Raw genomic sequence first — 525,060 nt, 5'->3', positions numbered from 1 at the left:
GAAGGTTCAACTGCACTTCCAGCACTCGAGACTTCACTTATTGCGCCTCTTGTCTGTCGCCATATGCAGCTTTCTTGTATCGGTTCAATAAGCTCTGTGCATGGAGGAATCTCTATGTTCAACCGTATGCTAATTTTACCTGTTAAATGAAAAAGTAGTAGCTGAATCAAACCGGATATCTAGATTGTCGGATCCGAACAATGTTATAACCATCTTCATGCTGCAGCTAATTCGGACTGGGGTGATGAACTTCTAACATCAAGACTAGCATAAGAGAATGAGCAAAATATTAGGGTCTGACTAGCAAACCGCACCTGGCAATAACCGGAGTTCCTGAGTATGACTGAGATGTGCTTCCTGAACTCCATTAGCTCTGGTTATAATTAAGCAAAAATAACACGACATCAATTAGTAAGTTTCAGAACACGTGAAGTCTTGTTAATGGATAAGATAATGAATAAAGAAATCACTAACAGATTGAAAACTCTCTCCAGCGGAATGAACAACCAATAGGGTAACCCAAGTATCCCAATGTTTGAGAACTGAATGCTAGAGCATGCTCCAGATTCTCTATTTAGCTTCAACACCTGCTGACAAGCTTAATGTACAAGACAAAAATGTGTTAGTTGATGCATAAAGATGTAAATAAAGTTGTATATATGGCGTTTACCTATATCTGTCATGACAATGTTGTCTCCAAGGTTAGTAAAAGAAGAAAAAAGGGAAGCACTTGGCTGCTCCTTGCATGAGGCGATAGCCTCAGTTTGCTGTTGCAACCAATTAGAAGGCATATGTTTCAACACTGATAGCTTCTCTGTGATTGGTTGTCCGCAGATCTCCACTATCTTCGAAAACCCTTAAATTTTTGATAAAGGATCTGTTAGATACAATGAGTCAAGAAGCCAAAATAAAATAAAAGAAAAAGATGCCAATTCTTGTATCTAACCTTCCACGACTTCTTCGATCTCTCCTGAAGCTAAATTTATTATCCATAACTTCGTAAAGCTGAAAGATATGAGAAAACTCTTTGGGCACGAGCGTAAAAGGGTGGCAAAAGAAAGAAAGAGAGAGAGACCGAGCTATCACAACTAATACTATAAAGAAGCAATCTTCTGCAACTAGTCTTTTTACCTTTTGTTACTGACTAATAGATTCTCATCATCACGCTTCAGTATATGCCATGGAAACAACAGAGAGCGAGCATCAAATTCTTCTGATTTGGCATCAGCATCAACTGTTGTCTCATCATCTTTTCCAAGACCCATTTTCTCCATTATCCAAGACCACAAGCCACCACTTTTCTTAATAACCTTTGGATATACTGTTTCCAAGACCCGGCTATCTATATTTGCTCTTCTAATTGCGTGGTTCTTAACTCAAAGAATGGGGGAAAAGAAAGGAAAGAAAGAGGAAAAACAATCTTAGCATGAAAACATTCAATGGCACAATCAGTTATCATAATTCATACCCGTGTATATATATTTCTAGGAGTCATACCTCAGAATCTACAATGTAAAGGCAATCCTCCTCTTCGTCATAAAGGGTCCCTGTAGGACGTAACATCTTTGCAGATTCAAATTCTCCATCCTCAAAACCTGGGAAACAACCAATCTGAAATAAAAACATTGTCTTGAAGTTTAGTTTTGTTAAACAAGGAGCTTTAAATGCAGTTTCTCTCTACTATTGCCCTTCTAAGGAAATTGAGCAAAGAAACTCTATAAAGATAACAATTCCGCAAATCTGACTCAGTTCACTTACACTATCTAAAATCTTCCCACTGTCATCGAATATAATTACACGATGGTGGTTGGTATCAGAAAGAAACAGACGGTCTCCAACCTCGTCTGAAGAGATACAACCTGTCACAGAAAATGTCCGTGAACAAAATATTAGAGAGTAGCGTTAAAGATAAAAATGAAAATTCCTGATAAAACTCAAAACGACCCAAAAAGGGAAAGAAATTCAAGATATACCTGGAAAGTAAAGTAACAAATCTTGAAAAAAAGAAGAGTAATGTGACTCCTTGATAGCTTCAGCTTGTTTTGACCAAGTGTTCGTGAAAAGTCTGACAGACTTGGATTTCTCAATATCTTGAGCGAGACTGTCAAGAGCTGCAGCATAGTGCAAGAAGAAGAAACCAGAATATGTATTAAGCACACAAATCACGAGAATGTTCACAAGCTAAGAGCACCATAATGAACATTTTTCTTTTCTCTTAAGGTGAACATGGAACCATAAGTATGACATTGTAGAGAATATTTGTAGTGAATACGATAATAAAGTAGCTATACCTTTAGCTACAGAAGCAATATCGAGATCCTTCTCTTCGTAGATTAAAGGGTTCTTAAAATCTTTAAACAGGATGTAACGTACTTCCCCACTTGTCTGATACAACTAAAAAAAAACAACACACCTTCAATTGAAACTGAGGTATTTGCATATAACTTGAGAGGAACGATATACAAAGATGTAATCTACAGCGAAAAATATACCTTGGGAAATTCTTTTTCAGAAAGTAGTACAGGAAAAGTGAGGTATTCCTTCACAATCAACCCAGCTAAAGCAGTTCGATCATCAGTGATACGAGCTTGATCACTGAAGTGGATACCCATGAAACAGACACCAGGGGACCTTAAAAGACCACAAATAAAACCAAATACTTAGCTATAATTCCCATTAAGTTGCCATGAAGTGCTTTTTGGTTGAAAGCATTCTTAAACCTCTGTTGAAGCAACTTTAGTTTCTCAAAGAAACCACTGGGATCACTTGCTTCGTTTAGCAAATTTCCAGCAAGAACAACATAAGCTCCTTTATCCTTGAAAAGTTGTTTGTTCCCAATGTCTCGATTCAACCAATGATGAGAAGGACCTAAAGAGTTCAATTTACAAACTTTGTTTTACAACACAAATAAATGTTTCAAGACAATCAAACTCATATATGAGAATCAGAGCTACCTTCAAGTTGATCAAGTGAAGCTTTAATAAAAGAGAGCAAATCAACAAGTGGAGAAGAAGGAGAAGAAGAAGAAGAAGAAGGTCGAGATACTCGTCGTACTGATGCAAATCTGAAAGAGACTGTCCATTACAAATTAGAAACTCAGAACTAAGAACCCTAAACTCAACATTTATAAATCCAATTACCCGCGAGAAAGACATTGGCTGAGCAATGTCTTGGACCCAATGTTCATATCTCTATCGAGTAAAGGAGCTAAACAAATGGCTGGAGTAGTAGTAATGGGTCGCTGACATCGCCCGTAAACACTGTCTGGTGAACAAACGATGGTTAAAAAACATTAAAATAGCGAAAACCCAGAAAGCTAGAATCGAAGAAGACGATCGAATTTCTCGAAACCTGAGAGAATCCGTGAAGAAAGCCATGAAAATTTCTTCAAATGGAAGCTTCTGTTAGCCATTTCTGAATCGTAAGCTTCACTTGTCTATCCTAAGCTCAACGAATTTCAGTAAAAGTCAGGTTTTTTTTGAAGGGTTTAACCGCTACCACCGGAACCCGGCGGGATCTTAAAGCCAAAAAAAAAAAAAAAAAATTAGACTTTCAGGCGACCGGTCGAAGTCAAGGTTATGACTTTGGACAAGGAAACTCAACTATATTATTGGTTTATACAAAATATTGTAAACGTCGAAAACACGTTGGGGTGGTGGCGCAGTTGGCTAGCGCGTCGGTCTCATAGCTATCAGAGTAATCCGGATGTCGAGAGTTCGAGCCTTTCTCACCCCAATTGCATTAATTTTTTTTAAGTTAACTCGACCGGGTCGGGTCATGGATCCAAAATCCATCTCATGGCAAAACCCTAATTTGTCGCCGATATCTCCTTCTTCATAAACCCTTTTCTTCTTAACCTAATTTGTTTTTTTTCATTTTGCTTCGCTCTCATCCCGAAGGCGACAAAGATGGTGAAACGAAGTAAAAGTAAGATAGATCCTTCATTCATATTTGTCATAGTCTATGAATTGAATTGAATCAATTACTCAGTTCAGGATTTTTATTGGGTCTTTATTGATTTTTTTTTGGTTTTTGTTGCAGAGAGTAAGAGTAAGAGGGTGACCTTGAAGCAGAAGCATAAGGTTCTGAGGAAGGTGAAGGAGCACCACAAGAAGAAGGCAAAGGATGCTAAAAAGCTAGGGCTTAACCGTAAGCCAAGAGTAGAGAAGGACCCAGGTATCCCCAATGACTGGCCTTTCAAGGAACAAGAGCTCAAGGCCCTTGAAGTTCGACGTGCCCGTGCTCTCGAAGAGTTGGAGCAGAAAAAAGTCGCCCGCAAAGAAAGGGTATCCTTATTCATCTTACTTTCAATTTGTTTGCTTATTGATGTCTTGATAATTAGTAATAGCACAAAAACCATATCACTTCAAATTCAATTGTTAAAGACATTGCCTTTGTGTTTCTGGGTTTTAATTGATTGATCAAAGTAGTATTTTCCATGTCTTGCTGTTTGATTTGCTCGTGTTATGATCTGGTGTTTGTGTTCTGATCTCTCTTAATGATATCTGTGTAGGCCAAAAAGAGGAAACTTGGTTTGGTTGATGATGAGGATGAGGACACCAAGACTGAAGAAGAGACCAGAGAGGAGCCAACTAGAGTTGTCAATGTTCGAGGTGATTTGGTGCTTTGATTTGGATATCTTCTCTACACGTTTTTGTGATTTTCTTTCGTTCTTTACATTCATTAATGTCTATCTGTTGTTTAACAGATAACTCGGAGAGGGCTTTCTACAAGGAGCTTGTTAAAGTCATTGAATTGTCTGATGTCATTTTGGAGGTTCTTGATGCCCGTGATCCCCTTGGCACTAGATGTACTGATATGGAGAGGATGGTTATGCAAGCTGGTCCCAATAAGCATCTTGTCTTGCTGTTGAACAAGATTGGTAAGTTCCTTTATTAGTCTTTTGCTCTTGGACATAAAAAGTTGTTTATTTCCTCTTGGTCTTGCCTTTACTTATTGTAACCGAATCTCCTTTGTCTAGATCTTGTTCCCCGTGAGGCTGCTGAGAAATGGCTTAAGTACCTTAGGGAAGAATTTCCTGCTGTTGCCTTCAAATGTAGCACCCAGGAACAGAGATCAAACTTGGGTTGGAAATCCTCTAAGGCATCAAAACCAAGCAATATGTTGCAGACTAGTGATTGTCTTGGAGCAGACACTCTTATCAAACTGTTGAAAAACTACTCTAGAAGTCATGAGGTTGGTTTTTCATTATTTTCACTTTAATCACCCTACCCTTAGCATGAAGTTCTATTGTTCAGTTTCAATTGAATCCTTCCTTTGCTGTTCTTTCGCAGTTGAAAAAATCTATCACAGTTGGTATTATTGGACTGCCTAATGTCGGGAAGAGTAGTCTTATTAACAGTTTGAAGAGAGCTCATGTTGTCAATGTCGGTGCCACACCCGGACTGACTAGGTCTCTGCAAGAGGTTCACTTGGACAAAAACGTGAAGTTGTTGGATTGTCCTGGAGTTGTGATGCTCAAATCTGCAGGAAATGATGCTTCTATAGCCCTCCGCAACTGTAAAAGAATCGAGAAGTTGGATGTCCCAGTTAGTCCAGGTAATTGGAAATAAGCTATAGATAGACTCACACATCGCTTTGTCTTCTAAAAGTTATAAACCACAGTACCTAACCTGGAAATCTTTTGCTTTGTGGAAAATTTAGTTAAGGAAATTCTCAAGCTTTGTCCAACACAAATGCTGGTGACTCTCTACAAAATCCCGAGCTTCGAGGCAGTCGATGATTTTCTCTACAAGGTCGCCACCGTTAGGGGTAAACTTAAAAAGGGTGGTCTTGTGGATATTGAAGCTGCTGCGAGAATTGTTTTGCATGACTGGAATGAAGGTGCGGTTACATCTTTTTTAGTTCATTATAATTTAGAAGCATAAAGAGTATTTTAAAACCAGTTTCTAACTCATCAATATCTCAAATATGAATGGTTGTGCAGGTAAAATCCCATACTATACAGTGCCGCCAAAGAGGGACCAAGGTGGACACGCTGAGTCAAAGATTGTGAACGAGCTGGCCAAGGAATTCAACATCGATGAGGTTTACAGTGGTGAATCGTCTTTCATCGGGAGTTTGAAGACGGTTAACGAGTTCAACCCTGTTGAAGTTCCTTCAAATGGTCCTCTCAATTTTGATGAAACTATGATCGAGGTTGGTAAAATTCTCCATTTGCTTGTAAATGATTCAATCTGGTTTAATCTTGGTTTATGCATCTCAAAACAAAACAAAAAACACACAGGATGAGTCTAAGACTCAGATGGAAGAAGAGCTTGACCATGAGAGTGTTGACCATGAGAGTGATGATGAGTCTATGGGAGGGGATGAGGAGGAAGAGGCAGGAAAGGCGAAGGAGAAATCTGAGGCGGGCAGGCAGAACGTGAAGCTATACTCAGCAGAAAACATGTTGAATACAAAAATGCAGAAAGCAGAGAAGAAGAGGAGGAAGAAAGCAAAGAAAGCAGCTGGTGATGAGGATCTGATGGAGGGAGATTATGATTTCAAAGTGGATTATAAGAAGATTAAAGATTCCGCCATGAAAGAAGCCCAGATCGAGGTTAAAATTCCAATGGCTGGACTTTTACCTGAAGAATGAGTGATTGGAAACCTGTTTTTCATTTGTGTATTTTTGCGTTTATGATTTGGTCGGTTAAAACTTTTGATATAGTATATGTTGTGCTTCATGGACTAGTAGCAGTGCCACTGAAGCAATTTTGATTTCTACAATTAACTTATCTTTTTTACTCTCCAATTCTTCTTAAGTTCTTCAGGTAAGTTATTCTTCTTTAAAACCCCTTAAAACAGATAACAAACGAATGACGAAAACACCGTCAATATTATAAGAGAAGAGTTGTTGCTCTTTTCTTTTGAGCCCGAGAAGGATAGTCTCACACTCGGTCAAGAACTTCTGGTGGTCTGTCCTCTCTCTCTCTCTCTCTCTCTCTCTCTCTTTCCAGTTCAGTTTTCCTGTACATCAATTTGAGTATGATGAAGAATTTTGTTTTAGGTTCTTGAGGCTTCAAGCTGGTCATGTTTATTATCTGTTGGACCATCTATTCTCTGAAATTGAGTGGAGCCACCATGAAACCCTCAGGGTATGTTTCATTAATTTTCCAAACTTGCTGCTCTTTTAAAATGTTGTCCTTCTTATTTTTTATCACATGTAAGTGTATTAATGTTCAGGAAATCTAAGATCAAATTAAATTCCAAGTTGCAAGTGTGAAAGCAGATTAAACATGTGTTGACTATAGAATGAGCTAAAGAAGTTGACTTTGTTGAGGATAACTAATCAAGATGTTTATGTGGCAGGCCGGTGAGGTGGGAATTGATACTTTTATTTGCTCAAATTCAACAAGTTCACAAAAAGATACTAAATCTGAGGGAATCAAAACTTGGCTTTGCTCATATTCAACTTCACAGCAAGATACTAATCTTGACGGGAAAAAGTGACTGAGGGCTAAGCTGCAGAGAGGATGGCTTCGGCTACTATTGATTTTGGGATTGGGCGGATTCTTAGCGTCCTGGAAAACGAGACCTTGTTGTTGTCAGGAGTCTATGGTGAGATTGAGAAGATGAAGAAGGAATTGCTGATCATGGAGTCCTTTCTTGAGGACACCCAACACGCTAGAAATGGATCAACAACAACAACAACCCAACTATTCCAAACTTTTGTGGCAAACATGAGAGATTTGTCTTACCAAGTCGAAGACATTATAGACGAGTTTGCTTATCACATCCATGGTTATCGTAGCTGCAACAATCTTTGGCGTGCGTTTCATTTCCCCAGGTACATGTGGGCTAGGCACTCTATAGCTCAGAAGCTGGGAATGGTGAATGTCATGATTCAATCCATTTCTGATTCCATGAGAAGGTACTATCGTTCTGAAAACTATCAAGGACAAGTAGCTTCCTCTGTTGATGATGGTGGTGCAAAGTTAGTGAATAACATTAGCGAGTCATCTCTTTTCTTCAGTGAAAATAGTCTTGTTGGGATTGATGCAGCCAAGGGAAAACTCATTGGATGGCTTCTTACTCCAGAACCTCAGCGAATAGTTACCTCGGTGGTTGGAATGGGGGGTTCAGGGAAAACCACACTCGCAGCGAACATCTTTAAGTCCCAAAGTGTCCGGAAACATTTTGAGTCTAACGCTTGGGTAACAATCTCGAAATCTTATGTTATTGAAGATGTGTTTAGGAACATGATCAAGGAGTTTTACAAAGAAGCACAAACACAGATTCCAGCTGAATTATACTCCTTAAGCTACAGAGAGTTGGTGGAAAAACTTGTGGAGTATTTGCAGTCAAAGAGGTACATTGTTGTGCTTGATGATGTATGGACCACCGGTCTATGGAGGGAGATAAGTATCGCTCTACCAGATGGTATTTGTGGAAGTCGTGTTATGATAACCACTCGGAGCATGAACGTGGCTTCTTTCTCATATGGCATTGGGAGCCAAAAGCACGAGATTGAGCTCTTGAAAGAAGACGAAGCTTGGGTGCTTTTCTGCAACAGAGCGTTTTCAGGAAGTCTTGAGCAATGCAGAGAGCGAAATCTGGAGCCGATAGCACGGAAATTACTCGAGAGATGTCAAGGCTTGCCATTAGCTATTGCTTCTTTGGGGAGCATGATGTCAACAAAGAAGTTGGAATCAGAATGGAAGAAGGTATACAGTTCTTTGAATTGGGAACTGAACAACAATCTTGAACTCAAGGTTGTTCGGAGCATTTTGTTGCTTAGCTTCAACGATTTGCCGTACCCGCTTAAACGTTGTTTTTTATACTGTTCTCTTTTCCCTGTGAACTATGGAATGAAAAGAAAGAGGCTCGTTCGGATGTGGATGGCACAAAGGTTTGTGGAACCAATCAGAGGAGTGAAAGCAGAGGAAGTGGCTGATGGTTACCTCAATGAGCTTGTTTACAGAAACATGCTTCAAGTTATCTTGTGGAATCCTTTTGGACGACCCAAGGCATTCAAGATGCATGATGTGATAAGGGAGATTGCTCTGTCTATATCCAAAACTGAGAGGTTTTCTGATGTATATAATGGTGACAATGATGATGATCATCATCATGATGATGGAGAAACAACCGATACTCGCCATTTATGCATTCAGAGAGAGATGAGACCAGGTAGTATACGTACAACAAACCTTCACTCTCTTTTGGTTTGCTCTTCTGCCAAACACAATATTAAGTTACCTCTACGTCTGAACTTTTTGAGAGCCTTAGACCTTGAACACTCTGCCATCAGCAAGCTGCCAGATTGTTTAGTAACTTTGTTCAACTTAAAGTACTTGAATTTGTCGAAAACTCAGGTGAAGACACTGCCAAAAAACTTCCATAAACTCATCAATTTGGAGACATTGAACACAAAGCACTCCAAGATTGAGGAACTTCCTCCAGGGATGTCAAAGTTGCAGAAATTGCGTCATTTGATTACTTTTCGCCGCAATGATGGACATGATTCCAATTGGAACTATGTTTTAGGTACAAGGGTTTCTCCTAAAATCTGGCAGTTGAAGGACTTGCAAGTCATGGACTGCTTCAACGCAGAAACTGAGCTTATCAAAAACCTGGGGAACATGACTCAACTCACAAGAATAAGTCTTGTCATGGTTAGAAGAGAACATGGAGGTGACTTATGCAACTCGCTGAATAAGATTAAAAGACTTCGATTCTTATCTCTAACTTCGGTTCATGAAGAGGAGCCATTAGAGATAGATGACCTGATAGCAACCGCAAGCATTGAGAAGTTGTTTCTTGCTGGGAAACTGGAGAGAGTTCCAAGCTGGTTCAACACTCTTCAAAACCTTAACTATTTGGGTTTGCGTGGATCTCAGTTGCAAGGAGACACCATTCTCTCTATCCAAACGCTTCCTAAATTGGTATGGCTTTCATTATACAATGCATACATGGGGCCAAGGTTGTGTTTTGCACAAGGGTTTCAGAGTCTGAAGATTCTAGATATAGTACAGATGCAACATCTGACAGAAGTAGTTGTAGAAGGTGGTGCAATGTTTGGTCTTCAAAAGCTTTATGTCAGAGCTTGCAGAGAGTTAGAGGCAGTACCTAAAGGGATTGAGAATCTAAAAGATCTTCAAGAACTGCATTTGACTCAAGTTTCTGATCAGTTAGTACAAGGCATTAGCGGAGAAGGGAGTGTGGACCGGTCAAGGGTTAAACACATACCTGCGATTAAACATTTTTTCAGAACTGATAAAGGCACTTTCTATGTGAGCCTCTCATCTTGATGAGTGACCAAGGCAAGCTTCATCATACAAGATATTACTTTGTTAATACTCTATTGTTGACATTGTTCTTTTTATGTTTCGGCTTCAAGCTATAAATCGTTGATATTGAAGTGGTTCATTCACATTTCACAATCCCAAAAATTTACGAGCTTTACTATTTGAAATAACCAGAGATTTGCCCCTTAATTAATTAACCTACATCTCAAAAAATACAAGTCCAAAACTGACTGAAAGTTTTGAAATTTTGAGAAAAATAAGTAAAAAATAAAATAAATAAATAAAAAAGCAATCTTGTTCTGGCAAAAAAAAAAAAGCAATCTTGTTATCAACGGTCCGCGGCGGTTAAGATGGAGGGATCTATGGATATCTGACCGTTCGTGTAAGTTACGCGCGTAAAAGACCCCCGAAAATAGGATCCGGATCCGAAAAAAGCTGACCGACCCGTTTTAAAGCGGTTTGTTTTGTTTTTCTTTTTAATTTTCCAAATTCCAAAAAGAACCCTCGTTTTTTTTTGGGCCAAGTCAAAAAGGAAAAAAAAAAAGAAAAGCTCATCAAGGCTCTTTGGTGTCTCTTCGTATTTTACAAAAATCTCGGGCCTTTTTCCCTATGCGCTTTCTCCTCTTCGCTCTTTCTTCTTCTTGAAAACTCACAAATCCTTCTCCTAGGGTTTATACTTTACTTAAGGGTTTCTCTCTCCCAAACTCTCTCCAGAGCGCTTGTTCACTTGTCTCTCTAAAAAACTAGGGTTTTCGATCTTTTCAATCTTCTGGTACAATGGATAGATACAAGAGAGTCGATAAACCCAAGCCTGAGTCTCCGATTAACGAGAATGAGATCCGTATCACCAGTCAAGGCCTTATCCGAAACTACATCAGTTACGCCACCAGCCTTCTTCAGGTTCTCCCTCTCTCTCTCTCTTTCTCTCTAGTTTCATCCCAACTCATTCGCTTATATCGTAATTCACCTCTGGAATGTGTAATTTTTCATTTAGGTTACTGCTCTGTTGTAAGGTTTAGGTTACGAATGTTCTTGCTTATAAAGATTTTGTTTTTCCTTTTGCGATATGATAAGTTTCATTTTTTTTGTGTGTGTGTAATTGTCGTATTCTTGTGCTTTCAGGAGAAGGGTGTGAAAGATATTGTGTTGAAGGCAATGGGGCAAGCAATTAGCAAGACTGTGGCCATCTCTGAGATACTTAAAGTGAGTACGCTTTTTGATAAACTTGGGAAGATATAACTCATCTAAATGTGCGTTTCTTTGTTTTATATATAAAAGTTGCTAAGATGTTGTGTAATCTATGCTGCAGAATAAAATTCCAGGTTTGCATCAAGATATTGCAATCAGTTCTATGAGTATCACTGATGTCTGGGAGCCTATAGAGGAGGGTCTTGTTCCGTGAGTGTCTTGCTTTACTCTGTTCCTTTCTTTTTTGTTCTTTTTGGGTGGCTTTTAAGTGTATTCCTCTATATGATGCAGGGTTGAGTTGACGCGCCATGTTTCCATGATTTCAATCACATTGTCTCTGAGTGAGCTGAATAAGGATTCTCCTGGGTGAGTTTTTCTTTTCTTTCTAGGAACTGTGGAAATTTTGATTTATACACTTCCTTTGCTTTTTAATAATTTGTTCATCTCAGACTCATATTATTATTGATTTTTACATCACATGGTATCCTTGGTTCTTAAGATATAGCTACAATATTGTGTTCAGGTATCAAGCTCCAGCACAGACAGATCAATCTAAGCCTCAATATCAGCCACAGCAAGGAAGACAAGCCCGCGTACCATACAATGCTTATGGTGAAGGTGATGCCTGAAACTTTCTTGAAAACTTTAAGCTGTTAACGTTGTTAGGTTATATCATAATACTGACTTTTGAAAATTTGGAATGTAGATTCGTATGGTCGAGGGAGAGGTCGTGGCAGAGGAAGAGGCAGGGGAAGAGGTGGATATGGAAATGGAAATCAGCTAGAGAGTTATCAAGGAAATTACCAAGGGAACTATCAAGAAGATTATCAAGGTGTATTGCTATGTCATTGAAGAAACTGAACTCATTCAGTTTCCTTTATTGATTTTTTCTGAAGATTATCAAGGAATCTTTTGGTTATGTGTCTGTGAATCTGATATTGATTTTTCAGTGACATTATTAAATTTTATAAGACTAATAATTAACATGTGTTACTGTTTGTTTAGTTTGTAACTGACTCGTGCTTTGTGGTGGTACAATTAGAAAATGAAGGCGCGTATTCAAACAGGGGCAGAGGCCGTGGACGTGGTGGACGGAGTGGACGGAGTTATGGCTCTCGTGGTAAGTCAGAACATTTTGAATTAGCAAAACCAAGCGAACTTGCAAGGTTTAGGGTGATATGAGGCTATACTCTAGATCAACATTGATTAGTGAATTTGTTTGTCACATTGCTTTATCTCCGTCTTTGTAAGTGTTATTCTCTTTTGGTTTCAATCTTTACTCTCTGTTTGTAATTAGCACCACTTTCTATGTGTTAGGCGCTGGATATCAGGGTGGCAGAGGTGGGTATGATGGTGGTAGAGATGACGGATATGGTGGAAGAAGGGACGATGGATATGGTGGGAGGAGAGATGACGGATATGGTGGAGGAAGGGACGATGGATATGGTGCAGGGAGAGACGATGGATACGGTGGACGCAGAAATGATGGGTATGGGGGTAGGAGAGGCGGATTTCGAGGCGGCCGTGCTGGAGGTAGAGATGATAGCTACGTTGGAGGCAGAGATGAAGGATATGGGGGAGGCCGTGGCCGAGGTGATGGGTACGGTGGAGTGAGAGGTGATGGGTACGGTGGAAGCCGAGGTGATAGGTACGGTGGAGGAAGAGGTGATGGGTATGGTGGAGGCCGAGGTGATGGGTATGAAGGTCGTGGTGACAGATATGGAGGAGATCGTGCAGATGGTTATGAGGGAGCGCAAGGTGGATACCGTGGACGAAGAGGTGGATATGGTCGTGGGCGTGGAAGTGGAAGTATGGGTAATGGTGGCCGTTCAAGGGGTGGTGCTAGTAACCAAAACGAAGCCTAAGCTGTTTGATTTCCCATTTTCGAAGCTATGTGGGTAATATGCTGCTTATTTTTCCGTTACCTAAAAGACCCTTAAAATTCGTAGCACAATCTACCGACCACTCCCAAGGGTTTTGATATTTGCTTTAGGTTACTATGGTTGTTAAATGAGAAAAATGTCGTTAAAATCACGAACTTTCAAATTGTGGTCATTTTAATCACGAACTCTAGATAAGACCATTAAAAACATGAACTTCTGTTGACTTACTGTAAAATATTGATAATCTTAACAATCTTAGTGAGTCATTCAAATAGGACTATTAGACAAGCCAGGAAAAAGCCTTTGCTCGATATGCTTGAGGACATAAGACGACAGTGCATGGTCAGAAATGCAAAGAGGTTCATCATAGCTGATAGGTTGAAGACACGATTCACAAAAAGAGCTCATGCTGAGATTGAAAAAGCAATTGTTGGAGCCCAATATGGCCAGAGATATATGGCCAGAAACAACATACATGAGAGATGGAACAATGGTGTAGGTTATAGTGTTGATATGGATGCAAGAACTTGTGGATGCAGGAAGTGGCAAATGGTTGGAATCCCATGTTCTCATGCGGCATGTGTGATAATAGGGAAAAAAGAGAAGGTTGAGGATTATGTCAACGACTACTACACAAAGAAAATGTGGCGAGAGACATACCTTGATGGTATTAGGCCTGTGCAAGGGATGCCATTGTGGCCTAGATTGAACCGGTTGCCTGTATTGCCACCACCATAGAGAAGAGGAAATCCCGGAAGGCCTTATAACCATGATAGGAGGAAAGGAAGAAATGAATCTTTGTCTTCCTCAAATACCAAGAAGATGTCAAGAGAAAAAAGAATAATGACATGCTCTAAATGTCATCAAGAAGGCCACAACAAGGGCAGTTGCAAAAATCCAACTACCGTTAGTGTACCAAAGAGACCAAGAGGAAGACCACGAAAATATCAGGTTTAGCCTAGCTTACAAGTTTTAGCATAGCTTACAAGTAAGTTAGCATAGCTTACAAGTTTTTTTTTGTACATACATTTGAATTAGGTACCACAAGGAGGAGCTCATGAAGGACAACAAGGATCTCAACCTCATCAAATACCGGTTGGATCTCAATCTTCTCAAGTACCTCAATCTTCTCAAGTACCACAAGGATCAAGAGCACACGTCTTAAGAGCACAACCGCAAGGACCACAAGGAGAAGGATCACAACCGCAAGGACCACAAGGAGAAGGATCACAACCGCAAGGACCACAAGGAGAAGGATCACAACCGCAAGGACCACAAGGAGAAGGATCACAAAGTCAAGGATCACACCCGCAAGGACCACAACCGCAAGGATCACAAGGAGAAGGATCACAAGGGCAAGGACTTGGTAGATTTGGATCATGGTTTGAATGTTCCAACTAGTTTTTTGTTTTGTTTTCTCACAAGGGCAAGAACCAAAGTAGAACCTATCTATGTTGTCAAGGATTTGTTTTGTTTTGTTGTCAAGTTTTTTGGTTTGTTGTCAAAACAAGTTCTATTGATGAATTGGTACTTGCAACAAAGTCTTCCATTGTCAAACTACCATTACAAAGTCACATTACAACAAACTCAAAACAGAATACAAAAGACTCTAGTAACCAAGAACAAATTTTGGGTTTTTGGTTTTAAGAAGAAGGATCACAATGACAATGACACTAAAAGTAAGACACACCAAGCACAATGAGCTCATCAACTTCCATTTCTTAGTGTCTCTTTTGATCAACATTCCATCTTCCTTCAGTTCTTCAATCCTTTCCTTCAAATCTTCAATCTCTCTGCCAATGATAGAAAATTTTGGTAAAGCATCTACAACCTCTTCGTATACACCTTCTTCAACCCATTTAAACAAATGGTCCTGAAAAAACAAAAACATGAATCAAAACTCGATAACACACAAAAGCAAAACAATTCTATTACATACATCTCCTATGTTTGGACAACGAAAGAAAGGTCTTCCTGGGTTTGCTTGCGTGTTCGATGTGTAGAAAACAACATCTTTGCCGCAATGACACTTCGAGGGAACACCATGGCATCCGCCGACTTTCTTCTCACCACTTGATTGTCCAGAATTGCAACTCATATCTGTTGGGGAATGAGATAAAAGTTTTGGATTGAGATAAGAATCGAAAAATCAGATTGGGGAGAAGAGAATTAGGGATTGTGATTTCAAATGGGATCGATTTGGGAATTTTGATATGTTTTCTCTCGGGTTCAAATGGTGTCGTTTTGACATTAACGGGAAAGTATTAACGACCTGTTAACGCCGGCTGATTGCTCCGTTTAGGGAGTTAACGACATGTCGTTTTCGTCTTGGTCAACAAAAATATGGTGATTAAAACGGTAAGTCAACAGAAGTTCATGTTTTTAATGGCCTTACCTAGAGTTCGTGATTAAAATGGCCACAATTTGAAAGTTCGTGATTTTAACGACATTTTTCTCGTTGTTAAATGATGTGGTTCAGTAAAAACGCCTCGTTGGTAATTTCCATATTAAAGCCCAAGGGAGAGTTTAAGGAAGGGGTTTCTTTTTGTTTTGGTTCTCTTTACCTTCTTTTTCTGCACAAATTTAGCCTTAAGTGCAAAATCAGCTTCCTGTAATTAACTATGGTTACTTTTTCTAGTAATTTGTCCAAATCTCTCCATAACGTGTTATTGTATATTTTAAGTTTTTAACTATTGTGGAGGATATCTAAATGCTTTCTAAATGGAGAAAAGATTTAGTGCAGATGTGCAAATTGGATATAGAGTAAAAGAACAAAAAAGACAGCCAAACTTGGCTGCACTCCTCTTGGTTGCATATATAATAACTCTATTTTAATCCTTTGTTTGAAAGAAAAGTTGATTAGGTTTAGATGAACTAAAATATTAGGATGACTTGATCTAAAGATTTGCCAGTATAAACGAAAATATCCATTGATCTTGTTCACATAATCGTTATGAAAAATTGTGATACATATATGAACAAGATGGTGGTTTTTAAATGCTAACCAAAAAACTATTAAAAAAAGCTAAAAAAAAAATGATGCTGCCCAGGATCGAACTGGAGACCTTTTGCGTGTAAAGCAAACGTGATAACCACTACACCACAGCACCTATTGATAGACAACTTGAAGTTTGATAATCAAATTATTTTACAATTAAATCCATAACAACTGTTAACCGGTTAACCCCATTAATAAGCCATTCATAAAGGAAATAGTATTAAACTGGTAATGGTAAGAACATTAAAGAAAAAAGGCAAACATTAATTAAGGGTATCCTTTATATAAAGTTCAGATATTTTCTTAAGTCAAAATTTGGAAGTATCTTAATTGCAAAATTTCTTAAATAAGAAAAAAAAATCAAATAAATAAACATATTCAGAGGGACAGAAGAGAAAGCGACAAGGACGTAAAAATACGAAATGACAGACAGAAGAGAAGATTCGCTGTCGAAGCATAAATACGACAGCGTTTTGCAAGAATATCTTTTAGTTTTCCGGACAGAAGAGAAATATTTTTTCGATATATTCATTGACGAAACTATCCATCACTCGGACAGTTTAATTACCAAGTCCCCCCCGCGCCTGAACCGGGGCGAACCCATCACGTAGCCACTGTGACGCACTTCGTTCGAACGTGCCCATACATAATCTTTGAACCTTTTCTCTTTTTATTTAAAAAAAAAAAAAAAAAAAATCGGAGAATTACAAGAAAAGCAAGAAAAGAATCGTATTATTAATTTATTTTTCGCTGGGATTCGAAACACGCATACGCAAAATTCGACGAGATACAACAGAGAAGAAAGATTTAGTCCGTATTTAAAAAACGAAGGAGGATCCAGATCGTTGCTGCTGGCCGCGAGAGATAAAGAGAGAGAGTGAATCACGATGCCGGAGATTTCGCCGGCTGAGCTCTCCAAGGTTTCTTCTTCTTCTTCATCATCTTCTTCCTCAAGTTCCGACCGAGCTTCGGCTAAAATCGAGGAGATTGAAGGCGGCGGCGTCGTCATTGTCTCTGAAGAACTTGAGACCAATCCAAAAACTGTTGTTGCCTCCATTGCTGATAACACCGTTGCTGCTGAATCTTCTTCAGGTTTCGTTTTTCTCCCTTGCGATATCAAATTGGTTTAATTTGTTCATTTCTTTTTTTTTCTTTGTCTGGGATTGGATCCGTTTCGTAATTGGGTTTTGTTCTTTCTTTAGGTGGTGGTAATAAAAGCTTTTCTCGAGTATGGACAATGCCAGTGGAAGGTTCATCGAGTAGTGAAAGGGCTGAATCATCAACATCAACAACAACAACAACAACAAAGCAACCGTATAGGTTAGATAAATCAAAGACTGAGAGGCAACAAAGAGTTACTCACATTCTTGCTGAGGATGCTGCTAAGATCTTCGATGACAAAATCTCTGCTGGGAAGAAGGTTACACTACACAACATCATCATCATCTATTTTTGGTTTCTTTCTTTTTCAATAAAAAACAATCTTGTCCTTTGGTTCTATTTTTAGCTATCTGTTACATGTGAAATCTCTTTGACTTTGTTGATTCCTACTTTTCTGGGCAATGTTATTAGTTGTCCTCACTTTTTAAAAATGTCGTCTTTTTTCTTGCAGCTTAAATTGCTGAACCGTATAGCTACTGTGAAACATGATGGGACTGTTGAGTTTGAAGTTCCGGCTAATGCTATCCCTCAACCTATTGTTGTTGACCGTGAAGAATCCAAAAACGGTGTTTGTGGTGATGAGTCTATTGACGGGGTTGATCTTCAGTATATTCCTCCTATGCAAATCGTGATGCTGATTGTTGGAACTCGCGGTGATGTTCAACCTTTTGTTGCAATAGCCAAACGGCTTCAGGTTGGCTTATTTCTTCCTTTTTACACTATTATTATAGTTCCTTGAATAGTTCTGAATCTAAATTGTTTGGTAGAAAGTAATGAACTGTTTTGGTTATGTAGGACTATGGGCATCGAGTTAGACTTGCCACTCATGCTAATTTTAAAGAGTTTGTTTTGACTGCTGGACTTGAGTTCTATCCTCTAGGTGGAGATCCAAAAGTGCTAGCCGGTTGTAAGTATCTTACAAACATTTTCTTTCTTTCTTCATCCTTTTAAGTTAAACTGATTCTAAGTTTCAAAGTTATCAGCAATTCACCAGTTGCCTTGCTATGTTTTCATACAGATATGGTTAAGAACAAGGGGTTTTTGCCATCAGGCCCTTCAGAGATTCCAATTCAAAGAAACCAGATGAAAGACATCATATATTCTCTACTTCCAGCATGTAAAGAACCTGATCCTGATTCTGGGATTTCCTTTAAAGCTGATGCAATTATTGCCAATCCCCCAGCATATGGTTAGTTTTCTTCAGTTTCTGGATGATTAGCTACTACTTTATCATAGTTTGGTGTGTCCACACTATTGATGACATAATCGTTTGCAGACTTAGATCTTTCCTGCAAATACATGCAATGATGCTATAGTTTGAGATGCATAGTTTTTTCTGGCTTTCCAACTTATTATAGATTCATTTCTAATGGCGCGACTAACTTGGAAATCGACGTTTCAGGACATACCCATGTGGCAGAAGCACTGAAGATACCGATTCACGTATTTTTCACCATGCCATGGACGTAAGTCTTGTAGTGGCGACAGATTATGGCTGAATGAGTCTTATTTTATACACATTCTTATTCTTATTCTTCTTTTTGTTCTGAATCATTCACTATCTTTTTGCTATTAAATAATGATGCAGACCTACAAGTGAATTTCCACACCCATTGTCACGTGTCAAACAACCAGCAGGATACAGAGTGAGACTCGTTTATTGACATATCATCTGATTGTTGTTTGTTTTAAACTCGACTTCTTTGTTCATAATCGACATCATGCATTTTCAGCTTTCGTATCAAATTGTTGACTCGTTGATCTGGCTTGGGATAAGAGATATGGTAAATGACCTGAGGAAAAAGAAATTGAAACTACGGCCTGTTACATATCTAAGTGGAACACAAGGATCTGGATCTAATATCCCACATGGATATATGTGGAGTCCTCACCTTGTCCCAAAGCCAAAAGGTACTATGACTAATTAGCTTACTGATGAAATAGTGATGTTTTTACTTTTAGATCTTTACTCTCCTCTCTGTCTTTCTTTTTTCTCAGACTGGGGGCCTCAAATTGATGTTGTGGGATTTTGCTTTCTTGATCTTGCATCCAACTATGAACCTCCTGCAGAGCTTGTGGAATGGCTAGAAGCTGGTGACAAGCCCATATATATCGGCTTTGGTAGTCTGGTGAGTCTTTTATTTACTAAATTGTGTTTCTCTAGGATTCTCTAAGAAACTGAAAATGATAGCCATATTCTGAGATTTTGAAAATAATGCATCTCCCATTTTTAATTGTGGTAAAAGCCTGTGCAAGAACCAGAGAAAATGACAGAAATCATTGTGGAAGCACTTCAAAGAACTAAACAGAGAGGAATCATCAACAAAGGCTGGGGTGGACTTGGAAACTGTAGGTTCTTCAATCTGTATTACCTTTTCATTATTGGATTTTTGCATGTTTGGTATATGGTACTATAACATGTGCGTGGTGTGGTTTTCATGTAGTGAAAGAACCAAAGGACTTCGTTTACTTGTTGGATAATGTCCCACATGACTGGTTATTCCCGAGATGCAAGGCTGTGGTATGTCTAATAATCTGGAAATCTCGTAGTTTAGCCTTGATTATCTTGTTGCTTTATTTGGTTCTGGAAAATTTGTCACACATTTTGCTTATCTGGATTAGTAGTTTATGAGTCTCATCTTTAAGACTGAAATTGTTGCTCATCTGCTTTCAGGTTCATCATGGTGGTGCTGGAACTACGGCTGCTGGTCTTAAAGCTTCGGTAAGTTTAATATGAGTGGAAGTTGAAGTCTTGAGATAGGATTTAAGTTGTTAATATGAAAGTGTTTTGCTTTTTCCTTGAATACAGTGCCCAACTACAATCGTGCCATTCTTTGGAGACCAGCCTTTTTGGGGAGAACGAGTGCATGCTAGAGGTGTAGGTCCTGCACCAATCCCAGTTGATGAATTCTCACTTCATAAGCTTGAAGGTGCCATAAACTTCATGCTCGAGGATAAGGTAAATAGTATTTTTAGTTTTGGTTCGATTGCAGTCTAAGCATTCCGGCTTGGTTGATATGACCATTTCTAGTTATGGACCATGGCATGGTTTTATTACAATGAAACTGAGCATCTAAGTGGGATCAGGTGAAGAGCAGTGCAGAGACGCTAGCAAAAGCGATGAAGGACGAGGATGGTGTGGCTGGAGCCGTGAAAGCTTTCTTTAAACATCTTCCGAGTACGAAACAGAATGTTCCAGATCCGGTCCCTGAACCTGCTGGATTTCTCTCTTTTAGAAGATGCTTTGGCTGTTCGTAACTTTCTCCCCCTCCAGAATCTCCTCTTTTCTCCTTTGTATTGTTTATCTTCTTTATGTCCTGTTTTCTTCTTCGGTTTTGGCTTAGGAAAAGTTAACGTTTGTGAAGTGCTTTGGAATTTGATGTTTTAGGTGAATGCATATAATTTAAAATTGTTTTAAGCAGCCAAAAAAAGATATATAATTCGAATTTCTGAAGATAAGGGAGATGATAGTGGACATTGTGGGATCAAGTATTAATACAATGACATATTTTGTTTCAGTGTCTTGACTTGAGCTGCAACTTCTACGGAATGGTGTACAGAAACAACAAATCTCTATTATTATTTCTATTAAATTGTGTTTGTTTGTTACCTTTTTTGGTCATTAATTGATCAATGTAAGAACATGCTTGATTGCGGTACGGTGTTGCTACGGCAGATGAATGAATTTTTCAAACGTGATGAGCTATTTTTTTGTTGTTTTTCTTGTTTATCTCTTCTTTTGTCATTTGCATTGTTTGTTTTTACGTTATACTCGTAACTTCGTAAGCTCCATCCATGGCCTATGAAAGTGAATGTTTGGCCATTAAACGTTGTTGCCGACAATCATCAAGTGGGAGCCTACATTAACTACCGAATGTGTAATAAGCAGATACATGGTTTTTTTGTAATTAACTTTAGTTGCCTTACCAAAAAAGTTATTGTCTGCTTATCAAAACGATGATTAGGTGATTATTGCATAATTATAACATTATTAGCGGTTAAAAAAAATGAATGATCAACTTTTGTAATGAACATAAGGTATAATGGTCACATGGGGAAAGTCAATTGTGGCGAATTAAGGAAATAAAAATGATCCGGAACCAATATGAGAAGCCTACAAGTTTCAATTAGCTGTCTATAAACTTTATATTAAAATTTTATTATTCTTTTTATTGTCTTTTACAAAACATTATTATCCAATGACTCGCGAGTTGCGAAGAAAAAAAAGAGAGGTATGACGAATAACAATCACATGACATGATACCGTTGTTGGCCAGACTCATTATTGTTATCACTGTACGATTTTATATACAAGTACACATGCACATGTGTTTTCATTTGCTAAAAGTAACCCCAAAAAAACTAAAAATAAATGCTTTCGAAATCTAAGCCTCATATGTGTTTGAAAGCTTATTAGTTATGAATACATATACACGACTATGGTCATGAGTCAGCATTAATAATCTTCGGACTGAACTAGGAGGATCAACTCAAATTAATTGGAAATAGAACAAATATTTTGAGAATGGGTTTTTGGATTTATACCGGAGGTTGAATTGACTCGGTTAACCCACTAGATTGAATCTGTCGGTCGAGTTTATGGCATGAAAGGACGACGTATGACTCGCGAGTTGTGACAACAGTCAAATAGTTTTTGTATCCTAATTTATCAATGTTCAATTTTTTTGTTTAAAAATTGTATACTGAATAAATATAAAAATAATCGTTTAACTTTTATTTATTTATTTATTTAACTGTAAAACCAATGATTACGATTTCACAGCTATATTTGCTAATTAATCTCGGGGAGATGATGAATGAAGCTCACATTTCACATAATTTTTTTATAGTTAAAATCTTACATAATGGTTGAATAATTTAATCATCGTCTAGATTAGCAATCACAACCCAGATTCATGACTCTGCGGAATTAAAATATTGAAAATCCTATAGTATATGGTATTTTTAGTCGTATTACTTTTGAAGTTTCTCTTTATTTATTCTTTTTTTTTTCTATGAAATTAGGCCAATAAGATAATGGGAATGGGTCACTCAATCTTCTTCTTATATTAACTTCTCTCTCCCGTAGCCTTTCTTCTACTCTTCTTCTCCTATTCCTCTTCCTTTCTTTCATTTCGAGAAAAGCCTCTGCCTTAGACAGATACAACTAGAAAGAACCAGAGCAAGAATAATATAGCCATATAACAATGGCTCATGTCACAGAACTTATTCTCTTTAAATTTGCTTCTGCATTACTTCTAGCAACTCTCTTTATCGGCGTTAATTCATCCAGGTAACCAACCACTTAGTATCATCATCATGATTGTCATATTATTTTGTACATTCCTTAAGTAGACTTGTAATGTCCTGGAATGTTACAAGACGTATGACATCATCCATCAAATATATTCTAGCTCAATGTAGGTTGATTTATACGTGTTCTTTCTTGTTCACCAAGAGCAATCTCGTTGTCAAAAAAAAAAAAAAAAGAGCAATCTCAATTCAAAAGAATATAAAAAAATCATTGTGTAGATGAATTTAATATAAGGTCATAAATGAGACAATAATTGTTGGATTGTATACTATATGTTTTGCCAGGTCGAATGAAACATGGCATGAACATGCAGTTGAGAACCCAGAGGAAGTAGCTGCCATGGTGGACATGTGAGTTTCTCCATAAAACAAAGTTTATTCCACCAATATTCATGTTTTGAAAAAACTTTACTAATAATAATCAACAATGATATCATCATGTCTTTTATTAACAATGATGAACTATATAATATGTATTTTTTTCATCTATAGTAAACTCAATTATCAAAAAACAAAAATAAAACTATTACATCCAGGGGTACATATATATAGCATCTCGTGATGGTTTTCTTATTTTCTGAATACAATCGTTAAACTTTTTAATATGCCCTCTTGATATTTCTTTTAACCGAGGGGAAAAAAAACACAGGTAGTAGCATTTATGAGAAAACAGAGCAGCAGCCTCACATGATCATGAAGTTCTCTCTTTGAAACAGTTTTGACAAATCACTTTCATCATCTCTAGTCAAAAATGGGTCCAAACCAAAGCCACATTCCTCTGACACTATTCCCCTATTTTTTATAATAAATTTTTAAATATATTCTTAGATAATATTCATACATACTCTTTCACCCATCATATATAAGTATATAACATCAGTTTTTCTTAAGATAATTCAGTAACAGTATTATATTTTTAGTTTATATTAATACCAAAATGATGGATTAATCACATAAAGCTCAAACCAACAGAAAAGAAAGAAATTTAACCCCAAAAAATAAAATAAAAATAAGAAGAAGTCCGGATTTGTCACAATTTTCTAGCTTTGTTTTTCCACTTAAACTACACATCTAGAAAAGGAAATTAAAAAACAGTTGTACCAGATATACATATTTATGTCATTCGATAATTTATATTAACTGTCGTGAGTGAGGACATACTTTATGCTTATTCTCCTACTCTAGCTCACATGTAAAAGTAGTAATCGGTAGCTTCTTCTTCTTCATTAAAAGCAATAATGCATTTAGATCATACAAACCAAACGATATACCATTATTATTAATTGGTCCAGTCTCGAGAACATGTGTTATGTTTCCAGCACTAATCGTTTCTTTTCAAAACAATGATTTTGACAGAGCAGATGCACATGCTCATCATGCCCACATGCATTGACACGTACACTTCATAGTTCATAACATGTTTCTTTCTTTTTCTCTTTTTTTTTTTTTTTTTTTTTCTAACAAACAATTTGGATTTTTCTTTCTAGTCGATGATACATAACAGTATAACACATTATCATGTCTCTTGACTTTGCAAGTTTAGTTAGTGGTACTAAAAAAGTCTTTCCAAATTGTATCTTACTTAGAGTTTACTTGTTATAAAAGTAAATCAGATTTACTAATTTATTTACTGATTAAGTAAAAAGTTTTACTAAATTTGGGTAAAACGTTTTTGTTAACCGATGAACATAGGAGCATACGAAACAGCACAGAGCGGAGACGATTAGGTTACTTCTCCTGCTCCACCGGCAACCCAATCGACGATTGCTGGCGTTGCGACCGTAAATGGCAGCTCCGTCGCAAACGTTTAGCCGATTGCTCAATCGGATTCGGCCGCAACGCAATCGGAGGCCGAGACGGTCGTTACTACGTCGTAACCAACCCTAACGACGACAACCCGGTTAACCCCATACCAGGAACACTCCGTCACGCCGTAATCCAAGAAGAACCACTCTGGATCATCTTCAAACGCGACATGGTCATAACCTTAAAACAAGAGCTGATCATGAACAGCTTCAAAACCATCGATGGCCGTGGTGTCAATGTCCACATCGCTAATGGCGCTTGTCTCACGATTCAGTACGTTACGAACATTATCGTACACGGGATTCATATACATGACTGTAAACCTACGGGTAACGCTATGGTTAGAAGCTCTCCGTCGCATTACGGGTGGAGATCGATGGCTGATGGTGACGCTATCTCGATTTTTGGGTCGAGTCATATTTGGATTGATCACAATTCGCTTTCTAATTGTGCTGATGGGCTTGTTGATGCTGTTATGAGCTCCACCGCTATTACTGTCTCTAACAATTTCTTTACCCATCACAATGAGGTATATAACACTTTGGCTCTGTTCATGGAATTGGGAATTGTGGTTTTAGCAGAAATTGATTAGAGAATGTGTTTTACTAGGTTATGTTGTTGGGACACAGTGATTCATACACAAGAGATAAGGTGATGCAAGTCACAATTGCTTATAACCATTTTGGTGAGGGTTTAATCCAGAGGATGCCAAGGTAACTAACTTACTTGAAGAAGATGTTTTTAACGTTTTTTATTAGAGTACCTGCCAGTTTTGTTGATTGTAAGAAACTTTTTGGTGTTTGTAGGTGTAGGCATGGTTATTTTCATGTAGTTAACAATGACTATACGCATTGGGAAATGTATGCAATTGGTGGTAGTGCCAGTCCCACCATCAACAGTCAGGGAAATCGATTTCTTGCTCCTACTAACCCATTTGCTAAGGAGGTATGTTTCTTTTGACTATCACCTGATTCAAAGGATGGATCTTTATTGTGTGTTTGGACATTGGTTCTGTCACGATTGTGTAGCAATGAAAACACAAACTGTGACATTGAGTTTTGCTAATACGATGATTGATAATATGGCAGGTTACTAAGAGAGAGTACACAGGACAATCGAAATGGAAGCACTGGAATTGGAGATCAGAAGGAGATCTTTTCTTAAACGGAGCGTTTTTCACACGTTCTGGAGCTGGAGCTGGAGCTAACTATGCTAGAGCTTCGAGTTTATCAGCCAAATCATCCTCACTTGTAGGCACAATGACCTCTTACTCGGGTGCTCTTAACTGCAGAGCTGGTCGTCGATGTTAATTAATCAAGAAATCAGAGAAGGAAAAAAAAAAAAAACCTTTTTTTGGTTGTGCAGAAGTCGACAAGTTTACTCATCAGGCAACTCTGCTTTTTCTCACTTTATTTTTTTCACTCTTGGGGTTGTTGCGATATACACTTCCTATTGGATGTGGAGGCCTAATTAAAATGGCTTCAACTGTAATATAATTGTTGTATGATTATTATTTTCACCTCCATTGATATAAAAGTTGTTTCTTAAGTCTCTATCTTCTTGCTTTTAGTCGTTATCTTGCTTTTAGTGGCTTTAAAGCATAAATGTACTTGGCCAGTCGCTTCAAAAGGAATCAATAGTAATGTCGTGTGAATAGGTTGAAAAATATGAGGGAAGTGAATGTGGTGGGGAAACGTGGAACATTACAAGGAAACAAAGGAGAGACAAGAAGCACATGAGATTGCAAAGATGCAAGTGTGCTTTAAAGAAGAAAGGTCTGTTTTCTTTTGAGTCATGTGATGTTTGGCCAACGATCATGTCATTTGATTATATATCCTCTATTACAACCCGATTTGAACTAATTTGATTTGTCTTTACTTACTACTCAAGAGTTACGACATTATTCACCAACGGCCAATTCAATGTCTGCTCTCGAAGTATCCAAAACTTACATGGCTTTTTGATTCAGGGTGCGGTTCTAGAATATTGGAGCATATTTATTAATAACATAATATATTTTTACTTTGGTATTTTGGTCATTTTCAAAACATTTAGATTTAGGTATGCAATGTTAAGTTATTGAGTTAACTAGTTAGGTGCAACAACATATAAAAGGATCGTCCTCCCTCCAGCCAACACATTGGCCAAGTTCGTATCCTTTGTTAATGCAAGCCGCCATACAGTTCCCAATCAGTTCACATGGTCCAACACATTCTTTTTGGGCTTCTACCTTATCTATATTTCTCTCAAAACCGGGAAAAATGAATAAAGGAACTGAAATATGATAACACAATATTTGATATTTCTCATAATTAGTTATTGATATAGACAAAAGGAGATGTGCGGCCCAACCTGGAACCAGAAAGAGGAAGATTACTGAAGTAATCACGAGCAAGCTCATGAATCCAATCTTGCAGTTCATTTTCATTGTATTATCACTTTGCTTTGTCTCAAAATCTGTTTTATTGATATTCAGACTCGAGTGAAATATTATATACTGTACCATGGTTTTCGTTTTCATTAATATAGTAGCACATTTCAAATATTTTGTTACCATATTTTTCCGTTGACTGTATTAGTTAACTTACTTACTTTATTGCCAACTAGGTTATCTCATCAGTCAAAGAAACAAAGAATCAAACACCCAAACACCTGGAATATAATAATATATGAACACATAAATTAAAATGATATTAATTTTTTAGAAGATGAGAGAACCAATTGTTTACTGACTATAAACAATTGAATATTGTGCAATATTTTTGAATTATTTTATAATAAAAGTTTGAGATACACTATAAAAGTTTGAGAGATTTTCAAAGATTAGGAAAAACAAATTAACAAGATCTTAAAAGTCTTTCATGTGTACTTTCTATGATTATTAAAAGTCATTAACACCCTCTTATTTTTAGAGGAATGTGCTTATTTGTTAATTGTAATTATATCCCATTTAATTTGTTTGTGCATATATATATCTGCTCTCAAAGTATCCAAAACTTACATGGCTTTATGATTAACGGTGCGGTTCTAGAATATCGGAGCATATTATTAATAACAGCATATTTTCACTTCGGGATTTTGATCATTTTCAAAACATTTAGATTTAGGTATGCAATGTTAAGTTATTGAGTTAACTAGTTAGGTGCAACAACATTTGAAAGGATCGTCATCCTTCCAGGCAACACATTGGCCAACTTTGTATCCTTTCTTAATGCAAGCCGCCATACAGTTCCGAACCTGTTTACATGGTCCAGGTCCAACACATTCTTTTTGGGCTTCTACCTTATCTATATTTCACTCAAAACCAGGAAAAAATAAATAAATAAAACTGAAATATTTTTTTTTTGTTAATTAGGAAGAGTTCGGGCCTGGACCTTAATCTCTTCCATGGCTCGGGACCAGCCTTTGTTAATACCTTATGACATGGCGTAAAACATCCCTCCCACCAGGAATCGAATTAGGGAGCACAAAGATCCAACTCCTGCATTTAAACCACTAGCCCACTGCACCGATGGTAATAAAACTGAAATATGATAACACAATATTTCATATTTCTCATAATTAGCTATTGATATAGACAAAATGAGATGTACGGCCTAACCTGAAACCAGAAAGAGGAAGATTACTGAAGTAATCACGAGCAAGCTCATGAATCCAATCTTGCTGTTCATTTTCATTGTGTTATTACTTTGCTTTGTCTCAAAATCTGTTTTATTGATATTCAGACTCGAGTGAAAATATTTATACCTTGGTTTTCGTTTTCATTAATAGTAGCATATTTCAAATATATTGTTGTTACATATCTTTTCGTTGACTGTATTAGTTATTGCCCATGTAAGGAGATTTTGATTTTCTCAATCTTTTTCCATGCAAGGCGTACGTTACTCAAACATTGGACGACATTTAAGTAGTATCGTAGACTTTGTAGTAAGTACATCCTTATGCAGACTTCTTACTTCAATTTACTTTCAAGTTTCAACCATAGTTTCAGTAGAAGATTATCTTGTAAGAGATATTCCTTGATACACAAGATCATATGATATCTCTAGTTTAGGAATGTATAGTAATGGCTTGACCTAGAGGTTCCCTCACCTCTTCTGTATATAAACACCCATTGTATTATTGTAAAGATATATCAAATAAACATTCCTCTACATATCTAACTCCAAAACAACCTAATTTTCATTCTCTATCATTTTCTCGCGCCTGGCCGACTCCTCACAACCAAATATCTATAAAACTTCGTTGAAGCTGTGATCAAAACGTTGACTTCCATCATACTAATTGACTGTCCAATTGATGATATATAACCGATTCTGACTTCATTCTTTACATTTTTTTTTGTTTGTTTGTCAGCAAAATTACTTTTGTGTTTCTTAGTTTCGGAGACCAAATCAAACGGATCAAAAGTGTCAACAACTCACACATTTGTCGATGATATAATAACCTGAACAATATATTAAATGTATAGAAACTCATAGAAAACAAGTTTATGTGGATCTTCGACGATGTATATTTTCTTTGAAAGAAAATAAAAACTCTATTAAGATGAATTAAAGGATGCTTCGACATTAAATTGACTAATAGAAAATGTGGTCCATATAAAATAAATGCACATCGTACGTAGTAAAAATAATGTTATAATGTGTTTTGTAAGTTGTAACTACATAATTTAGATATATGGATGACATGTGGTGTAGAACAGTAGAAGTGTATGTGATGACCGATGACTATGTTCTTAAACTTTTTTTTACGTCAAATGGGATTGTGATATGTGTATACATTATGATACATTATAACTAATTGTTAATGTAATAATATGTTTTTTTTTCCATTATTTGAGTAAACCGAGGTTATCAGAACTCGCACGCTTTTGTTATATAGTACTATTACTAATCAAGTATTTTTTGCTGATGATTTTAAATGCATCTAGTACATACGAAACATGCAACAACAATTATCAGGTTTTTTCCAGCCAACGCATTCTCCAATTTTGTATCCCATCTTGATGCGAGAGTTTCCACAGGCAGAACTGCTTGTACATGATCCAATGCACTTTTGGGGTTGAGCTTCAACTTTTCCTACTTTTTCATCCAATATCAAAGAAAATAAGACTTAAGTTACAGTAAAACATTATTAATATTTCTCATAGTTTGCTTAAAAACAGACATGAAATGAAAGAACCAACCTGAAACCAAGAGAAATAGGAAGACTATTGAAATAATCACCATGAAGCTCATGATATTAGAGCACACATTGAAGGCCCAATTAGTGTCATAAGAAGCAGCCCATTAGCCCATGAATCCAATCTTGCAATTCATTTTCGTTGTTGCCAGTATATCACGTTTGCTTTGGACATGTTCGTATGCGAGCTCTTTTTATAATACCTTTGCCACTCAAACAAAATCTGATGTGAATTAGTTTTCACGAACGAAGACATTTAAATAAATTTTTCTCGATCCAAGGATATTAATTATGCGTACAACTTTGAAATCTGACTTATATTCTCTCTATCTCATTGTATAAGAGTTTTTGGCAAAAGAAACACAGAGTTTAAGAAACAAAAGATTTTTTTATCATTTAACAAACTTCAACTAACAGAAAAAATACTACAGAATTTAAGTAGTAAAAAATTATTAAATAATACATAGAAACTTGGAATCTATACTAGTATTGTTTTTAATATTAGTTACTAAAATTTTCAAAATTAATTATATGTAACATTTAAAAAATAAGAAAATTTTTCTATCTTATTCAAACATAAATATATGCTTCTCTTTCATTTTTATTTAAATTTATATTTATTAATCTTGAATTATTCTATAATATATTTAGTTAATAAAAATTGTGATTTTTTCCTACATATGATGTAATACAAATTTTTAAAAACGGACATATATTACTCAATAGATGAATAAAATATACGGATACAATATCCCACATCGCCTAAAAAATTGGGCAATGGTTCAGAATCATACTATAAAAGAGTCCAAAATATTCAGAATACAAATGAGTAGAAAGCTTGATTTGTCAGACATTCAAAATAAAAATAAAAAATATTTGGTTTATTCCAGTTCTTAAAATGTTAAAAATATTAATAATATTTAAACGTTTATGAAGTTTCAAATATTATAAATATCTAAACTTTATAAGAAGTTTAACTATTATAAATATTTCAACTTTTTAAAAAGTTATAAGACTTTTAAAATATTAATAATATATTTAAACTTTTACGAAACTACAAATATGAGAAATAGACAACCATTTTAAAAATTCTAAGTATTATAATATTTAAATTTTATAAGAAGCATCAATCTTATAAAATGTAAATGGTTATAATCTTAATAAATAACAAATCAACCCAATCTAATATTTATAATACAAAACAATAAATATTAAAAATTAAGATGTTATAGTGCGAGTTAAATATCTCGGTACGGGTTATATAGCTGGACGGTGATAATTATCAAAATTTAAAATATCATTAATTTGGTGTTACACTGGTAAAACATCATTTCATTATTTTGTTAATAATTTCTATATCAGAGAATAGACATATCTAATTATATTGATTAAATAATTATCATGTAAAAATTAATTTATATTACGGTATTATATAGTTTAAACCATAAAATTAACAATTATTATATAATTATAATATATTTAACCAACAAATACAACTTATAATTGAAATGTTTTAGTTATAAATAATTTGTTCTGCGGTGTATTGCAGGTCCTAATCTAGTTTTTTTATAACATGGAACAAAAGAAGCTTCAGAAGGAAGAGTTCCGTCTACACTAACACAATCTTTAACCCAAAAAAAAAACACACACACAACACAATAACACAAATTCACGTGATTCATCAACAATTTATTGACTATATATGTTCATGCAACAAAAAGAAACCCATTTTATTGTCAGAGGCATAATTTTTGGAATATAAAGGGAAGAAAAATGAAAATGTTATAGTGGCGGACCTATGTAGAAGGTAGGGGGTCAATTGACCCCCCTAAAATATTAAAATAGTTGTGTTTGCATGTAAAACCAATGATGTATTACACAAATAGGATTTTGTTTACATTTAAACAGTTTAAAGAAAAAAGTTGACCCTCCTAAATTTTGTTCCTGGGTCCGCCACTTATAATGTGTTCTAAGTTCTAACTATTTTAGATAAACTCTCAGACGGTGTAAGAGTTTGTGTTATAACTAGGGAGTAGGGACTTTGTTCTTAATTCTTTTTGTCAAATGGATCGGGTCAGTATACACTATAAATAATTGTTAGTGAAATGCAAATATTTTGTTTCTTCTTTTTTTTTTTCAGTATTTGAATAAAGCAAAGTTATCAAGTATATCAACAACTCACTCACTTGTTATATAGTATTATTAATAATCATAGATATTTTTTGTTGATAATTTTCAGTACATAAAGAGATACGAAACATTTAATTGTTGCATCAACATTCATTGGGAAATCTCGAGACAACGAATTCGCCAGTTTTGTATCTCTTCTTGCTGCAAGCGAACGAACAGTCGAAGAGTATTTCACATGTTCCATTGCATTGGGCTTTTTGGCTTCAACTATCCCCTGCTTTTCACCAAATACCATTTTTTATATATATAAAAAAACTACTATTAATATTTCTCATAGTTTGCTATAAAAACAGATACAAAGAGACTAACCTGAAACCAAAAGAAATAGGATGACTATTGAAGTAATCACCACACAGCTCATGAATCCAATCTTACAATTCATTTTCGTTGTTGCTAATATATCACTTTTACTTTTGTATACGTTTTTTTTTTTATGTTTTTCGAATTAAGTATTACTTAAATACAAAATTCTCTCTCTTTTTTTTTATTGTTTAAATAAATCAAAGTTGTCAAAACTCACACATTCGAGTTTGTTATATAATATCTATTAATTATATAAATTTATTAATTTTTGTTGATGTATTTTAAATACATATAGATACGAAACATTTAATGGTTGCAACAACATATATCGGGGTTTTTCGAGCCGACACATTGGCCAGTTACATATCCCATCTTGATGCAAGCGGCCGAACAGTCAAAAAGCATTTTACATAATCCAATGCAGTTTTGGGGTTCAGCTTCAACGTTTCCTACATTTTCGCCCAATACCAATGTTAAAGAAAATAGACTTGAGTTACGATAACACCTTACTAATATTTCTCATAGCGTGCTATTAAAACAGACACGATCGAAAGAGTCTAACCTGAAACCAAGAGAAATAGGATGACTATTGAAGTAATCACCAGGGAGCTCATGAATCCAATTTTGCAATTCATTTTTGTTGTTGCCAATATATATCACGTTTGCTTTTAGATCTGTTCTTATGAGCTCTTTATATAAGGTTTTTGCCACTCAAACAAAATCTGATGTGAATTAGTTTTCCCCAACTAAGACTTTTAAATGGTTTTTGCCAATCCAAGGATATTTATGTTTTTCTCTAATTATATATAGATAGTACAAATTTAAAATCTGAATTTTATTAATTTTTTTATTAATTAAATGGCATATTTCAAAAACTTAATTTCAAATCTAAAGAGATTTTGATTCCATCAAATCCTTTTACATGTAAAATGGTTTTATTTTTGTTTTGGTAATTTTCACTGTTTTAGAGTCTTGTGTTTACAGGCAAGAGGTTTATTTGGATCGTAAGTTTTTTTTTTCCCCCTTAATTGTGTCTTGTTGAAGTTAGAGAAGTTCTAACTTTGCGTCCCACTTCGTTTCGTTTGGTTCGGTTAGGAAAGTACAAAAGTATCAAGCGGCGACAAAGAAAGAGCCTTCAATTCATCATCTGGACTAAATTATAATAAATCTCTTTAGTTTGGTTCAGTCAGACTTTATGCCGCAAGCCATGTGTGTGTTTTCACGCTTCTTTGGCATTCTTCTGTAGCTGAATGCAAAGGACAAAGGAGAAAGAGGAGTTATTTGAATCAGAGAGAATGCATTTCTGCTTTTTAAGATGATTCTTTATTCGAGTCTGAGTTTGGTAGTTACGTAGATACGTATGATGATGATCTTTGAAATTGAAGTGGAGCATTCAAAAGGGGGAAAAAATAACAACAACACAGAAAAAATAGCTCAGTCTGAGTTGTATGAATCCATTTTCCTATAAATCAGTCTGAGCTTTTTTTTTTTTATGTTAAGGCTAATTAGGGAAAGTTTTGATGTTGTGCAGTTGATGAGGAAGTTCAAGTTCCGACCTGATTTTTAAGGTTACACAACTCTTATGGGTTCTTTCTCAGCAGTTGATCGTTCTGATATGATGTTGACACTCGTTCAGCAAATATGCAGGAGTTAGGATAAGATATGAACCAACCCCGCTCATCTGTTCTGTTTACAACATTGTTTTGGGGAGGGCCGAGTTGATTCTGCTCTATCTTTGCTTGATGATCAGCTCTCTTGATGCCGACATTGGTATAATGGTATGTATGGATAGATAACGTTAGTATAAAGTGGGCAAGGTTGATATGGCATGGAAATTTTCCCATAAGATTGAAGCGAATGGTTTAAAGTCACTGATACTGTTACACCACTATCAGATTGGATGAAACACTGTAGGGATGTTTGAGCATTTCGAGACGTGTGAGAGTCTCTGCCCACAAATGTTTCAACCTACAATATATTGAGCTGGTGGACTTTAGACTCTGTTTTTTGAGCTACGTTTATTTCAATAAAACTGTTTAATTTCCTTTGAGATTTTTTAGATAGCGAATGCTACAATATAAGCATCATTTATGACCATGGTGTATTGTGTCATCTGCTACGGTCCATGAAGATCATATATTTCATGGAAGTGAGATAAGTCACGAGACAGTAATGGAAACAACTACTACGATAGGGGTTTTAGGATATGACTGAATAGCTCTCTTACCAGACAACTACTACGGACAGGGGTTTTTTTTAAAGGATGATGACAGAAATAGTTTCTCTTACAAAACAACTACTACGGACGTACGTGCTGAGTGTCTGTCACAAAGACAAACAATTAGGAAAGCTGGTCATCATCATAACAGCAACTTCACCGACAGCTTCGATCTTGGTAATGATTTCAGTAGCTTCCTCCTTTGTGACACCTTGTTTGATGAGGGAGTTGGGGACGTTTTCTAGACAAACTAGCGATGGTGCCAGACCCAACTCGGTCAATGATTTGAGCACTTTTTCATCACATTTGGCCCATGCAACTGCTCCAAGCACTTGCCACCTTTTCTCTGGGTCAAACTTGACCAACTTCACAGCAAACTTGTTCTCCGGTGTCTTTTTCCGGGAGAGGAGGAGGCACTAGTTTTAAAAAAAAAAATTAAGAAACGGTGAGCTATCAGAAGAAACGGCATACTGTTTTTAGCATTTTTTCATTATACTTGTAATTAAAATTTTTTTTTTGGCTAAAACTGGCTAAAAAAATACTCACAATTGGAGATAGAATGATTTATCCACAAAAAAAAAAAAAAAAAAAAAAAAAATAGCTAGAATCCATTAAATCAGCATAAAAATCTGCAAAATCATATATGAAAATTTGCGTATATGATTTTGCTGATTTAATGGATTCTAGCTATTTTTTTTTTTTTTTTTTTTTTTTTGCGGATAAGTCATTCCATCTTCAATTGTGAATATTTTCTTAGCCAGTATTGACAACAATGGAAGAGGGTTTTGTTCACTTGGCATTTGTTTCCAACCTGTGAAGAATGCTATGATGCGAGACTACTTAAATATGAAGAAGCATATGACCGACATTATAGTGACAGAGGTTAGTGAGATTTCACCAGTTGTCTCATTTTTGGAAGTGAATGATGTGATCCTCGAAGTTGATGGGGTGGCAGTAGAAGACAATGGGAAAGGTATATATATATATCTAATGGATTTAAATTAGTTGACTTTGAATTTTTGGTTGTTTCAATATGTTTCTCAATTTTTTTTGTTCTGTTTTGCACTCTACACTTTTATATGAGAACCTTGGATAAATTTGAATGGCTTTATTGCTTTGAAGAAACACACTGAACGAGTATCTATCAAAGTTGGGAGAGATGGAGAAGTTAACAACAACATGCCATTGACGCTTGTAAGTGTTGATGTAAGCTTGAAATAGCTTGAGGAGCAAGCTTAGTATATTTAGGAGATATCTAAATATACATATCTAAAGATTTAGGAGGAATCTAAATTATGTAATATTTCCTAAAGGTTGTTAGGCTAAATATTTACTTGGTCTCTATAAAAGCTAATGTCGAGTTGTGGCATTAGACGTGAGAGAGAATAGAGATTTGAGAGAAGAGAGCTTAAGTTTTGAGTTATTTTATTAAGCAAATAAAGTGAGTTTTACTTTTATTCTTCTTGAAATTCTTAAAGCTTGATTCAATATTTGGTATCAGAGCTAGTATTGAATCAAACACAATCTCGAGAGAAACTTTTCTTGTTAAGAAAGAACCATGGGTGACATCGTTCTTGCCAAGCCGAAAGAAGGTAATTCTTCTAGCATCTAGTGTCTGATGTTGAATGCTGTAAATTATACAGTATGGGCGATGCGTATGAAGGTATTACTCAAGGTGAACAAAGTTTGGGAGTCTATCGAACCTGGATCAGACAACGGAGACCACAACGATTTGGCTAGAGCTCTTCTGTTCCAGTCTATACCAAAAGCTTTAATCTTACAGGTCGGAAACTTAGATACCTCTAAGGCTGTCTGGGATGCTATCAAAGCACGACATGTTGGAGCTGAGCGGGTGAAGGAAGCAAGGTTACAAACTTTGATGGCAGAGTTTGACAGAATGAAGATGAAAGATAGGGATACTATTGATGATTTCGTAGGTCGTCTCTCGGAACTATCCACAAAATCCGCAAGCCTAGGAGAAATCATTGAAGAACCAAAACTTGTTAAGAAATTTCTTAAAAGTTTGCCACGGAGGAGGTATATTCATATTATTGCATCACTGGAACAAGTTCTTGACCTAAACACAATGAGCTTTGAAGACATCGTTGGAAGGTTAAAAACTTATGAGGAGCGTACTCGTGAGGAAGAAGAAGATCAAACCACTGATCACGCCAAACTCATGTATGCAAATATGGATACACAGTCCTATCAAGGGAACAATGGTCCGGGACGTGGAAGAGGACAAGGTGGTCGGTTCTATGGCCGTGGAAGGGGACGTGGACGGTTCGGTAATCCACAGTTTGGTGGGTACAAACAAGAACGAGATAAGTCAAGGATTGTATGCTATCGGTGCGACAAGGTGGGACATTACGCTTCAAATTGTCCCGACAGGTTGCTTAAACTTCAAGAAACACAAGAAGTTGAAGGTGATGACACACAAAAGGCTGAAGAATTGATGATGCATGAGGTGGTGTATCTCAATGAAAGGAAAGTGAAGCCAAGCGAGCTTGATGCACATTTTGAAAACATATGGTATTTGGACAACGGGGCTAGCAATCACATGTCGGGCAACAACAAGTATTTTTCGAAGATTGATGATACAATCATAGGAAAAGTCCGGTTCAGACATGACTCACACATCGACATCAAAGGCAAATGATCTATACTGTTTGTAACTAGAGATGGAGAGAAGAAGGTGTTAGCCAATGTCTACTTTATACCAGGACTGAAAAGTAATATAATCAGGCTTGGGCAGGCTATCGAGTCCGGATGTGACATGAGGATGAGAGAGGACTACTTAACCTTGCATGATCAAGATGGCAGACTTCTGGTCAAAGCAAGTAGATCGAGAAACAGGCACGATAAGGTGGTTATGGACGTAGAACCCGCTAAGTGTCTGCAAGTTGCAACGGTGAGTGAGTCAACTAAATGGCATGCAAGATTGGGGCACATCGGCATTGAAACAATGAGAACAATGGTGAAGAAAGAATTGGTTGTAGGAATGCCGTGTATTATAATTGAAAGGGAAACTTGTGCTTCATATTTACTTGGTAAACAAGTAAGAAAAGTCTTTCCCCAAGCTACCTCGTTTCACGCTGCATGAACACTGGAACTTATACATGGAGACCTGTGTGGACCCATATCTCCATCTACATTGGCAAGGAATAGGTATATCTTTGTGTTGATTGATGATTTCTCCCGTTACATGTGGACTATACTGTTAAAAGACAAGAGCAAAGCCTTCGACAAATTCAAGAAATTCAAACTGCAAGTGGAGAAAGAGACTGGTGCCATGATCAAGACATTCAGGACAGATAGGGGAGGTGAATTCATGTCACATGAATTCAATTTGTTTTGTGAAACCACTGGAATTGAGATACATTTGACTACACCATACTCTCCTCAACAGAACGGAGTCGTAGAGAGGAGGAATAAAACTCTAATGGAGATGACTAGGAGCATGTTAAAACATATGAATGTACCCAATTACTTGTGGGGTGAGGCGGTAAGACATGCTACATATCTCTTAATCAGAGTTGCAACAAGGGTTATGATCGAGAAGACTCTGTACGAGGTCTACAAGGGACGAAAACCAAACATCCAGCACCTTCGTGTCTTTGGGTGTATTGGGTTCGCGAAAACAGAGACACCATTTCTCAAGAAGCTGGACGATCGTTCAAGACCGTTAGTTCACCTCGGTACGGAGCCTAGGTCGAAGGCCTATCGATTATTAAACCCAACCACTCGAAGAATTGTGGTTAGTAGGGATGTGATCTTCGATGAATTAAAAGGTTGGGAATGGAGCACTGTAGGTGGTGAAGAAACTGAAAAACAAGGAATGTTAAGATTCAGGTTTGGGGAGTTTGGAAACAATGGTCTTCAAGGAGAAGAAGTTGCAGTCGAAGAAAGAAATTCAGAAGCAGAACATGATACAGAGGAGAAAGATGAGAGTGACGTTGATGAAGATGAAATCACGGCTGATATTCCCAGGCTCGAAATAGAGGATGACTCTATACTAGAATAGAGTCAACCGACGTTGAGGAGATCGCAGCGATAAGTCGTAAAGCCCAAGTATCTTGACGATTATGTTTTGATGGCTGAATTGGAGAGTGGGCAACTGTTGCAAGTAGTGAATGAAGAACCATGGGATTATGATGAAGCCAAGCAGCTTAAAACATGGAGAGAAGCATGTGAAGAAGAAATTTCTTCTATTGAAAGAAACAAAACTTGGGACTTAGTTGATCTTCCTTCTGGAGTTAAGCCAATTGGCTTGAAGTGGGTGTTTAAGCTGAAAAGAAACTCAGATGGAAGCATTAATAAACACAAAGCAAGACTGGTGGCTAGAGGTTATGTGCAGAGACACGGTGTTGACTTCGATGAGGTATTTGCTCCGGTAGCAAGGATTGAGACGGTTCGATTCATCATTGCACGGATGGGAGGTTCACCATCTTGACGTCAAAACCGCGTTTCTTCACGGTGAGCTAAAGGAAGTAGTATACATAACTCAGCCGGAAGGATTTATAGTCGAGGAAGGAGAGGATAAAGTGTATAAATTGAATAAAGTACTCTACGGGTTAAGGCAAGCACCAAGGGCTTGGAATCAGAAGCTAAACGAGATTCTTAAGGAGCTTAAGTTCATAAGGTGCTTGAAGGAACCATCACTGTATCGTAAACAAGAACAAGGTCACCTCCTTCTTGTCGCAGTCTACGTGGATGACCTTTTGGTCACAGGTTCGAACTTAAGAATGATACTCGACTTCAAGAGAGGAATGGCTTCAAAGTTTGAAATGAGTGACTTGGGAAAGTTGACTTACTACCTTGGAATCGAAGTTGCTCAGTTTAGCGGTGGCATTGTGCTCAAACAAGAAAAATATGCGGAGAAGATTCTTGAGGAAGCTGGAATGAGTAAATGCAATCCGGTTCACATACCAATGGACCCGGGGTTGAAGCTGTCTAAAGCACCAAAAGAAGAGTGTATCGATGGACAAGAGTATAGAAAGAACATTGGATGCTTAAGGTATTTACTCCATACACGACCTGATCTTTCTTATTCCGTCGGTGTGCTAAGAAGGTATATGCACGAACCAAAGGTATCGCATGGTGCAACATTAAAGCAAGTTCTTCGATACTTGCTTGGGACACTCTCCTATGGTCTCGTGTTTAATCACATGGATAAGAGTGGACTGGTTGGCTACAGTGATAGTAGTCACAACGTGGATGAGGATGACAGTAAGGGTACAACCGGTCATATATTTTATCTCGATGGGTGTCCTATCACGTGGTGTACGCAGAAACAAGAGACGGTGGCTTTATCCTTGTGCGAGGCAGAATTCATGGCAGCCACGGAGGCTGCAAAACAGGCGATTTGTTGCAAGACCTTCTTGGAGAGTCTACTGGAGTGACAAGTGAAAAGGTAACACTTCGTGTTGATAACAAGTCTGCCATTGCACTTATTAAGAACCCGGTGTTTCACGGTCGGAGTAAGCATATACATACTAGGTACCACTTCATCCGTGAATGTGTTGAGTGTGAGCAGATAGAGGTTGAGCATGTTCCTGGGAGTGTGCAAAATGCTGACATTTTAACAAAGGAACTTGCAAGGATCAAATTTAAGGAAATGAGAAGTCTTATTGGAGTTCAAGATGTGAAGGGAGATCACTTCAAGCTTAGAAGGGACAATGTTGATGTAAGCTTAATAGCTTGAGGAGCAAGCTTAGTATATTTAGGAGATATCTAAATATACATATTTAAAGATTTAGGAGGAATCTAAATTATGTAATATTTCCTAAAGGTTGTTAGGCTAAATATTTACTTGGTCTCTATAAAAGCTAATGTCGAGTTGTGGCATTAGACGTGAGAGAGAAAAGAGATTTGAGAGAAGATAGCTTAAGTTTTGAATGATTTTCTTGAGCAAATAAAGTGAGTTTTACTTTTATTCTTGTTGAAATTCTTAAAGCTTGATTCAATAGTAAGTTCTTTCATTAATTAATACTTAAACAACTGGGTCAATTGTTTGTGACTGATTTGTTGAAGAGATCAAAAAAAGTTTGAAAGTTCTCATTGTTTTTTTTTTGTTAGATTGATGATTGGTGTACAATTACAACCGATTATCCTTCTCCAAGTTATTATATATTTGCAGTATTAGTTTTCACAGAATGTATCGAAGGTGGGAGTGTGACAAATATTTTTCCTCTTTCTTAATTTCTAGATTCAGTTTTTCAGTTATTTTTCCTCTTTCTTGATTTCTGTTTCCGTTTATGTCTTCCTCTTTCTTAATTTATGTTTCCGTGTGTGTTTCCTTGAGCATGAGACTTAGAGTAATCCTGTTGGTGTAGGTGTTGGAGGATGATGTTAACAGGATATATACTTCATTCGATGATTTGCGCTAATGGAGAGACAGTGAACAGTCTCCAACAATTGTGTGAGCTAATAGTATCTTCACATGAATATGTGAGGATAGATTTAGAAGACAACATGGTGGTTATAATCAGCTTAAGCTCTCATAAAGAGTCACATGATCAGCTCTTGAAGTCTCACTGGGTGATCTTTGCAATGTCTGAAAACATTGAATACACCCTTATTTGCTTTGGAGAAGATCAAGAATTATCGGACTAGCTCTATCTCTTCTAGTTTTATTGTGTTTAATTCTAGACAGACTCCTTCTCTCACTTTTATTTTTGTTTAATTCTTGTATGAGACATTTTATTTTGTTTAATTCTTGTATGAGACCTTTTATTGTGTTTAGTTCTTGTATGAGACGCATTAGACTTATCTTGTATGAGTAATTTGTATACTCTATCATACAAGTAGTATTCCATTTTCTTCTTCTTTTACGAAATTACCAGCTAGGAGAAACTGACTGAGTGATGTGTTAAGTACTAACTATTATCGTGTTTATAATGAAGTGGTTTGTGTGATACTGTTTAGATGAGATTTAGGGATTCAGAAGGGGGTGAATTGATCTGCCAATAGCATCTGAGTATTTATAATGAAGTATGTCTATAAGAGAATGAAAACTCCAAAAGTTTGGTTAAAGTTGAGTTTTTTTTTTTTAACGGGCCACCAATACAACAAATAAATCAAAATTTTGTTTAAAGTTGAGTTGTTTAAAGCCAAAATCATCGAATGAAGTAATCTTGGCTTTTCTCCATTTGAATGATTTTACCCAAAAGCCAAACTCAACTTTTGGGTAAAGCTATTCTCCAAAAGTTACAGTTCTGATTTTTTTTTTTTTTTTTTTTTTTTTTTAAATTTAAAAAACGAGAGATGAACAACAAAAAAATGTAATCTTTAATCTACTTTTTTCCCAAAATTCTAGTTTTTTTTCAAATCCAGAGATGAACCCAGAAAATAAATTTTAGCTACAAATATAGTGAGAAAAAGAGCGGAAATTAAAGTGTGTGACAAGAAGTATGACGAATGATGATGGAGACCTTTGGAGTGCTTAGATATGAATTAAGTTAATAGTAAATAAATTTTAAATGGGAGAGTTTTTTTTTAAAAGCAAAATTACTGAGCATCTCCAATGGTTGGATCCATTTTTTGGGATCTAGCAATATTTGTAACTGAAAAAAATGAAAAAGTTAAAAGTTAGACATTGGAGCAAGTTTATTAGTTTTGACATAGTCCAATGGAAGGATCTAAAAATTCAAATTTTAAAAAACTTGTGTAAACATAAAAGTGAGAATGCTTAACACACAAGGCAAAGATGTTTATCACAAAACTTCAGCTGATAAAGATGTGTTGATATGTATACCATGGTTACAATGTCATGAAGCCTAGATTCAATAACTACTATGCTAGGTGATTTTTTCCTTGGGACATTGGGACAGAAAGGAATTACCTTGAGCCAACGTCCCCAAGCCCATGTAGCCAGACAATAGTTGCTAGGTGCTTCCCTTCGGGCTTAACCACATGAGTTTTCCCAAACTCAACTGCTCTTCTAAAATTTCTTTCTGAGATGGTGTTGCAATTAAGAATTGTCTTTAATATTTTTCCATTCAAGCTCACTCAAAAACGAAACAATAAGTAAAAAAGAATATACTAACCTGAACCAACTGCAGCACCGGAGACACTCATACTGGAGGACAAGCAATGTCGTGAACAAGCACTACGCAATTAAAGAAAAAAAAAACACAATAAGAAGGCAAGGGACTAACATTGTAAGACAGATACATACGTCTGATGAACTCTCAAAGCCGAGAAAAAAAGTAGAATGACACAGTTACCTCTAAGAGTTTCCCATCTGTCTGAAATTGCTCATATATGGATCAATTGGTTGTTGTAAACAAGAAAAATAACCAATTAACCACTGATATATGAACTAACTACATAGAGAGAAGCACATGGACTTTAACGGCAAAGAAAATAATCTGATTCTTTTTCATAAAACGTTCCGCAAGACATTGATTAGTGAGAAAATTAGCTAGCCATCAAACAACAATCGAAAGTATAACCACAAAGATTTGGGTAAATTTTGTTTAAAGCCAAAATAAACATAGGATTTGTGTTTAACACTTCCTTACCAATTTGTGAATTTAGGCAGTTGTCATTTCAATTCTTTTTACCCAACGTAAACTTTAGATCATTTAAAGCTTTAAAAATGGTTGACATCTCTGTTGAAAATCTTACAAATAAAATAACCCTTTAATTACAAATAAACATAACATTTAGACTAAATGTTGATGCACCAAATATGCCCATATTGCTTGCAGCGGTCTAAAAGTAAATATATTTTCGGCCCCCTTTTCTACAAAAGTTCCTTTAGTCAAGTTGGTTACGTTTAGTCTTGAGTAAGGAATAGGTGCACGGTTCGAAAATCTAACATGCTGCTGTTATATATTTTTACTTTTCTTTTTAAGCTCATTAATTTTGTAGGCCCAATATTTTTTTGTTGCTTGCGGCCCATATATTTATTGCGCCGGCTATGCTCATGATCGTAAGTCGTAACGTCGATTAACTGAAGGAAGTAATGTATTCGGTTTCGGGATTCTACGAAGGTAACAAAGCTTTGTTGTTTTTAAGATTGTTGGTTACTAAAGCTGACACAGTTCTATAAAATATATAAAGTTACCTAATCAACTTTTTAATTAATTAGTCATCGTATGGAAAACGATTGTGAGTTATGCTTTTTTATATAACAAGTTATTTTTTGGTCATGCAACAAATTTAAGTACCTGAGATTTAGAAACAAGTTAAATATCCAATCAAAATTGTCAACAACTCAATAACTTGAATTTGCAAAAAGGAATATACAGCAAATATGCTCCGCATGTTGATTAACAAGGATGCCATGCTTGATTCATCACTAGCTCTTCTTACGTGACTAAATTAGCCATCTTGCATCACATTACAACAACAAAAAGAAGTACCATTACCCTTGCTTACCCAGCTGCTCATCATGATGACTTGAACGGCTCCATAACTTGACACAGAGATTGCAGTAAGGAGAAGGAGCAGACAGATGAAAGAGTTACTTTATGTTGTGGATTCGTAAGCGCTTGGGACATCATGAACTGGGTGACCCTTCTGATTTCGCTCAATTATCCTCTGTGCCAACCTTACTTGCTTCCCCACCACAAAGATGAAAGCCTTTCCTTCTCCTCTAGCCCCTCTTGCTGTTCTTCCTACACGTCTCACGTATTCACTGGGGTCACGCGGGAAGTCAAAGAGCACCACATGATCAACACCAGAGAAATCTATCCCACGGGAGGCTCTGCCATTGATTCGGAAAGAAAAAAGGAGAAAGAAAAAAAGGTTAAAATAATGTTCAGGCAATATAGCATCATAGAAGTGATACTAGTAACCCAAAAATGAAGTACCTATCCGTGCAAACCAGAAACAGTGAATTTTCTTCCGGCTGAGATAAGGTGAATTCTTCCATGTTTGTAAGCCTTGACCCTTGTGCAAGTGCTGCATGAAAAGGTAGGACATGCAACTGCCTTTCCTTTCTATCAACCCGCTTAAATATATTCTCAACTTTCCTACATGTCTCAATCTGCAAATAATAGGGTAGAATTTTCTACATGAGACTGAGACGTCCAAATAGACTCAAGTAGTAGCGAACAGCGGTAGGTGGGGCACTATGGCACCTTATTGCAGAAAATGATAGTTTTGGGAACAGGGTTTTCCTCCACAATCTGAAGAAGAGCAGTTTTCTTGTTCTGAAAAGCAGTCTCAGGAGTTTTCTCTGCATTATCATCTCCACTGCAGTCAACAAGAATCTGCATGGAGCAACTCAACATTGGGTAGGTACGATCAAAAGAAGATAATTCAGCAATCAAGTATATATTTCCCAATCACTAATTTTTTATACCAACCTCTTCGAGAGCATTACTAACACGGTGCACACGAGGTCCCATTACAACTTCACAATCTGGGAAAACTTCAACAAGTTTGTTATATATCTCAAGCGGCAAGGTTGCTGTAACAAACAGATACTGTGCAGTAACAGGCGAAGAGTTTATTAGACTTTGCAGGGCTGCCTCAAACTCATCGTCGCCAAAGAGTATATCCACTTCATCCAAGATGGCACTGCAAGACACGTTACCAAGATTGTACCCCATCAACTTCCGTACATAAGTTAATGTTCATCTTGTTAAATTTGATCTTTATTCAAAAGAGCATGGAAATTTTGCTTTGTTGAAAGATTTAAAGTACCATCTTAAATTTGATAACCCCAAAATTCCTTCTTTCATTAGGTACGTGAAACGCCCTGGTGTTGCAATCAAAACGTCAACACCTTGCTCTAAGTTTTCTAGCTGGGTTCGTTGTCTGAAGCCACCCGTCACTACCATGGAACGGAAAGGGACCCCAGACTTTGATATTGATCTACAGTTAGCAAGAACCTGTCAAGTATTTCATATGTATCAACCAATTGTCTTCAGCTAAAACCATTCACATAATTAAGCAATGAATCAACCTAACCTGAGAAGCCAACTCTGCAGTTGGTACCAGAACAATAACACGAGGACACCCAGGGGAGGATTTGCTAATTCCTTGAAGTTCTTCTTCTCTGAGACGCTGAATAACAGGGATAAGATATGAGAGTGTCTTGCCTGATCCACTTTGTTCAGCTATGATACAACTCTTTCCATCAATAACTGGTGCAAAAGCCAGAGCCTGCATCATGGTAAACAAGAATGGTAAAACAATAACAGTTAAGAAAATTGTATACATACACATGCACCTAGATCATTTATTAAGAAGGAAAATAAAGTCTGAACCTGAATGTGTGCCGGGCGATCAAAATTCTGTTCCTTTAAGGCCTTCATCATATCTTGACTACATCCAATTTCAGCAAAAGTTTTCCGGCTAAAAAAGCCAGTCTCCCTAGTAGCATTGGTTTTATTCCTTTGCTCTCTCCAATCGTCCATATCTCTTGCATATACAACAGAACGCCTATCACCCCAACCCCGAGAGTTACCAGCAGAGCCTTTTGAATACGATCCTCCTCTCTCGTTATTACTGAACCTTTGAGGATTATAAACCTCATCATAAGCTTTATCACGTCCCTGGAATGTATCCAAGTCTTTGGCAACAAAACGCTTATCCTCCCTACCCCTAGAGTTAACAGCAGAGTCTCTTGAATATGAACTCCGTGATCCTGCTCTCTCATTGTCAGTATACTTTCGAGGGTTTGAAACCTCATCAATAGCTCTATCACGTCCTTCAAATGGATCTAAATCTCTTGCAACCGAAAGCCTATCTCCCTTACCCCTGGAGTTAGCATCATAACCTTTTGAATATGAACTCCGTGACCCTTCTCTCTCAATATCTTCATCATCTCCTCCTAATCTATCAAAATCCTTTCTTGACTCTCTAGATTCCCTCACTTTGCTGAATCTTTGAACCTCTTTTTTCTCAAAAGATTTGCCTGATCTAGGAATAGCCTTCATAGCAAGCTTCTTCCTCATCAAATCAAGAATTGAAGATGAACCAACAAAACCTTCATCCTCGTTAAAATCCCCATCATCAGAGGCGTCATCCTCATCTTCGTCCTCCTCACTATGACTCATATGCTGCTTTTTCTGCGTTACCTTTCCAACAAGAGCTTTTACTTTTTGAGCCTTTAGCCTTCCGAAACTAGCAGTTACACCTCTCGAACGCGAACCGTTTCTTCTCCCAGATTCTACAATTCCATATCAAATCACCAAAATCATCAATCACAAAAACCACAATTCGAGGAGGAAGACAAAAGAATCAAACCAAATATGATATTATTACCTGAGGGAATCGAATCGGAAGAAGGCGGAGGAGGATGAGAGAAGCCATTATCCTTATCCGCCGCAGTGATGATAACGAATCCGTCGTCGGTGGAATCGTCGTAAGAGCTCGAAGTTTCCAACGGCCGCCGAGTGAAACCACCACTAGATACCACTCCTCCGCCTCCGCGGTTACGAAACAATCGCACAATCTCACTCCGATTACAGATATTATTATTATTCCTCGCCGGAAAATTAAAACACGGTGGTGGAGCTCTCGCCAACATCTCTCCCTCTCCCTCTTACCACCAAGTATCTCGTCTCTTCTTCCTTTGGTCTCTCCTCCTCTATAACACTTCTTCTAAAGCTAAGCAGAGAGTAGAGTGGGAAAATAAAATAAACGGTAAAGGTGTAGAGAAGATTCGAGATAAGGCCATATGAGAGAGACGACATTACCCAAACCCAAAAGAAAAAGAAAAAAAATGAAAAAAAAGTCAAACTAAATATTTGACTTATATTTCAATTAGGAAACTAAATTTACCTAATCTCTCTCTCATTATAAATACCACACTACTAAACTCCTCTTTAACAACGATTGCAGCTTCTGTTTTCTCTGCTGTGTTAGAGATCGCTTCATTCATTCATCATGTCTCAAACAAATCAGCCTAATAAGATCTTTGTTGGGAATTTAACATGGAGAACAACATCAGAGGATTTGAAAACACACTTCGAACAATTCGGAGAAGTGATTGATGCTAACGTTGTTTGTGAAACTTATCCTGTACGATCCAAAGGCTATGGTTTTGTAAGTACCTTCTTTTTTCCCTAATTCTGTTTCATAATGATGAACAATTTATTTTACAATTTGCATGCTTCTTGTGAATTACATTCTCATGTTTGGTTTGATATATCTTTTAAAAGTATATTTGTTGTTGTGAGCCTTGGGACTATGCTCACGTTTGTTTGTATGTATAATACGATTTTTTCTTCTAATTTATTGTGATAGATATCCTTTGAACAAAGACGTACGTGTTCTCTGTAGGTTAAAATTTGTAAAACGTTTGTATATATGATATTTAATGCTAGAGATATCATTAGGGTTTTTTTTGCTAATATCCAATCACTTTTTTTTTAAACACTTCGTTTATATTTCTCATAAGAATTTCGTTTATATTGGAGTATATATTCTCATGTTTTTTCTGTACTTCTATATATTCAATGCTTTTGATGTTTTCTAATCTCAAAAATTTTACACTATTTATAAAAATTTGTTTTGTTTTTTGGGGATTTGAAAATTTAGGTTACTTTTAAAGAGACAGAGTCTGCTGTTAGAGCTCTAGAAAATCCGACCCCGGTCATTGATGAGAGAACAACCAATTGCAATTTGGCTACTCGTGGTGGTGCAAAGAAAAACATGAACCTTCCTAACCAAAATGGTTTATTCTATTTTTAATTCGAGTTTTTTTTTTTCTGTAGCGAAAATTTCTCAAATAAATTTGTGTTTTCCATATTTTTAAAATTTTCAGGATCGTTAAATCAGGTGAGACCACCACATCAATATCAGCAACCACCTCCATTTTGTCTTCCCCCTGTCTGGTAAGTTCGATATAAGTTTGTTTAAAACTGAATATTGTTTTCATCTAATTTCTTTGGATTTATCTTTTTTAATATGTACAGGCCGGATACGGTTAGAGGATGCTATCTCTACTCGTTTCACAATCCATACACGTATAGTCCATATTATAATTTTTACCCAACACCAACACCAACACGAACAGACATGGTTAGAACTTATATTTCCATATAGTATATATTGTGTTTTTGATTAACTCTTTTCAAATTTTACTAATGGTGTATCTGCGGATTTGTTGCTCATATGGTTTACCATTCATGACGCAGTGGCATCAGCCAAACCCACGACATGCCGTCACTTTTTCAAATCAGAGATCATCGTTTCGATGTGTTGAAGTTAACAATGAAACTGATGGAGAAGCTGTATCTCAAAGATCATCGGTTCGGATTGAAAGTGTTAGCGAAACTGATCAGAAAATTATCGCGGATGCTGCGCACCATGACAATGAAGAGGCGGTTACAAAACCAGATGTTGATCAACAAACGGTAGAAAGCATGTGTGAACAAAGACATGACACCAAACAAGACGAAGATGTAACAATAGAGCTTGACAACGGAATTGAGGTTACACACCAAGACGAGAGAGTCGTTGAATATGTAGTTGAAGAAACTCCATAATTAAACGATGTTGGTCATGTAAACAATGGTGAAAAGAGACACGAGAAACAAACCACATTTGCATTACCATCAAACTTTTTTTTCTTCTTCTATTAATTAACTACTGTTATTTAGTACGATACTTTTTTATTATCCAATATTTACTCTAGACTCTAGTTAGTACATAATTAATAGCATTATGGAGGGGTTATATACGCATGCACATATATATTAAGGTATGGAACCTAACTAGTTATGTAGTAGTTTCTCGTCTTTTTTTTTGGTAAGTTAGTAGTTTCTCGTCTTTTGTATTCGGTATATATGCTGAGTTAACAAATTTGATATATATTTTCCGTGGGTAGTTCCCTTTTCTAGAGATAGAATGATGGGCACACATTAAAAGTAGGAGTTTTATGTACGTTGAGATGTACTTTGGGATTTGGTTCTTGCTCCTTTGCTTGACCTTACGGACCATCTTAGGTACTATTAATCTAAGCCAGCGCAATATATACTTTTGGCGAGGAATCGAATGTAGCTATATAAATTGGAATATAGCAAAGTTACTTATTACTCTAGATTGTACGTATCGTCTAATCATATGATTTTCTTTTTCATCAAGAGAATTTAAGGTCATGTGAAGTACAAACTTTATTTTGATAACAGCAAATATTATATTTTCTCATCATATAAACAAAGAGAAGGGTAAAATATTTAAAGTAAAAGCCGTAGGACATGTTCCCAAAAGGTTTAAAAACAAAAAAAAAAAAAAAATCCAAAGGCGAGAAACTTGGGAGAAGGTAAGAATTTTAGAAAGGGTAAGAAAGTGACTAAGCCTATATATAGAAATAGAATGGTGGATACTTAACCACCAAGGAGTGCTTTCAAGCTGGCTTAAAGTTGGTGGTACAAAATACTACTAGAAAAAGGAGCTAGACACACCGCACATGGATTATTAGTAAACACAAATATCTTCTTTCTTCTTCTCGATTATAAGCATATCGAGCTCTGACTGATTCTTTCGTTGCTTTTGTATCGATTCGTGCCTAGCTACAAAAGCTTCTTCTTTCTACGTACCATATATTCGTTTTCCTTTTCCAAAAGTTTTGTATTATAAAGAAGTGAGTTTTGATTTCGATTATATGGTGCATATCGTCTTATAATAAGAACGGCTGATTATTTGGCCAACTTATACCTCTTCAACTTTGTCTAGTGAAGTCACAAATTATCCAAAAATCATAGTAAATAAATGTAATTAAATAGTGAATTTTGTTAACAAAAGGGAGTATATTATCAGATTATATTGGTTTTATTAAAAATCATCCCGTAGATCTATTCCCTATCGAAGTTTAACCTCGAGAACAAATTTTCTTGGTTTCCAAGATAACCTTTTTTTAGAAAAGATGGTCCTATCTAAAATATATAACTTTCGGTTTAAGACTAGTGTTGACCAATCGGATACATACTAATTTCTCTCACCGATACTTGTACATGCATTACAATCAATCTTCTCATTAACAGCTTTATGTAAACTCTATGTGAATTATTTACTATATTGTTTTCCAAGGGGGAAGCTTTGTTTTCTTTTTAGTTTGAGGAGACTAATTATATAGTCATCATATTCATTCATTCATTCTAAGACGGTTATATTTGTTTTAGTTGTGATAGGTGAGCGGTAAAATCACTTAGACACGGGTAAAGTGGAAAATTACGCATTTAAAGTTATCTTAAGACGGCCAACCGGTTGGATACTTTAGTTCCACCAAAACATAGCAAAAGTGTAAATATGCATTGTATGCAATGATATAACGTATTGTATATAGATAAAAACACATAAGCAAACTGGACAGACTTAACCAAATGATGATTATGTTTATTAAAATCACATAGAAAACATATACACTAGCTAGACAAAAACAGAAAGAACAAAAGAAAGAAACAAATTTTCTTTCAGACTACAAATTAACGTTGCGGAGCTGGTGAAGGCTGAAAAGGTGAGAGAAGAATCAGTCGCGAGTCTCGTGGAACCTTTTGATAAAATCAGTGGATCTCCGGTTAATAGCTGGTTCGACGAGGTACCAATTATAGAAGTTGGCTTCACTATCTTCACCATACATCTCGTCATCCGTTCCTGCCTGGTTTGATCTCTGTCTGCGTCGCCACCACGCCTTGAAGCTGCCAAAGAAGCTAAAGAAGAAACGCCACGAACCTCCCATTATGATCCTTTAGGGAGAGAGAGATAGAGAGAGAGGGATGTATTTTGCGTGTATATATGTATCTAAAGCTAGATAAGCATGTGAAGGAAGGTGAGTCTGATGGTTTAGGGTTCAAAACTCAAGGTCCCTTTATATATAAGGCTGGGACAAGTTGGAATCCTAGAGGAACCATGCACGAAACACCCCACCAATCAATTAAAAAGAACTTTTCACTTCTTAACATTTTTATATTCACATAGAATATATAAACACTACAGAACGTATCAAGAGATTATTTGTCGCTAGCTGCAGTTATTTTAATCATTACATAGGCAGTAGTAATTATCGTGAAAAAAAAGCAAACTTTGAATTTAAAGCTTTTGTAATTGCCACGGAAAATATAGCACATTTCAATCGTTCCACATTGATAAATCAATATTATGTACATTTTTTTGGGGTCCTAAGATGGATTCACATTCAGATTACTAAAATTACATAACTTCCAAAGTCCCATAATACTATATATATAGAGTTTACAAAAAACTTTGAATGAAAAAGAAATAGAATATATCTAAATCCGCATTTTGAAGATTGGCCACTCATTTTTTAGTGCAGGACACCCATGGAAATAAAAAAAGGTGTTTATTTATTTTTCATTTTTTTTGTTTTTCATTGTTTATTATCGAGGTTAAGATGAATTTTCAAACTCCCTTAGTAAATTATCTGTTCTATTTTATTTTACTAGTATCAATATATCTAGTTAAGTTCATCTTGGTGCAACGTTGTTGTTTGACAAAATCGTTTGCGTTTGCGTTTTTTTTGTCACACCAATTTAGCAGATCAACAACAGTAGTCACGTAAATGCTCCGTCACTTGGGGTCCAAATAAAAACGGTAGGCACTCCTCTATATGAAAATAAAAAACGGCAAGGTGTGTATTGGACTAATCCAGAGTAAGACTGTGTTGTTTGGTCATCTCGAGGTCAGCTGGTTGTAGAAATCGAGCGACGGCGGCAGAGACGACGGCGATGAACAGACTAAGATGGGTCGCAGAGGGAGACATCTGGGACCTCGATATGTCAACTCCGGTGACACTCGAGGCCACCGCACGAGCTGTTTCAGACGATCCTCTTCCTCTAGGTGTCTCCAGAGGCACTCATCTCTCTCGCTCAAAGCAAGTTGAGTTCTTTCACCGATTCATGGCCGCACCTCTCATCCCTTCCTTCTCCTCTATCCGTTCCAACACCGGAGATGGAGGCGGCGATGGTGGTTTCTCTCTTCAAAGAGTCCTCACTCTTCCTTTCTCCAATAACTGGTATACATACTTAAAACCAATTTCAAAACCCTAACTTTATCCTGATAGTTTCCACGATGATTGATTTGCTTTTTTGAAATTCCAAGGTTTGTGTCTCTTCTGGGTCAATTCAATGTTCAGAGATTCGTATCGGAGGTTAAAAAGAATGAAGCTTTTGGTCGAAGGGCTTCGTCTACAGCAGCTTCTCGTTTAAACGCAATTGGCAAGCATTTAAAGGACAAGTCTTTGTATGCATTGGGTTTTTGCTCTGAGTTGTTGTTAACACCAGATGATACTTTGCTTCTTAGCTATGATACTTACAAAGGTGATCTTAAGAAGACTCCTAGGGCTAAGGCTATCTTCAATCACAAGGCAATTTCTTTCTTGCCTTCTTTTTTATTTGTTTGATGCTATTGATCTTTCTCAATTTTGGTTGATATGTGATTTATTTGTTGATTTTGGAATATGGAGATTTTGGTCTGGTAGGTCAGTCATATTATCCTACAGAGCTACGGAACTAGACTTGTGATTTCCATTGTTCTGATTCACTTCTCCTTCGTGGGTTTCAGTTTCCTCTTCACAATCTGACAGCAGAGGCGTTTTGGCCTGGACTATTTGTGGATAAACATGGTGAATATTGGGATGTGCCACTCTCAATGGCTATAGATTTAGCTTCTCTTCCTGCTGAGTCTGGTCTAAGTTACCATTTATGTTTACACCATAACAGTGGATCACCCAAGAAGTTTAATTCTGATACAATGGAAGTGCCTCCACCGTCTCTGCTTCCTGGATTGTCTCTAAAATCTGCAGTCTCCTATAGGTCAAACATGGATCTCTGGAGGGGTACCACCCCAAAGCTCGAAACTTGCAAGCCCTTTGACATCTTCCTTAGTAGTCCTCATGTTGCAGTATCTGGGATTATCGGTAAGTATAAGTTTATTCGACTCACTTCAGAAGTATTTTTAATTTCAAGACTGGAAGTTTTGTGTTTTCTCTAATACGTTTTTGTGCTACTCTGGTCATCTGAATTCTGCAACTATAATATTTGATGTGACAAAACCAGTGATGCAAAAAGTTAATTTGTAGGATCTTTTGGTTTCTTACGGCTATTGAATAGCTAATTTGTTATCCTCTGATTGAAAGTTTTATGTTTGAGTGAGCACTCTGCTTAGGAAGCACTGGTCTTTTTGATAATCTATTTGGTGTTAATAATAAGTTTCATTAATAATCCCACAGGCTCTGTGATGACCGCTGCATATGGTGAAAATTCAATCAGATCGAAATTTGAGAATGATTCTGAGGGTGTTGGAGGGTTCTCTCTTCATATTCCATCTGTAAATTCCGGATTCATGGCTGATGCCTTAGGGCGAGCATCACTCACAGCTCAATATGGAAGCTTCCAGAAGAACTTCTTTGATCTCACCCGTTTCCATGCTAGATTAGACTTTCCGCATGGTTTGAGGTTTCTTACCGGTGCCACTAGCGTCGCACAAGATCTTTTAAATTCTCGGCAGCCTAGTTTAGAAGCATTTCAGAAAATCTGCCCTGAAGTATTAGTTTCGTTACAGCAACAGGTAAAAGAAAGTATATTCTGCTCTGACCAAATAGTCTACCAGACAAAAAGAAATTCTTAAATTCATAGTTTCAGCTACTTGATTCGTAATAGTATTCTACGGATTTGGTTGCAGATTGTTGGACCGTTTAGTTTCAGAGTGGAGTCTGGAATTCAGATTGATCTGAAGAATGGAGCTAACCCCGTGACTGTAGATAAGACAGTATTTGCTATGGAATATGCTATTCAAGTGCTTGCTTCTGCCAAGGCTGTTGCTTGGTTCTCCCCACAACAGAAAGAAATCATGGTTGAGCTTCGTTTCTTTGAGACATAGTATCAGGACTTTCCACTCAAAATGTCTAGCTTGATCCTATGAAGATTGTAGTCGTCTTGCAGAGAAGTAAATAGACAATGTTTGATTTTTTTCAGTTTCTTTATGTTAAACAGAAGAATGATTTAATAGAAGGGAAGTTTACATCTTGTTATAGTGTGATGTCTACCAAAACTAGTTACAGGACAATCCAGTGGAAGCTTTAAATGGTCTTCCTTATACTTGATAGACACAAGACAAAGACCATGAGGCCGTGCAGGCAAAGTAGTATACTTTGCAAGCTCCCTTCTGTCTTTGGTTTCCAAAATCATTGGGACAATATCTGAATTCAATGCTTCTTTTCCAATCTGAATCAGCAAAGCTACCTGCAAATGTGGAAAGGACTCAGCAGACTAAAAACATTACTTCGCCGTGTCAAGCATCGTTAAAGAGAACACAGAACTAACCATGTTTCTCACTTGTCTGTACAAAAAGCCTGAACCTTCAACTTCAAGCTGTAGAAGAGATCCCTAAACACCCAAACATAGCAAAGGTTATAGCATATGACCCTTTTCGTAACTTTTTCAAGAATAAAGAAATTTTACCATTTGACTGATATCAAAGCGGGATATAGTTTTCAAAGGATCAGGCATTCCATCTTCCCGTGTAGCGTTAGCAAATGCAGAGAAATCATGCTTTCCAACAAAAAGTTTAGCAGCTTCCCGCATTTTAGAAGCATTCAGTTTATAAGCACAATGGAATGCCCAATGACGCTGGAACGGGTCCATGAAAGTGTCGTTGTATATCTGATAGCGGTAAATCTTGCTAGAGGCAGAAAAGCGAGCGTGAAACTCAGGAACCGCTGCACTCATCTCTCTGACACGGATATCTTTAGGGAGAAGACCGTTTAAAGCAGCGTGGATGCTATCCAAACTAGTATAATTATAAGGAGTGACAAAATGAGCTACCTGAAGAAGAAAAAAACAAGATTGGCCAAAGAGTTTGTGGTCAGATCAAAATTTCTTAAAGAGTTCAGAAAGAGAGATTTGGGATATAAGCCGAACCTGACCCCAAGCGTGAACACCAGCATCGGTCCTGCCTGCTCCAACAAGATGCAGCTCTTTCCTTTCGAGCTTTGTTATATGAATCAAGGCTTTCTCTAACATTGATTGGATCGTTGGTGGTGACTCCTGATACTGCCAACCTGAAGCCAACACACCATTCAATTCGATGTAAGGAAACAAGAATGATAGAAAGGGTCCAAGGTAGGAGCAAAATCCAAAACTTAAAGACTACAAAGTTGGAGAAATCTTGAGGTACGCTTTCAAATATACAAGAAAGATAACGGACATCAAGAGCCATAAGAAACGTTATCGGACATCAATGACGGAAGTGTCACAAACAATTTCTTCTTCCACTCTTTGTCACGCAGATTCAAAGTGAAATTTCAAGAAAGTAACACTTTTTATCTTTAACAGAATCTTCTAGAGTCTATGATGCAACTCTAGTATAGGTAAAAAATATACTCCTTGAGGATTAGGACTGTGCACTTTTGAATTGCTACGAACTAATACACAACGAACCTGCAAAGTTGGTGCCATCGTAGGCTATCACAAGGCGCCATTTAAAACCACCAGAATCACTAACTTTAACCAAATTGTTTAAGCTCGTCATCTGAAAACACACAAATTCAGATTAAATCATGAAATAAGACTTTCTTGGCATTTCGAAAGCCAGCAGAGAAGTCGCAACTCGGAGAAAGAGATTGTATCTGTGGAGCTTACGGAGACATTCTGAGGAGACGAGAGAGACCCATTAGTAAAGAGTGAAGGAGGAAGCGCTGGTGTAGCGCAACTCATCCTCTTCTTCTTCTTCTTCTTTTTCTTCTTCTTTTTCTTCTTCTTCTTCCTCTGCTTGTCCTCTGTGTGAGTCGTGTAATCCGATGATTCTGAATTTCTGATTAGGACAAGGCCAGTAAAACGGTGCGTATGGCGATTATTTAGATCAGACCGGACCAAAATAATACCAAAGCATGTCTATGACACAGTTCTATAAAATATTAAAACCTACCAAATCAGTTTTCTTCAATTATTGTGAATTATGCTTTTTTATATAACAAAGTTATTAGGAGATATCCCGATCAATATTTTTCCAAAATTTATAATATAATAATAAATTATTGTTATATATAATTTCAAATATTATATTGTTTGAGAATTGAGACAATATTTAATTTTATGTTATAATTGTTTGGTAAATTTACATATATATTTTTAAATACTAAATATTTTAGAATATTATAATATTTTAATGTGTTTGATGTATATTACCATTTTATATTTTTTGTTTGTTGTATTTGCATCATTATTTTGTGAAATATTTTAAAGTAGAATTATTATATTTTAATTCTGAGCAAATAAAATTATTAATTTATCAACCACATAAATTTAGATTTACCAATCCAGCGATGTGGAACATTAAAACACACGTTTTTTTATCTATAGATTGAGTAATATATCTTAATTTAAAAAAATTCAAATCACAATCTACATATTTATTTATCATATGTATTATATGATAATTCAAAATAATTTGTAAATAAAATTAAGAAAAGATGATAGGAAATTCATAATTTAAAATCTTAACAAAATCTTTCAAATATAGTTATTAAAATAATAATTTAGATACTTATATATAAATTCTTACTTTTTAAAATTCTGTTTGGTTTACAAATTTTTAAAATTAATTAGTAATTTTCGTACATAATTAATTAGAAAGATAATTTTTTTTGGAGATATGTTAGTTACCAAATCACAATTAATGTTTTTCTTACATTTGATATTCTTCCATACTTGACTGCAATTTTACAAAACAATTCTTTTTTTTGCAGGTTGTTTACTTCTGCATCTGAAATTGTTTGTTCAATTGTCATAGAAGCTATATATATCTTCTCCGCCTTTACAGAAAAAGAGTTGGGGCAAAGATACAAAAAGTAGACTAATAAATATTAGTTTAGTCAATATAATTTAGTCATCGAAGTAATAAAAATTTAGTCGATATAATTTTTTTTTTGTATGGAAGCATATTAATAGTTAGATGACCAAGTGCCTTTTCTTTAATTAAAAATTTAAAACATAATAACACATGTCAACACAAACTCCAATGGAAACATTCTAAATTTATGAATATTTTGACCAAATTTCTAGTCTAATTTTCTTTTGTGGAAAACTCTATTCAAATCTTATGGAATGTCTTATATAATTTTATAAGTAGATTTACCGTCTTTATGATATTTTCCATGCATACACAAAACTCTATTCAAATCTTATAAAATCTTATATAATTTTATAAGTAGATTTACTGTCTTTATGATATTTTGCTTGTTACAAAGAACTGATTTTGTTGGACTCTTATGTGTATGCATTTATACACATATTGTAAATTTTGCTTGTTACAAAGAACTGATTTTGTTGGACTCTTATGTGTATGCATTTATACACATATTGTATACACATAAGAGTCCAACAAAATCAGTTCTTTGTAACAAGCAAAATATCATAAAGACTGGAAATCTACTTATAAAATTATGTTAAATTTTGTATGAATTGTTAAAATACTTCATCTACCAGAAGATCTTAATTCTACCATTGTTTTATATAGGTTTGTTTGTTCGTGAGATTGAAGAATATTCAAAAATAAGTTGCTGCATCCTCAAACAAGTTATGGCAACCAAGAAGTTTTCATGTCTTATGTTACTTTCATTGATGATGTTTGCTTTCTTCATCATGTTGCCCGTGATTTCAGGTAACATATATATTTGTTAAACAAGATTTACTCAAATGCAGAAATTTTCTTTAATAATTCGATAAATAATTCTCTAAACATTCATGAACTTTTCACCACTTGAGGCATTCGTACTGAAAATTTGCATGCTAAATATTAAACTGATCATTACTGTTTTACTAACAATTTTGTTAATGATTTTTTTTTTATGAATAAATTAGGACAAAGTCACAAACAATGTTTTGATAGGGCATATCCATGTCACGAGGATTCATGCAGAAAGAGCTGCATCATGCAAGGTTATAAATTAGGAGGTTGTCAAAAACTTGCTTTTCAAATTGCTTGTTGTTGCTGGTAGCAAACCGGTTTAGAATCTCATGTATTTCTCAATGATATGAATGATAATAAATAAATAAAAAAGTAAACAAATATTTCCAAGTATGATCGATCTCCAATTTAAGCACTGTAATTACAATACCGAAACTGCTAAAAAAGTCTCTATCGAGTTTCTCACGCATCGCATGCAGTGCACTGTCCCAAACTCAACAACATGTTTTAGTTTTGCAAACTGAGTTTCCCGATGGATGGGCCCAATCGTTAAATTATCCACCAAGTACAAAGATTACGCTAATTGTTAAGTTATTTTCTAAGACGTTCTAAAACGCAGCGTTTTGACTTTTGATGTCACCATTTTTTCTCTTTTGGGCCGTACGTGAAAGTTTCAAACTCTCTCTATCTCTGACACTCTGTAGAAGAAGAAAAAGCTCGGCAATTTCAATGTTTTCTCAGAACAGAGAACCCAATTCTTGAGCTTTCTGTTTTAGGTACTCTAATGGCTACTTTATAATCCTATGATTTTAAGCTGGTTCCATTCGTTAGTAGGGTTTGTTTTTATTTTCCCCTTCTGATCGTCGTTTCTGATATCAGAATTGTGATCTATATTATTCAATTTCGGATTCGTTTTTGGAAATTAGGGTTCCTAACTTATGTATACGATTCGATTTCTTATTGTGCCCACCATGGCGTCGGCTGAATTTGATTAAAATTGTGTACATTTGAAAGTTCGTGTTTTTATGCAAAGAGGTGTGTAATGTAGAGTCTGGTTTTGGTTTTTTATAGGTTTGATTGCTCATGGCCACCAACAAAGTCATAGCTATATGTCAGTCAGGTGGTGAGTTTGTGACTATTAAAGATGGATCGTTATCGTATTCTGGTGGCGATGCTTTTGCGATAGATATTGATCAGAACACTTCAATGAGTGATTTCAAGTCAGAGTTGGCTGAAAATTTTGGGTTTGGTTTGGAGACAATGACTCTAAAGTATTTTCTCCCTGGAAACAAGAAGACCCTTATTACCATCTCTAAGGATAAAGATTTCAAACGCATGGTCACCTTTTCTGCTGATGCAGGGACTGTCGAGATCTTCGTCATTCCTGAGGAAGCTGCTGCCAAAAATCTATCCACCATGCCAGCCAGTAGGTAGATGTTTTATTTTGCTTTGTTTTACTTCCTTTGTAATGGTCCCTTTGTTCTAGAACTTGTGTTGGTCCATTGAGCTGGTCGTAGTTAGAGAATTGTATGGTTGTGTCTAAGTTGTTTGTAGCTAATGAAATAATTTAATGAAACACAATTGGTATCATGCCTGAATTAGATAAAAGAAAGTAGCTAATGTGTGAATTTCTTTTACAGGTCAAGTAGGACAACAGCATCAGAAGGGGTGGTACCTGCAGTTTGTGCTGCAGGAGATGTTGTCGAGGAAGATATGACAGAAGATTTTCAAATTGAAATGGATATGCCTGATGATAGTCCTTTGCCGTGCAATTTTGTTTTCGTTGATCAGAAACATAACACAGCGATACAGCAGTGGGAAAACGTTATCACGGGTGTTGATCAACGGTTTAATACCTTTATTGAATTCAGAGATGCATTGCACAAGTACTCAGTCGCCCATGGTTTTGGTTACAGATACAAGAAAAATGACAGCCATCGAGTTTCTGTTAAATGCAAAGCTCAAGGTTGTCCATGGCGTATCACTGCAGCGAGGCTATCAACCACTCAGTTGATATGCATCAAGAAAATGAACCCGAGGCACACGTGTGAGAGAGCAGTCATCAAACCTGGTTACCGTGCAACTAGAGGATGGGTAAGAACCATCTTGAAAGAGAAGTTGAAAGCCTTCCCAGACTACAAGCCCAAGGATATTGCTGAGGACATAAAGAAAGAGTATGGTATTCAATTGAATTACTCACAGGCATGGAGAGCAAAAGAGATTGCCCGAGAGCAGCTCCAAGGTTCTTATAAAGAGTCGTATAGTCAACTACCCTTAATCTGTGAGAAGATCAAGGAGACAAATCCTGGCAGTATTGCCACTTTCATGACAAAAGAAGATTCGAGCTTCCATCGTCTTTTCATATCGTTCTATGCTTCAATATCTGGGTATAAACAAGGTTCCCGCCCTCTTCTTTTCCTTGACAACGCTATCTTAAACTCAAAATACCAAGGGGTTATGCTCGTTGCAACAGCTTGCGATGCTGAAGATGGCATATTTCCAGTAGCCTTTGCTATTGTGGATTCAGAGACAGAAGACAACTGGCTTTGGTTTTTGGAACAACTCAAATCTGCTTTGTCTGAGTCGCGAAGAATCACATTTGTTGCAGATATCCAGAATGGTCTGAAGAATGCAATAGCGCAGGTCTTTGAAGATGCACACCACGCATATTGTCTACGCCAGCTCGCTGAAAAACTAAATGTGGACTTGAAGGGTCAGTTTTCTAATGAAGCAAGACGGTATATGCTCAACGATTTCTACTCTGTGGCATATGCAACAACACTAGAGGGTTACTACAGTGCCTTGGAGAATATAAAAAGTATATCTCCTGATGCTTACAACTGGGTTATAGAAAATGAACCGCACCATTGGGCAAATGCGCTGTTCCAAGGAGAGAGATATAACCAGATGTACTCAACCTTTGGGCTAGACTTCTACAGCTGGGTATCTGAAGCACATGAGTTTCCCATTACCCAAATGATTGATGAATTCCGAGCAAAGATGATGCAATCTATTTATACCCATCAGGTTGAATCACGGGAATGGGTCACAGCTCTAACACCATCTAACGAGGAGAAGTTACAGAAAGAAATAGAAGTTGCGCAATCACTTCAAGTTTCACCACCAGAAGGTAGCTTATTCCAGGTTCACGGAGGAGAATCTTCTTCAGTCAACATAGTTGATATCAACCAGTGTGATTGTGACTGCAAGACCTGGCGGCTAACTGGGTTACCTTGTAGCCATGCGCTTGCTGTGATTCAATGCATAGGGAAAAACCCGTATGAGTATTGCTCTACATACTTAACAGTAGAGAGTCACAGGTTAATATACGCAGAGTCGATTCAACCTGTGCCGAACATGGACAGGATGATGCTGGACGAGGCTCCCGAGGGGTTAGTTAGCGTGACTCCTCCACCAACAAGGAGAACACCGGGGAGACCGAAAATGAAGAAGGTTGAGCCGTTGGACATGATAAAACGTCAGCTACAGTGTAGCAAGTGCAAGGGACTAGGTCATAACAAAAAAACCTGCAAAGCTACTTAGTTAGGATATGTATTGGTTAGTTTTTTTTTAAAGTAGATGATTTTGGATATCTCTTCTTTTTTGTAATGAAGAATAAAAAATCTCGTTCGTTTTCAAACCAATGCGAGATTTTTTATTTTCGCAGCAGAACTCGTTGATCCCATGACACTCAACTTTTTGATCTATGAAATTGCTAACTAGAAACGATTTTTTAAAGAAAATAGGAAATGAAAACGTTTTAGAAACATATGTATATATACAAAAAAATAAAACACCATATTAAAATATATCAAAAAGAATATTTGAAACAACAAAAATTCAAAACATAAATATTAAATAATTGAATTAAAACACTAAAAATATTATATATTTCTATGTATAATTAATTTTTATATTTTAAATATTTATTTATTAAGTTTTTAAACTTAAAAAATTCCGTTAGTATTTCCAAAATGGAAACGGAATTTCCAACGTGTTTTCAAACAATTTTTTTTAAAAACTTATGTTTTTATTATTTATTTCCGTATTTTCATGGATTTCTATTTATTTCCATTATGTCTATTTTCACAGATTCGTGTTTCTAAAAAAATCAATGTCAAAAAGAGTTTTCGTGCAACATATATTGCTAATATCACTCACATTCGATATTAGTCCCATGTCAGGAGGCTTTGGTTACATGGCTTAAAAGTAGACATTTATAGTCGTAGTAAATTACGAAACTACCACCGTTTCATTAATCCTTTTGGCGGCTTTATCTCTCTCTCAGAGAGCTCTCTCTCTCAGGCAGAAAAACCCTAAAATTCTTAAAAGCTTCGTTTACACATACAACAGAAGAGGAGACTGTATCTATCTGTACATTCTTCGTAGCGTGTTTTGTAATAATGGAGGTCTCTTCAGTGAAAAAGCTTGAGCAGATGGAGTTCTCTTTAGAATCGGTCACTGATCTCTCCTCTTCTTCCGTTTCGTCGTCCTCTCCAGCTGTAGCTACGTTTTCCTGCGTTGATGGAGTCACGGAGCTCCGATTTCTGCAATCGGATTCGACCCATTGCTTCAATTTTGATCTCGCTTCTGCTCAGGTGAATGTCGATTCACATTCTTATGTTACTGTTCCCCTGGTTCTTCATCGGTTTAGATTTTTTTGAACGGTTTCTTTGGAAGAAACATAACTCTGTTGTTATTTTCTAGAAATTACTTCGTTCCACATTGTTGCTTCACCATTTTGTCTGGGGTTCATACTAATATTACAATTGAAGCAAATATTTTAAACTCTGAAAAAATTGAATTTTGGTAAAGTTCGTTTGGCTTATGTTTTATAATCTTATTGGGGTCTTGTTACGTCTGAGAAGGCATGCGTTGATTGTATTTCATCTTTGTTTATGTTTTTTTCTTCCTCAGTTATTCAAGTTGGGGCCAGTCCATTTCATCTGTGTATCTGATAGTTCGAGTTCATCAGAGGAGGTACGTTTGTTTGACTACTTTTGAGATAAATTTCTATTGTTATTCTTGAAATTGAATATCTTGTTTCGCCTTGTTGATATATCCTTATGTGCCCATCAATAATGTGTTACAAGATGTTTGGTTTATTTTTCTTCATGATTCATGAAATAAGTTTTCTTTTGGAAACAGAAATCATTTTCCCAAGGAGTCAATATAAAATTTATAACTGAGAAGGATAGCAAGGATTTTTGTGAATCTTTTGAAGAGTGGACAAAGGATGCTGTTGTTCAAGGTGAGCCTTTGTATCATTTAGAGATGTATTAGCATGTATGCGTTATGTTCGCTTTTACGAAAGATTCTGAAACCCATTTTAGACTAGTTATACCAGAATTTAAGTTTGTTCTGGCTACTTGTGCATTCACTATCCACTCTTCACTACCATTTTGCCGATTTCAAAATCTATGCATAATATTTGTGCAGTCTCCTTTACTGTCTACTCATTTTTTTTTCGTTTCTAGGATCATCCTTGCAAAATGGAACAGTTTCAGCTAAGAAAAGCAAGTTTGACAATAAGATAGAGGCTTCCTCGGCAAAAATGTATTTCCATTATTATGGACAACTTCTACATCAGCAAAATATGCTTCAAGATTATGTGAGGACAGGTAAAACATCTGGCCTCAATGTGTTGTTTGTTTCAGAACTGTTTCAGTTTTCTTTTCACCGTTTCTTTGCCCTGGAATAGCTCTTTATGAACCTTATGCATGTCTTCAGGTACATATTACGCTGCAGTCATGGAGAATCGTTCAGATTTTGCTGGTCGTATTGTGGTCGATGTGGGTGCTGGGAGTGGCATTTTGTCAATGTTTGCTGCCCAGGTAATATTTAGGCTAAAGGTTACAGAATTAAGAATTTGGTATGCTCGAACAAGAATAGGTTGATAGACAGGGAGAATTTTATCTGTAAAGCTAGAAAATGAATAAAGACTAAAGGGGAGTTGTTTACTGAGAAGTCCTCGCTCTCTTTTACAATTACATCTCTGATTCCAACCTACCCTTGCCTTAATCCACCGAGTAGAATTGATGATCCCTAAATGCAATAGACAGAAATACCAAAGTAAATGTGAACTATCTTCTACTTATATACCTTGGTGACGGCGGCTGTCATAGCTATCAGGTGGTTATGGTACTTGTGCATTTTTTCTTCTGTCTTCTTGATGCATATTTTTTTTTTTTGCTTAATTAGGCTGGTGCCAAGCATGTGTATGCGGTTGAAGCATCAGAAATGGCTGAGTATGCACGTAAACTGATTGCTGGAAACCCACTATTCGCTGAACGGATCACAGTAAGACTCCTAATTCAGTTTTGATCATCATATATATTTGTGATAGATGCATTTTTCTGATGATGTTGAAACTGGCACAAGTGTAGGTCATTAAGGGTAAAGTTGAGGATATCGAGTTGCCTGAGAAAGCAGATATTTTGATATCTGAACCGATGGGTATGTGTCTCAGAGACAGACTTTTAAATGTGTATTTTTCCTAAAAAATTGGAAACTTAGAATCTTTAGACCAGCAAAAACTTTGTTCAGAGAAAAGATCACTAGTGATTGAAAGTTCCTTTAATCATTTAAATGACATGTCTTATGTTCTGAACCAGGCACCTTATTGGTCAACGAGAGAATGTTAGAATCATATGTAATTGCTAGGGATCGTTTTATGTCTCCCAAGGGCAAAATGTTTCCCACTGTCGGAAGGTAAAGTAACCTTTGATAGCCTTTACTTCTTTTATTTCTTACTATGTCGTCACTCTCATGTAATTTTATCTCTGTAGGATTCACATGGCACCATTTTCCGATGAATTCTTATTTATTGAGATGGCAAATAAGGTACGGAATGCCACTGGTTATACTAAGAATTGTTTCCCACAAAACTTGCTAGCTTAGTTTGATTTTGGTTTTCAGTCTCAATCATTCAATAATACACATTCCTTTTCTATGCAGGCTATGTTTTGGCAACAGCAGAACTATTATGGAGTTGATCTGACACCTCTATATGGATCAGCACACCAAGGTTATTTTTCTCAGGTATATCTATTATCACCCAAGCATTTTTGTAATATGTATTTATACCACTAACGTATTTGTTTATTCTCATCATAACCAGTATTAATGAATCATATCTATTGATTTCACAGCCCGTGGTTGATGCATTTGATCCGAGAGTATTAGTGGCTCCTCCGATGTTTCACATGGTAGATTTCACCCAAATGAAGGTACTTAGGCTACTTAAGACTGTTCCTCAGTGTTCCACTCTATGTCACGAAATTTGATCTTTCATGGTGCACGTGAATGACTTTCAATCTCATTTTTACCCCTGAATTCATTTTCACAGGAAGAAGATTTTTACGAGATTGATATCCCATTGAAGTTCACGGCTTCCATGTGCACCAGATTGCATGGACTTGCCTGCTGGTTCGACGTTCTATTCGACGGGAGGTAACTTTGCTTCTTATTTTTCTTCATTCTTATTTTTCATGTTTGTCTTTGCAGTTGAAGAATATTTTATTTCAAACTCGTTCTTTTACTATATTTTCAACAGCACGGTCCAAAGATGGCTCACAACTGCTCCTGGTGCACCTACAACACATTGGTACCAAATTAGATGTGTACTCTCGCAGCCTATTTACGTAATGGCAGGTCAAGAGATCACTGGTAGACTTCATTTGATAGCCCACAGTGCTCAGAGTTACACCATAGATCTAACTTTATCAGGTCCGATTTACTTCTTCTTGCGTTTTCCTCATTCGAAAGCACCATCATCCAACTTTCAACTTCTTTCCAGAACTGATAACAATAGTATTGTGTTTTCTTAACAGCTAAAATGTGGGGTCCCGGTGCAAGTCAAGGCGGAATTCTCCAATCATCAACATGCAAATTCGATCTGAAAGAACCATATTATAGAATGTCTCAGCCACAAGCATACCCTGTTGCACAAGAACCACCTCTACAACCACAACCGGAGCTAAGTACACAGGTAAAAATGCATTCAGCAAATAGAATAGGTATGCTTGCTTTTTGTTTCTATATGTGTATTGATATATATGCATTTACTGTTAGCAGGATATACAAACACAAAACGATGAATTAGAAGAAGAGTTACTGCAACAACCGCCACAGAATCCGAGTACCCAGCTCTAGAAGCTAATATGAATTGAAGGTGAGAGATGATGATATCATTCTTTAGATCTCAGTCATATTTGAACTTGGAATTTTGTTTGTAACGTCGAAAAGGTAAAAAAAAAATGTTCTTGGTGTGGTTCTATCTAGATGATGAGCATGGAAAGATCCTTTGTGTGTGTGTGTTTTTTTTCACATTCGACTTATCAATTATTTAAGTTCAAGTTGTCTTTAAATACTCGCATGATCTTTATACTCTAATAACATCCACACGCAGCGTAAACAAATGAAACAAGAATCAAGTTCTTTGATCAAAAAAATCATAATATTCATTGTATATCGAGTTCAGGTTGATGAAATAATAATTTTAATTACCCCAAGCAAGAATCGGAAGAGAATTCAATGGAAGTAAAAAAAGTGAGCGAAAGATGAATTTGAAGGAGGTTTTTATCTCATCTCCGGAAAAATCCGCAGATCTACAGAAGTAGCACAATATAATTTTAAAAGAAAAAGGATTTCACAACCTTAACAAAAGGGATAAAAACATAGCAACACAGGCATTTTCTTACGAAATTCACTTCTAGTCAGTCTTCTTAAGATTTCTGCTTCTTACACTACACAAGGAGCTGGCTCTTACTTATGTCGGAGAAAATACAACCTTTGTTATAAAGAAGAGCTCATACCAAAGTGACTTATAGACCGAGCAATAGTCTCCAATCAAATCCTTAAAAAGATGGCAATTATAACAATCTGAATGTGTAGGCTCGACATCAGGAAGAATGCAGAAGATGCATCTGGATGGGAGGTACCATGAAGATTTTGGTGGTTCTCAAGAACTGAATCAAACGACGAAGGGAAACAGAAGTAATTATTTGGGGTTTAACTGATATAAGCATGTTTCAAGTGAGGAACTTGATGGAAATTGATGGTGTAACGGTAAGTAAGAGTCCTTTTCTATCTTCTAAGGTAGCGGTAGTTGAAGATGTGTTTTCCTGCCTCTTTACTTATCCAGATGGAATCTAATATTTATACTCTTCTTCTAAGGCCATGTGCAGCAATAGGCCCGGTGCAGCAATAGTGTAATTGATACTTATACTTTGTTTTTAGTATTAGAAACCAAATAAAAAAATTAATTGAATTATTTAATAATCATTTATGGTGTTTTATAATTAAAAACATATTTGGATCCAAAATAAAAATATATTTCATTCATTTAGTCTTATAATAGTCACCTTTTTCAATTTCAAAACTTAAATAAAATTGAAATAAAAATCATTCATAAGGTATTAAAACTTAAATTCAAACCAGGTAATCTTGTTGTAATAAATCAAATAAGAAAACTACTTATTTTAACAATATTAATTTAAAAACATCAACTTCTTATTACTTAATTTATGTAAATATAAAATTAATATTATTTAATATTCTCAACCACAAAAAATATTTCTACAACAAAAATACTTAGAACCAAAGCCAATACATATCAATATCATTAGAATTATTGAAAATATTCATAATTCACTTTTATTAAGAATTATTATAATATCTGAAAAGATATTAATGATTTTTCATTTCACTTTTATTAAGTTTTGCAATAGAAAATATATTTTATATATGTTAGAAAATATTAATGATTTTTCGTTTCACTTTTATTAAGTCTTATAATAGTTAATTTTTTCTATTGAAATTAAAAACACCAACTTATTATTTTATTTATTTAAATACATTTTTTTGACAACTTAAATACAATTTTTTATTATTTAATAAAAGCAATATATTTGATTGTAAACAACAAAAATACACAATATTTATTTTTAATATATAGAAGCTAAGATAGAAGATCCAAAAAAATGATTTTGCAAAACAATATATTTGACTGTAAAAAAATTGACTATTAATATTAATTTAGCTTCAAAATTAAAATTACTAATTATACGAATGAATACACTAAAGATATAAACAAAATATTTAATTATATATTATAGAATATGTCTTAATTTAAAAAACTATAAACTATTTCATATAGCAATTTAAATTTTTTGGTTTTAAAAGTATACCAAAAAAGAAAATTGAAATATTTTTTGGTCAATATTGATCAATGCTGGAGTCACTCAACCGATATATCAAAATTGTATGTTTATAATGTTAACCACATGACGTTATATAGTTCATGCATATAAAAAAAATTGAGAATACAATATTATACTTGACATTGGAATGTGTGACCATGCATTCTCGCATACTCCATCTAACTAACAATCTTTTTTCCGCCGTAAAATCACTTAGACACGGCTAAAGTGGCTAATTACGCATTTAAAATCAAGACGACCAACCGGTTTGATACTTTAGTTCTACCAAACATAGTGAAAGTGTAAATATGAATTGTATGCAATGATAACGTATTGTATATATATAGATAAAAGCACATAAGCAAACTGGACAGACTTAACCAAATGATGATTATGTTTATTAAAATCACATAGAAAACATATACACTAGCTAGACAAAAACAGAAAGAACAAAAGAAAGAAACAAATTTTCTTTCAGACTACAAATTAACGTTGCGGAGCTGGTGAAGGCTGAAAAGGTGAGAGAAGAATCAGTCGCGAGTCTCGTGGAACCTTTTGGTAAAATCAGTGGATCTCCGGTTAATAGCTGGTTCGACGAGGTACCAATTATAGAAGTTGGCTTCACTATCTTCACCATACATCTCTTCATCCGTTCCTGCCTGGTTTGATCTCTGTCTGCGTCGCCACCACGCCTTGAAGCTGCCGAAGAAGCTAAAGAAGAAACGCCACGAACCTCCCATTATGATTCTTTAGCTAGGGAGAGATAGAGAGAGATAATTAAGAGAGAGATAGAGAGAGGGATGTATTTTGCGTGTATATATCTAAAGATACATAAGCATGTGAAGGAAGAAGAGTCTGATGGTTTAGGGTTCAAAACTCAAGGTCCCGATCAATTCTCCGGATCCACCGTGCGTGTCAGCCGTGTTTGGTGGTCCTTTATATATAAGGCTGGGACAAGTTGGAATCCTAGAGGAACCATGCAGGAAATTAAACACCCCACCAACCAAATAAAAAAAATAACTTTTCACTTTCTTAAATTTTTTATATTCACATAGAATATATAAACACTACAGAACGTATCAAGAGATTATTTGTCGCTAGCTGCAGTTATTTTAATCATTACATAGGCACTAGTAATATCGTGAAAAAGCAAACTTTGAATTTAAAGCTTTTGTAGCAAGTTAATTGCCACGGAAAAAATCTAGCACATATAGCACATTTCATCGTTCCACATTGATAAATGATACTATGTACGTTGTAATATATGTTAGTTGCAGGATTATGTACATTTAAATGGGGTCCTAAAATGGATTGATCACAATTAGATTACTAAAATTACATAACTTCCAAAGTCCCCATAAAAACTATACCGAGTAAACAAAAAACTTTGAATGAAAAAGAAATAGAATATATACAAATCCGCTTTAGAAGATTGGCCACTCATTCTTTTAGTGCAGGACACCCATGTAAATAAAAGGTGTTTATTTAGATTATTATACACAAATTGAACTAGTTTTTTATTAGGGTTTATTTTCAAGTTTTTGTTTTTCATTGTTTATTATCGAGTTTAAGATGAATTTTCAAACTCCCTTTATAATTTTCTGTTCTAATTTATTTTACACGTATCAATCAATTTATCTAGTTTTGTTCATCTTGGACCAACGTTGTTTGTGACAAATTCGTTTGCGTTTGCGTTTTTTTTTTTTTGTCACACCAATTAAGCAGATCAACAGTCGCTGTCACGTAAATGCTCCGCGATAGACACTTGGGGTCCAAATAAAAACGGGATTGTTTGGGTTAATGTAAATCTTTAACTGTTTGCTGTGTGAATCTATTACAAATATTACCTTCAAGTTTTAATATTTATTCATATGTCAAGGGGATTAATTATGTAAATCTTAGAAAGAAAGAAAAAAATTACTTTTGTCAAAAAATGTTAATAACATAAGAGATTAGTTTTTAGACAGAAGAGTGAAACCCTAGTTTTCAGTGCAATGACGCCGAATCTGAGATCTAGGTAAGAGATCGATCGAGAAATATGATTATTATTATGTTTACTATCTCCCCCACCCCCGCTTGTTTTTTTCTTCTTGTTTCGATCAATTGACGAAAAGTTAACAGGGCTGGAGATCGATTCGCTCTCGCGGGACTTTGTCTTCATCATCGTTTGGTAGTATTAACGGTAAAGTTATCTCGGGTCTATATAATTCGATCGGTTCGTTTTGGTTGTGTTTTGTATTTGGAGAGGTAACTAAAACAAAAATCTCTGATTTGTGATTGGTAGAGTTTAAGAGCGGGGGCAGGACGGTTTTATTATGGCTCACCATTAATCGTAGTGGTTTAGTAAAACGAGGTCTTTACCTGATGGGGGGATATTTGTTTGATATGGATCCAGAGAGAGCGAGAGAGAATTTTCTCTTACCTGAATTGAATTTGTTTAAACTTTCTTGTTTAATTGTGTGTGACTGTGTGTGTGTGTGTGTGGTGTTAAGGTGTGGTGGTAACAAAACATCCCCTCCAGGATCTTTTAGGAGAAGATGAGATAGAAGATTATTTACGAAAGGTAAAAACAAAAATCAAGAAGCTCCTTGATGACACACTGTGACTACTGCGTTTATTTCATTTGCATTATCTTTGTTGTTGTTGTTGTTTTTTCAGTGGAGTGTGCCAGAGAGTAGATTTGAGGAATCCGATGGGGGCCGTCCGTAGCTGTAATTGGAATTTTTCTAATAATCTGTAAGCTTTGTATTTCGTGGACCAGTCAGACGTCATATAAATTATGGAGTTGCCTTTCGAATTTATGTATGTGTGTGTGTGTTATTTGATGTACACATGATATCTGATTTGTGGCACGAGTTAAGAGAATCAGCTTATGTAAACATATAAGCTGATTAACATATACTACTAATTAGCTAGCTAGGACGAGTTGCAGTAATTTTCAAAATTAAAACGTTGAGTGAGCTGCATGCGTGCGTTATGGTGGAGATTCACGTGATCCTTCATGCTTATGCACATGTATCATGTATCGTCGTTCGAGATCCAATATTGTGGCTTTGAACGGTGAAAACAAATAACATTCCTCGCTTCGGGAAGTTAAAAAGGAACCACGACTTTGTAGCGTACGATGCAGTAAGTTTTACTTACGCGTCTTTTTCTGCTTATTAAGTTATTATCATATCATATGGAGTGTCTGAAAGAACCATATTATAGAATGTCTCAGCCACAAGCATACCCTGTTGCACAAGAACTACCTCTACAACCACAGTCGGAGCTAAGTACACAGGTAAAATTGCATTCAGCAAATAGAATAGGTATGGATGCTTTTTTGTTTTAACGTGTATTGATATATATGCATTTACTGTTAGCAGGATATACAAACACAAAACGATGAATTAGAAGAAGAGTTACTGCAACAACCGCCACAGAATCCGAGTACCCAGCTGTAGAAGCTAATAAGTGAAATGAAGGTGAGCGATGATGATATCATCTTTAGATACCAGTCGTATAACTTGGAATTTTTGTTTGTAACGTCGAGAAGGTAAAGAAAAATGTTCTTGGTGTCTTGGGAGTTTTGGTGTGTTTTGGACCTTTGTATGTGTGTTTTTTTTTTCACATTTAACTTACCAATTATTTAAGCTAAAGGTGTCTTTAATATCTACTCACATGATCTTTTATACTCTAATAACATCCACACGCAATGTACCAAATGAAACAAGAATCAAGTTCTTTGATTAAAAAAAATCATAATATTCATTGTATATCGAGTTCAGGTTGATTAAAGTAGACGTAGACTAAGCTAATGAAAGTAAAAAAGTGAGCCAAAAATGAGTTGGAAGGAGGTTTATATCTCATCTCCAGAAAAAGCCGCAGATCTACAGAAGTAGCACAACATAATTTTAAAAGAAACAGGTCATATAAGATCAAACTGGTGCTCTGTTATAATGCAATGTAAGACAGAGCAGCACAGACATTTTCTTATGAAATTCACTTATATAGTCACAATCTTCTTAAGATTTCTGCTTCTTACACTACACAAGGAGCTGACTCTTACGTCAGAGAATATACAACCTTTGTGATAAATAAGAGCTCATCCACTGAAGTCGACTTGTAGACCAAGCAATAGTCTCTAATCAAATCCTGCAAAAATGGCAATGATAACAATCTGAAAGTGCAGGCACGACACCCATCTTTCTCGATCTGTGAACACTCACAGATATTAAACAATCATTGTCACCGCCAGAAACTTGGTATTCAGAATGCTCACTTCAATCAGACAAAATCCAAAACGTCTTTGGTTGGTTTTCCTATGCAAGAAACGAGATTCTCGATAACTATCTACCAAGACCGTGCAGCATGCCGTGCCTTTCCTGTTTCCCTCAAAACAGCGCCAACAATAGCTGCTTGCTCAAGACAATCATTTTTATGCAAAGTATCCAAAAGAACAACACAGGTTTTAGTATGGATGTGTAATCCTTTTCGACGTGCTTCCTCAAAAAGAGAAAAAGCTTCCATTGCCCTGTTCCCGTTACTCAGACCTTCTATCATGGCATTATAACAAGCAGAGTCTGGAACACCACCATTTGCCTTAAACCGATCAAAAAGCGCCCCAGCCTCTGCAATATTCCCAGCCTTTGCAAGTCCCGATATCATGGTGGTGTAAGAAATAGTGCTAGGTTTCATCCCCTGTTTCTGCATATCTTGCCAAAAGACAAAGGCTTTATTGAACTTCCTGACCTTACAAAGACCATTTATTAGGATACCGTAAGTAACTTGGTTTGGCGTGCATTTCAATTCTTTCATCGACTGAAAACAGACAAGGGCTTCATTGATTTCCTCAGCCTTGACCAATGCATCAAGCAATGAGTTCCATGTATAAACATTAGGAGTTAATCCTTTCTGCATAAGCTCTTCCAGGATAAGGTAAGCTTCATCAATCCTACCAACTTTCCCAAACCCATCAATAAGACTACTGTAGATTACCACGTTTAGTTCTATTCTCTTTGATTTTGCTTCCTCAAAGAGCATATAAGCTTCATCAAGCCGATCTATTTTTGCAAGCCCGTCAATGACCGAACCATACGTAACGACAGTTGGCTCAAAACCTTTTGTCTTCATTTCCTCCAACAGCTGATAAGCTTTGTTAACTTTTCCGCACTTGCAGAAACCGTCAATGACAATATTGTAAGCACGTGTGTCCAAGACACAGCCTTGCTCTTTCATGGAATAAAACAACTCATATGTTTCATTTGCAAACCCTGCTTTTATTAGTCCATGAATTAAAATCGAGTAGCTTCGAGCATCTGGGACAAACCGATGGGCTTTTATTTCTTTAAACATCGCCCTTCCCTTTTCTGGTTCTCCAGCTTTGAACATACAATCCATATACGTATTCAGAAGCTGCAAGTCAGGAGAACAATTTTGATAAATCATCTCCTTATATATCTTGTGTCCATCTTCTTTTCTACCGTGGTTGAAGAAGTTCCTTATCAGGGATGTGTAAACAATAGAGTTAGTACGACAATCAGAATCCAACATCTTCTCATAGATTTTGTAAGCGTCATCAACTCTTCCGACCTTCCCTAAGCCATCTATGAGGGAGCAGAATGTAATCTCATCTGGCGTACAAACCGTATAATCCATCTCCTCAAATATAGCACATGCTTCATCAAGCTTTTGGGACTTACAGAGCCGATCAACCATTATGTTCACAGTCCTAACATTAGGAAATAGACCAGCCTTCTGCATAGAATCACGTAGCTCAAAAGCATAGTCAAGTTTACCAGCTCTACACAGCATGTCAATGAGAATATTATAGGTTGAAAGATTTGGAGCAGCATCTTTTTTCATCTCCTCAAACACTCTCAAAGCTTCGTCCACTTTTCCCATATTCCTTAAGCATGTAAGAATGCAATTATATGCGATCACACTCGGTATAGATCCCTTTGCCCTCTGTCTCTCTAGAAGACTGTATGCTTCATCAAATTTTCCAGCCGAACCATAACCCATAATCATAGTGTTGTAAGCATAAGTGCAAGGTACCCGTCTATTCTTCTCTAAATGCTCAAACATCTCCACAGCTTCATCCAATCTGTTTGCCTTGCACAGAACTCCTATCATGCTAGTATAAGTGACTTCATCAGGCTTTAAACCATTCGCTTCAATCTCGTGAAAAAATTTCCATGCCATATCAACCTTGCCCACTTTACCAAAGCTATCTATGCATACATTATAAAGAACGATATCGGCATCAAGAGAGCTGCTCTTCATCTCATCGAGCAAAGATAGAGCAGAATCAACTCGACCCTCTTTGGCAAATCCCCGAATCAATGTCGTAAAGAGATGAACAGTAGGCTCATATCCTAACTCCTGCATCTGCTGAAAGAGAGTCAACATCATATCAGAATGATTAATCGCTGAGAAAGCACCTATAAGAGTTGTATAAGCTGAAAAAGCAGGTCGGAACTTGAACTTCCTCATCATCTGCACAACATCAAAACCTTCCCTAAGCTTATTCACCTTAACGCAGCTCAAAACCATCTCAATACAAGTGTTAACAGAAGGACCAAATCCTGCAACACTCATTTCTCCAAGAATCTGTTCCAAAGCATCAAAATTTCTGCAACGAGCCATCAACAAAAGCAAGGAGTTGTATGATTCAGGACAATGAGGCAGCTCGGTTCTCCTCTCATACCAACGGAAATACTCAATCGCCCGGTTAACATCTTTCAGCCTCCGTAAAACCCCAATGACAAATTCTGGTTGTGGTTTAAAGCTTAGAGCAGATAGAGCATTCTCAGCTGAAGGTCCCCATGGACCAGTCTCCAAAACATTGCAAATATTATCAACAGTTTGCCTATTACCCTCAAATGTATACGGTTTCTCATGATTCTCGCCATTATCAGACAAAGATGATAATTGCTTACAAACTCTGACAACAACACGAGAGGATTTTGTATCGGTGTGAAGTATAATACCTACAGAGACAAACATAACACAAATCAGGAACAATCTCATATGAGATTCATCAGTTTCTAAAGCAACAGTACTGTAAAGAAGCCACAACAATTCAGCTCAGGTACTGAAATGCACAAAAGCATATTTACCTGGTCTTAGTAGCATCCGCATCTGCATCTTCCTGACTTCCGAGTTTCAAACAACCGACTAATCTCAAAATCCAACACGATCGAAGAAGATACCAATTAAAAGAAATAAAAATCAAAGCTTTTATGTTTAACGAAACTCCCTGAAGTGAAAAAAAGCCCAGCTTTCAGGAGAAGAGAGTAGAGAGGGTTTAACTTTAACGAGATGAAATAAAACAAAACAAAACAAAACATAGGTTTAGCCGAATCGGAGGAACAAGACCCAGAAACCTCCCTATCATCTAGAGGGTTTTAGAAAAAGTCAACAAATTTGAGTTTGTCCTTTCTCTTCCAAAACAAAACCTCCCGGGTCAATTCAGGCCGGGTCTACCCTATTTTGTCCGGGTCGTCATCGGGAGCGTTGCGAGTCGGAAACGTCAGTGTGTATTCAAACTTTGCTTGCTCCCGAGTTATTTTATCGAAATCAATTAACCCTAAATTTGGGATTTTTTTGTTTTCGACCTTTCAGTTTTGTGGGATTGGTTTTAAATTCGTGTGTAGGGTTATGGTTACTTCTATATCAGAACAGTAATGAGTAACCACAAACGCAGCGGTGGTGGTTTAAACCCTTGTGAAAACTCCACTTTCTTCAGTTTATTACGTTCATCAAGAGTCATGGCTCCTGGAAATTACCGTTACCCAGAAGTGAAATCTCCGTTGCGGAGACAAATTCATGGGCCTTCGCGGATTCTGAAGAGCGGTCGAGATCGTAGCACACGGCAGGTTTCTGGTAATGGGTTTGGAGCTGCTTTTCTCACAAGGAACTATGACTTGTTTAAAAGAAATGGACTTGATTTGCCTTTGCCTTATAGAACGGATAGAGAAGTGATTGATGTTGACGATGAGTGTAGAGATGTGGAAATGATATCTAGTGATAATAGTATGGAGAGTGTGGAAAACGTGGCTATGGAGGTGGATGAGAAGGCAGAGATGGGGAACGGATTTGTTAATCTGAAAAATAGGAGCTTTATGGTGGATGATGGTTCTCAAGCTAATAGTTCATTTGTTTTGAATCTCCCTGTGACTGATGTTACGAGTTATGAAGCAGACAGAAAGGCTGTTGAGAGTGCTGAGCACCGGATTTCTAAACTGAAAGCCAGAGGCTATGGTGATTCTCTGAAAGAGAGAGGCCGTGCTTTACTGCGAAGCTTGTTTCCTTTTTCTTTTTCGTTTTGGAAACAAGATGAAGAACCAGTAGACGTTTGGCTATTTTCCCTTTTGTCTTTATAGATGTGGCTAAAGTTTAAGCTTTTATGCTTCATTGTACTTTGATTGTTATTTCAGGATGTACGGCGTGAAGCATTTCTGCCTCTTTCTAGAGAGGAGGAAACAGTGGTCAAGCGTGCATTCTCGGCTTATGACTCGTATGATTTTCATTTTTGGTCTCTTATTTACTTGCTCTAAGAATACAGATTTGTTTTTGTTATGTAATGCTATGAACGTCTCTCACTGCAGGACCATCTTGGTTGCACATGAGAACTCGAATATTGACATTACAGGGAAGATCCTGAGGTGCCTTAAACCAGGTGAATGGTTGAACGATGAGGTTAGTCAACGCATTTAAATCTCACGTGATTTCTTCTTAGAGATTGGATATAATATATTTTGTCCTGTTAGAACCTCTGTGATTTGGTAAAATCTTGGACTTTGTTCTGTGCAGGTCATTAATCTTTATATGGTATTGCTGAAAGAAAGGGAAGCTAGAGAACCAAAGAAGTTTCTAAAATGTCATTTTTTCAATACATTTTTCTTCACTAAGGTTATACCCATTTCTTCTATATGAAGTTGAGATTTTAGCCCCTATAATATGCTCATGAATTTTGACAAGAAGATATAACCTTAAATCACACCTCAGTTAGTTAATTCGGGGACTGGATACAACTACGGCGCAGTCAGGAGATGGACTTCAATGAAGAGGTTGGGCTACTATCTCAAAGACTGTGACAAGGTAAACTTGTTGTGTGCTTCTTCTGCTATCACTCTCTATATTACACTCCTTGTTGAGATACCCAAACTCTATATTCATCATACCATCTGTCTAAGAGACCTTGTTTGTTGTCAGATATTTATCCCTATCCATATGAACATCCATTGGACTTTGGCTGTAATAAATATAAAGGACCGGAAATTCCAGTATCTTGACTCATTCAAAGGAAGGGAGCCTAAAATCCTCGATGCACTGGTAATGTTATTTAAGTAAGGAAACAATTTTTGTTTTTGTGTTGTAACATATATATCCTGATACTGTAGTTTTTCACTTGTCAGGCTAGATATTTTGTGGATGAAGTTAATGACAAGAGTAAAGTAGACCTTGATGTAAGTGGATGGAGACAAGAATTTGTCCAGGACCTTCCAATGCAGAGAAATGGGTATCGTCTTCCTTATAAAGATGTCAGCTACATCTAAGCTCATACATCCATATATGTAGTACATTCGTTAACTTTGACTCTGCATTTTTTGTAGATACGATTGTGGAATGTTTATGCTGAAATACATAGACTTCTACAGCAGAGGTCTGGATCTTTGTTTCACTCAGGTAAAATCGCAGAAAGTTACTAAACCTGCCATAACTATAGTAGTATAGTAGGTCATGAGTGTCATATTGAAAGACTTATTAAGAGTGCTTAAAATAGAAAGTGTTTGTGTGATTTGGACAGGAACAAATGCCATATTTCCGGGATAGGACAGCGAAGGAGATTCTGCAACTGAAAGCTGAGTGATGTGAGCAAAATAAGGAAACTCTTGAAAGAGAATAGTTTTGAGAAAGGTCTTCTTCTTCTTCATGTAGATAGTGTTGAGAAGTTAGATGATGCACTTGTGTGTGTTTGATAATTTGATGTACGTATTATATAGAAAAGGGTAACACAGAGTGGTTATATGATGGTGAGGGCTTGATAGTGAAAATCGAATTATTATTTAAAGATTCTATTTTTCACTATCATATACTCTTGATTTTTGAATTTCGATATGTTATATTTGTACTATAAAAAAGAAAGAAAGTTGTTTTTTCCGTTAGTAGTGGTAACATGAAGGGTACGAATAAAAAGGGATACGAAAATATTATTCTATAGGAATTGCAAATGAGAAATCACAAAAATGTCTGAAAAACTATTCTCTCAGTTCTCTCTCACGTGGTCGTCATGTGGCGACCGAGTCCGAAACTCCAATTTGTCCCCCCTCAATCAAAATATAATACTCCTCATATTCATATATCTCACAATTTTGTTGCTACAATAAAAACTTGTCTATTTGTATTTTGTTATCACGCTTGACCTCATAAATTGGCGTACTAGTTTTGAAGTTTCGGGATTGATTAATAAACATAACCACATTATATGTCACGTACGTTGGCATTTGGCAATTTATACGTAAAAAGAATACAAAGTTACAAACCTCTCAGTGCACTACTACAGTACTACTCATTCATCAGCAATGTCACGTGACTCTCACGTGCATATACCTACATTACAGGAAAACTGCGGCTGTGTAGTTTTTTTGACTTCAACCGTCAGACAAAATAAAAACATAATCGAATAAAGAAATTAAAAAACAATACTAGATCTGGAAAAACGACGTCGCATCAGTCATCGGAGTCATCGTTTCCGCCGAAGATGGAGAAGCGGTTGTAGAGTAAGAACAAGATCAGTACGAGGAACAAAGCAACACCGACGGGAGATCCACTAACACGGTGAATCGACTCAGGTTCTCCGGTGGAGAAAATGGCCGATACGAAAGAACCACGTTCCGACGAGAGAAACTGGATGACGAGGAGAAGGACGATGGGAAGCAAGAGAAGTCCCACCGGACTTAAAAGCTCTGCGATCGCATCTGTAATGGCTTCACCACCGTCTCCGATGAAGAACGGAACGAGTACAACCAATGCTACAACGACGGCGAGTATGATTCCGTGTGGCGCAGATCCACCACCTCCTCCTCCTACAACGCCTTGTCGATCTTGATACATTGTTAATAACTAGTCACTGAGTTTGTTTTTGAATCGACGCAGAGTGAGTTTTGTTTTTTTTTGCTTTTTCTCTCTTCTCTTTTTTCCTTTCGGGGTTATAGATTTGTAAAATTTGGTTTGTTTGTTGTTTGCTTTAAAAAAAATATATATATCAAACTTTAAAGGCATAGTAAGAGAAGTGGCAAATTGGTTTTGAGTTTACCTCAAAATTGGTCACATAAGAATGGCTAAAGCCCAACCCAATAAGCGAATAACACATCAATGGTCTCAATAAGAGACTATTTGTTGGTACAGTGTATTGATTAAGTTGTTGCTACTTTGCACCAAAAAAAAAAAATAATAATTAAGTTGTTTCTACATATTTTGTTGTTGTGTGTACATGAACAATTGAACATCACGATCCACTGATAACTTTACCAAGAATATATATATGCGAAAACAATGATCATAATTGAAAAGAAAAAAAATTGATCATATATATTGTAACTCTCACATATTAATTGGTATTCGGTTCGAAGTTGAACAATGTTAACTTAATTAATCGAATCTTAACCAATTATGAATGTCAACAGAACATAAAAAACCCGAATTTAAACAAGATCCAATCCATATATGTATATGAGATATAACTTTCATCAATCACAATTCACACCAACACAAAGTACATAAGAGTTAAGAACCAATTTGGATAAGGGTCCAAAAATTCCTTGTTAGGAAAAGAAATGCTAGCAGTAGCTGTTTTGATGCGAGAAATAACATATTCCTTTGACCGCACATCACCACTAAGAAGATCCAATATTATAGAAGAATGTTTTAAAGCTTTGATATAACCACTTGTAACCTAATCTCGGGTGAGGCATTCATTCTTTAAAAAATCTACATTTCTCAATAAATGTAAAGTAAAGGGTATCGCCATGCTTTCTTGATCTGTGATTTCTGTCTGCTTAACCCTTATTTAATTAATAATAAACAATTGATCAACACGATGATGTAAATTCTAGTGATTGAGTTTTATGTTTTAATCGATTTGTTTTTTGCTTTTTCTCTCTTCTCTTTTATTTTTGGAGTTATAGAAGGATTTGTATAATTTGGTTTGTTTAGCTGTTTGCTTTTTTTTTAATAATAATTATTATAATGGTAATGAGGGACGCGTTTGTCTTTTGAAAAAAAGTTTAAAGCATTTCTCATACATTTTTATTATTATTTTAACAATTTTTAACTAAATTTCATCGAAATTCCTACATTATTTACATGTAATATTTTTTTTAAAAGCAGTTTTTTACAATATGTTGTTATGAAAAAAAAATGATCATATATATTGTAACTCTCACATATTAATTGGTATTGCGTTCGAAGTTGAACAATGTAAACTTAATTAATCGAATCTTAACCAACTCTGAATGTCAACCGAACATAACAAACCCGAATTTAATCAAGAGCCAATCCCATTTGTATATGGGATATAGCTTTCATGAATCAAAATTCACACCAACACAAAGGACATAAGAGTTAAGAACCAATATGTTGGATTGCTGAGGGAAAAGAGCTCTTTGACCTTATTTTTAAATTTTATTTGTCCTCTTTATATATTTTCCAAAGCTCATAATTTCTTGGTTCTCCGTGACAGAAAATTCTCAAACTCTTCCTTCTTTTTCTTGGGGTCCAATCTTTTTTATTAGTATTTTCGTAGAACCTCAAAGCAAAATAACCTAACCATCTTACATAAGTTCCAAACCTTACGGCTTACGCCGGTGTAAGTTGTGAAAGTTGATTAGTAGTCCACGTCCCACCTAGTGTATAAGTTTAAAATCATTGATGGACATTAATGTTCATAATTAACGTGGTTGAGCTGAGATATCTAAACTTAATTACTTTCATCAACCGTCCTCTTCCACTACTCACACAAATCGTAGCCCTCCTTTTACTAATTCTTTCGTAATGCTGTTTTTCAACATGTATAAAATAGTATTCTATTAAAACCTTTCATATATGGCTTACTTTAACGTGATAATTAATTGAAATAGTCATTTTACACATGTATAGTATAACTTAATGAGACGAAGGCTGGGAAGTGAAATACTATAAATTACGTATATGAATCATATGGTTAATAAAAGTTAGGATCTTTTATCTTGCGTTTTCCTCAAACACACGCAACACACTTGACTTTTGTTTGTAAGTGTCCTTTCGACAGCAAAAGATTACAAAGTAGGACCAATCATTTTCTTTTTTCTCTAGAGTTTGGCTGGTTCCTTCACGAGACTACATTTTTGTTACACATCCTCTCTCTCTTTAATCTCCAACTTTGCTTCCTCTCTCATCTTATCCCATAAAACCATCGTAACTTGTGTGCAACAGAGTATGTGACAATGGCTAACCTTTCATCTTCCCAATCGAGTTTTATCTCATGTAATGAGAATTCTTCTCTTGATTCGATTGTAGTTTCGATCAACGACTACATCTTTAGCCTCATATCAGACCTCGAAGCATGGATGTCGCTTAAGCATAAATGCATCACATGGCTGAGCATTGAAGAAGATGATACTCTCTTTGAATTCTCTTCCGAACACTCTGCTCTCTCGAATCTCTATTGGGGAATCGATAGCATCGAAGCTTCTATACAACAGCCCGAATGCTCAGAAGAGAAGACGTCTCGTCTGAAAAACTCAGAGAGAATGCTTCAAATGCCTGCGTTGCTTGACGAACAAGGGACCACCACTTCAGGTGTTCCAAACACAGTCTTGGTTGCTTTCTCTTACTTCTACCTCTCTATTGTAAGCTATCTCCAAGGTGATTCCTTGCAGACCACATTGCATTTTCTCCAGTCGGTTTTGGTCTCGCCGGAGATTGTAAGAACAGGCATTGCCCCTGAACTCTGCGAGAGCATCTTCTTCACTCCTGGTGTGTACAAGTCAGATGAAGAGATCAGAGAGATTGCAAGGAAGTATAAATACAGAGCAACTTATTACCAGGTTATGTACTATGGAGAAACTCATCAGCCACCAAGTGAATGTACAGAGAAACCGCTTCCAAGGCAGAAGAGATATGGGTAAGAAGGATTCAATTCTTATCATCAAAATAGATTACTTCTGTTTGTCTTTATGTCTATTTGCTTCATATCCTAACCCTCTACACATGAACAGGCAAGAAATATTTGCGGCTAATACACATTCAGTTGCAGAGAAGCTAGAGTTGTCAGAAACCTGTGAGGTAAGTTTACTAATGACAAAGACATGCTTTTGGAGATTATCAGTGATATTTAATCATTAAAATTGGGTAAAAGAGTAACAATTACCTTCTTTCACTTCTTGGTCTCCATCTTGAAGAAGTTACTGCAGTACCAGAATCACCTCCACAGTAATGATTTGCAAGAGGATGAATTTAATGAAATCTTCAAGAAAATCAAAGCATCAAGGAAGATTGAAAAATCTGCAAACAACTTCCAAGGTTCTCCATGTTTGGATTGGAACCTGCAGGAAGATTACAATCCAGAGCTTGGAAGAAGTACAAGAGTCAGGTCCCTTAATGAATTCTTGAACGAGTCTCACCTAGATACGTCAAGTTCAAAATGCGATAATAGAGAAGACATTGGCACGGTGAACTTCTCTAAACCAAACACTTTCATTGCTTTAAATTTCAGAGAATGAAAAATTAACATCTTCCAAATATATGTATTGTGAATCAGGACACATTAGCCAACATCTTCTGTGTTTCCCAACAACAAGCTCACAAGGAAGCATATAATGAGGACACATTAGTCAAAAGATCCCACAGTTTGATCGGTAAGTTTAACCGTTCCATCATTGATATTCAGGCTCAACAATCAAATACAACTTGGAATAACCACTTAGAAGATGCGTCTTCTCTGAGGCAACTAGAGTTGGAAGAAATTTCAATATTTGGACACAAAGGGTCCATAACTTTTGAAGGGATGAGGAGAAATTTGCAAAACAAAAAACGAGGAAATGGACTTGAGACGCATTCTAGAAGAGCTCCGACAATGGATTTATGGAAGAACCTTCAGAGCTTGATAAAGGAAGTGTTAGGGAATGCAGATGAGAAATATGTCTCAGAGGTTACAATGATTTATCAAATGCTGAACAGGAAAGAAGGATTCAAGTACAGCATGCTAAAAGATGTCATTCTGGATCAGCTGTTTATGGCTATTTCTAGTTCCGAGGAGAAAACTGTGATAAAGGCATCGATGACTGCTCTAACCAAGATCATATCAGTCAATAGGACAGCTCTTGAGGAGGTCAAGAGGAAGGGTTTAAATTTAAGTCACTTAGCAAATGCCCTGAAGCAAAATGTGCAAGAAGCGGCTATTCTCATCTACCTGATAAAGCCATCTCCAACAGAAATAAAGAGTCTTGAGCTTTTACCAGCTCTTGTAGATGTTGTTGCATCCACTTCTTCTTATTCTTCTTGTTACACATTTAGACCTTCACCTCCTCTTTTGACGCCGCCTGCTGCATCATTGATGATAATTAAAGTTCTTGTTACTGCTTTTGATCATGCCACAAACACAATGCACTTGGCTGCAATCAGCTCACCTTCTGTTCTTTGTGGACTTCTTGATGTTGCTAAGAGTGGAAGCTCAGGGGAATTCATCTCCTTGGCTACTATTTTAGTAAAATGCATGCAGTTTGATGGACTTAACAGGAAGTATATCTATCAGCATACTCGAGTGGCTCCTTTTGCGCATCTCCTGCAGAGCCAAGACAGAGAAGAAATTTTCACTGCTCTTCAATTTCTTCAAGAGGTCCTGAAGATACCAAGGTATACATATCTCAACAAATACAATTCTCTTTTTATCTACCAGTCACACTTTTCCATATGACATACTTGTAATTTCAGGTCGTCAGCAATTAAGATTCTGCAACAGATGAAAAAGGAAGGAAGTTTTGACATTAAGGATACATTATTGCAGTGTATTAAACAATTGCAGGGTGATCACAAACTCTTCGCAGCAGATATATTGCTTCAGTTGAATGCACTGGTTAGTACTGAATGTTAAAAAAAAAACTTATGTTGTTGATTCCATCTCTAGGTAAATAATTATATTCTCTACAGGATTCCCCACCTGAGAATAAAAAGTACAGAAATGAAGCTACCAGAGCTCTGCTTGATGCAGTTACATATAGTGAAGTTCCAAATATGCAGCTGTTATCAACATTCATTCTTTCGAATATCGGTGGAACTTATTCATGGACGGGAGAACAGTATACTGCTGCTTGGTTAATGAAAAGAGGAGGTCTAACTTCTATGTCACACATGAATATGATAAGAAACATCAACTGGTCAGATGATTGCTTACAGGAAATTTTTTTAACTTTATCATTCTAATAGAATAGCCAAGCCAAAAAGAGTGACTTATGGAAAGGTTTATTACTTTTTCAGGATCCAGGAATAGATGGATGGTGTTGTAAAATAGCAAGAAGGATTATTGATACAGGCAAAGCCACGTTTTGTGGTTTACAAGAAGGGTTAAAGAGTAAAAACAGGAGTGTTTCGAAGGCATGTCTTATAGCCATTACATGGCTCAGTATAGAGATTTCAAAAGGTCCAAATAGTTTGAAGTACTCAGCATGTGAAGTCTTACTTGATGAGATATCACAGTTTCTACACCCTGGTTTGGAGCTTGAAGAAAGACTTCTTGCTTGTATATGCATCTACAATTTTAGCTCTGGCAAAGGTGAATTTCTTAACTGTAAAGTGAAATAATGGTTCATATGAAAACTAAAGCATGTAACTGTAAGTTTTATACTAAAGTGTAGTTGTCACACAGGAATCCACAAACTAGTAAATTTCTCGGAAGGAGTTAGAGAGTCTTTGAGACGTCTTTCACAAGTGACTTGGATGGCAGACGAATTGCATAAAGCAACATATTATTTATTCAGCAAAACTGTAAGTTTTTCTTCACCTGCATATATATCATTACAATCTCTACCAACCACAAGTTAAACCAACCCTGTTAACAGAATCATAGTCAGTCTTAGGTCACACATGAACTCATAATTCAAAATTTCGATATTGATATATAGGACCAGCGCATATCTTGTGTTCATACACAAACCATAGAAATACATCAATCTGGCAGTGGAGCTGTAACAGCTCTCATCTACCATAAAGGCTTGCTCTTTAGTGGATACTCAGATGGTTCAATCAGGGTATGTATTTATACTTTCAATAGTATTGAATAGGAAGAAAAATGTTTAAAAGAAACCTTATCCTTGAGCATACAAACTTATATATCAGGTGTGGAATGTGAATAAGAAAGTAGCTACGCTATTATGGGACATCAAGGAGCACAAAAGCACCGTAACATGCTTTTCACTCTCTGAATCAGGAGAGAGTGTCTTAAGTGGATCTGCAGATAAAACCATCAGGGTATGATAATCATTCAACTCTTTCAGGAAACATCACTAGGATCAGGAGAAAACTAAATTTTCTGAAAGTGTATATCCTTGTTATTTATATAGGTATGGCAGATAGCTAAAGGAAAACTGGAATGTGCTGAAGTCATAAAAACAAAAGATTCAATAAGGAGATTGGAAGCATACGGAAATATGATAATTGTCATAACCAAAGGGCACAAGATAAAGGTAGATGTCTCTCAGAGGCTATTTACATTAGTAATATCATATAATAATCTCCAACTCTAAAAAATAAAAACTCAGAGGCTACTAATCTTCTACAGCTGCTTGATTCATCAAGAATATCTCAAAGTATCTTCAAAGGTAAAGGTATGAAGAGTATGGTAGCATCCCAAGGAAAGATTTATATAGGATGTATAGATACAAGCATACAGGTATGTGTGTGGTTGTCTTTCACCCAAACAATAGTGAATTATAAAGACACACAGAGTAACATAGCTGTTTCAGGAATTAATCCTAACAAATAAACGGGAGAAAGAAATTAAAGCACCGACGAGGAGCTGGAGACTTCAAAACAAGCCTATCAATTCAGTGGTTGTGTACAAAGATATGTTATATAGCTCAAGCACACATGTTGAGATGTCTAATATAAAGGTAAAACCAAAAAACTACATTTAACAGTTTTCACAATGTGATAGACTAAAGCGAGTGACGTAAACAAAAAATGGTTTACAGGATTTGAGAAGGAATTATGATCCCCAAATGTCAATACCAGCAGAAAAGGGGTCTAATATAGTAGCAATGGGTGTTGTTGAAGACTTTATCTACCTGAATCGAAGTTCATCCGCAAACACTCTTCAGGTAATTCTTTTTTTTTTTTTTTTTTTTTTTTGCAAAATTAAAACATTTCCTAGACCAAGACCTAATCAAATGGGCAGAGAGATAGGCCTATACTTGCTTATTTTCCTACATTGTTATCATCACTATTCTATCTAATATATTAAGTAAAATCATATGGTTTATGAAAACAAGATTTGGTTGAGAAGGACACAACAGAAAGTGGGAAGATTATCAGCAGGAAGCAAGATAACAAGCCTCCTTACTGCTAATGATATTGTTTTTTGCGGTACAGAAGCTGGATTTATTAAGGTGAATAATACACACAAGCTATAAACCATTTTAATTGTATATAACCACTTAGAAGATCGAGACTAATATCTTAGGACAAAACAGGGATGGATTCCGTTATAAAGAGCAGTGAGGACGAGTATCTGAGGTAACCATTACAATTTGAACAATCAGCTCAAAGTTATGATATGATACATGAAGAAGTAAATATACACAGCTTAAACTAGAGTGAAGTGAAGCTGCCCTATGTGATACTTGTACATGTGTTACATAGCATTATATGTAAGATTTAGTTGAGTAGTCCATTCACTTCTGTGTAGATAGTGATTTTGTAAAGAAGATCATGCTTTCTGACCAAAAAAAAAAGATCATGCTTTAACAAGGACGGAGTACTAAAAAGACATTATTAGTAACACGAAAGACAATAATTACTGTGGGATGGAATCAGACTAATAAGGAGTAAAAGTTAGACTCAGAGATCTTAAGAGGTCCTACATTCTGATATAAAGATGCTTAATAAAAAAAAAATTATCACAGCGAAAATTTGATAGTATTCACATGGTCACGTCTGAAGAATCTATTTACGCAGATTTTTGGAATATGCATGAGAAGTCCAAAACTTGGTCCCCACGAAGAAAATAAAATTCATATTTTTGTTGTAATATGATGAATAGAGTTAAGTCAGAAGGCAGCCTTTTTTTTTGCCTTCTGTCTCTTTGCAGAATTGTTAGTCTTTATTTCATCTCTTGGACCCGCTTTTGATGTCCTTGTCCCGACCATCTCTTCCACACATTATATATCATCTGATTATCAATCTCAATTTATTATTGTATCTTAAACAGTTATGAATATATGATATGAATATACTGATATATCATATAGATTCATAACAGATTTGTTATGTCTTGATCGACTTGACGTTTCAATGTTTTTTTCTTCCCTCTTATATTTATGTGAAACAAATACATAACCTATGGTTTTGTCGGACAGCAACCTCACTCAATATGTTGGCCTTGCATAAATGTAATAAGAGATTAGCTGGTTGGTGACGATGAATTGATGATCATGATGATAGTTTTTTAGAGAGATATTGTTGACTTCTTGTTGTTGCATGTCTTTACTCAAAGTTTGTGGGGCTCAAACACACAAAGAAGATAAAACTAATGAGACTATTAGCATCATAATGCATGTGCAAAGGCATGTGCCTTTTGATTCCTCTCATTTAACAACTTCAAACTCCTTAAACCTGTTGACTGCTTTTTTTCAAGTGGGCTTTGAAACTATTATAATAGTAGTATAATTAACAAATCTGGTTTACCATCACAGTGACACCACAAGACAAATAGTCTTGGGAGAATTAGACAATGTGTATTTTACTATTTTATATATAATCATAGAAGAATAAGACAAAGCAGCAAGTATCCTAAGCTCATTCTTCCGAAAGGTTTCAAGCTTTATGATGATGACCAGACTATAACCAAGATGCCAAACATAGAAATGAACAAGAGAGTAGTATGACATTACATTACTCATTGAAATCAAAAGATTCAAACAAATGTCCAAAGAACAAAAGAACAGCCTAACTAAAAGCACATGAATGAAATATGAAAATCTCTAGAATTAAAGATTAGAAATACTTAGTAATGCATTTCTCTCTCTCTTTAGCTTTTCAAAGCCAACAATGAAGGAATTGAGTCCAAATTAGGAGATGTGTTCTTGTTGTCAGCTGAAGACTCTGTAATAGTACGACCTCTATGATTAGTAGTAGCCTTGGCTCTCATTGGACTAGCAAAAGCCCATCCCCAGCTTCTGTTCCCTATCTTATGATTGTGATGATCAACCGTCGATGAAGATGTTGTTGATGATGAAGAAGATGATGATGTCATGATCATAAACCCACCAAAGATGCCACCACATTTGACCATTTCACTCATGGCATCCGCTGCTTCACCACCTCCATTACTAATAACCTTGGTGGCTTCTCTCTGAGACTCAATCCTTCTCAAGGCACAATCACCAAACCCATTAGAGATCCTCTCAAAGAAATCACCAGAGAAGCTTCTACTTCCACAGCCAACAGATCTAGATCTCAACACTTTCCTCCCAAAAGACGAACCACCACCACCATTACCAATACCATTCGTTGGCGTTTCTGGAACCACTTTAGCAGGAGTTTCATCTTCTTCTTCAGCTATCACATCAATGCCTCCACCACCACCGACCCTCTTAGACGACTCTGTTCCTGTCTCTGTTCTCTGGTTCCTCCTTGAATGGCTAAAGTTATCGACTTTTTTGGTGGTGGTGCTGATCTGATGTTTCGAAGAGTAGAGATGAAGAAAAGACCAAAACCCACTTCGTTTCCTTTGCCCGAAACTCTCACCGTAAGCAGCAGCCGTGGATTTGCTTCTCTTGTAGATCAGATTAGCTGAAGAAGACGAAGAGGAAGAAAAAGAAGAGGAAGAAGAAGCTGCGAGCATACTCTTCTTCTTCTTCGCAAGCAGAAACGGGAGATTGTTGTTGTTTGTGGAGTCTCTTCCGTTACTTCCGGATGAGAGACACAGAGCGAGAGATGTAGTGGAAGGACTGAAGGATTTAGGAGGAGAAGAAGAAGAAGAGAGGCTGTTGGATTTTGGAACAGGGAAAAAGGAAGTAACGAGCTTACCAAGCTTTTCCTGGAGACAGAGTGCACAGATACCACCTGGGTTCTTTGTGTAAGGATGTGTTACACATTGCATACTTTCTCCCATGTCTTGATCTTTGAGCTCCACCATTGCAATAAAGAAACAAGAAGAAGAAATATAAGAATCAAGATCGTGATGTTTCTCTCTTGTTTCCTCTGTTTCTGTGTGTGGTTCACGGTATCTATCTTAATGAAGAAGGACGAATCTAGATTTTAGCTTCTTTTGAGAGAGGGGTGACTTGTTGTGAGTTGAGTGAGATGAAAAGGGTTGAGTGAGGAGAGAGAGAGAGGTGTGTGTGTGGGAGAGTTTGTAGTAGGGAAGTAGAAAGAGAAAGGCGTTGTTGATTTCCCCAAGTGCACGTGGGAGTTCTGACCTGTACTCTCTCTCGACCTCTCTCTCTCTCTCTCTTTATTTCTTTGCTTTGTTTATTGTTTTACATCTTTGTTAACTTGTTTTGTGTTTCCAATTCACTAATCTCTCTTTCTTTTTTGGGGTCCAATGGTCCATTATCAACCCCCGATGTCCACGTGTCTTTCTAACCATTGTTTAGCCTTTATGGAAACACTTAACTACATGGGTTTAAGTGACCGTTCTACAAAGATTACCACTTTGATTATTTAGTAGGGTTAGCTTTCTATTTGATTATCATATCAATGGTGTTATAATTTCACTACTACTGCAATGGTGTTTTGTTAAATCGATGTAACGGAAAATAAAAGCTGTATGACCATGTTGGTCGTCGATTTTCCTCATTATTGATTGAGGTTTTTATAATAAAATACTACTAGTAGTTGGGGTTAACATCAATAAACATTAATTGTTCACAAACAAAAAAAACAAATACAATTACTATTGCAAATACCCTAGTTGTTTCCCATGTTAGTCATTTTTATAAATAATCCGGTCCCATGTTAGTGTATTAAATATCACTTATCCTTTGGCTTTGTTAATTATGAAAATTCACCGTCTTCCTTCTTATAGGGCCAACCATGCAAACAAAATCATTTATTTACTATCAACAAACTTATTTCTCCTTTTTTTCAACTTCTAAAAATTAGTATAAATTATACTACCGAGTGAGTTCTATTTTATGTGAATGTGAAAGCGTTTTATCATTTGTGTTGATTATGGATGGATAGTTCCTTTTCTTAACGGCAAATCAATTTTATTATATTATTACTGGCAAATCAATTTTATTATATTATTGAACGGTAAAATAATATATTATATATCCATTTAAATACAACTATTATATCAAATAAAAGAAATTGAATCAATTTTGATGAAGAAGTGGAAGTAACCCACTTCATATATTAGTTAAGGGCTAACATCTTATAGATGAAACTCTCATATGCTTTTTGCATCACTTTGATTAACCATAAACACTGATATGTTGCTTGAAGTGGATATTGATCATGTTTTCTGGGATGTCATATCTTTCTCTGCCGGTTAGTTTTACACGTCACCTTACCTTTCATCGATGTGTTGTTCCTATATAGACTTGACTTTCCAGGATCCCATATTCACCGACCAAAACACCAATATATTCCTTGAATTTTGTGCTTTATATATTATTCACAAGAATATTGAAAATATTGGTCATCATGGAGAGTTGACAAACTCTTCACGGATATCACGGGCTTGACTTGATTAAATCTAGCAAAAGAAATCACATTTACTCGCCAAGCAATAATCAGCTCCACTATCGGAGAAAAACGCCAGAAACGATTTCGTTTCAGATCACCATAATTAAAGACTCTAATCGAAGTTGGTTGCGTTTGACTAATTGTTGACGTCGTTGGAAACAAATTCAGTCTTGATTGACTCTGAATCTGATCAACCCAATTCGTTGGTACAATCACCAACACAACCATCACCACGAGAAAGAGAAAAAAAAACTGCAATTAGCCATCGTAGAACACATAAACCTATAATCAAATCAATCGATGTAACCATCTCTGGGAAAGGTGTTTCTGATTTCGGATCTGGCAACAGTTTTGAAAAAAATTGGTAACCGTTTGTCTCAGTTGGGAAAACGATCACAAACGTCGTTGCCATCCTGAAGAAGAAATTTAATCGGCAAATCCAATGTAATCCCATACTAGTTATTAGTAAAAGAAAAAATAATTAAAAAACTGGACAGGAACCACCGGCAAACGCCGGCGGTCCGGAAAAACAAGAAGAAAAAGTGGTTTTGTTTGTTCGCTGGGATTTCGCCTCGGGGGAGAAGGGAGAGATGGATGGATAGTTCCTAATACAGTAAGGCTTCTATAAATTAATAATGTCGAAACCATGAAATTTTATTAATTTATAGAGGTTTTAATTTATCGAAATTAATTTTTTTATTTTATCAAGAGATTTTTAATTTTCATAATTTTAAAAAATTTATATTTCAAAATAAGATACTTTTGTTATCATTCATTTATTTAAAGAATTTTCTTAATTTATAATTTTGACTATCATAATTGGTAAGTTTAGAGTTTAGATAAAAATGATAAATATTAGAAGTTTAGAGTTTAGAAGAAATTGTTACTATTATCATTCATGGCAATGATAAAGTCGAAGAAGATATTGCGGTAATTTAAGAACTAATTATATGTAAAGAAGCAACTATCGCATATAGGACACTAAACAATTTTTGGATGCGATTTGAGAAGACGACAATGAAAAAGATTAGAGATAAGTTCCAACAAGAATGCAAATTATGCAAACAATAATAGAGTTATATTTCACTAGATTTTCTTAAATATATATATATATATATATATATTATTTGATTATTAATTTATGATATTAATAAGACCATATTTTTACATAGGTTTTCCAAAAAAAATATTATCTTATTAATTTATCGAAATGTGTCATTTTTTACACTGACCCAACTTAAAACCGAAAAATTTTATTAATTAATAACGAGTATTAATTTATAGAAGTTTTACTCTCGTGAGTCGTGATACTGGTTATTAGTACTTGTATAAGATTGTGATGTGGAAGCTACTCATCAAAAATCTGGTAAAAGGTCCATAACCTATTAACCTTTAGTAAGCAAAACTTAGCAACTGAATCACACTATTCGTAAACTCCACCTTTTGGCACGATATAGATAATAGATTAGATAATTCATTATATATCCATTTATCAAGGGTCTATTTATAGATATGAAAACCCGATCCTTGAGAATGTACATATGAACAATCTACCAACATGTATGACCAAATCGATAAACCAAAATTTTTTTTAACGGATTTTCAAGTAGAAAAAAAGAGTTGATATTGATATACGGAGATGTGACGTACCGATAAGGAGAGAGCCGTAGAGAAAAACAAAAAGTGGTCCAAAATTTGAGTATTCGTGTCTTTTCTAAACTTGAATACATGTCTTTGTCTTGTGTCTTATCTTTCTCCAATTTTGTCATAGTGTCATGATTTTAATTATTACGAATTGCTTCTTTGTTATCCTCGCAAGTTCACTAACTTATTTTAACAGTATCATATGACATTTATCAATAATAAATCATAGAACTTTAACAAAATGTATCTGACCAAGCACAACCATAAGTAAATCTTATTTGCTTCTCCAACTTAATCCCTAACTTTCTCCCAGATTCATCGATCTGAGATGAGACTTTATTTTAAAGGCGGCTTCTGTGGCCACAATATCCCAACTTTTCCGGCTAAGTAAATGTGCACATAAAGAAAACACAGAGTAGATGCAGTAATGCAGAAGCGGCTCCGTTGAAACGCTGACCTTACAACCGCGATCTCGCTTGCTCCACGGGAGCGCTCTGCAACACAAATGAAATTGTAACAAATAAGAATGAGGAGCTAAATTGGACAAGATTACATAAATAGTCTTGTCACTATGTCGACTTAATTAAGGAATGGTCATGTAATATAAACCAAGCTGATATAGATTGTGTTTAAAACAACTGCTCCTCCATAGACAAGCGCACAACACTGAAAAACACGAGCCAAACAAAAAGAAAGGAAGAAGAGCAAAGAAATACTCACCAGAGGAGCTCCTTTAGATCCCCTTTCAGCCAAAAAAGCACAAGGCTTGAAGAAATCACCATAAGTCTTCGACCACTCATCTAGCCTCGAGTAAATGTATTTCGATCCTATGGAATCAGCCCAGAACATGATTCCTCCTCTGTTCCACAAGAGATTAAGATTTGAAACCAAAATAGGCAAAAGAGAATTTGATAAGGATATCAGAGCTGCAACATGTATTTGATGAAAACACTGACCTGTAAGGTGGAAAGCCCATTCCCATTATGGCAGCAATGTCAAGGTCTGCTGCTTTGACTGCAATACCTTCAGCAAAAACCCTGCACGCCTCATTTACTACTGGGAAAAACGTCATTTCAATTATTTCCTTCTCCGACAGTTTCACCAACTGCATTACACAACAACCAGTCAGAGTGAGAAAAAAGAACAGCAAGATCCTCTCAAAACTCAAAAGACGAACTTTACTTGATTTTTGGACAGAGAGATACCTTAGGGTCAACATTTGCTCCAGATATGCTCCTTGCCTTTTCGATATATTTCTTTAACTCAGGATCAGGTTTAGCCTTGCGCTTATCGTCATACAGATAGAAACCTTTACGAGTGGCTTCACCTGAATTCAACAGGAAATAACACATAATTTAGAAGAAATGTTGAATCGATAAACATTAGCTAGCTCTCGTTTCAGACATACCAGCTCTCTTGTCCTCTTGCATAAGTGGGATAATCATTGATTTGTATGTCCGTTCTGGGAAGTTCTCAATGAATTGTGTTGCAGTTGCAATCGCCACACCAAATCCAACCAGGTCACACAATCTGCTCGTTCAGATAAGTAACAAAAGTATAGTTAAAATATGGTGCATGTGAATGACATGGAGCTTTTCATTGCGATATATACCTGAAGGGACCCATTGGCATCCCAAACTTGCTGACTGCACTGTCGATGAGATATGGATCTGCTCCACGCTCAACCAGGAACATAGCTGCCTGTGTGTAAGGGAAGAACATTCTATTCACTGCAAACCCTGTGCAGTTTCCCACCACGACTGGTGTTTTCTTAATCTTCTTCCCAACATCTAACAGGTCAACAATTACTTGGGCAGAGGTATGATTGGTCCGAACTATTTCAAGTAGTGGCATGACATGTGCTGGACTGCATGAGGAAGAATACACATGTGTAGAATGAGCAAAACCACTCTGGGCATAAAATTTTCCCTGAAATTCATCTAAACTCCAAAGGACATGTAGTCACCTGAAAAAATGAGCTCCAACAATTCTATCCTGAGACTTAGTCCGCTCCCCAATTTTGTTCAAGTCAATGGTAGATGTGTTGCTAGCGAGGATACAATGCTGAGGACAGTACTTTTCCAGATCAGCAAAAATTTGTTGCTTCAAAGATATGTTTTCAATAACAGCCTGTTCAAGAAACAAAAAAAGACATCATAAAAAATCAACTCACTTACATCATATAACCCAATAAAATCAACTTCAGCTTGGATTTGTTCATTATTACCTCAATGACCATGTCCACATCCCTAAAGCTCTCATAATCAAGAGAACCCTTAAGGAGAGACATGGTTTTCTCAAACTTTTCCTTAGACATGCTTCCTTTCCTTACACGACTCTGGAGATTAGCTGATCAAATTATGAAATTCGTCAGATCAAGCTATTCTAGTTCATTGAATAGCAATACAATAATCCATTCCCACCTTTAACTCTGCCAATTCCCGCCTCCAGGAACTTCTCATTCACCTCCTTGAGAATCACTGGATAGTTACTTAAGATCAATGCGGTGGCAATTCCAGACCCCATTAACCCGCCTCCAATTATGGCTACCTTCTTTATCTTCCGAGGCATCAACCCACGATCAGTAACTCCAGGAACCTGCCCATACGATAGATTGGAAGATATCAGAAAGAGGGATAGCTTTCATGCTATTAGTTAACATCTTTTAAAGAAGACAAATAGACGCATAGTGGTACCTATGTCCAAATTACATGACTGCATAAACACTAACCTTTACAGTTCCTCTCTGAGAAAAGAATACGTGGATCAAGCCTTTGGTGGTATCAAGGCTGATCACTTGAGAGCCGACTTCAGCCTCCTGTACGTAACAATGTGGTGAAAACTCGTACGGGTCAATAGTCTGGGGGAGAAAAGGTCAAATAGAACATGTAACAGAGCGATTGAAAGATAGATAATATACCTTTTCTAAACCAACCCTTGGACCAGAAACAATACCCATTTCAAGAGCGTCAAGGCACATTAAGGGATGTTTCATATTCGGGGCTTGCTTGCGTGTCTGTCCTCTGGCAAACTTCAGTATCTCCCTTGCCTCTCCAAGAGGAGGTAACTTGTCAGTCTTTAAAAGACTAGTAATCCATGGTTTTCTCCTCTCAACTATGTCAAGGGCCCAACGACGAGCAGTGGTTAATAACTCGGCAGATGGAACCACAGCATCAATAAGACCCAACGAGTGACCTTCCTCAGCTCTAACTGGCTTAGATGTCTACATGTTTCAAGAAAAGAAATGTCGTTACATTTTAACTAAAGCAGACTAACACTATTATAGAAATTAAGGCACCTACATACCAAAATCATTTCAAGGGCTTTTGTGAGACCAACAAGACGCGGAAGACGCTGCGTTCCTGTGTCAATTCAAAGGACCATAATTAGGAAAAACAAAAACGAACGTGACTTGATTCATTTTATAAAAACATATGATTCACGTTCGTCTGATAAGAGGCAGATTTTATGACTCCTATCTCATAAAAACTCGTACACCGCTGAAAGGCAAACATTAAGGACTTGACAATAAAAAAATTTGAATATCTACCTCCAAACCCAGGAATAACACCGAGTTGCAGCTCGGGCAAACCTAACTGTGCACCAGGAGTTGAAATCCTTGCATGGCAAGCCTACAAATAAAATCATACAACTGCATCACCACCCATTCTCAATAAGAAAAAAGATCACCATTTTCAACATTCTCGAGATGATAATCCAGGAAGGTAGTGGATAGCATAGAAACTCGTACCATTGAAAGTTCTAACCCTCCTCCCAAGGCAAGCCCATCAATGGCAGCAACAGAAGGCTTCCTTGCAGCTAAATCAAAAAGAAATAAACCGATCCCTCAGCAAACAACATAATCAGAAACCCCACAACATCAAAATCAATTAAGTAGGTACATAGACAGATAATAACCTTCAAGCAAGTCGGTGATGATGTCGATGGATATGAATCCAACCTTTGGCTCTTTCACTGCGCAAAAAAACAGAAGCAAACATTACCTACTACATCAATACATAAAAAGCAAGTAAAAATCACCAAAGATATAGCAAACAAGAGAGTGTGTAACATACTAGTCCCCTTCTGAATTTCACTAAAACCAGATATATCAAAGCCACCAGAGAATTTCCCCTTTGCACCTGTACCATATGTATCAGATCATCTCCAAAATTTGCATAATAAAATTCACATTTTAAGCGTGGAAGAAGAGGCATGATCTCGAAAAACATACCCGTAATAACAATAGCTTTAACATCATTCCTGCTCAAAGCCTCCTCGTAGTTACTTTTGAGGTTGTATAGCACTGTAAATTAAGCAGACACACATAATCAGATCATTTAAGTTCGATCCGGAAGCTGAATTGCAATTTCGGAGATCAATCGAAACAATATAAAACAAAATTGACCTAGAAGAAATCTGATGATGAGATATCAAAATCAAATTAAAATTCAAGGAGTAAATCAGAGAGGAGTACCGTCGAAAGAGAGAGAATTGACAGGAGGATTGATGAGTGTGATGACGGCAACGCCATCGCCACCAACTTCCATCACCGTCTTCCCCTTGGTTCGTGAATCCATTCTTCTTCGGGCTTCGTTTGAGAGAGATTGCGAGTCAAAAAAATAAAAATAAGAACTCCGGAATTAAATGAAAAGAGAGAAGACGTGAGAAATCAGATTTATAAATTCGCTAAGAGATGACGTCTGTCTGATTAATAATAGTACCAGTGGCACACTCCTCAACGTAACGGTTCTTTGATAATGTTTTCGATAAGTGATTTTTTTTTTCTTTTTCCTTATTCACTTATTATAGTATAAGATTAATCACGAATTAAGAACAAGAGATACAGTATTTGTTATGTTCAAATCTGCGGATTCTTTACTAAATATGTGTGTGTGTGTGTTTCTTTTTTTGTCATAGTCCTGTGACAAACCTAACTTGGCGGATCTTAATTGTGTACCACGGACTTGTAATTAAACGACCGTGTATAGATTTTACAGCTTTAAATAAAAATTTCATTCGAAATAATATCACATCAAAACAAGCTTTTGCTTTGTTATTGTTTTGTCTAAACTTTTTTCTTTTGGATTATCTTCTTATATCTGAATGAAAGCGTTAAAAAAAGTGTTGTACTTTATTTTTTTGCTATTTTTTATTAAAATTTTCTTTTCTTTTTTTGGGATCTTTCTGATATATTCGATCATGCTAAATCTATTTATTATATAAGCTTGCGCCATCATGTGTAAGCTTCACAAACAAAAAATGTAATTAAAAGCTTTAGAGAATACTTCAAACCAGTGGCGGATTCAGGAGAGTTTTGAACCTGGAGTACATATTATTAATATATCTAAAATTTAATACATAAATATACTATATGCAGGAAGAAGGTAAAAAAAACGGTAAATGATGGCATCGAACACGCCACCTGCGGTTTAAACAAACAATATTTATTACCAACTGATCCAACAGATAGTAATTGTACATGTTTACTAAATAATAAAAAATAATCAGTGTGGGGCACGTGCCCCACCTACTTATACTGTAGATCCGCCACTGCTTCAAACCATATTGTACCTTATATTAATATTTACTTCCCATGTATTGCAAAAAACAATCCATGACTAGTAGAGAGACTAGATAGAGAGGTACTGGATCAGCTTTCACACAGTTAACCATAACATTAGCAAAACTTCTCGACTTTAAGACTTGACTATAAAAATGATGGATTTGGTCGGCGAGTATAATATTTTTCCAAGGTCGAAACTCGAAGACAAGTTAAAGAAAGTAGGGTTGGCAAAACTCAAAAGAGAAAAAAAAAAAAAAAAAAACGTGAGTTTTTCGGTTGGTTGGTAGCTCTAGCTCACTTCTTTCAGAGATCTTGGGATGAATTTTGATTAGCCTCACATTGGAATCTCTATAGTAACTTGTTTGGTCATTCTTCTTATCACTTTCTTAAAGTGATGATGATTGATATGTACATGAGGATACGCGTGTACCGTTGATCCTCTTTGAGTAATTGCTGATGTGGCACAGATAAACCAATCCGATACTTTGTGTTTTTCTTTTTCTTTTTTTCTTTTGCACTAATTTAATGCCCAATAGTAGTAGGGCAATACTGTAAATAATAGACCAGTACTTTTTAGTCTTAATCCGATTTTCAAACAGAGAAACAGAAACACCGTACGTAACATTTTATCTTTTCAAGTTCTTCTTAGAGACAATCTCTCATCAGTTCGTTCATCTGTCTTTTTCTATCTCTCCCTTCTTTTTTTTTTTTTTACCAAAGAAAGACCAACCGTTAACAACGATGATCGCGCGAAGGATCTGGCGGAGCCATCGGTTTCTCCGCCCATTCAGCTCGTCTTCTGTTTGCGCTCCGCCGTTTCGGGTTCCGGAGTTTCATTCTCAGTCGTCTTCTTCTCCGGCGTCGCGTCCATTCCTTGTTCACCCTCTCACTGTAAGTTTCTTCTTTACACCAATTTTCTTATTCTTGAGGCATGATTGTTCTTCTGGCTTCACTCTGACATTAGCTAAAGTATAAATTAATAGGGACTTAAAGTTGGAAACTTTGAGAAAAAAACTCGTTTGCTAAGAATGTTTGGAATTATTATGGTAATTTTTTGGATCAATAAAAAATCAAAAACAAGCTTTTGTTATGTTTTTCGTAGTTGATGAAATGGTGTGGAGGAAGTAGAAGCTGGTATTCGAACGAAGCCATGGCCATAGATTCGAATGTAGGGCTAATTGATGTGCCACTAGCACAAACTGGGGAAGGTATTGCTGAATGTGAGCTTCTCAAGTGGTTTGTGAAAGAGGTCTCTCTTGGTTTCTCCGCTCAATCTTTCATTCTTTTTTTTTTGTTTTTTTTCTGTTTTTATATTGTTCTGTTTCGTTCTAAACAAGCGTTATGACGCAACCATTTTGGTGTTTTGCTTTTTGCAGGGAGATCCGATCGAAGAGTTTCAGCCACTCTGTGAAGTTCAGAGCGATAAAGCAACAATAGAGATAACTAGTCGTTTTAAGGGGAAAGTGGCTCTCATTTCACATTCTCCAGGTGACATTATTAAGGTTAGAGCTTCACAGCATGAAAAAGAAATGGATACTTGTTCTTTCTTTCTGGAATGTTTATAGGTTCGTAGAGTTGATGGCCTTAGAGACTAAGATTAAGTATGTCACACTCATTCTAACTTTGAACCTAAGTGATGGTGGATTATCTGCTAAACGACTTTGACATGTTAATCTTTTATATGTTTTTAAAGCTTCCGAAAGAGCAGATATCAGATGTTTTACTATCATCACAAGTACTTATATGTGCAAAAAATCTATTGATGCAAGGTTGGAGAGACTCTGGTTAGGCTGGCGGTTGAAGACGCGCAGGATGCTCTTCTAGTAACCGCTGATAGTCCAGAAATTGTAATTCCGGGAGGTTCAAAGCAGAAAACAGACAATGTTGTTGGTTCTCTCTCAACGCCTGCTGTTCGTAACCTTGCAAAAGACCTTGGTATAGATATCAATGTTATAACTGGAACTGGTAAAGATGGAAGGGTTTTGAAAGAGGATGTTCTTAGATTTGGTGACCAGAAAGGATTCGTAACAGATTCAGTTTCTTCTGAGCATACTATTGTAGGAGGAGACTCGGGTTCCACTATAGCCAGTAACTTTGAAGATAAAACAGTTCCTCTAAGGTACGCCTACGATCATGCTAAATCAACTCATCCTGTGTCTATATTAACCTTTGAAGTTTTCTTTTATTCTCAGGGGATTCAACCGAGCAATGGTCAAGACAATGACTATGGCTACAAGTGTACCGCATTTTCATTTCGTTGAAGAAATAAACTGCGACGCACTTGTGGAGCTTAAGCAATTCTTCAAAGAGAACAATACAGATTCCACCATCAAACACACTTTTCTTCCTACTTTAATCAAGTCACTGTCAATGGCTCTAGCCAAATATCCCTTAGTGAATAGTTGCTTCAACGCAGAATCTCTCGAGATCATTCTCAAAGGTATAGGAACTTCTTATTTGGCGTTTTGATTTATTGAGTTTGATATCCTTGGATTATAGATAAAGATATATTATTGGTTTATTGCAGGATCACATAACATTGGAGTTGCAATGGCCACTGAACATGGCCTTGTCGTTCCTAATATAAAGAATGTTCAGTCATTATCTCTGCTAGAGATAACCAAAGAGCTGTCACGGTTACAACATTTGGCGACAAACAACAAACTTAACCCCGAGGATATAACTGGTGGAACCGTAACTCTGAGTAACATTGGAGCAATCGGTGGGAAATTCGGATCCCCTCTTCTAAACTTACCGGAAGTTGCAATCATCGCTCTTGGAAGAATCGAGAAAGTTCCAAAATTCTCAGAAGAAGGAACTGTTTATCCTGCATCAATAATGATGGTAAAGGCTTTTTTTTTTATCTTGTTCACCATTTCTCAGTTACAAGAGCTGTTTTTAATAACCAAAGTCTCTGGTTATGATTCAGGTTAACATTGCTGCGGATCATAGAGTACTAGATGGAGCAACAGTAGCTCGGTTTTGCTGCCAGTGGAAAGAGTACATAGAGAAACCAGAGTTGCTGATGCTTCAAATGAGATAAAGAAGGAAAGAGAGGTTCATGTTTATCTGTGAATCATTATGAATGACACAATTGTATGAATCTTCATCTTCGAATATGATCATGACCTGTGTGCTGTGACCTGTAAACTAAACAAAAATAATAAAAAGTCATATCCTAAATACCTCCACAGCGATCAACACACTAGCTAGCTTAATTGATAAAAAAAAAGTCTTCAAGGAACAGTTTGTAAATAATGAAAATGTATCTATATCTAATAAGGAGGCGCGTTAAGGATCAATGTTCGAATCAGTGTAATAAAACAGTTCGCTTTCCAAAGCTTTTAATTACTTTTTAAAAGGAGTCGTACAAGACAAAAGAATATCCACCCTTACCGGCTCCAGTCACTTTCCACCATCACGATTTGAAAATTACAAAGCATACAAACAAGTAGGCAATAAATCTATATAATCCATACATTGATTCACGTGAGAGAGATGATTTTTTAAAAAAATAGATAAAAGATGAAACTTTGCAGCTTTCACCAGTTTGTAAAACAAAAGATATTAAAAGCAAAAAGTAACAACTTTTTTACGTGACCAAGTAAATGGGGGAAGAGCAGATAGAAATCCTCTGTGGCTGCTCCATGTTAAGCTCTCGTAAATTCATATATGGGATCGCCCTCGCCGGCGTTAATGTTCCCGCTATAGGTCCTGACGAATGTCTGTTTGTCGTCGTCGTCGTACGGTACGGTGTGCTCGACCTGCTCAGACTCTCCGTTGCGTAAATCGGACCAGACATCGACCCGGTTACGCTGCGAAAATTCCTAGCTCTACTACTACTACTACTACGGTCTTCGTTCAAGGTGGAGATTGGCGATTTCCGCCATTTGAAGAAAGGGAGAGCTTTTTTCCACCAGCATCGTTTCTTCCTCTTGTTGATGTGCATTGTGGATCGGGTCGGGTCATCTTTCGAAATGGGTTTTTGGATCTTGAATTGAAGACCGTTTATGGAAGACTTTGCCGACGTTTCTCTCTCATGCTTCCTCGCTTCTTCCATAACCTTTTCAACCAAAACCATTTAAAAAAAAAAACAGAATCTTTAACAGAGCAAATGTATTCAGAAACAGAGTCGAACGCTAATGAAAAGTAAAGAAAAAAAAGCTTTCGATTTGATTTTATTAGTTCAGAAACGAAACAAAACCCATAGTAAAAAGGTAAAAATATACCTGAAAGTAGTGGAGTTGAGGATCGAAACCATAGTCGCTGAAATGTTGAGAATCGGGGATGGAGAATATTGGGGAAATGTTTGACATTTTTTCTCTTCCTAACTAAAACGTTGGAGTGCTCCGAAGCTTTGAGGGTGCTCTTTAATTAATGGCGGAGAAATGGATGAAAGAGTTTGTGAAGAAGGGATGGATAGAAAGAGATGGCCGTTGGGAGAGAGTGTGGGGTTCACTCAAATTCAATGCAACGAGAGAGTCGTCTATTGTGTCATTTTCCAAACAAGCCTTTACTTTCTTCTTCTTTCCTTTGTAGTATTTTTCTAATTTTACTTTTAGTTCATAAAAGGCCATACATGTTATTAAATCTCCTCTTTTTCATTTCCTTTTTTAGTTAGTACAATATCATTATTTTTCCTTTCATTTCATTGTCAATTTCTTTTTTTTTTCTATCCTTTGATTTTTTAAAACGATGATTTACATTTCATTTTCATAGTAAAAGAAAAGTCAATTATATCATTTTCTAGTACCAAACTAAAATTAAAAAAAACCAATACTAATTTAATACTACTAAGTACTGATCACAATGCTTAAAAAAATAAGTACTCCATATATTTTTCTCCATATGATAATAACTTAATAAGCAGAAAAAGACGCGTAAGTAAAACTTACTGCATCGTACGCTACAAAGTCGTGGTTCCTTTTTAACTTCCCGAAGCGAGGAATGTTATTTGTTTTCACCGTTCAAAGCCACAATATTGGATCTCGAACGACGATACATGATACATGTGCATAAGCATGAAGGATCACGTGAATCTCCAAAATAACGCACGCATGCAGCTCACTCAACGTTTTAATTTTGAAAATCACTGCAACTCGTCCTAGCTAAGCTAATTAGTATATTTAAGATGTCTTAAACATATCGAGGTTGAGATGCTAAACTCACGATGAGACGAGGCAATAAGATAGCGAAAATTAATCATTCTTCAAACAGTATACTTATATTTATAATACAATTAAATTTGAATTTGAAAAAAGAATTGAACCACTTGTGTAATGGCAAGTGTCACTAAAGAGTCTCTTAAGAGTATAAATCTCTCAAATGAGAAACCCATTTAACAAAAATATAGAGACCTATTTGAGAGATTCTTGGTGGAGTTGATCTTCTTTACACATTGGAATCTCCTACATGTTGGGGGTATAGGGAACTTGTGTTGGTGGGATCCAAGTATTGCCACCTAAGAATCTGTCGCCGGTGTATAAAAGAGCATCTTGGGGAGTTAGTTTCCTAATCCCGGGCCATTTAACTCTTTGGGCCTGATTGGATCCAGGCCCAGTATTCAAATGCTCGGCGTAGTATAGCGTCTTGAGCGCAAAATCACCACTCCAAGCAAGCCATCCCGCCGGGTCGATGACGTCGTCGATCATCGTCTTCATGACGATCGTCCTCGAGAACTGCTTCCACGGCCTTCCTAGGTAAGACTTGCTCACCGATTTCCCCGGAATATACGCCGGATCCCCAGTTATGTGGCAGTTATGGAGCACCAACCCGGTCGATTCACGGACGTCGGTTCGTCCCTGAGCGGTGACCATACACGATTGACCTAACTTAGGTTTTCGTACTACGATTTTACAGTTCTGGAGGATGCATTTGGCGTCTCCGAAGATGAAATCGACGGTTCCGGAGACTGTGCAGTCACGGAAGAAGTGCCTGTGAGAGTGAACGTATAAGGTGTCTTGGTGCCCGTCGAATTGACAGCTGTGGAACACGGCGTAATCAGCCGACACTCTTAACGCCACCGCTTGTCCTCCTTCTGGTCCAGCTGTGTTCTCTACTCCGATGTTCTTCATTGTGAAGTGGTCGCCTTCGATTGCTGCGAAATTTTGGTAAATCCTAATTAGAATTTAGAATCCCTATTTTGAGAGACAGTGGTGGAGAATTGAGACTTACTGAGTGGTGCTGTTAGGAAGGTCTTGACCTTTCCGATACCGTAATTGAGATTACCGGTGATAACCGTCTTGGTTTGTCCATCGCCGATGAAAGTGACGTATGGCATTTTCCTGGTGACCATAATTTTCTCCTTGTAGATGCCTTGTTTGATGTGGATGACGAATGGCACTGTGTTTCCTTTAGGCACAGCATTTAGAGCATCTGCTATAGTCTTGAACTGTCCACTTCCGTCTTGAGCCACCACGGCATTAGCCTTCACTGGTCCTGGTGCTGCCATGAGCCGTCGTGCCTCTCGTCCAACCCATGTTGGGATACCATCTTCTGTTGTCAGAAGCTTTCTCGCGTAGTTTGCAAAACCTCCGGTTGAACCTGTTATCAAGAATCACATTAGTTGATTATGATTGATATTGTTGTGATATCTTTTGTGAATTGATTGAAAGGTACCTGTGGCGTTGGAGTTCGGGAGAAGGGTGGACATGCTAGTAACCATGGCAAGGCTATTGCTACTAAGCTCTTTTGTTGTTTTGAAGATGTGTCGCATTTCTTGCATAAGATCGGACTTAATTTCCTCAAAGGAGTCCATACATGTTTGCTGGAATGCGATGGAGCCACTTAGCCAAACCCGTAGATCCTCAACAAAGGCATCAATCTTATCAACCGAGAATCCATGATCCATACACTTCTTCAAGTCCTCGATAGCATCAACCATCACCTTCTCACACAGCTCGAAAGCACCCTTTGCTTCTGGGTCTTTGCTAGCCTTTGCTTTAACGTCTTCTGAGGCTTTTTTAAGGCCTTCGTTGATGGACTTGATAGTGACGTCGAAGCCGAGTTTTATGAGGTCGATAGGCTCAGTGGATTTGGGAGAAGCGCTCATTAAGCTGTTAACACAAGTTTCTTTAAAGTCAGTTGGTTCACATACTGCTTGAACTGCTTTGGTGGTTTTCTTGATCTGATTTTCATCGGCTTTTGGTGAGTGCTTAGACGTTACAACGGCTACTGAGACAACCATGATGACTAACAAACCGGAAACACTACCGGCGATAATGCATTTCTTTTTCTTATCACCATCAAAACCCATTTTTTCTGTTTCCTGTAATTATACGTCCAAAAAGGAATTTGCTGTAGTTTTCAAGTTTTTTTTTTCTTACTTTTCTAATATGTTTTTTCTAGACGTGTTAAAAATGGAGCAGATGGGGCCTGTCTCTGTGGCTATATAAGGCCCCTTCTAGCTCTGAGTTTTTTTGTGTGTTTTTAGGGGGAAGGGGAGGTTTTAGTGTTTGGAATATGCTTAGAACAAATGGATTGAAAGATCGATGGGGGATAATATAGAGAAGAGTTGTAATGCTATTCCTGGGGTCCCAGGAAAAGACATGAGGCTATGTTACATTTTCTGTCTTTAGTAATATTGTCTTGTCTAAAAATTAAAATTTCCCGCTTTTATGATAGCCTATGAATAGTATGGTCTTGGAGTCATGAATTTGTTGGCTGAAGTGATATATGTTAAAGATAAATCTTGAAGATTTTTTAGAAAATCTGTGATTCGATTGATTTCTTACTAATTGGAGAATTGACTTAGAGGTCAAAAGTACAAGTAACAGTAACGACGCATGAGAAGAATCTCATAAGGGTTAAGTACTTAAGTTCCTTTTGCTGTGGAATGTCACAATGCAAATCATCATTTTAAGTATAAACAATATGTTCCTATCAAAAAAAAAAAAAGTATAAACAATATGAAACAGATGAGAAGATCTTCTATAAACTTATTCAGATTTAATAAAAAGGCCTAATAACTCACACAAAGCTTATTCAGCTTAAGCTTTATTATATGATGTACGCAAAATAAGACTCATCTGATTCTTATTCTGAAAACCAATTCGCAGATCTGTAAAAACTTTAAAGCTTTGAAGCTCTCTGTAGTTCTAACTTGCCAATGGTCCCAAGATGAACCTCATCAGGTCCATCAGCAATCCTCAGTGTTCTAGCAGTAGCCCACAGATGTGCTAAAACTGTATCCGAGGATACTCCAGCTGCTCCATGAACTTGTATTGCCGTGTCCAATACCTTCAATGCCATGTTTGGAGCTGCAACCTGAGTACCAAAATGATTTTGCTTCTTAACGATCTACTTTGGTCGATTTCTGACAGAAACAAAAAAATTGCAAAGATTATTACGGTTTTTACCTTGGCCATTGCGAGAATTCCTCTAGCTTTTTTGTTTCCAAACTTATCGAGATGATCAGCAGCTTCAAGAACCAACAATCGAGTTCCTTCCAGCTCTACCCTCAACTGTATCATACAATCACTCATATAAGAAGAACTCATAAAGAAGCATTTGGGTGATTAAAATACACAGTGTCGTTTACCTTTGCAAGATCAGAGACAAAAGAACCATGCTGTGCAATGAACTTCCCAAAAGTTTTCCTACTAAGAGCTCTCTGGGCCATTAGCTCCATCCCACGCTCTGCTGCACCTATCAGTCTCATGCAATGGTGCAATCTTCCAGGGCCTAACCTACCCTGATATAACAAACAAAGCAAGCGAACCGATAAATACAATCAATACTCTCTCTGATACTGTAAGCACTGAATCTGTGTATCAATTGTAGTATTACCTGAGCAATCTCGAATCCACGGCCTTCTCCCAGGAGAATGTTCTTTGCCGGGACAACCACATTTTCAAAAGAAATCTCAGCATGTCCGTGAGGCGCGTCATCAAAACCAAACACTGTGAGAGGCCTCTTCACACGTATACCTGGAGTTCGCATGTCCACTAATATCATAGACTGCTGCTTATGTTTTGGGGCGTTGAAATCAGTTTTGCCCTGTACATCACAGATATAATCTCTTTGACTAACTAGCAGATGGAACAAATATATAAATAGATAGATGGATACATAAATTTTAGAGAGACAAGGAACAAGGAAAGAAAACTTACCATGAGAATAAGGACTCTGCACCTGGGATCCATGGCTCCACTTGTCCACCATTTTGTGCCATTAATGACGTATGAATCACCTTGTCTGTATCAACAACAGAAATAGCTATGAGGACTAATGTGGATTCAGCCTCAGTTTTTAGAAATCACCGGTAGAGAAATTGAAGATGACATAGTATTCATACTCTTTCGTTTTTTTAGTGAAAATTCGAATGAAAGTAGATTCCAACATGAAGAGAATTGAAGAAATTCCCCTACCTTCGAATAGAGCACTCAATATTGGTTGCATCAGAAGATGCAACTTGTGGCTCAGTCATAGCAAATCCAGAACGAATTTTTCCCTCAAGTAACGGAATAAGCCATTCAGAAATTTGTTCTTTGTTTCCATACCGCAGTATCACCTACAAGATAGTACAGATTATATAGATACAAGTAACAAGCAATGAGACAACACCTGGACCCGTAAACAAAATTAGTCTTTTATACCTCCATGTTTCCAGTATCTGGTGCACCACAGTTAAACACCTGTGGAGCCCAAACAGAACGACCCATGATCTCACAAAGGTAACCATACTCCAGGTTCGTGAGGCCCTCACCAAACAATTGATCAAAAGACCTGCCCGAGAGATTATGTTTATTCTCGGTAGCTGCCAGTTCTCTTCTAGCTCTAGCAGCACTATCTACCTGCAAGAACCAAGAATCCATGAGTACAGTCTCACTCAGAATAAAAGCAATAAAAGATAAGTACAGAAAAGATGCATACAGGAACAAATAAGTTCCATAGGCCTTCTCTCTTTGCCATTTCCTTTAGCTTTTCCTCCTCGGGGTGAATGGTCCATCTCTTATCTGATTGGGCAAGTTTGGAGAACTCGTTTTCCATTGGGTAAATGTGAGTTTCCATAAACTTGATCAACTTATGCCTTAACTCCAATACTTTTCTGTTAGGGATGAATCTCCCACTTCCATCTACAAGGCTTTCATATGACGGGGACATGTCTCTTTGAACTGCATCACAAACGAGGAAAGTAGAGTGGCGATCAAATTACAGTTTATCCTATATAAGAAATGTAAACAGTTATCCTTAACAAACTTGAATTTCGAAGAGGTCAATCACCAGATGGAGGGTGTTCTGGAAGAACATTGTCACGTGCAATATAACCCAAGGCAGACTCTATAAGCTCATTAGCTTGAGTTCCTGTATTTCGAGCTCGTTCACCGGCAGAAGCATTCCCCTGCATGATCAGCACAATGTCAATGGCTCTACAACTGCATAGCACAAAATCTTAGAATAGAAAAATATTCCCAGGCTATTAATACCATTAACCATCTGTTGTACACCCCCGTGTAAATTGAAGCAGCCCGAAACATAGAGAACGCTACGTAGAACTTCCAGTTTGCAGCAGGCCATGGTTTTCCCTAAAGTTCATTTGCCAATATATCACAACAATCAAAATTTGTAAAATATTGGCAATTTATAAGGAACACCGACTTGTTACCTTTTCAAGGCTACACAGGACTTACCGATGCAGAACAGTACTCTAAGAGAAATTCTGGCAGTGAAAGCATTCCTTCCGGTAGTCCAGCAGTTTCAAGACCTTCACTAACGTGCTCGTTATCAAGCTGAACATTCACAATGTAATGCTGCCAACACCATGAACTGTATATCAGAGCAGGACGCAAAGAAAACTGCTTTGTGAGGACAATATAACAAACAAGAATAGCTTATTACCATACAGCTGTATGCAACATCACACATTTGGTTCCCAAGCGTGGACAATTCCCAGTCAATTATTCCAATAACTCGATCCTGCAGCTTAAGGAATTTTCAGCAGAGTCTCCGAGACTAACCAAAGAACAGAAAAAAGGAGCTTGAAAGTATTCAGACCTCAGAAGGATGAAACACGAGATTGTCAATGCGGAAGTCTCCGTGAACAAGGCCTGATGTTGCACCTGTTGAATCTTCCGCGGGGATGCTTTTGCGTAACCAATCAACAAGCTCAAACATCTTTGTATTCCTTTCTGGTTTACCTTCACTTGTTGAAGCCAAATATTGTTTGAACCACCTATCTATCTGAAAGAGAGATATCCAAAAGAAAAACTTAAGCAAGAGCATATAAAGCATTAAGAGAAAAACAAACTAGTGAGTAATGATGACGAAATTCACCAGCCCCAGATTAAAAAGAACAAACCTGTCTTTTGCAGTAATTGCCTCGCCGACCATAGTTCTCAAGACCAATGGCATCCACATCAGCAGAGTGAAGAGATGCTAAGGCTTTGGCAGTTGCACGATAGAGCGCACTTCTCCTTTCAGGTGCTACATTCTAAGTCAAAATCAATGACACACAACTAACGTCTTCATATCACGATGACTCACATCTCAAGCTAGAAAATCAAACAGCCGCATTCACATAACAAAATATCTTACCGGCAACTTGGGGTCTATGAAGATACGTCCTTCCATAAACTCCATAATGTAAAAGGCAGTCCCAATCACAGTAGGGTCAGTGCATAAGCAGAAGACTTTAGGGACAGGAACCTGTGTATGTTCACCTAAAGCCCGAAGCACCTACAAATCCCACCATCAAAAGTAAGTATTAAGCGAAAAAGCATCTACCTTTATTCCTGCATACCGTAATCTACAAATTATAAGCAGCATCACGAGCAGTTACAATGATTCAGAAACAGTTTAAAAACGGTACTACAAAAAGAAAAAATTCCCATCTTCTTCAAAAAATCGAGTAGATTGACATGATTGGGGGAATTTATAGAGTTGAAGAATTGAAACCTGAAACTCCCTTTCAACAGCATGAGCAGATTGAAGGAGCTTCCCAGGAGGCTTCTTCCTCAAAACGTATCGTTTCAAGGAACTCTCTGAGCCAACCTCAATCAGAAACGTCGGATTCGACTGCCCATGTCCGAACTGTTCACAAAAAAAAAAAGACAAAAATTCAGATAAAGTTTGTTTCTTTCTTACCGGAGAAACCCACAAAAGATCGACGGCGATTTGGACAGTTTTTTTACCTGTGAGACTTTGAATTGGAATGGGTTGGTCGGAAAACCGGAGACGTTGTCGGCGGCGAAACGAAACAAAGCATCGTGATCGAACAGATGAGCTGATTGGACACGTGTCACAAGATCGCCCGTACTGCTTCCCATGTTTCCTTCTTCACTCCTCTATCCTCAGAGTTGTGCAACAATACCCAAATCCAAGAGATTATGATTATTCATGCACAAGAAGAATTAGCTCTCTCTCTCTCTCTCTCTCTCTCTCTCTCTCTCGCTAACACAAAACAATTCCATTTACGGAAAGTCTCATCCTTTGGATATTTTTTTTTAGAAATTTTTTTACCTATTTAATATTATTTATCTACTTTTTCTGATTTTAGGAGATATCTAAGACTAATGGGTACTCTCTAAAAAATCATTTATTCGTCTATTAACGAAAGAATTGATTCTCCGGGAAGGAATTGCGTAACCCATTAAGCAACGGTACGTGGCATGTTTTGGTACGTTAATACATAAATATAAAAGATTTTTTTTATTATTATTATTTTCTTCCTTCTTTCTTTCCCGATATTCTCTCTCTGCTCTCTCGATCTAAAAAGGCGAATCGATGGTCTAAAAAAATCAATCGATTCGACTGGAGGATTGATGGCCACCGGAGGATAAGATTCTCATCAAAACCGAACCAAAGCCCTCGTCTTCGTCTTCACCGCAGCAACCCACGACGGAGACGAAACAAGTCGACGGAGATGATTCCGACGGATTCGAGACTGCCAGCGAACGTGAAATCAGCTATGAAGATGGTACTAAAAACGACGCCGTCACTAGTCAGGAGGAGAAACCACAGCACTAGGAGAAGAAGAAAGAATATGTTGAATCGATTAATTTTTATCTCTCTCTCTCTCTCTCTCTTTTATCTCTTCGCGACATCTCTCTCTTTTATCTCTTGACGGGAATCCATAGAAATCAATCGATCACCCTGAATCGATTAATTTTTCCAGCTTAAGATTAGAGGGTTTGTTCCTACTTGTGAAATATTCTCTAGGATTTGTTTATCTCTTTCAATTGCATCTCTAGTTGTAGGTCTAGTTCTTTGGATATTTTTCCCTTTTCCCCTGTCAAGAAACATTCGTTGAGTTGGTTTTCTAGACAGCTAATAGGTTGTTATTGATTGATCATTCATTAATTTCTTGATTTTGCAGGAGCAGGGAGATTCAGATCACCAGGATCAGGAGTAGGATTAGTTGCTCCTTCTCCTCAGTAGCAATCAAGCACAAGCTCAAGCTTAAGCTCAACATCTCAAGACATCGAACAGAGTGTTAAGCTCAACATCTTGTTTTTGACTAGGCTCCTCATACAACTACTGACCAAGGTAATTTTACAGTTTCTTCTACAAATCGTTTCTAACTTTGATAAATATAGTAGACATAGACTGCCGATCTCTTTTTATAACTGAATATGGTTTTGGTGTAGATGTTTTTTTCTCCTCCATTGTTGATGACTCTGTTACGTTTGTATTGTATAGGATTCTCTTGCTCTTTCTCATATCTTTAGTTTATAGTACTTGTTTTGTGGTCTGTAATTGGTTGCATCTCCTGTTTTATACCTGATGGTTTTTATTCTGCCAGAGCTTGTGGAACATTCTACCAGGTTCCTTTTTTTCATGGTTCTTATTAATATGTTGGTGTGATACAGAACATACAACAAGCTATTTTGGATTCAGTGGAATCCCATGAAGAAAAAAAACATCAACGGTCTTGTATAAGAGTTGCAGATTCTGTGTTATGGCATGCTGCTTCAAGTACTCTTTGTAAATTTAAAATTCAATGTTACAACAATGTTTAAGTGAATCATTGTTAATCTTTTCATATCCACAATTGTGAATCATTGAAACATTGTTTAAGGATGAGTGTGGACAACTTCTTGAAACATTGTTTAAGTGAGCTTTTTTTGTTCTGCAATATAGGTTCCTTGTAGATATTTCACCATTTTGAGTTTTCTTCTATATCAATTGAATTTTTATTGTAGATGTTCCTTTTAAATGTTTTCTCATTTTAGATTAGAAAATTACACAAATTAAAAAAATTATTATTTAAAAGATTGAACAACCTTCTTTGAGTTCTCTAGTAAAGATATGATTTTGCAAAAATACTCTTAGAATTGCTTTATTTAAATTAATATTAATTATATGATTAATTAATTTGTGAGTAACTTAGGAGAGGTATTCCACTAATGATGCTCTAATTCTATATTTGTCTTATTTCTCGATTTGTTTATTTGATTTCGATAATCATCGTTGTTAACTTGTTACATTATGTTATCGTGATTTATATGCAGCTAAAAAACCAAAAAAAACAAGGATACAGTTAGCCAACTCAAATTAAAAAGTTTAGATTAGGTGATTTGACTTAGGAAGTCATATTCACACTAAGAAAGCTTATACAAAATGAATACGTTTTATTCATCTACAAAAAGACATCTGAGAAAGAAAAAAAACCACTTGCGAGGTTGATGAACAACAATTTTGGTCAAGCTATAATTGGAAACTTCGAAAGGGCTTGATACAGTTGACATTTTAAAATTCTAAAAGCCCATTATTAAAAACATACAATAAAAGCCCACTTAGCCCATATAGTTCTCTCGAACTCGAAGCATTTGGAAAAGACTGAAGAGAAAAAGAAAGATACAACAGAAACCGAAACCCTCACCGGCGATGGCTCTTACACGGCGCTCATTAGCGACACTCCTAAACAAAACCCTCTCTTCCTCTCCTTCTTCTTCTTTCTCTACGCTCTCTTCTCTTTCTCGATTCGCTTTGCCTCTGCTTGAAAAGGTTTCATCATCCCGAACCGGACTAGGCCCGTGTTACATCTCGACCCGACTCAAGACATCCGGGTCCGGATACTCTCCGCTGAACGATCCTTCGCCGAATTGGAGCAACCGTCCGCCTAAGGAGACGATTCTTCTCGATGGTTGCGATTACGAGCACTGGCTCATCGTCATGGAGTTCACTGATCCTAAACCCACTGAAGAAGAGATGATCAGTTCTTATGTCAAAACCTTAACTTCCGTCCTTGGCAGGCAAGTTCTCTCTTCCTTTTCAATTTTTTGCTTCAATTCTTCCCAATTCGTTTGATCATTTGATGATGAATTTGCGTTTTTGTGGGTTATGGTTTTACAGCGAGGAAGAGGCAAAGAAGAAGATCTACTCTGTTTGCACTTCGACCTACACTGGCTTTGGTGCTTTGATCTCTGAAGAGCTTTCTTGCAAAGTCAAAGGTATCATTTTTTCAATAAGGGGTTTAAGCTTTCCTTGATCTGAGATCGCAATTCTGGTAGAATACTTACTTATGTTATGCTGTGAAATGTAAAAGGGTATCTATATTTTGGTTTTTGCTCTGTTCAATTGGTTTCGCTGCTAGGACTAGGAGGGAACTTCTCTTTGATCATTTGATATCTCGGTTATTGTCTGTTCTAGTACGATCATGAGAACATATTTACTATACAAGTCAGAAATCTGATCCAGAGTTGTGATTCATTAGGACTGCCTGGTGTTCTTTGGGTGCTGCCTGATTCATACCTCGATGTACCAAACAAAGACTATGGAGGTAATGTAACGTTTTTTGGATTTCTTCTGAATACTTGGGATATGAGATATGATTCTTACTGAAACCATCCTGGCTTTGACTCTGATGTCCAGGTGACTTGTACATTGAAGGAAAGGTCATACCCAGACCACAGTATAGGTTCACAGAACAGCGCCAGACTAGGAACCGGTCTAGGCCAAGGTATGATAGGCGCCGTGAGACAATGCAAGTGGAGAGGAGAGAGCCATCCATGGGTCATCATCAAGCTCCAGCAACTCCCGGAGAGTTCAACAAGCCTAGTGCTTAATATAATAAAACCTTGTTGACATGAACAAACTATGCGTCTGTTATGGAGTTTATTAGGGTTATGGTATTATTACATGCCAGCTTTGTAAGAGATTTTTCAATTTATCCATAGAAGCTATCAATCAAATCATCATTCTTGTCTCTAATGAATGACTAAACCAAACTCAAAGGTGAATTGAAATTAAAAATATATGTACAATGTATATAATAAATAATATATACACACAAGAGAGATCATCTGATATAGTTGGAACTGAGATTAAGAATCTTAAACCAAGCAGGAATCACACGAATTTGTCAGCACACAGGGGATAATGTGATGTTCAACTTCTCCCTTTCACCGTCGGTCACGATCCTCACTATCCTCTTGAAGGCGAAGTGAACACAATTAGACAACGCGATCCAGCAAATCACTTCGTACACGAACTCCATTGCCGGATCCGACCAAGACGGAAACGAAGACTCGTCCCAATTCTCCCCTCCGAAACCACCACCACCGCCGCCGCCGTAGTTCCATCCCTTTCCGCCACCATCGTTTCCTCCGCCTCCAAATCCGAATGGACCGTCGTTACCACCGAAATCACCATCTAACAGAAAACGATTAAAATCTCCCCCGTCGTCTCCATCACCGCCAAACGAAACTCGCCTCGTCCGTCGCTTTTTACGGATCCGTCGGATGGTCTTGTAAGAGCTAGATCTGACTGGTGGAGGAGCGATTGCATCAACGGGAAAGATAATCGCCGTTGACTGAACGATTCCACCACCGGGAGATTGATGATCTACGGCGGAATCGGCGAAAGAGAGGTGATTAGCTAAATCCAACCTTTGAAGGAGAGATTTGCCAAACGCGATACCTTGCTTAGCCGTATAAACAGTGAGTGTATCGGCGACTAAAGAGAACTCCATGATGAATACACGACGAGGATCTCCCAAATCCACGAATAACGGATTATTGCAACCTTGCCGGCAAATTCGGGCAATGACGGAGATATATACGGGGACCTGATTCGGATCCGATGGAGGCGGATAAATCCGACACGTAATCGATTTGCGCGTTGAATAGAGAAGCCACGTGTCTTGGTGTATTCGCACGTGAGTAGCACGCAATAAGGGGTCCGGTCCTGTCCATTAAAACGTGAAAGCCCAAAGCTGTGGGTTTATGGGATTCTACAATAAATATGCGGGGTTCTATTCATGAATATAAGGAAGTATGGGTCAAAGCAGCAATAACCGTGGGAGCATGAAGATGTTCATCTTATTCATATCTCAAGGGAATTTTTCTACCTAGATGATTCGAATCAAAGTAGATTTAAATTTATATGTGAGTTTTTTACACCATTCTCGATGACATCTTTTGCATGTCTAATGTTCTTACAAGTTTGTTCGTTATGCCTTCTCTAAAAAAAACACATAATATGAATATTGGTATATGGTCTAGTTATACTTCTTTAAGTTTAGGATATTTTTATCTGATCACGAAGGTCTATGCCGCAGCATGTGGCTAAAGAACGCAATATGTCTCCTTTGAAACGAATCGAATTGGTGGGGACTGGGCAGATAACTCGAAGCACCTAATTAAGATAGCTAAGACCACACCATCTACTTAGTTTTATCATCTATATATCATCGAAGTTAATTTTCAATGTCTACTTTATTCGACTTAACTCATGTTTTTAGTTACGATACAATCTGAACACTGATTATATTTTTTTTTTAAAAATCAATAATAGCTAGTTTAAGTAAAAAAAAAAAAAGTTCAGGAAGTAATTGGCCATTTTTTACTAATAATCAAGACGTTAGCATCCACCATGTGATTATTACTTTCGGGTGACCAATTACAACAGCTATGTTTGACTTAATACTGATTTTGAGCAGTGATGAATTAGGTTTGGAATATATTACTGAAATTTGTTTGGCTTCATTACAACAAGTCAACCAAGTTAAAGAAAAAACCTATAGTTTAACTATTAATTTCCTTGATTCAAAACGCTAAGTATTTTTTCAGCTTTTTCTTTTTGTTTTTCTTATAGATAAAACGTGTTTGTAACATTAGGTACATACTTGGCTTATGTCCAAAGCCACTTTCATATAGTACTGTTTTTGTTGTCTCAAGTTATAGTCAAACATCAAAACACCAGAAAACAAATCACGAAATCCCATCGGAATCCAATTTTCAAAGCAAAGCCAGAGATATACTACTAGCTAATATAGTACTACTATATTCAGATTAACATCTTTTTGTGTATCTAGACATATACAGTATATATAAATATATTTTGAAACGAAAGGAGTATTAGACTTCCAAGGTTTTTGATTCAACCCATACGAAAATATTGTGCAAGGCAACCAATATAAAATTCTCTCAGCTTCAATATGTTTCATGTAAACTGTGAGAAGATAAGAGGAGTTGGGTTAGTCGCTTTATCTACTTTGATTGTATTCACCTTTGTCATTTGATTTCAAATAAAAGCATAAAAGTGTATGTTCACTTCTCTTCTATGTATGTATCACAAGTTTCGTGTTCAACTATTAAATTCTCTACATTTAACAGCTATCTAACGTCGTAACTGATTTATGAAGTACTTTTTTTTACTATGAATTGAATTCATTCATATTAGAAAACTTCACCTAACCACTCATTATGTACATGGAAATCTACTACCCACAACATGCAACCCTCTTAAATATTCTTAAAGAAAGCAATCTAATCTATAACGAATGGAACCACAATATATGATATCATTAACAACATGCAACATGATTTAACATATGAAAGTTATATTCGTTTACCTAAATATAGATGTTAACAGTTTTGTAAATAGTACATTTACCAAAACCTAGATAGCTGTGTAATTACCGTTATATTTATTTTGTTTAACAACTTCAAAGTAATCGACAATTATGTCGGTAAAATTTAATGATACATCCGTTTAATAATTCAATTTACAAATTACAACAATTGAATTCTAGTAAGAAAGAAATTTGTTTACATAATTCTGTTTAAGTAGGATTTTATTATATACAGTACAATCTTTGCAGTAATTAAAAGCGAGCTAAAACGTGGCTAAAGCCTAAACGACTGATCCCACCTTTTAGTTTTACTCGTTCTTTGTTTTTATTTTTTTCAATAAATTTTGTTTAACTTGATTTTTAGTTTTTTACCAGTAAACTAAATAATTCGAAGGAGAAAAGATTTATCGTAGAAGGATTAATTTACGTTTCTCTCTCTCTCTGATCTCTTCCAATTTAAAATGTCAATCCCGCAAAGTCTGCCTGCCTTCTCTTAACGTCTTCTCTCTCTCTCTCTCTCTATTCTACTCACTCCTTCCATAATTTTTTGTTCCCTTCACCTCTCCATTTTCTTGGAAAAGGTTCTTGAAACTATTTGTAGCATAAATGGGTAAGATCCGACCCGGAATGGATCCAAAATCGGCATTGGTCTCAGATATTCTATCCCTATCGAGATCACCAATCTCCTGCATTCACATCAATCGCATCTCCGGTTCGTGTTTCATCGACTGGTATCTCATTCTCGGTGTATGTTATTTCCTTTTTTTTTCTCAATTTATTTTAAATAGATTGGACGAGCTTTTTGGTTGCGTTTAAGTCAAGTAAAAAAAAAAAAAGAAACAAAGAACATTGGATTGATCTTGATTTTTAAAAAAAACAGATCCAAGAAGATGCAGAGGTCAAGGTCATACGTAAACGATATCACAAATTAGGTCCGATTCTGTTTCAGTTTCATTATCGATTATGATTTTGATTTCATTGTTGCATTTGAATTAGTTTTAAGCTATGCTATCTTTTCAGCTTTGAAGGTTCATCCTGATAAAAACAATCACCCAAAAGCAGATATTGCTTTTAAGCTCATCCACGAGGTCAGCTATCTTGTTTGTTAATTTTATCCCAATTATATATATAACAAAAATCCTAGCAATCTTCTTGACATGTAGTCATGTAGTATATATTTTTATCATTTTCTCATGAGAGACAAATAATAATACATTAATATTAATAAAAAAAAAAATGTGTATTTGTGTGGATATACTTAACTAGAGAGCATGAGCATTATCAGGTATATGCTTACTTTACTAATGTTGTGGCTTCGACGCATGTAGGCTTACTTATGTCTTTCAGACGAAACAAAAAGAAGATGCTTCAACACGGACCGACGAAAGAACATTTGTCTAAAATGCAGCAGCCGAGTCTCGCACAAAACCAAAGAGAACCGCAACGATTCTAAACCGAACCGGTTCTGTCAAACCCTCAGGGACATTAGGGACAAGTTCAGGGAAGAGAACAAGGTGATAGAGAGATGTCTTAAAACCAATAGTTCAAGATTCAGGGGGAACATAACCGAGGAAATCCCTGTTTATGGTAGTATACCAAACCGAAACCGGTTAAATAAAGAGTCGCCTGTTTTTAATCCATCAGATTACAGGTTATGGGGTTATCCACATGTGAGAAATCGGGTGTTGGACAACAACTTGTCGGATTGGGGCATGTTTATGAGAAGCAGATCCACTTGTGTTCACTCATCGTGATAATGTAGCTTTCTTTCTATTCTTTTATTATACATTTTTAGCTCAAATAAGTGAGAAAATATCTATTGAATTTGGTAGCTTCATTGTATTCTTTCATTATTCAAATCTTTCGACTACAAAATCATATCTTCTTGTTCTTGTTTTCTTTATTAAATCACATCAATACAAATTATACAATGATAAGTTAGCCAAAGTTGAAAGACACGGAACCTTAGTTGATTTCATTCGAATGATAGGATCTATGGGAAGACACACTCAATCAATCCACGCAAAACAAAATTTATAATGTGTTTCTTTATTTTTGGTATATTGAACTGGTTACCATCGCAATGGCTGATCTGAGGTTCGGTATTTCATTGAAAACTAGTCTTTCTTAGTTTATGTAGCCGAATGGACAGCCATGCCCATAATGTATCTCATTCGATTGTTGGTTACAAAAAAAATTGACACCCTTTTAGTTAAAGTATTATTATCTCTAATAATGTTCTTCTCGGTCAATTAAACAAACCAACGGCTCATTAAATCAGGATTGTTAGTGGATCAGTCAATGAGTTTAGGCCAAACTTGGCGTTAATAATAAGTAGGACTTGTAAAATTGTATGAAAAAAGAGTACAAATTTTAGCTTACCATAGATGAAAACAAACCACCAAACATAGAGCAAGTGAGCAACATACACACCATTACCATAGATTTTCTCTTCGTTCTTACTTGTTTGATAGTGTCAAAACGCAAAATTAAACTGCCGATTTATCATCAAAGGGATATATGGGTCGGTCATATTGGGCCCTAGCCCGTTTTCTTACTAATTGGATCCTTGAATCGTACATGTCACACAAATTATTTTTCTGTTTATGAAAAACAGAGTTGGAATAATAATACCATCAGCTGTGTTAATTAATTTTGATTTAGACGACACAAAAAAAAAAAGTGCCAGGCTGGCAAACTGGAGTGGGCCCCGTTTCCGCGCTGTCAGTCCACATGCTCCTTTCTCATTCCCCCCTACAATTTACAGTCTTGTTTATTATCACCATTTTCTTCTATTCCCTTTGTGGTATTTCACAAGTCGAATGTTTTATATTATTCCTCCTACTCAAAATTATTATTTTCATTGTATCTGATTCTGAGCTTTTTTCTTTTTATTCCGATGGTATTGTTAGAGTCAGAAACATTTTTTTTTTTGACATCCACATGTTATAAAAGTCTCAAATTCAGCCAAAAAAATGATCATTGATTAAATAGCATGAAGAAAAAAAAAACACATGCATTGTCTAAAACAAAACTACAATAATATTTTTATTTTGTTGGCTTGAAACAGCCATATGTCTCTCTCGACTCTCGCTATTTGCTTGAGAAGATTTGTCGGCGATAATAATAAGAGAAATACGTTACCAGATCCCTTAATCAATGTCTATAAGACAAATTTCGATATTAATTGCTTAAATTGATTATACCCATATTAATTAATTAATGATTACATACCATTTTTTCTTCTAATCTCTTTCCTTTTTCTCTATATTTTGTGTCCATTTTTTCTTATTTTATTTTCCTTTATTTGCATTAACAAAATCATTTTATAAGGCTGTCATTTCTGCGTCAATCTTCTTCCTTCCTTATTTATATATCTGTAAATTGATAAAAAATTTCGTCTTTTTCTGTCAATCATACCGTTTTGTTTGTCTCAGAATAATAATAATTAAGAAGAAAAAAAAAAAGCTTCTCTGTTTCTGTGTGGTCTGCTTACGCACAAAGAAGAGAGAACCCCTTCTCCTTCTTCTTCTTCGTCTTCTTCTTCTTCTACTTCTGATTCTTCTCTCTCTCTTTGTGTCTGATTACATTTGGCGCAAAAAAGTTCTTCACTTTATAGCTTTTTCTCTTTTTATTTGTTCCGACAGCTTCGCTACAAATAAAGATGTCAGTAAGTGCTTTCTCTCTTTTCTTTGTGTTGCCCCTATCTCGGATTGGTCGATTTTTAAAACCAAACTCTTCATCCTTTCTTTTAAGGATTAGCTTCTGTTTCTGAGTTACACAGAGCTCAAAATTGTAACTCTCATCTCAATTTAAGCTTGTGACAGGTCATATTTTGGAGACTTTAAACACACAGATTTTTGTCTCCTTCCTGTTTTGTAACAGGTGGCAATAATCTTGATACTGGCATTAACCAGTCTGATTCCGGTTAACGCAAAAGTTGACGGCGCCGGGAAAATATGCGACGAACTTAGCCGAAGATCATTGAGCACGAGACCACACAGTGTTTCCATTACAGATTTTGGTGCGGTGGGAGATGGCAGAACGCTCAACACTCTCGCGTTTCAAAACGCCGTTTTCTACCTGATGTCTTTCGCTGACAAAGGTGGCGCCCAGCTTTATGTTCCCCCGGGAAGATGGCTCACCGGTAGTTTCAGCCTCACCAGCCATCTCACCCTCTTTCTCGAAAACGGCGCCGTTATAGTTGCCTCTCAGGTGCTTCTTTTTTTTTAAAGCTGTTCTGAAAACCCAATTCTACTTTACTTGTTGCATGTGATGAATTTTTGTTACTCCAAAATAAGGATCCTTCGCATTGGGAAGTTGTTGATCCGTTACCTTCGTATGGACGGGGACTTGATTTGCCCGGGAAGCGATACAAGAGTTTGATCAACGCTAACATGCTACATGATGTTGTTGTGACAGGTAACACAAAACAATGCTTCAAATCTTTCATCTCATTTTTCCAATTCTTGTTAAATATACTTCAAATCTTGATGTGGCTACTCTTTTGTTTTTTTCCCCATGGTTAGGTGATAATGGAACCATAGATGGACAAGGCTTGGTTTGGTGGGATCGGTTTACTTCTCATTCCTTAAAGTATAACCGACCTCACCTCATCGAGTTTATTTTATCCGAAAATGTAATTGTCTCGAATCTTACATTCTTGAATGCTCCAGCTCATACAATCCACTCAATCTACTCTAGGTAAGATCTCATAGGCCTAAGCTTTTTTGTTTTTTTTTGGAATGATAAAGTCTTGGTTCTAACTTCTATCCTTATGTCTGCAGTCATGTATATATTCATAAGATATTGGCTCATTCTTCCCCTGAATCTCCTTATACAATCGGCATTGTACCAGGTTAGTTGGCTCTGTTTTCTATACACTAAAACCTTTTTTTATTGTGTATGGAATAGAAAATGAAATGTCTTCTGTTTTGCTATGTTTCTCAGATTCCTCTGATAATGTATGCATTCAAAACTCTACCATTAACGTGGGGTATGACGCCATATCCCTTAAAAGCGGTTGGGATGAATATGGAATCGCCTGTTCCCGTCCCACTGAGAATGTTCATATAAGAAATGTTTACCTCCGAGGAGCTTCTGGTTCGTCTATCTCCTTTGGCAGTGAGATGTCCGGTGGAATATCCGATGTCGTGGTCGATAACGCCTTTTTGCACAACTCATTAACCGGCATTGCCTTTAGAACCACGAAAGGCAGAGGTGGTTACATCAAAGAGATTGATATTTCAAACATCGATATGTCGAGAATAGGTACTGCCATTGTGGCTAATGGTAGCTTTGGATCTCATCCGGATGATAAATACGACGCAAATGCTCTCCCACTTGTGAGTCACATAAGATTAAACAAGATTTCTGGAGTAAACATCGGCGTTGCGGGGAAATTGGTTGGGATCAAAGAGTCTCCATTTACCTCAGTGGCTTTGTGGAATGTCTCTTTGTCTATGAACTCAGGTTGTAGTGTTTCTTGGCAATGTTCCTATGTTTACGGGTCCTCAGAGTCCGTCATTCCTGAACCGTGTCCCGAGCTGAAGAGAGATGATGATGATGATGCTTACGGTAGAGCTGCAGTCTAATTTTATGAAAGCGACTGCAAAAACAGAAAAAAAAGCAAGAAGTACTTTTCTTGAGATTCTTTTCTAGGATTCATTTCATATTTTTGTGAAGTTAGCTAGGTCAGATTCTTTCCGCAAGATAAAACCACATTTGTCTTAGATCATACATTTTTCTTTTGGTTATTCGGGTTTACTATTTTTATTCTATGTTGTTTGCATATTGTGAGATAAGAATTCTGTACAGGTTCATTTCTTCATTTATCTCTCAATAGCATCTGAAAATTTCAAAAAAAGACTTCTTCTTCCTCTCCTCTTCTTTCGTCTGGAGCTAACTATGAGCTAGCCTGTCTATGGTCTACGTACCCGAATAAATCTTATGTAGTAGTAGACCATGTTCCATACCCGAATAAATCTTATATAGTATTAGTCTAGATGATGATAATACTAAAGATAGCAGATAGATATTTAAAAAGTTTGAATATTTTCGAAAATATTATTTTTATTTCGATGATGTTTTAAAATATTGGGGGCCCAAGGCCATTTCGTAGATTTGTAACCCCTTTAAAATCGAAATTCACCTAAGTAACCCTAGAACCCTCTCTGTCTTGTCTGTCATTTGATCATCAACATCAACCTAGAGACGGTGAAGCTAGCCGGAGGTAAATCATACTCATACATACACGCTCTTCTTTTTTTCTCATATATCATTCTTCGCTTTCAGATCTTTCTTTTTATCACATCACTTATCTGTGATTCTCGGATCCTATTTGAGTGATTTTGGAGCTTATATAATAAGAAAGAGAGTATTTAGACTTAGTTTTTGAATCTCTGCTTTTGCTTGATACCGAAGTTATTCATCATTTTTCTTAATAAATTCTTGCGAGATTTTGTTATTCTAGATATCGTTTTTAATTTCTGGCTCTATATTTAGGAGTCACTAGTCACAGTCCGCCATGAGCTGGTATTTGAAAGGTGGTCGTTTCCTACCTAAACCTCCAGTGACTGGGCCTCGAGTTCCACCTAAAACTACACAGAATTGGCCTGTCGTTCATTTGGTGGCAAGAGATCCGTTTGGTAGGCCGAGGCCGAGGCCCTTCGTCATGGATTTGATTAAGGCTATGAAAAGACTGCATCCTGATGAAAAGGTAAAATATGGTTATATCTTCAGTCAGCTGCTGGGCCTTCCAAAACCTCCTCCTCTCCCGGAAATAGACACCGGGGACAAGTTTGCTGTGAAGTTGGTCGAGTTTGACCCAGAGAAAAGGATGCATGTGGTTGGAGCAGTTGCACGGGCCAAATTTAGTAATGTAAAAGTGCTCTAATCATTGTCCGATCAGTTGGGTGTGGCACCATCGCTTTTTTTGTGTGCAAAACGTCCCCAACTTCCTCATCAAACAAGGTGTCACAAAGGAGGAAGCTACTGAAATCATTACCAGTATCGAAGCTGCCGGTGGAGTCGCTGTTATGGAGCCGTGTTCAAGTCATCCTGATGATGAGCAGCTTTCCTAATTGTTTGTCTTTGTGACTGACTACAGTACGTACGTCCGTAGTAGTTGTTTTGTAAGACAAACTATTCTGTTATCATCCTTAAAAAAGAAACCCTGTCCGTAGTAGTAGTCTTTCGAATAAGGGAAGTACTTTATTCCGCTTATGCACATAAAGGTTCCAAGGTATAAACGACAATAATATATGGATGCAACTCTCCATCCCCTTTAACTTACAAGATTTCGCATCATACATTATGGCCACTCTTAACAAATTTCAACCTCAGATTCCTTATGCCTCATGCATCAACCGCAACAAGGCGAAGGGACTTAACGGAAAATTAGAAATCGTCTCCAAGCATGGTTGACAACAACATACCCCGCACAAACTCGCTCTTTTTCGCCTTCTCTTGATCTTCACCTGAAAGTGGAGCTTCTTGAATGTCTCTGCGCAAACGAAAGCCAAAAGACCAAATGAGAAAAAAGAATCTCTATGTAAAAAAGCTTTCTTGGCACCAGAGGATCACAATATATACCTTTTGAGAGATTCTCTATATGAGACTTTTGTAGCTGAGTTTTCTTCAGTCACAACAGGTGTAGCAGCTTTGTTTGCAGACTCATTGAGTGAAGGAGGACTAAACATAAAGGATGACAGCAGCGGATCAGAATCGATATTGGTTGAAGAAGTGAAACTCGAAGAACCACCAAGAAGAGACTGTAAGTTTGCTTCCCGTAGTTCCTTTTTCAAGGCGAGATAGGTAGAGCTATATCCTCCTCTTCGCAACCTTCTCTTTCGCTGAACGTAAAAACCTCTCATCAAGGAAATAAACAAATCCACTCTAAGTTCTACCAAATGATTATTATATGTACTATAGAGAACCAAGAAGCTATAAACAGATTTAAGCATCAGATATTGAAATTTGAAAAGGATATCTTAAAAAAATTGGCATGCTGCGTCGTAATATGGCCAACGATATTCAATCCCACCCTCTTAGTGCATACAGGACAGACCTGGGGAGGAAAACAAAGAAGACATTTTTTCAAGTCCACGTTTTTAAAGAGCAAACAGAGAAGTAGCTTCAATCTGGATGATCATAAAAAGATCACTAGTTTTTACCGACCGAATAAACGAAATATTCCAAAGATTTGGAATTCACAAGGCTGCTAAATGGAATACACAGTGCTCATCTGATAAGAAGAAACAAACAACACAGGTAGCCAGAGAACAAACATTTCATCATCACACGAAGAGCACAACCAACATCTTCAAGTTTTCAAGCAAGCATTGATTTTTTTTCTAAATAAAAACCAACGCTTTGGTAGAATCTAACAATTTAATCAGGATTTCCTAAAGCTAGCTAGAGAAGGTATGAATCATTTGAATTACCCCGTTCTTGGCTTCAACGGGATGTTCTTCGTCAATGTGACAACAAAGCCCAACAATGTCAAAATCCTCTGCGCAGAAAGGGCATATAAACTCAGCTTTCAAATCGTCTTCTCCTTCAAGATCCTCGTACCCTCCTCCTCCTCCTCCTCCTCCTCCTCCTAGATACAAATCTGCCACCAAAACTCCAAAGATCAAATCTTATGACAAAATCTTAAAAAACAAAAACACGAGATTCCCAATTAAATAAGTAGCGCGAACCTGATCGGGATTGACACCGTCTCAAAGAAGAGAAGAAAACAGAGGGACAATTGATCCATGAATTGGAAGAATCCATATCTTCTGATCGTTACAGAGAATTATACCAAAAGAAAAATAGAAATAATAATACAAAAGATTAAAAGGAGAGAAATTTGAATGTGGATTATCAACGAAACCCTAGAAGCACGGGAGAGAGAGAGAGAGAGAGAGAGAGAGGGAGAGAGAGAGAGAGAGAAAGAGAGAAGAAGAAGAAGAAATGGAAGGAGATGGAGAGAGAGTGGGGGGGGGGGGGGGGTAAGAAGCGAGAGACTTTGTTAATTTGTTTCACCGAACTACAACTTCGGAGTCGGAGATGATGACACATGAAAGACAAATGCTTTGTATTGTAATCTTTTGTTTTTACCTGTTATACCCTTCAGTTTTATGTTTATTTATAGTTTTTGTCCTTTTTATTACACAAGTCGTTCACTTCACGCGGTTTGGTTTCGATTGGACCAAACAAAGGAAAGGGGTTATGTTGTAATGCTTCACACGTGTAGCCTTTGGTCTACCGCAAAGTCCCTGCCTGAGAAATTAAACTGCCCACCTTTATTAATTATTAATACCCTACTAATTAATTTTAGGAATCTAATAAACTGCTTTAATTATTTCCTCAATTTAAAACTTTACCACAAATACCCATCTAGTATATCATTATATAACCATCCTTGTAAAAGTTGTGGAGGATCTGCTGTGACGAGTTTTGTCGGCGATTCCAAGGCTTTTTGTTACTTTCGACTTTCAACTTTCAACTTTCAATTACTACTAGTTGTTAGTGAATACTGAATCAGAATACTAGTACTGAATAGTGACTGTAGCCAAAATGATCAATTGCTCATAATAAGACTTTCTTTAAATTTATTGCTTCCAAATCTTAAGCATAAGTTAATTAAAAAGTTAGAATGGTGTATAAATGGGCTGTGAGTTATTTATTGCAAATTAGTGAAATTTTTTTGTCTTTTATATCTCACAGATAAGCTTTATGTCTAACTGTTTGGTTGAAAATGGTTTGATTTGATTGAAGGAGTTATAATTAGTTTAAGAAAATTGTAATATTGTAACAGGTGATTCACATACGAATTATTCTTTTCTCATAATTAAAAAAAAAAAAAAAAAAAAAAACTCGACAGCGACATGAGTCATCTCAAAATTTTAATTAAAAAAGGTATTGGAAAAATAGCTGCATGTGAGGGAAGAGGGGAATAAAGTGGTGGTGTGAAATTAATACGATCTTTTATCAACAAACAAGGAAGAATCCAATTAATGTTTGGCAACCAACAAATATAGAGAGCTTTCTTTTCTCTTTTTTTTTTCTTGCGATTTTGTTTGATCCTCTCTTTCATTTTCATAGTGCAAGCTTATTTCACTTCACCATTCACGTTAGGTACATAAACGTAAACAATCAACAGACAACATTTTCCCTTTTTGTCTCTATCACCTATGCAAATTTCGAAGATTTTTGTGACAATACAACACAACTGGTGTGATTGGGAGTGTGGATGAAAAGAAAAGAAGAGAATTATAAACTGTTCTAATATTTCGAATGAATTTGCTAAAATGTTTTAAAGTGAAACCCATTTTCGAAGAGCTGTGTTTTTTACTTTTCATGTATGAATGAAATTGACTTACATACGAATAATGAAACAAATCATATGTCGGCCTTGTTTGATAGGGTAATAAGACATGGTTTGAAAACACCGTCTGAAAATAATAACGCCGACGAATGTGTCCCCCTTTGCTTGAAACGCCGACGCTAGCGACATTAGTTAGAAGATAAGTGTAACCCAAAGTTGTTTAGGACCTAAAAAAAAGGTGGAGAAATTGTTGTTAACGCTGATTACAACGATGTTAAGGCATAAATGTTTTGTACTTTTGTTGTTGAAAGAACATAGGCTTTAATTTTCAGGTATTATCATGATTACTCTAACAATTAAATAGAGTTGTATGAAGATTTGATTTCATTAGCTCTTGGCCCTCTTAGGTTACTGCTTTTGTATAAGATACATAACTCAACGAAATAGCACCAAAACATTCGGCTTTCCCATAGCCACGTGTTTTCATTCTACTCACCAATCATTAAGTGCCACGTATAAAATATTCCTCGCCTAACAATAAACAATTGTATTTGAAGATTTTTGTTTTACTTAAAATCCGAAAATCGTATATCCATTTTTCACGAAGAGCCGGAATAGATTTAAACTAATAACATTTTTTACTTACCTAATAACCATGATGTAAAGGTATATATGAAAATTTAAACTTCATTTCATAGATTTAACTAGAAGCCACAGAATCTTTACTTGAGTTATGTATACTTATACAAAAGAAGTAAAGATTTTATAGACGTGCATATCTTTTCACCATGTCCAAACCAGGTCTAGATAAAATTTATAAAGGTTATTGTAAAAGTCAAAGACTCCAAATTACTAGTTTATTTATATGTTAAAAAAGAAGAAGGATGATCTCAAAACTTTCGGTTGAGAAATTAGAATTGATATGTACTTACAATACATGTTACCATTTGGCATTTACCGAGTATTTCAGTGCTTTTATTACACAAATCTTTGGTTATAGATGTCAAACGTATCTGCTCCGCGTTACATTCTCCAAAATTACGCTGTTTTATTTCTTCCGTGTTATTTATCTTTCTCTCTAGTCTCTTTTAAATTAATTTATGTCCTAGATAATTAATTATTTCATGTAATCAAATTTTCAGAAGGAGAGAAATATATATTATAAAGAAGAAATTTACAGAGATTTAAACTACCCAAATCAACATTTTTGAGATACTGTCAGTGTACGAATATATCTATGAAATATAAAATTTATGAAAACGATATATGGCAAATGCGCATAACTTTTGATACTAATAATAAAATCTTTTAATACTACTATGAACAATTATTTTTCGATTTGATGAATTTTTAAAATAACATATATTAAATTCGTTAATAAAAAGAGGAATTCACTCTTATTCTGAGCCTCTGAATGTGTGTTTCTTCTTCCCTCTCTCTCTCTCTCTCTCTCTTTCTCTCGTTTCCTTTCATCTTCTCTCTTCCTTATCACTTGATCTTCCATAGCTCATATTTGTCAGACTACAAAAACTTCTGACAATGGAAGCAAATAGATTCTCTACTCTGTCAGCTCTTCTTGTACTGTTAGTGTCACTGCCTCTCTCTGTGACTTCAAAAGACCAAACTGTTTCTTGCACAATGTGTTCCTCTTGCGACAATCCTTGCAATCCTGTCCCATCTTCTTCTTATCCTCCTCCACCTCCGTCTTCAAGCTCCGGTGGCGGTGGTTCTTATTATTACTCACCTCCTCCTCCTTCCAGCTCAGGTGGTGCTAAGTACCCGCCTCCTTACGGCGGCGACGGTGGACAAGGTTACTATTATTCGCCTCCTTACTACGGAAATTACGGGACGCCGCCACCGCCGAATCCGATCGTTCCTTACTTCCCGTTTTACTATCACACACCTCCTCAGGGTCAGCAGGGGTATTTAGATTCTGGATCGGATCGTTTACAGGGTTCTCTTCTCTTTGCTCTGTTCGTTGTCTTGCTCTGCTTTGTGTGACCGACTCATCTTGATTTACCTACCTGGATAAATGTACCAAGAACTGAATTATCTTTTACTTTTTTAACTTATCTTTTTTACATTTTTGTTGACAATTTGTATTTAATATATATATTTTTAATCAATGAAGAACATTTTATACGTTACTCTTTGTAAACTATCTTCAGATTATATATATTAGTATATGTATATCTAAGTAATTGTGGCACAACTTGAGCTTCAGTTACTGTGTCTGTGTGCATGAAGTACAAGGTAAGTAGTAGTTCACTTGCACTATTTTGTCGGTTCGATTATCTGTTAATAAACGAACTATGCGAGAATTATATGATTCATATTCTGTTAAATACATCCACGTAATTTTGCATTGGCGCAAAATTAATCAATTAGTACTGTTAGTTTTTTTGTGTGACATTTGATGTGATTGTCGTTAGCTGAACATCGCCTCATAAATTAGACGGTCAGTTTTGCTCGAAGACAACTTTTATCCTTTCCTCTTAAATGAAGTAAGTTAAATATGAAAACTTACATATAACGATAAGAGGAAATTATTTGCTGAGGACAAAGATCAAGTGAGTAGTAACCACCAACAGCTCAAGTTTCGGCCATGAGTTACTCATTGGCCATGTGATCGTATCTTCTTCTTCCTTTAATTTTTGTTCCATCTTTTTCTTTTCAATATTTAGATTGCCTACCTTTTTTAAAACTTTCTTAAAGGAAATGTGAAAATATTAGCTGGCTAGCACGTGCGAGTAGTAATGGGTTTGTTGTGGTCCCTCGCTCCCCACCAAGCCGATCTAACACAAATTCGGTATAATCCGGTACAATGTTCTGACGTCTGACCTGGTTCTTCTTCTTTATTGCATTATTGGAATACTGAATTTTAGTTGACTACTGGATTATCAATCAATCTATCCAATCCACGTCTGTCAGTATCTACTATCTGAGTCTCTTTTGCGTGTGTTTTGTTTTCTTTAAATCTTCACGAGTGTCCCATTTTACTCGTAAGGAACAAATTCAAAAGCCTAACCAGAGAGTTAACCGAGATTAAATCGCTTTACCGAACCGGTCAATTGTATCTATTGGGCTAGGCTGCCCTTTTAAGTTTTGGGCTTTGCTTTATAGTAACTTTGTAGTTTTTCTTTTTTAATCTGTAAGATTATGGATCCTCTGATAGTCGTCTGATGGGGGGAAATTGATGTGATCAAATTATTGGTAGAATCTTTTTTGTTGTAGGCATTTTTTAATTTACTTTTGATGATAAAGAACATCTATTTTAGATTCTGTAGTTTTCAAGAGGGAAAGGGGATAAAGCGAAGAAAATAATTAACTTTGAATTGATTCGACTATTTGAGGAACATGGTATCCGTTTATCCAATGGTGTATTTATCTATTATGTTACTGTTTTGGAAAAACAAATGATTAAAGTAGAGACTAAAAGTTGTTTTATGCCCTTATGAGTTGACAAAATAAAAGTTATTTTCAATTTATGTAAGTAAGTTGGTTCCAGGACTTTTTAGATAGGAAAATCTAGGTAAAGTTGTCGGAACCAATTCAACCTCAAGATTCGTCGATTAAGGTAGTAGATGACGAAGCTATCTGATCTGTAACAATTTAACAAAAACGTTGGGCCGGTCAGCCCAATTTCATATATAGATACATTTGTAAATATACTTTTTTTTTTGGGTGAAATGCGAATAGGATGGGATGAATGAGTCAAACCCTTTGACCAGTCACGTGACACCTATGAAAAATGTAATATGATTCGAAATCGTCTGCTTCACATCCAACTAAGGTTACTATAGCCTATAGGCCAACATACCGTGTACTGTATGCTACATTTATTGCAAATGTAGAGATCACCCCATAACATTCGCATTGAGTTCAAGCTCTTTGTTGTTGTTGTTGGTCCCGCTTTGAGAGATCTTTTTGTTAATATTAGAATAACTTACAAAGCAATCTTTAGATATCCATATATCCCTTTTACTTTCGAAATGATTGGAAACAACAAACACCATCAAGCAACAAAATTTAAACTCTAAGAGTATTATATTCTTCTGCAGTACTCATATGGGTCTTTGGTGCCCAAAGAAGGTTTGTTTGTTTTTTTTTGAACTTACATGATCATTCTTATAAGTAAGGTTTTATTAAAAACAACAAAAATTGAATTAAGGGAGGGAAAGTACATAGGAAAGTTTGGTTCTTTTTCACTTGAAAAGAAGCGGCAAATTGGAACATCACAAATTTAGCTAAAAAATTTTCAAAAAAAAAAAAAAGACACAAATCTAATGTGCTTGACAGATAGGCAGTCTCCTCTTCATTCTTGTCCTAATAAAGACAAAAGCTTCCAATAAAATAATTGTCCCAAGTAAGAAAATTATCTTATCTTTGACCTTTCATTCTTCTCCAAGAGATTGATCACAATTCACACAGATACAAACCAGTGATACAAAATTTTGAAAATTTAAAAGTTAATTCAACAACGCAAAAACACGAACAAAAATTACACAATTAACAACATATCCTACAAAAATTCATCATTATTAATAAAGGGTGAAAAATAATTCGGTTTTAAGCATAAACGGAAGAAGCATAGGAGAGAGCCATGAGTAACACAGCGGCTTGCTCATCTTCGCCGAGTTTTTTCCCAGCCGTTGTTGATCTCTGCATCATCACTTCTCTCCCCAATTCCATCAACCTCTGTTTCAACGAGTCACCCAACTTTGGATTCTTCTTCTTCTTGATCTTCGTCTTCATCTTATCTTCTGATCTGTTTGAGATCACTGTTCTTCTTTTCTTCCTGTTTCTGATCCCGCATGCGTTACAAAGCGACTACACAAAAATCAATCGAGAGAGATCAGATCAGATCAGATCGGATCGAAATTTCGAATTGGGTTTTAAAGCTTCAAGATCGGGAAGAGAGAATAAAAAAACCTTGGGACCGGCGGGACCGCTTCGCCAAAGAGGGGTTTTGTTAGTACCACAAATAGCACAACTCTTCTTCTCGTTGCTGCTGATACCTCCTCCATTACTGTTGCTGCTGATACCTCCTCCATTACTGTTGCTGCTGCTACTACTGTGTTCTTCGATCGAATCTACTGATGTTCTTCCCATCGCTTCTTCTGATTCGAAAACCTAAACAAAACACATAAAGTAAACCGTTTAATCGGATCACTAATAGAGAGAACAGAGATCAAAAAGCAAGAAGAGGGAATCAGATCACTCACTTTAACGGTTGGATCTAGCATTACCAAAAACTTCGTCTCCAATATCTGGATCGTGATCTGGTTGTCAATTCGAGAAGATATGAATTTCAAACAGAGAGATCAGAGTATGAAGAAGAAGAGATAAAGAGTTGAGAAGAAGATCAAAGAGACGAGAGTGGATCAGGATACCCTAAAAAATTTGAATCTTGAAAGTAGAAACAGAGAGAGAGAGAGAAAGAGAGAGAGTGAGTGAGTGTCAGAGGAGAAACAGAGATTATTAATATATATATATATATATATTTTTACTTTTATTTTGGGTTCAAAGAAACGAACGAACCAACAGCAGATAGAGAGATACCGCACAAAACTAAACCAATTATAAGTGGAAATTTCGACCGGCTAAGCTAAACCCTAGTTTCAATTGTAATGTGTTAAATGACGAAATTACCCCTGATTTCTTTACTCTAGGATCATTTTAGTGCCGCCCGCCAAGTATTCCCTCGATCCTGATTGAAAAAAAACTTTCGCATAATTTGGGCGCCATTTCGAGTGGCGTGGTGCCTTTTTTTTTTTATAATAATAATGGTGTTTATAATTAAGAATTGGGAAAAGTCTTTAATGACGCCACCCGTGATTTAGATAGAGATGTGCGTCAAAATTTCTAACTGATCAGATCAACGGCTCATAACTAACATTGCATACATGTAAAATGTCTTTAAAAGATAACCTCAGATGACATTTTTTCTCTCAAATGCAAAATATAACCCAGTACCAATCCTAAATTACGGCGAATTCTATTCAATCCTAAAAGCAACAAGACAAAAGACTTTCACATCTCGTTGTCAATGATATCGCGCATCATCTGTAATGGAATTAGTCCTTCTGTCCTTATTGCATCTTTGCTTGGGTCAGGACTGATGAACAATAATGTTGGTAACCCCCGAACCTGCCATCACAAAGATTTTTTTTTTGGTTATTGTAAATGAGTTGCATTGTTAATGCTGCAAGGAGATCTGAACCTGCAAGTTACAGTTTGTTTACCTGCATGTCGCGTGCAAACTCGTACTCGTCATCTGTATCGACTTTCACAATTACTGCATTGCTCTCGTACTCTACTGCGAGCTGTTTCACAAAGAGCATAACTATTTAAACACGAGTGTAATGAGATTGAAACAGAGTAAAAGCGGGTAGATAAAGCTAATCAAGAAGTAGTAGATGCTCACAATTCAAAACAAGTCTTTTGAAAATGTAGGATGGGTGAAACAGTTATTAAGATTGGAACCGGTAAACTCATATACATAATTCATCAAAGAACTAAACCCATAGAAGAGACTTGATTAATGAAAAGGGTTTTTCAACTCTGGTCCATTGCCAAACCAAGACCATAAACAAATACATTTTTATAGCTCCTGTTTAAACATTGAGCTCTCAACAAACGGTAAGGTTTGTTGCTGAGCTAGCAAAGCTACAATTCACAGCTCAACTCCTAGGCTAGTTACAATAGTTCTACACTAGACTTTGTAATACGACCTTATCATAACAAGAACCAGTAACAAGAACCATTGTGTGTAAATATATATAAGCATTCTAGAGTCTATACATGAAGCAAATGAAATGGAGAATGTATAAAATAATGAGTGATGAGAATCTATGGTACCATTTCTAGTTCCTGGGCCATCAAGATACAAGGTCCACACCATGTCGCATAAAAATCTACAATCAAGGGCACCTCCCTGTCTCCTTTCACCAGTTCTTGAAGTTCTTGAGCTGAGAATTTCTTCTGCCAAAACCATAGGCAAAGGAAAAAAAAAAACATCTAGCGATCAGTAAAGCTCCCACTTGATGGTCTCAAGAGTTATCCATAAGATTCAAATAAAAGGAATCTCAATCCTGAAGCATTTGATAAAAGCTACCATATATCCAAATTCTTATATTGACTACATGAATGCTCAGCTTCTGGGCAAGATGAAATTTTGCGTCCAACCAATTCAATTTCCCAGAAAGACGAAGAAAAGAGAAGTCGTAAAACGAAAACAAACATGAAAAATTACGAAATGGAGAGATGGGAGCGAGAGAGAAATTGGCTGTACCACAAGATAATCTTCTCTAACAAACTTTCCGCGAGGAGGAGGACAGAGAAGCTTCCGCGGGCGCGTCAACGGAGAGATGGGAAAGTTCCCGGCGGTGGAGGAGGAGAACGGCGAGGCTACCGGTGGGATTTCTCTCCGGAGAAAGAGAGACGACGGAGCATGAATGGAGGATAGAACCGGCGACAACGGGATGTTGAGGTGTGGAAGAGTTCTGGATTGAACAAGAGCCATTTTCGATGACTGCAATAATGATTTCAGTTTTTTCGCCTTTTGAGGGGTTTTAGACGATAAGGCAATTGAACAACAGTGTTTTACTTTTTTCGTACTTGGACAATAGTGAACTAGTTCTTGTCTTTGTACACTTTTTAAGGCTCAGGTAAAGTCAATTTTATTTTACTCAATGCAGTTTTTCATGTCTTAATTCTATATTTTAAATATTCTGCAATAAAAACGATTAACTTATTCACTGCAAGATTCGAGTCTTTTAGCTCGAAGATAAACCCTTCCTTCTGTATATCAAAGACACCAAAAGCGCTATTTGTTTTCCACAAATTTTAGACCAAATGGTTTGTGGTTTCATATTTTACCGACATACAAATTGTTGTGAACACAAAACAAAAAAATCAAAGACTCCAGTGTAAAATGTATAACCCTCCAAAATTTAAAAACAACACAAAAGTAGACTCACGACCGGTGTGTGTATACCGGTATCTTCCAAAAAAAAAAAAAAAAAGCTCTGGGGACTGGACAATGAAACCAAACACTTTCTGAGACTCTGTACTTTTAAACCGACCACCCGGAATAGCCGTCCGAGACCAGACAACCCCGGTAATGAAACTAGACTCTGACTGACTCTGACTTTTCATCATTCTCAAGCTGCACTCTTCCAGTTCTATTCCTGTGGGTTTGTGTTTCATATCTGAACATCAGAATTTGCAGGTTTTCAAGTTAGAAAGTTGAAGGGTTTTTTCTTCTTACCTTCAGCTGAAGTTAAATCCCCCGGATGGGACCGGAGCTTGGTTGCCTCCAAACTGGAACCCAGCCTGAGAACCATCAACACCTGGAGGTTGTGGTGTCTCCTCATCTTCGTCTTCAAGCCAGTATGCCTCCAGAATTTTGACTGCCTTCTCGTAGATCTCCTGGTTGTCATGGCTCTGAAGGTTCTCGATCTTTTCTAACCCTTCTGCATCATCAATCAGCTGAGCGTAATAGTTCATGTCCCCTGTGTTACCCAAGTTCTTCTCTGCCTCTCCAACCTTCAAAATGTTTTCCAATCCTTCAAGGCAGACAGTTATGATTCTAGGATCTGGGCATACCAGGAGATCGCATAATGGTTTTATGCATCCTTGCTCCACCAGGTATCTGTATAACCAACGGGAACAAAAAATTGATATATAGACCCAACGTAATTCATAACGCGAAGTAACTAGAAGTTAAGAAGAAGGTAAAGAATACAGTGACATACTTGATTTGATCATGAGATCCACCTGAAGTTGCATTTGAAATTGCCCATGCAGCTTCTTTCTTAATGTCAAATTCAGCATTTTGAAGTAGATTGACCAAAGGGGTAATCAGATTAGCTTCAACTACTGTCTGCAACCATTGGAAAACAAAAAGATTTTAAACACAACTAGTAATGTTAAAAAGGTTCTGGATGGAAAACTGTAGAACACACATGATGAAAAAGTAGCAACTGCGCACCTGGATCTGGTCTTTGTTGCCTGCTGTGATGTTTGAAATCGTCCAGCAAGCTTCCTTCTTTATGCTTTTCTTATAGTTTTGAGTTAGAAGGTTGGCAAGACAAGGTAGAGCACCGCTATTGATCACCCACTGGAGAAGAAGTTCATTGGATTTCCCAAGTAAAAACGATTGTAAGATGTTTTTCAGATGTATAAAAGTCGGCTTAGATAGATTACGGAAAAAACAAATTTAAACCAAGAATTAATTGCAACAAAAACATATGACACAAGCAACATATAACAGAAACGGCATTGCATATCTAATAATATGTACAGAGTGGCACAGAGGGAGGGTCAAGTGATAAGCATTCAACCCTCCCATTGTCTTGATGAAAGGTTGGCTATGAGAGAAGAACAAGCGGGTAGCACGCAATTGCCCAACACTATATCGTATATATATACCAGTCTTTGATTAGATGTATGCATGGTATATATCACTACAAAATGTTTCTGTTACCATATCAATTATAAAAGTTCTAGTCGTACTTTGAACCAATTCGGTAATTCCTAAAGGCCAAGGGTTCTCATAATTAATTGATGTGCTTATAACCAAAGCTATCCTTCACCAAAAGCAAAAGGTATACTATCATATATAATTCAGAGAAGTACTGTGAGAACTTCAGTAGACAGGATTTTGATATCATACCTGCGTTTGTTGATCATCTCCAGTGACTATATTCCCGACGGTGCGAAGTGCAGGAATTAGCACAGATGGAGAAGGATGGCTGAAATATCAAGAGCAAGGTGTCAAGTTAATTATCAACACATGTATGATGGGGACAGAAAATAAAGAGAGTTAAAGAAGTTTACTGACAGGAGATGTTCAACAAGTCTTGGGACAACACCGGCCTCGATAACAGTCTGGATTTTGTCATTGGTCCCATCAGAGAGGTATGAGAGTGCCCAACAGGCATCTGTCAAGACTTCTTCATCGTTCGAATGAACTAGTCGTTGAAGGGCTGGAAGAGTGGGTTTCACCTGTTAATCATGCTTCATATGTTAAAAAGAATACTAAACATAAACAATGAAGAAACAAGCCTGGACGGAAAAAAAGTTAGAAGACCTGGTCAAAGTGAGGCTGAGGCTTGCCACGACAGAAGTTTGACAAGGTCCAGGTGGCATTTCGAAGCATGGACAATTTGGCATGCTCATTAAGCTGATTGAGCAGCGGCATTAGTGCCCCGTAACTAAGAACAAGATCACGGCACTGTGGTGAATCACCAGCAACGTTACCCAACGCCCATACAGCCTGCAAGTTAGCACGCAATCTCATGATCAATATCTTACAAATTGCATAATTTCCCATGATTCAGTAATCATCAGAAGTCCCATACTAAATGATAAAAACATTCGAAGTTCCATACCTGCTCACGGACATCATCGCTAGGGGAAGCAAGAAGCTGGACAAAGATTGGAACAGCATCGTGATCGATTACAACCTTTGTGTGATCCGAGGTTCCAGATGCAATGTTTGTTAAAGCCCAAGCTGCCTCAAACTAAAAACGATCAAAGCAAATCAGAATTCAGGAAACAAGATTCCAACGAAGATTGAATCAAGTAAAAGAGGCAAGACTGTTCTTCTTCACCTGAATCGCAGGATACTCTTCTTTCTTAAGAAACTCAACAAACCGAGGAACAACACCAGCACCTATCACTTCCTCAATTGGAGGACTCCTCTCTATGCAAAAACACAACACAGACAGAGAGAGAGAGACAAAACAGTTAAAAAGAATACGTAATATCAAAACGCATAATAAAGAGAGAATTAAGAATACAAAATAAGTACCGATAGAGAGAAGCTTCCTGAACTGAGTAGTGGACTCAAGCTGCAAGGCAGGATCATCGGACCAAATCCCAGCAACCATATCCGGCAAACTCTCCAACTACAATGGATTTTTTCAAGCCAATCATCAACCCTAACAACAACAAGTATCCAGAATCCAAGAAACCCTAAAACCCTAAAACCCTAAAAAAAAAACTTTTGACTCTAGGAACAATCGAACCAATCCAAGAAAAAACCCCAGTATTTGTACCTTCTTAGAGGCGGCATGAGGAGCGGAGGAAGCTAGAGAGAAATCCTGAAGAGCTTGCATACCTTCACGTCTCTTCTTCATCAAACTCTCCTCACGCTTGCTTTTACGGATCTCAACCATGTTGTCTTCTCTCCTCCGTCTTCCTTCCTCAGCATCCACCGCAACTTTGTACCGGTTCCGGCGAACCTCCGTCCTAGCGTTGGGTCTCAGCGACATGATTGATGACTCTTAAAAGGCAGGTCGACTAGGAAAAATCTGATAACGGGATACTACTTAACAAGATCGATGAATACAGACACACGCTCACAGTGGTTTTGTGTAGATATATATGCGGAGGAGAGCAAATTACAACAAAAATTAAAAACCCTAAAAAATTGATTTGGGAGTGAAAAAGTGAAGAAAGAGTTAAGAAAAAAAAGAGGCAGCGAGAGAGACAGAGAGGGACCATTTGTTCCCAATTTATAAATGCTAAAAAGGAAAAGAATATTCACTTATTTACAATTTTGCCACTCTTTATTTATGCCTATTATCTATCTGTATTTCTGTAATAATATTAAGGTTATTTACATAATTAATCCTAGATTTTGGCTGAGGAAAAATGGCTGAGATGCAATACAGATCAAATAAATGTAAACAGCCAAATAAATTTAAGAAATACTGAGTATTGGATTAATGGATTTAATGTGTTTTTTTTTTTTTTCCAATTTACAACAATTACCAGTAAAACCAAGCTTTTTTTATACACCAGTTCACGTTTCTATAGTCCATGTCTCCATGACTTTTGGGTTAGTTATATGGGCTTTTATGATTAATAACGAGACAGATTTATAGGCCCATATATGATTTATGAGGGCACCTTGGTCATTAACATTTGACTATAAATCCAACCAAATTAGGGTTTTGTTGCAGAGGCCGTATTTGTATCGCTGTAAGCAAACCCTAGACGAGCAGATCTCTCTCTCTCTCTCTCTCTCTCTCTCGCCTCACTAAGGTTAGCTTCTATCTTATATCCTTACGATCTGTGTTTTTATTTTCTGTCAGTTGTTTCGTTTCGTGATTGAATTGAATAGTTGTGCTGTGACCTTGTCTCAGAAATGGCCAAGTCGAAGAATCACACGGCGCATAACCAGTCGGCGAAAGCCCATAAGAATGGAATCAAGAAGCCAAGGAGACACCGTCACACCCCTACCAGAGGAGTAAGTCTCTTATTACTGCATCGTAACTTGAAATGATTTCAGATTCCAGTTTTAGTTTCAGAGTTTGATTTGCGCCCTCTCTTTTGTCTGAAATGTGTTTTTAGATGGACCCTAAGTTCCTGAGGAACCAGAGGTACGCAAGGAAGCACAACATCAAGGGAGGCGAGAATGCTAGCGCTGAGGAATAAGCTTCTTTGTTTTTTTAATATTATCTGTGAGACATTTCTAAGTTTTTATGAATTTTGAGACTTTTTCTTAGACAAAGGAACCAATTCACTTTCCCCTTTTGAATATGTTTACGCTATGTTGGTTAAGTTTGTGTACTCTCTCTTATCCTGGCCTTATTTTTGATTTCATCAGTGTTTTCTATTCATCTGCGATTTTATGCCCAATTCTTTAGTTGTTACGTTTGTTCGTATGTTCTGCTTAGTATGTTTGTGAAATCTGGAGTCCTGATGCCGAATTTGATCTACGATCTACATTTGTTGCTACTGTTAGTAGATAGTGAGTTTAATTTGTTTGTGTACTTCGTATGTTCTTCATAAACACCATATGGTTTCATTTTCCCGGTAGAGTTTAAATTTATGCAGTTTTGTTTGTGTAACACCCAGATCATTTTGCCCTTTTGAATATGTTAAGCCTTGTTTGTGTTAGTTTTGCCATTAGAGTGATGACCATCTGCACTTTTTTGTTAGATATGTCTTTTTTTTACTTCTAGGTGTATTTGTCTTGATGGGTCTTTATCGTTCAGTTAAATGGAGATAGTTAATCTTTATTTATTCGTCTATGAAAAATTGCGTATCAATTTACATTCTCATTATCGAGTCTTGGCGTAAACGTCAACATTTTGTCTAAAATCTTAAATCTTGTTCAAAACGCCTATATAATAAGCTCATGTGGAGGTTTCTATTACTTGTCTCTCTATATTTGTGATAGTCGATGAATTTTATATCAAGGTCAAGCCACATGTTATTAGATATTTGGTATTTCCTTCACAAACGTATCCCGTACACGTTAGAGAATTATCTATCTCAAGGAAATTATCTATCAAAAATGGTTTTTTTCAGCTTAAATCTTCTAGTCCGAAAAGGTGAGTTGGAACAATAATTGTGTTAAAAATAACCACTGATGTGAGTTGAAATCTCTTCAGTTAAAATGTACGCACTGAACTGAAACCAACCTTCAATTCGCAGCATTTGTTACAAACGTTAGGACGTTATCTTATGGTCATTTAGCGATCCCTGTATTTTGGGATAGTTTTATGGGCTTTATACAATTTAAAACAGGCCATATTGTAAGGCCGATATATTATTTATTAGGGCACTTTGGTGAATTTTAAAACCCATCACTAGGGTTTTGTAATCCTTTTCGCGGAAAGCAACTCTGTCTCCTCTCGCTCTCTCACCCTTTGCTCAGGTTAGCTTCTTATATCCGGCCGATCTCTGGAGCTAATAAATTGACTTGTGTTCTCTTTTCTGTTGTTTCGTTCGTTACTGATTAGTATCGTGGGCTTGTGACAGAGATGGCCAAGTCGAAGAATCACACGGCGCACAATCAGTCTGCCAAGGCGCATAAGAACGGAATCAAGAAGCCAAGGAGGCACCGTCACACCCCCCACCAGAGGAGTAAGTCTCCGATTGCATTTTCAGTCTAATTATTGATCCAGATTCTGATTTTAGTTTCTGGGTTTGATTTGCTTCTTCTTTTTGTTTTTGTTTTTTATGTGTGTGTGAAATGTTATAGATGGATCCAAAGTTCCTGAGGAACCAGAGGTATGCGAGGAAGCACAACGTCAAGAGCGGCGAGAATGCTAGCGTTGAAGAATAGATCTTTTGATCGTCTTCTGATTGACATTCAGCGGAGTTTTCTATTACTCCGCTGAATGTGTTTATCTTCCTAAGTACTCTATCCTTAACAATTGTAAGGTTTCCACTATTATTATTAATGAAAACCGGTATCTAAAAAAAAAAAAAAAAAAAAAAAAAAAGATATTTTGAGGTTCTTATGAAATTTATGACTTTTTTCTTCTTAAGACAAAGGAACCAATGTAATATCAGAGATTGTTCATTTCAGATTCTCTTATCTTGCGAGTTACTTGATTTTGTTACAATTATTTCACTTGTTCGTTTATGTTCATGTAGACCTAGAATCTGAAAATTGAACTCGATTTAGGTTTGTCTAGCTATGTGACTTGGAATAGTTTTATTCAGCAATGCCTGTTGTTACATTTTTAGGTTCTGATTTCGCGAAATTTGTGTACTGGTTCTAGTCTTATCATATGAAAATAACCCTTGTTAAAAAGTCTTTGTTTGTCAACTCCCCTGTTGATAATACGTCAAAAGATTAATTCTTAATTTGGTACATTGATTGGAAAATATGTGTAGACGCCAAACCATAGTGTCTCAAATTGGTCAATTTAGCAAATTGTAAGATTAAATAATTTTTTTTTTGTGTGTTTTTTATAATATAAAAACAAATGAATAAAGTAGCGATGATGATGACGAAAGAACCCTTAGTTTAAGGCAAAGCAGCAGCAACACGAAGGATGATGATATAAGTATAACAAAGCTAGTGTGTCCAGGTTTCGATTCCTTTGTCTCGGCCTTTTTTAGTTCGCACTTCGGATAGATCTACCAACAACCTAAAGCCACGTGGTTATTTCTTTGACCACATAAGCCTATGCACCTTCAGAGCTTCCACTAATCTCACGCGGCATAACTATCAAAGCCGCACCTGGCGTTTTCTGATTGGATATAACGTGCTTTTTACACAGACAAAACATCTCAGCTCGTCATTTTTTTCTACGTCACAGGCTGTCATTTTTAAAGAGAGCGACCCAACTCGCGGCAAGGAAGCGCGTGGAGGACGCTGTATGGCTTTTTAGTGAATACAAATGGTTTCTGAGGGTATACATGGAATTTGGTTTCATAACTTATGAAGAAGAATTATATTATTATTTTCTGCTGCTTTAATTTTTTTTTTCTTTTTTTTTGCCTCTTTTCTTTCTTCTCTCTTCTTTCGCGTTTCGAAGGTTGGGGAAAGCTTTCGCAGAAGAAAAAAAAAAAAAAAAAAAAGCTAGAGAGAGAGAGAGAGAGAGAATGTCAATGTTTTTTTTATGCTTCGTATGGTAATTAGGGTTTGTTTTTTTTGTTCTTGGGTTTGATTTCGTCCCCCTGGAGAACTGAATCTCCCGCCTATATCGACGGCGTCTAATTTCATTTCCTTTTTTTTTCTCTCGTTGCTCCAAAACCCTAACTTTACTACCGTCGGTCATTATTCACACTTTCTCGGCTCGATTTGGTGTTGGAGGTCGTTAAATCAGTGATGGGCGCCCCCGAAAAGTCTCAATCTAATACCAATTCGATGCAGGTGTGTTCTCGAGCTCTCTCCCTTTCGTTTACTTTATTTGGCTCACTTGATTCGAGCTGGGCTTGTCTTGATTAGTATAATTTCCTGTAGAGCTTATGTATTTATATTAAAGCACTCATGCGTCGGGGTTGTGTATTTATTGAAGAAAATTAGCAAATTACTGTCGAATTCAGTAAGTGTATCGGTTTGTAGAGCACACAGACTATGAGATTTGTAATTGGTTCCTTAATTCGAGCTGGGGTTGTATCAATTAGTTTAATTTCACTTGCCCTCGTTATGTTAAGGCACTTCCTAATTAGCTGTAATGTTTGTTGAAGAAATTCATCTTTACCCAGCAAATTACTGTCCAATTCAATAGGTATCTTGGTTATGAGATTTTTCATTTGATTTAGAATCTAAGGTTATTTTAATTGCTTTTTGGAGGTATATATTCACCCTGTTAGGTAGTGTAACGTATTTCATTAGTTTCTGGAGGTTCATCCTCTTTAGAACAGTGTAACGTACCTGATAAATTTGGAGTAGCTATCCCGCCTTGTGGTATACTTTACTTCTTGAGATAAAACTGATCTTGATGGTTGATACATCGAAAAAAACATTAGAAAGTCGCCGTTATTTGATAACTTTTGTAAAATTGTGAGGAAGGGTTTGTTTGCTGTGAATTGGGAACAGCCGTCTGACTCTTGTATTCGTTGTTCAGAGAGTGAAGGTCTATCATTTGAATGAAGATGGTAAATGGGACGATCGTGGAACTGGGCATGTAAGCATCGACTATGTGGAGGTCTGTTGTGATTCTAATTGACTTGCTGAATTCCACTTATTATGTAAATTAACTTATAGAATTTCGTAGCTAAATGGAAGTGCTATATGATGCAGCGATCTGAAGAACTTAGTCTATGTGTAATTGATGAGGAAGATAACGAGACGTTACTTGTGCATCCCATCAACCCTGACGATATTTACAGGAAGCAAGAAGGTAGCCTTTTTGTGTCATGGTTAAATTGCTGTAATATCTTTTGGATTTTCTATATTCTTGGATAAGTGGTATTTGTTTCAATTTACAGACACAATAATCTCATGGAGAGATCCAGAACGCTCAACAGAACTGGCTTTAAGCTTTCAAGAGACTGCGGGGTGCTCTTATGTGTGGTGAGTTAAAAAAGTATTTCTTATTCTCTTCTTCTTCTCATCCTCATTTTTTACATATAACAATACTCTTGACTGCAAATTTTGTGTTTGTATTATTCAGGGATCAAATCTGCACTATGCAACGAAATTTGCATTTCAGCTCTTTGAACAGTAAGAATTTTCTTTTGGAGGATTTTATTACTTTAGAATATCCTTGTTAATCGTAATTAGCCTCTTTTATCGAGTATAATTAACATATGCTTATTCTATATTTTCTGTTGCTTATTCTATATTTTCTGTTGTGTTACGTAAGTGGAGTTTGGAGTCTGTGAGTTTTTTTAATTGTAGTAATGCAAGGGCTTTAGCTAGGTTTGTTGATTGTGGGCATTTGGATATCAGAATATTTGATCGTAAAGATTTGTTAGCAACAGGCATGGTGATTAAAGCTTTTCTTACTAACCATAATATTTCCCTCATATCTAATATGCTAAATCTATTCAACTGTATCCTAGTTTGATCCGATGTTTGAATTTCAATTTGACGATAAAAGTTACTTGAGGATTTTACCGATTATGTAATCATCTTTTATTGAACAGGTGAAACATTTCACAGCCTGAATAGTGAGTTGAGGGAGCTTCCTGCTGTAGAACTTACTACTCTTCCCTTAATACTGAAGGTTGTAAGATTCTACTGCCCCTATGCTTTAGTTATATTGTATTTCTTTTAGATTGTTTACCCCTTCTTTACCTGTCTCATGTGTGGTGACAAGTGCAAAATATTTGTGAAGGCATCATCGTAAAATTTCTCCTCGGAAATGTTTTGCGGTGCCTTTTTACTGTCTGAAGAATTGATATTATTATTTGACAAATCTACTTCTATTCATTTGTGACACCCAGAACTAGAATTATTTTTCTCACTGTTAGATATATTCTTTCAAAGTGCAAGAATGTGCTATATCTGTCGAAGTTTCCTTGTTTACTGATAATGTCCATTATTACTCTGAATTTGTTTCCTGGTTTTTATTTTCTCAGAAACTTTGTAATATCTTTCCATCTTCCTTGCAGATTGTTACAGAGAGTGGCATTACGGATCAGATGCGGCTAACTGAACTTATTTTGAAGGATGTAAGTTATGAGCATTATTTTCCTTTCCAGTTCAGTTTAGTGTGATGCTATCTTTATTGATAAATTTTGAGCCCTTTTTTCTTTTACTTTCATCTTTAAGGTAATCAAAGTTTTCTTTCTCACCTCGTAACTTTATATACTGTTATTATTATAGTTTATTATGTCTTAGAGAAGTAGATTCTGGAAACCTCCTTAATCTTACCTTTAATCCCTTGGCGCAGCATGATTTTTTCCGGAATCTGATGGGTGTATTTAAAATATGTGAGGACTTGGAAAATGTTGATGGCCTTCACATGATATTCAACATTGTCAAGGGAATCAGTTAGTATTCTTAAACAGATTATTATCATTTCTTACATCCACTTATCTTAGAATTATCTTGTGACTCATTTCTTATATCTTTTATATGCAGTTTTGCTGAACAGTTCTCAAATCTTGGAGAAAATATTTGGAGATGAACTGATTATGGAGATTATCGGATGCCTTGAATGTAAGATTGATATCTCTGGTCGAATTTAGATGATTTATATATTTTAAAAAATAATGATAGGCATTACCTTCAGAATATAGCGGTTTGATATCTATTGCATAAGCCTTTAGACGTTATTGGATTCTGTTGCGACTCCTATTAGGACTTTCTTGCCCATAAAATGCTGAGGACTCTACTTATGGTTTCATATCCTACGTCGTACATGGACACCAAAAGCTTAGGTTTCTTTGATTATTAGGTGGATAGTATCTTGTTGGATCAAATAGCCATGTTCTTAAGGGTTACCATCAGCGACTTATATAATAGCCAATTTGATGTTTTTCTTATATTCGCTGTCTCCCATTATGAAGCAATAAATGACGCTGCATTGTTGTCCCCATACAGATGACCCCGGTGTTCCTCACTCCCAGCATCACCGGAATTTCTTGAAGGAGCATGTAGTCTTTAAGGAGGTAACTCAAACGTCATTTATGCTATTGATTTAATGTAGTTAAGAGAAAGTTATCATAGACTGTACTTAGGGAATATTAGAGACATTTTCCTTTCACGAGAACAGAAAATACTTGCTAGAAATATTAGAGACGCTTGCTTTTTTTTTTTGGTAAGAAAAAACATGCTCAATTGCTCATTATGGATATTTTGGGATCAACTCCCTTTGGCTTTTAGAAATGAGATCGATATAGAATAACAGGATATTTGGAATTTTTCTGGAATTCTTTATTATACTCCTTTATATTTGCAGGCTATACCAATTAAGGATCCGTTAGTCTTGTCAAAGATACACCAAACGTACAGAATTGGTTACTTGAAGGTTGGATCCCATAATTTTTTTTAAAACCTTTTCGCCCTTTTTCTGTTGTCGTAGGTTTCTCACCTTCTGTCACCTGTTGCAGGATGTTGTTCTGGCTAGAGTACTAGATGATGCTATAGTTGCAAACTTGAATTCAGTAATCCATGCGAACAATGCCATTGTAAGCTGTCCATATAAATGCCAACAAATATGTTATGGAAAGTCATATTCCATATTCTTTCTTTTACTAAAGTGTCTCTTCTTTAGGTTGTTTCATTGCTCAAGGACGATAGCACTTTTATTCAAGAGTTATTTGCAAGGTTTAGGTCACCTACTACGTCTGTGGAATCCAAGAAAAATTTGGTATTGCCCGGCCTTAAGAGGCATATGTTATTTTATTTTTAGCCACATTGGTTTTGTATTCGTTAAGGACAATCATAAAGTTTACTTTAGTTGACTTATTTTGGGAGTAAGAGATTTATTGGGATCCCTTTCTCTATCCCTCGATATTGAGATGATCTACATGTAGCAACAGATGGAAACGATATGTCTCCTTTAGCAAAATATGGCTGTTCCGTTGAGTTAGTCAGACTAATGTGTTTTCATTCTCTTTAAATAGGTATATTTCTTGCATGAATTTTGTAGTTTAAGCAAGAGCCTTCAAGTGGTGCAGCAGTTGCGACTTTTTAGGTATGTACTCACCAGAAACTCAATGTAATCAGTGTTGAACAGTGGTGACTTCAGAACGTATGTAGCAGTTATTAAATTATTGTTACTGCTCTTGCTTTGTTGAGAAAGTCGTCTTTAATGATCTGTTTATCAATTGGCTTACTTTTCAATGGTTTTTCAGGGACCTTATTACTGAAGGAATTTTTCATGTCATAGAAGAAGTCTTGCGGATTCCCGACAAAAAACTTGTGTTGACTGGGTATACAATTTTTACTGACTAATTAGACATGAGAACTCTTCGTGGTCACTCTCTAGTTTCTTATTCCTTTAAGAATTGTTGTGGATGCAGGACAGATATCCTGATTCTTTTCTTGAATCAAGACCCCAACCTTTTACGTTCATATGTTGTTCGGACAGAAGGAAACCCCCTCCTCGGTCTCCTGGTAATTTTCTGTAATATTTAATAGCCTTTGGATTGTTTCTTCAGTTGCAAGGATCTTACCTGTTTTCTTTCTTTATAAAACTGGAATAATAATTGGCTCCCTTGTTTGGGTAATAGGTCAAGGGAATGATGGAAGACTTTGGTGATAGGATGCATTGCCAATTTCTAGAAATTATCCGAACCTTACTGGATGCAAATGCATTGTCTGGCGGAGCTCAGGTGCATATTAATTCTCCCGCTGTTTTTGGTGTGTACAGTTTTTGAAATCGTTCATTGTTGAGCTTCCTAAGAAAATTTTCTAAGATTTTTACTAACTTCCCACTTAAACTGGTTTTTTTTTGCATGTCTGTGAATAAGCAGAGAACACTATATTCAAGTGTATTATTTTATAATGGTGGTGTTACTTATACTTTGTATTTGATGTTCATCAATATATCAGCTAGAGTGTTTAAGGCCATGCTATGTTGTGTTACCTTATCCATTTTTCTCCGTCAATCTGGTAGATTGAATTCCTGATTTCTATTGCATTTTTTTAGCAGAGAGCGAATATCATGGATATTTTTTACGAAAAGCATCTACCTGAGTTAGTGGATGTCGTTTCTGCCTCGTGTCCTGAGAAGTCGGGCAACACATCTGAAGGTGCATCCAGACGGATTTTCACAAAGCCTGAAGTCCTATTGAACATATGTGAATTGCTGTGCTTTTGTATCATGCAAGATGCATCCAGAACAAAGTAATTCATTATGATCCTTATTTTAATGATTCTATATTCCCTTGTCATGGTGCCATTCATTTTTATATCTGCTGTGCAATTTCTTCATGTCTACAGATGCAGTTTTCTCCAAAATAATGTGACTGAAAAGGTTTTGCATCTCACACGGAGAAAGGAAAAATTCCTAGTGGTTGCTGCTATACGATTTGTCCGTACTCTCCTATCTGTCCATGTGAGTAGATTGTTTGAACCTGAGACAACATATATTGGTACCCGAATTATTTCCTGAATGCTTCCTGTAGCTGTTTGTGGAAGCATATTGGTATAGCTAATTATGCTTTTGTTGAAATAGTTAGATAAACTTATCCTACTTGCAAGTGATAGGTATCCTGGAGTAGGCTTTGTGTAATTGATTAATCAGCTTGTGACAAATAACCTTTGATTCTTTGCATGACTACAAAATAGCTCATCATGAATTTTTTTGAAATGCTCTGTAATTACTGAAATATATTTCTATTTCAGGATGATTATGTCCAGAACTATGTTGTTAAAAACAACATGCTGAAACCGATCATAGATGTCTTCATTGCCAATGGAAACCGGTACAATCTGCTGAACTCTGCAGTCTTGGATCTGCTTGAGCATATACGCAAGGTTTTTTTTTTCTATCTTTCTCCCCTTTTACCTATCTTGTAGTCTGCTAATTGTATTTAATTTCATTGACTTTTGTGTGTGTGTAGGGAAATGCAACTCTGTTGCTCAAATACATAGTCGATACATTCTGGGATCAGTTGGCCCCATTTCAGTCCTTGACCTCCATTCAGGCTTTCAAGGTCAAGTATGAACAGGTACCGCTTCTTGGTCTTTATTTATACGTAATACTTGGGAAACATTTTTCTGTATCGTTTTGTAACAATACGTCCTCAGTGTTTAGAAAGTGCCGGACCAAAAAGCACTGCTGATGCGGTTGATCCAAGAAGACGAGTTGACGAGCGTGCGTTGGATAAAGAAGAGGAAGATTATTTCAATGAAGACAGGTTTGCCCCTCATTGTTAAAACAATGACTATTTATTGATTCCTCTTCACCTTTAGTCACACATTTTAATATTGACAGTGATGAAGAAGATATAGCCTCTGCTTCTAATACACAGAAGGAAAAACCTGCTTCTAATACAGAGAAAGAACAACCTAAGCCTCACCTTTCCAATGGAGTGGCTGCAAGCCCTACTTCGTCAAGGTATAGTTCCACAAAGGAGATTCATGAAACCTTTATATTTATGCAACATCTATTGTTTAATTGCCTGCTGTTGCTATTAATGCTACAGTCCAAGGTCGGGAGGCTTGGTCGATTATGAGGACGATGAAGATGATGAAGACTATAAACCTCCTCCACGGAAACAGCCAGAAGTCTCTGAGGATGAGGAAGGCGAGCTTCTTAGGCTGAAACGCAAATCCGCTTGTGTAGAAAGAGAACAAGAGCCGTCCAAGAAACCGCGGCTGGGTAAAAGTTCAAAAAGGGAAAATGTATTTGCTGTGCTATGTTCGACGCTGAGCCATGCAGTTCTTACGGGTAAGAAAAGTTCAGGCAGCACTAGATCTGCAGCCCGGTCCATAGTAGCTAAGGGAGCCGAGGATTCGAGAAGTAGTGAAGAGAATAATAGCAGCAGTTCAGATGATGAAAATCAGAAGGATGATGGAGTTTCTAGTTCAGAACACGGAACATCAGACAACGGGAAGCTAAATGGGGAAGAGTCTCTTGTAGTAGCTTCAAAATCATCACCTGAAATGGCTGTAAATGGATCCTGAGAATTAAACACTCTGGACTCTATAGTTCAGGCTGGGGATGGAAGGCACTCTCGTGGGTGCAAATAAAACCTCCAGAGTTAAGACTGAGAAGGAGACATGAGAACCGTAAAAGAAAGCTTCGGGCAACCACCGGAGGAAGAAATGTATAGTGAACGCCATTTGAGAGGTAACAGGTTCTTCGTCCTTAGTGTTTGCAGCCGTTTTTTTTTTTAAATTCATCTTTGAAAAAACTTAGCAGTCTCTGGTCTGGTCAATTGCCTATTGTATAAGACATGGTCTATCAGCAACTAACTCTTCTTAATTCAAAGTTCCTAATGGTTTCCTTCTTTAAATCTCTTTGGTTTTTCTGGAAGTTTGTCTCTCGTCGCTGTGTGTTAGGTGGTAGATCAGGCAAAGTGTGTTATAGTTTTCTTTTTTTAACAGTTAGATGTTACACATGAGATATAAGATTTTGATATTTTTGTATTCAGTTTTTGGATTTTGTTTTATATCATGAAGAGGTTCTTTAGGCTACAAGTTCTTAATATGAAATAAATCCCACACAACTACCATACTTAAAAAAGTCATTCACTTCCAACATGCTTGACATAATTCAAGTCCTTATACCAAATTGTATAGTCTTTAACAACTAAAGAGAAGGCTAATCAAGAACGCGAGTACCAATAAATTTGTATAGTCTGCTTTCTCCATGGGTAAAGCTGTAGGGGTATTGTATTGTAAGAGAGGATACAACACTCGATTCTTGGTGGCTCCAAGAAGTCCACCAAGTTGGCAATTTCTCTTCATTCCGAACTACCGGTTTCGTTTCTTCCTCTCTACATATGCAAAGCTCAAAGAAAACGACCAAATAATTCTGAAATTAGATAACATATTTTGGATGGTTATCTAATTTATAATTCTACACTAGTCAACAAATGTGGCTGTAGTTTAGTGGTAAGAATTCCACGTTGTGGCCGTGGAGACCTGGGCTCGAATCCCAGCAGCCACACATTTTTCCTATTTTTCTTTTTTTAATTTTTTTTTTCCAGTATGAAACTTCATTTATATCCATTTCGATTTTTACTGTAAACCTAACTAAGTGAAATACAATTCTGGATGAAAAGAAACTGTTTTTCTAACACAACTTATATCGACTTTGAGTTTTTAATTGTCTTTTTACATTTTTAATTTTACCAAGACTTTGTTCAATAAGTATATTAGAACTTAGAAGAAAAAAAAATGAATACCAAGACTTTGTTCAATAAGTATATTAGAACTTAGAAGAAATTAAAGGTCACTTCGATTTTTATGGGCTCAGCAACCAAAAATTTCCCTCGACGAAGAGTTGAGCAAAGGAGGCGAAAAAGTTTGGTTCATGTTAAGAAACAATTACTACCTGTTATATATATAACTTCTAACAAAAACATGTTCAGCAAATTAGCAATGAATCAGTGGTTGTTCTATCTTCTCTTGAATGGCCTTGTAACATCCGAGACTGCATAATGGTAGCTTCGTCTTTGAATCCCTGTACTTGTACTCTTTCTCGCAATTTGGTCCCACACATTTCTCACGCGGAGGAGGATAACTGAAGACGGATCCATCAAAACTCTTAGTTAATAATACCTCACAACGCTACATATATGATGTATATATCCTCCTTAAATGTTTTGCTTACCTGTACGTGATCGGCTTGAAGATATCCGGAAGACCAATGTCTTCAGAAAATGTCATTGTTGTTCCACTTGGACCAATAACCAATCTGATAGTGTTTGATGCAAGTGTGTTTGATCTTGCAGCTTTCTCCTGTGAAGAGGAAAAAATAAAGTCAGAACAGACATAGATACAGAGAGCGAGAGAGTTTATATAAGATGTGTCATTTGCAATAGGAAGAACCTGAGCTCGTTCTTCCTGTTGTTTTTTCATCTTCTCCTCTTTTTTCTTTCTCCCAGAATCTTGCCCCAGTATTTTCCTGATAGCTTCAGCCTGGTGAAGAGACAACGAAGAGGCAGTTAGACTGTAGTTCAGCTTGTTTTGGCATTATAAAGTAACCGGATAAAATGTATTTAACTTTACCTCGGCTTCTTGGGCAGCCTTCTCGGACTGCATTCGCCGTCTCTGTGCAGCTTCGGCCTTCTTGGACTGTTGCTCCACCTCAGAAAGCTTCTGTTTTTGTCCTGGAATTGTTCACGGTCTACAGATTTCAGTATTTACAGCAACCGATTTGTTCTAAGAAAAGGTAAAAAATGAGCAACTCACTTTTAGATGAGGGACAAGGTGATCCATCAGGGAATTCAAGAGGTCCCGACCCGATGACAGAATATGGATCTTTTCCTGATTGGAGAGCCCGAGTACGTGTTGTTGTAGGAATTTGTCTACTTGCTCCTGCCGGAAGCGAGTCAACCATTCCCATTCTTGGCTTTTTCCTTCCGGATACAGCAAGTTTGTCAGATGAGAATTGTTCTGTGTCTTCCATGCCATGACCATTATTGCTGTGTAGCCTTCTGCCTCCTTCAATCTCTTTACCTTCATGAGGGTCCCTAACCCTTTTAGACTTTAACTTCTCGAGGTATCTGATTTCCTCATCTCCATCATCATCACTGTCTGGTTCTGGATCCAAAACGCGTATCTTAAGACCACGCTTGCTCTTCTCGGACATGGATGCACCACCATTCACAGTCTCAGACGTATATCCTCTAGATTGATGATGAATCTCCTTTAAAAAAAGTGTTTTCTGACCATGTCTGCGCTCTGGTACATTGCCATTAACCTTATTCTGTAATGGCTTTTGTCGGTCATCCTGCATTACTCATGGATATCAGAAAGAAAACAAGTTTCACAACAACTAAATGCATGATGAAGAACAAAATCAAAACCAAAGTATCGGTTACAAACACCCACCTCAGAGTTGGTTTGGATCGTTCGTGTTACACCACCAAGCTTAAGCTTCAGTTTTAGTGGGTTCTCACTCACAACAGAACCACAGAGACTAGTGGCGTTCCTAAAACTTGAGTTAGCTTGTTTAGTAAGAGCAGTGTCTGACTGTGTTGAAGGAGGCAAAAAGGTGAAACTATGCAAGCACCCTTTGATATAGCGTGGTCGACGAGGCAAAGAGCTTCTCCTTCTCCTGCCGGAGAAACCAGCTAAAGTAGTAGAAGCAGAAACTTGAGAGCCCTCCATAATCATCAAATATTTTCAGGACAAACCATACACAAGAATTAACTGCAGTATAGAATACAAAGAACACCAGTTAAATAATAATAATACACAAAACTACATAACATCTGCAAGAGAAAAGCTTCAAAATTGAAACTACAGAAATATATATATATGCTTTCTCAAATTTGAAATTAGACAAAATCATTCTCAAATTGACACAAAAACAGTGAAACCAGAGAAGCCAAAACCACCACTAAGCGTCTTCTCAGAAATCAAACAAGTCAAGTAGAGTGATATCAACAACAAGACGAGAAACGATAAATACAGTAAACACCTTCTTCTCAATTAAGTGAATTCGTTAAGAAAATCCCCAAAATTCAAACGAGAATCTCACACAGACACCAATAAATATCGAGGGAAAGAAGCAGTCGGCGGGAAAAAGAGAAGAAAGAGACACGGGAAGACGAAGGAGAGAAAAACCCTAGCATTAGTATTAGATAATGGAGTCCCTTGAGAAGAAGAGGAAGAAGAAGAAGTGGGATTGGCTTTAACTGAAGGGTAAATGTGGAAGAGATGTCCCCAAATCTTTATCTCCTCCATTTTTTCTGATTTTCTCTCCTCTCTTTTTTTTTTTTTTCCTTTTTTTTCTTTTTCCTTTTTTTCTTTTTTTTTCATGCCGTCCCGTTTAAATAACGCCGCCGGCGAAACGCTCATCCTTTCTTTGTCGGAGTTAATGAGTGAAGACGAGACGACGATCGACTATTCTGCTTTTGGGTTGGGCCTTTAATATTCAGGCCCAATCTTTTCTAAACCAATCCACTTCTATGCATTATCAGCCTTCGGCTATGGCAAATTAATTTATTGTTCAGTTTCTTCTACTTTTTAGTCTTTTCTAGTTTCAGCCTGTACCGAACCCTACCTAGTAACAAGGAAAAATATAATGTAGCTAACAAACAATATATTATTGTTGGATTCACATATTAAAAATACGATCTTTGGACTAAAAATTCCATATATTATATATTTATATATGCCAAAAGGTAAAAAAAGAAGAGAAATATTGACTCGTCCTTCACTACATCTCCATTCTCTCCCTCCGTCAATCTCACAATGATGATTATCGCCAAAGATATAAATATACTGACATTTATTCTCTGGCTTGATGCAGGGAATGTTCTGTCCACTTTGATCTCCCTCTCACATATGTAATAATCCTTTTTCTTCTTTCTCTTGTTTTTCCCCCTTTTTCACATTCGTGTTGTCATGTATGTATGTTTGTGTTTATATATATGTACTTTATTATACTTTTTGAATTATTGGTTTCTCTACAGTTTGTCACCAACATAATCTCTACATTATTGGCGAGGGTTAATTTATAATGCGTGTTATCTGTCGTCTTTTAGTACGTGGTTCCTAGCTAGGATCATGATTTCCGATTTATATATAAGTATAATTGTTTTCAGATTTAGATAAGCATTTATCGATCGTAGTCAAGAGTGATCTTAGGCATTTTCATATATATATATATATATATATATATATATATATATCTACAGGCCAAAGTTTATACATATATACCAGAAGAAATCAGTGAAGGGATATCAACTCGATCATCCGTTAATGATGCTGATTAAATGTGGTTTGTGGGTTTTGTATGGTCTCCCTTTTGTTCACAAGGACACTATTCTCGTCTTCAATAGTAATGGTGTCGCCGGGCAGCCATTGAGAACAAAATTGAAAGAAACGAAAAAAATGAAAAGCAAGAGGAGGATGAAAGAAGAAGGAAGGAGAAATCAAAAGCTATCTAGCTCTGATACTATGAAAGATAATCTGTTCCGTTTTAGCTATTCATTGATTTACAAAGGCTTTAAATAGCGGAGGATGTTACAGAGTTGCTCCACATATTGTGGGATCGTATAAAATATATTTACGAGATTATATAAGTAGTTGTAACAAGAGTCTCCTATATTCTATCAAAAAATATTAATGTTCCAGTAACTAATCCATATCACAAACAAAATAATGAAACTTTTTGTAGAAAAATCCATGTCAATATATAAACCATGCATGTCTTGCATATATAGATTATATGTGCTTATTGCATTTCAAACCTTGTCAGAATACAAGTCATGTTCATACTTCCCTGAGATTCGAAATGTACTTATAGGCACACTTTAAATTTCTCTTATACCCTTAACATGTCGTCTCACAATTTATGTATCCTAGGACAATGTCTACAACCCTAACGTCTGACGATGGTTGCAACCGTTCCCATCCCAGAGTGGGTTCCCGTTAGGGTTTTCTATATATTCCTATGAGGTTTGTCTCTTAATATGTTGCTAATCAAGATGGAAGATACGAAACCCTATGATGAGGTCACAACAATTGGCCGTGCAATATATTATGTTTTGGGAGTGTCTTCTCCAGTTGGTCTTGCCTACTCCAATATATATTGGTGCTATTTGGCCGTCCAAGAGAAAGATCGTTCATTGAGATCTCAAAATCCAAATACGTAGCACTGTAAGAGAAATTTTATAAATTTTATAAATTTTGTAAAAGTTGACATGGAATATATACAAAATTTCTCTTATAACCTTAACATGTCGTCTTACAATTTATGTATCCTAGGACAATGTCTACAACCCTAACGTCTCGGGCTCCATCCAGCGAAATATGACATATGACATGGCTATATAGATTCCTTAGATGGTCATAATTATATCACTTTTTTAAGTTGTGGCCTCTTAACTTTTTCCCTATATTATATGGCATGTATATATTTGTAAAATACAAACACGTTTGAAAATATGGAGTGTTGGTAGATTAAAAAGTAATTTTTAAAAAATTTTGTCAACAAAATAGCGAAAATGTTTGGGTTAATTATAGGGACATCACAAATTAACCCACTCCTTCACAAAATAATAAAAATTTCTGAGCTTTATTAATATCCTTTTTTGGTAGAAAGAGATTCAGTAATATCTGCATACATCACTGAAAAAAATAGCGACATCGTTTTATGAAAGTCAACAACGTTCGATGGAGATAGAAACGTTCGATGGTAACAGCATTAAATCTTTGGGAAATCGCTGCCATAATATTCGCTGAAAGCTCAAACCAGTCTATAGGTGCTTCCTCTACAATCTACTCCTCCATCGTCTACCATTACCGCAACTTCTTCTACTCCTGCAGGCTCTCGAAGTATGATATTCGAAGAGCCACAATATTCGAAGGAATCGTATAACAATCCATCACTGTGTTGTCCACCATTAGTGCTTCTGCTGCTACTCCATTTATGCGGGTGTCCTGCATCCATTTCTTAATAGTAATATAAACCCTTACATATAATAAAGTAGTATGATCCAAACACCAAACTTCAAACACTAACGCATAGTTGGCGTATGCAGAAAGATGCATGGACTATTAATTGGAAAGCGCAAAACAACGTTTCAACACCACTGTTTATCTGTTCCACGAACACACAGAAAAAAAAATTAATAGAATCAACGTTATAAATAATGGAAATTAATTTAATACATTAAGTTTTCAAGCGAAAAATAAAAAAAGACTTACAAAGACGTAGATATCAATTTTGTAGATCAAAGAATATGCACTCCAAATTCCAGCGTTAACGAAACTAACTAACGACAGCCAAAATGGCATGTACGTAAAGTTCTTATTCTTCAACATTTTGTTCAATTGTTTATTGCACCAGCATAAAAATTAAAACTAATTAATCAAAACCAGAGTAATATAATAAATAGTTTAATAATCCATATCACAAGAAAGAGAGAGCTTTACCTGGGACAAGTGAAGATAGAGCCAAATGTTGAAAACGTCGCAAACAACACCCACGAAAATATGCTTGTAAGGTGAACTCCAAAATGCCAAAATAGTCATCGAATAGACAGTTGACACGAATGCAATAACAAAAATAAGAGATATCAAATCATGACCCTTCTGCACATCAAGATAGCCGTATCCTCAAAATCAATATACAATATTTAGACATATATATATAAGCATTATAAAAAAAAAGATGGAGGGACAGCTACGTACACGTGATTCGTCGTTACAATTGATCCAAAAGACAACGACATAGATAACTTCGATAACGAAACCGACGCCATTACTAGTGGAGACGAGAATACTATTACTGTCATTGTGAACAAAAGGGATACCATACAAAACCCACAAACTACATTTAGCCAGCATCAGCAACTGACGATTAACTTTATATCCCTCCACTGATTTCTTCTTGTATATTTGTATAAACCTTGGCCTGTACGTAGTACATATAGGAAAATTGCTTTTAACTCTTACACACATATATACATACACAAACCGTTGTGTAAAAAAAAAAAGAACAAGATAAAGAACTACGTATATGAGAGGGAGACCACAGTGGACAAAACATTTCCTGCATCAAGCCAGAGAAAAACTGTTAGTAAAATATGTATATAGCTAATAGCTATATTAAAATTGTGCTAATTAAATCAGTTACTCGCTCTCTTTATTTATATTTACATATATATATATATATATACACCCATAGACATAGGTAAAACGAACCGACCGACATAAATTAGGATAAGCATCTCGACCATAACGACGATTTAGTTCCATGATCACTACAACAACTACACTGATGCATGGAACCAGTACCAAATTACACTACACACGTGACACGGCTATAGATATGCGCACAAAGATAAACAACATATCGATTGCACGTAAAAGAGGGAGGGAGGGAGGGAGAGTGGACGCAGATCGTACCAATAACTCCGATGATTATACGAATATCTTTTGCATTAACCATTGCGAAAATAGATGAAGCAGACGAAGTGTAATAGAGAGGCTAATTCAACAATGTGTTTTTTTTTTCCTTTTGCGTGTGTGTGTATATGAGGGAAAAAAAGAGATTTAGTCAAGGAGTCAATATCTTTTTGGATTAATTTTCCGTGGCATATTTGTAAATCCTTTTTTTTTTGTTACCATATTTTGCTCACCGGTCACCACCACTCCTTATAAATAGATTAGAGTAGGTATAGTTATACAGGTCCTGCGTGATGTGTGGGGATGCAAAAATCAACAAATTGTTATTAAAATAAAAATTAGATATACTAGAATCTTTTTTTATTTGGTTTCCTTTTTTTTAATCTGAGCAAGGCCGGTAGAATCAGATTATCTAAACCAATCCACTTGCTAAATGTAGTTTGTGGGTTTTCTTCTAAGTTCTAATATACTTATTGAACAAAGTCTTGGTAAAATTAAAAATGTAAAAAGACAATTAAAAACTCAAAGTTGATACAAGTTGTGTTAGAAAAACAGTTTCTTTTCATCCAGAATTGTATTTCACTTAGTTAGGTTTACAGTAAAAATCGAAATGGATATAAATGAAGTTTAAAAAAAATTAAAAAAAAAATAAAAAAAGGAAAAATGTGTGGCTGTACAGCCACATTTGTTGACTAGTGTAGAATTATAAATTAGATAACCATCCAAAATATGTTATCTAATTTCAGAATTATTTGGTCGTTTTCTTTGAGCTTTGCATATGTAGAGAGGAAGAAACGAAACCGGTAGCTCGGAATGAAGAGAAATTGCCAACTTGGTGGACTTCTTGGAGCCACCAAGAATCGAGTGTTGTATCCTCTCTTACGATACCCCTACAGCTTTACCCATGGAGAAAGCAGACTATACAAATTTATTGGTACTCGCGTTCTTGATTAGCCTTCTCTTTAGTTGTTAAAGACTATACAATTTGGTATAAGGACTTGAATTATGTCAAGCATGTTGGAAGTGAATGACTTTTTAAGTATGGTAGTTGTGTGGGATTTATTTCATATTAAGAACTTGTAGCCTAAAGAACCTCTTCATGATATAAAACAAAATCCAAAAACTGAATACAAAAATATCAAAATCTTATATCTCATGTGTAACATCTAACTGTTAAAAAAAGAAAACTATAACACACTTTGCCTGATCTACCACCTAACGCACAGCGACGAGAGACAAACTTCCAGAAAAACCAAAGAGATTTAAAGAAGGAAACCATTAGGAACTTTGAATTAAGAAGAGTTAGTTGCTGATAGACCATGTCTTATACAATAGGCAATTGACCAGACCAGAGACTGCTAAGTTTTTTCAAAGATGAATTTTTTAAAAAAAACGGCTGCAAACACTAAGGACGAAGAACCTGTTACCTCTCAAATGGCGTTCACTATACATTTCTTCCTCCGGTGGTTGCCCGAAGCTTTCTTTTACGGTTCTCATGTCTCCTTCTCAGTCTTAACTCTGGAGGTTTTATTTGCACCCACGAGAGTGCCTTCCATGTCTATAGGTGCTTCCTCTACAATTAGCACATCTGCTACTCCTCCATCGTCTACCATTACCGCAACTTCTTCTACTCCTGCAGGCTCTCGAAGTATGATATTCGAAGAGCCACAATATTCGAAGGAATCGTATAACAATCCATCACTGTGTTGTCCACCATTAGTGCTTCTGCTGCTACTCCTCCATCGTTTACCATTGCCTCTGCTGCTACTCCTTCATCGTTTACCACTGCCTCTTCTGCTGCTCCATCGTTTACCATTGCCTCTGCTGCTACTCCTCCATCGTTTACCATTGCCACTTCTGCTGCTCCTCCATCGTTTATCATTGCCTCTGCTGCTACTCCTCCATCGTTTACCATTGCCTCTGCTGCTACTACTCCATCGTTTACCATTGCCTCTTCAGTTATCTCAGCAACAGCATTTTGGGGGACAGGTCTGAGCGGTATTTCAGTCATTTTGAAAAGACTGAGGACAAAAATTATCAAATAAAACCCAAACCAAAACCCAGCCTTTTCCCACCCTCTAAAACCATCTAGCATATGTTTCTTTATGCAGAGTTTGACCCATAACATCACAGTCACAGCCATAATCGCATCAGCTACTCCAAAGATATCCTTCAACTTTTTTTTTTATGCACCTTTAAAAAGAGAGGTAGAGTTATGTACCAGTTTGGTAACTGAGACGACGACCAAGTATATCGAGAGAAGTAACCCAATCCCAACAAAACCTAATGCACTTGCCTTCTCCTCGATGTCACTAGAGATATAAACAAACCAAGTAATGACGGCGATGCTTCCCACAGCATTGAGGAAACTGTTAAAAACCCTGTATTTCGCCACCCACTCTTTAAGCCATATTCTTGCATTGTCGTAGCCATCTACAAACCAAACTGTAGCTCCGCGGAGGAGTAGCAAGCTACAAATGACCATCGCAGTTACCAACGAGATGCTCCAGTGTCCAATCTTTACGGCGCACAAGAAAGCCAAGCCGAAACAGATGCTTGCGAGTGAAACAAGTGCCTCCGGGTGGAAGAACAGGAATCTGATCCCATATTCCACGTTTACCAAAAGTCCTTCGGGAAAAGCCTGTAAGCACGGAGGAAGAGTAGCTTCACATTCTTCTGTAACTCCGCCAACAACAACAGCAACATCTCCTTCTGTACCTCCGCCCACAACAACAGCTACACCTCCTTCACCAGCATGAACAGCTCTTAGCGGTATACTCGTCATTTTGAATAAATCCAGGACAAAAGAGATCACATAAAATCCAACCCATAGACCAGTTATTGCCCCCCGCCCCCACTCAGACCTTTAAGGGTTTCGTGGCGTTTCGTGATCCAAACCATAAAATTCACAGCCATTACTCCATCGGCGAATCCGAATATATCGTTAGTGCCGAATAACTTGGACACTACGGCGGTAAACAAGTACATCAAGAGAAGTAACCCAATCATAAAGAAACCGAGATTCTTCTTCTCCTCCTCGATCTCATTAGAGAGAAAAACAAACCCAGTAATAACGGCGATGCTTCCCAAAGCTTTGATGCAGTTGTTCGTAACCCTATAGTTCGTCACCCACGCGTTAACCCAATTTCTTGCATAGTCGTAGCCGGCTACAAACCAAATTGCAGTTCCGAAGAGGATAAGCAAGCCACAAATCATCAGCGGCGCTATCATCAATATAGTCCAATGTGCGATCTTTGCGGTGCAAAAGAAAGCAAGACAAAGGCAGATGATTCCGACTATGAGATGTACCTCTGGGTGGAAGAACGCGAATTTGATACAGTACTCAATGTTTACTAAAAGTCCCTCGGGAAACTGATGAAAGATCGGAGGAAGATCAGATTCACCTTCTTCAGCTACTCCGCCAACAACAGCAAAACCTCCTCCACCGGCAACATTAGGAGCATCGATCATCTCAGCATTATCCATTTTTCTTGGTAAACAGTTAGGCTAACGACATGTGTGTTTAAGAACAGATACAGAGAGCGAGAGCGAGAGGTAGGAGAAGACAGAGGAAAGAGAGCGAGAGGTTAGGGACGAGAGAGGAAAGAGAGAGAGAGAGAGAGAGAGAGAGAGAGAGAGAGAGAGAGAGGAGTGAGGGAAGAGCGTTTTTTTTGTTTTCTTTGGCTTTTCTTTGGTGGTGTGTAGATTAAAAATATCTGATTGAAATATATATCTAACTAACTGTCTAATTTAATTAATGAGTAGAATTTACATATATGGCCTAGGTTATGACTACAAATAAATAAGATAATCAAAAAGTTAAACCATACATATTCTTTTTCAAAAGAAAAAGGACTTGATACAAATTTTGGACGGTATCGACTGTATTCATTTTGTACCATGCACACGTACAATGTTATTTTAAAAAATGACAAATTTGATAATATTGTTATGATTGTTCTATCTGTTTTTAAGCTATTATAATAATATGTCTGATCCCCAAAAAGTAAAATATACGGTACGTGACAGGATCACGTCAATAGAACGGTCAAGTCTTGGATTATAGTATAAAAACTTCGTTGCCAATTGAGCAATTCCCTCATTGCCTATTAGTTTATTTTATTTACATGGTATTAAAATCCTGGTTCGTATTTATCGACAATAAAGTATAAGCATTAAGCATCCCTTCATTTGGTAGTTTCAAACCGGTTATCGAATAGAGCGGACCGATGGACATGAAAAGCTTGTAATTCAGTAACCGGTTCAGATTGGTTCGGACGGACAAATATTTGCAGTTTACACCAATTTCAATCAGATATTTTTAATTGGTATTTAATTAAAAATATCTGATTGAAATACCAATTTTTAATTCACATTTTCACTTGTTGAACTCTAGAAAACTTGACATAATCTATTCTTTCATTTCAAACAACAATTATCCATATATATATATGTATATATGTATCTCAATTAGTTAGGAAATAAAATGAAAATAAAGCCTAGTTGGTTAAGTAATGTAAGAAATTAATATGTAAGTTGTCAGAACTTTGGTTAATGAATAGTTGAAATTGAGCCAAAAAAAAAAAATGAAAATGAAGCAAAGTTAGTCATTGGATATATATGATGAATAATAATTTGATGCATGGATTGGTGACAGATTATTTATACCCAATCATCATGGACCTGTACCGAACCTACCCAGTAAGAAGGAGTGGGTGACTGGTGCAACAAAAAAAGTCACTATCTTCTTTTTTTTGAAAAATAAACTTTGTGGGCTTAATTGATGTTTTCATGAGTCACAGTGTCACACTATCTCTACACATACATTTACTTATATATAAATAAAATAAATAAATATATAGCACTCTAATTTGTTTCACAAGAAATAGAGATCCACGTATGACAATACAACAGCGAGGGGTAAACGTTACAACATGAGCTTAAAAAAGCTTTCACGTTCTTCCTTCTTTAAACTTGGAATTTTAGATATATGAAAACGACGTAGTACCACGTTAGAAACCAGTCCAAGCCCCAAATTTTAAAGAAAACAAACACTTTACATTCTCTAGCGATTCAAAACGCCGTCGTATCTTATCACTTGATCAACGTAGAGATAGCGAGACAGTTACTAACCATCTTCGTAAGCTTGCCGCCCACGTCAGTCAACGGGTTAGGCTCTCCCGCTTCTTCGAAGCCGTCGTTGCACGTGCTGTAGTCCGTCATCGCCGCGCTCAAGTTAGTGTTAACGGTGGCAAAGTCACGTGACTTAACGGCGTTAGTCGCGTCTTCCAAATTCGCAAGGGCGTCGTCGTACAGTTCCTTGCAATCATCCGCGGCTACTTTTTCTACGATGGCCATCGCCGCTCTGGTCGCGTTGACCGAAGCTTGGATCGCGAGAACGAGGACGGAGGACACGTCTGGTTTCAGCTGAGCGGTTAACAGAGGACTAACGGAGGATTCGCATAACGGAGGGAAGTCGGTTTTGCCGCAGATGGTTTTGATCTCCGGAGACAACAATGGCGTATTCAAAATGTTTTTGGCCAAACTCAAAACGTCGATTCCAGATAGTGCAGATGGAGAAGTAGAAGAAGAAGTCTCGAGATCATCTTCCTCAGACGGTGGATTCGAGTCCTCTGGTGACGCCGCGGGGGAGTCGATGTCTGACTCCGCCGGAGTGGGAGCTTCAGGTGACGCTGCGGGGGAGTCGATGATGTCTGACTCCGTCGGAGTGGGAGATTGAGGTGATGCGGCGGGAGAGTCTATATCTGCCTCAGCCGGGGTGGGAGCTTCAGGTGATGCTGCGGGATAGTCTTCTATATCTGTCTCATCAGCCGGAGAATAAGCCGGACTAGTGATCGGATTCATAACTTCGGGTCCCGGAGCTGGTGCAGGAGATGGAGATTCTGATTCGGAGGAAGGTGGAAACACATGGAGTAGAGATCTCGAGCCGACGTATTTGGATTCTACGGGGGTTATAAAGATCGTGGCCAAAGTAGAAACCGTGACGATCACGATGATGCGAAGAAAGGTTTTATTCGACTCCATTTTTTTTTTCTTTTTTTCTCTTCCGTTGAGAAAGAAGAAGAAAAAAAGAAAAAAAAAAGTTTAGGTTTATGAAAGATAAAAAGGGAACAAATAGATGAAAAAATGGAAAAAAAATAGTATGGGGATTGGATGAACGTAAATGGCGGCGATTCAATTTTCCAAATTGTAACATTCGTGTTTTCTTAAAACAGGGGTACTTACTAATTAAAATGTGAAGTTTTTTGCGATAAAGTAGGTCAACACGTCAACTTAACCTTTTAACGTATCTTGTATTTAAAAATTTAAACCTTTTTATTCCTTTATTCAATCCAAAATCTAAATTCTAAAAGTATGGCTTTAAAAAACATAGCTATTACCATTTCAAATTTTCTTCCTTTAATCACTAGTTGTAGACCTTTTTTGGAAAAACAATTGAACACGTTAGTTTGAGATTTTTTACTCTAAAAATTTTATAATGTATGAAAACAGTGTTTTATCGGACTTATTTGAATAGTACCGTTTAATCGAAAATCAGCTTAGTTGGACTTCAAGTCATCAGATACATTTGAAATTTGAAACTAATAAGAATTCTACAATATACAACAACTTCCTTTTTTTTGTAAAGTTGGAATACACGCGCCCTTTATTTTTTTGGCTTTGTTATACTAAAAATGGACAATAAAAAGTACTAGTACTTTAACTAAGGTAAAAAGAAAAAAAACTTTGAGATTAATTACCATAGTAATAATTAGATAGGAAGCAACGTAGAAGGTCACTCTGTTGTACTCAACACTCTGCTCTGCTGCAGACGGTAGCTTGTCTTCAATGAACGGTATCTGGTGGGTTAAAGAGTAGACAATCTGAGTGTAGATCTAGAGCAGGGGATAATCATCCATGGAGTATGACCAACAAGGACTCTTTTGCTTTTTTTGTTTGGTTCATAGACTAGAAGTCGATCAAGACATATGTTATTATCTTTAGCAATGTTTATGTTTTATTTAATTTAGACAGTAATTAGAGGAAACCAAATTCTGTGAGAGTAGAGACATGTTGTATAGTGTCTTACTTTTGAAGAGATTAATGGATTTCTTGGTGACGTACGTCTTAAGCACTTTTCTGTTTCGTCTTTGTTTTACCTTAAAAACCATCACCATTTCAAATGTATCTTCCTTTTCCCTTAAGAGTTCTTAGAGAAATGTAGTGTTAAGAGAAATTGTTATATGGTAATAACTTTTAAATATCTAAACTTATGAAGAAATGAAAGGGAAAAACGTTAATTTTGTTAGTTTACAAGCTAGTCCGACATTATGAATGAATTTCATATAATATTGTTAAAGTTTTGATTAGGAATTTTTGTCTTGTAGTTCTAAAGTACGAAAAATCGGCACATTTAAAAATAAATTTACTTTACTAGTACTAAAGAGTAAAGACAAAATGGGCTTTGGTGGATTTAAAAAAAATAAATTTAAAATATTATTAAAAAAGAGTTGGAAACGTTATTCGCAATTGTGGATTTTACTATTTTAAAAAGAGTAAAATCAAGAACCACCACACACTGTTGTTGTTTATTTTTTTACCTTCTTATTAATACTGAAAACGGATCTTTTACTCTCTGGCCCTTGGTAAGAAGTTTGACTTTACCGTGGTAATTAAATAATAGATGGGAGGGAGGCAACGTCGAAACATCACTCTTCTGTACGTAGAGTCGTAGACTGTAACGCTGTAGCTGTCAACAAAAAAAGCAACAGAGGAATCAAACACATCTATTCTTAATTAAAAAAACATTAATTAATGTTTATGTATATTAAACAATACTATGCCATTTGCCGCTTTAAGGAAGTTGAGAAGAAGAGACTAGAAAGAGAGAGAGAGAACCAAAAAAAAAAAAAGAGGTTTTGCATTTTCCAAAGATGGACGTTTCGCCGGCGATATGCGACCAAAATGTCCCGGCGGAAAACACGGAGGAGAACGAGGAAGATGAAGATTTGTGCCGGATTTTTCGATCACCGGAGGAACCAGGAAACCCATTGAGGTATCCGTGTTTATGTCGTGGGTCTATCAAGTATGTCCACCAAGATTGTCTTCGTCTTTGGTTGAATCGTCGCGGACACAAGAAATGCGAGGTTATTTGCTTACTTTACCCTTTTCCAACAACTTTGTTTCTATCAAGGGTTTTGAGGTTTTGACATTAATTGCTGGGTTTTAAGGGTTTTAGCGATTTCTCTCTATTTTTTTTGTTTTGTGGGTCTGAAGAAGAAATCTCTGGTGCAAGGTTTTGACTTGGCTGATTTTAGGGTTTAACATTAATGTCGAGTTTGTGGTTTTTAATTTCTACTCTCTGTTGTAGGAAGAATCTTGCAACACATATATGTCTAAAATCCCCTCTCTGTTTCCACCCTCAGGTTTGTGGGCGTAGCTACTCATTTGTTCCGGTTTATTCAGAGAATGCTCCGGAGAGGCTTCCCTTTAACGAATTTGTGACTGGAGTGTTATTGAGAGCTGTACGTTACTTGAAATTGATTGTTCCTTGGATTCTTGTGATTCTCTTCAACACCTACTGCTACTCCTTGCATCCTTTGGGCCGAGAATCTGCTGCTGAGTTCCAGAATGGTTTTTGGATGTCTCCCAAGTCGGCTTCTTTGTGTGCTGGTCTGCTGTACAACCTTATGATCGTGTGTTTTATGACCACTGTCACTCTTCTTAGGATGGAGGTAGGAGATCTCAATCTCATGAGATTTCCTGATGGGGTTCACGCTGAGAATCTTCTTCACCTACTAGTACTACAAGGACCTATTGGTGAAGTTGTCAAAATCTTAGGGAAATATATGAAGATCCTTTGTGATTGGTATTTTGTGAAATTCATCCGTCTCTTCGGCCAACCTCATGGATTACTACTATTTGTTCCTCAAAATGTGCCACTTCATGAATTTGGGGTTATCCGGAGGCTCCTTTTCTTTATGGATGATGATGCCTTTGCTGTAAGTTCCCAATTTGATTTTATCTTTCTACTTCATCAATTCTCTTAACTAGCTTAATAAACATAATAAAGAATGTTGAGTTACAAGTTCTGTTTGTATCCCCTATAGGGTCTTGCCATCAGCGTCTATGTGCCTATCCTCTTTGTTCTTCTGCCGTTTTCGATTGGATGGATTGTAATAGCAACTGTTGGAGGCAGCTACTTACCTGGAAACTCGCCTGTTACTCTTGGTTACATAATCATGCTGTCAACTTCCTTTCCAGCCATAGTCAGGTGGTTTTCCCTCGGATTTCACTTCAGAACAGTGATATTGCCATGTCTCTTGTGGGTTTTCTCAGTAGAAGCCTGCAAAAAGCTGTTTTTCATTAAGGATTGCTTCGTCTTGTACTTTAAAATTGGTGTTCTGCCTTGGGTACTTGGATGTTGGCTTGAAATCTGCACCTCCCCTTTGTTTGGAACCACAATGTCCCAGAGGTTTGAGATTCTTTCACAATTCCCAGCCATGATGATCATACGCTGGTGGTCAGGAATCTTCTGTTTGATGATAGCTTTCAGTTACATAGAACTTATCCAGGAGGTAATAGATTTCAATTGTGTTTGATACCAACAGAGCCTTACTCTTATATCATATATTCCCTCATTCTCTTCTTCTTTTGGCAGATCATTCATAAACGAGCCTATTGGTATCTCCTAGATGTCACAGATCCAGACTACAAGATCACCAAACTGAATCTTGAATACACTTTCTTTGTGTTTGCGTCTCATGGGGTATTGTTGGTGATTTTGTTTCACTTGCCAATGAAAGCAATTACACTTATCAGCCCATCATTTTTCCCTCTTGAGTTATGGTAAGTTTTCTGCGTTTGTTTCCCTCTCAACCTTTTACCTTTATATCATTTCTAATTTCTTGTACATTGAACCAAACACAGGGTCACCGACGAAATGCCTTTTGTTGGTGTATACGTAGTTTATTTCAATCTACTACCATCCGTCTCCCATTGGTTAATCGAACTAGTTAAACCAGTTTTCCGACTCATAATTCACAACTGGCTTATCACTGTTAGTTCTTGGCTTCAGCTAAGTGATTTCTTGATGGTAGTGCCTCCACCAAGAAGGGAGTTCAATGATAATTCATGGGTTTTATTGTATTCCATAGCTGAGGGCTCTGTGGTCATTTCGCATAATTCTCAGAATGCTGAAGAAGATATTAAAGACCAAAGAGATGACAGGTAATTAACTGATATAACAAACTTTTAATAATTTATAGAATTGTTCTGATAAGTTGCAGTTTTAGGTTTCTGCCGAGGATTGCACTGATGTTGGTGCTAGCTGCTTTGAGCCTGTTCCTCTTTAGTACAGCCTTCATGGCTTTGCCAATTTTGTTGGGGAGAGTATTCTTTGACTCTATCTCATTCATCAGGATAAGATTTGGAATCAAACATGACGGTGTGTCGTAGTTTCTTCATCTTGTTTCTTATATATAGACCTTTCTATCTTCTTCCCCCTCTTCTTTACCTTCTTCTAACCTTTTCAGTCTCTCTTTGGAACTCTCGTGATTGTAGATTTATGTGCTTTTTGGATTGGATGTCATATTCTGCGAAGAATCTATATCAGCACTTGCTTTGTATCTGATCATATTCAGAAGGGAAGAACGAATTTGCTTCTCGGATATATCTTGATACGGACAAGAAATGGCCTGTTATTCTCCATCTGGGTAAGAAAAAACTTCCATTTCCACCAAAACCTCTTGGGAAGTATATATGACTTCTAAAACCTTTTGCAAACTCTGATGAACAGATCTCTTTCATACCGGGATTGCTTGGTCTACTTATCGATCTTATGATCATCATCCCATCACGAGTGCCACTAAATGAATCAGCGGTTTACTTCTTGATCCAAGATTAGTTAATTGGGGTAGTGGTGCTTCACATATGGACCTTTCTGGTAAGAAAATCATTAAACGATGATTTAAACAAGGACGGATCGATGTTTTTTTCTACTGCAGAGCAACTTAATAGATTTGCTTTTTCTTCCTTTATCTCATAGACAATGTTCACACCAGTCAGCTGTTTTGCGACTAAGGCATGGCGGGGGAAGTTTGAGAGAATCAGAACCGTGGGAATCAATAGACTTCCTTCAATGTGGCTGCTTAGAGATGTAATTGGTTCCATCATAAACACACTTCTAACTACGCTCTCCATCCCTTACCTGCTTGCCAAGGCTCTGTTCCCATTGCTTGGATATCCCCAAATCATCAACTCAGCTGTCGAACGGTTTATTTGGCCGGCGTTATTAGCTCTGATCACGGTCTGGTTAATGGCGAAGCTAACACGTGATGTCGTTATCTACCTTCACCGATTGGTCTTCAATGAACGGTATCTGGTAGGTGAAAGAGTGGGCAATCTGACTGAAGAAGATGTAGAGCAAGGGAGATAATCATCCATGGAGGAGTATGACCAACAAGGACTCTTTTTGCTTTTTGTTCATAGACAAGTCAATATGCATGTTATTATAATCTTTAGGTTTCTCACTTTGACAGTAATTAGAGGAAACCAAATTTTGAGAGTAGACATGTTGTATAGTTTCTTTTTTTTTGAACAAGATATATATGGAATTCTTGTTGACGTACGTCTTTAACATTTCAATTTTCCTTCCTTTTAAATATGCGTTCTATTTTGTTGCTCTCAAAGTTATTTTTAGAGAAAAGTAGTATTAAGAGAAACTGTTATATATGGTAATCACTTAATATCTATACAGATGGAGAAATGAAATAAGAAAAGAAGTTAGTTTGTTAATGGCAAAAGACTCACTTTATAATAAAAACGTACTTTTTACTCTGGTAAAAGTGTGACTTGACCGTGGTAATTAATAGATAGAATAGAACTATTCCTGAAGCAACGTACAAACTCATCCTGTACGGGGTACTGTAACACTGTAGGCTGTAGCTGTCACAAAAGCAACAGATGAATCAATAAAACACTTACAAAAAAAAAAAATTATTAGTATAATATACTCGTTTTAAGGTTTGTTACCACTACTATGCCATTTGCCGCTTTAGGAAGTTGAGAGAGCAAAAGAGGTTTTTGCATTTCCAAAGATGGACGTTTCGCCGGCGATATGCGATCAAAATGTTCCGGCGGAAGACACGGAGGAGAACGAGGAAGATGAAGAATTGTGCCGGATTTGTCGATCACCGGAGGAGCCTGGTAACCCATTGAGGTATCCGTGTTTGTGTCGTGGGTCTATCAAGTATGTTCATTAAGATTGTCTTCTTCTTTGGCTGAATCGTCGCGGATACAAGAAATGCGAGGTTTTTGCTTACTTTACCCTTTTCCAAGAACTTTGTTTTTAGGTTTTGAGGTTTTAAGTTTTTTACCGATTTCTCTCTATTTCTGTGGGTTTAATGAAGAATCTCTGATGCAAGATGTTAACTTGGGCTGATTTTAGGGTTTAATTAACGTTTATGTCAAAGTTGTGTGGTTCTTGAATTTGTTACTCTCTGTTTCCACCCTCAGGTTTGTGGGCGTAGCTACTCTTTTGTTCCGGTTTATTCCGAGAATGCTCCGGAGAGGCTTCCCTTTAACGAATTTGTGATTGGATTGTTATTGAGAGCTGTACGTTACTTGAAATTGATTGTTCCTTGGATTCTGGTGATCCTCTTCAACACTTACTGCAGTTCTTTACATCCTTTGGGACGAGCATTTGCTGCTGACTTCCAGAATGGTTTTTGGATGTCTCCCAACTCGGCTTCTTTGTGTGTTGGTCTGCTATACAGCCTTATGATCGTGTGTTTCATGACCATTGTCACTATTCTGAGGATGGAAGTAGGAGATCTAAATCTCATGGGATTTCCTGATGGGGTTCACGCTGAGAATTTTAACCTACTACTACTACAACTACAAGGGGTTATTGGTGAAGTTGTGAAGGTCTTATTCAAATATACGAAGATCCTTTGTGATTGGTATTTTTATAAACTTTTCTATATCTTGGGGCAACCTGGTCGACCAGTACGTTTTCCTCCAAATGCGCCACTTCAAGAATTTGGGGTTATCCGGAGGCTGCTTTTCTTTATGGATGATGATGCCTTTGCTGTAAGTTTCCAGTTTTACGCTTGTTTATCAATTCTCTTCGTTCCTGCATCTTAATAACTATAGTAAAGAATGTTGAGTAACAACTAACAAGTCCTGTTTGTTCCCTATAGGGTCTTGCCATCAGCGTATATGTGTCTATCCTCTTTGTTCTTATACCATTTTTGATTGGATGGACTGTATTAGCAACTGTTGGAGGCAGCTATCTATTCGGAAACTCTCCTGTTATTCTTGGAAGCATAATGATGCTGTCAGTTTCCTATGCTTACTTTGGATTCCTCTTCACTCTTCGTCATTACTCATTTCCAGCCATAGTCAGGTGGTTTTCACTGGGGTTTCACTTCATAACAGTGATATTGCCATGTCTCTTGTGGGGTTTCTCAGTAAAAGCCTGCAAAAACTTGTTTCTCGTTAAGGATGCTCTCGTCTTGTGCTTCAAAATTTGTGTTCTGCCTTGGATGATTGGATGGTGGCTCGAAATCTGCACCTCCCCATTGTTTGGAACCACAATTTCCCGAAGATTTGAGATTCTTTCACACTTCACACTGATCCTTCGTTGGTGGTCAGGGTTCTGTTGCTTGGTAATTGCAGACTCTTACAGGGAACTCATCCAGAAGGTAATAGTTTAAATTTCTGTTTCACTATCATCCCAACGGATCTTGTTCTTTTATTAGAATTATATTTTCCTTATTTTTTCTTCTTCTTTACAGATCATTCATAAACGAGCCTTTTGGTATCTCCTAGATGTCACAGATCCAGAGTACAAGATCACCAAATTGAATTTTGGTTACACTTTCTTTGTGCTGGCTTCTCATGGGGTATTGTTGGTGATTTTGGCTCACTTACCAATTAAAGCAATCACTCGTATCAGCCCATCATTTTTCCCTCTTGATTTATGGTAAGCTTGGTGCGTTTGCTTCCCTCTGGTCCTTACCTTATATCGTTTTTAATTTCTTGTATCTTGACCAAAACGCAGGGTTACCCAAGAAAAGCCATTTTTTGGTGCATACTCAATTTATATCAACCTAATAAGATACGGTATCGAATGGTTAATCGATCAAAATAAACCAGCTATCCAAATCGTAATTCACAACTGGATTACAACTGTTAGTTCTTGGCTTCAGCTGAGAGATTTCTTGCTCGTAAATCCCCGAGGAGAGGGCTTTCACCGTGCTGATCAGAATGTGAGACCAATGATGGAACCAAGAAGGCCATATGATATTAATGGAATGTTTCTATTGTATTCCATAGCTGAAGGCTCAGTGGTCATTATGCATGAATATCAGAATACTGAAGATGAGGATCACGACCAAAGAGATGACAGGTAAAGGTAGTTAATAGAAATACACAATATTTTCATAAAGTCATAGAACTGTTGTGACAAGTTGCACTTTCAGGTTTCTTCCGAGGATTGCATTGATGTTGGTGCTAGCCGCTTTGAGTTTGTTCCTCATGAGCACAGCCTTCATGGCTTTGCCTATTTTGGCGGGAAGAATTTTCTCTCACTCTATTTCTTTCATCATGCTAAGATTTGGAGTCAAACATGACGGTTTGTTGTTGTTTTTTCTTAGACCTTTTTTCTTCTATATGCTTCTAATCTTTTTAAGTCTCTAATTGAAAATCTCGTGATTATTGTAGATTTTTGTGCTTTTTGGATTGGATGTTTTATCCTGCGAAGAATCTATATCAGCACTTGCTTTGTATCTGATCATATTCAGAAGGGAAGAACGGATTTGCTTCTCAAGTATATCTTGATACGGACAAGAAATGGCCTGTTTTTCACCATCTGGGTAAGAAAAGAACTTCCATTTCCACCAAAACCTCTTGGGAAGTATGACTTCTAGAACCTTTTGCAAATTCTGATGAACAGATCACTGTCATACCGGGATTGCTTGGTCTACTTATCGATCTTATGATCATCATCCCATCACGAGTGCCACTAAATGAATCAGCGGTTTATTTCTTGATCCAAGATTGGTTAATTGGGGTAGTGGTGCTTCACATATGGACCTTTCTGGTAAGAAAATCATGAAACGATGATTTAAACAAGGCCTGAGCTTTTTTTCTACTGCAGAGCAACTAATGTATTTGCTTTTTGTTCCTTTATCTCATAGACAATGTTCACACCAGTCAGCTATTTTACGACTAAGGCATGGCGGGGGAAGTTTGAGAGAATCAGAACCGTGGGGATCAATAGACTTCCTTCAATGTGGCTGCTTCGAGATGTGATTGGTTCCATCGTAAACACACTCCTAACTACACTCTCCATCCCTTACCTGCTTGCCAAGGCTCTGTTCCCGTTGCTTGGATATCCCCAAAGCATCAACTCAGCTGTTGAACGATTTATTTGGCCGGCGTTATTAGCTCTGATCACGGTCTGGTTAATGGCGAAGCTAACACGTCATGTTATTATCTACCTTCACCAGATGGTCTTCAATGAACGATATCTGGTAGGTGAAAGAGTGGACAATCTGACTGAAGAAGATGTAGAGCAAAGGATAATCATCTATGGAGTATGACCAACAAGGACTCTTTTTGCTTTCTGTTCATAGACAAGTCGATATGCATGTTATTATTATCTTTAGGTTTCTCACTTTTACAGTAATTAGAGGAAACCAAATTTTGAGAGTAGAGACATGTTGTATAGTGTCTTTCTTTTGACGATAACTAGGTAGCAACCCGCACATAGTGCGGTATAAAATAATTATTTAATATTTTTACTGTAATTTTTATTTACAAAATCTATTATATTTATGGGTAATTGAAATATTTAAAATTCGATTGTGTAGTATATATGTATAAAAAAATTTGTATAATAATTAAAATTTAACTCGTGAGAGTTATTATAATATCAATCTTATATTATTATATCATATGAACAAAGGGTTTTTAAAATTCATTTTAGGATTTTATGAAAATATAATTAAAGGATATAATTAAGTAAAAAGGATAATATAAAAATTTAATTTTGGGTGTTAATTGTATTTTTGGAAAAATACAATGGTAAATAAATGTAAATAATTTTAAAAGCTGATGACAAAAAAAAAAGAGTGTCCTGACACCTCTCATATTATAATGGTGACACCTCGTGACACCTTAGCTTTTTTGCCAAAATGTTCCTTTATTGATATATAGGGGATATGGAATTCTTGTTGACAGTTTTCTACGCTTTGGAGCCTTCGATTTTAGTTTAATTTGAAACAATATGAACCACTCGGTTCAAATTTTTGGTTTAAACACTTTAACTCGGTTTAACAAACGCAATTACGCACCACATATATTATATATGTCGCGTGTTGATTAATTATTTCGTTCATGTTCTTGGCGTGTAGCTTTCAACGTGGACGCTCGTTTTTATAAGGGTAACGCAGTACTTTTAAAATTAATCTTAATTCTACTTGAAATTACCCTTAAAGTTTCCAAAAATTACCACCCGTACCATTCTCACAGTTCCAGTGGACTCGAAAACCAGAAATGAGAAAACAAACAAAAAAGGCGATTCAAAGCAGAGAATATTAAAAAAAATCCATCATCTGCTCTTCGTTGATTCCTATTTCCATTTTTCCGATTTGACGGAGACGCCGAGATTTATCCTTCTTCGACGTTGTCGCCTCGGTGGAATCGCAAAGCCCTAGCGGAGGAATCTTTGAACATTTAAAAAAATGCCGTTCTGGTGGCCACTGATCGTTCTCGCCTTCGCTTACGCGATCTGCAAGTTCCTTCTTATGCTCATTCCTCCCAATGTTCCTTCCATTGACGTTGACGCATCCGATGGTATCTTTCCTTCTCTGTCTGTACCACCTCCTCCTTTCCTCTAATGGCTTTTTTGCTCGGTTGTTTTCAGTACTGCGTGGATGTTTGATTTATTGGTTTTTAATATGAAATTTTGGAAACAGTGTTGGCTCATGGGAAAGAGACGGAGGAGAATAGCTTCATCTATGTGAGTTCTTCTATCCTCGTTGTTGTTGTTATAAGATTTAAGCTGTTGGTCGTATATATATTCTCCTATTGTTTTGGTTTAGGACTTAGGTATCAGTCATTCATCTCAGTACTATGAAAATTAACTCATGATTTCCATATTTGTCCACTGTAGTTGATTTATCATGATAGCCAATTAATTGTTAAATCAGTTGTTCTTGTGTATTAGCATACTGAATCATAAGTTCTCTTTGACATTGGCTTTAGATTCCTCCGAGAGGAAGGAGCCAACAGTCAGACAAAAAAGTTCAATGCTATGAACCTGCCACAATGAAATATCTGGGATATTTCCCTGCTCTGTCCCCCGCTGAGGTTAGTAACTGCTGTCCCTTCTGTGAAGAACTTATGTTATCTTTAAATCTCAATCGAATGGATCTCTCTAGGCGATTCACCTTATCCTGACATGTGATTTACATTTTTGTGTGTTTCAGGTGAAGGAGCGAGTAGCACTATCAAGGAAGGCTCAAAAAACTTGGGCTCAAAGTAGCTTCAAGCTTAGAAGGCAGTTTCTGCGGATTCTTTTGAAGTACATTATTGAACACCAAGAGCTTATATGCGAGTAAGGATTTGTTTCTGTGTTACTGAGTGGTTTGATATACAGCTTTTTGCTTTCTCTCGGTACTTTTTATCAAATGATGCTAATATATCACCCGTTATTTAGAGTCTCTTCACGTGATACTGGAAAGACTATGGTAGATGCGTCTCTGGGAGAAATAATGACTACTTGTGAGAAAATTACTTGGCTTCTTTCTGAGGGCGAACGATGGTTAAAGCCTGAATCTCGGTAATTCAATCATAGCATGTTTAAATATCAGTATGAATCGTAGTTCTTCCTTGATTCTTGCACAGAGATGATTTCAAGTCAAATTTAATTTGTCTGCAGGTCTTCAGGAAGAGCGATGCTTCATAAAATATCAAGAGTAGAGTTCCATCCCCTTGGTGTCATTGGAGCTATAGTCCCATGGAATTATCCCTTCCACAATATTTTCAATCCTATGCTGGCTGCAGTCTTCTCTGGGAATGGTATTGTTATTAAGGTAAACTGCTAAGTCTTTTTTTCTATTTTTATAGCTCGCTGACCCTTTTGATTATAGATTTGCCAAGGCAATGCCATTCATATGTATTCCATATTTGAATAAGTTAGCATGTTACTGTTTATATGATGTTAACATCGTGAGCAATGCAACCACTGAGAGGAAGTTGATTAGAATTCTTCAAAGCATATATCTTTCTTTAGATTTTGTATATGTTTCTGATAGTTAAAACACCTTTTCTGCAGGTTTCAGAACACGCTAGCTGGTCAGGATGCTTTTACTTCCGCATTATCCAGGCAGCTTTAGCTGCTGTTGGAGCACCTGAAAATCTAGTCGATGTGATAACAGGGTCTGTGTATTTTACTTATGGAATTCTCCTTAGCATGCATGTTGGTATTAAGTTGATTTCATCAATTAACACATTCTTTGCAGGTTTTCGGAAACCGGAGAAGCACTTGTCTCGTCTGTCGATAAAATGATATTTGTTGGATCCACAGCTGTTGGCAAGATGGTATAGTCTTCAGACTTGGTTCTTCATTCTAATCAGTTTATTACGAGTTGTACTTATGCAATATGTTGCAGATAATGAGAAATGCTGCCGAGACATTGACACCTGTCACTCTCGAGCTTGGTGGTAAAGATGCATTTATCATATGTGAAGACGCAGATGTCTCACATGTAAGTGTTCTTTCTGTGTCATGGTACTCTCTTCTGTGCTTTTATGGTTTATTATTGGAAAAAGGAGGGTGTCCCCTTGATAAAACTAATGCTTCTGTTGTACAATATAGGTTGCACAAGTGGCTGTTAGGGGCACTCTTCAGTCAAGCGGGCAAAACTGTGCCGGTGCTGAAAGATTCTATGTTCACAAAGAAATTTACAGTGCATTCATTAGCCAAGTAACCAAGATTGTGAAGTCAGTTTCTGCTGTAAGTGCTCTGTGATTAAATAAACGGTATAACAATTTGCGTGCCATTTAGTTTGATCCTTATTATAAACAGAAATTCAGGCGGTTTCTGATACTTGTTTGTCTTGTGATTTGTTTGTCATCTTGACTCCAGCCTCTTTATTAGAAATGTCGTAATGGGTTTTGTTTTCACCACCCTCGAATCCTATTCCTATGTTTCCTACTAGTATATGTAAGCCACATAGGAGGTTAACTGGCATTGTGATATGTGATGCTGTGGACGTTTGAGTTAACCAAAAATCTATTACTTCCGGCCACATTAGTCTTCTCTTTCTCAAATTTTCTCCTATGTTCTTATTGAAATCCTTCTTTTACATCAGGGTCCTCCTCTAACTGGGAGGTATGACATGGGTGCTATATGTTTGCAAGAGCACTCTGAGCACCTACAGAGCCTTGTAAATGACGCCTTAGACAAAGGAGCAGAAATTGCAGTCCGTGGCAGCTTTGGTCATCTAGGCGAAGATGCAGTCGAACAATATTTTCCTCCAACTGTTCTCATCAATGTAAACCACAACATGAAAATAATGAAAGAAGAGGTATGTGACCTTACCTTCATTGGTTCGTCTTGCTTCTGTTGCTGCATGTTGGTGCATCACACAATGCACACTCTGAGTTCTTAAGATATTTATTAATGTGTGAGAATCAGGCCTTTGGACCAATAATGCCGATCATGCAATTCAGCACCGATGAAGAGGCAGTAAAGCTGGCGAATGATTCACGTTATGCACTTGGCTGTGCTGTTTTCTCTGGAAGCAAAAGTCGTGCCAAACTAATCGCTTCTCAGATTCAGTGCGGTGTTGCTGCTATCAATGACTTTGCATCAAACTACATGTGCCAGGTACTCATCACTGGCTTTAGCCTAGGATTTTACCTCTGGAAAAGAGAAAAAAAGGTTAACCATCATTTCCATGATTAAGCGTAAGACTTTCTCTTTTGGTTTTGCAGTCGCTCCCGTTTGGAGGTGTAAAAGATAGTGGGTTTGGAAGGTTTGCTGGTATAGAAGGTCTAAGAGCATGCTGCCTCGTGAAATCCGTGGTTGAAGATAGATTTTGGCCACTCATCAAAACCAAGATTCCAAAACCTATTCAGGCAAGTTTTTTTTTTAACAAACACTGAAAATCTAATCTGATTATCTTAATTATTTGTTAACATTTCTCTGTGATGGTCATATCACAGTACCCGGTAGCAGAAAACGCGTTTGAATTCCAGGAGGCACTAGTGGAAACACTTTACGGACTCAACATTTGGGACCGGCTAAGATCCCTAATTGATGTCCTCAAGTTCCTTACGGATCAGAGCTCTAACGTCAGCAGAACTAGAAAGAGCCACTGAAGACCAATGACGAACAACTTGGTGTCCACATAAAACATTTTTACTCTTTACATGCGTCACCTGAGTTGCTGATATTGCAAGCTAATTTTTTGGTTATTACTTATTATTAGTGGTGAGCCTTTTGGGTTTTACATACAAGCCTCAGAAAGACTCGGTTTGGCTGGGAAGGGCGATTTGTGACTTTGTGACTTGTGAAATATTTGAAATGCACTTTTGCTTATAATAGGAAACTGTCATTTTGGTTTCTTCAAATCCTCCATTCATTACTTTAATTTTAATGTATACCTGCAATTGTAAATTAATTGAATATAAATTAATATATGAGTTGTAATGCTGTCAAAATAATAATATATATGAGTTGTAAATGAAATATTATTATTTTAAAATTTCTCTTTGTTTATAATTAATTATATCTAGAGCTATTACTATTTTTAAATTCTTTAATATCACACATATTTAATATAATAATATAATAATACATAAATGTTAATAATTTATGAAAAAGTTATGTAAGATTTAGTTTTGTCAAACTACTTTAGTTTTGTTTGGGTGAAAGTAATCTATTTTGGCACAAAAAGAAATTTCTTTTGTTAACTTGATAACTTTCTCTTGGGTAATTCAAACTACCAATTAATATAAGAGGTCCAATAGTACAACAGTACTAATAATAGTTAAATGTCTATGGATATGGATTGAATACATAGAAACTATTCAATGCTCTTAGAAGGCAATGCAAGATTTTAAAATGGAGTTACTAAAAATGAATTTATGCAAAAACAAAAATTTACTAAAACTACACATATATGATGATGAGGTCCAATGACAACTTTCTCCACATTCATTACAATAAATACATAAAGAAATAAATGAGAACAAAAAAAATCAATCTTCTTCTTATTTACACATAAACATAGATTACAACCACATCATAACATTTCACTAAAAAAAAAAAATGGGTAGGAGAAAGATTAAGATGGAGCAAGTGCAAGACACAAACACAAAGCAAGTAACCTTCTCGAAACGTAGACTTGGTTTGTTCAAGAAGGCGAGCGAGCTTGCGACTCTGTGCAACGCCGAGATTGGTATTGTTGTCTTTTCTCCAGGAAACAAACCTTATTCCTTCGGGAAACCGAATTTTGATTTGATTGCAGAACGGTTCAAGAGTGAATTCGAAGAATCAGATAGCTTTGAAACATCGGGCTACAGTAGTAGAGGCAGCAGAGCTAGGCAAGATAAGAAGATATGTAAACGCCTCAACTCCATCATCGAAGAAGCTGAAGCTGAGAAGAAACATGGGGAAGATCTTCACATGTGGCTTGAATCTGCTGAAGAAGATAGGTTTAATAAGCCCATTGAGGAGTTTACTCTTGAGGAGCTCAAGGAATTTGAAGCTAAGATGAAGAAAGTGCAAGTGGGCATCCAAATTAACCGTGATAATATGCAGGCTTCGTCTTCTTTATTGGTTCTCTCTAGTGATGTTAGCATGCAGTTATGCAAGTGAGGAATCAAAAATAACAAGACCGGTTTGGAGCTTTCATTTTGTCTTAGTTATCTATTTTATATGATAGAAATGTAACAAAGGTGTTTGCTACAAGATCATTGATTGAATCTTCTTCTTGATGATCGATGGGTTGTGAGTTTGTAATTTTTGGTTTCTTGCAGAATATATGATTATTTTTTTTAATCTATTAAAAACAATAGATTATTTCCAAAAATTCCTATTTCTTAAAAATTGCTAATGAGAGTAGAAGACTTGTTTTCTTTTCTTTATACAGATTTTGTCTATACTTTGAATATTTCTTTTTAACAAAATTAAAAAAAAAAAGTACACCAACAATTTAAGTATTTCCACTCATATACACAAAAGTTATTTTGGATGCTTATATATGAACTAATTTGTTTGTTTATTATTATAAACAAGATTTTATATTGTATTTCTTTAACAGCCACGATTTGAGAACCTTTTAAGAATTGTTTAAAAAATTAAAAAGAATATTTTAAGAGTTTTCTAAAAGTTTTTGAAGAACTTTGTAGCGTTATAAGAAGAAATAATGTATTTTATTAAAGAAAAATAAAAGAGCGAGAGAGTTAGATAAGTATAGTTTTAAAGTTTGTATATCACAACGAAAGATAAAATCTACTTATGTAATTTTTAGGCATCTAAATTTGTGTTGTTGTAATGCATATATAAGGAGAGAAGCATATCAAACAAAGATTCTATTTCCTCGAGAAAGATCAAATAAAATTACAAAAACAAGAAGAAACTGTAAAATAGGAAAGAAAAGAGAAACCTCAAAAAGAGGGTTTATACAAACAGTGAGTATGAAGAAAAAGATTTGGCGTGGGCCTCATTTACAGAGGAAGGAAGGAATAGAGATTTTCATTTCATTTTCATATCTCTCGTTTCAGTACAACGCCAGTGATCCCTATTGGCGATTTCGGTTGGTAATGCTCATCCGTATCCACTTCTTCGATCTCCTGTAATGATATAACTGAATCGTTAATACATGAATAAAACTGAAAAGAGAGTGTGGTTCGTTCGGTTGGATCAAACCTGTACTACATCCTCTCCCTTAAGGACTCTTCCGAACACTATAAGCTGATCATTCAGATCCGGGATTGGCGCCGTTGTGATAAGAAGCTCAAAATCCTTGTTGTTCCCTTTGGTTTTTGGTGTCCCCAACATAAATGCCTCATGTTTTGGGCTGAATAACAAGAGAACATACAGGTAGGTTTTAGACTTTAAATCAACGAGAGATGATGAATGTACAATGAAAATCCAAAAAGCAGAGCACAAGCAAAGATACCCTGTGTGAAGGCGACCACGAAGTTTTCCTTTAGCTGTCCATTCTTCTACAGGTATAGAGCTCGGCGAGTGACCAGCTTGTACCAAGTAGTTTTTTATAACCCGATGAAACGGCATTCCCTTGAAGTGATCTTTTTGACTGCAAAAACAATACTCAACGAATAAGTTGTACTATCATATTAAGCTGTAATAGCGTCAAATAGTGATTCAGCCTTTTTCTCTTTTATGAGGTTCCATATTCTAAACTCCAAGAAGGGGTACAACAGGAGCCAAGGGTTAAAAATCAATCAACGAAGAAACTGGCGTTACTAAAATCGTATCAAGCTACAAGTAATACTCCTACTTAAGAAAAAAGTCATGGCCTGGCTTAATCAAATCCCTAAACTTTTCGTTATCTATCTATCTAGCTTAAAATGATAACAAATGAATTTCTGATACTAACCATAGATCTAGAAACTTGTCCACAACTTCAGGGGAACCTTCTTTGAAGAGTTCAACAGTTATAAGTCCTTTTGATGTGTTTATATCCTACAATGAGATCAGAAATTATAGAAGCAAGTTACATCAACAATTCTACTTTCAAATACTGATGAAACAGATCATATAATAAGACAATGATGAGATAGATATATCAACTTACAGCATAACCAGGAAGGTCATAACTCTTATGCTCCGATGCAGCATTTGTGTCCTGAAGCACAAAGCAAAGCCAGATCACATATGTAACATATCAACAACTCTAAAACCTAAGCGCTCGGAAGTTCACCAAAATTGACAAAAAAAAAAAGAAAACTAATAAAAAAAGTACCTCAAATGGCTGACTCTGAGTTTCATGTTCAATTGTGTTTCTTGACCTGGTGGGGAGATAAACCAATAATATCAACTTTTCTAGCTATAAGCAGCATATAGTAAAAAAAGAGACATCACAGCAGAAGTAATGAAAAGCAGTAGTAAAAAAATTCAGAGATGGAAATTGGAAACAAACCTTTGGGACCAATGTCGATAAGTTGTGACCAAGGAGAGTATGACTACAGCGACTACAAGATTACACACGATAATAGTGGAAATACTAATACGACTAGGAGTCTTCTTCTTCTTGCTTTGATTTAAAAGAGCTTGAGGTTTTATCCTCGCCATTGCACCCCCCCTACTTATGTTCCAAGCTAACGACTTGTGTGTCTACAAACCATAAATTAGCGGTAAGTAACAAGCAATCTCAATGGGAAAAAAAAAAAAAAAAACTCCAGATTCGTATCTATCTAGTTTACAATTCAAGTTCAAAAACTGCGTAATGATCTAACTCAGAGAAACCCTAATACTCTACGTATTGACACGATTTCAGAAGCTAGCAAATTTGTATTAAAGGAATCAACGCTTTTGTTTCTCCTCTCGTCTTAACCAGTAACTTCCAGATCCAGTACTTTCACAGTTCTAAATCAAAATCGAAATAAATTTTTAACAAATAATATTCTGAGCAGCTTGTCATGTTCTAATCAGATAATAATAAAACGGATCTTTCTATAGAGAGACTTCGAAAGTTTAAAAAAAAAAAAAAAAAAAATCAAATGAATTGGAAGGAGGACCTGTCCTTGATTGGGTTCGAAATTGGAAAATAGAAAAAAACGCACCTGGGGAAGTTAGATGAAAGAAGAGCTCTACGCGAGAGAGAGAGAGAGAGAGAGAGAGAGAGAGAGAGAGGAGGAATCGTGACTGTAAAATAGGTCCTCTCGTTTCGTTCGTCGATGGAAACTGGTTTGAATTCTCTTCTCCTCCTCCTCTCTTGTCTTTTTTATTTTTGTTTTTGTTTTTGGCAGAGACGCTTCAGATCAGCCGCGTCTTATCCGACGGCTACGAAAATTATTCCCAAATATATTAAAAAAACAAAACAAAACAAAACAAAAGTCGAAAATTTGAAGTTCGGTTCGGTCTGGTTTATTCTCTTACCTGCTGGTTATGTTCTAGTGGTTATCATACGCTCTAATTGTCTTCGGTTTACAATATGAATGCATTTGTCAAAAGTCAAATCAAATCTTCTAGTTAAAACCTACTTTATAATAGTCAAAATCCAAAAAAAGATCATCACACAGCCAAATTGTTCGGTTTTGTGACTTTTGTTAGATCAGCAGCCACTTCTAGTTGATACATAACCTACCATCAATTAACCGCTCTACTGTGTTAACCTATCAACTTTTTTAACTTGCTGCTGCACACCATCGCCTCTTTCTAGCCGGTCTTTGTTGATTAGTAGTAACAACAACATCGGTTTTAGCTCTCGGTTCGGTTTGAGATTCGAATGTGGCTTCTAACGTCTTCGCCATTTTGGTATCCTTGAACCTCTCTCTCCGTTTCTCCATCTTCTTCAGACTCGCTTGTATCCTTTCGTTGTCTATTTCAACAACTTTCGCGTTCGTCTCTCCTTCTATGATCTCGCCTTCTTCTTTATCATTATTTGTATTTCCAACTCGCACAGCTTTCTCTTCACTTCTGCACATTAACTTTCCTGATTTCTGACCATCTTGTTGTTGTTGTTCTATTGTGTCTTGGCCATTGGAGAATCGTCTTTTTGATTGGTTAGAGAGCTGAAACACACACACACACAAACACAAATTATTAGATGAGAAGGGTCATGTATGAGTGAAATTATAACTGGAAGGAGACTAAAAAATTGATTTAATCTGGAAAACTGAAAGGCGCTTATACTAGCTAAATCTAGGTTTAAAAGCATATAGATTCCATCTTTACCTTTCCTTGCCTACCAGCTACTACGTCAACCGAATCCTGACGTTTGATGAAAGCTTGCCCATCTCCTCCCCTCAGCCTTTTGGATCTGTGATGTCTTTCATCTCTTTCATCAATTTCATGAATATGGCTCTTCTTGTATCCAGACCTTTGTTTGATAGCCATTCGATTATGTGTTGGTATTCCTATGTTGTGGAGTAATATCTCATCAGTATATGATGGATGCTCACAATGACTAACTTCTGTCACTGAACATCGAGTGTCATCTGCCAACTTATATCTCCCTCTATCAGGACCAACCCAATCATCAGCATACTTTAGTCTATCTTTTACGCTCACATTATCCCTACGACCACGACTCTGCGTCCAACCATCTCTCGGTGCAGCCTTATGATACTGGTCATTCTGGCTGTCATATGCATCAACTGTTCTGAAGTCCCTGGTATCATCTCTCCAGAAATTACCTTTTCCTTCATTTGTGTACCAAGAATCTCTCAAAGATAAAGACGGTGAGGGCCAAGCATCTCGGGTTCTGCACTTATAACCATCTTCCTCTGAAACAAATCTATCAAGATGCCAATCATGAGTGTAATAGTGTCTTTTCTCTATTTCAGATAGTTCCTCATGTCTTTTATACCCTTGAAATTCTCTCCTTTCCACTTCAGCCAAATAACGCATCTCCCTGTCAAAGGAAAGTCTACTTTCTGCCCTGTGACATCCATCTTCATATCTATGACGATGCACATTATAATCGTAATCACCCCTTCTTCTGCAGTGAAGATCATTCTCGCGATTCTGTTCGAGGTTATGGATTGCATATGGAGAAGAGTACTCTGACCGGTACCTATAGTCCATGTCAGTAATTGGTAAACAGTCCTCATAATAACGTTCTCTTAGCCAATCATACCCGTTTCTTTGTTTGTTGTTCTCATAGGCTCGGACAGGACTTCTTTCATGACCATATTTTCTTTCACAATGATGCCAACCATATCGATCATCCTCTTCATTAAAACTTGATCTAGAGTTTCTCTGATTAAGATCCAAGGATGAATGTGAGGTATACTCTTTACGACGCGCCTCACAGTTGTAACTATTAGAATGACCAAAAGCTCGACCCAGTGATGATTCTTTGTTGTTGCTGCGCCAACCAAACCTCTGCTCTCTATGCCGAGCATGATACACAGATGGATACGATCTAACATGACGTTTTTCTCTATTTGAGTAATGAAAGCCTTTACCTTCAGTCTCATCCATTTCTAATGTAATACGTGGTCCATCCTGCCGGTTTTTGTTTGAATCACGATACAAACTTTCATGTCGAGGACGAACATTTCTGCCACAACTTGGATCTGGTGTAGGCGATGCATCCTTCACAATTCTGTGTTTTCTTCTCCCATGTACAGCATAGCCAGCTCTCCCACAGTGCTTTTCGCTTGAGTCTTCGTGAGATCTTTCGTGTCTGAAATGCATTGTCCCATTCCTTTCCTTTCTTTCGATACTAATTGATTCATGTTCTGCAAGTCTAGCTTGTCGTGGTGGGGTACTGACTTCACGTTGGTCATCAGTAGCACTGTCTTTCAATGACTCTGTTTCGTAATCATCAGATTCCTCATTATTACGAACAGAACAGGAAGATGTAGGGCTCAAACGAATGCGATCTCCAAGAGATGATTCCCTCTCCACTGAGGATGGATCCGCCTCATCAGAACTGCAAAAACTCTCTTCTTTCTCATCCTCAATCATTTCCTTATCAGAAGGTGTTGTTACTTCCTTACTGCAGCAATTTTCTGTTGGAGGAGATTGCTCACCATCGAAGCTTCCAGTGTTTTCATCTTGAGACCCCTCAAAAGCTTTATCTTTTAGAGAATCATCGACTGAATTCAAATCCTTCCCATTATTCGAATGTGAATCCTCACACCTTGATTTTTCAGGTGTCTCCTCAACATCATTAGTAACTGGGATCTGGTTTCATACATTTAATCAGCAATAGAAGATGAAAAAAAGCAAAGAAAATAACAAACCAAGTTTTAATCAATCTCTGACCTGTATCACTACATCAGGGTCTGAATCACGTCGACGACGCAAATCCACAGAAGGTATTCGCTCAAGAGTTCCACCTCCAACCTCAATTGCTCTTCCCTTCAGTTAAATAGGAAAAAGTAACTCATTAAGTTGAAACCAAAATACGCCCTTGCCACAATGATAGGAAAACAAGAACGAAAACATGTTTAACTCACCAAGGGTTTACAGTAATCTTTCCAGCTTTGCTCGTTAAGCCCAAAATTAAAGAAGTCACTGATATCCATACCATGATTCCTCCATGGCTTAGTCTCCAACAGATCCAAATTAACATCAAAAGGTGTCCTGAGCATAAGAGAAAACACACATCAGAATACACATATCATGTATCTACAAACACATTAACCATTGTTCATTCCAAATCACATTAAATAAACCAAAACACACACACACATTGATTATATCTAAAAACAACAGATTCACCCAATCAGATGTTATGATTATCACCAATGTGACTAACCTGGACCAATTGTTAGAGAAACTATATCCATACTGAGACATTCCTAAAGAAGGATCGGTACAAGCTGAAGCGTATCCAGTCCACCGTCTCTGAAAGGAGCAAGCTTTGGAAGGTTCGACGGCACCAACACAAGCATCAGCTTTAGAATCGTCGTCGTCTTGCAGGACTATTTTCAAATCATCGTCACTATCACTGTCACTATACTCAGACTCTTCTTCATTCGCCTCGCTCAGATTCACAGCACAAGCGTCGTCGTCGTCACACGGACTCGAATCCTCAGCCACCACAGTCAATTTCTTGGTTTCACCTTCCGAATCAGGCTTTAGTGACCCATCGAAACCCATATCCTTGCCGGAATCCGTCGCACACTCCGATTCTTCAGACGATTTTACGAAGCCTGCATCGCCGCCGGCGAAAGCATCACTCCCCTTCTTCTTCCCCAGATGAACCTTGTCATCAACGTACAACTCACCAAAATCGTCATCAGTAGAATCCATTTAGAACAAAAAAAAAAACTCGATGAACAATCCAAAATTACTGGTTTGTTGCTATCTATCTACTCCATAACGCGAGAGGAGAGTTCTCTCTTAAGTCTTAACACTTGAGTGAGTTGAGTTGCATAAACCCCAAACAGATTTGGGAGTGACAGATAACGCCTTAAACCCTAACACGATTAAATTCTTAATTTATTGTAATTTATTTTATTTTCCTATAATATTAAATTATACAACATAAATAATAATTATTTTTATGCGTGTGATTGTGGTCACACGAAGACTACTTCAATGCACCCATCAGTGCTTCAACATTTGAACCACTAGACTACAGACTACTCTGACTTTTGATGCCCATAAAATTCTATATAAAACTGCTGCTTGAAGCCCTTATTATTCTATTTCTCAACAATAATTAATTTTAACAGTAATTTTAAGTATTTTATTTTAATTATTTTTCAATAAATAAGTAAAATTTAATATCAATTGCAGATTATTATATCATTTTATTATAATGATAATAATACCACCAATGGTAAAAATTACAAACTAAAACCTATAAATCCAAAATCTAAAGCAAATATATGATTGAAAAGATAAACAGTAAACACAAATAACAACTAATAATGCTTAGTCGGAGGCTTTATGTCATGGAGGTGATGGTTTTGTATGTTTGATTGGCTTTATGACTGTACACGTTTTGTTCTTCATGACGTATACTAGGTAAAAAAAAACTTAAGAGTTTAATAAGCACACGAATAAAAGTGAGTCCATATTTAACCATATTCTGTTTTATATATTATCGTCAAAATTTCGAGCTAAGAAGGGATAAAAAGACATTTTCTAAGATAATCAATCAGTTTATGAGAATTTCTTCCTTATTAATCTAGGATTTAACCTCTTTACTACTACTCTTAATAAGAATCAGAGTTATTAAATTCCCAGCAAACCAGTCTCACGTGGGTTACAACTTTAGATTGAAAGTGATCTAAAACTTGCATCATTGTTATCCAAACTGTGTAGGTTGCTCCAGTGCACGCCCAGCAATTAGGAGTGCCCTAAGCAAAAAAATTAAAAATGTGTCATTTTAAAGCTTTTTACATACTCTTTTAAAGCCTTTTACATATGAACCATTATACATATCCAACAAAAAAGGCCTTTTATTTCTAAACAAAAAAGCCTTCAAAATTTGATGCCCGAATCTTTGGCTTCAGTGGCTTCCCCTGTGGGCCGGGCCTGGGTTGCTCCTGAGGAACTGCTACCTCTTCCTAGCCACCCTATCAAATAAGTTTTTGGAGATCTCTGATCCTAAGAGATACATTGTGGTTTTCCTTTAAGGGTTCGAGAAGACGGTGGTATCTTGCATCGTGATGGTTCCCCAATGGTGATCTCATCAAGACTAGATTATGTATGGTTTGAAGCCAATTGGCATGATACGTACACAAAGTCCTGAAATAGAAACCTTGACGCCATGGTATGTCATCTTCCACTGCTCCCAGAGCTGGTGTAAAAATCACAAAAATTGTTGTAGTCCATATTCAATTTTCAGAAAATAAGTCTTAATTACATAGAAATTTTTTTGCAAAATTTTTTAGCCTTAAAATACACTACTTTTTATACTAATTAAATATGGTCCCAGTGCAAATGCACACCTTGCACCACCCTATCGCCGGCCCTGCCCACAATCTCGATGAGCAGTCCGTAGTCACCACTGACTGTGAGAAACTCTCAACTCCGAAGATGCTGAGCAATTTTTACAAGAGAACTATATATTCAGTTCACATTGACCAAAGCCCACATGAGGTTTGTGTTTTGTGTTGGTTTAGTTAAAGTCCAAGAGAAGATGAGGTTGTGCTAACTAAACTCTACTAAGTCCAAGTGTTGTGCAAGAAGAGTAAATAAGGGAATTGGAGTTTCAATGTGTAGGGTGGCTACTTGTCTTGTGTAAGAGAGTAGTTAGTAGGAGTATGGTCTCGAAGCATGGGTGCAAGACTGCAAGTGTGTGTGTGTGTGTTTCAATTAGAAGTAGTATATGTATGTGTGTGCTGTCTTGTAAGAAAATTATCCGAGTTAATTAAAAATGTAGTCTTACAAAGAAAACCGTTTCTTGCTCTTTCACTCTTGAACAAGCAAACTGGAACAGAGATTAAGACAAAGAGTGAAACAGAGGTAATGAGGGAACTATATAACCTCTTAAGTGTCAAAGAGAGGTTAGAAGAGCAAATGTCAACATCATTGCAACGTCACCCCAACTCGTCATTGCCAAAGACATATCAATGAACAATTCTTTGGTGTCATTTTTAATGTTTATGCATGATTGAAAATCTAACCCTGCTCATGAATGATGAGAGGTCTAGAAGATGGAGGCTGAGAGAAACCACTTAGGTGTGCCATAGTTGCAGCTCTACTCCATTTCCCGCGAGTAGCTTCTGACAAAAAAAACTCTTCCATATCAAACTTGGAAAGGTGGTCGTTAGAGAACGACGGCAAAGACGAAGAAGAGCCGTGAGAAGAAAACGGCAAAGAAAAAAAGACAGAGAAGGAGACGGCAGAGAAGCCGTGAGAAAGAAGAAGAAGAGAGAGGTGCGGACCTGAAGCATCTTTGAGGTGGTCATGAAGGACACAATAGTCCTTCCACCCTTTGCATACACCTTGCAAAATGTGAAACATCAAATTAGTCTACTAATCACAATCCAAAAGAGCAAATTAGCACCTTGAGCCATACTTTTACTAGGTCGCTTAGGATAGTGCTTTTCAATGTTAATGTGGCTGAGATACCGTAAAGTTTGGCGAGCTTTTCATCTTGGTCTCCAAACCTCGCAGCAACCAATTGAAAGAATCATCACATTATGATGCCGAGTCACATCGGACAGAGTGAGGAAAGGTAAACAAAGAATAAACATTCTAACCAGCCAGATCAATGTTCAGGGGATTGTCTAAGCATGCAAAGTTGCTAAACTAACATGCTTTGTCCGTTTGTCGCTTCACCGGAAGGTTTTCAAGAAGAATCAATTCCATGTCCTACTTCAAACCCAACCGCAAGCATCTGATGATCAGCTTCATAAACGTACCAAAGACTCAACTAATGATTTGGATATAAATAACACTAAAATCATATTAAAAGTTATATATATATATATATGTATGATTATATATAAAAAATGATTATATATAAAAAAAATGCTTATATAAAAGTTACACGAGATCCTACAGTAGTACTTAGTATATGATTATATATAAAAAACTGCTTATACTTACGAAAAAAAAATGCTAATACTAATCAAAAACAAAATTAAATTTCTAATATTTGCTGTTATCTTAAACTAATACTATAGTTATATACTAGTATAGTTCTTTTTCTGTCATAAGTATTTTGTATATTTTCTTATTTAGTCACATAATTTGTGTTTTTTTTGTTTGTTTGTTTGTTTCTGTTGTGTAATTCCATAGAAGAAAGACATGTTGATTGTTGATGCATTGACAACAAAAAAGAAAAGAAGAAAATACAAAGTATGGATCGGAGATCAGGAGCTGTGAGCTAACTAACACGAGCCACGTGAGTGTCTCTGTCTCTCTCTGGTGGTGGGTAGCTGAGCTGATCTTATTTGTTTCCCTCCCCCCATTACTTACTCTCTCTCTCTCTCTTTCCATTTATTGGTTGTCTCCTCTGAGCCATTTTACCTTCCTAACATCAATCTACTCTCCTCCACCTAACACTTAACATTGCTCTCTTCTGACTCCCTTCTCTCGACTCAGCAGGTTCGTTCGTCTTCTGATTTCTCTTAACTTTTCCAATTCTAATTGAGTTCAGATCCGTGTTCCGATCTGTGTTTTTCTGTTAATCTCTCTATCAGAAAAAAAAAAAAAAAGTATCGATCCGGATTGGGTTTTGGGGTTTAGAAGGCTAAGTTAAGTAAGTGATGATTCGATAGTGGAGACTAGTTTTTGTGTTTATACGAGGCTGAGTCTGAGAGATCTAAAGCGATATTGGGAGTTCTGTAAATATAATAGCAGTGGTTGAGATTTATGCACTAGTGGGTCCTTTGTTCCGATCCCTAAAAGCGTAATCTTTTTTTTTTAATCCGAAAGAAACAATTGGAACTTTTTCCAAAAAAAGCTTCTTCTTTGATTTGTTTCTCGATCATATGAATCAATTTTTTAGTTTTATCATCATGGAAAGGGAGAAACTTTTGCTTGGTGTGTGACCGTTGGATTGGGTTTTTTTTTTTCAGTTTTTACATCTTCATCTTGGTTTGGAATGTAATATTTTTTTTTATTCACAGCTTCAAATTTTCACCTTTTTCTTTCTTTCTGATTTTTCAGTTCCTTACGAGCCAATAACATGGCCACGGGACAGCTGTTTTCACGCAACACACAAGCCCTGTTCTACAATTACAAGCAGCTTCCCATTCAGCGGATGCTTGATTTTGATTTCCTCTGCGGTGAGTGTATCTCGGTTTTGTCTCTGTTTCTCCTTGTCGTCTTCATCAGTTTTTTTCTCTCTCTCTCTGGATTTACTTGACTTGACTGTTAAATTTGGTTTCTTTACTCGTTTTCCAGGGCGAGAAACTCCTTCTGTTGCTGGTATCATTAACCCAGGCTCTGAGGGATTCCAAAAGCTATTTTTTGGTCAGGAGGAAATAGCCATCCCTGTCCACGCAGCGTAAGTTAAAATACCATCTTAGATAGAGAAAGAGAAAGACATGATTCAGACAGTTTTAACTTAGTTGTCTGTTTCTTGCAGCATTGAGGCAGCATGCGCTGCGCATCCCACAGCTGATGTATTCATCAACTTTGCATCGTTTAGAAGGTTCGTTTAATGTTTCACTCCTGTCTCTCTTTGTGATTCTTTTGTAATGTATTTTTTCATTCGCTTGTATTAGTGCTGCTGCTTCATCCATGGCTGCTTTGAAGCAGCCAACTATTAAAGTTGTGGCCATAATAGCAGAAGGTGTTCCGGAGTCTGACACTAAGCAGTTGATTGCTTATGCTCGTGCTAACAATAAGGTGATTTATAAGACTGAACTGTCTCATTTCGAAACACATTACGTATCAATCTTTTTTTATTGATGCAAACTTTCTGAGTTAATCTTCTCATCAATTGGTCGTTAAAGGTTATTATTGGACCAGCTACTGTTGGAGGCGTTCAAGCTGGTGCCTTTAAAATTGGTGACACTGCTGGAACAATTGACAATATCATCCAATGCAAGTTGTACAGGCCTGGATCTGTTGGCTTTGTCTCGAAATCTGTATGTCCTGTTCTTCTTTTGTATTCTGCCTAAGTTCGTTATTTGAAGTCTGCCTAAGCTCGTTATTATCCTCTTTTGTATCCTCCTCTGAGAAATTATTTGTCATTCTCCCTTTTCTACAGGGCGGCATGTCTAATGAAATGTACAATACCATTGCCCGTGTGACAGATGGGATTTATGAAGGTAACTTTCTATATTATGTTCAGAATCTACTACTCAATGTCTCCTCATTCCTATCATTCTGAAGAATCTTAAGCTGAAATTCGCTTCGTGATGGCCACAGGCATTGCTATTGGTGGGGATGTGTTTCCTGGCTCTACATTATCTGACCATATCTTGCGATTTAATAACATCCCACAGGTATATTAATCTCGACTTAAATTTTCTTGCCCCACTGGATATCCTCAAGCCTAATCATTTTAACTAGTGTTAAACTATGAGAAAAGCTATGCTTTAACTCCAAATTTTTGTTTTCATTTTTAAATATTGCAGATTAAGATGGTGGTTGTACTTGGAGAGCTTGGAGGACGAGATGAATATTCTCTAGTTGAGGCCTTGAAACAGGGGAAAGTGACCAAACCAGTGGTTGCTTGGGTCAGCGGGACTTGTGCACGTCTCTTCAAGTCCGAAGTACAATTTGGTCATGCAGTAAGTGTCACCCAGAAACTGACTTAAAGAACTTTGGACACTAATGTTCCTCTGCTAGCGATATAAATCATCCTTTGATCTTATATGAATCAGGGTGCCAAAAGTGGTGGAGAGATGGAATCTGCACAAGCCAAGAATCAAGCACTGAAAGACGCTGGAGCTACTGTACCCACTTCATTTGAAGCCCTAGAATCTGCAATCAAGGAAACTTTTGACAAATTGGTCAGTCTCCAATCAAATTTGGTCTTAGCTTGCATTTGTGTTGTTGTGATCTTACGTTCCTTTCTTCTGTTCCTCCTAGGTTGAAGAAGGAAAGGTCTCTCCTATTAAGGAAGTCACTCCTCCACAAATCCCAGAAGATCTCAGCTCTGCAATTAAGAGTGGGAAAGTCCGGGCTCCTACTCACATCATCTCCACCATATCTGATGACAGAGGTAATAATTCTATTGAAACCAGACCAGATTATCATGAATAAAACAACAAAATTGTTGTAAACAAAATTCTTTTTGCATTGAATTTGCAGGGGAAGAACCATGCTATGCTGGTGTGCCAATGTCATCCATCATTGAACAGGGTTATGGTGTGGGAGATGTCATTTCTCTCCTATGGTTCAAACGTAGCCTTCCCCGTTACTGTACCAAATTTATTGAGGTTGCTCATCTTTCCATGTACTGACACAGATATTTAACACTGTTAGCTACTGAGAATGAATATGCTTTCTAACACTCTGAACTTTGATCAGATATGCATAATGTTGTGCGCTGACCATGGTCCATGCGTCTCCGGCGCTCACAACACCATCGTCACAGCAAGAGCAGGAAAAGACCTTGTCTCAAGTCTTGTCTCAGGTAAATTAACATCCCAATTCGTCGACTCTTTTAGGTGAAGTTTGCTATACAATAATAATCTATGCTTATAATAAGTGATAATCCCTCCAACACACAGGTCTATTAACAATTGGTCCTAGATTTGGTGGTGCAATTGATGACGCAGCACGATACTTCAAGGACGCTTGTGACAGGGTAAAACTCCTTATCTCCTTCGGTCTAACTGCCTCATGTATTTCTTGAGACGTGGATATAATTTGTACGAAAACATTTTGCCTTTTCCAGAGTCTCACACCATATGAATTTGTGGAAGGCATGAAGAAGAAAGGAATCCGGGTCCCTGGGATTGGTCACAGGTAAGAACAAGCCATTACAGAAAGGTTTCATTTTGTTGAAATAAACAATTGAAGCCTAATCTTTCTTTTCAGAAGCAGCAGAAACAGAGCATTTTCTTATTGGATTTTTTACTTACATCTTAATGGGATTGTTATAGGATAAAGAGCAGAGACAACAGAGGCAAAAGAGTGGAGCTGCTTCAGAAATTTGCACGGTCTAACTTCCCTGCAGTGAAGTACATGGAATATGCAGTCCAAGTAGAGACATACACACTCTCCAAAGCCAACAACCTCGTACTCAACGTTGACGGAGCCATTGGATCTCTCTTCTTGGACCTTCTCGCTGGAAGTGGGATGTTCACTAAGCAAGAGATTGACGAAATCGTCCAGATTGGTTATCTGAACGGCCTCTTCGTCCTTGCTCGATCCATCGGTTTAATCGGGTAAATATCCTAACCGGACACATCTATCCATCTATATCTTGTTCTTGAAGTGACTTAATATTGATCTGGATTTCTGTGAAAAAAAATGGTTGCAGGCACACATTTGATCAGAAGAGACTGAAGCAGCCACTGTACCGACACCCGTGGGAAGATGTCTTGTACACCAAGTAATCGTATCATTAATTACTTTCTTGTCATCGTCATATTGTTATTCTCTCCCATTCAGTTAGGCTTTGTGTTTTTATATTTGTTTGGACAATTATCTGTTGTGATTTCTCTCAATGCTTTTAATAATAAAAGAAAGTTATATTTGTCTATGAATCTATGATGACTTAATGAGAATGTGTATTTTATTTCAATTTTATAAGAACCAATGATATGATCCGACGTATCAATTGATTATATTTTTGGATTCTTCTACAGTCTAGATAGAGTTTGCGAGATGAAGCTGTTTCTTTCGACCAGAGGTTTTTGAGTCTATCTTTAGTGTTGTAAAGAAACTAGTAGTAATACGAATCAGTAAAATCCAAATTACAAAACGAGTTGAAAACTATGACACACTATACCAAAGTTTCTTAACAACACTAAAGATATACTCGAAAACTTTCTTTCGTCACGAATTGGTGCGTTTTTGAGTATATATGTCATATTTCATTTTCTATTTTATTGAACGAAGAAGAAGAAACATATCTGCCACACAAAAAGGCACGGATTAAGAGGTAACATACAGTATAAAACTTCTATATTATAGAAGGAGGAGAGAATGTGCATGGACTAGAGTTGGACAGTTGGTTAACAGCAGTATCTTTCTTACGTATTATAGATTTTATTTTGAGTTATTGTATATTTTTGTCAGCCTAGGCCTAACCAATATATAGAAATTAGCGGTTTCCATTATTCTTGACTCTAGAGAGAAAGAAAGTGTGAATCTTTTGATTAGAATATCGACCATGGTTAAGCTTCTCCAAGGTAAACTTGACAAGGAGCTGTTGAAGAAGATGCTAGAGATAGAGCAAAGTCAGGAGCATCTAATGCAGGAGATGTCTAGGCTTAAGGTTTCTTCTACGGCGGAGATTAAGCAGCCATCACATCCAGCCTTGAGGAATAGCTGTGCCTCCTCGTTGCGCAAGGAGATCCTTTGCAAGGATTCGATGATATGGAGACCATCTGCCGGGAAGAAGTTCACGGAAAAACAGTATCTGAACATTTTGCAGTCCATGGGACAATCTGTTCATGCCTTCGATCTTAATATGCGAATTATCTTTTGGTGAGTAATAAAAAAAACATATTGTAAATGATATTCATGGATAGTGTTACATTGTTCCATTACATGTTTTGTTCCCCAGGAATGCCATGGCAGAAAAGCTTTATGGGTACTCTGCTGCAGAAGCAGTTGGGCAGAACCCAATTAACGTTATGGTAGATGATCGGGATGCTGTCTTTGCTATGAATGTTGCTCAGCTTTGTTCTAATGGAGAGAGCTGGACTGGCAAGTTTCCTGTCAAGAGAAAATCAGGGGAGAAATTTTCAGCAGTCACTACCTGTTCCCCCTTCTATGCTGACGACGGTTCTCTTATTGGGATCGTTTCTATCACAAGTGACATTGCACCCTATCTGAACCCGAGAATCTCTTTCGCTAAATTAAAGCCGCAAGAAGTTGAACCGAGCTCTAGCCCTGTTGGTTTTGCATCTAAACTTGGTTTGGAATCCAAAAGAGCTGTTGTGTCAAAACTTGGCCTTGATTCTGCTCAGCCTATACAAGTTGCTATAGCATCAAAGATATCAGATTTGGTTTGTTCATTAATTGTTGGTTTCATATTCTCACTTTTTTAACGTTGCTGTTGCATGTTTTGACCTGTGCTATAAAAATTGCAGGCATCCAAGGTGAGGAACAAGGTCAGGTCGAAAACGCCAGCAGGTGATAGTAGTGTTACACTGCCTGAGGGTGGCAGTGGGGACAGTCTTCATTCGAATCACGGTTGTGTCAATGCTACTCTCTCTGACCACAAGGACGATGCAGCATTAACGAGTACCAGCTCACCAAAGGGGGATTTTATCCAATCTCCTTTTGGTGTATTCACATGTAAGGATGAGAAGATTACTTTGAAACCCTTCAGAAATTCCAGTGATGAGAGTTATGGAAAGCCTGCAATCCACAAGGTTCTCACCTCAAAAGCGGAAGAATGGATGGTAAAGAAAGGTTTGTCATGGTCATGGAAAGGGTATAAGCACGGAGGCTCAAAAGGAGAGCCTACTCATTCTGTATGGCCTTGGGTACAGAATGAACAAGAGAAAGAGAAGTCTCACCAAAGTAATAAGCCTACCAATGATGAGGCTTCTAGTATGTGGTCTTGTTCTATAATTGCAAACAATACAAGCAGCGCTAGTAGCTGCGGAAGTACCAGAAGCAGTGTTATGAACAAGGTTGATACTGATAGCGAAGGCTTGGACTATGAAGTTTTATGGGATGATTTGACAATGGGAGAAAAAATTGGACAAGGTTATTTACTCTCTTAGACAGATTACCTCGTTTGGCCGGCCAAATCTGTTCTTTTAGCATCATAAATTATACTAAGTTTATGTAATTTCCAGTCTCAGGTCTGCTAACATGCTTTTGTAATATTTCATTTTACAGGCTCATGTGGAACTGTCTATCACGGTCTCTGGTTTGGATCTGTACGTTTTATGTTTCCTGTGATATTGTAGGATATGCATTTGTTGATTTATTCACGCTTCAATGATGACAAATAAAAAATTGCAAGTTCAGAGATCTGTCTTATTCAGAGTTGTTAATGCCTCTACAGGATGTAGCTATAAAAGTTTTCTCCAAACAAGAATATTCAGAAGAGGTCATACAATCTTTTAGACAAGAGGTACTAATTTTGATCTTTTATCCATAATGATTTCTCTGAGTGTAGTTTTGGCAAAAGAGTTGACATTTTTATTGGTATTGCTCGTTTTGAACTGTGAAGGTATCGTTGATGAAAAGGCTTAGACATCCTAAGGTTCTGCTTTTTATGGGAGCTGTTACTTCACCTCAGCGTCTCTGTATAGTGTCAGAGTTCCTTCCACGGTTCGGTCTCATGCACTTTGATTACTACTCTCACTTTCTTTGTGTTTTTTTAGGCCTTCGAGCCATAGCTCTTATCCTTGTCCCTAATCCTCCGAGGAAACAATTTGCAGTAGAAGTATCTTCCATCTACTGCAGAGAAGTTCGTTAAAACTGGATTGGAGGCGGCGTATCCGTTTGGCCTTGGACATTGTGAGTATTAGTTAACATTCTGATCATTCACAATTTCACATTGAAAAGCTTCCAAGTATGAGCTTCTCTATTTATTACCTCTTAGTATTTGTCTTGTGATACTTCATTTCCACTATGTTTGACTCAGTCACGGTACATCTCATACAACATACTCCATTATTATTTACACAGGCTCGCGGTATGAACTATCTTCACCGCTGTAGTCCACCCATTATCCATCGTGATCTGAAATCTTCAAATCTGCTGGTAGACAGGGACTGGACCGTTAAGGTAAGATATGCACTTGGTTTCCTCTAATCCAGATGGATAATAACTTTCCATCTACATAATAGCTTTTAAAATGAAAATGATCAGCTTTAGATAAATAAATGAACTGGGAAAGTGAGTCTCATATCTTCAAAATGGAACTAGAAAAGTTGTCAACTTACCAGGACACCTCTACAGGTAGCTAACTTTGGTCTTTCACGTATCAAGCATGAAACATATTTAACCACCAAGTCCGGGAAGGGAACGGTATATATTCTAGATCCTTATTGATTCAGATCCTCTTTATTTAGTCAACAGCTCAAAATGATCTTGATTGGCATTTCACTTGTTATGCAGCCTCAATGGATGGCACCAGAAGTTCTCCGAAATGAATCTTCTGATGAGAAGTATATTCTCGTGTTATGTTTGGTTAAGTTCCCTTGTATACTTGTTTTTCCAGCCTCAAGTGCTAACTAGCTCTTCTAATTCCTTTGTACAGGTCTGATATTTACAGCTTTGGAGTAGTACTATGGGAGCTTGCCACAGAGAAGATCCCATGGGAAAATCTCAACTCCATGCAGGTATCGTTTTTGAGCGATAGAACGATGAAAGAAAGTGTCTCCAAGTGACAATTTGTCCTAAAAAAATTCTATTTGGGAAAATTATATTTAGAAACATGTTTTGATCTATATATTTAATGATTAAAGATACAAGCAGGGTGAGTTGTGCTGGTTGTGTATATAATCTAGTTATACCTTGAAACAATGTTATTTGCAACACAGCTTATGAATTTGATGTCTTATATCCATTGCACTTACTATTCTGCTTGTCTAAATTCTTTCCATTCAGTATCATATTGCACTGATCCTCTTGTATAATGTGCACACACACTCTTCCTTTGAAATATATGTAGGTGATCAAAGCTGTGGGGTTCATGAACCAGAGGCTGGATATTCCAAAGGACATTGATCCTCGTTGGGTCTCATTAATGGAGAGCTGTTGGCACATGTATATAAGGAACACATATATACCTTTACTTATTACGGTTCTCAATTGATCTAGATGTTTCTATATATTTGACTAATGCTGACATTAACTTTGTGTGACTATTTTGGTTTGTCCCACACTGCAGTAATACAAAGCTGAGACCCACATTCCAAGAACTGATGGAGCAACTAAGAGACCTACAAAGAAAGTATACAATGGAATTCCAAGCAACTCCTGCTGCGCTACCTGCTGGCAACTCTCTTCTCAAGGACAACTAAACAGGCAAAAGTTGACACTTTCTCTTATCCCTATGGTTCAAATGGGTCTTCCCCGTTACTGTACCAAATTCATTGAGGTTGCTCATCTTTCCATCATCGTCTGACACAAATGTTGACAACTATTAGCTAGTGAGGTTGACGACTCTGTTTTCTGACACTGGAGCTGTGATCAGATATGCATAATTAATGCTTAGTGCTGACCAAGGCCCATGCGTCTCCGGCTCTCATCACTAAACCATTGTAACAGCAAGAGCAGGAAAAAGACTGAATCTCGTGTCTTGTCTCAGACTCTCGGGTGAGTTTGTCATCTCAAAAAGTCGCCATATATACCTTCCAACAACAGGTGAGTGAGCATGACCTGTGCTTTATAGCTGATAACCTTTCCAACAAATTTGGTTGGATTTTACTTTTGTAAGTCAATAAAATGTTACATTAGAAATCTATCATCGCATCTAAACTTCTAAGAATAATAACTTAATTAAGTGTGAAGTTTCTTTTTTGTGATGAGTATGTATGTATCTTATATTTCAGTTCAGAATAATAATGATTTGATAAGTTCCTTTAAATCCTTGATGTATCTTATATTTCAGTTTAGTATTTGTATGTATCATCCAAATACTAAACGAAGCCACCTTTAGCAATAGCAACAAGTTAGCACTAGGCCACCAGCATATATTATATAGAAAGAACATATGAATAATCCGATGGACCCATCCCCGAGTCGATCACTCTATTCAGTATTCACTAACACTAACTACTACTGTATCTGTAAATATGGCAGTATGTACATAACTTTAGATTCATGTAACATGGTTTGGCGACTACGTTTTATAGGGGGTAACATAATAAACAAACAAAATAGAAGGATGTAGAATACAGTAGTATTAGTAGTTGTTTCTGGACGGTCAACTTTTCTTAAAATTTCATTCCCGAGAGAGAGAAACATTGTTGTATCTTTGTTAGGGAGCGAGAGAGGGAGACAGTGTCATCATCATCATTCATCAAGGCACCAGTGACATAGCACCGTATTTGTTCATAATTACAATATTATAATTCCTACTTAAAAATATCTCACAAAATAGTAATACACATACAACAAACAATATAAAACTATATATACATCAAACAAATTAAAATACTCTAATCTTCTAAAATACTAATTGGTATAATGGGATTATCATATGATTACTTGGGTATAATCCGAAAAGAATATGAAATAATAAATGCTTTAAAACTATATACATACAATTATTTCACCATATCCAAAATAAAACTCTAATAATATGTACTAAACCAAATTTACACTAATAATCATACTATACCAACAAAGTTATGATTATCAATATACTAATATACATCAAATATTAATTTGCCAATAGTTGCGGGGACTTATGTTTTTCTAATTTTTTGAATTTTATTGCTAATATGTTGTAGACAATTTGTGGGTTCGAATTGAACTTCAATTCATTTATATGACTATCCATTTAATTATACTCTCAAATAATATATAATTCTTAAAATAAATAAATTTAATTACAAAGCCGTGTATACTATACATATAATTTGTTTTTTCTTGCCATCACTCTATTTGTTTATCTATACATACAAAATATGCATGTCAAATTCAAAAAGATGTATGTAGTTTTACCAAATAATTGTAATATTAAAAGTAAATATTATCTCAAACAAAATAAACACTTGATCAAATTTTGTAAGATATTTGATCAAACATGTATGCAAATATCTAAAAACACATATGTACACAAACCCTAGCACATCTAAAACACACACATGAACACTACAAATTAAACACTAGTACTAGCTAGTAATTAAGACTAATCTATGATGTACTATATTTGTGCAACATTATAATGTATTTTTTGTCGATTAAACCCTCAGCCATGGTGTTTTGAGTGAATGTGACAATCATTACTCAATCATTAGTCTTAATATATAGTTCCTTAATATATATAGTCAATCATTACTCTTAATATATAGTACCTTCTGTGTTTTTTAATCTTGGTTCCTCAAACCGTGTGGTTCCTTATGTAGTAAATGAGCAGCTTAAAGAGTTGAAGATGAGGGAACAGATGAGGGATAAGAGGGAAAAGGATTCCAGCATCAGGAACTGGAGTGTTGGTGTGATGTCGACACTGTGTACACTTATCAATTACGTCGATGCTTACTTAGGAAGCTAGCGGCACGGGTAAATGACTTTTGACTATTATTATGATAATTATAGTCCTAAGTTCTCTGCAACTAACTCTCAATCAAAATCCATGATGTAATCTAATAACCAAACTCGATTTAATTGTGCTCGTATTTTCCAATTAAATTATCTAGACTTAGTTTAATGATTAAATCAAACAGAAATCTAACAATTTAATGTTAAATACAAAGACATAGCGCTACACCAACTCCACCGATCAATATTAATTCACGAATACATGAGTTTAGTTTTAATAAACGAGCCCAATTCACACCATTACACAGCACCACAATGACTCACGTGAACATGATAACTTTACCACTTTAATATCCGGTTTAATAACCAAACAACAACAGCATCACGATTCACTTCCCATCACAAAACCTATAGCGCTATGGTTTTGTGGACTTTAATTACAATAGGCATTCCTGGTTGTTCCAGTTCTTCTTCACGATAAACACTAATTAAGCACCACAGACCATTTCAGAATTCAGTTTAATAAACAACTCCAATCAACTTCCCGTTCCCACAGAGACAAGCTTCGGTTTAATAGACAAAACAACACAACTACGACACGAGTTAAGTGTAGCAATACCTTGACGACAACACTGGTTCTCGGCTCTAGTGGTTACACAACAGCTAGAACGGCTAGGTGGACGACTCCGCAACACAGATCCGCTGTTGTGGTCACTTCCTCATGATTCAGAAATCAAAACCAAAAACAAAGCAAACCGGTCTAAGACAACGTCAGAAACTTCACGTGCAAGCTACAAATGAAACTTAGGGTTTCCTTACCCTTAACGACATCCCCGATGGACCAAAACTGCTCCGGTGACAGCTGCGGTCATCCGGTGACTCATGGTTGCAAGCTGCAACCTCCAGTGGCTACTCACGGTGGCGGTGGTGTCGAACGGCACCGATCTCGCTTCTCACGTTCTCGGATTCCTTCAAGCACAACACCACGAAGGAACGACAACAACGACGGTGGACTCCATCACGGAACGACAACTACAACACCATATCAATACTGATCCATGATGAGATTTGCTTTGCTCGAGCTTTCTTTCATTCGTCCAAAAGGTAGACGGCGATATGGCCAACATACGCACATTGCTAATTGCTAAACATAAACCCTTGTCGTTTAGCAAGATGTTGGGTCCTACTGGGCTGCTCTTAGCCCAACATCAAAATCGGGATGTTACAAAGTGTCTCCAAATGACAATAGGTCCTAAAACATCTTACATATTTGGGAAAATTATATTTAGAAACATATGTTTTGATCTATATCCATAATGATTAAAAGGTCCAAGTGACTAAGTGAGCTGTGCTGGTTATATAATCTAGCCATACTTGAAACAATGTTTTTTGTGACACAGCCTATGAACTTGATGTCTTATATCCATTGCACTGACTATTCTGCTTGTCTAAATTTTACATTTGATCAGTCTCATATTGCATTGATCCTCTTGTATATGCACATACACTCTTCCTTTGACATATATGTAGGTGAGCAGAGCTGTGGGGTTCATAAACCAGAGGCTGGATATTCCAAAGGACATTGATCCTCGTTGGATCTCATTAATTGAGAGCTGTTGGCACATGCAAATTTATTAGCATTTTATTAGATCATTGTAACAGCAAGAGCAGGAAAAATATCTCGTCTCGAGTCTTGTTTCAGACTCTCGGGTCAGGTGAGTTTGTCATCTCAAAAAGTCGCCATATATATATTCCAACAACAGGTGAGCAGGACCTGTGCTTTATAGGCTTATATAGCTGATAACCTTTCCAACAAATTTGGTTGGCTTTTACTTTTGTGAGTCAATAAAAATGTTACATTAGAAATTTATCATCGCATCTAAACTTTTAAGAATAATAAGTGTGAAGTTCTTTAACTTTGCGGTGAGTCTGTATCTATATCTTTATTTCAGTTCAGAATAAATCATGATTTGATAAGTTCCTTTAAATCCTATATAATTCGATATGAAACCAAAAAGACATGAATTGGTATATCATTCAAATACTAAACGAAGCCACCTTAGCAATAGCAGCAAGTTAGCGGCCAGCATATACTATATGGAAAGAACATATGATCAGAGAGAGATAGAAGAAAAAAATAAAGTATGGTTTTGAATATAAAAAAGAGGTGAGTTAGTTAGACTGATATTTCAGCCGACGTACACGAGCTTTTTTTTTGTTGTAGCTAGCGATTACAATATTGTAATTGAAGCGGTGGAGCGAGGACTTCGAACTAATTTTTCTAAATCAATACTATGATCTTGATTGGTGACCCATTTTTAAAATTTTAAAAATGTCTAAAGTTTTGATAGCCAATTTTTTGTCAGACTTTTTTAGTTTTTAATTTTTTTTTAAATTTTAAAAATTACCTTTTTTTTCTTTTTTTTCTTTCTCTTTTTTTAAACGTCAAAACCCAAACTTTAAAATTAAATAATTTTTAAAACATTCTTTTTTTTCACCCTTTTATATTTAAAAACTATCTAAAAGTATATATAAAATTTTATATATTTTATTTTTATAAATTAATTATTCTCATTTTTTTCTCTTTCTTTTAAGATCTATTTTAATAATAATTTTTTTTTTTTCATCATCATCACTAATAATACTACAAAAGTGTTTATGAAATACATCATTAATAAAAAAATAACTATTCAAACAATGCATTGATTAGTGGTTAATGGATGTTTACTGCTCATATAACTACTCAATAGAAAAATAAAACATTCAAAACAATTAAAAGACACTATTGATATTTGCATTATTTAAAATTTAATAAGTTAATAAATTGATGTCTACAATTTCAATTATTTATTTTTTATATTCTTATAGTTGTTTGTTTTTAATTAGTTTTCAAACAAAATTTCATATTTGATTGATTTATATTTTTAAAAATTTTAATTTATCATTAATAAAATTTATTTTGTCATTAAAATCTTATTAAATTAATTTCTTACATAATATATATTTATTATTAATACTTATAATAATAATAAAAATAACAGCTATAACTTTAAAAGTTGTTGGTAAACAATCAGATTTTAACAGTTTACAGTTTTAAAAGTTTCTACAGTTAAAACATCAACATCCAAATTCTCTACAGCTAAAATTTTAAAATCAAAGTTCTTACGGCCATAAGTAACAGCCGTTACCAATCAAAGATCTATATGATATAATCCGACGACGGACGGACCCATGCCCGAGTCGATCACTCTATTCACTAACACTAACTACTACTGTATCTGTAAATATGGCCGTATGTACATAAATTTAGATCCATGTAACATGGTTTGAAGACTACGTTTTATAGGTGGGGGTAGGGTAATAAAGAAACAAAATATAGAAGGATGTAGAATACAGTAGTATCTTTCTTATGTGTACAGTAGCTAGTACACTAGCTAGTAGTTGTTTCTGGACGGTCAACTTTTCTTAAGATTTCATTCCCGAGAGAAAGAAACATTGCTGTATCTTTGTTAGGGAGCGAGAGAGAGAGACAGTGTCGTCATCATTCATCACTCTCCATAGTCAAATCAAATCCCTATTTTTGAGTTTTGACCACCATGGTTTAAGCACACTTCAATGTCCGATTTCAATTCGCGCGATTCCCAGATTCAATTCTGATTTCGGAGGGTAGAGTTTTGATTCCGGTGGTCTGGTGCAGTTGGGTTTCCGTTTTCTGACCGCAATAATGGAGACTCCACCTATGGAAGAGCTGCTGAAGAAGATGCTAGAGCTAGAGCAAAGTCAGGACCATCTTAAGCATGAGATGTCGAGGCTCACGGGGCTTAAGCAGCCATCGCATCTGATGTTGCAGGGTCAGCCGTCGCGGAAGGAGAAACGACGTATCCAGGGTTCGATGAGTTCGAGAGCTGGAGTTGGTGGTGGCAAAGAACCATTGGCAGGGAAGTTCACCAATGAACAGTATCTAAATATTTTGCAGTCCATGGCTCAATCTGTTCATGTCTTAGATCTAGATACGCGTATTATCTTTTGGTGAGTAGTTTATGGCTTCCTCCTATTTTGTTTGATGCCCTGAACTTCGGAATTGTATAGTCAGTCAGTTAGCAGCTATGATTCAACCTAATTAACCCTTTGTTTGTTGATAAGGTGGTGATATGGTTTCATGGATAGACTCTTTGCATTATATGTTGTATTGTTCATTTGTACTAGTGCTCAGATTGCTATTTCCATGGCATGATTGTTCCAGGAATGCCACGTCGGAAAAGCTTTATGGGTACTCTGCTGCAGAAGTAGTTGGGAAGAACCCACTTCATGTTATTGTAGATGATCATGATGCTGCCTTTGCGATGAATGTTGCTCAACGTTGTGTCAATGGGGAGAGCTGGACCGGCGAGTTTCCTGTCAAGAGCAAATCAGGGGAGATCTTTTCGGCTGTCACTACGTGTTCACCCTTCTATGATGATAACGGCTCTATTATTGGGATCATTTCTATAACAAGTGACATAGCACCGTATTTGAACTCGAGAATCTCTTTGGCTAAACTGAAGGCACAAGAAGAAGAAACAAGTTCTATCCCTCCAAGGAATAGTTTTGCCTCTAAACTTGGTTTGGACTCCAAAGGAGCTGTTATATCGAAACTTGGTCTTCACTCCAAGTTGCTATAGCATCGAAGATATCAAATTTGGTTAGTTCAATTCTAGGTTGCATATCCTGACCTTTTTATCTTGCTGTTGCATATTTTTGACTAGTGTAAAAATTGCAGGCATCCAAGGTGAGCAACAAGGTCAGGTCGAAAATGCAAGCAGGTGATACCAGTGCCACACTCTCTGAGGGTGGCACTGGGGATAGTCATCATTCAGATCATGGTGTCTTTGGTGCTACTCTCTCTGACCACAGAGATGGTGCTAGCACACCGAGAGGGGGTTTTATCCAGTCTCCTTTTGGTGTATTCACATGTGATGATAAAAAGTTTCCTTCAAAACCCTTGAAAGATTCCAGTGTTGAGAGTAATGGAAAGCATGCAATCCATAAGGTTCTCACCGCAAAAGCTGAAGAATGGATGGTAAAGAAAGGCTTGTCACTGCCATGGAAAGGGAATGCGCAGGAAGGTTCAAAACGAAAGCCTACTCATTTTGTATGGCCTTGGGTACAAGATGAAGAAGAAAAAGATAGGTATCTCCAGATTAATCCCTCTGCTGGTGTTAAGCCTACTGATGACGAGGCTTTTTGTATGTGGTCTTCCTCTATAAATGCGAACAGCACAAGCAGTGTTAGTAGTTGCGGAGGTACCAGCAGGAGTGTTATGGATAAGATTAATTCAGATAGTGATTGCTTAGAATATGAAATTTTATGGGATGATTTGACAATTGGGGAACAAATTGGACAAGGTAGTTTATGTCATAAACGGATTATCATGTTTGCTAGACATATCCATTCTTTATAACATCTACATTTTACTAATTTATGTGATGTTCTGTCTCTGTTCTGCTAATATGCTTCAATAATTTTCCATTGTACAGGTTCATGTGGAACTGTCTATCATGGACTCTGGTTTGGATTTGTACGTTTTCGCTCCTGGTGATATTGTAGAATCTGCATTTGTTGATTTATTCACACTTCCATGGTAAAAAGAAAATTGTAAGTTCAGAAATCCGTCTTATTGAGAGTTGCTAATGTCACCGCAGGATGTAGCTGTGAAAGTGTTCTCCAAACAAGAATATTCAGAAGAGGTCATAAAATCTTTTAGACAAGAGGTACTGGTTTTGATCTTTTGTCCATCATCAATTCTCTGAATGTAGTTTTGCGGCTTTTGCCGAAAGAAATATGACATTTTAATTGTTTTTTAGTAGAACCAACATCCAAAAATTCCAAGTTATATACATTGGTCCTGTTTTGCTTTGAAGGTATCGTTGATGAAAAGACTTAGACATCCTAACGTTCTGCTGTTTATGGGAGCTGTGACTTCACCTCAGCGTCTCTGTATAGTGTCAGAGTTTGTTTCACGGTTCGGTCTCTACCTTTACATTCTTTGTGTTTTTGGGCGTTTAAGCCATAGCTCCTTTAATTACAATTTGCAGGGGAAGTCTCTTCCGTCTACTACAGAAGAGTATATCAAAACTTGATTGGAGGCGACGTATCAATATGGCCTTGGATATTGTGAGTATTAGTTATACATTAATTAGACATCTTATTTTTCTATTTCTGTGATCATTGACACGAAAAAATCGATTTTCTAAGTATGACCTGCTCCATTTGATTTTTTTTTTTTTTTTTTTTTTTGTATTTTTGCTGTAAACATTCTTCTATTTGACTTAGTCACCGTACATCTCATACAGCGTATTAAATGATTCTTCGCACAGGCTCGTGGTATGAATTATCTTCACTGTTGTAGTCCACCTATCATACATCGTGATCTGAAGTCGTCAAATCTGCTGGTAGACAGGAATTGGACCGTTAAGGTAACATGTTTATCTTGCAAGAAGTTTGGTTTCCCGTAACCAAGACGAAGAATGAACTTCCATCTTCAAATTGATGATCCCCAAACCAGAAAGGTCGTCAACTTACAATGACATCTCTAACAGGTAGCTGACTTTGGTCTCTCCCGTATCAAGCATCAGACATACCTGACCAGCAAGTCCGGAAAGGGAACGGTACTTAACATGGACCCTTTTCGATTTGAATCCTTTATAGTCAGCCTCCCTCAATGATCATGTTTGGCTTTGTACCTGTTTTGCAGCCTCAATGGATGGCACCGGAAGTTTTTCGAAATGAGTCTGCTGATGAGAAGTATATTCTTGTATTCTGTTGGGTCAATTCGCTTGATTACTTATTTTTCTAGACTCAATCGCTAACTAGCTCTTCTAATTTCTTGAGACAGGTCTGACATTTACAGCTTTGGAGTAGTACTATGGGAGCTTGCCACAGAGAAGATCCCATGGGAAAATCTCAACTCGATGCAGGTATTGTTTTTGAGCGATAGAATGCTGAAAAGAAAGTGTCTTTAGCTAACATATTTGGGCAGAACTTATTTTAAAATAACATGTTTTGCTCTATCAATGGAGCTGAAAAATAACTAGAATCTTTAAGCCAAAACATATAGTCTAGCCATACTCAAAACCAAAGAATTTCAACATCTCTACGAGTTTGATGTCCTATATCAATCGCACGACTATTCTGCTTACGAAGAGATGCATATTTGAATTATCTGCAGGTGATTGGAGCTGTGGGCTTCATGAACCAGAGGCTGGAAATTCCAAAGGACATTAATCCTGCTTGGATCTCATTAGTCGAGAGCTGTTGGCACAGGTAACTAAAATATTGAACATCGCCTTAGCCTTGCTAGAAGTATATGTTTCTCCTTGATTTATAAATTTCGCAGCTAATGGAGACATTAATTTGTGTTTCTATTTTTGTTTGTCTCACGCTGCAGCGATACGAAGCTGAGACCCACATTCCAAGAACTGATGGAAAAACTAAGGGACCTGCAAAGAAAGTATGCTATACAATCCCAAGTGACTCGTGCAGGGTTACTTGACAACCCTCTCCTCAAGAACAACTAAACAAAACAAAAGTTGACCCCTTCTCTCTTATGCCTTTTTGTTCCTTGACACACTGCTGTGGTGGTCTGCCGATGTCTTTTTCATCATTGAACAAAAGAGTGGAGCTGCTTCAGACAATTTTGCGCGGTCTAATTTCCCTACAGTGAAGTACATGAATATGCAGTCCAAGTAGAGACAGTCACCACACTCTCTAAAGCCAACAGCCTCGTACTCAACGTTGATGGAGCCATTATATCTCTCTTCTTGGACCTTCTAGCTGGAAAGTGGGATGTTCACTAAGCAAGAGATTGACAAAATTATCCCAGATTGGTTATCTCGGTAGACTCTTCGTGCTGGGCTCCTTGCTCGATCGGGTAACTATCCTAACCGGACACATCCATCATTTCATCTATTCTGTTCAAGTCACTTTAATTGATTTGGAATTCTGTGAATAAAATGGTTGCAGGCACACATGTGATCAGAAGAGACTGAAGAAGCCACCCATGGGAGGATGTCTTCTATACCAAGTCATTATTCACCTCACCTCACTTCACTTCTTGTCATCATCATTCATCCATATTAGTTTTAGGTATTCCCTCCCCTCCAATTAGGCCTTGCTTAATCTGAGAGTCTTTTGTTGTGATGTCCCAAATAAGTTTGGTTATATTACTCTCAAGTCCCGAGTTTTAGTTACAACTTACAAACGCATCGAACTTTGGATATCTTATAAAAGAAAAATTATTTATGATGAGAATGTATCTTTGTTTCAAGTCAAATTAAGGTGAAGACAACAATTTTGCTTATCTTAGAAAGAAAATAAATAAAAAATCGTTTATCTCGCAATGTCGGTAGTCAAGTTTCTTAGGGATTCTTCTGCATGTGATATTGAGTGGAGTTAAGCTCTTTTCTTCTACGATAAGTTTTTGAATCTTTTAGCTTTTACAAAAAAATAAAAATAATAATAATAATATATTGGATCGGTCATATCCAAATACTAAAACGTAAACTATGCCACCTTGGTCCTTGGCAAGTTAGCATTAATAAATGAAGAAAGACATCAAAAAAAAAAGGAAATGACAAAAAATAGTAAGTATATATGATTTCAATCTGTGAAGGTGAGTTAGTTGCTGATATTTTGGCCGACGTACAAGATATAGCAATTCCAATATTGGAGTTGAAGCGGTGGGGCGACGACGACGAGTTCATATTTATTTTTGTTATTTTTGAAATCGAAACTTTTTCCCTTCGAGAAAAAAAAAGAAAAGAAAAATGAAACACGTAAGAAATTAATGTACAAGTGATTGTATTTATGTTTGTGGATTATATAGTTGTCAACACTCTCTACACAATTTGCATCTTTCTTACGTATCATGATTTTTTTTTTTTTTTTGTCTACATAACCAACAAATTGTCGACTAGAACCGGCCAACCTCCTTTTTCTCGTTCTAAAGTTTAGGTCAAAACTTTCAATTCATTAATTTAAAAATGCATTTCTAAGATTTAGATAAGATTTTCTAGATCATAGTTTAACTGGCTATTATTTATATAAACAATCTACCGCAAAGATAATACGGTAGTGTGAGTTAAAAAAAAAAATACAGAGAAACAGCTTCACTTAAATTGTAGTATAAGTTAGGTGCCAAAACAAACATGTGATCTAGTGCTTAATTCGTTTGTTTCTTTTAATTACTCCACTTGCTTAGTACTAATTAATAAAAACTAGGTTGTCTAATTGCAAAAGCAAACAAATAAAGTCGTCCACATCAACAACACAAGCTTTCTTATTATGTGTACGTTTAAGAAGATTTACTCCCACAATAAAATCTAAGCTTATATTGCAAATCAGTGATACATATGCATGACACTCTTTATATACAATGAATACATAGGACTCCCAATAAACTGGGAACAAATCAATTCTTCTGTATCTATCTTCTTGGTTCATTCATAAAAACAATTTACAGCAAATATCACTCTTATTAGAAGAGTACATATATAGAACAATAAAAACCAAAATTACAAAATAATCAGAATCTTGATTTTCTCTCCAAAAAAATATAATTCAAAATCTACCCAAAATAAATGTAAGAAAAGAATAAACCGCCAAAAAAAAATCAAATAATATATAATTAAGTGGAAAGTGAAGATAAAGAAAAAAAGAAAAAAGAAAAAATAAAAAACCAAGAAGAAGCAAAGACAAGCGGAGAAAAAAGGTTTCCATTATTGTTGACCGCTTGAGAAAACGTTTCTCTCGCCTCTCCCATTCCAAAGAGACTTTTGTTCTTTGGTTAGGGAGCCAGCTGAGATTGTCATCATCATCTCTCCTTTCAGTGTCCTTTAGTCAAAATCAAAATCCCTATTTCGTTTCATCATGGATTAAGCAACTAAATCACCTTCTTCACAAAGCTCCGATTCAACTCGAACAACCGATCCCCGATTCAAACTCGTTTTAGCTCTTTCAGATTTTGATCGGGAGCGCAAATGGAGAATCCACCTGCGGAGGAGCTGCTGAAGAAGATACTAGAGCTAGAAGAGAGTCAGGAGCATCTAAAGCAAGAGATGTCTAGGCTTAAGGTTTCTACTGAGCTTAGGCATCGATCGCATTCGGTGTCTCCGGCTAGGAGGAACATCGGAGATGTAGTAGCTCCTTCGTGGAGGAGAAACGGTTCCGCCTCGTTTCGTAACGCTTCGCCGTTGCGGAAGGAGAGCCGTATCCAGAGTTCGATGAGATTGAGGTCTGAAGTTGGTGGCGGTGGACCATCGGCTGGTAAATTCACTGATAAACAGTATTTGAATATACTACAGTCCATGGCACAAGCTGTTCATGCTTTTGATCTTAATATGCGAATTATCTTCTGGTGAGTAGCTTCCGTCTTGTGAAATGCAGTTTATGGAATATAGAGAATGTCTAGTCAGATATTTCAGATGTTAGATCCTAATTAGGGAGTTAGGTTTGAGTTGCATTGTTCCGTTACTGTTTATTACTTCAGATTCCAATTCTCGGTGACATGACTGTTCCAGGAATGCCATGGCGGAAAAGGTATATGGGTACTCTGCAGCAGAAGCACTTGGGGAGAATCCAATTAATGTTATTGCTGATGATCGTGACGCTGCCTTTGCAATGAATATTGCTCGACGTTGTGCCAGTGGAGAGAGCTGGACCGGCGAGTTTCCTGTCAAGAGCAAATCAGGGGAGAGATTTTCAGCTGTCACTACATGTTCTGCATTCTGTGATGATGACGGTGCTCTTATGGGGATCATTTGTATCACAAGTAACACCATGCCGTATCTGAACCCGAGAATCTCATTAGCTAAATTAAAGGCGCCGGAAGGTGAAACGAGCGTTAACCCTGTAAGGAATAGTTTTGCCTCTAAGCTTGGTTTAAACTCCAGAGGAGCTGTTGTATCAAAACTTGGCCTTGACTCCGATCAGCCTATACAAGTCGCCATAGCATCGACGATATCAGATCTGGTAAGTTCAATTGTAGGGTTGCATATTCTCACCTTTTTATTTTGCTCTTACACATTTTGACTAATGTTAAAATTGCAGGCATCCAGGGTGAGCAACAAGGTCAGGTCGAAAATGCGGTCAGGCGATAATAGTGCCACACTCTCCGAGGGTGGCAGTGGGGATAGTCATTATTCAGACCATGGTGTTTTCGGTGCTTCTCTCGCTGACCATAGGGACGATGCAGCGTCAAGTGGTGCCAGCACACCAAGAGGGGATTTTATCCAGTCTCCTTTTGGTGTATTCACATGTAACGATGAGAAGCTTTCTTCGAAGCCCTTCAAAGATTCCAGTGACGAGAGTGATGGAAAGCCTGCAATCCATAAGGTTCTCTCCTCAAAAGCTGAAGAGTGGATGGTAAAGAAAGGTTTGTCATGGCCATGGAAAGGGAATGAGCAGGAAGGTTCAAAAGGAAGACCTACTCATTCTGTATGGCCTTGGGTAAAGAATGAACAAGAGAAAGAGAAGTCTCTCCAGATTCATCCTTTTGCTGGTGTCGAGTCTGAAAGCCCTCCCTTTGAAAGTAAGCCTATCAATAATGAGGCTTCTAGTTTGTGGTCGTCTTCTATAAATGCGAACAGTACAAGCAGCGCTAGTAGCTGCGGAAGTACCAAAAGCAGTGTCATGAACAAGGTTGATACTGATAGCGAAAGCTTGGAATATGAAATTTTATGGGATGATTTGACAATTGTAGAACAAATCGGACAAGGTTACTTATTTTCTCAAACAGATTATCTCGTTTGCCAGACACATTCGTTCATTTTAAAACTGAATACTTTTTTTGTCATTCTAACATGCAGTAATTTCCATTTTACAGGTTCATGTGGAACTGTTTATCACGGTCTCTGGTTTGGATCGGTACGTTTTTTGGCTTCTTTGTGATATTGTAGAATATGTATTTGTTAATACGGGTCCATGGGAACAAAAAGGCATTCTCAAGTTCAAAAATCTGTTTTATTGACAGCTGCTAATGTCCCGCAGGATGTAGCTGTAAAAGTATTCTCCAAACAAGAATATTCAGAAGAGGTCATAGAATCTTTCAAACAAGAGGTGTCATTTTTAATCCCTTCTCCACAGTGATTGCTCTGAGTATAGTTTTGGAAAAAAGACCGTTGACATTTATATTGGTTTCTAACTCTTGTCTTTCATTTCTTAGTAGTCAGATTGCTTCTTCAACTACAACAATTATCTTTACAAAATATTCACTTGCAAACTGCATCACACTGAAGAATGAATCATTTCTGAGAATAATTACTTCCATATTCTAAATTATTTATGTTGGTCTTGTCTTATTGTAAAGGTATTGTTGATGAAAAGACTCAGACACCCTAATGTCCTGCTGTTTATGGGAGCTGTGACTTCACCTCAGCGCCTCTGTATAGTGTCCGAGTTCCTTCCACGGTTCGGTCTCATTTCTTATTATTCTTTCACTTTCATTCTACTTTTTTCGGCCCTCAAGCCATACTCTGATCTATGCCCCTAATCTTTTGAATTACTATTTGCAGTGGAAGTCTCTTCCGTCTATTACAGAGGAGCACGTCAAAACTGGATTGGAGACGGCGTATCCATATGGCCTTAGACATTGTGAGTGTTAGTTACCCGTTCATTTGACGTGTGATCCTTCTTTTTATTATTTGTCTTGTGATCCTTCTTTCCCCCATATTTGGCTTAGTCACCGTTCATCTCACCGAACATATTACATAATTCTTCACACAGGCTCGCGGTATGAATTATCTTCACCATTGTAGTCCACCCATTATCCATCGTGATCTGAAGTCATCAAATCTGCTGGTAGACAGGAACTGGACTGTTAAAGTAAGATACTCATCTTGAGATACATTTACGTTCCTGTATTCCATCATGATTATATAGCTTTCTCAAAGAAAACTAAGCTTTAGAAAGAAAAAAGGGGGAAAAAAATCATTCTACGTAAAATGAACTGGTAAAGTGAGACTCAGATTATCCAAATAGAACTAGAAACATCTTCAACTTACAGCGACATATTTGACAGGTAGCTGACTTTGGTCTCTCTCGTATCAAGCATGAAACATACTTAACCAGCAAGTCTGGGAAAGGAACGGTACTTAACATTCTCCTTGTTTCAGATCTTCATTTATATTCGATCTCTCACAATGATCGTAATTGAATTCTTCCTGGTTATGCAGCCTCAATGGATGGCACCAGAAGTTCTTCGAAATGAGTCTGCTGATGAGAAGTATACTTCTGTATTCTCTTTAATTAAGTTGCCTTGATTAATTGATATTTTTAGCCTTCATCGGTGACTATCTCTAATTCATTGTTACAGGTCTGATATCTACAGCTTTGGAGTAGTACTATGGGAGCTTGCCACTGAGAAGATCCCATGGGAAACTCTCAACTCGATGCAGGTATCGTTTTTGATAAATAGAGAAATAAAAAGATGTCTCCAACTGACAATCTGGCCTAGAGATCAGAGATTCAAATTTTCTACTTATGACCTACATTTTCTGGGCTGTCAGTTATGCTTAAGAAATTTAACAAGAATCTTTATGTCAAAAGATTGGTTTAAGGGTAGATCTGTGATAATCATAGGAAGCATTGTACTCGCCTTAAAATATACTGATACAAGTGAAATGTTATTTTATATATTGTTTAGATACTTAAAAGGTATATATTACAACATCTCTACGAATTTGATGTCCTAACTCCCTTTCACGACCTGCTTGCTGAAAATTTTCGTTTTTAGTCTCACTGCATTTCCTCTTGTTACACATACACAAATCAAGTATGGAGAGACACTTATTTGAAATATGTGCAGGTGATCGGAGCTGTGGGGTTCATGAACCAGAGGCTGGAAATCCCCAAAGACATTGATCCTCGTTGGATCTCACTAATGGAGAGCTGTTGGCACAGGTACTTTAACATAGGGAACATGCATTAATCTCTGTGTAGCCTTTAGTTATTATGGTTCTCGTTGATTTAAGTGTTCTACATATTTCACAGCGAATGCTGACATTGATTTGTGTCTATTTTGGTCTGTCCCACATGGCAGCGATACAAAGCTGAGACCTACATTCCAAGAGCTGATGGAGAAACTAAGAGACCTACAAAGAAAGTATACTATACAGTTCCAAGCGACTCGTGCTGCATTATCTGACAACTCTCCTCTAAAGGACAGCTAAACAGAAGAAAAGTTTTTGCATTTTTGTTCCTCAACGCACTGCTTCAAGACTCTAAAGACGTTCATGAAAACAGAGAAAGATAGAGAATTGGTCTAATTTTGAGCAGTAACAGTAGCATGGTGTAATGGCAACGTGGAGGAGACTGTGTGAAGAGACAGCCACTGGAATTCTGAGACTTGTGTTGTGTGATGTATTGGGGTCATTACACAAACTACAAAAAAAAACGTATGGCTCAGGTTAGTTACTGTAATTTCGGTGGTTGGCTTCTGCTCTCTATTTCCATTGTGAAAGCTTAAAGGAAGTGCGTGAAAGGAATATGATGTGAGGTTGATTGCAAAAATACCACGCGCTAGTTGGTTAGATGGGCAAGAGATTGCACTTGCATATGTTACTAAGATTATATGCATACTAAATGTTAATGCGTTGAAGAGTGACAGATTTGATGATATTTTGTACAGTGAGAGAAAACAAAAGGGATTTAGAACACCAGTTATGAGTGAGTGAATGTGGTGACACCAATGGGGGGATTTGTTTGGGAGTAGACATTGGGGGATTTTTTTATGTAGTTGTATCTATTGGAATTAGGCCAAAGTATGCAAACTCACGTGGAAAGGTTGTCAAATTAGAACTTGGAAGTTTGTTAATCAACAAATATCAGGTGTGAATATCTTCGGTTGGAACTTGCAAGTTCTCGTTGTGTATCCTCCAATATAAGAATGAATCAGACTAATTTTAATCTTTTGCTAGCAACTATTTCAGTTTTGTTTTCTTTTGCTTTGAAAGTAGTACTAATGTTCCATGATAATCCCCACATGCTTTTTACAGCTCCAAGACCAAGTAAATCCGGAACAACTTTCTTAAAAGTTCTTGATAATAAGATAGAAACACAAAACATCACCCCAGAATTAATTGTATCTGTATTCAGGGCATCTTAAGAGAGATTGATTCAGTAATAGACAACTTCAACTCAATTAAATATTTGGAGACTTGGATCTCTCAACCTCTCTCACACAAACAAAAAAACCTTGGAAGTAAGAAAAAGAAAGAAAGATGGCCCATCATAGAGGATATCGAGAAAGCAATTCCCTAGTCGCAGCAACTGCATCCCCTTTGTGCTCCCTTAGGGTTCTTTCCACCACATTTTTTTCCAGCTGCTCATTTACAAATGAGACAAACTTCTGAGCTTTGTGCACACAGGCATAAGTATACATGTTTAAGCTTGTGATGGATAAAAGGAAAAAAAAGCTAACCTCTAGTTCGTTCATAATAATCTCAACATCTTCAGGATTGATCTTCACAGAAGCCAGTTCTTTCTCCCTGCAGTAATTTTCCAGCAAACTGTCAATCTAATAAAACGAAAAAAGTCTAATCCTATCTTTTCCGAAACTCATCCGTAAATCACATGACTGCCAGCCACTTGTTTCGTTTGACCATTCTGATTTCTCAGTCTCACTGTATTCTCTTGTAAAAGCGGTTACAGCACAACTGATATATATGCTACCTTCATGTGACTAATGTCATGAAACAAACAGATCCTCTAAAATTCACTCTATTAGTCTACTAAATAAGATAGCCTTCAAGTGTACAAGTAAAGAAACAAACAGAATCTCTAAAATTCACTCTCTTGGTGTACTAAGCCCCAAAAAAAGCAGATAAAACACCACCAATTTCTACAGACACATTAGCTAAAGTCTCAACTACAAGTGTAATGCAGTATCAACTTAGTTTGACTTATGTTATAGCTTCCTTAATCAATCTCCTTTCCCAGAATTTAGAACACAAGAAAGCTAAGGGTTTTTTTACCTCAATCTCTTAGCATTCAGATCAGCTTCCCTAGAAGCAGCAATCGAAGCCATAGCCTGAAAACACAACACCAACCTTTCAATTTACTAACTGAGCTCAAATATTTTTCAGATTTTCCCAATTTATTCCCAAATCAAAACTACTAATCTGCGAAAGAAAAAAAAGAGAAACAAACCGATTGAACACGAGACGAATCGAGCTGGCGATCCTCGACACGATCGGTAAGCTTGTCGAAAGCTTTGCTTTGTTGCTGCAAGTCCTTTGAATCAATCGCTATCTCCGCACCAGCTTCATCTGTTCCCTCCATTGCTTCTAACTCTTCTCTCTCCTCTTTGAGTTTCGGTGAATGATATCTCCGGCAACAGAGAGATTTTGAGGTTCGAAAAGTGTTCAATCTTCAACGTTAGAAACCCTAATAAAGGAAGGCAGCTTAATAAAGCTATCCGGTCAAAATACCAAACCGAGCCGAATTCAAGTTTCAAACCGTTTTATTTCAATTTTAATTTAGTTAACTATCCTAAACCGAACCCAAAACAAACTGAAACAACTCTGATTCGGTAAATAATGCCATTAAACCTCAATTGAACCAAAAATCGGACGGTTTAGTTGGTTGAGAACTATCTATATTGGGCTTTGCATCAAAGTGTCATCGGCCCTTATAAGCCCATGGAAGAGAAGCATACTACAAAAATATCTTCTTGTTTGATATTTTCTAGTTCACTATTTCACATTTACGAAAACATTGACGAGCTCCAAATTTGAAAACATTGGAGAGAGAGAGATGAAGGATATTCAAATCCCCAGGAAAAACTTCGCGCGCTCATCCGATCTCGGAGCTAAGAGAGTCAAGGATCCTGAGATGAAGAATCGCAAGGTAAATTTACTCGGATCAATCCTTGAAATCGCCATTGTTTCTTCTTCTTCCTTCCACCGTACTACTGAGTTTTCCAATCAATTTTTGCTTCTCTGAACTGAAGGTTGCGGAGAAGAGACAGAGCGCTACCTTCTCCGACGTTTCTTTTGAAAGCACGAAAGATTTAATCGAATCTACTCCGATCTCTCAGATTTCTAGTGTGATCTCTGATTCCGAGGCTGAGGTAAGCTTCTCTCCGCCGCGTTTTAAACTAGGTTTCGTTTCCGCCGATGTTTTCTTATCTGTTATTTTGCAAACGCCCAGATCTGTTCATATTCGGATGTTTGTTTTTGGAAATTGAATCGATTGGGTCTGTGATTGATAACGAGTAGGAAGAATTAAACCTTAATCGTAGCGATTCTGTGTTTGGGTGCTCTCTGATGATGCTCGAATTATGATGTTCTCTTCAGAGTGTTATCCAAGGATCGAACCTAGACTTCTCGTCAACGCCAGAGATTTGTCTTCCGACTGATGATTCTCCAGTTTCAACCATTACTAGTGTGGAGGCTCGTATTGACACTTCTTCTACTGATCGGATCCATTCGATTGTGGACTTGTCTGTTTCTGTGCAATCCTTGCGTGCAGAGATCAACGAGCTTAAAAAACTGATCTGCTCAGTTAACACTTCTGAAGAAAGTAGCTGGGTCGATGGAATTGTTACTGTGAAATTCCGCATTGTGCTTTTGAGTTTCATCCTTTGGGCTATCTTAGCTGCGTTTGTGGTCTTCTTCAGCTCAGGAGAGAACGTTGATTACTATGGACCACTTCCAACATGAAGGTAACTCACTTTAGGTTTCTTACCTTTTTTACATTGATTCTGGTTTCCTTTTCATTAGATGATTACAGTCATAATATTGCATAGGATTGGGGTTGTATAGTGATTTGCCTTCAACAACACATCTATCCTGATTGTCATTTTTAGTTGCATCTCTGCTTATGAAGTCCCCAACTGTTTAATTTCAAATTTTCAAGTGAGCTACTAGGCATCTGTAGAGCTTCATCGCTATAACATATTTCAAGTTTTGGGATGTGTCTACCAAAGGAATGAACAGTTTTAACATTTTTTGTCGGTTTTTAGAATTTACAGATCTGTTTGTATTGCTGAATATATACATTCTCTAGCAAAAGTAGTACAGTATCTCAGTGAAGTCCTATGCGGTAGAAATGCCTCCTACTTCTCTCTCTGACTTTTTTTTGTTGAGTGTTAAACTTCCTCAGTCTTTTGATTGAAAGTTGAAAATTTAGCACATGAGAGGCCCAATTAGGTAGTCTCACTAGATCCATTGGTAGGTTGAGAGTGAGGCTGCAAGTAGGCCTCATAAGCTGCTAGTTAGTCTCATTCCTAACCGATGAATGATCCCTAACACGTTATTGGCACATCAACTGATATGACACTTGATAGTCTCATCTATGGTGACTTGTGTTATCCAAATGCAAAGTCTTCTCTGCATCACAAATTTAATGCATAGGCTTCTGTAGCATTTACGTTGCTAGGTTCTAATATACCTTGATGTTTCCATTCTTAGCTCTGTTTGATACAATGCGATGCAACCCCACCTAATTTCTTCGCTTCTTATATTTCGTTTCATGTGCTTCTCAAATCAATAGGTTATAGATCTTACCAAGACATGTGCTAGTCTTTGTTTGCATTCTTATGCAAGTTGTTCTTTACTTTTTAGCTTTTTAGTATAATAAGCCAGACAACCCTGTGGAAAGTCCAGCATGTGAAGCTTTTTTATGTAATTACTTGATTTGATCTTTTAGAAATATTAGGATAAACTCTTCTGAGGTGTTAAGTTAGGTCTATTCTCCATTATGGATAATGATACAAAGATTAGGATTTGGGAACTATTCCTGTAATTTAAAACTGAATGACAGAATAATCCAGACTGGTGTTTGGCTTTTCTACTGGAGATTATAGTAGTAGGCCACTTAACACAGGAAAAAAATATACTAATATATGACATGTGTTAAAGAAAAGCAGCTCTTGTCGATGAAGTAAAGTTTCTCTGTTTCTGTGTGATTAAAAAAAAATCCGGCTTAGTGATTTGAATTAGTGGGATACTAGAAACCAATTATTGGAGTTTTTTTTTCATGATAATAGTCTGTGTCTTGACATTGATTAGTGAATAGTGACCATATTTTGTGTTTTTTAAGCAATGGTCTGTATCATTTTTCTTGCTTGCTTTTGTGGCGTTTGTATAGTTAAGTCTAGGGAATTTTTTTTTGTGAGAACGGAGTATTGCTTTCAAATTCGAATTCCCACTAAACATATTTCACGTTTATGATGAAAAGCTGGTATTAAACCTAGGCATCTAGGCAAATCATGGGTTGGAAATTCAGCTTTTAGATTCGCAACAAAGGTTGTCATTGGTCAAGTAACTGTCACGTTTTCTCAGTGTTGTTGGTAAAACAATGATAGCAACTTAAGAGTTAGGCTTCGAAATGCTTATAATTTAGTGTACGTAATCTTTACAATAATCATATATGTGCTGTTTAAACAGGTTTGGCTGATATATAACTGGGAACCGGGGACCTAAAACTCAACACTACTTCAGAAGCGCGAAGCATGTAAAAGTTGGAATAGATCATATGAAAAACCAAAAAAAAAACGTACACAGGTTAGTATTTCATGTTTGGCTCAGAACAGCGTTTAGTTGATATTAAATTTACCAAAAGACTATTAATCATTTCATATTAGCAATTCAAAGTAGACCGTTGAAAAAACAATGATTGAGCATCATCCGTTATCCCATCAGTGCTTCTCTTTTTCTTCTTTTTAAAAATAGTCCTTCTCCTTCCATTGTCTGTCGTTCACGTAGTTTCTTTGGTGTCTAGAATTAGGGAGGCAATCTCTGTACCACCTTCATCATACTTTATACTTAATTTTCCTTTCTTATCAACTTTTCTATCGATATATATATATATATAAACATATGAGAAAAAAGAGGAAAAAAAAAGACACAACTACATCCTACATAGAACATCTATAACATAAACATAAATTAAACAAGTTTTTACATTTTAAAAATAGAATTCCAAAACTCCTTTTCATTTATTATTTACTTTTACGTTTTTATCGAGTATTATTCTGTATGATTGTTTTGTTACTATAATATCCGCACATGCTGCAATTATTTCTTTTAACGAGTATGGATAAGCTTCATGATTATTTCCAAATTCAATTTTATATAGAACCCTAGGTAATAGGGTTCCGGATTTCAAATAGAATTCAATTAGGTCCACGTTTAATGGATGGCCTGTTGATCCGTCTAATGTTGGATAAGCTGAGGATCCTCACATAATCCCAAATCAGTAGTACAAGTTTTCTTTATTGATTCACAAATGAATTGAAATCCTTACACATCTAAAATTTTAAGTATGGATTACGCTAATTTTGCATAATTATTTATTAGTCAACAAGTATAATTTGTGAATACGTATATTTTTGTTGCCGATTGTTTTCGAAGTAGAGCCAAGAGAATTACACGCAGATACGACGAATAATGGTTTCTTTGACTCAGTTCAGATAATTCATTAGGTTGCTTTTGTGTTTTGACCAACAAAAGAAATGTAGAATTATCCGAGGAAAAGAATCATGTGTTTATAAATGTAGCTGGATTCTAAAGTATTAATTGAGAAAATTGAAGTATCCAAGTCGAAAATACATTCTTAAAAGTCGAAAGATCGAAACAGATAAACTATTTTTTATTGTAAGTGGCACTTTAGTGGATAACTGGATATATAATACAGTATGTTGTTTCTTTATCATACTAATTTGTCATGTGCAATCATTGTAACTTATAACTTTCTAAAGGTACAGAGAATATGCCACATTACTTATACAATAATTAACCGGCCCTTAGGTCAAATGAATATTAAGCATCCACTCTGTTTTAACGTGTGTGATTGGTAACCAAAAACAAAGCGGTACAGCTTTGATTTTTTACCAATCACGAAAACTTTACTAAACACTTTATTAAAAACTTTACTTTCAGCTTTTTTGTACCGTTTTCATATACAACTATTTTTTACAGTTTTGCACTATTCCGTAAAAGCTTACAGCTCCAGCTTACAGCTCCAGCTTACAGCTTTGGATACGTTACCAATCAGACCCAACATCTTTTCCACCCTCGCATTCTACGCATGAAACATCTTTATACAGTAATTTATGCTATTGTGGTACTTTTGTCTAACAGAAATAATGTTTAGTTAATCTCTAATTTATTGAACTATATAACATAAATGATATCCAAAAATCAAACTAACAGTACAATATTCTAGAAAAAGAAGTTGGTCTTAGCTATACATTTCTATTTTGGCTTTGAATGGTTGGTTGGTACGCTCCAGACCGGACTAAAGTTGGACTAATCCGCATTTTTTCTACCATTCACACACTTGTTTGATAAACTCCATACCAATGTCGGATCAAGTGCAGACCAATAAAATACATGTTAGTATGGAGTGAACAGTAAATCCATACTGAAATATAACTATCTATTCACATTTTTCTAGTCTGCTTCAAAAATGCTTCATACTCTAGTATGAAACTGAGCATTCCAAATTACTAGTACGCATTGTTTAGTATGGAGTGTATGACCAACCATTCAAAGCTTTTATACTAACCAAATGAAGAAGTTCAAAAGCTCTTTTTTCCAGCAGGATATATGTATCAGTGAAACCTTGGGCATCACGTTACGTCTTCAAGAATCAAGTCACACGATATGGAAAAATATGATTACGATACGCTAATAACTGTAATTGATTGTAATTAATGTGTAGAGATTTTCTCTGTAGTACATAAGGGATGATTATGCATTCCACATTAATATAGAGAAACATTCTTTCGATCGTGTCTCCTCTTTATGGTATCAAAGCACGAAATTTGATTTCTTTCCTTTGCTAAGAAACCAAACGAACCCGACCGATGACGAACAACGAAGGTATTATTCCTCCGATGAACCCGAACCCGACCACGACAGCTGCGACAACAACGACCACGACGGAGGTGCGACGAACCATCTCTCCTTACGACTTGACGGCGGCCGATAATCCAGGGGCTGTAATCTCACATCCATTGCTCACAGGTGCAAACTACGATGAGTGGGCTTGTGGGATGAAGACAGCTCTATGCTCTCGAAAAAAGTTTGGTTTCCTTAACGGGACCATTGCACGACCAGCGGAAGGTTCACCAGATTTGGAGGATTGGTGGACCATTCAGGCGCTTCTAGTGTCGTGGATCAAGATGTCTATTGATCCGACACTCCGTTCTAATATCACTCACCGAGATGTGGCCAAGGATCTATGGGATCATTTGAACAAGAGGTTCTCTGTCACCAATGGACCTCGAATTCAGCAAATCAAGGCTGATATTGCATGCTGCAAACAGAGAGGTCTCCCGATTGAGACTTACTTTGGGAAGCTGACTCGCATTTGGGATAGTATGGCTAGCTATCGTCCATTAAGGCTGTGCAAATGTGGGAAATGCGAGTGTGATCTTGGAACTCTTCGAGAAGAGGATAAAGTCCACCAATTCTTGTTTGGACTTGATGACACGTTGTATCGGACCGTGAGATCAAGCTTAGTCTTGCGAGTTCCCATTCAACCAATGGAGGAAGTTTACAACATTGTTCGTCAGGAAGAAGACTTGGTGAAAAACGGCACTACAAACATGGAAGAATCTAGTGGTGCGACTGCATTTGCGATTCAAACAACACCACCTTACCGAAGAGAAAAAAAAGACAAGCCGGTGGTGTGCAAACATTGTAACCGTGTTGGCCATTCCAGTGATAGTTGTTACGGTGTTATCGGTTATCCAAAGTGGTGGGGAGAGAGACCGAGATCTCGCACTTCAACAGGACGTGGTCGAGGCTGTGGTGTATCCAATGGAGGCGCTGGACGTGGACGTGGAGTCTCATTTGCTAATGCGGTTCACGTTGCGGCACCTTCAAACTCCGCGAGTGCCCACTATGTTGTGACGGACAATGATCGTGATGCTGTGAAGGTGAGCGACTCTCAGTGGCGAGCAATTAAGAGTCTTCTCAATGCTGGTGTTCTCAACGAACTGAAGAAGTTAAGCGGTATGTCTTCTATTCCTTTTTGGATCATGGATACAGGTGCTTCTCATCATTTAACTGGGAGATTAGATCTGTTAACGGATGTTAAAGACATGTTGCCTGTGGGAATTATATTAGCTGATGGTAGAGAACGAGTATCTATCAAAGAAGGGTCTATACGACTTGGGCCGAATCTGATCTTGCGATCTGTTTACTATGTTAAAGGGTTTCAATCTGATTTGATCTCTCTTGCTCAGTTAATGGATGAGAATCGGTGTGTAGTACAGTTGGCTGATCATTTCCTTGTTGTTTAGGATCGTACTACGAGGACGGTGACGGGAGTTGGTAGACGTATGGGAGGGACCTTCCACTTTAGGAGTATGGAGTTTGCTGCATCGGTAGTGATTAGAGATGAGAAGTCTTTTGAGCTTTGGCACAATAGGATGGGTCATCCTGCAGCTAAAGTAGTTGGTCTACTTCCTGTAGTTTCTAATGTCATTCCTTCTGCAATTTCGAATAAAGCGTGTGATGTATGTCTCCGCGCTAAACAAACAAGAAGAAGTTTTCCAATTAGTGAGAATAAAACAACAAGGATTTTCGATTTGGTTCATTGTGATTTATGGGGTCCTTATAAGACTCCAACTTATTCCGGAGCCCGTTATTTTTTAACCATTGTTGATGATTATTCACGTGGTGTGTGGATTCACTTGTTGAATGAAAAATCAGAGGCTCCTACGCATCTCAAACAGTTCATTGCAATGACTACACGACAATTTGACAAGCTTGTTCGAATGATCATGAGTGATAATGGATCTGAGTTTCTTTGCTTGGGAGAGTTCTTTAAGCAACAAGGCATCCTACACAAAACGTCTTGTGTCGGGACACCTCAACAAAACGGGAGGGTTGAGAGGAAGCACCGTCACATTCTGAATATCACTAGAGCTTTACGATTTCAAGCAAATTTGCCAATCGAATTTTGGGGAGAATGCGTTTTAACGGCTGGTTATTTAATCAATCGCACACCAAGTTCAGTTTTACAGGGAGTCACACCATATGAACGAATCTATAACTCCAAGCCTTCTTATGAGCATTTGCGTGTCTTCGGCAGCCTGTGTTATGCTCATGACCAATCCCACAAAGGAGACAAATTTGCGGCTCGTAGTCGCCGGAGTGTGTTCATGGGGTATCCTTATGGGAAGAAAGGTTGGCGTCTATATGATCTCGCAAAACAAGAATTTTTTGTTTCCCAAGATGTCATCTTCTGTGAAACTGAATTTCCATATCGCTCCCTCACGACGGTTGCAGACGACGACGAAGAAGTGTTTCCTTTGTCGAGTTTATTTCACGAAGAAGAAGAAGACTTATTGGGTCTGTCTCATAGTTCACTCAATTCAGACATTGATAATGGGCCTACACCAAGCCCAGTTCCACATGTTTCTTCACGAGGCCCATTTCTTACTGAACCTGCAATTGCCCCCGATGAACGTGTAACACCGCAACCCGCAACTACGGGTCTTCACGATGACTCCACTGCACAGTCGAACCACCTCCTAGAGCACCTCGTCCGCCGGTGGTTCCGGTTCCCACACCGGTTGTGTCAGATCCGGTCGTTGCTCCTACATTGGGTCGTGGGCAACGCCAGAAAACCCAATCTGTCAAATTAAAGGATTTTGTGGTAAATACCACTTCGAAGGCGACAACTTCTCAAAGTTCATCCACGTCTGAGTATCCAATTGCTAATTACGTCAATTGTGAGCGGTTTTCTCCTCAACATCAGGCATATTTGGCAAAGATAACTTCAGGTGTGGAACCTAAATCGTTTAAAGAGGCCATGGAAGATGAACGTTGGAACAATGCTATGTCTAGCGAAATTGATGCTCAAGAACGGAATCATTCATGGGATGTGGGTGATTTACCACCAGGAAAAAAAGCAATTGGCTGTAAATGGGTGTATAAACTCAAATATCGATCTGATGGGACCTTAGAGAGACACAAAGCGCGACTTGTTGCTCTTGGCAATAAACAAACAGAGGGTGAGGATTATGGCGAGACGTTTGCGCCAGTGGCAAAGATGGGTATTGTTCGACTATTTTTGGACACTGCAATGAAACGAAACTGGGAGGTCCATCAGATGGATGTGTACAACGCTTTTCTTCATGGGGACCTCGAAGAAGAGATTTATATGAAACTCCCTCCTGGCTTCAAAGCTTATGACCCAAAGAAGGTATGTCGTCTTCGCAAGTCCATATACGGTTTAAAGTAGAGTCCTCGGTGCTGGTTTGAGAAACTATCAACGGCTTTGAAAAAATTTGGTTTCGAACAGAGCTTGTCAGATTACTCGCTGTTTACAATGGATAAAGACGGTGAACAACTTCATGTTTTAGTCTACGTTGACGATCTTATCATCACCGGCAGCACCATGACAGTGATGCAAGCCTTCAAAGACTACTTATCTACATGTTTCCACATGAAGGATTTAGGACCCTTGAAGTATTTTCTGGGCATTGAAGTGGCACGCAGTCCCTCTGGGATGTACCTTTGTCAGCGAAAATATGCCCTTGATATCATCTCGGATTTATGCTTACTTGGTGCTAAACCGGTGGCATTTCCTCTTGAGTCGAATAACAAGCTAGCATTGTCGGCCTCACCTTATCTACCACATCCAGCAAAGTATCGACGGTTGATCGGCCGTTTAATCTACTTAGCTGTCACGCGACCAGACTTGGCATATTGTGTTCATTTCCTTGCTCAGTTCATGCAGAAGCCAAGGGAAGATCATTGGGAGGCTGCTCTCCGAGTCGTTAAGTATCTGAAAACCAATCCTGGCCAAGGTATTTTGCTGCGTGCAGCTGGTTCTTTTCAGTTCACAGGTAGGTGTGATAGTGACTACTCCGGCTGTCCGTTAACAAGACGTTCCATCACTGGTTATTTCATTCAACTGGGTGGCTCTCCGATATCATGGAAAACGAAGAAACAAAAGACAGTCAGTCGATCCTCGGCAGAGGCCGAATATAGGGCAATGGCACACATTACTCAAGAGTTGATATGGCTGAAGCGAATTCTATTGTCTCTTGGAGTTAAGCATGACGGCTCCATGCTTGTTCGTTGTGATAGCGAAGCAGCTATTCACATCGCCACAAACCCCGTCTTCCATGAACGGACTAAACACGTCGAAGTGGATTGCCATTTTGTTCGGAATGAAGTCTTAACCAAGAACATCCGCCTTCTTCATGTTGGTACTGGGTCGCAGCTTGCAGACATACTTACAAAACCATTGGGCACTCAAGACTACGCTCAGTTCTGTGTCAAGCTGGGCATACAAGATTTGCATGCTCCAACTTGAGGGAGGGTATCAGTGAAACCTTGGGCATCACGTTACGTCTTCAAGAATCAAGTCACACGATATGGAAATATATGATTACGATACGCTAATAACTGTAATTGATTGTAATTAATGTGTAGGAGATTTTCTCTGTAGTACATAAGGGATGATTATGCATTCCACAATAATATAGAGAAACATTCTTTTGATCGTGTCTCCTCTTTCATATGGACCAAATGCCACTCCCACACACCCACCCAACAAAGTGACAAACTCATTAATCTAATAGACTAATACTTACTTAAACATCCACACAATATAATGAAGATTTATTAATACATGTTGATACATACACATACAAAACTCTTTTTTCTTTTAATAAAATAAACGAGTTAATTTTAGTGATCTTTACATGGGAAAAAAAAATGATAAAGCCTTAAAGAGAGGGAGTGCCACTACCCTACATCGCACATGCATTTCGTTTGGTATTTTGCTTTATGTGTAAAGTTGTTGTATTTAAACAAAATTTCAACAATATTTACGAAATGATTGCACTGAATACAAAATCCAAAGTTTTAGTTTTCGGCCCCTCTCTTTTCCCTTGTCAGTCCACTAAACGACCACTAGAAGTCATAAATGGGTTTCTCCAATAGTAACGTGACATGTCATCATTCATCCCATTTGAATCTACCTCTCTCCTCCATTACACCACCAACGTATCGGCCTTTATATGACTACTAGCTATATGAGTTTATGACGCATACGATACAAGTTTGTTTTTCTTAAACAATTTTAGATATGAACCAAGCATATTTTAACTCCTACCAGGAAGGCAAGAAGAAACTACTAACTAAGATTGAACCCTAAACGTGATGGGAAACTATCGTTAAAGATACCCCTATTACTAATACTACCCACAGTCCCACATTATGATCTTTGTAAGTATATATGTATTTCCATAAACATCGCTTTTTACGTCACAACTCACAATATTGTCCTGCCTCTTAATAATTCCATAACCAGTCTTCTACTCTTCTGCGAGCCAGTTAATTATAACATATTATTTCCATTAGGCTTCTGTTGAAAATTAAATTATATTTTTCTTGGTTGCTTTCACGAATTCTTTATCATGCACTACAAGTCTACAACAATAATAATTCCCCGAGTGAACAAAACAAATGCAAATAGACAATACGACGCCGTCCAACTAAAAACTGCTACATTCGAAAAACGACGCCGTTTATTAACTGCTACGTCTTCCCGATACCTCTCTGTCCCTTTTATTTTTATATATATCTTCGTCTACTTCCCTTCCAATATTCTCTCTACAAATTCATAATTTTATCCTCCTCAGACTCTGTAGCTTTGTGAATACGAGAAGAAAGACTGAGGAGAGATCAAAACCTATTCGTCTGGTTATGGCGTCTCTGATCTCGGATAATGAACCGCCGACGAGTACTACTACAGATCTCGTTCGGAGGAAGAAGAAGAAGAAGAAGAGATCCTCTGATTCCTCCGCCGCATCGTCTCGCACAACCGCAGCTTCCGTCTCCGGTGAGAGCCACACGCGATGGAGATCCGAGAAGCAGCAACGGATCTACTCAGCCAAGCTGATCCAAGCGCTGCAACAAGTCCGCCTCAACTCTTCCGCCGCGGCGACATCGTCTCCCACGGCTCAGAAACGAGGCAGAGCCGTCCGTGAAGCCGCGGACCGAGCTCTCGCCGTTTCCGCTCGCGGAAGAACGCTATGGAGCAGAGCGATCTTAGCTAATCGGATCAAACTGAAATTTCGTAAACAGAAACGTCCGAGAGCGCCGACGACGGCGATCCCGGCCATGATGAGCACCAACAACAACAGATGGAGGAAACGAAGAGTCTCGGCGGTGGTGACATTGAATAAGAAGAGTATACCGGCTGTAAACAGGAAAGTTCGAGTTCTAGGCCGGTTAGTTCCGGGTTGTGGAAAAGAATCAGTACCGGTGATTCTAGAAGAAGCAACGGATTACATTCAGGCTCTGGAGATGCAAGTCAGAGCCATGAACTCTTTAGCTGAGCTTCTCTCCAGCTACGGTTCAGGCTCAGCACCTCCTCCGCCGATTTGATGAAGGTTAAATTCGTCATTTTCCCAATATTCATCCCTTTCCTCTTGTCTCTCTCTGTACAACCAAAACTTTCATATAAATAGAAGATTCGGTTTGAGTATATATCATCTGTCCCAACTGTTGATTTCTTCTCCGCTGTAACTATAAGGTTAGTAGTGGTTTTGAACTGATTAAATAGATTAATTATCCCAATTTCACGATCCTCAGCTCATATAATAATACAGTAGTATATGATTCATCAAGTCTTTTAGTCGTTACCATTAAGCTTCAGAATCGTAGTGGATTGAAATTGACGTCTACGTATATTGCAGTTAGTGGGGAAAATGGGTCTTTTAAATTTTAAATAAACTAATATGGAAACTTTGATGTGCTTTTAATATGGCATCTTTACTAGTTAACTACCATATATATGAAATTTAACCCCAAACAGTAAAGTGTAAAGAAAATAATTTCCCATTGATGAAATGGGTTAGACACTTGTAGTTTTTGATTATGGTAAGCATGTGTTGATGCAATAATTAGAGAATGAAATCATACAATCAAATGCATTGAATTCAATCATGAGATGATATATCTGTCTCACTCAATCATCCACTCCCTTTCTCATATTTGACACTTTTAGGTTGTTTGTCTTCTTTTCCCTTTTTTCTTTGTTTTTTTTTATAACTTATTTCACACGAAACAAAAAAAAAAAAGGAAAATCTTTACTAATTCTTCGGTTCTTCCCTGCCAATATAATAAATAAGTTGTTTCGAACACTAATCTGCAATTCTGGATGTACGTTCTTAAGTATTCGTCACCAAACAAAAATTTTACGAACCTATATGGACTAACCATGATTGATTCATTAGCTTCGTATGGTAGGGATATGACCCCAAAAAGAAAAGGGGAAAAAAAAACTAAAAAAGAGAGAGTGACCCTAGATTAGTTATTACGAATAATTGTTGTTGTCTATATTTTACAATTTTTGAGGATGAACACTGGAGTATGACTAAGCGACAACAAGAGAGAAGTGACAAAAGCAAAATTATTTGAATTAAATATGGAGAGAAGTGACCTTATAAAAGGTATGAGGAGGCACATGGGAGTGGCCATGCGTTGTCCTCTTCTTTCTCTTCAAGCCTCCTCCTCTATTAACTTGCATTGTTTAACTCTTTTGTGACAAACCACTACTAGAATAAAAGATCGCAGTACTATTGTTGAGAGGTTTGGGTTCAAAATTGGAGACGTTAAGAGGGAGCCCTAATTAGGAACCTTTATGAGACAAGAAAACGAAACGGGCAGGTTCCGCATGCAAACAAAAGACAAGACTCACACTCTTGATCTCTTGCCGTGATAAACCTCGTGTCATGGCGAGCCCAAACTACGTACGATCAAGGAGCCTCAATATTCCCCACAAACAATCTTTATATTTGTATTTTATCCATAGCAGACACTCTACTATGTTTCTCCTAGTCTTCACGGGGGAAAATTCCACGACAAAAGGAAGACTTGAATATATATATCTCCATATACCATTTTGCGCAACTTGGCCATCACGAGAAAAGGAGATCATTCCATATCTATATGTTGCCGCTTTTGTGTCCTTTAGACGCGGCTTTTGCTAGATATTTGATCCCTTCCCCTTCTTCATCACTACTTGTTTGGTAAAAGCTAGCACTTCATATATAATTCCTTCACGAGACAATGCTTCTGCGTTAGAAAACTCATCAATGCTTTTAGACGAGGCTGAGATTGAACAGGTTTTTTGAGTGAAGAAGAAGCCACTCGTGTTGCAAAATCACTTTCTTCCGGGAGAGACTCCATTTGAGGAATACTATTTTGCAAAATCTTGTTGCAAAAATTTCGATTTCATTTTTTAATAGTTTGATTATATACTAAATTTGTATCATAACCGCCAATTTTTTATTTCATGTTTTTATTGTGTATGTATAACTCACACACGTCAAAAATTAAATTCGAGTTAAGTACGCTCGACACTATCTATCTAGTGTTAATTACAAAATTAATTTTTGAGTCAAAAACATCATTTTATTTGGAATATATAATATCGTCAACGAATCAATAGGACAAAAGATATCCAAACGTGTTCCGGAATCCAGAATTATCTAAAGGTTATGGATAAGTAAGATATTCACAAAATATTTCATTTGTATATCTATCAAATAATTCCGGAAACAGATCTAATCTAAGAATGAAGAATAGTAACAAGAAATAAATAAGATCGGTGGCAATCCAATCCCTAATAATTATGCGCAAGCCAAGGAACACGCTTCGTGACAACTGTGAAAACCTCGTCATAATAAGATAAGATAAAGATAAACAGCGAGGTTGAGAGTGACGACGACAAGTGATCGATCGATCGAGCCAAAGAAACAAGAAAAAAAAATGGCGAAACAAGAAGACGTATCGGTGGTCCCGATCTTCACATCCCTTGAGCCTGTCTACGGCGATGGATCTCTGCTCCAAGACGCTACACAACGATTCGATGTTTTGATGGCTAGTTTCAACCAAACCTTCGGTGCTTCTCCCCAACTCTTCGCTCGCTCTCCTGGTATGAATCATTTTCCTGAACAATTTTGGAGAGATTCGTTGACTTATGATTAATTTGGTTTCTAGCTAATTAATTATCGTAGAGTTGGAGGATGAGATCAGAGATTGCGAAATTGATGGTGAAAGGTGTTTTTTTAAAAAAAAAAAATTATTTGTGTGTGTGTGTGTGTGTAGGAAGAGTGAATTTGATAGGAGAGCACATAGACTATGAAGGATACTCTGTGTTACCAATGGCTATTCGTCAGGATACAATTATGGCAATTCGGATATCTGAAGATCAAAAGCAGCAGCTTCGGATTGCAAATGTTAATGATAAGTACTCTATGTGTACTTATCCTGCTGATCCTGACCAGGTTCTTCCTCTTTTATTACATTACAGCTGTAATGTCGAATTTGCTGTAAAAATTATGTCTGTTTTTTCACACTATAGAGATGAGATCTTGGACTGTTAGAATACCACTGCCTTTCTTATCATATATGCTAAATTTTGCAGGAAATTGACTTGAAGAATCACAAATGGGGCCATTACTTCATTTGCGCGTAAGGGGTTTCGTTTTGGTGCTCTAGTGTCCCATTAGCAACTGAGATATCTCACCTTTTTTTTTTTTTTGAGGTTTCTTATGATTTTTTTTTCGATTCTTACAGGTACAAAGGTTTCCATGAGTATGCAAAGTCAAAAGGTGTGAATCTTGGTTCACCAGTTGGACTTGATGTGCTTGTTGATGGAATTGTTCCTACAGGTATAGTTTCCCAATTAATGAGATTGCATCATGATACTTACGGAACAGGAAAGTTTTATTTGAAACTTTAACTTGATTGTCTTGATGTAGGTTCTGGGTTGTCAAGCTCTGCTGCATTCGTTTGCTCAGCAACTATTGCTATTATGGCTGTCTTTGGGCAAAACTTTGAAAAGGTACCTTACTCAATCGTGCTCTATGCATGGCTTTTCACACATCTCTTTTTGATTATTGAAATCTCCAAGTCCTCTCTTCCTTTCAGAAAGAACTTGCACAGCTTACATGTGACTGTGAACGACATATTGGAACACAGTCTGGTGGGATGGACCAGGTCAGAAATTTTCTCGAATAATCCATGATTTGTTTACCTTCTCTGACTCTGATTGATCAATTTTTAATCATTTCCACAGGCAATATCTATCATGGCTAAAACTGGATTTGCTGAGCTTATTGACTTCAACCCAGTCCGGGTAACTGATGTGAAACTCCCTGATGGAGGGAGTTTTGTAATTGCTCATTCTCTTGCAGAGTCGAAGAAGGCCGTCACGGCTGCTACGAATTACAATAACAGGGTCGTTGAATGTCGACTTGCTTCTGTAAGTCATAGTGTATAACTTTTCTGCTGCAATATCTTTGACTTTGTTTGGTAATATGATTCTCTCTACCATGTGGCTTTGTAGATCATTCTTGGTGTTAAGCTCGGAATGGAACCAAAAGAAGCCATATCAAAAGTTAAGACTCTCTCTGATGTGGAGGGATTATGTGTGTCATTTGCTGGTGATCGTGGGTCATCTGATCCTCTTCTTGCTGTTAAGGTACTCATCAATCAGTCTCTGCCAAAACAGACGGCTTGATGTTAATATATCTCTAAATCTATTTAGTTGATATCTAAAAAGATATTTGGAGTTTTATGCGTTCTTTTCTATGCTGTAGGAATATCTAAAAGAAGAACCATACACGGCTGAGGAGATTGAGAAAGTCCTGGAAGAGGAATTACCATCAATCTTGAATAATGATCCAACATCTTTGGCTGTACTCAATGCTGCCACACATTTCAAATTGCATCAGGTAAAGTATAAATGTACAAACCCTGTGGAATATTGTTTTCATTTTTGTCCCTGAGTCATAACAATAATGGTATGATTACGATCATCAACAGAGAGCTGCACACGTTTATTCAGAAGCCCGGAGGGTTCATGGTTTCAAGGACACAGTCTATTCAAGCTTAAGGTGAGACCGTTTTTTCCCATGAAACTTCTGATTAAATATCTTCACCGGAACCTTAATACTTTGAAACATAAACTGCGTGCAGTGACGAAGAGAAGTTAAAGAAACTCGGTGATCTCATGAATGAAAGCCATCACAGCTGCAGTGTCCTGTACGAGTGCAGGTGCATAAACTCAAAGATCAAATGTTCAGAGTGAAACCAGTGAATGTGTGAAAGAGGATTTTGATTTTGAGTTTCATGAAATCGTGCAGTTGCCCCGAGCTAGAAGAACTGGTTGAAGTTTGCAGGGAGAATGGAGCACTTGGAGCAAGACTGACTGGAGCTGGATGGGGAGGTTGCGCAGTGGCATTGGTTAAGGAATCTGGTGTTACTCAATTCATCGCCGCAGTCAAGGTAATAAATAAATAGCTTCCTTATGGTTTTAGGACAGTAATGTTATTGTCATGTTTTTGGGAGTAAAAGAATGGAATTGTGGTATTCCATTTACAGGAGAAATACTACACGAAGAGAGTAGAGAAAGGAGTTGTGAAGGAAGAAGATATGGAGCTTTACCTATTTGCCTCCAAGCCTTCAAGTGGTGCTGCCATCTTCAACCTCTAAACACATATCTCCCTCTCTTATTAATTTTATTCAATCTGAATTGTTTGCAATTGTACCACTTCCCAACTTCACTTCGTATACATATTTTTTTAATAATATGTTCCGTCTGAAATCAATTGACAACCTTTTTTCTTTCACAATTGTTTACACGTTATTTTAGTAATTTATCAAATAATGCAATATATAATCACTTGACTCAAGTGATATATACGGTGAGACTAAAGGCATGTTATACTGAATCTGTTGACGGGAAGTTGCACGTGATACCTTGCACTAGGAGATGTGTGGCTGCTTACAGTTCCAAGGAAACTAGATGGGAACAGGTTGATCCGGTGATGGGTGCTTTTATGTGTAAAAATGCTTATTGCTAGATCGATAATGTTTTGTACTCTGCTTTCACCGGATGGCTCAGATGGTATGACACTCAGGTACTTGGAGAAGCTTCATGGGTTTGCCACGACGTTTCTTCCATCATGGTTGTTCTCAGATAAGATTGGCTAATTGTCGTGGAAAGATAGCTGCGCTTGAAAGACGCAGTAGTTGTGAAATTTGGGGGATCGTTTAGTGGCTTGATCATGTGCTTACAGTCCCTATAGATTCTCATTTAGTCAAAGCTCTTGCTGTTACTGTTTGATGAATATGAACATCTTTCTTCTTTTTTTGGTAAAGTTGTTGTCTTTTGAGGATGTCTGTGTACTTTTGGTATCTGCAACTGTGTTGTTGTCTCTTGTTTCACTTCTAATCATGTCATGTCAAAGGAAACTAACTGAGAAACTATGTCAGGAGACATTTTACAAAATTAGAAAGTGAAAAGTCAAACTAGTTTCTTCCTGCAAACATTACATCTCTACTCACAGGCACACACACTTATCGGCCAAAAGCTCAAAATTAAAGACAGAAATAAAAAGAGTGTAAAGACAACCATCATTACTAACACAACCTAACATTGAACCTCCATACCCTCAGCCTCTTTGTTATCCATCTTCTTATACCCAACCACATAGCTGGGCATATGCTTTGAGTAAACCGGTACATTCTTGCAATGCTGCTTATCTTCCGGGATTCTGATTCTCCAACAAGTCCTTGTCACCTTGCTTCTGTTGTTGCTAGCACAATCTCCATTCAAAGGCAGCTGGGATGCTTTCACAACCGATAAATGGATTCTACCACCTGGTACCTGGAAGCTTCCACTGTTAAGATTCGTCAGAAAGGTTTTCTCCACATATTCAATGTCTGAAACATTTATGGTTCTGAGCTGTAAATGTAATCCCCAGTAAAACACAATGTTTGGCTGCTTCGCATAGGTTTCGACATTCTCTGTTGGGTTTGGGTCGCAAATGCCATAGACTCCCTCTATCTGCATTAAAGATCATATGTGGCATAAAGCAAAGGCCATACTGTAAGACAGACCCACAGAACAGGCAGAGTGTTTTGTAAGATGTCATACTGAAAGAGTTGAACCAAAGATGGAAGTGCGTACCTTGAGCATAAGACAACGGAAACGTGACTTAACCCAACCAACCCAATTACTGAGATCTTCCTGATTAGCAGCTGAGAGGTGTATCTTGATGAACCACGTGTATGTGTTTACATATGGATAGGGCTCAAACAAATTCTTCCAACTGAAGTTAAGCTTTGAGTAATCCTGAAATTTGTCATCGTAAGTGTGTGAGATAGACCAAAAAACATCATAAAAGGACTCGGACTACCACATAAAACCTCAGGGAAGATCCAAAGACTTAAAAAACCATAGCCAAACAGGATATAACCCTACAGAGAAACCACTACTTGGTTAGGTGGAACGGTGAGAAAGTAAGACTTTAACCTTTGTCAAATGATGCCCTCGTAGAAACTCTGCCATTGTCTTGTAAAATGTGCTTCTTGTTATGTTGGAGTTGCAGAATTGATGTGGACCGCAGGGCAATTGGATGGGCATTAAGCCTGGAGGAGACCCAGTAGGTAGATAAGCATCCTCTAGCAGCACCACCGGTGTAGGCCATGGCCAATGAGCAAATATGTTGAAGAAATTTGCCAGAAGGGAACTTAGTGTAGCGTTCGGTTCATATCCACAAACAAATGCAGCAAGAACAGCCAGATGAACTCCCCCTAGGAATCCATTCAACTGAAACAAGTTAAAAACAAACTCAATTAAACAAGTTATGAGCAATGGTTGATATTAATTTATATCACACTTACGTTACCGTATACACCTCGCCTTTTTGCCCATAATTTGACACACCGCAGCAATGATTGGAATAGCTAAAATAAGAAGAAGATTACTCAATAAAATAGAAGTTAGACATGGTCTATATATCAGTAACGCTGGAGGAATCAATTAAGAATCACTCTGTTACCTCTAAGGAAGGCACTAATCGAAGTATGCATTTATTTGCGCGAACTCCAGACAAGCTTTTCCAACTTGTCTCATCAATATCCCTCAAGAAGAAAGGATTAAGCACATCTACATTCTGAAGTGCTCGCAAATTTTGAATAAGATTTATATTAAAAAGCCATCTAGTGTGTAAGTAAAGCAACAGGGACTTAGAAAGTTGTGAGAACCAACATGTGGAATGGTTAATACTCTAAGCTTAGCATATGGAAGATCAACCAAGATCCCATCAAACTTAAAGCGGATCAGAGGAACTTTTGCATCTTTAACACAAAGAAGCTCGGAAACTTCTAATCTAGTTTTCAACATATCACGCAAACCGATGAAAAAATCCTCCTGTGTACCAATAAGAGAGAACAATCTCAAATTTACGGAAACAAAAAAAAATTAAGAATCATTCAACAAAGGATGCCAAACTCACAGCCAAAGAGGCAAAGAAAGGACCAATGCAGAGAGCGTCAATGTCTGATTCAGAACCATAAACCTGGCCGATGTCAAGAAAGACAATAGCAGTTAGCTAACGTAGTTACATATGATAAGTTCTAAAGGTTGAATTCATTACAGAGTACTCGTTACTAAAACAAGGGATTGGGAGAAAGAATAATAGAAAGATAAAAAAAAATCACCCCAAGACCGTAAGAGCCGTAAGCAAGAATGGTGGCGTTGGTGGCGTCAACATGATGTTGAGAAAGACGGCGTTCCCAGGCTACATTCTTAAGCCATCTCTCCACTATCTGTTCATTGAACTCAGAGACATCAATCAATCACTGTTCAACTCAAGAAACAAAACAAAAAAAACAAAGACTTAATTAAAAAAAAAATCGAATGTACCGTACCCCTCGTAGCTTACTAATAACAACTCTACGTTTCTCCTCGTCTTTATAAGACGGAATGATTCCTTCGTTAGCCATAAGCTACACCACACAAGAGAAAGATAAAAGGCAAAGATGACCAGACAGAACCCAATGAATTGAATATATGATGATCACTTTGACACGAAATAGGCAAAAACCCTAGTAATTTTTTTACCTGACGAAGCGAAATCGAGCGTTCATCTTCTAATTCAGACATAGAAGGAGGAAAACCTAGGGACAAAAGAGACCAGAGCCGTTACGTGAGAAAGAAGAAAGGGTTTATCGGAGAAAAGGCGAAATCAGCGTTTAGTATAGAAAAAAAAAAATCAAATAAAACGCGAGGACGGTGACGAAAGGGCGGCAGTGACGACTTGGACAATTTTTTTGCGGTTTGCAATTTACACAAACGAAAAAAACTCAGAAAGAGAGAAGAAGATTATGCCGGGAAAAAACTAACCTATATTTCTCCCACCTCCCTTGATCATTTTCCAGGAATGTCAGATTTTCTTGCCTTGTTTCCCGAGAAAATCTTGGGAGAAAAAAAGAAATCACGAAGAAGCAAAATTTGGTGAATACGAAGATCTCTTTGTTTTGAACTTTGTTATATATGAAACGAAACGACTAAAAGAATTGCCTAATTCCAGCGTTACTATATAGTTTCAGTCCCATCAACTTCTTGACACGTGGTATATATGTTTTAATTCTTTTATATTCTGTATATTTTTAAAACTATAACTTCTGGTTTACAATGTCGCTAGTAATACAACAAAACACCACACGAAAATAGAGTCATATTTTCCTGCGTTTCAAAATTGCGGTTTGTTTGATAAATAAATATAGTTTATGCTTCACAGAGAACGTTTCTGGTCTTTAGATCGAACAGATTCTTCAGAAAATCCGCTGTGTTTGGAGGTATCTTTGCCGGTCGTGGTGCCATGAAGTTGACAATCTTCTCATTAACATTATACCTGTTTCGTTTTTTCACACACAAATGATTCAAAAAGATAGAAAAAAAGACTTGAAAACTACTGTATGTGTGTTGTATTTATTATTATACCTGATCTTTCTGCTCTTAGAGGCATGCCGATCCACACGTTTCCTTTTCTTCGTCTGAAACTTCTTCATTGCATAGTAAGCCGCTTCTGCCATTGGAAAATAGAGCTTTTCAGTATATACCATAGACTGTCTTTACGGGAAACCAGAAACTACAAATCAAGTTCCAAGTTGTTGGATATAACAATCTAATCATTCCGACACCGAGATGAATACCTGAGGAAGCTGGATCGATGGTCTCAATGAACTCCTTCAGTAACTGCTGATAGAATTCAACATCTTCTATAAGTTCAGGGTCTCCTTCAAGTTGTCTTTCCTGAACAAGAAAGAGAGTAACACATGTTAGACAATTGGCCTAATAAAGATAATCAATAAGACTGATACAATTGACTTGGTTAGAGAAAATTGTAACTCTACCTCTTCTTGATTTGGTTCCATGGCTTCCCCAGGGACCTGTGGATGGAAATTTCAAGATTAGAACTTACTGAAGAGAAGCTGATCTTGGATGCTTTTCTTATCAACGAAATAAAACTTACAGTGCCAAATACAGCAACAGTAGATCTTGACTGTTGCATTTGTTTGATCATTCTACTTGGATCCCTCATGTATGAAGCCACCTGTTCACTAACATTCTGTTTTTTTTTTATATATATATAGAAAAAATGGTCAAGTTAGATTCCTGGTTAAAGGCGTGGAGCTGGTTAAAGGTTTATGGGGTTTGTTGTCTATACCTGGTTAAAGGCGTGGAGCTTTCCTTTAATAGCAGCTGCACCGCTTGTGACTTGTGTTCTTCTCTGCCATTTGTCCACAGCTTTGTTTCGGAATACAGACATTCTACATGGCAAAGACCAGTTTTGTGTTAGCAATGAAAATTTAAATCATAATCAGTTCAGACTGATTTCCGAATGAAGTCAATCAAGTTTTTTACTAAATTGAAATCTTTTGCTTGTGACAGGACAAGAGCTTTTAAGTTGTACAGTTAGGCTTGAATACCTTTTCTGTAACTCAGCTATTTGTTGCCATTCATCACTATCTTCTGTATCTGATTTATTGGATTCTGCACTAGCTGTTCCTGACCAGATAGAAAAACAGCGATATTATAAATTGACCCTTGCTTATACTGAAAATAATTATGTTTTCTGTATTATAAAATAAGGCATACTACTATTCACTTGTTGTAGATCAACCGAGGGGTTCTTCTCAAGCAAAGCCTGCAAAAATAATTATTTTGGATAAAAAGAGTAAACCAAAGGTGGCGGAGAGACAAAACACATTAATTAAGTGACAGTATACAGTTACTACTGAATCTCAAGCCTAGGCATACATACCTCTAGCAACTCCAAGAGGGAGTCTAATGTCTTCTTAGATGAAGTAACTAGATCTGTATATGCTGTCGAGACATTCTCATCATCTTCCGAACAAAACGACGATTTCACAGGCTCCTGAAGAGGAGGATTAGCTTATGTCATAAGCATGAAGGAAACAAACAACCATAAATAGAAGAAGAAGAAGAGACTATAGCGTACCTGTGGCAATCTGTTTGAACTAATAAATGGTTTCTGAAGTAAGAATCTGAACTCCAGAGTTTTATCCCAAAGAGCCTTCACATAGAAATGAAATTGAATTGTCTCTTAAACAGGAATTCGCTATAGATTAACTATAGAGAATACATGTGCAACTGCATGCATTTGATTTCTTCTAGTAGACTAATTCACAAACTGTAGAAAAAAATGTCATACCTTCTGGTTCTTCACGGCTTGACCTTTAACAGCATCCTCGCCCTTATCACGCTTCAGATTCCTCAATATATCCCTGTACCAAAAGGAACCAAGTTATTCAACAAAGATGATTCTTTTTTTTGGCCTCATTTTAGTATCTGACATAAATCCAATTGCTTGAATAAATTTGAAGCTACTTCGCCAACACTACTCTTTGATAAGACTATCTCTCTACCACTTCTAGAAACAAATTAGAAGAATTCACTAATGACAGTCTTGAGAAAATATTACCAAGTTCAAAAATGGAATTTTACCTACTGTGCTTGTGAACGAAGCTCCTTGAACTCTTTCGCAAGCTCTTCCATCTCAGCATCTTCATTGTCTGTCATCATCGCCGCTCTCACTTTCTATATCAATTCCATCTTCAAATTCCTCGCTTTCTCCTTCGTCATCATCCTCACTATCATCCTCTATCTCATCAGATAATTCATAATCGCTTTTGACCTGTGTAAATAAATAGAATCCCCAAACAATAAATTCACCTACACAGCCATCTAAAAATAACATAAACCAGACGAAAGCAAGCAACAACAAACTATTATACCTTAACGTTTTCTTCTTGGTCGCTTATGTCTTCCGACTCACTGTCATCACAAAGTCTTGCTCTTTTAGAGCTCTTTGATGATCCCCCAGCCATTTTTTTCAAACACTCTTTAAATAACGAAAAACTAAAATTAACTGAGGGAGGAGAAACTGTTAAAGTGATATCTTCGAGACTGGGATTGAGAAGGAACTCTTCTGATAAAACGAAATTAGGGTTTTTGATGTTTTGGGTCTTGGCCTCTTGGGCCCTATGGCATATGTTATATGTTCTCGGCCTGTTAACTTGCAATTTTCTCCTTAGTTTTTTAGTTTTAATCACCGGTTTATTCTTTAACCAAAATATAATTAAATTAACCGGTTAATTTACCTTTTAAAACAACATAACATAAGCCAAGTCACCAGTGTATTCGAGTATCGGTTCGGCGGCTTCAGATCGAATAACTTTTCTCGATGGTCATTTTCTTCTATCGTCTTCAACTTTTTGTCGTCGGTCAATGAAAACAAACCACAGTACTGTCTTCTTCAATGTTAAGTTCCTATCTTCGTTACTAACGTAGCAAAATGATTGAAAGACTCTTCAAGCAATTGTGCAAGAACTAGCTAACTTTTATATAAGCTACATTTTGATCATCAAATAATGTATAACCAAATAAAGTGTCTTTAAAACAGACTAATAGATTTAATAGACTTAGTATACACACTATCTGTTAGAGACTACTACGTACGGCCTACGGGTGAGACTAATTAGAAATTCACAAAGTCAATATAATATACATGGATCCTAAAAATTCAATTAATACTATATGAATATGGACAGAGTACCTAAGCTACAATCTAATGTCGGTGAATATTATTAAAGTTTCAATTTTCTTACTCGAAAATGATTGCAATGTTAATAAACTTCTTGTTACGGCATGTAACTAAATAAAGTCTGCCTAATTAAAGAAACGCGTCTTTGACAAACAATATGAATACAGACGTCGACATACATTATAGCACAGCCTCGTCATTATTATAAATGTTTGATACGAACACAAATAATTGCTTATACGAAGAAAAAGAAAAAAATATGTATATGACCATGACTCCTGTTAGGTTATTAGACGTTGGTTCATACGATACACTTCACCATTGAGGATGGTGATCCGAAATCAATCATTCACTAGTCTTTTTAGTACTAATATTTAGAGTACAATGATGAGATAAGGTTTGAAAGTTGAAACATTACATGTCTCACAAAAATGTGAGAAATAATAAAAAAAACGTATATAAATCTCAGCATCACCACTCAAAATTACATCCAAAAATATATATGTCCTTCTTGATTATTGGAATCTATACGTACTGTAATCGATAAAAATTGAGAATCAAAATGTATGATCCAGCGAGTGTAAAACAAAATATGTCTCTTTATTTTTATCCCTGAACTTGTCTCGTTCTAAAGTTCTAACTAATAGCTAGGACACAAATCTAATAAAACGTGTAGTATTGGTTGTTAAAATCCTCACTACACAAATTATATTTTTGTAACCATGCAAGCATTCCCTTTCTATCGATGGCCCCTTGATTTCGATAGAAGAGCATAAAATCCCAAAACCGTATTTTTCATAAGTAATATATTCTTTTTTTTCTTCTTCATTCTAATTTATAATTAAATTTGTCGGTTAGTAATTTTTTTTGTTCTGGAGGAGAATCAAAAAAATTGATTAAAATGTATAGAGAGAGAGAGAGAGCTTAAAAGCTTACTAAACCGTTCAAAAACACACAGTTCGTTCACTCGTTCCTATCTGTGAGTTGTTGTTACTACTTTTCTTATAATTAGGATTCAGCTCTATCTATCTCTATACTCATACTTGATTCTTTGGTTCATCATTGCTTTTGTCTTTCTATTTGTTCGATTTATCAGGCGAGATCTACCAGATCTGGTTCTGGAGCGAAGCTAAATTGCTCGCAAATTTATTACAGTTTCTTTGGAATCCGACGAATTAATCCCGTTTTGATCGTTGTTGCTTCTCTGATCGGGAATGACGATTTCAAGCCCTGTTACACCTGGGCTAGTACGTCTTTATTAGCTATTTTTGTTGTTGTTGTTCTCAGCTTTTTTTTCTTCATTTGTTTGATTATTAGATCTCGCTTGATCTAAGGTTCTTCTTCTGAGTTTGTTTTGGTAGTGAAGTGATACTGAGAGTGATTTGTTTGGGAAATTGCAGATGTCGGTAGTGCTTGGGATTGTGCCGGTGATCGTCGCTTGGCTATACTCCGAGTATCTCCACTATGCCAAACACTCCGTCTCCGCCAAAGCGTATGTTGATACAAACGTTTCTTTTTTTGAAGTGATTAATGAACTTTTTGCTTTGAGTTTTGTATTTTGATATTTTGTCTGTGTGTTGTTAGTAGGCACTCTGATGTCAATTTGGTGGAAATTGCTAAAGACTTTGTTAAAGAAGATGACAAAGCTCTTTTGATTGAAGATGGAGGTGGTCTTCAGTCTACTTCTCCTAGAGCCAAGGCCCTTTCCACACATTCTCCTCTCATCAGGTTCCTTTTCTTCTTCAGTCTTTTTTTTTTTTTTTTTTTTCTTATGCTTAATTATATGCTGGGTTCTATGCAGATTTGTGCTATTGGATGAGTCCTTCTTGGTTGAGAACAGACTGACGTTAAGAGCAATGTGAGTACTGGGTTCCATTTGCTACAGTAATGCTTTGTATGTTTGACAGGTCCATTATCTTCAAGACTCCCATTTTATATCTGAATTATCTTGTTTTCTATGCAGAATTGAGTTTGCGGCACTTATGGTGTACTTTTACATATGTGACCGCACGGATATCTTCAATTCGTCAAAGAAGGTGATGATTATTTCTTGCTTAGTAGATTCTGGAGTAGTTACAGAGTCTTTACATTGTTCAGCAACATCCTATATACACTTGTTTATTATCATTAAGCTTGGTCTAAAATGTTACATGGAAAGAAAAGACTCCACAAGATTCTGAATTTGATGTGACAAAAAAAAAAAGGATAGTAAATTTGATATTTCATGATGAATTTCCTGCTTGTGTCGCTTCATTCGTACATTCTGACTAGCTTTCATTGTTTATCTTTTGACACAGAGTTACAACCGGGATCTTTTTCTGTTCATATACTTCCTTCTCATCATCGTTTCAGCGTTAACTTCATTCACTATTCATAATGATAAATCGGCATTCAACGGAAAATCCATCATGTACTTGAATAGGCATCAAACCGAGGAGTGGAAAGGGTGGATGCAGGTTTGTCGTTTAACTTTTATGTTAGTTACTTGCCCTCCGATTTTGTTCATGTCTGTTACTGCATCTGCTGGGAATATTTGTAGAAAAGTATCTAGTGTTCATTTTTTGGATCTGCCAGTTCATTTGCTGTTGCCTCATCATTGTTTTTTTTTCTTTTTCTGGTGTTGTAGGTCCTCTTTTTGATGTACCACTACTTTGCTGCTGCAGAGTACTATAATGCAATCCGTGTCTTCATTGCGTGCTACGTATGGATGACTGGATTTGGGAATTTTTCTTATTATTATATTCGCAAGGACTTTAGCCTTCCAAGGTTTGCACAGGTAGCTATTTTCTCCCTTTTTTTTGTTTCTTATTTCAAGCTGTCAGCTTCTTTATATTCTAACATACTCTTGTTCTACAGATGATGTGGCGACTAAATTTCCTGGTCATATTCTCCTGCATCGTCCTCAACAACAGTTATATGCTATACTACATCTGCCCAATGCACACTCTGTTTACTCTGATGGTCTATGGAGCACTTGGTATTATGAACAAGTATAATGAGATGGGCTCAGTCATAGCTGCCAAATTTTTTACCTGCTTCGTTGTTGTCATCATCGTTTGGGAAATTCCTGGCGTTTTTGAATGGATTTGGAGTCCATTTACACTCCTAATGGGTTAGTGACATCCTAAAACTTTGTTTACCACTATAAACAATGTGCTCATGAGACGGCTGTTTTCTAAAAAAATACTTGAAAACAACAATTCCAGGTTACAATGATCCCGCAAAACCACAGCTTCCCCTCTTGCATGAGTGGCATTTCCGCTCTGGCCTTGATCGGTACATATGGATAATCGGGATGCTATATGCATACTACCACCCAACTGTAAGTTCCTAATACTAGAATTTCACATCAACTCTGTTCAGAAATGGGTAGTTTAGTGATAAAGACTTGCCAATTTTCGTCCTTCATTTCCATGATTATGTATCTTCTAGATTGAAAGTTGGATGGATAAACTGGAGGAAGCTGAGATTAAGTTCAGGATGGCTATCAAAACAACTGTGGCACTTATAGCAATAACGGTATAACAAGTCATCATTTCACTTTCTTCTAGGTGAAAGAGCCTTACGTACTGTTCTTCCAGCTAATCTGTCATTGTTATTATGAAACTTTTAGGTGGGATATTTTTGGTACGAGTACATTTACAAGCTGGACAAGCTAACTTACAACAAATATCATCCTTACACCTCTTGGATTCCTATAACGTATTCCACTTTACTTGCAAATCTCTATACATCAGATTCATCCAAGAACCAGTCCTAACATGTATATTTTGTTTTGCTTTTCTTTCAGTGTTTATATCTGTCTCCGGAACATCACTCAGTCTTTCCGCGGCTACAGTTTGACCCTCTTGGCGTAAGAAAAAATATTTCAGTCAATAGTGATATTCGTCCTCTTGTTACGATTTTTCCAAAATAAATCTGTTCATGAACTTTCAGGTGGCTTGGGAAGATAACACTGGAGACATATATCTCCCAGTTTCATATATGGCTCAGGTATGTCACACTTTTTCTTGTCGCAGTTCTCAACTGTAGAGTAAGTCGGAAATTGATGGTTGAGGATAGATACAAAGCTATTAATATGTTCTTGACCCATTGAACTATGAAATAATATAATTCACCCACAGATCTGGAGTTCCTGATGGTCAACCCAAATTGTTACTCTCTCTTATCCCGGATTACCCATTGTTGAACTTCATGCTCACAACTTCGATTTACGTCGCTGTAAGCAAACCCGCAAACCCTGCTATAACAGATAGAAACAATTTGAAAGCCAGACAGATACAAAAAAACTGATTGGCGATTTGCTGCTTTGTTTCAGATCTCTTATAGGCTCTTTGAGCTTACCAACACTTTGAAAACAGCCTTCATACCAACCAAGGACGACAAACGCCTTGTCTACAACACAATCGCAGCACTCGTAATCTGCACTTGTCTCTACTTTTTCTCATTTGTTCTTATCACAATTCCCCAAAAACTGGCAAGTCAAAAAAATTCTCTTACTTTTCAGTTCATTTATATGTTAGTGCATACACAAAGCAAGCAAAATGCGATTCTCTCATATTCGATTGTAACTTCTCACGTTTTGTTATTTCATTGGAAACAACAGGTGTGAAGGCAATTCTGAACCGGACTGGATTATTTGAATGGATTCATAGGACTTGTTGAACTACGCGATGTGGTAGATACATGAAGATAGAAGTCAAGAGGTAGATGCATACAATGTTGCTGTAGTGTCACCTTTCTGTATATTTATTTATGAATACGGTGTTCTTTCTTTCTTGTTTATTTATGTTTGTGTTGACGATGATGTAATTGTAAAGACTTATTGTTATTGTTTACCCCAAGTTAAGGAAATCCATGGGAGTAATTAGGCTAGGAGTAATATTATAGCAACCAGATCTTTGACGGCCAACTTGAGGGGTATAAAGATAAAGGATAAATATCTATGATTGTAATCTATATATTGTTTATGATCATCGCATATCCCCTACGTTTAGGATCTCTCTTGTATAAATACTACTATTGCTCTATTAATACAACATAACACATTCTTCTATTCATAGCAACTTGCAAGAATCTGAATGGTTAATAGATTATGTATACGGTAAAGATGACTAATAATAAAAATTATTCGTCGCTGCTCAAACCAACTCTTGCAGTTTCTGGAACATGTAAGAGTTCTGCCGCTGTAAAAGTTTGCGACTGATTAAACAGTCTTTTACTATTGTTAGATATATATAGATATAACATATATATATATATATATATTATAAATATACATACACACGTAACAAATATATATTTTTTGTTCATTTTTTTTTCCACCTTTCGATGCCTAGTGTACTAAATTTGATATTTTTATTTTTGATGTGAAAAAATGATGTGGAGCATAGAAATTAGAATGTATAACATTTCTGAAAACTAAGGTTGAGAGATATCGATATATGCGGGTGGTGTAGGTCTTCAAACTTGGTTGAAAATACAGTAAAACCTATAAATTAATAATGTTGGGCTATGACATTTTATTAATTTATAGTGATATTAATGAATAATAATTATTTTCTAGTATAAATTAATAATTATTAAATTATAAATATATATTTTAATTTTTTAAAAATTATAAATTGAGACAATTTTAATTGGTTATTTGTATTTGCTTTTGTGGAATATAATTAAAAGTATATGTGTATCAAAAAGAAAAATTGTTAGATAAAGATTGCGAAGATTTCTCTTTGTGATTAACAAAATCTTCTAACAATTATAAATTATACACATATACAAATATGTGTGTTAAATTGACTTTGAACAAGCTTGAAGAACTTCATCAGCAGATTCTTCTTCATCAGCTAATTTATTAAGTTAAATTGTTTATATTAATAACAAAAAATGTGTGGGTTGTACTCGGATCAATGATATGCTTGAAGTACTAATGGGTTTCGTCGTTGATTAGGCCATTTGGGCTTTTCCTTATATTTTGATATTTGACCCAAATCCAGAAGTTGTTTACTTTGCCTTAGCGAAAGCTTTTATCCGATCACCGAACTCTTCTCCGGTGTCATCAGCTTAAAACTGTAGATTTTTGATACCCTAATCGGTTCGAGCCACACACACCATGAGTGACCTCCCTCCTTACCCGCCGCTTGATCCTTCTAACTACGATCTCATTGTCGTCGGAACCGGAGTTTCTGAGTCCGTCTCCGCCGCCGCTGCTTCCTCCTCCGGTAGTTCTGTTCTCCACCTCGACCCTAACCCCTTCTACGGCTCTCACTTCGCCGCTCTTTCTCTTCCCGATCTCACTTCTTTCCTTCACTCAAACTCCGTCTCTCCTCCGCCGTCATCTCCTCCAATTCCGCCGTCAAACAGTCATGAACTCATCTCAGTGGATCTTGTCCACCGATCCTTGTACTCCTCCGTCGAGATTTCGAGCTTCGATTCGGAGATCCTCGAAGAACACTCCAGGAGATTTAACGTTGACTTGTGTGGTCCTAGGGTTGTCTTCTGCGCCGATGAATCGATTAATCTCATGTTGAAATCAGGAGCTAACAATTACGTTGAGTTCAAGAGTATCGAAGCGAGCTTCGTCGGGGATTCGAGCGGTGAGCTACGGAACGTGCCGGATTCGAGAGCTGCGATTTTCAAGAGCAAGAGCTTGACTCTGTTGGAGAAGAATCTGCTGATGAAGTTCTTCAAGCTTGTTCAAAGTCAATTGGCCAAAAGCGATGATGATACAACAACAGTGAAGATATCGGAGGAAGACATGGAGAGTCCATTTGTGGACTTCTTGACAAAGATGCGTTTGCCACCCAACATCAAATCGTATAGACTCCTTCTCCATCACTTCCTCGTTTCTCAAAATATTGTATTTGAATTTGTTGATGGTAAGGTTTTTGTTTACTCTGTTTAGGATTATCTTGTATGCCATTGCGATGCTAGATTATGATCAGGACAATATGGAAACGTGTAGACATTTACTCAAGACCAAAGAGGGTATAGATCGATTGGCTCTGTACATCAAATCTATGGGCAGGTCAGGTCATTCATCGTTTTTGTCTTTCTTGGCTCTTTTAAAATTTGTGATCATCTTTCTCATTTGGTTTTATCTGTTTATCATTCTCTGGACCTTAGGTTTTCGAATGCACTTGGAGCGTTGATATACCCAATTTATGGACAAGGAGAACTTCCTCAAGCCTTTTGTCGTCGGGCTGCTGTTAAAGGATGTGTCTATGTACGTTTGGAACAATTTTCTGCATTGTGTATATTGTGTTGCTGCTGTGGTATTTGTTACTTATCTGGCCATTCAATGTACTCGCAGGTTCTCCGGATGCCTATTACTGCTCTGCTTTTAGACAAGGCAAGTGAGTTGACAGTTGTAGCATAAGATAAGTTTAGTTGGTTTTGTTGAGTAAAGGTTTCTTACTTGCTTATGTTATACTTTTTCTTTTCAGGAAACTGGGGGTTACAAAGGGGTTAGATTAGCTTCTGGTCAAGAGATATTCAGCCAAAAATTGATTCTGGATCCATGTATTAATGTTGGATTGGAGTCGCTGTCGTCATTGACAGATCAGCAAAATGAAACTCTCAGGGTTCTTGTCCCAAAGGCGATGATCAATAAGGAGAAAATTGCAAGAGGAATATGCGTCATTAGAGGTTCTGTGAAATCTGATGTATCAAACGCTCTTATCGTATATCCACCTAAATGTAAGATATTTTTTAAAGATCCACTTGTTAGTTGTTGCAGTTGCACATATATCGTTTTGAGGGTTCTAACACTAATAGGTTTTTCCTCTTAGCTTTGTTTCCTGAACAGCTAACTGCAATTCGGGTTCTGCAGCTTGGTAGTGGTTTAGCAGTTTGTCCTGCTGACATGTAAGTTGTGGTTCATTCTAAGATGCTCCTTTCTCATTTTGGTTCTGTTTCTTTCCATTTGCTTCTCTTGAACTGTTCTCTAAGTCATATGTTTGCTGCTGCAGGCATGTGTTGTATTTTTCCACTCTCTGCAAGAACGATGACCAAGGGATAAAAGCGCTGTTATCAGCCATGGGTAATCTCATCAGATTGCCTGTTCCTGAGAGCGATTCTGTTGTGGAGAATGTTACTTGTGAGGCAAAACCACTTCTACTCTGGAGAGCACTGTACGTGCAAGAGCTAGTCAAGGTGGGAAATGTGATTGGGAATCTATCTCTTCATTTCTGACATTGGTTAAAGGTCATTTCACTAAATTTTGATTTGGATCAGGGTGAATTTGGAGGTGTCATCAGTTCCATGCCTAGTCCAGATGAAAATTTGAACTACAAAGAGACAGTGGAATCAGCCGTGAAGGTTAGTAAAGGCTCCACACGAAAACACTGCTTTATTAAGTATGGTTTGGATAATGTTATGTATAAACAAGATATCATCTTTGGATTTTGGTAGCTATATGAACAAATCATGGGGAGTGAAGAGTTATTTAAAGAAGAGACCTCACTGGAAAACACAACGGAGGAAAACGAGGGTGGTGTTGAAATAGATGAAAATTGAAACCATTTTGGTTTTAAAACTTGTAATACACATTGTGACATTGATTTGTTTTTGTTATAACATATATATAATATAGTTCAGCGAGGCAAGTGTTTTTTTTTTTTTTTCGCAGTTTCTTTATCTTTTTCATCTGAAATATATCAGATTAGGCGAGTAAACAACTTAACTTTATAGAGAGATACAACGTAGCCCCAAACTTGATCGCTAAAGAAAGAGATAAAAATCTCAACCATGACGAAAAGTAATAAGGTGGGCGTCACGTGTTGCAGGAGAATTGAAAAATCCATAACCATTCGCACCAACGGCGCGTTGAGGGCGTGAGACTAAAACCCGTGGGTTATAACCCTCCGATTTGGGGCTTTTTGGCATAAATGGGAAATAAAGAGGATCGCAGCGCGTGGCTTAATATAGCGACACGATTTCACGTTTTAATTTATTCGCAGGAGATAATAAGAAGCCGACTGACTCGAACACTGAAACATGGATCAACTTCCCCACAGATTGTGATCCAAAAAATTTGTGATCTTGATTCATATTATAAAGGAGAAAAAAGTTATTCATTAACCTTCTGCTAAAATATTAAAGTTTTGTGCTATAGAATAATTAAAATTTTAACACGAATGACAACAGAAACCGATACATATATTCTCAAAGTCATATTACAAAGGATCTCAAAACTGTATCATAAACCCAAAAAGTTCAGAAAGTTGTACTTTCCATATCTAGTTATTTACCAACACAGAAAAAAGAAAAGGAATCAAAACTGAGAATCAAAGGTTTTCTTAGTATTCTTAAGTGTTTCAGAGGTATTGCGTTAGACTTTCACCGCTCATCTCTTCCATCTGTTTGATAATATCTTGAGCCAAAGATTTAACAGATAGCTCGGCGTCTTCGAGTAGCTCACCTAAGAATGGAATGGTTTCAGCCAGCAACACAAGATACTCTTCCTTCAAATTATCCAGCATCTGTTTCACACTTCTCAAACTCAATATCCTTGACCGTAGATTCTCACTCCTCGTTTGCATTAGCACCTGACCAGATATGATTTTAAGTCAGTTGAAAAATTCAAGTGTTGTGAACAATAAGTCAAAGTAGCTGAGACATGCTTTCTCGAGATAATGTTATTACCTCGTGGTTCAGCGGTTTCCAGAGGAGGTCGGAGCCCGAGGCTACTGCCATTTGACCGATGCATGAAACCAATAATTCATCAACCTCTTCCACAGATGGTACATGTGGATGCTCCTTTAAAGAAGATGGAGGTTCAACAACTAGCTGTGATACAATAGGCTTCAGTAGCACCTGTGGAGGGAAGACAATTTGAATCCAAATCAATACTCCAAGAGACAGGGAGATATGTTTGATCCAAGAAAAGTAATATTTATACATAATAATGACCTGGAAGTTATTTGCATCTAGAAACTTCAAGCTGCCGGTATCATGCAGAAAACAATTCTTCAAGGAAGAAAGCACCAATGCCCTAAGATGCCAGCTTTTTGGTGGTATAGCGTCAGAGGTTTCCTGAATTTTGGCTTTCTTTTTCTTCCTTGTTGAAACAGAAGCTTCAGCACTGGTCTCGGTGAGATGTGACACAATACCATCAAGCACGTATTTGAAATATGGTACAAAGATGGACCTGCATTCCAAAGTAAGAGAGCTTTGAAGTTAATTTCCCAATTATCTAGAAGTATAAGCAAAAGATACCACCGTATTTGACATATGTTTACTCACCTGTGACTCTCACATAGTCGATTCACCAGACCATAGAAAGATATAGCCCGGTCGATGCTCTTGTTTTCACTCCCTGATCCGTCTATAATATCTGACTCAGCCCAATCAATACTCCTAATAAAGAGAGGTCTGAACTCAGACTCAGTTAGCTTCTTTGTGAGAGCAACCATTGCGTTCGTTACACTTCTCTCAGCATCATCAATGTTCTGAATTGCTGCTGGCTTTAGACGTCGAATATCGAGGGCAACTAAGCATTGATCAAAAATCTTTTCATGGCTGCTAACGACAGATGATCTGTCCATTTTCACAACTAGATTTTCTAACATATCAAAAGCAATCACCAAGCTTGCATTCCCAGAACTAACAGCCTCATCGTATATTCGTAGAAGTGGTTGCAGAGTGAGACGAACCTGGAAGAAAGGGTTACTATTAATTAAGATCACTACAAATAAGGAAAAGAATTAGCTTCATATATGTATGTGAAGAACTTACAGGTATTTTATCGGTAAGGAGCCTCCTAATGGCATTGGCTTTGGACTTGAGATTCTTGTCGAAGTCAGAAACATATTCAGGATGGAGCACCATGACTTTCAAAATATCTCCAAGATGAGGATTTAGGAAACCTCCAAGTTTATCAATCACTGCTTCCAAGGTGACTAGAACAGACAGCATGAGCAACTGTTCTTCAGCTGTTGCGTTTCCAACACCCTTGGATGCCGATGATACTTCACGCGATTGTTTAACCAAATTCTTCATTATGCGTGGAAGTTCAACGAGCGCCTTTGGTCCAAGAACATTGATCAGTGCACCAGCTGTGCGAAGACAGCTTGACGAGACTACCAAATTCTTTGAACTGATGCCTTCTGCAACAGAAGCAAGGCATTTGCTGAAGACTGGATGACCTGACGGAAACCTGCCAGCCAAAACTTCCAGTGCAGAAATGGCAGCTCGTTTAGCTGGAACACCCGACTCATCATCTGTCTCATCAATCTGATGGACAATCTCCTCACACATCTTCCCGAAAGAATCAACAGCTACCTCATCCAAGTTCAACCACGGATTTTTTCCTTTTTGATTGGGGAGCCTCCTCTTGTGTTTCAGTTTAGAAGAAGAGGTGTCCTTAGCTCTATCACTTATAAGTCCAAGTACCTGCATTCACGAATAATAGCAACATTTGCATCAAAGAAAGTCATTAAGCCAACTATCAAAATCCCGATAAAGAATAAGGTAACTTCAAAGGATCTGTGCATTCTCAAGGGAATTCATAAGACAATGCTACATCCAGGCAAACAAAACAACGAATCTTTGGTAGATATATGTTATTACAGCCACACAATAGATATATGTGTACTCATTACAGCCACACAATTACTATGAAAACTTCTCTGTATTAAATGGCAATATCATATACCTTTTTCGTCCCATTACGATCAGACTGCTGCTGAAGCAAGCTAGTAACAACTCTGAAATATATAGACAGATCCATCGCTCCCGTCACAGTCATTAAGACATCATGTATACGCATTCTGATTTCATTTCTAACTGCAGAAGTCACATCTTTTTCCTTTTTGGCATCAATAGCTTGCAGGAGAGATATACAACCCTTCATAAGCTCCTGTAGTTCTTGCTGAAAAATTTAACAAAAAGTACTTACTAAAAATGGACATATAAGAAAGCACACAAACAGAGAACAAGGTAACAAAAGATCTCTATATATTGAATATGCCAGAAAAAACATGCGTAGAGATAGACGCGGAGGTTTAGTAACAAGCTGAATGAAAAAGAAACGACGGAAGAGTCTTTTTACCTGGATTCGTGGTTCAAGTGACACTGCAAATGCAAATTCTGGGTCTTGCAACTTCTGGAATATAAATTCTAAGACAAGCCGCGTCTGTAAGAGACATTGTTTACTGTCTTTGCTGGTAGTTTGAAGAAGTGTGACCAGGGATGAGAGCCATGTCGAAGAAGAATATTGTTCACATATTTCCACAGCAAAAGCATACTCCCATTCTCTCTTAACAACGGAAGCAAAACTTTCCGAAGCCTTGGCATTACCAAGCCAAGCTGGGTCTTTCCTTGAAATCAAAGACTGGAATAAGAGGACAAGCAAAGAAGGCAAGCCATTTCGTTCACCGACAACTCTGCAGCAATAAAAGGATTGACATTCAGTATTTTCAGATAAAAAACGCAAAATCCTATTTATAAATATGTTTACAATGAAAACATTACCCCAGCAAGTATGCTACAATTTGACGCCTTCTATGCTCAACAATATCAGGCAACACTTTCACAAAAATCTGAAAAATAAAATTCAAATTAAGAAATATTAATTGCCAATTGATTATACATCAAATTCAAAATAAGAAATATTAATTGCCAATTGATTTTACATTTGAAGTACACTATTAAGGGAAAAAATACCTTCAGCAACTGCTCCTCACTCTTAGTCTTAGACAGCCAAAATGGAATGACCACTGATATAAACCCCTCAAAGATAGACTTCGAGTGACTGTCAATCTACAAATCAAAATAACAAACCAGCAGTTAGGGAATCATGACAAAAATACTGGGGAATGCCAAGAAAGATCCAGAGATCTGAAGAGTCTTAAGGAAAAAATGAAATATTGCACAAGACTAAGAAGATGTAGACTAACAAACCTGTGTCACAGTGGATTCCCCAACAAGTGTAAGTATGCTGATAATATGGTCCAAAACTCTATCAGGGACAAATTTAACAATTGCAGTGAATAGGGAAAAGATATAATTCCGTGTGACTCCATCATTTGATGAATGAGCCAACTCAATCAGCATTTTGACGTTGATTTCATTTGCTATTTCAGCCTGCCATCAGAAGAGAATTAAGAGAAGAAAACAGGCAATAATATTGTTAATCACCTACTAAAATGTTAACATACCTTCAAAGTACTCATATTCACAGAATCAAATATATCTTTCAGGATTAAGAGCACTGTCTGTTGGATGGAAGAAATAGATGTAGGAGTTGTTTCACGAACATCCTGTGGAGGTTGGACTGAGGTTTCCTCAACAGAAGGAGCAATTTTTACCCATTCTTTAGACATAGATCTTTCTAGGAGCTTAAACAAGGGCCCTACGAGGGTTTCCCTAAGCACAAAAACAAAACAAAAAGAAAATTTCAGTTGGGCAATAAAAAAGTCTCAGATCACCAAAATTAACAATGGAATGCAAATATAAGCATATTGATTTTCAAGAGACCTGTAAGCTAGATCTTTCTTTAGAACCAGTATGTCAAGTAACGCGGCAATGAAAGAGATAGCCTTTTCCCCACTTAGAAATTCCCCGCCATTTACGTCTTCTTCTGGACATGACTTTGAACTTTTCTTCTGTTTCTTCTTCTTGCTCAAAGAACCAATAACAAGTGTATCCTGCTGAGTGATATGATCAAGCGCATGGACCACAGTTGAAGAAGGAATCTGCAGTAACATGGAAATACCACGTAATTAGGGCAAAATACAACAGGCAGAAACTCTTTTGAGTAAAAATGATCAGTTCTTCCATTATTTTTTTTAAAAAATGAACATACCTTCAGGCGTAAGATAGCTTCTTTGGCACCATTTTGTATACTGCCATTTGTGCTTCGAAATATCGACACCAGTTTATGGAAGAAACGAATCTGATCCAGAAAAGAAAAACAAGTTGAAAACTATCCTGATAAGCTGATATATATGACGAGTACCCAGCTATTAAAGAACATTGCATTTATATTACACTATGCCATTAAGACTGACCTGAACTTCAGTCTTCAGTGCACCATAAAATTGATTATTTAGCTTCTCCAAAATGGTAAGACAAGGAGAAATAACAGCAGGATGTTCTGATGCCATACAATCCATCTGCAAAAGCAAGCATCTGTCACCGAAACGAAAAGGTCTCCAAGCTAACAAGGAAAATATCAGATAATGAACTATTCTTACTTTCAATACGCTCAGTATATGATCATCAAGAGACTGCCCTTTACATGATGCTGAACGGATCATGGAGCACTGACACCGGGAGAGAAAAGCAAAAGGGAAATTTAATTAAACTGTTGTGCAATGCAGTATGTACAGTTTCCTCTGGCAAAAATGGAGAAAAGTGAATTTACCTCCAGAAGAAGGCACAATAAATCGACCTCGGTGTTTGATATTGGCTGGGAAGTTTTGTCCAGTTTGATGTAGTATTGACTACGCTTATCTAGAAGTTGAGACAATAACTTAACATTTTCTTCATGCAGAAGCATGCTGCCCAGATTTTTTAGTAATGAAAGGACTCTCAGCTGTATAAGAAAAAAAGTAAGTTTTTAATACTCATAAATAATTGCCCAAACCATTAGGATTCCTGGCCTTCAAATGGAAAGGGAACATAAATAGATAAAAGAACGGTAGAGGAAACACACCTTCCCATAAGCGGGTAGTTCTAGCGAAGACAATAAAATGAGCGAAAGAATGTTTTCTTTTGTGGACTGATCAAACCTGAAGTTGAAAATAAGGAAGAGATGACAGAATATGAGAAGCCAAATGGATCGATAGAACTCCAAAAAAAAGCCAACAACATGTATACAATTGTTTCTTCAGTCAGATGTAAGTTTTTATCGCAATTAGGTATTACTGTTATCTAACATGTTCTTTTGCACTTTTTATCATGGTGGAAACAATAAAAAGTAGTACCCCAGTGTCACTAGACAACTATTCTTAAGTAAAAGAAAAGTTTACTACTATTAGTTTTAGTACGAGATACCCAGCTGACTACCTTTTTTGAAGGTCAACTGGCACTAGAAGGTCATTAGGGTTTGAGCTGAGCAATGATGTCAAGTATGATGGGAGAAACTTATTGTCCGACAATATAAGCCTCCTTTGTTGCACGATCATTCCCACAAGTTCATCAAAAGAACTACTATAGATTGCAGCACTCCCTGGTTGTCAATTTCAGAAAGGTAATTTAAATAATGTTATGATAAAACATGACACTTCATACCAAACTAAGATTACCATTTTTTTTGCTCGAGTCGACACGACACCGAAGGCTAAAGAGCGCCTCAATACAATTCATGGCAGCTACTTTAAGGTCCTACAAGTGAAAGTACGAAGATCAAAACTGGTTTTAAGAAAAGAAGAGAGACCAAAACATAATACCATTAAAAAAAATTTAAGTGTCACCTGATTATCACTGGACAACGGAACCAAAAGTACAGGAAAGCTTGACAAAATTTGAGTCAACCATTCATTATTCCCGCTAGAGCAAAGATACAAAAAGCACTTGAGACTTTCAATTTGGACCACTGGAGGAACATCTGCAAGAAGAAAAAAGTAGCATAAGAAAACAGAAAACATACACAGTTGCCAGATACCAGATTCCATGAGCCATTAACGGCACAAAACAGACGAGAAATTAAGAAATCGAGAATGCTAGGAAAACAAAAAAAAATCATCTGAAGAAATGAGAAAGCTCAAGTGTTTATAACACCAGTGAACAACTAACAGAAATATAAATTTCCATGCAAACCTTCTCGTGAGATCAGTGGGGATAGAAACAAAACGGGACAGACTTTAGCTTCTCTAACACGGTAACGAAGGTGTTCCTTAAAGACATGCCGTGACCGAGTTGTTGCAAAAAAGAAAAACAAGTCCTCAAGTCCGCTACACAACCTTTTGCTAAAAACCTAAATGAAGGAGAAGTAGCACACATACAGTTGTGAGCATTGCTATTGACTGGGTGCAAGAATTTCAATATAACCATGTATTAACCTGATCATTTTGAGCATCACCTACCGAAGCAACATGGGCGGGTTCAAGTTTAATAAATGACTCGCTCAACTTCCAAAACAAACAGATCATGAGCTTCGAATTCAGAGCAGTAAAATCAGAGGTATCAAGAAGTTGGTATAGGAGTTCTTGGCAGTTGCTTTTCGACAGCTGCAAGTAATGCACAAATACATCAAAAATTAACAAGATTAAAAGTGTCAACCATAAAAATCTACATCAGCCTGTAGAAAACTATACCTCTTTCAAAGAAACATCAACTTCGACCTCAAGTTCTTCCCACTCAGTCTTCAAAACAGGAAAGCAAAGTTCGAAAAGATCCAAAAATTGGCTTGTGTCTAAATCATAGGAAAACACAGCCATCAATATCACATCATGATTACTTATCATATGAGACAAATGTTTTTTTCTGACGGTGCTTAGATATAGAAAGAACTTGATTATCAGCATGTATAGTAATTAACACATCAGTTATAGACAGATCTTTACCAGATGAAGAATTTATCTTCTGCAGCGAATGCATCAACAACATATAGAACAGTGTCTTTGACAAGGTGAAATCTTGGCAACTGACAGTAAGCCACGGAATATAATCACCAGGGTGCAGCATAAATGCTTCCACCAGCATGTTAATAATATCCATGTTCAATGCGGACACACTTTCACGGATCAGTAGTCCCTTCTGATATGAGATAAAAATTAATAACTTATTAAGAGCATTCAAAAAAACTCAGAAAGAAATATACCAAATATGTGAAGACAAGAAAAGATTTAAAAAGTAATGGCGAACCTGCAACTTGTTACGTTCCTGTTCTGTCAATTTCATATTGCTGCATGTTCCCAAAACTTCAGAGAGCTTAAAGTTGCACGCACTCTCAATAAGCTCAATCCTACGCTCATCAGGATCCAAGGAAAGTGCTTCCCCCAAATTGTTGATAATATCCATGCTAATCGAGGATAAGGTTGTAGACATGATATCTTGGATCTTTTTCTGCAACAAAGAGTTTCTTAGATGACATGATAATAATAATCAACAAAAAGATTAGTGATTCCGACTAGGGGTATGAAGGAAAACAGAATCGTAAACTCAAATTTACCATTCCATCATCAGCAGCAAGATTCTTGAAAAGTGGCCAGTTAACATCCTTTCCCAATTTTAGCACATGAATATTTAAATTCCACGTCTATAAAAAGACATGATTACAACAATTAGCAAAAGTAATAAAAGAATATCGTCATAGCTGTATGGAATGAAGAGTACAAGAATAAACCTTCGGTTGAATTAAGAGAAAAGGTAACATTGCAGAGGTAACTTTCTCAGTAGAGTCTGCTTGATTACAGAAGCTTGAGACAGCAATTTTAAGAGACAAAGAAACAACATCAACAGCCAATTCAACATTATGTGATACTCCTGCAACAAGAATGGAGGATTTTAGATAAATTGATTGAACAAAAAAAAGAAAAAAAAAACATTACATCAGATATTAAAGAAACTGGACGAGAACAGTGTACAGAGTTTTCCTTCAGGTAATGATCCATCCAGTAATTTATAATATGCATAACATTAAAGAAAAGTGGCCATAATAAGAAAAGCAACACGACTATGGCCTCAGCAGTTCAAGAGCCTATAAATAAAACAGTGTATCAGCTGTGGACAGGGAAGAAATTCAATTCACAAAGACAGTACAGCCTAAAACATGTCTGACTGATTTTAGCACACTAGAATATCCGGATTTCGTCCGCATAATGTCTCATTTGATCAAAGTATTACTGCTAACAGAAAAGATATATTAGATAATACACTAAAGATCAACACTCTTTATTTATATGCTAAGAAGGCTCTAAACAACAACACTGAACCAAGTTATGGAAAGAACAGAGTATCTTCAATCACCTGATAGGAGAATGCCAACACATCGTTTCACCACATGTAGCAAAGCATCTAGAAGACCAGAAGAGGTTATTATATTTGGCAACTTATCAAAAGACAGGGCAGCCTGAACAACAGCCAGATCATCATCCCAAAGCTGACGCAGTATAGCATCCTGAATTGTGACAAGATTCTATGGGGAGTAGAAAAAAAGTTGAAGAATAGTCAGATGACAAGAAGTGCAAGTACAGAGTCAGAAAATGCTTGTAATGAGTACCCCATACATACCTCTGCTTTAGAGCTATCATCCTTGAGAACACCATTCAGACTAGAAAGCGCGGCACAACGTACAGCAGCCTATGGTACATATTAAGCCATCAGTCGTGCGCAAAAAAGGAGATAGAAATTTTCTTCACATAATAAAGATTAGAGTTTATATTACCCTGGGATGGTGGAGCCGGAACCACAATTTTGAATCCACGAATGGGTGGGACATGTCAGAATTTCCATCCAGCATGCAAGACAACATCTCTAGCTTTAAATCGTCTTTCTTCGACTGACCTTCAGTACCCTGCAACAAATACTCGATGACTCAGAGGACCATATAACAAACAAAAAGAAGATAAGTAATCGAGAGTTGGACCACAGACCTCTAGAAATTTAGGAACAGTTGCGCGTAGTTCAGCAGGATACTTCTTGCTTACAACAAGCAGAATTTTCTTGGCCCAGCCCCCTGCGATTAGATCACAAGAATAGTTGTTATATAAAGAGGAATCTGAAGAAGAATCATCAAAACTGAAAATCCAAAACCAAAGGTCTGGGTAGTTGACATTTCACGCACCATGTGTAGAAGATGTAACATCACTATTCTTCTGGTATTGTGTCATACACAATGAGAAAACCTTGGAGATCAAATGTTCAACCAAATTGTTTATTGGAACAGTCTCAATTATTGAAGCTAAAGCTTCACAGCATTGATCATCAGACGAACTGCAGAGCAGATGAAAGTAAGTCAACACATGAACTAAAAAAATATATCCATCCGCTTTGAAATGATAAGAAGTGTCAGATATACACCTGAAAAGAAGCAAAGAATCCAATAGCACTGCCATGAATCTTTTGATGTTAAACTCTTTGGACAAGCCCAAAAGAATACCAGAAATATCTCTGCACAAAATTGAAGCCGTCAATGGAAAAATGCTGACAATGGATATGATTAAAATAGCTTAAGATGGAACATGGTTCATATTCAACTACCTTATTTCCTTCAAAAGATCCAAAGCTTTCCTTGGGATCAAGTCCACGGACTGCAGCTGTAGTTGATGAAGAAACACAATTAGTTCAAAAAGACTAACACCAACCAGTTGTGAGCGGAACTCTCAGTGAGAAATAGAAAATTTGGTTCACCTCATAATTAAATGTTTATATATTCGTAGTATTGAAAGTTAAAATGCAAGAGGTTCATGATAACAGAAAGTTATTGCACCTGAACAAAATTGATCAAGGCCATAAATGGCAATCGAAGGGACTGTGGGTCAGAAGATTCTTTAGCATGTTCACGAGCAATGTCGATTATGGCCCTCATAAAGCGCTTGATAAGGTTAGTATTTAGTACGGCTCTGTTAGCCAACATGCCAACAACCATTAACGCTCCAGCCTAGAACCATTTAAATATGTCACAAAAGTCACATTAACTGAATAACAAAATCAATTAGAGAACAATAATTGGTATAAATCCACTTTACAAACCTGTTGATCTAAGCATCCTTTCACACCGGATTGAAGACCAGAGTCCACAAATGGCAAAATACTCTTTACAATATCTCCATCAACAGTTGGAACTGAACCAAGCACCCCAACAACAACCGCTGTGGAGAAACTAACCACAGGTTTTGAAGGCTGATACTTTTTAGTACGAGATGCCTACAATGTAACCAAGAAATAAGATGTTCAGTTTAATATAGCCAATCAAAAACTAGTTTGTGAACGAGAGATATATTTGCAGCTACTTACATAGTCACACAAGGCCTCCAAAACTTGCGAATCACGTATACATTGCTGAACAATAACCGATCTAGGAGGTGGAGCACCTGAATTTTTAACACCATCCAGAAATTTCCACTTGGTATTTCTGTAATGCAAGTGAGAACCAAGGTTTATAAATCGGCTTGATAAATATTGTGACTTCACTTGAAAATCGGAAGTGAAAGATCCATACTCACCCAGTAGAAAGCAGTTGAACAATGCGGACAAACGCATGTGTGTCGTGGTAGGGCAAAGCGCATAGAACAACATCTTCTACGTTGTATAGATCAATCCTGCAAAAAATAGAGCAAATTAGGACAACCTGAGGAACGAACAAAAGGCAAATATAACATAGCCAATAGTAGTGATAAGTAAACACATACTTGTATCTTCGAATCAGATACTCAAGGGTCTCCAAGGAAGCACGAAACTGAAGATAGCCTGAGAGTAAACGTAGATACGAACTGATTGATGCATCAATCCGAGCATTTTCTTCTTTGCTCAGCAACTCCCTATCGATTTCTCTACTTTTATGACTAAACAAGTCATTCATGTAATTCTTAAACCTCTCATCTTTGTTTCCAAGTACTTCTAGACCTGAATTAACAACAAACACACGAAATTACGATTAGAATCTAATCCATCATTGAGCTTGTAACACTGGAATTACATATGACAAGAAAGAGAACAATTAAGAAAAATAGAACAGACCTTTGAGTCCGAGCTCGAATATGGACTCGATATCGAAATCAGCTGCTTCTTTAGGACTGAAGAGAATCGAAGGGCGTGTGAAAGGTCTCTTCGAAGGCTCTGTCTGGGTTTTTATCACTGATTTGAGAGCCTGTAACTGCGACTCCATTGTAGAACTCATTCTCGCTATTGGGGAAAGATTGTTTCTTCTGATGAAAAATCGAAGAATAAGTTTCGAGGGAGAGAGAGGGCGCGGCGTAGCAGAAGAACACCAAAAACAAAAACACACAAAAAAAAAAAGACGCGGCGGTGAAGAGGAAGAAGAAGCGGGTTTAGGGTTTAACGATCCTCATGTTTTTTAATCGGACAAATAGTTATAGCCTTATAGGATAAAAATAAAATTAAAAGGAAACCCTTGAGTTTTAATGGATTTGCGTAAGCATGACCTAATTTTTGATTTTTACGTTTAAAACCCCAAACTTGTAAAATTTGGTTAAAACCCATCTCTAGTCTGCAGCTATTGTCATGAAACGGTACGTTTGGTTAAACAGAGAATCCTTTGAATCCAACAAAGTAACTGAAAACAAGTAGAGTGGAAGAACTCTCTCCATTCTATACCGACTTACCGAGAAAAGGATATTTAAGAAACTGTATTTGATAAAAATTTAAAATTTTTACTTCAGGTTTTATTACTTGTTACATTCCATTTGTAACACACTCATCACTTCCAATGGAAGTTTTATCCAAGAATTTCAATTAAAATGGAATTGAAAAAACATGTTAAAAGCTCACTACAAAACACAGAACTACAAGAAAATTTAACACTTGACCTCTCTCACTAGGAGTTATACAATTAACGACACCGACCAACTTCATAATTGTTATATAAACAAAACAGTGCTACTGCTTATAAACAACTTAGTTTTCTTATCTTCTTAATCAACAGCTGTAACTGAAGTCAGTCAACTTATTCTCATCTTTAAGTACGACTCCACTTTCCGTTTCTCCACACTTGGCAAGGCCTTAGATCATTGTAAGCAAACTCCAATCTCTCATTATTCGTCTTGAAGTAGACACCGTATCTCGTGTGGTTGTAATTTATCGTATAGACTCGACCAGACCACCATCCTTCATTGTACCAAGCATCCACCTCTTCATACAATTCATATCGATATGCCTTTGGAATCAGCGGAGGAGGAATAGGTCTTAAATCTGAACCTCTTGCTTCTTCCTTCAACAACTCTCCTTCATCATCTGTTTTCAGTGTTTGATACTCCACCGTGTATCTGTTGTTCCCCAAGTAACTTATGACCTTCGCAGAGAACCATGAGCCTTCGTAACCTTGTTCATCGCTTCTAACTTCCACCATCATTCCAATTTTAAACACCATCTCTGCTCTCTCACAGGTTTTGAGCTTCTTGAATGGAGGTCTGTTACATTCTCCCTGCACATAACAAGGTATACACAAACTGTAAGTATGACGGCATAAACATTTAGATCTTAAACCAATAACAAGATCAGTCAATACCTTGGCTTTGGAAGGATTACTCCATGCTCCATTGATCCAATCTTTGTGGGGCCTTAAGTTGAAATTTAGGACTGTCGGTTCTTCCCCTCTTGAGTTGATAAAAACAGAATACTTGGAACCTCCTCCGAGAACATTGGAAACACGACCAATCCACCACCGTTTGTTGAACCAAACATCAACTTCATCCCCTGGTTCATAGCACAAAACAGGCGAAACGTCTGGAGGAGGAACTGGTCTCATGTTCTGTGCTTCTACAACATCTCTCAATGGGAGCGACTCACCGTCATCTCTACTAAATTTCAAGTGCTCAACAATGTACTTATCGTCACCTAATGAACAAAGTATACGTGCACAATACCAAGAACCCTTGTAAACTTCTTCTTCACTTCTGACTTCCACAAGAGCTCCCTTCTCATATAGATTGTCTCTTGTCTTGATTTTTATCTTCAGTTTAATACGCTGGGGAGTCGATTCCATAACATTGCTCTGAAAAAAAAAAAAAAAAAAAAAAAAGCATTGTGAGTATATTGAGCTAAAACCCCAACAAATCTTATTACAGTAAAACCTCTATAAATTAATAATCACTATAAATTAATAAATTTTGCTGGTCCCAAGTCGGGCCAGTGTAAAAATTAACAATATTCGATAAGATAATAAGATAATAATTTTTTTGAAATCTCAATGTAAAATATGGTCCCAATAATATCATAAATTAATAATCATGTAAATTTATATATATATATATACTGATATAATAGTGTATGTTTCTCCTAAAACTCATTTCTATAGAATATTTGTAATGTTGTATTTTCAAACTATTATGATATCTCTAAAATATTTTATAACATGTCGTACAAATAATTAAATTTTAAAGTTTTAATTTTTAGATATGCATCATTTACAATTTGATAATTAGACAGATTATTAAAATATGAGAATTAATATTATTATTATTCATAAATTTGAATTTATGTATGTCATGTGTATAAGTCAATTTGTTTATAGTATTTGTAATTTATTGTCAATAATGCTTTATAAATATTACAAGTTCAATTCCTAAACCATAAAATTTATAACATCTGAAAGTTTAATCTTATTTTGCTATAATTGTTCCAATTCGTAATTTAAAAAAAATAAACAATTAAAAATATATCTATAAATTAGTATCACTATAAATTAATAAAATGTCTTGGTCCCAACATTATTAATTTATAGAGGTTTACTGTAATTAACGTATTAGTCATCACCTCAGTCCTAAATTTGATTCTAAATCTGCGTCATACTTGAAACCCTAATAAATTCAATTCAAAAGCAGATAAATTTTTACCTGTTGAGAAAGAGAGGGAACCCACGAACCATCTTGCCACTCACCGTGGAGCCTCAAATCGAGCTGACCAACCTCTATCTCTGGACGATTTCCCCCTTTAAACTCCACAATGTACCTTGAATCACCAAGTACGGTCGTGACATTGCCTCTAACCCAGCAACCTTCGGTGTCTCTGAAGACGTCAACCTCATCTTCAGCTTTGAACCGTCGATTTAGCTCACGCGGCGGAGATGGGCGAAGGCGCGTGGGAATAACGTACTCCTTCATACGTACGGAACCTCCAACCATTAGGGCTTCGTGCTCCACCAAAACGTGATTCTTTCTCACCGAAGGCGCGCTGACCACAGTCGCCGGGAAGTACGCCGTCGCGCCGGAAACGAGTCGTTCCACCTCAACTCGGTCGCCGCCGCGCCAGAATCCATCGCTCGTCATCATCAGTAATCAATTTTTGATGCAAACGAACGAGAGAATTACTGAATGAAGATGAAGTTTCTAGAGACCTTGCTTTTACAGAGAAGCAAATCAGAGAAGAGAATAGAAGAGAACAGAGTGACTGAGGGCAGCGATAGAGAAAGAGACCGTGGCAACACGAACACGCTTATTTTATGGGGAGTCTGGCTGGTCAAGATTGGTCAACGGAAAAAAAAAAGGAAAACTCCAAAACAACACCTCGTTTCTAATTTATGTAATACAACGTCCTGCTGTTTTTTTATTTACTTTAGACACAACGCGGAGAGGAGGTGTTTGTGTGTGTTTTTCCTCACGTGTCAAAAGTAGAAACCGTTGAATTGATCTCTGTGACTAGCGTGGAGTTCAAGTCTTCGAGTAAAACATTCACGGACAGTTAAAATTAAAATGGGCCGGCCTAGCCCACACCATCCTATAGTTATTAACAAGGAAAGTCGTGCAGTTTCCCTCTTTCTGTAACTGAATACTTGCCGTTTTTATCCCGAGTAAGGAATGAGGCTAAGCATAATAACCGGACAGTCTTGCTAATCATTGGTCGAACCGACGCGTAGGTGAAAACAGCGCCTCATCCGTAGGCAAACGTTTGAACATCGTGCCGTTTTGCCTTTATTTAAACATTAACAACAAGATGGTGAATCGTCTCTAATTGCGCCAAAGGTTTGGCAAATCGTACAGGGAAACGAGTTTTTTTTACACTCGGGTTTTACCTACTCTCTTTCTCTAGTCAAAGGGTGAGGCTAAAGCGGGATGTAGAATGAGCCCAGCATCTTCAGTGTGCTTGATCTTCACTTTTCTTATCCTCTTTTTCATGATAAGTGGCCATATGAGAAGGGTTCGAGCCACGCGACTCAACGGGTCTTGAAGACCATCCACTTGGTAGTGACCAAACCGCCAATCACGGTCAACAATAGGTCTCCACTGAGGCTTGTCGAGACCATCTTATAAACAAACACAGCCTCGGAAATAAGATTATACAGTAAAAGTTGGAAAAACTGATAAACGTAAGGTGGATGCTGTAACCAACCTGCGTACATAAGACCATGATTATCAACGGCTCGATAGAATGGCCGTAGTTTTCCTGCTTTGGCAGCTTTCTGGAGTTCGTTCCATGCAAGAGACCGGTCTTTACGAGTGACTTTTCCGCTTTTAACTATCTGGAGGGCAGGAAAGGAAAGAGAAAACACAAAAGCCATTTAAGAAGAACAGCAATCCGGTGATCTCAAGTGTAGTGGAAACCACAAGGGATTATAATGATATACCTTGGAAAAGAGATGGTATGACGACCGAAGGGTTCGAGCAAGATTATGGGATCGGTCAACCGCAACAAGTCCAAATTTTGGACCATATCCATCAGCCCATTCCCAGTTGTCGGAAATAGTCCAGAATATGTAACCAAGCACAGGGACACCCTGTCGTGAAAGCCACAAACACAGTGAGAGATATGCCAATATCTAGGGTTGTTATGGCGGACCCAAAGCGTGACCCATTTTGAGTCTAAGCCCGTCACGTGCGAGCCAGGTACCCACTATTTTTCGTAATGGTTGCCAGGCTGGCCTGTGAGCCGAGCCGAAATCATGGTAGGATTTTAAAGCTTAGATAAGCTCATAACAGGTCAGGCTCAAAATGGGCGGGGCCAGCCAGTCACAACAACACTACCAAATATCAATATTTAGAAGTTAATCACGTTTGGATGATTCAGCGTGTTTCAGGGACAAAAACCTTAAGCATTGCAGCATAAAGGGCAAGGAGATGCTCGATCAGGTAAGGTCGTCGAATCACATCTGTCTCATCAGACACGCCATTTTCTGTGATGATGAAAGGAACTTTCAGATGTTTGTATCTCTCGTGGAACATCAACAACACGCGGTAGAGACCATCAGGATATACCCCTCTTCCAGATTCACTGTATTCATCAGTCTCTACAAGCTTTAGTCCAGCACCACACACTGCTTCCTGATTTCTCGGGGTCAGATTCCAACATACTTATTCGAGAGAAAGCAATATTATTGATCCAAATTTGAGACCTAAAAGCAATTTGAACTCTTAGCTCTCTTACCTGTCCGTAATAGTTGATGCCTATGAAATCCAACTTCTCACAAATGCTATCGATATATGGAAACATAGTGAGCGAATTTGTAATAGTAACGGCCCCGATATCAAAGAGTCCATATGGTCGCATAAAGGAGACATGGTGTGCAACCCCTACCAAAGGGTTTTTCAAAGAACTGCAAAATAAGAGTTGGAAGCTATTAAGATGTGCTAGTGAGAGAAATTTCTATGGTATTTTTTTAAGAAAAAAGGAGGAAAACTAACAATTTCCCGTGGATGTAGTCATAGGCCTTTGAGTGAGCAACAGCCATCCAGTGTAAGGCTCGATGAAATACACCCATAGGAAGAGTAGATGTAGCTATCTCCAGAAAATCAGGGTTATTACCGGGCCAAGATCCACACATGTAGGTAAGCATGGTGAAGACATGTGGTTCATTAAATGTCACCCAAGAGTCTACCAAATCGTACATGGAATCCACTACAAGCCTGGAATGTTATAGAAAGATGATTAAGACCTACATAATTTCCATAAATAAAGTTCATTTAAAGAGACAGACACCTGGTAAATTCCATAAAGTAGTCAACTGTCTTCTCTATTTTCCAGCCACCATAATCAGCAGCCCAAGGTGGCAATGAATGATGAAACAAGGTTAGCATCACCTTCATTCCATTCGAACGAACTCTACCAAGTATCCATTTGTAGTGTTCAAGGGCCTCATAGTTAACCTACAAAGCATAAAAGGTGAGGTGCGTTCTCTACAAGAAGCATATCCAGAGACAAGGTTTATGTATGCTAGACTCACTGCTTCCTTAATTCCTTTGGTAGGCTCTACTGGCATGATCCTAGACCAATCGATTCCCATTCTAAAGACAGTAACGCCAGTATCTTTGGCTAGCTTCACTTCTTTGTCAGGATCTGACCAAAATTTAAGCCTTTCCTCCCTGAAACAAAATTTGAGAAAAAAATCCAGAATTGAGCTATCAAAACTAATGTTTACTAATACACATGCATTTAACTATCTTGGTGAAACTAATGTTAGAAATCTCACGCATGGGGAGCATTATGCCACGCAGCAACATTTTTAACGGGTGGCTTATCAGCTGCAGACTTATCTTCTTTCCCATGTGTGTTCTTCGCCAACCCTTTGGTTATAGCTCCCACAGCAAGCTTAACTTTCTTCCTCTTAGCTTTTTTATCAGTGACCTCTGCATCTGCTTCTGAACATGGTGTTTCTTTTGCAAACTGGAGCCAAGCATCATCAAGATCGTCCTCAGCATGAGCAGGAGCAGTAGCCAACCCAAAGAAGAATTTGCCTTCCTTGTGTTCTGAAAACATACAAACATGTTAAAAAAGCAATTCCATCACAAAAATCTGATTTCAATTTCTACATAAAACTGATAAAAACGTAGAGGAGAGATTAATTCTGAATCCAAAAAAATCGTTTAACCAAAAGGAAGAACACATTTCAAGAGCTGCTTCGCTTCTTACCAATGGAATTGAAATCGGCGAGAACTTCTTTAGATTCGTCGATTGGAGAGCGAAACTTAGAGAGGCTCTGGCGACGGAAACGAGAGTAGGAGTATGCGTTGGCTCCGACGGTGATAGTGGCCAAAAGACCGGCGACCTTTATGAGCAATGCGACTAATTCCATAATCGTCGCCCCCCCCCCCCCCCCCCCCCCCCGATGGTGAAATTGACGACCGGGACTTTTTATGGTTCGTACCGGCGCGTAGAAAGATAAAAAAACAAAACGGGTTTATGAAAAAGGAGAGCCCATTAAAGGCCCATTGAAACGGCGTGACGTGAAAGTGGTTGGTTGTGGTGGTGATCACTTTGCTGCTCGCTCTACCTTATCGTTTCGTGTGGGTGGCTTAGCTCCACAGTCCGTGTACGTCTCTTTGTATCTCTCTACTCGTATTGTCAGGTCTTTCCACTTTAAACCTTATCTTTTCACTTAAGTAGTCTCATATAATAACATGATCAATTGCTAAGTCCTAATTTATTGAAAGCTATATATAGTCAGTCTCCAATTGGATATTTGGATTAAGGATTAATACCTTCCAAGTTCCAACTTGACATGTGATGATAACTTGTGGTTGTAAATTGTTTACTTGTGATTGTTGTCCGAAGTCGGATGGATTTTGTCTCTGAGTGGTATGTGTATTATGGTGAGTGATCCACTTGGAGTTTCTTATCTTCTTCCTCAGCCACGCAAAATGTACAATGGCTTTTTTCTCTAGTCTCACTCTTTTGACAGTAAAGGAAACAAACTCTACAGTACTAGTTTCCTTTTTTTCTTCAATTTTTACATTTTCGGCTGACAGATAAAAACTGTTGATTCGCCCTAATTAGAAAAAGGTCTTTTCTTCCTACTAGCTGGAAAATTTAGGTTTTGGTTTTGTAAATATCACATAATGTTAGTAAAATAAAATAATGATCATCAAATATGGCCTTCTGTTCTTGTGCTTATTAATCACCCACCTTTTATGTTACTTATGTATATGTTTCACGCATGACGAAAGTAAGCCTGAAGCCCTTACTTTTTCCTTGCCATTAGCCCATTACATTTACTAGATTTCCGTACTACTTGAAGCAAATTGGTTTCATGCAGAAGGACCTAGCACCTTGACATCATGGGACGTCATCTTCCACTGCTCGCACCATTTCGATGAACATTCCGTGATTGCCAGAACGCTAACTGATATAACTTTAATGTGATTTTAGTGTTATATATATATCCAAATCATTAAAATTAATTAGCGAAATAGGAATCCGGGTAACAAAAACATATATTCCTTTACTTATACATGTTTCAATCAAGTGTATATATAATTATATTTAGGTATATATATAACCCTTGTTACTTCTTCCTGAGTCGTACATAATTAATTTATAATTATATTTACATCAGTAAATATATAAGCGTGTCTAACTTATGAACGTACTAGCGTAGTTTGTTTATGAGTTCTGATCACATGTTGAAAACTTGAAATATGGAGCTTTCAAGACAAAAGAGTCAAGTTAGGTTTCAGGAAACAATGATCTTGGAGGTGTGAAACGCGAACACTTGTTCTTCCGTCCCCTGCTTTTACTCAGGCCACAGACACAGGTCTCCAGCAGCTGATAGTCCTCTTCCCAGAACAAGAGTGATGCTTTCTCAGGTTGTTCTATGAGTTTTTTAGAAGCCAAGAAGCCAGCAATGGTCCAGGTCTGATACAGCCTTGATTGTTTCCCCACGAATCTCCCGCTTTTCGTGTCATAATACTCAGGCCACTCATCTTCCTTGAGCCTTTTCTCTGCAACAGCAACTGCTTTCTTCGCCAGTTCTAGCTTACCCATCTTGATACAAGCCAATGTAAACTACAAAAATCCATGCATTCTTAGAGTTTCTTCAATCTGAAAACACAGCTAAATGATGCATGTTTGCTTGTTTGTTTGTACCTGCCAGAGGAGGGTTGGCCAGGATCCGCCATTGTGATATGACCAAGGCCTGGAATGACAAATATGAAACCAAAGATCAGTAAAATTCCCAAAGAACAAAAACGAAATAGAATTTTGAAGGTACTCACGTGTTCTTTGGATCAGAGCCTGTGATTATTCGCCATTCTTCTTTCTCTAAAGCCGGAAAACAGATCTTGAGAGGCATGTTAGCAACAAGATCATCCCACTTCTCTTCAATTAATGTCATGACTCCTTCATTCTGTTCCTGACTTCCCAAAGATGAAATAACGGCCCAAAGGTTTCCAAGTGTGAAGAATCTGAAATCCATGTGGGCAGGCTGGAGATTTCCTATGAAGTAACCACCTTTATCAGGAATCCAGTCGACAAGCCAAGTAGGGATCTGATCTGGATATATGTTGAACTTGTTGGTTGCATCTGCTGAATACTCCTCAGTGTTGTAACGATATATCTCGTTGATTTTCTTGATATCGACCCAATAGTACTCTCTAATATGGAATGATAAAGCACTTAGGCGATTGTTGACAGCAGCAACTAAGTTCTTGGTTCCATCATTCACAATAAGCATCTCTCGAGCACAACGGAGAGCAGAGTAGAATAATGCCTGGGAATGAAAAAATGATAGACTGTTAATTATCAGTTATTAAAAGCTCCATTTCCATCAATCATATATGATCAGTCAGTCACTTTACTTGGATTTCAAGTGGATGCCCATGAATGCCCATTCTTCGATCAATCATACATGAGCCGTCAGTGACAAGAAGAGTCGGGAACATGTCAAAACCGTCGGCTAGACATAGCTTAAGTATCAACTTGATCCCTGTTTGAACATCAATTCTCTCTTGCAAAGTGTAGTCACCAGTGAGCTTTCCATAAGCTCTCAACAATATAATCCACCACAAACCTATAGCAGATTTAAGAAAGATTACAATCATTGCACTAATATCAAAGATTCACAACTTTAAAAAGAAAAGAAAAAAGATTTAGTTGCTGGACTGTCTAGTGTTTGTTTCTCCATGATAAGCAAAAAATGTCAAAAGCATAGGAGTTACCAGAGTCAACAGGGCTAACACGTCCAATAGCAGATCCACCAAAATCTGGATCTAAAAAGTCCTCAAATGAACCATCATTTCCCTCAAGTGGCGCAGATTTCACTTTAAAACTCGCCGGCATTAGCCCTGGGCCAGGGCTGTGACAGTCCACTGTTTTCTCCCAGCTCTACAACAACCAAAGAACACAAAGCTCAACTAATAAACTTCGGTGTAGATTCATATATCAAATGCCTTATAATTACATTCACAAGAACTGAAGTCAACCGAATAAAAGGCAAAACACCTTTCTAGGAACCAGAAACTGTGTAGCAGGCAAGGAAATGCAAATCTTTAGACCAAAGCTAATTCATCAAAGCCGTATTTAATAGAAAAGAATCTTAAGAAGACGATTTAACACTAATTTAATCAAATAAGGTTTCAAATGTATGGGAGATCTGAACAAATAAAAACATTTTTTCTAAGAGTGCAATCAAACAGGCAGAAACTTGGTGGCGTCTTAATATCACAGTATCATTAAAAAAACGCAATAAGACATTTCGGGACTAAACAAATTTAAACATAAGAAGACATACCTGAAACTGCAACGTTGGATCTTGCCTTTCTCCATTAGGCAAGATAAATCAGTAAACAAACTAGATACATTTCCCATTTTCAAAATCCGCTAAACTTCCCTAGAATGACAAATCAAATTCCATTGGCAAATAATGAGCGTGCATGCAACCAAGAAAAAGTAAGACTATTTTGAAAGAATCAAGCCAAACATCACTGCTCCAAAAACCGAACATTTACATAGCAAACGGAGCGTGTATTAAAGACCAACCAACTGAAACAGATTCCAATCTCTTAAATCGTTGATTTATAGACAGTCTAAAACCGGTTGTATTGGAAAGAATGCAGAAGCAATCAGATGATAGCTCAAGAGCAAACATTTCAATCAAAAAAAGTTCAGGAAAATGTTACCTGCAACTGCAATGTATGAAGGAGAAAGTTTCTTACAATCTCCCCTTCTCCATCAAGCAAGAAAGCATACGCCGAAGGAACAAAATCTCGAATAAACACCTGATCATAGTTCAAAGTCTGCTTATCCCCTGGATCATTAGCCGCTACAGTCCCCACCGGGAAACCGCAGTAATTCACCACGGCACCGCGAAGCAGCTTCCACGCCTCCTTCTCAACCTCAGTCTGACTCGAACCACGTTCTGTCTCCCTTCTTACGCCCACATTTCCAAAATTAGCATCTTTTCCTCCTCCATTACCACTTTCCTTATTAAATATCTCTTCAGATTTCTCCACATCCTTGAAAACCAGTGGCTTCACAAACATACGCTCGAAGCTCTTATCATTTACATGAGAATCTAAAGACGAACTCGAATGGTTCCTAAAATCTGAAGCTACACGGGGAATTAATAATACACCCCTGCGGCAGCCTCTTCCTCTACTACTACTACTACTACCTCTAGCTTTTAAAACTCTAGATCCTCCTCCCAAAATAATGGAATCGGAATCAGAAAAAGCATTCCGACGGCAATGAATACCAGATCTAATACTTCTGGAACCAATCTTTGTACAGTGTAGCTTCGACGAATTGATCAATCTGCCCGAGTTCGGTGGAGAAAACCCGAAAAGCGAAGAACTTTTAAAACTAATCAGAAATCTACAACAGGGTTTCATCGCTGAGACACAGATACAGCTCCTACTGTTCATTCTCTCCAATTACAGCTTCTTGATCGACGAAACACAAAAGAACCCGATCGTAGGAATTGGAGAATGTCTGAACTAATTTGAGTTAAAATAAAAATAAACAAATACTTAGATCGGATATACTTACAGGGGAAGAGAAGACGATCAAAGAATGAGGAATGAATACAAGATATTTGTTGTCCGAATGGTTTGGTGAAGATGATCAAATCTGAGTCCGTTTCTAAAAAAGGTTGCTGCTTTAAAAAAAAAGCTCTGTGGACAAAATTGTAAAACTACATGAACATGTTGACGCGCGTGCACTTTATGTGTTTTTTAGTATTCAGTTATCTTTTAAAATTACGAAAATAAGCTTATTTTACGTGTCTCGTTTGCTAGCTAAGTTATCTGTATTTTTATCTTCTGGATAGGGGTATAAACGACATTTGACAATATTGTTCTCTGTATCTGTTTGGATCAGATGGGCCGGTGGTAGAGCCCACATGGATTCTTCGTTGAATAAAAAAATGTGGAGAAATACATGACGATAACCTTATTGTCCCCTTGCCGCGGTTCTATTTACGGAACTACCCTTATAAGCCAAAACCGGTGCATTACGTGGCGTAATTTTATTAGTCAGATATAAAATGAAAAGTATTTTGTTGTCTGAGATATTTATTTTTAATGCAAGCGCGTCGCCGCGGTCAGTTTCGGTTTGCAATTTGTCTGTGGCGTTCAAGCAAATGAATCTTTGCTATTTTTTGTCACGATTGACATAAACGTCACCCACAGGCTATGGTTTAGCGCGTGTTATATAAACGCATTAAAAGGATTCAGGCCTCTTAGCCCATTGGACCAAAATATCTGTGGCCCATTTATGCTTTCATTAGTAGAAGCTTAATGAATTAGCAGTTGTTTGTCAAACAATTAAATGGGTTCTTCTGATGCTTTTTCCATGTACTAATTTCTCTATATTATAAAGTGAAAAGTGTATAGACTTAAATAAGCCCACATATCGGCTTATAAAAATTATCAGACAATCTCCACTTCCACCCTTACAGCCCATACTACAGAAATGTTTCTTCTTTTCTTTTTTCTTTTTTTGAAATGACTAATATCGATAAATCTAAGTAAATCCTCTTTTCCAAGTTGATAATTCAAATGCATTCATCCGAAAGTGGGGAGTTTAGACTTCTACAAGATCAATATTGCTATCATACTTTTTTTGGAAAGTTCAATTCGGACAAGCAAATTTAGTAATATGTATAATCAGTGTATACATAAAAAAAATATTACTTTTTATACTTTGTTTTGGACTTATCTGTATATTACTTGGTGGAAGCAAGAAAAATGGAGAAGTTAAATTTGCAAAATTGTTAGAATATCTATGTTAGTGTTCATATTAGATGCCTAACCACGAGGATTGAAGCATGTGGGTTTAATACTAAACGTTTGCTTTTGAATAACCTAGAAAGGGATAGGATCATGTCATTATATAACGTGCTTTTCAGTTTATCTTCTTGATCTATTTTTTAGCTTATACGGTCTTATCCACATAGTGGTTTAGATATCTTCACGGTTGTTCAAAAAAAAAAGATATGTTCACAAACTCGCAACTAATACTATGTAAATGAAAGTTTAATTATCTATAAAATTATATATACGTACTCATGTAGTCTGGAAACATAGATTAATCTTAATCTACAAGAAAGTTTAAATATGTATGTTACATCCTTGAATTTACATACACGTCCTAACGGCTAACACCATGGATCTTCTCAATACTTACGCTATAAGCATAAGGCATCACAGTAATTATAATTAAATCTCACAACACTAAAATCCGTACATATTTAATACTCCCTCCGTTTCAAAATATAGGATGTTTTAGTGAAAACACGCATATTAAGAAATAGTTATTTTTAAAAAGTTTAACCAATTATAAACAAGTCTGCATAATATAAAATATAAATTTAATGTAAAAGTTGCATAGAAATTTGTAAACATCATATATTATGAAATAAAAATACTTCTCTAAACATTCTATATTATGAAACGGAGAGAGTAATAACTAACAGAATATTGAAATTACTTAAAATTTTGATATTTAAACGAAAATGTTTGATATGAATCAACATTTTTATTAAGAAACTAAAGATAACCACAAAAGACAGACAAACAAACAAAACAAACAAGTGGTTGCTAAGGTATGGCAAATTTCAAGGCAGGTATCTATCTACTTACGACCGGACAGACAAAACATAAACCTCTTGTCCAAAGGTACCACGGAAACCGAAAAATCAATATCTTTCCTAGATTAGCAATAATATGAAGTTTCAATTAAACCGAATATTCATGTGTGATGTGTCGTATCAATTACACGATTTGGGTATTCGTTAATTTGATTAATATTTGGGGTTGCGTTTCGATTCAGTGTTATGGATTCTCTGATAAAGCATTAATTTTTTTTTTCAGTGTTATCACGTGATTAGCATGGTTTTTTCGCAAGTGCTTATAGACTTTTGTGGCATTAAAATGCTTTGTTTCTATAAAAAGAAAAAAAGAAACGAACAGATCAAAGTTAAAGCAATTGATTAATAAGACTAAAGTTTATAGTATGGTTTATTATTATTTCTTAAATAATGTCATAAAACTTAACTTTTACGAATAACTTTGATCTTTCAATAAATTGTGATTACATGCATGGAATATTGGAATGAACCATTAATTAATTGCTTCCTTTAAATTATAATAATATCTCATTTTTGGCATAAAACTAAAGTTACCGATTTCCTAAATATGACTATATAATAATAAGAAACTATCTAATAGTAGTATATTTTCTTTTCTCTTGGGGTTAAAATGTACAACTTATCTCCATAACAATTTATTGTTTCTTCCCCATAACGATCGGAACAAATGATCCCCATACACAAAAACTACATCGAAATTAATATTCATTTATATTCATGCATGCATGCATGTATGTATATTTAAATCATTAATTAACCCACAATAGATAGATATTGCTTTTCCACACTATCTATATTCTGATTCTGGATGCGTTAGTATATAAAAATTGAATGAATCAAGAAATATTAAGCCCCGTAAGATTTTACATTTGTATCCTATTCATTCGTATATTATTGTCATATATACTTCAAAATACCATTAGCATATTCTTCTATGTAGAAATTAAAGACGAAAAAGAAAGTGAAATTTTTTCCAAATACAATGTACTTCGCAGTTTTCGGATTAAGATATGGTATTGTTAATGTATATATGCAAAAGGAAAAGGTTTGGACCCAAAGGAAAGACACGTTGACGCCGACGTGTAAGTCTCTGGAGGCGTTGACCTTGACCATTCAAATGACTATATTGGTCTCTTCCTCTTCTTCCCCAAGAATGGAATATTATCCACCTCATCGAATCATCGGATGCCATGTGGCGCACGCTTAGTCCCATCCCATGTATCTGAATCTGTTTTCTGTTTTTCTATCTGTTCTGTCTTTTCCGAATAAACGTTGATTGATACCGCAAGTTTGATTTTTGAAGAGTTTTTTTTTTAATGTAAGAAATTACATTTCTACGTGAGAATAGAGAAGAAATTCATCTTACACCGTCAATGATTATTATTATTTTTTGAGTTGCATATATTTTACATAATATTGCTGAGTTTAATGTTCTGTATTTACGAGTAAATTATCATAAAGTTCGCAACAGCGACCAGAGAAAAAAAGTCAGCCACTAGTTCAAGAGGCTTTCGATGAATAGGTTTTTCCATCCAATCTTAATCTATCCATATATACATAGATCATAACTATGCGCATTTATACGTACATGCATTGCATCGTCTAATTCAAGTTTAATAACCCATTAGCTAGTAGAAACACTTATATATTGGATATTTGGATTTTTAAAATATTTTTAATATATATTGAAATGAAAAACTCCTCTCACTTTCAATGAAACACTCTTAACATGTACCTGAATCTGATTAGATTGAGTCTCGTTTTTGGCATATATAAGTACGAATTTTGAATTTAAACCAACTGAATGTAATAAACATTTATAAGTTGATTATTTATTTACACTAGATATATGTTGAAAAAGGAAAAAGTTCACATGACCTAAACTTTATCAAGGACGGATCGAACTTGATTTTTCGAAGTTTTGAGAGAGAGAAAAAAAAAACTGACGTGTTTGAGAAAAAAGAAAGAAAGAAAAAAACTGACGTAAACATTTCGTTGCCAAATGTAAAGTGGTAGTCTAATTAGCATTTAGTAAAATCAACAAGTGCTTCTCCGTAAAACTACTTGCTTTTAGATGAGGTAACGGATCAGAAAATTCTTGGTAGGATCAATGTATATATTGTCAATCTTGGACTGAATTTGAATTAAGTTCCAAATCAAAGATATTGCTGAGGAAAGAGTTGTTCAGATTTTGGGACCACTCTCGGTCTTGAGATGGCTTTTAGGCGTCGGCTGCTTGCTTGCTGGCCACACTGCCTATGAATGATCTTTTCATTTTTCTCAACCGCCGCCATCTCTTTAAGTCTTCCCTCACATTCACTATTTAAGCACGTGCCTTTTTATCTTCTCTGTCACGTGCCAATCCCATTAGATGTGCGGGCATATATATATATCTTATGTTATATATGCAAAGCTTGGAGGAGGCTCTACTCGATGAGAAAAAACGAGGAAATTAAGCAGTATTATTGCTTAAATGATCAAGTTGGGGTATACTGAAAGAAAACGACTTCCGCTACAGTTTTCTTGACGGCTTTTCAATTATGTATGGATTGCGAAAAGAAAAATAACAGACAAATAAAGCTTTGTATCCAATTAAAAAAACATGTATACATATATATATATATATATATATATACTGCAATAATAGATACCCAAGCTTAAAAGCCATATATGTATAACAAAATCCATAATTATTTTTATAACTATACACAACTAAAACTAATTAGGTATCATGCGTGGCTTATAACTGATAGCTAAACTAGCTAGCCTTTTTCTTTTCTTTTTATATGCTCCAATAACATTCCAACATTTTATCTTCGGAAAGTAATCTTCTCATTTTTTTATGATTCAGGCTCTAAAACTAGACCATGCCACTCATATTGGGATCCTGGTGTTATTTTTTTTCTAAACTGTAAGAGTTTCTTTTTAACAGAACTGGGTGAGAACAGAGAAGGGGAGGTTGTACATAGAAAAACATAGTGTTGCTGACGTGGTGCCGAGTACACGGTTTTGTCTAGATAATGGTGTAACGGTCCGTACAATAATGCGTTATCAATAATTAACTAAGGTTTTTGGACATATTAAGTGGTGGGTTATCATCACTTAACATATATTTTATCGAACAATTAACTTTTCAATGAATAAACCCCTTAATGGCCACCTTAAACTCAAAGCCAAGATTAAAACCAACCAAATTTTGCCACGTGGCTTTCGAATATGACAATCATTTTTTTTTATGTCTTCTTTTGAACCCAAAGAAAGGCTTTCACACTCACACACACACACTAGTTCATTTTATTTTCCATATACATGCTCTATAGACATAGTTCCTAAAAAGTGGTATTTCTTGGGTTATCCGTTTTCTATAGTACCAAAGTCATTATTTATATATCTTTTAAAAAATATTTTATGATGTCTTTGTTTTGTTTGTTTGTGTCATATCTTGGGTTAAATATTAAACATGGTGGAACCAATTGTGAGCTTCGTCGTTAGAATATTAATAATAAAACGAATAACGTTAAATATTATGCTTCCATTGAGGAAATCACTCAATCTATAGTGTGAAAACAGGATCAAATTATTTATGTCTATTGTATATACTATCTCCCACCGACGAATGAGTTATATTTTTTCTTATCATTAAATCATATATTATTTTCATATGAATTATCCACAAAATATCATTACAGTCCCCAATAAACGAAACAAAACCCAAACCAAAACCAATCAAATTTAGCGCTTTGTTAAAACGCCATGATATATATGATTAAGCTTGGAATAAAAAAGCTGATCTCATATATCCTAATATAATACTATCGTGAACACATTCTTTGTCTTTTAATTATTCCCCTTACAACAATTCCTTTCACACGTATACTTTAGTGTATAATTAATTAACTTAAAACGATTTCTAATCATTTCTTCTATATTCATCAGAAGCAGAGCCGGCCTAAAGGCCAAGCTCATGAAGCATGTGATTGTGGCCTTGTTTTTAACAGTTAAATTTCGGCCTTTTCGTCAGAAAATATATGTAGTGTAGTGGTATTAGTCTTTGCTTAGTGTGTGTATGCTAACCTAGGTTCGACTCACGATGGTAACAATTTTTTTTTGTTCTTATCTTTAAATAATAATTTGCTTATCTTTTGTTCTTTTCAATATTTACAACAGCTCTTTTTTTTGTCAAAACAAAACAGCTTTTTTTTTTTTGATTGAGGCCCTTAAAATCTTAGAGCCGGCTCTGATCAGAAGCTACCATTATTGTTGAGCTGTTGTTGCTGCTGCTGTAGGAACCAGAAGTCTTCATCACTTTCTCCAATGTTCCATAAACTGTCTGAAGAGGAAGCAGCGCCATTAATGTTTTCGAACCAGTTGAGGTTACTTTGCTCTTGCATAGCCGTTAGATCTTCGTCCAACAATCCACTGTAATCGAAATAATTCTCCGGTAATAACTGTGGACCCACCATATTCTGATCCGGATAATAACTATTCCCCATTTGACCCGAGTAGTATTCCGGGTTCGGGTTTGGAGCGCTGTAGTACTCCGTCAAGTCTGATACCGGAGAGACTGCCACGCTGGAATTTTCCGGCGTGATGTAATCGTTGTTGCTTATTACACCAAACTGTTGTCCCATGTTGTTGTTGTTGTAGTCATAATTCATGAATTGATTGTTAGAGGTTGTCATGCAAGATGACGTGCCGGCTGATCCCGTGGTGTTGGTGGTTGTGGTGGTGGCTGCGGCTGTTGCTGTGGCTGAGGCCGAGGCGGATTGGATCCTCTCGACTAGCCGAGGCATCCATAAGTACTTCATTGTGTCTTTGAATTGTTGGCTGTTCACATCACATTTCAGCTGTTTTGCATGTTTTTGCACCCGTGTTCTCCAGTAGTTTTTGATCTCGTTGTCCGTTCTTCCCGGTAAGTATTGTGCGATTTTTGACCATCTATTCATCAACATAACAAAGATTAAATTAACGGTTCTAAACAAATCATAGTGATAATCAAATTCTTATTTTCTGGTCGTCAATGACATTATTATTAATGCTTTGGATATCTCAGTATCATATATGTATATGTGGTGTCTTTTATCCATCAACATCGACATGATTTGATATTTCCCCCTATTATAGTTCTGATGCAAAATTATATGTTTTAAAAAAAAAAAGATTCAATCCATTTATATAAAATTCATCAACTAGTATAAAGAAACAATTGTATAATATTATTTGGAAGAAGATTTTATATTAATAGAGGATATATATTCTGATTTATTCTTTTGTGAAACATACCTATTGCCCCAACGGGAATGAAGTTCGAGGATCAAGAGTTGTTCTTCGAGTGTAATGTTTCCACGGCGGACATCAGGGCGAAGATAGTTTAACCACCGCAGTCTACAGCTTTTACCGGTGCGTTGGAGTCCTGTTTCATTGGTAAAAGTACATATGATGATTAATTTACCGGTCGGTCATCTCTACGTATAGTATGATGATTTTATACGGAAGAAACTCATTATAATAATTGTTTCATTTTCGGTAAAGTTATATCTATAAATTCCCCCGCAACGAATGAACCGTATATATTATGATGCAAATTGTCCTAAAGGGTCTTTTTCTTCAGCAAGCTTTCTCCCATTGAGTTAGTGCTCTTCCCTTATAGATGATGATCATTAATTCGCATTAGTTCTTCTTTTATTTTCACCCATTGAATAACCAAAATTGGATATTTTATTCAAATTTGAGATGGTTAATAATTGAATCCATTACTAGAATATCTCTCACTCACATCATGGATACTTTATTTATTCGTATGAAAATTATTTTTAGAAATACGAAGAAGACGAGAAAGAGAAAACATGAGAGGTTTGCACTTTTTGATTCATACCTATGAAGGGTCTTTTCATCTATGCATATATAGGGAAAAAAACCATTTTCGGATTATTATTTTTTCTAAAAACGATCTTTAAAATAGTAAAGGTTGGGCGATTTAAAAGAAAAAAACACAATCACACATGGTGATTGAAACATGAAAAGGATTGAACAAAAAGCAATAAATCTATTATATTATGCGACTTGTTCTTTGTCTCTTTATGCTTAAAAAGATGCTCATGGAAGTGGAACATACATATATACAACTATATCTGTATATGAAAGAAAAAAAATATCATACCTGCGCAACGAGAAAGAGAGTTCCATCGACCTTCTCCATTAGTAGCAATGTAATTAATGAGCTTAAAATCTTCTTCAGCGGTCCAGGGACCTCTCTTGAGGTCCATTTCGTCTTCCATGTTGTTGTTGTTGTTGTTGTTGTTGTTGTTGTTCTTTGAGCTTCTTCCTTTGTCATCCATAGATACACACAGAAGAGACCCACAAGAGAGATTATTCAGCAAAAAGATTGAGTCTTTCTACTTTTTTTTCTTTGTGGTTTTGCGAAGAGAGAGAGAATTGTTTTTTTTTTTTTTTGGTGTTATGTGTAGATAGAGAAAGGATGAGTTTTGAATGCACAAGAAAAAGAGAAGTTGTGGGTTTTATAGAAGAAAAAAAGATGATAGTTTTCAATTTTTCTTTTCATTTTTTAAATTATTTGGAACATGTGCGAAGAAGGGAATAGACAGCCGTAATATAGGAACTATATGTTTATTGATTATAATTTTTTATAACTTTGTACTCCTTAATTCTGTTTCTAAGCTTCTTTTTCCTTAAGATTTCATTTCTTTAACTTTTAAAATTCGTGAAGGATAATCGAATGCGGGTAGTCCACTTGGCTGAAAATTATTCTCTTTAATTGTGGGAGGTAAGTCTTTGTATTCAAATTTTATTACGTCCTCAAACCCATAATAATTTTTTAACCATTGAACCACTATGGATTGATTAATTCACATCTTTCAAATAATACATTGAGTCCTTTTTTTTTAACTAAACTTAAAAGTAAATTTTATTTTTATTTGCATGCATGTTTACGACTAAGCCAACAAATAAGGCTAAAAATTTATAGTTATTTCATTTTTTTTTAACAAAGAAAATAAACATGTTATTTTATTCTGTCATGTCATGTTGATAAAATAAAACTCAATAAAAACCTTAATCTAAGATCTACATACCCGTAAAGGCCAAAAGAGTTTTTAATTTCCTCTTGTTACTTGGTTTGGTGAAAAAATACCCTATCGTCTTTAGTTTTTCTTTTTGTCGTCATCGTCTTTAGTTAATACCATCTATATCAAAATAAAAGAGTACTACTAGTTAAACGTACATCAAATAAGAGACATTGCAAAATTAAATTAAAATCTATACATTATTAATAGTCTAAACAGTAGTATTAAAAGCGGATGAAGTGTTAATAGTACTAGAAGTCTATAAGTAGAAAAAGATGCCGTCCAGATAAAAGATCAGTTAAAAGGAATAATTAGCAAAGAGTTAATTATCACTTAGCACTTAAAATTAAGCACTGAGTTTTAAAAGTTGACCCGCTGACTTTCCACTCCGTGCGTAAAAATAACTCTGTTTCCGTTTTCTAATTTCTATTGAATTTTTTGTTGTCAAATAATCAATATGTTTATTTCCTTTTATGGATTTCTAATTTATTCAAACAAGTTGTAAAAAAATATATGTATATATTCCCCTTTTCCTTTGTTAGTTTCTCCACTTCCCCCTTATTTCTTCCAGTTCTTATTTGACCATAAAAAGTCCGAATTCATTTTACACAAGAACCACGCACTCTACAGCCCCGAAATTTATATAATTGTTTTCAAAATAGTTCAACTGACCCATGTAGGTTTAGATTTCATTGTGTTACTACTTACTTGTATATGTTTTTTGAAGATAATTAGAGTTCGAAAGATTATGTATGCGAGGTGAAGAGATTTTCACCAGAGATCTTTTTTTCCAGTGAAGGTTCTTAAGAGGTAACCAATATTATTTGAAACTGAAGTAACCTATTATATATAATTTGATATATCGTGCGTGTATTATCTTAATTTGGCTAAGTTGTGTATGTATCAGAAGACAAAAGTGGAAATGTCTACGTATCACACGTCCTTTCGATAATGTCTTTTTTTTTTTGGTTAAAATTTTTCTTTTCTTTTCAAAGTTTGTAAATATCAAAAGGACAAGTTGATATGGTTAACTTAGATATAATAGTGAACTTTGGTATAATCTCACTTTAAGTAGTTGAAACTTGAAAGCTCTCAAGCCTTCATCCACGATTCATTTTGATGAGTACTACTCGAATTTCTGACATGTATGTATATATGCATTACGTTTACATATATGTACATATACCTCCGCATGCCCACAGGATTTAGAATATACCCTAGATAATATCTCTAAGCTAATATCACTGTATCATAGATTATACGTCATGCAATCATGCATCTTTATATGCACTATGCAGCATATATTGACATGAATGTTATGATAAATTTATATTTACAACGGTGTTGTTTTTAGGCGTTGTTTTTCTTACTAATTATTATTTTTTAATCGTTTCGCTTTTTTGTCAAATTGTGGTATTAATTATCTATTTGATCGTATCAATGGCTAACGAAACCAATATGTTTGAATAACTCTTTCTATAATATACTGTAGCATGACTTATTCCAACAAACGTATAACGTAATACACAAATTATGAGATTAATCGACATTATCTAAATATAGGACCACTCTCTAATAAACCCCACGCTCAAAGCAACTACACTAATTGATGTAGTTAATTAAACATCATTTACTACGCTTTTGTGTGCACCATAATGTAAACTTAACCTACTACTAAACGACGCCGAACTAATTAATATATGCATCAACTTGTCAACTAGGTAATATATCAACTGGTTTTGCTTATCAAGCTAAATGTTGAAAAAGACATAACAAGCGGTTTATATATCAGATCCTGCTTACTATGGATTTGAAATGTACGGTGATATATACTGAAACCCACTTAAACTGTAAGTTATGGTGTTTATTTTCTTATTTAGAAGTGTAAAATCTTTGAAACCCTGTGTATCTTTCTATTAAGACGAATAAAGTCATTCAGATGCACAAAAATCTAGAATTGTACAATCTTCTTTTAAGCCACAGACCACAGTAATTTGATATATATGTACAAAACTACTATGTCACAAACCTTGAAAGTTAGTTTGCATTTTGGTATAGATTTCCCGGTCATCTAATATATACTATATACTTGGTATCCAAATCTTTCCAAGTTTCTTCAATTTACTGGTCACTCAGTCATAATATAGTTTGTAATGGTTTTATAGTTTGAAATCACCCTTTTTCAAAGGCAACTCTATTCGAACTCTAATCGATCCAGCTTAATCGAATTTATCTAGTTTGGATTGGCTCAACCGTAATCTAATATTTTCTGGTCGCTTAGATAATGTGTTAGTAAATTCTGATTCTCCATTGCCCCAAAATACAAATAAGAATACATATGTGCGCATACGACTTTTAACTTGACAAAAAAAGATAAATTTTTGGTGGCACGGACATCACGTGTTCCACTATAAAGTAAAATATGTAAAAACAATTTGTTTTAGCTCCACACATGTCTTTCTTTTAGGAAACCACCTCTTATATTAAAAATTCGTCTACAAAACCAAATAATTAGTATATATATATATATATATATATATATATATATATATATATATATATATATAACCCATAAAAATGTTATTCCAGAGACAAATGATTAAAGATCCGTCCAAAATATTTTACTGTATTTTGATTTTTAGTTTGATATTAATATGCTTAAAAATAGCTTCTTCTTTTTCGATCAAACCCTATATATTAAGTTATCGGAGATGATTCTTTTCGAGAGAGAGCCAGTTAGGTACCGACGAACTTACATGGGAAAAACAGAAAGCTCGTACTCTTGCACATTTCACAAGTTTATCGGCACGGATATTATCCTCTCGGGAAATATATCTAATACTAAAATTAGCAAATCTATGTCTGAAATGAATAAAATCCTTCAATTCTGATGAAAAGGTCGGCCAATCCTCGATATTAGACGTCATCCTTAGGAAGTCTGAACAATCCGCAGCAAAAAGAGCTTTGTCCAAGTCCAACGCTAATAAGCACTCTATAGCCCAAATAAGGGTATCTAACTCTGCATGTAATGGGGATAAGCTTCTGCGCGATTCTTTTAGCCCCATGTGCAGGATTCTATCACCAATAGACGCAATCCAGCCATACCCAACGCAATCCAGCCATACCCACTCCTATCCACCTCTGTATGCCAAGATCCATCTATAAAGCATACAAGAGATTCTTGAGGAATTGGGCTTGAAGGTATGCATGCTTCGGCTACCGCTGGTGCTAAGTCTCTGTTATGTGCTCTTCTCCAAACTTCTTCCTCTTGGATAGCTTTCTCCAGTGTATCTTGCGGAGACTCAGAGATATTTTCAAACACTTTCTTATTTCTTGCCTTCCAAATGTACCACATCATCCACGGGAACGTCCTCAAGTTTTGATCAGTTGCACCAGAGTCTCTGCCACGCCCATATAGAAAATCGAGGTTGCTATATAGGGAAGGCGAAAGGAACACCATAGGATGGGAAGAGATTGTCGATAAAGCCCATACTTGACGTGCTGGGAGGCATTCAAATAGCATATGGTTTATAGTTTCCTCCTCCGCTGCACATCTAGGACAATCTTTATCTCTACCAATATGGCGATAATGCAGGCGTTGATATGTTGCCAAGCACCCAGTCATATATTGCCACACGAAATGCTTAAGCTTCCGTGATGTTTTTAACTTCCATGCTTGGCTTAAAAATAACTTCTTTCTTGATGAAGTATGATAATTAATGGTTGGTTGTGACTTGTGAACGCAATTGTAAAATGTTTTTGACTCGATATGTATACGGTAGTAGTTACATGCAAATAATGCATGCATCATTCTTTAGATAACTGATGTTTTTAGACCGGTCCTAGTATTTCTTAAAAAGTTAAAACCCTATGTGAATATTAACAACAAAAACAAAATCAACGTGAAAACTCCCATCGATCTATATACTATTACGTTAATAATTCAGTAGCATAGACAGAACTCTAGACGGATTTGGAAAAGTTATCGGTCCCCATTTTGGGGTAAGTCGAAACGGGAAACTGTAAAGAACTTTTAGAAAGTCCAAATAATACTATTTTTATAAAGAAAGAATCGTAGCCAATACATTGAGCATACATATCTGACACGTCGCCACTTACATACATCTGATATTAATCTTTTTCTTCCAAAACTTGTAAGTTTTGAACTCTTATTATGATTGGTTGGTCGATATCATAATCTGATTAATAAAATATAATTTTTTTAGAAAGAGGTAATAAAGTGTACTTGGTTTTCATAAGTTATGTGATTAGGCCAAATTGTGAAACAATAAACAATGTGCCAAAGAATATTTGTGGGCATCATTAGTAGGCACAAATCCAAAGGAACCAGCTAGAACCACACACCCACACGCTCGCATACATCCATGTATTCATGTATACAGGTATTTGTCTTATATATAAATATTACGCTTTTTATTTTAATAAATTTTGGCCGCAATAAACAACTTATATATATGGTCAAGAATGTCGCAAACAAGTCCAAGAAATTGAATCTTAGTAAGGAAAATGCTTTTTCTTTAAGATTTAAGTATTTGCCGAAGTAGTGTGAACAGATAAAACTGCAAATTTTGAAAAAGAGTGAAAGGCTAATCTTTTTTTTTAATCTAGAAAGTGATATAATTCATATTATCTGTAACAAAACTTTAACATCTCTTGGCAGCTAAGATTTATCATTTTTTATAACACCAGCAGAGCTAATCATATAGTCTCAAAACAGTTTTACTACATTTTTATTACAATCTCTAACAGTATGATGACACGTACACAACATCTTTAACAAAAAAAATAAAGACACGTAGAAAACATTCAAATTAACTAACGTTAACCACCCCCCCCCCTCCAATCATATTTTTATCGTCCGATGAAATTATCTGATTACACTTTCTATTTAACGTGTATTTTACTCTTTCGTTTTAGTGTAGAGGTCAGATTAACATATTTTATCAAATATCTTAATGCCGAGTTAAATAATACTGTATAATGAAACCACATAGTAACGTAATCAGAAGAGCACGAATCTCGCATTCTCAGTTGATTAAGTTAATAACTTTAGTGTATATAACTTAATGTCTTAGTTTACACAAAAGTCCAAAACACACGGACCAACCATCAAAGTTTTTACTAAATCTTAATAAAATAGACTTATTGGTCAGTCCACAATTCCAAATCTTGAATATTCTCTTACGTGTGTTGGTTAATACGAGGGCATCTGTTTTCAGGACCACTTTCGCATATAATTAACACATATCACACCACAACTTTTTTTAATCTTATTTAAAGTAACATACAAAGAGAATGAAGATGGGTTATAAGATAAGATTAATCTGAATAAGATTACACCTACATTTGCATATGAAATTGACGACAGCGATCGATGGTGAGATTGTTCCAGAAATATGTATAGAGATACATATTAAAATATCATGAAGTGTACGTCGTTAGTTTGTTTTTGCTTATGCATCTAAAAGAGTTTACGTCCTACTCCGACCTAAGCTCGGCTAATCCAAACGGCGGGTTACTAGAGAAACTAGTATTGTAGCTGCCCGCGCGCTTTGGTTCCGAATTAAGTGTGGAAATTAATATATATATATATATATATATATTCTCATCATTTTTTTTAGCAACTATATTCTCTTGTATCATGTATTTTTTGTTAATCTGGTGTTTATGGAATACGTGCTGTAGATTTTTCTATAAATGTAGATATTTATATCAGTAATAGAATATTTTTTCTTTTTCTTTATAATAGTAATAGTTATGATTATTAGCTGAGATTTATGAAAGTTATATTTGAAAAAGACAGGCGAATGTAGTTTGAAGTCTAGATTCAATGGCCCTTTACACATACAAAGTCCTCCCTGAACAATGACAGCCCTTTTGAGTTTCCATCATTTTTTATTTTTATTTTGTATATTTTTGAAGACATTATTCTTTCAAATAAAATGAACTTCGAAGTTGATATGACTTAACATTCAGAACGCTTATGCTTGGTATTAACTATTAGCCATTGTTATCCCATTGTATATGAGAGTGGATATCATCAAACCCTTTGTGCGTTTGTTTGCTTTTAGAGGTGTGTACTTCCCTTTCTGTGAGATTTTTTGTAACCCTAGATGAGTTTTATTCTCTTAATTAATATTAAATTTGGCGAGAAAATAAAATAAGATTTAAAGGCATGTTTGTATGTTCGTATTATATATTTGTCCATATTTTTCCATTGAATATATATCTATACATATATGGTTCATCATAATATATATATATATTTTTGTTTTTTCTCACTCGCGTAAATACTAAAATTGCCTTTCTCATATGTCACACACTGTATACTTTTTTTGGTCGACATGTTTCTTCGTACATTTTTTCCAAGATGACTCACAAAGTGTACTATAGCTACATAGTAGATTGGTTGAATCAATTGACATTCTTTATATACACCATAACAAATGAATGTGTACAGTAGAGCACCATAATGTATTATTTACTGTAAGATACGTACGTACGATAGTTAAATTACATAGGTTTGTTACTGACGCAAGTGGTCGTAGACTCATAGTTGTTCATACATGACTTCTTTCCATTGCAAGATATTTGATACTTGTTGCCTTAATTGATCTTTTAATTAACCTATATAACTCTATTTCTACTTGAATTGTTTCTGTATCATGATTCATGAGTGTACATCACGTACGTGGACTGCTCGTGTATCATGTGTAAAACAAAGATTCGAACTTCAGATACTATGAGGTTGAAGGAACTACATCTCCTAGAAACCAGTTTAATTAGTTTCCTGTGGATGATAATTTGAAAAAGAAAGAAAAGGAGGTGAAATTTTCCCGCTAGTCACGCTTCTGATCATCGGGGTATGACTCAATTGGATTAAGGGCCGCAAAATTAGAAGTTTAATTAACGAAACTATAATTTTTTTTTTGGAATAAACAATTTTGTGTTGAAAATATGGTAGAATGTAGGGGAAGTAAAATTCCATTATCAATTGATTTGAAGTGGACTAACTAAACGACCCATATTGACAATTATATTACTTATTTTGAACAACTACGTACTTCTCATTTGTTAACATTTCATTATTGTTATTTAAAATACACCACCATCTACGGTTTCACATTTTCGATAGATTTTCTAGTTCGGGAGCTCGACATTTAATTCCACTTCAATGTATAGCTGTAAGAGGCACGTAGAGTACCAGTTTTCAATCTATTAATAGTTTTGGGGTTGACAAAAAAGAAAAGAAAAAGAAAGTTTTAAGGATTAAAGGTTTATATACCGGCGAAATGAAATCAAATTAAACCAATAATTCGATCAAAACGTTTATATTATACGCTTAAATGAATTAATAGTGGTGTCGTGTCATACGTGAAAGTAGAAAACAAAAAAGAATTGTCTGTATCATCAGTCTAAATTTACAAAAGAGCTTCACAATAATTATAGGAACGATGACTGTTAATGAATAATAATATGAGGGTGAAAATTTTGTATTCGTAGTAATCTACATAGTCAATCGGTTAGAAGCTTCTAATCCTAATTAATTTAAGTTTACTTTCATATAATTAATTATGTGAATTTATATATATTGACGCACGTTTAGTAAAATTTAACGAGAAGATGGAATGTTAATGTAGATGTGAAAGCAATTATCCGAAGTTATATATTTAATGAAAGAAAACAAAGCTAAATAGGGAACATAAAGTAATATTTAGGATTTTAAGTAGCTTCAAAATTAGTATTATAAGCAATTTGGTTTCCTCCGAAGTGGAGAACACAAGTGCTTGTTGATAATTAGTATTACTTTTCTCTCGTCTTTTCTCTCTATGCTTCGCAAAAGAAACATGTTGTTTGTTTAAAGACAAACATTTCTGTCGTTAAACCCAATTTTGTTTTCATTTAGAATGCTTTAATAATACTTTTGCTTTTTTTCTTTCTCACATATATTTTCCCCCATTCAAAAAGCTATATCTTAGTTAATTAAACATTATATATATAAAAAATCTATATGCGCAAGATGGCTTTTAAAACAATGATGATGATCAATACCATATGTGATTTGTTCTCTCTAGAGGATGTACTATATAATAAACTATCAAGTAGTAAATAACAATTAGCATTTTGACCAAATTGCGGTATATAAATATTGTATAACTACTTTGAATTTTAGGATCAGAAAATTCCTTAAGTAAAGAAATTGAAAAGAAGTTGTAAATCCAAATAATTTCCTTGTTACGCACCCATTTGTATATTGCTGAACTTCCCATACTCTTATTAGTTACTACATATATAAGAGAGCTAGCTAATAAACAATATACACACATGTGGGACATAACCGAGGCTCGACAGTATTCATCTCGGATTGAACCTACTAGGAATATTATTTTTATGTCTAATATCAATATCGTATCTTAGAAATAGTTTGATAAATTTTGACCTGTGTAACTCGATTTGATATATATTGAATATTATTAATCAGTTTGACGTACGTGTCCCCGGTCAATTAGTCAAAGAGGTATACGAGTTAAAATCACAACCCACTCGTGCGTTTTGTAGTCTCTTCTCTCCCCTTGGTTGACAAGTCAACAACGGAAGCGTTAATCCAAAGCCCATAAAAATAAACGTACTTTACATTATTTAATTGTCACAAGTAAGTGGTTAGTCTAGCTAAATCCCTTTTAATCCTCTTTCACGATGATTATAATAAGGTATGGTTGAATAGAAGTTTTCTACAAGTTTCTAGGTCTTCGTTACATGGTTATTAATTTACTATTGTTTGGTGTGAAGTCAAATATTTCATTTCATTGTTTAACATAAAATGTACGATTTCCATCAAGTAGTTATAGAGCCAACAAGTTATTTGTCAAACAAGAGTTTTAGCGTAGAAATATAAAAAAACTTCAGTCAGAACCCACTTTTATTTTTAAAATACGGATCATGAAAGATATTTGAAATGAGATGGTAACATTTCGTAGTCAAAGTCGAAAGCAAATTTACTTAAATGAGTAACTTGTGTCCTAAGCAAGTAAATAATCGTATAGATGAGTTCATTAATTGTTAAAAATATACAACTATAAATACCAAACTAGTGTAGTTTAGCGGGGTTATTTTTTAAGTCCGAATTTTTTGTTATAGAACATTCTTGGATTCGTTAATGTGGATTTCAGATGATATATTAATTTCAGTTTCGTCCAACAAAACCTCGTACCGAGGAGAAAAAAAAACGATAGAAAATGGAGTGAACAAGTCAAAGATAAACAAGCATGCAGAAGCAGACGTAACAAAATATGAATAAAATAGATCAAGGTCAATGATATATTAAAAACATCGTCGTTTCAAACAATTGAGATTCGGGGAAGTCGGTAAGATAATGAAGTCAAACACAAACTCTTTTGTTGTGTTGTTCCAAAAGAAACAAAACATTTGTTTGAAACTTCAAATTGGGACTCCTCGGCAGTCTACATCTTAGGCATGCTTATGAGTTTGGCCCAAGACTTTGTTGCCCTAGCTACAAAACTGTGAATTACATGGGATAAAGAACTAATTATATTTTCCTGTATTAATGTAACAGAAGTAATACTTTATTACAACATAAAATTTACAAATTCTGATTTATAATAAATAAAAAACAAAAATATCAAGTCTAAACACTAAACTATAAAAAACTTGTTGTATGAATTATTATAAGTTGGAAGTGTATCGATTAAGTGTATCCTTAAACTCCCTACTTTCTAGTCTCTAAAATCTTTCACCCAAACTGCTAAACCCAAAAAGCTTTGTTCGACTTTGTACTTGCATTTAAATTTGAGAAAGGAGAAAACCCTTTTATCATTAGAAAAAGAAAAAAAAATTAGTGAAAGGAGGATAGGAATATTGGGCCTTTAGGGCCTTATAATAAAAGAACGGGTCGGGAGCCTTTTGGGAATATCTACTTACTTCTTTTCAAAAAGAGACAAAGAAACCGTGTAGTTTTTTATGATAAAGGACGACGACACATTATTATATATATCTATCGAACGACATGTTGTTTTGGATCTCAGCCTTTAGCCATCATCCATGTCCCATGTGGACTTGTGGATAGGGTAGAGATCCTTTTTTAAAAAGTCTTTGATATTTATATTTCAATATTTGTTTGATTTACATCCTTTTCTCAATCAATAAGTATTACTAGATTATAACCCGCGGTATACCGCGGAACAAATTTTTATATATTGTATTTTGATTTAAATTTTCATTTATCTAATTTTTCAATTTTGAATTTTTTCTATATTGTATTTTGATTTAAATTTTCATTATCTAATTTTAAAAATTTGAAATAATTCTTATTATAAAAGCACTAATTTTTGATTAGGACGGGTAATCACAACCCGTCATGTATTATAACTCTAAATTTTTTTTATTATCAACAGATCTAGCTCAAATAAACTAAAATTTGATTCGCCGTAATCACATGTACTCGTAGTAATAATCAAAGATCGATAATCAAATTTCCTGCTAATCACATGTGCTTGTAGTATTGCCTCACAGTATACTGCAGTTTCTAGATCTTTGTTCCTATAATATTATATAACCCGTCATACTTTTATATTGGACTAATTTTAGAAGCACTATCGACATAACTTATATTTATAGAGTAATATATGTCCGTTTATTAAAATTTGAGTCACAATATATGCAGAAAAATTTAGATTTTTAATGATTTCATGTATTATATGATGATTCAAAAAAATTTAAAATAAAAGAAAACTAAGATGAAAGAAGAATCAAATTTAAATTTTAAACAAATATTGCCTTTAATTGTTTTTCTATAATTTTAAATAGAATCATGAGTTAAATATATTAGTGAATATTTAAGGTAACAAGTTAATGACTTTAACAATAAATGATGGTATGCCTATAAATAAATCCAACTCTAGGATTTATTTCATAAAATTGCTGCTAGATTTACTGAGACTATTTATAAATTAAAAAAAAAGAACTTTGTACCAAAAATAAGTAAATACTAAAAAAAAAAAAGAGAGATTTGTTCCAAAAAGAGCCAGTACGCACTACCACACAATCACTTCAAATAGTAAAAATCGTAACCCATGAAAATTAGCGGCCAAAACAAAACAAAAAATAACAAAAAAACATAAAACCATATTAGTATTAAGCATCTCTAATTAAAACACGATTATAATCTCGGCCTTTGCTGATTCCCAAAGCCAAAAAAGCCAATCCTCTCGTCTCTGTTTCTCTGGATGTCCAACCATCTTCTTCGCAGTTTCCGTCAAGTCTGATGATAGATAACGTTGCCGTTGGAGAGCGACGATAAGGGTTCCAACGCTTATGGCAGTTAAGAAAGCCAGCGAAATGTTTCCCAAGAATTTGATCGAGGATTTACACAAATGGGGTTGCATGAAGCAAACGGGTGTGAGCCTCAGGTATATGATGGAGTTTGGTTCCAAACCTACTGAGAGGAATCTTCTCATCTCCGCTCAGTTTCTCCATAAGGAGCTTCCGATTCGTGTCGCCAGGCGAGCGCTCGAACTCCAGACGCTTCCTTATGGCCTCTCTGATAAACCTGCCGTTTTGAAGGTGCGCGAATTCTGGGTTTCTGATTTTTGAATTTTAATGATTTCTGACTTGAATTGAATTGTGGTGGTTGCTTCTTATTAGATTGTTTTTGATGAAATTGGATTATTGTAGATTTAATGAAAAAAAGTAGATGTTAGATTCTGTGGTTGATTATTTTTAAAAACCAAGGGATTTTAAAAGCTAATGCTACAGTGAATTTTTGAATTCGTAGAGAACATTGTTTGTTTGTGTGCAAATCTTTGGAATTGAAACCAGATTTGGCTAATTTTGTTGATGTTTGTGTTAAATTTTGCTGTTGTTTTTGTAGGTACGGGATTGGTATCTGGAATCATTCAGGGATATGAGAGCCTTTCCTGAGATTAAGGATTCGAATGATGAGAAAGAATTCACTCAGATGATTAAGGCTGTTAAAGTAAGGCACAACAATGTGGTTCCCATGATGGCTTTAGGTGTTAATCAGCTTAAGAAAGGAATGAATTCCGGAACTCTTGATGAGATTCATCAGTTTCTTGATCGTTTCTACTTGTCTCGTATTGGGATCCGTATGCTTATTGGTAAGACTTGCTTTTTTTTTTTTTTTTTTTTTTTTTTGAAAGGTTTTTGTTTTCTGTTGTTGTTGTGCTGATACTTGTTGAGGTTTTTAATGGAATTCTCAGGGCAGCATGTTGAGTTGCATAATCCAAATCCACCGCTTCATACGGTGGGTTACATACACACTAAGATGTCTCCTATGGAGGTAGCCAGGAATGCTAGTGAAGATGCTCGCTCAATTTGTTTCCGAGAGTATGGTTCTGCACCTGAGATAAACATATATGGGGATCCCAGTTTCACCTTTCCGTGAGTTCAAGTTTTACCCTTCTCTTTGTTTTTAAGATTTATTCCATATAAGCTTTTGTTCTCACCTAGCAAACAATGCATCCTTTTTATAGGTATGTTCCAACGCACTTGCATCTTATGATGTATGAGCTAGTCAAGAACTCTCTACGTGCTGTTCAAGAGAGATTTGTTGACTCCGATAGAGTTGCACCACCTATCCGCATTATAGTTGCTGATGGAATCGAAGATGTTACAATAAAGGTCGTTATCCTGTGCTTTCTCTCCTTTCTGTTAAGCGTTTCCATGTTTATGTTGCACTGGTTTAAAACCAACTATTGTTGTGGGTTAATCTAATAGGTGTCAGATGAAGGTGGAGGTATACCGAGAAGCGGTCTTCCCAAAATATTCACATATCTTTACAGTACCGCAAGAAACCCGCTTGTGGAGGAATTGGAACTAGGACCAGCTGATGTTCCAGTGACTATGGCTGGTTATGGTTACGGTTTGCCGATTAGTCGCTTGTATGCTCGATATTTTGGTGGAGATTTGCAGATCATATCCATGGAAGGATATGGTAAGTCCAATACTTATTTGATATTCACATATTCAGATCATATCAGTAAAAGGTTCTGACCTGAAATGTCTCAATTAGCTTCATAAGAAAGATTCAGTTTTGATATATATATATATATATGTGTATGGTTGGAATGTGCAGGGACTGATGCTTACTTGCACTTGTCTCGTCTTGGAGATTCACAAGAGCCTTTGCCCTAAGAGAAGCTTCATGTCAGGCAACAAGTGAAGAAAGCTTTGACATATTAAATATGGTAGATGAGGGATCTACATTACTCAATTATTTATGTTTTTCTAGTTTCTTTTAATGTACAGACATTTATATCTCTCATTATACTTTCTTGATTCCTAGACTCAGATTATGGAGATTTTTCCAAGTGAGTTTAATCTCCTCTGATTTGATTTGATTCGATTTAAAAACCTTTGTACTTTCTCGGTGCAAATCCCTTTTCTTGTATCCGAATGTCGGCAAAACATTATTGGTTTACTTCGATAAAACAGTTATTGAAGATAGTCCTGTAATTGGACCTTATTTGATATTCTTCACTGGTTCAAGTGTCTTTTTGATCGGTTTAAAACTTGTGAGCCAATTTTATGATCCAAAATCCCAATCTAATAAATTTCCCAAGAACAAACAAATAAGGATTATAAAACGTCGTCGTGTTTGCCTTAAAGACCGTATTCGGCTTCTCTACTACGACGTCGTGTGGCTTCTCTTTTGTCAGAATTACTTCTCTTTCGTGAACCCCAGCCTCACTTCTTCTTCTACCATACGCCGAACCCAGCCCCTGTGTTCTCTAGTTCCCATCGAGGTCCTCTCTGATTCGCACCTGTGTTTCTTTATTCAACTCTGGCTCGCGTAGGCGAATGCAGTGCTGTTTCGTTGTCGATGTAAGTCTCTTTCTTTGTCTCTAGCTCAAACCCTAAATCGTTGCATCCCTTTATGCTTTGATGCTCAGCTATTACTTGTGCAAACTGTCTTCGGGTTTCTTATTCGCTTGATTTAGGTATATTTTCTATAGTTTGCGATTGAGATTGTAATTATAATTGGACATGATTGTTTTATGGTCTCGTGGAAGTAGATTATGTTGAATGGTTGGTCTGTGCTCGTGAGCTTAGCTTGATTATATCGTTGATGATACATGTCACATAAAGGCTTTGAATGATATAGTGTGAAAACTTAGGTTGAATTATCTAGAATCATGGAAGATGATATCTTTATGTCAAAGCTTTTGTATGGTAACATGAGAGTTTTTGTATGCTTGCAGAGCCTTTGCCTATGGCCACAACAGAAGCTACTCCAGCTTCTGCTGGTCCAAGATATGCTCCAGAGGACCCAACTCTTCCCAAACCATGGAAGGGACTTGTTGATGGAAGCACTGGAATTTTGTATTACTGGAATCCTGAAACGAATGTCACTCAATATGAAAGACCTTCTGCGCCTCCTCCACCTTTGCAGGCTGGTGCTCCTCCGCACTCTGCCACAACGCCCAAGCTCGCTCAAATTCCTATACCCTCTTCAGGACAAGGTCACCAAGCTCAACACGAACAAGCAAAACATGTTGGTCACGTGTCTCAACAGCATGGTTTACAACAACAGCCACAGCAATTTCCATCCCAACATGTAAGACCCCAATTGATGCACCAGCAGCAGCAGCATCCGGGCCAGCAAATGTCTCAACAATCAGGTCAACAGTTTCCCCAACAACAGAGCCAGTCAATGGTGTCGCAGCCACATGGACATCCTTCTGTACAGTCTTATCAGCCAACTTCGCAGCAGCAAGTCATGCAGAATCAGCATTCACAAATGCCTCAGCAGCTGAGCCATCAGTATGCACATCCACAACAACATTACATGGGTTATCGGCCTCACATGCAACCACAAGGGCTTCAAAATTCACATCAGGCACCTCAAGGTGGTCACCAGGGTCAGCAGTTTTCTAGCCAGCAAGAGTACAACTCGTTGGCTCCAAAGAGGGATGGGGATGAGTTCCATGGGGGTAAGAAAACTGGGTTTTCTCAACCCCATTTGCCAAATTCTGAAGGTTCACCATCTCAAAATGCCCCCTTTGAAGCCAATACAGCATCACAAAGAACAAATGCAAACTTGTCTATGGCTCAGAAATACAATGGACCTCAAGCAAACATGCAACATCCTGTTGCAGTCACACAGTTTCAACAGCCAGAGGCTAACCTGATTCACCACCAGCTTGGACCTAGGCCTCAAAATCAAATGGACCCGACAATGTTGCACCCGAAGTCTCATACTTCCCCTTTCCAATCAAATAAAACATATGAGAATAATGTACAATCTAGACCTGGGAATGACTCTTATGTTAACAAAAGAATGGAAGGGCCGGTTAGGGGTGCCCAACCACATCATCCTGCTGCAATGCCTAAGGTTAGCTACAGATGATCACTTCTCCTATCTGTCTTTTTAAATATTTCTGCCTCACGGTTATTTCTTACGGAAAGAAGCATTTGTAAAATGCTATGCAGGATATAAGGATAGGTGGTGGTCCACCTGCAAATGCTGATCCTGCCATGGGGCAAACAGGGCATGGAACTTATGGACACGCTGGTCCAGCTTTTCCACAGAAATCCTTGGCGAGGCCTCATTTTGTCACATCTCCTGATGTTCCTCATCTCTCACCCGTTGAAAGCTACCGGAAACAACATGAAGTCACAACAACTGTAAGTTCATATTTCTTGGTTGCTTTGCTTTACTTGTCAGTTAATTTTTTAAAGCTGTAAATGTGCTGTAATATTTTGCAATTGTTGTTTCAGTGAATGTTTGTCCATAAACTCTACTGAGAATGTGGGATTGGACGAACTTCAACTGGAATAAGTAATAGCATTTGAGAATAGTGTTAAACCTTGCACTTTTCTCATCTATTCTAATATGTGTACGGCCTTTAAGATATTTTTCCTTTGTTGTGAAGGGCGAGAACATTCCAGCACCATACATTACATTTGAAGCTAGTGGTCTCCCTTCTGAAATCCTTAGAGAGGTCAGTTTTATTATGAACTTTATAAGTGGTGTAGCGACTAGCGTGTAGTTCTTCATATTTCTGGTGGGCTAATGTTTGTATATTTTACATTCCAGTTGCTTTCTGCTGGATTTCCATCACCAACACCGATCCAGGCTCAAACATGGCCAATTGCTCTGCAGAGCAGGGATATAGTTGCAATTGCAAAAACTGGTTCTGGTAAAACTTTGGGATACTTGATCCCTGCCTTCATTCTTCTACGGCACTGTCGTAACGACTCCCGAAATGGCCCCACAGTTTTGATCCTAGCTCCTACTCGGGAGCTAGCCACACAAATACAAGATGAAGCCCTTCGCTTCGGGCGGTCTTCCAGGATATCATGCACTGTGAGTTTTATTTGAGTCTCTTTGACATTTTTCACCAGGGCTGATAGAGCCTATACTAAATGTTTTTTTTTACGAATCTGTATTCTTGTCATTAGTGTTTGTATGGTGGAGCTCCAAAGGGTCCTCAATTGAAAGAGTTGGAACGAGGAGCTGATATTGTGGTGGCAACTCCTGGGCGTCTAAATGATATACTGGAGATGAAGATGATTGATTTCCAGCAGGTTTCCCTTCTTGTGCTTGACGAAGCGGACCGAATGCTTGACATGGGTTTTGAACCCCAAATCCGTAAGATTGTGAATGAAATACCTCCTCGGAGACAGACTCTTATGTACACAGCAACTTGGCCAAAAGAAGTAAGAAAAATTGCAAGTGATCTTCTTGTGAACCCTGTCCAAGTTAATATAGGCAGGGTAGATGAGTTGGCTGCTAACAAAGCGATAACACAGGTGATGATCTTCTAAACCATTTTCTATCACTCTTAAGTATCGTTCCACGTAACTTGGTGATGACGTTACTGAAGTAAACCCATCCTTATAATGCAGTATGTTGAAGTAGTCCCTCAAATGGAGAAAGAGAGACGTTTGGAGCAAATCCTTAGGTCGCAAGAAAGAGGTTCAAAAGTTATAATATTTTGCTCTACAAAGAGGCTTTGTGACCATCTTGCACGTAGTGTCGGACGTCATTTTGGGGCTGTTGTGATCCATGGAGACAAGTCTCAAGGTGAGAGAGATTGGGTACTTGGCCAGTTCCGAACCGGGAAATCTTGTGTATTAATAGCTACTGATGTTGCCGCCCGGGGACTCGATATAAAAGACATAAGGTTTGTTGTAACAATTCTTGGTATATATTTCTTTGGTTGTTTGTTATGAAGATCCTTATCTCTGTTCGTGTTATACTACTACAGAGTTGTGATCAACTACGATTTTCCAACTGGCGTTGAAGACTATGTCCACCGTATTGGGAGAACCGGTCGAGCCGGTGCAACTGGAGTGGCATTCACTTTCTTCACAGAGCAAGATTGGAAATACGCGCCTGATTTGATCAAAGTCCTCGAAGGAGCGAACCAGCAAGTACCTCCTCAAGTAAGGGACATTGCAATGCGTGGTGGTGGTGGTCCTGGTTATAGCCAGGATCGAAGAGGTATGGCTAACCGGTTTGACTCTGGTAGTGGTGGTAGCCGTTGGGATTCTGCTGGAGGGTTTGGTGGCCGTGGTGGTGGGTTTGGTGGCCGTGAGGGTGGGTTTGGTGGGCGTGAAGGTGGGTTTGGTGGGCGTGAAGGTGGGTTTGGTGGCCGTGAGGGTAGGTTTGGTGGCCGTGAAGCTGGGTTTGATGGCCGTGGTGGCGGATTTGGAACCAGAGATGACTCATTTGGACGTGGCGGGAATCGTGGTCGGGGTTTCACTGGTCCTGATGCTGGTCGTATGAATGTTGGTGGTAGAGGCGGATTTAGTCGGTTTGGCAATAATAATATGGATGGCGGAGGCTTTGGTCGTGGTGGTGGTAGAGGCTTTGGTCGTGGTGTTGGAAGGTTTGACAACAGAAGAGGTAGAAGTCGTAGCAGAAGTCCTGATTTGGTTCGGCCAAGGCGACGTAGCCTGAGCTATAGCCGGAGTAGAAGCCGGAGCCGGAGCTACAGTCGTAGTCGTAGCAGGAGTTGGTCACGTTCAAGGAGTCGCAGCCCTAGACATAGCCGTGACCGTGGTGGTCATAAGCGGAGCAGAAGCTATAGCCGTAGTCCTAGTCCGGTTTATGAAAGACGAGACAGACAGCCACGAGTTTCTGGGTTTGATATTAAACCACCAATTGAGTCTGTAGTGAAACCGGACATGAACGCGGTTGAAACCGTGGTTCCTACAGCCATGTCTGAGAGACAAGGGAATGGGGTTGTTGAATCCGAGGTAGAAGCGGCTTTAGTACGACCAGTGGTTGATGAACCCTAAAAAGCTAGAACGTTAGAATGATATAAAACCTCACTGCGGAGATATCACAACTCATCCCCAAATTTTTGGTTATTGAACAGATCCATCAAATCAGGCAGCTGATGCGTCTTCTCAGATTTGTTGGCCGGAGTAACTTTATTTTCATTTAAATTTTTTTTTTTTTTTGGTTTCCCATTTTCTTGTTGTATCATGGAGAATTAGTTTGTAATGTATTTGAGAAGAAGAATTCTTATCGTTTATGTAAAAACCTTCTACTGCCTTGAAAAAAATCTGGATTAGAAAATACAAATGAAGAAGATGAAATCAAGAGATCAAAACTTGTAAATAATCTAATCGCCTTTTTGGGACACCTCGTTCGTCTTCTTGACATAGTTCTTAGAATGGAAGTTGGAAAAGAGAGCCAAAAGAGAAGCATTAAACGCAGCGTTGAAACACCATCCCCAAATCCCGGAGCAACCCGACCCGAATAAATGTTCTCGGAGCATCCAACCGGATAACCCGAAACTGAAAACGAACTGAACAATCTGACAATCCGTGACCAACCTCTTCCACTTAGGCCTCGATCCGACGGCGCAGAGGAAGTAGTAACCGTACATGATGACGTGTACCGTCGAGTTAGTCACGAGCGCGACAGGAAACATAGACTGGCGAGTCCGGAGCCAGAGATAACACATGACCACGACCGTCGCGTGGTGGTATACGTGGAGGAACGAGAGCCGTTGGATTGATTTGCCGAGGACGATGAGGATCGTGTCTCCGAACTCGAGGATCTTGGATAGGTAGAAGACTTGAGCCCAGAAAAAAAGAGGTCCGCTAGGTTTCACGTCGACGGGGAAACAAATCGCGTGGAGGAAACGCGACTTCGGATCTTGAGACGAGGTTGTTGTTACGGAGAGAGTGCATCCGACGGCCATGATTAAAGAGAGGAGACAGAGGATTAGGCTGTGGACGGCTGTGATTGGTTTGAGAACGCGGGGACTGAGCGATGGGAGCGAATCGATGGCGGATCGGAGGAGGAGTGTGGCGGAGAGGTAAACGGAGACAACGATGGAGACGAAGAAGACGGTGGAGCCAAGGGTTTCGCCTTCGATCCAAGTGAAATTGGCGACGTAAGGGTGGTTAACGAGCCAGTAGGTTAGAGTGGAGGTTAGCGATGCCATTGCCTCCGGTGGATTGAGCGGCGAGGTTTGGTGGAGACGAAGTTTCAATGAATATGGTTTGTAGAGAGATACGAAGGGTTCAGAGACTTTACCCCAATCGGTTACATTAAAGTGGGTCCCATCGAATCATGTTTATAATATTATCTTCATTTTTGGGGATTTGTACGACCAGTGGTTTAAACTAAACTAATTATGTTCTAGTAACAACCTTAACTGGTGTATTTGTAGACTAATCTCAATGTTCAACTCTTGAAGAAACGTTGGCTGGCGAATGCTGCCTGTATATATATCATAGAAAAGAAGTATGCAATTAGCTGAGAAGAATCAGACGAACTATGTGACATTTTAATATCTTTTGTCATCTTATTCATGATAAAACAATTTCAAATAATCCCAACATTTTACAACTAGAGTATTCGACAACTCAAGAGTACAATTTAATCATATTTTTTCGAAAACAATCTAATGGCTTTTCTTGCCCACCTCTCTCCGTTTATAAATATAAAAGATTCGACCTTATACATAGTCGAGGTTGTTGATCTCGCATAGTTCTTGGAATGGAAGTTGTAGAAGAGGGCCAAGAGTGAAGCATTAAACACACCGTTGAAATAAAGTCCCCAAACCCCGGAGCAGCCCGACCCGAAATAATGCTTTGGGAGCATCCAACCGGTACCTAACCCCAAGCCGATAACAAACTGAACAATCTGACAATTCGTCACCAACATCTTCCACTTGGGCCTCGACCCCACGGCGCATAGGAAGTAGTAACCGTACATGATGACGTGTACCGTTGAGTTCATCACGAGACCAACCGGAAACATAGATTGACGTGTTCGGAGCCAGAGGTAGCACATTATCAAAACCGTGGCGTGGTGGTAGACGTGGAGGAAGGATAGCCGGTGGATTGCTTTGTTGAGTATGATGAGAAGTGTGTCCACGAACTCGAGGATCTTGGAGAGGTAGAAGATTTGAGCCCAAAAGAAAAGCGGTCCGCTAGGTTTTACGTCGAGGGGGAGACAGACGGCGTGTACCAAACGCAACTTCGGATCTTGAGACGAGATCAGGGAGAGAGTGCAACCGACGGCCATGATTAAGGAGAGGAAGAAGAGGATGAGGCTGTGGATGGCTGTGATTGGTTTGAGAATGCGGGGACCGAGTGTGGGGAGTGCATCGATGTAGTATCGGAGGAGGAATGTGGCGGAGAGGTAAACAGAGATTACGACGAAGACAAAGGAGACGGTGGAGCCAAAGTTTTCACCTTCGGTCCATGTGAAGTTGGCGATGTAGGGGTGATGCACCAGCCAGTAGGTTAGGGTGGAGTAAACTGATGCCATTATTCCCCGTCGAAGTTAATTTGGAGGAAGATACGGTACATATATATATATATATATACATATTAAATGGAGTGAACTGATACCATAGCGTCTTCTTGTTTGTTTTGGAACATGGGAGTACAACGATGCCATTGCGTCGTGAATACTCACACTCAATCACGCGTCTCTTCCGTTTTCCCGGCGCTGATATGGGAGAGAGAAATTAAGGGCTCAGATGCTTAATGACCCAATCGGCTACTCTATATTCAAGTGGGATAACTTGATGCATTGATTTGTCAATATTTTTAACGTGGGAAGAAGGTACATTATCGTAAGGAATGCATCATCAATTATATTATCAATCATGCATAACGTGGCAAAGTAATATCGTAAAATTTAGTTATCATCAATGTGATGATCATTAATAATGTTGAGAAAAAAGTTTAAGACCATCTATAGTGGAGAATACTCTTTCGGGTACTCGCACAATTGGGCCCCAAAATCCCAATTAAAAACCCATTTCCGAGTAAAAAATGAGAGTATCGTTGCTTTGGGAAGGAACTGAGGAACCACCTCAGTAACGCGAAATGGCGTATCTCCATTGGTAGACGCATAAATATAAAATATATTTTTTTTTCCATTTCTTCTTTCATTCTTCGCGACACTCTCTCTCTTCTCTCTCGTTCGAAACAGCGATGGAAGAGGCGATTCGTCGGAAAATCTGGAAATTTAATCGATTCACAGCGATGGAAGAGGACAGCGAGGTCTACCGGCTAACAAATCGGCGAGATAAGGTTCGTCTTCTCATCTATTTATTTGGTGAAAGAGAGCTATGCTTTAGGGATCTTCGGATTTGGGATTCAAATATTGTGATGTGTAGTTTGTAATTGTGATTGCCCTGTTTTATAGTTGTAGTTATATATCACAAGGAGAGATTTTTTTATTATATATTATAGAAGTGATGAACTAAGCCCAAATCTCAAATCTTTAATCTCACTTGACCATAGAATCAATCATTCATTCTTTGATTTTTGTAAATATGGGGAAGTTCGTGAGAAGACAGAGAAAGCGTAAATATGGGGAAGTGTAAATATTAAGAAAGAGAGACAGAGAAAGTGTAAATATGGGGAAGTTCGTGAGAAGGGGTTGGGTAGTGGCGTGTGTGTTGGTGTTACTGATGTCGACTCATTTTACATCCCCTATCCGGAGATATGCTGGTAAGTGAAAATTACTCTGTCTTCCCTTTGTTATCTTGAAGATCTTGGATGATGATCGTCTTTTACTAAAGCACCGGAGTTAAGTATTCTAATTCATTGACTTGTTTCAGATTTGTGCAGGTATGGAATCGCCACCATGTCTTGTCTTTGAAGAGTATTCACATGGAGGTAGTAGAGCCTCAGCCTAATCGACCAAAACTCCAACTCACTCTCTTGTAAAACTCTCCAACCTTGTAGTTTTACTTTCACTTGTGTACCAATGTCAAGAGTTTAGGTGGTTTTACGTTTGTTACCTCTTTGTGTTCATTATCGAAGTCAAAGACATTGTATCATCATTTATGTTATCTATAGATGGATGTGAGTGGCTGTGCATCAATTTTGGTCATCTGATTTCTTGACCATATGCTTTTACATTATATGGATGTAATACTTGGTACAATATTTGCCTTACAAATGGGGAGATGGGGAAAAATGTAGACTTGCATATTGGTACAAATGCAACCAGAAAAATCTATCAAGATATGAGGGATGATTTTGTATAAATAATATAAATAAATACTTTATAAAATTTTGTGGAATTTTGTAAAATATGTTTACTATTCTGAATTTTGTAAAATATGTTTAATATTCTAAAGTTTGTAAAATATGTTTAATATTCCAAAGTTTTATGTAATATAAAAAAATTTTAATAATTGTTTTGTCATATTAGATTATTAAAGTTTGATAATTAATAAACATAAATTAAAAAATTATTATTTAAATGATTGAGCAATCTTCTTTGATTCTCTAGTGGAGGGATAATTTTGCTAAAGTTCTCTTAGATTGCTTTAACTAATTTAGTATTAATTATATAATTAATTAATATATGAGTAACTTAGCAGCGTTGCTCCACTAATGATGTTCTAAAGGGTTGGAGTTGTCGTTTACAAAAATATAGTAATAAAGAGACTATAGTTTTTTAAAAAATTGTTTTGGGCTTCAAACCCAAAAAAACAAGCCTTCGCAAGTGTTTTAGTATTATAAATACAAGCAAGATACACGATTAAAAAATATTTTCAGATCAGCTGAATAATCGTGTATTAGAAATGTGATTAGGATGATCGACTAGTACTAGTAGATATTTACTTTTGGAATTTCGTCCAAATAAATGTGAAAAACCAATAAATCATTGTAAATTCGTCATTGTCAGAAATGTGACCTCTCTTTGGAAAAAAGATTCCAAAATCTTCAAATCCTAGAAAACGTTATGTACATATATATATGTTTGAGGAGAGAAGAGGAAAGACGTCCTATTTACCCCTCAAAACTACCATATCGTATCGATTATCCCTGGAACTTTGACCTCCTACTAGAACTCCTTCCAGTTTATATTCTCTTTCTAATTCCTCCCGAATTAATACTTTTATGTCTATTTCTCCAATTAAATTAACCTTCTCATCTATTTCCCCATCGACCTCGATTAACACGGTTTACTGTTTTAGTTAACCGACAGACAATTCTTATTAACCAAAATAACCAAATTAAACCATTTTTAACCAATTGACAACCCGATTACAATCCGATTAGATCACTTAACCTAAACAAACCTAAAAATAAAAAAAAACCCAAAAATCCCCAAATCATTTTTTCCCTTTCCATCGACGAACCCTAGATCCCTAAATTGATTCTTCTTTCTTCGAATCGTTTTGTTATCTCTTGCTCTTGGCTCTTGGGATGGCGTTAGTCCCCGTTGTTAATCCACCTATTGGAGTGGAGTTCGACGAGGAAGGCGAGGATCGAGATGAATTTCACATCGATAAGCTTGCGACAGATTTTACAGAAACGGAGGAATCGATTCATCATAACGTGTATCCAGAGCGTGACGACGAGTCTGAGGGTAATGGTCGTGGTGGTGCTGCGCGTGGGGGGACACCGATCGTTCGTGGCGATGGTATAATGTATAAAGGGCAGAGTTTCTACAATGGAATCGCGTTTAAGGAGTGTGTGACTGACTATGCACTGACAACAAGTTGTAATCTGAAGCAATACAGGTACGATAGAGATAGAATCGGGTTTAGGTGTGTTGGTGCTAAGGGAATATGTCAATGGAAAGTTTATGTTGCGTCTCTTCATAATGAGTCAATGTGGAGGATTACGAAGTACACGAACACCCATGTTTGTGTGCCTAATGGAGATTGTGAGATGTTTAAGGTCCCAGTCATAGCTAGATTATTTCTTGATAAGATTAGAGAAGAACCAGATTATTACATGCCTTTAAAGATGGAACAGACCATAATGGAGAAGTGAAAGATATCAACTACGAGAGGTCAATGTCAAGCTGCTAGGAGAAAAGCATTGGCATGGATAGTGAGTGAATATGACACTCAATTTGAACGTCTTCGAGACTATGGAGCTGAGATATTGAAAGCAAATCAAGGGTATGTGGTAGAGATTGATACGGTGAAGAATGACGTTGGTCATGATGTGTTTAAGCGATTCTATGTATGCTTTGATGTTCTTAGGAAAACATGGAAAAAAAACTGCAGGCCACTAATTGGGGTTGATGGTTGCTTCTTAAAGGAAAAGATTAAGGGTCAGTTGTTGGTGGCTTTAGGAAGAGATGCAGACAATGCTATCTACCCAATAACATGAAGTGTTGTTAAGGTTGAGAACACAGATAATTGGAGCTGGTTTGTGAATAGGCTGAAGATAGACTTGGAGTTAGGTGATGGAGATGGTTACATTATGGTTTCTGATCGCCAAAAGGTATTTTTTTTTTGTTATGTTTTATGCTTTGTGTGATTTGTGAATATACAGTTTGATCAGTTTCTAATGAATTTAACTTTGTTTCAGGGATTGATTAAGGTTATTGAGTTAGAATTACCAAAGATTGAGCATCGTAAATGTGTTAGGCATATTTATGGTAACCTAAAGAAGACTCATCCAAACAAGAAGCAATTGAAGAAACTGCTTTGGGATATAGCTTGGAGCTACAACACTAGAGATTACGAAGAGGGATTGGAGAGGATTCACGCATATGATAGCAAGGTCTATGAAGATGTCATGAAGACTAAACCAAAGACATGGTGTAGGACATTCCACAAGATTGGCAGCTATTGTGAGGATGTTAAAACCAACTCAGTGGAGTCTTTCAATAATACAATCAACAAGGCGAGAGAGAAACCATTTGTGGCTATGTTGGAGACTGTTAGAAGGCTTGCCATGGTTCGAATTGCTAAACGGTCTGCTATTTCTTATTCACATGAAGGTTAGTAAGACTACACTCTTATTCTTATTCATTTATATGTACTCTATATGGTCGGATGTGGCAGGATTATGCACTCCATATGTGACCCGTTTCCTTGCTGATGAGCATAAGGCAGCTTCTACATGCTTTGTATATCCCAGCACAAATGGAGCGTATGAAGTTTACTTGGGATACGACAAACACCGAGTTTGTTTAAATGCCAGAACTTGTACCTGCATGAAGTTTCAGATTTGTGGAATCCCATGCGAACATGCTTACGGACTGATAATCAAAAAGACATTGGTAGCTGAATACTATGTGTGTGAATGGTTCAGAACTGCTAAATGGAGACAGAACTACACAGACGGGCTTGTTCCACAAAGAGGTCCACGCTTTTGGCCTTCCACTGGGGGTGAAAATGTGTATCCACCTCCAAAGCCGGACGATGAGAAGATCGACAAGAAGAGGAAGAAAGGTGTTAATGAGTCACCTACCAAGAAGCAACCAAAGCAAAAGAAAAGAATCATGCATTATGGGATTTGTGGTGCAGCTGATCATAACTGTAGGTACCACCAGAAGAAGAAGAATAAGAAGAATACAACACATGTTAGTTTTCTTTCTAAATTGATTCATTTGTGATACAACAATGGTTCTTTGTTTTATTAAATTAATTCTAATATTTGATTAAATTTGTAGGGTGGAACTCAAGTGGAATCTTCTCAAGGTTGTCTCACTCAAGAGAAGTAATGTGGGATGGAGGATTAGCGTATGTAGGACTGTTTTTTTTTTTTGGTTTTATGATCTGTTTCAGAACATATGTTGTTCTGTCTTTGTATGGTCTGTCTCTCTTTTGAACCTTATTATTAACTATGGTCGGATGTACTCTTTTGAACATGAATGTATTTTCAAACAAGATAACATCATCTCTTAAAAACATTTTGTCTCATACAAAACCAACATAGAAAACAACATACAATTTCATCATATTAGCTTAACTAGACTAAAGATGATCATATAACCTAATATTGAAACAATTATCATCTTATTCATCCTGGATTTAAATTCAGCTTTTACATCTTCAATCCTCTCAAATATCTCTTTCTCAAGCTCCATTTCCATCTTCTTCTCAAGCTCCATTTGCATCTTTTTCTCAATCTTCATTGTCTCTGATATGAACTCTTTCATTGTCTCCACCTCATCCAACAAAGCCTCATCGATCCACTTGAAAATGTGATTGTCATTCATAAGCTACACCATGGACAATTCATTTGGCTATCGTTTAGAACCTTATCAATATTCATAAGCCAAATAATAAGTTCTACTTTGTATTACCTTATTTCCAGCTGCATACACACAACGAAAGTATCGTCGATTTGGGTTATGGTCGGATTTTGAATTTTTGGCCACAATTGCTTCTCCACATCAACATCTCTTAGGTACACCAACAACTTTTCCTCTTTCGTGGACATTTGTCGAACTACTCGAAGATCCAGAAATATTACTCATGATTTTGAGAGAAAGAGAGACAAATTTGGATTTTCTTCAATTTCAATTTTTAGGGTTCTTAGTAAGAATTTGAGGTTATCGTTTTAAAATAGAAGAAGAAGTAGTCGGGTCGGGTTCTAAATGTTACCGGATTATAAATTGCTTTCATAGCGGTTTAACATGGGTTTCTATCGGGTTTAGTAACAAAACCGTGTAAATCCAGGTGGATGGGGAAATAGACATAAAATTATTAATTCGGGAGAAATTAGAAGGAGGATATAAGTTGGAAGGAGTTCTAGTAGGAAGTCAAAATTTCAGAGATAATTGGTACGATATGATAGTTACGAGGGCAAAATAGGACTGTCTTTCCGAGAGAAGAAGATAATGAACCAACTTCACCAGTTTTAAACTTTATATCATTTATAGAAAAATTGGTAAAGAGTGAAAAAAGAGACGCAGACAATTAAACACCGGGTTAGGCGCGGAACAAGAGTACAAAACCAAACCAATCACGAGCATCGTCTGAATACCGAGGCAGCAGAGAGCACAGAGACAGACATCTCTATCTCTTTCATCAGATTCCAACACATCACACTCGCTTTATTCATTTTTTAATCCAACCCTTACAGTACTTTATTTTTTTTCTTCTTCTCCAACAATTTTAACCTGCAACAGTTTTGTTTAACTAATACATTAAAAAATCTCCCACGGCTCTTGTATAGAGAGAGGTCAAAAGCATAGAAAAACGAAAGCTACGCACATTTTAGAAAATTCTTCTCTATTTCTCCCTCTCTTTTAGTCTTCAGAAAGTTGTCTTCTTTTAGCCATTCTGTGCTGTTTTGTCTCTGGTAAGTGTTTTTTTTCTCTCTCTCTCAGTCATTCTTGAATCAAAGCTTAGATCCCCATGTCTTTTACTTCTTTTGATTTTCTTTGAGCTTTCCACAATACATTGTGTGTTGTAAAGTTCTCTCTTTTTTTGCCAAATCACCCCATCATCAAATCTACACAACTCCTTTTTTTAAAGACATCCTCCGCAATTAGCGCTTTAAGTTTCTTTTTAAGGTTTCTGCATATTTGGATCTGAGTTTCTTTAGTAACAAGAGTATTACGCCCGCTAAAAATTGTTACTCACCTTTTTGTTTATGTTGGTGACAAGTCAAGCCAGTGTCAGCAATTGGAAAAGTATTGAATCTGAATCATTCTAGTTGGATTAGATTCCCAATCTTGGTTATAATAATGCTTTTTTGTCTTAACCACTCATCATAATCTTGTTTGAGATTGCCTGGGTTTTGAGCTTTAAGTAACAGAACTGAGTGTTGTTTTGTAGGACTAGGACACTGTCAAGTTGGAAGCTTGAACAGAACAACTCTACATGGACGAAGCAGAAAGCTTTGTCCCGTTTCAAGGCATAAAGAAAGATGTCAGAGGGAGACTCAAATGCTACAAGCAAGATTGGATCAGTGGTCTCAAAGCTGGATTTAGGTATATTCATCTTTTTTTGCTTTTACAAGAAGTAGTAATGCTTGAGCTTTTTTTGATACTTAAACTTACTTTTATGCAACATATTTTCTAGGATTCTGGCACCAACAACTTACATATTCTTTGCATCCGCGATTCCTGTGATTACATTTGGAGAACAGTTGGAAAGAGATACTGGTATTAGAATGATACTGGATTCGTATTTGTTACCTTTGATTCTAATGGAAGTAACAGAAAACTTATGTTTTGTTTCTTTTGCAACTTGACAAGATGGGAAGATTACTGCGGTACAAACCTTAGTTTCCACAGCACTGTGTGGAGTGATACATTCCATTATTGGAGGACAACCATTGCTGATTCTTGGTGTTGCAGAGCCTACTGTTATAATGTACACATTCATGTTCAATTTCGCTAAAAGTAGAACGGATTTGGGCTCTACTCTCTTTCTCGCTTGGACTGGATGGTAAGCTCAGATCTTTCTCTTTGCATTCCTTTCAAGAAGCTTTTAAAGTCTCAAAACTTTTATGAGATTAGGCATTGTCTTCTTTGTTTTCTTTTTAAGGGTTTGCTTGTGGACGGGGCTGTTGTTGTTCTTGTTAGCTGTATTAGGCGCTTGCACCTTCATCAATCGATTCACTCGACTTGCTGGGGAACTTTTTGGTATCCTAATAGCTATGCTTTTCATGCAAGAAGCCATTAGAGTAAGTAAAAGAGCTTCCTTTGTTTAATTACTGTTACAACTTATACTAACATTTTTCAACAAAAGCTTCTTCCTTTATGTTGAAACTCCACTTTTTTCAGGGCATTGTGGATGAGTTTGGTGTCCCTGGAAGAACAAATCCAAGATTAGCTGAGTTTCAACCTGCTTGGGTGTTCGCAAATGGAATGATCGGTTTGGTTTTGTCTTCTGGACTTCTGTATACTGCACTGAAAAGCCGGAAAGCAAGGTCTTGGAGATTTGGTGCTGGTAAGGAACCTTAGTGTTCATTCCAACTGTGAGTAAAAACCTTAGTGTTCATTCTTCAAGCAAGAACCTCAAGAACATTGGTATCCTTGTGATTGCAGAATGCTTACGCGGGTTTATAGCAGATTACGGTGTTCCAGTGATGGTGGTTGTGTGGACTGGTATATCATACATACCTTGGAAAAGTGTTCCTCAAGGAATACCAAGACGTCTTGTTAGTCCTAATCCATGGTCTCCTGGTGCATATCAGAATTGGACTGTCATTAAGGCACTAATCACTTCCTCTCTACTTATTATTACTCTCTTTACTATTAATGCTTTATGTTGATATTCATCAGCATGATCAATAAATTGCAGGAGATGGTCGATGTGCCTGTGCTTTACATTCTTTTAGCGGTTGTTCCAGCTTCAATGATTGCAGTTCTTTACTACTTTGACCATAGTGTAGCTTCGCAACTCGCACAGCAGGAAGATTTCAATCTCAGAAAGCCTCCTGCTTACCATTATGATCTGTTTCTTCTAGGTTTCTTGGTAAGAGATGTAGTATCTATATTTCTTGACTGATTTATTGACTTGATCATTCACAAAAAATGAAACGTTGGGAACTTTTCATCTGTAGACAATCCTTTGCGGTCTCCTTGGGATTCCTCCATCCAATGGTGTCATCCCTCAGTCTCCAATGTACACAAAAAGCTTGGCAACACTGAATCACCAGGTTTGATTATCATACTAATGTTTTATGTAGGCCTTCTATCACATTTGTCAAAAGGCATTTATTATTGATGTGCAGTTACTTCGAAACAAACTCGTGGCAGCTGCACGTAAATGCATCAGAAACAATGCAACAATAGGAGAAGTCTATGGGAGCATGGAAGAAGCTTACCAACAAATGCAGAGCCCTCTGATACACCAAGAGCCTTCTCGGGTATGTTTGAATCCATCTATATCAGTCTATAATTTGACATATTTACTCATTCCTGATTTAGCACTGGGAATATCAGATTCAGGGACTCAAACAGTCACATATTCAAAAGGCTTCCAACGCAGATTCACTGGTCGATGAAACAGTGTTTGATGTAGAGACAGAAGTCGAGAATATATTGCCAGTGGAAGTAAAAGAACAAAGAGTAAGCAACTTTCTTCAAGCTATGATGGTGGCTGGATGTGTTGCAGCAATGCCTGTAATCAAAAGAATCCCAAGCTCGGTTCTTTGGGGTTACTTCGCGTACATGGCAATCGAAAGCCTCCCAGGGAATCAATTCTGGGAAAGGATCGTGCTTCTCTTCACTGCCCCAAGCAGGAGATTCAAGTCAAAAAACGAAACTTTCTATCTTGTTTCTGCTACATCATCATAACTTCTGTGACTTTTGGTCTTTTATTATACAGAGTTCTTGAAGATAACCATGCCGTGTTTGTTGAAACGGTTCCGTTTAAGACAATAGCGATGTTTACTCTGTTTCAAGCGGTTTACTTGCTGGTCTGCTTTGGGATAACGTGGGTTCCGGTGGCTGGAGTTTTGTTCCCGTTGATGATAATGTTCCTTGTTCCGGTTAGGCAATATGTGTTGCCTAATTTCTTTAAAGGAGCTCATCTTCAAGACTTGGATGCTGCAGAGTATGAAGAAGCACCTGCTATCTTATCATTCAACCTCAAACCGGTAATAAAACTCTCTTCTTCTTCTTTTTCCTCTCTACAAAAGTTTATGGCTTTATCGATGATATACACCGTGTAACATACTGCTTTCTTTGTCTGTATGCAGGAAGGGGAAGTGAGCCGTGCAACGTCGTTTGCGGATAGTGGAGAAGTGATGGACGGAATGTTCACAAGAAGCAGAGGAGAGATAAGGAAAGTGAGCAGCTTAAAGCTCGGCGGAGGAAGTGGATCGGCAGTAAGTTCTCCGGTGGCAGGAGGGGGAGTGGAGTTGATGAGAAGGGTGGTGAGTTTTCAGAATCCAAGAGTGTCGGAGAAAGTATACATCCGGAGCTTAAGTGATTTCAGAGGAGGAGGAGGAGGAGAGATAAGTCCAAGGTCGTCCGCTGGAAGAGCTCCGTTTAGTCCACGATCTGCTGCCGGAGGAGCAGGAGGAGGAGAACAGAGACTTTCTAATTTAGGAAAGTCTGTTTAGTATAGTGTAGTAGTGTCTTTCTTTCTATTCATATTTGTTCTAACCTTCTAAACCAAACAATTCAACAAACCATATAGATATAGCTAAGTTGTTCCATTTGTATGTCATTATGAGATTTTTATAATTGATACGAAGATTATTATCTCGGAGAGTTTGTTTATTTCAGGAACATGTAATATGTTCTCCAAGTTCAAAATATGACAATACCCTAATTATAATCTCACAAAGGAATGCAACAAAAAAAAATATACAAAAAATAAAAGTATTTGTTATTGATACTTTTATTCAATTATACAAAAAATAAAAGTATTTGTTGTACGGTATTTTTATATTCAATTATACAAAAAATAAAAGTATTTGTTATTGATACTTGTGGAAATTTATGTATTTAGAGAAAGAAAATAAATTGGTTCTCTTTAAAAGTATGTGTGAATCGGTTCTTCTCAATTAATGCTTGTGTTATGATATGCTTGTGAATCGGTTTCAATGTTTGTGTTATGTTCGTTAAAAATTTGTTATCTTAATATATTGCATGCTGAATCTGGAGATGACTTTTGTTTAAATCATTGTATGCTGACTCGTATTTTCATCTTGTTTGATATTGCAAGTATCTGAGATGTGTGAGTTATGGTTTCTTTGCTTCTATAAAAGGCTTGCTGAGTCTGCTAGGTTGTTGACTACTACCTTGACTTATTATCTACTAGTTCAATCATGGCACTTAGACGTTGTCTTTTCTTTTGTTACACGTTGTGTTTGAAACTTGCACTATTATTAGCTACTACTATTATCTATCTCGGAGAGTTTGTTTATTTGAGTAACATGTAATATGACAATACCCTAATTATAATCTCACAAAGCAACAAAAAAATATACAAAAAATAAAAGTATTTGTTATTGATACTTTTATTCAATTATACAAAAAATAAAAGTATTTGTTGTACGGTATTTTGTATATTCAATTATACAAAAAATAAAAGTATTTGTTATTGATACTTGTGGAAATTTATGCATTTAGAGAAAGAAAATAAATTGGTTCTCTTTGAAAGTATGTGTTTAAACAATCCACTTTATTGAGTACTTAGATTTTTGTTTCTTTTGTTTGCTATTTGCCGCCAATGGTATTTAAAAAAACATTCAATTATACAAAAAAATAAAAGTATTTGTTATTGATACTTGTCCAAATTTATGTATTTAAAGAAAGAAAATGAATTGGCTCTCTTTAGTAATAAAGTTAGTTTGAGGATTAGTGCACAAGATGTATAACGATCATATTTGCTCTTAGGCAACCTTCTGTTTTTAGCTAAGTTGTTCCATTTGTATGTCATTATATGAGATTTTTATAAGTGAAAAGAAGATTATTATCTCGAAGAGTTTGATTATTTCAGGAAAATGTAATACAACTGTTCATTCAAGTTCAAAATATTGACTTGTTATCTCACAAAGCAATGCAACAAAAAAAATTAAACAGAAAAAAAAAAAGCGACACGACATCGTTTCGTTGTAATTAAATCGTCGTACATAATACGCACCGTTTTAGAGCAACAAGAGTCTCTGCTTCAGCTGTGGTAATATATGCCTCCTTGGTCTCTCTGGGTTCTTGCAACTGCAAATTGAGTGATCTAGGATCTCCATCTACATGAATTGTTTACTAGTAAAGTCACCAATACATCAATATAAAACGGGTAAGCTTCTCAATTTTATAAAGAACCGAACTTGTTCTCACCTCTTGGACACAGTGCGACTTAGATGTTTCAAAAAACTCTCTTTTAAGCTATTTTCCCTGTTTGTGCTACTTACTGTATATATTATTAAACAACAATTTTCCATGATCTTGCTTCTGGGTCTAACTGTATCAATCCAAGACTTATCTTTTCTTCACCAATTCAGTTTAATCTTTCTTCTTTTAGGGTAATGCCTCCTCGGGTCAGTTTTGTTATATCCAACACCAAATCCAAAGTTCTGGGTCGTTGACCATTGTTTGAGTTCTTCTTTCTTTAGTTATGACAAGTACCCCTTAGGATTATGCTAATTCTAATTCGAAATCTTGGTTTTACTTAGGTTACTAAATGATGCAAGTCATGTCAGTGGTGAGATTCAAATTTGATTTCACTACAGTCAGAATGAGGAACTGGTTGGTGGGAATCTTCATGATGGTTCTTACTTTGATCATTCTCATCCGTTATGATCAATCTGATCACAAAATTCCAACAAATCACACTACGGATGATTCTAGTAGTATAGAAGGAGAGAGTAGTGTTGAGGAACCAACAAAAAAGCCACATTTTATGACTTTGGAAGATCTTGATTATCTCTTTTCAAACATGAGCATCTCTGGAGGAGAAGAGTTGAATGGTTTGCTTGTATGGTCTCGTATGCGTCCGTTTCTTGAAAGGCCAGATGCTTTGCCAGAAACTGCTCAGGGGATCCAAGAAGCTACATTGGCCATGAAAGATTTGGTTTTTCTGATCAATAAAGAGAAAGGAGCATCTTCTGCTTTGGTCTCCAAGGAACTTAGTAGAAACTGTCCTGATTTCGTCACTGCATTTGATGGGGATTTGTCTGGTTTAAGGCCTGTACTTGAGCTTCCTTGTGGTTTAGTTGAAGATTCTTCAATAACTTTGGTTGGTGTTCCTGATGAACAGTCTGCAAGCTTCCAGATTCAGCTCGTTGGCTCGGGATTATCAGGAGAAACCCGTCGTCCTATTATCTTGCGTTACAATGTAAATTTTTCTAAGCCATCCATAGTGCAGAATACATGGACAGAAAAGCTCGGTTGGGGAAACGAAGTTCGATGCCCATATCATGGATCATTCAAAAATCATTTAGGTAACAGAACTCACATATTTTGTTCCCTTTTATGCCATCTTGATGATTGTTGAAAAGTTTCTTGGCAACCATTATTGTAGTCGATGAACTTCCTCTCTGCAACAAACAGACCGGTAGAATCACTTCGGAGGAGAGTTCCAATGATAAAGCAACTACGGATTCTTCTTCTCTTTCAAATGCTAATTTTCCATTTCTCAAAGGGAGTCCCTTTACTGCCACGTTGTGGTTTGGCGTAGAAGGTTTTCATATGACAATTAATGGGCAGCACGAGACTTCATTTGCTTACAGAGAGGTATAGATGACTAGGCCATGTTAGTTTGTGAGATTGTTGCTTTGTTTTAAAACTGACATATTTAGTTTGTAGAAGCTCGAGCCGTGGTTAGTCAGTGCTGTCAAGGTCTCAGGTGGTTTGAAAATGTTATCTGCCTTAGCCACAAGACTGCCCATTCCGGATGACCATGCTTCTTTAGTTATAGAAGAGAAACTTAAAGCTCCATCTCTTTCTGGGACAAGAATCGAATTATTGGTGGGTGTTTTCTCCACTGGAAACAATTTCAAGCGGCGTATGGCATTGAGAAGATCTTGGATGCAATATGAGGCAGTAAGATCTGGCAAAGTGGCTGTTCGATTTCTCATAGGCCTTGTAAGTATTTCTGCAAGTTAACATTTATCCTTGGATTTATACATTTCTTAGCAATAACTTGGCTTCTTCTTGCTCAGCACACTAATGAAAAAGTCAATATAGAGATGTGGAGAGAAGCTAAGGCATATGGAGACATTCAGTTTATGCCGTTTGTTGACTACTATGGTTTACTTAGTTTGAAAACAGTTGCGCTTTGTATTCTCGGGGTAAGAAGCTATTTGTTTACACAAAACATAGAAACTGTGAAATATCATATCACTTCTTGCCTTGCCTTGGTTAATCACTCTCTGATGTTTATCCATGTTGATACAGACCAAAGTCATCCAAGCAAAATACATAATGAAGACGGATGATGATGCGTTTGTGCGGATCGATGAACTCCTATCAAGTCTAAAAGAAAAGCCGTCTAGTGCCCTTTTGTACGGTTTGATATCATTTGCTTCGTCACCGGACCGTGAACAAGGCAGCAAATGGTTTATCCGTAAAGAGGTAAGACTTCTCAATATTTCTCACACCTTTGTGTGCTCTATCCTCTTAGAGACTCATACAGTATATGGTGACTTTCTCTTTGTGAAGGAATGGCTTTTAGATTCATATCCTCCATGGGCACATGGCCCTGGCTACATCATCTCTCATGATATCGCGAAGTTTGTGGTGAAGGGTCATCGTCAAAGAGATCTTAGAGTGAGTTTTGTAGTTTCATCATAGAGTTTGGTTATATAACTAATCAGAGAGATCATTACTAAGTGACGTTGTTGTTCTTATGTTGTTTTTGTTGAAAGCTTTTCAAATTGGAAGATGTGGCGATGGGGATATGGATTCAACAGTTCAACCAGACAATAAAAAGAGTCAAGTACATCAATGACAAAAGATTTCATAACAGTGACTGTAAATCAAATTACATTCTTGTTCATTACCAAACTCCTCGACTAATTTTGTGTCTCTGGGAGAAGCTGCAAAAGGAGAGCCAATCTATTTGCTGTGAATAGATATGTCAAGCATGTAACTAAGTTAAAGTGTATTTTTCTTTTCAACTTGTGTGGATACGTATTTAAATCCAAACAGAAAAATACAAACCAAAAATAATTATATAATCTCGCCACACGCAATAATCGTAAAGGAGTTTCAATCTTGATAGATTCAATAATCGACATGTACATCTTGAATTACTAATCTCTAAAAACTGACAAATCCAATATATTTAGTGACTTTATTTTCTACTAATGTTCTGTTAATTAAGATTGCAATCCATTGTTACGGAATTTGATCTGACTATGTATTGTTGTTTAAACAATCCACTGATTGAGTACTTTGATTTTTGTTTTTTGTTTGCTATTTGCCGCCAATGGTATTTTTTATATTCAATTATACAAAAAATAAAAGTATTTGTTATTGATACTTGTGGAAATTTATGTATTTAGAGAAATAAAATAAATTGGTTTTCTTTAGTAATAAAGTAAGCTTTGAGGATTAGTGCACAAGATGTACATGCTGCTACGAAAAAGTCAACTATATTAGAATTTACTGATTAACGCAAATATATTAGAATTTACATGCAGCTTGGGAACAAGGACGACAACACTCGGTAAACAAAATGTTCTTTCCCAACATGACAATCCAGCATATGAAGATCCTAATTATTCTCATCGGATTTACAGTAGTGTGTGAAAATAGACAAGGTTATAGAAGCTATCCCATCTATGAACCCTAAATTATTCCCCACATGGCAAAGTTTGAAAATAGATGAAGCTTGAAGAGGTTTTCAGCTACAAGATTGGCCTATCTCTATATGTGATTCTAGTGGTAGCCTCCTTTCTCTGAAGCTCCATCTCTTATAGGGCACACCGTTGGTTTAGAACTTTTGTGCCTCTAATTCTCTTCATCATTATCTATTTTATTATCTATAATTTCCAAACATGTTGGGTCTCTGTTTTGGTTTTATCAGTAGTTTTTGGGTTGTTTGTCTTGGTTCAACTCCTTTATCCAGTTGAAGGCTTTTACTTTATGTATGTGGTAGGCATCATGATATTGGGGGTTTTCTTAGCTATCTTTGCCTGTGATTATGATCCAAAAATCCATCCTTTTTGGTTCTGTTTCTTGACACTTTCCGTTTTTGAGATGATCATCTATTTTTTCAACTATCGAGGACCTACTAATAGGGCATTCAGCTTCTATTGAACCTCCATTTGTTTTAGATTCTGTCGTTTGTAGTCTCTTTAGTCTTTTTATGTTCTTTTAATCAACATTGTAATCCATTTTCAGATGGAATTTGATGTATTTTCTTATGGACTATGTAGTGTTTTTTTTTTTTTTTTTTTTTTTGACAACAGTATGTAGTGTTGTTTTGTTAATCTACTTTAATGAATATTTTCGTTTTGTGTCTTATTTTTCCCCTTGTATTTGTTGCCAGTTATTTTTGATATTCTCATTATACCAAAAAAAAGATACGTATTTGTTTATGAGATTCTAAACTTAACTCGATATTGATGTAAGCTCCAACATCTAACTGGCTTGTGATCAAATGGAGTTGTTAAGTTGTTGAGATTAAAATTATGTTAGAAACAAAAATAAGGATGAAATAATTCATATAAAATGATTAAACTGAACATGCACGAATAGATTTAGTGGATCAGATTAAAAATATGTCCACCTACTTTCCTATTTATATGCATGTTTTTTCCAATTAATCGTTCGTCCTAATTTTCTCTCCCAAGCACGACCATCGAGGCGCCACTTCAACCATCTTCCTCCGACGCCGGTGGGCTCTCTGTTCGCCGGCGTCGGGAAATCTCGGCTCCCGTCTCTATTTCAAGTTTCTATCTTGTCCTTTTCTCGATCTCCATTTCTTTTTTCCCCTTTTTTAGATCATGTTTAACTGTTACAAACTCTCACCGAATAATTCCACTGGGTAAGCAAAACCTTCAGAAGCTTCTTTATCCTTCTTCGAAGTAAATACCACAAGCCTTTGGTTCTGCTTCACCATATCATCCACTGTTGGCCAGTCTGTACCGTCTTTGGGCATCCTCGAAAGTGGTAACTGGAATTTACTCAATCCAGATGCTTTGAACACCTTACATAGTATCAAAACATCGGTTCTTTGCATTAGTTACATCTATCAAAACGGTGGTGTCAAAAGCTATTTGGCACAAATGTACCTTAGTCAAACCATTTGGAGATTTGACATAATCTTCAAGAATGATGGTAACAATCTCAGATAAGTTTGATTCAAGAAAATCATTGATCTCTTTGAGCGCATTGATAGCCGGTTGCTGCAAAGGTTAACTGATTCGTTGATCAGTTTATGTTGACTCACAATCCAAATTCAAATGATTCAATTGCAAACTTACAAAGGCTGTGAAGTTAAAGCAAGTCCCTCCAGTGGAATGACAAAGCCATATATCGTTCTGAAAATCATATGTATCAAGCATAATCCCTCTCACACCATTCTACAACAACAACAACAAATGTCCAAAAGGTCAACTAAAAAGCACATCATAGTGACAGTTCACATATTCACAAACTAACATGTAAAGAACAAATCATTGAGGAACAGCTCAAAAAAATTTTTGGATCTGTGTTTCATTTTAACACGTGGAAAGTAACAAAAACAAAAAAAGTTAATCTTTCACAACAAAAGCCACCAACTAAAAGCAGATGACATTGTCGTTTATTGAAACCTAAGGCAAAAGATACTTGCAAATTAAGTCAAATACCAAATTTAGCCAAAGGAAAATTCTAATACGAAAAATTGTCAATAAAGATGAACGTAGGTAGGTAGACCTTAAGCTGATTAGTGATGGAGTCTTCTTGATTCGTTGGGGAGATTAAGATAGAGCCAGTTGCCGAATTTGCCCCCGTGATTGCGTACGAATTGTGTGTTGTTAGCCAAGAGTACTTGTTAAACGGCAAACCATTCACCTACCCATCATCAAAACCACATGCAATCCATCATCACTCTCTCAAGAACAACAATAAAAGAAAATCAAGAAATTGTTAAAACACGAACCTTTGAAGTCGGGTTAAGAGGCTGGATCCGGGTACAAGTAGAACCTGTGTTTCCGTTCGCTGGACAACTCTGGCAACTCAATCCGGCGTCGCATTTGTTGTACGGTATTTTGTATATTCAATTATACAAAAAATAAAAGTATTTGTTATTGATACTTGTGGAAATTTATGCATTTAGAGAAAGAAAATAAATTGGTTCTCTTTGAAAGTATGTGTTTAAACAATCCACTTTATTGAGTACTTAGATTTTTGTTTCTTTTGTTTGCTATTTGCCGCCAATGGTATTTAAAAAAACATTCAATTATACAAAAAAATAAAAGTATTTGTTATTGATACTTGTCCAAATTTATGTATTTAAAGAAAGAAAATGAATTGGCTCTCTTTAGTAATAAAGTTAGTTTGAGGATTAGTGCACAAGATGTATAACGATCATATTTGCTCTTAGGCAACCTTCTGTTTTTAGCTAAGTTGTTCCATTTGTATGTCATTATATGAGATTTTTATAAGTGAAAAGAAGATTATTATCTCGAAGAGTTTGATTATTTCAGGAAAATGTAATACAACTGTTCATTCAAGTTCAAAATATTGACTTGTTATCTCACAAAGCAATGCAACAAAAAAAATTAAACAGAAAAAAAAAAAGCGACACGACATCGTTTCGTTGTAATTAAATCGTCGTACATAATACGCACCGTTTTAGAGCAACAAGAGTCTCTGCTTCAGCTGTGGTAATATATGCCTCCTTGGTCTCTCTGGGTTCTTGCAACTGCAAATTGAGTGATCTAGGATCTCCATCTACATGAATTGTTTACTAGTAAAGTCACCAATACATCAATATAAAACGGGTAAGCTTCTCAATTTTATAAAGAACCGAACTTGTTCTCACCTCTTGGACACAGTGCGACTTAGATGTTTCAAAAAACTCTCTTTTAAGCTATTTTCCCTGTTTGTGCTACTTACTGTATATATTATTAAACAACAATTTTCCATGATCTTGCTTCTGGGTCTAACTGTATCAATCCAAGACTTATCTTTTCTTCACCAATTCAGTTTAATCTTTCTTCTTTTAGGGTAATGCCTCCTCGGGTCAGTTTTGTTATATCCAACACCAAATCCAAAGTTCTGGGTCGTTGACCATTGTTTGAGTTCTTCTTTCTTTAGTTATGACAAGTACCCCTTAGGATTATGCTAATTCTAATTCGAAATCTTGGTTTTACTTAGGTTACTAAATGATGCAAGTCATGTCAGTGGTGAGATTCAAATTTGATTTCACTACAGTCAGAATGAGGAACTGGTTGGTGGGAATCTTCATGATGGTTCTTACTTTGATCATTCTCATCCGTTATGATCAATCTGATCACAAAATTCCAACAAATCACACTACGGATGATTCTAGTAGTATAGAAGGAGAGAGTAGTGTTGAGGAACCAACAAAAAAGCCACATTTTATGACTTTGGAAGATCTTGATTATCTCTTTTCAAACATGAGCATCTCTGGAGGAGAAGAGTTGAATGGTTTGCTTGTATGGTCTCGTATGCGTCCGTTTCTTGAAAGGCCAGATGCTTTGCCAGAAACTGCTCAGGGGATCCAAGAAGCTACATTGGCCATGAAAGATTTGGTTTTTCTGATCAATAAAGAGAAAGGAGCATCTTCTGCTTTGGTCTCCAAGGAACTTAGTAGAAACTGTCCTGATTTCGTCACTGCATTTGATGGGGATTTGTCTGGTTTAAGGCCTGTACTTGAGCTTCCTTGTGGTTTAGTTGAAGATTCTTCAATAACTTTGGTTGGTGTTCCTGATGAACAGTCTGCAAGCTTCCAGATTCAGCTCGTTGGCTCGGGATTATCAGGAGAAACCCGTCGTCCTATTATCTTGCGTTACAATGTAAATTTTTCTAAGCCATCCATAGTGCAGAATACATGGACAGAAAAGCTCGGTTGGGGAAACGAAGTTCGATGCCCATATCATGGATCATTCAAAAATCATTTAGGTAACAGAACTCACATATTTTGTTCCCTTTTATGCCATCTTGATGATTGTTGAAAAGTTTCTTGGCAACCATTATTGTAGTCGATGAACTTCCTCTCTGCAACAAACAGACCGGTAGAATCACTTCGGAGGAGAGTTCCAATGATAAAGCAACTACGGATTCTTCTTCTCTTTCAAATGCTAATTTTCCATTTCTCAAAGGGAGTCCCTTTACTGCCACGTTGTGGTTTGGCGTAGAAGGTTTTCATATGACAATTAATGGGCAGCACGAGACTTCATTTGCTTACAGAGAGGTATAGATGACTAGGCCATGTTAGTTTGTGAGATTGTTGCTTTGTTTTAAAACTGACATATTTAGTTTGTAGAAGCTCGAGCCGTGGTTAGTCAGTGCTGTCAAGGTCTCAGGTGGTTTGAAAATGTTATCTGCCTTAGCCACAAGACTGCCCATTCCGGATGACCATGCTTCTTTAGTTATAGAAGAGAAACTTAAAGCTCCATCTCTTTCTGGGACAAGAATCGAATTATTGGTGGGTGTTTTCTCCACTGGAAACAATTTCAAGCGGCGTATGGCATTGAGAAGATCTTGGATGCAATATGAGGCAGTAAGATCTGGCAAAGTGGCTGTTCGATTTCTCATAGGCCTTGTAAGTATTTCTGCAAGTTAACATTTATCCTTGGATTTATACATTTCTTAGCAATAACTTGGCTTCTTCTTGCTCAGCACACTAATGAAAAAGTCAATATAGAGATGTGGAGAGAAGCTAAGGCATATGGAGACATTCAGTTTATGCCGTTTGTTGACTACTATGGTTTACTTAGTTTGAAAACAGTTGCGCTTTGTATTCTCGGGGTAAGAAGCTATTTGTTTACACAAAACATAGAAACTGTGAAATATCATATCACTTCTTGCCTTGCCTTGGTTAATCACTCTCTGATGTTTATCCATGTTGATACAGACCAAAGTCATCCAAGCAAAATACATAATGAAGACGGATGATGATGCGTTTGTGCGGATCGATGAACTCCTATCAAGTCTAAAAGAAAAGCCGTCTAGTGCCCTTTTGTACGGTTTGATATCATTTGCTTCGTCACCGGACCGTGAACAAGGCAGCAAATGGTTTATCCGTAAAGAGGTAAGACTTCTCAATATTTCTCACACCTTTGTGTGCTCTATCCTCTTAGAGACTCATACAGTATATGGTGACTTTCTCTTTGTGAAGGAATGGCTTTTAGATTCATATCCTCCATGGGCACATGGCCCTGGCTACATCATCTCTCATGATATCGCGAAGTTTGTGGTGAAGGGTCATCGTCAAAGAGATCTTAGAGTGAGTTTTGTAGTTTCATCATAGAGTTTGGTTATATAACTAATCAGAGAGATCATTACTAAGTGACGTTGTTGTTCTTATGTTGTTTTTGTTGAAAGCTTTTCAAATTGGAAGATGTGGCGATGGGGATATGGATTCAACAGTTCAACCAGACAATAAAAAGAGTCAAGTACATCAATGACAAAAGATTTCATAACAGTGACTGTAAATCAAATTACATTCTTGTTCATTACCAAACTCCTCGACTAATTTTGTGTCTCTGGGAGAAGCTGCAAAAGGAGAGCCAATCTATTTGCTGTGAATAGATATGTCAAGCATGTAACTAAGTTAAAGTGTATTTTTCTTTTCAACTTGTGTGGATACGTATTTAAATCCAAACAGAAAAATACAAACCAAAAATAATTATATAATCTCGCCACACGCAATAATCGTAAAGGAGTTTCAATCTTGATAGATTCAATAATCGACATGTACATCTTGAATTACTAATCTCTAAAAACTGACAAATCCAATATATTTAGTGACTTTATTTTCTACTAATGTTCTGTTAATTAAGATTGCAATCCATTGTTACGGAATTTGATCTGACTATGTATTGTTGTTTAAACAATCCACTGATTGAGTACTTTGATTTTTGTTTTTTGTTTGCTATTTGCCGCCAATGGTATTTTTTATATTCAATTATACAAAAAATAAAAGTATTTGTTATTGATACTTGTGGAAATTTATGTATTTAGAGAAATAAAATAAATTGGTTTTCTTTAGTAATAAAGTAAGCTTTGAGGATTAGTGCACAAGATGTACATGCTGCTACGAAAAAGTCAACTATATTAGAATTTACTGATTAACGCAAATATATTAGAATTTACATGCAGCTTGGGAACAAGGACGACAACACTCGGTAAACAAAATGTTCTTTCCCAACATGACAATCCAGCATATGAAGATCCTAATTATTCTCATCGGATTTACAGTAGTGTGTGAAAATAGACAAGGTTATAGAAGCTATCCCATCTATGAACCCTAAATTATTCCCCACATGGCAAAGTTTGAAAATAGATGAAGCTTGAAGAGGTTTTCAGCTACAAGATTGGCCTATCTCTATATGTGATTCTAGTGGTAGCCTCCTTTCTCTGAAGCTCCATCTCTTATAGGGCACACCGTTGGTTTAGAACTTTTGTGCCTCTAATTCTCTTCATCATTATCTATTTTATTATCTATAATTTCCAAACATGTTGGGTCTCTGTTTTGGTTTTATCAGTAGTTTTTGGGTTGTTTGTCTTGGTTCAACTCCTTTATCCAGTTGAAGGCTTTTACTTTATGTATGTGGTAGGCATCATGATATTGGGGGTTTTCTTAGCTATCTTTGCCTGTGATTATGATCCAAAAATCCATCCTTTTTGGTTCTGTTTCTTGACACTTTCCGTTTTTGAGATGATCATCTATTTTTTCAACTATCGAGGACCTACTAATAGGGCATTCAGCTTCTATTGAACCTCCATTTGTTTTAGATTCTGTCGTTTGTAGTCTCTTTAGTCTTTTTATGTTCTTTTAATCAACATTGTAATCCATTTTCAGATGGAATTTGATGTATTTTCTTATGGACTATGTAGTGTTTTTTTTTTTTTTTTTTTTTTTGACAACAGTATGTAGTGTTGTTTTGTTAATCTACTTTAATGAATATTTTCGTTTTGTGTCTTATTTTTCCCCTTGTATTTGTTGCCAGTTATTTTTGATATTCTCATTATACCAAAAAAAAGATACGTATTTGTTTATGAGATTCTAAACTTAACTCGATATTGATGTAAGCTCCAACATCTAACTGGCTTGTGATCAAATGGAGTTGTTAAGTTGTTGAGATTAAAATTATGTTAGAAACAAAAATAAGGATGAAATAATTCATATAAAATGATTAAACTGAACATGCACGAATAGATTTAGTGGATCAGATTAAAAATATGTCCACCTACTTTCCTATTTATATGCATGTTTTTTCCAATTAATCGTTCGTCCTAATTTTCTCTCCCAAGCACGACCATCGAGGCGCCACTTCAACCATCTTCCTCCGACGCCGGTGGGCTCTCTGTTCGCCGGCGTCGGGAAATCTCGGCTCCCGTCTCTATTTCAAGTTTCTATCTTGTCCTTTTCTCGATCTCCATTTCTTTTTTCCCCTTTTTTAGATCATGTTTAACTGTTACAAACTCTCACCGAATAATTCCACTGGGTAAGCAAAACCTTCAGAAGCTTCTTTATCCTTCTTCGAAGTAAATACCACAAGCCTTTGGTTCTGCTTCACCATATCATCCACTGTTGGCCAGTCTGTACCGTCTTTGGGCATCCTCGAAAGTGGTAACTGGAATTTACTCAATCCAGATGCTTTGAACACCTTACATAGTATCAAAACATCGGTTCTTTGCATTAGTTACATCTATCAAAACGGTGGTGTCAAAAGCTATTTGGCACAAATGTACCTTAGTCAAACCATTTGGAGATTTGACATAATCTTCAAGAATGATGGTAACAATCTCAGATAAGTTTGATTCAAGAAAATCATTGATCTCTTTGAGCGCATTGATAGCCGGTTGCTGCAAAGGTTAACTGATTCGTTGATCAGTTTATGTTGACTCACAATCCAAATTCAAATGATTCAATTGCAAACTTACAAAGGCTGTGAAGTTAAAGCAAGTCCCTCCAGTGGAATGACAAAGCCATATATCGTTCTGAAAATCATATGTATCAAGCATAATCCCTCTCACACCATTCTACAACAACAACAACAAATGTCCAAAAGGTCAACTAAAAAGCACATCATAGTGACAGTTCACATATTCACAAACTAACATGTAAAGAACAAATCATTGAGGAACAGCTCAAAAAAATTTTTGGATCTGTGTTTCATTTTAACACGTGGAAAGTAACAAAAACAAAAAAAGTTAATCTTTCACAACAAAAGCCACCAACTAAAAGCAGATGACATTGTCGTTTATTGAAACCTAAGGCAAAAGATACTTGCAAATTAAGTCAAATACCAAATTTAGCCAAAGGAAAATTCTAATACGAAAAATTGTCAATAAAGATGAACGTAGGTAGGTAGACCTTAAGCTGATTAGTGATGGAGTCTTCTTGATTCGTTGGGGAGATTAAGATAGAGCCAGTTGCCGAATTTGCCCCCGTGATTGCGTACGAATTGTGTGTTGTTAGCCAAGAGTACTTGTTAAACGGCAAACCATTCACCTACCCATCATCAAAACCACATGCAATCCATCATCACTCTCTCAAGAACAACAATAAAAGAAAATCAAGAAATTGTTAAAACACGAACCTTTGAAGTCGGGTTAAGAGGCTGGATCCGGGTACAAGTAGAACCTGTGTTTCCGTTCGCTGGACAACTCTGGCAACTCAATCCGGCGTCGCATTTGTTGTACGGTATTTTGTATATTCAATTATACAAAAAATAAAAGTATTTGTTATTGATACTTGTGGAAATTTATGCATTTAGAGAAAGAAAATAAATTGGTTCTCTTTGAAAGTATGTGTTTAAACAATCCACTTTATTGAGTACTTAGATTTTTGTTTCTTTTGTTTGCTATTTGCCGCCAATGGTATTTAAAAAAACATTCAATTATACAAAAAAATAAAAGTATTTGTTATTGATACTTGTCCAAATTTATGTATTTAAAGAAAGAAAATGAATTGGCTCTCTTTAGTAATAAAGTTAGTTTGAGGATTAGTGCACAAGATGTATAACGATCATATTTGCTCTTAGGCAACCTTCTGTTTTTAGCTAAGTTGTTCCATTTGTATGTCATTATATGAGATTTTTATAAGTGAAAAGAAGATTATTATCTCGAAGAGTTTGATTATTTCAGGAAAATGTAATACAACTGTTCATTCAAGTTCAAAATATTGACTTGTTATCTCACAAAGCAATGCAACAAAAAAAATTAAACAGAAAAAAAAAAAGCGACACGACATCGTTTCGTTGTAATTAAATCGTCGTACATAATACGCACCGTTTTAGAGCAACAAGAGTCTCTGCTTCAGCTGTGGTAATATATGCCTCCTTGGTCTCTCTGGGTTCTTGCAACTGCAAATTGAGTGATCTAGGATCTCCATCTACATGAATTGTTTACTAGTAAAGTCACCAATACATCAATATAAAACGGGTAAGCTTCTCAATTTTATAAAGAACCGAACTTGTTCTCACCTCTTGGACACAGTGCGACTTAGATGTTTCAAAAAACTCTCTTTTAAGCTATTTTCCCTGTTTGTGCTACTTACTGTATATATTATTAAACAACAATTTTCCATGATCTTGCTTCTGGGTCTAACTGTATCAATCCAAGACTTATCTTTTCTTCACCAATTCAGTTTAATCTTTCTTCTTTTAGGGTAATGCCTCCTCGGGTCAGTTTTGTTATATCCAACACCAAATCCAAAGTTCTGGGTCGTTGACCATTGTTTGAGTTCTTCTTTCTTTAGTTATGACAAGTACCCCTTAGGATTATGCTAATTCTAATTCGAAATCTTGGTTTTACTTAGGTTACTAAATGATGCAAGTCATGTCAGTGGTGAGATTCAAATTTGATTTCACTACAGTCAGAATGAGGAACTGGTTGGTGGGAATCTTCATGATGGTTCTTACTTTGATCATTCTCATCCGTTATGATCAATCTGATCACAAAATTCCAACAAATCACACTACGGATGATTCTAGTAGTATAGAAGGAGAGAGTAGTGTTGAGGAACCAACAAAAAAGCCACATTTTATGACTTTGGAAGATCTTGATTATCTCTTTTCAAACATGAGCATCTCTGGAGGAGAAGAGTTGAATGGTTTGCTTGTATGGTCTCGTATGCGTCCGTTTCTTGAAAGGCCAGATGCTTTGCCAGAAACTGCTCAGGGGATCCAAGAAGCTACATTGGCCATGAAAGATTTGGTTTTTCTGATCAATAAAGAGAAAGGAGCATCTTCTGCTTTGGTCTCCAAGGAACTTAGTAGAAACTGTCCTGATTTCGTCACTGCATTTGATGGGGATTTGTCTGGTTTAAGGCCTGTACTTGAGCTTCCTTGTGGTTTAGTTGAAGATTCTTCAATAACTTTGGTTGGTGTTCCTGATGAACAGTCTGCAAGCTTCCAGATTCAGCTCGTTGGCTCGGGATTATCAGGAGAAACCCGTCGTCCTATTATCTTGCGTTACAATGTAAATTTTTCTAAGCCATCCATAGTGCAGAATACATGGACAGAAAAGCTCGGTTGGGGAAACGAAGTTCGATGCCCATATCATGGATCATTCAAAAATCATTTAGGTAACAGAACTCACATATTTTGTTCCCTTTTATGCCATCTTGATGATTGTTGAAAAGTTTCTTGGCAACCATTATTGTAGTCGATGAACTTCCTCTCTGCAACAAACAGACCGGTAGAATCACTTCGGAGGAGAGTTCCAATGATAAAGCAACTACGGATTCTTCTTCTCTTTCAAATGCTAATTTTCCATTTCTCAAAGGGAGTCCCTTTACTGCCACGTTGTGGTTTGGCGTAGAAGGTTTTCATATGACAATTAATGGGCAGCACGAGACTTCATTTGCTTACAGAGAGGTATAGATGACTAGGCCATGTTAGTTTGTGAGATTGTTGCTTTGTTTTAAAACTGACATATTTAGTTTGTAGAAGCTCGAGCCGTGGTTAGTCAGTGCTGTCAAGGTCTCAGGTGGTTTGAAAATGTTATCTGCCTTAGCCACAAGACTGCCCATTCCGGATGACCATGCTTCTTTAGTTATAGAAGAGAAACTTAAAGCTCCATCTCTTTCTGGGACAAGAATCGAATTATTGGTGGGTGTTTTCTCCACTGGAAACAATTTCAAGCGGCGTATGGCATTGAGAAGATCTTGGATGCAATATGAGGCAGTAAGATCTGGCAAAGTGGCTGTTCGATTTCTCATAGGCCTTGTAAGTATTTCTGCAAGTTAACATTTATCCTTGGATTTATACATTTCTTAGCAATAACTTGGCTTCTTCTTGCTCAGCACACTAATGAAAAAGTCAATATAGAGATGTGGAGAGAAGCTAAGGCATATGGAGACATTCAGTTTATGCCGTTTGTTGACTACTATGGTTTACTTAGTTTGAAAACAGTTGCGCTTTGTATTCTCGGGGTAAGAAGCTATTTGTTTACACAAAACATAGAAACTGTGAAATATCATATCACTTCTTGCCTTGCCTTGGTTAATCACTCTCTGATGTTTATCCATGTTGATACAGACCAAAGTCATCCAAGCAAAATACATAATGAAGACGGATGATGATGCGTTTGTGCGGATCGATGAACTCCTATCAAGTCTAAAAGAAAAGCCGTCTAGTGCCCTTTTGTACGGTTTGATATCATTTGCTTCGTCACCGGACCGTGAACAAGGCAGCAAATGGTTTATCCGTAAAGAGGTAAGACTTCTCAATATTTCTCACACCTTTGTGTGCTCTATCCTCTTAGAGACTCATACAGTATATGGTGACTTTCTCTTTGTGAAGGAATGGCTTTTAGATTCATATCCTCCATGGGCACATGGCCCTGGCTACATCATCTCTCATGATATCGCGAAGTTTGTGGTGAAGGGTCATCGTCAAAGAGATCTTAGAGTGAGTTTTGTAGTTTCATCATAGAGTTTGGTTATATAACTAATCAGAGAGATCATTACTAAGTGACGTTGTTGTTCTTATGTTGTTTTTGTTGAAAGCTTTTCAAATTGGAAGATGTGGCGATGGGGATATGGATTCAACAGTTCAACCAGACAATAAAAAGAGTCAAGTACATCAATGACAAAAGATTTCATAACAGTGACTGTAAATCAAATTACATTCTTGTTCATTACCAAACTCCTCGACTAATTTTGTGTCTCTGGGAGAAGCTGCAAAAGGAGAGCCAATCTATTTGCTGTGAATAGATATGTCAAGCATGTAACTAAGTTAAAGTGTATTTTTCTTTTCAACTTGTGTGGATACGTATTTAAATCCAAACAGAAAAATACAAACCAAAAATAATTATATAATCTCGCCACACGCAATAATCGTAAAGGAGTTTCAATCTTGATAGATTCAATAATCGACATGTACATCTTGAATTACTAATCTCTAAAAACTGACAAATCCAATATATTTAGTGACTTTATTTTCTACTAATGTTCTGTTAATTAAGATTGCAATCCATTGTTACGGAATTTGATCTGACTATGTATTGTTGTTTAAACAATCCACTGATTGAGTACTTTGATTTTTGTTTTTTGTTTGCTATTTGCCGCCAATGGTATTTTTTATATTCAATTATACAAAAAATAAAAGTATTTGTTATTGATACTTGTGGAAATTTATGTATTTAGAGAAATAAAATAAATTGGTTTTCTTTAGTAATAAAGTAAGCTTTGAGGATTAGTGCACAAGATGTACATGCTGCTACGAAAAAGTCAACTATATTAGAATTTACTGATTAACGCAAATATATTAGAATTTACATGCAGCTTGGGAACAAGGACGACAACACTCGGTAAACAAAATGTTCTTTCCCAACATGACAATCCAGCATATGAAGATCCTAATTATTCTCATCGGATTTACAGTAGTGTGTGAAAATAGACAAGGTTATAGAAGCTATCCCATCTATGAACCCTAAATTATTCCCCACATGGCAAAGTTTGAAAATAGATGAAGCTTGAAGAGGTTTTCAGCTACAAGATTGGCCTATCTCTATATGTGATTCTAGTGGTAGCCTCCTTTCTCTGAAGCTCCATCTCTTATAGGGCACACCGTTGGTTTAGAACTTTTGTGCCTCTAATTCTCTTCATCATTATCTATTTTATTATCTATAATTTCCAAACATGTTGGGTCTCTGTTTTGGTTTTATCAGTAGTTTTTGGGTTGTTTGTCTTGGTTCAACTCCTTTATCCAGTTGAAGGCTTTTACTTTATGTATGTGGTAGGCATCATGATATTGGGGGTTTTCTTAGCTATCTTTGCCTGTGATTATGATCCAAAAATCCATCCTTTTTGGTTCTGTTTCTTGACACTTTCCGTTTTTGAGATGATCATCTATTTTTTCAACTATCGAGGACCTACTAATAGGGCATTCAGCTTCTATTGAACCTCCATTTGTTTTAGATTCTGTCGTTTGTAGTCTCTTTAGTCTTTTTATGTTCTTTTAATCAACATTGTAATCCATTTTCAGATGGAATTTGATGTATTTTCTTATGGACTATGTAGTGTTTTTTTTTTTTTTTTTTTTTTTGACAACAGTATGTAGTGTTGTTTTGTTAATCTACTTTAATGAATATTTTCGTTTTGTGTCTTATTTTTCCCCTTGTATTTGTTGCCAGTTATTTTTGATATTCTCATTATACCAAAAAAAAGATACGTATTTGTTTATGAGATTCTAAACTTAACTCGATATTGATGTAAGCTCCAACATCTAACTGGCTTGTGATCAAATGGAGTTGGTAAGTTGTTGAGATTAAAATTATGTTAGAAACAAAAATAAGGATGAAATAATTCATATAAAATGATTAAACTGAACATGCACGAATAGATTTAGTGGATCAGATTAAAAATATGTCCACCTACTTTCCTATTTATATGCATGTTTTTTCCAATTAATCGTTCGTCCTAATTTTCTCTCCCAAGCACGACCATCGAGGCGCCACTTCAACCATCTTCCTCCGACGCCGGTGGGCTCTCTGTTCGCCGGCGTCGGAAAATCTCGGCTCCCGTCTCTATTTCAAGTTTCTATCTTGTCCTTTTCTCGATCTCCATTTCTTTTTTCCCCTTTTTTAGATCATGTTTAACTGTTACAAACCCTCACCGAATAACCCAAGCGGCAACTAAAGCTCGTCCATCTCCGAAGCTAGACGGAGATGGAGAACGACAATCTCTATCCTCTGTGACTCTATCAGCCAGTCCGCCGGGATTTTCAGAGTCCCCCTATTCCTCATTGCCCAGATCCGGAGTTAGACTCGCCTCTGTTGAACCTCCTCCTCCCTCACCACCCAAGTCTTGCGCGACAAAGACGACGGCGATGGCTAGTGATGAGTGTTACATCGTTGTGATTTTCCTCCGAGAGTGGTCCCCCGACTCTTCTCCCTGTTACCGCCTAACAAATGGTGATCCAGACTACATTCCTCTAAAGTACAGGTCTGCTCTTAACCACCCTTTGTTTACCCTTAGCCAACTTAGGTGGTGCTCCCTGAAAGCTTTTGTCCGAAGACTGCAAATAGCTCATAGCATACCTTGTTTGCTCTGGTTATTCGAAATTTGGTTGAGAACCCTGCCATTAGTTTCACCTAGCTCTATGGAATATGAGTTTATAAGCTTAACTTTGAAAGGTTGTTTGTGCCCAACTCTTATGTCTATGAGAACCTTGCCTAGTAAAACAGCTAGGATTCATACTCATGTTGTGAAAGGCTTGAAAAGTTTTGGCATTATGATCATCTCGCTTAAGAGCGGTGATTACCGAAGCCTCTTCAGCCCTTGTCTCACATACCCGGTTCCCACTTATGTGCATTTTAACCTCATATGGGATATGTTTTATACCCTCAAGAGTTTGGAACCAGAGCTTCACCCACCCTCCTTTAACCAAACCATGCCCGTGCTGTCCAAAACTAAATCGACCAAACCTACTCTGCTTCTTGTTTGGTCTTACTGGCTACATGCTTTGTGTGGATTTTTTAATCTCCTTGGACAAGGGCCCCAAGTGAGAGAGAACCCACCAGTATTGTTACAGTTTGACCTTTATCTTTGGCTTATGGTTTTAGTTTTCCTTGGAAGATCTGTTTGTATTGGCTTAAAGTCTTATGGTCTATCGCCCTGCTTCCCAAGTTTCACACTCGACGACTTCAAGCTTCTCTACTTCAGTATCTCCTCCAGCTCTCGGACCCTATGTCTTGAAGACTATCCTTGGTCCAATGGAAGATACCTTCTGACCAGGGCTCTACATCATCCTACCTTGGACCCAACAACCATGGTCCTCAGAATCCCTGCCATCGCACTTCTAGTGTACCTCGTCTTGGCGAGCGTTTTGGTTTTGGATCATCCTACAACGTCTACGCGTCTTTTGACCTTGACAATTCTGTCATTCATCGGTTCATTCGATGATGATCTTTTGAGTATCCATGATCTCTCATGTTTCTATCTGCTTCACTGCATTTGCTCCATAGCTCTCATCGTGTTCACCTTGAAATCTTGTATTTTCTTGCTTATGGTATTGGGGAATACCTACTCTTGTAACTCTTTAAATTTTGGGATCTTTGTATCTCCATTTGAACGTTGATTTGATTTGAATGAATGAAATCATGTGTTTGTCCAAAAAAAGAAAAAAAAACTTTCCTATTTATCATGCGATATTTTATGGATTTTTGTTGTTCACATCATTAACGGATTTCTAGCTTTCCCACTATTTTGATTCATCCAAATCAGTGAATATTATGAAAAAGATAATGGGCTGTAACAACTCCCCGTGAGGTTAGATAGTAAGAAAACAAGATAAGCGCATACTTTTTTTAAATCATGAGAATCAACATATATATATATATATATATATATATTTTCTCTAGTTTGGACATAAATGTAAGCCACGATCAATATAATTCACTACTCTGAAATGAAAATATAGATATATTTTACTATTATTTGGTGTCTCGTCTCTTTTTGCATATCCTTTTATACATAAAAAACCAAAACACATTCTGACTTTGATCCACATTGAATCAGAAACATTCTTTTTTTGTTTAGTATTTTTTAATTTTTAATTTTGTGTTGCATATATTGGGTTGTCCCAGGGAAAACGAAAATCAAATTCCTTCCTGCGAACGTTAGTATAATACTAGTATATGACAGAAAGCAAATACTAACCCCTGAACAGACTTTCACAGTAATGATGATAACTTCTCGTTGAAAAACACACGTTCTCACTAATGACGATAATAACTTACATTGTCATCATTGTAAAAAAGATGAACTGGACACTACTTTCTCCAAACTCCGGCAAACCAAGGGTTTTTTTTTCTTTGTCACTGGATTAATATTGATCATAGGATAAGAGGGTTACAATCATGAACATGGCTTGTGGAAAGACTCAGACTGTATAGATGCCAAAAAGACTAAAACTAGTCTAAACCCAGAGAGATACATGTTGTAATTAATAACCATGATCCTTTCAAAAATTAACAAGAAGAGGTCACATACTAAGAGTGTAAGCTAGAGAGCCACTTGACACAGAGGATTGAACTCTCTCATTGTAGAACAAATATGCAGACCAAGGTTATGCTACTTGTACTCACTAATCTCCAAAGATTAAATCCTCTTTAGTTTTACACTAGCGGATAGAGTTACTGGTTTTACCTTTTTCCAAAGGAATTTTACGTGGGAAAATCTTTATGGGTTATCATGTGGTCATTACTTATTTGTCAATGTTTTACTAACGGCAGTGATGCGATTAAGGGATTCTTTTGTGTTTTCAGACCATCTTTTTTTTCCTCTCTGCTAATTCGATATTTTTCACTAAATTAGCAATACTCATCAAAATTTATGTGGAGGTTCGATTTCTTAACAATAATAACTCCCTTACAATACAAAAACATACCAAAATTAATCATCATCATAAACACCAAACATCAAACATTAACGCATAGTTGGCGTATGCAGGAACATGCATGGACTATTAATTGGAATGCACAAAATAGTGTTTCCACGCCACTGTTTATCTGTTCCACAACACACACACGCACACAAAGAAAACAACGTTATAAATGAAATTCAATCTAAGTACTGATGAAAGTCAATCAAAAAGAAAAAGAAAGAAGAGACTTACAAGGACGTAGATATCAATTTTGTAGATCAAAGCATAAGCACTCCAAATTCCAGCGTTAATGAAACTAACTAACGACAGCCAAAATGGCATGTACGTAAAGTTCTTATTCTTCTCCATTTTGTTCTAATGTTTATTGCACCAGCGTAAAAATTAAAACTAATTAATCAAAACCAGAGTAATATAATAAATAGTTTACTAATCCATATCACAAGAAAGAGAGAGCTTTACCAGGGACAAGTGAAGATAGAGCCAAATGTTAAAAACGTCGCAAACAACACCCACGAAAATATGCTTGTAAGGTGAACTCCAAAATGCCAAAATAGTCATCGAATAGACAGTTGACACGAATGCAATAACAAAAATAAGAGATATCAAATCGTGGCCCTTCTGCACATCAAGATAGCCGTATCCTCAAAATCAATATACAATATTTAGACATATATATATGCATTATTAATAAAAAAAAATGGAGGGAGAGCTACGTACACGTGATTCGTCGTTACAATTGATCCAAAAGACAACGACATAGATAACTTCGATAACGAAACCGACGGCATTACTAGTGGAGACGAGAATACTATTACTGTCATTGTGAACAAAAGGGATACCATACAAAACCCACAAACTACATTTAGCCAGCATCAGCAACTGACGATTAACTTTATATCCCTCCACTGATTTCTTCTTGTATATTTGTATAAACCTTGGCCTGTACGTAGTACATATAGGAAAATTGCTTTTGACTCTTAATTAAACACATATATACATACACAAACCGTTGTGAAAAAAAAAAAAAAAAAAAAAAAAACAAGATAAAGAACTACAAATATGAGAGGGAGACCACAGTGGACAGAACATTCCCTGCACCAAGCCAGAGAAAAATTGTAAGAGTAATATATATTAGCTATATCGAAATTGTGCGAACTAAAATCAATCACTAAATAAAAATTAGGATAAGCATTTCAATCATCATAACGACGATTTGGTTCCGTGCATGATGACAAGAACAACTAGCTACACTTTTTGAAAAAAGGGAAAAAAAAAACAACTAGATACAGTGATGCATAGCATGGAATCAGTACGTACCAATTAAATTACACTACACTACACTACACAGTACACATGGCTATAGTCTATAGATCATGCGCACAAAAGATAAACAAACATATCGATTGCACACGTAAAAGAGGGAGGGAGAGATCGCAGATGTATGTTACCAATAACTCCGATGATTATACGAATATCTTTAGCGTTAATCATCATTGTGAAATCGACGAAGAGCAAAAGAAAAGGCTATGTAGTACATTTTAAGGAGGGAGTTAAGAAGATTTAGTCAAGGGAATCATTATCTTCTCTAGATTTATTTGTTTTTCTTCGGCATATATTTCTGCATGTGGAGTTGGAAGATTTTGTTTTTTATTTGTAAATCCAAATATTTTTGTTTGTTACCTTGTTAATAGGTTCGATATGTCTCGTATAATTTTGAACGGTTACGATGTTTTGAGCTTTTTATAATTCTGAACGTTTCGGTTCGTTCGGTCCGGTTCCAAAGGTTTTAGCTTTTTATAATTTTAAACGGTTACGATGTGTTTCCGGTTCGGTTACATAAACCGGGTAATTTTGCCATATCCAACCAAAATTATCGAGACGGGAATTATCCGTAGCAGAGAGTTGATAGTGAGAGGAAGAAGACGATGGCGTCGTCAATGTCTCTCTCGTTTTCATCATCTCTATGTTCATCTCGAATCCCAGAAGGAAAGCGTAGGTTTCGTCACACAGACGCGAGCTTCGTGCGATGCGTTTTGGCTGCTTCTAAATCTTCTCCGGGAACGAAGAAGAGGCTTTGGAAAGACGGCGAATTCCCCGGAATCACAGAGCCGGTTTCTCCGAGAAGAGCTCCGATGAAGAATGTGAAGAAGAAACTTGACAGGAGAAGCAAAGCTAACGGATGGGCTAACACCGTCACTGAAACCTTGTCCGATCTCATCGCCAAAAAGCAATGGTTACAAGCTCTTGAGGTATATATATCCCCAAAATTGAGTTTGATCTGAATTTTGAATTTCCTAAAAGCAATTTTGTGTAAATCTGTAGATATGATTTTGCTTCAATTTGGTTTGATGATTATTAGGTTTTTGGTATGTTGAGGGAACAAACGTTTTATCAACCAAAGGAAGGAACTTATATGAAGCTGCTTGTTCTTTTGGGGAAATCTGGACAACCAAATCATGCACAGAAGCTGTTCGACGAAATGCTTGAAGAAGGACTTGAACCTACTGCTGAGCTCTACACTGCTCTTCTCGCTGCTTATACTCGCAGCAATCTTATTGATGGTGCTTTCTCAGTTCTTGACAAGATGAAAAGCTTGCCTTTATGCCAACCTGATGTTTTCACTTACAGCACTCTGCTCAAGGCGTGTGTGGATGCTTCTCAGTTTGACTTGGTTGATTCGTTGTACAAGGAAATGGACGAACGTATGATAACTCCAAACACTGTGACGCAGAACATAGTTTTAAGTGGGTACGGTAGGGTAGGAAGGTTTGATCAGATGGAGAAAGTTTTGTCTGATATGCTTGTGAGTACTGCTTGCAAACCTGATGTGTGGACTATGAATATTATTCTTAGTGTGTTTGGGAACATGGGTAAGATAGATATGATGGAGAGCTGGTACGAAAAGTTCAGGAACTTTGGGATTGAGCCAGAGACTCGAACTTTCAATATTTTGATTGGTTCTTATGGAAAGAAGAGAATGTATGATAAGATGTCGTCTGTCATGGAATACATGCGAAAGCTTGAGTTTCCATGGACAACATCTACATACAACAATATCATCGAGGCGTTTGCGGATGTTGGTGATGCGAAGAACATGGAGCTGACATTTGATCAGATGCGTAGCGAAGGTATGAAAGCAGACACAAAGACGTTTTGTTGTCTCATTAACGGATTTGCCAATGCTGGTCTTTTCCACAAGGTGATAAGTAGTGTTCAGTTGGCTGCAAAGTTTGAGATCCCCGAGAACACATCTTTTTACAATGCGGTTATATCAGCGTGTGCTAAAGCTGATGATCTGATAGAGATGGAAAGAGTGTACACAAGAATGAAGGAGAGACAATGTGTATGCGATTCAAGAACGTTTGAGATCATGGTCGAAGCGTATGAAAAGGAAGGTATGAATGATAAGATCTATTACTTGGAACAAGAGAGGCAAAAGGTTATGGATCGCACAGCAGCTACAAAAGATGAGGAGAGTCTGCCGGCAGGGTGATTGCAGTTTTGTGAATCTCTCTGCAGAAGGAGAGAGCTTTTCCTTTCAAAACAGTAGAATAAGAGTTTGTAATACACTTGATTGTTCTTGCAGCTATGTGTATAAAGCTTCTTTTTTATATATAATTATGTTAAATGTTTTGCTAAAAAACATATGAAAGAATTCTTCCATTGTTTCTAAAGATTGGTTCATCATAGTTGTTGCCTTTGTTGGATGGATCATGATAAATGATAATATAACATATTTTTGTATAATGTAAAATAAAAATAAATAAATAACATAGTTTGATGGGCCAACAAAATAGAAATAAAGCCCAAATAGATGAAAAAGTCCAAAAAAAGTGGATTAAGTGGTAAGGTAACTGCGTGTCGTTTTGGTTCTATAAATAAAATCTCTGGTCTTTGGTATCTCTTTTACCGTTTCTTCTTAAACAAACAAATCAAATCCAAAAGCAAAACGAAACAAAAGATAATATTGAACACATCCTCCTCTCTCTCTGCTGTCTCTGTAATCAAACAAACAAACAAAAAGCCACCGATTCGATTCTCGCCGGAAAGATCATCATCTTAGAATGGGGTTTGTTGTCAAGTCTTTCAAGGATCAATTCTCCTCTGGTTTGTACTTTTTGATCTCTTCTTCTTTCTTTTTCCCTAAAAAAAACATGCTTCAGAAGCAAGTTTTGATCGGGTCTTCTTGGAATATTTGGGATGATGCAGATGAGCGATTGAAGGAGTCGAGGAACATCATTGCGAAATATCCAGATAGAGTTCCGGTTAGTTTTGTTTTCTTTCTTTCAGAAATTTCGTTTGATTTCTTTCTTGTTGGCTCCGTCTTCTGAGTTGCCGTGTGATTGTGGGTTTCCTCCTTAGGGTTCAAGAATCGATTTAGTCTAATTTTGACTCTATGTGTCTGTTTTCTAATTGCTAGACTAATATATGTGAATTTGTGTTCTAATTTAAGAATTAATTACCGCTCGATGGTTCTGATCTGGGATCTGATATATACTTGACTTAGTTTGTGCGTTTTGTTATTGATCCCTTCACTCTTGGTCAATGTCACATTAGCACTAAAATACACAAGTTCTTCTAAGTACCTTATTCTAATCCATCTACTAGTATTATTATTTATGTTACCCTTTAATTTCTTTCTCAATCCAGAGAAATCTTCTATGAATCAATTGTGTCCTTAGTATATGTGTATTTGATGATTTTTAACTATTATTTGTTTAGGTGATCATTGAGAAGTATTCAAACGCGGATCTCCCAGACATGGAGAAGAACAAGTGAGTTGTGACATCAATTTTTTAGCTGTTGTTGTTGAAACAAAAAAAAAAGTGAAACCTGTCCAAATTTAATTAATCATTCTTTCTTGTTCTTTGCAGATACTTGGTCCCACGAGACATGACTGTTGGACATTTCATCCATATGCTTAGCCAAAGGATGCAGTTAGATCCATCCAAGGCTCTCTTTGTTTTTGTACACAACACTCTTCCTCAAACCGGTAATTATAAATCTAACAATCTTCATCATCATCATCTATGTTAAAAGACTTTACTACCTGCGCTTGCATTGCATGCTCCCATTATCAACAAGTTAACACTTCATCTCTTGATTATGTGCAGCTAGTCGCATGGACTCTCTCTACAATACTTTCAAGGAGGATGATGGGTTCTTGTACATGTGTTACAGCACCGAGAAAACTTTCGGCTAACCAAAAAGATTTGCCGCTTCTAATTATGTTTGTGAAGCGTGCACTCTCAATAATCCCATTTGTTTCATTCTTATGTTTGTGAATAATAATAATGTCAGCTGTTCTTCTTGTTGTTGTTATTATTGTTCTTAGCTGACATTGTACAGAAAAAGCTATAAAAAAATGCATTTGACTTTGTAAATCATGTAACACAAATGGCAGTAATAATAAGACAATGTGTATGATTCACACACGAAACCCATTTTTGGTGTTTTGTTTTGTTCTTCCTCCAAAAAAAAAAAAGAAGAAAAGGGTCCAACATAGTGTCGTGCAAGCACGTTAGTTTGGGGAGATAAGGTAAAACGAGGCCTAAGAAATTCAATGTCGGTGCGGTAAACGTGTCCCCTACGACTTGGATTGTGTGTCTCATGCGATAATGTGTTTGCGCTAAACCGCAAAACTATAGGAATATATATACATATATGGTTTTGCGTATATCCGTTTTGGTCAATCTTCTCTACAACTTCTTTATATATGCTTCTTTTGTTATACGCATTTTATGTTCCGATTACAGATTGTATATTTCTAAAGAAGAAATCATCGCTTATGAGTTAGGAGTATCTTTAACCTTTTCTTTCTGCAACGAGTTTATATCTTTATCTATTTAATTAATGTCTCTCTACTTAACCTCAATATAAAATGATTAACGCGTTGGCACCATCATTATAATAGCTATATATGATTTTTTTTAATTTATATAATATATCTCAGTTTAAAAGTCGACAGTTCTGAGCCAAAAGTATAAAAGAAGAACTCTAGAAGTACACCAATTAACCGACTGAGTATATCCTTTTTTGAGTTGGGGATGTTACGTTACGATGCCATCCATACATTGTCCAAAACAACTATAAATTAATACTCTATAAATTAATAAACACTATAAATTAATAAATTTACAGTAAAACATCTATTCTTATTTACAGTAAAACATCTATAAATTAATACTCTATAAATTAATAAACACTATAAATTAATAAATTTTGTCATTCCCAAGTTGGATTAGTATAAAAAATAACAAAATTCGATAAAATAATAAGATAATAATTTTTCTGAAATCTCCGTGTAAAATATGGTCTCAATAATATCATAAATTAATAATCATGTAAATTTATACACATATATATATATATATAATGTATGTAAAGAAAAAAAATATAATGTATGTTTCTCCTAAAGCTCATATCTACAAAACAACTGTTATGTTGTATTTTCAAATTATAATGATATAAAATATTTTGTAACATGTCATAAATATAACTACATTTTTTTTTTAAGTTTTCAATTTTTAGATATCCATTACTTACATTTTGATAGTTTGATTGACTATTAAAATAAAACAATCTATATTATTATTCATAAATTTAATTTTATGTATGTCATGTGTATAAGTGAATTTGTCTATTGTATTTGTAATTTATTGTTAATAATGTTTTCTAAATATTACAAATTCAATTCCAATACCATAAAATTTTGAATATCCGAAATTATTGTTAAAACTGTCTCAATTCATAATTTTTAAAAGTTAAACTATTAAAAATATATCTATAAATTAATAATTATTAATTTATAGTATAAATTAATAATTATAATTTATAAATAAATTAATATCACTATAAATTAAGAAAATGTTTTGGTATTAATATTATTAATTTATAGAGGTTTTACTAGCATGTCGGTTACAAAACACGATGGTACTATATAATAGCAGTAGTAAAATAATTGATCCAAGACGTAATAATTGCCAATTCAGTGTTAGTTAGGCTATTGTATTTTATTTATGATATCAAGCATAGCAATGTGTATATTTGAAATTCACAACCAAACCTACGGTCGTAATCTGTGGTGGTTTAGTGTAATTGTTTAAAAAGATTTGTCATGTGGATCGCAACCAAAGATTAATAGTATTTCTATTGCCATTTTTTTTTATCAATATGAACATCTTAATGGCTTTCCCGGCTTTCACATATGTCTAAACTTAATTTTTAATTAGACTTTTTAATCATCAGATATTTACCATATATTAAACACATTATTCATCTAAATATAATAATAACTGAACGGAAAAACATATATTTACGTTTCTTTATTGCTTCACTTTACAACAAATTAAATCTGTATTTGGGCCAGATTGGGCTTTTTTCAAGATCCAAATTTTGATTTAGTAATATTTTGTGACTTGTCAACAAACTATTTAGATTGGGCCTCACAAATCTTTGTAGTGATCGTACTCTTTCTTGCCATACTATTTTCTGATCAAGAATTGTGTAATTTAGTCCATACTTCTGCCTGTCTGACAGGATTTAGGGTTTGGTTTTTGGGAATCTCTTAGAGACATTTCTCCTTAGAGTAGCTTTGCTATAGATTTTGGAAAGCAGCCATGTTCATGTTGTCTCGGTAATTAATACAGAAAACTTTTTCTAATGTTCATGTTGTTTCTGTCCTAACCAAATCCGTATTCTTGTGTATGTTATGTTATTAGAGCATATTGGTTTGATGGAATTTGCATATGTATCTGATAAGAAGGAATCAGAGCATAATCTTGATTGAGGTAATAAATCTACTGGTGTTTTCAGGTGGGACGACTTGGGATTAAGAAAGATCGATACAACACGTCGAAGCCCCAATTCGAAGATGTTGAGGTATCTATATCCTCTTTGGTGCTATCTGGATAAAGGAATAACATTTTAGAATAAATGTGTTGTTGACTATTTCCTTTGGACCTTGTTTAAATTCTTTCTAAGGTATCATATATCCTCTGATGAAGACGGGCTATTAGTATTACAAAAAAAAAAAAAAAAAACCCTCTTAAGCTTCACAATATTGAAGAAAAAGAAAACAGAATAAAAAAAACACAAAAACAACAAGAATAAAGGTGTGTATATCTCTATTACATGCACACCTTTTATCTCAATCTTTCTACTTTCTTTTTTGTTGTTGTTGTTTCCCTCACACAATGATTCTACGATCTTTATGAGTCAATGTTTCTGTGTATTCCTGTCGGTAAAAGTTTTTTGGAAGAAACAGATGAACTGTGGATGAAGTCATGAAGATGCCATTGTGAAAAGACCCAATAAGAGTTGTTATGACTTATGACTAATGACTTATGAGTAGGTTTTTAATTAGTCCGGTTCAAAGACTCAGCTTCTCCTAATCTCCTATTCACCGGTATGATTCGGTTACTGGAGTTGTTCGTGTTGTTAGACGTAAGACGTACACGTGCTTGTATAATTCACCTTCAAATAAAAATAAAAAATAAAAATAAAGAGAGAGATACTCTTCAAAAAAATTATATAAGCAAAAACGTCATGCAACAAATAAGACAACGATGTTATCGTGCCCAATATTATAATTAATAGTAGTAGTAGTAATTTTAAAAGTTAGAAAACAAATAATGTATACACTGAAACTTTTTTTATTTTTTTATAAAAGATAAAATAAAATAAGATTTATTTTATCTCGCCGACATTTGGTAGATGAAGAAAGGAGGGATGTTTATGGTCCAAAAGATCCTTTGGGCAGAATAAAACACAATCTCCAAAAGCTGATCACATGTGGCTCATTCTTGTCCAAGTCAAACCTTCTTCATCTTTTTTTTTTTTTTATTACCAATTTTTTTTTTTATTAACTTAGTATTATTTATTACTCTTTTACTTCCTTTGAAAAATGCTTTTTAATTCTCCATTCGGCTGACTAAATTTCTCTTTTCGACTTTACAAACGAATTTTTTTTTCTTCCCTTTCTTTGAGGTGACATGGAATTGAGACTCATAGTTTACCATGCAAGTATCTCAATATTTGGTCTCAACCATAAAGACTTTTTTCATTACTTTTATTATTTTTAGGGTACTATTAGGAGATCTACTTTTAATTTAAAACATGATTATATATTTGATATGAAATTTTCTTTTGAGTATGCAAGATCTAGGCTACTTTTTTGTGTAATTTCAGATATGCAGCATATCGAAAATGATTCCATTAGTGGTATCATTAAGTATACTAATAAGAACTTTGAAAAGTTTCTTTACAATCATAAAATATAGTCCGACGACCCTTTTTTGTTCAAGTCATAAAAGATAAATATAAAATAGCAAAATAACTTGTTACGCAAAAATTGTTATAATTGTTTAGTTGTTACAATGCTAAACAATCTGTGGTCCAAAAAAACTTAATTCTATTTTGTTGTTATTTGTTTATTTAAGTAATTCTCATGGAGAGGAACATAAATAAGCTTCTCTGTAAGTTTTTAATTTTAAAATTATGAAGAGAATGGGCTTCTTTACCTACTACACTCAATGAGCCATCTGGTTCGTTTGGTCATCAGTTCAATGGACAGTGACTTTGGAACAGATCTCTACCGTTGTCATCACCCCTAATGCTTTGTGTTGCCGTTGGATTGGTCATCTCATGACCAAACCAATTTGACTTCTCTTTAGTGGTGTTAAAGTCTTATTATTATTGCTCACAAATCATCTTCTGAACCATTCACGCGTCTTTCTTAGCAACTGAACGTCAGACGCTACAATAGTTCCAAAATTCATTAAAAAAAACATGCAATGGGAACATGATTTGTTTTTTTTTTTCTTGAGAAAATAATATCTTACTTCACAGTTCAGACTTCAGACGGGATTAAAAAAAAATATCTAAGCTATACGTGTGACTCTGCTTATTTGTTTCATCGCATCACAGATTCACAGTATATAGCATTAACTAGTCTGTAAATACCATGGAAATGGAAAGTTTGTAAAAAACTCACTAAGTGAGTGACAAAAAAAATCATTTGAAAGAAAAGGTATTTTGATTGGTCATCTATATTTGTAACTGTGTCTCAGTCGGAATTTATTGGCTTGATAGTTGTTTTTTCTAGTTACAGTCGCATTTAGAAATAACTAAACTATATATACGTGTAAATTTTATGGAAAATGGAGTTTAGGTGGATGGAAACAAACAAACTGATGATATCACATAATACTATTTTGCCCATGCTCATGGACTGATACTGATAGACATCATTTATATTTATTTTATTTTTCTTGAACAATTAAAAAACAAGGATAGTGAGAGATTCATTGCTTTATAAATTCAAATTTTGCATTTTGTAGTGGCAGCCTTGTCTTTGACCCATAAAATCCAATTTCTTCATGGACGTGTCGTGGTCCATTGATTAAGATTAAAGATAGAAGATATAATCTCTTTAATCTTTTTTTTTTTTTAAAGATAGAGAAATCGTCCCAAGTAATTTCAGATTTTCGTATACGAAATAAACAGTCATCATATGTCAAATTTTTTTTTTTTTTTTGGTAAGAATCATATGTCAAATGTTAAATGGCATATATTAGACCCAAATAATATTGTTTCCAAATTTTAGCCGGATACAATAAAAAAAACAAAACAAAACTTCATTTGCAATCCTATACTTAAACATAGTAACTGCAGACAGGATTCATATAATATGTAAACCATTTTAACTAAAACAAGAAATAACATAAGTAGATTTTGTATAATCTAGTACTGTAATTATCTGTACTAAAATCTAACAATCAATATAATCAACGTCCCTGTCCTTATACATGAATGAATGAATTGTACAAAATAAACAAAGAATCAGAAAAACAGGTCGAAAAATTTATAGACTTAATGATTTTAAAGTACAACCAAATATGGCACCCTTAACTGATTGTATCATTGTAATAAGCTTTCCTAATATACTTTTTTTTTTTATAAAAAAGAAGCTTTCCTAATAAATTTTTACCTGAATTCAATTGTAATTTTTTATATTTTATTTACGTACTACTGACAACAAAAATATTTATGTAAATGTGAAAAAAAAGAGAGAAGTGCACTAATATAATTAATAGGAGATTATGTTTTGGGCGCGTAGAATAATAATAATTAACCACCACCGGCAAAACACACACCCACGAAAAAAGCGAGCACGCATTAAGAAAGATCAACAAAAAAACTTCCCCATCACTTCCTACAAACCAAAAAACTTGTTTACGGACCCAAAAAAATAATAAAATATTAAAATCGTTCGTAGCCGAAAAATTATATTATAAAATTATTATTTTATTTCGTTCAAAATAAATAAAAAAGTTTCAGCTTTGAAGGAAGGCAGAGAGAGAGAGAGAGAGAGAGAGAGAGATCAAAGCGACTGAGAGTGGTGTGGAAGCAAAACTACGATCTGCCGATTTTTTTTTTTCTCTTTTAACTTTAGATTTTTTTTGCAACACTCTTCTTCCTTTGATCGGAGCTTGAACATTCCGACAAAAGCAAAAAAAGACTTGATCTTTTAGCTGTTTTGAGGGATTTCATCTAATCTGCCCTCTGCTGTAGAGAGAGATTAGGGGGGTCTATCAATGGAGCGGTACGGTCGCCCCGGTGAAGAAGGGTCGCGATCGGATCCATCTCTTGAATGGACCTCTCATGGAGGCGACACCGGACTTGAAAGTAATGTCTTTTTTTTTTTTGGAGGCTTAATCTGCGATTAGAGCTGTTTTAAATTAACGGATTTTGTTTCAAATGTGTGATTTTTGTAGCTTCTATGTGGCGGTTAGGGTTGAGCGGCGGCGGTGGTGGTGGTGGTGGAGGAGGAGGAGAACCGTACCCGGAGAGACCTGACGAGCCTGATTGTATTTATTACATGAGAACCGGTGTTTGCGGTTACGGGTCAAGATGTCGGTTTAATCACCCTCGAGATCGTGGAGCGGTAAAATTCTCCTTCTTTTATTATATATGTAGTTAACCAATTTCAATTTTTCAGATCAGTTACTGATTCTGATGATCAGATCGTTGAATGAACCACCAGTGATTGTAGTTATTTTTGTAAAGCTCTGATTTTGATGATGATGTTTTAGGTGATTGGAGGAGGTGTTAGAGGAGAAGCTGGAGCTTTACCTGAGAGGATGGGACATCCGGTTTGTCAGGTTTTGTTAAATCTCAGTTCTCTTTTTTTTCTTTTTTTTTTTTTGAGCAATGCAGTTTTATAAGAATTTTGTCTGCTTTATTGTTTTATATTGTGATCTGTGTTTTTTTTTTTGTCTCAGCATTTTATGCGAACGGGAACGTGTAAATTCGGAGCTTCTTGCAAGTATCATCATCCTAGGCAAGGAGGAAGTGGTTCCGTTGCGCCTGTCTCGCTAAGTTATTTGGGATTTCCATTACGTCAGGTTTGTTTGTTGTTCTTATCTCTCCAAATTGGTTTATTTGAGGTTTCTACATTGTTTATTGTATGATCTCTTTTAATGCTCTTTGAAATTTTGATTGCAGGGAGAGAAAGAGTGTTCTTACTACATGAGAACCGGTCAGTGTAAATTTGGTTTGACTTGTAGATTTAACCATCCCGTGCCACTCGCTGTACAAGGTCCACCTCAGCCGCAACAGCCACAGCCACAGCCACAGCCACAGCTGCAGACTATTTATCCGACACTTCAGTCTCAGTCCGTTCCTTCGTCTCAACAATATGGGTTAGTTTTGACAAGGCCATCTCTTATACCTGGTCCGTATCTTCAAAGCCCTTACGGTCCTCCAATGGTTCTGCCTCCGGGAATGGTTCCATACCCTGGTTGGCATCCTTACCAGGTAATCTAAAATACAAAGCTTTTATCTCGCTTATTTGGTTTCTGTCATTGCTGAAAGACTGACTCTTTGTCCCTTTTGTAAGGCTTCTGTAAGTGCAATGCCTTCCCCTGGAACTCAACCCTCTATTGGATCGAGCTCTGTTTATGGAATTGCGCCGTTATCTCCTTCGGCGACTGTATATACAGGTCCATATCAATCAGGACCTTCTTCAAATACCTCAAAAGAATTTCCTCAGCGACCTGATCAACCAGAGTGTCAATACTTCATGCGAACTGGTGACTGTAAATTTGGATCCTCGTGCCGATACCATCATCCTGTAGATGCAGTTCCACCTAAAACAGGCCTTGTCCTCAGCTCCATTGGCCTTCCACTTCGTCCCGTAAGTCTTGTTCTTTTTTTTTTTCTATGGACATGGTAACTCTTTGCTAGTTTTTGTTTGAGACGACATTTTTAATATTTTGACAGGGCGTAGCGCAATGCACACACTTTACTCAAAATGGAATCTGCAAATTTGGACCGGCGTGCAAGTTTGATCACTCGATGAGTTCTTCGCTTAGCTACAGCCCGTCTGCATCTTCACTAACCGACATGCCTGTGGCTCCATACCCGATTAGATCATCGTCGCTCAGCGGCTCATCAGCTCCAGCAAGCTCAAGCAATGAACCCACCACAGAGGCTGCCACTGCTGCAGTTTCCTCTTCAATAGTCAGTAGCTTGAGCCGTCCAGAGCCAGCTGAAACAAGTGGTGACTCGGCCAGCGTCAGTGGCAGCACAGAAGCTAAGACTTCAAGTTAAAAAAACAAAAGAACAAAAAAAAGAGAGGAAAAATATCCTCAATTCTTCATGAACTAAGCAACATTAAGAAAAAAAGAGAAAAGAAGATTATTTTTGGGGTCTGAGATTTGTTGGAAGCAGAGAGACCAAAGCTTCTGTCATTGACCATTTGTCCATATATAATATTCTCTCATACGGCCATCTCTCTCTCTCTCTCTCTCTCTCTCTCTCTCCCTCTCTCTCTCTCTCTCTCTCTCTCTCTTGTTTTTTCTTCTTGAAAAACGATTAATAAATGGCCTTATTCAAGCTATACTACATTCGATTCATGACAAGTCCCCTGTATGAGTTTGGAGCAGCAATTTAAAAAGTTTGCTAACGATGAAAAATGCAGAAACAAATCTAGTGTTCACGTTTTCTATTCCTTGTTCTTGTAATTGTGTATCTGTGACATGACATCTATAATTCAATCATTGTTACTCACTAAACGAACAATGCAAAAACAAATCAGGCTCTTATGTGGCAAATCACTGGTTAGTTGAATATTAATTTGTTAAGAAATCCTCCATGTAATTCTTTTTAACCATTAAATCCAAGTCAAACCAGGACAAATGTTCACGAAAGCAGAATGAAATCCATTTGATGTTTTCTTAAAATTAGCTTAGTTATATATGTAACAACAGAGACTTAACAAATCTCTAAACACATGATCTCATCTCATCTCATCGACAGGTGCTTTCGCTTCTTCGTGGATGAAGGACTCTCACTTGCTTGTCTTCCTACGGTTCGCTTTGATGGTGTTGCACTCTTCAAATATTCAAAAACCAGAAAATGATTAAGCACCTAAAGAGTCAAATCAAAAGACTGACTATACAACCTTTATATATGTGAATAAAATAGCAGTTTTTACCTTTGCGAGCTTCTTTTCTTTACGGGCCTGCCTCTCTCTTTCATCAAACTCTTGGTTTTCTTTCTCGATCAGTCGAATCAGAGTGTCGCATCTTCTTGCAAGTTCCTGACTCGTGCGGGATTTCACAAACCAGTCAAACCTGAACAAAGGTGATGTCCTGAATGCTGCCTTCAGCTCATCCCAATTTCCATAACCAAGTTTGTGGATCATGCAGATCTGTTTTTAACCACAATGTTCCACAACAATCACACTTCATAATAAAATTAGTGAAACAATACAACAACAAAAAAGAAAACGAGAAAAAGATGTACCATGAAACGGTCACACTCTTCATTGTACAGCTTCCCTTTATTCTGACCATATTGTATCTTCAGTTCCAGCCAAGGGTTTCTGTAGCGATCCAGTTTCTTTCCTATGGCTTTCATGATTTCATCTTTCCTAGAGATTCTTGCCTCTCCCCTCTCAATGTTCTTAATGATTCTATCATAGTCTACATAATTCGAGGGAATGATGATAAACTTACTTAGCATCAACTCTTCTTTTTTAAAAAAAAATTCCGCAAGAATCTTAGCTTCGAAAGATGTTACATACCGTTCAGCTCCTTGTATCGCTCTTTGAATACTTTGGCATATCTTTCAACTTCTTCCTCTGTTTTTCCTTCCATCTCAGAGGCAATGCTTTTTATGTCGTTGCGGCCATACTTCTCACAAGCCCGAAGGAAAGTATTGAAGTCTCTTCTACTCCATGTGGAGAAGCCCTGGAGATTGAAAATTACAAAGAATTAAATAAAGCCCACCAAATCAAACGTCTAAGACTACTTTAACATTAATCGTATTAACTTGCCTCCTCCAATAATTGCTCCTTTTCTTCTACTTCTTCAGCAGTTAAGGGATCACCACCTTTTAACAAAACATTTCATAATCAGTAATAGGTATGCTGGAAAAACATGTTAACAAAGTGGACACATGCTGAGAAACAAAGCTTGACCTTCTGGTTCTTCAACATCAATTGTATCTTTCAACTGATTTTTCTGATGTGTTTGCTGAAACCAAAGTGAAGCAAATTGCTTTTATTAGGCAACACTCGCTCTTAGGAAAATCAAAACAGTGATGAGTGCTTCGTTTAGAGATCCCTACCATGAGATAACGTACTTCCTTTTCATACAACTCGGTCAATCTCTGAATGTTGAAGAACTGGAAATCGTGCCTGAAGGATGGATAATAAATTAGATTTCTAGTGTAAGAATATCACAAGATAGGGAAAAGGCATCCAACAATGAGAGTAGAGTTTGCTGAGGTACTCACAACTGGGGCATGCGCGGAATTCTAGGCTCTTTAGGTTTAGCTGGACCACCTTGCCGCAATGTTTGCTTAAAGTATTCAGATTCAGAGTAGCTGAAGATATAGTAGATAAAACAAAAGGTATGTTTCTGTTAGATAAAGTTTACGAGGACTGGAAAATAGGACGCACAATGTATAAAGCAAAAGGAACACTTACTTGCGCTTTCTCTCCCGCTTTGGTGGATCATTCCAATTGTCGCTCACAATTTTCTTAAAATCAAGCTTGTTCTCATCCTAAAAAAAATGACAAAATAAATCATTTGGTTCAATAATGCAGAGCATAACTAGGGTATGACATGAAAGCTTAACCTATGCAGCGATATATAAAAGAGTTACCTTATTTTCATCATCAAAATCATAGAAGTCAGCACCTGCAGCAAATCAAACAACAGGTTATCCAGACATTACAAAATTTACACAGCGTAGTAGGGGAGAAAAAGGTCCATGACACCCTTACTGTCATCCATTTTAAACTGTATAGCATCTTCCGTGAATTTCTTCATCTTGGCATCAAGTTCAGCTGTTGCCTCCTCTCCTTTGGCAATGATTCTATCAATATCCTCGTCTGTGATTGTGCTATCTTTAGAACTGAACACCATCTCAGCACCATATCTTACCATTTGAAGCAACTCATCCTTGTTGACAGCTGCATAGTGAGATAATATTAAGATAATATTATATCTGTCAGAGATGAAACAATGCATTTTGCAACCATATAATTAAAACTTACTTTTCTGCTCTGCCAATCGCCCTTGTTGAATTACCAGGGCATCAAGCGCCAACTTCTTGTAAGCTCTCTCAATCACTTTCTCCTCAATAGCAGACTGTAGACAACAAACACTATTAATTTAAACTCTATTAGGCTGTTCCTACTTGATTGATACAGGGATAATACCAACCTCAGTGCAGAATCGAAACACTTGAACTTCTTTCTTTTGACCAATCCTATGGGCACGATCCTGAGCTTGCAAGTCAACTTGCGGGTTCCTGCCAAAATCAGCCAGACTCGTCAAAAGTGAAGAGAATACCCATAAACTACAGTCGAAATGATAAGAGACTTACCAGTCACTATCATAAAGGATCACAACATCTGCAGTAGCAAGATTGATACCAAGCCCTCCGGCTCTAGTCGATAACAGGAAAACAAACTTCTCACTTCCTGGCTTGTTGTAGGCTTCTATGGAGGCATCTCGTTCATCACCACCAGTATTTCCATCAATACGGCAATAGAGATAACCGCGATACATTAAATAATCCTCAAGAATATCCAAAAGCCTTGTCATCTGATAACATGAGCAAAGAAAAGAAAAATGCTCAGACTTCATATAGAACAGAAATAAAAAAACAAAGAAGGTGAATTGTAGGAAACCACTGTCTCCAGCTGTTCTGTATTAACATTCACCTGAGAAAATATCAGAACCCGCGAATCACGTTCCTTCAGCTTAGGAAGCAATTTATCCAAGAGAACCATCTTACCTACAAATAACAATATAAATATGCTTCAAAAAAAAAAAAGAAGTTCCATGTAATTCTGAAGAGTTTAGATTGAATGCTAGTCTTACCAGCATTTGTTATAAGATGATCTCCGGTGGTATAAGGGGGACCAGGCTCTGCACCCTGAAAGAGATAAGGGTGATTGCAGCATTTTCGAAGTTGCATTGCAATGTTTAGCAAACGTTTGCGTTCTCCACCAGCATTAACTGCTTCAAGATCCTTCTGCAATAAAGCCTTGTAGTATTGTTTTTGCATCTGAGACATGCCAACTTTAAGTATCGTCTCCTTTTTCGGTGGTAGGCCTTTCTCAACATCTGATTTCAGTCTACGAAGAAGAAATGGTCGAAGAACCTAAAAGGATATAAGAAAGCGATTAGCCAAACAATAGAGATGACATAAACTCAATAGAAGCAATGACTACATGCATACCTTGTGAAGTTGTTGAACAACTTCTTGCTGATCGTTCTCGCCAGAAATTTGAAACCATTCATCAAAAGTCTCTGCTGAACTAAAAACCTCAGGCAGAAGAAAATTGAGAAGAGCCCACAGTTCATGGAGATTATTCTGCATATATGAAGAACCATGAGTATAGCCAGCTATACAACATTATCGAAAAGAGACACTAAAGAAGCTATAAAAGTGCCCATGATTAGCTACTTAACAAAGAATACTTCAGTGTCCAAAAAGCATAAGATACGAGCAACACCTGAAGTGGGGTTCCCGTGATAAGAAGTCGATAATTGGTGCTAAAAAGTCTCATGGTTTTAGAAAGAAGTGAATTCTCATTCTTGATTCGATGCGCTTCATCGATGATAATATAACGCCAGCTAAAACGACGAAGTGATGTCTTTTCTTTGATGGCCATCTCAAAGCTTGTGACGCAAATATCAAATTTCCCAGCAACTAACAGGTCGTCTCGAATATGTCTCTGCGTTATTTAGCAGACATCTCAGAATTTTGGGGTAAAATTTTCCATGAAACTCTGAAATGGCAGACACTTACCCTCTCCTCAGGATTACCAAGGAATTTCACAGCGCGTAGGACAGGACAAAACCGGCGAATTTCGTTCATCCAATTACCAAGGGTTGATTTTGGAGCAACCACCATATGAGGGCCATTGATTCCCCTGTATTCATGAAGGTATGCCAACAAAGAAATCGTCTGAAGCGTCTTCCCCAGACCCTAGACCACAGGCAAAAAATGGTTTAATGATCAGCATCATGGAAAATAGAGAACTTATTTTACCCAGATCCTTGGGGGAGCCATTGTTTACCATTTCATCAGCAAGAATTCCATTAATGCAGTTCTCATACAGCCGAATGAGCCAGTTTAAACCAGCTAACTGGTAATCTCTTAACTTCCCTTGAATACCTATCAATTGAGAAGTAAAAGATGAATCCCAAGCTTTCAAGAACGTTGACACTATTCTACCTGGTAACTGTGAGTGTCTAATGTCACAACAATATTTCTAGGTTACGCAAATGGACAGAGATGCCAATCATATTGTACTTGTTGCTTCTAGACAGACCATCAATATGTAGCAATCCTAGATTAGATAGCAAAATACAGTTACTTACAAGAGGGCTGTGTGAGCAACCGTGTGTTTCCAGATCCAGTTAAGCCATCCTCTTCTTCCTTTAGATACTCTTCATCTTCCTCTTCTTCAGTTATTTTGGAAGCATGACGACCCCTGAAGGTTCAAGTCAAAACCAACAATAAATCAGGGCTATGCTCATCATAATTATTTTGAGACCAGAAACGACGAATAAACCAATATATGAGAAATCAATTGCAGCAAAACTCACCTTCCTTTCCCCTTTTTCTGAGAAGAAGATGCATCACCTTTAGCAAAGTGTGCAAATAACTCAGTCTGCTGCAGAAGATACTTCAGTCTCCCTTTTCCCTTATTGTTCTAGATACATGGAACGATTCAAAATCGTCAAAACCCCAAATCACAAGAAGAAAAAGCAGCTCAAAACCTGAAATCGTTAATTTCAAAACAACGCACCATATCAGCATCAATGGAAGCATTTTGCGAGTCCAGCAGCTCCTGAATCTTCTGCTTCTTCAACTTCTGCATCTCCTTAAGCCTGGCTTTCTCACGTTTGCTGATTTCAGCTTTTTCTTCATCTTCTTCGTCCTGCATACACCATATTACCACAATGAAGGAAAACACGAACGCCAAATCTAATGTAATTCCAAGTACAAACAAAAAAAAGACGCAGAGTTCACTGAGAATTCGAAAATCACGGCCATGGAAACCAAATCAGCCTGCAATTACCTCGTAATCATCCTCCATAGGGGCGGCTTCTCCGTCGGAGAGTGGGGATTCGTCAGCGGCGGCTACTTCGTCATCGTCGGAGCCAGAAGAACGAGCAACAGCCTCGAGCTCCTCCTCGTCTTCTACTTCTTCGTTTTCCTTAACCCGCTCCTCTTCCTCCTCAGACGAGAAAGCCTCATCGGAATTCGAAATCCTCGCCATGGAAAGCTACGAATCAGGTTTTGCCTTTGAGATCGAGGGTTCGCTTCTGGGAAAGTAAAATAAATAAAAAAAATAAAAAAAGTGAAAATTTCGATACAAATTGCTAAGTGAAGACCCACCCCTTCGAAACGACCGAAGCTTCAGGGTTATTTATGATCGTTGATTAGGTTTATTAAATCTACGGCTACGATGTACCCTTTCGCTTCGTCGAATAGGAATTACCCGCCAACTGAGCAAGAGAGTTTTGGAATATTCCCGGGCTTTAGATGGACTTTGTTAGCTCATAGAAATAAGCCTAATGGATCCTTATGGCCCAATCCCAAGCCCGATGTTACCCCCGCTTATTAATAATATGCAAAGAAGCTGCTTGACTACTTGGATAGTTGGATTCACTAAAACATTGTTAGATGTATAATTGAGATGTGAAAGAAAAACGATGATATAGATTAGCATATTTTATTACTGTTATGTCTGACTTTGTGTGTTATCCTTGACTTGTGTGTCACTGTCTCCCTCTTTCTTGGTATAAAATTTGGTGATTTTGCTTTGGAGTCTAGACAAACCTGGTCTCTCTTCAGACTATATAATATCCGAAATAGTTACTGGACTATATAATTTGTTTGAGAAGTGGTAATAATGCTAATAGACTTTTGTTTCTTGCAGTTTAATAATGTTTTTTACAGCCCCAAGTAGAAAGCAAAGTGATACCTAAGAGCATATATAAAATTATATATTTTTCATGCAGATGATTGTTTAACCACTCCCTAATGTTCCTTAAGTACTTTTATACGATTTTGCTTTTACCATCTTAATTATCGTCGGCTCGTCGCCCAGTTTCCTCAACCTTCCCGGGATTGGCCTAACACGTTCTCATTGTATTTGTATCTACAGTATCCACAACTATATACGTAGTACGTACAACTTTAAAATGAAAATACTTTCAGTAATTGATCAGATTACAATAATTAATCTCAAAAATATATATTTACACTCCATAATTGATATAAACTCATTTCTTGGCGTAAGGGTAATTACAACTCATTATCACCGGCCAGGACTATATAACACATATATATATATTCTCATGTAGCGCCCAATTTTATAACACATAGTCCAAACTTAACCACAAAAAGATTTTATAAATCATCTGATGGCATCTATTGGGAACCTCGACCCAGAAGTCGGCAAATCTGAACCAATTCCGGAGTCCGCTGCACCAGTACTACTACCACCACCACCACCATCTTCATGCGCCAGTTTTTTAGGTTTCCGGAAGATAGATCTGATAACAAGAGTTGTGCTTTTCTCCGCCACTCTGACTGCTCTTATAGTAATGGTGACCAGCGACCAGACCGAAATGACTCAGATCCCCGGAGTTCCATCTCCGGCTCCTGTCTCTGCCGAGTTCAAAGAATCGCCCGCTTTCATGTTCGTTTCTTCTTCCATGTTATGACTTATGAGTTATGATCATTATCAAGGAACGGCTTGTTAGTTTAAACTCGAAATTGTTGTTGGCTAATGCAGATTCCTTGTGGTGGCACTTGTGGTGGCTAGTTTCTATGCTCTAATCTCAACACTTGTCTCCATCTCTCTACTCTTGAGACATGAATTCACTGCACAGATCTCCGTTTACATGACCTCCTTAGACACGGTAGCTTATTTTACAAGTAACCTTGAATCCTCGGGTCCAAGTTAGGGCTTTTAATATATAATTCCGGAATATATATATATGAATAGGTGATGCTGGGGATTTTGGCGTTTGCGACGGGAACGGCGGGAGGATTTGCATTGAAAGGAAACGAAGACGTTGGGTGGAATAAGATTTGTAATGTCTACGACAAGTTTTGTCGTTACATTGCAACTTCGCTTGCCTCATCTCTATTTGCTTCTTTCCTGCTTCTACTTTTATCCATTTGCTCAGCTCTTTCCAAGAGAACTCCATAAACAAAGCTTAATTCCATCTTGTAACGTGTGTGTGTGTCTGATTTGGTTTATCCGTTATTAATTGATATGTAGTAATGGAGTGGAGTCGTCCCTTGTTACTTATGTCGTAGAAGTTGCTTTGCTTATAGAGCCTCTACATTTTATCATAGCAGTTGCTTTGCTTGGAGTCTTCACATTCTACATTGTAGCCTCGAGCTCCTATATTTTACCCTATGTGAGATGATATGTATTAGTAATACCTCAGAAAATCAAACAGAGCTCCACCAAAAACCCTGATTCTGAGGTTGAGACTAAACTGAAGACAACAAAAAATGGAAAAAAAACAGAACCGCTTTAAATTTCAGATCCGACTTTTTCTAATCAGAAAGCGCAGGTTAAATCCACGACCCGGTTTGCAAGCCGCTTGAGTCACAGTAGATACAGAGTAAACCAAACCTTCCCCTTTCCTGTGAACCAAACCCGAAGCTCTCTGAGAGAGAGATTGATTACAAATCTTCTACAGCAGAGTAAATAATTTTTATTTGTAAATTTCACAAAAGGATGTAACGTTTGCCTATTTCAGGTAAGCCTCTTTGCAGCAAAGACAAAAATAAATACTACAGAAAGATATAATATGTCACGAGAAGTCAGATAGAAAACTATCACGATCCTGAGATTTTTGACCATCTAGTCTACAGACCACAACAACGAGTACATGAAGGTGAATTAAGGTTAGTTTCTTCATCATTCATTCACAGGCGATTCTGGTTTCAAAACTGCTCAGGCAAATTGCAAACGCTTGAAACGCAGAAATCGGATATCCATAATCCATGGTGAACATGTCCTTGCCAACTTTCCCAAACTGGAGTATGATCCTCTCAGACGGCTGCCCTGTTTCACAATCCCTAACCGCCACAAGCTGAAAGTTCTTAACCGAAGCCACTGTGACTCGACCATGGAAATTTAAGCACCAACATTGTAGCTGCTCGTGCCATCGTGGAGTCTTGTTACTCAGCACCAACGGTGGGTCTCTCAGGTTGTTGCCTGAGTCGCTGCAAGATGCACTATTGCTGCGCACCGGTTTTGAATGAGATCTCAAGAACGGTGATGGACGGATGGATAATGAGCTTATGGACGTTGAAGCTACTCTTCCCCGGGACTCCACAATGCTCATAGGAATTGTATCCATAATGCAACGCATTCTTCTTGGTCCCCTGTTATTTGTATACCATGAAAGAGATTGTAAAAATCACAATGGACAAAAGACTTGCAAGATTTTCATTATTCGAATGTGGAAATTGTTTACCGAGAACCTAAGCCGTTTAACTCGTATGAAATGTGAGCGATGGGGTAGCTTCCCTGAGGAACTCTAGGTGAAACTTTGATAAGGTTAGAAGAGCGGCTCTTCTGCATCTTGGCTGCTCCAGTCTGTGCCGTCAGATTACCATCAAAGACTGTGAATTTTGTTCCAAGGAAGTTTGATCTTGCAATAACAATAAGAGGTTTAGACACAACAGTTAACACCGAAAGAAGTAAATAAGAAACATGCCTACTTCACCATCTCTCAATATCTAATCTCATAATCTAATGCTCACAACCCGACTATAACTCATAAAGCTAGAATCTTTGTTGTACTACTCTCTCAAAACAAGTTAGCTGACTCTCGTAAGATCTTAGTAAGCTAAAGAAGGAGATATATTAATATGCATACCTCACTCTCCCTAGATAAACGTTGCTTCTCTTTGACATATCGTCTGAACGCAAAGAGATGATGTAATCAGTGCAAGTTGCCCGCTTAAGCTTAGAAGCAGCAAGAAGAAATTTCCCGTCATCCGTCAAAGCTGCCAGAATATCAAAAAAAGAGGGGATTTTCGTTAACAATCTCAGAACTCTGAAACAAAGTAATCTCTTTTAAACATAGAAGAAGAACAGAGTTAGCTTACAGTTGGTTAACCCGAGATATAGATGATACGACTGCGTATTCCGGTTACGTAGTATGAAACATTGAACCAGAGAATCCCTTGGACCAGGCTACATAGAACACAATCAAAATCACCAAACCCTTTAGCTTTCGTTGAGCATAAGAAGAACACTTGAAGGAGAACACATGTGATCAGTTCCTAGGCACAAAGTCTCGATTTGTATGTTTCAATTTCATTACTTAACACTAAAAAAGATCGAAACTTTTTAACTTCTAAGAGAGAACCTGCTTGAGGGAAGTGGGGAAAGTCAATTTAGAGGAGAATTCAGGAACAGATACAATCTCCTTGGTGAGAATCCTCCAGCTACGGCAAACGCCGGCGCAAGCCACCACGTTTTTTCGTGACGGCCAATCGCCGCCGTCAGCAGTCTCAACCCTAATTAGGATCTCTCTCAGTAGCTCCTCCGGAAGCTCCTCCCAGCTGAAAGAGTCTGAAACAGTAGGAATCGATGCGGCGTCGTGGACCACACGGTGTGGCCTGGACCGCATTTCCTGGATCAAAGTCCGGATCGTCATGCGTTGAGATCTATATCTATAAAAAGGGGTTTTAAGAGATGACTGAGATCATGAAAAACATGATCTGGGTTGTCGTCAATGGAGAATCGTTTGGGGTTGGGTGGGTGTGGGGTGTGAAGAAGAAGTTGGGAGAAGTGTTTGTTGTTTGAGAGAGGCGAACAAGATTCCAACACAATCGATAATAATGGATGGAGGCGTTTTCTGAACTTGTTCTTCTTCTTCTTCTTACCGCTTCTTAGATAATTTGTATTTTTTTTCTTTTTCTTTTATTAATTAATTCTCTGTGAGATGTTTTTTTTATTTCTGTGAAACGATACAATAAATTGATTCTGTGATAGGGATAAGGATGAAGTTGATAACTGATAAAAATCTGAGAATTTTGGTAAGAATATGATTTTTTACCAATATCTACTAGCTGGTATCGTGTATAGTATACTGTATTTATAGTATTATTCTTTTTACTACGACTGAAATGGGAATGTATTTAACTTTATATTTTAAGGTATTCGTGTAAAATATACAAAATTTATGTTATTCAATTACAGATTTAAAAAAGTTTATTAAAATCCAAATAGTTTGTGAATTTGGATTTTAATGACTTTGTAGGGATTCTGGAGGATTTGAAAAAATTTGTTTAGTTAAAAATACAGAAATCTAAATCTCATGATTTTAAGTGGGATTTGAAAGAATTTTACAGAATATCATATCAACTTCTCAAAAATCTGTCAAAATTTCAAATTTTCTAAATCCCATCAAAATCTTCAAAATCATGGTTTTAATACACCCTCTAATTTATGAAGATTTTTGAAGAGTTCAACAAAATCATTAAAGTGAATAAGTAAAATATTGTTAAAGATTGATAAAGAGTTTTGTTGATTAGTTTTCTAAAATCTTGTAAAGTATCCCAAACAATCCATGTATTTTTGTGATACTTTCAATGAATTTATTTTGTAAAGAAAGTGTCTAAACCAATAACATAATAATTAAATTCATTAATAATCATAAATTCTTTTGTTTTAATTAAATAACACAAAAAAATTAATGACTTTATAAAAGTATGAATCTAATAATCTAGATTTGTTAAATTTTTAAATGATTTTTTACAAATTATGAACTAATAACACTAAAATTTAACAGAGTTTAACAAAATTTTGATATAATAACAACATATTCTACATAATATTTAAAATCTTTAAAAGTCTATTCAAACCTAACCAATAACCCCCTAAATTTTCAAAATCTTGAGCATTCTACTACTGTTTATCTCTAGAGATATTCTAATTGAAAGATACTTTTAAACCGGCCATAATGTCGAGGTCATTAATGTGTCTATTATCATGATTCGTTTCTTGTTCTTCATTCCTTTGCTTTCTTCCTGTCCTCGTAAGAAAACAAACAGAGAGGCACAACAACAAAAACAAAACTAAAGAATCCAAGTCCGTAACTAAACTGTAGATTCGTTATCTTTCATTGTAGGTATAGATTCCATGCTATCTCATGGTTTTCTAAGTAAACTAGCTTCGAAACTGTGACAATGATGTAAATATTATTATACATGTAACATGTGTGTGTATCATGTGGCGCCTTAAACGAAAAGTAACACTCCAACTAGGATAATAGTGTAGATCGGAGGCACAAAAGCAGACCACGAGGCATTCAAATTGTCATATTAAAGGGGTCACATGTTTGGCCCACTACTATAATGAAATTTGCAGTTAAATGTTTCAATATCCATGGGATTGGCTAAGTAACATTTGATCATCCAGTTAAGCATCCCATGGGCTTTGGAAAATACTACTATATGTAATTATTTAATATTTGCATTTATTCCTACCCTTATCGAAAGATATACTTTTACGCTAGCTTTTTAATGGTTTTGGCCTCCGAACAGTTGAACGAATTATTTTAAAGTTATTTTCTGTTTCAAGATGAATTTTGATTTCTTTTGTATCATAATTTTCTATCCATTTTTGAAAATTTATCCGAAGATGAATTGCATATCTAACCATATATTGGAGATGAAGGGGACATTTTTATGTTAAAAGGTTTTGAAGATGAAAAGCAATTTACGCGAATAAAAAGATAATAAATTGATTTAATGATGAACCTTTCATCATATTCACCCCAAGACGGGGTACACGAGAATTGGCTTTTGCTCTCTCTCTCAGTGCAAGGACAACAAAGAATAGTAAGAGAAAAAGAAACACCTGGGCAACAAGTATTATTCAAAATCACAAAAGCTATTTCTTGTAATGATGAATACCACTCTATTTAAATAGAGACTTTAGTTGATGTCAAATAAAAGAAAGAGAAAAAAAAAGAGACCTCTAGTACATCCAAAGATAAATTAGTACTTCATAACAATATCATATGTATATTGCCAGGAAATTTAATAAAGTAGTTTTAATTTAGCATAACAACCAGTTTCATAAACCTTATAAAAAAGACTCCGCCAATATTTTATCAAGTAAACGTCTTAAGCACATAAGGAAGAACATTTCCATCACAATTAGTATAACTCGATATTCTGGTATGGGGTCAATTTCCTGAAACTGGTTAAAAACTTAGTTACTCTGAAATAATTTCTTTATTGGTATATTACTATTATCTCTTTAGGTCGTCAGATGTACAAATTTGTTAAAAGGAATATAGCATACCATAAAACAATCTACCAAAAAAGAATACAAAACACTTATTTGGTCATTAGGTTCTAAGAAAGTCATTAAAAATAGGGGGAAAAAAGGATAAAAGCGGGTCCCCCCTCTGTTGTTTTGACATGTAATCTTTAACACGACAACATCATAACCAATGAGCTAATTCCACAGATACGGTCATAACAACGGGGTGTAAGTGTAACGAATCATCTCAGGCGTCCATTTGGAATAAAGTTCTTGAGATGGATATTTCGACGGTTAGAGATTAGCTCAAGTGAGATTTTTTAAAAAGCGTTGACCTCTCTCTCTTCCACTTGGCTTTTAATGGCTTCTCTGCTTAACATCTATAAATATTTTTATTTTATATAGGGCCATCTTTGGCGGTCTCTCGTCTTCTTCGTGTTCGTCTCTTTGCTGTCCCCTAACAGAACTGTAACATCTCTCTCTCTACGACCAAAGAGAATCATTTGATCGTTCGAATCTCTTTACAACCAGGTTTGTGTTTTTTTTTTTTGATGGATACTTTTCAGATTCTTTTACTGTTCAAGAAAGTTTTTCTCAATTTCTTGGTTTTTCATCACCATAATCATTTCATGATTTTGAGATATTTTTACGGATTCAAACTCTTGATGATTATGGTGGAGTTATGATTTTGGAATGTTTTTGTTATTTTTCCCTTTTTCGGAAATTTTCTTGATTTTTGAATATTTCACGGCGGTTAAAATTGGAATCATAAATCTAAATTGCACAAAATCACGTTTCCTGTTTTGTTCTAGGAAAATATACTCAAAACGCTGAGGTTTGCAAAAATGGCAATTGGATTAAGCACAATGCTGAAAAAAACAGAGACTATGTTAGGGTCAGATCACGCATCAGTTGTCTCCATGAACTTGTTCGTTGCTCTGCTTTGCGCTTGCATCGTGCTCGGTCACTTACTCGAGGAGACTCGCTGGATGAATGAGTCTATCACAGCTCTTATCATCGTAAGCTTTTTTTTTATTATTACTATTATTATTTGTTTTTACCCCCAAAGTACACGTAGACTTTTATTGGTTACAAACAATTCTAATAAGTATTATGAATTACGAAAATTAGGGTTCATGTACTGGTATTGTGATCTTGCTTATAAGTGGAGGCAAGAGCTCCAGGATTCTTGTGTTTAGTGAAGATCTCTTCTTCATTTATCTTCTTCCACCTATTATATTCAACGCTGGGTAAGTTTTTTTTCTTCTTCTTCTTTTAAATTTCATGTTAAACCGGTTATGTTCAATTCAAAACCGGTTCTCTTGATGAATAACACATTTTTGTTTTGGTTTTTTTTTTCAGGTTTCAGGTTAAGAAGAAGCAATTTTTCCGCAACTTCACGACCATTATGTTTTTTGGTGCTATTGGTACTCTCATTTCATTTGTTATCATATCATTAGGTAAAACAAAAATCTCAATTATCAACTCCTACATTTCTAAGTGATCAGTCTCGATACATTTTGATGATATTTCCGGTTCTGTTTTTTGGTTAGGTGCTAAACATTTTTTCGAGAAAATGAATATCGGAGATCTCACCATTTCGGATTATTTAGGTAACCAAAACCCTTTCTGCTTTATTGCTCATTTAAGTGTCTCATCCGCTTAATTAGTCTATTTAATTTGTAGCAATTGGAGCAATATTCTCTGCTACAGACTCTGTTTGCACCTTGCAAGTAAGAATTTTCTTAAGCAACATTTCAAAATTATTATACCTAGTCAAGAATTAACAACCCCTCTTTTGTTATAATCTAGGTGCTAAATCAAGACGACACACCTCTCTTGTACAGTCTGGTCTTTGGAGAAGGTGTAGTGAACGATGCAACATCTGTTGTGCTCTTCAACGCAATACAGAGATTTGATCTCACAAACATCAATTCAACCATAGCTTTGGAGTTTGCTGGAAACTTCTTTTATCTCTTCATCTTAAGTACAGCACTTGGTGTTGCAGTAAGCTTCCTTTCTCCCTTCTCCTCAAATTTCAGCAATGGGATTTGGAGTTAAATCAGAAAAGTTTTCACTCATTTTCTTTCTCAGGCTGGATTGCTCAGTGCTTTCATTATGAAGAAGCTTTATATTGGAAGGTATATTGCGCGTTTATGGATCGTTATATACATGACTTTCTTTTTTGGTTAGTTCTATGCTTTGTTAGTTACGTTCTTTCTTTAACATTTTTTACTTTCTTTTTTTGGTTAAATCAGGCACTCTACTGATCGTGAAGTTGCTCTTATGATGCTACTGGCTTACTTATCATATATGCTTGCAGAGGTATAGAGACAAATATGATAATTAACGAAGCAAGGTTTTTGTTACTTTCTCACCAAGACAAATATGAAATCATGAAATATTTTTCCTTTGCAGCTATTCCACTTAAGCTCAATCTTGACTGTGTTCTTCTGCGGGATTGTTATGTCTCACTATACATGGCACAATGTAACAGATAAATCAAAAGTTACCACAAAGTAAGTTTTTTTTCTTCTAATAATAATTACAGAAATCTCGATCTGGTGAAATTGGTTGACTAAAATGAATATATATTTCTTGGCGTAGACACACTTTTGCTGCATTGTCATTCCTAGCTGAGATTTTTATCTTCCTTTACGTTGGAATGGATGCTCTCGATATTGAGAAATGGGACGTTGTACGCGACAGGTGAGACTTTCTATAGTGTGTCAAATGATGTACAATTTGCTTTTGTTAATTCATTTTAGTGATCTTGCTTCATCAACATTACTTTGCGCAGTCCTGGTCAGTCGATTGGAGTGAGTTCAATACTTCTAGGGCTTATTCTTCTGGGTCGTGCTGCGTTTGTGTTCCCATTATCCTTCTTATCTAATTTGACAAAGTCACCAGATGAGAAATTAGATTGGAAGAAACAAGTAACCATTTGGTGGGCTGGTCTGATGCGTGGTGCAGTGTCAATGGCTCTTGCTTATAATCAGGTTTTGATCCGTGAACTACAAGAAACAAAGATAAAAACCTATTATAACACGATCTTTGGGTTTCAATAAGTTCACACTAATCTCTTCTCTCTCTCTCTCTCTGTTACATCATAGTTCACAACTTCAGGACACACTAAGGTTCTTGGAAACGCTATCATGATCACCAGCACCATTACCGTTGTTCTTTTCAGTACTGTGGTACGTTTCAACTCTTTGCGCAAACCGGTTTGCATCCTAGTAAAGTCATATCGGGTTTAACCAATCTAACACGTAATTGAACATCAAAGAGAAAAATCAAACTGATATGTAACAATGTATTTATCCTAATCATCTCTTACCTTTTCGGCAGGTGTTTGGTTTGCTAACCAAACCGTTAGTAAAACACTTGCACCCTTCATCAAAACGGTCTTCCACGACAGCGCTGCAGATCACACCGGGATCTTCTTTGCAGGAACCGCTCCTCAATGGTGATAGTATCTATGACCCGTATTATGACCACATTGATCAATCGATCACCTTTAGAATGTTCTTGAAAACTCCGTCCCGAGCGATTCATCACTACTGGAGGAAATTTGACAACGCTGTTATGCGTCGCATTTTTGGCGGCAGAGGAGTTTCTCCTGTCGTTCCGGGTTCACCAGTTGAGACAAGTATCCGGCAGTGGAGTGAAGGAGTAGAAATCAAGGAACAAAACGGTGAACCTTGATGGACCATATTGATATATATGGATGGGTAAAGATCTTTGACTAGATGATCGCGTTTATGGCATTTTGGACGCAAACGCAACAGACCGTCTCTCATTTTTTTGCCTCCAGTTTTGGTACAATGGTTTTTGCTATACGGGCGCATTTTGATGTGGTATTTTTCTCCGGTTTGATTTTGGTTTTTGTTGTGGTTTTGTTAGAGCCGGTCCAATTTTTTGTGGTTTGGGTTTTTGGTGTTTGGTTTAGTGGTTTTGTTGTAAAATTGTAATTCTCTATGTAAATAGGGACTGTGACTGATATAGGGGTGACTTGTGAGAATGACTTGAATAACACTGTCCACCCCAACTAACGTAGACGTTAGCGGCTGCGTTTTGAGATACGCCGTTTGTGTTGGGGGGTCGTTTTCTTTCAAGTTTTTTTCTTTCTTTGGTATGAATTTTCTTTAAAGTTTGTGTACACTTTCTACATACTTATACAAACATTACATACAAATCTTCTAATGTTCATAATTCTGCAAGAAACTTGCTGACGAATTCGAAATTACCAAATAATATATATTTGCTTGCTCGTTAATATCTTTGTCTTCCCACTAAGGACAAACTAAAGTGAGTGGGTATCAACCTCTTATATAAAGTGACATTATTACAATCTGTCACGCATAAACTAAAACCCTAAATATATGATGTGAAAACAAAGTAACGTCCTTTATATATTCTTTCTCACCTAAATAAAAATTTAATATTGAAACCTTTTCTGATCCGTTATTGTTGTTATGGCATTAAGAAATAAAGCGTCGGACAAGAGAAGAAGGCAGCTCTTTTTTTTGTTCTTGCTTTTAGCCGTGAGGCAGCATTATGCAGTAACTCACATGCATGCGCCTCTAGCCTTCTGGCATTTTAGGAACTTTGCAATAATGCAATATACTTAAATACGTTATTAATTCACTAAACACGTCTTTCAATTCCTATACACGTCTCAAGATTAATTAAGACAAAATAACCATTTAAAAACTGGTAAAATAACTAAAAGGATTTGAAGAGAGAATATCTACAACGAGTAGTAGTCTTATAACACAAAGTTACTAAGTCTAAATACATAAAAAGTGCGTGTAATTTTATTTAAAGTGGCTAGAAATCCATATATATATATATATAAGAATTGATTATTGTAGACCATTTTCTGTCTAAAACTCCATTGTTATTAGCATACCTATGGGATTTAATTGCATATAAACAGTAAGATTTTTTAAAACAGTACTGAAAACAGTAAGATTTAAAAGTTGATACTACTGAAAACAGTATACTGTATAAAGCATATGAACCTTTATTTCGAAACGTTATTTCTACTTTTCGAAAGGTTCTTTAACTAGCAAAGAAAAAAACAAAAATAAAGCAACTGCATAAACAAATAGATGAAGTGAAAAGAAAGAAAGAAAAAAAGTTATCAAAGTGTATTGTTTGTATGTGAATTATTTAATTGTAACTAAGCGTCGATAGCTCAACTGGTAAAGACTCTCCAACAAAGTCTAGAGGTCACCGGTTTGAGGGACGGCGCTTGGGAAAGAACCATATAAAATACTTTGGTCCTTGGCCTGAAGGGATGTACGGACCTATGTCCGGAACCTCTTAGTAATTAAAAAGAAAAAAACTTAATTGTAGATTAGAAATTTATTCAAAAATTTCCAATTAATTAGTTAATTATGCATCAATTATGTGATTGACATAATGGATTTACTTACGCTTAATTTACTCATAAATTTTAACAATATATCATTTCGAGGATAAAAATAAATATACGACTACTAAAATGACTTGATAAATACTGTAAATGTTTTTTTTTTACTAGAAATAAATGTTTATTCGAGAATACAAATATGTTTTGGACAAATAAAACTCATGAAAACAAATACGTACGTGGGTCAAAATATAAATGACCTATAAAGCTGAAACGGCAAGAAGACGGAGCGAGAAACACGAGGCGGCGGCGAAGACGACGGAGAGTATAACTTGGGGAGCTTGAGAAGACGGAGTAGCAAGAGAAGAAAGCGGTGGAGAAGCGGAGGGAGCGAAGGCGGGATCAGGATCGGCGAGAACGTCGTCGTATTCTGGTTGGGGAAGTGTTGAAGAAGAAGGGATGGTTTGAGTGGTGGAGGAGACGGCGGGGGAAGGGAGGAGAGGAGCGATCTCCGGCGAGATCTGTTGATCAAAGGGCGAGATTGTTGGGGAAGAAGGGATCGTGTTTGTCGTCAGGGAAGAGATGGAGAGTGATGATGAGGAGAGAGAGATGAAGATGATGAGTGTTAGCATTATAGATGAAGCCATCTTTTTGTTACTGTAATGATGAACAAATCAAAGCTTGTCTTCTTTTTTTTTGGTTTGAGGTTGTCTTTCTCTCTCTCTCTCTCTCACTCACTGATCTGCATTTTGTGTTGTAATGATACTGTCTCTATAAAAGAAATCTTTTAGCTCTAATAGTAAAATATTAGAATTTGTTTTTTGTTTTATTTCTATTTATGAAATCTGTCTCACCTTTTCTAAAAAGTTGATTAGTATTTTTTAATTGAAAGGATGTGTTCGGTGGGAAAGAAAATATTATTGTTGAAATCTTGAGGAGGGGGAGTAGAAGCTGCTATATTATGTATATCGCACATAATTAGTTTTCTCAATACATGCAAATGAAATAGACTATTTTCTTAAGATTTTTTTTTTCTTTGGTTATATGTGTATTACTTGATAAATAAATCGAAACTCAACTAATACAAATGATAAACCGGATTGCTAAGCAAGAGTGATTAAAAGTTTGTTGTTGGATGTTCAAATAAAAAGTACAGTGTATGTATAATTGGGTTGTTCCAAACCAAATATTTTGTTATCTTTTGTACCAAAGTTTGTTGGCGAGTAAAGAAAATTAAAAAAGCTTTGTGGTGTGAGAATGTTTCTTTGGGGTTGCTGGTTTGAATGATATCTCTTTTTGAATGTGAGTGAGTTTGCTTAAAAGGTTTTGTTTACTTTTTTATACAGTGGTATCCGGTAATCCGATTCGAAACCAGTCAGAAGAATATGAAAACGTAATCAAACCAAACCAAACTAATGAGCCCGAACATTCAGAAAAGCCCATTTTATATGCTTCTTTGGGCCCATGAAATGCAAAAACATGCCGAGTTTTATGGTACCGAATGCTCTACTGAGTTTACAGAGTTGAACAAACCTTTAATTCTAAAACATCACACTCTAAAAACTTTTGTGACAGTTCAAACATTCTTTTAATTACATATGTTGAATTTTCTGATTACATATTTTGAATTTTCTCATGATGACTAACTTAATCGAAGCTAAAAAAACAAAAAAAAAAAACAAGTCCCTACTTAAAAAGAAATATCTGAATAAAAATAGAATTATGTTTATCCACAAATGATCCACACCACTAGGCCTACACACCACCTAACTCCGAAACAAAAAAGCCACCTAACATTATATTGCAGTGTATAAAAAAAAGGAGAGTTGGAAAAAACCAAAATTTAAGAATCTGTCAAAATATTTGCAAAAGAGGCAAACAAGGAAGGGTCCCCTGTTAGTTTTTTTGTTTGACGTCTCTTCCCCAATGGCTGCTTCTTCTCGTCTCACCTACTCCCCGCGTCTCCTCTCTAATCCACGACGCTCACCTACCTCCGCCGCCAACCTCAATTTCTCCGCCGCCGATTCTTCTCTCCGCTTCAAATCCAATACCTTCTTCTCCGCCGAGTTCTTTTCCCTGCAAACCAGGAGTGTGCCGGTTCCCGTTTTGTTTCCCGATCACCGGCGCCGGCGAAGCATGGAACCCTCCAACGTCTATGTTAGTGAATTCTTCTTCCTTTTGATGTTCAATTATCTTTTGGATTATGTTCCGGAGAAGACTTTTGATGTTCAGATTTTGTTCTGCTCTGAGTTTGAAACTATACATATAGAACTGAAAAAGACGAAACTTTATCTGGATTGTGGGAATTTTGATCCTTGTTCTGTTCTGTGTGACCCTTTAGGTGGCTTCAAATTCCACGGAAGTGGAGATAGGAAGTCAAGAAATTGTGAAAAATCCGAGCTTGATCTGTGCTCCAGTGATGGCGGATTCAATAGACATGATGGTGCTTGAAACTTTCAAAGCACAGGAATTGGGTGCTGACTTGGTTGAAGTTCGATTAGATTGGCTTAAGGATTTCAACCCTCTTGAGGATCTTAATACCATTATAAAGAAATCTCCTCTGCCCACTCTATTCACCTACAGGTTTGTTTTTTTTTTTTTTTTTTTTTTTTTGTGTTCAAAGCTTGGCACTTTTTTAATGTTTGATATGGAACTTCCTGTGTCTTCTTTCCCTCTGTGGAGTAATGTTATTTTGTTGTATGATGTCTGCTTTCTAGACCAAAGTGGGAAGGTGGTCAATATGGAGGTGATGAAAAGGAGCGACAGGATGTGCTCCGGTTGGCCATGGAGTTGGGAGCTGATTACGTTGATGTTGAACTTCAGGTTAGCGTTGTATAAACTGATGAATTTTAGTATTCAGAAGGTGTTTTGATGCTAGCTTATCAGTTTCTCTTTACTCTATGTTTGCATTGTTAAGGTTGCAACTGAGTTCATCAGATCGATTGAAGGAAAGAAGCCTGAGAATTTCAAAGTAATTGTTTCATCGCACAACTATGAGAATACCCCTTCCGTTGAAGATCTCAATGACCTTGTTGCAAGAATACAACAGACTGGAGCCGACATAGTGAAGATTGCTACTACTGCTGTGGACATCACAGATGTTGCTCGCATGTTCCATATAACCTCAAATGCTCAAGTAAGTGTCTTTCTTACCAGCATGAAGTAAATCGAGTGTTTGCCGACCTCTGAATGTGATTCCCTGTTGTCACCATCTGAAATCTTCACTCAAATTTCAGGTTCCCACAATTGGGCTTACTATGGGCGAGAGAGGTCTGATGTCTCGGATTCTTTGTTCCAAATTTGGTGGTTATTTGACCTTTGGCACCTTAGATTCTGGAAAAGTTTCTGCTCCAGGTCAACCAACGATCAAAGATCTGTTGGATCTTTACAACTTTAGAACAATTGGTCCTGACACAAAGGTGTATGGAATTATTGGCAAGCCTGTCAGTCACAGCAAATCACCTATTCTTCACAATCAAGCTTTCAAATCAGTTGGATTCAATGGAGTATATGTCCACTTGTTAGTTGATAATCTTGCGAACTTTCTCCAAGTATACTCATCCGCTGGTTTCGCTGGATTCAGGTAAGCTATCACGGTGACAGAGAAGTTATTCTCCAGAATAAACAATTCTGAAGTAATGAACAGAATAGTCCACATTTTACTTTTACGTTTTAAGGTTTGCATGGGAATAGAATAATTTTTGGGTGAATGATATAAACTTGTTTTACCTGCAGCTGTACAATTCCTCACAAAGAAGCTGCGTTGGAATGTTGTGACGAGGTTGATCCATTGGCAAAGGTCTGGTTTCCTAATAACCACCAGATAATTTTGATAGTAACCCTAATAATCACTATAAGATAGAATAAATAGCCATACTATTTCACCCTGAATGATTAATTTATATTGTCTTACAGTCTATAGGAGCTGTGAGCACTATAATAAGGAGAAAAAGCGACGGAAAGTTGTTGGGTTTCAACAAGGATTGTTTTGGTTCCATTTCTGCTATTGAGGATGGACTACGAAGTAAGTTCTATGTTCACAGCTTCCATCCTTTTGTTGCTTCTCGTGGAAAAGTGTCCGTTTTTAGTAACGGAGCCTTTTCTTTTGCTGTTTTTTTGTCAGGCTCAGGTTATCCAAGCAGTGAACCTTCCTCTTCTTCGCCATTAGCCGGTAAAACAGTAGTGGTTATTGGTGCGGGTGGAGCAGGCAAGGCACTTGCTTATGGTGCAAAAGAAAAGGGGGCCAAAGTTGTAATTGCTAATCGAACTTACGGTAAAATTACATTTCCTAAACTGATACTTTCCGCTTTAGAAAACACCTTTAAATATTCTGTTACCAGTCATGCTCAGCCTTGACAATAATACTCTTCACTTCATCTCTTTTTAGTTGTCATGTTTGCGGTTGTAATTGATGATGTGGTTTTTTGTCTTCCTGATGTTGTGTTTCTATAGAACGAGCACTAAAACTCGCGGAAGCAATTGGTGGCAGAGCGTTATCTCTAGCGGATTTAGATAGCTTTCGCCCAGAAGATGGCATGATTTTGGCCAACACTACATCCATGGGTATGCAACCAAATGTTAGTGAGACTCCCATTTCCAAGGTAAGCTCTCCTTATAACAACTCTTTCCTAATGTTATCTATCGACAGCGAAAGAGTGGATATTTTATTTCCTGTTATGTAAAGAATTAATTCCGGTCTTATCACCTGCAAACTCTCTTCAGATCTTTAATCTATAAGACAAATCAGTAAGCTAGGTTGTCTTTGTTTCTGCAGCATGCATTGAAGCACTACGCATTGGTCTTTGATGCGGTCTACACTCCTAGAATCACCAGACTATTACGAGAAGCAGATGAATGCGGAGCCATAACAGTCTCTGGCTCAGAGATGTTTGTCAGGCAGGCTTACGAGCAGTTTGAGTTATTCACGGGTTTGCCTGGTAAGTGACCTCGTATGAAACAAAAATCATGTCTTCTGTTCCATAAAACTTAAACTGACTTTATGTTGAATTGCTTGTGTAGCTCCAAAGGAACTCTTCTGGCAGATCATGTCCAAGTACTGAGACATACTTAAGTGTGTCTGTGTGTATGTTCTTCTTCCAAAGGAACTCGATAGAATTGCCAATTGTATTTTCCGAGAGTGTCCTGTTTTTGAGGCGATAGCTGATTGTTACTGTGTAATCTTATCATGTAAAATCTAATACATCTGGCTAGAGTCCGATACATGGCAAAGATTTTATATGTAATTCGCCACACTTCTACAAGCGTTAACATTTGATGAAATTACAACATGTCGTTTTTTTATATATTTTAAAATTCATTCATATCAGAATATTGTGATCTTTCTTAAATAATTTAACATTCGTGACACTAATAATATGTATAGAATGAGAGGTATTTTTGTTCTTCCTTCTGAATGTGTTTAAAAAAGAAAAGAAAAAAATACACATGTGGTGGCTAAACAACTGCTTCTACCAATATGGACCTCATTAGAAAAGGCCAAAAATGTTAGAGCCACAAAAAACTAAGGCTCGAAAGACAGACAGCCTGATACAAACAAACAAAGGCAGAGGATTAAACCAATCTCACTGGCAAATAACTCTTCCAACTACTCCGAATAACCAAGGCTACAGAGTACAGTGTATTGGGAGCAGTTGGATTCCGTCACGCTTTGAGTAATGGAGATAGGCTCCTTTTGGTTCACGTGTCTCATTTACCCAAAAAATAAATGAGGGGTGTGTGTATACATCTCTTGGCATTTGGAAAAATTAATAGATTTTTTCCAACTAAAGTAAGCAATGAAGGCAAAGAGTGCAGGGACACTATAAAAACACAAAGTCTCTAGTAAAAGAAAAAGAAACAATAAGACGAAACCGGCATACATTATATTCTACAGAAAAAAAACAAAATTGTTAAGCCAATCACCATTTTAAGCCTATATATATAACAATACCAAAGACTACTAGTCCAATAATTGCAAACAACTGAGAAAAAACAAGACAAGAAGAAGAAGAAGAAAATAAGCTTAAACTTGAGAAAGTTTGAAAAGAAGCCGCATGGTCATTGGCTTGGGTTTTATGGCAGCTGCTTCAACTAGTGTGGTCTCCAACTTTCCTTCTTTGGTCACCGATCTTGCTGTCCGGTTCAGATCGGATGCCTTCTCCACCAAGAATCCACCGGTTTCCGTTGTGTTCTCAGGTCGTCGGAGTTTGAAACCAAACAATGCTTTTGTAAGTGACTAGCCTTCTTAGTATACACAATAAATGTGGTAGATCTATGATTGTCGTTTACATATATACAAATTTATAGTATCTTACATATAGATAAACATAAGTGTACTTTAGTATATATATTTTTTCTTTCCGGACAATCTATTGATCTAACATGGTCGAGTAAAGCCATTTAGACTAAAAAATTGTCTTCACAATTCACAAAGGAAATATATTATAATTAATCAAATTTGTTTCAAAAGATATAACCATCTCTAATCCATCTCTATACTCATTTCTAATATAGAGTTTAGAGTTTGATTTGCTCTAATCCATCTTCATCATTTTCATATGCAAAATATAAATTTATATTTTTTATATTTTACTTATAATTTACACTAAATAGATAAATTAGTTGGTGATGCTACCTAATTAGCTCTCTCAATTAGGACATGTGGGAAACTTATTTAAGTACGGTGCATATCGGGAACCCACCATTTTTTGGAAACACATGACAATAAGGGAAGCGTGAGGGCCATGCACCATCACGACCAAGCACTATCTTTTGTTTTTCACAGCGACCAAACACTATCTAGTGGCTGTGGTTTTCCCTCTAGCATAAAGAGAGCCAAAATATAGTACCGTCGCAATAATGTGAAGTTTTGTTAATAAAATTGTAGTATAGTACTAGACTACTAGTAACAAATATATGTATATGTATATGTATATTTAATATTATTTAAAAAAACTTTATACTTTAAAATCTTTTTTTTTAAATCCTTTCAGTTAATTTTGTAGTAATTAAACTTAGTCCAATAAAAATCCTGCTAGCTTTCCGAATTTACCTACATAGATAATACATTTAACATTATATGTATAGTCTCGAAAGTGATGGATTTGGCAACTTGCTTGCCCTACAGGTTGTAAAGCAACTAACAACTATGAACTTGTCAGTTTTGTCACTATCGTCATGAATATATGGATAGACTTTTTTATTCTACATAACCAAAGTACTCACAAATTTCGTTTTGAACACATTAGTTGGTTTGTCACTACAACTGATATGACAAATCTAGATTGTGACATTATATCTTGTTTGCAACTTGTTAGGTGGTTTCAAATTCCACGGAAGTGACGATCAGAAACAAAGAAAAAATGAAAATTCCAAGAACCAAAGAAATTGTGAAGAATCCGAGTCTGATTTGTGCTCCCTTGATGGCGAACTCAATAGACAAAATGGTGATTGAAATGTTCAAAGCCCATGAATTGGGTGCGGACTTGGTGGAAATTCGATTAGACGCTCTAACAGTTTTCAACCCTCTTGAGGATCTGAAAACCATTATACAACAATGTCCTCTACCAACTTTGTTCACCTACAGGTTTGTGTGTGTGAGAGGCTCGAGAGTTTTTTTTTTTTCTTTTTTTTTTCTTTTTAATGTATTAACTATGGTTGGTTTGTGTATATACAAGCATGATGCATTCATTATGAGTAATAATGTCCGTATGATGATCTAGACCAAAGTGGGAAGGTGGTCATTACGAAGGCAATGATAATGAACGACAAGATGTGCTACGCTTAGCTATGGAGTTAGGAGCTAATTATGTTGATATTGAATTTCAGGTCACATATCATAACTTAAGAATTCCTTTTTTTTTTTTTTTTTGGGATTTGTAAATGTTGATGCTAATAAATAATGACTTTGACTTCTTCGTATGATAAGGTTGCAAGTGAGTTCATCAAATCGATTCATGGAAAGAAGCCTGAAAATTTTAAAGTCGTTGTTTCATCGCACAACTATAACGATACTCCTAGTGTTGAGGATCTCAAAGATCTTGTTGCAAGAATACAACAAACTGGAGCTGATATAGTAAAAATTGTTACGACTGCTGTTAACATCACAGATGTTGCTCGCCTTTTCCATATAACCTCAAATTCTCAAGTAAGTGCAATACGTAATCTAGATAAATTTGGACCTTTACTGTTGTTAATTGTTTGTGAACCTTTCTACTGTTGCAAATTTGGACTAATCTCACTGAAACGTTTAGGTTCCCACAATTGGATTAGCTATGGGTGAAAGAGGTCTAATTTCTTGGATACTAAGTTCGAAATTTGGTGGATATTTGACATATGCCACTTTGGAGTCTGAAAAGATGAACGCGCATGGTCAACCAACGGTTAATGATCTATTGGATCTTTACAACTTTAGACAGATTGGTACTAAGACTAAAGTATATGGAGTTGTGGGAAATCCTATTAGTCACAGCAGATCACCTCTTATATACAATCGAGGTTTCAAAACAATTGGCTATGATGGAGTGTATATCCACATGTTAGCCGATAATATTGCTAGCTTTCTTGGAGCATACTCATCTCTTGATTTCGTTGGATTCAGGTAAATAACCAATTAGGTTATTTTTTTATTGAAAAAAATACATATTTTCATAAAATATCCAAGAAAATTGAATTAATAGAGTACTTGTGTTGACATGCAGCTGTGCAATTCCTTATAAGGAAGATGCATTGAAATGTTGTGATGAGGTTGACCCATTAGCAAATGTATGATACGCTAATGACCCGAATCATTATCATATAGCATATATCATCATCTTAGTAAAATTACTGAAACGCGTTGTGCAATATCGATCTTACAGTCTGTAGGAGCTGTGAACACAATACGAAGGAGAGAAAGCGATGGAAAATTGTTGGGTTACAACACGGATTGTTATGGTGCTATTTCTGCTATTGAGGATGGCTTGCGTAGTAAGTTCTATGTTTTCAGTTAATATTTATAGTTTTCAAGTTATATCCTTTTATTTATCTATCCGATGTGGGATTCTTTATATATCAAGTTATATTCTTTTGGTGTGTTTTATTTTTGTTTGGTTCTTCCTGCAGGCTCTGATGATCCGAGCAATGTTCCTTCGTTGTCGTCGCCATTAGCTGGTAAAACAGTAGTGATTATTGGTGCTGGTGGTGCTGGCAGGGCACTTGCTTATGGTGCAAAAGAAAAGGGAGCTAATGTTTTTATTGCTAATAGGACTTACGGTATAATTAAGCTTCATCAAGTACAAAATTTTCACTTTTAACGGTTAATGTTCTATGACGACATAGTCATATTTTATCTTGACACTTCTTGTTTTTGGTAGAACGAGCCGTAGAACTCGCGGATTCAATTGGAGGCAAAGCCATATCGCTAGCGGATATAGATGATTTTCATCAGGAAGATGGGATGATTCTGGTCAACACCACATCAATGGGCATGCAACCAAATGTCGATTTGACTCCCATTTCCAAGGTACATTTTTCGTATGCCTAACTACCGTTGTTGAAATATTTTTGTTTTTGTTTTTTTTTTTGTGAGGCAAAATTTGAAAACTATAATATTTTCTTCGTTGATGGGATTAGCATGCATTGAAGCACTATTCATTGGTATTTGATGCGGTCTATACTCCGAAGATGACGAGACTCTTACGAGAAGCAGAAGAGTCAGGAGCCAGGATAGTCGTCGGCTCGGAGATGTTTGTCCGACAGGCGCTTGAGCAGTTCGAGCTTTTAACCGATTTGCCCGGTATGATTGATCGATAGAGATCATAAAAAGCTCACTTTGCTAATCACATAAGCTAAATTGTGAATGTTGTTGTGTGCAGCTCCAGAGGAACTCTTCAGGCAAATCATGACAAAGTACTAGAGAAGAGATTTAGAAGGCTTGTGTCGGTCATGTTCTTCTTGTTCCGCGCCCGTGGAGACCCGGGGCCTATTCAATAAATTTTGGGAATGCCATATTTTACCAGAATGTGCGTTGTTGTATCATATACTAATTACCACTGACAATGTAATAATTACAACAATAAACGACACTGAAACTACAATAAATAATAATCCCTTAAATTTATTTATCAACGTATACGTAGTAGAATCAAATCCAACCAAATCTAACCCATAATAATGTGCGAGAATTTGGTATATTTTTTTCCCGGTTTCTTTTCGTTATAAGTGTAGTAAACTACATAGTACTAACTGAAAGAGAACTTTATTTCCGACGAAGGGTTTTTTGTCTCCCGCCAAAGCAAAAAAAAAATTGGGGGAAAAAGAGGAATTTTACATATTTCACCCGCCAACTTGAAAAAAAATCAATCTAAAAAAAAAAAAAAAACAAAAAGGGTACTTTAACTAATTGTTCATCAGTTTTATGTTGAGTTGTTTACTTTTCCCGGCCAGACAAATCACATAACTCTCTCTCTACACACCGTTTCGTCTTCCCTCGGCAAAGTAAGCTTCCTTTTTTTTGTCTTTTTATTTACTTCTTCTTCTTCTTCTTCTTCATGTTCCATTACTGATTCGAAATCTCCGATCAAATGATTAGGGATCTGAATCTGACTCTTAACGTTGCGTTTGTTCCTCTCTCTCTCTCTCTCTCTCTCTCTCTCTCTCTCTTTTTTTGCTTCTCCCAATTGTATAGGATAAAACTGAGTGTAGATTTCGGAATCAGAATTCTAACAAAAGTTGGAGGGTTTATGTGCAATTAATTAAAAATACGTCATTTTGTTTTCTTTCAATTAACCCCAAAACTTAATCAAATCTACAGGGGACAATTTGTAGTTAGATGGGCTTTTTTAAGTTTCACATCAGAGAGACGTCGTGAACTTTAGTCGGACTCCTTCCTCTCCGCCGCCGTTCGGTTAATTCTCGCCGGTGAGTTTCTCAAATTTCTCCATTGTGTAATTCGTTAAATCGTCAGATCCTATAAAGATATTCTAATTTGGGGGGGGGGGGGGGGGGGGGAATCCTCCTCTGTTTCATTCGCCGCCGGTATCGTCTTTCTCTGGGTGTTCGAATTTTTCAATTCCACGATGAATTCGTCGTTAACTCTCGTTTTGTTGTTGGTCTCTTTCATTTTCTGGTTTTATTCTTCTACTCTGCTTTTATCACTTCTGACTTTAAATGGCATTTCTAGAGAACGTAGACACATGTCTAGGGTTTTTATTTTATTTGGGGTTCCTTCAATCCTCATAAGGAACCGTTTTCTCTGATTATGTTCTGATTAACCTCTAAAGGTTATACCTTTTAATCTGGGTTTGTGTTTTTTTATTTTTCTTCCATTCATATATAATTGGTACATTTATGTGCATCCGTGTTTTGGTATTGCGATTATCCTATTGTTTGGAGTTGTATGAAGGACATGCATCTCTAATTGAAACAATTTTGATCTCTATCTATTATTATGTAGCAGGATCAGAGCAGAGGTGGAAGTGTCTACAAGGGGTCATTTACATCACTCTCTCGGGTTTGGGGGTTTCTATGATACTTATGCTGGATTGATTATGAGTATCAACAGAGATGAGGCTCTTAGAGCCAAAGATTTAGCGGAGGGTTTGATGAAAAAGACTGACTTTACCGCTGCACGTAAGCTTGCTTTGAAGGCTCAGAAAATGGATGCCAGCCTGGATAACATATCTCGTATGATTATGGTCTGTGATGTTCACTGTGCCGCAACGGAGAAGTTGTTTGGAACTGAGATGGATTGGTACGGTATACTTCAGGTTGAGCAGAACGCTGATGATGTTATCCTCAAGAAACAGTACAAGAGGCTTGCGCTTCTTCTCCACCCTGATAAAAATAAGCTCCCTGGTGCTGAATCTGCTTTTAAATTGATTGGTGACGCCCAGAGGATACTTTTGGACAAAGAGAAAAGGAAGCTTCATGACGTTAAACGCAGAAGTTGGAGAAAGCCTGCACCTGGACCACCATATAAAACCCAACAGATGCCCAATTATAACACACAGCCTGTTTTCCGGGCAACCGTTAATAACAGGAATATCTTCACCGAATTGAGACCTGAAAACGGCCATCCCTACCAGAAAGCTCAAGCCCAACCAGCTGCTTTCGGTCACCGTGCAACCTTTTGGACATCTTGTGCCTTCTGCCGGACGAGGTTCGAATATAGTCGTGAACATGTCAACAAGGAAATTACTTGTGCGTCTTGTAGTAAACAGTTCACTTCTTTTGAAGTACCTTCGCAGAATGCACCACCGGGGAAAGGATCATATCAGACTACTTCCTTCCCGCAACAGAACAAATTTCCAGACCAAAAGGCTTACAGTGAACCGCAAAAAGGCGAGTTTCTAAAGCGTCCAGAACATCCTCCCAAAGTTTCCTCTACAAAGGCGAGTTTCCCTATGCCGGGCTCTACTGCTAAAAACGCTGGCAAGAGGAAGAGAAAGAATATAATTGAATGTAGTGAAAGCTCTGATAGTGAAAGTAGCAGTGAGTCAGAAGATGTTGTGGTCGATGATACTATGGCAGCACGAGATTTGGGGTCCAAAGGAGGAGAGAAGCCTCGGAGGTCAGTCCGTAGCAAGCAGAAGGTTTCCTATAACGAGAATCTGAGTGATGATGATGTAGACTTAGTTCCTGAAAAAGGTGAAGAGAAAGAAGAGGAAAAGCAGATGCATGAGGAGCATAGCTCAACTGAGAGAGTAAACACGAAAGAGACGATAAAAGGAGACCAGGTGGAAACCCCTGCTGGTGCGAGTGATTCAGAGGAAGATTTGAGTTCAGAGAGTGCAGCAAAACCAAATTTGATAAACTATGATGATCCTGATTTCAGTGACTTCGATAAGTTGAGGGAAAAAAGCTGTTTTCAAGTTGGCCAGATGTGGGCTGTTTATGATGAAGACGAGGGAATGCCTAGATTTTATGCTATCATAAGAAAAGTAACAACTCCTGATTTCATGATTAAGTACGTATGGTTAGAGGTTGACCAAGATGACGAGAATGAAAGACCAAATTTACCTGTCTCTGTTGGTAAGTTTGAAGTAGGGAATATGGAAGAGACGACTGAGTGTTCCATTTTCTCTCATTTGGTCCGCAGGACAACAAGAATCAGGGGTCGAAAGTTTACAGTATTCCCAAAGAAGGGAGAAATATGGGCCCTTTTCAAGAACTGGGACATCAAAGGGTCGGCTAACACAGTTTCTCCTCTTAAGTACGAGTATGAATTTGTTGAGATCTTGTCTGATCATGCAGAGGGAGCCACGGTATCAGTTGGGTTCTTGTCTAAAGTGAAAGGCTTTAAGTGTGTTTTCTGTCCAATGCCAAAGGATGAATCAAACACTTCTGAGATTCCACCTCATGAGTTCTGTAGGTTCTCACATAGTATTCCGTCATTCAGATTAAAAGGATCAGAAGGAATAGGCGTAACCGAGGGTTGGTATGAGCTTGATCCAGCTGCTTTACCGGTCTCTGTCTCTCAAAATCTATCAAGTGAAGAAGCAGCTCAAGACTAAGACCATCAATCTCCACCTTCAGGATCTGCCTCTTGATATTATCTCAATCAGAGGCTTTGTTGTGTCCATGAATTGCTAAAATCACGATTTTTGGAGCCTGTTTTATTTTGTTCAGGCGTACAGGTTTACTGACAAGGGAAACCAAAGCTCCTCAAGAGGCGTCGATAAGCTTGATCCCTCTTTGTTGTCTTGTGACATGATCCAGTCATGATTCTGGTGGGCGGTTGTTTTTTGTTTATTTTTATTTTTTTGTCTAGCTCTTGCGTTTTCCTTCTTCCGGTTCAGTCGGGCTTAAAACTTAACTAGCATTTGTCTCTATACTCCATTGTTGGTAGAGTAAGAAACTGTTGAATTAAGTTGTTGAAAACCCTATTTGGCCATATTGTGCTTGTACTATCCACTTTTCACTTGTAAAATAAAGCGTCAGTTGAAATTTCTGTTTTTAAGCTCAGATAGCTAACACAAACACTTGTAACATACACATTAAAGACGAGTTTTGTAATATACTTATCCGTCTACATTACAACAAAAAGGGCATTTGGTCTAGTGGTATGATTCTCGCTTTGGGTGCGAGAGGTCCCGAGTTCGATTCTCGGAATGCCCCTTTTTGTTTTGTACTCAGTAATCACATGCCTTGGTCAGTGTATAACTTTTGCATTTTAATCCAGAAAAGAAAAAGAAAAAGAAAAAAACAGATCACATACATTACTCTTTTCATCTGATACAATGTCATCTCTTTCACAAACTTTCATCGTGCCCTGGAAAAACACACTTAGGGGGCACAAAAAAGAAACTTCAGTAACATGTTCGAAGAAGAGTGTGTGCATATATACATGTTACAGGTTACTGCTGGATCAGATGAATCTCCTCACCAACAACTTCTTCCATAGTACATACAAACTCAAAAAGAGGTTTCATACTGGGCTTGAGTTTTCTGCAATGCGTACACGCCAAGTAAAATAATGAAGGTACAACGAGTTTAGGCACACAGCTATCCCAAAACCAAGAATCCCTGCAAAAAGTATAGAATAGATCGCAGATAGCCTAATCTGAAACAAAGAGTTTGGGAAATTGTAATGATCTTCATGTATCAATAATGAAATGAGGAAAACGATAAGTGAGAGTATTGCTTACTGTCGCATATAATATATGAACCAACATGCACACAAGCGCAAACTCAAGTGCTGCGTATGTCCATATGTATTCTCTGATAGCTGCAGAGTCAGATTATGAAAAGAAACGTTCTAATTTTGTTGGCAAACAAAGGAAAGAGAGCGACTTAAGAGTTTCTGAGGCAGTGGTTCTGTGTACCGAGGACAATGGCAAAAACAGATGCTAAGAGGCCTAACGTAAGTGAAAATGGTGCCGCTATGTAGATAGCTTGCTTGTTCAAGTCCCGAATCTACCAAAAAACATCAATATTTTTTGTCAATGCATTTTTCAACAAAGTCAATCGAAACACAGAATATGTTTCAGTGGCTACCAGTAATTGCTCAAGGAAGAAGAAGTAACAGACTGTGCTGATTAGTACTAGCACCACAAACTCTTGCCAAGCACTGCACCAAATCATTGAGTCAGTTGTGTAATATTTCCAAGAATGGTTGAAAGAAAGAAAGAAGTATCTTGAAGTTACCTAGCGGTTTGTGACTGCATGTTCTGTTGACTGCGATCACGCCTGTGGTTTAGTTGATTAGATGTGGGCACACGAACCAATGTAACTGGTAAGTTCTTGACCTCTTGTCTACAGACATCACAGGTTCTTGTTCCCTTTGTACTAAACCACTTCATAGCACACGCTTCATGAACAAGTCTGAGATCACCTTTGCAGCTGCATTCCATTTTCAAAGTATTATTTTCTTCGCACACGTCTAGACAGATCCTGCACACTGCTTCTTCTTCGGGAATTTCTTCATCAGTTTCTTCAGGAGGAACAGGAGAGATATGATCTGCTAAACTCGGAGGAACAGAGATCTTATTCAGTATACAGATAGCATATGACTAAACGAAGAAAGTTTTAAGTTTCTTTCTAATTCCTAAACAAAAAAATTTGCTGAACCAACCATTTGATTATGCAAATGATTGAGTAAACGTTGATATCCCCTACACTAAAAACACTGCATATGAACCAATCAAACCCTCGTATCTTCATCATCCATACCTCAAGTCTGTATCTTTTAATTCAATGAGAATTCAAAGGCAACTGAGAAAAAAAAGGCTCCATGTTTAAGGGAGAATTAGCATTGATTGTTCCAGTAACTGCCTAAGATCTGATACTAACACCTGTTAGAAACATGTACCTGCACTAGTTTCACTGGCAACACGGGCTTTGTGGTTGTCGAAAGAGATGGATCGCACAATCACTTTGTTTCTTCCGGGCATAGACAAGGACCTTGGAACTGCTGGACAAACATAATCTTTCTGCAACAAAATTCAATCTTTAGTACTTCCAGCTCCATTTTGGACAAGAAAGGAGATTCCTTGAGAGAATTTCAACATATTTACACATTACAATTGACATAACAGAGAGGACAATAATGTACGACAGCACTAACTCACATTAGGCGGTTCACCAGGCATCTCAGCTGAAACCTGTGTAGATACCACCGGAGACAATTTTGCGGCATGTCTACTAGGAAGTGACAAGCATCTCTTCCAATAAGGCGACGTTGTTGAAGTGGGAGTAGTGGGCTTTTGCACAGTTTCCATAAGCCCGGGAGATAGGAGGGAGCTTCTCTCGCTATCGGTTTGAGAAGAAAATTTCTTTTTCAAGCTTAAATTCCGCAAGATTCCTCTAGGTGAGGATGTAGTACCAGTTTTGAATGAACTAGTGGACTTCAGTGAGCTCTTTGGGTTACGGCCGCTACCGAATGGAATAGGTCTTGGCGGTATTTGTATAGAAAGATCCAAATGGGTTCCGCTGGATTGAGAGCTTGGCACATCTTCAGTAGTCTTTTCTTTAACCTGATGATCACCCTGTAAGCATTTCATGCACACAAGTCAAAGGTTCAGGTCTTCCTCTTACACAAATTAACAATAAGAAGAATGATCACAAACATTTATAACACATAAAGAGAAAAACAACCAACATTATCAATTTGAATCTAGATGGTTAAACAGAATCACACAAGCTATCTCTACATACCTCCAAATATTGAGAAAAAACAGTGTCAATAATAAGGGACAAGAAAAGCTTTGTAGTAACAGAAGACATCCCCAAAATTATAACTGCAAGATCTAAACACAAATGGATTTTTCTACTTTGTCATTTCACTTTTTTCCCCCACAGAAAAAGTTACTTGTTGTTTATGTATAAAACAATCCCAAGTGGCTCAAGTTTGTTCTCTAAATAATAAAGGCACATAATAAAATCAAAAGCAGATTCTGTACCTACAAAGTGATTCATGTTGATCAAAATCCAGATTCCACAAAAAGGAAGAGAACTAAATAGAAGAAAAAGCCCAAAAGATAACATCTTTGAATGAATATAAACCCTGGACTTTAAATACAGGTAGTTTCCTGGATAATCAAACCGTACCAATCAATCAGACAGAAGAACAACAAAAATTTACAAACCCAGATACGTTTTTTTTCAAGCGATTCTTCAGAAACATGAGGAATAAGATTTACCTTTTGTAATCTGATTATCTAAGGAACCCAGAAAAAAGAAAAGCGAATTAAGGAGAGAGAAAGGTCAGGTTTTTGGAATATGTATGTTCTTGTGGTTACCTGAGAAGAAGAGGAAGAAGAATCACCAACGACGATTATAGAAATTCCGGCTTGTTGAGCTGCCGAATCTTGCATCATCATCGAACCCAAAATTTATTTATTAAACCGATTTAATTCAAATTCTCTATTATATGTATCAAAATTACGAAATCAAATCCGGTCGACAAATATTCTGAGAGACTGTGTGAGAGAGAGAAGCAAATCTGTATATATAATATGATAGAAATAATTATGCTTTATTTAAATACTACTCCCTCTGTCTCACATACATGCATTTGAAAGTTTTATTAACTTTAAAAATAATATTGTTTACTTAATTAAAAAATATTATATATTTATAAACCAATGATCATTCAGATTTTTTTATGATTATTTCCTAAAGTTTACAAAAATTTAATATTAATTAACTAAAAATGGTAAAACATGAGAAAATAATAATAATATAATACGACTGACATGTTTTATTGTTACTTTACTTGTTCACTTATACTAGTATAGTATACGTACGTTGTTACTCCACTGTTCTTTTTTTTTGTTTTACGTTTTTTTGTCTTCATTTATTACTGTTTTCTTTAATTTTCCATAATCGTTTTTTTGTTGTTGTCAAATCTCCATAATCGTATTTAAGATATGCAAAAATATAAATCGACAAAGAAGGATGAAGAACAACAAATCATATTCTTGTCGTTGATTTTTTTGACGAAGAAAATTCAACGTTACGGGCCTACGGGTCGCTCATGTTTCTTGTCCGAATCCCGTCACTTCGTTGGAAAATAAATCAAATCATTCTCTTCTTAGTTCACTTTACGCACTGAATTAACAAGTAGTAATGTGATGATAAAAAGTATTATCATAACATAGAACCTTTCTAAAAAAAATACTTGAAAGTAAGAAGTAAAAGCTACTTTGTTAAACGATAAAAGGAAAAAAGATAAACTTAAGCGGCTTTATATACTGTACTACTAAACAAATACACGATGATCGATCTTTAGATAATGGCGTCTTTTAATTAATACCTCACCAGATTTTCTTCTTCTATCTCCTTAGTCCTTCCTACGTAACGTAATATATACACCACGTGCTTCTATCATACTCTTCCTCTGCTAAAAAACTCATAATGCGGTTTGGTGGGTTGTGTTTTAAAATTCGCGATATGTTTAATTTAGTGATTTGTATCTATATTATTTATCCCTATTGTTCTTGTGTTCCCATTCGTATATGCATATGTCATGGAACAATGTTATATAATTATATGAATTTGTTTAAGAGCATTTAAAACATTTTGTTACCACAAAATTTAGCAAACCTTTTAATCATCTCCTCTTAAACAAAATTATAACTTTTGATTAGTCAAAATTATAATTCCAAAGCTACATATCAAACCATTTTATTATGACAAACATTATAAATCATCATCATGATCGTCTACGCGTATAATATATTCATATTTTATACATACATAGATTTAATTTAATAGTCGTTAGTTTCTGCAGCGCGTATTTTTTTATGTGTTTACAAAACGATAGATAGTGTGAAATGCGATGCACATCCCCAAAGAGTTTGTATCGTCATCATCATATCGTAGTAGAATCCACAAAGGTGCTTTGGGAATTTCATAGCTCATGTTTGATTCTACGTACGTTTCTTCTACAACGATCGATGTAAGACTAAACAAGACAAGTATATATGTATCTCCGTTGTTATCTTGAATTCTATGTTTTTAGCGTCTATGGACACACACAACCAACAAATAGTTGATTATTTTTAGACTAGGATGAGCGCAAACATAATGTGTATAATAGTATTAGTTAGGTTATGACTATATAGAAAAATATATATGAGAAAATGAGGAAGTCATTTGAGATGTTGAAATAAGGCATATTGTGACCATTAATTTGAGAGAACTGATTCATAATCCAAATTTAACATTTTGTTCTCGATACAGTGAATTATAATTTTATACAGTTACATGGTAAAAATATCCCTTTTCTACAAACTAATTTATCTTCAGCTTGTACGTTGAACCAATACTACTAGACATATATAGTGTTATCACTTATCACCAAGGCAAGATATGAAGGTAATTTCTGACTTTACTTACAACGTCGAACCTTAGAGTTTAGTCATTATACAGTAGTACTATAGTATAAATTGATATGTTAGTCCAACTATAAAATTGAATGTTCTGAATTATAATTTTTGTTAGTGTATATGGTCGAGCTCGTGGGCGAGAACATCATGTCCTACTTAAATCACCATCAATTACCAAACAAAATTGCCAAAGTGTCATCATATATTCTAAAAACATCATTATATAACTACCGACCCAAAGAGAAGTGTGTGTGTGTTCATTGAATCTTCTTAAAATGGAAGAAAAATTCGATTTGACATCCAAGATTTGGCTTAGTCATCTCAAGTCAAAGTCATGACCTAACATAAAGAGATTACGGTGGGTCGATTAGGAACAAGGCCGGCTATGCATATAGGCTTACATCCAAGGTAGAGACAATTTTTTAGCTTTCCTTGAAAAGGCCAAACAATTGTGATGGTTAAGTTTATGTATTAGGCTTCTTTAACGTTTTGTAGGAAAACAAGACACAAAGATCTCCAATTGTTAGGCGTTTGTTTGGTTGTTCTTTTAGGCAGCCATAAGAGTGATTGGATTATGTAGACATATGAAACTACTAAAGGTATACATGTCGTCGGGTAAGCTAAGTTGTAGTGTAGGAGGATCTAACTAATATCGTGCTCTCGTTGAAATTATTAAAATTGATCACAATACTATCAAACTGCACTTAAAATTATGTTTTAGAGAATCCAACAAACAGTTTCGATACAAGTTCTAAATTGAAAAGCTATTTGATTGATGAGGAAGTAACTTGCATATATTATTGTAACAAGTTTGATAGCATAAACAAGCTAAATCAATCAATCAAAGCATTGTTCACTTCATTTTCTGCTCAGTAAAGAGGACATGGCGATTAACTCGAGGATCGTACTTGCGGAACTCGAGCTTCTCAAGAAGTCCCTTGGTACTCTTCCTCTTGACATAGAAGAATCCAGTCCCAGCTGCTGAAACTAGACGGATGAACATGAACGTCTTCTTCCTCTTGTCACCCATATCTTCTTCAAAACACACACACACACACACCAAGTATGAGAAATGTCGTCACATTACAGAGATTGCATTAGGACGAACAAAAAAACCCCTAGAAACTGATGAAACAGAGGGACCAAAACGTATAAAGTTGTCATTTTTAGCTTATAATATGAAAAATGCTCTCAACAATACTTAGAAATGAGGACATAAACAGATCTGGTGAAGCTAGAGATGAGAAAAACTAAGCGGAGAAACAGATCTTAACACCTAAGAATTTAGATATCTCAGCTCGAATTCAAATTACAACACGACGAACACGATTTCAAAACTAGAAGAACCCATTTTAGAGGAGATGAAATTAGATGTTCGAAAATCAAAAATCGAAGAAGCCTAGAATGATTTAAGCGTACCTGTAAAATCGAATTCGACGGAGTCCGAAACTGATCTCGCCGACGAAGATGACGGGGTGATAAACCCTAGAAACGAGAGATTGAGGGGTTTTTTTTTATTTTTTATTTTAAATCAAATAAAAAGGCTTTTAAATTAAAGCCCAATATCGGCCAATTAAAGCCAGATAAGAAAAACGCAGCGTTTTCATGACCAAACTTTGCTTTGTTGTGGTTGTTCTTCTTCATCGCTTCAGGCGTTTTTATTGTTTGTTTCTCTCTGGTGGAGAAGAAGACTCGAGTCATCATCATCTACAGACTACAGAATAGGTGAGATAACGTTTCGTTGTCAATCGAATTTTCATTTTGGATTTCGAGGTTTTGATTCTCAATTTTGGATTATATAGTATATAGATTTAGGGATTTGTTGTAAAAAAATCTTGAGCTATGGCGGCGAATGCGGCGGTTGACGGGACGGGGAATCCGATCCCGACGTCGGCGGTTTTAACAGCTTCGGCGAAGCATATAGGAATCAGGTGTATGCAGGAAAACATGGCGTTCCTGAAATGCAAGAAGAACGATCCTAATCCAGAGAAATGCCTCGAGAAGGGGCGTGAAGTTACTCGCTGTGTTCTTGGCCTGTACGTCTTCTAACCTCTTGTTTCTCGTTTCAATTTCTCTACAAGTTCTGAAATTTAGTGGATTGTGGATAATGCCAAACGTTGTAGATTTAGGGATTCTGATCATAGAGTTTGAGAAAGGAGTACCCTTTAGACTTGTTTTGATGTGGGTTACAGTGTTTTTAAGGTCCAGGGACATAATTTAAGCTGTGCATGTTTTTTTTTTGCAATAAGATTTCGAAATTAGAACATTTTCTAGAACTTGGCAAGTGTTTGTTACATTATGGCCTCCTAGTTGAAAGTAATTCATGGCACACTACTGTTTGTAGGATCCTTTGTTTCCGTAGCTTGAAATTGAACTCATAGCCATTTGTTTAGTATCTAGGACTTGGAAGCTGTTGTTTGACTCTTGTGTAGCGACTAGCGAGTGATGATATCTTGAGAGTTCACTTACTTTGTTCAAACCATAGGATAGGACGATCATGCATTGTCTATAACGAGATCTGAACTTGAGTAGTTTGCAATTGTGGACTAGTTTGTTCTTAAAAAACTGGTGAAATGATAATTTGCAGGCTGAAGGATCTTCACCAGAGATGCCCCAAGGAGATGGATGCTTACGTTGGATGCATGTATTATTACACCAACGAGTTTGATTTGTGTCGGAAAGAGCAAGAAGCCTTCGAGAAAGCGTGTCCGTTGAAATGACAAGTCAAGTTTATTGTCTCCTAATTAATTATAAGCAATTGTTTTGTTTTCAGTCTTGAGCTTTACTCTAATCACACTCTTCCATCGCTGCTTCGTTTCCTTTTCTGGTAGTGCGAAGACCATTATTAAATCATGTCATGTTTCTTAATTTCTTAAAAGATGACGGAGTTAAGTAGAGGCATTTGAGTCTTTGACTCTCTTCAAGTACTTACTATACAGTTATATTATGCAAAAGCCAAAATGTAAACAAGGTTTTCCATAAATTTACACATACATTAATTATAATTAATACTTGACATAACTGAAATCAAATTTTAGTTTGTATAAGAAACACAATATTTCCAAGGATTTAATTTGCGATGGCATACTTTCTACGTATAGCAATTAGCAAAGAGATCAGACTGTGTCATGCAATCCGTTTGGTCTTTAATTTATTGGACAACGTCTTCGTCGGAAGGATAGGTTAGGCATGTTCTAATGCAGACGCTCTTCGTAGACTGCATTAAATGTCTTGTTGGTTTCTGAGGATCGGTCACAAGGGTCTGTTTTGCTGGGAGGTTGTGAGAAGCGACCGCATGATCCTCGGCTCCCATAGATGCTATAAATTGCTAATGGTATCACGCTTACAAATCATCGGAACTGACCGTTTACGAGACCAATAATTTTGCCGCCGCCTTGCTTTAGAACAATAATTATTGTCTATGTATTGGTATGCGAAAAATCACATCCAACATATAGGAGAAATATGTACATCAGACAAGGATCCGTATGTATGTGTATCTTTCTCAAATTTTATCTACTAAATATATTAATATATTTTGCGTTCTATTAATTGTATATGTCTAGCATTGAGAATAACTGACCATATACAGTATGTACAAATGATAAATAGATGCTTCTTGAACGTCACCTTAAACTGGGTTATTGGGATATTAAAGTTGATGTTCGCAGTATAAACAGTTTATAAATTTGGTATATTGATCACATAACTTCAGGGCAATATAGAATCTTAGTTAGTTTTAAGTTTGGTTTGCGTTAGTTAAAAGCATATTTCGTGTTTGTGCAAGGCTTTTCTTTTCTTTTTGTCAACGTGTTTGTGTAAATTTGAAGTGTGTACTGTGTACATATTGTGTTTTGACAAATATATTAAATTGGTGTGACTATCTAGCTATATACATACATACATATACATCAATACATGTGTCTACGTACGCTACCCATGAATGAAGTTCGTGCGAGACATTTATACACTCGTCCAAAATCAATATACACAAATTCGATTATCCCTTCCACATACGATTTCGACAGAAAACGAAACATATTTTAAAATTATTGTTCAGTACCAGATATATAGAAAGAAGAAAACTGCCATATAGATATAGTAGTATCTGACAAAACCTTTAAATCAGTTTGTTGACATATTGATGTAATGTGCACATAGAGCACCGCTTCAAATCAAGGTAGTCAATGTCTTATAGGACTCATGAACCTATATATGACCTATTTTATCTCGGCCTGAATATACGTCTACATGTGTTAACTTTTGTGTTTGTTCAAACAAAAAAAAAAAGTGTTAACTTTTCTGTTTATTGAGATTATTTGCTATTGTTTTGTGGGTCTTCTTGTAAATTTGTTAACACTTAACAGTTGACACAGTGTATAAACACCAAAAACAAAATATCGCTTTACGACTTGTGGAAAAATCAAAAATCAAATGATATACCACTTTCCCATACTTCAAACAAAACACTGACCCACCCCCAAAATATAACAGTAAGTCAGTAACCCACATGTTTTCTTATTTGTTTTTTTTTTTTAGATAGATGTTTTCACGTGTCCGTCTAATTAACAAGAAGACTTGTAACTTTTTTGTTCTAAAACCGGTTTAGCCTAGAAAATTTTGAATGCTAAATGTCTGTCCGAAGTCGGCTTTAAGCCTCGAAGTTGTTTAGAGCAGGTCCGAGTTTCAGTCCCAGATGATAAGTTATGCAAGAAAAAAAAGTTAATGGCAGAAACAAAAATTATAGCATAATTACGGCCCGCCTAAAGCATATGTAGAACTGCCACGAGGCATTCACTGGTTTTTGACGCCACGTTCCTTACACTAGCCCTAATAAATTATACTTATACGTAATTTGTTTTATACGTTTGTAACATAATTTGATGCATATATATTGTAAAGGTTTACAAAGTTAAGTGTGTGCGTATATATAACATAAAAACAAGACCGCGAAAGAATTAATCGAAAAAGACAAGAGGGATTGAGGTGTCAAATATGTGGGTATGACCACACATCGAGAGGAGTACTGTATATATGACCACACATCTGGGATTTGTAATACTATAATAGCAATGAACCACATTTAGTTATAGTATTCTTTTTTGTCAACACACTTTGTCATATATTTACTTGCTCGACGACTATACAATGACCCACACTTCTTATAGTATTCCTTTTTGTCGATGTCAAAACACTCTTTCTTATTTACTTTCTCGACTAACTTACTAACGACTTAACAATGACCCATAGACCAAAGTTCTTAGTATATATTATTCTTGTTTTTTTCCAATACACTTTTTTTGTTTTTTTTTTCTTACTTAATACACTTTTTTGTTTTTTTTTCCTTACTTACTTTCTAACTATAGTTATAAGTTATAACTTATAATTACTTCTCAGTTCTCAAGGAAATCTTTCATAATATAATTTTTAATATAGTGTATACGGTAGAAATATGTAGTCGCCGCTGTCACCTTGTATGTTATTACTCTTTTTTCTTTTCAATCCATATATGCTATTTGTTGAATAAATACGAACTAGGAATATAGATTGAATATATGATTATATCTTCTTACAATAAATATTACAACTAACTTACAATATTACCCAACTGTACGAATCAATTTTAACAACGAATTACCTTTTAAATGTCATTGACAAAAATAAAATACATTTGAAATACAAAATATCATTCCCTATGAGGAAAGAAAAACATTTTATTTCCTGTTAAAGGAAAAAAGACAATGTAAAAACCATCTTACAAGGAGGAATAAAAATTATCTTCTAAAAAAAAAACGCATATTAATAGCATGTCACACAAGTTACAATACTTCAATTTCTTAAAACTGGGATGCAATTTATGAAACCAAGTGAAAAAGAATAAAATCTCTACTAATTAAACTTCTTCTTTTTTTTTTTTTTTGTTAAAGACTAATTAAACTTCTACAATACAGGAATTACATGAAGATTTGTGGTTATTGCAATGCTGAACAACGAGCACTTGTGTAGCGTCAAAGAAAAAAAGAAGATACTTAACAAAAAAGATGATTGATATGATGGGTTCGGTAGCTTAATGTCCAATGGATATAACCAGTATTATCCTAAAGATCAAAATTTTGACAATACAAAATAGGTTCAAGAAGGAGCTGGCTTGTAGACATTAATTAGGCAAAAAAACTTTATCGCTAATTGGAGTTGTCAGTGTATCAGAAGAAATTTAAATATATTATATATAATCAACCATATATTTTGTATTACAAGTTCTATTACAACAATAATTTATATTTTATAGTCTATAAAAAAGTTAGAATAATATGTAAACAAACATACAAGTATCCCTTATAAGCTGTGTTAACTACGAAAATAAAACGTCTTTTTTCACGTCAAGAAAGGCCATAAACTATACTATTTAACAATTACACTCAGTTGTAATCAGACTTTCCAAGTAATATTTATTTATTTTTTAATTATTATATACAAAATTTTGGTATTTTTTTTTCTCCAGAAAACTAATTACTGAACGGGATTAAAGAACAAACAATAACTACGTACAAACCATGTAACAACGCCATATCGAATTAGGATATAATATATTACAAAACATTTCAAGGAACTTTAATGATGACTGTGTATATATAACAAAATAATATACGTCTCAAAATTCCAATATTTAGATGTAAAATATTTCTTCTTAGATTAGATTGATGCCAAAACTAGAAAAAAGTATAAAATTAATGGTTAATTATCACTAGTGCATGCTACTTAGTACTTATCTAGTAAAACATATGTATAGTGCATACAGTAGTGTAAATGAACACATTAAACTGCAATAGGGAGTATTAATTAAACTTAGATATACGATTTTAAATCACTAATCCGATGGCAAAGAAAATATCAGTATAAGTGAATAAAAAAAAAGTGAACGTACGACTACTAAATAATACTAGTAAAGTAGTAGTATATCAAAACAACAGAGATTAGTTTTCGACTTGCTTTTGACAGCTCGGTAATCGAAAATCAAAATTCAAAACAAAAGAAAGAAAAAAAAAAGTTGCAGAAAAGGTGAGTGAAGACAAAAAGAGAACTTCTTCCAGCTTAAACCCTAAAATCTGAACCCATGGCTTTGGTTTCTGCCGCTGAGCTTTAAAACCCTAGCTAGCTAGAAAAGTTTAAACCTTTTTTCTTCTTTGCTCATTTCTTTGGTTCTTAAGGCACATTGTCAAGAAGATTGGAAGAAATCTGAGAATATTTCAGTGAGTCGTCATCGATTTTGCTCAGCCAAGAAAAGTTTGCTTTTTTTTTTTTTTCGTTTTCTTAGGTCTCTCTATACAAAAAAATGTCCAGTTTTTAAAGAGATTTTGATTTGTTTCTATATTGTTTGTGTCTTTGATTCTTACATACAGAGTTATGGAGAGAAGAAACATTGAAGCAAAGATTGGAGCTGGAGCTCGCCCAAGACACAGAGGGGAAGGTGGAGGAAGAGGAAGAGTTCCAAATCCAGCAAATAACCCTCAACAACATGGAGGTGCAGAACCTAGGAGAAGACAAGGGCAGCAACGTCAACAAGAAGAAGAAGAAGAAGATTTAGGGGTATATATGAATGTTTTAATCATGTTTAAGCACATAAGTTATATACGTATATCATTAATGGATAAAATATACATAATTTTATGCTTTATTTAATTAACTTTTAATGAGCTTTTTGTTTTTTTAGGAATTTGGTGACAAGAGTGAGATACTCAAAGATTGGAGAGCTGTTGCGTTTATAATTGGACCAGTATTAAACCAAAAAACTGGTACGGTATATATTTTCCCTCCAGTGAGATCAAAATCAGGTTTATTAATACTTGTGATTGATTGACACGTACGTACGTCCTCTTTTCTTATGATTAATTTCGTTTCCATTTTGATTACATAGCCATTTGTTGGGCTATTGTAATAGCTCGATTACTGGAAGCGGCTTACAACATACTGAACGGCGGAAAATCGTTCATTGAGGTTTCAATCAATGATTTGGTGAAGAAGATTGATTAAAAAGGGCACAAATGATATGGAAATAGGATCATTTAAGAAATGTTTCAAACTGATTAAGATGGATGGCATAGCTATAAGAAATCCCCAACTTCTGTGGTATATATTCAATTCTGTTATTGCATTACATATATATATATATATATATATATTAGCTAGTCTATAATATATATACCTTTTGTTTGATTTGATGATTTTTTTTTTCTTTCTCTAATATCATTTTGCAGCAAAATGATGAATTAGCGCAAAAAATATATTGGGGATTTGAATCAGAGGAGAAAGCCGATATGACTTTTATTTCAACAAAGCTAAACCGTTCTCCCGTTGGAATCATTATTGATATAGATGCTGAGTTTGACGCACTTCGCAAGATTGATCTCGATCAGAATAAACTTGAAAAGTTTTTAGAAATATTTAAATATTTGTCATCGTGATTTGTTTTAAAATTCTCTCTTTGATTTAGGGAATTTATAAAGTGAGGCGAGTACAACCCGACACCAATGGTAAGGTACAAAGGCATGCGATGTTGATCACCGGCCATGGACGCACCCCAAATGGACGACATTTCCTAATAGTTCAGAATTCTTGGGACAAAACATGGGGTGTCAACGGCTATGGTAGGATTGCCATTGAAAATGATATAAGATGTTTAGTGTTTTATCCTGTAATCTAGGTATGCATGCAACTCTCTAACTTTGTTTTGGAACATCATACAAATTTGTTTAGTCCTTGTGCACTGTAAATTTGATCTACATAAAGACTCAACTTTCAATATAATATTTGTCAATGATTCAGGTTGAGGGGACAAAAAGCAAGCAACGTCACCATATATGGATTTGCATTTAGGTTAAGTTTAATGAATATGGATTTGATTTGAGGTTAAGTTTATTCAAAATCAAATCGTATACTTTTGGCAGGACACTGAAAAAGTGAAAAGCTATTGGCTCCACCTCTAGGTCGATTTCTCTTCTTTTTGCCTCGGAAGATACTTAAAACCTAATATGCTATTACCACTTGTAATCTTATTATTTAAATCCGTGAAGCTACAAACTAACCTCTCTGATGAGAGTCTCAACGTTACAAACACCTTCGATTAGCTTAAGCTTGGGCATCTTGGCCTTGCCAACCCTTTGGCTCATGTGTAAAGAACTGGCTGGAATTGTGCAATTTATACTATTTTCTACTGGAAAAATAATAGTATTCACGCCATTTTCATAAACATCAGTGTTTCTTCAAATCCGATTAAAGTAGCAAATTTATCCCACTCTTACCCTAAACTGGGTTTAACCGTTTAAGACAAATTCATAATTTAATACATTAAAAGTTTAAGGCAAATTTAATAATACATAGGTTTCTCCTCTCCACGATTATATTCCTTGTTCATCACAAACTCATAACCTCGGTAGCAACATCAATCTGCGATTCAGAAATCAAAACAAATCAAACTCTATAAAACTCAAGCTATATCGATATCTAACCTAGGCGCAGAAAACATGAATTAGTCAGGCTTTACAATGATAATTCCATTATATATATTACCATTCGATTTTGTACTTGGCCTGCAAAAGATGGCATGAGCTTTCCTTTGCGTAAACTTCCTCTCTGTCTTAGCTTGATACTCCACAAGATTTCCACCTGGAACCTCTCTTGCCATGAAAGTTATGTATGACTTGAATCCGCCCACTTTGGACAGATTAGCCCTCACAATATATTCACATGTCACAGTGGATCCCTAGGCAACCAAAAATAAATTGTCCATCAAATATTGGCAAGTTGTACGTATCACATAAAGTCAAAGATAATAATCGTAATGATTAACCAACCTTGGTACTGTTGTATCTTTCCAGAGCCAAATCTACCATGTTTTGCATGAACTCACGGCCTGTAACTTCATAAGGCACGACATTCTTATCAAGATCAACAGGAGAGAAATAGAGCATTCTCCCAGAGTAGCATTCTCCATCCACGTAGAAACCCTGATGAGCATAATCATAAATTTTGAAACTTTAGAAAGAACACATGAAATGAAATCAATCAAAGAAATCTAAACTGATTAATGTCAAAAAGTAATTAAAAAAAATACCTTGCTCTTCCTCATCAGATGTCTATATAGGCGCATTTTTTCAACTTCATCATCGGAAGGAATATTCACCCTTGGGAGTTTGTATTCGGGTTGGTCGTCAAAACTATCCACATCCCATTCTTGGCCACTTCCACGGCTAGATGCGTCACTATCCACATCATCACTTGAAGTATCCGTGTAGACAAAATCATCATCCGTGGGATCTTCACAAACCAGGGAAAAATTATAACAGTTATAACTACAAATATATAGAGAAAGAAAGACATGAACGAGTCTGATGCAAGTCTAGCACACAAAAGTTTCCAGAAACTTCCGTGTGGGTTGTAAACTATATATACAGCCTAAACACACAAACTTTACATAAGCACAAGAGACGAAATGAAGCCTTAAGGGTAACATCACATCACACCAAGATCCTAGACATAAGGCTATAGGATTAAGAGAAAATGGAGTACCTTTGAGTTTTGGAGCTGGCCTGCAAAAGATGACATGAGGTTTCTTTTGCCATACCCTCTTCTCAGTCTTAGCTTGATACTCGACCAGATCACCATCTGGAAACTCTCTAGCCATGAAAGTAATGTAAGATTTGACTCCGGCAACCAGGGCGACTATGGCCCTCACAATATATTCACAAGTCACAGTAGATCCCTACCAGAAAAGAAAGAATACTTAATTCGATCAGTTTTAATTAGGCAAAAATGTGAATCAAACAAAGTCATCATGAGTGGTACCAAATTAATTAACTAACCTTGATTCTGTTGTATCTTTCTAGAGACAAATCCACCATGTTCTGCATGAACTCCCGGCCTGTAAGCCCAGTATTCCTAAATGGTTTATCCAGATAAATTGGACCGAGTGGCCGGTACGCCACATTCCCAGGGTCGTTTTCTCTATCCACCTCGAAACCCTGATGAACAATTACAACTCATTGTTACTATCAAAGGACCAATTTTTTCATCCAAAAGAAACAAATAAATCAAACCTTGCATAGTTAAATTGATGAAATATAATCAAAAGTTGAAACAATACCTTGCTGCGGTACATCTGAGATCTATATCGATGCATCTTTTGACCTAACTCATCGTTGGGATCCAGATTCCTTTTGGGTCTGTAATCGAATCCATCGTCGAAGCTATCAACGTCCCATTCTTGGCCCTCCTCGCGGCTAGACACATCGCTTGCCTCCCCATCACCATCACCACCACCACCTTCTTCTTCTTCGTACTCCATCATGTCATCATCATCATCTACGAAATCATCCAGCGGGGACTGCGGTGAGCCACCATCATCCTCCGCCTTGCGCTTCTTCGAACCGGTAGATCGAATCTCCTCAGAGAGCTCCATCGGATTCGCCTTCCAGTTTTCTTCGGTGCTGATTGATTGAGGATCCATTGTTTCAGTAAACCCTAGAACAATTTCACAGCTTCAGCTAACCAGAGTGTGACATGTTTGGGATCCTTGTAATAACAATTTAAATAATTTGGGGTGATATAAAATAAAATCCCCACAAAACCATTTAGTTACATCACTTTTTACCGTTTTGCCATCAGATATTTTCCTTATACAACTTGGGTGTGTGAACGAACTAGACGCCACTTTTAACGAGACTAAAAAAGTAAAAACTCGACTTGGGAATTAGAAAAAAAAAAAAAAGTAACTCTAAAATCCCGTGTGTAAAACTAATAAATGTGCTTTACATATTTTTAATGGGATTTTTCCATTAAAAACCATTAACTATTTTATAATTTCTATATTAAATTATAGTATAAATTTTTGGGTCACTTTTTTTATTTATAAAAAATTGTCAGAATTTAGGGGATTCTTGTTTATGTTATATAGGTTTGGTAGACCCTTGGCCTACTCTAATGTTAACGTGTGCTTTCAAGCCTGTCATCACCCCCTTGGTTCAGTCACATCAGACCCATTAAATTAAGGGAATTGTCGAGATCAACAGGTTCATGTGTAAAGGACCGGTGATTTTGTATTGCAATCGTAAGACAATAATATCATTTTATATCATTTTTTTACTGGAAGCATTCACACCATTTCTCGATTCTAAAGGACCGACTATAGTCTATACTCTATAGTAGCAAATTTATGATTTTATCCCATTAATAGTACACCATTTGATTTTGGACTTGGCCTGCAAAAGATGGCATGAGCTTTCCTTTGCGAAAACTTCTTCTCTGTCTTAGCTTGATACTCCACAAGATCTTCACCCGGAACCTCTCTAGCCATGAAAGTAATGTATGACTTGTATCCACCCACTTTAGTCAGATTAGCCCTTACAACAAATTCACATGTCACACTGGATCCCTACGCATCCAAAAATAAAAAAAAATCGTCGGTCAAATATTGGCAAGTTGTATCACATGAAGTCTTCTAATTAAGATGATAAAGGTATTAATTAACCAACCTTAATTTCGTTGTATCTTTCCAGAGCCAAATCCACCATGTTTTGCATGTACTCACGGCCAGTAATCCCATTAGGCGTTACGTTTTCATTAAGATCAACGGGAGAGAAGTAGCGCATTCTCCCAGAGTAGCATTCTCCATCCACGTAGAAACCCTGAGCTCAATCACATATTTACAAAAATTTAGAAAGAACACATGAAATTGATATCAACCAAACAAATCTACACTAATAAATGTCAAGTAGCATATACAAAATACCTTGCTCTTTCTCATGAGAGGTCTACAGTAAAACTTCTATAAATTAATAAGGTCGGGGACCATGAAATTTTATTAATTTATCGATAAATTAATTTTTTATTAATTTAAGAAGACATTTTTTCATTTTCATAATTTTGAAAATTTTCTATTACAACATAAAATACTTTTGTTATCATTTATATTTATTAAAGAAGTTTCTTAATTTATAATATTGGTTATCATAATAGGATGAATTTCAATTGTTTTACTAAATTATCAAAGTAAAAATGATAAAAGTTAGAAATTTAGAGTTTAGAAGAAATTGTTACTACTATCCTTTATGGTAATGATGAAGTCGATGAAGATATTGCGGTACCTTTAGAACCAGTTATTAAATAAGCAATTATCGCGTCTAGACTCTCCATAATTTTTGGATGCGATTGAGAAAACAACAATGAAAAAGATTAGAGATGAGTTCCAACAAAAATGCAAATTCAAGAATAGACAAACAACAATAAAGTCATATTTCACAAGATTTTCTTAGATACATATGTATATATATATATTTAGTTTATTTGATTATTAATTTATGATATTGATGGGACCATATTTTTACATAGGATTTTTCTAAAAAAATTATTATCTTATTATTTTATCGAAATGTATTATTTTTTACACTCGCCCAAAGAAAAATTTATTAATTTAAAGAATATTAATTTATAGAGGTTGTACTGTATATAGATGCATTTTCTCAACTTCATCATGGGAAGGAATATGCACCCTTGGGAGTTTGTAATCAGGTTGGTCGTCTAAACTATCCACGTCCCACTCTTGGCCACTTCCACGGCTGGACGCGTCACTATCCACATCATCACTTGAAGTATCCGTGTAGACAAAATCATCATCCGTGGGATCTTCACAAACCAGAAAGAAATATAAATCGTATGTTTACAAATCCTCAGAAAAAGATGGGACATCAATGAGCAGAGAGAAGAAACATAAAGAAGGGGGAGACTAGTAATAGTTCCACATGGGTCTGCATGTTCAATCTGTTGTGTAAGATATAGTTCTAATCTAGTAACTGTCATCTTTGTTCAAAAAAAAAAAAAAAAGAAAAAATCTAGTAACTGTCATTATTCAAAATCACAGAAACAGGTATGATGCAAGTCTAACACAAAACATTCGAACAAACTTGCGTGTGGGTTCTAAACTATATATCCAACACGAACTTTATATAAGCATAAGACGACATGACATGGCATAAGGCTAGGCTTTAGAGAAAATGGAGAGACTACCTTTGGGTTTTGGAGCTGGCCTGCAAAATATGACATGAGTTTTCCTTTGATATATCCTCTTCTCTGTCTTAGCTTGATACTCCACAAGATCTCCACCGGGAATCTCTCTAGCCATGAAAGTAATGTACGATTTGAGTCCGGACACTTCAGAAACTACAACTTTCACAATATACTCACAAGTCACAGTACATCCCTACCAGAAAAAAATAATACTTAATTTCGATCAGTTTTAGGAATGGTGAATCAATGCATGAGTGTACTATTCTAACCAACCTTGACAGTGTTGTATCTTTCCAGAGCCAAATCTACCATGGTCTGCATGAACTCCCGGGCTGTATGCTGACACTGACAGCCCAAATATGTGAATGGTTTATCAAGATCAATGGGAACGAGTGGTCGGTAGACAATATTCCCAGGGTAGTTTGCTCCATCCACATCGAAACCCTGATGAAGAAGAAGACAACATTATATTGTAACTATCCAAAAAGGACCAATTTTTTCATCCAGATTTTTATAATAACTAATAATAACTAACATTTTTTTCATCCAAATACCTTGCTCCGGTACATCTGAGATCTATATCGATGCATTTTTTGACCTAACTCATCGTTTGGATCAAGGTTCCTTTTGGGTCTGTAATCGAAACTATCAACGTCCCATTCTTGGCCCTCCTCACGGCTAGACACGTCGCTAGCCTCCCCATCAACCACCACCTTTTTCTTCGTCGTACTCCACCATGTCATCATCATCATCTTCGAAAGCATCCAGCGGGGACTGCAGTGAGCCACCATCATCCTCCGCCTTGCGCTTCCTCGAACCAGTAGATCGAATCTCCTCAGAGAGCTCCATCGGATTCGCCTTCCAATTTTCTTCCACGCTGATTGATTGAGGATCCATTGTTTCAGTAAACCCTAGATCGATCGATCGATCGATCATGTACATGAACCACCAATTCACAGCTTCAGCTAACCAGAATCTGACATGTTTGGGATCGTTGTAATAATAATTTAAATAATTCCCATAAAACCATTTAGTTACTGACTTATTACCATTTTACCATCAGATATTTTCCTTCCTTATACAACTTGGGCGTGTGAACGAACTAGAAGAAATGTGCTTTACACTTTTAACGAGATATTATTTTCCTTACAACTTTGGGTGAGTTTTTTAATTTATTTTAAAAATGTCAGAATTTAGGGGATTCTGGAATATGGTATGATAGGTTTGATAGACCCTTCCGGTGTTTTTGTATTGCAATTGTAATACAACGATACTAGCATTTATCTAAAACATCTTTTACTGGACTAATAATAACAGCATTCACACCATTCCGACTATAGTAGCAAATTTATTATAGTACACCATTTGATTTTGGACTTGGCCTGCAAAAGATGGCATGAGCTTTCCTTTGAGTAACCTTCCTCTCTGTCTTAGCTTGATACTCCACAAGATCTCCACCCGGAACCTCTCTAGCCATGAAAGTTATATATGATTTCATTCCGCCCACTTTAGTCATATTAGCCCTCACAATATATTCACATGTAACAGTTGATCCCTATGCAACCAAAATCAAAATATATATCAGCAAGTTGTATCACATAAAAGTCAAAGATGATAATCGTATTAATTAACCAACCTTGATACTGTTGTAACTTTCCAGAGCCAAATCTACCATGTTTTGCATGTATTTACGGCCTGTAACCTCATAAGGCACGATGTTCTTATCAAGATCAACAGGAGAGAAATAAAGCATTCTCCCAGAATAGCATTCTCCCAGAATAGCATTCTCCATCCACGTAGAAACCCTGATTAGCACAATCATAACATTGAAACTTTTTAAAGGAACACGTTTCAACATCTAATATAACAAATTTGCTAGCTACTTCTTGCACTTAAGAGTCACCACATATCTGATTTCAAAGTTATTCTATCATTCACACTGATTGATTTGATTCATGAAATTAAACCAGTCAAAGAGATCTAAATTTAAAACAATGTTAAGTAGCATATGGAAAATACCTTGCTCTTTCTCATCTGAGGTCTATATAGGCGCATTTTTTCAACTTCATCATCGGAAGGAATATTCACCTTTGGGAGTTTGTATTCGGGTTGGTCGTCTAAACTATCCACGTCCCACTCTTGGCCACTATCACGGCTGGATGCGTCACTATCCACATCATCACTTGAAGTATCCGTGTAGACAAAATCATCATCCGTGGGATCTTCAAAAACCACGGAAAAAAATATAACAGTTATAACTACAAATATTTAGAGAATGAAAGAGATGAACGAGTCTGATGCAAGTTTAGCACACGTTGTAAACTATATATACAACTTAAAACACAAACTTTACATAAGCATAAAAGACGAAACGATGCCTTAAGGCTAACATCACATCACACCAAGATCTAGACATAAGGCTAGGAGGCTTTACAGAAAACAGAATACCTTTGGGTTTTGGGGCTTGCCTGCAAAAGATGACATGAGGTTTCCTTTGCCATACCCTCTTCTCAGTCTTAGCTTCATAATCGACCAGATCTCCATCCGGAGACTCTCTAGCCATGAAAGTAATTAAGATTTGACTCCGGACGCCAGGGAAACTATAGCCCTCACAATATATTCACAAGTCACAGTAGATCCCTACCAGAAAAGAAAGAATACTTAATTCCATCAGTTTTAATTAGGCAAATGTGAATCAAACAAAGTCTAAGAAGATGCATGATTCTAACCAACCTTGACATTGTTGTACCTTTCCAGAGCCAAATCCACCATGTTCTGCATGAAGCCTGTAAGCCCAGTATTCCTAAATGGTTCATCAAGATAAATTGGATAGAGTTGTCGGTAGATCACGCTAGTCCCAGGGTAGTTTCTCGACCCACTTCGAAACCCTGAACAGTACCAACAATCAAATTTTGTAACTACTAAAGGAGTGAAGGACCAAAACAGAATTTAGCAAATCGGAGCTGATGATTAAATTCACCAAGAAGCCTAAATCAAAATTAGTGTAAGCAGAATAAGCAAACCAAATTACCTTGCTACGGTACATCTGAGATCTATATCGATGCATCTTTTGACCTATCTCATCGTTGGGGTCAAGGTTCCTTTTGGGTCTGTAATCGAATCCATCGTCGAAACTATCAACGTCCCATTCTTGGCCCTCCTCTCGGCTAGACACGTCGCTCTCCTCCCCATCACCGCATTGTTCTTCGTCGGACGAATCCTCGGGTGCCTTGCGCTTTCTCGGAGGAGCCGTAGATTGAATTTCCTCACAGATCTCCATAGGCTTCGTCATCGAATTTTTTTCCCCGCGCTGACAGATTTGAGTAAACCCTAGATCAAGAGAACCTTTTCTCAATTTTTTTTTTTTTTTTTTTTTTGACCTCCTTTTCTCAATTCTTTTTTTTTTGAGGTTTTCAATAAATTATATAAAGTATTACCCGATCGAATTGGATTGAATAAAGTATTAATGCACGTACGTACGTACTACTACTACTAATTAATTAATCAATTAGCATAACTTTGATTTTGTTTTCCTTAAACCACATGTTAATTATCTCTACCCGCCTTCCGGACTTTAGCTAGTTCATCACAAACACTCACAAGCTTGGTAACAACATTATTACATTAAGCTGAAATTTATCAGATATTGAAAAGAAACCAATATCACCACGAGAGAACTAGGCCATTATTTGGCTTGTTACAAACCAAAATTTACTACTAGGAATCTGAAAATTAAGCAGCTGGAAAATGTGAATATGGATGGGTCAATAGCTCGCGCACACACTCTCAAAATTCAAAAACCAGCAACTTATAAAAATTGATGACTTTGAGACCAATTAATTACTTATGTTTGCATATGGTATGAAACAGCTGTCATGCAAAAATGAACATCACATGTGTTACTAAAGCGATCAGAAACCAAAGTTAGTTGTTAGCTTTTACAATAAATCAAATAGAGAGTAACCTTATAATTTTGGAGTTGGTCTACAAAATATGGCGTGAGCTTTACGTTGCCAGACCTTCTTCTCCGTCTTAGCTTGATATTCCACAAGATCTCCATCGGGAGACTCTCTAGCCATGAAAGTGATGTACAACTTGAATCCGGTCACCCTAGTCAGAATAGCCCTCACAATCGATTCACAAGTCACACTCGATCCCTACCATTACCCCACAAAAAATAATAATTAGTTGATCAAATACAATAGAGGCAAAATTGTGTATCACATGAATAATATATTGAGAATCAACATAAATGAATTACCCAACCTTGATATTGTTGTATTTTTCGAGAGCCAAATCTACCATGTTTTGCACGTATTCACGGCCTGTAATCCTATATCTCCAAAGGGGTTCATCAAGAACAACCTGAGAGAAGTAGTCTGTTATCCCAGAGTAGCTTTCTCCATCCACGTAGAAACCCTGAGCACAATCATAAATTTGAAACTTCCAAATTAGAAACAAGTTCCAATAACTAACTAAATTAACAAAAATTCTGACTCTTAAAAACTTGGCCAAATTAAGAGTCACCATTTATCCAAAATCCATAGTTGACTAGTTGCTGAACAATTCACATTGATGATTAATTCATGCATGAAACTAATCAAAGAAGTAGCTAGAATATATAGCATAAACACCTTGCTCCGGTACATCTGAGGTCTATATAGACGCATTTTTTCAATTTCCTCTTCGGTGAGAACCACCATTTCCGGGGGCTTGAACTCTTCGTCATCCAAACTATCTACATCCCATTCTTGGTCACTTTCGCGGCTGGACCCGTCACTTAACTCACAACCACTGGAAGAATCAGAATCGTCGTCGTCCATTGGCTCCTGTATAACTGCAGAAAAATACGAAAAATTATGTTAACAATGCATATGGATATCATAAGACAAAATCACAAGAATGAAGGAAGAGCAAACTGGTAGTAGTTTTACATGAGTCTGCATGTTCAATTGTTTCTAAGACATAAGTTAAACTCTAGCTATAACATTCCAAAATCACGAAAACAAGTCTACTGTATGCAAGTCATTATCTAGCAAAATAAAAAATTCCAAAACTGAGAAAAAATAAGGTTTGGTAAGAGAGTAGACAGACACACCTTTTGGTGGAGGAGTTGGCCTGCAGAAGATGGCGTGAACATGTGTTTGCCAGCACCTTTTGTCAGCTTTAGCTTGATACTCAACAAGATGTCCATCTGGAGTCTCTCTGGCCATGAAGGTGATGTAGAACTTGTGACCGGCGACAGTACCGACAACAGCCCTGACAATATACTCACAAGTGAGGGTCTTTTGGTTGATTCTGTTGTATCTTTCTAGGACCAAATCAACCAAGTTTTGCATGTAGGCACGCCCTGTTAGACTAGAATTCCAGGGTTCATCAAGAGCAAAGAGATCTCGGAAGGTCATTCTCCCCGGATAGTTTTCTTTATCTACGTCGAAACCCTGAAAAATTGAATTCTATGATATAAAATTTTCTCAACAAAGTAGAGTAGTTGTTAAAAACATACATTGGATTGATACATCTGAAGTCTGTATCGACGCATTTTTCATAGCTTCCTCATCGTTGGGATCAAACTTCTTTTTAGGTTTGTATCCTTCCCCCTCGTCGAAACTATCCACGTCCCATTCTTGGCCTTTCTCACGGCTGGACACGTCATCCTCCTCATCATCGCCACCGTCTTGTTCTTCTTCTTGTTCGTTGTTTTCGCCATCATCGAAAGAAGAATCCAGCGGGGAAGAATCATCTGCCTTGCGCTTCTTTGATTGATTCTTCTCCTCAGAGATCTCCATCATCGAATTATCATCATCATCATCCGCCTTGATCAATTTGGGATCCATTTTTATTTGAGTAATCAAACCCTAGATGTGATCTCTCCCTAACCTGAATCGAATCGACGAGTTTTTTTTTTTTTTTTTTTTTTTTGGGATTTTAAAGCAGTGGGTTAAAAAATATTTCCCTGAAAAACCAATTAATACCATCACTTATTACGATTGTGCCACCCTTAACTGTATCAAGTAACTTGTTTTATATATTTCAATATAACCAGAATCCAGTGATACATATAACAAACAGTTCAGGTTCAGAAACAAGAAATGGAAAAAACAAAGCTCGATCAAGAAAAAGAAAAAACCAAAAGAGAGAAAAAGAGATATATAGTCAACTCCTGTTTTTTAACAAGCTTTACAGCTACGTCTGCAATTCCCAGGGAGCTCAGGGGTTCCAACCATATACTCTGGGTTCTTTCCGCATTCTCCAAGCACTGCCCATCTCTCACAGCTCTCGTTTACGTCTGTACATTTACCGTCGTCATGACTCACAATCCTATCGAATGAGTCCACGTGGATCCACTTTGTAGCCGACCATTTCTCGCCTTCTATCACTGGACAACCTCCGTGAAGGCTAAAGGGGTCTGGGATTGCGTCTTGCTGGAGGTTAAAGAACAACAAAGCATTCCCTTTCTTTGGTTTCACTAAACAACAACATTACCAAAATAAATTTAAAAACATGTTCAAAAACATTCTCAGGAAAAGAACTTATGATTCTTTTCATATCTCACCAGCGATTCCTTTCTTTGCACAATCAGAAAGATCGTCTTTGTTCTCAGAAAGGGACCGGCGAGAAAATTCCTGAGAAAGATAGGAATTAAAGACCTAATTGTCCCATGTAGGTATAGAACCAATACAGAATAGCCAGCCATTGTGGAAAATATAAGCTGAAACTGATGGTTTTGTCAGAAAAAAAAAAAAAAAAAACCTGTGCATCGGGGAAAACAGTTTCTCCACCCTTTGTGACATTGGATAGATACAAGAGAACAGTTGCTATGCGGTGTCCACCACGGGCGATGTTGACTTTGTCGTGAAAGTAATCAAAGTGAGCGTCATATTTCTGACCGTGCTCATATCTCAATACTTGAAGGTCTTCCCCATTCTCTGTTACCACAAAAGTGACCAACTTAAAAACAATAAAGACTACCTTATGATTAAACTTTTCAAAAAAAGAGTTAAGTTTCCATGTCACTTGATCTTCTGAAACAGAGAGATCACTATTAAAACCATTCAGCTTGTTTTAAGTTACCTTTTGGGAGGAATGTCCATGTTGAGAGCTTGTCCTCAATACCGGAAACGATAGGATCCTGTGGATTCAACAAAGAAGCTTCACATAAAGATTGTAACCATTACAATGATACGGGTCATCTCTTCCTGTTAATAAACTAAGTAACATTCATCATCCATGATTGATCATGTTGTGACAACATGTTGTGTCTAGCAATCACAAATCACTACTTGGGTTTCTAAATTTCTAGTTCCATCAGATCTAGATGGATTTGACTTAATTGATCCTTTAGTATCAGAAACAACAGAGTTCTTGAAGTCAAATGTCATAAATCAGAAACAAGATCAACGCCAATCTATAAGAGATTCAATGAGATCTGTTGTGTCCAATTGATTGAGAGCGAGCAAAGTAATAAATGGAAGCGAAAGTAAAAATTGCACCTTTCCTTTGGAGATAAACGTGCCGGAGCTGGTACGAACGTCACTGACTTGACTCTCGCCATTATCGTTATCAGCAACTGCAGATCTCTGCAGATTCTCTTTCGCCTTTTCCCCAAAAAAAAAAAAAAAAACCCAAAATCATATACTCAAATTAGCACATTTAAAAGGAAAAAGTTTCCAAATTGAGCTCAGACCCAAATACAAAATGTCTCAAAATCCTCAAACTCACAAGAGAGATTAGATGATCACATTCCAAGTCCGTCAAAAAACCTTCATACACAAATGCCCTGAAGAAACAAACACACCAAATATTTTAACAATTCAACAGTTTGAAGAGTTCAAAGTTCCCAAATTTACTTGAGGGTTTTGCTTCATAGACAAGGGAAAGAGAAAAAAAAAATCAGACCTGGGCTTCGAAGAAACCTGTTTGACTTTAGAAGGGTTGATGATAGAACTTGGAGAACTAATCAGAGAAGTTGAAGATTGAAGCGAAACGAGAAAGATAGCAACGAACAACAATAATCCGATACGAGACATTGACATTAGTAAATCAATCAATCGCTTGAATCCAGATGATCGAGATCGAGAAAACTAGTCCTTAGGGAAAATTGAAAGAGGGAAAAAAAAAAAATGTCAACGGTCATGAAAAGTTGATGTTCTACCTAAAAGATGGCTAAGGAGATGGCGACAACATGCGCACGTTCTTCGGAATCATAACAATTATTTCTAAATCCCATGATAAAGCCCATTAAAGCCCAGATTCATATAATAAGACCCAAATATCAAAACGACGTCGTTGGTTCAAAACGTAAAATAATCCTCGCCGGACGGAGGAGAGGCGTGAGTGCAGAACAGAAAATTCGATTTTTTTTTCTTTCTTTCTTTCTCCGGTTTCGACTTTAGCCGGCGACGTTATTGAACGAAGGTTGCAGGAGAAGGAGAAGAAGAAGAAGAAGAAGATAAGCAGCGGTAATAATCTAGCAAAGGAGATTTTACAGAGAATGGCGTTTAGGCCTTTCGGGAAGGACTTAGGGCCGTCGGTGAGCTCTAAGCCATCGCCGTTTATGTCGTTCGGTGCTTCTTCTCCTACTCTTACCACTAGGTGTGCTTTTCGATTTCTCTGTGGATGTATCTGTATCCTATAATCGGACTTTTATTCCAGTTTTTGAGGATTTTGAGATTGATTTCACGCTATGGATCTATTATTATGCTCATGATTCTTCGAGCTGTCAAATTTGCACGCTATCGTTGTGTTGAAGTGTTTAGGATCAAGCGAATGTGACAAGTGTTAATTTTTTGTATGAAATTGTGTCCTGTATCACTTCGGGTTTTGAAGCTCAGTTATTGCGAATGTAATTTGTAAGCTCTTCCTAGACCTTCCTTAGGAGGGAGGAGGAGCTGAGAGTTACTTCATTTTTGCCTTTTGTTTCTCAGGTTTTACTCTTTTTTATTATTTTTTTTCTCTTGAATTCTAACACTGTGAATTGGGGGTTTGCTTGTAGTGATTCTTCAGTTCAACCACCGGCGTCTCAAAACCATTCAGCCTTTGCAGGACAATCTTTTGGACCAGGTGGAATTCAAAGGTTAGATAAACCAATCTCTAATGAGGGAATGTTAGGTTGTTTGTGAGCCTCCTTACGGCGAGCTGTTGTGCTACTTCTTTGTAGATTTTTTTTTTCTCAAGTTTGCTGATTATTCTATCTCCTTTACATTGTAACCTGTGTATTGGAACTTTTGCCTATAGTGGTCCTCGAGCACCACCTCCTTCGGCTTCTCAAAACCCTCCACCCTCCTTAGGGCAACCTTACCGACCAGGTGCGGTTCAAAGGTTAGACATTCTTAAATGTATTGCTTCATTTTATTTCTTTGCTCTTTCAGTTCTATGTGCCTGATGATGATGTTAGGTTGGTTACTTATTCAATTTATTTTTCCTTCTACTCTTCTTCTTTTAGATTCTAGCCTAAATTATTATGGTTTTTGCTTGCAGTAGTCTTCCAAGTAATCGAACACCATCTCCGTTGGCTTTTCAAAATCCCTCATCCTCCTCAGGTCAACCTTACCAATCTGGTGGAATTCACAGGTGAGTTTACTTGCCATTATGGCTCTCTTTTATTTTAATTCATTCCTTATATGCCTTTAACGGATATTTAGGAAAGGTCTGATTCGAAATAGCTGGTGATGGGATAAACAAAAATTTCTATTTCTTTCGCTTTGATTTTTTTTTGTTTTTTTTCTGCTTGAATCTTCTAAATGTTGCACAAAGATTTTAAGCCGAGAAAATTATAGGAACCCTTTAATGTTATCTGTTTTAGGAGCCCGGAACCTTCCAATGGAATAGCATGGGGTTCAGAAGCTTTTCCACGTCCAAGCCCCTCTGTGAGACCTTACCAATTTCCTGGAGTTCAGAGGTAAAAGCATACGTGAAATATTTTGACTAAGAAGACTAGAAGAGTGTCATATGTGGCAACTGTGTTAATCACACATCTCATATGCTTTCAGTTTTCTGCAATTGAAATTATAGCAGTAGGAAGAAAGTAGAATGTGATGGAATGCTATAAGTTTTTCTGCCTAGTACACAAGGGCTTACTGTGGCAGTGACTTTGAAGCTCCAAAGAGATCATTGTCGCCGGATTGACCTTATAAACTTTAGCAAGCAAGCTGCTGGATTGTTCTTGATGAGTTAGCTGAATTTGACCTGCTGCATCTTTTTCCTCTCAGGCCTACTTTAAATCCTCAATCGGGGCACGATGGATCAAGGAATTTCTTGAAAGATCATGGTGAACATAGTCAGGCCCCGTTTCCAGCTAGTACGTCTCACATTCTTTCCAGAATTGGAACTGATGCTGTTGAGATTGGTCGATCACAAGATTCAAAAAGAAAAAGGTCGCTTATGTCATTTCCTTTAGATGAAGGCCATCCATGGCACTTTCTAAAATAATCATTGTGTCTGTTCTTTATCCCTATCATATCATTGGCTTTCTTAGTACTCGTCTATTTGCCGGGGTTGTACACCTTATGTGTTTTGCATCATGTACCTTCCTCTTTTATATTTCATAAAAAGTCTGTTGTGTGGTCTAGGTGCTAGGAAATGAGATGTATACGCATGACTGTGGGGATTACTGAATATCATGGTTTTGAATTTTGATGTAACTAACGTAAATCTATAAAATCCTCAATTTTTTATTTTTTTTTGCAGTCGGTCAGATTTTCTTCCTGATCAGAATTTGGGATCTTCTCGAAGAAATCAACCGCCAGTATCAGGTTTTGAGAATGGCAACTTGGCAGATGATTTTCAGCCGCCATCTAGCCAACCTTGGATGTATGCTTTTTTATTGTCAGTGTCATAATTTTTTCATCCCTCCCTCTCTTTTTGTTGCTGGATTTAATTTTTTTTATAAGGTCATAGAATATATCACAAGTTGTGGTGTTTTTATGGATAGGAATTTGAACCATACCTGTTTATTTTGCATTTTGTGCTGATTATTACGCTATTGTCTCACTGACTTTTGAAACTTTTTTCTCATGTTTTTGTAGGCGCTCTCCGTCGTCTGTGGAGAATAATCCAATGAGGTCAAGGAGCAATCCCAATCGGTTGATTAATCAAGACCAAACCCCAAACTCTTCATTTCCCTATGCACATGAAGCAGCAGAAATTCAGGAAGCTACAAGAAGAAATTCTTCGGCTATATCATCTTCTGATAAACCTCTGGGAGACGATTCCATATTTTCTCAGCATGATTCTCGAAGGTAGAAAGCATGACACTTACTTTGTAAAGCTTATTATTTTGAATATAATCAAGGTAGACAGCACCTCGTGTCCTACATGCAAGTATGAAGGACAGGAGAAATCAAAATTAAGAATAGAGTTACAATCCTAAGAAACTTTATCGTTAGTAAATCGGTGTACGCGTAATGGTTTCATGGAAAATTTGTACAACTAGCCTGTAAAGTCATGCTTACTTCACTTGCAGCTTTAAGTAATGCCCTCGCAACAAATCTGTTTTTCTCTTAGTTACGCATGCTGTTTCTGTGATAGGATTTCAACATCTCCTCCTACGTCAGGATCGAAGACATATAGGCTTTCAAGAAGTTCAGATTCTCAATTTCCTGGGCAGCCCTCCCCTGTAAATAGTTTCAATAACGCGGGTAAGACAAGCAGTTCACCTGCTACAAAAAGGACGAGATCTCCACCTTTATATTCAGCTGAAGAGGATATCCAGCGAAACTCTTTCCCTTCTCAAGACTGTACGGAAGGGTAAATTGTTAAACCACACAGTACTGACTCTTTATATTAATTTGTGGATCATTTCTTCAAGTTTTCTGAACTGTGTGGATTTTTACAGAGAAGAGCAGGCCAGGGCAAAGAGACTTGCTCGCTTCAAGGGTGAACTGGAGCCAATTGCAGACCGATCTGTTGATACTCAACTTACTAAGTCATTTGTAAATAAAACTACCAAACCTCTGGACAACAATCAAACGTTCAATTCATTGGAATCAAGTAGGGATACCGTGAAGGGAGATTCCTTGTCTAATTATGAAAGCTCGGAGCAACCCTCTCTTATCATTGGTTTATGCCCTGACATGTGTCCTGGTAAGCATAAGCCTGAGACAAGCTTATAAAATGATGACTGAGTGTATATTCTTTGGTTCACATAATCTGATTAAAAAGGTTTTGCGTTGCAAACAATATTTATCTTGCCCATAACTGATGTGAATGTAAAACAAAAATAATGATGGATTTTTTTCATCTTCCCAGAGTCGGAACGGGGGGAGCGTGAAAGGAAGGGCGACTTGGACCATTATGAGCGTGTGGATGGAGATAGGAACCAGACGAGCAAATCCCTTGCTGTGAAGAAAGTAAGTTCACCTTTGCTGCTTTGCATATCAATTAAGCTTCAGATCGTTTCTTAGATGACAAATACTGATTCATCGTAATGACTACTTATATATCTGCCTTTGAATAGTATACCAGGACGGCGGAGCGAGAAGCAGTTTTGATACGACCAATGCCAATCCTGCAGAGTACAATGGAATATTTGCTGAGTTTGCTAGATCGACCTTACAATGAAAACTTTCTAGGCATGTACAATTTCTTATGGGATAGGATGAGAGCTATTCGTATGGATCTCAGAATGCAACATATTTTCAACCGAGAAGCTATTACTTTACTGGAGCAAATGGTTTGTTTTTCTTTTTATCTTTATATAAAGCCCATATTATATCGATATTCTGTTTTGGATGTGTGTGTTCTTACTATGGATTTTCTTGCTACAGATAAGACTTCACATCATTGCAATGCATGAGCTATGTGAATATACGAAAGGAGAGGGCTTTTCAGAGGGGTTTGATGCCCACTTAAATATTGAGCAGATGAACAAGACATCTGTGGAGTTGTTTCAAATGTATGATGATCACAGGAAGAAAGGTATAATTATTCCTACAGAGAAAGAGTTTCGTGGCTATTATGCTCTTCTCAAACTCGACAAGCATCCTGGATATAAGGTAAGTCCTTCTGGGTAAAATTTGCGGTCGGAATTTTGGCTAAGTTCTTAACCCGACAATAAATTCGTGTTGTTAGGTTGAACCTTCAGAGCTTTCTCTTGATCTTGCCAATATGACTCCAGAAATAAGGCAAACTTCGGAAGTTCTCTTTGCCCGCAGGGTAGCCAGGTTGTTCCTTGAATTTTTTTTTCTTTTTCTGGTTGTTAGTTTGTTAACTGGATCTAAGTATTGATACCAGTCGTGAAATAACAGAGCTTGCAGAACTGGCAATTTTATCGCCTTCTTTCGCCTTGCACGGAAAGCAAGCTATCTTCAAGCATGTTTAATGCATGCTCATTTTTCAAAGGTAAGTGCTTATATCTTTTGTGGGTATAAAAGCTAATATTGTTGATGTGTGATTGTTTGACTGAGATCTAAGCATTATTTTGTTGCATCAGTTAAGAACTCAAGCACTCGCTTCTCTTCACTCGGGTCTTCAACAGAATCAGGGTCTCCCAGTTTCAGATACGTCAAAGTGGATAGGGATGGAGGTATTTCTTCCATCAGTTCGTTGCTTGGTGTATTCCTTTTTTGATCTATTACAGAGAAGTTGCTAGAGGTCTTACATTTTTCTTCTGGTGATGGAATTCAGGAAGAAGACATAGAAGCCCTGTTGGAGTACCATGGCTTTTCAATAAAAGTGTTTGAAGAGCCATATATGGTAAAGGATGATCTGTTTCTCCATGTTGATAAGGAATACAAAACAAAATGCTCAAAACTTGTTCACATGAAAAAGTCAAGAACCATAGTGGAAGATGTTTCTGCTCCATCAATAGAGGAAGATGTTTCTACTCCCTCTCCATTGCCCACCTTGCTCACAGAAGCAACTAAAGGACATCAACCATGTATTACCCCCCATAAACAGGAAATGCCGCCTGCTCGAAGTCTTAAGAAACAAACATCCATGCGTCTAGTTGATAAAGAAATGACTGACTTCAAGACAACCCTCCTACCAGAGGAGGACAAGCCAGCGGGGACATTTGTTATAAATCCAGTGGGGCCATCTGTTATAAATCCAGTGGAGCATCAACAGAAACAAAATGACATTACATCAGCTGGTGGATTTCATTCTCCCGTGAAGATATATTCTCCTTTTGGTTCCACTGGATTTCCTCAAACTAAATCCTGGAATTTGGAAAAACAACCTAATGACCATAGTATTGGTATGTCTCCTGGGGAAATTAAATTTCCAATTGCAGGGGATGTACATACGAATCTTGTGCCTGGACCAGCTTTGCAACAAAGTCCGAAGTCTATGCCAATGGAGATTGTGCCTGTAACTACAATTGCAGAGTCTTCGACAAGTGTGGGAAAAGAATATACTTTGGAAGAACCAGTACCTGAAGCTGCAATTATTAGTACCTTGGAAAAGAACTTCCATGACATTGAACAGGAAGACGAGGATGAGAATGGGGTCATCGTAAATCAGTATGATGAGGAAGTGGCGAAGGCAAAACTCAAGTTGATCATAAGGTTTGTCAGCTCCTCATGCAAATTGACAATTGGTTTAGGGTAGTTTTATCTTTTCTCTAATAATCTTTGCAGATTATGGAAGCGGTGGGCGTCACGAAAAAGTGAATTGCGGGAGCATCGACAGTTAGCAGCAGCTGCTGCACTGAATTCACTATCCCTGGGTACTCCTATCCGATTTAGCAAAACTGATGTAAGTTTCAGCAATAGAAGTCTTAAAAGGCATGTACTATTGAGGTTGGTAGTCTAATATCGGTTTTCTCTCTTCATACACAGCAATCAAGGGCGTGTGGTGAGTTTGACATTGATCAAGCCATGAGGAGAAGATTTGAAGAACATGAAAAATCATGGTCAAGGCTGAATATTTCAGATGTGATAGCTGATATACTAGTTGGAAGGAATCCAGAATCAAAATGCATATGCTGGAAGGTCATCTTATGTACTCAGACTAAATCAGTAAACACAGCATCTTCTGCAAGTCAGGTTACGCATTCAGCAGCCAGTCGATGGTTATCGTCAAAGCTTATGCCTCATGCAGAACATAGTCTCAACGATGAGAATCTGCTATTTTCAGCTCCTAGTGTGTCGGTATGGAACAAATGGGTTGGAAATAGGTCTGATTCAGATTTCACATGCTGTCTCTCAGTAGCTAGGGATGTGGAGGCTGATAATGATATATGTGAAACAACACGTGGTGCAAGTGCAGTCCTTTTCCTTGCATCTGGAGGCCTCCCTTTGAATCTCCAGAGAGAACAGCTTAACCGCATTCTTGAATCTGTACCCTGTGGTTCAGTTCTTCCCCTGCTTGTAGTGATCAGCTCATGCAATGGGGAACGCATGGAGCCTGATACTGGTATCGTCTCGGGGCTTGGTCTCAATGATATTAACAAATCAAAGATTGCAAGCTTTTCCATAGTTTCTATTGCTAATAAGTCCCAAAAAGGACAGGAAGTTCATTTTTTCAACGATTCACGGCTAAGAGATGGGATTAAATGGCTGGCGAGCAATTCACCGCTGCAACCGAATCTTCATCATGTTAAACCTCGCGAACTGGTTCTGACCCATTTCAGTTTTTCCCTGGAGTTGCTTAAGCAGATGCCAGATCAGGAAGTTGGTCCTAACATCTGCATATCAGCCTTCAACGACGCATTGGAAACATCCCAAAGAAACATCACTTCTGCTGCTGAAGCAAATCCTATCGGTTGGCCTTGCCCCGAGACAATGTTACTCGAGGGTAATAGAAAAGAACGTCTAATGGTGCAGCGGTATCTCCCCAACCTGGACTGGAGCAGTGCAGAGAACATCGAACCACTTAATTCCGTGCTAGAGAATTGTAAGCTCCCATATTTTAAAGATGATTTGACATGGTTAACCTTAGGATGTGCTTCTCGTACTGAGATAGAGAACCATACGCAACGACTCGAGGGATGCTTAGTTGAGTACTTAACACAGAGAAGCAATCTTATGGGAGTCTCATTAGCTACCAAAGAAACAGGAGTGATGCTCGAAAGAAACACTAGACTCGAACTCCATAACTCAAGCCGCTACCATATCATCCCGAGATGGATTGGTATCTTCCAGAGGATCTTCAACTGGTGGATAATGGGTTTGTCTGATTCATCGTCTTCCTCAGCTTACGTACTGAAGTCTGATCTCACCATGTCAACTTCAAGCTACGCAGATAAATTCTTGTCTGAAGATGCATCATACCAATCTTCTCCTCCAAATATTCCATTGCTTCATGAAATGATTCAAATCAGTTGCAGCCCCTTCAAGTCGTCTCCTCCATATGATCACAAAGGCCAGAGAGTTGTCGAATCGGTTCAGACAGAAACTCTTATTGATGATGATAGAGACATAGACGAGTCGATGTTGGAGAAGAGCAGAGAAGCTTGTGGAAGGATTGATATGATGATAACTGAGGATGATGAGTTAGCTGATGAAACCGAGAGATCATGGAGAAGTAAAGGTAAAGAAGCGGCTGAGAAGAAGACGATAAAGGAGAGAGAGAGTGAGAGACTAGATGAATTGTTGAAGAAATGTAACTTAGTACAGGATAGCATAGCCGAGAAGCTCTGTATTTACTTTTGATTTGTTTCATTCAACCCTTTGTTAGTGATTGTCGTTGCATGTCAGTTTTTGTCAAATACGTGTCATCAGTTCGCAGTCTTGGCTCCCCATACGCACTCTCGGCGCGTGAACTAAACACGTGTTACACAGCCTGAGGCGCTTCGTAGTTCTTATGAATAGAAGAAAATAAAGCACGCCTACAACGAGCGCGTGAAACTAAAAATTCATAGGCGCTATTTATCATTAACATTACTAAATTTGTAACATAATGAAAACTTATGTCTAAACCTAAACCCCATAGATACGCTCCCCCTGGATCTCGGAGGTACTCTTCACCACCCTGCCATGTTCCATCAACTATGTCGCAGCTCAGTTCAAGGTGACAACACGGTGAGTTTCTCCTTGCCACAACAGGGGAATGTACACACAAGTCTTCTTCTTCTCTTTTCTCCTGTGGACAGTAATCTTATTAAATAGCCCAAAAAGGCCAGCATTTACCTTACCAATTTTGATCCACGGCGACACTGCTTTAGAAGAGTCATATATGAAGAAATTGCGATAGTCTCATGTCTTTGTAAAGAGTATTTCTTGTTTCTTTCTGTTGTTTTCCTATTAATCAAAGGCAAATTAGTTGATGATTTCTTGTAAATCATTGGCGGGCTTTTTCAATAATGTTTTTTTCATTATATAATTTGGAAAAAAAACAAAACAAACATAAAAAACTTGTCTGTGTCGTCAAGAGCTTATTCTCAGCAACAAGCAACGTTTTAGAGCAAATAGCGTAGTAAACACGTCATTTACTCTTGGTAAGAGAAGCTCATATACGAAACAGAGAGAGAGAAAGCATTACTTTAAACATCTGCTATATAGAAGGAATCTGTGACAATACAGTACAGAATCAAACAAAGGGGCAAATAGGAATTTGAATCATTCATTAGACAGCTTTTTAATCTGTACAATGATAATTGTGATATCGTCTGTCCTATTCTCGTGTTCCAACCACAATTTGTACGACTCTGCTGCAGCTGCAGCACATCCATCGCGCGGATCAGCGTATCTCCCCACCTGCAAAACATCATTCCCAACCACATTCAGACCACAACACAACTAAAACATGATTCTACATAAAACATATTTTGAGGTCTCCAAAAGGATTTACCATATCAACAACAGCTTGGCTTGGAAGAAACTCGAAAATCCCATCGCTTGCAACAACGAAAAACAAATGGTTAGGCGAAAGATGAACCATAGACACTTCTGGTTCCGCAGTAACTCCAATGCTCTCAGCTGTAAAATCTCCAACACTCCTTGTGAATGCGGTTCCCGGATACATCCCGTTTTGTACCCAAAGTCTCGGCGGATCCCCTCCCTCGCTCTCTTCGTTTGCCCATGTTTGTATATTCGGATCTTTCAATCCTTCCACTTGATCCACACTCAGCACTCTAGCCCCACACGCTTTCACCCTCTCGCATTCATCTTTCCTAAAAGGCGTTTGATCATAAGACAAATCCTCTGCTAAAATCCTGTTCCTGTCTTTAACAGCGAGAACCGCCCTCGAATCCCCTACATTGGCAACATAAATCTTATCCCCAACAACAAGAACCGTAATGGCAGTAGTACCACTCATCGAATCATCGATTTCACTATCGTGTAACTCCTCATTCACCCTCAAAAAGGCAGACTTGTAAGCTTTCTCCGGATCCTCAAGCAGAGTTGGGTCTTCAGACAACATTTCAACAACCCTCTCCTTGACGAAATTGGAACACTGCGTACCGAACACGCCGTGACCATCAAACACACCGAAGAAATGAACATTTGGGTTACCGTGAAGCTCGGTTTTGATGCAGTAAGTGTCTTGGTTCTCCTTGTCAGGTGAATCAGGGTAATATCCTCGCTGAGATAACACAGAGTAAACCATGTCGAAATTAGGAGAAGGAACGTGAATAGATCCAAGAGGTTTCTGATCTTTCCCTTTGACAACACCATTGGCTCCAACAGGTCCACGAGAGTCTCCATCTGATGATGACGATGGGTACCGGCTACAACATTTGCATTGAACACAACCCATAACGCACAAGAACACCAAAAAAAAAAACAGAATTCAAAAAAAAAATCGCAACTTTTTTTTTATCTTTGTAGCTCGGAGGGGTTAGAACAAGAAATCTCCAGGAAAATAAAAATCGTGGGATACAACAATGGCGTAGAGAAAAGTGTAGGGTTTTGCAGATGTCATCGTGTTAAACGCGGCAAGGAAAGAAGCAAAAGGGGAAAGAAGAGATTCACACCCAAAGTTAGAATCTTTGGAGAAAACAGAGGAATGAGGAAGAGGGAAAAAGTTGGTAACTTTATCTTGTTGAGGATGGTTTTGTGTGTTCGAATTCTTCTTTCTTTATTTCTTACACCTTCGTGGTCTTCCTCAAACCCCTCCTCAAAAGGGTTATTTCGTCAACAACCCTTTTTAAGAGAAAGCGTAAAAAAAAAAATCGAGAGAAACCCTAAAAAGTGCAGAAGCAGAGACGAATTTTGTTCGAAAAGAAACAAAGAGATGAAGAGATAGAGAGAGAGAGATGAATGTGGTGGTTTTGGTGGATCCGACGGATGATGGAGTACACGGGTGGGTTTGGCCTCTCTCTCTTTCTGCCACAGCCGCGCACGAATTCCCAAATCAAACCAAAAAACTCTTTTTTTGACACAATCGATGAATATTATTTTCTCTTTTTTTTTTCTTTTTTCCCCGAGAGAGAGAGACAGAGAGAAGAAGATTATTCAACTTTTCTCGTTTGTTTTACTTTTACCCCCGTAACGGGTCGGGTTTCTCGACCCGATCAATGATAAACCTAACGGGCCTAGCGTGTTATTGGGCCCTAACTAGCTACGTCTCTGACTCTCTGTTCGGCACATTTCTTTTCTTGGGATTTTTTGTTTTCTTTCATTCAAAAGAACAAATGAGCAAATTGTTTAAAACTGATTTATTTAATTCTAAACTATAACGTCTCTCTATTATATATGACATGGTGAGTCCAAAAATTCACAGTTATAAATTTAGACCAACTTATACATTGAAGTAGAGAAATAAATCTTGTAGCAGAAAGATTCGATTTGCGATTTCTATTTTTGTCTTATCTGCAAATGTCTATTATTGGTGAAAGAATAAGTTCCAACTCAATTTTTTTCTATTTGTCGCAATGACGAGTCTTACGTATACAACTGGCGTTACCAAACATCGTATCTTTGTCGTTTTTGGAAAAGCCAATTCACATTATCAGTAATTGATGCACTTTTTTGTAATCGAAAGATCTTCTCTGGTCCATAAATTATAATTTATTCTTGCACACGTATTCTTCTTAATAGCTCTTCACATGACTACTACGGTTTTGTTATGTCATGTCCGAAGTCATTGCTTACACATTGCAGTAGACCAGTTCAGTGTCCGTTTTATCTGAAATGAACCAATTGTATACTAAATTATGGATATATGCAGAGAAACTACTAGCTTAGCTGCTCACCACTAAGATGTCCGATTCATGCAACATTCAACTCTCTAGTTTGAATTGCATAAAGAATATTAAGAACATTTTAGGAAAAAGTTTGTTATTCTATTTTTAATTAGTACCATTTTTTCTTGAAAAATTCCGCCGGCGCATTGAACTATAAAAGAAATGACAGCAAAGCAAATAGATCAGCACAATCTTGTCCTAAAATAAGCCATAAGTTTTTGTTGTCCGAAAAAAAACATATACCAGTTTGCTAAGAATCTAAGGAAGAAGAAACAAAATCTAAAAATTATCTTCGGTTTCATTGGGACAAAAACAGACTTGTCTTGTTCCTATTTCATAGGAAATTGGGATTCTTTTGAGACAAAGATTGTGTGGGAAACAGTCCGAAGTTCAATCTCTTCCCTACATTTCGACTGCTAATAAAACAAGCCTCTCCCCAAATCCTTTATTCTAGCCCCCCCTCCCTAAACAATGGCTCTATTAACTATTCATCTCTTTAACTTGTAATGATAAACCCTTTTTTAATAAAAAAAAAAAAAAAAAGTGAAAAAAATAATAAAAGAGTTCACCTGAGAATTAGGTTCAGGATGGCCTCAAGGAGCCTCTCCTATACACAACTCCTAGGCCTCCTGTCCTTTATCCTCCTCCTCTTGGTCACAACCACAATGGCGGTTCGTGTTGGAGTCATTCTTCATAAGCCCTCTGCTCCAACTCTCCCTGTTTTCAGAGAAGCCCCGGCTTTTAGAAACGGTGATCAATGCGGAACCCTTGAGGCTGATCACATCCATATCGCCATGACTCTCGACACAAACTACCTCCGTGGGACAATGGCAGCCGTTTTGTCTCTCCTTCAGCATTCAACTTGCCCTGAAAACCTCTCTTTTCATTTCCTCTCCCTCCCTCATTTCGAAAACGACCTCTTCTCCAGCATCAAATCAACCTTTCCTTACCTCAACTTCAAGATTTATCAGTTCGATCCAAACCTCGTCCGCAGCAAAATCTCTAAATCCATCAGGCAGGCCCTCGACCAGCCGCTGAACTACGCGAGAATCTACCTCGCGGACATCATCCCCAGCACCGTGAACCGGATCATCTACCTAGACTCTGACCTCGTTGTGGTAGACGACATAGAGAAGCTGTGGCATGTGGAGATGGAAGGTAAAGTCGTGGCAGCTCCCGAGTACTGCCACGCAAACTTCACCTACTATTTCACAAAAGCTTTCTGGTCAGACCCGGTGCTTGTGAAAGTACTCGAAGGAAAACGCCCGTGTTACTTCAACACAGGGGTGATGGTAGTTGATGTAAACAAATGGAGGAAAGGATCATACACACAGAAGGTGGAAGAGTGGATGACGATTCAAAAGCAAAAGAGAATATACCATTTGGGATCACTACCTCCGTTTCTGCTCATATTCGCGGGTGATATAAAAGCGGTTAACCATAGGTGGAACCAGCACGGTCTCGGAGGGGATAATTTCGAAGGAAACTGTAGAACGTTGCATCCTGGTCCGATAAGTCTTCTTCATTGGAGCGGGAAAGGGAAGCCATGGTTGAGACTAGATTCAAGAAAGCCTTGTATCGTTGATCATCTATGGGCACCATATGATCTATACCGTTCATCAAGACATTCGTTAGAAGAGTAGAGGGCAAAAAGACAAACACATTTAAATTTAAACCATGGCACATAAAATAGGAGAGGAGAAGATACAACAAGAAAGCAGGGGTTTTTTTTAGCGACGAGATCAAAGAGAGCCAAAAAATGTTCATTACGAGTGAAAGAAAGTGTAATGTTAACACAATACATTGTGCATTTGAGAGCTCAGTGTGTGTTTCAGCACAAGAGAGATGGTATTATCATCAGTTTTCTTCTTCACTCTCTTTGATTCAACCTTTAGAATATTCCGCGTGTAATGTACATAGGTACCAAAAAAAAATTGGAGGATTCAATTCATTTTTTGTTCAATTCAAAATCTCTTTAGTATCTGATACTACTAAAAAAACAGAGCATCGAATCATCTAAATTCTATAGAAATCATCGAAATTTCGAAACTTTATCACAAAAACAAATCGATCAAACACAGAAACAAGCTACACCGTTTCGAATTCCGGATACAGAGAGTGATCGAAGTCAGCGTTTTACCAGAATATAAGACTATATAGAGACGTCTTCGATACAGTTATAACCTTGTCTCTCTGCTCTGATCGGAAGAAGATACTGTTCGGACGAAACATAGATCCCTGATCGCCCGATTCGATTTGTATCCACCGGGGAAAATAAATGTGTTTCCTTTATGTTAAATCGGTTAAAAAAGGTGACTTTTTTTTTTGTTTATGAGAATGAGTTGGAGACAATGGTGTTGGTGGGTACTACTACCATGTCCTTTGGAAAGTTAATTAAATTTGTTTGTTTAATCTTTTTAAGTAATCAAATCTATTTTGTTTAATTATTATTACATCAAAATCTTAAAAGTTTGGTCAATTGACGGATAAAAAAAGGAAGCTTTTTTTTTGCTTTGCTTGCTTCTTCTCATTCTCATTCTCATTCTCTCTCTCCTCTCTGTTTCTCTGTCTATCTATCTTCTTCTTCTTCTTCTTCTTCGTTTCAATCCCTAAATTTTGTATCTTCTTCGTTGCAAATCATCTCTACAAGGATAATGGTGACGGTCAAGAATTGAGACTCGTTATAAGTGGAGTCTAATTAATCGCCACACAAACCATTTGAACCCTTCCGAGCTCTGTCTCGCAATCTCCGTCCTTACTAAATAAAAGGGTTTTGCTGCTTCTCTCTGTTTCGGTGGTCTCTCTCTGTTTGCTTCGATGGACATGGAGAGGTAATCTTTGGAATGAACAAATCCATTTTGCTAATTTGTCTTTCGATATGTTTTTTATAATCTCTCTTCTCTGCTTCCTTAGGAATTTAATTTCTTCTTCTGGTGTTGTTGGCTTGTAATTGGGTTAGATGTGAGGTTTTTGATTAATATGCACTTCACTGCTTTCTTTGATTCTCTATTCTCATTGTTTCTTCTTTTAAAGTTTTCCATTTTAGCTATTTTTGTTACATAAAAAGCAAGAATGTGTAAAAATGTTTTAGAGATCTAAGCTTAATGGTATGAGATCAGATAGTAGTGTCTTCCAATCCAATTCAGTACCAATCTGTATCGGTTTTGTATTTACTGTTTCAGTGTCTGTGTCTGTGTCTGTGTCCAACATTTATTCCTTCTTATTTCGATTTATTTTCTGTAGTATTCACATGGCACTGAAGGCTAATTAATTGTTCCTAGAATAACGTCTAGTTAGGTTTTAGCATCATTGACATTGGTTGGATAGTAGATAACTGTCGTTTTACTTTTTGGTTTGATGCAGTGCAGATACTGAGCCTAACAACATGGTTGTCAAAGCTTACCCGTTAGGTATGCGGATTATGAATCACAATGGCATTGGTGAAGATGAAGGAGACTCTCGAGTTGAACCGTATGTTGGACTGGAGTTTGACACTGCAGAGGAAGCAAGGGACTACTACAACTCTTATGCTACGAGGACTGGTTTTAAGGTTAGGACGGGTCAGTTGTATAGATCCAGGACCGATGGAACAGTTTCGTCGAGGAGGTTTGTTTGCTCTAAAGAAGGTTTTCAGCTTAATTCAAGAACCGGGTGTCCTGCGTTTATCAGAGTGCAGCGACGAGATACTGGCAAATGGGTTCTTGACCAGATTCAGAAGGAGCACAACCACGAGCTTGGAGGTCAAGTAGAAGAGACTACTCCTCGTCCTTCAGTACAACAGAGAGCACCTACTCCCACGAAGCTAGGCATATCGGTTCCACATAGACCCAAGATGAAAGTTGTTGATGAGGCTGATAAAGGAAGGTCATGCCCTTCTGGTGTGATCTCTTTTAAGCGCTTCAAAGGAGCTGAAGAGAGTGATGGGCAAACGCAACCCAAGGCTACCGAACCTTATGCAGGGTTGGAGTTCAGCTCAGCTAATGAAGCTTGCCAGTTTTATCAAGCGTATGCAGAAGTTGTAGGTTTTAGAGTTCGGATAGGTCAGTTGTTTCGATCAAAAGTTGACGGATCAATCACGTCAAGAAGATTTGTGTGTTCAAAAGAAGGGTTTCAGCATCCTTCGAGAATGGGCTGTGGAGCTTACATGAGGATCAAAAGACAAGACTCTGGAGGTTGGATAGTGGATCGTCTCAATAAAGATCATAATCATGAGCTTGAACCGGGAAAGAAGAATGCTGGTATGAAAAAGATAACAGAAGATGTGACAGGAGGGTTGGATTCTGTGGATCTTATTGAACTAAACGACTTCAGCAATCACATCAGTAAAGCCAGAGAAAACACCATAGGAAAAGAATGGTATCCAGTGCTTTTCGATTACTTTCAGTCAAAACAGGCAGAAGACATGGGATTCTTTTACGCCGTCGAGCTTGATAGTAATGGAAGCTGTATGAGTATTTTTTGGGCAGATAGCAGATCAAGGTTCGCCTGTAGTCAGTTTGGTGATGCTGTTGTTTTTGATACTTCATATAGAAAAGGAGAATACTCTGTTCCGTTTGCTATGTTTATCGGTTTTAATCACCATAGGCAACCCGTGCTTCTCGGGGGTGCCTTAGTTGCTGATGAATCTAAAGAGGCTTTCTCATGGTTGTTTCAGACATGGCTTCGTGCCATGTCAGGGCGTCGTCCGAGATCTATTGTAGCTGATCAAGACTTGCCTATCCAACAAGCAGTGGCTCAAGTCTTTCCCGGGGCACATCACCGGTTCTCAGCGTGGCAGATAAGGTCCAAAGAACGAGAAAATCTCGGGTCATTCCCGAATGAGTTCAAGTACGAGTACGAGAAATGTTTATACCAGTCGCAGACAACGGTGGAGTTTGACACTATGTGGAGTGCTTTGGTAAACAAGTACGGCCTTAGGGAGAACATGTGGCTCAGAGAAATATATGAAAAACGAGAGAATTGGGTACCGGCATATCTAAGAGCCAGTTTCTTTGGTGGAATCCCTGTAAATGGCACCATTGAGCCATTTTACGGAACTTCTCTTAATTCTCTAACGTCTCTCACGGAGTTCATCTCGCGGTATGAGCAAGGACTCGAGCAGCGCCGTGAAGAGGAACGGAAAGAGGATTTCAATTCTTATAACTTGCAGCCGTTTCTACAAACGAAAGAACCCGTTGAAGAACAATGCAGAAGGTTGTACACGCTCACCATTTTCAGGATTTTCCAGAGCGAGCTTGCTCAGTCTTATAATTACCTTGGTTTAAAGACCTATGAGGAAGGAGCTATCAGCAGGTTTCTGGTGAGGAAATGTGGGAACGAGAATGAGAAACACGCTGTAACTTTCAGTGCATCGAATCTCAATGCAAGCTGCAGTTGTCAGATGTTTGAGTACGAAGGACTTCTCTGCAGACATATCTTTAAAGTGTTCAACCTCTTAGACATTCGAGAACTCCCATCTCGGTATATACTGCATCGCTGGACCAAAAACGCGGAGTTTGGGTTCGTACGCGATGTAGAATCAGGCGTGACTTCTCAGGACCTCAAGGCCTTGATGATCTGGAGCCTGAGGGAAGCAGCTTCGAAGTATATAGAGTTTGGGACATCTTCTCTGGAGAAGTATAAGCTTGCATATGAGATCATGCGCGAGGGTGGGAAGAAACTGTGTTGGCAGAGATGAGGAAACCAAGTAAGGTCATTGTCCTGATTCTCTTTAACTTGTTTCTCGAGTTTATAATCTTAAATATCTAAATCTTCAAAAGCTTGTGTCGTGGTCCTTCTCAGTTTCTCTCATTTCGGTTGTGTTGTTGCCTCATCGGCTGCAGACTCTCCCTCTGTTCTGCCTCCTTATGAATTAAAACTATTTCATTTATGTCTGAGCTCTTGGATCTCATTTTGCCATTAGATTCAGTTTATAGTTCAGCAGTTAATGACACTCGGCCTTAATACTGTATAAAGGATTGATCCTGACAGATGTCGTATAAAATTGCTTTAGTGAGACAACTTCATTTGATAGAAAGGTTGAATATTTTCTACCTAACCAGTCGACATAAATGAGTTTATAGTTTATAGTTCAGCAGTTAATGACACTCGGCCTTAATACTGTATAAAGGATTGATCCTGACAGATGTCGTATAAAATTGCTTTAGTGAGACAACTTCATTTGATAGAAAGGTTGAATATTTTCTACCTAACCAGTCGACATAAATGAGTTTGCCGTGAACCAGAGGGGCTTGTATATTGTAATCCCTGATGATTTATTCATCTTTTTCAAGACTTCCTTTCCTCTGTTACAGATTGAAAAAAACAAGAAGACGAAGAAGCCTTACTTTATTAGTGATGATGGAATTGGGGACGCCAATGTAAATCCTAACCCTTCTGTTAACTTTAAATCATCAGACAAGGAGGTGGCAGTGGAGTGGTCGTCGAAGTGGTGTGGCCAGTTGTATTCATTGATAAAATCGGTGGGTTTAGTGACTACACGTATGTTCGTTCTCGTGTTTTGTTCACGTTTGTTTCCTAAAAAAATCCTAGGAAAGTGAAGAACCTACCAACTTAGAATTTTTGGAAGATTTGGACATTTTGGAAGTTCATACATATGAATCCTTAGGAGTTAGGACGTTTGATAAGCAAAAACTGACGATGAAGCCTTTATTATGTTGTATATATATATATATCATTAAAAAAAAACAAATCAAAAAAATAAGAAGAAGAGATTGATGAACCTAACTAATTATCGGTGTGATTAGGTAATGCACAATTACCGGTTTTGGGACATCGTCACTGCACGAACTTAATAGAGTTAAAAAAAAATTGGGGAAAAAAAAGAAAAACAAAAAGCAAAAATATGGGAAGAGCAAGAAAATAAAATAATATAGAGTAGAATTCTTTAAATTAATACTCGCAATAAGTTAATAAATTCTTCCGGTCCCGAGTTGGGTCGCTGTAAAAAATGACACATTTCAATAAAATAATAAGATAATAATTTTTTTAGAAATCCTATGCAAGGATATAGTCTCATCAATATCATAAATTAATAATCATATAAACTGATATATATATATATATAAAAGAAAATATAGTGAAATATGATTCTATTGTTGTTTGTCTATTTTTGAATTTGCATTTTGGTTGGAGCTCATCTCTAATTTTTTCATTGTTGTATTTTCAAATCTCATCCATAATTTGTGAAGAGTCATAGATGCGATAATTGCATCTTTAGTAATTAGTTTTAAATGTACCGCAATATTTTCTGCGACTTCATTTCATGGTATGAAGGATAGTAGTAACAATTTTTTCTAAACTCTAAACTTTTAACATTTCTCATTTTTACCTAGATAATCTATTAAATAATTGACAGTCATCCTATTACGATAATCAAGATTATAAATTAAGAAAATTTTTTAAAAATGTGAATGATAACAAAAATACCTTATTTTGTAATAGAAATTTTTGAATATGAAAATAAGAAAATCTCTTCATAAATTGATAAAATATTAATTTATCTATAAATTAAAAACCTCTATAAATTAATAAAATTTCATAGTTCCGATCTTATTAATATATAGAGGTTTTACTGTATAAACCTTAACTACATGACGTCGTCGTGTATGCGGTATATTTGGGGTTGCAATATTCGTCCATCAGCTATCTATTATCTAGATACGCCGATCGAAGCTTAAGAACATTTTGATTTTGGACTTGAAGAGTAGTTGAGAGTCTTGAGACCGAGTTGATCCATGAGCAGTGACGTGTCTATGTGTATTGAAAAAGCCAAAAAGGCATTTGCCGAGCCACAAAAGACAAAATAGTAAAAAAATTGTAATGCCATATTTTTTTAGTTAGGTTATGTATTTACTATTTAGTTTGAAAATGTGTTTACATTTTTTATTTTTAAAATTTATGATATTCTGTTTGTTATTAGTTCTTCTTATTTCATATTTTTAATATTTTATCTGTATTAATAGAGTATTATATAATGTATTAAATGTTTGAAAATAAAATGAAAAATTACATGAAAGTTGAAAACTTGTATTAAAATTTTATATGAAAAGATATTTTTAATGAACTAACAAAATGCTAATGTGATATACAAAATAGATGATATCATATTTGACAATCTATTTTATGTGTTATATTTTATTAGATAACGTCAGTTTATTAACGTCACTTCAATAAACGACGTAAAGATTAAAAATATTAAGGGATTTAACATCGTTTATTAAACTGACGTAAACAAACCGACGGTAAGTTATGAACTTATTTCTAGAGAAAGCTTCGTGTGAACATGACAAAAATTAGGTTAATAAATCGAGATCTCAAAATTGTGTTGATTCGATTGTGGGACGCGAATTATTTAGAGTCAGTTATAAACTGACGTTAAGTTAAATTAAAACCGATTTTAAAAGCCTTCTTTTTTGTAGTGAAAATACATATGTAAAAATATTTTACTTATGTTTTATTCATATTTTACATATGTTTTGCTTATTTTTTTATTAATATCTACTCAACATTTTAAAAAACAAATAAATAACTAATTTGTTGCTATATATAAATAATCACACCTACAATTTATATTTATATAGAATTTTATGTTAACTATACTCAATATATCAAACAATCAAACAATGTATATATATATATATATATATATATGGTTTGATCATAGTCACAATAGTATAAATACATAAACAATTAAAAATACGTATCATCTACGTATTGTATGAATAACCGTTGTATTATATTGTTTTAACATTTTTTAATAACAAATTGCCATTTTATTTTTTATTCGTCCTAAACCTGTATGAACCCAAGCAGGGCACTGTCCATGAGTGTTCGTCAGGATCTGAGTCAAGTTTAGAATGTAGAGCCCTTCGGTCACTGTAGTACCCTTAAGATCGTCGGTCAGAGGAAACTCACCGTACCGGAGCAGTAGCTGATGAATATCCACCGTATCAAGTCAACCGTTTCTAGAAGTTTGAGGAAGTTGCACGATATCTTGAAAAAAAAGAAAAACAATATAATTTGTTGTTAGACGAGAAGAAGAGAATAGTAACTCTAAAGTTGTATAACTCTGTGTAATTAAATTTTATTGTACATTTACCTTCGTTTGCGTGAGCAAAATTCTGCAAATTATTCATCGTCATCTTGCAAAACAATATTGTTGTAATTAAGAACTAAAATGTGTTTTGGTAAGAACTAGTGGTGTTTTGTAAATGTGTTTGTAAGAATGATATGATGTGATTTTTCCTCTGTGTTGTAGCATTATTTATACCCATGACGATGCGCGTTCTTGCTTCAATTTAGATCAGCTTGCATGTCTTTATCAATTATATAATTCAAAAGTTTGTCATTCTTACATCTATTCACCATCCTCTACGCACTAATGTAATTATTAGACCAAATTAGAATGCCGTGTTTGTTTCACGCTTTCTTTTTTCTTTCCGTTGCTGTAAATTCTTACCTTTTTTTCCGTCCATAGCATCAACTTCATCAAGTTGTTAGTATTTAGTAATGCTTTCTACTTATGTATTTTGGTAAGTTGTTGAATCCTCGCTATGCGCACTAAGCTCATCAAAATCACCAATTCCACGAACTTGCCAATGCTTTTTTCTGCTATTTTCCAATTTGTGTTTGTGCCATTTCCTTCGTTGTCTTTAGCGTGAATCAATCTGTGCGTAATCCCTGGTCTGAATCAAACATGAACCAGCGTTAAACCAGATTTTGATCAAGCAAATCAGGCACGTACGCTTGCTGGAAACATAGTCACCTGAGGAGATTTCCTTTACACTAGCTAGGGCTTTTGCTTTATCATTGTTTTCAACAATAAGATATATATATATATGTGTAGATATCTTCTATATATATGATTTTCTTGCGACCCAAGTCATCTGTAGATTAAAAGTCACCTTGCTGAAAACATTGTCACCTTAGGGAGAATGTAATTAAAAGTCACTAGGTAATTGGCGCAGCGTAACTGATAGGAAACCTTGTGTTCGTTGATTCCCGGGAATAGCCGAACAAAGGGGTTGTCTTAATGTTCGTTGATTTGAAGAATAGCCGAACAAAAGACGAACTTGTAGATCGTTGATTCAAAGAGAAGTATAAGCTTGCGTATGAGATCATGCGCAAGGGTGGGAAGAAACTGTGTTGGCAGAGATGAGGAACCAAGTAAGGTCATTGTCCTGATTCTCTTTTGTTTCTCGAGTTTATAATCTTCAAAAGTGTGGGTAGTAGCGAGGTTGTTTTTCTGTTCTTGTCCTTCTCAGTTTCTCATTTGGGTTGTGTTGTTGCTTCATCGGCTGCAGACTTCTCCCTCTGTTCAGCCTCCTTATGAATTCACACTATTTCATTTATGTCTGAGCTCTTGGAAACATTTTGCCATTAGATTCAAGTTTATAGTTTAGCAGTTTATGACGTTCGGGCTTATATATCTGTATAAAGGATTGATACAGTTTCATGTGACATAGCTAACCAGTCGACATATTCCTAGATGAGTTTGCCGTGAACCAGAGGGGCTTGTATCTGTAGTCCCTGATGATTTATTTATTATCTTCAAGACTTCCTTTGCTCTGTTATAGATTGAAAAACAAGAAGACGATGAAGCCTTACTTTATTAGTGAAGATGGAATTCGGACCGCCAACGTAAATCCTAACCCTTCTGTTAACTTAAAATCATCAGACAAGTCGGTGGCAGTGGTCGTCGAAGTCGTGTGGCCAGTTGTATTCATTCATAAAATCGGTGGGTTTATTAGTGACTACATGTATGTTCGTTCTCGTGTTTTGTTCATGTTTGTTTCCTAAAAAAATCCTAGGAAAGTGAAGAACCTACCAACTTAGTATTTTTGAAAGATTTGGAGTAGAAACTTAGGACCTCCCCTCTAGCTGGCTCGACATAGCCTTCCTCTATTAGATCCCACCACTCCTTGCATCGTATGAGGTTCTCCATCAACATGCTCCAATGTTCGAAATCTCCATCGAACTTTGGTATCGTTGTCACCATCATGTTTTTCAGACTCTGTTTTCTGTAAACTAAAGCGTACCCTTGATCTTATTGAATAAGGCTCTTAAATAGCCAAAGCAAAACAACCACACCTCCTTATCATACGGAGGATTTTCTACAACAACGAAACAAACTAGAACGTGTACTTAGCAACAACTAAGCAACTACTCTACAAATGTGGAGCCATTATTGAAAGACAAAGACTTAAATCAAATAACATTAACAACAACGCACTGATGGGAATGTTTTGTTGGCTGTATCTTTTAGAGAAAGCAGACTTCCTCGGCTCTCTTTGCCATAAGAGCTAGGTGATACGAGTCTCTCTACGTATGTATCGGCCTCGAATCCAAAACCTTACTTGAACCCGCGAATTGTGATTCTCCTCGATGCATCAGTCTTGAGGTTGTACAAGACCATGTCTCCATCAACGTCCAGGAGAAACTCTTGATCGTTCTTAGTTGAACATTGCGGTTTCATACACCAGAACAAAAAGCTGATCCGGATTCTGGTCCATGATTTAGCATCACCGTACTCATTCATCACCCACATGATCGTAGCAACTATTGACCACACAGAGACGTCCGTTAAGACTTGAAACCACAAAATTTATGTGTTTATTCTTATGGGAACAAGCAGAAACAGGCAGTGGCATCTCTCGAAACTTCTCGGTATTAAGATCAAACGCTACGACTAATTTCTGCTTCCGGTTATTCTCCTTCTGTACAAGAGTGAGCACCCAGTGAATGGCACCGTTTAAATGCACAGCGCGAGTGCAGAAGGCTTTACTGAGTTTATAGTGCAAAGAGCAGATCCGTCTCCATGAGTAGACACTAGCGTCGAGAACATGTGGATTAGACTGACTAGTAACACCAAGCCTCACCACTTTGTAATCATGAAGCCAAATCCAAACGTTTGGAACCTATAATAAACTCCTTCTGGAGCAGCGTCAGGTAATCCCTTGGAATCTCCGGTGGTTGGGTTAAACAAGAAAACACTATATTTTCTAAGATTAGATTCAATACCGATACCGATACACACTAAACCGTTGGATGATCCAATGATGGTGACCCAGTTTCTTTCATTCTCATGTCTTGGCACCTTCTTCATCAAGCTCGGGTCGTCGTCTTTTAGCGGATAATTGAGTTCCATAGCCGCTACTAATTCCCTAGTTCCTCCTCCTTCACCGATCGAATCAACATCCAACGAGAATAGATTCTTTTCCGGTGGTTCGTTCGTTCCAGGTGACTCTTCACGAACCCCGGATCCGACGATAAAGAGCAAAACTGCTTCGACACGCACCTGAATCGCCCGATCGATTTCACCGGTATTCGAAGAAGAATTTCCGTGATTATACCAAGAGGAAGATCGAGAGATTCACGTGAAGCTTTCTCCTCCTTAGTCTCTTCTTCCCCGCCGTCGTCATCTACTCTTTTCGCCGCCTCCATTGTCGCTTTCATGAAACGTTGCTCGTCTGGTGTTACTCTTTTTACTTGTGTGTGTGTTATGAATGTTTATGTGAAGGATAATTTTATTCGAACAGAGAGTTACAAGTATATATACACCTAAGGATTCTTCTAGGGAGATTGATTACATAATCTACTTAACATATATACAAGATTGAGAGGAGTAATGAGAATGTTTGATTGAGAGAATCATTGATATGATTGATCCTTATATAATATGTGTGACCTGAAAACCTAAATCTCGACGATTTTATTTTTCTCAAAAACGATTGGTCATATTCGGTTTTCTCAAAAACGATTTTAGTCCCAATTTCCCGGTTTAACAGTCAGACCGGAGATTTTACATTTTTTCTTCTTCTTAATAAACAACAAGTACTGATTTAGATACAAATCATACAACTATGTACACTACAATTTGCCATTACGCAATCTTATTAATTTTAATCTCTTCATGATACATATTACAATATGAATACTATATTTGTGTTTCTGAACTAAAACAATGCACATCTGAATGTTACTGGTTATTTATATCTATCTTCTAGAGAGCAGAGAGCAGAGAGCAGAGACTTCTATCCCATATAAGAGTTTGGTGATATGAGGCTCTCTAGGTATGTATTGGCCTCGAACCCGTCGCTGAGCTTAACACCGCGAATTCCCAGAACACTCGATGCACCGGTCTCAAAGTTGTACAACACCATGCCTGCATCAAGCTCCAGAAGAACCTCTTCATCGTTCTTAGTCGAACACAGCGGTTTCATCGACCTATACAACCAGCTGATCCGGATTCGGCTCCATGATTTAGCTTCACCGTAGTCATACATCACCCATATGTCATCGTGCTCCTCGTAGCAACTATTGACAACACACAGACATCCGTTGAGACTACCGACCACGAAGTTTCTAAACCTATGTTGACAATCCTCAGCTTCATCAGGCAATGGCATGTCTCGAAAAACCTCTGTTCGAAGATCAAATGCTACGATCACTCTTTGGTTATGGCTACTCTCTGTGAACACCCAGTGAATCGCGCCGTTGAAATGCACACCTGACGTGTAGAAACCATCGTTGTGCTCATAATTCAAACTGCAGATCCTTCTCCATGAGTCTGCTTTCAAAGAATACACACTAGCATCGAGAACATCGTCACTACTAGCAACAAGCTTCACCACTTTGTAATCTTCAGTGAGATCATCGAAACCAAATCCATAACTTTGGAAATTGTCTACTCCATGTCGTATAGTTTCAGGTAATCTCTTGGATTCTCCGGTGGTTGGATTATACAAGAAAACAACACCTTCACCAGGAGAGATACACACTAAACCAGTAGACGATCCAACGATCTCAACCCAGTTTCTTCTATAAGGTTTCACATTCAGCGTAAGCATCACACGACGATCATCTTCCATATGATCCCTAACGTAACTCCTAATCATCTCAGAGAAAAGGCTCGCATCGTCCTTAAGCGGATAATTGAGTTCCGTAGCAGCTAAATCCCTAGTTCCTTCACATCCAATCGAATCGAAATCTAACGAGTAGAGATTATGTGAAGACACGATGAGCTTGCGGTGGAGAGATTGTACGGCTTCGTTTCGGAGGATTAGATCGAGATGACTCTTCGCGAACCTAGGATTCGACGATAAAGAGCAAAATAGCTTTGACACGCACCTGAATCGCCCGACCGATTTGGCCGGTAATCGAAGAAGAATTTCTGTGATGATCTCTGGAGGAAGAACGAGCAATTCTGGTGAAGCTTTTCGGCTGGTCTCTTGTTCACCGCCGTCTTCATCTTCTCTCCGTCTGCCTCTCTTCGTCGCCTCCATTATCGCTTCCCACAGCAACTGGATCGCTTTCATCGTTTGCGTCTGGTTGCTCTCTGCTTATGACCCGCAAATCTTAATTTAACCCGGTAAACACTGGATCCGGGTCTAATTTCGGTTTTAATTTTTAACTTCCAATTTCCCGGTTAAATAGGCAAACCGATTTATTGAGCTAACTCTATTTGTTCTCTTAAAATTAAGATACACTGAATCAATTTTTTTCTGATTTAATTTGACTTAAAAAATCCAATCCAATTTTTTTTTGTTTAGAACAGTTTTAAGTTTTAACCTCCACTTTCCAATTTTTGATCCTAACTTTTCCTAAGTGATCGTTAATCATCATCATGTGTTAGTGTTGATGAGGAGGAGTGCACTATTTGGACACTCTCATGCTTGCTCGTTTACTCTCTTTTACATACTAAGTTAGTGTATTTTTGATCTCTTTGGATCACTATCCATCTAATTTTATATTTAGTTTCAGGCACATATAATATATAATTAATAATATTTTTGATAAATATATATATTTTTGTTCATGTTAAAATATATTGTAAGGTTTGAAATCGAAAAAAATAAGACATATATTTTGAAAGTATTGTTTATGTTGGTTCATGATAATGCTTCATTACATATATTAATTTATTAATTAGAAACTTAATATATTTATATACAAACTTATAATTCATTATATACAAACGTAAAATTCATTGTAAAATATAAATATTGTAATATATTTAGTATTAATTATCTTATCATATCACACAAATTTAAACTCTAAAATGATAATTTAACTATAAAAAGAGATAATACTGTTTAATGTTACTAATTTACTAGTTTTATTACTAACATTTTAAAATTAAAATATATTTATACTTTGCAATAAAATAAATAAGAATTAAATTTTTAAAAGTGAAAATAGAACTAAAAGCATATAGTTTTATTTTTAAAAGAAATTGAATAAGAATAAAAATGCGATGATGATAAATGCTAACTGACCAAACAGGTCATCGAACTCCTGACCAAATTCTTTACGTGGAAACAATTTACCAGCTGGGCTAAGGATTCTAATGGTCAAATGTAGTGATGTTAAAACCGGCGGCTCAGGCCCGTTAAGACCCAGCCCGTTTAACTAATTGTCCAGTTAAAACCCCTTAAAGTTGAAGCCCATTTTTTAAAAACCCGTTAAAATTTCATTAATCGTTTACATCGTTTCACAAGAACTTTACACAAACTTGCTCACTCCTTTACACACACACTGCTAATTATAAAGTAAAATGTAACGTAGATCCGCCACTGGCCCTAACCCTAATCTTGGTGTTGAAGAAAAGGGTGGTTGAGAAGCTGAGAAGCTGTCCACCTCTCGCTAGCTTTCTTACGTAAACAGCAGTCGATGAAACTCTTCAACTTGTCGGAGCATTCTTCGGGGGCTTTCGGTGGTTCTCCAAAGCACACGGCGCATATTATCGCGGCCTGGTCTGGTTTCTGTCCTTGAGGAAGCAGCGGGAAGTAACCCACCAAGATCTCGAGCATCGTAAGCCCAAAACTCCATATATCTCCGGCATAAACGTTTGATCTGTCTTCTTCTGTAACACCTTCAGCTTCACTGTCGAGTCTTTCGGGACTCATGTAGGCGTACGTCCCCACGAACGAGTTGCACTTGTTTAAAGACTTGGCCACGATCTTGCTTACTCCAAAGTCTGCGATTTTGACTTCTTCTTTCGAGCTACGTAGTAGATTCGCTGGCTTGATATCTCTATGAACGATCTTGAGCTCGTGCAAGTAATTTAAACCTTGTAAAATCTGACGAGCCATCAAAGCTAGTTGATCCTCTGTAACGACTTTGCCGCGTAGAGACTCTAGAGTGCCGAGATCCATGTAGTCCATAAGAATAGATACTTCTCCGGAAGGATTCTGGAAGATGTCGTGACACTTTACGATGCTAGAATAGTTGACGAGACGGAGGATCTCAATCTCGCGGAGGAGTTGCTGGCGGGAAGTTGAATCCATGTCTTCTTTGATTTTCTTCAAGGCGTAGATCTCTGAAGTTGTCTTGTTCTTAACTTTGAAGACGGTTCCGCCGTTTCCGCTACCGAGAACATTCATCCTATCCAGATCAGTAGTCGAGATGCTGTTGCTTGCACAGGAAGTAACCATTGAAGCGGCAGCGATGGGGAAACAGCTAGGGAAAGTAGATGGAGTAGTGGTGGAAGGTTGTAACTTGAGATTTAGGAATCGAGGATTTCTAACAAGAACCATCGTGTTGTTGCTCGAAGGATGGATCTTGAAGAGGTTTTGGTTTTTATTTCTGAGAGAGTTAGTTTGGTTTCTGAATAATGACCGTCTTTGTTACTAAATTGATTGATATATACACAAATCCTATTCCTACTTCCATCTCGAGATAGGATGAATTATTTCTTATTCGTATTCGTATTTCCATCTCGAGATAGGACAAATTGATATATACACAAATCCTATTATGTCTCTGAAATTTATATATATATACCAAATTGTGATTTAGTAAACATATCTATTATATAGTGTATCATGTTTTCTTAACATTTATCACATAACTTATTTATTTATTTTTTTAGAAATATTAAACCACGTGAAAAAAATATTTTTGTTATAAATATAAAGAGATTATTAGTGGCAAATATTAACTAACATAACACTGTTATCACTCTTCAAGATTTAAGAAATCAGTTCATGTGTTCCTCATCTGTCTGTCTTCATAGTTCTACATGCAATATATAGTTATGCTTGAGTGACCCATTTAAGCATCTATAGATTCTCAAGAACAAGACTAGGAGTCTACAAAATTCCATACAAAATTCCATACAATGATCATCATCTTGTGTGGTTAATGCGGAGGGAAACTATTTTATCTGTAAAATGCACCTTTGGACACTCTCAACTCGCAGGTCCAATTATCATCATCCTTAGTAGTATCTTACTTTTTTTTTTACCCTTTAAAAAAAACGATTAAGAATAATGATTTTGATTTTTAAAACTAAACATCAGTTTTTTAAAAGTATTTTCAAAATTATTACATTTTTCAACATATTTCTTTTTTTTTATTATACAAATAAATGTTTTGAAACTTAAGACGTCGAAAACAATCCGCTCTTAGTTCTGCTCTCATTGTAATGTTACAGTACTATTATGTGAAGTTTGATTCTCATTGAAATACTTTAGGAAACTAGATATAGCTCTTCTAGCCATATACATCTTTGTAATGGTTCTTGTGAATAAAACATCAAAAACTCCTTCACTTCTCTCGAATTGTTCATCGTTGATAACCATTTAATTAGTATTTGGTTTAATCTAAGTTTACAAGATGGTGGGTGGCAGCTGAGTTCCAAGAATTTGGAACATATTTATTATTGACCCTTTTTCATTCGGGACAATTTCCATTTGGAAGAAAAATAATCAAACAAACTCAGAAAAGCTGATTAAGGAACTTCAAGAAAAGATTGATGAGACCTATGGAGATGATCAAGCATCGTCGTAAACTCTCCTCAACCTAAAATGGCGGCTCTGCGAAGCTTATAGGGAAGATGAAGCATATTGACACCAAAAAAGCAGAGAACTTTGGCTTGTAGAAGGAGACAAAAATACAAAATTCTTCCATGCTTCCACAAAACAAAGGAGGACAAGGAACAAGATCACTGGCATCCTTAATCAACTTGGAGTCTGGGTTGATACAGAAGAAGGAATTGAAAAAGTAGCGGTTGAGTATTTTGACAATCTTTTTTCATCCTCGAATGCGAGCGACCCTACATTGGCAATTAAGGATGTACCTACACTAGTCACACCTGCCATGAACGAGCATCTCATGAAAGAAATCTCAGAAGAGGAGGTCAAACGAGCTTTGTTCTCCCTGAATCCGGGAAAGGCTCCAGGACCGGATGGGATGACTGCCTTGTTCTTCCAAAAATTTTGGGAAACCATAAAAGGCGATCTCACTAAGATGGTGAAGAACTTCTTTAGCTCCGGAATTTTTGATGACAAGCTAAATGAAACAAATATTTGTTTAATCCCGAGAGGAGAACGACCTCGTGAAATGTCAAAATTTTGCCCTATTAGCCTCTGTAACGTGAGCTATAAGGTGATCTCAAAATTTTTTGAGTTTACGACTCAAGAGGTTCTTGCCGGAAATTATATCCGAGACCCAATCTGCCTTTGTAGCAGGACGATTAATCACAGATAATATCCTCATAGCTCAAGAAAATTTTCATGCCCTCCGTTCCAACCAGGCCAACAGAAAGAAATTTATGGCAATTAAGACGGACATGAGTAAAGCTTATGATAGAGTGGAATGAAATTTCCTAAGAGTTTTGATGGAAAAAATGGGGTTTGATCACAAAAGGGTGGGTTGGATAATGCAATGCATTACTTCCGTCTCCTACCATATTTTGATCAATGGGAATCCCAAGGGACGGATTAGGCCAACACGGGGGATTCGCCAAGGAGATCCAATTTACCCATATCTATTCATCCTTTGTATAGAGGGGCTAATCGCTCAGATTAAGAATGCCGAAAAAGAGGGAAAGCTCCAGGGATTACGTATTTCAAACGCAAGCCCACGGGTTTCCCACTTACTTTTTACAGATGACAGTTTATTCTTCTGTAGAGCTGATCCTCATCAATGCAAGGAAATTATCGATATAATCCGCTTTTATGGCGAGACATCTGGACAAGAAATTAACTTTTCTAAATCCTCAATCATGTTTGGAACCGAGGTCCCGACCAATATACGACAAGAGATCAAATCTATTGTTGGGATATCACAAGAAGGAGGAATGGGTACATACTTGGGTCTCCCCGAGAAGATTCATGGGTCAAAGCCACAAGTCTTCGCATTTGTGAGGGATAAACTCCATAAGAGGGTAAACTTATGGACCTCAAAATCTCTATCCAAAGGAGGCAAGGAAGTCCTGATAAAATCAGTGGCGCAAGCAATTCCGACATATGTAATGTCGTGTTTTCTCTTACCAAAAGCTATAAGCTCAAAATTAAGTAGCGTTGTTGCCGATTTCTGGTGGAGCAATAAAGCAGATAGTAAAGGATTACACTGGATTTCATGGGAGCAAATGTGCACTCAACTATCAGAAGGCGGGCTAGGCTTCCGAACACTAGAAGAATTTAATCTTGCCTTGTTGGCAAAGCAGCTATGGAGATTGCTCAGATATCCAGATTCTCTCCTTAGTCGAGTTCTCAAAGGGAGATACTTTCGATATTATAGTCCATTAGAGATACAAGTATCAAATCGACCTTCATATGGCTGGAGGAGCATCTTGGCGGCAAAACATGTTCTCTCGTATGGAATCCGTAAGACCATAAGCTCGGGGTTCAACACGTGCATCTGGACTGAACCATGGATTCCGGATACGCCAGCGCGACCGCCTCAAGGATTAACTAATGAGAGAAATCCTTTGTTATGTGTTAGAACCTTAATTGATTTCAACACAAAAAAGTGGAAAATGGAGCGTCTTCGGGAACTCTTCCCCCCGAAAGAAATTACCCTTATTTTAGGGATTAAACCGAGCTTAATTGCCTCAAGGGACGGGTATTCTTGGACCCTGACAAAGTCTGGGAATTATACCGTTAAGTCCGGATATGAAGTCGTGAGAGCTATCTCTCGCCCTGGTTGCTACCTCCCTCCTCAGGGACCTAGTGTTACGACACTCAAGGCGCAAGCATGGAAGTTAAAAACATCACGAAAGCTGAAGCATTTCGTGTGGCAATGTGTGACCAGGTGCGTGGCAACATGCCAACGCTTGCATTATCGCCATATTGGTAGAGATAAGGGTTGCCCAAGGTGTGGAGCGGAGGAGGAAACTATAAATCATATGCTATTTGAATGCCCTCCAGCACGTCAAGTGTGGGCTTTATCGACAATCCCTACCCATCCTATGGTATTTTCCTCATCTTCCCTATATAGCAACCTCGATTTTCTATATGGGAGCGCTAGAGACTATGGTGCACTTAATCAAAATCTGCAGACATTTCCTTGGGTAATGTGGTACATTTGGAAGGCTATAAACAAGAAAGTGATTGAAAATATCTTTGAGTCTCCGCAAGATACATTGGAGAAAGCTATCCAAGAAGAAGAAGTTTGGAGAAGAGCAAATCATAGAGATTTAGCACCAGTGGTAGTATAAGCGGCCTTCCCTTCGACCCCAATTCCACAAGAATCTCTTGTATGCTTTATAGACGGATCTTGGCATACAAAGGTTGATAGGAGTGGGCATGGTTGGATTGCGTCTATCGGTGATAGAATCCTGCACATTGGGCTAAGAGGATCGCGTAGAAGCTTATCCCCTATACATGCAGAGTTAGATACCCTTATTTGGGCTATGGAGTGCTTATTATCGCTAGACTTGGATAAAGCTCTTTTTGCTACGGATTGTTCAGATCTCCTAAGGATGACGTCAAATATCGAGGATTGGCCGACCTTTTCATCAGAATTGAAGGATTTTACTCATTTCAGAGATAGATTTGCTAATTTTAGTATTAGGTATATCCCTCGAGAGGATAATATCCGTGCCGATAAACTTGCGAAATGTGCAAGAGCACAAGGTTTCTATTTCTCCCATGTAAGCTCGTCGGTACCTAATTGGCTCTCTTTCGAAAAGAGTCATCTCTGATAACTTAATATATGGAGTTTGATTGTCAAAAAAAAATTTGTGTAAGTTCTGTAAGTATAAGAACAGATAGTGTAAGTTCTCTAATAGAACATAGTTAATTTCACTATAGTGTAAGTTCTATTATGAGGATCTTAATTTGGGTGACAATTGAATATAGATAGAACAAATATGTAATTTGTCCCTAGTTAATTTCTGTTATGAGGTTCTTCATTACTTATTTTGCCTGCAAGTGTTTAGATAAACAAAATCATTAATACGAAAAATGTTAATGGAGCCTAAGCTAACGACATCCTCACTAATCATAATGAAAAACAAACTCAATTATTGGTTAACTTACTAAGTTGATTCATTATCATTGGTTTGTTTCTTCGGACTAAACATATAATTTTCCAATGAAAATATCAACAAAACGACAAAACAGAACAGAGGTTTTGAGTGCAGAACTAGATAAAACTTTTACTCATCAAAGACTCAGATTTTGGTGTTGACTCATCTTTTTATTTACTGCTCTGCTATCATTGACTGTAGTATAGTACAAAATGTGGGGTTGTTTTGGAAATCAAATGGTAATAAAGTAAAAAGCAAAACAAACCAACACCATCTCTCTCTCAAGTCTCTGTCACACTCGCTTTATTTTATTTTTCTTTTCACTAATAGTGAAATTAACATTAGTAATGCTTAACAGTTAAAGAAGCTCCTCATTAACCATAATCTGAACTTATACGTTTATGATTGATCTCGAATATGTGCTTGGCTAGACTGTGTTGTTTTGACATGCAACATTAATAACTCCCAAGAATACCAAATTAATCTCTTTTGCATTGTAAGAAAAAATAAGAACAAATAGAAGAAAGTGGTAAGAGCAATGCTACTTTCTCATTGGCTATACCAAGAGAAAGGACAGAGAAACACACATTAACTGTATTCTGCTACCATTTCTCTCTCTCTCTCTCTCACTTTGATATCTCTCTCTCTCTCTCTATTCCTCTTGTTCGTATCACAATCAAAGAGAAGACTAGAAAGACTCGCTTCTTGGTAAGAATCTCTTCTGATGGTTCCCAAACTCTCTTAAATCTACCAGCTTTTCATATTTTTCACTAACTCCTCTGCTCTCTTTCTCTCTGTCTCTCTCTCACAGTTCCTACGACCTCCATGGCTTCCGGTGATGTTCTTCCTCGTTTCTTCAGTGTCTATCTTTCCCAGTACAGCTCTGACTCCTTGGTGAGTTTTTTTTTCTCTGACTTGACTGGGTTTTCATGGACAAACCTGTTTTTTTTTTTTTTGGATATGTTCAATGGTGATGTGAGTGAGATCTGAACCAACATTGTAACTTTCGTTACTACTTAAGCTTAAGATTGTTCTGCTTACATCAGACATGTTTGAATATGGTTGAGAATGAGTCAGCAAGTAGATATATAGAGGCTTACTTTGATCAGATTTTTCTTCTATGTTCAAAATTTTTTGAAGAAGAGGCTTGCTTGCTTGTACAAAACACTAGTTTAACCGCATCTTGTAGGTTTTTGAACTGAGTTTGTAAAGCATATTTGTGCATAGTTTGTCAGTTGAGAACTTTAACCTTACTGTTTCTTTTTGGGTGTTGAAAGCCTCTTCTGCAGACAGAGTCTCTGGTTTTTTTTTGTTGTTTTGCTGCTGATGAGTCAATTTTTGTGTGTTGAGCAGCTGATACCAGTTTCGTACTACGAACACTTGCCGCGTCCATTGCCCAAGACTGCCATTCTCATGGGCACTGGTGGAAAGATTTGGAAAGTAGTAATGAAGAGCAGGCAAGAGCAAGTGTATTTTGAACGAGGCTGGGCCAATTTTGTGGACGATAATGACCTCAAAGATGGAGAGTTCTTGATTTTTGTCTTTGATGGTTACCGACTCTATGAAGTGAGCATATTCGGTCACGGAGGCTGCAAGGAGATTCGTGCAGCCGTTGAAGTTGAAGAAATCTCTGATGGGACAGAGGATGAAAACAATGAGATTTCTCTTGAAAGCGTCATACAAGACGAGGAAGAAGAGACCATTGATGCTGATGCAAAGAGTGACACTGACTATTCTCCTGATAGTCCAGACACAACAACGATCTCTGTGGAATCTGCTGAGGTGTTCAATTCGCCCGCCACCACAAGCAGGAAGAGAGGTTATAAGAAACATTAAAAACATTTACTTGTTAGGATCAAACTTTACTCTGTTTCAGCTTTGTTAGGATCAAAGTCTACTATGTTTCAGCTTCGTTAGGTTGAAAACTCTACTATGTTTCATCTTTGTTAGGATTTAATTAAACTCTGTTTGAGTCTTGTTATTCTCACTCTTTGTACTCTCTCTCAATGAGTAGCACCTCTTAAACTTGCTTACTCAGGGAATCTTGCTTCTCTTTTCAAATATGATCTAGCTTTAAAATCAGAAAAGACAAGAGTTCATCTCCATCTTCTTTACAAGAGTTACATCAAAACTTCGGTGTCATTTGAATCACTCAGAGTTCTTGAAGATATTGAAGCAGATCAAGAGCTTGATCGAGCCCTTCAGATATTCCCAGTTAGTTTCCCTGGAATTTATAAGACACAAAAGCTAGCTGCTTTGATGAAATTTGATTAATAATACACAAAAGCTAGCCGAAGGTTGTCAAAATAATTATAAGTATATTTCATAATTAGCACATTTTTTTCTTGTTCTTACAAAACATATATAATAGTTCAAACCTTCTAATACAGAGAGCTTGGAAGATGATACTTATGATTGTTCATCCTCGAGCATTTTTAAAGCCAATTCAGCTAGCCAGTGAACCGTTCTGCTCTGGCGACTCACTCCAACTGCACCAGAGAAAACATCGAAGTTCTCGAGCTCAGCCGTAGTTTCCAGAACTTTCTCGAGCTCTCTCTCCATACCCAAATCTCTGAACATCACAACATTCTCTACATCATCTTCCATCATCCATAGCGCAAGCTCGATCACAAACCTCCTGATTCTTGGAACCTTGATCGCTGGCTTGTCATGCTTTTTCAATATCGAAACCAGTGAATTCGCAAGTTCTTGCTTTTTGATCCCCGAATCCGTCAGAACAGTGCTTGCTTCTTCTGAACTCATTAATTTAAACACTTGTGCTGCTAATCCTAGCATCACTTCCAGTAATTTCTTGTCTCCTGATGTTATTGACTTCAACACCTGCAAGTAAACGTAAACATAACAAATTTTATATATTTTGGAAGGGGGTTGGAACAGTTTTTGTACCAACAGACATGCATACTCACCGTAGGCGCTGCTGTTTTAATGAATCTCAGGTCAGGAAAGCATTCATGTCCAGTATATATACACAAGTTTCTCAAGACTCTAGCTGCATTGACACGGACCAAAGGAACTTCAAGTGCCTCCACGAGTCTGCCCAAGACTCCGAGCTTTAGAATGTGGACGCAGTTGCTTCTGCTCTCCAAAGCAAGCATCCCTATAGCTTCACCTGCAGCGATTCTGACTCGGCTCTCATTCTCATCCACATGTGTTTTTCTTTGCAAGAAGATATTAAACAACTCTTTCAAGACACCTCCAGTAACACCAATCCTTTCCCGCGCATCAGTCTCAAGCGCGAGGAAGCTCAGGGTCTCAATCCCTAACTTCTGTAGTTTTGGGTATCTCACTCCATGGTGCAGTACGTCTCTCAAGTTGCTGACTGTGAAGACGATTTCTGAGATCTCTCTCCTTAGACATTTCCCGGTGTTGCCACTTGTGCTTACTAACATTTTCACTAGCTGCAGGGACCGTTTCACTGTCTGGACTCGTGACAGAACCATATCTGCATTCTCTTCTTTCAAAAGTGTTGCGTCTGTGTGCGTGAAGTCAATGATCTTTGGGAGAAGCCCTCTTGTGTTACCTATTTTTCCACAGTTGTCATGATCTCTGGATAATTTCTTTAGAATCAAAAGGCCCAAATTGTTGAACCTCCAGAAATCGTACTGTAGATGATGGTCGTGGAATATTTTCTTCTCTCCAATCTCATCAGGAGCTTCACCTAAAGATCTGGTGTTCTGTAACAGTGATGAAATCGATTCCATCGAACCAGAGATTCCGGCAACTCTGAGAGAGTTCTGTTTTTTGCCAGCGAGTTTTGATAGTATCTCTGCTGATGATCGCCTAATCTCTTCTTCTTGCATATCTTTCCAGTTCAGCATCTCCACCAACCTGGAGTATAAAAGTGCAAAAACTTAGATGAAAATGTATTAATATGATTAGATGTTTCACCCTAAACGTTTATTGAAAGAAAGAGATCAGCTTTGTTTCTTCAGTTCCCAAACTACCTGCAATCGCAATATAATTTGACAACCTAACTTTGTAAAGAACAGACCTTTCAATGACGGGTAAGTTGATTCCAATCTTCTCAAGTGTATCCTCTGCGAACCGCTCATTAACCACAAACTGCCTAAGAATCCTCGCTCCAATGAGCTGTTCATCAGAACAGTTAGATCCCACAAGCTCCATAGCAAAGCTCACCATATCCATCTTCACACCATCAAAGATACTCCCATTGACAGACTTTGAGTATGCATCATAAAAGAATCTCTTGATCGAAACCATTCCAGTAACCCCAAACCCACACTCTCTAGTCACATTCTCAAGCAAGTTACACACACTAACCTCCCACTCCCAATAAGCTTTCTCAGCAAGAAACAACAAAGCTTCAGCAAGCGCAAGCGAGTAAAAGATGCTCAAAGCAGCTTGCCTGTTCCTTTTATCCAAGTCTCCGTCTTGAATATCTCCGTAGTTGTGCCTTACGAGCTTGTAAGAAGACAGAGCCACACAAGAAATCGCTGACAAGAGCTGGAGCCAATAGAGAAGCCGGCTCACATAGCTGGAGATGTAAAGCCATCTCGCATAAGGAAGAAGAGGAACGTCTGAGTTCTTCCATGTCAGAGTGGTTCGACGATCAAAAGTCTCTTGTCGTCCGATTCCGATTCTCGTCGTCGCTTCTCTCAGTCCATTCTTAAAGACCCCATCGCTGCAGAGAAACACAATCATTACTCAGATATAAACCCTAAATCGAAATCGATTCCAATTCGATTAAGCAAAAGAAAAAAAACCTGATTCGTTTTAGATTTCTGAGAAGTGAGATTGAGCTTGATCGGAGCACGCGGAAGCTACTGATTCCGACGCCGGATACAGTCCACGTTGCTTGGTGCTGCCACTCGAGCTCGTGGCTTCTGCTGAAGATTCGAGTGCCTTCGATGAGGAGAATGATGGTGATGAACCAGAAATCTGATTTTTCGAGTGTGATCGCGAATCCGCCGAGAAGAACGACCGTGGCCCAGATGAAACCTAGGGTTCCGAGGTTAGTGGCGATTTTCTCGAGGATCGCAAGGCGGAGAGCGAAGAGAGTGAGCTTTTGCTCCGGCGCGGGTGACGTTGATCTGTGAAACGCTTTCGCGGACGATACAGACGCAGCGTCTGCGGTTTCGCCGCTGTCTCCTTTCTCGACGCTGTTTCTATAATCCAAAACGGTGTCGCTTGAGCCTCTCGCTTCTTCTAATTTTGTTGAAATATGTTGAAAAATGTAATAATTTTGAAAATACTTTTAAAAAACTGATGTTTAGTTTTAAAAATCAAAATCATTATTCTTAATCGTTTTTTTTAAAGGGTAAAAAAAAAAGTAAGATACTACTAAGGATGATGATAATTGGACCTGCGAGTTGAGAGTGTCCAAAGGTGCATTTTACAGATAAAATAGTTTCCCTCCGCATTAACCACACAAGATGATGATCATTGTATGGAATTTTGTATGGAATTTTGTAGACTCCTAGTCTTGTTCTTGAGAATCTATAGATGCTTAAATGGGTCACTCAAGCATAACTATATATTGCATGTAGAACTATGAAGACAGACAGATGAGGAACACATGAACTGATTTCTTAAATCTTGAAGAGTGATAACAGTGTTATGTTAGTTAATATTTGCCACTAATAATCTCTTTATATTTATAACAAAAATATTTTTTTCACGTGGTTTAATATTTCTAAAAAAATAAATAAATAAGTTATGTGATAAATGTTAAGAAAACATGATACACTATATAATAGATATGTTTACTAAATCACAATTTGGTATATATATATAAATTTCAGAGACATAATAGGATTTGTGTATATATCAATTTGTCCTATCTCGAGATGGAAATACGAATACGAATAAGAAATAATTCATCCTATCTCGAGATGGAAGTAGGAATAGGATTTGTGTATATATCAATCAATTTAGTAACAAAGACGGTCATTATTCAGAAACCAAACTAACTCTCTCAGAAATAAAAACCAAAACCTCTTCAAGATCCATCCTTCGAGCAACAACACGATGGTTCTTGTTAGAAATCCTCGATTCCTAAATCTCAAGTTACAACCTTCCACCACTACTCCATCTACTTTCCCTAGCTGTTTCCCCATCGCTGCCGCTTCAATGGTTACTTCCTGTGCAAGCAACAGCATCTCGACTACTGATCTGGATAGGATGAATGTTCTCGGTAGCGGAAACGGCGGAACCGTCTTCAAAGTTAAGAACAAGACAACTTCAGAGATCTACGCCTTGAAGAAAATCAAAGAAGACATGGATTCAACTTCCCGCCAGCAACTCCTCCGCGAGATTGAGATCCTCCGTCTCGTCAACTATTCTAGCATCGTAAAGTGTCACGACATCTTCCAGAATCCTTCCGGAGAAGTATCTATTCTTATGGACTACATGGATCTCGGCACTCTAGAGTCTCTACGCGGCAAAGTCGTTACAGAGGATCAACTAGCTTTGATGGCTCGTCAGATTTTACAAGGTTTAAATTACTTGCACGAGCTCAAGATCGTTCATAGAGATATCAAGCCAGCGAATCTACTACGTAGCTCGAAAGAAGAAGTCAAAATCGCAGACTTTGGAGTAAGCAAGATCGTGGCCAAGTCTTTAAACAAGTGCAACTCGTTCGTGGGGACGTACGCCTACATGAGTCCCGAAAGACTCGACAGTGAAGCTGAAGGTGTTACAGAAGAAGACAGATCAAACGTTTATGCCGGAGATATATGGAGTTTTGGGCTTACGATGCTCGAGATCTTGGTGGGTTACTTCCCGCTGCTTCCTCAAGGACAGAAACCAGACCAGGCCGCGATAATATGCGCCGTGTGCTTTGGAGAACCACCGAAAGCCCCCGAAGAATGCTCCGACAAGTTGAAGAGTTTCATCGACTGCTGTTTAGGTAAGAAAGCTAGCGAGAGGTGGACAGCTTCTCAGCTTCTCAACCACCCTTTTCTTCAACACCTGGATAATGGTTACATCGACTGCTGTTTACAGTGATTTTCAGAAATAAAGTTTCGATTCCTGTAGCTGGATAATCTACTTCCACGTTTCTCGTGGTAGCTGTTTTGGGGAGTATTGTTCTTATACGAGACTTCGTGTGTGTACTTGGCGGTTATGTATGTCACCTGTTGAAGAGCCCATCTTCCTTAAAGTTTTTGTGTTTGGTTCTCTGCTTATGTGCTTTATGTACTCACACAAATGTGTTGTTTCCTTCAGATGGATAATGATCCTGAACATATTCTCTATAAACTGTTCATTATTTAGCAGCAGACTCTGACAACTTAGATTGATGATATTACAGAATGGATTCGGAAACAGAGTAAAAAGACATGAAACAAGAGGAAGTAAGTGTAAGTGTAAATGTAAATGTAAATGATACGACAAGTGTTTGGTTGGTACTTGAGCAGACCGGTTCAATAGATTATATATGATGATGGCGATATTTAATCCTCTACTACTTCTCCCAAAGAGAGTTGGTCACTCAAACCAAATCTACATCTTGTGCCATCTCTTCTTTCGCCAAAATTACGCTCAAGATCTTCGATCTGTTTGCCGAATCAGGGAGATTTACCATCAACCTGCACAGAAGATCTACTCTAAGCAATGCTTCGAAGATGATGACAATTGACAAAGACAGAAAACAGAGAAGAAAAACAGCAAGCAATCTGCAAAGAAACAATCGTGATAACGTTAATAATACCAAAACATTTGCAACTGATATACCCACAGCTCCTAAAACCTAAGAACTTTTGCAAGAAACTCCCTACTTCCAGTGATTTCTATCTAGGATTCAATACGTATTGGAGAATGCCAGATCAACTAATTTAGCAAGCTTCTCCAACGGATGACGGAATTCTCACACAAACAGATTTATGTAAACAACTTAATCAGTCAAAAGCTTAATCCTCATACTTCCTATCTCTCAACCCTTTGTCAGAACGGCTTCTCTAAGTGTATCTATTCTTCCTCAAGTAGCAACAAAACTTCACATTATAGTCAAATCAAAACATGCTACTACCAAATCAATCTTTCCAAAGTCTATTCCTCAACTGAATCTAAGCGCAAGTCAATGCATTACTATATCAAACTGAGTGCATTACAGAGCAAGGCAAGTAAAGTACCTTGCACATCAAATCCTGACAATCCTTTGATGAACTTTAGATTTCTCAGCATCAATAATAGATTCCACGCGGTTAACCGCATCATCAAGCCTCCCTTTGGCATTAACCACAACGTAATCAAAGTTCTTAAGATGCCTAACCTCTTCTCTCGCCGTAGCAACTCTAACAAGAAGCTCCTCTTGACTCTCCGTCTTCCTCTCAATCAACCTCTCAACCATGGCAAGCTCACTCTCCGCCACAAGGAATATAAACACGGCGGAGTTCCCAAGTATCCTCCTTAACGTCTGAGCTCCTTGAATATCAACTCTAAGAACAATGTCTTCCCCTTTAGCCATGTATTCCTGAATCTGCTTCTTAGGAATCCCTTTGTATTCTCCATAGACAAGTGCGTACTCAAGAAGCTCTTCGTTCTCCACCATCGACAAAAACTGATCTCTCGAGACAAAGTAATAGTCTTTGCCGTCGACTTCGCCAGGTCGCATCGCACGGCTAGTTGCGGTGACGACGAAATGTAGACCTTGACGAACCTCACGAAGCTTGTTGATCACTGCGTCTTTGCCAACTCCGCTAGGACCACTGACGACGATGATGATCTGATTCGGCGGTGGGATGATTGGATCGACGGTGAATGAAGAACCCAATTGAAACTCGAGGGAACGAAGCGATTCGGGTTTGGTGGGAGATTGAATCGGGGAAGACGAATTGGGGTTATCGGAGATATGGGTATCGGTCATTTTCAAGGAGGAGTAAGAGTGACGGAGAGGTTTGGGAAAAGAGCGGGAGGAGATGAAGAAGATGGGTTTGTTTGGGAAGATGATGGAGCGAGAGAAAGAAGAAGAACAGAGCTTTCGAAACATTTGGGGGATATTAAAAGGTGCAACCTTTGGTATTATTGATTTGATTCCCCACAGAGAGTTTTGTGGTTTGAGATTGGGTCACTCACTCGAACCACCGACGATGTTCTCGTCTCAATGCTTTGCCGCGCGGTATTGAAGACTAAAGACCTTTTAGCACGATGAGACCTACTTACTAGGGTTTACTCTTTCAAATCTTTTTTTTTTTTTTCCTTTTTTCTTACCCCATTTTGTAATTTCATTCTATGATTGATTATAAAAGATGTTTAAAACTTAAACTAAATTATTTTTAAAAAAATACCCTAAATTTTTATAAACAATTATAACATACTTGATAAATTTTAAAAATAACATTATTTAATATATTACAATATTTAAAATTAATTTTTAATTTTTTTTTAAGTCTGTATTCTCAAAATATATATTTAGAATTTAATTTTGAAATATAATACTATTTTGAAACTAGAGATATATTATACTAAGTTTGAAAGAAAACTTAAATTAGTATTATATTTGAGAATCTCTAGTTATTTACTTATTTTATTAAATAGTCTTATTATAATTGAAGTTAATAGATTTTTTCGTTTTAAATATAACAATATTATCTAAACTGACTAAACAAGTAGTCCTAAAAATAATTTAAAAATTCTAATCACTCGTTTAAACAGTAGTTTTATTTTCAAATTAAAGTGTTTTTTGTTCAACTGTCAAAGTAATTTAAATATCGTTTTTCATATCTTAACACGAAAATATAAATGAGTAAATTTCAGATAAGTTTTTTTTTTGTTTCCATATACAAAAATTCCAATACACAACAATTAGGATGTTCTAATTTAATTTACTCCCTAAAACTAAAATTAAAAAATTAAAAAATTTCGACGTTATATTCGCAACCAACCAAAGTTGTTGTGTTAAAAAAGTTAAACCGATCAATCAAAGTGGTTCCTCCTCCTCTCTCTCTCTCTCTCTTTCTCTTTTCCTCTCGTTTGTGGCCAACGTCGTCGTCGTCTTCACGATCCACGACGATTTATCTCCCCAGTTCCGGCGATTCTCGTTCTCTCTTCTGATTCCGCTCAATCCCCCTCATTTACTTTTCTCAAATCGCCGTGATTGTCCCTGTGATTCGAGACCCTAACTTCGCCTCTCAATCTCGGGGAAAAAAAAAGATCGAACCTTTTTCTGAAATTCGAAGTCTTTAGCCGCGCGAAGATCCTTATCCCGTGTGAGAAGATCGAAGAAACAATCAATTTCTCTTACAGAGTTCGTGGTTTCTTGGATCTCTCGTTCTTTTGCTTGATGGACACTATTAGGGTTTCCACGGAGGTTCCTGGATCTTCGAAATCGACCGCACAGTCTCTCTCCGAGTCGACCTCTCTCACGGAAACCATCAATGGCTCCCACGAATTCAAGATCAGCGGCTACTCTTTGGTCAAAGGGATGGGGATTGGCAAATACGTTGCCTCCGATACGTTCATGGTCGGTGGATACTCCTGGGCCATCTATTTCTACCCGGATGGAAAGAGTCCTGAGGATAACTCTGTCTACGTGTCTCTCTTCATTGCCCTCGCTAGCGAAGGTGCTGATGTTAGGGCTTTGTTTGAGCTCACCCTCGTCGATCAGAGCGGTAACGAAAGGCACAAGGTTCATAGCCATTTCGGTAGAACTCTCGAAAGCGGACCTTATACTCTTAAATATCGAGGAAGTATGTGGTAAGTGAATCTTTTTATCCCTTTCTGGAATAAAAGTTTCTATTTTTGAAGTGATTTCAGGAATTGCTATGGCTTAGTATCTGCATGAGTTTAGATACTGACATGTTGTTTGGGGTTTCTTGAATGTTTAATCTATTGATGATTGCTTTAATATAGGGGATACAAACGGTTTTTCAAGAGGTCTCTTTTGGAGTCATCTGACTATCTGAAGGACAACGGTCTCTTGGTCCGGTGTTGTGTTGGAGTGGTGAAGTCACGCACAGAGGGACCAAGGAGTTACAACATCCATGTGCCGGTTTCTGACTTGGGTCAGCAGTTTGGGAAGGTTTTGGAAAGTGAGAAAGGAGCTGATGTTACTTTCGACGTTGACGGAGAGACATTTCCTGCTCATAAACTGGTTCTTGCAGCTCGTTCTCCAGTTTTCAGGGCACAGCTTTTTGGTCCGTTGAGAAGTGAAAATACCAAATGTATTACCATAGAAGACATAGAAGCACCAATTTTCAAGGTCCTCCCTTTGACTCTCTGTCTGGACTAAAATCTCTTTGTTCTTGGAATGTTGTAGTAGAGTTTTAAATCTGTTAGGTTTACTGTTTGAGGCTGTTAGTTTCAGTCTCAGGTGTTATAAGGCCTTATAGGAAGAGATAGTTTTCTTGGTTCCTTGCCTTTTCTCGGGTGAGTGATTATGGTGTGATACAGGATATTCTATTTACGAGACCTTCTCCTGGGCTGCTGCTCCTGTTCTCTAATATTACTCACCCGGGATAAGGTTTAATCTTTCTACTTCTCTTCCTGGTTGCATGAATCTCTGTTTGCTTACAAATAGCTGCATTGTCTCTCGTATGTGGTAAATAATTTTTCATAGGTGATCATGTCAAAAGGCCAAGAATGAACCTTTTTATGCTTTGTAGCTCGAGTTTTGTTTTGTTAAGATTGGTCCTTAGTGTATGTGCGAGTTTCCATATCCTAACTCCTGTAAATTGAAGGTTGAAGTGTATGCTGATACATATTCTCTTTTACTTTTGTTTGATTTTGCTCTTTTTGTTGCTGCAGATGTTGCTCCATTTTGTCTACTGGGACGAGTTGCCTGATATGCAAGACTTAATAGGAACAGACTTGAAATGGGCATCGACTCTTGTTGCTCAGCATTTGCTTGCTGCTGCAGACCGTTATGCGCTTGAGCGGCTTAGAACAATATGTGAGTCGAAACTCTGTGAAGGAATCAGCATACATACGGTTGCAACCACCTTGGCTCTTGCAGAGCAGCATCATTGTTTCCAGCTGAAAGCCGCATGCCTTAAATTTATAGCTTTGCCAGAAAACTTGAAAGGTATGAAAGATAATTTCTTTTTTGCTTGAGTATCTTTGAAACCTCGTACCGTCCTTGTATTAAAATATAGTCTGTAATGTTTTGTAATTTCTTTAGCTGTGATGGAAACGGATGGGTTTGATTATCTGAAGGAAAGTTGCCCGTCCTTACTAAGTGAGCTATTGGAGTATGTGGCTAGACTAAGTGAGCACTCTGTAACATCATCGGGGAATCGGAAGGAGTTATTTGCTGATGGTTGTGATGTGAATGGAAGACGGGTGAAGCAACGGTTACATTAAGTAACTAACCGAGAGAGAGAGAAAATAGAACTCACTTTGGGAGCCTGAGTTGATGATGGTGACTCGTGGCAAACAGAATTGTAGAAGAGTAAAGATTTGTGCATTTGTCATTGTAAAAGGATTAGTGGGTGTTCTGTGTTGTTCAGCTAGTAGAGTGAAAATGTTGCTTTTTTCTTCCTTTTTCTTTTGTTTCCCGAGGATTTTATAACCAAAACCGCTTCTCTGAAGGAAAAGTTTCATGTACTGATAATTCTTGAACTGCCAAAAATAATCACAGGGAACTGCTGTTCTAGATATCTGATGCAAAAGGTTATAAAGTTTATTCATTTGAGTAATAGACAAGCTTATCCTATGTATCCTATGTCCAGGACTTGAAACAAAACAAAGTTTTAAAGAGCCACAAAGGGACAAAAGCCGAATTGAAGGAAACAACCAAGTTTTAGACCAAACTAAAAGACAGTTGATTAGGTTGCATCTTCAGATACAGTCATACAGATCATCTAAATACTCTTGAGATATCAGAAGAAGAATCTCTTGTCACGTAAGCCAGTGAACTTGAAATCCAGTTAAGAAATCAAAGATAAATCCCTCGAACTGCATATATCAGTTATTAAAGCTTACGAAATCCGAGATTTTTTATTCCGAAATCTCTATTCCAGAATCCAAGTAAACTGAACAAAATGGAGATCTAAACAGATTAGAGCAGTTCCAACGCCAAAGATATCAAACTTTCTGGATGGGAAAGCTAACCCTCATCAAGATTTCATAGACTTGCAATGAAATCAGGAGATGAAAAGCAAGAAACAAAAGCAAACACGACGCAGAGATAAATTCATCCCCTAAAATATGTGTAAGAGGAAGTGCAACGAGTGATCGATATGATAAAGTGAAAGTTGATTCTGCCTTTTTTGCGTGGTAAGTAAGGGAGCTCAATAAAAGTTAAGTATTCAAGTTGTAATATTGGGACATTTCTAAGGTAAAAGAAATAAGAAATCCGCAAACGAAGCTGTTCGGATATTTCTAGTTTCCAAGATGAACTATGCAAACATTAAATGTGATAAATCTATAATGATAGATTGAAGGATTCCTATCGACCTGATCAGCGATGATCTACCCCTCCCTTTAGAGCCAAGTTCGCTTGCGATCTGCAGAAGATAAAGGCATAGACAGAATCAGGATGAAGAAAAGAAATAAAATGACATATGAACAATACGTTAACCCAAAAAACTTTCATTTGATTATATGAAGGAATGCTAGATGTGAGCCGGACAAACAAAGTGAACAAGTCTGATATGAGCACGCACCACGGACAAAAAATCACAAAATCTACTGATGTACAACCAATCAACGACCTTAGTCATAGTAGATGTGTAGATAATATTACAAGTTACATACAAAGCAATGCATTCATCTACTCAAGGTTGTTGCCAATTGGCTACCTAGCACCATGTATTCTGCTTTATAAAAGCATGTATTTTTACTGAGCAAATCTCCAATTTTAAGATGTTGTCGGTGCTAAGTATACACGGGGTCGAAATCAAGGGAGCCAGATATGACCATTGAAAAAACATGTCCAAGATCAAAGTGGAATAGTTTTGTTAAGTTAAGAATCATTAGCTGTTATATATATGAAATACAGATTCTCGACCAAAAGAGATTGGAAAGCAAAGGAACAACATTTGGAGCAAAAATGGAGTTTCCCATTGATAAGCACAATCAACTAGACAGAGGCTGCTATCTGTTGACGTGACTCTTAGGTTTTATTATGCCTTGACACCACCATTTCGAAAAACATGAGACAAGGCAATGCCTTTCAATGTAGTTTCAATCTTACACGGAACCTTATTTTCTAATCAGTGCAAGCTAAGGCAGAAGAATTCATAATCCATAACCAAATTCCCACATTTCTTCATATCTGACTTGCCAGTACTCTTTTTCCTTAAATTCAAATCTACTAACGCTGAAAACTTCAGTAATACTGCTATATAAGATGTAGACCACCAAATGTTCCCTATCCGTTTCTCACTTAGACGATTCAAATCTGCTCTAAGATCTAATCAGCACAACTATGAATATTATATAAAAAAAAGAACTATTCTTTTCACCAAGAGACTCCCAATTCATTCATCATAACCAATGAATCACAATCAAAAGCAAAGAACCAACACTACCAATCCATAAGAACCCATCTGAAATCCCTTGAGAGTGGCAATGGAGATCACATAATTCAATGGAAATCGAAATTGGCAAAATAGAGAAGGAAAGGGTTTGAACTAACTTTTTATGACGCCGACCTCGCTTAGGTCCCCAACCTTGAAGCTTAGCAACAGGGCAGCCACATCTAGATCGGAAAAGCAAAACAGCACGGCCATTAGGAGGAGCCATCCTTCTAAGCTCAGCTCTCAAACACTCGTAATCAGGATTGCTCTCACTACCTCCTTTCCAAGGCAACCGATCGATCTCTTTGGTACCTCCTCCAGATTTAACACATTCCTCCGTCTGCAATTGCAAATCAAACTCCATCGCCTTCTTCAACCCTTTACACTTGGGATTTCGACACTTCCTCGATCTCGGTCCGCAACAAAGGTCGAGAAACGCAATCGAAGCGGCGAAGAAGACGGCGAAGGCGAAGAAGTAAGAAGCCGGAGGGATCGGAGAGAGATCTTCATCGTCGGAGAAGATTAAGGACGAGAGGGGAGGGAAGTGGGAAGAGAGGAGAGAGAATGAGTGGAAGAGATAGGAGAAGTAAGAGGAGAGGAGGAAGGCGCCGGAGAAGAGGACGAGGATTAGGATTAGGAGGTCGAGAGTCGCGGAAGGTGAGTGCTTGCAGAGGTGGAGAGATGAAGAGGAAGAGGAGGAGCTGTGATTGGCGGCGGATCTAGAGGCGGAGGAGGAAGGGGGCATGCTATTGGTGGTGTGATGATGATGATGATGATCTTCGTCGGAGAGAAGGAGGAGATGGAGCATGTTAGGGAGGGAGACGTCGACGACGGTGGTGATCCCCTCCTTTACATATAATTTAACTCTTATTATTTGTATCTATACATTTTTTTTTTTTTAAGGTAAAAAAAGCTAAAAATTAAAACTGTAATTGGGAGAGAGAGATAGAGAAAGATGTATAAATACTGAAATAAAATAATTAATTAGATATTAAAAGTTTTTTTAAAAATCTGTAGACATTTATATTTGAAAAAAATATATATATATCTTACATATTATGATAAGAGATCATTTATTATGAAGAATAATATGATTGACTCGTCTCTACATCTATGTGAATGATATAAGTCAACATATTAAAGATAAGCGATTGTGTTACTGATTATTATATGATGATTTTTATGAACTTTTGTTTATAAAATATACAAAATATAGTATGGTTTTTATATCGAATGTTGATATATTTTTTTAATGGGAGATGGGAGACAAAGTCTCTGATAATTATTCATAACATAAAATTATATACAAATCTGTCTCGGACATGCATCTTCCGATAAAATTGAAGCAACACTACTTGGAACTACCGCTAGAGCATGAAAACCTAAACATAAAGAGTAAGCATAGGAACCTAATCCATCCGCAAGACGATTACCTTCTCTATACACATGTGAAATACGGACGCTCCGGTCCCTCGATATAAAGCTATGGCACAAACGTACCAGGAACGACAATGGATGCACAGCACTTATCCCTGTATGAAGAAAACCGACTACCACCTCAGAATCAACCTCCACCTCCAATCGAGACACTCCCTTATCCCAAGCAGTATGAAAACCATAGTATACCCCCCCCCACAACTCTGCCAACGTAGCCGAGCATATTCCTATGTTCACCGCGAAACCACATATCCAACCTCCTGTCTCATCACGCAGCACCCCAGCAGTTGTGGCCAACCCGGTTGTGCCTTGAGCAGCACCATCTGTATTCAACTTTAACCATCCCTCTCGCGGAGGTTTCCAAGCGATCAACCTCTCCACTCTTGTCGGTTTGTGTGTGAACCCGCTAGTCTCCAACGAGGCCACCGACACCTCCTTGGCCAAGTCTTTTAAAAATTGTACTCGATCACGACACTTACCATTAACACCAAAAACATTCCCGCATCTCCACTTTCATCCCCACCATACCGACATAGCAAACAAGGTAGACCAATCTCCATTCAAATTCTCATACAACCATTCAAACAAAGACGTTCCAAAAAACTGTGTCTGCATCCGCGCAGGTACTAACCTCCTCCAAACCCCCGACATCGCTGGACAATCTCGTAGTATGTGCATAATATCTTCATCTCCGCCCTTGAAAACTTAACAAACAGAGGAATCAGAGATATGTCGTCGAAACCTTTCTGCATTCGTCATGATAGCTTGATTTCCCACTAGCCACAAGAAAACTCTGACTCTTTCCGGAGCCACTACACGCCACACCCAGGACCATAAAGCAACCATATCTGGTTCTGGTCTATTACTCCGTCTGATCAACTCATAGGCCGAAGTGACCGTAAACGACCCATCAGAGCTCGTCCCCCAAGACAAACGATCTATAGCTCCGGTAACCTTGTCAACTACAATAGCTCCCAGCCGTAGTCTGGAATCCTCAGCGAGATGAGGCAACAACGGGCCAAGATTCCAACCCACACCATCTTGCCAAAAGTCCTGAACTGGTGCCTTTAAACAATCCTCTGATAACACCCCAGCCAAACCATCACTAAGCTGCTTATTCGTGAGCCACTATCCTGCCAAAAGCGAATGGTAGCACCATTCCCTAGCACCCAACTGTGTCCCAAACTGATAACCTCCCGAATACTCAGAGCTACACTACGCCACGTAGACGACCAAGTCGACTTAGGTGATAACCACAAGGTGTTCTGCATACACCCACCTTATATTTACTTCTTAGTACACGAGCCCACAAGCTATCCGAGTCCTGAAGTAATCTCCAATCTAGCTTCGCCAACAAAGCTCTATTCATCGCTGCAGTCTCTCGTAACCCAAGCCCTCCTTGTTTCTTTGGTAAACAAACCTTCTTCCAAGCAACTAGATGTTGTTTCTTTTTTTCCACTGTACTTCCCCAGAGAAACGAATGCGACACTCTATCCAACTCCTTCAATAAGCTCTTCGGCATAGAAATGACACTCATGGTGTGAACCGGAATAGACATAAGCACAACTTTGGTAAGTGTAAGGCGGCCCGCTAAACTCAAACATTTACCCTTCCATCCCGCTAATTTCGAAGATACTCTTCCTAGAACTTCCCCAAAGGTCTCCTTATTCAGTCTCTTTTGCAGAATAGGCATTCCAAGGTACTTACCTAAATCCTTGGTAGTCTTGATCCCACTCTCATCGCTGATAAGCTTCCCCAAGTCCCTGGACACATTCTCTGAGAAAAATATTTTGGACTTCTCCAGACTTACTTTTTGCCCTAAAGCTACACAAAAACGTTCTAACACCCGTCTGATAACTCTAATTTGCGATACAGAGGCTTCAGCAAACAATATCAAATCATCTGCAAAGCAGATATGAGAAAGCATCGGACCGCCTTGAGAAAGCCGTATAGGTTTCCATTCTTTCCGGCCAACAGCAGACTCTATCAAATGACACAGACGTTCAAGACAGAGAACAAACAAATACGGGGACAACGGATCCCCTTGGCGCAATCCCCGCAATGGTTGAAAGGCCTCAATTTTCTCACTATTCCAAAGAATATTCATAGACGAACCCGTAACACCCTGCATGATCCAATGCACCCACTTTTCTGATAATCCAGCAGCTACTAAGGTATCTTGAAGGAAATCCCAACGAATGCGGTCATAAGCTTTCTCCAAATCCAGTTTAAGAAGCATCCATCCTCTTCTTCCCTTCTTACTTTTCATCGAATGGACAGCCTCTTGTACAATCACTATGTTATCTATACTTAAACGACCGGGAATGAAGCTAGATTGAGCCGGTCCTATCAAATTTGTTATCAGTTTCTTAAGGCGCAACACCATAACCTTTGTCAATATTTTGAACAACACATTACAGAGACTAATTGGTCTGAATTGTGTTATTCTTTTCGGCTTCTCCACCTTCGCCAATAACACCACCAACGCATCATTTAGACCTGTCTCTAGCTTCCCTGTCTCAAAGAACCGGAGCACAAACGAGACTACAGACTCCCCCACTATATCCCAACACCGCTGATATCCATCTGGACCAGGCGCTTTAAATTGGCCCATGCTCCTGACTGCAAACTCTACCTCCTCTGCAGTAAAAGGTTTGCTCAATCTCAATTGTTCCTCACGAGAAAGACTCTGGAACCCTTCCCTTGGCAAACTCTCGACTACCGCATCAAGATCATCCAAAGAGTAAAAGGCGCTTGTAATAAGTTAGTGCCAGTTGTTCCAACTCCTGTGGATCCGTACACCATTGCCCAGAATCATCTCTCAAAGCCTCAATCCGATTCCGACGTCGCATGATAACCGTCGAGGTGTGAAAGTAACTCGTATTACGATCTCCATGGACAATCCATCTCTCCCGTGACTTTTGAAACCCCAATGTTTCTTCCTGCTCCAAAACTGTATCCAGCTCTTGAAGCAAAGTCTCTTCCTTGTGTAACAAAGCATCAGTGTGAGAGAACTCCAGCAGGTACTGAACCATTTTTATTTCTCCCAGCAAACCCTCTTTTTTCTTGATCACATCTCCAAAATTTTCCTTATTCCATTTTTTCAGCGTCACACGTAGAGAATCTAGAGCTTCCGGAGTCGACATATCTCGACACCACGACGAAGAGACTAATTCGTTAAAACTCGAATGGCTCAGCCATGCTGCTTCGAATCGAATGTTGATATATAATATACGGCAAAAGATATACATAAACTATTTTGTATGTTTTCAAATAATAAATATGGTATATATATATATATATATATATCAACATGTTATTGTTTAGGATAGAAAAATTTAGTTACTAATATACTAAATACTAACTGAATTTAAAATTCCAAAAAGAGTCAAAAATACATATATACTAGTAAAAATGTGTTTTGTCTTTTGAGTTCTTTCATATACCAATGAGTAATGACCAAAATATATACTTTATGGTTGTGTAATAAATTTGGTTCAGGACACTAGTTTACTAGAGAGAGTGCTCAGTTAGAGCTGAACCATAACATTGAAACATGGTTCGCATTCATTTTTTTAGGAGAATGTCTCTAGAGTAGAGTTCGTAGCTAAAACCAATTTAGCTCACGTCTACGGCTAAATCGTTTTCATGAGTTTCTTTTATCGTACACATACCAAAACGATATAATTATGTCTACTATGGATGGTTAACCTAAACGATGTTGTTGTATTTATTTGAAATATAGAAAAATTATGGGAAATACAATAACTAGATACACACGACACGAAATTAACAATAATGGGTTCATTTAATTTTCAGATTTACAGTTGGTTTTACTAATTTTCCTAATATTTACGGTATTTTAGATTTCAGCAAATCACACGTAACATGTCAGGTCAGGTCATGTCTTTGTTTGGACAACTAGCCGTTTAATTAGTCATGTCATGTCTTCGTTGATTGGCTTTTTGCTTTCAATTTTTCAAGAATGACAAATGAGTTTTAGCTTTTACAAGGTTGGTCTATTTTACACGTAATAATTAATATGCTCTTCATATGTGGTAATGGTTAAATGATCAAACATGTGTAAATCTAAGAGCAAACTAGATTTGGTAAGATTAAATATAAGACCAAACATGTGAAAATGAGCAACATGATATTACATACTAACCATTGTCATATGATTATAGTAATTTTTTGTTGTTAAGATAGGTAAAATCTAAGAGCAAATTAGATTTGGAACTTTTTGAGTGTAATGTGTAAACTGTAAAGCATTGGCTAAAGTGAAGGATATGAATGGATTGCTATTAGCCATACAATTAAAGAAGAATAAAAAACGTGGTTTGTCGGATTAACATGAATGATTTTGTCCTTATGGATTATTCCAAGGAGAAGGCACAAGGAAGAATCAAGAATAATTTAACCAAGGCTATTAAGATTGCTAATTCTAATAGCAATGATAACAAGATGGGAACAAAGCTACCTGCTTAATGTCTAGGGGGTTTTAGTTATTTGAATGATGGATTAGATCAAATTTAAACAATGAAACTATGATTGGATTTTTTTGTATTTCCATAATTCAAATTTAGTTTATCTTTCGTTTATAACAAGGTTTTAAAACGCTGAATCCCCAACTTGACTCGAGAGTTTGCTACATAGCTCTCCTACTCTATTGGGTTTCTCATCTTCGCCTACTACTTGCAAACAGAAATTTAGATAACCATATGATAGAGTAACAGTCACAGAAACAACACATCCATTCAAACAACATCCAAGGACTTTTAGTTTAGATTTCAATTACAAGTCTAGCCGTGACATTAGCTACTTTCATTACCATTACTATTACCAATCATACCCACTTTTAAGTGACTACATAAACATATACATAACATTCACCAGATTGGACTATACACGTGCTACCCTCGGGTATGCCTCTTTAGTAGAACTCGCGATCCGGAAGGATGAGCGGTGCAATGAGTGTCCAGATGTACAGTACAGCCGTGACCCAACCGGTGCATATCTTGACCCAGACCGAGGTCCATCCCACATCGATCAGAGATGCACTCTCTGATGAATCGGTCCATCCAGAGAGAAGCATTGCAGCGTACATGCTCGCAAGCGCAAAGATTATATGGAAGAAGGAGTATGAGTAGCTCACAGGCCGCGCCTCGGCTTCACCACCCTTCTTCTTCCCGTCCTCGGGATCCTCTAACAATGCCTCTCTCCCACCTGCAGATAACGTTTCCAGCAAAACAGAAGAAACAAAAAGCCGAGTCTAGTTCATAATTACTATTTACAAAACTGAAAAACTTAATGTCCAAGCATATTGAAGAGTTTGGTGAAGTACCTGCTCTGGGAGAAGACGGTGGTGAGAGGAATGTGGTGGAAGAGCCAGCTCGGAGGGCGGAGTATAGAACCGAGAGAACCGTAGTGAGCATTCCAAGGATGAGAGTACTTGCGTTCACTGCCTTGGATTTGTTAAGTCCATTGCACACATAGTCATGAGGTTCGCTAGAGAGACCCGTGTAACAGACATAAGCACAGTAAACTGATATAACTGATGCTGGTAAAAGACTGCCATTCACCGCAGGATGTAAAGCAATAATAGCAAAAACAAAGGCCAGGATCATCGGCATGACGATGAAGAAAACATTTAGTCCACAGTCATGACCAGATGGATTGAACCAGATGAACAGGATTCCTGAGAAGGCATATGTTGCTATGTAACACACGATTGATATAACAAGCAGAGCGATATACCTGCATAAAGAACCCCATTAGTCAGACGATTATCATTATTAATCAAACTTTAAAAATAAAATGCCAAAAACAGAATCATGACAAAAACACAGGACACATGCATAGGAAAGATGTGGAGCATACCATTTTTTTTCATCCTTTTCGACCCATGAATCGTTCCAGTTATGTGTAGCATCTAACAACAAGACCACTTGAACCAACAGAAACGCTCCAGCACCAAACTTTGATAAAGTTCCTGAAAGAATGTGCACACGCTGAATTCAGCCTGGATATATGGCTTCACTCTAACAGAGATGAAAAAATCCACAACTTTTAAATTTATCAACTACTCTGTCATACTTACAGGTACACCAACACATGATATATAAAATCACACAAATTGTCCGTATTCAAAAGCTCATCAACTAAAACCTGATGAGATAACAACAATGGATTTCGCAGACCAGTAAAATTCTAATAACATAAAATAAAACGTGATGATGATAGCACCACATGTGGGAAAATATGAGGAGCAAAGAAAACTTACCATAGATTGAGACGATAACATTTGGAACAAAAAACATGAGGACAACAAGCAAAAACCAGACAATCATCTTCAAACCCCATCCGCCATGGTGCCAGGAGTCACGCCTATCGTTCTGGTCCTTCACACCAATCATGATCAAAGCATATATCGCAAAGAAGAGGAAATTGCCAAAGCTCACACGAAGAACAGATTGCTGCTGATACCATTCTTTGGTAAATGAATCGGAAGTGTTAATCCCTGTTTTTTTAAGCAAAAACCAAAAAGGAGATTTTGTATCAATAGAGGTGATGATGATTCCTCAAAACTCTTAACTATGATCAAGCAGGTATATAACATGAAGCATCAGCAGACCCAATTCAAACACATCCATCCATCCATCATCACAGATTGAGATAAAAACGATCACGGTTTCAAAGGAACAAACTTTACACTGACCCAATAGATTCATACTTAAAAACACTATGGCTCATCATGTCTCAGTATTCAAACCTCTGAATCAACAAGGCTTAAGCAGGAAAAAAAAAAGAAGGAGAACGTTTAAGCACAAGCCATCACCCAAAAATCTATCGTTAACCATCGGATTCAATTCAATTGACAAGATCAGAGAGAATCCAATTTCGAGACTGATGGTTCCAAGTTCCAACTCCAATCATTAAGCCAAAAGGAACCTCCTTTTTTGTGTATTCACGGGAGTATGAAAAAAAAGAAATGGAAGAGAGAAACGTACAAGGGAGTTTCTCAAGGAGGGGAGCACCAGTCTCGCGAAGAATCCAGGAGACGACAAGAGAAGCACCGAAGAGACCACAGTAAGCGATCCTCGCTGATTTCCTCGTAATTCCCGACGCCACCGACGTACACAGCCCACATGTCGCCGACGCACAGCACGAAGCTAAACAACACGCCATACTTACTTTCCGATTTGATTATTTTTGAGAGAAATTTAATTTTTGTGTGTTTGACTTCCCAAATAATCTCCTCTTCTTCTGTTGTTCGTGTGTGTTGGTTCTATGGAGGAAAGAGATATCAAACTTTCGAGAAATTACTAAATCTATACCTAACAAATGAAAGTTATCAATTTAACCCATTTTCCCTGAAGTCTTTCTTTTGATCAAAAGAGAGTGAGATCCCAACGAGCTAATATTAACAGGCCCATTAAGGAGCTAATACGGGGCTAATTTGGCCCTATTATTAAGCTAGTAAGGAAACTCGAGACCGGTACTAGTTCGGGCCCAATATTACTCTGTTCAATCAACATCAGTTTAGGTGCCTAAAAATATCAAAGATTTTCAGATAATGTGTGCTTCTTTATCTTATAGGGACCAAGACATTTTGTAGCTTTGGAGTTAAAAGTCACATGTCAAAACAGATGCTGAACAGCCAACAATAAATTCATGGTCAGAACCATAAACCGTATAAGCCCCTACTTAATTCAATCTCTTACAAGTTAAAATATCCTCTTTGCTCTTCGAATTTTTTTAATCTTGGTTCAATTACGGTTATAGCGAGCAACTTCATTAATTAACTAATACTACTATGCTAGTAAACGATTTAATGGTATAAACGATGGTATTAACTATTCTACTATGATAAATCTTGGTTCAATGGTATAAACGATTTTGTTTCCCTTTGAGATTGACTTTATTAGCTCAAGATGACGTGCAAAACTGTTTATTTATAAACTCACCATTCTATATTGAAAACAAAAAAAACTTGAAACAAAAGGATAAGATAAATAAAGATGGAAACTATTATTGTGTAAATAAATAAAAGCTAAAATGGTATTGAAAAATAGACTAGTACTAATCTAAGAAGAAAAAGTTCTTAATTGTCTTTTTTATCTAGTTTTTGTGTACTAAAATCTCCAACGGTAGGTTTCTCTCATCTCTCTACTGATGATAATTATAAACATCTGAATTGATATTGGATAACAATTTACTTTTTTTTTTTTTTTTTACTTTCATCCATCGTCGTCTCTTAGACCATATTTATCTGTGGATCAGTTAGAATGATCTTGGGTCTTTTAAAATTGAAATTAATTGAATAGTACCCATAAGATCAGCCTAATTGATCTTGAATAAGATCAGTTCTTCATCTGATCTAAGGGACACGTGTCACTCTCGGACAAAAACTTTCGTTTTATTTTTCATTTCTTTGGAACATAATTTTCTTCTTCTTCTCTCGCGAAATAGAAAAGCGAAACGGCGAGAGATTTTTTTTCCCTCACCGTCGTCTCCTCTGTCCGGCCATTGAAACACCGAGTCGACCGATCTCCTCGTCTCCTCGTCTCCTCGTTTCCTCGTGTCCACCGATTCTCGTCGTCTCCTCTCTCTCCTTTGTCTCGCGAAATCTAGAGATCTCCTCTATGTCGCCAAGCTCAAGTAATCATCGTCTTCCCTGTCTCCTCTGTCTCGTCGGCTAGGTAATCTCCTCTGTCTCGTCGTCTTCTCTGTCTCCTTTCGATTTAGGGTTTCGAATTTGGGGAAAAATTGATTCAGGGTTTTGATTAGTTTTCGATTTAGGGTTTCGAATTTGGGGTAAAATTGATTTAGGGTTTCGATATTTAATCAATTTAGGGTTTATTATTTGGGGAAAATTTGATTCATTATAGGGTTTCGATTAGGTTTCGATTTAGGGTTTCGAATTTGGGGAAAAATTGATTTAGGGTTTCGATAATTAATCGATTTAGGGTTTATTATTTGGGGAAAATTTGATTCATTATAGGGTTTCGATTAGGTTTCGATTTAGGGTTTCGAATTTGGGGAAAAATTGATTTAGGGTTTCGATAATTAATCGATTTAGGGTTTATTATTTGGGGAAAATTTGATTCATTATAGGGTTTCGATTTTGATTTTGTGTGTTTCTATTTTGATTTTGTGTGTTATAAACCTAATCTCATTATAGGGTTTCGATTATGTGTCTGTTATAAACCTAATCTTCTTGCGTTTGTTGTATCGAAAATCATCATTAATCAAGTACGGTTTGTTTATGAGGCATGTAGGTGAGGTTAAGCAGCGCGATTTAAATCGGACCACCATCGACAACATTTCTTACTCGAAAGTAAAAGGTAAGTATTTGTTATTGCTTTGTTTAGTTGTGATGGTATTGTTTGCTTGCTTTAGTTGTGATGGTTGAAAAGTATTGCTTGAAAAGTATTGTTTGCTTGCTTTAGTTGTTTGCTTGAAAAGTATTGTTTGCTTGCTTTAGTTGTGATGGAATGGGATGGTTGATTTGTTTGTCTACTGTATAATATGGTTGAGTGTTGTAGTTGCCTAGTTGTGATAGTGTAGACTATAGTTATTGTGATGGTGATTGCGATGGTTTATGTTGGTTGTTTAGTTGTGATAGTGTAGACATAGTTGTAAAGTAAGTTGTAGGCTTTAACGAAACCAAAATTTTCTGGTTTTTATTATCTAAAACACTAAATGACCTTTATTTACTTCTGATTTGACTGAAGTAGGTAATGGTTATTTAGAATTAAAATTCTCTAACGACACAAAACTTTGAATTAAATGATCTTCTTAGCTTCTCTATATTATCCAATCTCATTTCCTTCTTTCTTACCAATCTCTAAGAACTTTCCAATAATCTCTCTTCCTCACCTTCTTCCGTTTTAATTCTGATTGCTATGGAATCAAATAATTCTCCTAATAACAGTCAGTATCAATCCTACTTTAGTCTTCTAAACTTCCCATACGACAGCTTTGCTCCCAATGTAAACATTGATTCCTCTCAAATCCCTTCTTTTAGTTCACAAACTAGTTCACAGTCGAGTCAACCTCCTAGTCAAACAGAAGAGACAGCAGAACAGCGTAGGGAGAGAAGGATATGGTCCGCACAAGATGACTTAGTCCTAATAAGCGCCTGGTTAAACACAACGAAGGATGCAATTGTTGGGAATGATCAACCGTATGGGTCCTTTTGGAAGAGCATTGGCGAATATTATGCAACAAGTGATCATGTCCTTGGTGGTGGTGAACCAAGGCTCCCTGATCATTGTAGACAACGATGGCAAAAAATCAGCAGGGAAGTTAGTAAGTTCTGTGGAGCATACGCAGAGGCAAAGGGTGAGAAATCTAGTGGCATGAATGATGTGGATATTCTGCAGAATACTCACCAACTATACACTAAGCTGTACAAGAAGAAGTTTGGTTTGGAGTATGCTTGGAATATGCTTCGTTATGAACAGAAATGGATTAATTTAGAGCCTATGAACCCCACTCCAAAGACAACCAGATCTAACAAAAGAAAATTCGATGATGCTGCACCATCTTCATGGTCTGTCGTGGGTGAGCACGAGAGCAGGCCTGCTGGAATAAAGGCAATGAAAAAATCAAGGAACAAAGGCAAAGAGGAGGCTGCACCATCGACAGAGTTTAGTCTCATGTGGTCTCTCATTGCCAAGAACGAAACGCTAGATGAAGATGAAAAAAAGCTCTAAAGAAGAAGCTAATGGCTGAACTGTTTTAGCTCTAGTTTAGGTTTGTTTGGAACCTAGTTTATGTTGTTTTAAGAATGTTTGTCTTAACTTTGTTTTATGTTTGTTCTAAGTATGTTTGTCTTTTGTTTTAACTCTAGTATATGGTTTTAATGAATCGGCTTATGTTCTAAGTATGTTTATGTTTCACTCGTTTTTGTAATGACTCGTCTTATGTTTAATTAATCGATGTGTTTTCGTTTTCGTGTTCAACCAGGCATGGACTCTTTATACGACTACGGTATAAACAGCCCGTTAGACGGTAGTAGCGATTCAGAAGAGGAGGTTGAGATCTCTTACTATCCTCTGGAACCAGCTCCTGCGATTGGATTCACAAGTCTATCGAGCCGTGAGACACAACTGAACCAGCTCAACGACCAAGTGATCCAGCTCAACGACCAAATGATCCAGCTCAAGGTACTTGTGATCCAGCTCAAGGACCAAGTGATCCATCTCAAGGACGAAGTCATCCAGCTCAAGGACGAAGTGATCCAGCTCAAGTAAATTTGTCTCATTTTCTGTTGTTGTTGTTTGCTTCCGAAAGGTGAACCCGTGACCGGATTATTGTAGGGACTTGGTATTTTGTTTTCTAGTTTTAAAGTCACTTGTATTTCTAATCTTTGTTTGGATTTTAGTTACAAAGACAGAGTCACAAGAAATTTATTTAGTTTGTCTTATTGTTCAAATGTCCATTCTTAACACTCACATGCACCAAGTTCACAAGAAATAAGTTCACACCAATTTGTCTCTTCTCTCTTCTGTCCGAAAGTTCAATATATATGTGAAGAGAACAAGATCAAATCAAACATACCAAATCATACACTCTTCTTTCTTTTGTTCACCTTCTCTCTTTTACTCATCTTATTGCAAATCAAACCATTTTCTTTCTCAATCCTGTTATGGCATCTTCTTCCAACAATTTTCACTACCATTATGATCCCAATAACGATAGTTTAAACCAATACTTTCAAGAGCAATTTAGTAACCAGTTTGAAGTTGTCGAAGAGGAAATTCCGGTCGAAAGGAAACCACGTGCATATATCGATAGAAAAAGAGAAGAAGGGCATGAACGTTTGTGGAACGATTATTTTTCTAATAATCCGACTTACAATGCTCACCACTTCCGGCGACGGTTTCGAATGAACAAGCCGTTGTTCTTGCGTATTGTGAATCGTCTCAGTGAAGAAGTTCCATATTTTAAGCCAAAAAGGGATGCAACCTTCCGGAATGGTCTATCACCCCTACAACAATGTACGGCAGCAATTCGACTTTTAGCATATGGGACTGCATCAGACTCGGTTGACGAATACATACGTCTTGCTGCCAGTACTGCTCATAAATGTTTGGAACATTTTGTCGTCGGGATAGTTGACTTGTTTGGCACTGAATACCTGCGTCGACCAACACCAGAGGATCTTCAAAGGCTACTATTTTATGGAGAACAGAGGGGTTTTCCCGGGATGGTTGGAAGCATTGACTGTATGCACTAGAAGTGGAAAAATTGCCCAACCGCTTGGAAAGGAATGTATTCAAGAGGCACTGATAAGCCAACAATTGTTTTGGAGGCAGTAGCTTCACAAGATCTCTGGATATGTCACTCATTTTTTGGAGCTCCAGGTACTTGTAATGATTTAAATGTCCTTGATCAATCACCAGTATTTAATGACATAATTTACGGTCGAGCTCCCGAAGTTACGTACTATGTCAACGGAAATGAGTATAATTTGGCATACTATTTGACAGATGGTATTTACCCCGAATGGGCAACATTTGTTAAATCCATCCCACAACCACAACACCCGAAACATCGATTGTTTGCAGAACGTCAAGAAGGTGCACGAAAAGATGTTGAGCGTGCATTTGGAGTCCTGCAATCTAGATTCGCCATGATTAAAAATCCATCTCTTTTATGGTCAAAGGGTAAAATTGCATATATTATGAGAGCATGTCTCATACTGCATAATATGATTGTCGAAGATGAACGAGATTCATACACACTCTATGACGAACAAGAATTCCAATAAGAAGATGGAACTGGAACTACTCCGGATCTTACATATTCAGTAACTATGTCTTCAAATCTTGAGGGTTTAGGTGATGGCCATACAATAATTCGTGATAAACAAGCACATCGCAAATTAAAGGAGGATTTGATTGAGAATATATGGAATAAATTTGGACATTAATCTATGTATTAATTAAATAAAATGTTTGTCTTGTTTAATTAATTAAGTAATATGTTTGTTTGTTTTTTTTTAAAATTTTATTTACAATGTTTTTTTTTTGTTTCATAAAAATATGGCATTGTATTTTGAATTTTAGTAAAAGTTTTATAAGTATGCAATTAAAATGTTATTTTATTTTTTTATATAATTGTTATATGTTTAAGAATATTAATAAACATTATATTATTAAATAGTATTAGACATTCTTAAATTTTTTATTAAACATTAATCTATATATTTATTAAACATTCTTAAATTTCTATAAGAATATTATATTATTAAATCTTAAGATCTTACACATGTTCTCCCAATAACTAACTTCTTAACAAAAGTTATTAACTATTAATCTTACATTATTTTTACAATATTTATACTCTAAAAACACCATAAACTGATCTTCCTGTAAACATGCCTGATTACTATAAATCCCCACCCAAAAACATTAATTAAATTATTCTCCTGCAGAGAAATAGGAGCGGCGGTGGTGGGAGAGGACAAATAACAAAAAAAAAAAAAAAACAAAGGCACGTGAAGCCAATCAAACACCATACACAGATACAGAACGTATTCAATTGGCTAAACAGAAAAGACGAAAATAACCCTACCGGCACACCGACGCGACTTTGTGAAAACGCTTCGTTGCCCACATGTCGTCGCACAATTATTTAGCGCGGTCGTCGGCTTGTTGTCATGGTAAATCCGTTACTACGACAGGGTTATAATCGTCTTGACACGAAAATTGTCTTTATCTCTCTCTCTCCCCCGTCTCCGCCTCCTCCTCCTCCCTCCCTCTCTCAATATTTTCTTATTTGGCTGCACTCATCCGAACAATCTAAAAAAACTTTGAATCCTCCCATAGTTTCCTTTTTCTCTCTTGCGGGAATTGGGAGGATTTTTAAGTTCTTGTAAACTCCTATAATTCAAAAACTGAGCGGATTGTGGAATCATTCATTGTCATCATCAATCATCATCTTCCACGAGTTCAAGAACTAACCCATCACTGAACCATTTAGAGTAAGTTTTAATTTATATAAAGTTTGGATTTTTTTTTTTGGCTTTTAATGTTTTCTCGGTAGAATGATTTAAAAACTTAAACTTTACTTTTTTGAAAGCAAAAAAAAACTCATCTTTGGTAATTGTCTTGTCGTCAAATTGATTTGTTTTTTTTTTTTTGTTGTTGTTGTTGTTGTGATTTGCTAACTTGAATCCACCTTTTCTGGGTTTGTTGTCGGATCTTCATTCAGATGCCAGATAAAGGAGTGATTTTGCATCCAGTTCCGAGCCAATTACTGATTCTACGGCCAAGCCCTTTGCTTCAATGGCGTCTTGGTGCGCTTACTGCACTCGTCTTCTTCCTCATGTTAGTCGTTTGGAGCATTGATGGTTGTTCCATTCAAACCTTCGTTGAGCCATGGAGATTCAATGCTTACTCTGTTAAGATCAGTCCTTCTTCCTCCCACTCCCTTCGAATCAGCCCTTCTCCGTCTCCTTTAACGTCACCTCAACCCAATCTAGCATCAGAGGAACCTCGAGGACGCCACAATCTCACTATGCACACGACGAAGGTGGTTGAACCAACTCTGGATCCGAAGAAGGAGACGAATCTCACTTCGAACTCGACCCGGGTTCAATTCGGGTGGATCGCCGCCGCTTCGGGGAAAGGTTTCACGGCGAATTTGATGAGGAGTTGGTTGGCTCCGGGAGGAGCGCCGTGCAGAGAAGCAAAAACCGTCGAGATTTCAGTTTCCGGCGTCGACGGGATTGATTCGTTAGAGTTAACCGCCGGTGAGATTCATGAGTTCAGATTCCAAGCCTTGGATGAATCTGGTAAACACGTTTGCATCGGTGGTGACTACTTCGAGACTGATTAATCCGGCGAGAGTTGGAAATCGAGGCCTCCGGTGAAAGACTTCGGAAACGGAACTTACTCTTTCTCGTTACAGGTTCATCCTGAGTTCGCCGGAGATTACAATCTCACCGTCATTTTGCTCTTCCGTCACTTCCAAGGCCTTAAGTTCAGCACCTCACGTCTAGGCTTTGATCGAAAGCTTCGTTACGTCCCATTAAGATTCATCAAGAAGCCTGACGTTACTCTGCGGGAGCTACGGTCATGTAAAAGATCTGACTTCAACAGAGATGCTTGGTCCGGACGGTGGACTAGGCTTGGGAAGAACGATGAGTGTCAGATCAGCAATGACGGGCGTTACCGCTGCCTCGCCGCGGATTTCCCTTGTAGGAAACCGTGGTGCGATGGAGCGGTTGGAGCTATAGAGAGCAATGGTTGGGTTTACTCTACTCATTGCTCTTTTGAGCTCTTCTCTGGTGATAAGGCTTGGGATTGCTTGAAAGGCAAGTGGATCTTCTTCTGGGGGGACTCGAATCATGTTGATTCGATCAGAAACTTGCTGAACTTTGTATTGGGTCATCCGGAGATCCCCGCTGTACCGAGGAGATTTGATTTGAAGTTTTCGAATCCGAAGAACTCATCGGAGACGGTTAGGATCACGAGCATCTTCAACGGTCATTGGAACGAGACAAAGAACTACCAGGGTCTTGATTCTCTTCAAGACTCGGACTTTAGAGAGTTGCTCAAGAAGTACTTCACGGAAGACCGTGTTCCGGACGTGATGATCGTGAACTCAGGTCTACACGATGGGATTCACTGGACTAGTCTTAGAGCCTTTGCGAAAGGAGCTGAAACCGCAGCTGCGTTTTGGAGAGGAGTTTTTGACAAGGTGAAAAGCAGGGGACTGCAACCGCCTGAGGTGATTTTTAGGAACACGATCGCGACAGGAGGCTACGCTAGAACGTTAGCGTTTAACCCAAGCAAAATGGAGGCGTTTAACGGAGTGTTTCTCGAGAAAATGAGGGATGCTGGATTGGTTACAAGCGTGGTGGATAACTTCGATATGACGTATCCGTGGCATTATGATAACCGGTGCAACGACGGAGTTCATTACGGAAGAGCTCCGGCGAAATTGAAGTGGAGGGACGGGGAGATCGGACATCAGTACTTTGTGGATTTGATGCTCGTTCACGTATTGCTCAATGCATTGTGTGTGAAATAGTCAAATAGACATGGTAAAGTTTGGTTTAGGAAGAGTCACGGATTCTTTATTTTATGTGTAGACTTTTGTATTTTTTTGGAGTATAGATTATTATTATTTGGGAAAACTCAACTCATCAAACTTGAGTTTCATTGTATAATAGTGAGAGATTTGAACAACCGTTGTGTACTATACATATCTGGTTGACACTTTCCTGATAATAATAATAATTTTGAACACTTTGAATGATACAAAGAGGAGCAAGCTTGTAATTAGGCACAAGTAGCTAACTCGTATTTACTCGCAGCCAATTATTGCATCCGTGAATGTTTTGAACAGATGGTCCTCGCAAAAGTCCTAATACTTCATCTAGAAGACGATAGTGTCATAGTTAACGTTAACTTCATTTTATATATGTCAAGTATACTGTAATTTGCAAAAGTGTTCGGACAAAAACCGAGTGGTCTATAGACAATTATTTCTTACATAATTCTATAGGACAGAGGGAAGAAAAAAATAGACGAGAAAAATAATGCCACAATTAATCATTTCGATTGGGTCAAATGAACAATCTTCTTCATTGTAAAGCCTAAAATTTAGAAGAGAAAGGGAATAATTGGAAACCAAAAGGGGGATTAAAGTTTCCATACTTCATAATGGTGACAGTTCAAGCAAAGTGTTTATGTGTGAAACTGTAGATTATAAATATACCTATAAAAAATGTATAAGTACACATTATTGTTTGTTAGTTTATCATCAACTTGATAAAGAGAGAAATAACGAAGTATTTGTCGGCGTCTTTGATTTCTTGGCTTATTGTCTCGAACCACAATACCAAATTTTCCTTCACCACACGAATATAATCTATCTCCAAATAGTTTAGATAAGTATTTCTTAGATTTTCTCGCTTAATATGTGAAGCATATTTTTTTTGTTCACATATCTCTTGATAAACAGATCATTATCGATTGTGACTTAAGAATATTTAAAAACGGATTGCTCCAATTGGTTTGTTTTTATATGGTAAACCAAATTTATGAGTCGAAAACTATAGTGCTAATTTTGACTTTTCAGACATGTACAGCTACTGAGAATTAACTTTGGTCAATATGATGAAATCACAAGGTTGGTTAAACTATTATTGTGAACGGTCAACCAAATTGTCTTTATAAACCACTAGTGAACCGAAATTGCCTCTTTTTTAGTCTTTTAGAAAATCCATATTATAAAGTACAGTGATACTATTCCCCTTGCATTTACTATTTGGCACACAATAGAAAAATCCAATATCTTACTCTTGTGAGCCATCAAAAGAAGAAAGAGAGAAGAAAAAAATAATGGATATGAAAACATCAAAGGTGAAGTTCACAAAAGAGATGATAGAGTCTATCAAAGGCAAGCTCCCAAGGCTTAGTTTCCTCCTCCTCTTCCTCCGACAATGTTACGGTGGTTGCGGCGACCGGACCCATCTACTCCCTTGCCCCATTGCCACCGCCTCCACCCGCTTTTGGAACCTCTCCGACCGTCCCGTGGAGCTCCAGATTCGGGTTGGTTCAATCCTAAAACGGGTCCACACTCTCAAACCCGGCCGTTCCAAGAGGCTAAGACATAGTAACATCCATAGAGCTTACGTTGATGACCAAGAAGGACGTAGATGGTTGTACTACGACGAAACGTGTCTACCGTACGTATGGGTGCACGAGACCGGTACGGACTTGTCGAAGATGGTGAAGCAACAGTACGTGAGTCTTGAGGATCTGAGGGACTACTCAGAGATTAGGGTTTATAAGGATTTACAGAAAGGTTGTGTCTCAGTTGAGAAAAGAGACAGAGCTTCTGCTTTGTGTTGATTCTCTTTCTTTCTCATGCTTCCTTTCTCTTAATTTACTCCTTGTGAAATTTATCGTTATGGTTAGTTCATCTAAATTATTTTAAGTTCTATATATATATATATATATATATATATATATATGTGTGTGTGTTTTTTTATTATGTGATACATAATGCATGTATCAATATGATTGTAATCCATTCTCTAATATTGACTCTTATTTGGATTTATTGGTATTAGACAATGTCATCATTAGTTAATCTCTTACCAAAAGGGGTAACTAGAACTACTTCCGGATTACAAACTAATCACAAAATTTTGTCATTGTCGTCGGTTGAAGTTTGTGGTAGTTGAGGACTATATCTATATGTAGTGGAAGCAGAAGATGGCATTGTTAAGTTTTTAACACAACTTGGTTATTAAGTGTTTTTGTGATCTTTGCTTAAAAGTAGTATTAAAAATCTTAATGGGTCATAATTGAAAAAATAGAGGTTTCTTTTAATATCGTTTTGCCAAAACAGAGATGAAATCAAACAAAATTTCTTATAATGAAATGAAGAACTGAAGACTGACTCGACCAAATAAATTTCCTCTTATTTGGTCGAGAGATCTTATCTTGACACGTTTCTCGATGATCAATAATGTGTGTTGTGTTTTTTGTTTATATTTTTCGGTTGGAGAAAGGCAACAAAACCCAACGAGGTGCTTTGATGGCAGGCAAAATAATGACCTTTCCTCTGTGATCCTCTCCACTTTGATATAGTCCATTAATCTAATACATGCAATTGTGTCATATAGCCAAGTAGTATTCAATATGGCAATACTCAACATATGATGCAATGATAGACTTCTGGTACCCAGCAACAAATTGTAGTGGAACTTTAATGGAGGATGTGAATCATGTGCGTAGCTTTAGCTTTAGCCTTTAGGATACGAAGTTTTAGAAAAATCGATTTTCCGCATGAGATCATGTAATATCACTATAGTTCTAGTGTTGACTTTTAAGTAAGCATCAGTCAATTTAATGGGCACGGTAAGTGAGATTAGGTGGTAAGAAGACGAATATTAAAGTCAAAGTTATGAAGAAAAAACTGAAACCTAACCATTTTATTTGATTAGTAATTAATTAACCGAATATAATAAACCGAATCGTAAACCAAAACCAAACCGGAAAAGATAAAATTTTTGTTTACTCGTCGGTTTAAAAAGTAAAAGAGAAGAAAGTCAAAAAAGCAAAGTACCGAAGCGTGAAGGAGACACACATCTTTATACCAAATCTTCTGTTTCTTCTCAGTCTCTCTCTCTGCTTTGCTTCTGTTGTGCTTTCTGTCTTGTCTCTTTCTTTCCCCATTGGATTTGTCATTCTTTTTCTCACCAATGGGAATCTCCTTTAGCAACAACAACAATAACAGAAGACGAGACACCAACCGCCGTCTCCTCCACCACAACCATCCTCCGCCGCCTTACTATTACCTCGACCCTCCTCCTCCACCACCGCCATTCCCACCGCATTATGACTACAATTACCATCTCTCTCAGCCTCTACCGCCACAGCCACAGATCAACTCTTGTTCCTACGGCCATTACCATTACTACCCTCAGCCTCCTCAGTATTTCACCACCGCTCACCCCAATTGGTGGGGTGGTCCGATGACGAGGCCGGCGTATTACGGTCCGCCTCACCCTCAAACTCAAACGCAGCCGCTCCCACCGCCGTACGTGGAGCAACAGAACGCGAAGAAAGTGAGGAACGACGTCAATGTGCATAGAGGTACGGTGAGGCTCGAAGTGGACGATCTCGTCCCTCGCCACCTTCTAGTTTCCTTCGTCTTCGATGCCCTTTTCGACGGCAGGTAATATTCAACCATCAGGGCTTTTGATCTATCAACATTGCGTGATAATGTGATTCGATTTCTAGGTCTTAGAACCATAATTGCGACGAAATTGGCAAATTAAGACCGATGGAACTATTAAAGGAAAGATCTTTACTCATTGGAACCATATGGAATGTAGTAAAGGTTCAAGCTTTACATGATTTTGATTAGGTAATGTGTATATTGAGCGCATGGTTTAATAAAGGAAAGATCTTTACTCATTGGAACCATATGGAATGTAGTAAAGGTTCAATCTTTACATGATTTTGCATAATAGGTAATGTGTATATTGAGCCCCTGGTTTAATCTTGAACTCTAATCAGATCAGAAACGTCGAGAGAGATCTCATCTTTCTTCAGAATTGGAATAAACTTATATGATATGTATTGAGTATTGACCAATGTTAAAGATAAGATTCTCATTGTGTTCTCATTTCATTTTCAGTTTCACTATCACCTTCTTTGCTAAAGAGGAACAAAACTGCACATTTGTCCCGCAGTTTCCAGAGGTTTATTCACCAGCAAGATTCCATTTTCAGAAAGGTCCTGGACAGAAGTTTCTGCAGCCTTCAGGGACAGGAACCGACCTTAGCTTCTTTGCTCTTGATGATCTGTCAAAACCCTTCCAAGAAGATGTGTATCCGCTTGTAATTTCAGCTGAGACTGTAATCTCTCCAAATCCAATCTCAGAGCAATCATCAGTTCATAAGCAAGTCACTCAAGCGGTTCTTGAGAAGGGTAACGATGGATCTTTCAAAGTGAAAGTCGTAAAACAGATTCTTTGGATTGAAGGAGTTCGATATGAACTCCGCGAGTTGTATGGTTCTACCACTCAAGGTGCAGCCTCGGGATTAGAGGACAGTGGTTCGGGTAAAGAATGTGTGATCTGTATGACTGAGGCTATGGACACGGCTGTGCTGCCTTGCAGACATTTGGTAAGACTTTCTCAATCTTTTACTTTTTGGTTTCTAAAGTTGGCATATTTGCTTTTGGTAAGCATTTGTTTTTATATTTTCTTTGATGAGAAGTTCTTGTTTTTTTCGATCAAATCCAACCTACAATATCTATAGATCACTGTGCAATCAGTTTAAAGAGAGGAACATTTTTATTCTAATGTATTATAATGTTGTATGTATGTCCATCTTTGCAGTGCATGTGCAGCGACTGCGCGAAAGAATTGAGGCTTCAGTCGAACAAATGTCCGATTTGTCGACAACCAATCGAAGAGCTCTTAGAGATCAAAGTGAACAGTAGTGATGAACAACACTAGTAAGCAAAAACGGTTCTTCCTTTACTTAAAACACCATTTCTTATATCATTCTTTCTTCTTCTTTTTTCTGAAATCCTCCATATCTAAATCTGTATTTTGAATCATTGTTGTGTGACTTCGTACCGCATATAGATTTGTTTTGGTACAAAGGTTTGTAGTTGGAAGATATCAGCATCAGTATATGTAGTGCTATTGTGCTAAAAAGAAGAGCTTTTTCATTTTCTTTAGCAAATATTTATCCTCTTTGATAACTTCCTAACACTCTCAACCAATCTACTTAATGTGTGTAATTGAATGCTTTTGTTGGTTAGCTTAGACAAAAGGATCCAATGTTGTGGTCCAAATCTCATAGTACCCCCAAATAATTAATTTCTTCTCAAGGTCTAGAAATTAACATTTTGCAGAGTTTGTATAGCAACACATTCTTTACCATGTAGTAGAGTCAAAGATTATAAGAGAGAATGGTGAGTTTTGGTATTTGCAGAGATAGTAAAAGAATAGAAAGAGGAAAAAAGAGGTGAAGTTGAAGAAGAAGAATCATTTTCTGCTTTTTTCGCCTATGAAGTTTAAATTTAAAACATCAATTGAAGAAAAAGCTGCAGGAGGAAAAAGAATGTTTCCCACTGAGGTTGAGCTTTAAAAGAAACAAAAAAGGTCCTTTTTATAAAATAATAAAAAAATAGTCTTAGTTATTCTTTTGACAGAATGCTCAAACTTTTAAATTATGAAAAGTCTTTATTTGATCTGTTATTGTTTGGTCGCAAGCTTAAACTGAACTAGATAATAATTATTGGTTGATTTCGTAATTAGAAGTTTCTTTCTGATGCTTACTGAAGAAAAAAAAATAAAAATAAATCAACTATATGTACATATTTAGCGTAGTTAGGCTGAAATTTCAGTTTTGTAAACAAATATTTCTAAAATTGACTAAAACGAAATGATATCAACGGTGACGTCGATGAGAAATATTACCTTTTAAAGGCCAAAACGTACAATAATGCACTTTCCGAAAATACGAAGAAGATAAAAACGAATCCAAAGGCAAAAGATGGTAACACGACAAAGGAATTAATAATGTCATTTTGTGAAGAGGAAGAAGAAGAAGAAGAAGAAGAGCCATGTCATCATTGTCATGTGCAGAGACACTCATGTGACCAACAACAGCTATCGAGTTAGGCAAAACCCTCAACGACAAAAGTCCATTATTAATCATTTAATCTCATTCTCACAAGCCAAAATTATTTTTCAAAACTCATCAATTGCTTTTTCAATTAAATTGATTTTTTTTTTTGGGAACTTTCCAAATGTGTGAATGTATGCATCTTACGATTCCATTATTTACTAACTTAATAATTGAACAACCATCATATATCTGATATGTATTAGAAATCCAAGTCTTGAATGTTCTATGATTTCATAAGATTTAGTTAAGAATGTGATAATTATATATAGTTAGGCACTAGGCAGGCTTTGATTTAATAAGCAAATGAATGTGTCCTTCAGCTTCACCAACAAAACCATTATACTGTATTCCTTTTTTTCTTTCAAGAAAACCATTTTACAAAATTTACAAGACAATTAATTTGAGTATACAGTGGCTCACTTTATAAATGCTCATCCATATTTTTTTTAAAAATAGTGAGTCTCTTCAAGAAGTGTTAAAGCGAAACACGAAGCGATGAGACGATTAGTAAATGTGTAAAAGAATAATGTATTGTAGATCGTAAAAACAAATGTACTTAGTATTAAAATACAATTGGGAATTAAACAAGTACCTCTAATAATAAATTAGGGGAAACTTGCAGAGAGATCTGGCTGAAAACGTGATTATGAGGGTCACAGTCGCACTATAAATTAGTACTATGAAATACGAACGAGAACGAGGCATTTTGCCATTCATCATTAAAAACTTTAAATACCGCAGCCCCCACTCTTATTTTTTTTTTCCTATTTTTATACTCTCTACATGATATGACCAATTTTGTTTTTGCAACAAAGACTTTCCTATCCCTTACTCAATTTAAGCATCCTTATATTTTTCTTTACCTTATATCTAAGCTCTATTCATTTAGGATTTTAAACAACCAATAGAAATTTGACATATCACTTATTAACATTTTATACAATTTCCAGAATTTTCTATATTAAGAATTATTTTAAACAATCTATTAGGATTTGACATGACATTCATTAACATTTTTTAAATTTCCAGAATTTTAAGAAAAAAGAAAGTTTTAAATTTATGGAAATAAAAGACTATGTACAATATCCCACATCGGCTAGAAAATTTTTAGAACCAGTATAAATAAGATTAATATGCTTCCAACAACGAATGATCAAGAAAACTTGATTTATCACACATCCAAGTTTAAAAGTTTTATTCGGTTTGATCCAGTTTTTTATTTGATCAAATTAAAATTTTAAAAGTTTCAAAAAAATATATTATAATATTTAAAAAAATTTAAAAGTTTAAATATTATAAATATTGAAACTTTTCAAAGTTCTTAGCTTTTAAAAAGTTTTTACATATTATAATTTTTAAATTTTAAAAGTTCAAAATATTATAAATATTGAAACTTTTTAAAAAATTCAAATATTATATTTCGAAACCTTTTAAAAGTTTAAAATATTATAAATATTGATGTAAAACATAAATTATCTTATTTATCTACGTTTGTGCTTTTTATTTCTTATGAGTTGTAAAACATATTTTTGTGTATGATTTTATAGATAAGTTGATATTCTTTCATTAATTTTTATTTTTTATTTTTTATCTTATTTTTTATTTTTATGAGAAAAGAAATGATTTTGTTCTTGGAGTTTGATGGGTTAAGAAGTTGTGTGGTAGTCTAAAAAAAATGTTTTTTTGTGGAAGAATGTGAAGAAGTTGACGAGAAAGAAGAAGAAAAAGAATATAACGAATAACGAGACATAGGTGGTAGTGATCAACTAAATATGAAAACGAGTTAAATTCATGATGATAAAATTGTTTTGTTTTTCTCGTGGTCAAAGAAATGGTTTAGGATATGTGAGGTCATCAGTTTGATTCGTCTCGCCTGGACGTTGAGTTAAATTCATGATTTTTTTTAATCAGATTTGGTTTTATAACACAACTGATTTTTATATTTTAAAAAATTGTGTATCTGAAATTTATTATTTTTTTTCTTAATACTGATTTAAATTTTTTTTATAATACAATATTTTATTACCATTATAAATCATTTATATTTTTCATCAAAATATATCAAATACATCCACGCGTAGCGTAAATTCAAAACCTAGTATTAGTAATACTAGTATACTAATACTACTAATCATTAATAAATTGGGTTATCATGGGTAATTCTCACTTAATTAATTGTATCTCTATATCTTTTTAATGTTCGGTATAAATCTAATTTCGATAGTTTTGACTTTTTTTTACAGTATTTTAATCCCAGTCGATTTTGAAGTCGTCTTATAATTTGAACATACTAAAAATCTGCAAAATATACCACATGCCTCATTGGCATAGATTTTTGACATTGGAGAATTCTCGAAAAAGGTAGTAATTTTTTTTTTCTTTTCAATAAGTATAATATTACATAAAAAATATTGGGAAAGTCTAGGCAAAAAAAAATAACATAATAATATTGGTCACTCCTTTCTTCTAAATAAATTGAAGCAGCGACTTTACTTCTCTCTATCTCTGACTCTGAAAAAGATGAAGTGGAGAAGTTAATGTTCACCAACTTAATACTGCAAAGTCTGAATCTTTCTTCCTTCTTCTTCTTTGCCTTCTTTCTAGTGCGTCTCTCGTTCTCCACTCTGCCTCTCTGTTTCTTTCTTGTTTTTGAAGAAAGAAAGGTATCTATCTTACTCAGTTCTTCACATATACATATGAAGTGATGTCTTCTTTTCTTTTGTGTCCTTGAATGTGTTAAATGATAGCAATATCTTGGGTTCTCTAATGTTGTCCAGTTTGAAGTTGCAAGTAGCAGAGGAGCTGTCTCAGATCTGGTACTAAAGTGAGAGAGATTTGAGTATCTTGTTTAGAAAAAAAAAATGAGTAAAGAAGAGTTCATGAAGATCCAGGTTTCGTCACCATTACTGTCTGATACTCCTTCTCTCAGTGTGTGTGTCTTCTGTTGACTTTTTAATCTGAGAAAGATTTATATGTATATTTGTAGACTTGTGTTCTTAAAGTGAACATACACTGTGATGGCTGTAAGCACAAAGTCAAGAAAATCTTGCAGAAAATCGAAGGTAAATAGAGAACTCAAAATCTCTTCTTTTTTTTTTTTTACTTTTTTTTTTTTGTTTTTTCAAAGTCTCGAATCAAGATTTTTTTTAGTTTGTTGAGTAAATTAAAAGTAGTAGTAGTATTAGAAACTTATTTTGAGTTGTTGTCTGAAACCAATCAGGTGTTTTCACGACCAAGATTGACTCAGAGCAAGGGAAAGTGACTGTCTCAGGGAGCGTAGATCCTTCTGTTCTCATCAAGAAGCTCGCCAAATCTGGTAAACATGCTGAACTCTGGGGAGCTCCTAAGGGTAACAACAATCCCAATCAGTCCCAACTGGCGGATCAGTTTAAGGGGATGCAGATTGACAACGGAAAAAGCAGTGGCGGCGGCGGCGGAAACAATAATAACAACAAGAAAGGTCAGAAGGGCAGTGGAGGAGGAGGAGGGGGTGGAGGTAACAGTAATGCGCCAAAGATGAGTCAACAACTGAATCCACAACAGATGCAGCAGCTTCAACAGCTTCAGAAGATTAAAGGGTTTCAAGATCTGAAGCTTCCTCCTCAGTTAAAAGGCTCTGTTCCTGTGAACAAGAACCAAAACCAGAAAGGAGTCAAGTTTGATGTTCCTGAGGATGATGATGACGATGGTTTTAGTGACGAGTTCGACGATAAGTTTACTGATGATGATGACGACGAGTTTGATGATGAGTTTGATGATCTCCCTCCTCCGTCTAATAAGATGAAGCCTAATGCTCAGCAGATGATGATGAACGCTCAGAAGAACGCTAATCTTGGCGGTGGTCCCGCTAAAAACGGCGGTAAGGGCGCTCCCGGCGGCGGCGGAGGTGGTGGTAAGGGTGGTCCCGGTGGCGGCGGTGAAAATCAAAACCAAGGCGGAGGAAAGAACGGTGGTAAAAACGGCGGTGGAGGTGGACATCCACAAGACGGTAAAAACGGTGGCGGCGGTGGTCCAAACGGCGGAAAGAAGGGTAACGGCGGAGGTGGACCCATGGCTGGAGGACCTCCGGGCGGTTTCCGTCCCATGGGAAACGGAGGTGCACCACCGAAGATGAGCATGCCTATGGGAGGACCAATGGGTATGGGTGGTCCGATGGGAAATATACCGGCGGTTCAGGGATTACCCGCGACCGGTCCAGGCGGTGTACCACCGGGTTATTTCCAAGGGGCCGGGTCAGATCCGATGCAACAACAGCAATATTTAGCAGCTGTCATGAACCAGAAACGAGCTATGGGTAACGAACGGTTCCAACCAATGATGTACGCACGTCCACCACCGGCAGTTAACTATATGCCGCCAAATCCGCATCCCTACCCGTACCCGTATCCATATCCACCACCTTATGGGAATGATCAGTACTCTCATGCCTTCAGCGACGAGAACACATCAAGCTGCGATATTATGTGAGATATATGGTCGACAAATCTAAATAAAACTTCAATATAGTTGTGTATTGAAATCCTAAGTTGGGGTTGTTTTTTTCTTCCATGGATCGAATGCTAAGTTGTTTTAGGTTTTTTTTTTCCACTTTGTGATGATAGCTTCGGTAATTTAATAGAATAATATAAAACTTCAAAATTACTAGGTTTTCTCAGTCCATGTGACTTTATATTTGCTAATTGTTGTGAATATACGGAGTTCCCAGAACAAATTCGGTAGATACCAAATCAAATTGATTATGAATGAATATATTGACACTTTTGGTTTGATCTTATTAGTATTTTTTTTTCAAAGAGGATACGGAATCTTTTAAATGGAAGTGGAGTTGTGTTGTCCTATGGACCATTATATTAAGATAATTTTCTCCACTATATTTGGATCTTGCTTTTATTTTCTTGTTGTTAGTTCTGAATTCTGTATTCTGTCGTCGAGTTAGGGAAAAGTATTATAAGCAAAAGTCAGCATGATTGGTTGCATTTAAATTCAAAAGTTAAAAAGGAAGAAAAAAGAATAGTATTTGATATAACGACTCATGATGACTAATTTTGTAAAATAATAATCAAAAATTTTGGGTCGTGGTCATATATAATAGTCTTCCTAGTACGTAAAAATTGGTCATCAATCTCCATCACCAATTCACGTCCGATGTTGTATTCTCTGTATAGTACTATTAGTTATCGAAACACTTTTTGCAACCAAATCAATTATTATCATGACTTTAATCGACAAAAACTAAAAATCATACGTAATTACTATTGCAAAATGCAAATATGATGTCGATTTAATGATATTAAATAAATAAATAAAAAGATGAAGAAGATATACATATACAGTATATCATATTGATTATTGATCGTGCATGATGTATTGATGATGATGGGGCCGAGTGGAACAGTTGAAAGAATTAAATGAAGGCTATGCGCGGCAGAGCTAAGTGTAGCGTCACCAGAATTGTTCAGTGCTGCATATATATATATATATGTCTCATCTTCTATGCTTTTATGCTTTTTACATATAACACACAAACTTTACTAATTAACTCAGAATTTAGATTCGCCTAGCTAGATTCTTGTTACTACGTAACAATTTCCTTTTTCGCTTACATCCTTTCTCATGTATAGTATAAATATTTGTTTTCTAGCTGTTACTTATTTGAAATACGTACAAATATACACGTGATGAAAAAAAATGATATACTTTATACGTTTGCCGACCAAAATACACGTATGTGGAGAAAAATGTGAGGAAAACACATGCATTAATATGGCACCCGATAGTATATTTTTATTGTAGTGAAATTGTGGTATAATTACGCTAGAAAAATAAAATTCAATTGAGTATCTGTTAAGTCGTTCTGAAGTTTGAAAACATTTCATTTTTTTTTCTTTACAAGTTACAAGGTTGTCGCCTAACAAATGAAATTTCTTTATATGGATTTTATTTTTCTTGCGAACTAGTAACAGTGTTCAGGGTATCCTATATACAGTAGTATGTTTCTGTAGTTTGCATTTATTTAGATCTCCGCAATTAAATTAGTTGAGCTTATAGAAGAAAACGAGTTGAAAAGTGGAAGACAAGTAAAAAAGTGAAATGCAACAAAGTGTGCGAGCAGCTCGAGATCCGACATTTGTTCATCTCTTGTTTAGTTGCAGCTCCAAGTCTATCTATCTTCAACCTTAGTTTTACTTTACTTACTTGTTCCCAATCAAAAACCCTTTACAGCAATTTGACAAAATAACCCATCTTTTCACTTTTTCCTCTTTTGGGACCCAATATTTTCTGTTGCACCTCCTTTTTAAAAACAATCCTTTTCCGAAAGAGATCGCCACAGCCAGTTCTCTCTAATCTTGAGTTAAATTGTTCTGCCGATAATTTGATTGAAATGTTATGTTGCTTAATAGTCGTATATACTGCAACATGTTAAAATGCACTATCATAGTTTTTGGTGAAACTCCCATTTTTCAGTTATCCAAAAAATATGTTGCCAACTCAGCATTGTGAGTGAATGGGTTGTCATGTTAACCTCTGAATCTCAGCCGTCGATTCAAGAGCTCAGTCATCTAGGACTTTCGTGGGACCCATCAGTTACAAAACCTTTGAATCACACAGCTGTCCACTAAACACATAAAAACAAACAATATTCTACTATTGTTTCTACTAATTGACGTTTTAAAAATAACTGTATGTACTAATTATTGCTATTCTTATCAGGTTTAAACTTTTTGAGAAGTTGTATGCGATATTCTAGTACACTGTATAGAAGTACTCCATTTATAAATTGTCTGAATGTTGTTTGTTGGGTGAGGGGCTGAGGGTGAACTAGAGTCTAACATGCTACACCATCTTTATATATTACAAAAACGTATATAATACCTAATTCTATATTTTACAAATGATTTTAGAATATGCAGTCAATATGGTACGTGCAACTGTGCAAGCATAATTTTGACGTGCTATCAATACAAACAGTGCTATTCTTTTGATTCGTTTTAATAACGCATATATAGTGTGTACCCTTTATTACAATGGCCTTGCAATTAGTACAGTCACTGCACTTGGTAGTTGGTATGTATGTTACTTATGATGGATGTATAGATTCGGTTTTGTTGTTGTATATATATCCCTTCACGTTGAATATGCGTTTAAGAAAATTCATATATCACTATTATTAGTTTTATTTTAAGGAATAAGTAAAAAACGTTCTTGTGAAGGTGTAACGACAGAAGCAAGCAAATACCGCTTTAACTATCGATCAAGAAACTGATGGTCCGATAACAAAGTCAATAATTGAACCACAAGCATTCCCACATGTTAATTGATCTCCTATATATATCTACTTAATCCATATTAATTAATTATTTCCTGAGGAAACTAATGAATTAAAAACACACACTTTAATCTTTACAATTAATGTACCTTTTTAAGGGTATACTATTTATTTGATTATTGATTTATCATGCAAATTGCAATTGGACGTTGACTCTAAATTCCAAGAAGAAAAATGTGTAACCAAACCCATGGAGTTCTCTTTCTACAGTGACACACGCTCCCTACAAATTTCGTAAATACAATGTATTGAAAGACTAAATGGAGTGGGTGCTACTATTGTAGCAGCCTAGTGGTTGGATAATCTCCGTTTTCAAAAGTTCCCTCACTTTGATTTGGTATTATCTTTCTCTCATTATGGCCCAGTGACCATATACATATCCACAATTTGATTCGCTTATAATTATATGGTGCCATATATGTGACAAGTAAAAATGTGGAACCAATAATTCAAAACTTCAACCTCGCTACTTCAACCCATATATCCAACAGGTCTTACTCATTGCTAATCTGAAATTTAACATGGTGTGTATCAGACTTCTCACTTATTTACATGCTCTCAGTCTCATATTAATTGTTGTTTAAGGCGAAATTAAAATATTCGGCTCGGTTTTAAGCATAGGATTAAAACAAATGTTGAGACGAGAGGAAGAATCAAATCAAAAGGACACGAATGCGGTCACGAGCATATATTAAAAAAATGGGATTAAATTAAATAATAAAGAAGGATTTGGAAAGGAATTGTGAGATTAATAATGAATGGCAGTGAGAAAATTTTCTTTTGGTTGGGTCAATATGCATACTGATAATATATTGAAGTTGACAACTCAGAGTGTGCCACATTCGTGATTCTATCATGTGAATTTGACAATCCGCTTTCTGCACTAAATATATATATTTTTTTTTCTTTAAATATATAATGCAGTTGTCAATATAAATTTGTTCATGCGTCAATAATTATAATATGTGTTGCACATAAAGCAATTATCAGACTTAAAATTGTTTATTTTAATAGTAAAATAATATTTGTTTACCTCACAATAAATATAATTTTGTTAATTCTACAGGAAAAAAATTAACACAATTTTTTGACGCAGAAATTTTATTATTTACTAATAATTAAATAAAGAAGTTTGTTATAAGAAAATTGTTTGATAAATGATACTGTAAACAAGTAAATGTTGTAATCAAAAGTTTTAGTGTAAGCAGTAGATGTCCGTATATATATTAAAAACAAGAAAAAAATAGGTAAAGATATTTTTTGTTTTTTTGTTTTTTTTTGAACAAACAGGTAAAGATATCCTTGAAAACAATATTTACATTGAAAGAGGATATATGAAAATGTCACAAGCAGCAGACATGCATGGTTCTGGTATCACCACGTGACAAATTGGGTAACCTTTAACCATCACCAAGAAGCAGGTAAGCCTTCACCTCACCAAATTCCCCTTTCCCAATCTTTGGGGCTTGGGCTTTGGTCAATCATTATATACCGTATATGTGTATATAATTTTATTCTATTACATAATTTTACAAAAGATAAAAAAAATCTCTAGAATAATTTACGTCCAGTGTATATAGGTAATAGATTGATTTAGGAAATTGATTTGATTTAGCAGAATCCTCCGTTATATATATATATATGTTATATATATATATATGCTTACCAACTTGCCAAATATTTGTATGTTACAAAGACTAAACTCATAATGATGTCTCTAAACCATGAGGGTAAACTCTATAATGATGTATAAAACATCCATATTAATGTATGAGTCCATAGTTTACTTGTACTCCAAAAACTTTTTTTTTTTACTCCAAAAACTTATATGGTTTTAGAAATGAGAAATTCCAGATTTTTTTTTGTTTAATCGGAGATTTCCAGTTCTATAAGTTGGATCTGCGAAAGCGAGATAGAGACCATAGACCGAAACTCCGACAGATGACATGTATATCGTTCACGAAATGTCTACATTTTTTCTTTGTCGTCAATGTCTAAATCAAGGGACTGTGTTACTGTTTTTGTTCCAAGAACAAGTAATCTAATATGTTATAGGATTGTGTATATTTATATTACATTCTATACGTCTACACACAATTACATTCGGATGATAAGGTATTAAACTGTTTGTCCAAAAAAAAAAAGGTATTAAACTAATTAGAACGTAAAACTGTAATCATTTATTTATGGGAAATTACAACTTTGATCAAGATCAGATACGAAAACAAACTACGTAAAACGTAAGTGTTTTCTAAAAAAAAGGTTTAGAGGAGCTTATTTGTGGCAAAGTATCAAGAACGTATGCTCATGTAACGATACATGATAATTAAAGCCCAAAAGCACGATACACGCTGTATAGTACATGTAGAATTTTGTTCTTATATGGTAGAGACGACGATCCCTTCAGGTACAAAGCTTTTCTGAACTTCAAGAGTTAGTTCCTCCAAGCTTAAGTGACACTCCAGTCCTATCTGCACATGTAAATTTTATTGTGACGAAGTTTAAAACAAACACTCATATAAACGTTCTATGATCACTTATATATACGTTGAGCTTATAACTATATATATATATATATTTTTTTTTTTTCTGTGTGAAGAAACATTGTACAAAGTTAAACAGTCTTATAAATTTGGTTACAAGTAAGTACTAAATTGACACAAGACATCAGATTCGATCGGTTAGCAATAGGTAGTTGGCTTTTAATAAGTTATCGGAATTCAATCTTATGTCATGGTATATAATGAGTTTAATTGGTTGTTCTACTGATTAGACCAACATATGTAGATGTAGATATGTACCTTAACAACGAAAAAGTATAAGACAGTCTCCTCCATGCTACTAATATTGAGGTGAAGAACCTGAAAAGATAGCTTCTCCAAGACCGAGATGATCTTCACGAGCTGGCCCATGATTCGCCTAGAGACAACTCTCAATACAACGTTAGAGCCTGAGATCTTGGCTTCTACGTTAGCATGAGGAGAGTTGCAGCATGCTCCTACCTCCTTGAAAGTACTCGTGGTCATTACATTCTCGATTCGACTAAACGGTACTCGGGTGGTGGAGGCGGCTAAATTGGATGGCTCAATTGTTTGGTGATCATAAGGAAAAGAAGGTCGGTTCATTGTCTTTCTACGTTTCTTGGACTCAAGAACTTGGACCAATTGCTGCATCTCTTTGATGAACTCTATCACTCCTCCGATTATCGAAGCTTGATCTCCCTAATACGGATCAATTATTGAAAACGAGACCATATTATTCAATAGGATTGGTGCATGCGGCTAATCTGTTTTTAGCAGTTAACAGAGAGAAATATATCTTGTATATGCATAAACACATATACAAAATGAAGATTATGAGAACTGGACCAATTATATGACTTGATATGATCATATAACATATTTTCCAAAATTAGTAACTTTGGAAAATCCAGTATTAGAAGGGTTACCATGCATGATCCTATACGTATCTAAGAGCTTTGCTCCCGCGCGCAGAAGGTTTTTCTTTGCTTCTTAGAAACTAAACTATATGAAATAGTTCAATTGCATGTGAAGCCCCAAAATTTTATGATTCTAGCTAGAATTAGACCCTTTTTACTTACGAAACCAAGAAAGCACCTATTGTTTAACATGAAAAAGCACCAAACCTCTTTCAAATTGAGGAAAATCATAATGAATTGGAATTGAGAAATGAGGGATCAAGAGGAGATCACATGAAAGTTACCCTTTTGATATAGAAACAAGGAGTTAAAGAACGAAGGGATTTAAGGTGCTCGTTCATTTGCCTTCTTCGATTCCTCTCAACAGCGATGTGAGACATGATCCTTGACTAAGATTCACTTAATTATACCTCGTCTAGGAATCTTATCTATCAAAGAAGAAGATGATCACTTTCACTCTTTCCGACACATTCTTCAAAACAACGTCGTATTTATACAGCCGCAACAACAAGGGATAATTAGGGTTCAGAGTTTTTTTTTCAAGGTTTCATAAATGCACAATGTCGCTGTCTCGTGACATTCTTTTGTCTCTAACTAATTTTCTCTCTCTTACTATTTTCACTCTCTCTCTCTCTCTCTCTCTTATTACTTCAATATGTATAAGTACAGAGTAGAGAAAGGTATGCATATACAAAGATACGTCACGTTTGTGAAGTTGGATACATTTACATTTACATTCACTGCGTGAGGTCTTTTATGATAATATAGATATATCCTACATTCAGTTAGAGTGCATGCCTTTATACCACCCTCTTTTACTTCTTGTTTCTACCCTTGTGTATATTAACGGACATACAAATTTTGATTGTTAAGATCACTGGTGGATGATACGAGTTTATGTTGAGATATGATTTTTTGGATGAATGAAAATAAGTTAAACTATTGAATTGTCCCAAACTAAGAGGATTTAGAAAGCAATTATGATTGACAAAGTGTGATCTCTGTTTTCCCCTTAATTTTTCGCATGAATTAATGTTGTAGGATCTTAGGATGGTTTACATAACCTAAACAAAGAAAAAAAAAAAAAAAAAAAAAGAGGATTTTAAGGAATTCATTACACAAAACAAAAAGAAGGTTTCCTCTAGAAAAGACTCATATTATCAAGTTTTCATTCAAGTGAGAAGACGATCATTCCGTCATCGACTCATCGTATCGTAAAAAATAATTAAATTAAGTTCAGAAACGCGTTGAAACAACGTCAGAACTTAAGATACTCTTAGCGATTTTTAAACTTTTAATTAAACTACATATCACACAATATTTTATTTTCCATGATTTTATCATTATGCGTTTAATTTGTTATTAGTTGGAACTACGTACATCCTATATTTGTATGGATCACTTTGTTAATGAAGTAGGCTTTACAAAGAAACATTGATATAATTAACCTTCGGAGCTAACATAAAGTTCCGTTGTTCAAGCTTCTTCATGAGTCTCAACTACCTGGACGGCTCATTAAGATTCTTTCCAACAATAGTTTCTTAGTTTTTTTTTTTTTTTTTTTTTAAGTTAATTAAGAGAGTATCTCAATGCTTGTTCAAAACTACAGATTTGTAAAAATTTTGAACCTAACCAAAGAAAAAGATGTCATATTGTGTTTGTGGTTGCATATTTACACATACATTACACAATTTCCTCCCATTACTGTCAAACAGAAAATTGCGAAGATGAAATGTAAAAAAAAAAAAAAAAACCTTAATTACGTCCCAAAAAAGTGGAAGCTGGAAAGAAATGTTGGTGAAAATGTTTGTAGCCGGAAATGTTAGGCCACAATCCGTATAAGACATGCAAAAGTGCATGCCCCATTTAATCAAACTATTAATTTTTAGGCGTAAAGAATTTAACTCCAACATGAATATATTCAATTTGTTCATGTTCTATCACGTTATCTTCGAATAGGCGATAAGATTTTTTTTTTTCCTTTTTTTTATATATATTAAGAATCAATTTGCAGTAAGATCAAGATGTCGGTTCGTACATAAGCATACAATTAATCATTTTGACAAATTAAAACTAAAGGCACGAATATTGCTAATCTTATGAAAATCTTATACTTTTTCCATCAATTTCTTTCTCAATAATTATGTCATTAACGTAATAGTTATATCTCATATGCAACTGTTAATCTATATTATGAGAGTCTAATGGCGTTTACTTTGGGTAATTAGTGCATTCATCCTCCACGAAAATATTCATTGTAGTAACAGAGGAAATGTAAATTCTGCGTTTTCATTTATTTCAATCGGGTTAATGGACATGGCAAAGTGCTCACCATCAATATAGTTCACAAGAAAACAATCCTTACACAGCACGAAACCAATCAAGTTTTTTTTGGTCAATCATGGAGATCATGAGACTTGTCCGGAACTTCTCGAGAGTTCATCAGGACACTATCTTCTTATCAGCTGAAGCCTCACCATTTACTGTGAAACAGAGAAAATGTATATATTGTATCAACAAGAGTTGAATTTATAAGGAAAATCTAAACCTTCTTACTGACATTTCAGCCTGCATGAATAAAAGTTTCTCGATTTTCTTCTATATCCCTTTTCTGTTATCTTTCCTTACATCATCTAACACTGAAGCTATGTTTTCCAATAGGAAGTATTTTGTATCCATCTAAAATCCAGTCTTACTTAAAAAAAAAACGTCTCTCATTGATTATTTACCCACATAATAGAGTCTAGGAATCAATAAGAAAGAGGTTAAAAGGTTTTCCAACACCAAAAGAAAAACAGAGAAAGATCCTCTGAACTCTAAAGAAGATACAGTAGGAGGAAACGAGACAATCATATACCTTGAATGGATTTCTCAAATTTCTGCAGCTGCGAAATGAAACCGGAATTAGGAAGTGCCTGAGGACGTCGGCTCTTTACTAGTTCCATAGCTTTAGAGAAGCTCATGCCATAATTTTTCATCAGATAAGCCACCACTATAGTCACACTTTCAAAAGAGAAACCAAAAACCAACCAACCTGTGTAAGTATATAACAAAATGACACAATAACCCAAAATACAGAGGTTCAAGAAGACTCTTAGTTTGTGTAATCTGTTCACTAACCACCACCATACCACTTAGATACATGTATAAGAATGCAATATCTAAGTCTATAGATTCCTAATGGTTACTAGTGTGGGATGAAACAGCTGCATACTTTTACATTCTGTGAAGCTATTTGTAACTCGATTCTAACATTAACTCCACTACTACAGAGTACAGAATCAATCAGGACAAAGAGTCAAAACCTTCTAGACATTCCCATGAAGCAATGAACCAAAACACCACCTCCAGATTGAATAGCTTGGTCGATGAAGCTAAAACACTCATCGAAATATACAGTCAAATCGGTCTCCTCTCTATCAACGACTACACACACACACACTCAAAAATCACAAAAAGAAAACATCAAAGTTACAAAAAATCTACTCCAAAATTTATCTAAAACACAGGAATCGATGTAAAAACACACACACACACAGTGAGAGACCTTCGATGACTTTATAAACAAAATCATTAGGATAAGGAGGAACCAAGGCCACAGCTACGGTCAAGACATGAGTGACGTTGGAGCTTTTGAGCAAATCGCTGTTAGTCGCCTCAGCTACTGAACCTATGAACAATCCCTAGATGTGTTTTTTTTTCCTTAGAATCCAAAATCCAATTTCAAAAAAGTGAAGAGAGAAAGATAAAATATACAAAAAAAAACCTGTTGGATCTCGCTGAGATCGTTGACTCCTCCGAATAGCTTCTCGGAATTAGCTATTCCAACTCCGAAGAGATCAACCACTTTCTCCATCTCTCTCTCTCGCTCTTAGCTCCACTTGTACAAGACAACGACGACGACGACGACGATATGATTACTTTCAGAATCCAACTTTTTGGCCTTGCTCCCTAATTTCAATGACGAACATGGCTGTTCTCTTTCTTCACTATATAAACAAAAATTTGAGAGCATGTTACAACGAGCACCAGTGGTTTAGTGGAATAATAGTACCCTGCCACGGTACAGACCCGGGTTCGATTCCCGGCTGGTGCATTTTTGTATTTTTATTTATTTTGTTGTTTATAAATTTAGTTTGGTTTAGATTAGATGGTGGTATGTATATATGGTTTTTAATTACAGTTATGTTATAATTAGGAATTAGGTTTTTTTTTTAAAGATCTATCTAATAATTAAGAGTTCCATCTTTAAGGAAGGAACTTGATAGAAGAATTGCATAACTTACAAAACACCAAATTAAAATTAAGAAGTATTGGTAGGAAGGAAGTGTAAAAATTTGAACACAAGAAAAGTGTTGAACACCCTCTCCTCTCCTTTCAAACTGCTTAACCAAAGGAATGTAGTAGGACTCTTCTTCTTTTTTATTTTGTAAACATTATTATACTCTTTCCATCTTCTTTGCGTTTTTCTCTCTATCTCTCTTTCTTTTTTTTGGTTCCATCAGAGATCATTCATAAAGCCGATCATTCATCAAGCCAGCTTGATTGTGACTATCCTATATCGATTCTTGCATCAACTATCTTGAAGGGAAAGAAAGATGAATGGTGAGGCACGGTCAAGGGTAGTACTGGACCAAGAAGCTGGCTCAACTCCATCTACTTTGAGAGATGAAGATCATCCATCGACCCAAAGGCTGTTCCGATGTCTCCCTTATGATATAGATCTCAATCCCCTACGTATTGTAAGCCCCTTCATTTACGGTCACTATTTTAAACCATATAAGCCTATTATTATGCATTATTTTTAAGGTTATCCTATACTATAGATTTTTAAAAATATCTTTGTCTACAAAATATGATAATATCTCGGGAATAATGTGTTCTAGGTAATAGCGGAATTGGTGGGGACATTCATTCTAATGTTCAGTGTGTGTGGGGTCATAAGCAGTACCCAATTATCCGGTGGCCACGTTGGATTACTAGAGTACGCTGCCACCGCTGGATTATCGGTGGTGGTCGTGGTTTACTCCATCGGACACATCTCCGGCGCCCATCTTAACCCTTCAATCACCATTGCTTTCGCCGTATTTGGTGGCTTTCCGTGGTCTCAGGTACAATCTCCACCCGTCACCCGACCATCTAAGAATTGTAGTTCAATTATCTAGGTCTTTGGTCTTGTTTGTTTGTTTTGTTGCGTATAGACAAAACTCATGTTATACTTGCTTGTGAATGTTGTTGTCAGGTTCCGTTATATATAACGGCGCAAACATTGGGGGCAACTGCAGCAACATTAGTTGGGGTGTCAGTCTACGGAGTAAACGCTGACCTTATGGCAACAAAACCTGCGTTAAGCTGGGTTTCTGCATTTTTCGTTGAACTCATAGCTACGAGCATTGTCGTATTCCTCGCCTCTGCTTTGCATTGTGGTCCTCATCAAAATGTAAGTGGCCATATAAGTGTGTATGCAAAATAACACATAAAGTGTGAATTTAACTATACATTGTGTATTTATTTAAGGGTTGATATGTTTGTTTTGTACAGTTGGGTAATTTGACGGGGTTCGTGATTGGAACAGTCATTTCCCTTGGAGTGCTTATTACCGGGTACTTTAATTACTTAATATTCCACTATCGTAAAGATACTTCGTCTATTTGAAACAATCAAAGCTATAATCATCGTAAAATATGGGAAGATAAATATTTCATAGAATCGAATAATGCTAACGTTTTTGTAGTATACGGTATGGTCAGACCAATTTCAGGAGGATCGATGAACCCTGCTCGATCACTAGGACCGGCGGTGGTGGCATGGGATTTTGAGGACTTATGGATTTACATGACGGCTCCGGTGATTGGAGCCATCATCGGTGTTTTGACATACAGATCAATTAGCCTCAGAACCAGGCCGTGCCCTTCTCCACTTTCCCCTCCCGTTTCTTCACTTTTACGTTAATTAATCACCTCAAAATCTAGTTAACCTACAAATAAACACTTTTTACTCTACGTTTATTATAGCCCGTTGGGCCTCGGTAGAGACTACTAATATATAATTCTATGCCACATGGACTTATTTTATAAGAATAAGTTCATATGATTCTGTGAAAGTAATGCTTAATTTACATATCTTTTTAATTGTTTTTGCGTTACATTAGAGGAGTACTGTGCCTTCTGCCTTGTGCTTCTTTTTCTTTTTGAAGAATGTTTGCTCGTTGGTCCAAAAAAATAAAATTGTTTGTTCTATTTCTTTCTAAATATTAATAAACGAAAGCAAGACTAGAATAAGTAGTATGAGCTTGATATTATCAGAGAGAGTACAAGAAAAAGGTATTGACAGTATATAATGGATTGGAAAAAAAAAGAATTAGTCCATTTTGTTTTTTTTTTTGTTTTTTTTTGAATCTAATGTTAAATTATATTTAAAAGAAAAATAAACTTGTATACATTGTTAATGCAATACTTTTTTGAAACTTAAAAACAAATCATTTTGAAATTAGTCTAGCTGCAAACCAAACTTGAATTCGACAGTCACCCCCTCCCCGATGGTACTCATGCGATTTCGGACATTCTTGTCAATGAATTTGACCAGCTTTTCCATTGTTGACAACGGTTCTCCATGACGCCTATCATTTCGTTCTCGCCAGAGAGAATGTATAGTGTTTTGAAAGGTGTATCCCAAGAGGAATTTGTGTGTTGCTTCCAGTTCATCGCCCGTAAGTAAAGTCATAACATCTCGCCAGTTTGCCATATATTTATTTTGCAACAGTCCTTTCACTAGCTGCTCCCACACCTGCTGTGAGAAAGGACATTGAAAAAATAAATGCTCCCTTGTCTCAATGGAATGGTTACAGAAAACACAACTTGGATTAGTGTTTGTGTTCCATAGGATCATCCGCTCCCCTGTCATCAATCTGTTTTTTGTCAACAACCATGTAATGAAAGCATACTTCGGGGTAGCATTGGGAAACTAGATATCTTTGTGTTCCGCCATTGTTGGCCGTTCTATGCGAGTGTTTATCCAGGTGTGCTTTGTGTTGAACTTTGTATGATAGCTATTGTTCCTCCCCTTTCATAAGGCCACATCATCATCTTGTGAACGATTGGAAGAAAGTTTCGTTATCTCCTCTTCAATTGATATGAAGAGAGGAATCGATGTCTTCTCCTTCTTGACATATTCATGACTTCAGATAATGTGCTTGTCTCCAGTATACCAAGAGCAATAGGACCGCTTTCTCCGACTATCTCCTGCAAATGACCCAAAGAACACCAATTGTCGAACCAAAAGGATGTTGATTCACCGTTTTTTACGTCCATCCGATGAAATTGTTTTGCTGTCTCATGGTATTTCAAGATCTTCTTCCAAATCCATGATCCCTTGTTGGTGTTGTCTTTCTCAGCCCATATAGTACCAGCGCGGAGTAGATATCTCTTCACCCAATCCACCCAAAGAGAACCTTTAGCAGAGAAGAGTCTCTAAATTAGCTTCAAAATACTCACTTTCTTTTCTTCCTCAAGCGATCTTAAGCCTAATCCCCCTCACTCTGCGGTAGGCAAAACTCTGTCTATACGACCTTTGTTTTCATTGTGTTTAGAGATGGACCAGACCACAAAAACGCGGAGCACAATTTATCTATCTCTCGGATACAAGCTTTTGGGAGTCTAAAGGCGGCTATCCAAAAATTGGTGACACTAAAGATAACTGAAGATAATTGGAGCTTCTTTGAGTTACCAGATAGGGCTCATACCGGGAACATTTGAGTTGGTAGAAGAAGAAACAACATTTGTACCGAACCATGATGATGGTGACTTTACAAGATTACCGAGGTTGGCAAATTCTGATTATCTGACAGCAGAGGTGGTGGAGGTCAAGGGGCCTATTAAAATTATAATTGTGATTAGCAATTCCACCGGCAACAAATCTTTTTTCCTTTTCAAGTATCATGCTGTTTTCTGTTTTTTCTTTTATTGCAATTTTTACATTCTGTTTATGAAGATGTAAGCATTATCAACATGTGTATTTTAACTTTTTAAGTAGAATTTAGGACAGTATTTAACTAAAATTAAATAATACTTTCTAAAATTAAACAATCGGAATCTTTCAACTGGTAAACTCCTAGTAAACACTTAATCACTATAAAGAAAGAAAAGTTAAAATGCTTGCAAATTTTATTTTTTATTTAAAAGAAAGATTTGAAAGTCTATTTCAAAACATCATCGTGGTAACATTTGATAGTTGGATGTTGAATCAAAATTTTCAATATCTTTAGTTCAAATGGTGAAAAAAATTTTAGATGAATGTAAATAGTGTTTTCACCCCATTTTTCATCATAAATTGTGGCATAAACTTTGCCAAATTCAACCATATTCATGGCCACTGTTTATTTATTCAAACAGTCACTAATTAAGAAGAATTTGTAAGAAAAAGAGAAGACAATTTCGTATCGTAATTAGCACAAAAATAACGTGGGGAGGGTGGCATTGTTATATTGCCTTCTCTAGTCTTTCCCAAAACTCTCAGAATTAAATCCCTTCTGCCTCCACCTTAACATTTTCTCTCACTTACTCTCTCGAAAGAAACTTAAATCAGAAGTTTTGAGAATCAATTTGACTTACACAGCACTAGTGGGAAAAAAATGGCTGGAGGTCTTGTGAAATGCAGTAAGATCCGTTACATTGTGAGACTCAGACAAATGCTCGGGCGATGGTGTAACAAAGCACGGTTATCTACGGTCAGCCATTCTGTACCGTCGGATGTTCCATTAGGACACGTGGCAATCTGTGTTGGTAGCGGTTGCAGGAGATATGTGGTGCGCGCGTCGTACCTGAACCATCCGATCTTTAGGAATTTTCTGGTTCAAGCTGAGGAAGAGTTCGGTTATTCCTTGTGAAGAATCGGTTTTCGAAGAAGCGATCCGGTTTATTTTTAGGTCCTCCTTAACATCAAATAGTGACGTGTAAAAAATAATTTGGGAATATTCATGACGAAAGTTAATTATTATACTCCCTCTGTTTCACTCTTTATTTTTAAGTTTTAACCTTGTTTCACAAAAAGTATATTTTTATATTTCCAATGCAGTTTTAAAACTAAATATCTCTTTTTTATCTTTACTATTTTAGCTTACTAATTAGAGAAACTAATCTATAGTTTATTAATAAAGGATAAAAAAAATTTGTTTAATTTTCTTAATTTATGTAAAAATTGCTAAAATAATATTCTTTGTGAAACGGAGTATAATACTATTATACAAAATAAAATAATTATTTTAAATAAAATATAAATTTAGTAATAAACACTAAAATTATTATTTGTAAAATGATAGTGGACTAAAATCAAAAGAGAAACCTTATTATATATAGTATAACAAAACGCCACGAAAATCTCTACAAAAATTATAACATATAATGGCAGTGTAGTAAATCAACTGGTTCACACTGCACATGAGATGGTAACTACAAAAATGTTGGGCCATGCATTGGCAAAAATATATTTTTTCCATACCATTTTGCAAAAATAATTTCTCTCTTTATCTATTTTCAATACCCTTTTTAATAATATGTATTTTTAGTTATTTTTTATATACAAAATAACTAATAAAAATTATAAATTAGTTTAATATATTGTAATTATGTAAAAAAGGCACAAATAAAAATGATAAAAATAGGTATTTTTGAAAAAAATATTTACAAAAAGATATTGATGATAATAACTAAAAGTAATCAATAAATAATTTAATGCAACAGAAAGAATATTACGTATCTCTTTTCTTGTTGACGAGATAAAATTCTCTTAATTCTTTTTACGGCAACGGAAATATCATCTCTGTCTCTCTCTCTCTCTCTCTCCCCCGTCGTTTATACTATGAACGCTATGAAAGCCAAAGAAGTCCGTACAATCATCGGAATTATTGGTATGATCTGATTCTCTTTATTTTTTTCTTTTTCTTTTCTCTTACGGCACAGCCAATATGCTTATCTCTGCGTATCGTCGGTATAGTTGTAGTTTCTTTTATAGTTCAAATTAAGTTAGCGTAGTTGTAATTTTATGACTGATTTGAGTCTGAAGCTATATAGATTATTATGTTTTCTTTGAACTTAAATCGTCGTTCATCCGATCCCGATCAAGCAAAATTACTTACGCCAATCTTAAGATTTGCTTTAATCTATCTTTGAGGATGTAGATGTTAAGGATACACCTTGATATGCAAGGGATACGCTCTTCATTACTCAATATTCCGTATCATGCTGTATATAAAATGTTCTGTTTATACTCTCTAGTCTAGAATGTTCTCTCTGTTCAACTATATATACCTCTGTAACGATATCGTTTATCAATAAGACTCATCTTCTACATGGTATCAGAGCAGTAAAAAGATCTCTGCATTTTTTTCCTCTGTCGCTTTCTTCCTTCTTTTTCTCCTTCCCTCTCTCTGTCTCCACTTTCTCCCTCCCTCTCTGTTTTGCGTTTTCTCCCCCACCTGTCTCCATGTCCAACACCGCTGAAGTCATTGATTCCACCCAAAGCTTTCTTAACATCAACATGAGTAATGTTATTAAGCTTACCTCCCTTAACTACATCACTTGGAGCCTATAGATCCACTCTCTGCTTGATGGGTATGACTTAGCCGGATATGTTGATGGTTCTACTGCTTCTCCGGCTCCGACAATTGTCTCCAATGATGCCACCATTCCGAACCCTGATTTTCTAAACTGGAAAAGACAGGACAAACTGATCTACAGTGGCCTTCTCGGCACTCTTTCTCCGTCGGTGCAACCGCTTGTTACAACCACCAAAACTGCTGCTGAGATGTGGAGAACCGTTGCTGATATCTTTGCTAAACCGAGCAAGGGTCACATTCAGCAGTTACGTCTTCAACTGCAACAATTCTCCAAAGGTGATAAAACGATCCATGAGTATATGCAAGGATTAACTATTCGTTTTGACAAATTGGCTCTCCTCGGCAAGCCGTTTGATCTCGATGAGCAAATAGAGGCGGTTCTCCGTGGTCTCCCTGAAGACTACCGATCTGTTGTTGATCAAGTTGAAGGTCGTGAGGTCTCTCCCAAACTCACCGAAGTTCATGAAAAACTTCTCAACAAAGAAGCTCAGCTGTTGACCGCTGCTACTGTCGCACCTACACATGTTCCTCTCACCGCCAATCTCGCTACTTCTCGCTCTCGTACTCATCCACACCAGTCTGCTCAGCGTAACCATCAACAATGGAATAATAAGTCATTCAATACATATTCCTCGTCGCGTCAGGACAATCGGTCTACTGGTGGTTATCAAGGAAAGTGTCAGCTGTGTGGTATCTTCGGTCATAGTGCCAAACGCTGCCCTCAGCTTCATCAAGTCGCGTCGTCCACTGGTCTTCTTCCCACGCCCTCTCGTCCCTGGCAGCCTCGTGCTAATCTCGCTCTCACTGCTCCATCCTCGACCACTCCTTGGCTCTTGGACAGTGGTGCGTCTCATCACATTACTAGTGATCTCCATCACCTTGCGACTCACCAGCCATATCACGGTGATGACTCTGTTCTTATTGGTGATGGTTCCGGTCTCCATATCTCTCACACTGGTTCACTATCTCTACCCTCTCTATCTCCCTCTCAAAAGCTCCTGTTAAATCGAGTTCTTTGTGTTCCTCATATCCACAAAAATTTAATCTCTGTTTATCGGCTATGCAATGATAATAAAGTGTCTGTGGCATTCTTTCCTGCTTCCTTTCAGGTGAAGGATCTGAGCTCGGGGGCCCTGTTACTCCAAGGCAAAACTAGAGACGATGTTTACGAGTGGCCGGCTTCACCAACCACTCTCTCCGCTTTCTTTGCTTCAACATCCTCAAAACCGTCCTTAGTGGACTGGCACCATCGCTTAGGCCACCCTGCTTCACCTATCCTTCAATCTCTAGTCTCTAAATTCTCATTACCTTACTCTGCAACTTCTTCTCAAAATTTGTTTTGTTCTGATTGCTCTATTAATAAAAGCCATAAGCTTCCTTTCTCAAACACTTCTATCACATCCACACGACCCCTTGAGTATATTTTTTCTGATGTCTGGACCTCTCCTATTGTGTCAATAGACAACTACAAATACTATCTGATTCTAATCGACCACTACACTCATTATACCTGGTTATATCCACTTAAAACCAAATCCCAAGTTCGTGAAACATTCATCCCCTTCAAAGCCCTCGTGGAAAACAAGTTTGGTACAAGGATTGGCACCTTATATTCAGACAATGGTGGGGAGTTTGTGGCCCTCAAACAGTTTTTGTCAAGCTCGGGTATCTCTCATTTCACCTCCCCACCGCACACACCGGAGCACAATGGAATTTCCGAAAGAAAGCACCGTCACGTGGTTGAAACTGGCCTCTCGCTTCTCACACATGGTGGTCTTCCCAACACTTATTGGCCGTATGCTTTTGCCGCTGCTGTCTATCTCATTAATCGACTTCCAACACCGGTCATCGCCATGGAGTCTCCGTTCCAGCGGTTGTTTGGTTCATCGCCGAACTATTCCAAGCTGAGAGTGTTTGGCTGCCTCTGCTTCCCCTGGTTACGACCGTACACCTCTCACAAGCTTGAGCACCGATCAACTCCGTGCGTGTTCTTGGGTTACTCTCTCACCCAGAGTGCCTACCTGTGTCTTCAGCCTAGCACTGGTCGCGTCTATGTCTCCCGTCACGTTAAATTTGAGGAAACCCGGTTCCCGTTCAAATCACCTCGTGACTCCTCTCCTGAATCACCTCTCCCCTCCTCCTCTCCAGCCACACCTTTTGTTGACGTCATTCCTTTCTACCCGCTGCCACTCGTCTCGTCGCCGGAGTCTACGCTTGGACCGCCGAGCTCAGCTCCTCCCCGGAATACGTCGCCGGAAATCAATTCCACAGCCACGGTAAGTTTCTCAAACTCACCTAGTGTCATTGCAGAACCTGATAACATCCGGCCCAACCCATCACGAAATCCAAGCCCAGATCATAATCCAAATTCACCCCTTGAGCCCAATAACATCTCCCCTGCTAACTCACTTCGTAGCCTATCTCCATCGTCCCATTCAACGCCACCTTCTTCTCCATCGACCTCTGAATCTTCGTCCCCTGAACCTAATCCCGTTATCGCCCCTCCACCACCGGTTCAAAATAGCCACCCTATGCAGACCAGACGTAAAAACAACATTGTCAAACCCAAATCCAAACTCAACCTCTCCGTCGCATTATCCTCTCCCTATCCCACCGAACCTCTAACCGTGAACCAGGCGATGAAAGACAAGATCTGGCGGGAGGCTATGTCCGGCGAGATTGACGCCTTTGCCCGCAATCAGACGATGTATCTGGTCCCACGACCACCAAATCATAATATAGTCGGCTGTAAGTGGGTTTATAAAAACAAATTTTTACCAAATGGGACACTTGGCAGGTGTAAAGCTCGGCTTGTTGCCAAGGGATACAACCAACAATATGGTCGTGACTACACAGAGACCTTCAGCCCCGTGATAAAAGCAACAACGCTCCGTTTGGTTCTTGATGTTGCTGTGAGCTCTTCATGGCCGATTCTTCAATTGGATGTCAATAACGCGTTTTTACAGGGGACTCTCAACGAGGAAGTCTACATGGAACAACTGCCAGGCTTCGTTGATAGTGATCATCCGTCCTATGTTTGTCGTCTCCGTAAAGCAATCTATGGACTCAAGCAAGCTCCACGTGCCTGGTACACCGAGTTACGGTCGTATCTTCTTAGTGTTGGGTTTCAAAATTCTCTTGCCGACACCTCTCTGTTCGTTCTCCGACACGACAAAACATGTGTCTATCTCTTAGTATACGTTGACGATATTCTCATCACTGGTAATGACACTTCCTCCATTCAACAAGTTCTTCACTCTCTTGCTGATCGATTCTCCGTTAAGGATCCAGAGGAGCTTAACTAATTTCTGGGAATTGAAGCTCATCGTACTGCTAAAGGTTTGCATCTTTGTCAGCGCAAGTATATCATCGACTTACTTCATCGTTACAATATGCTATATGCCAAGCCTGTTGCAACTCCAATGGCATCCGCTCTGAAGCTTACTCTCAAATCTGGCTCTCCTCTTCCCGATGGTACAGACTATCGCCGTCTTGTTGGAAGTTTACAATATCTTTCCTTTACAAGGCTCGATATTAGCTATGTTGTCAACCGCTTGTCTCAATTTATGCACTGCCCGACTCAAGAACACTGGCAAGCTGCAAAACGGGTACTTCGTTATCTAGCGGGAACAACAACTCATGGTCTTTTCTTTGCTGCCAAGAATACCCTCACTCTCCATGCCTACTCCGATGCTGATTGGACAGGCGACAGGGATGACTATGTCTCAACAAACGCCTATATTGTCTACATGGGTACTCATCCTGTCTCCTGGTCCGCAAAGAAGCAGAAAACGGTTGCTCGCTCTTCCACTGAAGCCGAATACAGGGCTATTGCCAATACCTCTGCAGAACTTCGTTGGATTTGCAATCTCTTAACCGAGCTGGGTGTACATATCCGAGTTATACCGACAGTTTACTGTGATAACGTCGGTGCCACCTTCCTCTGTGCAAACCCAGTGTTTCACTCCCGCATGAAGCATCTTGCTTTAGATTATCATTTCGTTAGAGGGCAGATTCAGCAAGGGCAGCTTCGTGTCTGTCACGTTAACAACAAAGATCAGCTAGCCGATGCCTTGACAAAGCCTCTTCCACGTACACCGTTCATTCACTTACGTCACAAGATTGGAGTGTCTGCCGGCCCTCCATCTTGAGAGGGCATGTTAAGGATACACCTTGATATGCAAGGGACACGCTCTTCATTACTCAATATTCCGTATCATGCTGTATATAGAATGTTCTGTTTATACTCTCTAGTCTAGAATGTTCTCTCTGTTCAACTATATATACCTCTGTAACGATATCGTTTATCAATAAGACTCATCTTCTACAGTAGATATAAATTTTTAATTTATTTATTTCTGATTTGTTTATCCTAATCCTTTCTCGATCGATTCTATTCACATACTATAAAACATAATTACTTATTGAGAGCGAGATTTAATTAGCACAATTTCTCCAGAACTGTTACTGACCTATAAATTTTTTATGGCATGATGCAGGCAATGTTTTATCCTTTTTGATATCCCTCTCACAAATGTATATATAATTCTTCTCTCTCTCTTTTTATTTAATTATTTTCCCCGTTTTTTCATTTGTTTAGTTAGTTTCCAGGAGTACTAGTATCTATTATTATTGTAGTTAATACGCTAGTTAATAGTATTATTATTGTATACAAGCCAAAGTTTATACAAATTTACAAAAATAAATCGGTGGGGGATTTTCAACAACATCGTCATGTAGTGATGGTGATGAAATGTTCTTTGTGGGTTTTGTATGGTCTTCCTCTTGTTCAAAAAGATAGCATTCTCGTCACCACCAGTAACGGCACCAGCCTTGTAATCGAAGTCATCTACGTGGTTGTCTTTTTTATCTATTGCAACGATGAATCACGTGTATGTTAACCCCATTTTTAATTACATAAATCTCTTTATATCATATTAATGTATTTTGATAATTATGATGATGCTTTCTGTTGATGTTGATGTGCAGATCCAGACAACTGGGATATGTCTTATTTTTGAGGTTATGATTGTGGCAATACTCTATTCGTATACCCTTTTGTCCATTGAACATTTACCGGCTAGACGTACATTCATCGGTGTTGTTTGCAACGTTTTCACCATTTTTATGCATGCTTCACTTGTCATGATGGTAAGCCTTTTTAATTTCCTTCTCATTGACAGCTAAATAAACTAATTATTTATGAGTTTCGATTAATTAGATATATATTAATTTCATGCGTAAAACTACAGGATACAATGTTGGAGACTAGTGGTTGTAGGTACATGATGCCATTTTGGTTGTCGTTTCTTAGCTTCATCAACGCTAGCATTTGGACAGCTTATTCTTTGTTTTACAAAATTGACATATACATCCTTGTAAGCTTTCATTATCCTTGAAAACTTGTTTATTGTTATTACTTATTACTATTATATATATATATATATATTATTTTTTTTTGTTAAGATATTTGACTGTTTTTTTAAGTTTTTTTTTTGTTTGTATTTATGGGACAGGTAATCAATGGTTTGGGAACGTTGGTGTGTGCTTGTCAACTGATAGTCCAGTACGCTTGCTACTACACAATGTAATCCCAAGTGTGACGTCCTTGTTGCTTGGAAATTTGCATGCTTATGCATGTTGTGTTTGTATAGGGATATAGCTTTTTTTTTACAATTATTTTTGGCTAATTATTATTAGGATATCGATTTCGTGGTTAATTTTCAGAACGGACGCTATCCGAGAAATCGAGGAAGGCCATCAGACCCAACCGAGATGGCATCAGCCACAACCGGGACGGCATCAGCCGATAGTTGAAGAAAAAAATTCAGGTTCAAAGAGGCAAGCCCTTAAAGAATTTAGGATATTGGTGAAGAGTTATTTAGAAACGAACCCTAATTTTGAAAGCAGTATATGGGGAATCCCGCTGCTTGATGGTGAGGGAAGCAGAATGGTTTTGTTGAAATTTTTAAAAGCCAAAAATTTCAATGCCGAGAAGTCTTTAAGCCTGTTAGAGAATACCATGGAGTGGAGAAGGAACAACAATATCGACGTAGAGATTGAAGGTAGGATGAATGTTTCTGAAGAGTTCGTCTTCATGCACGGACACGACCGAGAAGGCAACCCGGTGTGTTACGATTTGGTCTACGATGGATTCGAGAGGGTCCATTTCAGTGATGAGCGAACTGCGGAGCATCATGTGGCTAGTTTCGTGAAGACTAGGATTCTTTTCATGGAGAAGTGCATAAGGAAACAGTATTTGACCTCCCGTAGAATTCCCAGCTTTCTTCATGTTCTTGATATTAGTAGTAATCCTGGAGGATTGTCGAAGAGAGAGCTTGACCTGGTGACCGAACTAGTCAAACCAGCCTTGATCTTGGCTCAGGAGTACTACCCTGGATTTGCCTTCAAACAGGTAGAACACATTTTTAATTTTCATCTCCGTTCTAGCTAGAGAATCTGACCATTCATTTTTCTTACAAGCATAATTTCTGGTTACAAATATTTATTATGGAGGAGTGTCCTTGGTGGGTCCGTGCGTGTAACAACATGAGAGCACGAGGGGCTAAGGAGGTTGAGGTGGCCTATCCAGCGACATCTGTTTGCACCTTATTCAGGTAATTGCTTTTTTGTTTCTTTGTTTGTGTTTTTTTGTTATGATCTGTAGAGAGTTTCTGATTTGGTTTACCTATTTTGTAGGCACATTGATCCCCACCAAATCCCGTTTAAGTTTGGAGGATTGAGTATACTCCCAACTGATATCTCTGTGGGTCATAACTCGTCCATGCTAGCTCTGAAACCTGGGGAAGACAAATCCATTGAGATCACATGTGAACAGGTTAGTTTCATTTCTCCCCCTAATTGCATCGACCCCAGACTTATTGTGATTGTACAAGTTATCTTATAAAATCTTTTAAACTTCATTGTCTTTCAGGCATGTACAGTTCACTTCCTGTTTAGATCAAGTGGAGTTCCCTTGAGTTATCAGATATCACTCATACCCGGAACTTTTGAGTGGATAAAAGAAGATCAGACAACTTTTGTACCAACCGGCGATGATGGTGCTTTGATTAGATTTGAACGAAGGTGGGCATATTGTGGTGGTCTGACAACAGAGGTGGTGAAGGTGAAGCGGCCTATTAAAGTTGTATGCTCCATTAGGAATTCCATCGACCAGGAATCTTCTTTTTTTCTTTTCAAGTATCATGTTGTTTTCTGAATTTTTATTGCAATTTTTACATTTTGTGTATCAAGATGTAAGCACTTGTGAAACAATTAGCCGGCGGGTCAACTGAAAACTAAAAAATTGGTTGAATTTTTCTTTCATTTATTTTTGGTGTTCTATTATGCTACGGTTCAATCTCTCACATATTATTCGATTTTCATCTGGATGCTTGCCCCAATAGCGAGCATGAGTTCTTCTTTGATAGAGTCGCAGTTACAGGGCCGTCAAGTCAATGGCCGATACAGAGCCGTTGAAGAGGCCTGTCACACGCCCTTCGATTCTCTTCAGTCCTACAATACTAGTATCTATTATTATTGTAGTTAATACGCTAGTTAATATTATTTTATACAGGCCAAAGTTTATACAAATTTACAAAAATAAATCGGTGGGGGATTTTCAACAACATCGTCATGTAGTGATGGTGATGAAATATTGTTTGTGGGTTTTGTATGGTCTTCCTCTTGTTCAAAAAGATAGCATTCTCGTCACCACCAGTAACGGCACCAGCCTTGTAATCGAAGTCATCTACGTGGTTGTCTTTTTTATCTATTGCAACGAAGAATCACGTGTATGTTAACCCCATCTTTAATTACATAAATCTCTTTATATCATATTAATGTATTTCGATAATTATGATGATGCTTTCTGTTGATGTTGATGTGCAGATCCAGACAACTGGGATATGTCTTATTTTTGAGGTTATGATTGTGGCAATACTCTATTCGTATACCCTTTTGTCCATTGAACATTTACCGGCTAGACGTACATTCATCGGTGTTGTTTGCAACGTTTTCACCATTTTAATGCATGCTTCACTTGTCATGGTAAGCCTTTTTAATTTCCTTCTCATTGACAGCTAAATAAACTAATTATTTATGAGTTTCGATTAATTAGATATATATATCTTATTATATAAAACTTAATGTCAAAGTTACTCATAAACGTGGTAGGAAAGCTAATTATATTTACAGAATTTTACATGTTTACATTTTAAAAATTTTATTATTCTAAATCAAAAAGGAAAACTAACAAAATTAATATATTTTCCATTGTATGCTAATTATATTATACACATGTTCTCAAAAAAATATAACATGTGTAAGCCAAAACTTAATTTATTCAGCATGTATATTAATCCATAAATAATGAATAACAAAGTTAAAAAATAAAATAAGTTATTTTACATAATTTTAGTCGGATATAAATTGTATTTATCTTTGTAATATAAATTTTTATTGTAAGTAAATACACAAAACCTTGAAAGAATAGTGAACTTAAAAAAGAAAAAAAAATCAATACATGATGTGTATTAGTATAGTTTTACATGTTTTATTTTAAAGATTTTAATGCATGTAGTAATATGAGATATCTGGAAAAAAATGAGTTTGTAGGAGTGACTTTTTGGTCAATGGATGAAAATTGGCAAAAGTATTACATATGAAATTATGACATATAGAAGAATAATATTTAGGATATTTTTGGATTTTCAAAAATTTTGTGGATGGTAAGTGATTTTTTAATGATTATTTTTATTGTTAAATTTAAAATACTAATCAGTATACATATGATGCTTATATTATTTTTATTATTAAAAATTTAACTCTAATCCATGAAGAAGTGAATTATAGTTTTACGATGAAATAGATAGTTAAATGTGATTACTAAACTGAATGTCTAACGATGAAATTTATTTTAGATTAATTTTTTTTCAAATATTAATATGTATCATTTAAAAAAAATCATTTAAGAATATTAGTAATTTCTTTTATGTTTGATTTTATAATTTCAACAGATGTATTTTTGTAATGCATATGTTAAAACATGAGATAATTTGAAATAAATTATAATTTATAGGAAGGAATCTTCAGTTATTTGATGAGAATGTCTCTATATCTTTATATATGTTTTATTTTATAAATTTCACTCATTTAAAATTGATTATGACATGAGGTAAAATTAATACTTATGAGATAACAACATAACAAATATATCTTAAATAATATTGATTCAGTTTTTTTGCAAATTATATTTTGTTAATTTTTATCTGTATTTTTAATTCTTACTAAGATATAGATTTGATATCATGTATTAATTGTGTTTGATATAAAATATTTACTTCTATGCATTAAGATGGAATGTGTAATTAAACTTAAAATATGGTTTATTATGATGGTATAGATATCTAAATGATACTCCCTGTCCTATAAGAATTTTTGGGTAAAAGCATAAAGATTAATAAACAATAAATATTATCTCATTTATAAAACTTTAACCAAAAGAAAAATATACTGCATAGTTCAAATAGTCATAAATTGTTATATTAATAAAAAATTTACATAGAAACTAGGGAAAATATTATCAAATAGAGCAAAAAAAATCTTAAGATTCTTATATAATGAACTGAAAGAGTATTAAAATGAAATATGAAAAATCCATATTCAATATCAAAATAATACAAGATAAAATCTAAAAACATATATGTTACTATTTAATTACTGTCAATAAATTTTTTAAATTTTTACCCACGTAATAACGCGGATCTTATCTAGTATATATATATAGTTTAATTTCATGCTTAAAACTACAGGATACAATGATGCCATTTTGGTTGTCGTTTCTAAGCTTCATCAACGCTAGCATTTGGACAGCTTATTCTCTGTTTTACAAAATTGACATATACATCCTTGTAAGCTTTCATTATCCTTGAAAACTTCTTTATTATTATTACTATTATATCTCTACTATATTTATATATTTTTGTTAAGATATTTGACTGTTTTTTTACGTTCTTTTTTTGGTTTGTATTTATGGGACAGATAATCAATGGTCTGGGAACGTTGGTGTGTGCTTGTCAACTGATAGTCCAGTACGCTTGCTACTACACAATGTAATCCCAAGTGTGACGTCCTTGTTGCTTGGAAATTTGCATGCTTATGCATGTTGTGTTTGTATAGGGATATAGCTTTTTTTTTTTACAATTATTTTTGGCTAATTATTATTAGGATTTCGGTTTCGTGGTTAATTTTCAGAACAGACGCTATCCAAGGAATCGAGGAAGGGCATCAGCTGCAACCAAATTTAGGCTATTGGTGCAGAGGTATTTAGAAACGAATCCTAATCTTGAAAGCAATATATGGGGAATTCCGCTGCTGGATGGTGAGGGAAGCAGAATGGTTTTGATGAAATTTTTAAAAGCCAAAAATTTCAATGTTGAGAAGTCGTTAAGCCTGTTAGAGAATACCATGGAGTGGAGAAGGAACAACAATATCGACGCAGAGATTGAAGGTAGGTTGAATGTTCCTGAAGAGTTCGTCTTCACGCACAGACACGACAGAGAAGGCAACCCCGTGTGTTACGATTTTCTCTACAATGGATTCGAGAGGGGAATTGCGGAGCATCATGTGGCTAGTTTCGTGAAGACTAGGATTCTTTTCATGGAGAAGTGCATAAGGAAACACTATTTGACCTCCGGTAGAATTCCAAGCTTTCTTCATGTTCTTGATATTAGTAGTAATCCTTCAGGATTGTCGAAGAGAGAGCTTGACCTCGTGACCGAACTAGCCAAACCAGCCTTGATCTTGGCTCAAGAGTACTACCTTGGATTTTCCTTCAAACAGGTAGAACACATTTTTAATTTTTATCTCCGTTCTAGCTAGAGAATCTGACCATTCATTTTTCTTACAAGCATAATTTCTGGTTACAGATATTTAATATGGATGAGTCTCCTTGGTGGGTCCGTGCGTGTAACAACATGAGATCACCAAGAGCAGCTAAGGAGGTTGAGGTGGCCTATCCAGCAACATCTCTTTGCACCTTATTCAGGTAATTGCTTTTTTGTTTTTTTGTTTGTGTTTTCTTGTTAGGATTTATAGAGAGTTTCTGATTTGGTTTACCTATTTTTTTAGGCACATTGATCCCCACCAAATCCCGTTTAACTTTGGAGGATTGAGTATACTCCCCACTGATATCTCTGTGGGTCATATCTCGTGCATGCTAGCTCTGAAACCTGGGGAAAACAAATCTATTGAGATCACATGTGAACATGTTAGTTTCATTTCTCCCCCTAATGTGATATTGTATTGCATCGGTCCAGGCCCGGCCATTCACCAATTCTAATGAAACATTCGTATTGGGCCTCATTGAAGTCCATTTTGGAGGTTTTTTAAAAACTAATAAGGCCTCAACCCCCCCCCCCCCCCCCCCAAATTAGTAAAAAGGCATCCTAATTTAAAAATGTCCAATAATAGGCTCCAAAAAGTCCAAAAATTAGTTAAAAATTTGAAAAATAGCCCATAATTAATAAAATAGGTTTTAAAATTAGCAAAAAGGTTCCCATAATTAACAAAAAATCCCAAAATTTTAAAAGTTAATAAATAAAAACTTTTGACGGCCCCATATAATTAACAAAACAAATATGAGCTTTTAGTATTTTATTATCTTAAAAAAAAGAGAAAATCCTAATTTTTTTTTCCGTATTGGGCCTCGGATTTCACCGGCACCGCATCAACCCCGCCTTATGTTGATTGTGATTATTCAAGTTATCTAATAAAATCTTTTAAACTTCATTGTCTTTCAGGAATGTACACTTCACTTCCTATTTAGATCAATTGGAGTTCCCTTGAGTTATTAGATAGCACTCATACGGGGAACTTTTGAGTGGATAGATGAAGATCATACAACTTTTGTACCGACCGGTGATGATGGTGGCTTTACTAGATTTGAACGAAGGCTGGCATATTGTGGTGATCTGACAGCAGAGGTGGTGAAGGTCAAGGGGCCTATTAAAGTTGTATGCGCCATTAGCAATTCCATTGGCGAGGAATCTTCTTTTTGCTTTTTCAGGTATCATGCTGTTTTCTGATTTTTTATTGCAATTTTTACATTTTGTTTATCAAGATGTACGCACTTGTGAAACAATTAGCCGGGTCAATTGAAATCTTAAAAATTGGTTGAATTTTTCTTTCATTTCTTTTGGTGTTCTCTTATGCTACGGTGCAATCTCTCCCTCTCTCACATATTCTTCGATTTTCATCTGGATCTTGCCCCAATAGCGAGCATGATTTCTTTGATAGAGTCGCAGTTACAGGCCGTCAAGTCAATGGCCGATACAGAGCCGTTGAAGAGACTTGTCACTCGCCCTTTGATTCTCTTCAGTCTAAAGAAGCAGCTGATTTCGATAGCGAGTCCATATTCGAGCTCGGACTCAAAGGTCTGTTCTAGTTTTTTGATTGTTCTCTTCTTGTGTAATATGTAATTCCAGTGAACAATGATGAATTAGATTCGAATTATGTAATTAGATTTAAAAAACTACATATTACACAAGAATTAGTGCATGCAACATGATGCAAAGTAACTATCTTTTGATGCGCAAATAGTTAATATACTTTAAGAAATTAAAAGGTAATTGACATGAAAACTCAAATCCTCATTAGGTCATTAGAGCCATTACATGATGCGAAAACAGACCAGTCTTATACAAAAGGTAAGCAAATTGACCATTTTGCTATTACACAGTGCATTGAATAAAATATATATATTTTTTAATAATATATTTAATTTATAATATGGAAAATCATATGAAAACTCCAATCCTTTCATTATCCATAACAACACTCATACTACCTTAAAAAACGATACCAAGAAACACCAAACTAGGGGATAATCTTACCACACCTAAACATTTAGTGGTCGCAACCTCTACGAGTTGGACCAGAAACTAACTTACGACCCGACCACAAATTCACCTTCTTCTTCTTCTCCTCGTCGTTCCCAAACTCGTCTCTTAAATCTTCTCCGACGACCACGCTCATTCTCATTGGCCTTCTCTGCAGCCTTGTCACATCCGTGGTAACTAGCCATGGCGATGGAACAAGTTAAGTAAGCGACCAAGAGGAACACCACTTTAAGAAGCTTCTTCATCTTCATTTTCTTAGTATCGACTATTCCTTAACTAAAGATTCTTAACAATGATTCGTACTCGTGGATATATGCATGTTTGTAGATTTTGTGGCCTTTTTCTTACGTGAGTTAATGCATTATATAAATGGTTCAAATTTTATTGACGGACTGAGCTAGTGAATAGTCTAGAAAATACTTCCTCCGTTTCAACTAAAACACGCAGATTAAGAAACATTTACTTTTAACAAGTTCAACCAATCAGAAACAATACTGCATAATATAAAATACCAAAGTAATCTAAAAGTTGCATGGAAACATCCTATATTATGAAACAAAAAAAAAATTCTAAAATATCTTATATTTTGAAACGGAGGGAGTAGTAAGTTTTAGGTTGCTACATTGTATTCAATGCTATTTCAGAATTTCTAATTTAAGAATAAAAGTAAATTTCATTAACTCATGATATATATAGTATCTCTGACTCTGTTACTTGCATAAATTTAAACCATGTGTTTTAGGTAGACTGTGATTAATTCCAACTAAATATGATTATATTTAGATGGTTATTTTCGAGAAACTGTTCGATCATTAGAATAAAAATCATTTATATACAATTAAATCCAAAAAAAAAAAAACACTTAGACACCATAACAATACCATAAGATTGTACTATCATTCCTTTCTGTCGAAATCGCAAATTCTGAAACGAAAAACCTTATACTTGACGAGTTTAGTCTTGCAGAACGCAAAACGCAGTTGCAACCGCCTGAATTGATCATATTTAAGGCACACAAAAAAAAAAAGAGTTGAGCAACGAGATCCGTCATCTACTCCGTCACTACTCAAATCAGTTAAAAAAAAAAGGTTGAAAGAAACATAAATCATTGATTAAGCAAAGCGTTAACAATGCTTTCTGCGTCCTGTTTTTTATTAAGATCATTAAAATCAGATAGTAGTATATTTTTGAGCTTGACCATTACGCAATAATTGCTTTTGTTTTCTCTTTGCTCGAGAGATTCATTGTCCCCAAGAAAAATTACATGTGATGTGCTACAAAACCTTACGACAAGTGGCATGGCATGGACGGCTCGGAGCCTAGGAGTCTGAGTTTCGATCTTCTTCTATTTAATTGCGTACTTAAAATCATTCGAAGATTCCATCTCACTTAAAGGAATCAATCATTAATAAATTGTAAGTACACACAGGGGACCCAAATCCAGTGTGCTCGGTTCGGTGTTAGATTAGTATTTGCTTAGGAAAACAATACAGTATATACTATACACTATAAAGGGCTATAAAGTAATAGAGTATAATCTAGATATATACTTGAAGTATGTTGTCTTACAGACATGTACGATCGGCTCTTATGGCTGAAGCGATGGCCATCCACCAAGCTGTTCTCCATGCCAAAGAACTCGGCATTACAAAATTCTCTCTAGCTTCAGATTCCTTACGGGTGATCAAAGCAATCAATTCGGCAGCTCCATGGGATTCTTCATGACATCCTCTTTCTATCATCGGACTTCGAAGATGCTCGATATCGTTTTGTCTCACGAAAAGATAATTGTGTTGCAGATGAATTAGCAAAATCAAGTCTCTCTAGTTTCTCCTTTGTACCCGGTTTAACCGGCTGACTATTTTCATCTCAATTGAAGTCCTTTCCTTCACAAAAAAAAAAAACGTAACCGTCGTAAGTGCCGAGATAGCAATTGTCAAATGAAAAAGAAAAAAAAAAGTCTTAAGCGTGTATTTGTCAAAAATGGATTTTGGCTTTTCCGATCCGATATTCCGATCCAAAGAAATTCTTATTATTATAGCCTATCTTAATATATTTTGGAGCTAATTATATAGTACTTAATTAAACCATTCTCATAATTTAGCGACACCAACGAACCAAATAAAGGTGGCAAAGCTGATAAGGATAACAGTTATCTTATCTGATAAGGATAGGACATAATAGAGGAGAAATTTTTGATGCTTAACGCTATTGATCATTACATTTATGCAATTGTTCCCTACACCTTTTATTCTCTCACATAAATTGATATTTTAAATAAACTTTTTAGTTTATATAATACTCATATTTACAAACAACAAAATCGCAAAACAACATCATCTTGATTTCTTTAGTTACTGGAGAAAGACTAAAAAACGTATGCACCAAATAAAACTAGTGACAATTGGTTTGGTTTATTTCGATGTATAGTCGGTTTGGTTTTTACAAATTTAGCTCACTCGAACTTTATTATCCATAGCTTGCATGTGGACTGAATGCCTAAAAACCCAATTTCGAGTATGTATGCCTGCTAAACCTTTCGACCTTCATTTGCATAATCCAAATACCTCTATTTGCTACATTAGTTCACCATCCCGTAAATGGTATATCTAAATTTATTACTTAGAAAGAGGTCAAAGGCGACAAATCTCTTTCCATAATTTTTTGTTCACGTTTCTAAAAAAAAATTGTTTTGCAAAAAGCATGGGACCGTTGGTTGTCAAACTCAAACGTCAAAGCATGGGACCGTTACGTTGTTTTATTATTATAAATCTTTTGTTTTTTCTTTGTCATTAAACTTTGGAATATACGAGCCTAGGGTGCTATTACATGATAATAACCCCATTTTCTTAACATATATATATATATATATATATATATATATATATATATCAACTCGACTAATAATAATTGGTATAGACGTATATTGTGTGTTTCATTCTAATAACTAAGTTTCTAATTAACTCGGGCAGCCTACAGCCTACCACAAAGTAAAATATCTTTCAATTACTAGAGTGTAAAACCTAATCGGATGTATAATTGTCTAGCGTTAATCAGGTCAGGTGCCAACTCATCTATTTTTCACAACTAGTCTAGTAGTATAATTTGTTCCATTAACAGAACAATGGTCTCTCTTTTAAAGCAAGGAATCAAGATTTTTTTTACTCAATAGAAAAATGATTCCCAAAAAAAAAAAAGGATTAAAACGTAAATGTACATTTACTAACAAGATTTAGGTAATACTAGTATATAATCTCATTATTATTAGTAGTGGTAAGTTTTTTTTTTCAGGTGAAATTATAAAACCCCACTAAATAAAAAGCGCACACGGCCGGTGGCCACCATTATCACCACTAATCAAATTATGTTGTCCCACGCGCCTTCCCACTGTTTTTAACCTTCCACGTCTTCTCCTTTCGCACGCTCGTTACGACAAGAATGACCTCACGCTAGCTCCTTATTAGCGAGTGTGATACCCAAAAACAGTAAGAAACTAACCATACTTTAAAACGGTTTTACTCTCTTATTAACAAAGCAATTATTATAGTTTGTATTTTTTTCTTACAAATTTATCTTTTATAGAAACAAATAAATCTTGATATGAATTGTTTGTAATTTTTAGAAATAGATGAACTTGTTATTACTGCTTGTAGATTGTAAAAACTAAAAAATATTTTCTTCTTGCAAAATATTCAAAACTGTCGTTAATTTCTTACTCTTTCTGGTCTGGATAGTTTTAATTAGCTTTTTGACTTCTTATAATTAAAAGTTTACAAAATAATAAAAAATATCTAAAGTTACCACAATAGCACAGATATTGAAATTAACAAATAATTAATTTTGATTAAATTTAACAAATAAAGAGGAATTAATTTTTTTTTTAAAACCTCCACGATTTTCAACCAATAGTCACTACTCATCTCTTTGTGCGGATGTGAACACAAAAAGACAACAAGAGAAAAGTTGAGAGTTTTCTTTTGGGTTTTTGGCTTTGTCTGGATTCGAACCGAATCGTTCATTGTTCTTGCCAAAATATACTTCTCTCTTCGTCTTCTTCTTCTTCTTCTGTCTGAAATAAAAATCTCAACTTTTTTTTTTTTCCATTGGAAAGTGTTTCCTCGTTTCCTTGACACATGTTTTTCGCATCATTCATTCTTCATAATTGTATACTCCATTAAAAACAGAAACGAAACGAAACTGACCAACCAAGCAAAGCTCCTCCTCTTCCATTAACAATCCTCAACTTGCTTCATCTTCATTCGCCATGATTATTATTATTATTCCCCTCTTCTTTACTTTCCCAATTTCTTGAATTTTCCCCCTCAAAGACAAAACCTTTTTCGAGATTTCTTATAAGATTATTGAACTTGAGATGTCTATAAACTCAAACGTTGAAGAAAATGGAGGAGCAAAGCCAATCTGTGAAGCTTTGAAGAGATTCAAAAGGTCGAGGCTTGTGTTCGAGCCTTCTTTAGGAGTTTTGGGTTTTTTCTTGGTCGGGCTATGTTTGGTTTGCAGTTTTTTCTACTTTGATTACAGAAGCGTTCCTAAAAGCTATGGCCTTTCTGATAAATCAGACAGATTCGTCTGGCTCAAACTTGAAACCAGCAGCAACAACAACACCAGCAACAGTAGTAGTAGTAATAGTTCCATGAGAGTTGGGTTTCTGGAAGAGAGTGGAGATGGGTGTGATGTGTTCGATGGGGATTGGGTTTGGGACGACTCTTATCCGTTGTACCAATCCAAAGATTGCAGATTTCTCGATGAAGGATTTAGGTGTAGTGACTTTGGAAGGTCTGATTTGTTCTATACTCAGTGGCGATGGCAACCTAGACACTGTAATTTGCCCAGGTATATATATATATATATATATATATATATATATATATATATATTCTTCAATTCATAGTTTCCTCTGTTCTTCTGCCACTTGGTGCTCTTTAATTGCGTATCCGTGACTACGAATCAAATTGTTTCTCTTTGTTGTAGTAGTTCATGTTTGTTCTCTTATTAGAACTTAGATTTTGAACAGTGAAGGGAGATTTTGGTTTGAGATTTCCAAATCAAATCATAGTGTGTGTGTTGTTATTACAAGGGAGATTATGTTTTGTTTGTAGAGATTTATGAAATATTTGTGGTCTATGGAGAGAAGAGAAGTCAGAGCTTCTTTTTAAGCTTTGTTGCTTTCAGGCTTTGATGTCGTTTTCTATGGTCTCTTCTCCTCCAGTTGTCCGCAAGTTACGGCTTAGGATAAGCACAATCTCGTGAAACTTGCTCATCATATTTTTGCTATTAAAGCCAATGGCTTTTTTTGTTTTCTTCTCTTGGTTTGATCTTTTAATATGGTCCCTTCTTCTTCTTCTTCTTCTTCTTCTTCTATTTCCCCATTCACATCAAACAGCTTTTTCTTAGCTAATCAATGTGTGTGCTCCTTATCTTATAGAGGCTACTGTACTATCTGAACCCGTGAGTTAAATTACATTTTTGGAAAAGGATTGGTTGCCATATAACATGTATGCACAATAGGTTATCCGTGTTCTTCATGAGCTATGAACTAATATGTTTAGGATTGGTACTTAGCTGACTCTCTTTACTTCTGTTTTTGAATTATGTAAAAATGAATCAGATTTGATGCAAAACTGATGCTAGAGAAACTTCGGGACAAGAGGCTAGTGTTTGTTGGAGATTCGATAGGAAGAAACCAGTGGGAGTCTCTTCTTTGTTTACTGTCTTCTGCAGTCAAGAACGAGAGCTTGATTTATGAAATAAACGGGAGTCCCATCACAAAGCACAAAGGGTTCTTGGTGTTCAAATTCGAGGAGTACAATTGCACTGTGGAATACTACAGGTCTCCATTTTTGGTTCCCCAAAGCAGACCACCGATTGGATCACCGGGGAAGGTTAAGACAACTTTGAAACTGGATACTATGGATTGGACTTCAAGCAAATGGAGAGATGCTGACATTTTAGTGCTCAATACTGGTCATTGGTGGAACGACGGCAAAACTACTAGAACGTAAGTTCCATGTCTCATTTATAATCACTTGTCTGCTTTTTTGTTCCAATGACCAAATCTTGAATGTTGTTACTAACAGGGGATGTTACTTTCAAGAAGGAGTTAAAGTGAAACTAAAGATGAATGTAGATGATGCGTATAAGCGAGCTCTGAACACCGTTGTGAAATGGATACAAACCGAGGTCGACTCAAACAAAACTCAAGTCTTCTTTCGCACTTTCGCCCCCGTGCATTTCAGGTTTGTCCGGTATTACTTTTAACTTCTTGATTAAGATTCAATCGCATGTAGTAGTCAGTTTTGCTTGATTAAGTCTAGGATGTAGAATCTTTCTGCATTTAGTTTGAACTCGTCTGTGTCATTGTATGAAACAGGGGAGGAGATTGGAAAACAGGAGGAACATGTCACATGGAGACATTGCCTGAGATTAGAACCTCATTAGTTTCTTCAGAGACATGGGAACAGTTAAAGATCCTGGGAGATGTGTTGTCACATTACTCAAACAGATCAGAGACTGTTAAAATGAAAGTGTTGAATATAACGACAATGGCTTCTCAAAGAAAAGATGGTCACCCTTCGCTCTACTATCTCGGTTCGCATGGTCCTGCACCACTTCATCGCCAAGACTGTAGCCACTGGTGCCTTCCCGGTGTTCCTGACTCGTGGAATGAGCTCTTCTATGCGTTGTTTATGAAACAAGAAGCTTCTTCTTCGTCTAGAAGAGTCGAAGAAGCGACTAGTACAGGAAATGTTACAATGTCATGACGCCGGACAGAATAAGGCAACAGCAAGCTCTTGTTTCTTCTGAAGTTGGCATTTTCTTTTGAAGATGCTGAGCTCAAAGATCAAAAAGGGTTTGAGATTTTTTTGATCAAGTGATTAGATTAATTGGGTGGGGATATGTAATTAGGTGGATAATCTTAATCTATGGTTGTAAAGATAAAATACATCTCAAATTATTTTCCGAAAGTTAATACATATAAGATTGAGTGACCAAAAACATTAGTTTCTCTGTTTTTTCTACCTTACAGCGGAAGAGACCAAAAACAAAATTTTAGTTTTGGGCCTAACCCAAAAACTGTAAATTTTACAGAATCCACAGAAATATTTTTTATACATTTTTGGTCTGTTGCTTTTAGCTTTTACATGATTTGCTTTGGTCTGAAACATTGAGAAGATGTGAAACGATTACAAGAACAAAGATGGATACTGTCAGGAACATGCTGATCTGTGTCTGGTAATCTTCTGAGAGGTGCGATAGTTAACGGGTGCACGTATATGGGCATGTCTGGCCACTTCCAGTTGTTGAACAAAAGGTATTTTCTTTTACGTGCAGACATAAAAAAGTGACGTGCATATGTGTTTGTATCTACAAGCTAGATCAAGCAACTTTATTGAGATTGTAACAATTACGTTTCGGAAGTTGCAATTTTTCACCTTTCATTTAGGAAACCATTAAAATGATCACAGTAATTTACAACGACGAAATTCATAATAGCATTTATCAACCAAACTAAAATAGTAACATAATAGCATCGAACCAAATTTGACAAACTTTTTATTAATAGATTATTTTATATATATGTTTGTTCCCTCTTTACTGCCGAAACAATTGTGAATTAAACCATACAACTTAAATCGATCGTTAATTATTATTCCAAGTACGAGACATGGATACCACTTCAACCACACGATCTTCCACCGGCTCAGTACGTACTCTTGCACCAAAAAAGATTGTTTGTTGTCTCTCATTAATGCACCAAAGTCTTTTTAGGGATAAGTTTTTAGGTTTGTTATTCCGTATAAATTATAAATCATATAAAGCCCTTTTGAGTGTATCGAGTCATTATAATTCATTCATAAAAGACACGTCGGTGAGGCTAAAAACTCCCAAGTCGGTGATCGTGACATGACATGAGCCTTTAGAAAGAAGCTCGTGAGAGAATCTGTGAT

General features: G+C 36.8%; 113 protein-coding genes, 5 long non-coding RNA genes, 6 other non-coding genes and 12 pseudogenes across 203 annotated transcripts in view; 75 read left to right on the top strand and 61 right to left on the bottom strand.

The window, feature by feature from the left end:
* The window catches only part of LOC104764412 (uncharacterized), a 4,439-nt gene extending 839 nt beyond the window's left edge, over positions 1 to 3,600 (bottom strand). Inside the window, exons 1-15 of one of the 2 annotated variants that reach the window (XM_010487936.3) lie at positions 3,352 to 3,600; positions 3,141 to 3,264; positions 2,955 to 3,064; positions 2,721 to 2,868; positions 2,493 to 2,631; positions 2,292 to 2,394; positions 1,974 to 2,111; positions 1,759 to 1,859; positions 1,498 to 1,611; positions 1,132 to 1,370; positions 947 to 1,005; positions 671 to 856; positions 475 to 598; positions 315 to 373; positions 1 to 139 (exon numbers count right to left, since the gene is read on the bottom strand). The exon at positions 1 to 139 is cut by the window's left edge and continues 7 nt beyond it. In XM_010487936.3, coding sequence (XP_010486238.2) covers positions 1 to 139; positions 315 to 373; positions 475 to 598; positions 671 to 856; positions 947 to 1,005; positions 1,132 to 1,370; positions 1,498 to 1,611; positions 1,759 to 1,859; positions 1,974 to 2,111; positions 2,292 to 2,394; positions 2,493 to 2,631; positions 2,721 to 2,868; positions 2,955 to 3,064; positions 3,141 to 3,264; positions 3,352 to 3,412 — 1,844 coding nt within the window. In that variant the 5' untranslated portion in view covers positions 3,413 to 3,600. Of the gene's footprint in view, positions 140 to 314; positions 374 to 474; positions 599 to 670; positions 857 to 946; positions 1,006 to 1,131; positions 1,371 to 1,497; positions 1,612 to 1,758; positions 1,860 to 1,973; positions 2,112 to 2,291; positions 2,395 to 2,492; positions 2,632 to 2,720; positions 2,869 to 2,954; positions 3,075 to 3,140; positions 3,265 to 3,351 lie in introns of both variants that reach the window. The other variant, XM_087502089.1, reaches the window with a different exon arrangement.
* Positions 3,601 to 3,609: 9 nt separating this feature from the next.
* On the top strand, positions 3,610 to 6,757 carry LOC104764410 (guanine nucleotide-binding protein-like NSN1). The gene is made up of 9 exons (XM_010487931.3): positions 3,610 to 3,927; positions 4,042 to 4,286; positions 4,514 to 4,613; positions 4,709 to 4,882; positions 4,982 to 5,196; positions 5,295 to 5,559; positions 5,665 to 5,844; positions 5,948 to 6,159; positions 6,248 to 6,757. The coding sequence occupies exons 1-9, from the start codon at positions 3,909 to 3,911 to the stop codon at positions 6,599 to 6,601; spliced, it is 1,764 nt and encodes a 587-aa protein (XP_010486233.1). The 5' UTR covers positions 3,610 to 3,908; the 3' UTR covers positions 6,602 to 6,757.
* On the top strand, positions 3,650 to 3,735 carry TRNAM-CAU (transfer RNA methionine (anticodon CAU)). The gene is given in 2 exon segments: positions 3,650 to 3,687; positions 3,700 to 3,735. It is a non-coding gene; the product is annotated as a tRNA-Met (tRNA).
* A 32-nt stretch (positions 6,758 to 6,789) lies between the features above and the next one.
* On the top strand, positions 6,790 to 10,380 carry LOC104764411 (disease resistance protein RPM1). 2 transcript variants are annotated; one of them, XM_010487935.3, is made up of 4 exons: positions 6,790 to 6,919; positions 7,013 to 7,100; positions 7,315 to 7,876; positions 7,979 to 10,380. In XM_010487935.3, the coding sequence occupies exons 3-4, from the start codon at positions 7,479 to 7,481 to the stop codon at positions 10,254 to 10,256; spliced, it is 2,676 nt and encodes an 891-aa protein (XP_010486237.2). In that variant the 5' UTR covers positions 6,790 to 6,919; positions 7,013 to 7,100; positions 7,315 to 7,478; the 3' UTR covers positions 10,257 to 10,380. The 2 variants fall into 2 exon arrangements, with proteins under 2 accessions (XP_010486237.2, XP_010486234.2); XM_010487932.3 differs by having other exon boundaries at positions 7,315 to 10,380.
* A 379-nt stretch (positions 10,381 to 10,759) lies between these two features.
* On the top strand, positions 10,760 to 13,475 carry LOC104764409 (uncharacterized). 2 transcript variants are annotated; one of them, XM_087502885.1, is made up of 9 exons: positions 10,793 to 11,153; positions 11,376 to 11,456; positions 11,563 to 11,651; positions 11,733 to 11,807; positions 11,965 to 12,059; positions 12,148 to 12,273; positions 12,484 to 12,561; positions 12,759 to 13,306; positions 13,391 to 13,475. In XM_087502885.1, exons 1-8 carry the CDS (start codon positions 11,031 to 11,033, stop codon positions 13,304 to 13,306), a joined length of 1,215 nt encoding a protein of 404 aa, XP_087359011.1. In that variant the 5' UTR covers positions 10,793 to 11,030; the 3' UTR covers positions 13,391 to 13,475. The 2 variants fall into 2 exon arrangements, with proteins under 2 accessions (XP_087359010.1, XP_087359011.1); XM_087502884.1 differs by having other exon boundaries at positions 10,760 to 11,153; positions 12,759 to 13,475.
* Positions 13,476 to 14,933: 1,458 nt separating this feature from the next.
* On the bottom strand, positions 14,934 to 15,422 carry LOC109130771 (uncharacterized protein At1g43920, Chloroplastic pseudogene; annotated as a pseudogene).
* Positions 15,423 to 16,361: 939 nt separating this feature from the next.
* TRNAV-UAC (transfer RNA valine (anticodon UAC)) lies at positions 16,362 to 16,434 on the bottom strand. The gene has a single exon. It is a non-coding gene; the product is annotated as a tRNA-Val (tRNA).
* A 441-nt stretch (positions 16,435 to 16,875) lies between these two features.
* LOC104764408 (sterol 3-beta-glucosyltransferase UGT80A2) lies at positions 16,876 to 21,189 on the top strand. 2 transcript variants are annotated; one of them, XM_010487930.3, is made up of 15 exons: positions 16,876 to 17,414; positions 17,525 to 17,742; positions 17,935 to 18,177; positions 18,279 to 18,390; positions 18,502 to 18,672; positions 18,886 to 18,949; positions 19,072 to 19,129; positions 19,217 to 19,394; positions 19,482 to 19,612; positions 19,730 to 19,832; positions 19,928 to 20,004; positions 20,158 to 20,205; positions 20,293 to 20,442; positions 20,571 to 20,733; positions 21,003 to 21,189. In XM_010487930.3, the coding sequence occupies exons 1-15, from the start codon at positions 17,210 to 17,212 to the stop codon at positions 21,008 to 21,010; spliced, it is 1,929 nt and encodes a 642-aa protein (XP_010486232.1). In that variant the 5' UTR covers positions 16,876 to 17,209; the 3' UTR covers positions 21,011 to 21,189. The 2 variants fall into 2 exon arrangements, with proteins under 2 accessions (XP_010486232.1, XP_087358214.1); XM_087502088.1 differs by lacking the exon at positions 21,003 to 21,189 and having other exon boundaries at positions 20,571 to 21,001.
* Positions 21,190 to 22,262: 1,073 nt separating this feature from the next.
* LOC104764407 (putative pectate lyase 8) lies at positions 22,263 to 26,155 on the top strand. Its single transcript, XM_010487929.3, has 6 exons — positions 22,263 to 22,776; positions 23,082 to 23,147; positions 24,489 to 25,131; positions 25,212 to 25,315; positions 25,409 to 25,547; positions 25,691 to 26,155. The coding sequence occupies exons 1-6, from the start codon at positions 22,691 to 22,693 to the stop codon at positions 25,910 to 25,912; spliced, it is 1,260 nt and encodes a 419-aa protein (XP_010486231.1). The 5' UTR covers positions 22,263 to 22,690; the 3' UTR covers positions 25,913 to 26,155.
* A 423-nt stretch (positions 26,156 to 26,578) lies between these two features.
* On the bottom strand, positions 26,579 to 27,094 carry LOC109130998 (defensin-like protein 74). The gene is made up of 2 exons (XM_019241260.2): positions 26,955 to 27,094; positions 26,579 to 26,837 (listed from the first exon to the last, which is right to left on the bottom strand). The coding sequence occupies exons 1-2, from the start codon at positions 27,028 to 27,030 to the stop codon at positions 26,695 to 26,697; spliced, it is 219 nt and encodes a 72-aa protein (XP_019096805.1). The 5' UTR covers positions 27,031 to 27,094; the 3' UTR covers positions 26,579 to 26,694.
* A 539-nt stretch (positions 27,095 to 27,633) lies between these two features.
* Positions 27,634 to 28,273, bottom strand: LOC109131002 (defensin-like protein 74). Its single transcript, XM_019241264.2, has 2 exons — positions 28,204 to 28,273; positions 27,634 to 27,889 (listed from the first exon to the last, which is right to left on the bottom strand). Exons 1-2 carry the CDS (start codon positions 28,271 to 28,273, stop codon positions 27,741 to 27,743), a joined length of 219 nt encoding a protein of 72 aa, XP_019096809.1. The 3' UTR covers positions 27,634 to 27,740.
* A 4,215-nt stretch (positions 28,274 to 32,488) lies between these two features.
* LOC109130992 (putative defensin-like protein 73) lies at positions 32,489 to 33,024 on the bottom strand. Its single transcript, XM_019241257.2, has 2 exons — positions 32,842 to 33,024; positions 32,489 to 32,728 (listed from the first exon to the last, which is right to left on the bottom strand). Exons 1-2 carry the CDS (start codon positions 32,912 to 32,914, stop codon positions 32,586 to 32,588), a joined length of 216 nt encoding a protein of 71 aa, XP_019096802.1. The 5' UTR covers positions 32,915 to 33,024; the 3' UTR covers positions 32,489 to 32,585.
* Positions 33,025 to 35,343: 2,319 nt separating this feature from the next.
* Positions 35,344 to 37,156, top strand: LOC147920088 (uncharacterized). The gene is made up of 4 exons (XM_087503127.1): positions 35,344 to 35,470; positions 35,582 to 35,691; positions 35,976 to 36,089; positions 36,161 to 37,156. The coding sequence occupies exons 1-4, from the start codon at positions 35,344 to 35,346 to the stop codon at positions 37,154 to 37,156; spliced, it is 1,347 nt and encodes a 448-aa protein (XP_087359253.1).
* Positions 37,157 to 43,679: 6,523 nt separating this feature from the next.
* On the bottom strand, positions 43,680 to 47,362 carry LOC104764406 (DEAD-box ATP-dependent RNA helicase 50-like). 2 transcript variants are annotated; one of them, XR_015591006.1, is made up of 8 exons: positions 46,723 to 47,214; positions 45,723 to 46,627; positions 45,424 to 45,618; positions 45,157 to 45,327; positions 44,817 to 45,030; positions 44,589 to 44,720; positions 44,319 to 44,494; positions 43,680 to 44,212 (listed from the first exon to the last, which is right to left on the bottom strand). XR_015591006.1 is itself a non-coding variant. In XM_010487928.3 (8 exons), the coding sequence occupies exons 1-8, from the start codon at positions 46,985 to 46,987 to the stop codon at positions 43,975 to 43,977; spliced, it is 2,313 nt and encodes a 770-aa protein (XP_010486230.1). In that variant the 5' UTR covers positions 46,988 to 47,362; the 3' UTR covers positions 43,680 to 43,974. The 2 variants fall into 2 exon arrangements, 1 of the variants encoding a protein (XP_010486230.1); XM_010487928.3 differs by having other exon boundaries at positions 45,157 to 45,344; positions 46,723 to 47,362.
* Positions 47,267 to 49,064, top strand: LOC104764405 (uncharacterized). The gene is made up of 5 exons (XM_010487926.2): positions 47,267 to 47,505; positions 48,001 to 48,136; positions 48,227 to 48,296; positions 48,378 to 48,483; positions 48,600 to 49,064. Exons 1-5 carry the CDS (start codon positions 47,347 to 47,349, stop codon positions 48,948 to 48,950), a joined length of 822 nt encoding a protein of 273 aa, XP_010486228.1. The 5' UTR covers positions 47,267 to 47,346; the 3' UTR covers positions 48,951 to 49,064.
* Positions 49,065 to 51,902: 2,838 nt separating this feature from the next.
* On the top strand, positions 51,903 to 54,451 carry LOC104764403 (protein TRIGALACTOSYLDIACYLGLYCEROL 4, chloroplastic-like). Its single transcript, XM_087502087.1, has 5 exons — positions 51,903 to 52,435; positions 52,522 to 52,786; positions 52,984 to 53,338; positions 53,651 to 53,988; positions 54,103 to 54,451. Exons 1-5 carry the CDS (start codon positions 52,149 to 52,151, stop codon positions 54,298 to 54,300), a joined length of 1,443 nt encoding a protein of 480 aa, XP_087358213.1. The 5' UTR covers positions 51,903 to 52,148; the 3' UTR covers positions 54,301 to 54,451.
* Positions 53,931 to 56,352, bottom strand: LOC104764404 (uncharacterized). The gene is made up of 6 exons (XM_010487925.3): positions 56,061 to 56,352; positions 55,860 to 55,950; positions 55,341 to 55,480; positions 54,882 to 55,244; positions 54,744 to 54,806; positions 53,931 to 54,662 (listed from the first exon to the last, which is right to left on the bottom strand). The coding sequence occupies exons 1-6, from the start codon at positions 56,133 to 56,135 to the stop codon at positions 54,423 to 54,425; spliced, it is 972 nt and encodes a 323-aa protein (XP_010486227.1). The 5' UTR covers positions 56,136 to 56,352; the 3' UTR covers positions 53,931 to 54,422.
* Positions 56,353 to 58,717: 2,365 nt separating this feature from the next.
* On the top strand, positions 58,718 to 61,850 carry LOC104764402 (uncharacterized). Of its 2 annotated transcripts, none has more exons than XM_010487922.2 (3): positions 58,718 to 58,883; positions 59,179 to 59,537; positions 59,748 to 61,850. In XM_010487922.2, exons 2-3 carry the CDS (start codon positions 59,191 to 59,193, stop codon positions 61,648 to 61,650), a joined length of 2,250 nt encoding a protein of 749 aa, XP_010486224.2. In that variant the 5' UTR covers positions 58,718 to 58,883; positions 59,179 to 59,190; the 3' UTR covers positions 61,651 to 61,850. The 2 variants fall into 2 exon arrangements, with proteins under 2 accessions (XP_010486224.2, XP_087358211.1); XM_087502085.1 differs by having other exon boundaries at positions 58,740 to 58,883; positions 59,179 to 59,533.
* A 436-nt stretch (positions 61,851 to 62,286) lies between these two features.
* On the top strand, positions 62,287 to 66,476 carry LOC104764401 (putative histone-arginine methyltransferase 1.3). Of its 2 annotated transcripts, none has more exons than XM_010487921.3 (15): positions 62,287 to 62,705; positions 63,025 to 63,087; positions 63,256 to 63,358; positions 63,585 to 63,728; positions 63,838 to 63,941; positions 64,309 to 64,407; positions 64,494 to 64,563; positions 64,722 to 64,818; positions 64,896 to 64,950; positions 65,065 to 65,148; positions 65,259 to 65,336; positions 65,456 to 65,559; positions 65,663 to 65,835; positions 65,940 to 66,097; positions 66,184 to 66,476. In XM_010487921.3, the coding sequence occupies exons 1-15, from the start codon at positions 62,511 to 62,513 to the stop codon at positions 66,259 to 66,261; spliced, it is 1,605 nt and encodes a 534-aa protein (XP_010486223.1). In that variant the 5' UTR covers positions 62,287 to 62,510; the 3' UTR covers positions 66,262 to 66,476. The 2 variants fall into 2 exon arrangements, with proteins under 2 accessions (XP_010486223.1, XP_010486222.1); XM_010487920.3 differs by having other exon boundaries at positions 62,343 to 62,705; positions 66,181 to 66,476.
* Positions 66,477 to 70,121: 3,645 nt separating this feature from the next.
* On the top strand, positions 70,122 to 71,967 carry LOC104764400 (uncharacterized). Of its 2 annotated transcripts, none has more exons than XR_763750.3 (6): positions 70,122 to 70,326; positions 70,431 to 70,491; positions 70,802 to 70,872; positions 70,968 to 71,438; positions 71,520 to 71,592; positions 71,678 to 71,967. It is a non-coding gene; the product is annotated as an uncharacterized LOC104764400 (long non-coding RNA). The 2 variants fall into 2 exon arrangements; XR_015591121.1 differs by having other exon boundaries at positions 70,196 to 70,326; positions 70,594 to 70,872.
* A 167-nt stretch (positions 71,968 to 72,134) lies between these two features.
* LOC104764399 (uncharacterized) lies at positions 72,135 to 75,929 on the bottom strand. The gene is made up of 2 exons (XM_087502082.1): positions 75,413 to 75,929; positions 72,135 to 75,283 (listed from the first exon to the last, which is right to left on the bottom strand). The coding sequence occupies exons 1-2, from the start codon at positions 75,438 to 75,440 to the stop codon at positions 72,645 to 72,647; spliced, it is 2,667 nt and encodes an 888-aa protein (XP_087358208.1). The 5' UTR covers positions 75,441 to 75,929; the 3' UTR covers positions 72,135 to 72,644.
* LOC104764398 (ubiquitin-like-specific protease 1A) lies at positions 75,866 to 78,447 on the top strand. Of its 2 annotated transcripts, none has more exons than XM_087502083.1 (9): positions 75,866 to 76,648; positions 76,733 to 76,812; positions 76,904 to 76,994; positions 77,109 to 77,207; positions 77,304 to 77,396; positions 77,511 to 77,630; positions 77,714 to 77,817; positions 77,912 to 77,984; positions 78,106 to 78,447. In XM_087502083.1, exons 1-9 carry the CDS (start codon positions 75,980 to 75,982, stop codon positions 78,166 to 78,168), a joined length of 1,392 nt encoding a protein of 463 aa, XP_087358209.1. In that variant the 5' UTR covers positions 75,866 to 75,979; the 3' UTR covers positions 78,169 to 78,447. The 2 variants fall into 2 exon arrangements, with proteins under 2 accessions (XP_087358209.1, XP_087358210.1); XM_087502084.1 differs by having other exon boundaries at positions 75,920 to 76,642.
* Positions 78,448 to 78,779: 332 nt separating this feature from the next.
* Positions 78,780 to 79,538, bottom strand: LOC104764396 (uncharacterized). The gene has a single exon (XM_010487916.2). It carries the CDS (start codon positions 79,410 to 79,412, stop codon positions 79,029 to 79,031), a length of 384 nt encoding a protein of 127 aa, XP_010486218.1. The 5' UTR covers positions 79,413 to 79,538; the 3' UTR covers positions 78,780 to 79,028.
* A 2,110-nt stretch (positions 79,539 to 81,648) lies between these two features.
* LOC104764395 (putative E3 ubiquitin-protein ligase LIN-1) lies at positions 81,649 to 87,843 on the top strand. Of its 5 annotated transcripts, XM_087502079.1 has the most exons (17): positions 81,649 to 82,461; positions 82,556 to 82,622; positions 82,739 to 83,008; positions 83,098 to 84,191; positions 84,270 to 84,411; positions 84,486 to 84,733; positions 84,815 to 85,107; positions 85,201 to 85,319; positions 85,457 to 85,582; positions 85,671 to 85,802; positions 85,895 to 86,017; positions 86,113 to 86,223; positions 86,297 to 86,443; positions 86,525 to 86,650; positions 86,822 to 86,938; positions 87,023 to 87,065; positions 87,507 to 87,843. In XM_087502079.1, exons 1-16 carry the CDS (start codon positions 81,782 to 81,784, stop codon positions 87,038 to 87,040), a joined length of 3,813 nt encoding a protein of 1,270 aa, XP_087358205.1. In that variant the 5' UTR covers positions 81,649 to 81,781; the 3' UTR covers positions 87,041 to 87,065; positions 87,507 to 87,843. The 5 variants fall into 5 exon arrangements, 3 of the variants coding, with proteins under 3 accessions (XP_087358205.1, XP_087358204.1, XP_087358207.1); XR_015591119.1 differs by lacking the exon at positions 87,507 to 87,843 and having other exon boundaries at positions 84,486 to 84,712; positions 84,813 to 85,107; positions 87,023 to 87,299; XM_087502078.1 differs by lacking the exon at positions 87,507 to 87,843 and having other exon boundaries at positions 87,023 to 87,299.
* A 572-nt stretch (positions 87,844 to 88,415) lies between these two features.
* On the bottom strand, positions 88,416 to 90,077 carry LOC104764394 (uncharacterized). The gene has a single exon (XM_087503341.1). It carries the CDS (start codon positions 89,686 to 89,688, stop codon positions 88,579 to 88,581), a length of 1,110 nt encoding a protein of 369 aa, XP_087359467.1. The 5' UTR covers positions 89,689 to 90,077; the 3' UTR covers positions 88,416 to 88,578.
* Positions 90,078 to 93,072: 2,995 nt separating this feature from the next.
* Positions 93,073 to 98,773, bottom strand: LOC104764393 (peroxisomal fatty acid beta-oxidation multifunctional protein MFP2). The gene is made up of 18 exons (XM_087502077.1): positions 97,366 to 98,773; positions 97,123 to 97,194; positions 96,965 to 97,030; positions 96,807 to 96,863; positions 96,640 to 96,707; positions 96,439 to 96,520; positions 96,195 to 96,250; positions 95,809 to 96,111; positions 95,620 to 95,706; positions 95,312 to 95,486; positions 95,116 to 95,237; positions 94,855 to 95,018; positions 94,501 to 94,755; positions 94,297 to 94,418; positions 94,094 to 94,215; positions 93,845 to 93,993; positions 93,609 to 93,747; positions 93,073 to 93,382 (listed from the first exon to the last, which is right to left on the bottom strand). The coding sequence occupies exons 1-18, from the start codon at positions 97,466 to 97,468 to the stop codon at positions 93,347 to 93,349; spliced, it is 2,178 nt and encodes a 725-aa protein (XP_087358203.1). The 5' UTR covers positions 97,469 to 98,773; the 3' UTR covers positions 93,073 to 93,346.
* A 205-nt stretch (positions 98,774 to 98,978) lies between these two features.
* On the top strand, positions 98,979 to 101,637 carry LOC104764392 (lipoamide acyltransferase component of branched-chain alpha-keto acid dehydrogenase complex, mitochondrial). The gene is made up of 7 exons (XM_010487913.3): positions 98,979 to 99,345; positions 99,557 to 99,703; positions 99,831 to 99,956; positions 100,224 to 100,573; positions 100,647 to 100,894; positions 100,982 to 101,298; positions 101,384 to 101,637. The coding sequence occupies exons 1-7, from the start codon at positions 99,196 to 99,198 to the stop codon at positions 101,495 to 101,497; spliced, it is 1,452 nt and encodes a 483-aa protein (XP_010486215.2). The 5' UTR covers positions 98,979 to 99,195; the 3' UTR covers positions 101,498 to 101,637.
* Positions 101,638 to 101,781: 144 nt separating this feature from the next.
* On the bottom strand, positions 101,782 to 102,978 carry LOC104764391 (uncharacterized). The gene is made up of 2 exons (XM_010487912.2): positions 102,684 to 102,978; positions 101,782 to 102,517 (listed from the first exon to the last, which is right to left on the bottom strand). The coding sequence occupies exons 1-2, from the start codon at positions 102,768 to 102,770 to the stop codon at positions 102,047 to 102,049; spliced, it is 558 nt and encodes a 185-aa protein (XP_010486214.2). The 5' UTR covers positions 102,771 to 102,978; the 3' UTR covers positions 101,782 to 102,046.
* Positions 102,979 to 103,643: 665 nt separating this feature from the next.
* Positions 103,644 to 105,930, bottom strand: LOC104764389 (putative pectinesterase/pectinesterase inhibitor 23). The gene is made up of 3 exons (XM_010487911.3): positions 105,073 to 105,930; positions 104,629 to 104,997; positions 103,644 to 104,551 (listed from the first exon to the last, which is right to left on the bottom strand). The coding sequence occupies exons 1-3, from the start codon at positions 105,707 to 105,709 to the stop codon at positions 103,863 to 103,865; spliced, it is 1,695 nt and encodes a 564-aa protein (XP_010486213.2). The 5' UTR covers positions 105,710 to 105,930; the 3' UTR covers positions 103,644 to 103,862.
* A 329-nt stretch (positions 105,931 to 106,259) lies between these two features.
* On the bottom strand, positions 106,260 to 111,049 carry LOC109124730 (putative acyl-CoA dehydrogenase IBR3). Its single transcript, XM_010487910.3, has 17 exons — positions 110,586 to 111,049; positions 110,350 to 110,484; positions 109,990 to 110,130; positions 109,754 to 109,885; positions 109,450 to 109,635; positions 109,294 to 109,371; positions 109,086 to 109,205; positions 108,882 to 108,980; positions 108,679 to 108,796; positions 108,328 to 108,569; positions 108,051 to 108,248; positions 107,823 to 107,965; positions 107,565 to 107,649; positions 107,242 to 107,451; positions 106,994 to 107,146; positions 106,812 to 106,916; positions 106,260 to 106,719 (listed from the first exon to the last, which is right to left on the bottom strand). The coding sequence occupies exons 1-17, from the start codon at positions 110,718 to 110,720 to the stop codon at positions 106,525 to 106,527; spliced, it is 2,475 nt and encodes an 824-aa protein (XP_010486212.1). The 5' UTR covers positions 110,721 to 111,049; the 3' UTR covers positions 106,260 to 106,524.
* Positions 110,922 to 112,498, top strand: LOC104764387 (uncharacterized). 3 transcript variants are annotated; one of them, XR_015591657.1, is made up of 3 exons: positions 110,922 to 111,053; positions 111,770 to 111,939; positions 112,263 to 112,498. It is a non-coding gene; the product is annotated as an uncharacterized LOC104764387 (long non-coding RNA). The 3 variants fall into 3 exon arrangements; XR_015591656.1 differs by lacking the exon at positions 110,922 to 111,053 and adding an exon at positions 111,230 to 111,370; XR_015591655.1 differs by lacking the exon at positions 110,922 to 111,053 and adding an exon at positions 111,439 to 111,582.
* Positions 112,499 to 113,069: 571 nt separating this feature from the next.
* LOC104764386 (multiple organellar RNA editing factor 3, mitochondrial) lies at positions 113,070 to 114,606 on the top strand. The gene is made up of 4 exons (XM_010487909.3): positions 113,070 to 113,648; positions 113,749 to 113,846; positions 114,110 to 114,175; positions 114,268 to 114,606. Exons 1-4 carry the CDS (start codon positions 113,281 to 113,283, stop codon positions 114,459 to 114,461), a joined length of 726 nt encoding a protein of 241 aa, XP_010486211.1. The 5' UTR covers positions 113,070 to 113,280; the 3' UTR covers positions 114,462 to 114,606.
* A 4-nt stretch (positions 114,607 to 114,610) lies between these two features.
* On the bottom strand, positions 114,611 to 115,895 carry LOC104764385 (uncharacterized). Its single transcript, XM_010487908.3, has one exon. It carries the CDS (start codon positions 115,364 to 115,366, stop codon positions 114,758 to 114,760), a length of 609 nt encoding a protein of 202 aa, XP_010486210.1. The 5' UTR covers positions 115,367 to 115,895; the 3' UTR covers positions 114,611 to 114,757.
* A 1,798-nt stretch (positions 115,896 to 117,693) lies between these two features.
* LOC104764384 (uncharacterized) lies at positions 117,694 to 119,125 on the top strand. Its single transcript, XM_010487907.3, has 4 exons — positions 117,694 to 117,997; positions 118,131 to 118,182; positions 118,271 to 118,338; positions 118,579 to 119,125. Exons 1-4 carry the CDS (start codon positions 117,857 to 117,859, stop codon positions 119,002 to 119,004), a joined length of 687 nt encoding a protein of 228 aa, XP_010486209.1. The 5' UTR covers positions 117,694 to 117,856; the 3' UTR covers positions 119,005 to 119,125.
* Positions 119,126 to 120,497: 1,372 nt separating this feature from the next.
* On the top strand, positions 120,498 to 122,982 carry LOC104764383 (putative polygalacturonase). Of its 2 annotated transcripts, none has more exons than XM_010487905.3 (6): positions 120,498 to 120,920; positions 121,136 to 121,465; positions 121,552 to 121,672; positions 121,780 to 121,954; positions 122,038 to 122,108; positions 122,201 to 122,982. In XM_010487905.3, exons 1-6 carry the CDS (start codon positions 120,915 to 120,917, stop codon positions 122,842 to 122,844), a joined length of 1,347 nt encoding a protein of 448 aa, XP_010486207.2. In that variant the 5' UTR covers positions 120,498 to 120,914; the 3' UTR covers positions 122,845 to 122,982. The 2 variants fall into 2 exon arrangements, with proteins under 2 accessions (XP_010486207.2, XP_010486208.2); XM_010487906.3 differs by having other exon boundaries at positions 120,656 to 120,916.
* A 408-nt stretch (positions 122,983 to 123,390) lies between these two features.
* On the top strand, positions 123,391 to 124,478 carry LOC147920087 (uncharacterized). Its single transcript, XR_015591118.1, has 2 exons — positions 123,391 to 123,482; positions 123,755 to 124,478. It is a non-coding gene; the product is annotated as an uncharacterized LOC147920087 (long non-coding RNA).
* Positions 124,443 to 126,375, bottom strand: LOC104764382 (protein DEHYDRATION-INDUCED 19 homolog 4-like). Of its 2 annotated transcripts, none has more exons than XM_010487903.3 (5): positions 125,953 to 126,375; positions 125,695 to 125,864; positions 125,241 to 125,318; positions 124,844 to 125,109; positions 124,443 to 124,754 (listed from the first exon to the last, which is right to left on the bottom strand). In XM_010487903.3, exons 1-5 carry the CDS (start codon positions 126,026 to 126,028, stop codon positions 124,649 to 124,651), a joined length of 696 nt encoding a protein of 231 aa, XP_010486205.2. In that variant the 5' UTR covers positions 126,029 to 126,375; the 3' UTR covers positions 124,443 to 124,648. The 2 variants fall into 2 exon arrangements, with proteins under 2 accessions (XP_010486205.2, XP_087358202.1); XM_087502076.1 differs by having other exon boundaries at positions 125,695 to 125,852; positions 125,953 to 126,357.
* A 2,592-nt stretch (positions 126,376 to 128,967) lies between these two features.
* LOC104764381 (uncharacterized) lies at positions 128,968 to 129,712 on the top strand. The gene has a single exon (XM_010487902.3). It carries the CDS (start codon positions 129,105 to 129,107, stop codon positions 129,564 to 129,566), a length of 462 nt encoding a protein of 153 aa, XP_010486204.1. The 5' UTR covers positions 128,968 to 129,104; the 3' UTR covers positions 129,567 to 129,712.
* A 2,220-nt stretch (positions 129,713 to 131,932) lies between these two features.
* LOC104764380 (GATA transcription factor 15) lies at positions 131,933 to 133,341 on the bottom strand. Its single transcript, XM_010487901.3, has 3 exons — positions 132,791 to 133,341; positions 132,498 to 132,698; positions 131,933 to 132,395 (listed from the first exon to the last, which is right to left on the bottom strand). Exons 1-3 carry the CDS (start codon positions 132,809 to 132,811, stop codon positions 132,135 to 132,137), a joined length of 483 nt encoding a protein of 160 aa, XP_010486203.2. The 5' UTR covers positions 132,812 to 133,341; the 3' UTR covers positions 131,933 to 132,134.
* A 76-nt stretch (positions 133,342 to 133,417) lies between these two features.
* Positions 133,418 to 135,214, bottom strand: LOC104764378 (thioredoxin-like protein CITRX, chloroplastic). The gene is made up of 4 exons (XM_010487900.2): positions 134,860 to 135,214; positions 134,427 to 134,549; positions 133,811 to 133,891; positions 133,418 to 133,715 (listed from the first exon to the last, which is right to left on the bottom strand). The coding sequence occupies exons 1-4, from the start codon at positions 135,088 to 135,090 to the stop codon at positions 133,599 to 133,601; spliced, it is 552 nt and encodes a 183-aa protein (XP_010486202.1). The 5' UTR covers positions 135,091 to 135,214; the 3' UTR covers positions 133,418 to 133,598.
* A 182-nt stretch (positions 135,215 to 135,396) lies between these two features.
* On the bottom strand, positions 135,397 to 139,130 carry LOC104764377 (importin subunit alpha-1). 2 transcript variants are annotated; one of them, XM_010487897.3, is made up of 11 exons: positions 138,632 to 139,130; positions 138,385 to 138,481; positions 138,185 to 138,276; positions 137,963 to 138,094; positions 137,662 to 137,847; positions 137,413 to 137,576; positions 137,245 to 137,323; positions 136,561 to 136,689; positions 136,325 to 136,452; positions 135,838 to 136,221; positions 135,397 to 135,757 (listed from the first exon to the last, which is right to left on the bottom strand). In XM_010487897.3, exons 1-10 carry the CDS (start codon positions 138,845 to 138,847, stop codon positions 135,840 to 135,842), a joined length of 1,605 nt encoding a protein of 534 aa, XP_010486199.1. In that variant the 5' UTR covers positions 138,848 to 139,130; the 3' UTR covers positions 135,397 to 135,757; positions 135,838 to 135,839. The 2 variants fall into 2 exon arrangements, with proteins under 2 accessions (XP_010486199.1, XP_087358200.1); XM_087502074.1 differs by lacking the exon at positions 135,397 to 135,757 and having other exon boundaries at positions 135,837 to 136,221; positions 138,632 to 139,077.
* Positions 139,131 to 139,487: 357 nt separating this feature from the next.
* LOC104764376 (large ribosomal subunit protein eL29z-like) lies at positions 139,488 to 140,141 on the top strand. The gene is made up of 3 exons (XM_010487895.3): positions 139,488 to 139,622; positions 139,724 to 139,827; positions 139,932 to 140,141. Exons 2-3 carry the CDS (start codon positions 139,726 to 139,728, stop codon positions 140,013 to 140,015), a joined length of 186 nt encoding a protein of 61 aa, XP_010486197.1. The 5' UTR covers positions 139,488 to 139,622; positions 139,724 to 139,725; the 3' UTR covers positions 140,016 to 140,141.
* Positions 140,142 to 141,347: 1,206 nt separating this feature from the next.
* On the top strand, positions 141,348 to 141,921 carry LOC104764375 (large ribosomal subunit protein eL29y). Its single transcript, XM_010487894.2, is given in 3 exon segments — positions 141,348 to 141,439; positions 141,441 to 141,452; positions 141,571 to 141,921. Coding segments are annotated over 3 exon segments (186 nt in total). The 5' UTR covers positions 141,348 to 141,349; the 3' UTR covers positions 141,655 to 141,921.
* An 827-nt stretch (positions 141,922 to 142,748) lies between these two features.
* Positions 142,749 to 150,867, top strand: LOC104764374 (uncharacterized). Of its 4 annotated transcripts, none has more exons than XR_015591116.1 (25): positions 142,786 to 143,196; positions 143,894 to 143,974; positions 144,070 to 144,169; positions 144,258 to 144,342; positions 144,443 to 144,492; positions 144,918 to 144,997; positions 145,386 to 145,445; positions 145,667 to 145,766; positions 145,858 to 145,935; positions 146,320 to 146,387; positions 146,678 to 146,746; positions 146,829 to 146,906; positions 146,993 to 147,088; positions 147,345 to 147,415; positions 147,576 to 147,653; positions 147,744 to 147,837; positions 147,954 to 148,055; positions 148,197 to 148,230; positions 148,376 to 148,569; positions 148,666 to 148,780; positions 149,071 to 149,202; positions 149,289 to 149,396; positions 149,476 to 149,585; positions 149,663 to 149,785; positions 149,874 to 150,867. XR_015591116.1 is itself a non-coding variant. In XM_087502073.1 (24 exons), the coding sequence occupies exons 1-24, from the start codon at positions 143,152 to 143,154 to the stop codon at positions 150,352 to 150,354; spliced, it is 2,598 nt and encodes an 865-aa protein (XP_087358199.1). In that variant the 5' UTR covers positions 142,749 to 143,151; the 3' UTR covers positions 150,355 to 150,867. The 4 variants fall into 4 exon arrangements, 2 of the variants coding, with proteins under 2 accessions (XP_087358199.1, XP_087358198.1); XR_015591117.1 differs by having other exon boundaries at positions 147,954 to 148,083; XM_087502073.1 differs by lacking the exon at positions 148,197 to 148,230 and having other exon boundaries at positions 142,749 to 143,196.
* A 403-nt stretch (positions 150,868 to 151,270) lies between these two features.
* On the top strand, positions 151,271 to 151,342 carry TRNAH-GUG (transfer RNA histidin (anticodon GUG)). The gene has a single exon. It is a non-coding gene; the product is annotated as a tRNA-His (tRNA).
* A 244-nt stretch (positions 151,343 to 151,586) lies between these two features.
* LOC104764373 (uncharacterized) lies at positions 151,587 to 154,221 on the bottom strand. The gene is made up of 7 exons (XM_010487890.3): positions 153,824 to 154,221; positions 153,232 to 153,552; positions 152,590 to 153,130; positions 152,407 to 152,507; positions 152,227 to 152,316; positions 152,009 to 152,136; positions 151,587 to 151,918 (listed from the first exon to the last, which is right to left on the bottom strand). Exons 2-7 carry the CDS (start codon positions 153,514 to 153,516, stop codon positions 151,771 to 151,773), a joined length of 1,293 nt encoding a protein of 430 aa, XP_010486192.2. The 5' UTR covers positions 153,517 to 153,552; positions 153,824 to 154,221; the 3' UTR covers positions 151,587 to 151,770.
* A 2,211-nt stretch (positions 154,222 to 156,432) lies between these two features.
* LOC147920085 (bidirectional sugar transporter SWEET8-like) lies at positions 156,433 to 158,367 on the bottom strand. 2 transcript variants are annotated; one of them, XM_087502070.1, is made up of 7 exons: positions 158,263 to 158,367; positions 157,870 to 157,906; positions 157,546 to 157,768; positions 157,288 to 157,446; positions 157,060 to 157,167; positions 156,875 to 156,952; positions 156,433 to 156,792 (listed from the first exon to the last, which is right to left on the bottom strand). In XM_087502070.1, the coding sequence occupies exons 1-7, from the start codon at positions 158,303 to 158,305 to the stop codon at positions 156,667 to 156,669; spliced, it is 774 nt and encodes a 257-aa protein (XP_087358196.1). In that variant the 5' UTR covers positions 158,306 to 158,367; the 3' UTR covers positions 156,433 to 156,666. The 2 variants fall into 2 exon arrangements, with proteins under 2 accessions (XP_087358196.1, XP_087358197.1); XM_087502071.1 differs by having other exon boundaries at positions 156,651 to 156,952.
* Positions 158,368 to 163,100: 4,733 nt separating this feature from the next.
* LOC104764369 (uncharacterized) lies at positions 163,101 to 164,438 on the bottom strand. Its single transcript, XM_010487887.2, has one exon. It carries the CDS (start codon positions 164,305 to 164,307, stop codon positions 163,357 to 163,359), a length of 951 nt encoding a protein of 316 aa, XP_010486189.2. The 5' UTR covers positions 164,308 to 164,438; the 3' UTR covers positions 163,101 to 163,356.
* A 1,664-nt stretch (positions 164,439 to 166,102) lies between these two features.
* On the top strand, positions 166,103 to 169,925 carry LOC104764368 (putative E3 ubiquitin ligase SUD1). The gene is made up of 9 exons (XM_019241225.2): positions 166,103 to 166,409; positions 166,689 to 167,264; positions 167,373 to 167,840; positions 167,924 to 168,111; positions 168,193 to 168,492; positions 168,558 to 168,709; positions 168,826 to 168,977; positions 169,061 to 169,207; positions 169,310 to 169,925. Exons 1-8 carry the CDS (start codon positions 166,197 to 166,199, stop codon positions 169,166 to 169,168), a joined length of 2,157 nt encoding a protein of 718 aa, XP_019096770.2. The 5' UTR covers positions 166,103 to 166,196; the 3' UTR covers positions 169,169 to 169,207; positions 169,310 to 169,925.
* On the top strand, positions 169,313 to 169,699 carry LOC147920084 (putative E3 ubiquitin ligase SUD1). The gene has a single exon (XM_087503126.1). The coding sequence runs from the start codon at positions 169,313 to 169,315 to the stop codon at positions 169,697 to 169,699; it is 387 nt and encodes a 128-aa protein (XP_087359252.1).
* Positions 169,926 to 170,267: 342 nt separating the features above from the next.
* Positions 170,268 to 174,118, top strand: LOC104764366 (putative E3 ubiquitin ligase SUD1). The gene is made up of 9 exons (XM_087500883.1): positions 170,268 to 170,573; positions 170,779 to 171,354; positions 171,465 to 171,968; positions 172,062 to 172,249; positions 172,328 to 172,675; positions 172,749 to 172,900; positions 172,990 to 173,141; positions 173,222 to 173,368; positions 173,466 to 174,118. The coding sequence occupies exons 2-9, from the start codon at positions 170,995 to 170,997 to the stop codon at positions 173,868 to 173,870; spliced, it is 2,256 nt and encodes a 751-aa protein (XP_087357009.1). The 5' UTR covers positions 170,268 to 170,573; positions 170,779 to 170,994; the 3' UTR covers positions 173,871 to 174,118.
* A 617-nt stretch (positions 174,119 to 174,735) lies between these two features.
* LOC104764365 (aldehyde dehydrogenase 22A1) lies at positions 174,736 to 178,911 on the top strand. The gene is made up of 14 exons (XM_010487884.2): positions 174,736 to 175,125; positions 175,248 to 175,291; positions 175,537 to 175,641; positions 175,761 to 175,888; positions 175,991 to 176,113; positions 176,213 to 176,366; positions 176,609 to 176,712; positions 176,796 to 176,874; positions 176,946 to 177,041; positions 177,152 to 177,289; positions 177,648 to 177,863; positions 177,974 to 178,165; positions 178,273 to 178,416; positions 178,504 to 178,911. The coding sequence occupies exons 1-14, from the start codon at positions 175,014 to 175,016 to the stop codon at positions 178,657 to 178,659; spliced, it is 1,791 nt and encodes a 596-aa protein (XP_010486186.2). The 5' UTR covers positions 174,736 to 175,013; the 3' UTR covers positions 178,660 to 178,911.
* Positions 178,912 to 179,532: 621 nt separating this feature from the next.
* Positions 179,533 to 180,374, top strand: LOC104764364 (agamous-like MADS-box protein AGL29 pseudogene; annotated as a pseudogene). The gene has a single exon (XR_015591702.1). The product of XR_015591702.1 is annotated as an agamous-like MADS-box protein AGL29 pseudogene (transcript).
* Positions 180,375 to 180,863: 489 nt separating this feature from the next.
* On the bottom strand, positions 180,864 to 183,308 carry LOC104764363 (peptidyl-prolyl cis-trans isomerase CYP21-4-like). The gene is made up of 8 exons (XM_010487881.3): positions 183,094 to 183,308; positions 182,451 to 182,644; positions 182,274 to 182,319; positions 182,106 to 182,156; positions 181,908 to 181,993; positions 181,467 to 181,604; positions 181,214 to 181,364; positions 180,864 to 181,137 (listed from the first exon to the last, which is right to left on the bottom strand). Exons 2-8 carry the CDS (start codon positions 182,600 to 182,602, stop codon positions 181,051 to 181,053), a joined length of 711 nt encoding a protein of 236 aa, XP_010486183.2. The 5' UTR covers positions 182,603 to 182,644; positions 183,094 to 183,308; the 3' UTR covers positions 180,864 to 181,050.
* Positions 183,309 to 183,499: 191 nt separating this feature from the next.
* Positions 183,500 to 187,448, bottom strand: LOC104764362 (FIP1[III]-like protein). The gene is made up of 5 exons (XM_010487880.3): positions 186,744 to 187,448; positions 186,442 to 186,568; positions 186,248 to 186,343; positions 184,208 to 186,166; positions 183,500 to 184,044 (listed from the first exon to the last, which is right to left on the bottom strand). The coding sequence occupies exons 1-5, from the start codon at positions 187,238 to 187,240 to the stop codon at positions 183,658 to 183,660; spliced, it is 3,066 nt and encodes a 1,021-aa protein (XP_010486182.2). The 5' UTR covers positions 187,241 to 187,448; the 3' UTR covers positions 183,500 to 183,657.
* Positions 187,449 to 189,310: 1,862 nt separating this feature from the next.
* LOC147920083 (uncharacterized) lies at positions 189,311 to 190,096 on the bottom strand. Its single transcript, XR_015591513.1, has 3 exons — positions 189,963 to 190,096; positions 189,829 to 189,888; positions 189,311 to 189,663 (listed from the first exon to the last, which is right to left on the bottom strand). It is a non-coding gene; the product is annotated as an uncharacterized LOC147920083 (long non-coding RNA).
* A 304-nt stretch (positions 190,097 to 190,400) lies between these two features.
* On the top strand, positions 190,401 to 195,098 carry LOC104764360 (ATP-citrate synthase beta chain protein 1). The gene is made up of 17 exons (XM_019241545.2): positions 190,401 to 190,996; positions 191,561 to 191,679; positions 191,798 to 191,900; positions 191,982 to 192,047; positions 192,121 to 192,244; positions 192,352 to 192,486; positions 192,609 to 192,669; positions 192,770 to 192,846; positions 192,979 to 193,134; positions 193,228 to 193,356; positions 193,436 to 193,568; positions 193,658 to 193,785; positions 193,877 to 193,982; positions 194,080 to 194,156; positions 194,247 to 194,317; positions 194,455 to 194,739; positions 194,835 to 195,098. Exons 2-17 carry the CDS (start codon positions 191,580 to 191,582, stop codon positions 194,908 to 194,910), a joined length of 1,827 nt encoding a protein of 608 aa, XP_019097090.2. The 5' UTR covers positions 190,401 to 190,996; positions 191,561 to 191,579; the 3' UTR covers positions 194,911 to 195,098.
* Positions 195,099 to 195,622: 524 nt separating this feature from the next.
* LOC104764359 (uncharacterized) lies at positions 195,623 to 200,101 on the top strand. Its single transcript, XM_010487877.3, has 13 exons — positions 195,623 to 196,006; positions 196,086 to 196,530; positions 196,615 to 197,239; positions 197,375 to 197,415; positions 197,544 to 197,612; positions 197,712 to 197,812; positions 197,923 to 198,001; positions 198,173 to 198,271; positions 198,446 to 198,514; positions 198,605 to 198,654; positions 198,747 to 198,828; positions 199,161 to 199,255; positions 199,380 to 200,101. Exons 1-13 carry the CDS (start codon positions 195,690 to 195,692, stop codon positions 199,510 to 199,512), a joined length of 2,205 nt encoding a protein of 734 aa, XP_010486179.2. The 5' UTR covers positions 195,623 to 195,689; the 3' UTR covers positions 199,513 to 200,101.
* Positions 200,102 to 205,283: 5,182 nt separating this feature from the next.
* LOC104764358 (uncharacterized) lies at positions 205,284 to 209,003 on the top strand (annotated as a pseudogene). Its single transcript, XR_015591512.1, has 12 exons — positions 205,284 to 205,726; positions 205,941 to 206,378; positions 206,457 to 207,081; positions 207,214 to 207,254; positions 207,379 to 207,447; positions 207,598 to 207,698; positions 207,772 to 207,850; positions 208,054 to 208,152; positions 208,276 to 208,344; positions 208,431 to 208,480; positions 208,572 to 208,653; positions 208,905 to 209,003. The product of XR_015591512.1 is annotated as an uncharacterized LOC104764358 (transcript).
* Positions 209,004 to 211,386: 2,383 nt separating this feature from the next.
* On the top strand, positions 211,387 to 216,651 carry LOC104764357 (uncharacterized). Of its 2 annotated transcripts, none has more exons than XM_010487876.3 (13): positions 211,387 to 212,090; positions 212,254 to 212,704; positions 212,783 to 213,449; positions 213,558 to 213,598; positions 213,722 to 213,790; positions 214,041 to 214,141; positions 214,246 to 214,324; positions 214,457 to 214,555; positions 214,752 to 214,820; positions 214,906 to 214,955; positions 215,046 to 215,127; positions 215,538 to 215,632; positions 215,772 to 216,651. In XM_010487876.3, exons 1-13 carry the CDS (start codon positions 211,714 to 211,716, stop codon positions 215,899 to 215,901), a joined length of 2,310 nt encoding a protein of 769 aa, XP_010486178.1. In that variant the 5' UTR covers positions 211,387 to 211,713; the 3' UTR covers positions 215,902 to 216,651. The 2 variants fall into 2 exon arrangements, 1 of the variants encoding a protein (XP_010486178.1); XR_015591511.1 differs by having other exon boundaries at positions 211,431 to 212,090; positions 213,705 to 213,790.
* Positions 216,652 to 216,754: 103 nt separating this feature from the next.
* LOC104764356 (uncharacterized) lies at positions 216,755 to 218,249 on the bottom strand. The gene is made up of 4 exons (XM_010487875.3): positions 217,880 to 218,249; positions 217,705 to 217,760; positions 217,152 to 217,218; positions 216,755 to 217,052 (listed from the first exon to the last, which is right to left on the bottom strand). Exons 1-4 carry the CDS (start codon positions 218,009 to 218,011, stop codon positions 216,960 to 216,962), a joined length of 348 nt encoding a protein of 115 aa, XP_010486177.1. The 5' UTR covers positions 218,012 to 218,249; the 3' UTR covers positions 216,755 to 216,959.
* Positions 218,250 to 218,424: 175 nt separating this feature from the next.
* LOC104764355 (protein SINE3-like) lies at positions 218,425 to 221,393 on the top strand. Its single transcript, XM_010487874.3, has 4 exons — positions 218,425 to 218,578; positions 218,682 to 218,801; positions 219,028 to 219,395; positions 221,122 to 221,393. The coding sequence occupies exons 1-3, from the start codon at positions 218,486 to 218,488 to the stop codon at positions 219,391 to 219,393; spliced, it is 579 nt and encodes a 192-aa protein (XP_010486176.1). The 5' UTR covers positions 218,425 to 218,485; the 3' UTR covers positions 219,394 to 219,395; positions 221,122 to 221,393.
* A 7,555-nt stretch (positions 221,394 to 228,948) lies between these two features.
* Positions 228,949 to 230,199, top strand: LOC104764354 (transcription factor bHLH148 pseudogene; annotated as a pseudogene). The gene has a single exon (XR_015591543.1). The product of XR_015591543.1 is annotated as a transcription factor bHLH148 pseudogene (transcript).
* A 1,961-nt stretch (positions 230,200 to 232,160) lies between these two features.
* LOC104764353 (galactokinase) lies at positions 232,161 to 235,331 on the top strand. Its single transcript, XM_010487871.3, has 13 exons — positions 232,161 to 232,651; positions 232,825 to 233,003; positions 233,144 to 233,190; positions 233,296 to 233,390; positions 233,481 to 233,563; positions 233,650 to 233,718; positions 233,798 to 233,983; positions 234,068 to 234,202; positions 234,321 to 234,455; positions 234,547 to 234,617; positions 234,700 to 234,777; positions 234,867 to 235,008; positions 235,105 to 235,331. Exons 1-13 carry the CDS (start codon positions 232,486 to 232,488, stop codon positions 235,213 to 235,215), a joined length of 1,497 nt encoding a protein of 498 aa, XP_010486173.1. The 5' UTR covers positions 232,161 to 232,485; the 3' UTR covers positions 235,216 to 235,331.
* Positions 235,332 to 235,982: 651 nt separating this feature from the next.
* Positions 235,983 to 239,072, bottom strand: LOC104764352 (nuclear poly(A) polymerase 3-like). Its single transcript, XM_019240787.2, has 11 exons — positions 238,916 to 239,072; positions 238,634 to 238,689; positions 238,441 to 238,518; positions 238,231 to 238,338; positions 238,026 to 238,088; positions 237,779 to 237,940; positions 237,570 to 237,683; positions 237,412 to 237,474; positions 237,041 to 237,337; positions 236,696 to 236,860; positions 235,983 to 236,572 (listed from the first exon to the last, which is right to left on the bottom strand). The coding sequence occupies exons 1-11, from the start codon at positions 238,941 to 238,943 to the stop codon at positions 236,156 to 236,158; spliced, it is 1,551 nt and encodes a 516-aa protein (XP_019096332.2). The 5' UTR covers positions 238,944 to 239,072; the 3' UTR covers positions 235,983 to 236,155.
* A 79-nt stretch (positions 239,073 to 239,151) lies between these two features.
* On the bottom strand, positions 239,152 to 241,995 carry LOC104764350 (uncharacterized; annotated as a pseudogene). Its single transcript, XR_015590547.1, has 13 exons — positions 241,834 to 241,995; positions 241,548 to 241,733; positions 241,251 to 241,323; positions 241,038 to 241,112; positions 240,840 to 240,953; positions 240,677 to 240,722; positions 240,505 to 240,583; positions 240,243 to 240,345; positions 240,048 to 240,143; positions 239,929 to 239,964; positions 239,728 to 239,827; positions 239,516 to 239,600; positions 239,152 to 239,426 (listed from the first exon to the last, which is right to left on the bottom strand). The product of XR_015590547.1 is annotated as an uncharacterized LOC104764350 (transcript).
* A 1,261-nt stretch (positions 241,996 to 243,256) lies between these two features.
* Positions 243,257 to 247,496, top strand: LOC104764349 (protein REDUCED WALL ACETYLATION 2). Of its 3 annotated transcripts, none has more exons than XM_010487865.3 (17): positions 243,257 to 243,621; positions 243,739 to 243,889; positions 244,043 to 244,134; positions 244,230 to 244,370; positions 244,444 to 244,500; positions 244,606 to 244,678; positions 244,940 to 245,098; positions 245,269 to 245,418; positions 245,499 to 245,754; positions 245,849 to 245,964; positions 246,075 to 246,161; positions 246,256 to 246,344; positions 246,433 to 246,495; positions 246,579 to 246,635; positions 246,767 to 246,863; positions 246,961 to 247,119; positions 247,249 to 247,496. In XM_010487865.3, exons 2-17 carry the CDS (start codon positions 243,857 to 243,859, stop codon positions 247,252 to 247,254), a joined length of 1,635 nt encoding a protein of 544 aa, XP_010486167.2. In that variant the 5' UTR covers positions 243,257 to 243,621; positions 243,739 to 243,856; the 3' UTR covers positions 247,255 to 247,496. The 3 variants fall into 3 exon arrangements, with proteins under 3 accessions (XP_010486167.2, XP_010486165.2, XP_087358996.1); XM_010487863.3 differs by having other exon boundaries at positions 243,315 to 243,621; positions 244,227 to 244,370; XM_087502870.1 differs by lacking the exon at positions 243,257 to 243,621 and having other exon boundaries at positions 243,622 to 243,889.
* Positions 247,497 to 248,455: 959 nt separating this feature from the next.
* Positions 248,456 to 251,248, top strand: LOC104764348 (rab escort protein 1). The gene is made up of 9 exons (XM_010487862.3): positions 248,456 to 249,458; positions 249,547 to 249,669; positions 249,768 to 249,867; positions 249,955 to 249,993; positions 250,088 to 250,340; positions 250,433 to 250,508; positions 250,613 to 250,796; positions 250,878 to 250,961; positions 251,055 to 251,248. Exons 1-9 carry the CDS (start codon positions 248,755 to 248,757, stop codon positions 251,157 to 251,159), a joined length of 1,668 nt encoding a protein of 555 aa, XP_010486164.1. The 5' UTR covers positions 248,456 to 248,754; the 3' UTR covers positions 251,160 to 251,248.
* Positions 251,249 to 251,780: 532 nt separating this feature from the next.
* Positions 251,781 to 263,627, bottom strand: LOC104764347 (uncharacterized protein At3g06530). Of its 3 annotated transcripts, none has more exons than XM_087503258.1 (40): positions 263,271 to 263,627; positions 262,943 to 263,156; positions 262,757 to 262,852; positions 262,548 to 262,665; positions 262,284 to 262,457; positions 262,021 to 262,191; positions 261,792 to 261,847; positions 261,612 to 261,701; positions 261,376 to 261,524; positions 261,185 to 261,267; positions 260,977 to 261,105; positions 260,823 to 260,891; positions 260,559 to 260,727; positions 259,936 to 260,075; positions 259,762 to 259,848; positions 259,455 to 259,655; positions 259,154 to 259,346; positions 258,905 to 259,002; positions 258,674 to 258,817; positions 258,408 to 258,564; positions 258,062 to 258,195; positions 257,894 to 257,972; positions 257,655 to 257,817; positions 257,302 to 257,377; positions 257,011 to 257,181; positions 256,841 to 256,909; positions 256,655 to 256,759; positions 256,450 to 256,539; positions 256,122 to 256,339; positions 255,803 to 256,010; positions 255,546 to 255,728; positions 255,309 to 255,404; positions 255,117 to 255,184; positions 254,695 to 255,028; positions 254,299 to 254,514; positions 253,380 to 254,036; positions 252,888 to 253,297; positions 252,555 to 252,792; positions 252,288 to 252,458; positions 251,781 to 252,190 (listed from the first exon to the last, which is right to left on the bottom strand). In XM_087503258.1, exons 1-40 carry the CDS (start codon positions 263,428 to 263,430, stop codon positions 251,960 to 251,962), a joined length of 6,615 nt encoding a protein of 2,204 aa, XP_087359384.1. In that variant the 5' UTR covers positions 263,431 to 263,627; the 3' UTR covers positions 251,781 to 251,959. The 3 variants fall into 3 exon arrangements, with proteins under 3 accessions (XP_087359384.1, XP_087359383.1, XP_087359382.1); XM_087503257.1 differs by having other exon boundaries at positions 258,650 to 258,817; positions 263,271 to 263,617; XM_087503256.1 differs by having other exon boundaries at positions 256,655 to 256,909; positions 263,271 to 263,625.
* A 347-nt stretch (positions 263,628 to 263,974) lies between these two features.
* LOC104767362 (protein AGENET DOMAIN (AGD)-CONTAINING P1-like) lies at positions 263,975 to 267,491 on the bottom strand. The gene is made up of 3 exons (XM_087503255.1): positions 266,105 to 267,491; positions 264,778 to 265,263; positions 263,975 to 264,693 (listed from the first exon to the last, which is right to left on the bottom strand). Exons 1-3 carry the CDS (start codon positions 266,537 to 266,539, stop codon positions 264,229 to 264,231), a joined length of 1,386 nt encoding a protein of 461 aa, XP_087359381.1. The 5' UTR covers positions 266,540 to 267,491; the 3' UTR covers positions 263,975 to 264,228.
* LOC104764346 (galactolipid galactosyltransferase SFR2, chloroplastic-like) lies at positions 267,155 to 270,851 on the bottom strand. The gene is made up of 10 exons (XM_087503254.1): positions 270,111 to 270,851; positions 269,671 to 269,947; positions 269,425 to 269,563; positions 269,181 to 269,347; positions 268,886 to 269,107; positions 268,629 to 268,797; positions 268,292 to 268,525; positions 267,832 to 267,981; positions 267,597 to 267,726; positions 267,155 to 267,510 (listed from the first exon to the last, which is right to left on the bottom strand). Exons 1-10 carry the CDS (start codon positions 270,271 to 270,273, stop codon positions 267,293 to 267,295), a joined length of 1,869 nt encoding a protein of 622 aa, XP_087359380.1. The 5' UTR covers positions 270,274 to 270,851; the 3' UTR covers positions 267,155 to 267,292.
* A 542-nt stretch (positions 270,852 to 271,393) lies between these two features.
* Positions 271,394 to 275,116, bottom strand: LOC104764345 (alkaline/neutral invertase C, mitochondrial). Of its 2 annotated transcripts, XM_087503253.1 has the most exons (7): positions 274,094 to 275,116; positions 273,706 to 273,804; positions 273,134 to 273,299; positions 272,774 to 272,985; positions 272,192 to 272,685; positions 272,064 to 272,112; positions 271,394 to 271,982 (listed from the first exon to the last, which is right to left on the bottom strand). In XM_087503253.1, exons 3-7 carry the CDS (start codon positions 273,252 to 273,254, stop codon positions 271,644 to 271,646), a joined length of 1,215 nt encoding a protein of 404 aa, XP_087359379.1. In that variant the 5' UTR covers positions 273,255 to 273,299; positions 273,706 to 273,804; positions 274,094 to 275,116; the 3' UTR covers positions 271,394 to 271,643. The 2 variants fall into 2 exon arrangements, with proteins under 2 accessions (XP_087359379.1, XP_087359378.1); XM_087503252.1 differs by lacking the exon at positions 273,706 to 273,804.
* A 6,037-nt stretch (positions 275,117 to 281,153) lies between these two features.
* On the bottom strand, positions 281,154 to 283,643 carry LOC104764344 (transcription factor MYB108). The gene is made up of 3 exons (XM_010487857.3): positions 283,223 to 283,643; positions 282,346 to 282,475; positions 281,154 to 282,000 (listed from the first exon to the last, which is right to left on the bottom strand). The coding sequence occupies exons 1-3, from the start codon at positions 283,398 to 283,400 to the stop codon at positions 281,304 to 281,306; spliced, it is 1,005 nt and encodes a 334-aa protein (XP_010486159.2). The 5' UTR covers positions 283,401 to 283,643; the 3' UTR covers positions 281,154 to 281,303.
* An 11,583-nt stretch (positions 283,644 to 295,226) lies between these two features.
* Positions 295,227 to 297,675, top strand: LOC104764342 (pyruvate dehydrogenase (acetyl-transferring) kinase, mitochondrial). Its single transcript, XM_010487856.3, has 6 exons — positions 295,227 to 295,745; positions 296,053 to 296,299; positions 296,402 to 296,582; positions 296,675 to 296,822; positions 296,919 to 297,135; positions 297,277 to 297,675. The coding sequence occupies exons 1-6, from the start codon at positions 295,497 to 295,499 to the stop codon at positions 297,333 to 297,335; spliced, it is 1,101 nt and encodes a 366-aa protein (XP_010486158.1). The 5' UTR covers positions 295,227 to 295,496; the 3' UTR covers positions 297,336 to 297,675.
* On the top strand, positions 297,659 to 302,600 carry LOC104764340 (DEAD-box ATP-dependent RNA helicase 40). Its single transcript, XM_087501638.1, has 8 exons — positions 297,659 to 298,025; positions 298,403 to 299,535; positions 299,634 to 299,828; positions 300,077 to 300,145; positions 300,241 to 300,510; positions 300,606 to 300,956; positions 301,053 to 301,330; positions 301,415 to 302,600. Exons 2-8 carry the CDS (start codon positions 298,414 to 298,416, stop codon positions 302,448 to 302,450), a joined length of 3,321 nt encoding a protein of 1,106 aa, XP_087357764.1. The 5' UTR covers positions 297,659 to 298,025; positions 298,403 to 298,413; the 3' UTR covers positions 302,451 to 302,600.
* Positions 302,601 to 302,685: 85 nt separating this feature from the next.
* Positions 302,686 to 303,995, bottom strand: LOC104764341 (fatty acid elongase 3-like). The gene has a single exon (XM_010487855.3). It carries the CDS (start codon positions 303,608 to 303,610, stop codon positions 302,780 to 302,782), a length of 831 nt encoding a protein of 276 aa, XP_010486157.1. The 5' UTR covers positions 303,611 to 303,995; the 3' UTR covers positions 302,686 to 302,779.
* On the bottom strand, positions 302,686 to 304,957 carry LOC104764339 (fatty acid elongase 3-like). The gene has a single exon (XM_087501639.1). It carries the CDS (start codon positions 304,942 to 304,944, stop codon positions 304,048 to 304,050), a length of 897 nt encoding a protein of 298 aa, XP_087357765.1. The 5' UTR covers positions 304,945 to 304,957; the 3' UTR covers positions 302,686 to 304,047.
* Positions 304,958 to 305,971: 1,014 nt separating this feature from the next.
* On the top strand, positions 305,972 to 306,525 carry LOC109130960 (uncharacterized). Its single transcript, XR_002036719.2, has 2 exons — positions 305,972 to 306,140; positions 306,251 to 306,525. It is a non-coding gene; the product is annotated as an uncharacterized LOC109130960 (long non-coding RNA).
* Positions 306,526 to 307,853: 1,328 nt separating this feature from the next.
* LOC147920082 (uncharacterized) lies at positions 307,854 to 310,802 on the top strand. Its single transcript, XM_087503125.1, has 7 exons — positions 307,854 to 308,422; positions 308,465 to 308,712; positions 308,797 to 308,885; positions 308,973 to 309,387; positions 309,452 to 309,932; positions 310,063 to 310,132; positions 310,710 to 310,802. The coding sequence occupies exons 1-7, from the start codon at positions 307,854 to 307,856 to the stop codon at positions 310,800 to 310,802; spliced, it is 1,965 nt and encodes a 654-aa protein (XP_087359251.1).
* A 575-nt stretch (positions 310,803 to 311,377) lies between these two features.
* On the top strand, positions 311,378 to 315,563 carry LOC104764338 (putative boron transporter 3). 4 transcript variants are annotated; one of them, XR_015591354.1, is made up of 13 exons: positions 311,378 to 311,699; positions 312,179 to 312,333; positions 312,425 to 312,507; positions 312,601 to 312,793; positions 312,893 to 313,031; positions 313,132 to 313,297; positions 313,396 to 313,562; positions 313,652 to 313,825; positions 313,914 to 314,009; positions 314,110 to 314,219; positions 314,296 to 314,603; positions 314,681 to 314,951; positions 315,054 to 315,563. XR_015591354.1 is itself a non-coding variant. In XM_010487852.3 (13 exons), exons 2-13 carry the CDS (start codon positions 312,224 to 312,226, stop codon positions 315,417 to 315,419), a joined length of 2,208 nt encoding a protein of 735 aa, XP_010486154.1. In that variant the 5' UTR covers positions 311,378 to 311,699; positions 312,179 to 312,223; the 3' UTR covers positions 315,420 to 315,563. The 4 variants fall into 4 exon arrangements, 3 of the variants coding, with proteins under 3 accessions (XP_010486154.1, XP_087358687.1, XP_087358686.1); XM_010487852.3 differs by having other exon boundaries at positions 314,085 to 314,219; XM_087502560.1 differs by lacking the exon at positions 311,378 to 311,699 and adding an exon at positions 311,706 to 312,033 and having other exon boundaries at positions 314,085 to 314,219.
* A 1,391-nt stretch (positions 315,564 to 316,954) lies between these two features.
* LOC104764337 (hydroxyproline O-galactosyltransferase GALT3) lies at positions 316,955 to 320,019 on the top strand. Its single transcript, XM_010487851.3, has 8 exons — positions 316,955 to 317,101; positions 317,478 to 318,245; positions 318,326 to 318,537; positions 318,610 to 318,888; positions 318,966 to 319,094; positions 319,201 to 319,377; positions 319,465 to 319,572; positions 319,671 to 320,019. Exons 2-8 carry the CDS (start codon positions 317,486 to 317,488, stop codon positions 319,875 to 319,877), a joined length of 1,872 nt encoding a protein of 623 aa, XP_010486153.1. The 5' UTR covers positions 316,955 to 317,101; positions 317,478 to 317,485; the 3' UTR covers positions 319,878 to 320,019.
* Positions 320,020 to 321,339: 1,320 nt separating this feature from the next.
* LOC147920081 (PI-PLC X domain-containing protein At5g67130-like) lies at positions 321,340 to 323,002 on the bottom strand (the record flags this gene model as incomplete). Its single annotated transcript, XM_087503124.1, has 5 exons — positions 321,340 to 321,958; positions 322,044 to 322,157; positions 322,236 to 322,334; positions 322,669 to 322,806; positions 322,895 to 323,002. Coding segments are annotated over 5 exons (651 nt in total), but the record flags the coding sequence as incomplete, so codon positions are not given.
* A 589-nt stretch (positions 323,003 to 323,591) lies between these two features.
* LOC147920080 (hydroxyproline O-galactosyltransferase GALT3) lies at positions 323,592 to 326,656 on the top strand. Its single transcript, XM_087502660.1, has 8 exons — positions 323,592 to 323,738; positions 324,115 to 324,882; positions 324,963 to 325,174; positions 325,247 to 325,525; positions 325,603 to 325,731; positions 325,838 to 326,014; positions 326,102 to 326,209; positions 326,308 to 326,656. The coding sequence occupies exons 2-8, from the start codon at positions 324,123 to 324,125 to the stop codon at positions 326,512 to 326,514; spliced, it is 1,872 nt and encodes a 623-aa protein (XP_087358786.1). The 5' UTR covers positions 323,592 to 323,738; positions 324,115 to 324,122; the 3' UTR covers positions 326,515 to 326,656.
* A 1,320-nt stretch (positions 326,657 to 327,976) lies between these two features.
* On the bottom strand, positions 327,977 to 329,639 carry LOC147920079 (PI-PLC X domain-containing protein At5g67130-like; the record flags this gene model as incomplete). Its single annotated transcript, XM_087503123.1, has 5 exons — positions 327,977 to 328,595; positions 328,681 to 328,794; positions 328,873 to 328,971; positions 329,306 to 329,443; positions 329,532 to 329,639. Coding segments are annotated over 5 exons (651 nt in total), but the record flags the coding sequence as incomplete, so codon positions are not given.
* Positions 329,640 to 330,217: 578 nt separating this feature from the next.
* On the top strand, positions 330,218 to 333,293 carry LOC147920078 (hydroxyproline O-galactosyltransferase GALT3). Its single transcript, XM_087502659.1, has 8 exons — positions 330,218 to 330,375; positions 330,752 to 331,519; positions 331,600 to 331,811; positions 331,884 to 332,162; positions 332,240 to 332,368; positions 332,475 to 332,651; positions 332,739 to 332,846; positions 332,945 to 333,293. The coding sequence occupies exons 2-8, from the start codon at positions 330,760 to 330,762 to the stop codon at positions 333,149 to 333,151; spliced, it is 1,872 nt and encodes a 623-aa protein (XP_087358785.1). The 5' UTR covers positions 330,218 to 330,375; positions 330,752 to 330,759; the 3' UTR covers positions 333,152 to 333,293.
* A 592-nt stretch (positions 333,294 to 333,885) lies between these two features.
* Positions 333,886 to 334,545, top strand: LOC104767361 (uncharacterized). Its single transcript, XM_087503122.1, has 2 exons — positions 333,886 to 333,893; positions 334,001 to 334,545. The coding sequence occupies exons 1-2, from the start codon at positions 333,886 to 333,888 to the stop codon at positions 334,338 to 334,340; spliced, it is 348 nt and encodes a 115-aa protein (XP_087359248.1). The 3' UTR covers positions 334,341 to 334,545.
* Positions 334,546 to 337,759: 3,214 nt separating this feature from the next.
* Positions 337,760 to 339,414, bottom strand: LOC147920077 (bidirectional sugar transporter SWEET8-like). Its single transcript, XM_087500487.1, has 6 exons — positions 339,275 to 339,414; positions 338,882 to 338,918; positions 338,544 to 338,766; positions 338,286 to 338,444; positions 338,058 to 338,180; positions 337,760 to 337,950 (listed from the first exon to the last, which is right to left on the bottom strand). The coding sequence occupies exons 1-6, from the start codon at positions 339,318 to 339,320 to the stop codon at positions 337,861 to 337,863; spliced, it is 678 nt and encodes a 225-aa protein (XP_087356613.1). The 5' UTR covers positions 339,321 to 339,414; the 3' UTR covers positions 337,760 to 337,860.
* A 246-nt stretch (positions 339,415 to 339,660) lies between these two features.
* Positions 339,661 to 341,500, top strand: LOC104764334 (pentatricopeptide repeat-containing protein At3g06430, chloroplastic). The gene is made up of 2 exons (XM_087502207.1): positions 339,661 to 340,075; positions 340,186 to 341,500. Exons 1-2 carry the CDS (start codon positions 339,752 to 339,754, stop codon positions 341,317 to 341,319), a joined length of 1,458 nt encoding a protein of 485 aa, XP_087358333.1. The 5' UTR covers positions 339,661 to 339,751; the 3' UTR covers positions 341,320 to 341,500.
* A 194-nt stretch (positions 341,501 to 341,694) lies between these two features.
* Positions 341,695 to 343,266, top strand: LOC104764333 (autophagy-related protein 8h). Its single transcript, XM_010487848.3, has 5 exons — positions 341,695 to 341,933; positions 342,036 to 342,091; positions 342,549 to 342,601; positions 342,701 to 342,819; positions 342,941 to 343,266. Exons 1-5 carry the CDS (start codon positions 341,891 to 341,893, stop codon positions 343,027 to 343,029), a joined length of 360 nt encoding a protein of 119 aa, XP_010486150.1. The 5' UTR covers positions 341,695 to 341,890; the 3' UTR covers positions 343,030 to 343,266.
* A 5,729-nt stretch (positions 343,267 to 348,995) lies between these two features.
* On the top strand, positions 348,996 to 351,729 carry LOC104764332 (zinc finger CCCH domain-containing protein 34). Its single transcript, XM_010487847.3, has 7 exons — positions 348,996 to 349,514; positions 349,604 to 349,773; positions 349,922 to 349,990; positions 350,111 to 350,233; positions 350,334 to 350,645; positions 350,728 to 351,024; positions 351,111 to 351,729. Exons 1-7 carry the CDS (start codon positions 349,424 to 349,426, stop codon positions 351,438 to 351,440), a joined length of 1,392 nt encoding a protein of 463 aa, XP_010486149.1. The 5' UTR covers positions 348,996 to 349,423; the 3' UTR covers positions 351,441 to 351,729.
* A 236-nt stretch (positions 351,730 to 351,965) lies between these two features.
* Positions 351,966 to 357,803, bottom strand: LOC104764331 (ISWI chromatin-remodeling complex ATPase CHR11). Its single transcript, XM_010487846.2, has 24 exons — positions 357,442 to 357,803; positions 357,169 to 357,300; positions 356,966 to 357,072; positions 356,738 to 356,850; positions 356,434 to 356,531; positions 356,163 to 356,342; positions 355,867 to 356,088; positions 355,590 to 355,724; positions 355,229 to 355,511; positions 355,069 to 355,142; positions 354,729 to 354,949; positions 354,566 to 354,653; positions 354,397 to 354,490; positions 354,124 to 354,312; positions 354,003 to 354,037; positions 353,824 to 353,900; positions 353,631 to 353,720; positions 353,463 to 353,532; positions 353,314 to 353,368; positions 353,170 to 353,225; positions 352,918 to 353,083; positions 352,638 to 352,816; positions 352,327 to 352,542; positions 351,966 to 352,223 (listed from the first exon to the last, which is right to left on the bottom strand). Exons 1-24 carry the CDS (start codon positions 357,640 to 357,642, stop codon positions 352,134 to 352,136), a joined length of 3,171 nt encoding a protein of 1,056 aa, XP_010486148.2. The 5' UTR covers positions 357,643 to 357,803; the 3' UTR covers positions 351,966 to 352,133.
* Positions 357,804 to 358,730: 927 nt separating this feature from the next.
* LOC104764329 (CASP-like protein 1D2) lies at positions 358,731 to 359,856 on the top strand. Its single transcript, XM_010487845.2, has 3 exons — positions 358,731 to 359,070; positions 359,167 to 359,293; positions 359,380 to 359,856. Exons 1-3 carry the CDS (start codon positions 358,793 to 358,795, stop codon positions 359,584 to 359,586), a joined length of 612 nt encoding a protein of 203 aa, XP_010486147.1. The 5' UTR covers positions 358,731 to 358,792; the 3' UTR covers positions 359,587 to 359,856.
* A 227-nt stretch (positions 359,857 to 360,083) lies between these two features.
* LOC104764328 (tubby-like F-box protein 9) lies at positions 360,084 to 362,388 on the bottom strand. The gene is made up of 5 exons (XM_010487844.2): positions 361,772 to 362,388; positions 361,509 to 361,596; positions 361,277 to 361,406; positions 360,872 to 361,048; positions 360,084 to 360,779 (listed from the first exon to the last, which is right to left on the bottom strand). The coding sequence occupies exons 1-5, from the start codon at positions 362,060 to 362,062 to the stop codon at positions 360,314 to 360,316; spliced, it is 1,152 nt and encodes a 383-aa protein (XP_010486146.1). The 5' UTR covers positions 362,063 to 362,388; the 3' UTR covers positions 360,084 to 360,313.
* Positions 362,389 to 365,032: 2,644 nt separating this feature from the next.
* On the top strand, positions 365,033 to 368,795 carry LOC104764327 (sodium/hydrogen exchanger 3). Its single transcript, XM_010487843.2, has 14 exons — positions 365,033 to 365,211; positions 365,493 to 365,699; positions 365,812 to 365,930; positions 366,043 to 366,140; positions 366,234 to 366,293; positions 366,367 to 366,413; positions 366,493 to 366,687; positions 366,775 to 366,821; positions 366,939 to 367,005; positions 367,099 to 367,199; positions 367,288 to 367,389; positions 367,481 to 367,679; positions 367,794 to 367,877; positions 368,029 to 368,795. Exons 2-14 carry the CDS (start codon positions 365,526 to 365,528, stop codon positions 368,383 to 368,385), a joined length of 1,650 nt encoding a protein of 549 aa, XP_010486145.2. The 5' UTR covers positions 365,033 to 365,211; positions 365,493 to 365,525; the 3' UTR covers positions 368,386 to 368,795.
* A 1,407-nt stretch (positions 368,796 to 370,202) lies between these two features.
* On the bottom strand, positions 370,203 to 370,825 carry LOC104764326 (classical arabinogalactan protein 27 pseudogene; annotated as a pseudogene). The gene has a single exon (XR_015590901.1). The product of XR_015590901.1 is annotated as a classical arabinogalactan protein 27 pseudogene (transcript).
* An 876-nt stretch (positions 370,826 to 371,701) lies between these two features.
* On the top strand, positions 371,702 to 375,360 carry LOC104764325 (bifunctional 3-dehydroquinate dehydratase/shikimate dehydrogenase, chloroplastic-like). The gene is made up of 11 exons (XM_010487841.3): positions 371,702 to 372,214; positions 372,399 to 372,640; positions 372,775 to 372,880; positions 372,975 to 373,193; positions 373,294 to 373,640; positions 373,793 to 373,856; positions 373,973 to 374,081; positions 374,181 to 374,330; positions 374,510 to 374,658; positions 374,832 to 374,994; positions 375,077 to 375,360. Exons 1-11 carry the CDS (start codon positions 371,984 to 371,986, stop codon positions 375,115 to 375,117), a joined length of 1,821 nt encoding a protein of 606 aa, XP_010486143.2. The 5' UTR covers positions 371,702 to 371,983; the 3' UTR covers positions 375,118 to 375,360.
* A 281-nt stretch (positions 375,361 to 375,641) lies between these two features.
* LOC104764324 (bifunctional 3-dehydroquinate dehydratase/shikimate dehydrogenase, chloroplastic) lies at positions 375,642 to 380,164 on the top strand. The gene is made up of 11 exons (XM_010487840.2): positions 375,642 to 376,284; positions 377,374 to 377,642; positions 377,779 to 377,884; positions 377,985 to 378,203; positions 378,310 to 378,656; positions 378,757 to 378,820; positions 378,916 to 379,024; positions 379,160 to 379,309; positions 379,411 to 379,559; positions 379,670 to 379,832; positions 379,912 to 380,164. Exons 1-11 carry the CDS (start codon positions 376,111 to 376,113, stop codon positions 379,950 to 379,952), a joined length of 1,791 nt encoding a protein of 596 aa, XP_010486142.2. The 5' UTR covers positions 375,642 to 376,110; the 3' UTR covers positions 379,953 to 380,164.
* A 97-nt stretch (positions 380,165 to 380,261) lies between these two features.
* On the top strand, positions 380,262 to 383,983 carry LOC104764323 (uncharacterized). Of its 4 annotated transcripts, none has more exons than XM_010487839.2 (3): positions 380,262 to 380,533; positions 380,850 to 380,956; positions 381,495 to 383,983. In XM_010487839.2, the coding sequence occupies exon 3, from the start codon at positions 381,586 to 381,588 to the stop codon at positions 383,548 to 383,550; it is 1,965 nt and encodes a 654-aa protein (XP_010486141.2). In that variant the 5' UTR covers positions 380,262 to 380,533; positions 380,850 to 380,956; positions 381,495 to 381,585; the 3' UTR covers positions 383,551 to 383,983. The 4 variants fall into 4 exon arrangements, with proteins under 4 accessions (XP_010486141.2, XP_087357711.1, XP_087357710.1 ...); XM_087501585.1 differs by having other exon boundaries at positions 380,284 to 380,533; positions 381,492 to 383,983; XM_087501584.1 differs by having other exon boundaries at positions 380,448 to 380,533; positions 380,628 to 380,956.
* Positions 383,984 to 384,082: 99 nt separating this feature from the next.
* TRNAP-UGG (transfer RNA proline (anticodon UGG)) lies at positions 384,083 to 384,154 on the top strand. Its single transcript has one exon. It is a non-coding gene; the product is annotated as a tRNA-Pro (tRNA).
* Positions 384,155 to 384,232: 78 nt separating this feature from the next.
* LOC104764322 (uncharacterized) lies at positions 384,233 to 387,547 on the bottom strand. 15 transcript variants are annotated; one of them, XM_010487835.2, is made up of 8 exons: positions 387,277 to 387,547; positions 386,107 to 386,523; positions 385,848 to 385,968; positions 385,184 to 385,499; positions 385,034 to 385,106; positions 384,862 to 384,952; positions 384,685 to 384,764; positions 384,233 to 384,599 (listed from the first exon to the last, which is right to left on the bottom strand). In XM_010487835.2, exons 1-8 carry the CDS (start codon positions 387,355 to 387,357, stop codon positions 384,465 to 384,467), a joined length of 1,314 nt encoding a protein of 437 aa, XP_010486137.1. In that variant the 5' UTR covers positions 387,358 to 387,547; the 3' UTR covers positions 384,233 to 384,464. The 15 variants fall into 15 exon arrangements, with proteins under 15 accessions (XP_010486137.1, XP_010486139.1, XP_010486135.1 ...); XM_010487837.2 differs by having other exon boundaries at positions 384,233 to 384,562; positions 387,277 to 387,545; XM_010487833.2 differs by having other exon boundaries at positions 384,233 to 384,594; positions 387,277 to 387,534.
* Positions 387,548 to 390,058: 2,511 nt separating this feature from the next.
* LOC104764321 (uncharacterized) lies at positions 390,059 to 390,924 on the bottom strand. Of its 2 annotated transcripts, none has more exons than XM_019241088.2 (2): positions 390,787 to 390,924; positions 390,059 to 390,399 (listed from the first exon to the last, which is right to left on the bottom strand). In XM_019241088.2, the coding sequence occupies exon 2, from the start codon at positions 390,395 to 390,397 to the stop codon at positions 390,221 to 390,223; it is 177 nt and encodes a 58-aa protein (XP_019096633.1). In that variant the 5' UTR covers positions 390,398 to 390,399; positions 390,787 to 390,924; the 3' UTR covers positions 390,059 to 390,220. The 2 variants fall into 2 exon arrangements, with proteins under 2 accessions (XP_019096633.1, XP_019096632.1); XM_019241087.2 differs by having other exon boundaries at positions 390,059 to 390,402; positions 390,787 to 390,894.
* A 1-nt stretch (position 390,925) lies between these two features.
* On the top strand, positions 390,926 to 392,262 carry LOC104764320 (NADH dehydrogenase [ubiquinone] 1 alpha subcomplex subunit 8-A). 2 transcript variants are annotated; one of them, XM_010487831.3, is made up of 3 exons: positions 390,926 to 391,092; positions 391,170 to 391,403; positions 391,955 to 392,262. In XM_010487831.3, the coding sequence occupies exons 2-3, from the start codon at positions 391,210 to 391,212 to the stop codon at positions 392,085 to 392,087; spliced, it is 327 nt and encodes a 108-aa protein (XP_010486133.1). In that variant the 5' UTR covers positions 390,926 to 391,092; positions 391,170 to 391,209; the 3' UTR covers positions 392,088 to 392,262. The 2 variants fall into 2 exon arrangements, with proteins under 2 accessions (XP_010486133.1, XP_010486134.1); XM_010487832.3 differs by having other exon boundaries at positions 390,947 to 391,092; positions 391,177 to 391,403.
* Positions 392,263 to 398,571: 6,309 nt separating this feature from the next.
* On the bottom strand, positions 398,572 to 400,965 carry LOC104764319 (uncharacterized). Its single transcript, XM_010487829.2, has 7 exons — positions 400,508 to 400,965; positions 400,227 to 400,385; positions 399,934 to 400,126; positions 399,479 to 399,681; positions 399,219 to 399,371; positions 398,935 to 399,127; positions 398,572 to 398,811 (listed from the first exon to the last, which is right to left on the bottom strand). The coding sequence occupies exons 1-7, from the start codon at positions 400,868 to 400,870 to the stop codon at positions 398,807 to 398,809; spliced, it is 1,269 nt and encodes a 422-aa protein (XP_010486131.1). The 5' UTR covers positions 400,871 to 400,965; the 3' UTR covers positions 398,572 to 398,806.
* Positions 400,966 to 401,581: 616 nt separating this feature from the next.
* On the bottom strand, positions 401,582 to 402,166 carry LOC147920075 (uncharacterized). Its single transcript, XM_087503120.1, has 3 exons — positions 402,152 to 402,166; positions 401,895 to 402,047; positions 401,582 to 401,794 (listed from the first exon to the last, which is right to left on the bottom strand). Exons 1-3 carry the CDS (start codon positions 402,164 to 402,166, stop codon positions 401,582 to 401,584), a joined length of 381 nt encoding a protein of 126 aa, XP_087359246.1.
* Positions 402,167 to 402,752: 586 nt separating this feature from the next.
* LOC147920074 (uncharacterized) lies at positions 402,753 to 404,496 on the bottom strand (annotated as a pseudogene). The gene is made up of 4 exons (XR_015590900.1): positions 403,980 to 404,496; positions 403,699 to 403,869; positions 403,426 to 403,618; positions 402,753 to 403,044 (listed from the first exon to the last, which is right to left on the bottom strand). The product of XR_015590900.1 is annotated as an uncharacterized LOC147920074 (transcript).
* A 208-nt stretch (positions 404,497 to 404,704) lies between these two features.
* On the bottom strand, positions 404,705 to 406,818 carry LOC104767359 (uncharacterized). Its single transcript, XR_015590898.1, has 6 exons — positions 406,457 to 406,818; positions 406,159 to 406,313; positions 405,874 to 406,065; positions 405,445 to 405,647; positions 405,062 to 405,230; positions 404,705 to 404,980 (listed from the first exon to the last, which is right to left on the bottom strand). It is a non-coding gene; the product is annotated as an uncharacterized LOC104767359 (transcript).
* A 415-nt stretch (positions 406,819 to 407,233) lies between these two features.
* LOC104764318 (uncharacterized) lies at positions 407,234 to 409,365 on the bottom strand. The gene is made up of 5 exons (XM_087501582.1): positions 408,945 to 409,365; positions 408,524 to 408,866; positions 408,060 to 408,262; positions 407,692 to 407,844; positions 407,234 to 407,582 (listed from the first exon to the last, which is right to left on the bottom strand). Exons 1-5 carry the CDS (start codon positions 409,260 to 409,262, stop codon positions 407,391 to 407,393), a joined length of 1,209 nt encoding a protein of 402 aa, XP_087357708.1. The 5' UTR covers positions 409,263 to 409,365; the 3' UTR covers positions 407,234 to 407,390.
* A 66-nt stretch (positions 409,366 to 409,431) lies between these two features.
* On the bottom strand, positions 409,432 to 411,832 carry LOC104764317 (prolyl 4-hydroxylase 2). The gene is made up of 7 exons (XM_010487825.3): positions 411,325 to 411,832; positions 411,148 to 411,205; positions 410,919 to 411,023; positions 410,500 to 410,557; positions 410,179 to 410,354; positions 409,982 to 410,051; positions 409,432 to 409,894 (listed from the first exon to the last, which is right to left on the bottom strand). The coding sequence occupies exons 1-7, from the start codon at positions 411,459 to 411,461 to the stop codon at positions 409,596 to 409,598; spliced, it is 903 nt and encodes a 300-aa protein (XP_010486127.1). The 5' UTR covers positions 411,462 to 411,832; the 3' UTR covers positions 409,432 to 409,595.
* LOC104764316 (SAC3 family protein B) lies at positions 411,765 to 420,076 on the top strand. Of its 6 annotated transcripts, none has more exons than XM_010487824.3 (19): positions 411,765 to 412,020; positions 412,421 to 412,501; positions 412,663 to 412,746; positions 412,906 to 412,998; positions 413,231 to 413,326; positions 413,637 to 413,801; positions 414,115 to 414,237; positions 414,453 to 414,665; positions 414,955 to 415,173; positions 415,262 to 415,509; positions 415,675 to 415,775; positions 415,883 to 416,098; positions 416,193 to 416,420; positions 416,497 to 416,588; positions 416,673 to 416,766; positions 416,858 to 416,950; positions 417,052 to 417,932; positions 418,005 to 418,122; positions 418,206 to 420,076. In XM_010487824.3, the coding sequence occupies exons 1-19, from the start codon at positions 411,920 to 411,922 to the stop codon at positions 420,018 to 420,020; spliced, it is 5,061 nt and encodes a 1,686-aa protein (XP_010486126.2). In that variant the 5' UTR covers positions 411,765 to 411,919; the 3' UTR covers positions 420,021 to 420,076. The 6 variants fall into 6 exon arrangements, with proteins under 6 accessions (XP_010486126.2, XP_087357706.1, XP_019096945.2 ...); XM_087501580.1 differs by having other exon boundaries at positions 411,880 to 412,020; positions 412,663 to 412,733; XM_019241400.2 differs by having other exon boundaries at positions 411,880 to 412,020; positions 412,663 to 412,733; positions 414,115 to 414,252.
* Positions 420,077 to 420,845: 769 nt separating this feature from the next.
* On the bottom strand, positions 420,846 to 422,800 carry LOC104764314 (putative protein phosphatase 2C 35). Its single transcript, XM_019240630.2, has 2 exons — positions 421,159 to 422,800; positions 420,846 to 421,064 (listed from the first exon to the last, which is right to left on the bottom strand). Exons 1-2 carry the CDS (start codon positions 422,065 to 422,067, stop codon positions 420,927 to 420,929), a joined length of 1,047 nt encoding a protein of 348 aa, XP_019096175.1. The 5' UTR covers positions 422,068 to 422,800; the 3' UTR covers positions 420,846 to 420,926.
* An 884-nt stretch (positions 422,801 to 423,684) lies between these two features.
* Positions 423,685 to 425,466, top strand: LOC104764313 (putative galacturonosyltransferase-like 4 pseudogene; annotated as a pseudogene). Its single transcript, XR_015590899.1, has one exon. The product of XR_015590899.1 is annotated as a putative galacturonosyltransferase-like 4 pseudogene (transcript).
* A 479-nt stretch (positions 425,467 to 425,945) lies between these two features.
* On the top strand, positions 425,946 to 430,129 carry LOC104764311 (protein FAR1-RELATED SEQUENCE 7). 4 transcript variants are annotated; one of them, XM_010487815.3, is made up of 3 exons: positions 425,946 to 426,327; positions 426,860 to 429,182; positions 429,790 to 430,129. In XM_010487815.3, exons 1-2 carry the CDS (start codon positions 426,314 to 426,316, stop codon positions 429,171 to 429,173), a joined length of 2,328 nt encoding a protein of 775 aa, XP_010486117.1. In that variant the 5' UTR covers positions 425,946 to 426,313; the 3' UTR covers positions 429,174 to 429,182; positions 429,790 to 430,129. The 4 variants fall into 4 exon arrangements, with proteins under 4 accessions (XP_010486117.1, XP_087357707.1, XP_010486115.1 ...); XM_087501581.1 differs by having other exon boundaries at positions 425,970 to 426,327; positions 426,865 to 429,187; XM_010487813.3 differs by having other exon boundaries at positions 425,970 to 426,327; positions 426,860 to 429,187.
* Positions 430,130 to 434,513: 4,384 nt separating this feature from the next.
* LOC104764310 (F-box/kelch-repeat protein At3g06240 pseudogene) lies at positions 434,514 to 436,102 on the bottom strand (annotated as a pseudogene).
* A 270-nt stretch (positions 436,103 to 436,372) lies between these two features.
* On the bottom strand, positions 436,373 to 437,871 carry LOC104764309 (F-box/kelch-repeat protein At3g06240 pseudogene; annotated as a pseudogene). The gene has a single exon (XR_015590451.1). The product of XR_015590451.1 is annotated as an F-box/kelch-repeat protein At3g06240 pseudogene (transcript).
* Positions 437,872 to 439,083: 1,212 nt separating this feature from the next.
* On the bottom strand, positions 439,084 to 440,115 carry LOC104767358 (mitogen-activated protein kinase kinase 8-like). The gene has a single exon (XM_010491394.2). The coding sequence runs from the start codon at positions 440,032 to 440,034 to the stop codon at positions 439,084 to 439,086; it is 951 nt and encodes a 316-aa protein (XP_010489696.1). The 5' UTR covers positions 440,035 to 440,115.
* A 5,074-nt stretch (positions 440,116 to 445,189) lies between these two features.
* On the top strand, positions 445,190 to 446,842 carry LOC104764308 (B3 domain-containing protein REM21-like). Its single transcript, XM_010487810.3, has 3 exons — positions 445,190 to 445,463; positions 445,567 to 445,649; positions 446,109 to 446,842. The coding sequence occupies exons 2-3, from the start codon at positions 445,581 to 445,583 to the stop codon at positions 446,589 to 446,591; spliced, it is 552 nt and encodes a 183-aa protein (XP_010486112.1). The 5' UTR covers positions 445,190 to 445,463; positions 445,567 to 445,580; the 3' UTR covers positions 446,592 to 446,842.
* A 211-nt stretch (positions 446,843 to 447,053) lies between these two features.
* LOC104767357 (uncharacterized) lies at positions 447,054 to 450,746 on the bottom strand. Its single transcript, XM_010491393.2, has 5 exons — positions 450,732 to 450,746; positions 449,501 to 449,988; positions 448,768 to 449,418; positions 447,683 to 448,604; positions 447,054 to 447,596 (listed from the first exon to the last, which is right to left on the bottom strand). Exons 1-5 carry the CDS (start codon positions 450,744 to 450,746, stop codon positions 447,165 to 447,167), a joined length of 2,508 nt encoding a protein of 835 aa, XP_010489695.2. The 3' UTR covers positions 447,054 to 447,164.
* LOC104767356 (mitogen-activated protein kinase kinase 8 pseudogene) lies at positions 450,684 to 451,958 on the top strand (annotated as a pseudogene). The gene has a single exon (XR_015590896.1). The product of XR_015590896.1 is annotated as a mitogen-activated protein kinase kinase 8 pseudogene (transcript).
* Positions 451,959 to 451,969: 11 nt separating this feature from the next.
* On the bottom strand, positions 451,970 to 453,960 carry LOC104764307 (guanylate kinase 3, chloroplastic). Of its 3 annotated transcripts, none has more exons than XM_010487807.3 (2): positions 452,867 to 453,960; positions 451,970 to 452,323 (listed from the first exon to the last, which is right to left on the bottom strand). In XM_010487807.3, exon 1 carries the CDS (start codon positions 453,721 to 453,723, stop codon positions 452,875 to 452,877), a length of 849 nt encoding a protein of 282 aa, XP_010486109.2. In that variant the 5' UTR covers positions 453,724 to 453,960; the 3' UTR covers positions 451,970 to 452,323; positions 452,867 to 452,874. The 3 variants fall into 3 exon arrangements, with proteins under 3 accessions (XP_010486109.2, XP_010486110.2, XP_087357704.1); XM_010487808.3 differs by having other exon boundaries at positions 451,970 to 452,410; positions 452,867 to 453,942; XM_087501578.1 differs by having other exon boundaries at positions 453,007 to 453,878.
* Positions 453,961 to 454,611: 651 nt separating this feature from the next.
* LOC104764306 (BTB/POZ and MATH domain-containing protein 2) lies at positions 454,612 to 457,328 on the top strand. Of its 2 annotated transcripts, XR_015590895.1 has the most exons (5): positions 454,624 to 455,429; positions 455,586 to 455,934; positions 456,126 to 456,195; positions 456,480 to 456,756; positions 456,853 to 457,328. XR_015590895.1 is itself a non-coding variant. In XM_019241488.2 (4 exons), the coding sequence occupies exons 1-4, from the start codon at positions 455,017 to 455,019 to the stop codon at positions 457,032 to 457,034; spliced, it is 1,221 nt and encodes a 406-aa protein (XP_019097033.2). In that variant the 5' UTR covers positions 454,612 to 455,016; the 3' UTR covers positions 457,035 to 457,328. The 2 variants fall into 2 exon arrangements, 1 of the variants encoding a protein (XP_019097033.2); XM_019241488.2 differs by lacking the exon at positions 456,126 to 456,195 and having other exon boundaries at positions 454,612 to 455,429.
* Positions 457,329 to 457,913: 585 nt separating this feature from the next.
* Positions 457,914 to 460,289, bottom strand: LOC104764304 (uncharacterized protein At5g19025). Of its 2 annotated transcripts, XM_019241490.2 has the most exons (3): positions 459,470 to 460,197; positions 459,313 to 459,375; positions 457,925 to 458,179 (listed from the first exon to the last, which is right to left on the bottom strand). In XM_019241490.2, exons 1-3 carry the CDS (start codon positions 459,999 to 460,001, stop codon positions 458,157 to 458,159), a joined length of 618 nt encoding a protein of 205 aa, XP_019097035.1. In that variant the 5' UTR covers positions 460,002 to 460,197; the 3' UTR covers positions 457,925 to 458,156. The 2 variants fall into 2 exon arrangements, with proteins under 2 accessions (XP_010486108.1, XP_019097035.1); XM_010487806.3 differs by having other exon boundaries at positions 457,914 to 458,179; positions 459,313 to 460,289.
* Positions 460,290 to 465,338: 5,049 nt separating this feature from the next.
* On the bottom strand, positions 465,339 to 468,023 carry LOC104764303 (uncharacterized). Its single transcript, XM_010487805.2, has 5 exons — positions 467,641 to 468,023; positions 466,914 to 467,150; positions 466,511 to 466,622; positions 465,975 to 466,387; positions 465,339 to 465,856 (listed from the first exon to the last, which is right to left on the bottom strand). Exons 1-5 carry the CDS (start codon positions 467,816 to 467,818, stop codon positions 465,564 to 465,566), a joined length of 1,233 nt encoding a protein of 410 aa, XP_010486107.1. The 5' UTR covers positions 467,819 to 468,023; the 3' UTR covers positions 465,339 to 465,563.
* A 778-nt stretch (positions 468,024 to 468,801) lies between these two features.
* Positions 468,802 to 476,908, top strand: LOC104764302 (uncharacterized). 2 transcript variants are annotated; one of them, XM_087502889.1, is made up of 3 exons: positions 468,802 to 468,879; positions 474,202 to 474,626; positions 474,857 to 476,908. In XM_087502889.1, the coding sequence occupies exon 3, from the start codon at positions 474,857 to 474,859 to the stop codon at positions 475,481 to 475,483; it is 627 nt and encodes a 208-aa protein (XP_087359015.1). In that variant the 5' UTR covers positions 468,802 to 468,879; positions 474,202 to 474,626; the 3' UTR covers positions 475,484 to 476,908. The 2 variants fall into 2 exon arrangements, with proteins under 2 accessions (XP_087359015.1, XP_010486106.2); XM_010487804.3 differs by lacking the exon at positions 468,802 to 468,879 and having other exon boundaries at positions 474,063 to 474,626.
* On the top strand, positions 468,968 to 472,016 carry LOC147920073 (uncharacterized). Of its 2 annotated transcripts, XR_015590387.1 has the most exons (3): positions 468,968 to 469,332; positions 469,912 to 469,977; positions 471,605 to 472,016. XR_015590387.1 is itself a non-coding variant. In XM_087500354.1 (2 exons), the coding sequence occupies exons 1-2, from the start codon at positions 469,899 to 469,901 to the stop codon at positions 471,889 to 471,891; spliced, it is 366 nt and encodes a 121-aa protein (XP_087356480.1). In that variant the 5' UTR covers positions 469,362 to 469,898; the 3' UTR covers positions 471,892 to 472,016. The 2 variants fall into 2 exon arrangements, 1 of the variants encoding a protein (XP_087356480.1); XM_087500354.1 differs by lacking the exon at positions 468,968 to 469,332 and having other exon boundaries at positions 469,362 to 469,977.
* On the top strand, positions 475,788 to 476,680 carry LOC147920072 (uncharacterized). Its single transcript, XM_087503119.1, has 2 exons — positions 475,788 to 475,844; positions 475,943 to 476,680. Exons 1-2 carry the CDS (start codon positions 475,788 to 475,790, stop codon positions 476,678 to 476,680), a joined length of 795 nt encoding a protein of 264 aa, XP_087359245.1.
* Positions 476,909 to 477,884: 976 nt separating the features above from the next.
* LOC104764301 (uncharacterized) lies at positions 477,885 to 478,726 on the top strand. Its single transcript, XM_010487803.3, has one exon. It carries the CDS (start codon positions 477,997 to 477,999, stop codon positions 478,507 to 478,509), a length of 513 nt encoding a protein of 170 aa, XP_010486105.1. The 5' UTR covers positions 477,885 to 477,996; the 3' UTR covers positions 478,510 to 478,726.
* Positions 478,727 to 479,709: 983 nt separating this feature from the next.
* LOC104764300 (putative E3 ubiquitin-protein ligase LUL4) lies at positions 479,710 to 481,851 on the top strand. Of its 2 annotated transcripts, none has more exons than XM_010487802.3 (3): positions 479,710 to 480,343; positions 480,809 to 481,298; positions 481,514 to 481,851. In XM_010487802.3, the coding sequence occupies exons 1-3, from the start codon at positions 479,868 to 479,870 to the stop codon at positions 481,631 to 481,633; spliced, it is 1,086 nt and encodes a 361-aa protein (XP_010486104.1). In that variant the 5' UTR covers positions 479,710 to 479,867; the 3' UTR covers positions 481,634 to 481,851. The 2 variants fall into 2 exon arrangements, with proteins under 2 accessions (XP_010486104.1, XP_087358932.1); XM_087502806.1 differs by having other exon boundaries at positions 479,783 to 480,535.
* A 3,289-nt stretch (positions 481,852 to 485,140) lies between these two features.
* Positions 485,141 to 487,454, top strand: LOC104764299 (heavy metal-associated isoprenylated plant protein 32). The gene is made up of 4 exons (XM_010487801.3): positions 485,141 to 485,479; positions 485,594 to 485,707; positions 485,803 to 485,878; positions 486,037 to 487,454. Exons 2-4 carry the CDS (start codon positions 485,678 to 485,680, stop codon positions 487,281 to 487,283), a joined length of 1,353 nt encoding a protein of 450 aa, XP_010486103.2. The 5' UTR covers positions 485,141 to 485,479; positions 485,594 to 485,677; the 3' UTR covers positions 487,284 to 487,454.
* Positions 487,455 to 492,300: 4,846 nt separating this feature from the next.
* On the bottom strand, positions 492,301 to 494,071 carry LOC104764298 (transcription factor MUTE-like). The gene is made up of 3 exons (XM_010487800.2): positions 493,867 to 494,071; positions 492,945 to 493,364; positions 492,301 to 492,614 (listed from the first exon to the last, which is right to left on the bottom strand). The coding sequence occupies exons 1-3, from the start codon at positions 493,960 to 493,962 to the stop codon at positions 492,522 to 492,524; spliced, it is 609 nt and encodes a 202-aa protein (XP_010486102.2). The 5' UTR covers positions 493,963 to 494,071; the 3' UTR covers positions 492,301 to 492,521.
* A 1,784-nt stretch (positions 494,072 to 495,855) lies between these two features.
* LOC104764297 (dual specificity protein phosphatase 1B) lies at positions 495,856 to 497,551 on the bottom strand. 2 transcript variants are annotated; one of them, XM_010487798.3, is made up of 5 exons: positions 497,349 to 497,551; positions 497,130 to 497,265; positions 496,888 to 497,008; positions 496,440 to 496,585; positions 495,856 to 496,065 (listed from the first exon to the last, which is right to left on the bottom strand). In XM_010487798.3, the coding sequence occupies exons 1-5, from the start codon at positions 497,436 to 497,438 to the stop codon at positions 496,025 to 496,027; spliced, it is 534 nt and encodes a 177-aa protein (XP_010486100.2). In that variant the 5' UTR covers positions 497,439 to 497,551; the 3' UTR covers positions 495,856 to 496,024. The 2 variants fall into 2 exon arrangements, with proteins under 2 accessions (XP_010486100.2, XP_010486099.2); XM_010487797.3 differs by having other exon boundaries at positions 496,888 to 497,023; positions 497,349 to 497,544.
* Positions 497,552 to 497,607: 56 nt separating this feature from the next.
* On the top strand, positions 497,608 to 497,678 carry TRNAG-GCC (transfer RNA glycine (anticodon GCC)). Its single transcript has one exon. It is a non-coding gene; the product is annotated as a tRNA-Gly (tRNA).
* A 6-nt stretch (positions 497,679 to 497,684) lies between these two features.
* Positions 497,685 to 499,713, top strand: LOC104764296 (putative aquaporin NIP7-1). 2 transcript variants are annotated; one of them, XM_010487795.2, is made up of 5 exons: positions 497,685 to 498,324; positions 498,469 to 498,693; positions 498,825 to 499,022; positions 499,124 to 499,185; positions 499,333 to 499,713. In XM_010487795.2, exons 1-5 carry the CDS (start codon positions 498,181 to 498,183, stop codon positions 499,532 to 499,534), a joined length of 831 nt encoding a protein of 276 aa, XP_010486097.1. In that variant the 5' UTR covers positions 497,685 to 498,180; the 3' UTR covers positions 499,535 to 499,713. The 2 variants fall into 2 exon arrangements, with proteins under 2 accessions (XP_010486097.1, XP_087359073.1); XM_087502947.1 differs by having other exon boundaries at positions 499,317 to 499,713.
* A 3,715-nt stretch (positions 499,714 to 503,428) lies between these two features.
* Positions 503,429 to 511,520, top strand: LOC109131006 (uncharacterized). Its single transcript, XM_087501577.1, has 9 exons — positions 503,429 to 503,486; positions 508,694 to 508,728; positions 508,868 to 509,086; positions 509,184 to 509,336; positions 509,447 to 509,572; positions 509,711 to 509,781; positions 509,922 to 510,811; positions 510,894 to 511,032; positions 511,129 to 511,520. The coding sequence occupies exons 1-7, from the start codon at positions 503,438 to 503,440 to the stop codon at positions 510,646 to 510,648; spliced, it is 1,380 nt and encodes a 459-aa protein (XP_087357703.1). The 5' UTR covers positions 503,429 to 503,437; the 3' UTR covers positions 510,649 to 510,811; positions 510,894 to 511,032; positions 511,129 to 511,520.
* Positions 510,705 to 516,768, top strand: LOC104764294 (uncharacterized). Its single transcript, XM_019241229.2, has 11 exons — positions 510,705 to 510,811; positions 510,894 to 511,032; positions 511,129 to 511,394; positions 511,771 to 511,987; positions 512,085 to 512,243; positions 514,007 to 514,105; positions 514,236 to 514,306; positions 514,454 to 515,036; positions 515,123 to 515,241; positions 515,325 to 515,463; positions 515,996 to 516,768. The coding sequence occupies exons 1-11, from the start codon at positions 510,705 to 510,707 to the stop codon at positions 516,047 to 516,049; spliced, it is 1,953 nt and encodes a 650-aa protein (XP_019096774.2). The 3' UTR covers positions 516,050 to 516,768.
* Positions 516,769 to 517,069: 301 nt separating this feature from the next.
* LOC109131008 (uncharacterized) lies at positions 517,070 to 517,344 on the bottom strand (annotated as a pseudogene).
* A 3,657-nt stretch (positions 517,345 to 521,001) lies between these two features.
* LOC104764293 (protein trichome birefringence-like 10) lies at positions 521,002 to 524,107 on the top strand. 4 transcript variants are annotated; one of them, XM_087501574.1, is made up of 4 exons: positions 521,002 to 521,944; positions 522,720 to 523,109; positions 523,189 to 523,347; positions 523,482 to 524,107. In XM_087501574.1, exons 1-4 carry the CDS (start codon positions 521,466 to 521,468, stop codon positions 523,870 to 523,872), a joined length of 1,419 nt encoding a protein of 472 aa, XP_087357700.1. In that variant the 5' UTR covers positions 521,002 to 521,465; the 3' UTR covers positions 523,873 to 524,107. The 4 variants fall into 4 exon arrangements, with proteins under 4 accessions (XP_087357700.1, XP_087357699.1, XP_087357702.1 ...); XM_087501573.1 differs by having other exon boundaries at positions 521,005 to 521,944; positions 523,189 to 523,356; XM_087501576.1 differs by having other exon boundaries at positions 521,114 to 522,606.
* Positions 524,108 to 525,060: the final 953 nt, after the last annotated feature.

Source organism: Camelina sativa, chromosome 19, assembly GCF_030686135.1.
Source record: "Camelina sativa cultivar CO46 ecotype springtype chromosome 19, ASM3068613v1".
NCBI classification, from domain to species: Eukaryota; Viridiplantae; Streptophyta; class Magnoliopsida; order Brassicales; family Brassicaceae; genus Camelina; species Camelina sativa.
This window is presented reverse-complemented; position numbering and strand designations above follow the sequence as displayed.

Coding starts and splice junctions, on each gene's coding strand:
- LOC104764349 (XM_010487863.3), top strand. CDS start 243,857: ATGACGATTTCAAGCCCTGTTACACCTGGGCTA. Junction 244,501..244,605: donor AGACTGACGTTAAGAGCAAT/GTGAGTACTGGG, acceptor TTTTCTATGCAG/AATTGAGTTTGCGGCACTTA. Junction 245,419..245,498: donor GCCTTCCAAGGTTTGCACAG/GTAGCTATTTTC, acceptor CTTGTTCTACAG/ATGATGTGGCGACTAAATTT.
- LOC109131002 (XM_019241264.2), bottom strand. CDS start 28,273: ATGAACAGCAAGATTGGATTCATGAGCTTGCTCGTGATTACTTCAGTA. Junction 27,890..28,203: donor CTTCCTCTTTCTGGTTTCAG/GTTAGGCCGTAC, acceptor AGTGAAATATAG/ATAAGGTAGAAGCCCAAAAA.
- LOC104764401 (XM_010487920.3), top strand. CDS start 62,511: ATGGAGGTCTCTTCAGTGAAAAAGCTTGAGCAGATGGAGTTCTCTTTA. Junction 63,942..64,308: donor TGTCAATGTTTGCTGCCCAG/GTAATATTTAGG, acceptor TTGCTTAATTAG/GCTGGTGCCAAGCATGTGTA. Junction 64,951..65,064: donor TTATTGAGATGGCAAATAAG/GTACGGAATGCC, acceptor TTTTCTATGCAG/GCTATGTTTTGGCAACAGCA.
- LOC104764411 (XM_010487932.3), top strand. CDS start 7,479: ATGGCTTCGGCTACTATTGATTTTGGGATTGGGCGGATTCTTAGCGTC.
- LOC104764306 (XM_019241488.2), top strand. CDS start 455,017: ATGGACACTATTAGGGTTTCCACGGAGGTTCCTGGATCTTCGAAATCG. Junction 455,430..455,585: donor AAATATCGAGGAAGTATGTG/GTAAGTGAATCT, acceptor GCTTTAATATAG/GGGATACAAACGGTTTTTCA. Junction 456,757..456,852: donor TTTGCCAGAAAACTTGAAAG/GTATGAAAGATA, acceptor TAATTTCTTTAG/CTGTGATGGAAACGGATGGG.
- LOC104764302 (XM_087502889.1), top strand. CDS start 474,857: ATGCCAGATAAAGGAGTGATTTTGCATCCAGTTCCGAGCCAATTACTG.
- LOC104764353 (XM_010487871.3), top strand. CDS start 232,486: ATGGCGAAACAAGAAGACGTATCGGTGGTCCCGATCTTCACATCCCTT. Junction 233,004..233,143: donor ATCCTGCTGATCCTGACCAG/GTTCTTCCTCTT, acceptor TAAATTTTGCAG/GAAATTGACTTGAAGAATCA. Junction 234,778..234,866: donor AGTGTCCTGTACGAGTGCAG/GTGCATAAACTC, acceptor GAAATCGTGCAG/TTGCCCCGAGCTAGAAGAAC.
- LOC104764332 (XM_010487847.3), top strand. CDS start 349,424: ATGGAGCGGTACGGTCGCCCCGGTGAAGAAGGGTCGCGATCGGATCCA. Junction 349,774..349,921: donor ACCCTCGAGATCGTGGAGCG/GTAAAATTCTCC, acceptor ATGATGTTTTAG/GTGATTGGAGGAGGTGTTAG. Junction 349,991..350,110: donor TGGGACATCCGGTTTGTCAG/GTTTTGTTAAAT, acceptor TTTTTGTCTCAG/CATTTTATGCGAACGGGAAC.
- LOC104764405 (XM_010487926.2), top strand. CDS start 47,347: ATGTCTCAAACAAATCAGCCTAATAAGATCTTTGTTGGGAATTTAACA. Junction 48,297..48,377: donor TTTTGTCTTCCCCCTGTCTG/GTAAGTTCGATA, acceptor TAATATGTACAG/GCCGGATACGGTTAGAGGAT. Junction 48,484..48,599: donor CACCAACACGAACAGACATG/GTTAGAACTTAT, acceptor TTCATGACGCAG/TGGCATCAGCCAAACCCACG.
- LOC104764301 (XM_010487803.3), top strand. CDS start 477,997: ATGGATATGAAAACATCAAAGGTGAAGTTCACAAAAGAGATGATAGAG.
- LOC147920080 (XM_087502660.1), top strand. CDS start 324,123: ATGATGCAAGTCATGTCAGTGGTGAGATTCAAATTTGATTTCACTACA. Junction 325,732..325,837: donor TTGCGCTTTGTATTCTCGGG/GTAAGAAGCTAT, acceptor ATGTTGATACAG/ACCAAAGTCATCCAAGCAAA. Junction 326,015..326,101: donor AATGGTTTATCCGTAAAGAG/GTAAGACTTCTC, acceptor CTCTTTGTGAAG/GAATGGCTTTTAGATTCATA.
- LOC104764329 (XM_010487845.2), top strand. CDS start 358,793: ATGGCATCTATTGGGAACCTCGACCCAGAAGTCGGCAAATCTGAACCA. Junction 359,071..359,166: donor AAAGAATCGCCCGCTTTCAT/GTTCGTTTCTTC, acceptor TGGCTAATGCAG/ATTCCTTGTGGTGGCACTTG. Junction 359,294..359,379: donor ACATGACCTCCTTAGACACG/GTAGCTTATTTT, acceptor ATATATGAATAG/GTGATGCTGGGGATTTTGGC.
- LOC104764303 (XM_010487805.2), bottom strand. CDS start 467,818: ATGGCGTGTTGTTTAGCTTCGTGCTGTGCGTCGGCGACATGTGGGCTG. Junction 466,623..466,913: donor TGTTATCGTCTCAATCTATG/GTAAGTTTTCTT, acceptor ACATTCTTTCAG/GAACTTTATCAAAGTTTGGT. Junction 465,857..465,974: donor ACCGTCTTCTCCCAGAGCAG/GTACTTCACCAA, acceptor CGTTATCTGCAG/GTGGGAGAGAGGCATTGTTA.
- LOC147920072 (XM_087503119.1), top strand. CDS start 475,788: ATGAGTGTCAGATCAGCAATGACGGGCGTTACCGCTGCCTCGCCGCGG. Junction 475,845..475,942: donor CCTCGCCGCGGATTTCCCTT/GTAGGAAACCGT, acceptor TCTGGTGATAAG/GCTTGGGATTGCTTGAAAGG.
- LOC147920082 (XM_087503125.1), top strand. CDS start 307,854: ATGGCGTTAGTCCCCGTTGTTAATCCACCTATTGGAGTGGAGTTCGAC. Junction 309,388..309,451: donor TATTTCTTATTCACATGAAG/GTTAGTAAGACT, acceptor CGGATGTGGCAG/GATTATGCACTCCATATGTG. Junction 310,133..310,709: donor ATGTGGGATGGAGGATTAGC/GTATGTAGGACT, acceptor CCTTATTTCCAG/CTGCATACACACAACGAAAG.
- LOC104764318 (XM_087501582.1), bottom strand. CDS start 409,262: ATGGATCCCAAATTGATCAAGGCGGATGATGATGATGATAATTCGATG. Junction 408,867..408,944: donor CGTCGATACAGACTTCAGAT/GTATCAATCCAA, acceptor TCAATTTTTCAG/GGTTTCGACGTAGATAAAGA. Junction 407,583..407,691: donor AAAAATACAACAATATCAAG/GTTGGGTAATTC, acceptor GGGTAATGGTAG/GGATCGAGTGTGACTTGTGA.
- LOC104764382 (XM_010487903.3), bottom strand. CDS start 126,028: ATGGATTCTTCCAATTCATGGATCAATTGTCCCTCTGTTTTCTTCTCT. Junction 125,865..125,952: donor ACGGTGTCAATCCCGATCAG/GTTCGCGCTACT, acceptor TTTTGGTGGCAG/ATTTGTATCTAGGAGGAGGA. Junction 125,319..125,694: donor CCGTTGAAGCCAAGAACGGG/GTAATTCAAATG, acceptor TTTCCTCCCCAG/GTCTGTCCTGTATGCACTAA.
- LOC104764395 (XM_087502079.1), top strand. CDS start 81,782: ATGGCTAACCTTTCATCTTCCCAATCGAGTTTTATCTCATGTAATGAG. Junction 84,192..84,269: donor GAGGTCCTGAAGATACCAAG/GTATACATATCT, acceptor TTGTAATTTCAG/GTCGTCAGCAATTAAGATTC. Junction 86,444..86,524: donor TTGAGATGTCTAATATAAAG/GTAAAACCAAAA, acceptor AATGGTTTACAG/GATTTGAGAAGGAATTATGA.
- LOC104764365 (XM_010487884.2), top strand. CDS start 175,014: ATGCCGTTCTGGTGGCCACTGATCGTTCTCGCCTTCGCTTACGCGATC. Junction 176,875..176,945: donor CCACAGCTGTTGGCAAGATG/GTATAGTCTTCA, acceptor AATATGTTGCAG/ATAATGAGAAATGCTGCCGA. Junction 177,290..177,647: donor TTGTGAAGTCAGTTTCTGCT/GTAAGTGCTCTG, acceptor CTTTTACATCAG/GGTCCTCCTCTAACTGGGAG.
- LOC104764393 (XM_087502077.1), bottom strand. CDS start 97,468: ATGGATTCACGAACCAAGGGGAAGACGGTGATGGAAGTTGGTGGCGAT. Junction 96,864..96,964: donor TGAAATTCAGAAGGGGACTA/GTATGTTACACA, acceptor TTTTTTGCGCAG/TGAAAGAGCCAAAGGTTGGA. Junction 94,216..94,296: donor GCAAGAGGACAAGAGAGCTG/GTATGTCTGAAA, acceptor TGTTGAATTCAG/GTGAAGCCACTCGTAAAGGT.
- LOC104764340 (XM_087501638.1), top strand. CDS start 298,414: ATGGCCACAACAGAAGCTACTCCAGCTTCTGCTGGTCCAAGATATGCT. Junction 299,829..300,076: donor AACATGAAGTCACAACAACT/GTAAGTTCATAT, acceptor TTTGTTGTGAAG/GGCGAGAACATTCCAGCACC. Junction 300,146..300,240: donor CTTCTGAAATCCTTAGAGAG/GTCAGTTTTATT, acceptor TTTACATTCCAG/TTGCTTTCTGCTGGATTTCC.
- LOC104764409 (XM_087502884.1), top strand. CDS start 11,031: ATGGATAGATACAAGAGAGTCGATAAACCCAAGCCTGAGTCTCCGATT. Junction 12,060..12,147: donor ATACAATGCTTATGGTGAAG/GTGATGCCTGAA, acceptor TTTGGAATGTAG/ATTCGTATGGTCGAGGGAGA. Junction 12,562..12,758: donor ACGGAGTTATGGCTCTCGTG/GTAAGTCAGAAC, acceptor TCTATGTGTTAG/GCGCTGGATATCAGGGTGGC.
- LOC104764368 (XM_019241225.2), top strand. CDS start 166,197: ATGGACGTTTCGCCGGCGATATGCGACCAAAATGTCCCGGCGGAAAAC. Junction 166,410..166,688: donor GCGGACACAAGAAATGCGAG/GTTATTTGCTTA, acceptor TTCCACCCTCAG/GTTTGTGGGCGTAGCTACTC. Junction 168,112..168,192: donor TTTTTCCCTCTTGAGTTATG/GTAAGTTTTCTG, acceptor AACCAAACACAG/GGTCACCGACGAAATGCCTT.
- LOC104764410 (XM_010487931.3), top strand. Junction 5,197..5,294: donor ACTACTCTAGAAGTCATGAG/GTTGGTTTTTCA, acceptor GTTCTTTCGCAG/TTGAAAAAATCTATCACAGT. Junction 5,845..5,947: donor TTTGCATGACTGGAATGAAG/GTGCGGTTACAT, acceptor ATGGTTGTGCAG/GTAAAATCCCATACTATACA.
- LOC147920084 (XM_087503126.1), top strand. CDS start 169,313: ATGTTCACACCAGTCAGCTGTTTTGCGACTAAGGCATGGCGGGGGAAG.
- LOC104764362 (XM_010487880.3), bottom strand. CDS start 187,240: ATGGATTCTACTGATGACGATTTTGGTGAGTTGTACGTTGATGACAAG. Junction 186,167..186,247: donor ACCCTGATGTAGTGATACAG/GTCAGAGATTGA, acceptor GTATGAAACCAG/ATCCCAGTTACTAATGATGT. Junction 184,045..184,207: donor TAGCTGGTAGGCAAGGAAAG/GTAAAGATGGAA, acceptor TGTGTGTTTCAG/CTCTCTAACCAATCAAAAAG.
- LOC104764338 (XM_010487852.3), top strand. CDS start 312,224: ATGGACGAAGCAGAAAGCTTTGTCCCGTTTCAAGGCATAAAGAAAGAT. Junction 312,794..312,892: donor TTTCTCGCTTGGACTGGATG/GTAAGCTCAGAT, acceptor TTTCTTTTTAAG/GGTTTGCTTGTGGACGGGGC. Junction 313,032..313,131: donor TCATGCAAGAAGCCATTAGA/GTAAGTAAAAGA, acceptor CACTTTTTTCAG/GGCATTGTGGATGAGTTTGG.
- LOC104764373 (XM_010487890.3), bottom strand. CDS start 153,516: ATGATTATGGAGGGCTCTCAAGTTTCTGCTTCTACTACTTTAGCTGGT. Junction 153,131..153,231: donor CGATCCAAACCAACTCTGAG/GTGGGTGTTTGT, acceptor TGAGTAATGCAG/GATGACCGACAAAAGCCATT. Junction 151,919..152,008: donor TTCAAGCCGATCACGTACAG/GTAAGCAAAACA, acceptor ATCCGTCTTCAG/TTATCCTCCTCCGCGTGAGA.
- LOC104764408 (XM_010487930.3), top strand. CDS start 17,210: ATGCCGGAGATTTCGCCGGCTGAGCTCTCCAAGGTTTCTTCTTCTTCT. Junction 17,415..17,524: donor TGCTGCTGAATCTTCTTCAG/GTTTCGTTTTTC, acceptor TTCTTTCTTTAG/GTGGTGGTAATAAAAGCTTT. Junction 18,673..18,885: donor TGCCAATCCCCCAGCATATG/GTTAGTTTTCTT, acceptor TCGACGTTTCAG/GACATACCCATGTGGCAGAA.
- LOC104764319 (XM_010487829.2), bottom strand. CDS start 400,870: ATGGATCCTCAATCAATCAGCACCGAAGAAAACTGGAAGGCGAATCCG. Junction 400,127..400,226: donor AAAGATACAACAGAATCAAG/GTTAGTTAATTA, acceptor CTTTTCTGGTAG/GGATCTACTGTGACTTGTGA. Junction 399,682..399,933: donor GCCAGCTCCAAAACTCAAAG/GTACTCCATTTT, acceptor TGGTTTGTGAAG/ATCCCACGGATGATGATTTT.
- LOC104764299 (XM_010487801.3), top strand. CDS start 485,678: ATGAGTAAAGAAGAGTTCATGAAGATCCAG. Junction 485,708..485,802: donor AAGAGTTCATGAAGATCCAG/GTTTCGTCACCA, acceptor GTATATTTGTAG/ACTTGTGTTCTTAAAGTGAA. Junction 485,879..486,036: donor AATCTTGCAGAAAATCGAAG/GTAAATAGAGAA, acceptor GAAACCAATCAG/GTGTTTTCACGACCAAGATT.
- LOC104764384 (XM_010487907.3), top strand. CDS start 117,857: ATGGGTAAGATCCGACCCGGAATGGATCCAAAATCGGCATTGGTCTCA. Junction 117,998..118,130: donor ACTGGTATCTCATTCTCGGT/GTATGTTATTTC, acceptor TAAAAAAAACAG/ATCCAAGAAGATGCAGAGGT. Junction 118,183..118,270: donor TAAACGATATCACAAATTAG/GTCCGATTCTGT, acceptor CTATCTTTTCAG/CTTTGAAGGTTCATCCTGAT.
- LOC104764355 (XM_010487874.3), top strand. CDS start 218,486: ATGAAGGATATTCAAATCCCCAGGAAAAACTTCGCGCGCTCATCCGAT. Junction 218,579..218,681: donor CTGAGATGAAGAATCGCAAG/GTAAATTTACTC, acceptor TCTGAACTGAAG/GTTGCGGAGAAGAGACAGAG. Junction 218,802..219,027: donor TCTCTGATTCCGAGGCTGAG/GTAAGCTTCTCT, acceptor TGTTCTCTTCAG/AGTGTTATCCAAGGATCGAA.
- LOC104764407 (XM_010487929.3), top strand. CDS start 22,691: ATGGCTCATGTCACAGAACTTATTCTCTTTAAATTTGCTTCTGCATTA. Junction 22,777..23,081: donor ATCGGCGTTAATTCATCCAG/GTAACCAACCAC, acceptor ATGTTTTGCCAG/GTCGAATGAAACATGGCATG. Junction 23,148..24,488: donor GTAGCTGCCATGGTGGACAT/GTGAGTTTCTCC, acceptor CGATGAACATAG/GAGCATACGAAACAGCACAG.
- LOC104764322 (XM_010487833.2), bottom strand. CDS start 387,357: ATGATGATGCAAGATTCGGCAGCTCAACAAGCCGGAATTTCTATAATC. Junction 384,765..384,861: donor TGTTTTTGCCATTGTCCTCG/GTACACAGAACC, acceptor CTGACTCTGCAG/CTATCAGAGAATACATATGG. Junction 384,595..384,684: donor TTCATATATTATATGCGACA/GTAAGCAATACT, acceptor GTTTCAGATTAG/GCTATCTGCGATCTATTCTA.
- LOC104764342 (XM_010487856.3), top strand. CDS start 295,497: ATGGCAGTTAAGAAAGCCAGCGAAATGTTTCCCAAGAATTTGATCGAG. Junction 296,583..296,674: donor GATCCCAGTTTCACCTTTCC/GTGAGTTCAAGT, acceptor TCCTTTTTATAG/GTATGTTCCAACGCACTTGC. Junction 297,136..297,276: donor CATATCCATGGAAGGATATG/GTAAGTCCAATA, acceptor TGGAATGTGCAG/GGACTGATGCTTACTTGCAC.
- LOC104767362 (XM_087503255.1), bottom strand. CDS start 266,539: ATGATGACGAGCGATGGATTCTGGCGCGGCGGCGACCGAGTTGAGGTG. Junction 265,264..266,104: donor TTCCCTCTCTTTCTCAACAG/GTAAAAATTTAT, acceptor TTTTTTTTTCAG/AGCAATGTTATGGAATCGAC. Junction 264,694..264,777: donor GTAATCCTTCCAAAGCCAAG/GTATTGACTGAT, acceptor TGTTATGTGCAG/GGAGAATGTAACAGACCTCC.
- LOC104764344 (XM_010487857.3), bottom strand. CDS start 283,400: ATGGATGACAAAGGAAGAAGCTCAAAGAACAACAACAACAACAACAAC. Junction 282,476..283,222: donor CTCTCTTTCTCGTTGCGCAG/GTATGATATTTT, acceptor CCAATGAAACAG/GACTCCAACGCACCGGTAAA. Junction 282,001..282,345: donor CATTCCCGTTGGGGCAATAG/GTATGTTTCACA, acceptor GTTGATGAATAG/ATGGTCAAAAATCGCACAAT.
- LOC104764404 (XM_010487925.3), bottom strand. CDS start 56,135: ATGAGTTGCGCTACACCAGCGCTTCCTCCTTCACTCTTTACTAATGGG. Junction 55,951..56,060: donor CGTCTCCTCAGAATGTCTCC/GTAAGCTCCACA, acceptor GTGTGTTTTCAG/ATGACGAGCTTAAACAATTT. Junction 54,807..54,881: donor GCTTTGATATCAGTCAAATG/GTAAAATTTCTT, acceptor TTGGGTGTTTAG/GGATCTCTTCTACAGCTTGA.
- LOC104764331 (XM_010487846.2), bottom strand. CDS start 357,642: ATGGCGAGGATTTCGAATTCCGATGAGGCTTTCTCGTCTGAGGAGGAA. Junction 356,851..356,965: donor CAGAAAAAGGGGAAAGGAAG/GTGAGTTTTGCT, acceptor TTGAACCTTCAG/GGGTCGTCATGCTTCCAAAA. Junction 354,313..354,396: donor GCGATTGGCAGAGCAGAAAA/GTAAGTTTTAAT, acceptor CTCACTATGCAG/CTGTCAACAAGGATGAGTTG.
- LOC104764398 (XM_087502083.1), top strand. CDS start 75,980: ATGAGTAACCACAAACGCAGCGGTGGTGGTTTAAACCCTTGTGAAAAC. Junction 76,813..76,903: donor GCATTCTCGGCTTATGACTC/GTATGATTTTCA, acceptor CTCTCACTGCAG/GACCATCTTGGTTGCACATG. Junction 77,818..77,911: donor CTTCCAATGCAGAGAAATGG/GTATCGTCTTCC, acceptor CATTTTTTGTAG/ATACGATTGTGGAATGTTTA.
- LOC104764327 (XM_010487843.2), top strand. CDS start 365,526: ATGGCAATTGGATTAAGCACAATGCTGAAAAAAACAGAGACTATGTTA. Junction 366,822..366,938: donor AAGAAGCTTTATATTGGAAG/GTATATTGCGCG, acceptor TGGTTAAATCAG/GCACTCTACTGATCGTGAAG. Junction 367,680..367,793: donor TGGCTCTTGCTTATAATCAG/GTTTTGATCCGT, acceptor GTTACATCATAG/TTCACAACTTCAGGACACAC.
- LOC104764324 (XM_010487840.2), top strand. CDS start 376,111: ATGGTCATTGGCTTGGGTTTTATGGCAGCTGCTTCAACTAGTGTGGTC. Junction 378,657..378,756: donor CTTGATTTCGTTGGATTCAG/GTAAATAACCAA, acceptor GTTGACATGCAG/CTGTGCAATTCCTTATAAGG. Junction 379,310..379,410: donor TATTGCTAATAGGACTTACG/GTATAATTAAGC, acceptor TGTTTTTGGTAG/AACGAGCCGTAGAACTCGCG.
- LOC104764389 (XM_010487911.3), bottom strand. CDS start 105,709: ATGGGTTTTGATGGTGATAAGAAAAAGAAATGCATTATCGCCGGTAGT. Junction 104,998..105,072: donor CCCGAACTCCAACGCCACAG/GTACCTTTCAAT, acceptor TCTTGATAACAG/GTTCAACCGGAGGTTTTGCA. Junction 104,552..104,628: donor CTTCCTAACAGCACCACTCA/GTAAGTCTCAAT, acceptor AAAATTTCGCAG/CAATCGAAGGCGACCACTTC.
- LOC104764383 (XM_010487905.3), top strand. Junction 121,466..121,551: donor CCGTTATAGTTGCCTCTCAG/GTGCTTCTTTTT, acceptor CTCCAAAATAAG/GATCCTTCGCATTGGGAAGT. Junction 121,673..121,779: donor ACATGATGTTGTTGTGACAG/GTAACACAAAAC, acceptor CCCCATGGTTAG/GTGATAATGGAACCATAGAT.
- LOC147920077 (XM_087500487.1), bottom strand. CDS start 339,320: ATGATGATTAACGCTAAAGATATTCGTATAATCATCGGAGTTATTG. Junction 338,181..338,285: donor TCTATCTTCACTTGTCCCTG/GTAAAGCTCTCT, acceptor AATAAACATTAG/AACAAAATGGAGAAGAATAA. Junction 337,951..338,057: donor AAATTGATATCTACGTCCTT/GTAAGTCTCTTC, acceptor GTTGTGGAACAG/ATAAACAGTGGCGTGGAAAC.
- LOC104764374 (XM_087502072.1), top strand. CDS start 143,152: ATGGGCGCCCCCGAAAAGTCTCAATCTAATACCAATTCGATGCAG. Junction 146,747..146,828: donor ACAGAATTGGTTACTTGAAG/GTTGGATCCCAT, acceptor CACCTGTTGCAG/GATGTTGTTCTGGCTAGAGT. Junction 147,089..147,344: donor TGGAATCCAAGAAAAATTTG/GTATTGCCCGGC, acceptor CTCTTTAAATAG/GTATATTTCTTGCATGAATT.
- LOC104764323 (XM_010487839.2), top strand. CDS start 381,586: ATGAGTATCAACAGAGATGAGGCTCTTAGAGCCAAAGATTTAGCGGAG.
- LOC104764328 (XM_010487844.2), bottom strand. CDS start 362,062: ATGACGATCCGGACTTTGATCCAGGAAATGCGGTCCAGGCCACACCGT. Junction 361,597..361,771: donor TCCCCACTTCCCTCAAGCAG/GTTCTCTCTTAG, acceptor TGTTCTATGTAG/CCTGGTCCAAGGGATTCTCT. Junction 361,049..361,276: donor GTTTATCTAGGGAGAGTGAG/GTATGCATATTA, acceptor TGTTATTGCAAG/ATCAAACTTCCTTGGAACAA.
- LOC109131006 (XM_087501577.1), top strand. CDS start 503,438: ATGAACGCTATGAAAGCCAAAGAAGTCCGTACAATCATCGGAATTATT. Junction 509,087..509,183: donor ATTGCAACGATGAATCACGT/GTATGTTAACCC, acceptor GTTGATGTGCAG/ATCCAGACAACTGGGATATG. Junction 509,782..509,921: donor TACGCTTGCTACTACACAAT/GTAATCCCAAGT, acceptor GTTAATTTTCAG/AACGGACGCTATCCGAGAAA.
- LOC109124730 (XM_010487910.3), bottom strand. CDS start 110,720: ATGGGAAGCAGTACGGGCGATCTTGTGACACGTGTCCAATCAGCTCAT. Junction 108,797..108,881: donor TGTACAACAGATGGTTAATG/GTATTAATAGCC, acceptor CTGATCATGCAG/GGGAATGCTTCTGCCGGTGA. Junction 107,966..108,050: donor CAGATACTGGAAACATGGAG/GTATAAAAGACT, acceptor ACTATCTTGTAG/GTGATACTGCGGTATGGAAA.
- LOC104764363 (XM_010487881.3), bottom strand. CDS start 182,602: ATGGCGAGGATAAAACCTCAAGCTCTTTTAAATCAAAGCAAGAAGAAG. Junction 182,157..182,273: donor CTCAGAGTCAGCCATTTGAG/GTACTTTTTTTA, acceptor TTTGTGCTTCAG/GACACAAATGCTGCATCGGA. Junction 181,994..182,105: donor ATGACCTTCCTGGTTATGCT/GTAAGTTGATAT, acceptor ATCTCATTGTAG/GATATAAACACATCAAAAGG.
- LOC104764296 (XM_010487795.2), top strand. CDS start 498,181: ATGAATGGTGAGGCACGGTCAAGGGTAGTACTGGACCAAGAAGCTGGC. Junction 498,325..498,468: donor ATCTCAATCCCCTACGTATT/GTAAGCCCCTTC, acceptor AATGTGTTCTAG/GTAATAGCGGAATTGGTGGG. Junction 499,023..499,123: donor ATTGTGGTCCTCATCAAAAT/GTAAGTGGCCAT, acceptor TGTTTTGTACAG/TTGGGTAATTTGACGGGGTT.
- LOC104764298 (XM_010487800.2), bottom strand. CDS start 493,962: ATGTCTCACATCGCTGTTGAGAGGAATCGAAGAAGGCAAATGAACGAG. Junction 493,365..493,866: donor CTTGTTTCTATATCAAAAGG/GTAACTTTCATG, acceptor GATCCGTATTAG/GGAGATCAAGCTTCGATAAT. Junction 492,615..492,944: donor TATACTTTTTCGTTGTTAAG/GTACATATCTAC, acceptor TTACATGTGCAG/ATAGGACTGGAGTGTCACTT.
- LOC104764307 (XM_010487807.3), bottom strand. CDS start 453,723: ATGTTTCGAAAGCTCTGTTCTTCTTCTTTCTCTCGCTCCATCATCTTC.
- LOC104764396 (XM_010487916.2), bottom strand. CDS start 79,412: ATGTATCAAGATCGACAAGGCGTTGTAGGAGGAGGAGGTGGTGGATCT.
- LOC104764377 (XM_010487897.3), bottom strand. CDS start 138,847: ATGTCGCTGAGACCCAACGCTAGGACGGAGGTTCGCCGGAACCGGTAC. Junction 137,577..137,661: donor CTCAGCCTCACTTTGACCAG/GTCTTCTAACTT, acceptor CATGATTAACAG/GTGAAACCCACTCTTCCAGC. Junction 136,690..137,244: donor GAGATGATCAACAAACGCAG/GTATGATATCAA, acceptor CTTCTTCTCCAG/TGGGTGATCAATAGCGGTGC.
- LOC104764320 (XM_010487831.3), top strand. CDS start 391,210: ATGGCGGCGAATGCGGCGGTTGACGGGACGGGGAATCCGATCCCGACG. Junction 391,404..391,954: donor ACTCGCTGTGTTCTTGGCCT/GTACGTCTTCTA, acceptor GATAATTTGCAG/GCTGAAGGATCTTCACCAGA.
- LOC104767358 (XM_010491394.2), bottom strand. CDS start 440,034: ATGGTTCTTGTTAGAAATCCTCGATTCCTAAATCTCAAGTTACAACCT.
- LOC104764403 (XM_087502087.1), top strand. CDS start 52,149: ATGAACAGACTAAGATGGGTCGCAGAGGGAGACATCTGGGACCTCGAT. Junction 53,339..53,650: donor TGCAGTATCTGGGATTATCG/GTAAGTATAAGT, acceptor ATAATCCCACAG/GCTCTGTGATGACCGCTGCA. Junction 53,989..54,102: donor TAGTTTCGTTACAGCAACAG/GTAAAAGAAAGT, acceptor ATTTGGTTGCAG/ATTGTTGGACCGTTTAGTTT.
- LOC104767357 (XM_010491393.2), bottom strand. Junction 449,419..449,500: donor AGAAATCTAAAACGAATCAG/GTTTTTTTTCTT, acceptor GTTTCTCTGCAG/CGATGGGGTCTTTAAGAATG. Junction 448,605..448,767: donor AACTTACCCGTCATTGAAAG/GTCTGTTCTTTA, acceptor TTTATACTCCAG/GTTGGTGGAGATGCTGAACT.
- LOC104764325 (XM_010487841.3), top strand. CDS start 371,984: ATGGCTGCTTCTTCTCGTCTCACCTACTCCCCGCGTCTCCTCTCTAAT. Junction 372,215..372,398: donor TGGAACCCTCCAACGTCTAT/GTTAGTGAATTC, acceptor GTGACCCTTTAG/GTGGCTTCAAATTCCACGGA. Junction 374,659..374,831: donor GTGAGACTCCCATTTCCAAG/GTAAGCTCTCCT, acceptor TTGTTTCTGCAG/CATGCATTGAAGCACTACGC.
- LOC147920075 (XM_087503120.1), bottom strand. Junction 401,795..401,894: donor AAAGATACAACGAAATTAAG/GTTGGTTAATTA, acceptor TTGGATGCGTAG/GGATCCAGTGTGACATGTGA.
- LOC104764308 (XM_010487810.3), top strand. CDS start 445,581: ATGGCTTCCGGTGATGTTCTTCCTCGTTTCTTCAGTGTCTATCTTTCC. Junction 445,650..446,108: donor AGTACAGCTCTGACTCCTTG/GTGAGTTTTTTT, acceptor TGTGTTGAGCAG/CTGATACCAGTTTCGTACTA.
- LOC104764357 (XM_010487876.3), top strand. CDS start 211,714: ATGGAGAATCCACCTGCGGAGGAGCTGCTGAAGAAGATACTAGAGCTA. Junction 213,791..214,040: donor TAGAATCTTTCAAACAAGAG/GTGTCATTTTTA, acceptor CTTATTGTAAAG/GTATTGTTGATGAAAAGACT. Junction 214,325..214,456: donor TCCATATGGCCTTAGACATT/GTGAGTGTTAGT, acceptor TTCTTCACACAG/GCTCGCGGTATGAATTATCT.
- LOC104764300 (XM_010487802.3), top strand. CDS start 479,868: ATGGGAATCTCCTTTAGCAACAACAACAATAACAGAAGACGAGACACC. Junction 480,344..480,808: donor GATGCCCTTTTCGACGGCAG/GTAATATTCAAC, acceptor TTTCATTTTCAG/TTTCACTATCACCTTCTTTG. Junction 481,299..481,513: donor TGCTGCCTTGCAGACATTTG/GTAAGACTTTCT, acceptor CCATCTTTGCAG/TGCATGTGCAGCGACTGCGC.
- LOC104764356 (XM_010487875.3), bottom strand. CDS start 218,011: ATGGAGGGAACAGATGAAGCTGGTGCGGAGATAGCGATTGATTCAAAG. Junction 217,761..217,879: donor ATTCGTCTCGTGTTCAATCG/GTTTGTTTCTCT, acceptor TTGTGTTTTCAG/GCTATGGCTTCGATTGCTGC. Junction 217,053..217,151: donor TTATTATGAACGAACTAGAG/GTTAGCTTTTTT, acceptor GTAAATGAGCAG/CTGGAAAAAAATGTGGTGGA.
- LOC104764334 (XM_087502207.1), top strand. CDS start 339,752: ATGGCGTCGTCAATGTCTCTCTCGTTTTCATCATCTCTATGTTCATCT. Junction 340,076..340,185: donor AATGGTTACAAGCTCTTGAG/GTATATATATCC, acceptor GATGATTATTAG/GTTTTTGGTATGTTGAGGGA.
- LOC109130992 (XM_019241257.2), bottom strand. CDS start 32,914: ATGAATTGCAAAATTGGATTCATGAGCTCCCTGGTGATTACTTCAATA. Junction 32,729..32,841: donor CCTATTTCTCTTGGTTTCAG/GTTAGACTCTTT, acceptor GCGAAAATGTAG/GAAACGTTGAAGCTGAACCC.
- LOC104764339 (XM_087501639.1), bottom strand. CDS start 304,944: ATGGCATCAGTTTACTCCACCCTAACCTACTGGCTGGTGCATCACCCC.
- LOC104764304 (XM_010487806.3), bottom strand. CDS start 460,001: ATGCTCCATCTCCTCCTTCTCTCCGACGAAGATCATCATCATCATCAT. Junction 458,180..459,312: donor CGAGGTCGGCGTCATAAAAA/GTTAGTTCAAAC, acceptor TATCTTCTGCAG/ATCGCAAGCGAACTTGGCTC.
- LOC147920078 (XM_087502659.1), top strand. CDS start 330,760: ATGATGCAAGTCATGTCAGTGGTGAGATTCAAATTTGATTTCACTACA. Junction 331,520..331,599: donor ATCATTCAAAAATCATTTAG/GTAACAGAACTC, acceptor CCATTATTGTAG/TCGATGAACTTCCTCTCTGC. Junction 332,369..332,474: donor TTGCGCTTTGTATTCTCGGG/GTAAGAAGCTAT, acceptor ATGTTGATACAG/ACCAAAGTCATCCAAGCAAA.
- LOC104764381 (XM_010487902.3), top strand. CDS start 129,105: ATGGAAGCAAATAGATTCTCTACTCTGTCAGCTCTTCTTGTACTGTTA.
- LOC104764316 (XM_010487822.3), top strand. CDS start 411,920: ATGGCGTTTAGGCCTTTCGGGAAGGACTTAGGGCCGTCGGTGAGCTCT. Junction 415,174..415,261: donor TCTCAAGACTGTACGGAAGG/GTAAATTGTTAA, acceptor GGATTTTTACAG/AGAAGAGCAGGCCAGGGCAA. Junction 416,099..416,192: donor TTACTTTACTGGAGCAAATG/GTTTGTTTTTCT, acceptor TTCTTGCTACAG/ATAAGACTTCACATCATTGC.
- LOC104764317 (XM_010487825.3), bottom strand. CDS start 411,461: ATGTCAATGTCTCGTATCGGATTATTGTTGTTCGTTGCTATCTTTCTC. Junction 411,206..411,324: donor CAGGTTTCTTCGAAGCCCAG/GTCTGATTTTTT, acceptor TTGTTTCTTCAG/GGCATTTGTGTATGAAGGTT. Junction 410,558..410,918: donor CGTTTATCTCCAAAGGAAAG/GTGCAATTTTTA, acceptor TTGAATCCACAG/GATCCTATCGTTTCCGGTAT.
- LOC104764346 (XM_087503254.1), bottom strand. CDS start 270,273: ATGGAATTAGTCGCATTGCTCATAAAGGTCGCCGGTCTTTTGGCCACT. Junction 268,526..268,628: donor GCATCAACTATTACGGACAG/GTAAGAGAGCTA, acceptor CCGAGAAATCAG/GAAGCAGTGTGTGGTGCTGG. Junction 267,982..268,291: donor TTTATGCTGCAATGCTTAAG/GTTTTTGTCCCT, acceptor CTTTCACGACAG/GGTGTCCCTGTGCTTGGTTA.
- LOC104764341 (XM_010487855.3), bottom strand. CDS start 303,610: ATGGCATCGCTAACCTCCACTCTAACCTACTGGCTCGTTAACCACCCT.
- LOC104764392 (XM_010487913.3), top strand. CDS start 99,196: ATGATCGCGCGAAGGATCTGGCGGAGCCATCGGTTTCTCCGCCCATTC. Junction 99,346..99,556: donor TCCTTGTTCACCCTCTCACT/GTAAGTTTCTTC, acceptor TGTTTTTCGTAG/TTGATGAAATGGTGTGGAGG. Junction 100,895..100,981: donor TCTCGAGATCATTCTCAAAG/GTATAGGAACTT, acceptor GGTTTATTGCAG/GATCACATAACATTGGAGTT.
- LOC104764399 (XM_087502082.1), bottom strand. CDS start 75,440: ATGCAGATGCGGATGCTACTAAGACCAG. Junction 75,284..75,412: donor GCGGATGCTACTAAGACCAG/GTAAATATGCTT, acceptor TTGTCTCTGTAG/GTATTATACTTCACACCGAT.
- LOC104764386 (XM_010487909.3), top strand. CDS start 113,281: ATGGCTCTTACACGGCGCTCATTAGCGACACTCCTAAACAAAACCCTC. Junction 113,847..114,109: donor GCTTTCTTGCAAAGTCAAAG/GTATCATTTTTT, acceptor GTGATTCATTAG/GACTGCCTGGTGTTCTTTGG. Junction 114,176..114,267: donor ACCAAACAAAGACTATGGAG/GTAATGTAACGT, acceptor TCTGATGTCCAG/GTGACTTGTACATTGAAGGA.
- LOC104764333 (XM_010487848.3), top strand. CDS start 341,891: ATGGGGTTTGTTGTCAAGTCTTTCAAGGATCAATTCTCCTCTG. Junction 341,934..342,035: donor CAAGGATCAATTCTCCTCTG/GTTTGTACTTTT, acceptor GGGATGATGCAG/ATGAGCGATTGAAGGAGTCG. Junction 342,820..342,940: donor CAACACTCTTCCTCAAACCG/GTAATTATAAAT, acceptor GATTATGTGCAG/CTAGTCGCATGGACTCTCTC.
- LOC104764337 (XM_010487851.3), top strand. CDS start 317,486: ATGATGCAAGTCATGTCAGTGGTGAGATTCAAATTTGATTTCACTACA. Junction 319,095..319,200: donor TTGCGCTTTGTATTCTCGGG/GTAAGAAGCTAT, acceptor ATGTTGATACAG/ACCAAAGTCATCCAAGCAAA. Junction 319,573..319,670: donor ATCGTCAAAGAGATCTTAGA/GTGAGTTTTGTA, acceptor TTTTGTTGAAAG/CTTTTCAAATTGGAAGATGT.
- LOC104764360 (XM_019241545.2), top strand. CDS start 191,580: ATGGCCACGGGACAGCTGTTTTCACGCAACACACAAGCCCTGTTCTAC. Junction 193,357..193,435: donor AGGAAACTTTTGACAAATTG/GTCAGTCTCCAA, acceptor TGTTCCTCCTAG/GTTGAAGAAGGAAAGGTCTC. Junction 194,157..194,246: donor TCAAGGACGCTTGTGACAGG/GTAAAACTCCTT, acceptor TGCCTTTTCCAG/AGTCTCACACCATATGAATT.
- LOC104764359 (XM_010487877.3), top strand. CDS start 195,690: ATGGTTAAGCTTCTCCAAGGTAAACTTGACAAGGAGCTGTTGAAGAAG. Junction 197,416..197,543: donor ACGGTCTCTGGTTTGGATCT/GTACGTTTTATG, acceptor ATGCCTCTACAG/GATGTAGCTATAAAAGTTTT. Junction 199,256..199,379: donor ATGGAGAGCTGTTGGCACAT/GTATATAAGGAA, acceptor CCCACACTGCAG/TAATACAAAGCTGAGACCCA.
- LOC104764385 (XM_010487908.3), bottom strand. CDS start 115,366: ATGGAGTTCTCTTTAGTCGCCGATACACTCACTGTTTATACGGCTAAG.
- LOC104764321 (XM_019241088.2), bottom strand. CDS start 390,397: ATGGGTGACAAGAGGAAGAAGACGTTCATGTTCATCCGTCTAGTTTCA.
- LOC104764391 (XM_010487912.2), bottom strand. CDS start 102,770: ATGTCAAACATTTCCCCAATATTCTCCATCCCCGATTCTCAACATTTC. Junction 102,518..102,683: donor CTCAACTCCACTACTTTCAG/GTATATTTTTAC, acceptor TTGGTTGAAAAG/GTTATGGAAGAAGCGAGGAA.
- LOC147920085 (XM_087502070.1), bottom strand. CDS start 158,305: ATGGTTAATGCAAAAGATATTCGTATAATCATCGGAGTTATTG. Junction 157,907..158,262: donor TATAATCATCGGAGTTATTG/GTACGATCTGCG, acceptor GGCTTGATGCAG/GAAATGTTTTGTCCACTGTG. Junction 156,953..157,059: donor AAATTGATATCTACGTCTTT/GTAAGTCTTTTT, acceptor TTCGTGGAACAG/ATAAACAGTGGTGTTGAAAC.
- LOC104764380 (XM_010487901.3), bottom strand. CDS start 132,811: ATGCTAGATCCAACCGTTAAA. Junction 132,699..132,790: donor TGCTAGATCCAACCGTTAAA/GTGAGTGATCTG, acceptor TGTTTTGTTTAG/GTTTTCGAATCAGAAGAAGC. Junction 132,396..132,497: donor GCGGTCCCGCCGGTCCCAAG/GTTTTTTTATTC, acceptor ATTTTTGTGTAG/TCGCTTTGTAACGCATGCGG.
- LOC104764294 (XM_019241229.2), top strand. CDS start 510,705: ATGGAGGAGTGTCCTTGGTGGGTCCGTGCGTGTAACAACATGAGAGCA. Junction 511,988..512,084: donor ATTGCAACGAAGAATCACGT/GTATGTTAACCC, acceptor GTTGATGTGCAG/ATCCAGACAACTGGGATATG. Junction 515,037..515,122: donor TTGGATTTTCCTTCAAACAG/GTAGAACACATT, acceptor TTCTGGTTACAG/ATATTTAATATGGATGAGTC.
- LOC147920088 (XM_087503127.1), top strand. CDS start 35,344: ATGAAGAAGCATATGACCGACATTATAGTGACAGAGGTTAGTGAGATT. Junction 35,471..35,581: donor AGTAGAAGACAATGGGAAAG/GTATATATATAT, acceptor CTTTTATATGAG/AACCTTGGATAAATTTGAAT. Junction 35,692..35,975: donor ACAACATGCCATTGACGCTT/GTAAGTGTTGAT, acceptor AAATTCTTAAAG/CTTGATTCAATATTTGGTAT.
- LOC104764347 (XM_087503256.1), bottom strand. CDS start 263,430: ATGAGTTCTACAATGGAGTCGCAGTTACAGGCTCTCAAATCAGTGATA. Junction 262,458..262,547: donor TGGAGGCCTTGTGTGACTAT/GTAAGTAGCTGC, acceptor GTTACATTGTAG/GCATCTCGTACTAAAAAGTA. Junction 261,525..261,611: donor GATTCTTTGCTTCTTTTCAG/GTGTATATCTGA, acceptor TCTGCTCTGCAG/TTCGTCTGATGATCAATGCT.
- LOC104764352 (XM_019240787.2), bottom strand. CDS start 238,943: ATGATCAAGGGAGGTGGGAGAAATATAG. Junction 238,519..238,633: donor GCTCGATTTCGCTTCGTCAG/GTAAAAAAATTA, acceptor TGTGTGGTGTAG/CTTATGGCTAACGAAGGAAT. Junction 238,089..238,230: donor ACGGCTCTTACGGTCTTGGG/GTGATTTTTTTT, acceptor GACATCGGCCAG/GTTTATGGTTCTGAATCAGA.
- LOC104764402 (XM_010487922.2), top strand. CDS start 59,191: ATGGCCACCAACAAAGTCATAGCTATATGTCAGTCAGGTGGTGAGTTT. Junction 59,538..59,747: donor TCCACCATGCCAGCCAGTAG/GTAGATGTTTTA, acceptor TTTCTTTTACAG/GTCAAGTAGGACAACAGCAT.
- LOC109130998 (XM_019241260.2), bottom strand. CDS start 27,030: ATGAAAATGAACTGCAAGATTGGATTCATGAGCTTGCTCGTGATTACT. Junction 26,838..26,954: donor CTTCCTCTTTCTGGTTCCAG/GTTGGGCCGCAC, acceptor AGAGAAATATAG/ATAAGGTAGAAGCCCAAAAA.
- LOC104764394 (XM_087503341.1), bottom strand. CDS start 89,688: ATGGTGGAGCTCAAAGATCAAGACATGGGAGAAAGTATGCAATGTGTA.
- LOC147920073 (XM_087500354.1), top strand. CDS start 469,899: ATGAGGCATGTAGGTGAGGTTAAGCAGCGCGATTTAAATCGGACCACC. Junction 469,978..471,604: donor TTCTTACTCGAAAGTAAAAG/GTAAGTATTTGT, acceptor GTGTTCAACCAG/GCATGGACTCTTTATACGAC.
- LOC104764314 (XM_019240630.2), bottom strand. CDS start 422,067: ATGGGTTGTGTTCAATGCAAATGTTGTAGCCGGTACCCATCGTCATCA. Junction 421,065..421,158: donor GCCAAGCTGTTGTTGATATG/GTAAATCCTTTT, acceptor GATGTTTTGCAG/GTGGGGAGATACGCTGATCC.
- LOC104764376 (XM_010487895.3), top strand. CDS start 139,726: ATGGCCAAGTCGAAGAATCACACGGCGCATAACCAGTCGGCGAAAGCC. Junction 139,828..139,931: donor GTCACACCCCTACCAGAGGA/GTAAGTCTCTTA, acceptor ATGTGTTTTTAG/ATGGACCCTAAGTTCCTGAG.
- LOC104764369 (XM_010487887.2), bottom strand. CDS start 164,307: ATGGAGTCGAATAAAACCTTTCTTCGCATCATCGTGATCGTCACGGTT.
- LOC104764297 (XM_010487797.3), bottom strand. CDS start 497,438: ATGGAGAAAGTGGTTGATCTCTTCGGAGTTGGAATAGCTAATTCCGAG. Junction 497,266..497,348: donor ATCTCAGCGAGATCCAACAG/GTTTTTTTTTGT, acceptor AAACACATCTAG/GGATTGTTCATAGGTTCAGT. Junction 496,066..496,439: donor ATTTGAGAAATCCATTCAAG/GTATATGATTGT, acceptor TCTGTTTCACAG/TAAATGGTGAGGCTTCAGCT.
- LOC104764345 (XM_087503252.1), bottom strand. CDS start 274,837: ATGAACAGTAGGAGCTGTATCTGTGTCTCAGCGATGAAACCCTGTTGT. Junction 273,300..274,093: donor TTCATACATTGCAGTTGCAG/GTAACATTTTCC, acceptor TGGTTGTTGTAG/AGCTGGGAGAAAACAGTGGA. Junction 272,686..272,773: donor GGCATCCACTTGAAATCCAA/GTAAAGTGACTG, acceptor TTTCATTCCCAG/GCATTATTCTACTCTGCTCT.
- LOC104764293 (XM_087501573.1), top strand. CDS start 521,466: ATGTCTATAAACTCAAACGTTGAAGAAAATGGAGGAGCAAAGCCAATC. Junction 521,945..522,719: donor AGACACTGTAATTTGCCCAG/GTATATATATAT, acceptor AAAATGAATCAG/ATTTGATGCAAAACTGATGC. Junction 523,110..523,188: donor GACGGCAAAACTACTAGAAC/GTAAGTTCCATG, acceptor TGTTACTAACAG/GGGATGTTACTTTCAAGAAG.
- LOC104764406 (XM_010487928.3), bottom strand. CDS start 46,987: ATGTTGGCGAGAGCTCCACCACCGTGTTTTAATTTTCCGGCGAGGAAT. Junction 46,628..46,722: donor TTCCGATTCGATTCCCTCAG/GTAATAATATCA, acceptor ATGGAATTGTAG/AATCTGGGAGAAGAAACGGT. Junction 44,495..44,588: donor CTATCATTTTCTGCAATAAG/GTGCCATAGTGC, acceptor TATTATTTGCAG/ATTGAGACATGTAGGAAAGT.
- LOC104764366 (XM_087500883.1), top strand. CDS start 170,995: ATGTCTCCCAACTCGGCTTCTTTGTGTGTTGGTCTGCTATACAGCCTT. Junction 171,969..172,061: donor ACAGGGAACTCATCCAGAAG/GTAATAGTTTAA, acceptor TCTTCTTTACAG/ATCATTCATAAACGAGCCTT. Junction 172,901..172,989: donor ATTTGGAGTCAAACATGACG/GTTTGTTGTTGT, acceptor TGATTATTGTAG/ATTTTTGTGCTTTTTGGATT.
- LOC104764348 (XM_010487862.3), top strand. CDS start 248,755: ATGAGTGACCTCCCTCCTTACCCGCCGCTTGATCCTTCTAACTACGAT. Junction 249,994..250,087: donor CTGCTCTGCTTTTAGACAAG/GCAAGTGAGTTG, acceptor TTTTCTTTTCAG/GAAACTGGGGGTTACAAAGG. Junction 250,341..250,432: donor TATCGTATATCCACCTAAAT/GTAAGATATTTT, acceptor TTTTCCTCTTAG/CTTTGTTTCCTGAACAGCTA.
- LOC104764378 (XM_010487900.2), bottom strand. CDS start 135,090: ATGGCTCTTGTTCAATCCAGAACTCTTCCACACCTCAACATCCCGTTG. Junction 134,550..134,859: donor TTAGAGAAGATTATCTTGTG/GTACAGCCAATT, acceptor TGGTTTTGGCAG/AAGAAATTCTCAGCTCAAGA. Junction 133,716..133,810: donor AGTTTGCACGCGACATGCAG/GTAAACAAACTG, acceptor TTGTGATGGCAG/GTTCGGGGGTTACCAACATT.